At 47.8% G+C, this 575,098-nt stretch overlaps 2 protein-coding genes and 1 non-coding gene across 10 annotated transcripts; 2 read left to right on the top strand and 1 right to left on the bottom strand.

Moving 5' to 3' along the window:
• Positions 1-30,634: 30,634 nt before the first annotated feature.
• On the top strand, positions 30,635-63,356 carry AKAP1 (A-kinase anchoring protein 1). Of its 5 annotated transcripts, none has more exons than XM_061175971.1 (12): positions 30,979-30,999; positions 36,301-36,623; positions 50,062-51,709; positions 54,232-54,365; positions 55,926-56,052; positions 56,574-56,701; positions 58,577-58,754; positions 60,076-60,226; positions 60,627-60,694; positions 61,573-61,646; positions 61,885-61,947; positions 62,350-63,356. In XM_061175971.1, the coding sequence occupies exons 3-12, from the start codon at positions 50,086-50,088 to the stop codon at positions 62,422-62,424; spliced, it is 2,622 nt and encodes an 873-aa protein (XP_061031954.1). In that variant the 5' UTR covers positions 30,979-30,999; positions 36,301-36,623; positions 50,062-50,085; the 3' UTR covers positions 62,425-63,356. The 5 variants fall into 5 exon arrangements, with proteins under 5 accessions (XP_061031955.1, XP_061031953.1, XP_061031954.1 ...); XM_061175969.1 differs by having other exon boundaries at positions 30,983-30,999; positions 36,225-36,623; XM_061175972.1 differs by lacking the exons at positions 30,979-30,999; positions 36,301-36,623 and adding an exon at positions 30,635-30,748.
• A 37,445-nt stretch (positions 63,357-100,801) lies between these two features.
• On the bottom strand, positions 100,802-100,908 carry LOC133081040 (U6 spliceosomal RNA). The gene has a single exon (XR_009698711.1). It is a non-coding gene; the product is annotated as a U6 spliceosomal RNA (small nuclear RNA).
• Positions 100,909-161,664: 60,756 nt separating this feature from the next.
• On the top strand, positions 161,665-548,518 carry MSI2 (musashi RNA binding protein 2). 4 transcript variants are annotated; one of them, XM_061176841.1, is made up of 14 exons: positions 161,665-161,733; positions 162,040-162,080; positions 162,407-162,488; positions 163,192-163,276; positions 167,118-167,159; positions 297,404-297,496; positions 413,023-413,071; positions 477,452-477,534; positions 493,797-493,911; positions 503,159-503,233; positions 522,185-522,247; positions 543,458-543,666; positions 545,428-545,500; positions 548,189-548,518. In XM_061176841.1, the coding sequence occupies exons 1-13, from the start codon at positions 161,672-161,674 to the stop codon at positions 545,467-545,469; spliced, it is 1,041 nt and encodes a 346-aa protein (XP_061032824.1). In that variant the 5' UTR covers positions 161,665-161,671; the 3' UTR covers positions 545,470-545,500; positions 548,189-548,518. The 4 variants fall into 4 exon arrangements, with proteins under 4 accessions (XP_061032824.1, XP_061032826.1, XP_061032825.1 ...); XM_061176843.1 differs by having other exon boundaries at positions 543,512-543,666; positions 548,189-548,517; XM_061176842.1 differs by lacking the exon at positions 545,428-545,500 and having other exon boundaries at positions 548,189-548,517.
• The last annotated feature ends 26,580 nt before the right edge of the window (positions 548,519-575,098 follow it).

Raw genomic sequence — 575,098 nt, 5'->3', positions numbered from 1 at the left:
CATCAAGAAAAAATGGGAGAGGATGCAATTCAATGAAATTATAAATGACAAAGGAGAAATCATAACTGACACCGCAGAAATACAAAGGATTGTAAGAGACTACTACAATAAACTATATGCCAATAAAATGGAGAACCACACAGAAATGGACAAATTATTGGAAATGTACAATTTTCCAAGACTGAACCAGGAAGAATTAGAAAATATAAACAGACCTATCACAAGCACTGTAATTGAAACTGTAATTAATATTCTTCCAACAAACAAAAGTCCAGGACCAGATGGCTTCACAGGAGAATTCTATCAAACATTTAGAGAAGAGCTAACACCTATCCTTCTCAAACTCTTCCAAAAAATTACAGAGGAAGGAACACTCCCAAATTCGTTCTACGAGGCTACCATCACTCTGATACTAAAACCAGAAAAAGATATCACAAAAAAAGAAAATTACAGACCAATATCACTGATGAACATAGATGCAAAAATCCTGAACAAAATACTAGCAAAGAGAATCCAACAGCACATTAAAAGGATCATACACCATGATCAAGTGGCATTTATCCCAGGGATGCAAGGATTCTTCAACATATGCAAATCAATCAATGTGATACACCACAATAACAAATTAAGGAATAAAAACCATATGAAGCCGGAAGGAGAAGAAGATGGCGGAAGAGTAAGACGCGGAGATCACCTTCCTTCCCACAGATACATTAGAAATACATCTACACGTGGAACTGCTCCTACAGAACACCCACTGAACGCTGGCAGAAGACGTCAGACCTCCCAAAAGGCAAGAAACTCCCCACGTACTTGGGTAGGGCAAAAGAAAAAAGAAATAACAGAGACAAAAAATAGGGACGGGACCTGCACCTGTGGGAGGGAGCCGTGAAGGAGGAAAGGTTTCCCCCACTAGGAAGCCCCTTCACGGGCAGAGACTGCGGGTGGCAGAGGGGGGAAGCTTCAGAGCCACGGAGGAGAGCACAGCCACAGGGGTGCGGAGGGCAAAGCGGAGAGATTCCCGCATGGAGGATCGGTGCCGAGTAGCACTCACCAGCCCGAGAGGCTTGTCTGCTCAGCCGCCGGGGTGGGCGGGGGCTGGGAGCTGAGGCTCGGGCTTCGGTCGGATCGCAGGGAGAGGACTGGGGTTGGCGGCGTGAACACAGCCTGAAGGGGTTAGTGCACCACAGCTAGCCGGGAGGGAGTCCAGGAAAAAGTCTGCAGCTGCTGAAGAGGCAAGAGACTTTTTCTTGCCTCTTTGTTTCCTGGTGCGCGAGGAGAGGGGATTCAGAGCGCCGCCTAAACGAGCTCCAGAGACGGGCGCGAGCTGCGGCTATCAGCGCGGATCCCACAGCAACAGGGGCGCAGAGGGAAAAGTGGAGAGATTCCCGCACAGAGGAGCGGTGCCGACCTGCACTCACCAGCCCAAGAGGCTTGTCTGCTCAGCCGCCGGGGTGGGCGGGGTCTGGGAGCTGAGGCTCGGGCTTCGGTCGGATCGCAGGGAGAGGACTGGGGTTGGCGGCGTGAACACAGCCTGAAGGGGTTAGCGCACCCCAGCTAGCCGGGAGGGAGTCCGGGAAAAAGTCTGCAGCTGCCAAAGAGGCAAGAGACTTTTTCTTGCCTCTTTGTTTAGCGGCGCGCAAGGAGAGGGGATTCAGAGCGCCGCGTAAACGAACTCCAGAGACAGGCGCTAGCCGCGGCGATCAGCGCGGACCCCAGAGACGGGCATGACACGATAAGGCTGCTGCTGCCGCCACCAAAAAGCCTGTGTGCGAGCACGGGTCACTCTCCACACCGCCCCTCCCGGGAGCCGGTGCAGCCCGCTACGGCCAGGCTCCCGTGATCCGGGGACAACTTCCCCAGGAGAACACACGGCGCTCCTCAGGCTGGTGCAACGTCACGCCGGCCTCTGCCGCCGCAGGCTCGCCCCGCATCCATATCCCTCCCTCCCCCCCGCCTGAGTGAGCCAGAGCCCCCGAAGCAGCTGCTCCTTTAACCCCGTTCTGTCTGGGCGGGGAACAGACACCCTCAGGCGACCTACAAGCAGAGGCGGGTCCAAATCCAAAGCTGAACCCCGGGAGCTGTGCGAACAAAGAAGAGAAAGGGAAATCTCTCCCAGCAGCCTCAGAAGCAGCGGATTAAAACTCCACAAACAACTTGATGTGCCTGCATCTGTTGAATACCTGAATAGACAACGAATCATCCCAAATTCAGGAGGTGGACTTTGGGAGCAGGATATATTAATTTTTCCCCTTTTCCTTTTTTTGTGAGTGTATATGTATATGCTTCTGGGTGAGATTTTGTCTGTATAGCTTTGCTTTATAATAGCTTTATTTTACTTCACTATATTTTATGCTCTTTCTTTCTTTCTTTCTTTCTATTTTTTCTCCCTTTTACTCTAAGCCGTGTGGATGAAAGGCTCTTGGTGCTCCAGCCAGGCATCAGGGCTGTGCCTCTGAGGTGGGAGAGCCAACTTCAGGACACTGGTCCACAAGAGACCTCCCGGCTCCACGTAATACCAAATGGTGAAAATCTCTCAGAGATCTCCATCTCAACATCAAGACCCAACTTCACTCAACGACCAGCAAGCTACAGTGCTGGACACCCTATGCCAAACAACTAGCAAAACAGGAACACAGCCCCATCCATTAGCAGAGAGGCTGCCTAAAATCATAATAAGGCCACAGACACCCCAAAATACACCACCAGATGTGGACGTGCCCACCAGAAAGACAAGATCCAGCCTCATCCACCAGAACACAGGCACTAGTTCCCTCCACCAGGAAGCCTACACAACCCACTGAACCAACCTTAGCCACTGGGGACAGATACCAAAAACAACGGGAACTACGAACCTGCAGCCTGTGAAAAGGAGACCCCAAACACAGTAAGATAAGCAAAATGAGACGACAGAAAAACACACAGCAGATGAAACAGCAGGGTCAAAACACACCAGACCTAACAAATGAAGAGGAAATACGTAGTCTACCTGAAAAAGAATTCAGAATAATGATAGTAAGGATGATCCAAAATCTTGGAAATAGAATAGACAAAATGCAAGAAACATTTAACAAGGACGTAGAAGAACTAAAGAGGAACTAAGCTATGATGAAAAACACAATAAATGAAATTAAAAATACTCTAGATGGGATCAATAGCAGAATAACTGAGGCAGAAGAAAGGATAAGTGACCTGGAAGATAAAATGGTGGAAATAACTACTGCAGAGCAGGATAAAGAAAAAAGAATGAAAAGAACTGAGGACAGTCTCAGAGACCTCTGGGACAACATTAAACGCACCAACATTCGAATTATAGGGGTCCCAGAAGAAGAAGAGAAAAAGAAAGGGACTGAGAAAATATTTGAAGAGATTATAGTTGAAAACTTCCCTAATATGGGAAAAGAAATAGTTAATCAAGTCCTGGAAGCACAGAGAGTCCCATAAAGGATAAATCCAAGGAGAAACACGCCAAGACACATATTAATCAAACTGTCAAAAATTAAATATAAAGAAAACATATTAAAAGCAGCAAGGGAAAAACAACAAATAACACACAAGGGCATCCCCATAAGGTTAACAGCTGATCTTTCAGCAGAAACTCTGCAAGCCAGAAGGGAGTGGCAGGATATACTTAAAGTGATGAAGGAGAAAAACCTACAATCAAGATTAATCTACCCAGCAAGGATCTCATTCAGATTTGATGGAGAAATTAAAACCTTTACAGACAAGCAAAAGCTGAGAGAGTTCAGCACCACCAAACCAGCTTTACAACAAATGCTATAGGAACTTCTCTAGGCAAGAAACACAAGAGAAGGAAAACACCTACAATAACAAACCCAAAACATTTAAGAAAATGGGAATAGGAACATACATATCGATAATTACCTTAAATGTAAATGGATTAAATGCTCCCACCAAAAGACACAGACTGGCTGAATGGATACAAAAACAAGACCCATATATATGCTGTCTACAAGAGACCCACTTCAGACCTAGAGACACATACAGACTGAAAGTGAGGGGATGGAAAAAGATATTCCATGCAAATGGAAATCAAAAGAAAGCTGGAGTAGCAATTCTCATATCAGACAAAATAGACTTTAAAATAAAGACTATTACAAGAGACAAAGAAGGACACTATATAATGATCAAGGGATCGATCCAAGAGGAAGGTATAACAATTGTAAATATTTATGCACCCAACATAGGAGCACCTCAATACATAAGGCAAATGCTAATAGCCATAAAAGGGGAAATCAACAGTAACACAATCATAGTAGGGGACTTTAACACCCCACTTTCACCAATGGACAGATCATCCAAAATGAAAATAAATAAGGAAACACAAGCTTTAAATGATACATTAAACAAGATGGACTTAATTGATATTTATAGGACATTCCACCCAAAAACAACAGAATACACATTTTTCTCAAGTGCTCATGGAACATTCTCCAGGATAGATCATATCTTGGGTCACAAATCAAGCCTTGGTAAATTTAAAAAAATTGAAATCGTATCAAGTATCTTTTCCGACCACAATGCTATGAGACTAGATATCAATTACAGGAAAAGATCTGTAAAAAATACAAACACATGGAGGCTACACAATACACTACTTAATAACGAAGTGATCACTGAAGAAATCAAAGGGGAAATCAAAAAATACCTAGAAACAAATGACAATGGAGACACGACGACCCAAAACCTATGGGACGCAGCAAAAGCAGTGCTAAGAGGGAAGTTTATAGCAATACAAGCCTACCTCAAGAAACAGGAAACATCTCGAATAAACAACCTAACCTTGCACCTGAAGCAATTAGAGAAAGAAGAACAAAAAAACCCCAAAGCTAGCAGAAGGAAAGAAATCATAAAGATCAGATCAGAAATAAATGAAAAAGAAATGAAGGAAACAATAGCAAAAATCAATGAAACTAAAAGCTGGTTCTTTGAGAAGATAAACAAAATTGATAAACCATTAGTCAGACTCATCAAGAGAAAAAGGGAGAAGACTCAAATCAATAGAATTAGAAATGAAAAAGGAGAAGTAACCACTGACACTGCAGAAATACAAAGGATCATGAGAGATTACTACAAGCAACTCTATGCCAATAAAATGGACAACCTGGAAGAAATGGACAGATTCTTAGAAATGCACAACCTGCCGAGACTGAACCAGGAAGAAATAGAAAATATGAACAAACCAATCACAAGCACTGAAATTGAAACTGTGATTAAAAATCTTCCAACACACAAAAGCCCAGGACCAGATGGCTTCACAGGCGAATTCTATCAAACATTTAGAGAAGAGCTAACACCTATCCTTCTCAAACTCTTCCAAACTATAGCAGAGGGAGGAACACTCCCAAACTCATTCTACGAGGCCACCATCACCCTGATACCAAAACCAGACAAAGATGTCACAAAGAAAGAAAACTACAGGCCAATATCACTGATGAACATAGATGCAAAAATCCTCAACAAAATACTAGCAAACAGAATCCAACAGCACATTAAAAGGATCATACACCATGATCAAGTGGGGTTTATCCTAGGAATGCAAGGATTCTTCAATATACGCAAATCAATCAGTGTGATACACCATATTAACAAATTGAAGGAGAAAAACCATATGATCATCTCAATAGATGCAGAGAAAGCTTTCGACAAAATTCAACACCCATTTATGATAAAAGCCCTGCAGAAAGTAGGCATAGAGGGAACTTTCCTCAACATAATAAAGGCCATATATGACAAACCCACAGCCAATGTTGTCCTCAATGGTGAAAAACTGAAACCATTTCCACTAATATCAGGAACAATACAAGGTTGCCCACTCTCACCACTATTATTCAACATAGTTTTGGAAGTTTTAGCCACAGCAATCAGAGAAGAAAAAGAAATAAAAGGAATCCAAATCGGAAAAGAAGTAAAGCTGTCACTGTTTGCAGATGACATGATACTATACATAGAGAATCCTAAAGATGCTACCAGAAAACTACTAGAGCTAATCAATGAATTTGGTAAAGTAGCAGGATACAAAATTAATGCACAGAAATCTCTTGCATTTCTATACACTAATGATGAAAAATCTGAAAGTGAAATTAAGAATACACTCCCATTTACCACTGCAACAAAAAGAATAAAATATCTAGGAATAAACCTACCTAAGGAGACAAAAGACCTGTATGCAGAAAATTATAAGACACTGATGAAAGAAATTAAAGATGATACAAATAGATGGAGAGATATACCATGTTTTTGGATTGGAAGAATCAACATTGTGAAAATGACTCTACTACCCAAAGCAATCTACAGATTCAATGCAATCCCTATCAAACTACCAATGGCATTTTTCACAGAACTAGAACAAAAAATTTCACAATTTGTATGGAAACACAAAAGACCCCGAATAGCCAAAGCAATCTTGAGAACGAAAAATGGAGCTGGAGGAATCAGGCTCCCTGACATCAGACTATATTACAAAGCTACAGTAATCAAGACAGTATGGTACTGGCACAAAACCAGAAATATAGATCAATGGAACAGGATAGAAAGCCCAGAGATAAGCCCACACACATATGGTCACCTTATCTTTGATAAAGGAGGCAAGCATATACAGTGGAGAAAAGACAGCCTCTTCAATAAGTGGTGCTGGGAAAATTGGACAGATACATGTAAACGTATGAAATTAGAACACTCCCTGACACCATACACAAAAATAAACTCAAAATGGATTAAAGACCTAAGTGCAAGGCCAGACACTATCAAACTCTTAGAGGAAAACATAGGCAGAACACTCTATGACATAAATCACAGCAAGATCCTTTTTGACCCAGCTCCTAGAGAAATGGAAATAAAAACACAAATAAACAAGTGGGACCTAATGAAACTTAAAAGCTTTTGCACAGCAAAGGAAACCATAAACAAGACCAAAAGACAACCCTCAGAATGGGAGAAAATATTTGCAAATGAAGCAACTGACAAAGGATTAATCTCCAAGATTTACAAGCAGCTCATGCAGCTCAATAACAAAAAAACAAACAACCCAATCCAAAAATGGGCAGAAGACGTAAATAGACATTTCTCCAAAGAAGAGATACAGATTGCCAACAGACACATGAAAGAATGCTCAACATCATTAATCATTAGAGAAATGCAAATCAAAACTACAATGAGGTATCATCTCACACCGGTCAGAATGGCCATCATCAAAAAATCTAGAAACAATAAATGCTGGAGAGGGTGTGGAGAAAGGGGAAAACTCTTGCACTGTTGGTGGGAATGTGAATTGATACAGCCACTATGGAGAACAGTATGGTGGTTCCTTAAAAAACTAAAAATAGAACTACCATACCACCCAGCAATCCCACTACTGGGCATATACCCTGAGAAAACCATAATTCAGAAAGAGTCATGTACCAAAATATTCATTGCAGCTCTGTTTACAATAGCCAGGACTTGGAAGCAACCTAGGTGTCCATCATCGGATGAATGGATAAAGAAGATGTGGCACATATATACAATGGAATATTACTCAGCCATAAAAAGAAATGAAATGGAGGTATTTGTAATGAGGTGGATGGAGTTAGAGTCTGTCATACAGAGTGAAGTAAGTCAGAAAGAGAAAAAGAAATACAGTATGCTAACACATATATATGGAATCTAAGAAAAAAAAAAAAAAAAAAAGGCCATGAAGAACCTAGTGGCAAGACGGGAATAAAGACACAGACCTACTAGAGAATGGACTTGAGGATATGGGGAGGGGGAAGGGTGAGATGTGACAGGGTGAGAGAGTGTCATGGACATATATACACTACCAAATGTAAAATAGATAGCTAGTGGGAAGCAGCCGCATAGCACAGGGAGATCAGCTCGGTGCTTTGTGACCACCTAGAGGGGTGGGATGGGGAGGGTGGGAGGGAGGGAGATGCAAGAGGGAAGAGATATGGGAACATATGTATATGTATAACTGATTCACTTTGTTATAAAGCAGAAACTAACACACCATTGTAAAGCAATTATACTTCAATAAAGATGTTTAAAAAAAAAAAGACGCAGATGTAGAGAATGGACTTGAGGACACGGGGAGGGGGAAGGGTAAGCTGGGATGAAGTGAGAGAGTGTCATGGACATATATACACTACCAAATGTAAAATAGATAGCTAGTGGGAAGCAGCCGCATAGCACAGGGAGATTAGCTCGGTGCTTTGTGTTCACCTAGAGGGGTGGGATAGGGAGGGTGGCAGGGAGACGCAAGAGGTAGGAGATATGGGGATATATGTATATGTATAGCTGATTCACTTTGTTATAAAGCAGAAACTAACATATCATTGTAAAGAATTATACTCCAATAAAGATGTTAAAAAAAAAAACCATATGAACATCTCAATAGATGCAGAAAAAGCTTTTGACAAAATTCAATACCGATTTATGATAAAAACTCTCCAGAAAATAGGCATAGAGGAAACCTACCTCAACATAATAAAGACCATATATGACAAACCCACAGCAAGCATCATACTCAATGGTGAAAAACTGAAAGCATTTCCACTAAGATCAGGAAGAAGACAAGGTTGCCCACTCTCGCCACTCTTATTCAGCATAGTTTTTGGAAGTCCCAGCCACAGCAATCAGAGAAGAAAAAGCAATAAAAGGAATACAAATTGGAAAAGAAGAAGTAAACCTGTCACTGTTTGCCAATGACATGATACTGCACATAGAAAATCCTAAAGATGCCATCAGAAAACTACTAGAACTAATCAATGAATTTGGTAAGGTTGCAGGATACAAAGTTAATGCACAGAAATCTCTGGCATTCCTATACACCAACAGTGAAAAATCAGAAAGGGAAATTAAGGAAACACTTCCATTTACCATTGCAACAAAAAGAATAAAATACCTAGAAATAACCCTGCCTAAGGAGGCGAAAGACTTGTACTCAGAAAACTATAAAACACTGATGAAAGAAATCAAAGATGACATAAACATGTGGAGAAATATACCATGTTCTTAGATTGGAAGAATCAATATTGTGAAAATGACTATACTACCCAAAGCAATCTACAGATTCAATGCAATCCCTATCAAACTACCAATGGCATTCTTCACAGAATCAGAACAAAAAATTTTACAATTCGTATGGAAACACAAAAGACCCTGAATAGCCAAAGCAATCTGGAGAAAGAAAAATGGAGCTGGAGGAATCAGGCTCCCTGACTTCAAACTATACTACAAAGCTACAGTAATCAAGACAGTATGGTACTGGCACAAAAACAGAAATATAGATCAATGGTACAGGATAGAAAGCCCAGAGATAAACCCATGCACGTATGGTCACCTAAGTTATGACAAAGTAGGCAAGAACATACAATGGAGAAAAGACAGTCTCTTCAATAAGTGGTGCTGGGAAAACTGGACAGCTACGTGTAAAAGGATGAAACTAGAACACTACCTAACACCATACACAAAAATAAACTCCAAATAGATTAACGACCTAAATATAAGACTGGACACTATAAAACTCTTAGAGGAAAACATAGGAAAAACACAGTTTGACATAAACCACAGCAAGATCTTTTCTGACCCACCTCCCAGAGTAATGGAAATAAAAAAAAAACAAACAAATGTGACCTAATTAAAGTTAAAAGTTTTTGCAAAACAAAGGAAGCCATAAAGAAGATGAAAAGATAACCCTCAGAATGGGAGAAAATATTTACAAATGAAGCAACGGACAAAGGATTAATCTCCAAAATATACAAACAGCTCATGGAGCTCAATATCAAAAAAACAAACACAAAAATAGGCGGAAGACCTAAATAGATATTTCACCAAAGAAGACATACAGATGGCCAAGAGGCACATGAAAAGATGCTCAACATCACTAATTATTAGAGAAAAGCAAATCAAAGGTACAATGAGGTATCACCTCACACCAGTCAGAATGGCCATCATCAAAAAATCTACAAACAATAAATGCTGGAGAGGGTGTGGAGAAAATGGAACCCTCTTGCACTGTTGGTGGGAATGTAAATTGATACAGCACTATGGAGAACAGTATGGATGTTCCTTAAAAAACTAAAAATAGAACTACCATATGACCCAGCAATCCCACTACCGGGCATATACCCTGAGAAAACCATAATTCAAAAGAACACATGTACTCCAATGTTCATTGCATCACTATTTACAATAGCCAGGACATGGAAACAACCTAAATGTCCAAAAATAGATGAATGGATAAAGAAGATGTGGTACATATATACAATGGAATATTACTCAGCCATAAAAAGGAATGAAATTGGGCCATTTGTAGAGATGTAGATGTACCTAGCTGATTCACTTCATTGTACAGCACAAACTAACACACCATTGTAAAGCAATTTTACTCCAATAGAAGAAAAAAAGAGTTAAAGGGGAACTAAAGGGTAGTTTCTACTTCTCCGAGACATCCACAGCTTATCCAGGGAAAGAATGAGAACATTTTCTACATCATTGCCTCTGACCTTACTCTCTCTTCTGGTTTTCCTTCTTTTGATCCTGGATTATATTGTTTCTCTCTCTGTGTGTGTGTGTGCATGCACGTGTGTGTGTCTACAAATACCCATGCACATCCATGTATATGATGACATGCTCGACTATATTTACATATGTTTATGTATATCTTTTGATTGTTGATCTACCTACTACTTGTTGATCTATCCATGTTTCTAACTAAAAGGTTATTAGAACACTCAATTCTGCTAATCAGAATTATTATCATATTGGTTAAAAACCTGAGTTCTGTCAGCAGAGAGAACTGGGCTCCAATCTGCTATGCCATTTACTAACTCTTTGGCATGTTTTAACTTATTCAATCTCTCTGAGACTTACTTTCCTAATCTGTGAAATGGGGATAATAATACCTACTTCCCAGGGTCACAGAAATGATTAAATGACATAGGTGAAGTGCTTAGTATAGTACATGGCACATAGAAGTAGCTATCATATACTGAGAATTCATTTTCAATAATAATAATCATAATAATATAGCAGAAGATTCGAAGCCATGAAAAACCATTCATAATATTATAGATTAAAAAGTCAGATTGTCAAAATAGCATTTACAACATGATCTCATTCTTATTAAAATACACACACACACACACACACACACACAACTGGAAGGATATACACCAGAGTTTACCAATGACAGTGTGGGTAGAACTACAGGTGATTTTTAAAATTATATTTTACTTTGCACATATGCAGTTGGCTGTATATTATTTTGCCAATCTGTAATTCCTCTAGTTTGTACAATACATAGCAACTCTTATGGAATGATAAAAAGAAACAAGAAAAACATGTCACTATAAAAGAAAGAGAAACAGTGACTGAGTTTTCTGGAAGATCTAGCAAAGCTTCATGACCAGATGCCATGGGATGGATAAGGTACCAGCCTATCTTGGCAGGCTTCAGTTGTCCTATTTTTTTGTTTTGTTGTGTTTTGTTTTTTGTTTGTTTTTTCACTCTCGCAGTCTGTCTTTGACGAATACAAGCACCGCTCTCAGGGAAATCCTACCACACAGACTCAAGGCATCAAAGAGCCTGGAGCAGTTTGTCGCTTATCTGGATGTGGGCACAGCTTGCCACTAAATTCTTCTCTTTGCAGCTACTCTTAAGGATCTGTGATAATAGAAAGGAGCAGTGATATAAAACATGAGGAGATCCTCCAAACCATTGGTGATTGAACCCAGGGTGTTCATCTACAGGTACTTAGTTTTTGTTTTTTGAACCAGCAAATGTACTGCTCTGACAATTTGAAAGAGCTTGTATCCCACAAGAGAGTGGCTGATGAGAGAGGAAACCAGGCTGGGGACTTTGGGCAAAGGTAAGGGTATAATTCATACAGGAGATCAGTAATTTGAATAATTAATACATAACTTCCCTGACTCTACACAGCCATTTGAGTTCACACAGATGAATGGCCATGATGTAATTAGGCTCTGGGTGAGGAAGATTAGTATAAACTTAAATCTCTCTTCACTTCCCATAGGTCTGGTACTCCAAACACTAGTTGTCTGGGAGTCTAGAGTGTGGGAGAAAGAAGTAGGATCATTTCATCAGCTGGTAAAAGTGTTCATCTGTGAGGCTGCTCCTCACACATGGTTGATTTAGTATGTTTTACACTTTGGAGACTTTTATGGTAGTTACATATGTGCCCTTGTGCCTGAGACCTGATGGTACATCAACAACTAGCTATGTGGGTTGTGGAAGAAGCTGGGAATTGGTGTGACCGGGACTTGGCAAACTGGTGTAGCTACAAGTTGTGTTCCTAAAGGCTCTGAGTCTGCAGACCTGAGAAAGGTGGTGGGTGGCAACTGGGTCTACACCTAACATTTGCTGGGCCCAAGTAAGAATATTAAATAGATTCATGTACCATATGTCTAAATAATTAAGAGTTTAGAATCAAACTAATAAACAGTTAGATAAAATAAATTCTAACTCTCTAACACATACAGCTTCATCACAACAAAACAAACATACTTTCATGACAACAAAATTTTTTAAAAAATCCATAAAGCTGTGGTTTTTAACATGACTTAAAGCCAGCAAAATAGCAAAGATAACTGAATGTAATTATTACTGCAGTGAATATTAATTTCAATTTCCTTGTTTTTTTTTTTCCTTCTGGTGGTTCATCAATATATATAATATAAATTACTTGTTTTCCATGACTTTTGAAATGTTACCTTTATAATAATAAAGAAAAAGAAATAATACTTTTGATTATATTCTGTAATATAATCTAAGTAAGTTGAGTACCTAAGTAAAATTTACTTCTAAGTATGTTGCATATGATTTCTCCTCTTACTTTAAAACACATTAAATTAAGAATCTCATTTTGAGTCCTCCATTCTATATAGTGATCATCTGATGCATTTTTTAACCTATATTACATGCTGAACATTTTTTCCCTTTTTTGTAGTTGTTTTTTCTTTTTTATCTTTGGTTTTTCTGTTTTTAAATTCATTTTTTCTTTTTTTCTCTTTTTCCATGCTGAACATTTTTGCATTATGTTGTAAAATAATTTTTATGAAACTGAGAAAATTTCCATTGTTTTCTGTAAATATTGAGCTGCCATTGCCACAAAAAGCATCATTATGCTTGATTAAATATTGGACACATACAATTTTATCCTCTAATTTTAAAAATTCTTTTCCATTATGGTTAATTACAGGATATTGAATATAGTTCCCTGTGCTATTGAGTAGGATCTGGTTGTTTATCCATTCTATCCATAATAGTTTGCATCTGCTAACCCCAAACTCCCAATCCAACCCTGCTCCATCCCCCTTTCCCTTGGCAACCACAAGTCCATTCTCTATGTCTGTGAGTCTGTTTATTTTGTATATAAGTTCATTTGTGTCATATTTTAGATTCCACATATAAGTGATATCCTATGGTATTTGTCTTTCTCTTTCTGATTTACGTTGCTTCATACGATAATCTCTAGGTCCATCCATGTAGCTGCAAATAGAATTAACTCATTCTTTTTTATGGCTGAGTAGTATTTCATTGTATATATGTACCACATATTCTTTATCCATTCATCTGTTGATGGACGTTTAGGTTGTTTCCATGTCTTGGCTATTGTAAATAGTGCTGCTATGAACATAGGGGTGCATGTATCTTTTTGAATTATAGTTTTGTCTGGATATATGCCCAGGAGTGGGATTGCTGGATCATATGACAACTCTATTTTTAGTTTTTTAAGGAACCTCCGTACTGTTCTCCTAGTGACTGCATCAATTTACATTCCCACCAACAGTGTAGGAGGATTCCCTTTTCTCCACACCCTCTCCAGCATTTATTGTATGTATATTTTTGATGATGGCCATTCTGACTGGTGTGAGGTGATACCTCATTGTAGTTTTGATTTGCATTTTTCTAATAATTAGCGATGTTGAGCTTCTTTTCAGGTGCCTATTTGCCATCTGGACACATACTATTTTATAAGAGCATCGTACATAATATAAGAACATCATTTGTCTCTGTTGAATACTATTTTTGTTTTGCTGTTTATTCAATCTTTTAAAAAATTAATCATAGTAGTTGCATATGTAATATTTTTTGTATGCAAGTAGTGTTTCATTTTAGTCAAGAACCTAAGTGATTCCAGACACAAACACCTTAATTGGCCAAAACTGATCATGAGGCTTGCTTTAAAATTTTGTCACAGCGGTAACAAAATACTGCTTTTGGACCTAGGATATAAAAACATATAACAGCTATTTCTACAATTTCTTTCTCCATCTAAAATAATTTTGCTGTAAAATTAAATACTAAATTTAATTCTGCCATATTCATGCAATGGAAAATTATAATCATTAATTTGAATTGGATTGCATCTTGCTAGAAATATATTTGCACTGTCAGAAGGACGTGACAGCCATTTTTCAGGCTCACTGTCCAATAAGCACAGTAAAGCTCCAGAGGTTTTTCGTTTTCACATTCAGTTTCAGCTTTTATAAATGCAGTTTTCTTCATATGCTATCAGACAGGCCAGAATTGCATTTGGCTCCCTGAGTCATAACTTTGTTATGAATAATTCTTTTTGTTGCTGTTATCATTTTAATCAATAATTAAGCCTTTATTTAATGGAGAATATGAAGTTGCGGGGATTTCATCTAATCTTTCCAAAATATGAGTTGGAAATTTTTTTGTTCATTGTTATTTGATTAGTAATGAAATCTTTATTAGGTAAAAAATTTGTAAAATCCTGTCTGTCTTTTTATGTGGCTCATGCTCAGCAGAAATCTGCTCACTTTCATTGTTTTCTAGTTTTTAGAAATTTAAGCACTGATTTTTTTTCTTATTGAAGTATAGTCGACTTACAATGTTGTGTTAATTTCTGCTATACAGCAAAGTTATTCAGTTATACATACATATATGTATGTGTATATATATATATATATATATATATATATATATTCTTTTTAATATTCTATTCCATTATGGTTTATCAGAGGATATTGAATGTATTTCCCTGTGCTATACAGTAGGACGTGTTGTTTATCCATTCTATATATAATAGTTTGCATCTGCTAACCTCAAACTCCCAATTAGTTCCTCTCCCACCCTCTCTTCCCCTTGACAACCACAAGTCTGTTCTCTATGTAAGCGGACTGCTATCAATACTTCATTTTCCTTCATCTTTTTTCTTCACTGAACTTCGCTTTTGTATTTTCTATCTCTATGATGATCTTGTACTCATTTTCAAAATTATTTAAATAAAGCTGAAATGTATATCTAAATTTTGGAAAAATTTACATCTTATTCAAATGTTAATGAAAATTCATCATTTTAGCATTCAATGTGCATCTAGTTGCCACTGTATTTGTCCACCTAGTTGCCAATTCATATAATGTTTCCTGAATGTTGCATCTAAACTTGCATATATACAAATTTAAGAGTAATATGAATTATTTAGTGTTGCAAAATATCCCTTAGCTTTTACTTGCAACTCTTGCAAATACCAGAACGATGCACCACCGGGAAATGATAACCTTGTTATGCAGGAATCTGTTGCATTCAAGCTAGCTGAGAGGAAGGATTTGACAAGTTAATTGATTTGTCTTTTTTTCTTAAATGCTTCCTCCTCCTTGCGCTCGGAGGCAATGTCTAGCTCTATGTTAGCGGTAGCACCACTGACAAATCTTCATGGCATTTGGTCTCAGTCCCTTTGTATTTCAAGGACATAGGGTTAGAAATGTAAGGAAGCCATTTCTTGGGACCTGAGCAGTGTGAGTCATGAGAACAAATGTTTAGGGTTTACGGATTGTGCTGTGGTAGCACTGACTGCCAAACCCCAAATGATGGGCACTCTTACATTCCTTAATACACTTATCTGTTGTGTAAAGCTCAAGGCTTGGGCCCCTTTTGCCTGGATTAAGGGCTGTGGTGGCCACTTTGGATGTTGTCTTTGGAATAGTGAGAATCTATGGAGACTGGAAAACCTGGCAGATCAGCAACTAGGAGAAAGGAGACCCGCTAGGTGAGATTTGGGAGAGGGGGCAGAGGCAGATCACCATGAGGCTAAATGAAGCTTAAGCTTCCAAGCCCTTTATTTGCACAGACTGCTCCAAGACCCATACCTAATTTTCTGTTCTTTTTCTTAAAGGTGGCCCCCAGTCCATAAAACTTTTAAAGTGGAATACAAGGACTCAAGACAGGCAGGGAACTTCAGGACTGGTCCTCCTTCTGGCAGCATCCTGGAGTACTCAACAGGGACTAGAGACATCTGAGCTGGAAGCAAAGCCTGGTCCAACCCAGTCAGGTTTCACAGTAATAAAAGAAACCCCAGCAGCAAGATTCATCCAAATCCCTAAAACAGTGCTGATCAATAGAAATATAATGCAAGTCACAGGTGTAACTTTAAATTTTCTAGTGGCTACATTTAAACAAGTAAAAATAATCAGGTGAAAGGAATTCTAATGGTATATTTTATTTAACCCAATGTATCCAAAATATTAATGAAGTTCCTAAGATCTGGTGTGTATTTTACATCTTAATTCAGACCTCCCACATTTCAACTGCTCAGTAGCTGCATGTGGCTACGGCTACCATATTGGGCAGCACGGCTCTAGATAAGCCCTCTGTCTCTACCTTCTAGTCAATGTTGGCCGGGGCACTGTATTAGTTTCTTATTGCTGCTGTAACAAGTCACCCCAAATTGAGTGGCATAAGACAACACAGATTTATTCTCTTATAGTTCTGGAGATCAGAAGTCCAAAATGGGTCTTACTAGGCTAAGATATTGGTCAGGTTGCCTTCTTTCTGGAGACACTGTTACCTCGCCTTTTCTAGCTTCTAGAGGCTGTCCATGTTCCTTGGCTCATAGCCCCACATCACTCCAACTTCTGCTTCCATAGTCACGTCTCCTTCTCTGGCTCTAACCCTCCTGCATCCCTCTTATAAGGACCCTTGTGATTATGTTGTGCCCACACAAATAATCCAGAATAATCTTCCCATCTCAAGATCCTTCACTTAATGACATCTGCCAAGTCCCCTTTGCCCTGCAAGGTAGCAAATTCACATGTTCTGGGGATTAAGATGTGGACATCCCTGGGAGGTACTTAGGAGAGGCTGAGACTTCGGCGAAAAGATGCTAGGGCCTCTAGCCAAAGTAGGGTCAAGATAAAAAGGAATGGCTCCATTTTGTCCAGAGAAAGAACAAGAATGAGCTGAAATTCTAAGGGAGGAAAACTAGGGGAAGCTGAAAGTGTTGAATCTTTGGGGGAGCCTGGCTCAGGGTCATCCCAACCAGCAGGCTCTCTACTTTTTTTGCCATTTGGGAAACTTGTCACACTTATCAGTCCTAGAATAGAGCTTCTTCTCCAAGGATCATATCCATTGCACACCACCCTTTCCCTCACTATTGGCTATACACACACACACACACACACACACGCTCAGTGCACAAATCAGAGGCAGACTGCTCATAATGTCCTAAGTAGTAGAATGGATCATTTAAACATTAACATATTCATTGAATGAAAAAATAAAGATGTATTTCATTTCTTCATAGGAATACTATTAAAATGGGACAGTGGGCTCCTAACCACGGACTCAGCATTAAATAAGTCAGAGACATGGTAAAAAATACATCCTAGGAGAAAAGATGATAAAATCTGTAATCACCTAGAACAATAAAAGTGTGCTGCTCCAACTTCTATAAAACAGACTTAAATATGGCTGCAATGATTACGCAAGAGCCCAATGAGCTGTAAGTGCATAAAAGTGCCATTGGATCATACACTTGAACTAGAGCCTAATTTGATGGCTATAAAGGGTAAATGATAATCTTGCTCTACTTGTTAGAGTTTAGATGGCTCATAAGAGGTGATTTAATGATCTAAGATATCTTATGGACTCCTGTATTTTCTCTTGATATGTTTCCCTGGAACCAGCAGAGGTATTTAAAACTATTTCCATGAGTCAGTATATCCAGTGTTCAATGTGTTATTGGTAATGGCAGCCATCCTAGCCAATCTGGTCCAGAGCATTGAAGAAACAAGGTGCACTGGAAGGGGTGGGGACCTGGCACTTGACACACCCACCCAGGATATGCCCTGGGAATGCAGCCCACAGGTTTGGGTGCTAGGAGGCTCTCCAGTGTGGCGGGCAGAACATGGAATCTGGGGAACAGGGCAATCAATGATAAGCAGTTGTTTTGTAAAATAGGAGACATCAGGGTCATCTGATATGACAAGAGGCGGATAGAGGGTAGCAACAGAGCAGCTAATAAATTAACACCCTTGGCCTCCTTGGATGTCACAGTCACCACTTAAAATACTTTTGAGTGACCCCAAAGATCCATGACATGCAGCCATTTGTCATTTTGCCAGGACAAGCATCTTAAATACCTGAGCACATGTGAGCTGATTGAGTGAATGACTGGTCTTCCATCTCACCATGACGCTGTGGTTCTTTGCTCAGTGTTGGGCATACAGAAATTTTCCTTAGGTAATTAAAAAATAACAATAACCACAATGGTTTTTTCTTTGAAAGAGTAAGTTAGCTGCTGATGCTGGTATTAAACTGAAGAGAAATTTAGTCAGAAAAATGAAATATAACTGAATGTCAAACTCAGCTGTGCTGGGCTGGAAGGGATGAACAGGTCCCCTTGTGTTCTATACAAAAAAAAGAAATTAAAGAAGCTGTTTGAGTATGGCACAGAAACTGGTCATCAAAAGAGAGTTAAATTTTAGCGAACGTTGAAAGGGAGGTGAGTAGGTGATGAGAGGCTACGCACGACAAGCAGGTGACCCTTTGATTCTGGAGAACAAGAGTCACTTGTACAACGTTGGGGCTCGAAATGGCTTGGAAGAGTATTGCTCAAGCATGTCATGTCAATTGCATTGCTGCAATTGGAAATCAAACCTGTAGGCGCCGGTTTCGGGAAAGCATGTTTGCAGGTAGCAGCCATTTCTCCCAGCTGGAGTTCAGAGGCAGGACTTGGGTGGGGCTTGGGGAGAGCCAAAGCCAGGTAGGGACTTAGTACTGGGAGGACTAGGATGATAATAAAAAGGGCCTTGTTGGCCCCAGCCAAAGGAGCCTAGGACAGAGCAAGAAGTCAAAGATGATCTCAGAGCAAACTTACCTTTATGTTGTGTCCCCGATCATCAGACTAAACATTAATCTTCCTTTTCTAAAGTTAGAATTGGTCCTAGAAATTGTGACAGGGCTGAGTCTACAGATCTGGGAGGAGGATCAAGCGCTCTTAGGTATAAGAGAAGAGGGCTGCAGAGCTAAGAGCCTGGAAGGGGGTGAGAAAAATTGCCCCATGAGAGGTATCTGGAGGGTCAGACTGTTGCAGAGCCCACGGTCAAGTCAAGTGCAGTAGCGTCTGGATGTCCTTCTCAATGGAGAACGTTTACAGGAAGTTCTCAATATGTGCCTCCTGGATAAAGTTAGGATAATTTGTACTGTGTCTGTTTGACTAAGTTGGGATGTACATTTCCCAGGATCCCCTTCTCTGTATGGTTCCAGGTAGGATTTGGCCAAAAAAGGAATTGGCATGAGATTTAGAAGGTGGAGGGGAAGCAGCAGCCATCACCCTCTGCAGGTTGTTGTGGTCAGAAGCCGTTACAGATAGATGCAGAGGTGCCTGTGGGTTCCAGCTCGTCCGTGTTCTCCTCTGCTCCGGATCTTCCTCTTCTTACCAACTGTTAACCCTGATGACTAAGAGTGGCCCCCGACACCAGATGCTTGACAGTGATCCACAAAGGCAGTCAGTCACTCCCCAAAGGCACAGCTTCCCACTGACCTCCCATGAGACTTGGCTTTGCCATCTATCTCATTTTGGTGCTGGATGTGCTTAGCTTCTCAGATTGACCAAAAGTGATCTCTTCTCTGATCCCCAACTTTCCTCCTGGTCCTTCTCTTCACCAGTTTCTCCCATCATTGTGTAAGTCTCCTTCCTATAATAAATTCCTACTCTATGACTTGGAGCATTTCTGCTTCCCTGAATAACCTCTGACTGCATTACTAGTAGCCTGTGGAGACTCCTGGGAAATCGATGCACGGAAGCTTCCACCTGCTTACTTATCGCGAAGAGTCTTTGGTTGCAAGAGACGGAAAGCCATACTGAACTAATTTAAGCAAAAGGGGGACCTTTTTTGGCTTATATCCTCCACCCATGAAAGAAGAGGGGTGACTGGAGCCAGGGGTTCAAAAACTATCAGTCTCTTATCTCTTCTGCTCTTTTCCTGTTAGCTTTATCCTTCCCTCTATGAGGAAAGGCTGATCAGCCCAGCTCAGGTCATGTATCCACCACTGGTCCAATTACAGGCCTGAGGAATGAGGCATTATAATTAACCCAGGTGGGATTGCTTGCCCACCTCTGTGACTTGAGGTTGAGTTTATTATCAGGGGAACTGTAGCACAAATGTGGCCACTAGGAGTATTATTGTGAGCCAGGAAGCTACCTTCATTTATCTGTATCGCACCCTGCTTAGTAAATTAAATTGGCAATTTCGAACACAATAAAAGCCCTTTCTAGCTAAGCCATCCAAAGAGATATCCAATGGTTGGAAGACACAAATAAATTGCCTAGGCCCCTCACAGAATCTGATATTATATGAATATTACACTGGAAACCTTAAAAACAACTACCAGGATATCATTGGGCCTCTTTATTTTTTTAAAAATTTTATTTATTTATTTATTTACTCATTCATGGCTGTGTTGGGTCTTCGTTTCTGTGCGAGGGCTTTCTCTAGTTGTGGCAAGTGGGGTCCACCCTTCATCGCGGTGCGCGGGCCTCTCACTATCGCGGCCTCTCTTGTTGCAGAGCACAGGCTCCAGATGCGCAGGCTCAGTAATTGTGGCTTATGGGCCCAGTTGCTCCGCGGCATGTGGGATCCTCCCAGACCCGGGCTTGAACCCACGTCCCCTGCATTAGCAGGCAGAGTCTCAACCACTTCGCCACCAGAGAAGCCCCATTGGGCATCTTTAGATGGAGCTCTAAAATGCGTCTCACTAGAGGCTTATTAAGATAGGCAGAAGACATTCTGGCAATGAAAGAGCTACTACCTTCTTTGTTTTTGGACATTACAAGAAACAAGAAAATGAAAGGATGAGAGGTAAAGGTCTTCATTAGGAAGCAAAGGAAGTGAAAGATGGAGACTATTACATCTTTACTACATTGAGTCTCCCCAGCCACAAACCTGGTATCATCTCTCCATTTGTTTAGGAATACTTTTAAGTCTTTCAATAAAAGCTTTAAATTGTTTTTCATAGACGTCTGACCATATTTTATAAGACTTATTCCTGTATAGCTTATAGATTTTTGTCCTATTATGAATGGTATTTTTAAAATCAAATTTTCTAATTATTTGCTTTTTTTTTTTTGCAACTTTCTTTTCACTGGAAATTGTAGTCAACTTTTTCATCAGTTCTGAGGATTTGTCTGGAGAGGCTCTTGAATTTTCTAGAAATTTTATCTCCTAATTTTTACACAAAAGTTAATTTTCCTTAGGTGAAATATGCAAATTTAGTAATGTAAACCTAGGATCATAATACCCTGTATTAATTTTCTTTGACTTAACAACTAACATTTATTTAGCTCTTATTGGAAGTCATATGGTCTATGGAAGTGTTTTGCAAATCACGTCTCATCCACCAAGAGGAGGTTTTCATATTTCATACTACAATTCTTTCTCAGAGATTCACAAAGGCCCTGACAAGTCCTGCAAAGAAACCTCTCTACCTCAGTTAAATCCTGCATTCCAAATTTATTTCATCATGGAACCCCTTTTCAGGCAATACCTTTCAGCCTTCTGAGGAACTGCTTTTTACAAAGAGCTCACTTTGGGAAATGATGGTCTCAGGAAACAGTTATTGTGAAAATTGGTTAACTCCAGGATTTTCGCAAAGAATCTACTGTCTCTTTCACTATATTCTGTGGAAGCTAAGTTGGGTAGAATAAGGCTCTATTTGGCTTTATCTGTTCCAACTCTTCCGTTTTTAACAATAACTGTCTATGGGTTAATGTTAGCAATATAAAAAGAAAGAAAAATATGCATATTAATTTTCATGAGCCTACCCACTACCTCTATTCCTCAAGAAAGGGCCACAGCTGGTCACAGTGGAAGATGATTCTTGAAATTCTGTCAATATCTTTTGACTGATATGGAGATGAGATTTTTTTTCTGGTGCTATTACTCTTCCTGCTAAACCCCAGGTCATCAGCTTTTATGTCATGTTGTTTCCTTACACTGTACAGAACCACACATGTTTATCGAAAGCTGTCCTTTCTGTGTTCTGGATTATGTACAAAGGCCACAATTTATCAGAGTACAACTAAATAACGGGAAATGGAGAAGGCCCATAAGTAGGAACCAATTTTATTAGGGAAAAAGAGTTCTAGTTATGTAAGTTTTCCTTGTATTGCTATTTCTGATCAGACAGAGTGTTTATTAGATCATTTGAAAGGATAATGATGAGTTTCACCCTTGTGTACATCAAAATCATTTGTGGAGCTCTGAAAAAATATAAATAACTGGGCCCTATCTGGGACCGTCTGAATTAGAATCTCCAGGGAGGAGGTTGGGCATTTGTATTTTTAAAAGCTCTGCAATTTATTCTCTGGCTTTTATGATGTGGCATTTCTTTTTTAATAAACCACTTTCCCACAGGGCCCTGCCTAAATTTTTCTTCTGATTTTGATATAAAAAAATAAGGAATATTTTTAAAGAAAATAAATCAATTTCAAAACCACTTCCCAAACACTAACAAATTTTTTTTCCTTGTTTGTCTCTAGTTGTTGTTTATGTAGAGAAATTCTTTAATTCTGAACTTGTCACTTAGCATTTTGTTAAAAAATGTTTCCATGCTTTCATGTAGTGATAATAATTGTCACTTTAGGAATCATGTAATATTCCAACAAGTTTTTATTCATATCATAATTTAGCTAACCATTTGTTTATTACTAGACATTTAAGCTGTTTCTCTATTTTTAGCCATTCTACAGAAAATGGCAATGAAGAACTTGATGTATATGGATTTTGCTTTTCTTTTGAATCAGTTCCCTTGGAATAATTTTCTTGAAATCTGGTTATTGGGTCAAATGATATGAACGTTTTTTACGACTCTTGTTAATAATTACTAAATTGCTTTCCAAAAGGTTGAACAAATTCACAAAGCCATGCCTCAACTCCGCAGCATAATTGCTGAGGTTTTCAGGGAGGGGCAAGCAATACTAGAGGTCTGTTAGGTGTTCCCCTGTCAGGTAGAAGAAACCACTCTATTACCGGTCCTATTACCTTACTTAAGAAGAAAGACAGGGCTTCCCTGGTGGCACAGTGGTTAAGAATCTGCCTGTCATGCAGGGGACACGGGTTCGTGCCCTGGTCCGGGAAGATCCCACATGCCCCAGAGCAACTAAGCCCACGAGCCACAGCTACTGAGCCTGCGCTCTAGAGCCTGTGAGCCACAATTACTGAGCCCGAGTGCCACAAGTACTGAAGCCCACGCACCTAGAGCCTGTGCTCCGCGACAAGAGAAGCCACCGCGATGAGAAGCCCACGCACCGCAACTAAGAGTAGCCCCCAATCTCCGCAACTAGAGAAAGCCCACACGCAGCAACAGACCCAACACAGTCAAAAATAAATAAATAAATAATAAATATTAAAAATAAAATGTTTCTCTTTGCCCAGGAAATGGTCAAAGACCCGAAGATAACTGAAAAAAATTAAATTAAATTAAATTAAAAAAAAAGAAGAAGAAGAAAGGCAGTCTAATAACAACAGTATTACAGAACTGCTCAGCTATCTCATCTACCAGGCGCCGGCACTTTCCATGCATTCTCTCTAATACTCAGAATAACCCTGGCAAATTAGATCTTACTGCCCCTCATTTTACAGATGAGGAAAGGGTGGGAAGAGAGGTTTGATAACTTGCCCGAGGGTCATACAGCAAGTTAGTACTGAAATGAGGATTTGAACCCTGTGTTTTATCATTGCTATACCACACTGCATTTCACGCCACTGATTTCTGAAGCAGCCACGGAATCTCACCAATTATTGATAGATACCTCCTAACTCATAAATCGGCTGTAATGGGACTTCCCTGGTGGCACAGTGGTTAAGAATCCGCCTGCCAATGCAGGGGACGTGGGTTTGAGCCCTGGTCCGGGAAGATCCCACATGCCACAGAGCAACAAAGCCCGTGTGCCACAACTACTGAGCCTGTGCTCTAGAGCCCGCGAGCCACAACTACTGAGCCTGCGTGCCGCAACTACTGAAGCCCGCACGCCTAGAGCCCATGCTCCGCAACAAGAGAAGCCACTGCAATGAGAAGCCTGCGCACCGCAAAGAAGAGTAGCCCCCGTTCACCGCAACTAGAGAAAGCCTGTGCACAGCAACGAAGACCAATGCAGTCAAAAATAAATAAATAAATAAATAAATAAATAAATAAATAGGCTGTAAAATGGAATATGACATAACAGATGTGGTGGGTTAAACATGTCCCCAGTTCTCTGCCTCTTCTCCCACCCAGAGGTGGAGTCTATTGGCGCTTCCCTTGAACCTGGGCTGGCCTGGTGACTTATTTCGACCAGTAGAATGCAGCACAAGTGATGCTGCCTAGGTCTGGACCTAGGTCTTAAGACACCTGGCAGATTCAGCCTTCATCCTCTTGGAACCCCAAGCCACTATATAGACATGTTCCACTTCCTTGCTGGAGAGACAACGAGGAGGGAGAGGTAAATGCCTGGCCAGCCCAGCTGTTCCAGCCATCTCACCTCAGGCACCAGACATGTGAGTGACGCCATCTTGGATCCTCCAATCTCAGTTGAGTCATCCGCCAACAACATCTGGAGCAGAAACAAACCCTCCTGATGAGCTGACAATCAATGGTTGCTGTTTTATTTAAATTTATTTATTTAATTTATTTAATTTTGGTTGTGTTGGGTCTTCGTTGCTGCGTGTGGGCTTTCTCTAGTTGTGGCGAGCGGGGGCTACTCTTCATTGCAGTGCGCGGGCTTCTCATTGTGGTGGCTTCTCTCATTGTGGAGCACAGGCTCTAGGCGTGTGGGCTTCAGTAGTTGTGGCTCATGGACTTAGTTGCTCTGTGGCATGTGGGATCTTCCCGGACCAGGGATCGAACCTGTGTCCCCTGCATTGGCAGGCAGATTCTCAACCACTGCGCCACCAGGGAAGCCCTCAATGGTTGTTTTAAGCCATTTCAGTTTGGGGGTGAATTGATACGCAACAATAGAACTAAAGCAATACATTTTATTTTGGTGAATGTCAAATGCAGAAGGAGTACCAATGATATAGTCAAGCTTCTTTAACCCTAACACAAGCAGAATGAAACTCGTTGACATTTACCACCTCTCCTCCCACCTCTGTACTGACCTCTGTCACAGCCCTGATCCCGCTGTACACAGCGTTTGTGTACATTCACGTCTGCCTTCCCTACCACATTGGGGGTATTCACCTTGGTAACAACAACACCCTACACAATGCCTGGCACAAAATAGTTGTTAATACATATTTGTTGAATGAACCTTGACTTGCTCTTGATTGATTGATGAAAGAACTTGAAATGCAATAATTGTTTTATTCTTGGGCTCAGCACTGTGCAAAGTATTTTATGCTGAATATCTCATTTAATTGTCACAACGATCCCATGAAGTAGGTCTTATTATTATCCTCATTTTACAGATGAGGAAACAGAGTCTAGGCAAAGTTCCTTGAGGTCACAAGTGTACCTGTGCTGAGCAAGGCAATGCTTTAGGCTTTGGCAGCAATTAGATGAATGAAGCCACTTCAGTATGGTGCCCAAAACCGTCAGGCGTCTGGTTGGATGACTGTGTCATGGTAGACAGCACTCGCTCTGTGAAGGCTGCCTCCCAACTACAGGAATGTCATGGAGGGTTGTGCAGGTCAAGTTCTGCACAAGGGCATCCAGCCCAAGGGCAAGTAGGGACTGAAATCCAGGCTGTGCTATTGCACTGTGCTCACCATGGTGCCTGGCACAGAGCTGTCTGTCGGGGGGAAGGGACCCTTGTTACCTAATCTGCACAATGCCACTGGGTAGACTAGTGATAGTCCTGGGCAGAATGTGCTAGTCTATGGGAAACCTGAATGCCTGATCAAACAGAAGACAGAGATGACTAAGAAACTTGCCAGGTTTTAGAATGGATAGAGCAAGGAAATGGTTCCAGAGAAATAGCAGAGGGTATGCGGAGGCTGAGGGCAATGGAAAATTTGAGGGGGGTCTGAGCCCCCATAGTGCTATGTGCTCTGCCCCATCCCTCCTAGAGGTGGGTCACCTTGACTAAATGTCTCATCCCCAGGGAAGTTCCTGTCTCTCTGCAGTTACTTGAGACTTCCGGATCTTGCTGTTTCAGACCATCCCAGCTGCAGTGGTGCACAGCAAGGTATGCAAACTAACAAAAATATTTCATAAAGATTATTAACCTTACCAGAGAGGGCTCACTGCAATTTTTCTTACAGAGTCCAAGCAATTCAAACATTCATACAGCACCCAGCATGTGTGGCCTTACGGATCCCAATAGTTGGCCCCAAAGAGATGCCTCTCATGGAACAAAATGAGGTAGGTAACAGTCTATCTATAGAAGATTTAATTGCTTCTCTATATGCACGAGCTTGGCTATAGTTGAAGGACCTAAATTGGTTTGGGGTAGAATTTCACCCTGTCTGGAGTAGCTTGCAGAGTTTCTCAGGCTCCACTTCAAAACTGGAAGAAGCTGGGAAGAGTGGAGGGGGTTCTGGGAAATGGCCAACCTGCCAGACACCCACTGAACAGAACCAGAATTAAGATCTTAAATATGTAGCTGGAAAATTCCCAAGAACTATGTAGTGGTGATGGTGTCAGAGCCTGGGTAGTGCCTATTTGAGGCCCTTTCATCATAGCCACTTGGATGAGGCCTCTGCCTTGTGAAGCCATGGCACCTTGGGTCCAGATGGGAGGAAGGGGACAGCCACCTTTTATCAACTACTGAATGACTTCACATTCTCTTGTACCACCTGGCATCCGTGGGTTCAAGAAAGAAGGGCACTGTATCAGTTTCTTAGGGCTGCTGTGACAAAGTACCACCAACTGGATGGCTTAAAACAATAGAAATGTATTGTCTCACAGTATAGGAGTGATTAAGTCCAAAATCAAGATGTTAGCAGGCTCTGTTCCCTCTGAAGCCTGCAGGGGAATCCTTCCTTGGCTCTTACTTGCTTCTGGTGGTTTGTGGGCAATCTTTGGCATTCCTTGGCTTATAGATGCATAAATCCAATCTGCTGTCATCACATGATGTTCTCTCTGTTTCCCTGTCTTCACATGGCCATCTTCTTATAAGGACACCAGTCATATTGCATTAGGGGTCCAATCTACTCCAGTTATGACCTCAGCTCAACTAATTACATCTGCAACAGCCGTATTTCCAAATAAAGTCACATTCAGAGGTACTGGGGGTTAGGACTTCATCATTATCTTTTTTTTGGCGGGGGGCCACAATTCAATCTATAGCAGCCACGTTCCTGTATAAAACTGCTCTCTGGATCCCTAGATCCGCCTCTAGTATACTGAACTGGTTAACCCATGGGTTCCGAGCCAGATTTCTTGGGTTAAAAACTTTGTCTCTGCTGCTGTGTGACTGAGGTTTGTGGAGGTTAGAATAAGGTGCTGTGAACGGCGCTGTGTGTTAAGTGCTCATTAAGTATTAGCCATTAGTGTTGTTACTTCCCAACTCTTTCCATTGACTTCCCTAGAAGGAGATCATTTATTCTTCCCTGCAGACACACATGTCCTGGGGCAGAACCAAATGCTTCTGCAGTTTAAGGGAACAGGGAGTGGGATGGAGAGTAAGAGAGGTTTGTTTCACTTTGTTCGGGGTGTTATATTAATCTAATGAGACAAAAACAATATATTAAAAAAAAAACTTATTTCCACAGAAAATACCATACTTATAAAACTATGTGAGCAATTTCAGGGAGCTCATGGACATCCAGAAGCTTGGGCAACCTAGCTTAAAATCCCTGCCTTAAGCAGGCTTTTGCCCATTATGAGCTCATGTTAGAGTTTAAGTCTAATAGTAGAATCCTATTTTCCTCATGGCCACGTTCTTAGACTCACATTCCATCCTCACCTCCCTTCTCATTCCTCTATCTTCTAATCTCATACTAGGATCACTCTTTGACCTCTGAACTGCCCTGACCTTGTGGCCACCTCCTCAGCCACAGCTGCTGGGCTGATTTCTAGTTGTGATTACAGTTAATCTGTGTTCTCACCTCTCCCCCTTGGACTTGAGTCTTGTACCTTCCCTAGTGTTCCCGTTCTCCCACTCCTCTTTTCTCCCCTCATTCCTTTTATCCTGGCAGGCTTTGCCCTCATCCCCAGGCATAGATATGACTGACATCTCTGCCTTCTTTGCCCCTGCTTTCTGTCCCTCCTTCTCATAACCATACTCATAGCCCCATCTCCCTCTTTCTTCCTCTTCCTCCCCTCTGCCTCCGTCCCCCCATTTTTTCCTGCCACCTTTCCAGGTCTCACCCCCCTGGCATCATTTTTTCAGTTTCTTCCTTGTGGACATTTCCTACCTCCACCACCACCAGGGCATTGCCTTCCTTTAAAATATCCACTTTTTACATGGTTTTCAATACATACTTGTATTTCCCATCCACTCCTCTGAGCCCAAGTCCTCTGAGCTGCAGGCTTGCATATCCAGCTTAATTACTATTTGCACTTGGATGTTACGAAAACACTACAAACTTAATGGGTCCAAAATGAAATGAATGATTCTCTGCCCCCATCTTCCCCCGTCTCAATAAACTGTACCCCATTTCACACAGTAACTCAGGCCAGAGGAAGCATTGCTCCCTCTTCTTTACCCCCAACAACATGAGTGAGTCTTGTTGCTACTACTTCTAAAATCTGTCTTGAGTCCAAAGCAGTCTCTTCATGTTCACTGCCATGACTCTCGGCTCAGCCAACATCATTTCTCACCTGGACCACTGCACCAGCCTCCCAACTGGTCTCACTGCTTCTATGCTAGTTTTCCTCTAGCCCATTCTTTCCACAGCAGCTACAGCTCCCATTTCCAAACAGAAATTATACTGTGTCACTCTCTACTTAACCCTCTTTAATGGCTTCCCATTCATTCACTAAACATATTTTTACTGAGTGCCCTCGATGTGCCATACCCTCAACAATGCCTCCACTCACGAAGTAAAAGAAATATGTAGTATGTAGATAGTGGTAAATGCTGTGAAGAAAAATAAAGAAGGCGTGAAGGACAGGGAACTGTGTGTGTGTGTGTGTGTGTGTCTTTACAGTTATTAAACAGGGACTCCAAGGAAGGTTTCACTGAGACTGAGTAGGTGATCTTTGAGCAAAGGACTTGAAAGAGGTGAGGGAGTTGAGCTCTGCAGAATATTCCAGTTGGAGGGAATAGCAAGTGCAAAGGCCCTGGGGTAGAAGTATGCCTGAGAGCTAAACAGAGTAGAAGAAAATCTAAGCTTTACTATGGTTTATAAAGTGGTCCAGTTCCCTCACACCCCCCACCCCCCAAAAAATACCCTCCTCCCTTTATAGTCTCCAACCTTCTTTTCTAGCACTCTCCCCACCTCACTGTAGTCCATCCACACCAATCTAGTTCAGCAAACGCTGTTTCCTGCAACACAGGCAGTGTTGCTGCCTCTGCTGGAATACTCCCCAACCCTTATTCTCAAGTACAATTTGCAAGGCCAGCTCCTTCTCATCAAGTAGGTTTCAGTTTAAGTTTCACCTTAGGCCTTTTTGAACCACAGAACCTAAAATAGGTCTCTTGTTATTTCTTTCCTGATTGTTTCCTTCATGTCCCTAATCACACCATGCAATTGGGATTCATATACATATATGAACTTATACTTACAACTCAATAGGTATCTCATCATCATTTAAATTTGCATTTGATAACTAGTTAGGATTAACCATGTTTCCAAGTAATAGTTCTTAGCATTATCTCTTTTCACTTAAAGTCCCTATGTCTCTGGCCAGCTGGAACCCCACCCTGTTCACCTGTTTGGGGGCAATTTATTTTCCCAAGTTTCCTCAGGGAGTCACTGATAGATCATGATGACTATCTCTTGGCAGGAATTATTCCAAAACCCAACCCCCTTTAGAGGAAAGTTTATTTCACTTCGACATCACCAAGTTGTGAAAATGCCAAGAATGCCGCATTTGAGTGGAGCCACGTAATCCCGTTACGCAGTTATTATCGTGCTATTATTAATATCACTAAATCATGCGTACAATGTAATGATGAATTACATTGAATATATCTATATAATATAGATCTATATTCTATCTATAATATATAGTATATATAGGCAAGGGAGGCAAGAGGAGCCCTGCGCATCACCTGCCCCTCTGCCTTTTCCAGGGGCCTCTCTATACAGAGCCAGGCAGATGGTCTAACTGGCCCCTCGCGATCTCCCACACCCGAGGCTGGCGAACTCGCGCAGGGCTGGGGTGCCAGAGCTTCGAGGTTCGTAGGTGGGGGAGGAGCGAGGGGCGTTCCGAAGACTCCAGCCAGCCCTCTTTCCCGAGCCCAGCCGAGATTACAGCTCATCTCGCGAGAGCCTGAGCAAGGCCCGGCTGCGGGCGGCGGGGGCGGGATGTTGGCGGAACACTCTAGACCGCGCCCCCTCTGGCGCAGCTGGCAGAGGCGCTGGCGGGAGCGGCTGGCGGCGCGCACGCGCAGGTGAGCCGGGAAGGCGCGGGGGCACGAGGGCGGGGGGCGGGGCCTTGCGTCGCGCCGCGGGCACGTCTCTGCGCGTCCTCAGTATTTAATGTCTCTGTGTTCCACGGGTCTGGGCGAGCACGTGGGGGAGCGGTCTGAGTGCAACGCTGCGGGACCGGCCTGGCAGCGGGGCAGAGGCGGGGCGGGGGCCGAGGGGCCGGGGGGCGGCGGCGGCGCGAGGACTCTGCATCCCGACGGTCGCCGAGGATCTGGTAAGTTGGGGCCGCAGGGAGCGGCTGAACTGGGGACCACCTGCCGGGGCCCCGAGGGCGGCGCCGCTGGGGTGATGGTGAGCCTAGGGTGCAGGTGCAGGGTGCGTCGCGTGCTCCAGGACTCACGGGGTGCGAGGCTCCCGACGCTGAGGGCGTGCAGAGGGGTTCCGGCCCGTCGCCTGCTGTCAAGCAGGCCCTTTCTCTTTCGTCGCCTGCGCGCCCCCTTGTCCTTCTCCGCCGGGCTCTTGCTGACAAATCGCGTGTGCTTGGCTGGGGCCGCGCTCTGCAGCCGCGCGGTGTTCCCCACGCGCGTCACCATCCTCAGGGGCGGGAAGCGAGGGCGCGACGCCCGGGATACCCCTCTGCGGCTTAACTTTCCCTGAGCGCGCACACTCTCCCGAGAGACGGACCTGAGTGTGTTCCACCCAAGGTCGCCCAACCCCACACGCGTTTACTTTTCAAAGGTCGTGTGTACCCAGTCTGAGCCGGGAGAGGCGCCGGCGGGCGGGCTGTGGGCAGGGCCAGGTGCTCACAAGGGCGAGGAAGTGTCCCAAGGCCTGCGGGCACTCCTTCCCCCCTCCTGAGGGATTGGAGTTGAATTGGTCACTTCAGGAACCTCGCCCAGCTTCTGGGCCCCTTCATCTCGCCCGGGGGTGCTCCCCACCGAGGCCGGCGGTGGCAAACCGGAGCTGGTAGCTCTGCCCCTGTGAGTTCAGTGCGGCGAACCAGGGGAAGGGGCTCGGTTTGCAGAACCGGGAGAATGAGCTAGGATAGGTCGTGATTGGAACCCTGTTGCGGGCGGAGGGAAACCGTTTGAACCGAGTTGGGGTCCCGATGTAAAAGGCTTGGTGTCTCTCAAGAGGATTAGCTTTTGCAGCCCCTTAAAGGGTGTCATAGAGGCAGAGGCTGTCCTGTTCCGTGTGCCCGCTGACTTAATGCCCGCGGGCTTGTGTGTCACGTGTCGGGCTCCGCCTGCACCCACCTCCGGTCCTCGGGCAGGAGGGACCACGCTAGTTTCGGGGTTCGGATCAAAGTGTGTTTGGGCAGGCCTGGGTCTGGACGCCTTGGGGGCGGGCTTTCACCAGTTTTACTATTTTGTGCCCTTGGGTGCGGTTCCTCCCATTTCCCCTCCAAGGAAGGCATGAGAGACGGGTAGGAGCTGTTGGTGGTGGGTGGTGCCGAATCGACCTGGGACTGCTTGGAAGCCCTGGGAGTTTCTCGGTCTCCCTTCTCCGCGGAGATGCAGAGGTTGGCCGGCGCCTTCTTGCCCCCCGGCCTCCGCTAACACAAACCCGGTGCACTTAACTCCAGGTGTGAGAGGAGGCCTCTCAAGTCGGGTAGGGTGTGTGGGCAGGACAATTAGGTTAAACTAGCCATCTTTCCCCTATGAAGTTCAGGCTGCTTGGTGTTTAAATTTATTTCCTGCAGGGAAATCTGGGTTGCTGGACACTTGGTACGGTCATATCTGTTGGTTGGTTTGCTATCCAAGCCCCCCACCCCCTTTGTCGAAATTATTGATCAAGAAACACCATTCACAAGAAGCTATTAATTCTGGCAACTAGTAACCTTACCTTGCTACCCTGTTATTGTAACTAAGGCCTTCCCAAATTAGTTTTTTTTCTTAAATTCTATTTAGAAGTTTGGGCTCTTAGTAAGCACCACCCACCCTCTTTGCTCTTAAAGGTACAGAGCATCTTTGAAATGCAGAAAGGGCAGCATGGTTTGACCATTTATCAGATTCCTCTTTCTTGAAGTTCAGATGGTTCACCTGCTGATTATTTAAGACTTTCTCAGCACTGGAAACCAGTGAAGTAATTTTGGGGGAGCTTTTCTGACTTGTGTTGAACCTTTCCTCTTGAACCTCAAAACTAGTTTTGTGGGTTCTGGGTAGTAATTCCTGGGTATATTCTCGGATGAAGAATGGCCCTAGGCTAGAGTAGGTTCTTTGGGTCCTACAGGTATGCAAATCTTTGAAGCCTTTGTGCCTACCTGGATTAAATAGGCTCTATTGTCATATGTATTGTCAGGTGATGGCCCAGAGGTTGCAGGTAACTGATCCCCTCCCAGCCTGTGAGTGAGACTGGTCTACTGTCTAGCTGGAGCCCTTTGTGTGAATATCATTTCCTCCTCCCAGCTGTTTCTAGGAAGTACACTCAAACTTGGCCACTGCAGGGTGACAGTGAAGGTGTCTGTTGGAAGTGGCTGCTCAGGTGCCAAGGGGATGTGTCTCCAGTATAAGGTTGCTCAGCATCAATATTTTAAAGTAATTTGTTTTGCTCTACCTGGTAACCCAAATTATTCTTGGGCTGTGAACCCAGGCCGGGTTATAACCATTGTTTGTGGGTGAAGGCTAGTTTTAGGCTTTTCAGTTGTTCTCTCATCCTAAAGACAAATTAAGATAATATTTGTGGGGCATGGCACTGTGCCTGGTACATGATGGGTGCTCAAGCATTGATTCCCCCCCCCCTTCCTAAAGAGTCTCTGAGACTGACTTTAAGTTTCCCTTGAATCTGTTAAGTGACTTGAATTTTAATAAAAGTACCCTACTCCCCAACCTCTGACCTGGAAACTTGGTTGGAAGGAGGGGGAAAACAAATTGGCTTCCCCACAGTTTGCCAGCCAGCCTCCTGGCTCAAGCCTACAACACCCCATGTGCCTGGTGAGCTGGTGCCTTCCAGCCCGTTCTCGCCAGGCTCCTCCTTCCTAATCTTCCCTGTGAGTCTAGAATGAGTGGGCTTCTCTGCAGTTTGGACTGCTGTGCTCTTGTGGGGAAGTTTTGGGTGTGAGTTAATACCTTCAGCTTGCCTTTCTAGGGAGTTTTCTTCTGCTCTGGGCAGGTGGTGGTGGGTCCTTATGGGCCTCTTATCCCACTGAAATCATTTCATACTGTTTGAGTTGCTAATCTTTGTGGGATGTATTTTAATCCTAAACCTTCATTTCTAGGGCAGGTTGTTTCTTCCACATCCCTTTCTGGTGTAATGTCTCACACAGGTTTCACCTTTGATCATTTAACATCAAGTACCCATTGTGTGTGGCATTTCCACCGAGCAAACCTGCTGGCCCTCGTACCTAGTTTTAAACTTGGGCCGTGTAAAACAGTGACAGTGTTTCGGGTAGGACAGAGTAGCTGGAGAAGTAGCTGGTGGGGACAAGGAAACTAAAATTGAGGGGACACCTCTTCCTTGATAGTTACTCTGGGAGGTGAGTTACAAACAAACGCCTCCCTAATCCTTTAATCCTGACACCTCTGAGTGCAGTTGAGGAGGGTGAAGCTAGAGTTCATTCGGGATTGTTTCAATGGCTAATAAAAAATACAAATAGAGGGATAGAGAAACCGACAAGTGTGGGTTTGGACTTAAACTAGGTCCTCTGGAGGGCTTTTGTGAGAAGGACAAGGAGTCATCAAGTCCATGGGCTTTTCACCTAATCTTTCTGTTGCTTTCTAAGCAGATTGTTGCAGTAAAAGAATGTGTGTTATCATTCAGCATTCTGAGGACTGGCTTTCAGTTATAAGGAACTTTCGAGGTGTCCTTTTCCTCCTCCTAAATGGTTCTACTAAGTGGTCTTTGTTCTGTCCAGTTCTTGCCATCTGAATGTTTCTACAGCTCGGTTTGATAAGTTTGCAGCAGTTGACAGTAAACATTCTGTCCCCATCTGGTAGTACAGCCTTGCTGCCTTCACTTAGCCGGTCCTCACTGAGGCCCATGTACTTAGAACAAAGCAGGGCCCCAGAAGAGTTCTGGAAGTAAAGGTATGCAGTGCTGAGGGCTGATGAGGCTTGTTTCACCCTGGGCTTAGCTAGCAAGAGCCCTGGATTGGGGGTTTTGGGTGGGGTGGAGGTTGAGATCTGGGTGCCGCTTTCAGGGTTGAAACCTGGCTGGGGTTCCAGGCAGGTCTGTTGGTCCTCAGGGTCTTAGTTTCTTCAGCTGGTGAAAGAAGGTTGCTCAACATCAAAGGCATTCAGATTGTGCCCCTAAGAGCCCTGGAGTTAGTCAGCCCCTTAGGGCTGCTGGGAGGTAGAGTTGCCTGCAGGGTTGTGTATGGGAGGCAGGGTGTGTTTGGGCTGGGGATGCCTGGGTAGTACAAGCCAAAGTCTAAGAAAAAAATGACAATCCACTGTTTTAGGTGCATTTGAAGTTCACTTAACTCTAAGGTGCTACTGTACTAAATATTTTTATTTTTTACAATATCTTTATTCTCCTAAATCTGTCTTTAGGGTTGAGGGTCTAGAGCTGCCTTGTCCTGTAGAGTAGCTACTAGTTATGTGTAGCTAGTTAAATATAAATTTTTTAAAGCATTAAGTAAAATTAAAAAATTAGTTCCTTGGTGACAGTAGTCACATTTCAAGTGCTCAGTAGCTTCATGTGGCCAGTGGCTGTAGTACTGGACAGTGCAGGTTCTGGAACATTTTCATCATCACAGAAAGCTCTGTTGGACAGCACTGGACTTAGTTCTTTGCCCAACTCTAAAAGCTTCATTGTCTCGCCTTGTAAAGCATCATGTGTTTGGGCTTAGTCTTCCATATTCCACAAACCCAAGAGCTTTGGTAACAAGTTATTTATCAGCTCTCTCCATGGCATGTTCGGAACAAGTTCCGGTCTGCCAGCTTGGAGGGCAGTGATCAATTATGAAACAGTTTGAGAAAGGAGTGTAGTGAGGGGTCTCGGGATGGGAGTGTGAAGTGAAGGGGCCAGATGCTAAGCCTTTGGAAAGCTGTTTTGGCTTGAGAGCCTGTTTATCAGTGTAAAGGTCCTCGCTGGTTCTCCAAGGCATGTGCTCACTGGCCTTGGTCGTTAAGTCAGGAGACTTGCTATTTGGTCCTTCACTCACCTGATGACTTCCTGCAGGTCTCAGTGTGGGCCCTCTGCTGAACCAGGTTGCAGACACCTTACGGACAAGCCTCGTTTTCATTCTCCTCCGGTCCATCTCAGTGTTAGGAGGCCTGGCTTTACTGAAGGCCTCGGGGAGAGTTGGTCCCCAGTGGGGATCCCGAAGTGTTGGTGTGGGGCCGGCTCTGGGGAGTGGGCTTTATTTCCAGATGCCCCCATCTAGTCCTGGGTGTGCTTAGTTTGAACCCTGCTAGACTGGCCTTTGGCATATAATGTGAACTCTTTTTTTGGACCCCGACAGCAGAAGATGCATAACAGACACTTATTGAGCACCTACCGTATACCTGATAACTTAGCAGGGTTTTTGCACGTTATTCCCTTTTTATTCTCTCTCAGCCCTATGAGGTTAAGAATTCCTAGTTTGTGGACTTCCCTGGTGGCGCAGTGGTTAAGAATCCGCCTGTCAATGCAGGGGACCGGGTTCGAGCCCTGGTCTGGGAAGATTCCACATGCTGAGGAGCAACTAAGCCCGTGCGCCACAACTACTGAGCCTGCGCTCTAGAGCCTGGAGAACCACAACTACTAAAGCCCTCGCGCCTAGAGCCCGTGCTCCGCAACCAGAGAAGCCACTGCAATGAGAAGCCCGCGCACCGCAACGAAGAGTAGCCCCCGCTCGCCACAACTAGAGAAAGCCCGCGTGCAGCAGTGAAGACCCAATGCAGCCAAAAATAAATTAATTAAAAAAAAAAAAAGAATTTCTAGTTTGCGTATGTGGAAACGGAGGCCCTGAGGAAGGTAAGCTGATCCTAGGGCACAGGACTGGGCTGTCTTGGGGCTTAGATCAGGGTTCAGTATCTCTAGCTCCATGCTTAGAGGCTGTTTCTTGTTAACTGCCCCATTACCCCTCCATCCTCATCCAGAAAGTGAAACTGGGTTTTTAAAAGAATAAAATCCCACAAACTGAGTCAAACTGTTAGGTCATTACAGCCTCATTCAGCCCTAGGAGGGAGGTATTTGTATCCCATTTCTTTGGATATTGTCATTTTACAGGAAACAGAAGTTAAGGATCTTTAAGGCAAGTGTTTTATCAGAATTATGCAACCGTCCAGTGCCTTCGAGCTGCACAAGTAGTGACACCTGCACAAGTAGTGATTGTGACTAAGGGCAGACAGCCTCCTAGGCTACGTAACCATGCCTTAGGGCCTGGAAAACTGCTCTGAAGACTCTGGCTTAGTTTGGTCACCTGGTTGAAAAGGCAGCCTTGAAGTCACTCATTCCCTGGCTAATAATAGTGTGGCCTCTCAGACCTCACGCAGGGTTGCAAGACCATCCCCTGGCCTCAACAGGCCGTCGCCTGAGAGTAGCTCAGCTTGCTCCCTGTTGGAGCAGGCAGCAGGATCCTTCAAGCCCAGCCCTCAGCCCTCAGCACGCTGCCCTGCCCCCCGCCCCTTCCCTCCAGCCTTGGCCGGGAAGACAGATCTCCTGCCCCTCCCCCCTTCCTGACCCTCCTGAGAGATAGGAGTGGCTTGCCCTGAGCTGCACTGGGATGGGCGTGAGCTCGGTCTCTAGTGAGGAGAGGCCATGCTGAGACTAACCTCCTTGCTTTGTCCTTTGACTTTGGTGAGGCCCGCCCAGCCAAGCATGTGCTGTCCTGCTATTTTTAGCAAGTGGTATCCTTTAGGAGGGCCAAGTGCATGTGGCTTCAGTGTACGGGGCAGGTCCTGGTGCCAGAGCTGCTGCCTCTCCTAATCAGGGGAGGAAGGAGAATAAAGCCACCCTAGAGACTGTCATGGGGGATGTGTATGTGTGTGCGGCCACTTACGAGGTCCCTGGGCTGCCTTTTCTATCTGGACCTGTGGCAAGGACCCACCCCTGCCTCCTGGGCCAGGCAGGCATGTGACCGAGGCAGCCCAGTGAGCGGGCACTCCTAGGTCAGGATTGCTGTCCTAGGGAAGGACGACCCAGCAGCCGATTTCTCAGGAAATCACATTAGTTCTGTCTTCATGGGAAGTCACCCAACCTGAGGACAGGCCACTAAAAACTCTGTAAAACTATGAATCCGCGGCAGCCTGATAACTGGCATCCTCTGACTTAAGCCAAAATAAAACCACGAGAGAAGGCAAACCCATGCCCTTCAGCAGGAATTCTTACTGGAAAGCCACTGAGGCTGAAGAGATACGAAAAAGGGGTTTGACAAACAAGTTTTGTTCCTTGCTGCCCTCCTTTCTCCCCCCTTTCTTGTCCCTTCTTTCCTCTCACTTGGAGCTGCCAGCTCCAGCCCATCTCTCTTGTTTCTGATTAAGAAAGCTTAGAACCATATAAGGTCCTCTGTTGCCTATGGTTTATGTTGGCTGGAGAACAAGGTTGTTTTCGCAGAGTCCGATTCAAAGAAGTGGCAAGGACTTCTGTGGGGCTGTGTGTGTGTGTGTCTGTCTGTCTCTGTCTTCCATCCGCAACCACCCCCCCACCCCCCGGAGTGGGGCTGGGCCACCTTACTGGGACAGATTCATTTGATGGTGTGGAGGCGCTGTGGGTGAGGGCTTAGCTGTGGTCCTCCAAGGCTAACGACCCCAGGGCTTCCTGGCAGATGCATTCGCTGAGAACTCAGGGGACCTCTGTTGGCTCACACAGTATGTACCCGCCATGCTACCTGCCACAGAGGCACTCTGTCCTGGAGTGGATGCTGCAGTCATCTTCTGTTTATTCAGAAACTACAGTCCCCTGGCTCTTCGGGCAAGTTGGTCCCCTTCTCTGGAGGGGGTTGGGTGAACCTGTTCTTCCAGGTTCCTAACCTTCAGCGTGGCTTCTGTGCAGTGATGCTGGGGAGCAGTTTCTCTGGCAGCAGCCCTACAACCTCATCTTTGCCTCCCCTTCTTGCTGTCTCTTGAGTCAGCCAGGCTTGTTCCTGCCTTAGGTTGCTGGCACGTCTTCTCCCAGCTGGAACTTTCTCCCCCTCTCCTTTCCCTGTCCTCTCAAGATCTTGGCAGAGCTGCTCCTTGCTGTTCACTCTCCTGCCACCTCTGCAGAGAGACCTTCCCTGACCATTCTGTCTAAAGCTCCCCCTCTCCCAGGCACACTTTATCCAGCCTTCGTCAGCCTGGGTTCCTTGTTTAATCTACACAACACAGAAAGTGATTTGCTTTCTCAACTCTCCCAACTAGTACCATTCTGGATGCACAGGAGTATGGTTAATTCATTACATGCAGGGGATGCCTAGGGCTCAGCTGTCTGAATCTGTTGAGAGAGGCTGCAGGTTCCGGCGGCGTCTTTGCGGTATTATCTCGTCATCTGAAATGTGACTCCCTACCCCTCCCTCCACCTTTGTTTCTGGAGGGCTCCCCCACCTCCCCGCTCCCAACCCCAGTGGAACCTGGCTCGCTGTGGGTATTAAAATCTTTATTAAATGGCTAGCCCTGGGGGGTTCTGCTGCCTGATGCTGGCGAGACCTCAGCGGGCTGGGGAGATCATACGCCTTGTCTCTGAAAGGGTCTAGCTGTCAGTAAGCATGTTCTCTTTCTGATTGTTACTGTACATCAGCGGGGCAGTTGGGGGTTTCTGAAGGAAGATTGGTATCAGTTATTATGGGAAAATAAAGCAGTATAAGTTTGTACATAGATGAATTGGCACTAATACATGTTTGTTATAATGGTTAACAAGAAACATAAAGTTGTATGGTAGTAGAGCATCCACTGTAGTTAATACTTAAGAATGTATTTTTCTATCAAAGTGTTGCTTGTAGACAGATTTGACTTTTGACTCTGCTAAGGTTTGAAAGAACAGCCCTTTGCCCAGAGTGCTTCCCCACCCCACCCTGTTCTCTTCTAGAGGCAGCCGTCCTCCCTGCCATTTACCTCTACACAGTTGTCTCTTGGTCTCCTGGGGGATTTGTTCCAGGACCCCCGCAGATACCAAAATCTGTGGATGCTCAAATCCCTTACAGTCTCTATCCTCGGGTTCTGCATCCGTAGATAGGGAGGGCTGACTGTATTTCTAAATCGTATACTACTCCTTTTTTTCCTTCTTTCCTTTTTAAAAATATTATCTGTTTTGTTTTTCTGCTCTGGAAGATAAGGACTTGGCCCATTCCTACACTTTTCCCCCCCTCATCCTCTCAGTATAGAGGTAACCCAACATTTGGTTACATTACAGTGTTGTGATCTAAATATTGCTATGGCTGCAATCCATATTTCCTTTCTTGTCTCCCCCCTCCCTTCTCTTCTCCTAGTTAATTTCCTTTGTTTCCTTAGCTTGGTTTTCTTTGTATGTCTCACCAGTTCTCTGACTCTCCCCGGGGCCTTGGCCACTGCAGTCGATTGCCGGGAAGCTCCTCTCCGGAAGCTCCTCTCGTGCTTAAACTTACCGCAGACTCAGCAGTTCCGAGTCGCTCCTGGGAAGCATCCCCGGTCCCCTGGCTCTGCTTCCCCTGCATCCTGGGACTTCCTTCTCCCCTTCTCTTGTGTTGCTTCCTGGATTGGTGCCCCCCTCCTTTCTTGTTTTACTCCCTCGTCTTGGTGAGAAAGTGTGCGAGGGTGGGCAGCCAACCAGAAGCACGCTGATCTGTGCCCAAGGACAAGCCCCTTTGAAGGCAGGGGTCGGAGCTGTGCAGCTGAAGGCGGAGGGTTGGTGGAAAGACCGCAGAGACAACCAGGCCCCCAGGTCCGTTCTGCCACACCAGCAAAAGGCCAGGCTTTACTTCAGGAGTAGTTGAAATGAGAGGGGATCTGGACCTGGGTACCAAGTCGTGGTGAGAATGAAAGTCTGCCTGCTGAATGGGGCACCCCAGCCCCCTTGGCTGCCACAGCACTGCCATTAAAGCTAACGTCCTGGGGCTTCCCTGGTGGCGCAGTGGTTGGGAGTCTGCCTGCCGATGCAGGGGGCACGGGTTCGGGCCCTGGTCTGGGAGGATCCCACGTGCCGCGGAGCAACTAGGCCCGTGAGCCACAACTACTGAGCCTGCGCGTCTGGAGCCTGTGCTCCGCAAGAAGAGAGGCCGCGATAGTGAGAGGCCCGCGCACCGTGATGAAGAGTGGCCCCCACTTGCCACAACTAGAGAAAGCCATTGCAAAAAAAAAAAAAAAAAAGGAAAAAAAAAAAAAAAAAAAAAAAGCTAACGTCCTTTCATCTCTCACCCCAGGACACTAGAACATCCTAATTTGGGGTGTCTGGCAGCCAGATTCCTACCCCCGCCCCCTGGCCCAGCCAGGACACTTGCCTGACTTTTGGGCTGTGGCAGACTTTTGGGCTGGCTTTTGGTCAGTGGCAGAGGGTGGCAGTACCAGGCCCACTGGAGAAGAGGTCATTGGGGGGGTTTGCCCCCAAAGAAATTGAAAGGCTTGAAAGAGGGCAGTGCGTTTGTTGATTCCTGTCTGTGTCCCACCGAGCTTTGTACCCTGTTAGTACCAATAAATATTTGTTGAGTAGAAATTACTTTATGCCTTTATGTGATTTCTGAGTTGGTCATATTGCACTGTCTGCCATTTGGAAAGTCAGTGTCTTACCAATTTGCTTTTCCCACCCGAGGTGGTGGTGGGAAGGGTCTTTTGCCTCATACCAGCATCTTTTCTGATTCCTTCTGAAGGCACATGCCGTCCTTCTTAGCTTTCAGGTGAGCTTGTTGTCAGAGCACACCTTCATACCTTTTGGGCAGTCTTGTGTTCTGTGGTCATGGGTGGGAACTCCATGTGCCTGGGAACAGTTTCCTGGCACCTGCTCTATCACTGTCCTCAGAAACCTGTCAGAATTCACTTGTAAAGCAAGAAGGTTGCCAGGAGCCAGGGATAAGGGGCAGGATGGATGTGACATAGTCGTTCACGTTTTTAAAAACCACATCCCTACCCCCAAGGGAAGCAATGGGAAGCCCTTTGTAGGAGATGCTGATTTTCCCATATCATCTGAAGCCTAGTGAGACTGGATGGCTGTGGGTTTGGTCAGAGGAGGAGGAGAGAGGTTGGGCAGTTAACCCTGCGTGGGTCCCTGATTTCTCAAGTTTTCCTAAGTGGAAGTTTAATTATCAATTGAGCTGGAGGAGAAAGAGCTCTTAATTTGAGACCATGTCCAGATGGGATTTTTTGCTTCTGACTCTTCTTACCTGGAGCTCAGGTACTGGACCCCGAGTTTCCGCTTTGGTTGGAGAAGACTTCAATGAGCAGGTTCTCCCACCCAGATGTTACTGGGCGAAGCCTCCGGTCTCCCGGAAAGCAGACTGCAAGTGTTCCGTGACTTTTGTGGGACAGCTGGTCCACCCAGAACGGGCAGTGTGGTTTGTCTGGCCGCACTGGCTCCCCTGGCCGCTGTGCTGGGCCATCACAATGGAGGGTGTGGGGAACAGTCCCCACTGTGAGCTAATTTGGAATCTTTAGGGTGCCAACATGAGTCACAGCCCATCCAGGCCCCCCTAAGGATGAAGGTAACAACCCTGTGAACATGGGCCGGGCGAGACCAACCGCCTGAGGCATGGCCCCAGCGCTGTGATTCCTGGGCCCCAGCCATGCTGCTGAGGGTCTGTGGCCCAGCTCACCATCGTCCCCCACCCCCAGGGGCAGGAACAAAGTCTGCTCAGCAAGGTACGCGCTGGCCATTGCAGCATTTATCCAGCTCTTGGGTTTCCTTCAGGTCTTTGGGGATACCGTCTAGCACTGCACTGTCCACTAGGTAGCCACCAGCTGTATGTGGCTATTTAGATTTAAATTAACATCAAATAAAATTTAAGATTCAGTTCCTCAGTCACACTGGTCACATTTCCAGTGCTCAGGAGCCCCCTGTGACTTAAGTGGCCACCAGTCCTGGACTGCAGTCGCCCCTCGGGGATGGCCCAGGCCTTTGCCTCTTGCGACCTGCTCTGCTTTGGCTGTGTCACAGCTGCCACGGCTTCTTCCCGTTGTCCTGACAGTAAAGGTCAAACACCTTTTGTCCGGCCCCGCCAGCTATTCAGCTCCAGCTCCCACTCTGGGACTCATCCTGCTCTACTCTGCTGCCCCCTCCATCCCCCAAGGCATCTTGGGTTTAGAACCTTAATTTATGCTGTTAGCCCACCATTACAACCTAAGGAAATCACGGCCTTCTTTGAGACAGCCTCCTTGTGTTCTCTTTGCCCACTTCTGAAGTCAGGCTCAGCTTGGTGCATCTGTGTGTGAGAGGCACACAGAGAGATTCCTCCATCGGGATTGTGAGCTTCTGGTGGCCAGAAGTGTTTTCTTGCAGCGACTTAAACGTATTTGTATGTGCGGAACCTCAACCTGATGAGGAATTGGGTAAATGCATCCTGTACAAACCCAGAGACACCCTTGTAGTCTTGTAAAGACCTCTGTGTATGTGGCCTTCCTCTGGGGTGGGGGGCAGGTGGGGGACGACATGGGCCTAGCCAGCAGCCTGCTGTTACTCTCTGAATGCAGTGGCAGCAAGTGCTAAGCTTTAGGTTCTGAGCCATGTAGCTGTTCCCTGTCCTTGGAAGGCCCCCTTCAAGAGGGGAAGCCCCTTAGCAAGAATTTGATGTGCTGGACACTCTAGAGATGGGCTGTCTTGCGCCCCCTGTTGGTGAACACCCAGGGACCGTCTAAAGCAAAGTGAATATGTAACGCTGGAATAATGGAAGAAATGTTCAGATTTCTTGGAGAGTGTTTAAAAGTCAACTCAGAACACAGAGTAGGGACTTCTGTGGTGGCCCACTGGTAAGACTCTACGCTCCCGGTGCAGGGGGCCTGGGTTCGATCCCTGGTCGGGGAACTAGATCCCCCATGCATGCCGCAACTAAGAAACCCACATGCCACAACTAAGAGTCTGCATGCCGCAACTAAGACCCGGAACACAGAGTAGATCTGGCTTCACCGGCCAGGCCCAAGCCCACACTGGACTTGTAGGGCTCTTGGCCCCCTAAGCTCTTGTTTTAGGATCAATTTTTTTTCCCCCTATCATTAATCACATGCAGCTCTTTTTCCACAATAACCACAGCCAAATTGACTTAGTGGAACCAACACTCTTTGTTTTCTTGTTTAGTAAATCTCCCAGAGATTTGCCTTCTTACTTAGCAGAAGGCTCTAGACTGCAGTGACTGCACTGGTCATCACGCTTGGGAGTGAGAACATTACTTCTCCAGAGGTAAGCTGTTCTGAGAAGCTGCCTACTTCTCTGGGAGAAGGAAGAAATCTTTTTAGAACCTGAACAGACCAGGTGAATGCTGCAGCCTTGTGGGGCTGTGGCACGTGCCTGCCTTGAGCTCTGTGTGACCACTGGGCAGCCAGCCAGCCTGCATCTATTTCCCAGCAAATGGACCTGCTAAAAATAAGCAGGCAGCTATTCAGTGCCACCAGATTCAAAATAGCCAGGTCTCCTCCCCACCAATGCTAGGGCTGGCTCTGCATTCTTCTGCGAGGTTTTTCCTGCGCCTGAGTGTCCTGGGCCTGGGGTGGGAGGCCCTGGGGGAGGAGGCCGTCTTCGTTAGTGAGTGATCGTTAGTGAGTGAGTGTGAAGGCCGGTAGACCTCCAGTGTTAAATGCCACTTACATCTTCAGAGGTTCAGGTTTAAAAAAGAAAAAAAAAAAAACCACATGCACACAAAACCAGGGCAAAGAGAGCAGCTCATGAGTCTGTGCCCAGAGAAGGAAGGTAGCAGTGGGCCTCGTGAGGGCTGCCGCTGTGTGTGCGCGTGAAGGCAGCCCCGTCAGGCTTCAGGGAAGGTGGGTGCGTCCTGCACCAGCTGTCCAGACCTATCAGACCGGGTAAAGCAGGGAAAACGGTGCCTTACCGATGCACAAGTCTGAGTGAATTGGCTCAGGTCGGGCCCTTCGAAGTTGAAGGGCCGAGGAAGTGAGGGACTCTTCTTGACTGGTGAGAAGCGGGGCTCCCCGTGAGGTGCCCCCAGGCCGCTGCACCCTTGGTGAAACCCACTAGCCTCCTGAACCCGCCACCTTTGGGCGGGGTGTGTGCTGATCCCAGCGGCTCCTGGCTCTGTTCTCGGTGGAGCTGGCTCCTGAGACGACTCACCATCCCCTGGTTGCTAGGAAAAGGTGAACGAGCCCCACGTTCCCCTTCTGTCTGGGGCTCTCACACCTCTTTTCTCAAGCGCCTGGAGCTCTCCCTGTCCCGGTGGGCGTGGAGAAGAGGGGCCGCCGCTGCTCCTCACGTAGAAGCAGCGGCTCCTGGTGCCTCAGCTCCAGTCCCTGGGGTGAGTGCTGGGCACCGGGATCAGGTGGGACATTCAGGGTCCCGTGGGGTGGGTGACACTGCTTCACGGTGGCAGTATCGCCCGCCTTCCCTGAGGCCCTTCTGGCACAACAACGGGGTATTTGTCTGGCTTGGAAATGCAGAAAGTGTTTCCTGAGCTGTCATTAGCTGAGTAGCCTGTTGGGGGGCAGGGGGGGTGCTATAGATGGTGGATCTGGGGGCTTGAGCCTCAGTCCCTTGGGGACCGAGCTCGGCTGGCAGGGTTAGTTGGGCAAGTGGCAGCGGTGTCCCTGGGCTGCAGAGCAGCAGGCAGGGAGCACGTGTCATGGCCCCAGGCGGCTGGTTCTGTGCGTTCAGTCTGAACTAGGACTGGGAACGGAACAGATGAGGTGGCAGGAGGCGGCCCGGGAGGCCCGGGACGTGGGGGCTGTGGTCTGGGTCGCGGTGTGGATCTCCTGGAGTGCAGAACCAAAGCTAGACTGGTGGTTTGTGTTGGGCCTCTGCCTTATTGTAGTGTAGCCAACTTTTGAGATCTTGGGGGTGGGATGGGGACACCTGCTGGAGAGCAGACCCCTGTGATCAGCTTTTAGTTCCAAAGGGGGGTGGGTGGGGGCTTCTTCCAGCTATTTTGAGAAGCAGTTTATGTCTTGGTAGCAACTCACCCCTTACACACACACACACACACACACACACACACACACACACACACACACATACACCAATGTAAGTCTGTGGCCTTGGGTCCTTGGTGTGTAAAGTGAGGAGACTGCCCCCTATGGGTAGTTAAGACATAGGATTCTTTTTCTTCCTCTCCATCCCATTCCATTTAATCTTTTACCTGAGAGCAGAGAATTGCTAGAATACTATGGGAATCACAACTGTAAGCCCTGCTGAAATGGGATTAGAATAATAAGGAATTAGAATATAACTTTACTGACGAGAAGAAAACCTGTGTTCAGACCCCAGCCCCACTTCCTGTTGCACGTGATCTGTTGGGTGGGACTTGATTTCCCAATAACGGGCCGAGGACAGACTGCCTTATCCTGAGTGTGCCCGTCCCCCATAACCTCTTTTCCTTCTCAAATTTCATTTTATTTATTTATTTTTTTTATGTGAAGGACATTGAAGAGAAAGCAAATCTCCATAATCTACCACCACCTTTTTGCGGGTGTGTGCAGGTTGTTACAGAACAGTGATTTCCCCAACTTGACTGCACATTGGAATCACCCGGGTTGAAAAAAAAAAAAAAAACCCAATGCCCAGGTCTCACCCTCAGATTCTGATGTAATTGATCTGGGTGCCACTGTGAGATTTTAAAAGCTTCCCAAGTGATGCTGATGGGCAGCCAAGTTGGAGAATCTCTGTTAAAGAAATTTAAAAATCTCTCTTTCCAAAAGGAAAAAGGGAAGACTATCTCTATTTGCAGATAAGGGAAAAAAAAAGTTTGGGAAGGTTTGTAGGATACAAGATCAATGTACAAACCTTCCCCTCTTCCCCAGCTGAAAGGCTTGGTATGGATCCTTCCCAGTTTTTCCATGGGATTATGTGGACATAGATATCACATACCCACAGTGGTCTACAGCTTTTATTTTCTGTATCATGGCAATTTTTCCATGTCAGTACGTGAGAATCAGCTTCGTTCTCCAAAACTGGTATGACCATGGAGTCTACAATAGATTTAGCAGCCATTGCTTTGAGTCTTGTTTCAAATGATACCCCAGTGAGCACTCTTATATAGACCTCTGCCTGTGGTTTTTTTTTAAGGAAAGATTCCAGGTGTGGGATTTTTGGGTCATAGGGTAGGGTCATCAAGGTGTTTTGTTTTGTTTTTTTAAATTGGGGTATAGTTGTTTTACAGTGTTGTGTTAGTTTCTGCTGTAGAGCAAAGAGCAGTTAAGTTCCCTGTGCTATATATAGCAGGTTCTCATTAGTTACCTATTTTATACATAATAGTGTATATATGTCAATCCCAATCTCCCAATTCATGCCACCCCACTCCTTTCCCCCCTTGGTGTCCATTCATCTGTTCCCTACATCTGTGTCTCAATTTCTGCCTTGCAAACAGGTTCATCTGTACCGTTTTTCTAGATTCCACATATATGCGTTAATATACGATATTTGTTTTTCTCTTTCTGACTTACTTCACTCTGTATGACAGTCTCTAGGTCCACCCACGTCTCTACAAACGACCCAATTTTGTTCCTTTTTATGGCTGAGTAATATTCCATTGTATATATGTACCACATCTTCTTTATCCATTCATCTGTCGATGGACATTTAGGTTGCTTCCATGACCTGTAATTAGTGCTGCAGTGAACATTGGGGTGCATGTGTCTTTTTGAATTATGGTTTTCTCAGGGTATATGCCCAGTTGTGGGATTGTTGGGTCATATGGTAATTCTGTTTTTCTATTCTACTGTTCTCCATAGTGGCTGTATCAATTTACATTCCCACCAACAGTGCAAGAGGGTTGGTTTCCTTTTCTCCACACCCTCTCCAGCATTTATTGTTCGTAGATTTTTTGATGATGGCCATTTTGACCGGTGTGAGGTGATACCTCATTGTAGTTTTGATTTGCATTCTCTGATAATTAGTGATGTTGAGCATCTTTTCATGTGCCTCTTGGCCATCTGTATATCTTCTTTGGAGAAACGTCTATTTAGGTCTTCTGCCCATTTTTTGATTGAGTTATTTGATGTTTTGATATTGAGCTGCATGAGCTGTTTGTATATTTTGGAGATTAATCCTTTATCCATTGATACATTTGCAAATATTTTCTCCCATTCTGAGGGTTGTCTTTTCGTCTTGTTTATGGTTTCCTTTGCTGTGCAAAAGCTTTTAAGTTTCATTAGGTCCCATTTGTTTATTTTTGTTCTTATTTCCATTACTCGAGGAGGTGGGTCAAAAAATAGGGCCATCAAGTTTTAAGAGGGGTACAAACTTCTCCTTTCCTTGGCCTGTACAATGCCTCGTCTGCACAGACTCATTAAAGTGGGTTCTAGATTTAATGTGGAGTAGAACCTGAGTTCAACCTCTTGGCTGTGTGACCTTGAGTTATTTTAACCTTTAGGATGGTAATACATATTCCAAACCCGGTGGTTGAGGATTAAGCAATGCAAGGGAAAGCATCTAGTGAGGTTCCGTGTTTGAATCTGAAGCTCTAAGGTAGCATCATTGAAGTTTTCTGCCTGAAGGGATTAATACAGTCTTCTGAGCCCTGGCCATTGTTTAACTCTGCTTTGTATTTTCCAATCCCATTGCTTCATCTTCAAATATTAGCAAGAAGGTTTATCTTTACAGATGAAGGAGTTTCTGGAGATGACCCCTCCCACCCCTCCCCGACCCCCTCACTTTGGAGCAGAACACTTTTCCTCGATTCCTTCACAAGCTGTCATGTTGCTTGTGAATCCTTTGCTGGTCTTGTTCAATGGTCTGGGGTAGGGCTGAGATACTGTATTTATAGCAGGTTCTCAGGTGATGCTCAGTGCTTCTGGTCCATAAACTGCACTTTGAGAAGCAAAGTCTCCAGGACTTTTTTTTTTTTTTTTTTTTTTTTTGTAGTGGTTGAACTTTTTTTGCCTCGGCTGAACATTAGAACCACCTGGGGAACTCTGTGCTCTGGTTTTTCCCGAGAACATTGATATAAGTAAATTAAACATTGACATAAGTAAATAAGAGTTGTTAAAGCATTTACATTCATCTCTGCAACAAAGCACAAACCAAATTAAGGAGTAATTCACCATATCAGTGGAGGATTTTTGGTTTTAAGAAGACTTACAGTTTTTGCAGACAGAATAAAATTTGCTGTATGGGAGGCAGAGGATACAAGTGTGTATTCTAGAATAAGTTTGTCACATACCTCTAATGAGAGCTAACCCTGCTTTACAAGGATTAACACGTATCTCAAGTGATCTTATACCAGCCATCCTTTACAAGGTGTGTCCCCATCTTACAGGTGAAGAAAACAGTTCCCTGTCTCCTTTATGTGTCTACCGCCTTCCTCTAGGCTCTTATTTCTGCTTACCTGGATCTAACAGACTAGGTCTTCAGCTTTCTTTCGCTTGATATACTCTTTATCCTGCTCCCAGAATAAGCTAGAAACACAGTTTGGTGTGTGTGCCTTGCAGACCAAAGCTGGTTCTCTGTTGTCTACAGGAAAAAGTCCAGACTCTGCAGCGGGTGCAGGACCCTCATCGAGCCCACTAAACAACTTGACTCTCAAACATGACCCTATCTCCACGCCACAGTGTGTTTTACTGGTCCCTCACCTTGGAGTATCCCCTATCCTTTTTCTGGGAGGGCTGCGTTGTGTCTTTGTTGCTGCGTGTGGGCTTTCTCTAGTTGCAGTGAGCGGGGGCTACTCTTTGTTGCGGTGCGCAGGCTTCTCATTGCAGTGGCTTCTCTTGTTGCGGAGCACAGGCTCTAGGTGCGCCAGCTTCAGTAGTTGCAGCATGTGGGCTCAGTAGTTGTGGCACACGGGCTTAGTTGCTCCGCGGCATGTGGGATCTTCCCGGACCAGGGATCGAACCTTTGTCCCCTGCATTGGCAGGCAGATTCTTAACCACTGTGCCACCAGGGAAGTCCTCCCTTATCCTTTTAAAAATCTTACTCATCCTCTGTTCTGATTTTACTGCTGCGAAACTACTATTTCATTGACTCATGATTTTGGGGGTGCACGTGAGGGACATGTACATGTGGATTCCACTGGTATTTAAAAATGCTCCAACACCACCTGAATAGATAAGTGTTCTGGGAGTTTAGAGAACTAAAGCACTAAACATAACTAGTCCCTTGGGGGAACATAGGGAGAATTTGGCATCAAGAAGTGAGGCAGGAAGGGATTTGGTTTCCAGAGAAGGCTCAGCTTGTTCCAAGGGAGTGTGCGTGGATGAGGGAGCAGGAGCGGGGGGAGGTGTGTCTTCCTGCCCACCCACCTCCAAGGATCACCCAGGGTCAGGGAGAGTGGGGGAGCAGAGGCTCTGCCGTCACCTGTTGGCTGTCTTTGCTGTGCAGTCATATCAGGATCCTCTTACCTGGCTCTCATAGCATCCCCTTCTCGCTCCTGTTCTCGCAGGTATAATTGCTTCAGGCCTCCAGGATGGCGATCCAGTTGCGCTCACTTTTCCCCTTGGCACTGCCTGGAGTGCTGGCGCTCCTCGGCTGGTGGTGGTTTTTCTCTCGTAAAAAAGAGCACATCAGCAACCATAACCAACAGATGGGGGCCAGCGCCGTGAAGCTGAGGGCTGGCCCTGCCGCGGAGGAAGCGGTCCCCGTGGAGGACCCGTCTCCTGGAGCAGTGGCCCCGCCCCCCGCTGCCACCCAGCCGCCTGAGAGGGAGCTCCGCACCGCCAGCAAGCCCCCTGGGGAGCCGCCCGCCCTGCTGCGGGCACACCCGGCCTACCGGCGATCAGAGTCCTCGCGCGGCCTTCCCAGCACCGCGGACACAAGGTTTCGTCCAGGACCACGCAAAGAGGACAGTGCAAGGGTGGAGCTCGCTCTGACGGGTGACGAAGCCAAGTCTGCTCCTCTAGAGTGTCCCCTGCCGTCCCCAAAAGGCGTTCCGTTCCCCCACGAAGCAGCTGAGGTGTGTAATCGAGAGACCGTGATGGGCAGGCCGGCAGGGTGGCGCCGGCAGGGCCCGCCTGCAGCCCCCGCAGAGAAGGTGGGCCCTGGGGAGAAGACCAGGGAGATGGGTGGCGCCGAAGGCACAGGTGACGCGGTGATGGGAGAAAACGTGCTGGAAGAAGGTCCCGTGTCCCAGGAGCAGGGCCCCGAGTTGCCGAGCAGCAGAGCCCCCAGCCTGGCTCCCTTGGGAGGAGGGGGAGAGAAGGGGAGGAGCAGCCTGCTGGCAGTGGGCGAGGACCCCGTGGGGCAGTTGCTGAGTAGCTACGTGGAGTCGGCCCACTCAGAGCTGGCGACACCTGATGAGACGCCAACGCCCCGGGTCAGGGGGAGCAGAGGCTGGGACGGAGACTTCAGCCGGGAGCTGGGCAAGGAAGAGACCTTGGACAAAAACGAGAAGGTCGAGCAGGCTGCCTTCCAGATCATCTCCAAAGTGATCTTGGAGGCCACCGAGGAGGTGCTGACCACCACGATGGGCAGGATCACGGGTCGGATGTATCAGGCCTCGGCTGCTCAGCCCCAAGGGCTGAAGGAGGAGGAGAGCTGTGCCCGAGCCAACCAGAAAACTGCCCTGGGCCAGCATGCCGCGGAGCCTGCTCTGGCCGCAGCAGAGGCAGCCACGGGCCCAGCGGGCGCCGCCTTCCCCTCCGCAGACCTGCTGGCAGAGGATCTGCCGCCACCAAAGACCTACGTGAGCTGCCTGACCAGCCCTCTGTCCAGCCCCACCAAGGACAGGAAGCCAAAGAACTCCACGTACCACGTCTCCCTGGCCCCCCACCCTCCACCGGCTGCCCCCCTTGGAGAGTCACTGGACGAGGCAAGCATCCTGGCAGAAGATGCCGCTTGTGTCACCTGCATGTCCAACAACGGCCAGGGTGTCCCCTCAGTGGCCTCCTCTGGGCAGTGCTCAGATTCTGTCAGCACTTCGGGGCTCGAAGACTCTTGTACAGAGACCACCTCCAGCCCCAGGGACAAGGCTACCACCCCGCTGCTGCCAGAAAGTACTGTGCCCTTCAGCAACGGGGTGCTGAAAGGGGAGCTGTCGGACCTGGGGGCTGAGGATGGATGGACCGTGGATGCGGAAGCAGATCATTCGGGAGGTAGGAGGGCCTGGGGTGTCCCTCAGAGGACCAGGGGGTCTCCCTTTATTTGGTTGGGAAAGGCAGCCGGCCTGCAGAAAGTCGGGGTACAGCATAGAGCTGGTGGGTAACTGCGAAGTTAAGCTGCCCTGAACCCCAAAGCCACGGGAGCTGTAACTTGGTTCGTCAGCCAGGGACCCTTCCCAGTCCTTCCGAAGGAATCAGCTCAAAGTTGGGTTCACCCATTAACCTAAGTGTGTCTCTCTCTCCTAAACGCTAACCTCGTAAATAGCTTTTTTTTTTTAAAAAAAGGAGAGGCCTCCTCAGCTTTAATTCCCTTGAGTACCAAGAATGGGTAAGCTTTTTTAATGATTTATTTCCTTTTAATCATGTGCTTGTTCCCATGTCTTCGCCTGCTTTCCTTCTCCAGAAGCTCTTTCGGGGTAAGTGCCCAGAGAATGGCCACAGCCTTGAATCCTTGCGGGAGGCTTGCGCCTTCCTGCGTGTTGCTGTCACCTATACCTTCGCAGAGAACCTCAGCCATTTCCTTTCTGTGCAGCTGCAGTTCCACCCCCGGGAAAGGGGCACTTTGGTAACGAAGTGTCCACTGGGTTTTTCGAGTGCTGACCCCAGCGTAGACAGTTCAGACCGCTAACTTACAGGTCAGCAGCTCCTGAGCCTGGTTGTGCAGCTTCCCTGGGGGTATTTTCATTTATCTCACGGAAAGAGGCCATGGATTCCCTCCGTGGGTATCCAGCTTGCTTGTCTTGGAGCCACTCCCTACCGTTTCAGCTCCAGGAAGGTTGGGACTCTTGGGAATTTTACTGCTTTCAGCAGCATCTGGTGTGTACCACACGCTACAGGTTGTCACCTGTAAGATGCTATTGTTGATTAAGACACTACTGTTTTGTGTGTTCCTCTAAAAGAAAAAAAAATGCTGCTGCTCATGAGTGTAGGAAGCCAGAGACCGTAAGATGCACCCAACTTCAGGGATGTTAAAATGTTTTTAAATTATCTTAAAACATCTTAAAACGGGTGAAAATCTTTTAGGAATAAAGAAGTTTTTCCCTTTGCCTCTTGCCCCTCAGCCTCACCATGCTGACTCCAGTTTGATTGTAGTAGCTACTCAGATGTGTCCAGGCTGCAGGGGAGAGAGTGGTGAGCAGGGAGGCGTGGGCATGGCAGGTGGGAGCATGGTGGAGCCACCCACTGAGCACTAGCTGTGCCCGGCTCCAGGCTCGAACCTTCCAGCATTCTCCCGCAGTAGCCCTGCCTTGGGCGCGAGGAAGTCAAAGCTTAGAGTGGCCCAGGGACCACCCAGCTGAGTGGAGCCAGCCTTGCCGGAGTCCTGGTGTGGCTGGAGCCGCCTCTAGGTGTCACTGGGGTGACAGGCCTGTCCTGTTCTGTCTGGCAGCGGCTGGGGGCCGTGTATGAGCCGAGCCCCCCATCAGCCGCCTCCGGTTCTAGCAGGTCGGCTAAGCAGGCTTCTCTCCAAAGGGGTGGGGTTCCCTGCGTGAAGCTCGTCTGAGCCCCTGGGGTTGAAGGAGTCACTTTGCGGTGACTCGTCCTTAGCTGGCAGCAACGCCTGCCTCCTCGGCATCCAGGTAGAATGTGGATCGCTCGGCAGAGGATTATGTCCGTCCAGGGTTTGGAGAAACCATGTGAAAAATAACCTAGTTAGTAGACTCTCAGGGGTGATCTCCTTCTGGCAGTTGAGTCTTCCATATTTAAGCCAGAGCCACTTCTCTGAAGCTGGTCTGGCCCCCGTTTTCCTGTGATGGGCCCCTTGGCACACCCCGCGCGGGAGTGGGGCAGCCCCTGTCGGAGCCAGTCCCGCTCCCCGCTCTCTCCTCTCGGGACCAAGCTTTCGCTCCGGTTTTGAGCGGGGGTCCAAGACCCACCCTGAGCCCAGAAGAGCATTCAGAGGGGCACGAGTCAGGCCTAAGCAGAGGGAAGGGGGGGCCTCCTTCCGTCACCTTCTCTGGCAGGACCCTGTCCGGGATGAGGGCGATGGAGGACTCTCTCTAGCTCTGCTTGGCTGAAGGCCACCGCTTGTGTGCCCAGGCCTGGGGCCTTGGGGACCAGGGGCCCTTCGTCTGAGGGGCTGCATAGTTGGAAGGGTGCGGACCAGCTGTGATGGGTTGGTCTCCATGGGGGCCTGAACCTCCTTCCAGCTGCTGAGACCGTGGGACCTGCTGGCCCCCCCCCACATCCCCCACCGTGGACCCCCCTTCCTGGGCCAGCGTCGGTCTCTTCCCAGTTCACCACTTGTCTCTGCTCCAGCAGCTGTGCTGGGCGCGGCTGCCAATTAAGCAAGTGGGACTGTAAGTGACAGGCTAAAATTAGGTGTCTCTACACCCCCAGGCCTCCTTTCATTGGGGCTGTTCTGAGCCTTCTAGACTGCGAGTTGACAGTCACCTGCCAAGTTTGAGGGAGGGGGCATGGGGCGGGGGCCTCCCAGGAATGCGAGTTTGGAAGTTGGATGTTATTAACTGGTCTGGCTGGTGTCTGTGCGTCTGTGTGTGTTGCTTCCTCCCCTGCAGGTTCGGACGGGAACAGCATGGATTCGGTGGACAGCTGCTGTGGCCTCAGGAAGCCTGACGGTTTCCAAAATGCCCAGGCAGGCTCCCATCCCAAGAAGGTCGACCTCACCGTCTGGGAGATCGAGGTGCCTAAGGTAAGGGCTGCGAGCTCTTGGTGCCCCCAGGCGCAGCGTCATCCGGCTGGGGGCAGGGGTCTGAGGGAGGGGCCGTAAACCGGAAGAAGCCCCCAGGGAGCCAGAGCCTGAAGGGATGGGAGCGCTCCACTTTGCCAGGGTCCAGAGAGCTTCCTGCAGAGTGGAATCCCTCCAGCTGCCTTCAGGAGCGTCCTCTTCAAACTCGCAGGCCTGCTCTCCTCCTCTGGGGCTTTTCTTGTGGTTCTGGGGCTCAGATCTGTTTGGAGATGCCAGCAAGACCGGACCGAGGGCAGGGGCCGGCCAGGAGCCCCTCACTGTGTCCTGCTCATGCTCTCCAACGCAGAGTGTGTTCTATAATTGAGCACAGCATAAATCTGTATCTTAGAGGGCTTGAGAAGTATAGCAGTGTAGGAAGAAAATAAAAATCAGCTCTAATTCTACCCCCGAGAGTGACTGGGAAGACTTTTATTTCCTTCTCATCTTGCACCCTGTGGTTTTTAAACAAAACTAAGATTATGTTGCTTTAATTAATGCTTTTAAATGTTTAACAATTTAGTTTTCCTGTGTTATTCTTTGAAAATGTAATTTTAACTGCATTATACATTGTGTGAATGTCAATTTATTTCACCAGTCCCCCAGTTCCAGGGTGCTCAAGTGGTTTCTAGCTTCTTTTCTAACTTACATCTTACTAGCTTGATCGTGATGTTTGTCTCTGGGGCTCAGAAATAATTGGCCGACTGCATTCTCCTGAGGCTCTTAGCCTCCCACCGAGGTGGAGACTTGGATTGGTTTGAACTCGGGGTCTAGGGGGCTACTCTGCCCTGCGGTTCTGGCTCCCTCAGTTGTTTCTTCCCCTGGTGACCCTGATGGCAGTCCTGCCCTCTTCTCCTTCAGTGGTTGCAAAGGGCACACCCAGGCAGCTCTGGGTGAGGAGTGACCATGTCCCTAGCAGCTCCTCGGGGTGGGGTCGTTGGGGAATGTTTCAGGGCTTGTCTTACATTGTGGCTAAGTTTGGCTCCTCTGGCCTGCGGGGCACCTGTGTCCTGGAGTTGGCAGCAGGAGCCCAAGGGTTCTTTCATAGACCTTTATTTTCAAATCGAGCCTCTTCTTCGGACCTGAGCAGACTTGGAGAGGTGGACGACTTGTAAATCAAACTTTGTGCTAGTGAAACATCTATCTCACAGTGTGGATCTGGGAGGAGAAAATACTGCCTTTGCAGCTTCTGAATATGGGCCCCACTGTCGGGGATGAAATGGAAACTGCCGAGGCCTGGAACCATACTGCCTAGTTCAGCTGCTTAGTAGCTGTGTGAGCTTGGGCGAGTTACTTAACCTCTCTGGGTTTGTTCCCTCAACTGTAAAATGGTGATAAACACATGCTGTTTGTTTCATACATTTACTCTGAGTAAATGTAAGTGCTTAGAACCGTGCCTGGCAAGTGAGTGCTGACGTGTTAACAGATATTATGTTCGAGTCTGACTTGGTATAAAACAAAGGCAGGTCTTGGGGATGCAGGGAATTGATTTCTCATTAAGTTCTCATCTTTCTTTCTCTCTGGAAGCACCTAGTTGGTCGGCTGATTGGCAAGCAGGGACGTTATGTGAGTTTTCTGAAGCAGACATCTGGTGCCAAGATCTACATCTCAACCCTGCCATACACCCAGAACATCCAGATCTGCCACATAGAAGGTCAGTGGCAGCTGCTGCCCTGTGTTTAGTTTTCTTACCTGAAATGTAAGTAACTTGAAGCATTTGAGTCCCAGTTGCTCCCCTTTTGGAATTTAAGCCTCTGAATGGAAAGCCCTGCTTCTCACCCTAGGTGAAGGGAGTGGGGCTTCCCTTTACCCTCATCTCCACTTCTGGTGCTTGAAGGAGACTCGGGTCCACCCCGAGTCTGGTCTTCTGGTCAGGAAAGGTGTGGGCACTCGGGCAGGCCAGGGGTCCTGGGTTGATGGTGGATGAAGGCCGGGCCTCCCTGTCTGCTAGGCTCCTGTTACCTTGAGTGTAGTCACAACAATAGAGGTCTCGCTTGAAAGGTCGTCAAGCTTCTTTAGATGCCTTTCATCCTAAGGCGAGGCAGGGCATTTTGGCACATTAAAGATGTACCTGAACTCTAGGAAAAGTCCCGTGCAGTGGGAGGTGTGCCTGAGTTCACTTTTGCTGTTTGTCTTACCCCTGTGACTGTGTCCTGCTCCCCACACCCCACTCAGGCTCTCAGCATCATGTGGACAAGGCACTGAGCTTGATTGGGAAGAAGTTCAAGGAACTGAACCTCACCAACATCTACGCTCCCCCACTGCCTTCGCTGGCACTGCCTTCTCTTCCAATGACTTCCTGGGTGAGCATGCTCCTGGGGGCCGGGGCTGCTTGTGCCCCTTTCCCCCAACCTGCCCCAAACAGAAGACTCCCAAGACCGTGGGCCAGGAAGGCCGGGAGCGCACTGCCTGTGCCCTCTCACCTCTGCCCTCCACCAGTCAGTTCTGCTTCTAGCCTGTGTTCTCTGGATCGGGTTGAGGGCCGGAGTGCTGGTAGGAAGCCACAGGCCTCTCGGTCCCTGCTTGGAAGGACCACTCTCCCCTGGCTCTGCCGCCTGGGCACCCTTTGTGTTTTCAGGGCATTTGCCTAGAAAGGATTATAGTCTGTCCAGACTGGGTGTGTGCAGGCTGGCTCGGGACTCCTTAAAGCTGGTGCTGTGTCCTGGGTCACCTCTGAGACCTGGTTGGGACCCACCGTTTTGGGCTCGAACGGGCTCTTGCTGTGTTGTTGTTCCTTCCTCCTAGTTGAGCCAGGTCTAGCGGTGGCCGTGGCGAAGGATCCCCTTCGCCTTCCCGCCTCGCGGGAGGTTCCTGGGTCATAAAGGAGAAGAACCCCTGCCTCTGCCCCCACCCCGGAAGCCCTGGCAGAGGGGGAGCGGGCGCATCGGGGGCCCGCGTGCTGGGGCTGCAGGCTCTCTGGGGCCTGTCACCCTTCTCTGCTGTGTGCCCCCAGCCCTGTTGAGCCCCGTCCCACCGGGAGTAGAGCTGTAGGGTTCTGAAGGCCGAGAACACTGCATTTCACAGGTGGAGTGAATGTGCAGCTCCAAGCAAATGGCCTCCCTGGATTTTGTTTAGGGGAGGGTATCTTCCTCCCTCCAAAGACCCTTGTGCTTTGCAGGAAGAGGTGAATGTCCCTTTCCTTTCCCATGGGTATTTCGGAGTGGGCTGAACCCCACTCCATGCTTCACTTCTGAATCATAGGGTTTTTCCCACGAGGTTCGACCCCAGACCCACTCTTTTTTTAAGTAATTGAGTGGTTGGTAAGGCTTCCTCCCCTTGTGCTCTGTGGCTGGGTGGAACTGGAGAGGTGCCTCTCAGCCAGCAGCACTGAGAGGATGGGGGCGGGAGCAGGGGGGAGGCACAGAACTCTCAGCCAGAGGCTCTTTTTGTGGCCACCTGGCTGGAAGGTGGAGTAGATGCCCTACTGTGTCCAGCGCATCTGGATGTTGTCTTAGTATCAGGGAAGCTAGTGCCTTAAGGACAGTTTTGTTTTATTTTTTGAGAGACCAATCTTGGCCTCTTCTAGGGTCTTTAACATGGGACCTCGCACCGAGCAAACCTACATTCCAAATCCCAGAGTGGGAATGAGTTGGGAGGATGTCTGTGGAGAGTCGAGAAGAGCAAATGACTCGGACTATGCAGACCTTGACAGTGGACCTGACCTCAGGCCGCTGCTTGCTGGTAGAAAGGCAGAGCAGAGAGATGCTGTCAAACCGGAGCTCCTGGGGTCAGCTGCCAGTCCCAATGAGCTAGCTGGCTGAGGGGTCCGAGGGCCGGTCTACCTCTTATTCTTGTTCTCAGTGGCCACCTCATTCCTGTTTGCCTTCCCTGGCTCTTATAGACTCTTGAAGAGGCGAGGGAGGGAAGTTGTGCCCAGGCCAGTGGGAGGCGGGACGTTCCAGCCACAGCTGGCTCCTGGGAGCCTCTCTGCCCAGCTGAGCTGAGGCCGCCTCTAGCGGTTACTTGTGGTATTGCAGGGCAAGGGCCACAGTGGAGCCAAACACTGCACGGCTAAAATAGTTTTCCTTGAACCTCTGTCATCTGGGTGCCATGTTGCTTTGGGTAGTCATGCCTTTTTCAAAGATGTGCCCGTTCAGAGACTTGCCCTGGGGCCTCAGTGCTTACCCCGGACATGAGAAGAGTTGCTGCAGTGCTCACTACCCCTCTCCTCTCTGCAGCTCATGCTCCCGGATGGCATCACTGTGGAGGTGATCGTGGTCAACCAGGTCAATGCTGGGCACCTGTTTGTGCAGCAGCACACACACCCTACCTTCCATGCACTGCGCAGCCTGGACCAGCAGATGTACCTCTGCTACTCTCAGCCTGGAATCCCCACCTTGCCCACCCCAGTGGAAAGTAAGTGCTGCCCTGGGGGTCGGAGGGGAACCTGAGCTCTGGCCAGGCTTGGGGAGAAGCGTTGGGGGTCTCCTGTTGTTCTGCCCTTGGTCTTGACCGGGAGGAGGCTGCTCTGGACCCTTCATGGGAACAGCATCCCTGGGTTCTTGCTGTTGGCATGGAGTGTGCTGGGCTGAGTTTCCTGGCTAGCCCAATATGGCGTTTCCATCGGCTGACGGAGGAAAGGGGTCAGAGTAGAGTGTTGGCACCTGGGTTTGGATCCAGCTCTGCTACTTACCTTTTGAGTGGGGCTGATGCCCACTTGATCTAGGAATTGCAGTTGGCTACTGTGTGTGTTAAACATGCACAGTACCTGATGCAGATGCAGGTCCCATAGAAGATCCCCAAGTGCAACAAAGTCCTGTGGTGGGTTGGGTCATCTCTAGTCGACAGGTGAGAAAGTCAGTGACTTGCCCAGGTGGTCCCTGTGCAGGAGCTTCAAGTCAGTGAAGTCAGTGACTTGCCTAGGTGGTCCCTGCGCAGGAGCTGTTACCTTTGTTGCCCTCGTTAGCAGGAATCGAATGTCGAAACGTGTCTCTAACCCACCCCATCAGGGACTCCTAACCTGGAGCCCCCAGAGGGCTTTAAGGCATAAAGAAAACCTTTGAAATTTCGGTAGCACTTTTTTTTGGTTTTTCTTTTAGAGGAATAAGGATTTCACTTTTGTCAGATTCTCTGATGTTGCTTCAACCCAGAAGTAAAGACCAAACTGGAGGCCAGGAGGTGACTGCGCCAGGGGCTGCCTTTAAGGGTTAGGACACAGTGTGACCAGCTGTGTCACAGGCCCCCACCCCTGCTACCCCAGGGTGTGGTTGGTGACACTTGGGGGCACTTGCTCTCTGGCCTGGTTGGCTGCCCCGGGCATTAGTGCTCTCAGTACCTTCCTGAAGCAAAGGCCAGAAGAAGTGGGGTTTAGGCCTGGGAGCCTTCTGATGAGCCCTCCATCTGAGTTGTTGTGGGCCAGAGCAGGTGCTAGCAACCAGCCACTGAGATCTGCACTTGGAGGCTCTCTTTTTTTCTGGGACATTCCCTTAAGAGTATAAGGCAGATTTGCTGGTCCATTCCCTGAATTTTGGAATTTACTTGGTTTATTCCAATTATCTGTGTCTACCTCTGGCTTCAGTAAGTCTCAGAGTAAACAGATGTGGATGAACACTTTTTGGTCTGGGTAGCTTTTTGGGTGGCACAGATGCAAGGCGGGCCAAGTCCTTCCCTTGGGGGATGCTTGCTGTCGCCCTGCCCTGCGCCAGGCCTTTGCACATGCTCTCGTCCTGCCCTGCAGTAACGGTCATCTGCGCTGCCCCTGGCATGGACGGTGCCTGGTGGCGAGCCCAAGTGGTGGCCTCCTACGAGGAGACCAATGAAGTCGAGATTCGCTACGTTGACTACGGTGGATACAAGAGAGTGAAAGTAGACGTGCTCCGGCAAATCCGGTGAGTCGGGTGTGGTTTCTGCAGAGCTGGAGCCTGGGACGTGGGTTGATTCTTCCCTGCTGCTGCCTACTCTGTTTTAGCAGAGTATGATATAAACAAACTCCATGCTCGCCTCAGCCAGACGGAGCTAGAAAGGCCCGTCTGGTAGAAGAATTCCCCCAAGTGTCATTCGGCAAAAGTGAGGCGGCTTCTCTTTGGGAGCTGGATGCAAGCAGCGCCTCTGAGGCCAGGCCTGCGGCAGGGCGAGCTGGGCGCTGTGGTCTGCTGCTTGTCGTGTGTACCTCTGTGTGGCTTCACCCTGGGTTGTGGGGGTCACGGCGCTAAGCAAAAGGTGAACGTCAGCCCAGAGTGAGTCAGCTGTGAAGTCCGTGTTCAGCTTGTGCCTTTCTTGCCTTTCTAGGTCTGACTTTGTGACCCTGCCATTCCAGGGAGCAGAGGTCCTTCTGGACAGCGTGATGCCCCTGTCAGGTAACAGGTGGGGCCTCTGGCTTGGGGGGGGTGCAGGCAGGTGTTGAAAGTAGGTCTTTCTCTTTGAGAGCCTTGTTCTCACCTACAGGGCTTAAGCAAACACAGATTGCTGCCACTCTTTGATGGAATAGGTCTGGGCGAAAGCCCGAGAACTTGCATTTCTAACAAGTTCTCCAGTGCTGCTGGCCCATGGACCACCCTTCCAGGTCCACTGTTCTAGACTCTACCCAGGCCTCCAGCTTTGAGAGGCTTCCAACAGAGGCACCTCCCAGAACGTAGTTCATAAGACGTTCCCAGACCTTAATCCTGCCCCTCCCGTCCTCACTGCCTCTCGCCTTGGGTATGTCCTTGTACAAGGACGTGACCTGTATAATCTGACAAAGAATGTGGTCTGCGTGCCCTGCCCACTTAGAGTCACTGCCTGAATTGGGCTGTGTGGCCAGCTGCCTGGATCTGAGTTCCACCTACCTCGCTCTGGGAACTGGTTGACCTTTGGCCACTGGCCTGTGTCTCCATGTTCTCGCCTGTAAAGCGTGTTCTTGATTCGGTGTGAGAACACATACAACCTGCTCAGTCCACTCGGCCCCCAAATAAGTGGTGGTGGTGGTGGTGCTATTTCCGCTGAAGGCAGAGTTTCTTTCCCTTTGGCCCTCCGTCCCCCAGTGGTTGGCATGCAGCAGGCACCCCGAGTGTACCCACTTGGAGCCCTGGGGAGGCTTGGGGCTCTGAACCTGACGTAGGTGTGGCTACGCCCCGTGGAGTTCTTAAGTCCGCGGGAGCGTGTGAAGTCTTCTGCTTGGAAAACACCTGCCAGCTGTGTGAGTGACGAGTACGTCGCCTCAGTGAGAGTCTAAATACTGCTTTTCCTTCTCCTAAAGATGATGACCACTTCTCACCTGAGGCGGATGCAGCTGTGAGCGAGATGACGGGCAATACAGCACTGCTGGCTCAGGTGTGTGGCTGGGGGGCGCGGGGCAGGCTGGACAGGGTCTGTCTCGGGAGCCTCCTGCCTGGCATCTGCAGTCCGTCCCGGCCTCGCCTAACTCTCTGGGCTTCTTGGGAACCGGCTCTTCGGTGCCTGCTTTCCTGTGGCTCGCGCCCGGCTTGGCCAGCAGTCTTTAAGGAGAGGTGCGTGGCGTGGCTCTGAAACGTGCTGTGGAGGGTTTTGTTTTTGTTTTTGTTTTTTTCAGGTGACAAGTTACAGTCCGGCCGGCCTTCCTCTGATTCAGCTCTGGAGCGTGATTGGAGACGAGGTGAGTTCTGTCCTCCTTTCCCTTTTAACGTCCAGAGACGCTGTTGGTGGCCACAGTTGGGAGTAATGCTAGTGTCATCTTCGTGGGTAGAGGCCGGAGATGCTAAACATCCCACAGGGCACGTGACAGTCCCCACAACAGAATGTCCGTGAGCCTTCCTGGACCTTGTCCATTTGGGTTTTCCCCTTCATCTCCTGGTCCTAAAGCCTAGATTTCCTCAGCCTATTGGAAAGGCTGTTCGCATGCCGACAGAACCTGTTGGCCCAGAAGATGAATCAAATTTCTACCCCATGACTCAGGCGCCTGCAGTGGCAGCCTGGGCTGTGAGGGGGGAACCCACGCTGGCTTGGGAAGTGGTCCCTGGTGCCGTGGCCATGCTTTCAAGGGACCTCTCTCTCCTAGGTGGTGTTGATAAACCGGTCGCTGGTGGAGCGAGGACTTGCTCAGTGGGTGGACAGCTATTACTCGAGCCTCTGACCCCGTCTCCACGCCGCTACTGGAGTCTTTTTTGCACTGTTGAAACTGGGCTTGGTAGTCAAGGCTAAGACTTTACATCAGAATTACAAACATTTGTCCTCCCCAGAAAGTCCTTTCTTTCTGTACTGTAGTCATGTTGAGATGTTTCGTCTCTGAGACAAGGAAAGAACTGTGGGTTCTTTTCAAAGCCATAGATAGCATGGCGCGTAACAAGCCAGTCTGCTTAACCTGGTTGCAAGCTGTTTATTTAAAAAAAAAGTGGAAGGAAAACTGTCTCAACTAGGTTGTCCTGCCCCCCTCCATTCCGTTCCTCCCTTATTCCTATTTCCTCCCCTCCCCAAACCCAAACCCAAACCCCTGTAGCAGACAGGCCAAGGGAGGTGTTGCTTGTGGGGAAGGGTTTCTTTTACCTTCAGAGTCTATCTTCAGGGAGCAAGACATGAACTGACTGATGGGCATCGATCACTTGTACAGCTCACAAATGAATTTATGATATTTAACCGTTTTTTATAAATTCCATCTAGGTCTCTAAGAAGGCAGACTTTTTAATGCATCTGTAAATACAAAGCAATCATACCTCCAGCCTCGGTCAGTGGGAGAGGGGGGAACTGTTGTCTTGCCAAGCCTGGTTGTAATTTGTAACCATTTTCTATTTGTGCAAACTCTGTAAATATGTTTAAAAAATTAATTATTTTGTACAAGATACACTGGAGAACAAAGGGAACCCACAATTTTTCCACATCCCATGTTGTCTGTGAGCAGAAGTTACTTGTGCCGGCTACCGCTGCCCGTCCCAGCTCCCATCGCATCCTGCGTACCTGACAGGGTGACTGTGTGGTATAGGTGTGATCCGGGGATTTTTTTTTTTTTTTTTTTCTGTACAAATTTGTTTAAAAAAAAAAGAAAAGAAAAAAAAGCAGCTCATTGAATTACCTTGCAGTGGTCTGTGTTTGATTCTTTTTTAGACTGCATTCAGCATTGTGCAGTTTAAATAACTTAAACTTATAAACTTATATAAATCTCAAATTGTATACACTATAACTTTGAGTCCATTTTTTCCATGGTGAAAAAGGGGGGTGAAGGATGGTTGTAAGTGTGATGGGCTGTAGGGTCCCAACTAAACTAGGAGACCCATGGCTCTTTGAAGACAGTTTAGCCAGAAATTTCCATCTGGTATTTTCCCCACCTTTGCCCCACATGGTGGCAGCCAAGCTTCCTCTGGCTTCCTCCAGTGATGGTCTCAACTAGCCAGGCTTGAGTTTAAAGCACTGGTTTCCCAAATTCCTTGTGCATTCTTAATAGATCTGTGAAGTTATTTAAGGTACTGTAGTGCTAAGAATGATATAAAAAAATACATTTACATGGTGAGAGCAGAGCTAAGTCTTGATCCAGGGGCCCCTCCTCTTAAAGGTAGTCCCAGGCCTCTGTGCCTCTGGGCTTGCCCACCCCTCCAGGGGTCTCTGGAGAGCTGAGATAGCCCCGGGGTCCTTCACACTGAAAGCATCCTCCTGCAGAGCTGCAGCCACTCTCCCGGGCTGTGGGTACCAAGTGGTTAAAATAAAAACCTCACTTTCCCTCATCTGTGGGATCAGGTAATGGTACCAACCTCGTAAGGCAATGAAATGAAATGGAAATGTTGGGTTGGCCAAAAAGTTCGTTTGGGTTTTTCTGTAAGTTGTTATGGGAAAACCTGAATGAACTTTTTGGCCAACCCAATATCTCTGCTTGTACAGAGCTTGGCTCACTGCTGGCTCTCATGTGGTCTTACCTGCCAACAACCCTAAGTCCCAGCGGCAATTGGGTGTGACTTCGGCCAAGGTGGATTATACTCTGGTCTAAGCTTTTTCCCTACAGTTTGCATCACTGGAGCAGGAAAGGGTGTGTGGGAGCCTTCAAGCTAGTTTGAGGAAGGCTCACAAAGCTGGGTGTGCAGGTTTGGTCTCTATCTTTGCGAGCCATGGAGGGAATTTGATGGTGGGAACCACATGATTCTGGTGCAGGGAGGAGGATGGGCGAGGTGAAGGAGCAGAGACCAAAGCCAGGGTGGTCCAGCCGAGACAGGCTTCCTCTGGGATGGCTCTTGGTCTGACAAATGAGGGGGTCAGGATCCTTGGATAAGGCCCCAGGACGGGGGAGGGGAGGCTGTGGGGATGCGGAGGTGGGCTGTGCTTGGTGTCTCGGGTTTTAACCTTCAGGGTTGGAATACTGGAGGAAAAGTCAGTTGGAAGTTGCTGAAAGGCATGTACTTTTCGGATAAACACTTCTTAGATTGCTGTGGGCCTTTGATTAATTTCCAGAGTTCTGAAAAAGTTGGAGTTTGACCATTTTGCCGGTAATCTTGCTGCTTTTACAGAGGAGTGGGTTTACGGTTTTACAGAGGTGCTTATTCCACCCGGCCAGACGGCGACCCTCCGGGCAAGTACATTTTTGATATGTTCTTTGAATTACCTGTGGGCCATCCAGGGGCCAGCTTAAGTGTGAACTTGACCTCTTGGGAGAAGGGGTGGAGAGGGTGTAAGGGAGAGGTGGATGGCTGAGCACAGGAGCTAGAGCATCCAGCCTGTTCTCATTGCAGGTGTTTGTGTGGACTGTAGCCCCTCTCTGGTTCTTGGGGCCCTGCTGGGTACGGGAGGAGTGACCAGACCTAGTGGGGTGTCAGCGTGGAGGCTGGGTTCTGGGGTTACTGCTGCACCTTGTACAGCTTAGAGGTGGCACCTAACCACTGCAGGCTGAAGATCGAACAAGGTTTAGCTGGAGAACTTCCTGTCAGACGCCGTGCTCTTTTACAGGTACTTAGTTCTCATGACAACCCAGTGAGGCAGGGCCTGATGCCAGAGGTAGAAGATGGGGACTAGACCAGTTTGCAGATGGAGTGGAGCTGAGACTCAAAGCCAGGTTCTCAACCATGATTGCTCTGCAGCAACATGAGGATGATCGTGCCTCGTTCCGTGTCCCCGAACACACGCCGCAGTGGCTAATTGACCAGCCCACAGGAAAGCTTTGGAACTGAGAATTGGAAAAACACTGGCGGGAGAGATCCATCATTTTGCCTGTTTGAAAAATTAAAGTTTATGTAAACAAATCCAGGAGAAACTTGGCAGCATCTAGGCCAGAGAGTGAACATTCTTAACTCTATGATGATCAAAAAGGAAGCTTAAGACTCCGTGAACAAGTGTCATAAAGGATGTGGACAGAAAATTGAAAACCCAGGCCTGTTTCAGGACCAGTGCCGTGCAGTAGACATAGTTTAAATTTTCTAGGAGCCTCAATAGAAAGGAAAAAGCAGATGAAATTAAAAATAGTTTAACCCATTTTTTCAACATGTAATGGACATTAGAAATATTGAGATATTTTACAGTGTTTTTATACTAAGTTTGGAATCCCATGTGTGTATTTTACACTCCAGCCTGTGGGTTCAGACTCACGGTAGCTCAGGTGCTCCACAGCTACAGGTGGCTGGAGACTGCCAGTCTGGACAGCTCAGGACTGGAGTATTCCGTTGGTCACCATCACACCAGTACTAACAGCCTCATGGATATGTTCTTACTCAAAAAGTGCTAGATTCTTTTGTGCATTTTTTTCTCCAGATGAACTTTAGAATGATTTTTTGGGGGAGGGGATCATGGAAAACGTTCTACCACATTTGAAAATAATGCATATTGTTGGTTTGGTATAAAGTTTTATGTAATCTGTTAAATTCAGCTTGTAAATTATTTAAATCTGTTTTTCTTTTTTGCTGTCTCCCTCCACCCACCCCCCTTTTTTTTTTGGCCTGTACTATCTGTCCATTTCTAAGAAAAGTACATTAAAGGATTGTATATTGGTATTATCATGTTTTCCTGTTTTTCCTCAACAGCTGCTTTGTATAAGTTTTGGTTGAAGCTTCGTTTTAAAAAGCTCATGGGAATTCCCAGGTGGTCCAGTGTTTAGGATTCTGGGCTTTCGCTGCTGTGACCCGGGTTTAGTCCCTGGTCAGGGAACTGAGATCCCACAAGCCACGTGGTGCGGCCAAAAAAAAAAAAACTCGTGAATGGTATTTTCTCATCAACATAAAATGTCTTCCTGTTTGGGGCTTTTTGTTTTGAACTTATATTCAAAAGCATCTTTTCTCCATCACTTTACAGGAGGTAGGTGGTTTGTAAACAGCACATTGCTAGAATTTTTTCTTTTTTGGTGAAATCTGGAAAGTCAATAGGTGAATTTAACTTGTTGATTGTGATCACTGTTGCAATATTATTTGTCATTTAGTTCATTTTCCTATTATGTTTTCTAATTGGCTCTTTTTTTGCTTTCATCATTATTTGTTTGGTCAAAAATTTTCCCTGTAGTAAGTTAGCATTCAACGTCTTGATTCTATGTTATCAGTGGATTTCAGTTATCCACTTTCTCCCTGAACAAGAAGAAACTCAGCAGAAGGTCAGATTTCTGCCCTTCCTACAAGTGCACGTGCGCACACACGCGCACACACACACACATGCAAACACACACACACTGTGTCTCCTGGGTTGTTTTGAAATCATCTAGAATTCAGGATTACAAACTTCTCACATATGCCTTTATCTCAGGAATCTTCTAATGGTGATATTGAACTTCAATCATGTTATCAAGAAAGTTTTTGGTCCAACTCCCTATTGGGAGCTCTGTTTGCTCACCTGTTTCTTATATACCTGTTCCCAAGTTCTTTATTTTGATTCACTTTTGTCTGTTGTATTTCTTTTGAGTTTTTTTGTTTTCTGAACAGGTATGAATCCTTGCATGTATGAATCCTGTCTTTTTGTCCTGACACACCAGTGTTTGTCAGGCTGAGCATCTCTGCTGGAGTGGACATCTTGCCAAAAAATTCACCCTCTCTCCCCCTCTGCACAGTAGGATTGCACATCTTGGCACTCGGGCATCTCAGCAAAAGGTGGGTCGAGGTGGCCTTTGTCCCAGGACAGATGCTTCAAGAGCCAGCGTGTGACTCACTGGGCCTCTCCCTCTGGCCCAGCATCCACCGAGTTCCAAGTGGAGACTAGTCCTTGTGCCGGGGCCCCGGCATGAAGATGGTGTAGGACAGAGCTGCAGCCAACCCAAGACAGGGTGTGGTGTACGAAGCAGGTCTGGCATGAGTCACGAGGTCTGGGGGTCACATGTGGCCTATCCTAGCTTGTCCTGATCAACAGAACCATTCTGGGTCCCAGACTTTCCTCTGAGGACTCGGAGCTCTGGCCATGGCCTTGGGGCAAGTTCCTTGTCCTCTCTGTCCCCTTAACCGAATTAGTACACAGAGGTACTTGCCAGGTTTGATTTTAGACTGATCTGTAAGGGCCTTCCTGGAGATTCCTCTTAATGAGGCTGACTTATTTTGTATTTTTTACAAAGCAGATTATCTAGGAGAGATCTTGGCTGTTTGTTGCTAGCAATAGGCCCAGCTGACATCTGGTGGCGACAGACGGTGTGTGAGAAGCTGGGGAAGGCGACCACCTCCTACCTCGACCAGATGTGGGTTTCTGATCTCTCCCGGCCCCCCTGACTTGGTGAAGGGCAGGAGCTCTGCCTACTCCCACTGATCTCTTCCTCTGCATTGAGTGCCTGCTGTATGCCAAGCATCCTGCTTAGAGGGCTGCAGGGATGGGACGCACTCTGGCCCTTTAAGAAGCACCTCTATTTGGGAGGTGGGCTCCGTGAGGTCTGCACAGAGGGTGCTTTGCTGTGGAGTTGCCTTCCCTCACCTATGGGATCCTGGCAACCACTGGTTGAGGTGGGCACCCGGGGCTCAGAATCAGCAGAGCTGGACTTGAACCCAAGCCTTCCAGACTTGACTGTGCTTTTCCCTGCATGCAGTGCCTCTGCTTCACTTCATGGAGCCAAAGGAGCCGTGTGGACAAGGACGAGTGAGGCCAACCTTCCTGTGCTGCTGCGGGGGCTCCCGGCAGGAGGTGGCCTCCACCAGGCTCCGCTGAAGGAAGGGGAGGCCAAGGAAAGTGGGGTGAGGGGGAGGAGAAGCAAGGCCCTCCTCCTGCTGAGATGGGGCTTGTCCCGTGGGTCTGGCTCACGGCACCTGGACAAGGGGCTGGTGAAAGAGCAGACACAGCTTCACAGCAGGCTGTCTGCAAATGCGTCCTGTGGTCAAGTTCTGCCTCTGTTTTTGGTTTTTTAAAAGGCGATGAATGTACACAGTACACAATTCCAAAGATACGTGAAGATAACAATGCAAGGCTGCCTCCTTTCCTGTCCCCCAGACATACATTTCCTCTCCGGGGAGACTATTATGAGGTTCTCATGTTCCTATTCAGCCGCGTGCATGATAGTGTGATGTAAACACGGTCACAACCAGGCCTGTGTTTGTAAATAGTTTTACTCTCACACAGCGATGGCCATTGTTTACCTGTTGTCTAGGGCTGCGTTTGTGCTGCAGCCACGAAGTTGGGAACCTGTGATAGAAGCTGCCCTGCAAAGCCCCAAATACCTAGTCCTTTACGGAGAAAGTTGGCTGAGCCACCCCCCACTGTAAACTCTTGTGCACTTGTCCCCCCAATTTAAAAATCCAACTCAGTATGTCCTGCCTCTTCCAACCGTGAAGTCTTCAGACGTTGAGAATTACAGAATCTTGAGGTTCCTTGGGATTCTCCGTAGGGGCAGCTCTGTGTCTTGTAGACTGCCCCCTGCTGGAGGCCTTGTTCCTGGTTGGGTGACCAGGCCAGAGCCCTGGGTGGACCAGGAGGGCCCTCATTGGGGCAGCAAAGTGTGGTCCACAAGCCCAGTGCACCGGCAGCAGCTGGAGAGACTCTCAGGCCCCCCACGGACACACATCTTCATCTCAATAAGACTCCCGGTGATTCGTGTGCACATCAGGGTTTGAGAAGCACTGGTCCAGGGGGGTTGGTTGTGTCCAACCCTGGCTGCATATTGGAACTGCTTCTAAAACTACCAATGCCTGGGACCTGTTCTCAGAGATGCAGATTTAACTGAGCTGGGCTGCAGCCTGGGCATTGAGGTAAATATATATACACGTGTATATATATATTATTACCTTTGAGGTACAGTGTATACTCTATACTTACGTATAAAGTGCACAAATCTTGAGTGTAGAATGTATACATTTTTGCATATAATGACACCTTGGGTAACCATGCTGTGGTGAAGAAAGAGGAACATTTCCCGGAGTTTCTCTCATGGAGTTTTCTAGTCAATACTCCCTCCCCAGGTAATCATCATTCTTTTATCACCTCAAGATTAGTTTCACCTATTCTGGAACTTCATATAAATGGAATCATCCAGTAAGTACATGAACATCTTGTAACATCTTGTAACCTCCAAAAGTAACAGGAGGTTACTTTTTCAGACAGTCTTTCTCAAATCAGGGGCTCATGCCATCTGCTTCAGAGTTTACCTGGAGTGACTGTTAAAAATGCAAAGTGTTGGGTCCTACCAGAAACTCTTAAGAATGGGAGTGGGGATCTGCATTTTCAATAAATCCCCCAGCTAAACTCCTGCCCTCTTAAATTTGAGATCTACTGCTTCTAGAACTTGGGGCAATTTGATTTTCCTCTTTAACAGTTATGCCACCTTGCTTCAGATTGTGAAAAGATGGAACACTTATTTCCTTCTTTAACCTGGCTGCCAGGAAGTGTTGAGGACCGTTTTGGGTTAAATTAAATTAGCAATTAAATATTGTGTAACCTGGGTGGCTGTTTTGCTGTCTGCCAGTGTGTCAGAGTTGTCATGCCTTAGGTTAGAATCTGGGGGACAAACACCAAAGTCTGTACAGTTGAATTTCTGGCTTCAAAAGACTTGTCCTCCAGTCTCAGTTCTGCCTGTGGTTGCTCAGAGGATGAAGAGAAATCATTTAACTTCGATAAAAAGCTTACCTAAAAAAAAAAAAAAAGTAGAGATAACAAAGGGAAACGCACTCCCCGCAAGCCAAGAATTTCTTGGGTAATCTTCAGGGTCTGCAATTCGCCCAGCACAGATTGCTGCCACTGTGGTTTTAGACCACTAGATGGCGCCATAGCACAAGTTTCTGGAAGTATTGACTCTACCAACGGATTTGTCTTCGAACAGTGGTTCTTCAAGTAAGGTCTCAATCTCAGAATTTATTAGAAATGCAAATTCTCAGGCTCTACCCCAGATCTACTGAATCAGAAACTGTTTTTACGTGCCATCCAGGTGGGTCTGCTGCACGCTTAAGTTGGAGAATCACTGTCCTAGAATCTACCTTGGGGTAGCTTGGGTAAACGTGAGTGGAGGTGGGTAGAGGTCTTGCTGGAGAGGGGTGAGCGGGGGCAGGGGGGAAGGCTGGGGAGGGGGACAGTGAAGGTCGCTGGTGCAGGGACATCCACGTTGTCCATATTTGGACAGGGCTCGTCCAAATAGGGGAGCAGTTAAGGAACAAGAGACTGGGTAGCGATTTTTTATTTTTCTTTTTAGGTTAGGCATGTCAACTGGTGTCAGCTGGATGGAGGGGAAAAGGGGGGATCACTAGGGAACCCCCACTTTAGATGAAAGGTCCTGGACCAGGAGCAGGAACACAGAGGCTGGCCAGCCTATGTTCCCACTATGGCTATTTTTTCTACCCGTTCTGAAATTTCACCAAAGCAACCACTGTGTTAATGGACTAAAATCTTGCAACCCTCCCAAGATGATCCAGGAAGATGGATGCTCAGAAATCAAAAAGAACCTTGAGACTAGGTGGAAAAATCACTAGTGTATTAAAATCGTATTTCTATCTTTTCAATCCTATCTGTGTCCTAAGGGGAGGCCAATGCCAGAATGAATTCATATCTTTTTTTTTTTTTTTTTGACACAGACAAAAATTCCTTTTGCAGGTGGCTCCACCCACAAAGGGGCAATGCAAATAATTTTTTTCAGCTATGACATGTACAGTTTAGTTTGATTTACTTTTGATGTCAGAAACAAAATGGAAAGTTAGTGCTTTAAAAATCAGTGTGGCTGGCTGAATAAATAAATAATACGCTCTTGGCCAGAATCTGCCAGTGCCTCCTTAATTGCCCATTGATTCTTTAATTCTCTGCACTTTAACATCTATGGAAATTAAGAGGCCACAGAGCATGGAGATGTCTTTTGTTAAACAAATGAATGAAGCCGGGTTTTAGAGGGTATAGTTCTTCCTCGGCTCTGACCTGGCATTTAAAGGCAGGATGACAAAAGCCAGGTGTCCTGGGTGGTTTCTTCTGGAGCACGGAGGGGCCTCACTTGTATTTCCAGCTATGAATATTTATGGTGTGTCCTCGGACCTGAGAACATATAGAACATGAAGCAACTTAGCAACAGGGACACTGTGTGTCCCTCCTGCGGCTTCCTGGGCGTCCGGAGGCGGCATGGCGTGATGTTCCTCTGAAAGGGTCACGGTTTGATGTTCGGATCCTCGCCCACTAGCCTGAGTGGACCGGCCACAGGTCCTAGGGAGCCGCCTCCATTTCTCTCAGGGAGGGAAACACTCCCAGAAGATTTCTTTATCCTCATTTCCAGGCTGGATGGGGGCTCCGGCCATTCTTCACCACCCTCAGGGGAGACCCCTGGTGTGTCCAGAAAGGCTTCCAGAACGCTGTGGGCCTTCAGAGCCTCTGGACTCACCACCCCCCTCAACCTTCAACTCCAGTCATTCCAAACTTTGGAAAGTCGAGTTTTCTTGCTCTTTGCCTCTGCTAAAGCTGTCTCTGCTTCTGGTTGTCCCTTCTTCCTCTAACACGTGAGGGTCCCTCTTCTAGGAAGTACTTCTGAATTCTCCTCCCCAGGTGAGAAACGGTACCTGCAACCCATCCCTCACGGCCGCCCGGACCGTCACAGCACGTGGAGCACCCTTCTACTGAGACGTCGCCTCCTAGCATTTGTGAGTCTCTTGAGAGCAGGACATGTCTTCTCTTTATGTAACTAGTATATGAAACAGGACCCAGAGCATCATAGGCCCGCAAAAATATTTTGTTGACAGAATAAACGATTAAGTGCATTTGCCTTCAAGCAGATACTACAGAAACTCAGTTAAAAGAGGATGAAATGCCGCAAAGGGAATTCTGTGACTATTTCCTTGTTTTTTGGCTGTGACTGGCTAAGAGCTGTGTGATCTCAGGGAAGTTACTTAAACTCTCTGGGCCTCAGTTTGCTCATCTGTGAACTAGGGTCAATAATAATAGTGCCATCTCAAATTGTGGAACTCTAACCTAAAGTTTCTGACATCTAGGATGTACTTGATAAATATTTTGTTTATTATTTATGCCCTTCAGCTGCTGAATGGGGTAGGTGTGAGGGCAACATTGGCTGAATGCTTCTTTCAAGAAGTCTCTCGGATTTCCCTGGTGGCGCAGTGGTTAAGAATCTGCCTGCAAATGCAGGAGACACGGGTTCAAGCCCTGGTCTGGGAAGATCCCACATGCCGCGGAGCAACTAAGCCCGTGAGCCGCAACTACTGAAGCCCACACACCTAGAACCCATGCTCCACAACAAGAGAAGCCACCACAATAAGAAGCCCGCACACCTCAACGAAGAGTAGCCCCCGCTCGCCACAACTAGAGAAAGGCCTTGTGCAACAAGGAAGACCCAACACAGCCAAAAAAATAAATTAATTAAATTAAAAAAAAAAAAAAAAGTCTCTCAAACAGACCATCTTTATCTGCTTCTGTGGGTTCTTCCAGGGTGGGGTCTACCCCCTTTCCTGGATCCTTTCCTCCACATTGAGGACCCAACTGCTGGTCCCCCCTCCTCTGTCCCTTGAACCACCGTGGGTTGCCTCCTTGGCCATAATTATAGCTCCAGGGGGATGACACCATCAAAATGCCTGCTGCCCAGGCCCCTGCTGCCAGATGCCCTTTCCTTCCCAGCTGGGCTGGGCGGTGAGGCTGGGAACCCCCCATCCGGGCACACATCCTCAGCTGGCTGCCTGCAGAAGCCCTCTCCTTTCTTAGTCCCAATTCCCCTTTCCATCAGCATCTCCATTACATTAGAATTCTCGCCCTTCTACTTATCAAATCAGCATCGCACCTGCCTGTCTCCGCCACTGTCAACACCCCTGCTTCTGTGTCTCCTGTAGCCCGGAGCCCGCGGCTCCTCTCTCTCTCTGGCAATTATGATTCCCACCCCGGCTCATGTGAAAGTCTTTGTTCTTCTCCCTGAACGTTCAAGTTAATTTCTACCGACTGTTTATTCAGCCTTTGTACTGGCGGGCTTGCTACTTACTCAGGAAACAAAGCCCCAGAGGGAGAGAGCAGGGATGCGGAGTAGCACTTTAGGACAGGAAGGAAAGACACTTCAGAGAGTGAGGGGGTGAGGCAGCAGCTCTGAGGGCCCCCGGGACGTGGGCGTGGGGAGGGGAAAGGAACCCAGGGGGTGGGGTGGCTGGCCAGTCCCCGGGAGCTGCTTTTTGGGTTAGCATCTCGGTAGTTGTTTGGGGGGTAAGCCTGTGTGTGTGTACACATGAATACATACGCATGTGCAGTTACAAACCTGTATATATATATATGTAGGAGGCTGGAAAAAAATAGCTGTCAGTGGCCACAACTATCCTCTGTTGGTCTTTTGTTCTGTCGAACATTTTGAGAGTTTGGGAGGAGGCTCTGGGCAGGCAGAATGCCCTGCTCTGAAGAGAAGAATCTGAGGTGGTCCAACAGGGCTGGGCATAGAGGAAAGTGGGGAGCCGGGAGGGAGGAGGGCTGGGTGGTGGGGCGGAGGAGAAACCCCAACCAGGGTGGCCCGAGGAATAAGATGCCCTATTAAGTTGCTTGCTGTGAGGTGCTGCTGTGAATCCCTAGCATTCACGGAAAATTCAGTTTTTAGGCAGCAGCTTTGTATTCGAGGTTACTTGGGGAGTAGCAGGGGTGTGGTGTGATAGCAGAAGTGATGTGTGTCTCGTTTATGAACTAATACCGGGGTGCAGATAAAGCCACAGCCAGGAGACAGAGGCTGCAAGTCTAGAACTTCAAACAGTTGGGAATTTGGGGAAATCTTGGAGAGAGCTTTGGCTGATGGGATGAGGCGATTGAATCAACCACCCCTTAGGGAACCTGGGATTTTCTTTATAAACACACATACACATGCAAGAACATGTTCATGGGCTTCCCTGGTGGCACAGTGGTTAAGAATCCGCCTGCCAACGTGGGGGACATGGGTTCGGGCCCTGGTCCGGGAAGATCCCACATGCTGTGGAGCAACTAAGCCCGTGCACCACAACTACTGAGCCTGTGCTCTAGAGCCCATGAGACACAACTACTGAGCCCACGTGCCACAACTACTGAAGCCCGCGTGCCTAGAGCCTGCAACAAGAGAAGCCACCGCAATGAGAAGCCTATGCACCGCAAGGAAGAGTAGCCCCTGCTCACCACAACTAGAGAAAGCCCGCGCGCAGCAACGAAGACCCAATACAGCCAAAAATAAATAAATTAAATAAATAAATTTTAAAAATATATATGTTCATAATATATAAAACGAATAAATGCAAAATTTTATATAGCACACAATATGTATAAATTATATACAGTATGTTAAATATATTTATAAATGTGTAAACTCATATAAGATAAAATATAAGATACATAAAAATCAAATATATTTATATAACACAAATACAATACATAGAAGTATACATTATAGTATATAATCATGTATAAAATTATAACACATGAAATATAGAACATGTAATCATGTTTTAAACATATATAAAGGTACATATATACATAAAGTATAAATAAAATCTTGGAAAATAAAATAAAGTCACACCTTTTATTTTTCCCATTCTATCTCTAACTTTTACTTGGAGTGTTTACTCCATTTACATTTTTCAAATTTATTGATGTATAATTGGCATACAATAAGTTGCACATATTTAAAACATACAACTTGATAAATTCTGACATATGTACACAACTGGGAACCCATTTCCACAGTCAAGATCATGAACGTATTCATCGCCCCCCCAATTTACTCCAGTCCCTTTGAAATCCCTCCTGTCCCTCCCTGCTGCCCTCCCATCCCCAGGCAATCAGCAGTCTGCTTTATGTCACTGTAGATTAGTTTGTGTTTTCTGGAACTTTGTATACATGGAATCGTACAGTATGTGCTCTTTTCTGGCTGGCTTCTTTTTCTTTTTTAATGGCTGAGTTGGGTCTTCGTTGCTGCGCGCGGGCTTTCTCTAGTTGCGGTGAGAGGGGGCTACTCTTTGTTGCGGTGCGCAGGCTTCTCATTGCGGTGGCTTCTCTTTGTTGCGGAGCACGGGCTCTAGGTGTGTGGGCTTCAGTAGTTGTGGCACGTGGGCTCAGTAGTTGTGGCTCGCGGGCTCTAGAGCGCAGGCCCAGTAGTTGTGGCACACGGGCCTAGTTGCTCTGCGGCATGTGGGAATCTTCCCGGACCAGGGCTCGAACCCGTGTCCCCTGCACTGGCAGGCAGATTCTTAACCACTGCGCCACCAGGGAAGTTCCTCTGGCTGGCTTCTTTCACTCAGCATCCTTTGTGGAGACACATCCATGTTGGTGCCAATATCAATGGCTCTTTCCTTTTTACTGCTGAGTTCCATTGAATGGATGGACCACACTTTGTAGATTTAGCCATGTGTAGAAGGACATTTCGGTTTAATATTCACATGAAAATATCTCTAATCGCCCCCCCACCCATGCCATGAATTGCAGGAAGTTCCTCTTGCTTCCCAAGTTTCTCCTAATTTCTCAAGACCCCCAAGAGCTGCAGGGTTCATTTCTCCGTGGGTTGTTAAGTTCAGGGCCTGCTGCCAGCACAGGGAGACCTGCCTGGTCAGTGCCCTGCCTCACTCCGCCCCCATGGGCCCCATCCGAGGGCAGGCTGGGCGTGGGAGGCTGGCTAACACCCATTCCTTGTGTCTGTGGCTCCTCAGGGAGCTGGGTCAGGAGAGGTGCCAGCAGCCGCCCTAGCACGGTACCCAGGCCAGCCCTACTCTACCAGTTCGCTCCATGTAAGGATACATCTGAGATGCTCCACTGTCTGTCAGGGTGTATTCCTGCTGCCCCAGGGATGCACACATGGTCACACTCGTATGAAAGCTCAGACTATGAGTGCTCAGCCCCTGCTGCTGACCTAGAGCCTCAGGGCTGCCCGAAAGTCTCCAGCTATCATTTCTGGAAGGCTCTGGGCAGCCCCTCAGGTTCCATCCAGCCTCCTAACTGGTCTCTCCCCCACAGCCTCACCAGCCCTCTTGCTGTTCCTCAAGCACACAGGTGTGTTCCTGCCTCAGGGCCTTTGCACTTGCCAATCCCTCTGCTAGGATGCTCTTCCCCAGGATGTGTGCTCCTTCCTTATCTAAAATTTCACCTCCCACCAACCTTTCATGTCCCTTTCCCACTATGTTTTTTCTCTAGGCATCACCATCTAGCACATCGTATAGTTTACTTCTCTCTCGTTTATCATTATCTCCTCCACTAGAATATAAGCTCCGCGAGGGCAGTAATTTGTCTACTTGACCCATTGGTAGCCCCAGCTCCTAGACTGCCCGGCACATGGCAGGTGCTTAAATATTTGTCAAAAGAACGAATGAATAAATGAACGCCTGGTTCATGTTCATTCTATTGGAGAAGAGCATCCCAGTCCCTTCAGGATGAACAGCCAGAGGCTATTTCAACCTAAAGAGGGCATGAAACTTCCGCACTGAGAGCTGGGGACTTAGCTCTCTTTAGCAAGTCCTGGTAGACCCAACAGTGTTGGAACTGTGCCCCATGGGCTGCTGGGATCACACCGACCTCAAGGATCAGCTCCTCCAGGTGTTTGCAAACTGTTTAAAAAAACAGTGTATCCCTGCTCTTTTCCCCCAGAGAGTCTTCCTGGAATTTCATTACACAAAATAGATAAAATTTTATTAGTATAAAACTACAGGCTCGGGCTTCCCTGCTGGTGCAGTGGTTAAGAATCCGCCTGCCCTGGATGCAGGGGACACGGGTTCGAGCCCTAGGCTGGGAAGATCCCACATGCCACGGAGCAAAAAAGCCCATGTGCCACAACTACTGAGCCTGCACTCTAGAGCCCACGAGCCACAACTACTGAAGCCCGCATGCCACAACTACTGAAGCCCGTGCGCCTAGAGCCCGTGCCCTGCAACAAGAGAAGCCACCGCAATGAGAAGCCCATGAACCCCGTGCACCACAATGAAGAGTAGCCCCTGCTCGCCACAACCAGAGAAAGCTCGCGTGCAGCAATGAAGACCCGATGCAGCCAAAAATAAATAAATAAATATTAAAAAACAAACAAACTACGGGCTTATATTTAGCACATTTATTTGTTAAAGGAGGATATTTAGATTGAGGAAAATACAAATTTTACTAAATGTAATGTGGTATCCTGGATTGATTGGATCTTAGAACAGAAAAAGGACATTAGTGGGGAAAAAAACCAGTGAAATCCGAATAAAATCTAGGGTTTACTTAATAGTAATATACCCAGGTTGGTTTCTTAGTTTTGACAAATATACCACCGTAATGTATGATGGCAAATATTAGGAGAAACTGAAATTGTATGAGGGTATTCAGGAACTCTTGGGACTACAAGTCTCCTGTGAATATAAAATTAGTGAAAGAAAAAGGTTATTTTAAAAATTTTATTGCATTAGTAAATAAAATTTAACAAAAAGTACAAATTTGAAATTATGGATGACCATTATCATCTTCTAAAACACAGAAATTATTGCTATGTTTTGCTTTGGTTACACGACATTGAAACAAAACCTTGACTTTCTCAGCTGAGCAGTTGAAAATGGCAACAGATTTTAACAGCTGCTGCCTTGCCGTCTCAGGATGTGCTCCGATGAAACAGGGAAGGCGGGGAGCTCACTCTGAGTTCTGTAGAATAGGAGTGGAGCAGCCTTCACACTGCCCTGGCACCACCAGTCTGCGAGGGGTTAACATTTGTACAAAGCACATTGGAGTGTGCATGCTGTTTCCTACAGTTTTAAAATAGTTTAAAATCTTTTTGAAAGGTGACATTTGCATCTAAATTTGCAGAACCTGTGAAGCCTCTCTAGGGCTTTGCCAAGCACAGTTTGAAAACCACTGGTCTAATCACACATTCCCATTTTACAGATGAAGAAACTGAGGCCTGGAGAGGAGAAGGGACTAAGGCCTCACAACAGGTCCCGCGCCAGCCCAGGTTGTCCTGTTTCCAGCCATGAGGTTTATTCCTGTGAATGGATATAACTGGATTATTCTTTCTAACCACTGGAAAGAAAGTCTTCGAATGCTTCAACTTATGTTTTCCTCTTGATGGTCATTTACTTTATTCCAATTTTTAAATCTCCAGTGAACCGTCTTTAGCATATTTCCTTATTCACATGTCTAGAGCTTCTCTAGGGCACAATCCTAAATCACAGGGTGTATATACCCCAACTTCACCGGAAAATGCTAAATCATCTCCAAGGCTTATAAGAGTTGCATTCCCCTCCAGAGCAGAGCACACCCCCCTGTAACTCCCCATCCTCACCTGTGTTGGAATTGTCAGAAAGGAAGGGGACTGTGCCCCCCACCATCCCGCTAGTGTGTGATACCCTTGCCCTCTGGAAACCTTGATTGTCCCGGGACTGGGTTCTAGCCCTGAGCCTGTCCTAACTCACCGTGTGGCCTTGGGTGAGTCACTTCCTGGGCCCCCACCCCAGCCTGACTCTCATCTGTGGCATGAGGAGGTAGCGCTAGCTCAGAGCTTCCTAATCTGAGTGTTTTCACTCAAAATTAAAATTTCACCACCTTCCCCATAAAAAACAGATGTACTCACAGTATTCTGTGATTGAGAAAATACAACACCATCCTAGGCTACTGTGAGTTCATGAGTGATTTACAATGAATTTGTACTTCATTAAACACTGTAACATGTAATATATTTTGAAATGGTCATAAATGTATCTGTGATCAACATATTTCTTCAACACCATGTTTTATACACATATGGACATGCGCTCCACATCCTGGATTTATACACATTCCTCCACCTCTCCGTCCGTGGTTGGAAACTACCGGACTAGAGATGTTGGTGATGGGAAAGGTAGCATTGTGGCTTCAGAAAGCCCTCGATCTGAATCCTGCTTTTGCCATTCACCACGTTGCCTAACTTCCGGAGACCCTAGTTTATACTTATGTGTGGGTGTGTGCACCAGGCACTATTGTTAGCACACTTCACATACTAAATTACATGCTTAGAACAGCTCCTGGCAAGTAAGTGCTCTCTAAATGTTAGTTATTTTTATCTCAATTAATCCTCCCAACAACCCTACAAGGGAGTTATCCTCCATTCATTTAAATAGAGGTTTAGATATTATTTATTTATTTAGAGATTTATTGAACATGACCGTGTTCCAGGCTCTGATTAAGCACTGGAGATGCAACAGTCACAAATGTCTGCCTTTATGGAGCACACCACAATTCCGATGTTACACTTAAGGATGCTGGAGCACAGAGAGGTTAAGTGCTTTTTCTGAGTTTACACAGCGAATGGAACAAATGGACAGAACAAGCAATCTGGTGGCTTTGTCTACTGGCACTTCTTCACCAAAATCCCTTCACTTTCATCTGGGAACTGCTTCTTCTCACACCCAGTCTGTCCATATGTTGCCTGCAGTAGCTGCTCTGGTCTCTCATGACCCTGCTTATGGCCCTTGGGCCAAGCAGGGGACAGGAGTTCAAGTCCATGGGTTTTTTGTACTCGGGATCAGAGAAAATGCAAAGTCAGCCTGTGGAAGCAGTAAGAGGAGAACTTGGGAGTGTCTTCTTCCATATGGAGAATGTCACTCTGGAGAGAACAGGAGGACTGGAAGCATGGAGAGAAGCAGAGGTGTGAGGGGGAGAGACAGACAGACAGACACACTGGTGTTCATCTCTCCAAACCCAGCCATTCCTGATACCCAGCCACATTCCTCTCTGGGTTCCTGGAGACACCCAGTATCTTTATACCAAACTCCCCCTTTTTGCTTAAATTTGCAACCAAAGGGCTCCTAGTTAATGGACCAGGGTATGGCAGGTGTCTGTGAGCAGGTGCTCTAAGCCTCTTTGAGCTCCTGCCACGCCCCAGCCTTGTCTTTTGGTGTCTGGAGCTGAGAGTGTCCTGTCCTTAGATAACTTTGCAATAGATTCTCTACCTCCGGAGCATGTGGCTGCCACCTAACTCTTAATAAATCAGATGGGAGCTTTCTGCATGAAAAAGAGCCTCAGCCATACATCATTTTTGTTTTCCTCTTGGGGAGAACAGCTATGCTACAGCAATAACCTGCCACGTATATGTCTCAAAGCCCTATTTATATAGCCATATGGATAAATATATATAAATAGGACTGTGGAATAATAGATTAAAGGATGTGCTCATCCATAGAAGACTTATGGGACTTTCAGGACCTAATGGTGGCCTGATTCAGTAAGAAAAATGGGTCTTCAGCAGGATGTGGCCAAGAATTAGATGAGCCCATAACCTGATAGAGAGCCCACCCGGGAGACGGTGAGGTGGGAGGACTGTGTGAGGTGATAGAAGCTCTGGCAGAACGAGCTGTGGGAGGGAAGGCGCAGGGCAGGGCTGTGGCGAGTCATGAGCCCTGAGCCGTCTTCCCAGCTCAGGTCACATATTCTGCTATGTGACCTTGGGCGGGTCGCTTGCCTTCTCTGAGCCTTGGTTCCTCACATATAAACGAGGAATGTGGACTCGCTGCCCACTAAGGCCAGCTTTTTTCACTCTGACATTAAAATGCCTTTGAGCTGCACGGTCACTGCCTCGGAAGGTTGGGAAGATCTCAGGTAGGCGGAGGTTGTCTCCCAGACCTTGAACCATCACTGGTGTGACCTTCTTGAAGGCTTCCTCAAAAGGGACCTGCAGCCACAAGACCAGAGGTCCTGGGGCCGTCTAAATAGCAATAACGATGGTTGCTACTACTACTCCCTTATTATTCTGCACGACAGTGTCTGGGTGCACTATGCTTGTGACCGGCAGCTAACATCTATTGAGTGCTTCCTATGCCAGGCACCGTTCTGTATACCATACATGTGTTATCATCCTCACAAGAACCCCAGGAGGCAAATATCATTATTTCTTCCATTTAGAGGTGAAGAAGCAGAAGGACAGGGAGCCCCATGACTGGTCCCAGGCCAAGCAACTGGAAAGTGATGGTGTGAAGACACCCCCTGGAGTCTGACTCCAGAATCTGCATTCCTAGTCTCCACTGTGTGCATCCCATGTACAAGGGCAGAAACAGAGGCTACGAGAGGTTAATTAATGTGTGAACAGCCAGACTCCTCAGACCTGTCAATTTCCTGGGAAGGGATAGAGAGAAAAAGTATTTCTCCCTGCTCCTCGTATTTCTTTCCGTTTTTCCAAGTCAGTCAATTTTTTTTTTTAAACGAAAGTCTATTTACAGAAGCGACACATAGGACCCAAGATAACCACACGTCAGCCATGCTTCAGTGAACCCCCAAATCAAAGATGGACTGGATAATGTGTACCTGCAGCTATTGGCTTTTTCAGGATTTCAGACTATTTTTGTTGTGTTGTTGTTCCCTCTGTGGGTTGAAACCAGCCTTTTGTGACTTGATGAGGACATATTTCTCCTGGGGTGTAACAATGCAGCTAGTGTTAGACCTAATGCCAAAGAGAAAACATTTGCTATTTTGGAAGAGTTAATCCTAAATCTTCTTTCTTTGGCTCCTGCCTTTAGAAAAGGCATTTCTGAGGCAGGTCCAGGCAAGACTACAGCCGCAAAAATCCTCCCTCGATCATCTTAACACTAATCACGAAACTTTATTGAGCACTTGTAATGTGCCAGGCCCGGTGCCAAAGGCAGATTTAATTCTCCTGACATCTTCTCTAGGAGTTTTGCTGTTACCCTCACATTGCAGCCAAAGGGCTGAAGCACAGAGGTTTATAGCTCGGCTGAGATGCCTCAGCCAGCAAGAGACCTAACTGGGACTAGAGCCTGGACTGAGCACCCGAGGCCACTCTCCTGCCCCATCAGGGCCCCCAGTGTGGGCACTTTCTCAGACCCTGTCCCATCTCCCACCTCCCACAGACCCCACCCGTCTTCACCTGTCCTGTGGCTGCTTTCAGGACGGGGCCTCCCAGAGGTTCAGAGGGGGCCAGAGAGGCCCTTTCTTTAAGCTTTGGTTTATTACCCAATGAAGACATGCCCAAATGGCTTGCAAACATTGTAGTGTATTTCAAATGTGAACAAGTTTAAAATTAAGGCCATTAGCGCAAAAAATAATATAAAGTAATTTAAGTGTGCTTTTTCCAAGATAGTTACTGGATTTATTTGTTCACAGCTCACACAGACAATAGAATCTGGTAAAGGAATATAAGTATTCTTTCGTTTTTATTGGGATATAACACATACAGCAAAGTATGTGTAAAGTACTCTAATCCTAGGTATACAACTTGGTGGTTTTTACATTCTTACATGCATCCCTGTAACCCTACCCAGATCAGGATATTTACAGCACCCGGAAGGTTCTCTTATGCCCCTTTGCAGTCAATACCCCCCAAGAGGTAACCACCATCATGACTTCTATCACCATGGGTTGATTTTGCCTGTTCTTGAATTTCATGTAAGTTGAGTAATACAATGTATATTCTCTTGCGCCTGGCTTCTTTCGCTGAACGTAATATGTGAGATCATCCATGCTTTTGCATTTAGCGGTGGTTTATTCTTTTTATTGTTATGTAGCATTCCATTGTATGAATATGCACGATTTATTTACCCATTCTCTTATAGATGGGCATCTGGGTTATTTCCATTTTGGAGCTATCACGAGTAAACTATTATGGGCACTTACTATAGACCGAATGTTTGTTTCCCCCCAAGATTCTATGTTGAAACCTAATCCCCAGTGTCATGGTGTATAGAGGTGGGGCCTTTGGCAGGTGATTAGGCCGTGGGATTAGTGACCTCATAAAAGAGACCCCAGAGAGGCCCCTTGCCCCTTCCACCGTGTGAGGACACAGCAAGAAGACAGCTGTCCATGAGCCAGGAGGCAGGTCCTCACCAGACACCATCTCTGCCCGTGCCTTGATCTTAGACTTCTCAGCCTCCACAACTGGGAGAAATAAATTTCTGTTGTTTATGAGCCACCCAGTCTGTGGCATTTCTGTTATAGCGGCCTGAACAGATGAAGACAATGTTCTTGCACGCTTTTTTCGTGGCCATATTCACTCGTTTCCCTTGGACAGGGTATGTGTATGTTCAGATTTCAAAGATATGGCCAAAGCGTTTTCCCAAGTGGTTGTACCAATTACCACTCTCACAGCAGCACATGAGTATGGAATAGACATTTAGAGATGGAGGACAAATGTCATGTCCTTAGTCCTTTCAGTGTCACGCTGTGAATGGAGTATTTTGGAGAGATGTCAAAGTTTACACAGGACCTCCTTGAGGCCTGGGCGGCTTCCTGGTGCCCCACTGGGTTCATATCTGTTAAGAAAACTCCACAGAGGCACTGCTTTGTCTTAGGAATTGCCTATATTAGGGTTCTCCAGAGAAACAGAACCCGTAGGATATATAACAGAAACAGAGACCGATTGGTCCCCGTAAGAGGACATTTGTTATAGGAATTGGCTCATGTGAAGTCCCACTATCTGCTGTCTGCCAGCTGGAGGCCCAGGGAAGCAGGTGGTGTAGTTCAGTCTGACTCTGAAGGCCTGAGACCAGGAGCGCTGATGTCTGGGGTCAGGAGAAGATGGATGTCCCAGCTCAAGCAAAGAGAGCAGTCCACTCTTTCGCTGCCTTTTTGCTCTACTAGGGCCCTCAGTGGATTGGATGATACCCACCTGGATCGGAGAAGGCGATCTTCTTTACTCTATCTCCTGATTCAAATGCTAATCTTCTCCAGAGACACCCGCAGAGACACACCCAGACATAATATTTTACCAGTTACCTGGGCCTCCCTCAGCCCAGGCAAATTAAGCCATAAAATTAACCATCACATTGCTGTACTTCAGCCTTTCCTCATCCTCCAGCCACTCAAGCGATGGGGGTGGGGGATGTGTTCTCCCAATCAATGAGGTCGGGAAAGGGCAACTAACCTGAGAAGGAGACGGCCCGATGGGAGGAAGGAGAGGAAGTGATCCCGAGTTGCCATTTCTCACTGTGGGATCAGGCAAAGCCACGTGGACCCTAACTCAGGGTCCTTGACTCCTTTCAGCTGACATTTTTTGGGCAGCTCCCACATGCCAGGTGCATTTGCTACTTCGTGCGACCATTCCAACAACCTTGCAAATTTGGCATGATTGGCTATTACCCTGTGTCAGGCACCTCGTTAATGTTCATTATCACCCATCTTCACGACTGCTCCACTTACAAAAGAGAAAAAGGCAAAGCAGAAAGACAAGGAACTCACGCAGGGTCACAGAGCAAGGAAGCACCAACACAGGACCTGCCCCAGCCCACCCGGCACAGTGGGGAGGCCACATGGTTCCTGGGCCAGCAGAGCCCCTGTGACTGTGAGTTACACGTGTGCACATGTGTGCACATACACACAGACGTGTGCGTGTGAACACTACTTCCTGTGACAGGCATGGCTCTTTCTGAAAGATGAAGCACAAAGGGATGTTTTGTGAATTGCATTACATTATTTACCAGGAGAGGTGACTTTTAAACAAAAGATCTAATAGGAGATATAGTGTGAGGCCATTGGAAAATGTGACCCTGTCTTTTCTTGGGTGTGAATCTATAGGTTTTTATCATTGACACTTGCTTAAAGCAGGGGTGCATGGACCACCTCCCCCTCCCACCCACCCCATCTGCCGCCATCACGTGTACATTGCGGGAAGCTCGGCGTCCTGCCTTGATCTGCAGTGGCCTGAAGTGGGCAAGGCCCCCGACTGGCTCTCTGCCTTGGCCTGGTTGGGTAGGAGGCGTCCACAGCCCACAGGATTTGGAGTGGTGCGTGAGGGCCAGGGTCTTGCTTTCTCCACCCCTTACCACCACCCTTGCCAGCTCAGCATCCACAGAGGGGCTGGTCATTTCTGCCAGGTCTGATTATTTCAGAGTCTGTGAGGTAAGCTAGCGCAGTAAAGCTATAGAAAGTGATGCTATGGGACTTCCCCGGTGGCGCATTGATTAAGAATCTGCCTGCCAATGCAGGGGACACGGGTTCGAGCCCTGGTCCGGGAAGATTCCTGCATGCCGTGGAGCAACGAAGCCCGTGTGCCACAACTACTGAGGCCTGCGGGCCTAGAGCCCTTGCTCTGCAACAAGAGAAGCCACCACAATGAGAAGCCCACACACCGCAACAAAGAGTAGCCCCCTCTCGCCGCAGCTAGAGGAAGCCCGCACGCAGCAACGAAGACCCAACGCAGCCAGAAATAAGTACATAAATAAATAAAAATTAAAAAAAAAAAAAGAAAGTGATGCTTTCCAGGTCCAGAAGTAACTGTCCCTCTGCTTGTTCCCTCGGATGGGTAGGAGGAGCAAGTCGCCAGCCCCGTGTGGGGCTCAGTCATTCTGTGGGACGTCGACAGCCTCGCAGGGGGCACAGTGGTGCCCTCCCCACCTGTGATCTCTCGTTCATTCCAGGGCAGCAGCTCTGGGGCCAGCTGCACAGCTGTGGGCTGGCCTTTGCTCACTCCTGCAGCCCAGCCTGCTCCTCCCAGAACTTGCCCCTTGAACTACCCAGGCAACAAAGGGTCTCTGGAAGGGGGTCCCTCCCTCACTTCCCAGGGGCAGCAGAGATAGCAGCTGGCAGCCACAGCAGGGCAAGGCCAGGTCCTGGGCAGGGGAGGGCTTTGCTGTGCGTTCCCAGCAGGACCAAGCTCAAGGGTTAGGACTGGAGCCGTGGAGCCAAGAAGGCTTATTCTGCGGGGTAACAGATGGGTGGAAGAGGAAGGTAAGATGCAAGGAGGGAAATTTGTGTTCTTTTAGCAGCTACTATGTGTCACGCACTATATAAGGTCTTCCACATACCTTATGATACTGTTTGGTCTTCACAACAACCCAATGGACCAGATACTATTTATTATCGCACCCAGGCCCAGCGGCTTGGGTACACACGCAAGCAGTGTAGTCACGCAAGTCCCTGGGCTCAGAAGGAGCCCTGCACTCAGTTTAATGTTCTGCTGTCAACACCTGGAAATTCTTCATAACTTTTTAGCAAGGGGTTCCGTGTTTCCATGTCGCACTGGGCCCCGCAAATTCGGTACCAGTCCTGATTATACTCAATTTACAAATGAGCAAACCAAGGCCCGTACATAATCTGCCCAAGGTCACACCTGGGAAGTGGTGGACTTAGTACTTGGACTCAGGGCTGTCCTACTCCCAAGACCGTACACTCCAACCCGTCACGGGGTTGTATCCCGGCAGGGTGTGTGGTATGTCAGCACAGTGGTTCTCAAAGCCAGGTCCCTGGATGGGCAACGTCAGTATCACTTGAGGACTTGCTGGAATCAGACCCTCTGGGGGGGGGGCCCAGCAGCCTGTGTTTTAACAAGCCCTCCAGATGATGCTGATGCCACTCCAGTTTGAGATGCTCTGAGCTAAAAGATGGTAGATGACAGACAACGAAAAGAAGAGCCCAGTGAGGGAGGGAGGGTGGGAGGGAGATGGAGAGCGCGCGCGCGCGCGCGTGTGTGTGTGTGTGTGTGTGTGTGTGTGTTTTGGGGGGGTTGGTCTGCAACTGTAAATAAGTTGGTCACAGTGGGCTTGGTGAGAGGTGATGATTGAACCCAAATGTGAAGGAGATGGGGCGGTGCTCTCTGGGCTTGTGAGGGGAAGCAAGAGCCAGGAAGAAGCAAGGACCAGCCCCGAGGCCCGAGGGCGGGAATGTGCCTGGTGAGCCTGAGGGACAGTAAGGAGGCCACTGGGGCCCAGACAAGTGCGGCAATGGTGAAGTCACATTCCCTGTGTCACCAAGGCTCTGGATCCCAATCCCCTTTTCTTGCTTATTCAATCCACGTGACAGTTACCTGGGGAGACAGTTTGGGAACATTACCCAAGAAGGACAAATGAGGGTCTGTTTCTCTCGATGGGCGGTCGTACCCTTCAGGGAGAAGGCGTGAGGACCCGCCTGAAAGTGGGCTTCGTGGAGAAACTGATCAGGCCTCATTTAGAACTGAGGCCCCTTGGCCAATATCTTCGACATGGCTTTCTCACTTCCTGGGGGGTAGCTGCTGAGAACAGAGCAGTAGGTCTCAAGGATGCCTTGAGCTCCAATAAGTAACACGGGAAGTTCTGGAAATGACTCTGCTGCAGGGGCAACAGTTCTGCAGTCTTAAGGGTTTTCTTAAAATTTCAGGGCAGGTTTAAAGCTTAGGGATACAAATGACTTTGGATCAATATGCCATAAGCTATGTAAATTAGCTAATATGAGATTTCTAATTTTGCAATTTTAGAATTTCCCCAACTCCACAGGGCTTCTTCTCCAAGCTTCTAGATTCTGCTGAAAGGGTTCTGGAGAAACCTTTCCTTGGTTCTCCCAGATTTAGAAATAATAGCTGCCTCTTATACTTATTATTTCTGTTTTGCCGAGCTGCTTTATCAGTTCTCCAATATCTATTTAACAAATTATTTGTATTAAATCTTATCTGTTGATTGAAAAAAAAAATTTCAGGCCGAACTTGCCACTCAGCATGAAATCCCAAGAGGAGAGGATTGGCACAGTTGGCCAGCATTGGCTCATCCTCTTCCTCAGAAGTGACCCTGCCCCTGATGACCTTGTGAACTTGTGTCAGGGAGGGGCCCTGAGCTCCTTTGTCTCGTTTCCTTTGTCATCTCATTCCTAGTCTCAGCCCTTGTGCAGAATCTGCATTTCACTCCAATGGGGGGTGATGAGAACTTGGACTCCAAGGCAGTAGTGGAAGGAGGGGAGAAGAAGGGAAGAAATATTGAGTGACAGATGGATAGACTTGGTCAAGGATTGGATGGGGGGGCATGGTGGGGAAGGGAAATGGGGGATAACTTCCAATTTGGACACCTGGATAATATTAGCTGACGTTTAATTGAGTGCTGATTCTGTATCGGATAGTATATTAAGTGCATTCTGTGCTTTGTTACATTTAATTCCTCATTATGCCCATTTTATAGATGTGAAAACTGAGCCTCAGCTAGGAAAGCACTCAGGTCACAAAGTTAGTAAGTGGTGGTTTGGGATGGAAGCCCAAGCCTGACTGAATCCATGATACCAGTGGTCCTCAAACCTTAGCATGTATTAGAATCACCTGGAATGCTTGTTCAACTAGAGATGACTGGGACCTACACCAGAGTTTCTAGTTCAGTAGGTCTGGGGTGAGGCCCGAGAATCTGTATTTCTTTTTTTAAAAAAAATTATTTATTTATTTATTTATTTATTTTTGGCTGTGTTGGGTCTTCGTTGCTGTGCGCGGGCTTTCTCTAGTTGCGGCGAGCAGGGTCTACTCTTCGTTGCGGTGTGCAGGCTTCTCATTACGGTGACTTCTCGTGTTGTGGAGCACGGGCTCTAGGTGCACGGGCTTCAGTAGTTGTGGCGCCCGGGCTTAGTTGCTTCACGGCATGTGGGATCTTCCCGGACCAGGGCTCGAACTCGTGTCCCCTGCATTGGCAGACGGATTCGTAACCACTGCGCCACCAGGGAAGTCCCAGAATCTGCATTTCTAATGCGTTCCTGAGTGATGCTGATGCGGTTGATCCAAGGACCACATGTTGGGTACCACTACATCCCAATAACAAGGCCGTGCCTCGGAATCATCTGAGCACTTACACATTCTGATGCCAGCTGGCTCCCCTCTCTGAAAGTCTGACTGAATTGGTCATCAGTGGTGTCCGAATTTTGGCATTTTTTAAAAAAATCCCCTAGGTGTTTCTAATGTACAGCCAGGGTTGAGAACCGCTGCTCTAAACTCTGTCAATAGGGAATACAGGAGAAATAGTGGGTTTCTGGAGGAAAGAATGGTCCCTTTTCACTAATATATAGAAACATAATGACTTCTGCTTTCAAGCTGAAAATCCCCAGCATTATGAGCCAATCTACTCAGGGCCCAGCTAGATGCTAATTGAGTTTCCTCTTTGGGCGGGGTGCTTGTTCTGGGCAGCTTTTCCAACGACCTGAGTGTGGACTGATTGGGACCAGCCGGTTGGTGGGAAATGAAGGATGGAAATCCACTGAGGAGCTGATGACAGGTATCCTTGTAACTGGGCATTTTTCTTACGAATAACATTTGTGGTGATTTCTCTTAAGTTTGCAGCAGCATGTTTTATGACCAAAGCCCTTGCATAATTATGCAATGGAAATGTATTTGAAATTGCTTAAATGGTTATATATAGGTAGGATTTGTTCAAGCATTTGAGGTACTTTTAAGAATTCTGTATTCAGTTGGATTACCTTTGAAATGTGCTTTGGACGTTGGAGTTTGCTATTCCCAGTTCAGTGCTGGGAAAGAGGAGGGTTCTCTGTATAACCTAAAAGCCACAGTGCTTTTTAGAGGGCTGGCATTGTTTCCAAGGATGATTAACTCATATCTGGTGATTATTTTTTAGGAAATAACTGGGGAGGCTTGTGACTACTGCCTTAAAGTACAAGGAAAGTAAACAAACAAACAAACAATCAAACAAAACAAGGGGACTTCTTTGGTGGCACAGTGGTTAAGAATCCTCCTGCCAATGCAGGGGACACGGGTTCGATCCCTGGTCCAGGAAGATTCCACATGCCGCGGAACACCTAAGCCCGTGTGCCACAACTACTGAGCCTGCACTCTAGAGCCCATGAGCCACAACTACTGAGCCCACGTGCCACAGCTACTGAAGCCCACGCGCCTAGAGCCTGTGTTCTGCAACAGGAGAAGCCACTGCAATGAGAAGCCCGTGCACCACAACGAAGAGTAGCTCCCGCTCACCGCAACTAGAGAAAGCCTGCATGCAGCAACGAAGACCCAACACAGCCAAATAAATAAATAAATTAAAAAAAAAAAAAACTCTAAAGGTCAAGTAACAGGCTCCACGGACCTCAGGAATCTGCCTTGGCCTGCGGTTGCCTCCAGGCTGAGGGAGGGATGCGGGGTTGGCTGCCTTCTCTGAACTTGAAAAAAAGACAGAAGTCTCATAAATCACACACTTCCTTGGAGCAGTCTGCTTTTGTCTCATGTGGGCCCATTTTGCTGATTCAATGGCAATAGGTCACTGTGTCCCATCCGTAATGGTCTGTGTCACAGTGTTATGATGGAGAGGGTTGTCGAGGTGCCCACCAAGGTAAGAGCACTTGTTCGGCAGCTAAGCTGAGCTGTGTTGATGCTGCTGAAACCTCCTGGCAGAAAGCTTACCCTTATCCCTCATCACTCGAGACAGAGCGTTTTCCCTCAAGCTTGGGGTAGGGCTGGGCTTGCTGGGGGCAGCCTTTTAGCTGCAGATGAAGGCAGTTAGTAGGGACTTCTGGGAGGCTGCAATCCTATCCTCTCTTCCTTGTCCTCCTTCTTTTTAAAAAATAGCTTTATTGAGATATAATTTACATACCATACAATTCACCCCTTTAAAGTGTATGATTCAATGATTTTAGTTTATTCATGGATATGTGCAGCTATCACCACAATTTTAGGGCATTTTCATGACCTCACAGAGAAACCCCATACCCTTTAGCCATTGCTCCCCCTTCCCCAACCCCTACCCTGTATCCCCCTGCCCTAAACAACCACTAATCTCCTTTCTGTCTCTATAGATTTTCCTAGTCTGGACATTCCATATAAATGGAATCATACAATATGTGGTGTTTTGTGACTGGTTTTTTTCACTTAGCATAATGGCTTCAATGTTCATTCATGCTGTAACATGGGTCAATATTTCATTCATTTTTTTAGATTTTATTTTTAAGAGTCATTTTATGCTTACAGCAAAATTGAGGAAAAAGTACAGTTTCCACATACCTCCTGTTCCCCTCCCCTGCACCCATAACCTTCCCCGCTGTTAAATCTGCCACCGGATTTGACATTTACTATCAAATGTAAATTCATTTACTACATTCGATGTATTTACTACAGTCGATGAACCTGCATTGTCACCCAAACCTAAAGTTGATCATTGGTATTGTAAAGATCCACTCTTGGTGTTGTAAATTCTGTGGATTTTGGCAAATGTATCCACCTTCTCCTTGTATAGAGTCATACGAATAGTTTCACTGCCCTAAAAATCCTCTGTGTTCCACCTATTCATTCCTCCTTCTCCCCAACCACTGGCAACCACTGATCTTTTTACTGTCTCCATAGTTTTTTCTTTTCCAGAGTGTCACATACCTGGAATCACATAGTATGCAGCCTTTTCAGACTGTATTCTTTCACTTAGTAACATGTCTTTTCATGGCTTGATAGCTTATTCCTTTTGATGGTTGAATAATATTCCACTGTATGGATGTACCACACTCTATTTATCCATTCAGTTACTGAAGGATATCTTGGTTACCTGCAAGTTTGTGCAATTATGAATAAGGCTGCTATACTTCATCCATTTTATGGTTGAATAATATTCCATTATATTTTATAATTTATACTATTATTATCTTGTTTATCCTTTCATTATCTGATGAACATTTGGATTGTTTCCACCTTTTGGCTACTGGGAATAATGCTGCTAGAAACATTCCTATACATGTTTTTGTTTGAACACCTGTTTTCAATTCTTCTGGGTATTTACCTAAGAGTGGAACTGCTGGGTCATGTGGTAATTCTATGTTTAGTCACTTTGAGGAGCTGCCAAACTATTTTCCAAAGTGGCTGCACCATTTCACATTCCCACCAACAGTGCATGAGGGTTCCAACTCCTCCACATCCTCACAAACACTTGTTATTGTCTGACTTTTTGATTTTAGCCATCCTAGTGAATGTGAAGTGGTATCTCATTGTGGTTTTGTTTTGCATTTCCTTGATGACTGATGCTGCAGAGCATCTTTTCATGTGCCTATTGGCCATTTGTATTTCTTTCTTGGACAAATGTCTATTCAGATCCTTTGTCTTCTTTAAGTTGGGTTATTTGTCTTTTTATTATTGAGTTGTGAGAGTTCTTTATATTTTCCAGATACAAGCCCCTTATCATATATATGATCTGCAATATTTTCACCCTCCCATGCACTCTGATATAGTGCTTGCCTCCCTCTCCTTGCCCTCCACTGCCACCCAGAAAAGCTGGAAACAGAGAGTGTAAACAGAGTTTTGATTTGTTTTTAAAAGCTCACCCACTTCTTTCAAAATAATTGAAAGCAGAGACTCAAACAGATATTTGTACACCAGTGCTCAGAGCGGCATTATTTGAAGTAGCCAAAACACAGTAACACAAAAAGTAAATTATTGGAAAGAGATCTGGCTTTGGAGTAAGCCTGCCTGGGTTTGACTCCTGGCTCTGCCATGAGACCTTAGGCAAGTTACCTCCCTCTCTGGGCCTCAGTTTCCTCACCTGTACAATGAGGTGGTAATAATTCCTTCCTGAGAAGGGCCCTGGCTCAACAAGAGAATGAGCTGAGCGATGCCCAGCATCGAGGCAGTGTGACGAAAGGGGTTCTCAACTTGGAGAGAAAAGACCCAGAGGAAGGTTTCCCCTCAGCCCCATCTTTGCTGCCAGTACGACCTTGGGCAAGCTGGTCTTCTAGATCTCAGTTTCCCTGTCTGTAAAGCGGGGATATTAACACCTGCCCCTATTACACCCTGTAAAGTTGTGAGGTTGATAAGAAAGTGTTCAGTAAAAGGAACAGTGTTATACAAAATGGAGATTAGAAAATAAAGAAATACTTGGCAGAATGATGAACTGTTAACCCAGAGTGGTGTTGTTAATTAAAAATGATCCTGCATAATATGCAGCCATTAACATGGATAATTATGCAGACTATGTAGAAACAGGCGACACCATTTTTGAGAGGTAGAATGCTTACAAAGTTATATGGACACAAGTATCAGAACTATGCCCAATGATGTATAATATAGACAAAGACTAGACGGGATCACGGAAAAGATGTAAGTAATTATTGGGCACAGGACTCGGGAGGATTATGGGCGATTGAAACACATTCCTGGAAAGTCATCGTCATGTTTTTACAGTAAGAATATGATTAAAAAAAAAATAAGTGTGGCGGGAGTCATTTGGGGACAGGCTGCACTTGAATTCTGGCCCTCACGCCCACTGGCTTTGTCGGCCACTGGAGACCGAAACCACAGCAAGCGTCGCCCTGCGGAAGCCCTGCCCTGTCTGTCCTGCCCCCTGGCCTTCCCTGCCCTTCCACACTCACATCCTCAAATGAGAGACGGACCACAGGCCGCTCAACATATGGGACATAACTGTGCTTCTTTAACATACTTTTTTTTTCAGTCAAAGTAAGAATCCCCCGTTCTTCTATTCCAATCCCCAGGGCAACCACCTCTCACCTGTTTAGCTGTTTCTTCTGAATGTTATCTGCATATCCCTGTGCAAACACTGCTATTTCTCTATTTTATGTTTTTTTTTTTTAAAGTATTTGTTTATTTATTTATTTTTGGCTGTGTTGGGTCTTCGTTTCTGTGCGAGGGCTTTCTCTAGTTGTGGCAAGCGGGGGCCACTCTTCATCGCAGTGCGCGGGCCTCTCACTATTGCGGCCTCTCTTGTTGCGGAGCACGGGCTGCAGACGCGCAGGCTCAGTAGTTGTGGCTCACGGGCCTAGTTGCTCCGCGGCATGTGGGATCTTCCTAGACCAGGGCTCGAACCCGTGCCCCCTGCATTGGCAGGCAGATTCTCAACCACTGCGCCACCAGGGAAGCCCTCTATTTTATGTTTTAACAATATATTCATTGACTTCCTGCTATTGGAAGAGGGTTTAGCTCACTCAAGCCCAGCCTCCCTCTCCCTTTGTCTCATTTTCCCAACACAATTATATCACTATTTTGGATTATATCACCAATTGTCACTTTAGGAAACACACTACACTCTTCTTGTTCACCCACTGTTATCTCCAGACGATGATCCCCACCGATGCTTCCTGAGAAGGGCAGCAGCTCACGCCGCAGCCTCGCCTCATCTCTCCTCCTTCCTCTTCTCCCCCGTTTCGGTCATATGTTCTTTTACATCGTCTCCATCCATAGCATTCCCATTGTTTCGTAACTGTAATGAAGCCTTCCATGCTTTGCTTAAAGATTGATTCTAAAACTAATAAACAATGTTTACCTTACTGAGATTTATATACATACACATATGGCTCGTTGCCCGGCCAGTGACATACCTGCTTATGTTTGCTTTCTTGCAGTACTTTTCTTGAATCAGGAATTTCAAATAGCTTTTCTTTTTTTCTAGCACTAGTTGGCTTCATCATATTCTCAATTTCTCCCTAACTTTCCATCCCAACAGGTGTTCTATTGAGTTTTCCCCCTCCCCAAGGATCTACTTTCTGGAGTCTTCTGTGCTCCTGCTTCAATCTGGACAGTAATAATCCAGGAACTTCTTTTCATTGATTTCCTGGGCTCGATCCACACTTTCGGAGATTTGGGTTACATTCTTGAGTTTCTTTCCTTATTTTGCCAGAGCATACCATTAAGTAACATCTTATGCAGAGGTGTATGGTGGGTAAAATTTCTAAATATTTTATGTTTGGAAATGTATTTATTTTGCCTTTAGACTTGATTGATACTTGGGCTTGGCATTGAGTCGTAGGTTGTAAATCAAATTCCCTTAAGACTTTGAAGGTACAGCTCTGTTGCCTGCTATATAGATTTTCCTATTGAAAACCCTGATTCATTCTCATTCTATCACTTTCTAGGCACCTAACCCTCAGTGGAAGCTTTTAGGGTGCTCTCCTTATCCTGGCTGACCTCTAGTTCAGTGATGTTCCCTGTTTCAGGTGTGGGCCTGCTTCACACACTGTTCTGAGGTCTTGTGTCCTTCATCTCTGAGAAATTTTCCTTTATTATTTCTTTGATAATTTCCTCTCCTCTGTGTTTTCATCCTCTTTTTTCAGAAACTCCTAATGCTTGGATACTTTTTTGATCCTTCCTCCCTATCTCTCCTCTGTTGGCTTGTGTTTTCCATCTCTTTGTCTTGATGTTTTCAAATCATGCAAGGATATATAAGCTCGAGAACAATTTGTCTTTTCACTTACAGTCTTATATGAAAATGTATTTCTTGTTATATTGTGTCTATAATAACAGAGTGACAGACATTTCAAACAAGAAATGTTCACTTAAGACTTTTAGGATAACCATAAAACATAAATCAAAACTACCTTCAGTGAGCGAGGCTCTGAAAACTTCACTACAAAAATGAGAGTGAGGGCTTTTAGCGGCCTAAAATGAAGACTGCAGTAACTAGGTGAGGCAGGAGCCAGGGAGGAGAAAGAAAACTGTGGTCTTGGCAAGTGCTTCAGGTGCTACTTCTGGTCCCCATGCTCTTGGGGCATGCTGCCCCCTGCTCCCCACCCATGCCAAGAAGTGGGTAGGGTCAGCCAATCGGGCAGAGGAACTGAAAGGGTCAGATCTCAAGTCCGTGATGGGATCTTCCCTGAGCAAGGCAGCTGGACTGGGAAGGGCAGGGGAGGCCTCCCTGCCAAGGACAGAAGCTAATCAAGGCACTAGGCAGGGGGAAGCAGGATCCAGGCAGACAAACGGAGAATCAGAGAAGGGCCCAGAGTGAGGCTTGAGTGGATGTCAAGGTCAGTTAATACACTGACAGAGGCTCCGAATGCTAACCAGCATCCAAGGTCGTGTGGGTCAAGGGAAGCAGCATTCATCTGGCTTATGAGGCTGAGAAGGCTCTTCCCCAACCTAAACCCATTACCTCCATGATGCAGGGTCTTCCTCTGAAGAAGGTGAAGCAACAGAATAGAAACATATAACAGAGGTTCAAGGGCCTGATGTTCTTGGACCCTGAGTACATGACTGGTCCTCCTTAAGCCTGTGTTCGTCCTTTGTGTGCTGTGATGTTGCCCAGAGCTTTGTATTAAGCACCCCCTCAACCCCACCCCATCGTCAGTTGGCTTCACTGTGAGGGGAAGGAAGAGACACATGCACACAGACACACACAGAGCACCACCACCCCCCCAAGCTGGTTCTTTCCTTATGCACAAATATGCTGTGCACGAAGGAAAGAACACTCTGCCCAACACTGGGGTACGCTGAGCTGGGACTGGAGCTGCAGCACTGAGTCAGATGCCCTTCCCGCTTCCGTGTCCCGTGGGGGAGCAGACAAGTGAACAGAAGAGGGCTGGCGATTCCTTCATGGGTCAGCTGCCTCCGAATGAGATGCTTGGCAGGAGAGGAGGCCTGCAACCTGTTGTCCCTCTGTTCATTGTTTATTTGCTGAAAGAATAGTTTAGATAATTAGTCATTCATGCAAATGTTTACTTACTCAACAAATGTCTATTGGATTCCAATAATGATAATAATTAGCGCTCATTGAGTGCTTGCTCTGTGTCAGGCACAGTGCTAAGCCCTTTGAACTCCATTGTGCACCAGATGTTAGGAGGACAGAGATAAAGACGCAGTAACTGCCTTCAAGTTGTTGAGAGGCCAGTAATGAACACTGCAACCATTTCATGTAAACTTCACAACAACATCCTGTGAAGTACTGTTCCTGAGAGGTAGTATAGTATAACAGAGTCCCTTTTGTATCAGGGACCTGGGTTTGAAACCTGTTTATACTGCTTTTTGGCTGTGTAGCCTTGGGCAATTTACTTAAACTGTTTAAGCTTCAGTTTTCCCATCTATAAAATGGGCATGGAATTCATAACAGCTATGTCTTATGGAGTTGTGAGGGTTAAAGGAGATAATGCATTTAAAGTGCTACCGCATTACTTGGCACATAGTGAGTTATTATTAAGCCTAGGGTATTACGGGATCCCAGGAATTAACTTAGCATAATGTTAAATTAAGGCAGCTCAAAGGCATTTTTTACCCACAGGATGAGTAGGAGTTAGACAAAGAGGGAAGTGGAATTAGTCTAAATGGTTTCTATTATTCTGGTTGGAAACCCAGCATTGCCTTCCTGCTCCCCAACAGTATTTCTGTGGAGCCACACAGACCTCTTCAGTTCCAACTTCTACCACCATAACTCACAGTGTGTAATTGCGGTTGGCCTTGGAGAAGTGTCTTCTTGTTTCTGGGCTTCAGATTCTTCATCTTCACAGAGAAAATGCTCTAACAATCCCACTTAGGAATCTATCCTTAAGTATGTTCACTACAGCATTACCGATAATAGCAAAAACTTGTAAGCCATATAAATATATAGCAATGGAGAAATAGTTTAATAAATTATGATGCATTCATATACAGAAGACAATATAGCTGCTACAAAGATAGAGGTAACTCCATATGAGTTGATATAGAGAAATGTACTCTAGTGAGCCATAATTTATATGCAATAAATGCATTAATTTGGAGGAATGCAATACAGCTCTATGCATTTTGGCAAAGGTATTCACTTGTCACCATCCCTCCCATCAAGAAAAAACATTTCCATCACTTTAAAAATTTCCCTCATGCCACTTTTCCATCAATCCCTCCTCATCCACGCAGAAGCAACCGCTATTCTGATTTATAACACCATAGATCCATTTTGTCTCTTCTTAAACTTCGTATTTTTGGAATTATAGTTTTTAAAATATTCAGTTATGTTGTTTCAAGTAACAGTAGTTTCCTTGTTGTTGCTGTTGTACATTGAGTGCTTGTGTTCCCCCCAAATTCATATGTTGAAGCTCTAAACCTCAGTGTGGCTGTATTTGGAGATGGGGCCTTTAAGGAAATAACTAGGTTGTGAGGTCGTAAGGGTGGGGCCTTGATCCAATAGGATTAGTGGCCTTATAAGAAGAGGCACAAGGCAAAGGTCATGTGTACACACAGCAACATGGTGGCCACCTCCTAGCCAAAAGAAGAGGCCTCAGAAACCTACTTGGCCAGCACCTTGATCTTGGACTTCCCAGGCTCCAGAACTGTGAGAAATAAATGTCTGTTGTTTAAGTTACCCAGTCTGTGGTATTTTGTTAAGTTACCCAGCCTGGGCAGACTTGCTGAGTAGCATTCTGCTGTTTATTTCTATACCACAGTTTGTTTATTCCCTATAAATGGACATTTGGGTTGTTCCAGTTTTTGGCCATTATGTGCAAATTTGTGTGACCAACTTGAATCTCTGTATTATATGATAAATGTATGTTTAACTTTATTAAAAAGCACCAAACAGTTGTCCAAGGTGGTAGTATCATTTCATATTCCAACCAGAAATAAATGAGAGTTCCAGTTGCTCCATAACCTTGCCATCACTGGGTATTTTCAGTGTTTTAAACTTTATCCATTTAAGTGTGTGTAAAGGTCTATCTCATTGTGGGTTTTTTAATAAATTTATTTATTTATTTATTTATGGCTGCTTTGGGTCTTCGTTGTTGCATACAGGCTTTCTCTAGTTGCAGTGAGCGGGGGCTACTCTTAGTTGCGGTGCGCGGGCTTCTCATTGCGGTGACTTCTTTTGCTGCAGAGCACGGGCTCTAGGCACACAGGCTTCAGTAGTTATGGCACTTGGGCTCAGTGGTTGTGGCTCATGGGCTCTAGAGCACAGGCTCAGTAGTTGTGATGCACGGGCTTATTTGCTCCACGGCATGTGGGATCTTCCCAGACCAGGGCTCAAACCCGTGTCCCCTGCATTGGCAGGTGGATTCTTAACCACTGCGCCACCAGGGAAGCCCCTCATTGTGGTTTTAATTTGTATGTTCCTGACGACAAATGATGTGGAGCACCTTTTCACATGATTAATGGGTATCCAGATATCTAGTTTTTGAAATACTTAAGTCTTTTGTTCTTTTTTATTGCATTGTCTTTTATTTTTAATTTGTAGGAGTTTTTATATATTTTGAATATGAGTCCTTTGTCAGCTATATGTATTGCAAGTATTTTCTTCTAGTCTGTGGCTGTCTATCCACTTTCTTAATTATATATTCTGAAAAACAGGAGTTTTTAATTTTGATGAAGTACAATTTATTTATGTTTCTTTTATGGTTAATGCCTTTTGTGTCTTAAGAAATTTTTGCTTACCCCAAGGTCATAAAGATATTTCCTGTTTTAGAAGCTTTTTTGAGAAGCTTTATTGTTTTAGCTTTCACATTTAGGCCTCTAATCCATTTGAGTTAATTTTTGTGTATAGTGTAAGGTATGAACTGATGGTCATTATTTTCCATATGGATATCCAGTTGTTCCAGAACTATATGTTGAAAAGATTATCTTTTCCCCATTAAATTACCTTTGAAACTTTGTCAAAATTCAACTGAACCCTATGTGTATTTACCTATTTCTAGACTCTCTATTCTGTTGCCATTGATCCTTATGTTAATAACATAGAACGTCTTAAAAGCAGGTAATATAAGTCTTCCAACTTTATTGTTTTTCAGAATTGTTTGATTCTTCTAGGTCACTTGAATTTCCATATAAACTTTAAAATAAGCATGTTGATTTCTACAAAAAAAAAAAACAGCTGAGGTTCTGATTAGAATCTATAGGTCAATACACTGAATCTATAGATCAATTTGCAGAATTGATATCTTAACAAAATTGAGTCTTCCAATCAATGGACATTGTAAACCTTTAAAATTCCTCTCAGGAATGTTATGTAGTTTTCAGTGTACATGTCTTAGTCCCATTTTGTTAAAATTTTCCCTAAGTATTTAACATTTTTTGGTATTTTTGTAAAAGTTCTTTTAAAATTTTATTTTTCAATTATTCATTGCTAATATATAGAAATGCAATTGATTTTTTACACTGTCTTTTTATTATGTAAATCCTCCCATTAGTTATAGTAGCGGTTTTATAGATTCCTTTGAATTTTCCATGCATTATATCATGTTATCTGCAAGTAGTTTTATTCTTCAATATCAATTTTTATATATTTTATTTCTTTTTCTTGCCTTGTTACATTGGTTAAGATCCCTGAATCTATGTTGAAGAGTTGTGGTAAGAATCTTTGTGTTGTTATGAATTTTAGGGGAAGGTGTTCAGTCTTTCACCACTAGGTGTGATGTTAGCTGTAGATTTTCATAGATATTTTTTATTAGATTGAGCAAGTTTCATGTTATCCCTTGTTTGCTGAGAGTTTTCTTTCTCTTTTTAAAAAAATCATGAATCAGTTTGATTTTGTTATATGCTTTTCTTGAATCTATTGATATGTTCAGATGGTTGTTCTCCTCTATTCTATTAACATTGTGAATTACATTGATTGGTTTTTGCATATGAAACTAGCCTTGCATTCCTGGGATAAACCACATTTAGTCATGATGTATTGTTTTTTATGAATTGGCAGATTTAATATGCTAATATTTTGTTTAGGATGTTAATGTCTATATTCATAAGTGATTTGGGCTTGAAATTTTCTTTTCTTATAATGCCTTATGTCAGATTTTTTTTTTTGCCATTCAATTGGTGTCTTTATTCATACATGTTGATTTTTCCCATGGAGAAACTGTTGAAGGGAGAGGAGGGGAGGGCTGGGTGGGGAGCCATGGCTTGTTTTTCCTCCATCCAATGGAAGAAGTGAGAGAAAAATATGGAACAGTTTAAGAATCTGTGTATCATCCTTGTGCAGGAGCCATACTGATCTGCTCCGTATCATTCCAATTTTAGTATACGTGCTGCCAAAACAAGCACCCTTGGTCAGATTTTGATATTAGGGTTATGTTATGCTGGTTTGGAATTGTTTGTTCTTCCTTTGTTCTCTGAAAACATTTGTATAAAATTGGAATTTTCTTTTTAAATTTTTTAATAGAATTCACCAGTTAAGCCACATAGGCCTGGAGTTTTCTTTGTGGGAAGGTTTTAAATTACGAATTCAATTTCTTTAACAGATATTGGGTGATTCAGATTTTTCACTTCTTCTTGGTTCAGTCTTAGAAAGTTTTGTTTTTCAAAGAATTTTTTGATTTCTTGTAAGTCATTGAACTTACTGCTGTAAACTAGAGTCAAAATGGATTGTCCACTTTAAAATATTAACTTTTTAATAGATCTTTATTGGAATATAATTGCTTCACAATACTGTGTTAGTTTCTGTTGCACAACAAAGTGAATCAGCCATATGCATACACATGTCCCCATATCCCCTCCCTCTTGAGCCTCCCTCCCGAGCCTCCCTCCCATCCTCCCTAACCCACCCCTCTGGTCATCACAAAGCACCGAGCTGATCTCCCTGTGCTATGCTGCTGCTTCCCACTAGCTAACTATTTTACATTTGGTAGTGTATATATGTTGATGCTACTCTCACTTTGCCCCAGCTTCCCCCTCCCACCCTGTGTCCTCAGGTCCATTCTCTATGTCTACATCTTTATTCCTGCCCTGCAACTAGGTTCATCAGTACCTTTTTTTTTTTTTTTAGATTCCATATATATATTTTAGAATATGGTATTTGTTTTTCTCTTTCTGACTTACTTCACTCTGTATGACTGACTCTAGGTACATCCACCTCACTACAAATAACTCAATTTCATTTCTTTTTATGGCTGAGTAATATTCCATTGTATATATGGGCCACATCTTCTTTATCCATTCATCTGTCAATGGACATTTAAGTTGGTTCCTTGTCCTGGCTATTGTAAATAGTGCTGCAGTGAACATTGTGGTACATGTCTCTTTTTGGTTTTCTCAGGGTATATGCCCAGTAGTGGGATCACTGGGTCATATGGTAGTTCTATTTTTAGTTTTTTTAAGGAGCCTCCATACTGTTTTCCATAGTGGTTGCATCAATTTACATTCCCACCAGCAGTGCAGGAGAGTTCCCTTTTCACCACACCCTTTCTAGCATTTATTGTTTCTAGATTTTTTGATAATGGACATTCTGACTGGCATGAGTTGATACCTCATTGTAATTTTGATTTGCATTTCTCTAATAATTAGTGATGTTGCACATCTTTTCACACGCCTCTTGGCCATCTGTATGTCTTCCTTGGTGAAATGTCTATTTAGATCTTCTGCCCATTTTTTAACTGGATTGTTTGTTTTTTTGATATTGAGCTCCATGAGCTGCTTGTATGTTTTGGAGATTAATCCTTTGTCTATTGTTTCATTTGCAAATATTTTCTCCCATTCTGAGGGTTGTCTTTTTGTCTTGTTTATGGTTTCCTTTGCTGTGCAAAAGCTTTTACGTTTAATTAAATCCCATTTGTTTATTTTTGTTTTTATTTCCGTTACTCTAGGAGGTGGGTCAAAAAAAGATCTTGCTGTGGTTTATGTTAATTTTATGTGAATTTTACCTCAATAAAAATAAATGAATAAAAATATATTATGGATTTTCTAGTTCCAGCATGACTCAGTAGCTGTGATCAGCCTTAACTTCTCCTTATAAATAACTATAAAAGCAAACAAAAGATATGAAACAAGTGATTTCAGGCTTTGGGCAAGTGCTGAGCTGCTACCCTGAGAGAAGGGTGGCACAAGAGGCAAACCCCATATTCATCCCAGCTTTCTTGCAGGGAAGGTGGTTTCCAAGTTTCAGAGGGTTAGGTGGAGCCCAAGCATAGAACAGCAGTTGCACTGGGTAGAAAAGCAGGGGCCTCATGGAGGAAACTGACCAGAGTTCAGAGCTGCTAAGGTGGTGGGAACTCACAGGGTATGGAGTGGAGAAAACTGCAGAAAGAGACCCCAGAAATCTGCAAAGGGGTTCCCTTCAGGGACCTAGACAACTGCTAAGCTGCCTATGCCCGGGGTGATCATTCACAAGGTCTGGTAGAAAATAGCTGCTGAGGGGCTGAAAGTTAAACAGAGATTTCAGAGACTTCAGGATACTGGGGCAACCCAGTATTGGAGTTCTGATCCAGCCAGAGTGGAGAAACACAGGGCATTCAATGGAGACCCCAGGAAGACTGTGTTTTAGGGATAAGGACCATGCCCCAGGAGTAAGCACCATGCTGTAGGATTAAGGACAAAACCAAAATAGACCCACCTTAGCAAAGACTCAAACCAAGCTTCAACAAGGCCAAGGTGACCCATCAAAAATTTAACTGTCTGACAGAATAAAATTCAACACTCTGTAGCAAAAGACTTTTAAAAACCCAGTCTCCATGCTACATCAATCATAATACCAAGAATGTAATGAAAAATTACTACCCATGTTTCTTTTTCTTATTTATTTATTTATTTATTTATTTATTTATTTATTTATTTATCTATTTATTTATTTATGGCTGCATTGGGTCTTCGTTGCTGCGTGCAGGCTTTCTCTAGTTGAGGAGAGCAGGGGCTACTCTTTGTTGCCATGTGCAGACTTCTCATTGCAGTAGCTTCTGTTGTTGAGGAGCACGGGCTCTAGGCGCGTGGGCTTCAGTAGTTGTGGCACGTGGGCTCAGTAGTCGTGGCTTGCAGGCTCCAGAGCGCAGGCTCAGTAGTTGTGGTACATGGGCTTAGTTGCTCCACGGCATGTGGGATCTTCCCGGACCAGGGATCGAACCTGTGTCCCCTGCACTGGCAGGTGGATTCTTAACCACTGTGCCACCAGGGAATTCCACTACCCATTTTTCTATTCCTATAAATTTTCTTGACCTTTGTTCTGAGATATGATTAAGTTACTTAGACACAGTTTGATTCTTTTAGGTTTGTTTTTAAGCTTCGTCAGGTGGACCAAAGCAGCATTTATTCTCAGGCTAGTCTTGTCCCGCTTTTTCTGATCCAAAACTTTTCTGAGGACACCAACTGAATATTCTATCTAAATTATGTGAATAGTGCTGCTATGATCATGTATGTACATGCATTTGTTTTAGTACCTCTTTGCAATTCTTTTGGGTGTATACTGGAAGTGGAATTGCTGGGTCATACGTTAAATCTAATGTTTAACTTTTTTGAGGAACTGCCAAATTATTTTCCACAGTGGCTGCACCATTTTACATTCCCATCAGTAATATACAAGTGGTCCAATTTCTCCACATCCTTGCCAACACTTGTTATTTTCCATTAAAAAAAAAAATTATAGCCATCCTAGTGGGGGTGAAGTGGTATCTCATTGTGATTTTGATTTGCATTTCTCTGATGACCAATGACATTGGGCATCTTTTCATGTGCTTATTGGATATTCTTTTAGGAAATGTCTATTCAAATCCTTTTCTCAATTTTAAATTATGATGTATTTTAAGTGAAAATAATCAATATGGATACTATGATCCCGATTTGGTAAAGTAGCAAACATTGTGTGTGTGTGTGTGTGTGTGTGTGTATACGCAAATACATACTAGAGCATAATGGTTAGATACACAAACTTTTTAACACTGTCTGGTTGTATCCTGCTTCTGCCTTTTACCACTTGTATAACCATAGGCAAGTTACCTAATCTCTCTGTGTGTTGGTTTCCTTGTCTCTGAAACGGGGATAATTACCTCTTAGTGCTGATGTCAGGATGAAATGAGAATGCATGTAAAGGGCTTAGAACAGTGCTCATATAATAATAATAATAATAATAAATAATGCTTATATAATAATAATAACATCGACAATGATATACAGATATATGTTGGTATATGCATAGAAAAAGGTCTGTTAGGAAAGACAGTCAATTGCTAACAGGGATTTCTGTTGGAGAATAGGATTGTCAGGGGACAGGGCACATTCTCTTTTTAATTCATGTAGTTTTGTATTGTTTGAATTTGTTAAAACAAGTATATAAAAGAAAATTTTAAAGCTCAGTGATGTAAAAATAAAGGAACTTTCTCCTTTAACATTGAACTTTAACCTTAACCCTCAATCCAGGCTCTTCACAATTGCCGGATGGCCTTATTTTTCTTATGGCTTTTCAGAGGCTGCAGTTTGCAGTAGCTTTCCAAGAAAGGACGGTGAGGTGGCCCCTGTGCGGCCCTCCACAGCATTCCCTCTCCACTCCCCATCTCTGTTCTCCAGCTACTCAGAACTTCCTCTAGTTCACTCATGTCTTGCTTTCTCAGGCTTAAGAGACTTTTCACTTTGTTCCCTCTGCCAGGAAATACTGCTTCAGACTCCACCCCTATGTGCCTATTATCCTCCTGAACTTGCTTGCTGTGGAAAGCCTTACTTTGTCCTTCTTCCAAGCTGTGTTTTGTGTCCCTCCCTTCCCTCTGCTTGTCTAGTGCTCTGTGGGATGCCGAGTTTACCTCTCATCACACCATATTGGGAATGACGTGTCTATATCCTCTGAGTGAACAGGTAGAATAGGAGCCATGTTTATTTCCACCATGGCTTTGTGATTTTATCCCCAAAGGCTAGCACATGGCCAGAAACATGGGAAGTGTCCATAACTTTTGTTAAATAACAGAATGAAAGAAGGAGAAACCCAAGCTGCAGCCCTCATCTGTGTATCCTGGCTTATTTAGTATATGACGCCACGCCTCATAAACATAGAGCTTTAAGGATCTAAAGAAAATCCTCTGGAGGAAATTTCCCCAAATGGAAAACTAAGTAGACTGAAGACCCTTGGCCCTTCACACAATAGAGCTGCCTACAGATTCAAAAAAAGCTGATGACTATCTCCCATCCAATTCTCCTGGATATTATTGAAAGATCATTTCTTTCTTTGAAATAAAGCAAGATGGGTTTTGTCCTAAGCCTGTGAGTTTCAAAACAGCCACCCCCTCAAGTTCCAGTGGTGGTGCAGCTGTTCCAAAAATGAAAATAATTAGAAAAATATTTGTAGCTCCCTGAGAAACAAATAGCTCAAAGTTTCCCAAATTTCCCTACAAAAAAATTCAGAGGTACTGAGTGTCCAGTATGTGTTTCTTGCACAGGGACATCATAGAGTTGAGAGGCCAACGCTGAGTTAGGCTTCCAAGCATCCTTCAGAACAATGGTGTGCAAATGAGGGGTCACATGACTGCATCACCAGAACAGCTGAGTTCCCATGAGGCACTACTCAGGAAGGCACCCGGCCAGGAGAGTACATCCTTCCATGAGCCAATGTCCGGATCATAGTATTGCTAAACTTGAAAAATTCATCGCGGGTAATTATTGTTAGTATTGGTGTGAGTTATTGTAACCTATTCTCTTTGGCTTGTGTATTTGATGGTTGTGTGTTTAGGTTGTTGTTACAGTGATGCTGGGGTTGAGTGTGTATTTTACTTGATATTTTAAATTTCTCATGGAATTTATGAGATTTTTATTGGTAATAAACATGGCTCGTTATTCTGTGTGAACAGGTAATAGAGTTATAGATGCAGGGATGAATAAGATATAGGAGGGATCACCTATATAGGATATAGGTGAGGCACCAATCATAGCCAACTGGAAGGGATGCTTAATGTGGCCTGACCCACAGGGTCCAGAGAGGCCACTTGCCCCTCAATCTCAGCTGCCCTGCGGCTCACAACAGATGAGAAGAACCTCTTTCCTGAGCATGTTCATCACTTAACAGACTTCCAGTGGCTGGGAAGCTGGCACTGTTGCCTGGCATCCCATGATGTCCCAGCTCCTAGCTGAGGTTGAAACTGATCTCTCTTAAGATTTCTGGAGCAGCGAAGGATGTGGATCTGGCCTTCACAGAGGGTTTTGTAACCAGGGTGGAAGTAGCCATAGTCAGAGTTACATTTCTGCTTCTTAATATCCAAGACAGACCTGGGAATCAGTGCCAGTACTATTAATATTAATCACCACCACCGTCATCATAGCTAACATTTGAGTGTTTATTATGTGCCAGGCACTCTGTGAAATACTTGAGATGGAACATTTTATTTGATCTTCCCAAGAATCCTATGGGTTTTACCCTCATTTTACAAATGAGGGACCTGGGGCTGAGAAGCTAAGTAACTTGCTCAAGGTCACCTAAGTTGTTAGTGGAGGAGGTAAGATACAAACACAGGCAGGTTTGGGGGCAGTGGTGGTGGACCCACCCTATGGTCACCTCCAATGAGTCATGTCCTTGCATTATCCTGTCCCCCTGAGTTTGGGCAGAACCTGTGACTTGCTTCTAATGCATAGAAAATGCAAGGGTGATGGATGTCACTCCCAAGGTTATGCTATTTATTCAATAATATATGACTCGGGCTTCCCTGGTGGCGCAGTGGTTAAGAATCTGCCTACCAATGCAGGGGACACGGGTTCAAGCCCTGGTCCGGGAAGATCCCACATGCCGCGGAGCAACTAAGCCCGTGCGCCACACCTACTGAGCCTGCGCTCTAGAGCCTGTGAGCCACAACTACTGAAGCCCACGCGCCTAGAGCCCATGCTCCGCAACAAGAGAAGCCACCACAATGAGAAGCCCATGCACCACAACGAAGAGTAGCCCCCGCACGCCGCAGCCCGCACGCAGCAACGAAGACCCAACACAGCCAAACATAAATAAAATAAATAAATTAAAAAAAAATAATAATAATATATGACTCCGTCTTAGCCAACTGGAGCAAGATTCTCCTGATGGCCTCACAGAACAAGCACCCTGCTGTGAAGTACCCGTGGAGAGGACCACGTGGCAGGGAACTTTGGGTGGCCTCTGGGACTTCAGGGCAACCTCCAGTCGACAGCCAGTAAGAGGCCGGGGCCCTCGCTCATACAGCCACAAGGAAATGAATTCTGCCAACAACCTGCATGAGTTGGGGAGCAAATTATTTCCTAGTTGAGCCTCCAGATGAGAACACGGCTTGGTAGGGACACCTTGATTGCAGCCTTGTGAGACCCTGGGCAGACCCAGGTAAGCCATGCCTGACTCCTGACCCACAGGCACTGTGAGATAATAGTGTATTATTTTAAGGCATTAAGTTCGTGATGATTTGTCACATGGCACAGAAAACTCATCCGCAGCCCATGCACTTAACCAGCCCACCCACATTTGCAGCTGGTCCCTAGGCTCTGGTGTATGGATCCCCCTGCAGAGTTGCTTTCCAGGGAGTTCCTGCCTAAGTTCTTGGAAAAGGGCCAGAGCAAGGAAATCTTGAGCTTCTTTCTGACAGAAGGCTGAGAAGTGGGGGACCCAGAAACAATGACCTCCTTATCTGAAAGAAGGGTCAGCAAGAAGTACATGGAGCCCTCTGGCCTTCTGACATTTCTAGGAAAGTGGAGACTTTGGGTTGGGATTGAGGCAGAACATCCAAGGATTGGTCCTAGCAGAAATGTGCTCTTGTGACATTGTACGGTGGGAAGCAGTCTGAGATTTGAACCTAGATGTATCTAATGATGGTGTTTCGTTCAGTCAGTGTGGGGCTTCCAGGCATATTTCACCTTTACTTTCAGTGCTGGAATTTCAAGTATGGCCCACAGGCCACATGCACTTGGAGTGGTGCCACATCTGCTAGACACTTTCAGTTTCTCTGCTCCAGTGAGCATGGCCCTAAAAAGTCAATACTGCAGGACAGGGCTGCCTGCATAATTCTTCCAAAGATAAAGTACAACCCTCTGTATGGGGACTAATCAAACTGGAAGTTTCCTCTTCCTGCTTGACCAGTGTGTGCCCAGCCAGGCCTGTGCAGACCCGCCTGAACAAGCGCTGCTGTGTGAGGATGGAACAGGGCGTCTCCAGGCTCCAACCCGACTAATGGGGATACTGGACCCCTTCCCTGGTCCCCACGGGAACTGAGGGCCATGCAAGAGCTGCCCAAGGCAGGTCTGCCCTCGGGCTGAGCTGGCTCCATCCTGGTAGCCATGGGGTCACCTTTACTGATCATACTTTGCAGAGAAGGGGAAGGAACAGCCATGGCCTGAGCGCAAAGATGCAGGCTTGGGCTGGTGTCTGGGAGTCGGCCTGCCCAGCCTGGGGGTGGCCATGGGGATTCTCCGCAAGCTGCCTCAAGAAGTAGCAACAGCTCTGATTCATCTCTTTGTAGGAGCCACAGGACATTTGCGCCCTGCTTCTACGTGCACATTGAAGGGACAAAACACTTGCCTGTTCAAAAATGTCCCTTGTGTAGGGGACACCTGGACAGGGCCGTCCCCCTGCTGTGCCCTATCCAGTCTATCTGCATTCCTGAGGCAGGACTTCCTGCAGGTGAGGCTCTAGCTTTTGAGAGAAGTGGAAGAGGACTTTCTCCCCGGGACTGGGTAGGAGGCCGGAGAGCAGAGCGTGGGGGGCAGGGCGGGGGTGGGGAGCATCCCCCCTCAGGCCTCCCTCAGAGATGGGAGGATTCCCACACCACTGTTCACACATGACCCCTCAGAGGCCAGACCCAAGCTGGAGCTGTGGGCTGGGTTCCTGGACCCTCCTGGGAAGGTCGATCAGAACAACAGAATACATGCAAGTGAAATAGAGGCAGGCATCAACTTTGGCCAAAATTAATAAGGATATTTAGGAAGACACAGGAAGCTGAAAACAAAAGGTATGTGCAGATGCGCAAAAGTCCAGTGTATCACTCACATCCCCATCTGTGAAAAACACTTGAGAAAGACTGTGACAAAGCAACACATGAATCCACGAGAGACCTCGGGAAGGACAAAGACGAAGTGACCCCCGAATCTTGCCAGTTTTAACAACAAAGGTGCGATCTCGCTCCGGCTGCCGGTCCCTTCTGAGCGCTGAGGCTCACTTCCACGTTCTCTTCAGTGTGGACCTGTTTGGCATCTAGGTCCATCTGTGTGCTTTTATTGCTTTCATTTTATGTTGATTTTTTTTTTTTTTTTTTTTTTAATGTTGCTGTTTCCTCTATTTCTGTTCCCTGACCAACTGGTTGGGTCAAGTTACCATTGATTCTGTTTCCCACTTGTTCAGCTAAGGAATTCTCCTGCCCTCTCCTAAATGCAGCTAAATATGGGGGCCCACCCTTTCCTTTCATTTCTAAAAGGACACACGTTTCTCTCCTATTATTTGAAAATAACACGCCAACTAAGGATGATAGGACAGAAATATAGAAAGTGTGGGTCCCCAGTGACTGGGGAGCTTCTTGTTAACCCAAAACAGTCTATTTGGGGGCTTATTTTACGAGAGAGAGGAAGAGCTTCCCTATCTGCCTCTGGTATTTGGGATTTTCTGTTACATGCAGCAGTGATAGATTATACTGTTCTGTCTGTCCCTGTGGGAGAATTACATAGTCCCACTTTACTGAGGACAGGCTTGGCCATATGACTGGCTTTGGCCACTGAAAACCTAGCAGAAGAGACCTCTGCCACTTCAAGAGAAGCTTTGAGAGCCACTGTGTTATTCCACCATTTTCTCTTTTCTGTTGCCATGAGCCCAGCAACGCCCTGCATAGGAGATTCTCTAACAGTCCAGGTCGCAAGGTGAAGGGCACAGGGAACAGAGCTGTAGCCACCTCACCATGGACCACTTGTGTGAGCAGAAACTGAATCTTGCAAACCCCTGAGATTTCGAAGTTATTTCTGAACACATAACCCAGTCTATTCAGACTGATATAATCGTCAAACGTAATCCTAGCTGCTGGTGTTTGTGTCTGAAATAGATTTTACTTAACAATGCATCACGCCATCTAATATTTAATCAACACCCTGGACTTATAATTAACTTCGTTTTCCTAGAAAGTGATGAGGACATAGATTAGGTCATCTTCCCAGAACCGCACAGCCAGTAGGGGGAGCAGAGCCAGATTTCAAACTCAGGACTGAATCCCTTGCTCATTTCACTGCAAGTAGCTGCCACATGAGACAGTTCCAGCCTCCCTGGCACCACGACCGAAGTGCACAAGGGACTGGCCTCCTGCGTGGGGTTTTCTCATTTAATTCCATTTTTAGCTGGAGTGGCACATAGTACTAGGTTTCTGACTGTTACCTTTGGAGTCTGACGTATCACAAAATAAGTATCTTCCAGCCCCCTAACTTCCCATGCTTTAGCAAAAAAGGAAGAAATAGGTAACTGTCAATGCCCAACAACTCCTGCTGCCAAACTGGGCATAAAAATTAATGTTCAGTTTAAATGCTGCATACTTTCTGAATTAGAGGCCTGAATAACCCATTTCCTGAATGCAGGGGGAGGTTATCCTCAGTCTCACCTTTGTGCAGGAATTCTAGGCTTCTTGCGAGATTCAGACCTCAGGGCTGTGTACTTAGCAGAACAGGGTCCGCATTATCTGGGAGCCCAGGGCACACTGACTGTCTGCTTCACACTTCAGAGTCTGGCAGAATGGCCACCTTCTCCAGGAAACCCAGGCAGTCCCACCTGGCTCCCCGGGAGAGAGCAAAACTTTTTCAAGGGCCCCTTTCACGAGGGGAAAAAAATCCTCCAAAAACCTTACACTGGCATAAACCTAACCATTCAAGGGCCCCTCACAAATTTTTACACAGGACTTCAGCAGGGGAAGGGAGGAGGTGGGAAACAAAGGCAGAAGAGAGAAGAAAGGAACTCCTTGAACTTGATACTGGATGTGAACAAGAAAATTGTACAAGTTGATGGTGGAAGGAAGGGGTGAGGGGAAGCAGGAAAAATCACCGAAAGTCCCGTAGACTAGATGGTTCATTTTTATCTTGACAGTTTCCCTACCTGAGCTTTTCCGTAAATGGATTTCTAGATCTCCAGGCTATAATTTGGGGACTAGTTAATGAAAAAAAGTTGATTTGGACCAAAGCACACTCAAAATCTCTGCTTGGGACTTCCCTGGTGGCGCAGTGGTTAAAAATCCGCCTGCCAATGCAGGGGACATGGGTTTGAGCCCTGGTCCGGGAAGATCCCACATGCCGTGGAGCAACTAGGCCCCTGCACCACAACTATTGAGCCTGCGCTCTATAGCTGGCGAGCCTCAACTATTGAGCCCACGTGCCACAACTACTGAGGCTGTGCCCTAGAGCGGCGATCCGCAACTACTGAGCCCACATGCCGCAACTACTGAGCCCACATGCCACAACTACTGAAGCCCACGTGCCTAGAGCCCGTGCTCCACAACAAAGACAAGCCACAGCAATGAGAAGCCCACGCACCGCAACGAAGAGTAGCCCCCGCTCTCTGCAACTAGAGGAAGCCTGTGTGCAGCAACGAAGACCCAACGCAGCCAAAAATAAATAATAAAATAAAAATAAATAAATTTTAAAAAAATAAATAGAGCTCTGCTTCTCAAAAGCTGATTTATTGCCTTCTGCTCCTCTTGGAACTTCCCTTTAAAAGAGGGATGGTGTGGTTTTCTGATAAAGGCTCTTCTCCACCTCCATGCCCATTCTGGGGTGTACAAGTTAGGGACCACCATCCCCTAGCCTGGGCAAAGCTGGCATCAGGAATAGGGGAAAAACTTGGTGGGCTGGGAAGCGTAAAATAAGAGTGTGCCAAAACAACTGCCGAAACACCCACAGGTGGTGAGTCTGCTGGGGTGTCTGGGTTGCTATCTGCATGGTAGAGAAGGCAGTGTTGCTACCTCGCCCATGGGAGAGGCAGATGCTATAGGTTGGATGGGGCTTCATATCTTAGTTTGGACTTGGATCAAGATTTCTGAGATGGCTTGAATAGTCAGATGCGAAGAGGTGTCTAGAGTCTTGACAACAAGATGAATCACAGAGCCCTAGAGGAGTGAGACTTTCCCCTGAACAGCATCCCACCCTGAACTCAAGGATTAATCTCTTCACATTCAGCCTTTGACCCTAATCAGCTAGCCATGAACAGATTTAACAGCATGGTGTTCACTGGCACTAAGAAGTTAATCCAGGTTGGAGACATGGATTTCTTTAGAGCTTGTGGGATTCATACAGGCATAAGAAACCCCAACGTCACCTGCAAGACTTTGAGCAGGACTCTCCACCACATGCTGTCCTGACACAGAGGAGAGGATGTGCCCAGCTCCTGGTATCACAGGCACTTTCTCTCAAAGTAAGGATGAGTTGGGAAGAGGCTCAAGTCACCTCCATAACTGATGGGGTATATGTTAGCGATTGCTGTGTAACAAACCACCCCAAACTAGCCTAGGCTGATCATGGCTTGCCTTGTTCATGCCTCTCTTGTCAGCTGGTGGAGTGGCTGGGCCCGGCTGGTCTAGGATGGCTTCCCTCACATTGCTGGCTTTTGGCTGCAGCAATGGGGGTGACTGAGTCACGAATCTCTCATCATCCAGCAGGCTAGCCCAGGCTTATTCTCAGAGAACAAGCAGAAGTGGGAAAGGCTTTGAAGCCTAGGCACAGAACTGGCTCAGTGTCACTTTTACTACCTTCTACCAACCAAAGCAAGTCACGAGGTCAGCCTGGATTCAAGGACTGGGGCAATCATCTCCACCCCTTGATGGGAGGAACTGTGAAGTCTTATTATCAGTGCTGTAGGTAAAGGCAGATGTGGAGAATTAAGGCCATGTTTGTAATCAGATGTGGAGAATTAAGGCCATGGTTGTACACAAATGGATTAGCTGTATTTGTGAGATGGCTGACCCAGCCCATGGGTGTGATGTATGCCCTGGAACCCAAGTCATCTCTGTGTGAAGAGACTAGACTCACAGAGGAATCAGACCACAGCGTTGACCTCATTGAGGCCATGTCCCTAAGCAAGCAATTGTAGGGCCAAAGGGTTTCCCACACTCAAAATATTGCCTAGGAATTCTTCTCTCAGTACCTTTTGAGTGCTTCCTGCATTTCACAGAAAGGGAAACCATACAATCAAGCCTTTCAATTTTTTCTTTTTGAAACAAGGTTTGAACTACCTAAGTCTTCTTTTTTGGAAACACCAGATCACAGTATGTCTGCTCTGTAGTTTCATGGGTTCCCGCTGACTCCCTAAGACACTGCATACATGAAGAGATAGGAGGAGTAACATAAGCTTTGTGGCTTAAGGGTTATAAATCAAGCTTCATAAATCTGGGGCACAAATGTGACCTACTAAGAACAGTAGTGAACCATGGTTCCTGTCTACAGTTATTGAGATCTGGGCTGTCAAGCACTCAACTTGGATGTATGAGTTGGTCTTCAGTGATGACCTTGAAGATCTCTAGGACCACCTGCACAAGCCAATGATGCCTCCAACTCTGGAGAGAAAAACAGCAACACTAGTGGGATGGCTGGATTCTCTGATCACCCCACACTCACCCCACCCCAGGGTGATCCTATGGAAAAATGAAAAGTTGCTTTTCACCAAAAAGGTCAGTGTGGCTGGTTTCTTGCCTATAAGTTGTTCCTCACTGCCCCCCACACTCTGCTTTCTTCCATGCCAACAGAACCTTAATTTAGTTCCAGTACAGGTAGCAATGTGTTTTGGCAAGGTAGAACCCTCCCCAGCCCCAGAGAGTGAACGATGGATTGGTCCAAGCTAACCAATGTAGCACATTCTCCTGTGCTAGTGATTGGTTTAAGGATGGACATATGACCCACTTTCTGGCCAATAGTACTTAAGAGGAAGTCGGCTGAGGGCTTCTGAGAGAGATTTCCCCCTAATACAAAGAGAGATGGACTAGGAGAAACTTTCACTCCTTCCTTCCTGCTTTTAGATTTCATTGTTAGGGGAGGAAGTGATGTTTGGAGGCATGGCAATCAACCTCTCACCACAAAGGGAAGGCCAAGGGAATCTCTCGAGGGTAACCCAACCAAGCTCCAACACCACTGAGCTGCAGGGCCAAGCTGGAAGCAGGGATAGAAACCCCTATCGTTTAAGCCACATTAATTAGATATTAAGTTACTTGCAGCCAAAAACATCCTAACTAATGCAGTTAGGGATCACGGAAACTCTGTAACATGTGAACTGAACGTATGGCTATTTCACTTGCAGGGCTTTGGGGGTTGCAGTATCTCCCTGAGGTGTGTGTGTATATATATAAAAGGTGGCAGTGGCAGGTAAAGGCAAACTATCTAATGTCTGTGGTCTGGAAAAGGAAGCTATTGAAGTTCTATCAGTGTGTTGTATCTGCTCTTCATGGAAGGTTTGAGATAGAAATTTATCCTCTTTGGCAGAATGTAGGAGATTTAGCGAACTTCTACCTAATCTGCCCATTTGCTCTTTTGCTATACCATTTGATTAGCCATATTGATAATGTCTCTTTTAGGAATGAGGCTTGGGTATCCATCAGTCAACCAGAGAGCCAATCAATCTTGATGATGTGTGCCTTCAGTATCAAGAGGTAACTTCAGGGTCTATGGACACACTTGCTCCACTGTATGGTAATTGTTTAATTTTTTTTTTCTGTGTCCATCTTCCATGTTGGCCTATGAGCAACTCAGTGGCAGGAACCATATCTTTAATCTCAGTATTGCTAAGTTTGGCACAGGATCTGGACCATACAGTGTGCTTCACAGATGATTTTTTGAAAGAAAGAAAGAATGAATTATATACAAAATTATTTGTAAATGCAAGTCCTACCAAGAGTAGATGACTTTTATGGCCACAGAATGACTTACTTTTTATCTGACTGCCTGAAAAAACTCTAATTAGGGATATTAGAATATCTTATCCCATTTTTAAACCTAACACATCCAAAAATACACTTTAAGGGGAATCAGCCCATCTTTCCATGTGCTTTTTGAGGCATAGCTTGTGCCTAGAAAGTCTTTTTTAATGGGAAAGATGATGCTTCCTAAAACAGTTCTCCTACTAAATGTGAAGGCGAGAAGTGGAAATATTATTCTCAGAGTTAAAAAAAAAAGATTTTTCATAAATTCACTAAGTAGTGTGTTTGAACTAACTTTAAAAGCTGACAAAGAAACAAGATAAAATATACTTATATCTCTGCTAACCATCTCTCAACATGTCAGGTCCTCTGCAGCCTCCCTGAGATCCATGAGAGACAGCATGTAAGCTGTTCTTTAGATGGCCATCTGAAAACTCATCAAATAGCAAGGTAGGAAGAACAAAATCACCTCCAAAATTTTCGAATTGCATTGATCTGTGGCATAAGCCCTCTCCACAGGAAGAGAAATGATGGATTTGAGACTCACAGGAGGATTCGTTTAAAGTGCTTTGTGTTTTGTTTTGTGTTTTTAATTTATGTATGGAATTGCCCGGGAGTAGTAAATAGACTTTATTTGCTGTATTTTGAGGAAGATAAAATTATCAGGACTGTCTATGTATTTCAAAGCCAGGGAAAACACAAACAGCTTTGAAGCCTCTCCTCCTGGACTTTTTTGTCCTAATCTTCTAAGAGATGGTTTTGACAGTGTTTATTCTTTTCTTCTTTCCAAAACAGTTCAAAGTACCATTTTTCTCCGTCAAAATAGCAATCTGCTTTTTAATTACGTCAGGTAAAGTACCCACTGAACACCACAGATTACTTAAATGATTGCAAAAGGACAAGCAAAAATTTCTGAACAGCATGGCCACCCTTCTCCCCAAATATCCCTCCTCCTCCTCTCCCTAACCCTGGACGCTCCCAGCAGCAGCACACCCCGCTCTTTGCGGGTGGGTTTCTCATTTGGATTCATACACACCATCTGGACAAGTTTTTCTGCTGTGTTTCCCCAATAACCAAAGAGCTAAGCCATTTCCATCTGCTTGGAGATAATTTGTAGACTTGTTAAGATTGGTGGGCATGGGGAGGGGAATACAGAGCCCACACTACACGCTGCCAGCAAACACTGAGGGGCAGGGCTTTATTTCAAATTTCACGTACTCGGAAACAGCAGTTTCTCATAAAACTTCATCCTGTGAGTCTCCCCATAGCCTGGAGCATGGGTTGGCAAACTTTTTCTGTAAAGGGCCAGAAAGCCTTTTTAGGCTTTGTGGGACATTTGGTCTCTGTTGCCACTACTAAACTCTGCACAAAAGCAGTGCTAAGTAACATGGAACTGAATAGGCATAATTGTGTTCAGTAAAACTTTATTTTCAAAAACAGGTTGTGAGTTTTAGACCCCTGGCTCTCAAGGAGGGGGAGAGCATTGAGCAATGACGGGAGCGGGCCCAGGTCATAGTTTTTGAGGGATGGGGCCCTGCCTGCTCTCATAAGGAGATAGTGAGCACAGCAGTGGATTTGACCCTTTTAGGTAAGTGCATTGCACCACCCGACCTGTGCCCAGGCTACACCTTTGCATGATGGAAAGCTGGCGAGCATTATAGCATGTAGATCCTCAAATTAATGAGCTTTCCAGCTGCGCTTATTAAGGCCCTACTAATGTCCCACCTCAATCATGGTGATCATCTTCTCCCTGGTCCAAAAATTCCATTCTTTGGCCTCTTCTTCACTCTCTCAACCAGCACTAGCTTCCTGAGACACAGTCTACTCCCAGAGGTCTTGGTCCAGTCATGTTTAATCGTGGCATTCAAGGCTCTTTATAGGCCTACTTATCCATTAGGCATGGCAAGTGTGGTGCCTGGGGCCCACGATACTTACAGAGACCCATGAACATATTTAATTTCAATGTCTTTCAGAGTGGAAGAAAAATGAGTATAATAATAGTAATGAATATGTAATAATGAATCCAGCTTGAATTGTATTCATCATTATACCCACACAGTCATAAATATAATTAAAATTTTTTTTTCTTAGTTGAAGGGGCCCGTGAAGGCAAAAGTACTGAGAGCTCTTTCTAAGGATTGCCATGTAAAATACAGAACGCCCAGTTAAATTTGAATTTCAGATAAACAGTGAATAATTTTTTAGTATAAGTATATCCCAAATATTGCATGGGGGTATACTTATTCTAAAAAGTGGTTTGGTTTTTTAAATCTGAAATTCACATTAACTGGGCATCCTGTTTATCTGAAGTTCAAATTTTTACTTGCTAAATCTGGCAACGCTAAGGGCAAGTCAGTGTGGCCCCGGCTGGCACCAACTACAGTTGCAGGCTTCTCACCCATGCTCCTTGAGCTAAATGTCTTAGGTCGGGTTCCCAGGAAGCAGACCTTAAGATGAAGATTCATGTGCAAGTAATTTATTTAAAGAAGTGCTCCTAGGAGATACTAGTAGGAGATTGGGAGAACAAGGCAGGGCCAGGGTGAAGACTCAGACAGGCCCCTGCAGAGGGTGCTTCGGCCTCACCCCACAGGGGAGTGTAAGTTTCACCTCAGAAACATCCCAAAGGGTGTCTGGGCACTGCACTGACATTGTCATCTACACCAGGTCAGAAACAGAGATCAGCCCAACTTCAAAGCTCAGCAAGAAAAATCACCCTGAGCCTGTTGGGTTACTTTCATTAACCTACACAGAAGCTGTGCAAAGAATGATGAGATCAAGCAGCCATGATAGCGTGAGTGGATGCAGCTGTTCCTGCGCACCTGGACTCCACAGAGGTGGCCTCCACCTCACAGTTGGTGATCTCCGTACCCTGCACAAAGGGAGGGATTTGGTAATTCAGAGGAGCAGACTTGCTATCTTTTAGAGCATTTTGGGGGGGGCCAAAAGAGGCCCGTACCTCACAAAGGTGGCCTGGACCTTACGGAGGCATCATGTCAGAACTTTACCATAAAAATACTTTCTTTCTTCACTACTGTTATTAGCTCCACCTTTCTATACCTGAACCCTTGCTGTACCATCAGGCATGCTGACCAAGGCCTAGTGTTGCCAGCATACCCCACGCCCTACTCCCAAGCTTCCCATGGCTCTCCAAATGTGTCCTTCACTTTCTTACGTCTATTTTCCTTCTGCTGTTTGCTCTGCCTGCAAACCCCTCACCATCCTTTGCCATCTGACAAATTCCTATCATCCCTGATGGCCCAAGAAAACACCCTCTCCTCTGTGATGCTTTCTCCTACCTCCCTGAGGTAACCCTGAGGAACAGACGTACCGTTCTGTGATGGCTCAGACATACCTCCCTATGTCATTGGTCCCTTGTGCTATAATTGTTCACAAACACGTCTGCTCCCTGCCTGCCTGTGGCCTACCCTCTGGGGAGGGATTTGGTTTTATCTGGCTGGTTATTCCCATCGCCTAGTCCCTCAAATGTTTCCTGTATGAATAAATAGATGGATGAATGAATACAGGAATTCAATCAGTGACATTGAGCAGGTGAGCATTGTTCTGCATTTGGCCGGTGTCCCATTCCTGTAAGTAAAGTGTGCGTATGTTTACAGAACCAGCAAAGCAGAGGCACCAAACCTCACACCGGTCAGAATGGCCATTAATTAAAAAGTCTACAAATAATAAATGCTGGAGAGGGTGTGGAGAAAAGGGAACCCTCTTACACTGTTGGTGGGAATGTAAATTGGTGCAGCCACTATGGAGAACAGTATGGAGGTTCCTCAAAAAACTAAAAATAGAGTTGCCATATGATCCAAGAATCCCACTCCTGGGCATATATCCAGACAAAACTATAATTCAAAAAGATACATGCACCCCCTTGTTCATAGCAGCACTAGTTACAATAGCCAAGACATGGAAACAACCTAAATGTCTGTCGACAGAGGAATCGATAAAGAAGATGTGGTATATATATACAAAGGAATACTACTCAGCCATAAAAAAGAATGAAATAATGCCATTTGCAGCAACATGGATGGACCTAGAGATTATCATACTAAGTGAAGTAAGTCAGACAGAGAAAGACAAATACCATATGATATCACTTATATGTGGAATCTAAAATATGACACAAATGAGCTCTATGAAACAGAAACAGACTCACAGACATAGAGAACAGACTTGTGGTTGCCAAGGGTGGGGTGGGGGGGAGGGAAGGACTGGGAGTTTGGGGTTAGCAGATGCAAACTAGTATGTATAGAATGGTTAAACAATCCTACTGTATAGCAGAGGGAACTATATTCAATATCTTGTGATAAACCATAATGGAAAAGAATATGAAAAAGAATGTATATATGTGTATAACAGAGTCACTTTGCTGTACAATGGAAACTAACACAACATTGTAAATTAACTATACTTCAATAGAATTTTTAAAAAAAGAAGCAGAGACACCAAAATGTAAGTGGGAAAATGCAAACCTAAGTCCTGCATCAGATACCACTGAGCTCCCTCCTGGTGGGGCTGGATGGATATTAGGATCCCCTTCACCTGAGATGTCTCCAGCCTCTGTTCCGCCAGACTGAGGCCTTTCCCAATCCCCACTAAACAGTTCCATCTGATGATTTGATTTTTTTTTTTCAGTTTTGTTTCCGCCTGTTCTTCCCCCCAGTGAAGCTCTCTCTGCAGGAGAGTCTCTCTTATCTTCCCGGTTTGATTCCATCACTATGAATATACATGCACATCAAAAAGTTTAATCAGATCTGATGATTTGATTTCCACCTCCATTTTCAGGAGTGGGGGCCTGGCCCTCATCCACATCCACTTACTGGTTGCGGCCTCGCCTTTACCAACTCCTCGCCAATCCCCCTCTTCTGTGGGCTTCTTGTGGTACTCTGCATCCCCAGCTCTAAAACCCCCGGGCCTGATGGGCCTTAGATAGCCTGATGTGAGGAGCACCATGGAATCCCATGGCCGACAGGACCCTTTGGACTTGAATGGGATCCTCCCTCACATCTACATTCACCTGCCCCTTTAGGCACCTGAAGTGTCTACTGGTTCTCCCTCCCCTCAGTCCACTGGGCAACCCACTCCCACGGCCAGAGGTGAAGGGTGGGAGGGGGGGAAGGAGAGCAGTCAGACACTGGGGTGGACGGATCAGGGCTTGGACTTTGGCTCTGGCACTGGGAGGGGAGTAACCTTGGGGAAGTTGCTTCATCTCGGTTTCCTCACCCGTCAAAGGGAAAACCACCACCTCATAGGAAAGACAGAACTAAGTGACGTAACTCAACAGATGCACAAAGCAATATCAACTCCTCTCCCTTCTGTTTTGGGGCCCAACCTGTTCCTAGATTTCTCCCTTTCCTTCCCCTACTGACCCTTGAAGCCCAGGGTTCAGAGTGACTCACGGTCCAAGCCTTAGGCAGGAGAGGCGCTCTCCCGAGGGCCCAGTCCCCCACAGCCTGGGGAGGGCAGGGCACATTAATCAAAGGGACCCGGCAGCAGACATGAGGGGCAGACTAGGGTGCAGAGGGCACAGCACATTTTGATCAAACTGAAAAGACCACCATCATTAGGAAGAGTCATAATGGATTATTCCTCCCGACATGAGCAGGCAAAAGGGACAAAGTGATAAGGGCACAGTGATGTGCAGGAAACCTGGAATTTCACCTTCAGGCTTGATCCTCAATTATTCAGGCTGCGTGGGAGGGCACACTTCTGCCGAACGGGGCACCCAGCGCGCCCAGCATTCGGCCTTTGCAGAGAAACAGGTAAGATTCGCTTTCTGGTCAGTTCAGCCAGTGCGTGGCGGGATCCTTCAGGAAGAGAGGTGCTCGGTGAGGGTGAAATGTCCATTGTGTCGTTACAATTGCCCACCTTTTCTGCCTGCTTCAATTCCTGACTCCACCTCTCGCCTTTTGCCACAGCAGTAAATAGAATGACACGGAGAGCTTCAGGGGCACTGCCCTCAATCTCCAGTTTAACTCAGATAGTCTCCTCCTGTGCAAAGAAAAAAAAATTCCCCAGGTGTACCCTTCAAGACAAAAAGTACTGAGTTACTTGTTTGTTTATTTCCCCCCACATCACATGTGGAGGGAGGGGAGGGTGATGTTTAAGATGAGCGCCTCAGTCCCCATGGTCCAGTAGGGGAGACAAGGATGGAGATAAATCCTACCAGGACGAGTGTTAAGTCCTGCCACAAAGGGCCGGGCGAGGTGCTGCGGGAACATGAGAAATGAGTGATTGACAGTCACTAGAGAATGCACCCTTGAACTGAGTCTGAAAGATGAATCAACGTTTGCCCAGGTTGACAGATGGGTCAGAAAACATTCTAAATGGAGAGACCAATGTATGCAAAGGTTCAGATGCATGGGCTGGCCTGGCTTGTTGGAGAATTTGGCTACAATACAGGATATTTGGGGAAATAGCAAGAGCTGGAGCTACCACACATGCGAGACCATGCCAAGGATGCGTGAGACCACCGTGGTACCTGCCCCCTCTGGGCATGCCCACTGTGAAAAATACACAAGGAGAGAAGTAGTCAGTGCCATGTCATGAAGTGTCTTCAGATGCTGTGTGAAGGAATCTCCTCTTTCATAGTATGAAATTAGATGGAAAGATTTTAAACAAAGCAATGTCGTGCTCAGTTTGACAAGGTAGAAAGTTAGTGGAAGATGGAATGGAGAAGGGTAACCCTAGGGACAGGGGACCAAGTAGGAGGTTACTGTGATAATCCAGGGAGGATATGACAACGGTCTAAACTAGGCAAGAGAGGTTTGCCTGATTTGCAAATGATCTGGCTGGACAACCACACCCTGACTCCATAGTGAAGATTTCTCTCTCTCTCTTTTTTTTACTGTGGTAAAATACACATAACATAAAATTTACCATTCTAACTATTTTAAAGTGTACAATTCAGTAGCATTTAGTACGTTCACAGAGTTGTAAAACTATCACCACTATCTAGTTCCAGAACATTTTTGTTACCTTAAAAAGAAACCCCATACTTAGTAAGCGGTCACTTCCCATCCCCTGGCAACCACTAACCCTTTTTCTGTCTCTATGGATTTTCCAATTCTGGATATTTCATATAAATGGAATATGTAGTCTTTTGTGTCTGTTCTTTTTCACTTCGTGCACTGTTTCCAAAGTTCATCCATGTTGTAACGTGTACTGGTACTTTGTTCCTTTTTTATGGCTGAATAATATTCCATTGTATGGATGTGCCATGTTTTGTTATCCATTCATCTCTTGATGGACTTTTAGGTTGTTTCTATCTTTTGGCTATTGTGAACAATGCTGCTTTGAACATTCATGTACAAGTTTTTTTTAACGCCTGTTTTCAATTCTTTTGGGTATATACAAGGGAGTGGAACTGCTGAGACTCCTTTTTAACTTAAACTTGGTAGTTCCCAAGAAAATCCATTTTTTGAAACACTTCCAGAAAAGTTTTCTTTCCCTGCTTAAGGATTATGAATGAGAGTGGTATTATTCCTTTCAGCTGTGATCCTAGTGGGATCAATTTTAATCCTAAACTTTTGCTTAGGACCTGCCTCCTTCTCAGCAAGAATTGATTTCCAGGTGGGGTCTGGGTTTTCTGAAGTGGCCATGGAGGCAAATTGGCTTGGACTCCTTGACCTAGAGACATATGGTCAAATCTCTTGACTAAAACAGAGTGCATATTGTCAGTCCTGATTTCCTGTCTAGATAATTCAAGGAAGGCCTGAGGGGACCAGTGTTGATAATGAGAGACTCTCAGCTTCTGAACTCAGCACCTGTTTCAAGATATTGGATGATTATCATTCCATGGACATTTGGAGGACAAGCGTAACACTATTTCCTCCATTAGCCTTGGTATGGTTTTCTAGAATGGCCAAATTAAATTTAGAAATACCTTAGCCCTCTTGATTTTCTATGTGAGTTTGGGGAGTGATAAATGCTGCCTGAATTTTTCTATTTGTATTGGTATGGTCTAGTGGACCTGACAGACAGAACTGAGTTTAAATCATGCTATTTCCCAGCTATCTGACCTCTGAGCCTAACATCCATCATCTGTAAAAGAAAAGTAGTAATATCATCTATATCAGGATGTTTTGGTTTTGGCTGAGGCCCCAAAGTGCTGAGGAAAAAAACCCGACATGTGGCAAGTATCTCTCTCCTTCCAAAATGAAGGTGCTAGAATACATTTGCAGGACTTATAAGGAGGCACCCTGAAACTGATTTTGTGACCCCTACACCTACCTACCTCAAAGTTATACGGAAGCTGAAGTTGTAAAAGCCAGAAGTTGAAATTAGATTTCTTTGGATAGAGTTGTCAGTGGGTAGGAGTTGTATTCTTCCCCTGAAAGAGACCTAAGGAATATTTCCCTCTTGTTACAAGTTTGGTGAGACGGTTCTAAGGAAACTCTGACTCCTATAAATTGGGAATAAGGCAAGAATGTGTATTCTCACCAATCCGATCAAATATTTTACTGGAGGTCTTAGCTAGTGCAATAAGGCAAGAAAAAGAAATAAAAGTCACATGGATTATAAAAGAAGAAATAAAACTCTCTCTATTCAAAGATGACATAATTGTGTACATAGAAAAGCTCAAAGAATCTGCAAAATAAGCTACTAGAGCTAAGCGAGTGTAATAAGATTGCAAGATAAAAGGTCAAAAGTCAAAAATCAATTTTATTTCTATATGCTAGCAATTAACAATTGGAAATTTAAGAATTTTTAAAAAGTACTATTCACAATAGCATCCAAAAACTCAAAATATTTAGGTGTAAATCTAATAAAATCTGTACAAGATCTGTATGCTAAAATGTACAAAACATTCATGAAATAAAAAAGAAAACCTAAATAAATGGATGGTTCATGGATTAAAAGACTCAGTATTGTTAAGATGGCAGTTCTTCTCAAACTGATCTACTGATTCAATGCAATCCCAATCAAAACCCAGGAGGATTTTTTTTTTTTGTACAAATTGACAAGTTGATTCTAAAATTTACATGGAAAGGCAACAGATCTAGAACAGTCAAAAGAATTTTGAAAAAGAACAAAATTGGAGGACTCACAGTAACTGATTTCAAGGCTTACTATAAAGCCAGGGTAAACTAGACAGTGCAGTATTGTCTAAAGGATATACACAGATCAATGAAACCAAATAGAGAAACCAAGAAATAGACCTATACATACATGGTCAACTGATTTCCATCAAAGGTGTAGACAAATCAATGGAGAAGACAGTTTTACACTAAATGGTGCTGAAACTATTAGACATCTGTATGCAAAAGTGAACCCTGATCTACACCTTGCACCATATATAAAAATTAACCCCACGTGGGTAATAGACTTAAATGTGAAGCCCTGAAAAACTTCTACAGAAAAATGTAGGAGAAAAATCATTGTGATCCTATATTAGGCAAAGTCTGTAGTTACAAAATTATAATAAAAGCATGATCCTTAAAAGAAAAAATTGATATATTAGATTTCATCAAAAGTGAAAACGTCTGCTCTTTGAAAGACACTTAAGAGAATGAAGTACTAGGGATGTAATGTACAGCATGATGACTATAGTTAACACTGCTGTATGATATATATGAAAACTGTTGAGACAGTAAATCCAAAAAGTTCTCATCACAAAAAAAGAAAGTTTTTTCTTTTTCTTTCCTCATTCTTCTTCTTCTTCCTCTTCTTCCTCTTCTTCCTCTTCTTCCTCTTCTTCCTCTTCTTCTTCTCCTCCTCCTCCTCCTCCTCCTCCTCCTCCTCCCCCTCCCCCTCCCCCTCCTCCTCCTCCTCCTCCTCCTCCTCCTCCTCCTCCTTCCCCTTCCCCTTCCCCTTCCCCTTCCCCTTCTCCTTCTCCTTCTCCTTCTTCTTCTTCTTTTACTTCTTTCTCTTTTTACTGTATATGAGATTATGGCTGCTAACTAAACTTATAGGGGCAATCATTTCACAATACATGTGAGTAGAACCACTATGCTGTACACCTTAAACTTATAGAGTGATGTCAATTATATCTCAAGAAAACTAGAAAAAATCAACACAAGCACACACACAAATAAAAACACCAAATTGTTATTGAATCTCAAATTCTTAACTGATTTACAAATTGAAGATTTTAAGTGGTCATCTCATAGTATCTAAACAAATGAGCTGGTAGAGGAAAATATTTTCCAGACCTTTTACTTATTCTTTACTAGATGAGATTTAAATCTTACTAAAAATAAATCATCTACAATATCTTAAAAAAGAGAGAATGAAAGACAAGCCACACAATTGAAGAAGATATTTGCAAAATACATATCTGATCCAGAATATATAAAGAACTCTCAAAATTCCATAATAAGAAAACAAACAACCCAATCAAAAAAAGGCAAAGATTTCAATTGACACAGCATCAAAGATGATATATGGATGGCAAATAAGCACATGAAAAGATGCTCAGCATCATTAGTTATTAAGAAAATGCAAACTGAAACTATAAGATACCACTACACACCTATCAGACTGGCTAATTTTTAAAAATTGACAATACCAAGTGCTGATAAATATATGGGGCACTGGATCTTTCACACAGTGCCAGTGGGAATGCAAAATGGTACAGCTGCTGTGGAAAACAGTTTCTCACAATATGACCAGGCAATCCCACAATCCCACTCTTAGGTACTTAACTCAAGTGAAATGAAAACTTATGTTCACACAAAAACCTATCCACGAATGTTTACACTGGCTTTATTCGTAATTGCCAAAACCTGGAAACAATTCAAAAGCCCTTCAGTTAGTGAATAGGTAAACAAACTGTGGTACATCCATAGAACAGAATCCCACGCAGCAATAAAAAGGAACAAATTACTAATCCTCAGGACAACATGGATGAATCTCAAAAACATTATGTTAAGTGAAAGAAGCCAAACTCAAAGGCTATGTGTTGAATGAATCCATTTATATGACATCCTGGAAAAGACTAAATTTTAGGGACAGATAACAGATCAGTGGTTGCCAGGAGCTGGGGGAGAGGGAAGGAGTTCATTTCAAAGACAGAGAGGGAATTTGGGGGTGATGAACTGTTCCATATCTTGACTGTGATGCTGGCTATATTATCGTATGCATTTGTAGAAACGCATAGAACTTGACACTCAAAAGGTGAATGTTACTATATATATATTTCAATTTTAAAAAAATATAATTGAATTTTTTTAAGTGGGCATTGGGGGATTGAAGATGAAAAGGGCAGAGGTTTGAATTTCTTTGGAGACAGTTGTGGTGTGATGTGTCTCACTTTCCTCTTGGGGAAAAAGTAGGGGGTGCTTCCCCCTCACCTGAAGTCCAGTAAGAGAAGCTCCGAATAGATCACCCACTAAGAGTTCACTATGTGCCCTTTGGGGTTGGAAGGCCACAAGGACTGGAACCTTAACTCAGGCTTGAAAGCAAAGTCACGGGGCTGGCTGAAGCCACCTGGGCAGCAGAGAAATCACTATGTTGGAGGAGTCACTGTACTACTACAAAAGCTGAAAGCATGCAGTACCAGATCCCTCTAGGAAGGGTGGGGTTGTTTTAAAAGGACACTGTCCACCAAACTTCCTGCAAGGAGACCTGAGCAGAAACAGGTAGAGGGAAAACTGTCAGGTGCCCAGCTGAGGGGGGCGGGGCATAAGCAGTTAGCCTAAGAGAGCTACTACCTGGACAAAGGATTCCATTGTAGGGATCCGGGGATGGGGGACCTAGAGGACCCCATGGCAGCCCATGAGAGACATGCCAGCTCTAGGCATCCACCCCAGTGGCACCACGGTCAGATCAGACCTTTCATCCCTCTTCCATGACCCTGGTGGAGCCAAAGGGAACCTGGTGAGTGGGGTAGAGGTAATGGGAAGGACTCACAAGGGAGAAGCAGCCAGCAAAGCTGCTATGGATTTCTGGAAGCTCCAGATCAGAGAATCAGTTTCTAGAACTCAATAAGAGGGAGATGAAATATAATGAAAGTCATTATTTTTTCTTTTAGATAAACATGAATCATTCACCAAAGATCTAGATTTTGTTTTGTTACAGCTTCACATTTATCAAGGAGAAAAAAACATTTTTTTTTCCTTTTTTGTCTCCATCTCTGGGGGGGAAGTATGACCTCAGCTTGCTCAGTGCTACAAACATTGAGTGTAATGGTCACTTTTAATCGTGGAAGAGGTGAACTGACCATGGGTCAGGGTGCTAAACAGTGTGGTTATTTACATACTTCTTGTAACCGTTCTGAATGATAATGCCCATACACCTCTGCTGCCTGAAAGTAGCGAATCGTTCTCTCCAACAGAGAGAAAAATATACGACTTTTTGTGATGATCTTAAGGTTCAGCTGTTACACTCTTTTAAAAGGATGTTAGTGGTCTACTCAACTTACTTGCTGGTTCTGAAGTCTGACCTTAACATGTAAAGTCAGAGGGTAAAGTTCTTTCTGAACCTGGGTGGGAAGGGAGTGAAGGTGAGGTGGTCATGGGGCCAAGAGTTAAATCCAAGGATGGATTTGAGCCCATCGCTTGATTGAGCTCCTGTGTAAGTGACTCCATTTTCACCAAGGGCTGTGTTTGTCTCTCATGACGAGGGGCTTCTAAAGGCTCAGTCACTCTTGGAGGTGACTGGGGTATCGTTAGCTGAGCTGAAGAAGGTGACTCCAATCCTCAGGGAGCGAGAGCCCTCAAGTGTCTGAGCTCACTCTACTGGGAGACTGCAACAGTGTTTATCAACCCAAGCAGTGATGTCAGTTTAATTTTGCTGCCAAGGGCTTTGTAAACCTGTGATAAAGTGTATCCCAGAACCTAAATTACTCTTGTTGTTGTGATTGTCATCCCTGAGATCCGGTCTTTTGTGATCATCTTTCGTGATATTGAGTACAGCTGCACCCCACTCCCCGTCCCCCCAGTGAAGGATGACTGGCTTGGTCTGTGTTGACATGAAGGTAATCTATGATTCTCTCTCTTAGTGTTAATTTATCTCCCCTGAGATTTGGCTTCAGACCTAGGATGGGGAAGGGAAGAAAGTACAAAACATCTCAACTCTGTGTATCCTGAGTGTGTCTAAGTGCATATAAAAAATATTCATATTAATTTTAGTCCTCATTACTCAGCTGGTACAATAAGTACTGGGTTATTTTTCTGTGTCCCTGGATCAGCTAGGACTCCTTTTTGCAAGTGTTAGAAAACCCAGCTTGAGGCTCATGTAACTGAAAAGACCAGACATTGAGGAAAGCTTTAGGCATCGCTGGATCCAAGGGTTTAAATCAAGGCTTCGAGACTCAGTCTTTAATTTCTCTTTCTTTTGCCTCATGCCTAAACCAATCACTGCATCCACGCATTTAGAATATAAGGAATGACCCAGTCTGGGTCATTTCCTCAGTCTTTGAACCCAGGACTAGGTAGTCAGCTCCAACCGAACCACAAGACTAAATGTGAGAAGGGGTAGGGCACCCCAAAGAAAATTGAGGGTGCTGTCATCTGAAGGAAAGGGATTGGATGTTTGGCAGAAAAGCTACAGTTGTTAACAGCAAATCTTGGCTTTGGCTTTTCTGAGCTCTGAAAGTTTGGGCAAGTTATTAAATGTTGCTGTGCTCATTTTCCTAATTTTTTAAATTGGGAAAATACTAGTCCATACTCAAGGACGTCAAACAATTAAATGAAGTAATGTATGTTAAAGTGCTTAGTGCAAAGTAGACACTCAATTAAATGTCATTTGCTACAATAATGATAATAATCACATCAATTTTTATTATTAAAACTCCCTGATAGATAATAAATTAATATCTGTATTTTCGGTATCTAGTATAATGCCCAACAAATAGTAAACATGCAACAAATTCCTGTGGAATAAGTGAATGAATGAATGAATGAGTGAATAAGGACACACAAACCTTGAAATTATCACATTATCTCTGTTTATAAAGAAAATATACATCGGTTAGGTTAATTTTATTTTAGGTTTATTAATTTACTAATTGAGGTTAATTTTATTTTATTACTTTGAAATGTGTCATACATATAGGTGAGTGAATAAAACATGTAAGTACATGCTAAGGAATAATAATGTGGTAAGATGCAAGTGACTAGCAACCAGGTCAAGAATGAATATTGGTGCCCTTCCCCAACTGCAATTCCCTCTCTCCCAACAGAGGTAGCCATTATCCCAATGTTCTGTGACAATCATTCTCTTGTTTCACTTTACAGTGTTACCAGTTATGTATCCATCCCAAAATAATATAGCTTAGTTTTATCTTTTTTTTAACTTTATCAACATCAAATCATACTGTATGTATCCGTTTCTCTTTGGCACCTTTTGCTTCAACACTGTATTTTGATACCCTTCTATGTCAATGGGTGAAACTGCAGTTCATTCCTTTTCAATGCTATACGGCATTCCATTTATGTAGTATTCCAATGCTAATAGTAATCCGTGGTATTCCATATATATATATATCTGTAAAGTACAAGTATTTTGTTCATTTGGGGGGGACTATTTGTTTTCTTATAAATTTATAACATTTATTTATATATCCTGGATATTTTTCCTCCATCAGTTGTATGTATTAAAAAAAACATATTCTCCCAACTCTGGCTTGCTTTTGTACCCTCGTAGTGGTGTCTTTTGATTTATAGAAGTTCTTATAATAAAGACTAATTTATCAGTCTTTTCCTTTATGCTTTGTTTTGTTGTGGGTCCTACTTAAGAAATCCTTCCTGCCTCTCATGATATTTATACCTGTTCTTGTTATCTTCTAACAACTTTATAATTTTGCCTTTCACATTTAGCTGTTAATTCATCTGGAATTGATTTTTGTATATGGTGTGAGATAGGGGCAAGGTTTTATGAATTATAGATAACCAATCATGCCAGCATCACTTATTGAAAACTTTAGTATTTTCTTGCTGTTCTAAGGTGACATCTCTATTATACATCATGCTCACAATTGTGTGGGTCTTTTTTGAAAAGGGGTTTCTCTGTTTTTTCTAGTCTTTTTTTGAACTTTGTGTCAATACTATGATCTCTTCACTAAAATAGCTTAGTCTTTTTTTTTAATATTTATTTATTTATTTGGTTGTGCCAGGTCTTAGTTGCAGCAGGCAGGCTCCTTAGTTGCGACATGTGGGCTCCTCTAGTTGTGGTAGGTGGGCTCCTTAGTTGCAGCTCGAGGGCTCCTTAGTTGTGGCATGCATGTGGGATCTAGTTCCCTGGCCAGCGAACAAATCTGGACCCCCTGCATTGGGAGCACAGAGTCTTAACCACTGCACCATCAGGGAAGTCCCAAAATAGCTTTAGTCTTGCTATCTGATATCTGGTCAGGAAAGTCACTCGAATTTATTTTCTTTCTGGAGTGTCTTGGTTATTCTACATCATTTACATGTTCATATAAACTTATTTTGCCTTTTATTTTTAAAAGTATGTTTTACTGAAGTTTACATACACAGAAAAGTACACACATCATAAGTGCAGAGCTCAATGAATGATCACAAAGTGAACAAATCTATGAAACTACTAACCTGGTCAAGAAATAGTAGATTGAAACACATGAAGCTGGTGTTACTGTAAGTTAAAAAAAAAAAAAAGTTTAATATATGCCACGAAGGATTAACCATATAGGATTGATCTCTCACCATAAACAACTAGAAAAACAGACAAAATATATTAAACCACCATTTTCAGACATTGGACAACAGGTAGCATAGGACTATGATGCCTGAGAAAGAACAAACAAATGAGGCAAGCCCTTTGGTTGCCCCAGCTTACTGGCTGTGGACAGTTTCCAGCTGAAGCTCAAGTCTGGAAAATCCAAAGAGAGCCCAGGATTTTCACTGAATGGAGGGGATAGATATTGGAGTTCAGGGAAACCAAGGCACCTAGAATTTGCAAAGCAGAGTACTGGGAGGAGGCAGAGAGAGAGAACAAGAGTGAGAGAGAGAGATATCCAGGAATTTACAGAGAGGTCTTCACGATTCTTTGGGCGAAAACTGATCAGTGCATGTAGGGATTGGCATTCCACAAGGCTGGAGAAAGAACCTCTGGAAAGCAATAGGCCAAACAATTCCAGTAGTTCATACAGGGCTGAGAACAGTTTGTGTTTCTGCCAACTGGGGTGGTGATGCCTGTAATGCACTGTGAAAGTTAATTTTATGTGTCAAATTGGATGGTATTTTTGGATGAGGTTAGTATTTAAGTTGGTAAACTCTGAGTAATGCAGATTGCCCTCTATAATGTCAGTGGGCCTCATCCAATCTGTTAAAGGCCTGAATAGAATTAAAAGACTGGCATCCTTGAGCAAGAGAGAATTCTCCAGCAGACTGACTTTGAACATCATCTGCACTATCAGCTCTCTTGGGTCTCCAGGATGCTGGCCTTTGGACTGGAACTGCATCATTGTCTCTCCTGAGTCTCCAGCCTGCCAACTCATACTGCATATTTTGGACTTCTTTTCTGGAACTATGCATGCCAAAAGTCAATGGAACAGCATCCCTAAATTACTGATAGAAGTAAAAACCCCTGCCAACCTAAAATTCTATTGCCAGCAGAAATATCTTTCTAAAGAGTAAAAACTTAAACAAATGAAGAATAGAAACTTTATCAAAGATACCAAAGCTAAAAGAAATCATCACAAGTAAACCTTTGCTACAAGAACTATATTAAAAGTTCTTTGGGAAAAAAAAAAGATACGATGTGAAAATTACAATCTATACAAAGAAATACAAAGAGTGCCAGAAATGATAAATATATAGGAAAGTATAACAGAATTTTCCCTTCATTTTTTAATCCCTTGAAAAGATAATTGCTTAAAGCAAAAATAAATGTATTGTGGGATTTATAATATATGTAGAAGTAAATGATATGGCAAAAATAGCACAGGATGGGAAGAGGGATATGGAAATATACTGTTGTAAGGCTCTTACATTAAATGTGAGTAGAATTAATCTTATTTGAAGACAGAGTACTTTAAGTTAAAGGTGTATATTAAAAATTCCAGATCAATCACTAAATAAATAAATACATAGATAGATAGATAAATAACTAAATATATCACTAAAATGTTGCTAAGATGACAATAGTGTAAATTTAAATTGAATCATTAAAAAATACTCAAGCAATTCAAAAGAAGGCAGGAGAAGAGAATCAAAAGAACTAAAAAAAAAAAAAAAAAAAAGGAACAAATAGAAGACAAATAGCAAGATAGTAGATTTAAACCCAACCACATTGATAATTACATTAAATATAAATGGAGAATACTCCAATTGAAAGGCAAAGATTTTCAGATTGGAAGAAAAATGGAAGACCCAAAATGCTGTCTACAAGAAACTCTCACATATAAAGATGTAATAGGTTTAGAGTAAATAGATAAAAGAAGAAATATGATGAAAACATTAATATCTGATCAAATAAACGTCAGAATATAAAATAACACCAGAGATTAATAGGGACATTTCATAATGATAAAGGACAACAAAATCAAGAGGACATAATAACCCTAAATGCTATGCAACTAATAAAATAGCTTTAAAATACGTTAATAAAAAACTGATGGAATTCAACAAAGAAACAGACAAATCTACAATTATAGTTGGAGAATTCAACATTTCTCTATCAGTAATTGAAGAACAAGTGGACATAAAATCAGTAATAATATAGAAGTCAATCAACTTGACTTAATTGACATTATAAAACTATCCAAAAACAGCAGAATATACATTTTTTTCAAGTATACATGGAGCATTCACCAAAGGTAGAATGTATTGTGGGTGATAAAGCAAGTCTCAATAAATTTTAAAAAGATTGAAATCATCCACTGTGTGCTTTATTTTTTTTACTATAATAAAATTAATCTAGAAATCAATAACAGAAAGATATTTAGAGGATCCCCAAACATTTTGTGATTAAACAATACCCTTCTAAATAATCCATGGTTCAAAAGAGGAAATCTGAATGGAAATTAGAAAATATTTTGAAGTAAATTAAAATGAACGTAGAACATATGAAATTTTGTGGGAAGCAGGTAAGAGGGAGGGAGGTATATAGCCCTAAATGTTTATATTAGAAAAGAAGAAAAGCCTCAACGCAATTACCTAAGCTTTCACCTTAAAAAATTAGAAAAAAAAAGAGCAAATTAATTCCAATGTAAATAGAAGGAAGGAAATAATAAAGATAAGACTAGAAATTGCTGATACACAACATGAAAAATCAGTGAAACCAAAAGCTGATTCTTTGAGAAGATCAATAAAATTGGTAAACTAGCCAGACTAATGAAGAAAAAAGAGAAAGGAGACATAAATTATCAACATCAGGAATAAAAGAGTATCAGGAGTGGATCTTACAGACATGAAAGGATAATAAAGGAATATTATGCCAACTTTATGTGAATTAATTCAAGTAGTTAAATGAAATGGACAAATTCCTTAAAGGACAAGAACAGTCAAAGCACAATCAAGAAAAAATAGATAACCTGGATAGCTTTAATTCAATTAAAGAAAGGTGTACTTAAAATCTATCCATAAAGGAAACATCAGGCCTGGATAACTTCAGTAATGAATTCCAACCAACACTTATGGAAGAGATAATACTGATTATATACAATTTCTTTGAGAAAATAGAAGATGAGAGAATCCTTTCTAATTCATTTTATGGTACAATTACCATGCTACCAAAACCAGACAAAATCATTACAAAAAAAGAAAACTACAGATCACTATTCCTCATGAACATATAAACAAAAAAAAATTTAAGAAATACTTAGCAAACTGAATGCAGAAGTATGTAAAAAGAATAATCATCATGTTCAAGTGGGATTTATCCTGAGAATATAAGATTAGTTTAACATTCAAAACTCAATGTAAGTCATTTTAACATAGTAAAAAAGAAAAGCCATATGATCATCTAAATAGAAACAATATTTCACAAACCCAACCTTCATTCATGATTAAAAAACAAAAAACAAAAAAAAAAACAACAAAAAAAACAAAAAAACTCTCAGAAAACTTGGAATAAAAAAGAACTCCCTTGACCTGATAAAAGGTGTCTTCAAAATAATCTACAGCTAACATTATGCTTGGGGACTTCCCTGGTGGCACAGTGGTTAAGAATCTGCCTGCCAATGCAGGGGACACGGGTTCAAGCCCCAGTCCGGGGAAGATCCCACGTGCCACAGAACAACTAAGCCCGTGTGCCACAACTACTGAACCCACGTGCCACAACTACTGAAACCCACGCGCCTAGAGCCCATGCTCCACAACAAGAGAAACCACCGCAATGAGAAGCCCGTGTACTGCAACGAAGAGTAGCCCCTGCTCGCCACAACTAGAGAAAGCCCACGCACAGCAACGAAGACCCAACACAGCCATAAATAAATAAATAAATTTATTTATTTTAAAAAAGCAAAAAACAAACAAACAAAAAATTACGCTTGCTGGTGAGATAGGTGTTGCATGCCTTCTTCCTAAGATTGGAAACAAGGTAAGTATGTCTGTTCTTACCAATTCTTTTCAACATTTTAATGGAGGCAAGAGAATAAGGAAAGAGAAAAATAAAAGTCATACAGATTGTAAAGGAAGAAATAAAACTTTCTGTTTTCACTGATAACATGATTATGTAGAAAATCTTAAGTAATCTATGAAAAAGCCACCAGAACTAATATATGAGTTCAGTTAAGGTCCCAGAATACAAGTTCAAAATACAAAAATCAATTGTATTTCTATATTTTTAGCAACAAAAAATTGAAAATTGAAACTTTAAAATCCTGACAGGATTTTGATTGGGATTAAATTGATTCTATAGATCACTTTGAAGAGAACTGGCATCTTTACTAACTTGAGTCTTCCAAAATGTGAACATGATATAACCCTCTTCATATTTAGATCTTCTTTAATATTTATTGATAATGTTTTATAGTTTCTGTGTAGAACTCTTGCACATCAAATGAAGATTCATTCCTACATTTTACGTTTTCTAATACTATTATAAATATTATCTTTTTTTTTTTAAATGGGAATTATATATTTATTTATTTATTTATTTTTGGCTGTGTTGGGTCTTCGTTTCTATGCGAGGGCTCTCTCTAGTTGCGGCAAGTGGGGGCCGCTCTTCATCGCGGTGCACGGGCCCCTCACTATCGCGGCCTCTCTTATTGCGGAGCACAGGCTCCAGACGCGCAGGCTCAGCAATTATGGCTCACGGGCCCAGTTGCTCCGCGGCATGTGGGATCCTCCCAGACCAGCGCTTGAACCCGTGTCCCCTGCATTGGCGGGCAGACTCTCAACCACTGCGCCACCAGGGAAGCCCCTAAATATTATCTTTTAAAATTTCATTTCAACTTGTTTATAGCTAGATTATAGAAATTCAATTGGCTTTTGCAATATTTACTTTGTATCTAGCAATTTTATAAAATTGATTTATTAACTGTAATACTGTGTGCATATTCCTTTGGCTTTTCTATGTACACAACCATGTTGTTTGCAAATATTGATAGTTTCTTCCTTTGTAATTCTTATACCATTAATTTCTTTTTCTTGCCTTGTTGCACTGGTTAGGACATCCACTACACTCTTTTTGGTGACAGCCTTTATCATGTTAAGGAAGTTTCCTGCTATTCAAGTTTTCTAAGGGATTTTTTAAAAAACAATCAGGAATGGATGTTGAATTTTATCAAGTGTTTCTTCTAATGATCATGTGTTTTTCTTATTTATTATGTTGCTTTGCTCAGGATGTATTATCCTTTTTTTTTTATCCTTTTTATATATTGCTGATTAAGATTGATAATGTTTTGTTTATGGTTTTTCAATCTACATTCATGAGAGATTTGCCTGAAAGTTTCCTTTCTTATGCTGTCAGTTTTGGGCATCAAGTTAATGCTAGATTCACAAAATTAGTTGAGGGAATGGGAGCTCTTCTTAAATTCTTTGAAATAGCTTGTATAAGATTATAATTATTTATTCTTTGAATATCTGGAACTTGCTAGTGATGCCATCAGGACCAGGAGTTTAATATGTAGAAAGTTTTAATTCATACATTCAATTTCTTTCATAGTTACATGACTCTTCAGGGTTTCTATTTCTTAAGTCAGTTAGATTTTCCTGAGAATGTGTCTGTCTCATATATGTTTTCAAATTTAATGGCTTAAAATTTTTCAACAACATCCTCTTATTATTTTGTTTCAAGGTCTGTAGTCTCTGCATTTATATCACTGTTTCATTCCTGATATTGTTTATGCTTTCTCTCTTTATTTCTCAGTCAGTGTTACCAGAGGTTTGTCACTTTTATTAGTCTTTTCAGAGGACAAACTTTCGGCTTTGTTAATCTTCTCCATTGTGTTTATTTTCTATTGCATTAATTATTTCCTTGACTATTGATTATTTCTTTTCTTACCTTTCTTGAGTCTATTTTGCAGATCTTTTTCTAACTTCATAAAATGAATGCTTAGCTCATTAATGTTCAGTTTTTCTAGTTTTTTTCAAACAATATTTTGGATCATACATTTCTCTCAGCATTGTTTAGCTCTATCCCAAAATTTTTGTTATGTATTTTCATTATAGTTCAAGTCTTAATATTTTCCAGTTTTCACTATGCTTTCTTCTTTGATTCCCTGGTTATTTGAATAGGTAGTTCTGAATTTTTAGGTATATTGGGAAGGGTCTTCTATTAACTTTTTTTATTGTCAGAGAATGTAGTCTGTATGATTTCAATCCTTAAAAAATGTATTGAGATTTGCTTTATGACCCAGTACATAGTCAATTTTTGTAAATATTGAAAATAATGTGTTTTTGTAGTTTGGGGTATGGTGTTCTAAATATGTCTATGGTGTCATGAACATGTGCAATTCAGTTCTCCTGCTGAGGACAGCATGGTTGACTGGAGCCCTATTGCTACTACTCAGGATCCACCAACACATTTGTGCTGAGACCACTCTTCCCCAGGTTGTTCCCAGCCAATGACAGGGTATTAGTGCAGGTCCATTCCTGTGGGGTGTGAGACTCCTTTAAATGGGCAACTTTGGCTAAAGGCCACCCCATCAGTCTGGCCAAACCATTTGAAGAACCGCACTGTAAACTGAGACTCTTCCTACTCATTTCTCCTTCCTTCTCATTCCTTTCAGAACTGCATTGTGGTCAGAAGGCTCTCCCTGCCTCCTCCTGCTTCCTTCTCTTTATCCTTCACAGGCAGTTTCCCCAATAAACATCTGGCACATCTAATCCCATCTTGGCATCTGTTTCCTGAACTCACATAATGTCCACTAGGTCAGTTGTATTAAATGTGTTGTTCAAATCTTCCATATCCTTATTGATGTATTTTTACTGTTCGTTCTAGCAGTTACTGGAAAAGGGGGGTTAAGTGTCCATTATGATTGCTGATTTGTTTATTTCTCTTGGTAATTGTCAGTTTTTGCCTAATAAATTTGGAAAGTTATTGAGTGTATAAATTTAACATCAACATGTCTTCCTGTTCAACTGAATTGCTTAACATGTCAAAGTGACCCGCTTTGTTTCTAGCAATACTTTTTGTCTTAAGTCTATTTTGCTTAATATCAAGGTAGTTAAAACCCAGTACACTCATCGTTTTCACTTTCAATCTCTCTATAAAATATGTTTGCATAAGATATGTTTCTTATGAGTCGCACATAGTCAGATTAAAAAAGTACATTCTGACAAGCTTTGTATTTTAGGTGGAGCATTTAGTTCATTTATATTTGTCATAATTACTAATATTTTCAGGTTTATAGCTATAATGTTTTTTGTTTTATTTCTTTTTCCCACAAGTTCCATTTATCATTTTATCCTTTCTTGCCCTCTTTTAGATTGATTTATAGTTTTGTCCTTTATTATTTTTTTCTTTCACCGGTTTCAGAACTCTGTTTGTATCCTGTAAGTGGTTTCTCTAGAAATAACAGCAAATAACTTATCAAAGTTACTCAATAATTTTACTCTTCTGAAAAATATAAAAATCTTACAATTTCCATTATATATCTTCCTGATTTAGATGTTATTATTGCTGTGCATTTTAACCTATCAACTTTTCTTTTGAAACCCCAATATATCTATTGTTGCTTTACACACTCAATATTTCACCTATTTTTCACTTTTTGTGTGGTTTATTCCCTCTTGCTTCTCCTCACACCTTCCATCAGGACTAATTTTTCTTCAGCCAGAAGTGAAGTTTTGTCGGTACCAAATTTTCTCAGTTTTGTTTGTCTGAAAGTGACTTTTTCCCTTTAATTATTGATATAGAATTGAAAATGACAATCATTTTTCTCTTAGCACATTGAAGATATCATACATTGTCTTTTGAATGTTATTGTTCCTGAGTTGTAAGTTATCTGTCACTCCTTTAAAAATAAAATAATCTGTCTTTTCTCTCTCACTGCTCTTAAGATATTCTCTTTGTCTTTGGGGTTCTGCAATTTCACTGTGGTGGACTATATATATATGCCTTCTTTGGATCCCTTGGATTTCTTGATTCCATGGGTTGATGTATTTCATCAGTTCTGAAAATTTTCAGCCCTTATGTCTTCAGATATTGCCTCTGCCCCATCTTCTTTCTCTTTTCTTTTTGGAACTTTAATTAGATGTTTGTTAAAATTCTTGATTTATCCTCCATGTCTTTTTTTCCTCTTTCATATTTTCACTTTTTCTCTCTATGCTGTATTATGGGAATGTTTTTTCAGGTCAGTCTTTCAGTGTACTCATTCTTGTCACATATGATTATTCTAGTAAATCTGTCCATGCAGTTCTCTTTTCCCCAGAAGTTCTTTTGGTTCTTTTTCAAAATTGCTTGATCATTTTTTAATAGTTTCTTTTTCTTGTATATTTTCATGTGTGTATTTTATTTTCATTAAACATGTTAAACATGGTTATTTTATAGTCTTCATCTTATTATTCCAGGATCTGAAGTTTTTGCAGGTCTCTTCCAGCCATCTGCTGCTTCTTGCTCTTAGTTCTTGGTGCCTTATTCCACTGTTTCCTTCCTTCCTTCCTTCCTTCCCTCCTCCCTCTCTTCCTCCCTCCCACTTAGTCACCCCATGCTTTTATATCATGTAGTCATTTGCTCATGATCTGTCTTTCTCTGTGTGTGTACATGTGTATTTGAACTTTAATCTGATCATTTTCCTTGACATTTTATATGTGGGACTACTTTGAGGTCTGGGATAAACTTGGCTTCCTCTATAGAGGATTCACTTTTGTTCTGCCAGGTGCTGGAGGCATTACTAGTTCCTGGGATGATTCCAGTTATATCCTCCACTTGGGGTATTCAGACCACCCAGATAGTGTGGATCTTTTGCTACAAACTGTGTCATGGACAGCTTAAGGTTTGAATGTTTTATAGAGATTCCTGGCACATGTGTCTACACACACACACACACACACACACACACACACATCTTATCCTCTCCAGTGCAAAGTTTGAGACAGATTTTCCTTGCAGTCTCCAGGAGGGTCTGTAAGGTGTTTCTAAATTCACCCTTATACTCCACACATAGCCTTTCAGATGTCCCATGTTCATGCTGGAAAATGTCTTATTAGACTCCTCATCTTTAACAGCCCTGGGGCTTTGGCTGCTTTTTCAAAGTCTTATGAGGCCATGAATACCAAAGTTCAAGTTCACCAGGTTCAGCAAATGCCCCTGGAGTGCTGGGCTCTACTTACACCTCTGAGCTCCACTTCACTCGATCCCTGGACTAAGAATTCTTAACTTTTCTGCTTGTTCATTGATGCTGTTAAGAAAATCCCGAATTTTTAGTTGTTTTCAGTAAGTATATTGATTCACTTGCTGTTTTTCTGGGAATGGAAATCAGTTTCATAAAAAAAAAGAAAACACTCATGTTTTATAATTCAATAGTCTTCATTTAAATAGTGTAGATATACAGTATTCACTGAAAATCCACTGCAGTTTTATAGATTAATCATACTATATATTTGAAAAGTGTTTTTAACTTTTCAAATTGCTTTCACATGTATCTGTGGTTCTCAAGGAGGGTGGTACTGCCCTTCAGAGGAGTCTAAAAAAGCTGAAGGAGTTGTTTTGGTTATCATTATGAATGGGGTCATTATCGGCATTTAGTGGGGAGCCAGGGATGCTAGACTCCTACAATGCACAGGACAGTCCTGCCCAAAGTATAATTGTCCTGTGTCTCATATGACTTTTGAATTTCCCCCCTGCTCATTGAGAGACTGAATGTCTGGAGAGATTTTAACATAAGAGGTGTGTTTTTTCTCACATTTCTTGTATCTTATCCTGTATCATAATATTGGGAATTATTTTAACATTACACTTCTTAATGAGGCCCAGCTCATTTCTAAGAATATTTTCTTTTTCATTTTCTCCACTTTGATAATCTTTAATTTGTCTTGGCACATTATTCATACTTCAATTCAGATTATATTCTTGTTTCTCACTGTATGCTAACAAGTCCAGTTGTTATCACTTATCCTAATATTATTTAATAGTGGGGAACATCTCTGCTGCTTGTTTTTTTTTTTTAAGTTCTAAATCCAAACTAATATGTTCATTTTAACTCTGTGCTATCATCTTACTTCTTCACTGTGCCTTTTAGTGGAATTATGCCAGGGCACTTATAGATTGGACTAGATTTACAGATTGAACAAGAAAGCTACTCAAAATTACTCAATAACTACATGTAGCAGGAGAGCAGCCATAGATGCTAAATAACCGAATGTGTGTAGCTATGTTCCAATAAAACTTTATTTGCAAACCAGGTTGTGGGGCAGGAGATGGCCTTGGGGCCCTCTTGCCGTACATGAAGCTGTCTTTCAAAGCACTCCAGACAGACACAGAGACAACCAGAAAAATCATGCTTAATTATAAGTCTCTCCTTCATACTTTTCTGTATTTCCCAAATTCTCTAACATGTATTGTTATTTTTATGTATGTGTGCATTTATTTATTTTCACCACTCCTTTTATTCATTTATTTTTGGGAGGAGGAGTTTCCATAACAGATGCACATGGTTCCAGACTGAAAAGGCACAAATGCTGTATTGTGAAAATTCTCCTTCACTCCTCTATTCCAAGCCATCTATGTCCTTCCCCACAGGTAGCCAGTGTTATTTGGTACTTTGTGTTCTCCCAGAGACATGTTACCATGTGCAGCTAAGTGACCAGGACCATTCTGGTACACAACTCCAAGGGACGCCATTTATATAGAGCTCCTAGGATGCCACTGACAAGGAACACAATGGAATAGTGCCCCCTGGAGTTTTGCAATGCAGTGGCCTGATCAAAGATGTTTATTGTGTATGTGTGTGTGTAAATATACACCTACAAATATATGTATATATGTGTAATTATACACTTACAACAAATATTTAGGTATATACATGCATGTGTATTTTCTTCTACTGCCCTCTTTTTAAAACCAGGAATAGTGTATTGTGCACACACCCCTCTGCACCTGGGCTTTTTTTCCCACTTGATAATACATCTGGATACTTTTTCCATATCAGTTTATAGAACATCCTCATTCTTTTTGATGGTGATGGTGATGGTGATGGTGGTGGGGATGGTTGTGGTGGTGGCGATGGTGGTGGTGGTTATGGTGATGATGGTGATGGTGGTGGTGGTGGTGGTGGTGGTGGTGGTGGGGGTGGTCATGGTGGTGGAGATGGTGATGGTGATGATGGTGGTGATGGTGGTGGTGGTGGAGATGGTGGTGGTGGTGGAGATGGTCATGGTGGTGGCGATGGTGGTGGTGGTTATGGTGATGATGGTGGTGGTGGTGGTGGTGGTGGTGGTGGGGATGGTCATGGTGGTGGAGATGGTGATGGTGGTGGTGATGGTGATGATGGTGGTGATAGTGGTGGTGGTGGGGATGGTCATGGTGGTGGAAATGGTTATGGTGGTGGAGATGGTCATGGTGGTGGCGATGGTGGTGGTGGGAATGGTGGTGGGAGTGGTCATGGTGGTGAAGATGGTGATGGTGGTGGTGGAGATGGTCATGGTGGTGGTCATGGTGGTGGTGGTGGTGATGGTGGTGGAGATGGTCATGGTGGTGGTGATGGCGGTGGTTGTGGTGGTGGTGGTCACCGACTGAATCTGCTGTGGGTGCCAGACATTTTTCTAAGCACTTTTCAGGTATTAACTCCCACAGTGCTCACAACAACCCCATGAGATAGGCATGGGAAGGCTAAAGGACTGACTCCAAGTCACAGCGGGTACATCCTCACCCTCTGAGGTTAAAAAAGAATTCTCCCCTGGTTCCTTTTACTATTTGTGTGGTATCGTGGTTCAGATTTGAGTCTCATCTCTGATCAGAGGTCTTCCTTCTATAAGCACAAGGTAAGGACCCAACTTCACTTTTTCCCGATGGCTCCAGTTAGTCTCAGCTCTGTTTCCCCACTGTTTCCAGATGCCACCTTTCCCACACACAAAAGTCTTGAATTATTTCAGTCTATTTTTGGACTTTCTATCTGTTTCATTGTCTATGTAATCAAGTGCCAACACCACACTTTTAATTCTGGAGGTTTTACAACTGGTGTTAATATCTGGTAGGGTTTCATCTCCTCATTACTTTTCTTCCTCAGTACTACCCTGGATATTCCTGACTTATTTCTTCACATTAAATTTAAAAATTATGGTAAAATGTACATTGCATAAAAATTACCATTTAACCCTTTTGAAGTGTACAATTCAGTGACATTAAGTGCATTCACATTATTGTACTACCATCACCACTATCCATTTACAGAACTTTAAAAAAAATTTTTTTAATTGAAATTCAAATTGAAATATAGTTGATTTACATTGTTGTGTTAGTTTTAGGTGTACAGCAAAGTGATTCAGTTATACATACATATATATTCTTTTGTAGATTTTTTTCCACTTTAGGTTATTCTAAGATATTGAGTATAGTTCCCTGTGCTATACAGTAGGTCCATTGTTGTTATCTATTTGATATATAATTGTGTATATATTTTAATCCCAAACTCCTAATTTATCCCTCCTCCCAAAGAAATTATGGTTCTTTCATAACCATCAGTTTGTTTTCTATGTCTGTGAGTCTATTTCTGTTTTGTAAATAAGTTCATTTGTATCATTTTTTATTCTTTTATAAGTTTTTTTTTTTAACCTTTTTTTGGTGTGTATTTTTTCATGTATCCCATGGGATCTTATTTCCCTGACCAGGGATCGAACCCATGTCCCCTGTAGTGGAAGTGCAGAGTCCTAACCACTGGACCACCAGGGAATTCTCCTGTATCATTTTTTTAGATTCCACATTTAGGTGATATCATATGATATTTGTCTTTCTCTGACTTACTTCACTTAATATGATAATCTCTAGGTCCATCCCTGTTGCTGCAAATGGCATTATTTTATTCTTTTTTATGGCTGAGTAATATTCCATTGTGTATATATACCACATCTTCTTTCCACTCATCCAGAATTTATTTTTAATCATCTCAAACTGAAACACTATACCCATTAAACAATAACTCCTGTTTCCCCCTCCCCCCAGACCCTAGCAACCACCATTTTACTTTCTCTATAAATTGGACTATTCTCAGTACCTCCTATAAATAGAATCATATAGTATTTGTCCTTTTGTGTCTGGCTTACTTCACTTAGCATAATGTCCTCAAGGTTCATCCTCATTGTAGCATTCTTTGTTATAAGTGTATAGTTTTCCATTGTATGTACGGACCACATTTAGTTTATCCATTCATCTGTGGATGGACACTGGGTTGCTTTCACTTTTTGGCTATTGTAAATAATGCTGCTATGAACGTGGGTGTACTCCACATTAATTTCAGAATCAGTTTGTCCAGATCCAAATACAAAATCCTTTTACTGCTTTTGTAATTACCCTCTACTCCCCGCCCCCCATACACACACCTCCCAATGGTCACTTATTATTTTGTTCAAATCACAACACACCCCAGACACCGTTTTGGACTTACATTTCATCACTGCAGTGCCTCTTGTGGGTTTGCCTGCACAGCATGCACTCCCTTTCTTCTAGTAAAGCTTCTAGTAAAACTGTCTCCCATCTTCCACTTGGAAAACCACGTCTCCTTTGCTCTCAGCCCAAGACTCCAGCCATTGGCTTCAGGGATTGGTTATGGCAACTTTTGGTAGTAAATTGTTCTTCCTGCACTTACTTGCAGGTCCTACCCTCCTCCAACCTAAGGGAGCGTCTAGAGGTCTCCAAATGTGCCCTGGCTTCCCTGACTCTGGAGGGCCCTCCTTGCCAGGCATCTCCTGCACTGGCCCTTCTGGGAAGCCTTTAGGCTTCTCCCTTGTCTGTAACTTTGGAGCTGCTGGCTTCCTTCCCCTGCCACTTAGCCCCTCCGTCCCGTTTAGGAGCCGTCCTTGTACTTGCTTCATCCACCCACTGGCTGTTCTCACCTTGGGCACATGTCCCAGTCCTTTCACCTCTCCATCATCCACTGCATGTGGCACAGTGTTTTTCACATAGTAGGTGCTGATTTGAATTGGGCTAAACCAAGATCATCTTCTTCTGCAGGATTAGGCTCAGGTAAAGCAACCAAAGCCCTCCCACACTAGGCAGAGGACTTCAAGGAATCGTTACTGACGTCATCCCACAGGTGACCTGTGACATCTGGGCACAACCTACTTCCCCTTAAGTTCTAGCTCTGTGTGCTGATCCTGGTCACTTACAGGTTCCTATGTGTCCTGGGTCGCTGTGCCTGAGTCACCTCCTTCCCTGTCCAACTCTGAAAGTTCTGAACAGCAGGAGGCAGAGGGGCTGCCAATAGGATCTCATTCGTGCCTCGCTCACTGTGTGGTGGGCTCTCTACCCTTCAGGTTGTAGTTCTCTCCCTGAAAAGTTCCCTGCAGCCTGACTTCTTTTGTGTACATGTGTTTGTTTGTATGTTTCATTGCATTTCATGTCCATCTTAATTGTTTCTTTCTCTTTATTTCTAAACATTTAAAATTCACTTATTCATCAAAGGTTTACTGGGTGCTTCCTTTGTGCTTGGTGCGTGCAATGAACATAAGCAAGGTTTCTAATCTCATGGATTTTATATCCTTATAGATCCGGGGAGAGAGCAGGCAATTAGCAAGGAAACATAAATTACCACAATAATTTCAGAGAGTGAGAAGATAGATAACATAGGATAATGTGCTAGAAAATTATTTGGGAATAGGTGGAGAATATTTTAGATTTTGGTGTTTCTGCTTCTTCCTTCTTAGAATCCAGCTTCCATGTTATTAGGAAGCCCATGCTGCCACATGGAAAAACCCAAATAGAGGATAATTGAGCCCCTCAGCTGAGCTCCCAGCAGGAAATTTAAGGCAATGAACTAGAAAGCAGTAGATGGGGAGGCAACTTTAGAGACGTAGATGAGAAAAGGTATTTTTGAGGAGGTGGTATTTGAACTAAGATTTGAAAAGTAATCAGGAGATATCCATACAGTGAGGAAAGAACAGCACACGCAAAAGGCCCGAGGAGGGAAATTATTCATTTTGTTTGAGAGATAGTGGCATGATATAGGTTGGAAAAGCAGGCCAAGATCAGATCATTCAGGGCTTTTTAGGCTACACCAAAAGGGTTGAGTACAAGTGAGAAGCCGTTGGAGCGATCTGATTTGCAATGACCTCTCTGGCTACTGTGAGGGAGCATGTCCTGGGAAGTCCCATGGGGCAAGTCAGAGGAAGAGCTAGCCTACAACTTGGACTCCCTTTGCAAAAATGTAACCTCTGAAGGAAGCCAACATACAAAAGATACATTGGATGTGAAACAGATGGAGAAACTTAAGTCTAGAGAAGTCAAGTGACTTGAGTGATTGCACAGGACAGATGCAGAGGTCCATGAGGAGCTCACGATTGCTCAAGGAGGCTGAGGGGATGTGCAGCAAATGCCATTTATTTTAATTCCCTCTATTTTGCTTCAGTCACCAGTTTGGTAAGAGGAGAATTTCAACCATTTGCAAGTAATCCAAATGCCTTAACTAACCTGCCTACCCACCCACACCCACAAAAAAAAAAAAAAAAAAAGAGGAAAAGAAGCCAACCACAGAGCTTGTATGCCTGCACTCACCACAATCATTTCTCTGTATCACAGCTCTTGTCATCTTACATTATACATGAATAACTAATCAACCAAACACAAACCCACTGATGAAAAAAACATGCCTTGGATTGAGAATGTGAGCAGGGTAAAGAGTAATATTAATTTCACCGGTAAATAACAAAAAGGAAGCAAACCCAAGGGATATCAGGACAAGAATCGTGTTTCTGAACACTTCTGGGAAAGGAAACTTGCCAAGAGGCAACGAGAAGAGGAAGGCAAGGATCAGGCTGACCATCTTTGGAGCACACTAATACCATTCTTTTTTCTTCTGGTACCATCAGCGTCAGGAACATCACCCTAGGTCAACCAACAGGCTGACGCCCAACAACTTAAACCCCCATCTGTCGGTCTCACCCAGTTGAGCAATTCATACAATAATCTTCCACTATTCCCTAAAGGACCTATAGGTGTTAGTCTTAACTCACCAACCAACACTGAAGTGAACTCCAAATGCTTTTTGAACTTCCATAACGCATAGCACCATGCTAGGCATGTAATAGGTGTCTGATAAATGCAACCTTCCTCAAACTCCCTAAATGAAGTCTGTCTCTGTCTCCAGCATTTTCCTGGAATGTGTCTCTTGACCACTAAGGGTGAACCCCTCATCTCCACATCTAGGGAGTGGTCTGGAGCTTTCCTCCCCCTCCTCCTGGACTTCTTGACGGCATCTGACACAGTTGAGATCCTTCGATTGTCTTTTCTGACTCTGAACTTGCCTGGTTCTAATCTTTTCTACTAATGGCCTCTCCTCCCTGACTGCCAGCGATTGCAAATACATATGCCACAGATTCTGTGTTTCTCTCTTATCACTCTTTCCCTATAAGAAATAAACTGCATCTCATTTCAAATCAATGCATGTGTCTTTCACCATCAGTCACATTCTATGCAAAGTACCTGTTTATGGGCCTCTCTGTCAAGTAGACTTCAAGCTCCTCTTGATGCCCCAGGGCCTGGCACAGAGCTGGCAGTAGGTAGATGCTCAGGACACACCAGCCCAACTGGGCAGACTCTATCCTTCAAACTACACTTGCAGGTGGACTGAGTTGAGTCTTATCCCCATTATATTGAGAGGGGACCCCCCCCAAATATCAGGGAATTTAAGTAAACATTGAAAACATGATTCCTGGTGTTAGCTGAGATTCTGTATCTTCAGCACAATCATCATTCTGATATTGCCAATCGTAAAAGGACTGTCACGCTAATCTTGATGCTGTCTAGATACCGGTGTCCGATCTTTTTCGTGCTCTTCTGAACAGGCTTGCATTTGCCAGTGTCTCTTTTAAAAGACAGCCTGCAGGACTGAGCATAAAACTGCATGTGGCCTGACCCGGCAGCACGCGCTGGGATTATTGCTTCCCTCCTCACACTCTGCTGTTCTATTAATAGAGCCGAAGATTGCATTAGGGTTCTCAACAGCCTCCTTGCGCTGTAGGTTTGCATCAAGCTTGTGATCAGCTAACCCCCCGGGTCTTCCTCATGAACGTCTTCTGTCAAGCCAGGCCTCCCCATCAGCCACTTGGGCAACTGATTTTTGGAATGCTCATGATTATCCATGACCCAAACTAGAAGATACAAAACCAGGTCTTGCCTTTCTTTCTCGTGTGGGATCTGCTGAGTAGGTGCCGGGGTCTTGGGGGCCAGTTCAGATCCCAGAGGCGTGTCTAGCCACTGTCGAGGGAATCTCCGGAATCCGCAAAAGCAAGAGGATGGTGATGAAATTCATTTTCAGACTCGCTTCAGATAATGCTTAGGCTCATCTCTTCTCCTCTGAGATTACAGTCTCTTCTTCATCTTGTTCTGATGCTGGGTGTTTATACGCAGAGCCTCTTGTTCCTCCCACCCATGGGCACAGCCATGCTTTTATTTCTTCTGCCCTCTCCAAGCAGTATTCTTTTTAGCGTGAGTGTCTAACTCAGCTCTGTGGTCTGTCCTCGACTGTCCTCACGTCTAATCTTTTATCTTATCTAATCTTTTTTCTTCCCTCTGTCTCTGTATGTGTGTCAGTATCGTGTTTGGTTACATAGCTCTGATTTCAACCTGCGTGAATGCCCCCTTCAGAGATGACAGTGCTTCCCCCCCGCCCCCTTCATTAGTTTTTCAGCCACTTGGAATTAGCCGATTGGTAATTGTAGAAATCGCAGTGCGGGCTATTGTGGTGAGTCTTGGTTTCCACTTCAGGAAACGTCTAGATTTGTGGGACTTGGGTCTCAGAATTTGAGAGCAGGGTCTTGAACTTTGGAATCTGGGCCCAGAAGGGAGAGAGAGCTGCTTTTTCCTCAGCCAGTAGAGGGAACCGGAACGCAGGGGTGCAAGCAGGCGTTCCCTGCATCCACCAGAAGAGGGCGTCATACCCACGGTCCTCCAAAGTTGGAATTTCTGCCACAGAAATAGATCTTGTCCCGGTGGCCTCCTGAAGACTCAAAGATGGGATGGGATGACAGTACAGCCATGCTACTTATTGGTGCTTTGGCCACTTCCGATACTGTGTAATGGTAAAAAGCTAAGAATTTTGAAGAAGTGGACCCAAAGTTGGTCCAAATTAATGGGTGGGTTTGTGGGCCTGGGCTATGAACGTGTGGCTGGCAAATTGGAAAGCTGATGGGGCCATGAGGCTTGGTGGTGGAAATGACGATGAGAATGTCTGGCGTCCTCTGATGTAACCTGTAGAGCATGGGAGCCAGCCTGGTTGGAGGGGCCCTGCATATTTCCACCTATGACATTTAGAATTTCTGTTTGGCAAGGCAGCTCACGGAGGGGCTAGAGCAAGTTTCCAAGTGGAGACACAGGTGAAAGGGAAGGTGACGGTGGCACCATGTCACCCATTTCCAGGTGGAGTTAAAAGGCATAGCTGTTTTCTTTGGGGGCCGCCCCCGCACCCTTCATTAAGACTAAGTTGGTAACTGATTAAAAAGAAGAAGAAATGGAAGATTAAGCCCAAGAGGCTGGAGGAGAAAATGGTTTTCAGGTGGAGAGGGCTGCTACTTCATTAACACCACTGAGTGTTCAAGGAGCCCACTGCCCTCCTACCCTCCCAGGCAGTGCTGGGCGCCGGCCAGGGCTAGGAGGCAAAGGGCTCTGTCACTGCCAAGCAGTGAAGCCGTTTAGTAAAATATTTACCCACGTGTATAAGAATAATGATGACAGAATGACGAACAGCAGTTCAATGGCTTTAAGGTACGTGGGAGAGCAGGCCTGGATTTTTTTTTTTTTTAATTTTATTTATTTATTTGGCTGCACAGGGTCTTAGTTGTGGCAGGCGGGCTCCTTAGTTGTGGCATGCGAACTCTTAGTTGCGGCATGCATGTGGGATCTAGTTCCCTGACCAGGGATTGAACCTGGGCCCCCTGCATTGGGAGCATGCAGTCTTAACCACTGCACCACCTGGGAAGTCCCAGACCTGGATATTTTTTAATGAGAATGGCGACTTTCTGTTTAATTCCTGAGGCTTCTGTCTTGCGCCAACCGTACCCACATTCAAATAAGAGAGCCGTGGCTGGGGAGGGGGCTCACCAGGCTGGCAGAAGGTTGTTGCCTGCAGGATGCTGTCACCCAGAGGGACTGGAGCCAGCCTCACACCCAATCCCAAGCTACCGTCCACTTCTGAAGAATAAAGATTTTCAGTCCCTGTCCCCACTATAGCTAGAATGATCCTCTGCTGTGGTCACTCAATTACTGATATTGATTCATTACGAGTGTGACCTGTTCTTATTCAGCTAGGCATGTAGGGAGCGTTTGCCCTGGTTGGCGTGGTAATTCTGAGTTGGAGATGAGAACAGAAGAAGGCAGAGGGAACAAAAGACAGCAACACTCTGCAACCACACACTAGGTGTCTAGCTGTGTCCAATGTGGAAATGGAAAGGAAAAAAGGAAACTTTTTGGCTAAACACTTCCCCCCCCCCCCATTAGGGAGCTTTTTGCATTTCCATCCCCAGTTTGGAAAAGAAATAATGAAACAAAATGTATTCTCTCCATCATTTAAATAAAGGAAAACTTTATGTCTCTAAATATATCAAACAATGTTAGGAGTAAATAAATTACAGATATTTGTGTGTTAGATCAGTAAAGAGTGTTTGAAAAATACAATTTCACTTTCTCTCAGCCTCACACCCTCTGCCTTTTTTCATGTCTTTTCCAGATACTGTATACCTCCAGTTATGACCGTTAGAAAGAAACCATCTTGGCTTTCCCATATTATACATTTCTAGAAGGACTGACTTAGGATCTGTACACACATGCTTATTTTTTATTTCCTGGAAGAAAACAAACTAGCCCTGAATTTAAGAGCATGCTCAGAAGTCAGTTCTTGAGGAAAGAAGCTGTTTATTTATTTAAGGGAAATACAAAGGGCCCATTACCTTTAGACAGGGAATTTATGCTTGGTGGAATTTTCATGAATAAAAATTCATTTTATTAAAGATTTTCTGGTTAAAAATACGGTTTGCTTTTTTGGTGCAAAGTCCGCCATGTCTGTTCTGAACAGTAAGGCTTGTGAGGCTACCGAGACAGATAAAGTGTACGGACTCTTTTTTTTTTTTTTAATTTATTTTTATTTTTATTTATTTATTTTTGGCTGTGTTGGGTCTTCGTTTCTGTGCGAGGGCTTTCTCTAGTTGCGGCGGGCGGGAGCCGCTCCTCATTGCGATGCGCGGGCCTCTCACTGTCGTGGCCTCTCTTGTTGCGGAGCACAGGCTCCAGACGCGCAGGCTCTGTAGCTGTGGCTCACGGGCCCAGTTGCTCCGCGGCATTTGGGATCTTCCCAGACCAGGGCTCGAACCCGTGTCCCCTGCATTGGCAGGCAGATTCTCAACCACTGCACCACCAGGGAAGACCCGGACTCTTCAATCAGAGAGGCGCTTGGCCTGCCGGTAAAATGCAATACCAAGGGCTTCCCTTGTGGCGCAGTGGTTGAGAATCTGCCTGCCAATGCAGGGGACACGGGTTCGAGCCCTGGTCTGGGAAGATCCCACATGCCACGGAGCAACTAGGCCCGTGAGCCACAATTACTGAGCCTGCGCGTCTGGAGCTTGTGCTCCGCAACAGGAGAGGCCGCGATAGTGAGAGGCCGGCGCACCGCGATGAAGAGTGGCCCCCACTTGCCGCAACTAGAGAAAGCCCTCGCACAGAAACGAAGACCCAACACAGCTATAAATAAATAAATTTCAAAAAAATGCAATACCAAGAAGTAAAGAAAGAGACTTTTGCAAAAAAGACAGAGTTTAAATGGATCTTGCTTTTCCAATTTGAAAACGTGCTCACGGTTGTTAGTAACTGAGTCAAGACATTTAAATCATACGTATACTTTTATATAACAGCGACCTTTTATAAGTGTGCAGTGGGGATAAGCAGATGAGCAAAGCGATGCTCCAGAAAGAGCATTGTAGGTAATTGAACATGAAATATGTTGCAATCTGATAACATTAATAATATGCAGTCACTACTTTATATCTAATATGCAGTTCATTTGGCTAGAGTCTTACTAAAGCACTCCAGAACTGTTAGTGTAGGAATCCTGCCACAAACCTATGAAGTAAGCAGTTCTGTTTTCGTGCATTTTGAAGTATCTCTGTATTAACCATCTATTCTGTGCAGCAAATTAGCCCCAAACATAGTAGCTTCAAACAAGTATTTAATGTCTCACCCAGTATCTGAGGGTCAGGAATTGGGAGTGGCTTAGCTGGGAGGTTCTGGCTCCAGGTCTCTAGGGAAGTTGTTGAGATGTGAGCTGGGGTAGCTGTCCTCTGAAGGCATGGCTGGGGCTGGCAGATGCACCGTTAAGATGTCTCACAATCCTGGCAGGTTAGTTCGGGCTGCTGACAGGAAACTGCAATTCTTCTCCACGTGGGCCTCTCTAGCAGGCTACTTGTGCATCTTGGCGGCATGAAAGCCGGCTTCCCCTAGAGTGATCAGAGAGAGAGAGCCAGGCGGAGGGCACGTGCCTTTTCTGATCCAGCCTCGGAATTCAACCGCCATCATTTCCTCCACATTCTATTCATTAGAAGCCAGTGACTAAGTACAGACCACACTCAGGGTGAGGGGAATTAAACTCCACCTCTTACAGGAGGACTAAAGAATGTGTGGAGATACTTTAAAACCATCATGACCCGGTTTACAGACGAGGGTGGCTTATCCGCTCAAGGTCACCTGGCTACTAGAAGACCCTACATGCAAGGCAGCAGACTGCTTTATTTCCCCTCTGCTGTGCCATCCACACACAAAACAAACCAGAAGACCCCACATTCCTGAAATCACTGCACACAAATTCAGAATCTCCCTTTTTAAACTGGCCAAGATCTTCTAAAAGCAGCAGGAGACTTTATGTTGGAAATGGATGAAATGGACACAAGACTGGAAGGTAGGAGTCAGCTTTCTTCTTAATCAGCTCTGCGACCTTGAGAAAAAAAAACACTTCTCTCTGGGCTGGTGTCCTCCTTTGTAAAACAAGACGGGCTAGCTGAGTGGTTTCCAAACTTAGTTGGCCATCACAGTCCTCTGGGGAATAAAAGACTCTCTGGCCTTACATTAAATCTACCAGGTCACAACCTCCAGGAATCTGTAAAATTAAAAAGCTCCCCAGGAGTCCAATGGACGGGTGTGCAGACACTAGGAACCGCTGGACTAGATTATTGCTCATGCTTCCAGCTCTAACGTTATTTTAACTCCTCCCTTCTGACTGGATGTACCCAGGTAAATCATCAGTTCTGGACCCTTGCTACAATCATCAGGGAAATTTTAGATGTCTGGGGCTCCCCTCAGGCAAAATAAATCAGACATTCTGGGAAGGGGCCTAGGGATCATTACGGTCTGTTTGTTTTTATCAGTATGTTTTCCAATAGTCATGTTCAACCTTGGTGGCACATTAGAATCAGTTGAGAAGTTTTAAAAAAGATCGCTGCCCACACTGTCCCCCAGAATAATTAAATCAGAATCTTGTGGGTGGAAGCAAGCATCAGTATTTTTTAAAGTTCCCAGGTGATTATAATGAATAGTCACACTGACCAGTGTTTGCCTCATTTGAGATAATTCCAATGCTGCCTCACCTGTAAAAGATTATTCAGAAGAAAAATTATTCAGAAATCCTAGATGCCACAGTATTCTAAGAAAAAATGCATTTGAAATGGAAGATAGTAAAAATTAAATGGAAGTGAGTTTCCATTTCTGTCAATATGGCAGACTAAATAACTTGAAAATCCTCCCACTATAAATACTGGTTTATAAATATAAACCATGTATAAATATTGGTCAAGATGCAATAAACACCCATTGAAATGAGCTCATGGGACAACAAGGAAAGGCCTCCAGTGCCAGAAGCAAGAGAAAGATGACAGTTAGCATGGTGAGCAAGAAGGAGGATGCGGAGCTGGTCTCAGGCAGGTTTGTTGGCCTTGAAAGGCTGAAGTTTGAGCATCAAAATGGAAAGAAGACTGTGGTCTGAGTCCAGTAAAGCGGGGAGATGGAACTGAGATACCCGAATAAATGTGGGACCTTGAAAGGGATGAATCATTATAGAAATAATTCACTGGAAAAAAATCTCCCTAGTGGCATAGGGAGACAAGAAAATTTGTCTTGGCATAAGTTGAAAGTGGAGAAAAAAGTCTTCACTGAGAATTTGGGACTACAGCCCAGTCTCATGTAAATCTGGGACTGAAATTTACCCTTCCTCTATGGTCCAGGAACCCTAAAGTGGAAATAAAAAGATAAAAATACTGACCCAACACCAAACTACAAAACATACATGGATACAATCCACCATAACCAAGATGTAGTAGATACAAGAGTCCCAAGAACCTCAGATAACAGAACTATCAGACAGACTATAAAATAAGTAAGTTAAAAAATTATTAAAGACATAAAAGAACATTTGGAACCATCAGAAAATAACATAACACTATAAAAAAAGGTAGATTTGAAAGATAACTAAACAGAACTTCTAGAAATGACACATATAGTCATTGAAATGAAAAGCTCAGTGGATGAGTTACACAGCAGATTAGACACAGCTGAAGAAAAAATAGCAAATGGATCTGAAGAAAATGCCCAGGAAGCAGCACAGAGAGTCAAAGTGATAGAAAGTCTGAGAGAAAAGTTCAGGCTATGTTGCATAGAAAGAGAAGGTGCATTGTACACCTAATATGAGCACCAGAAGGTGAGAATAGAGAGGGTGTAAGGGAGACAGGATTTACATAGACAACTGCTGACAGTTTTCCAGGTTTGATCAAAAACATGCATCCTGAGATTTTGGATATGCAATGAATCTTGAACCATGTAAATAAAATAAATTCACACCTGAACACCGCATGGTAAGAATGCAGGAAGTCAAAGACAAGAGAGAAAAATCTTAAAACCAGAAAGAAAAAACAGATTACCTACAGAGGAATGACATTTAGACTGACAGCAAATGTCTCAACAATAAATAGAAAACAAGAAGACATGACATATTCATAAAAGTGCTGAGGATAAAATAACTTTCAATCTAGAATTTTACACCCAGAGAAATCATCATTCAAGGATAAGAGTGAAATAAGACAATTTTATACTAATAGAGAAAGCACGTCACTCACATAACCTCCCTAAAAAAAAACTACTAAAGGATATGTTTCAAGGGAAAGGGCTGGTACCTAGACGAAAGGGAGAAAAACATGCTAGAAACAAAGGTGAACAAATTGGTAAACATGGGCAAATTGAAACAATGACTGTATAAAACTAAAATGACAGTAGTGATTAAATTTAGGGGTATAAAAACAGGTGAGTCTAAAATAAGAAGCAATAATAACATGTAAAAGGGAGGACGTAATTGAAGTTGAATAATTCTCTGTTTATTGTAGAGTTTCAGGGAGGCTGGATTAAGTGTACATGTTAAAAATTGTAAAGTAATCACTAAAGGAATAGAAATATATCTTACAACTCCTAAATGAGTTAAAGAGGAAAAGGGAAAAAAGAATTCTTGATCAGTTCAATAGAAGAAAAGAAAGGAAGTAAACAAAAAACTTAGAGAAAGCAGAAGAAAATGAGACATCAGTTCCAAATGTCAGAAATCAGTAGATCAACAGGCTGTCTTATACATTGCTAGTGGGAGTACAAATTGGAAGAGCAACTTTGGAAAGCAGTTTAGCATTATTTTGCAAAGTTTTACATTTACATAGTTCATGACGCAGGAATCACTCCAAAGAGAAAATTCTGCCCGCATACACCGGAAGATAAGACTACTTATCACAGCTGCTTGTAACAGCAAAAAATTGGAACAACTCAAAGGCCTGTGACAGGAGAATGGACAAACTAATTTGTGGGACAGTCATGAAATGGAATTTTATACAACTATGGAAAATAATGAACTACAGCCAGAAGCAACAGTCTAGTTGAATCTTAGTAATACCATGTTGAGTAAGAAATATAGGCCTCAGAAAATTTTCGTAAAATTTTAAACCGAGTATATGATAAAAATTTGATAAAACTTTTTAAAAAGCAAAGAAGAATAATAAATACAAGATTGAGACTGGTGGTTTCTTCAGGTGGGGGAACAGATAGAGGAGGGGCATATAAGTAGTTGTAAGTCACTGTTACTGTTTTAGTTCTCTAGTTGAATAGTAGGTTTACAAGTGTTCATAATATCAAAAAATAAAATAAAATAAGGCCATGGATATACCTAATGATGATAGTATGTTTATGCAAGAGATTGTGATTAATACAGTTTTGTGCCCCTAAGTTTCATTAAAAATATCAGCAATTACATTAAATGTAAATGGACTAAACTTACTAGTCAACCCAATAAATAAATGAATAAGATCCAGGTACATGCTGTTTATAAGAGACTTATCTAAAAATCAAAGACATAGAAAGGTTGAAAGTAAAAGGATGGAAAAAGATATGCCAGACAAATGCCAGCTAGAAGTGAGAGTAGTTATATTTATTGCAGGCAAAGTAGACTTTAAAGCAAAAAGCACTAGGGTTAAAGATCATCTGTGCGTATATTAAAGAAACGATTCACTAGGAAAACAGTAAATCTAAGCTTGTATGCACCTAATTACACAGCTTCAAAATAAATAAAGCAAAATGAGAAATAACATGTTAAAAAATAAAAAAATGCAGTCATAGTATGAGATTTTCATAGCCCTTTTTGATGTACCTTATCGCATACTTTTAAAATATAGAGAGCAAAATTTGAGAGATTTACAGTAGATATTGGCAAATTCAGTCATATAAGGAGATTTTAATGTACCACTATAAAAAGTGATAGATATTAGTAAGGCTAAAGAAAATCTGGATAATATAATTAACAAGCTTGATTTAACAGACTCATACAGAATGCTATACAACAAATAAGATATACACATTCTTTCCAAAACCACAGGAGTATTTATAAAAACTATTTACCAAAGCAAATCTCAACAAATAATAAAGAATGTGCTTCATACAGACCACCTCTCTGACCTTAATTAAGTTAGACATAAATAACTAAAAACCAAAACAAAAACTTGTGTTTAGAAATGTAAAAATACACGTGTATTGAGGCAAAGAAGAAATCATACTCGAAATCTAAACATTCTTTGCCTGGGATGGTAATAAAAATTCTACATATTTTGTGGAATGTAGTTTGAGTGGCACTTGGAGTGAAATCTGTAGCCTTAAATGTTAAAAAAAAAAGAAAACAGAAGTGTGAAAATTAATTACTTAAGCCATCAAGAATCTTTTTAAGCCAACAAAATAAATCCAGAGAACAGAACAAAGAAAATAACATGATATATTAACAATACACAATTAGATCAGGAGTCCCCAGCCCCTGGGCCGCGGACTGCTAGTGGTCTGAAGCCTGTTAGGAACCCGGCTGCACAGCAGGAGGTGAGCGGCGGGTGAGCTAGCAATGCTTCAACTGCCGCTCCCATTGCTCGAATTACTGCATTACCCCTTGAACCATATCCCTCCCCCCCCCACTACCGTGGAAAGAAAAAGGTTGGGGACCACTGATTAGATTATATTTTATATATGGTATATATTCTTATACATAAGAACATAAAATATATAATAGTATATAAAAGTGAAAATTAATGAAACAAAAAAAATAGTATTAACCAAATTGAAAGTTGATTCTTTGAAAACACTAGTAGAAAGTAGAAAGAAACACTAGATAAAAATTGGGAGATCTCTGACACAACTGATCCAGAAAAGAGAAGATACATATACAATAATATTTGGAATGAAAAAAAATGAAGGGTATGGATAGATGCAGCAGAGATTAGAATATATTAAGAGAAAACTATGAACAGCATTTTGTTAATAAATTTGAAAACCTAGCTGGTATGGACAATTTCCCTGAAAAATATAATGAGTAAAAATTGAGTTAGGAAGAACATAAAACCTAAAGAGATCCATAGCCATCAAAGAAATGGAATCAGTAGTTAAAAATCAACCTAGGAAATGTTTATCCCAGAGCCAGACATTTTACTGGCAAGTTCTACCAAACAGTCAAGGAACACATAATTCCAATTTTATACACACTGTTCGAGAAAATGGAAAAAGAAGGAACCAGTTCATTTTTTGAGGCCAGTATAACCAGAGAAGGGCAATATGAGAAGGGAAAACTGCAGCCTATTTGACTTATGGACATGGATACAAAAATGCCTACAATGAAGTTAGATGTTGACCTTCATTCATTCATTCATTCATCCTTTCATTCGTTCAACAAATATTTGCTTAGTGTTAACCATGCACCAGTAGGCACTGTGCTAATACTTGGAGAGCAGAAATGGACAGGAGCTTATGGCTTAGTGGAAGAGATAAGCAATAAAGCAAATGATCACACAGGGTAGGGTACACAGAGGGCATTCTGGCAGGATAACAGTGCATACCGAGGGGGATTCAACCTGGTCAGAGAGGTCAGGGAATGCTTTCCAGGCATATTAGTGGAGCAAGAATGAGTGTGGGAAGAGCGTTTAGGAGGTTACTGCAGGGGCTCCAGTGGGAGATCTGAGATGCAGTAGCAGGAAAGGTGAATTTGAGAGACATTGAGGAAGTAAAACCAACAGAGCTTCATGATGGATTGCACATGGGAAGGTGTCAACCTGGAGAGGGGTCAACCTTGTCTCTAAGATGGCTGGGGCTCTGTTCATCGAGAAAACTTTAAAAGAGGTTCAGGTTGAGGGGAAACGAGCATGCATGTGGCTTTGGAAATGTGGAGTTTGGGGTAACTTTAGGAAGGCTAAGTGGAAATGATGAATAGGAAATTAACCAGAGCCTGGAGTTCTGTGGGGAGAGCAGGCTGGAGATTTTAATTTGAGTGGCATCAGAACGTAGGTGGTATTTAACCCATCCTTCAGAGGATCTCATCCAGAGAGGGTGTGTAGTTAGGGGAGAGAATGAACACCACTATTTAAAGGAAAGGCAGAGGAGGAGGAGTCAGGGCAACGAGAGGAGGAAAGGCAGGAGAGGTAGGAGGAAAGGCAGGAGAATGTGGGCATCAAGGATGCCAAGGGAAGAGTGAGTTACAAAGAATGGAGTGTCCAACAGTGTCATGGGCTGTTGAAACTTTAAGAGGGTGGAGGACTGATGTGCTCCTGGAATTCTCCTGACCCAGGGGCTACATTAAGTGAGTGAGCTGGAGGAGAAATGCATAATGATAATAAACTAAGAGCAGCAAGAGTGAATTTTTTGGACAATGAGACTCTTCCTGTAACCTGTTTATGGTGATGGTTACTAGACTCCATGCATTTGTCAAAACTCAGACTTATAGACCAAGAAGAGTAAATGTTACTGCATATAAGTTAAAAATAAATAAATAAAAACAATGCAGTATTGGTGATTTAAGATCTAACTTCCTCTTTATAACTGCAGGGCTAGCTCCTGCAATTTAATTCAGTTCAGCTTGTGTAGGTCTACAACAGGGAACAAGGGCACCCCACTCTCACCTTGTTAAGGACAGAATAAATATGCATGCAGCAGAGCCAAAGGGCATGGGACTGATGGCCAGAGCTCCTCTAAGGAACTGACAGGTGGTAGGTAGGGTGTAGCCTGGTAAACTTGGTTCCTCTGGGCCCCTGATGTAAAATGAGGGGGGTGGATCAGGAAAGGCCTTTCCACCTCTGATGATCTGTGGTTCTAGTGTAAAAATCCCCCACAAAATCCCATTAGCTCTGTTGTCTGCATTTTGTTATTGAGAATAGTCATAATAAACAATTACCATAATAACAACTGGCTCTTTAACACATGGGACCCCAGATGATTTGGGAAGCAGCTTGGAGTGAATTGGAAAATGCTTGGGCTTCTGGTTTAAAGTTTTAAAGTGCCTTCTAAAAATCATATGATAACAAGCATAACCCATATAGGCTTGCAATGAAAAAGGGACTTTTACATATGTTCATTTCAAACCCTCCCCTCACCTTATCAATGCTGTCAAGGAAGAATTATCCCAATTTAGGAGATAGGGAGATTAAGAGCCTGGTCACTCACGGGTTTGGCTGATGTTGGTATTTTCCAAATAGTCCATTTTTCAAAGACCCACAGTGGATTTGGTACAGTTTTGGTGTTGAGTGTATTCCACTGTATCCTAATCCTATGAAAATTAGTGGAAAAGTGTTAATTGGGCATCAATTCATGCTTAACATTAATTTGAGTATTTGATGAACCACAAATACTCAATGATGTTGCCCCCTTAAGCCATATTAACTCAATTTATTGTAATAATTAAAAACAATAAGGATAATCATATCCTTATTGTTTTAAATACCCCACAAATTGAATCCAGCCTGAATTTAGCCAGCCTGAAATCCGCTGGAGAAGTGGGCTTTGTTTTTGGGAAGCTACAAAATTATCTTTTAGGAATTTTCAGCGCGGGAAAGGATAAAAGCCAGCATTTATTAAGCACCTACTGTGTGCCAGGACCTGTGCCGCACCACACTGCTCCCAAGGTGGCGGGGGTGCGTGTTTGAAGCCTTCTGCCACCCTCAGCTACATCCCCAGATGGTGGGGGCTTGGGCTATTCACATCTCATGCATTTTACTACCTCGGCATAGAAACAATAACATAGATACAACAAACGGGTTGGAGAGGGGTTTCCTGAAATAACCATCCTTCCCGGCCCTCCCAGAGATGCTCCCAAATTATTTCTCACTATATAAAAAAATTTGATTTGAACTCCGATCATTTGACCTTGACCTCTATAACCCTATGTTATTATATTTTTTAAGCGCCTTATGATTAACGCGGAAACCCTTCCTTCGGCATTTTCTCACCACTGGAATCGCGACAGTTTCCTCAAAGTTCCAAAATAACCTTTCCCGGGCAAGGATTCGTACCTCTGCCGGGGAAGGGCGGGGAGCCGCGCAAGACGTGCCGGTGCGGAGCGAGAGCCAGAGAGAACTTCCAGCGCGAAAGGAAAATAAAACTTGTGGCTGGTGTTTGTGCGGGAGAGTCTCCGCAATCCTGAAGCCCCGCGATCCTGAGGGGTCTCGGCGGCTGCCCGAGGAGCGCCAGGGTTTGGATTTGATCCCGACGTCCTTGACCTAAATTTCTGCGCGGTGGCTGGAAAAAGGGCGCAGAGCCGGGCAGGCGGCTGTTGCCATCCCCGGATCCAGGCGGCCGGGTCCGGGGAACTTGAATGGAGAGGCCGAACTAGAGGGGTGGGGGGCATCTTCTCCCCTGCCCCAGTGAGGAGCCGCGGCGAGCTCCCCGCGCCTCCCCCTCCCCCGATCCACCCGCCCCCCGCAGCCCATGTGATCCAGGGAAGTCGGGGTGCGCTCCCCTTGGCTCGGCCCGCCCGGAGGCGGGGCTCCTCGGGCCGCGGGGTTCGCGCACCGCCCCCATGGGTCGGGCAGCGGGGGGCAGAGTGTGCGCGCGCGGGCAGGCGGGGGCCGCACCGGGGTGCGTGACGTCACCGGCATTGGTTACACGACGTTCTAGAACTCCGCCCCACGTGCGCCGCGGAGGAGGGGGAGGAGGAGGAGGGGATGGGGGTGGGGAGGAGGAGGGGGAGAGGTGGGGATGGGCCGGGGGGGCGGGGACGGGGGGTGTGCGAGCAGCGGGGCTGAGCCAAGCCGAGCCCACGTGTGACGGCTCTCGCCGCTGCCCCGGCTCCGCCGCTCTTAGAGAGATTCGGAGGAGCCCGGGCGGGGGGGAGGAGGAGGGGGAGGAGGGAGCGGGAGATCTCGGGGCTCGGAGCCGGCCGCCGCTCCGCTCCGATCGCTGTGGGGCTCGGTTTTTTGGGGGTGGGGGGGCGGGGGGGCTCAGATATGGAGGCAAATGGGAGCCAAGGCACCTCGGGCAGCGCCAACGACTCCCAGCACGACCCCGGGTAAGTTTCCAGCCGCTGCCCACCGCGCCGCCTCGGGCTCGCTCTCCTTGCAGCGGCGGGGACGACGGTGCGCGGAGCCGGGCATCTCCCGCGCCCCCCCCATCCCTCCCGCGCGCCCCCCCCCCCCCCGTGGAAGTTACACACCTTTGGATTGCATTTCGCCGTCACCTTCTCCCCCACCCCACCTCCCGGCTCTCGCTCGCTCGCTCCCCCCCCTCCCCGCTTTCCTTTTAGCTTTTGTAAGTTACACGTCAAAATGGCCGATCTGACATCGGTGCTCACTTCTGTTATGTTTTCTCCCTCTAGTAAAATGTTTATCGGTGGACTGAGCTGGCAGACCTCACCAGGTAAGGGAGGGAGGGGGGGACGCCTGGGTCCCCCCCTTCTTGGCTTCTTTATTGCTCTTTGTTATCCCGGTGTAGGAGCCCCCCCCCTCGCCATTGGCTCCCCACTTCTCCTGTGCAAGGTTATTTTTTTAAATAGCAAATCCTTTCCGAGCCCTCTACGCGACCTCTGTTGCCGAATTTCCCCCGCGTGTGCAAAGAAAAAAAAAACCCAGAATAACAACAGAAAACTACTTTTGGTTTTTGTCCTTGATCAAAATTTGCATTGCTTTTTTTTTTTCCACACCTTCTCCCCCCCCCCCCCAATCTCTCTCTTTCTCTCTCTACAGATAGCCTTAGAGACTATTTTAGCAAATTTGGAGAAATTAGAGAATGTATGGTCATGAGAGATCCCACTACGAAACGCTCCAGGTAAAGCATTCCCTTCTGGATTTTGTCTTTATTTTAGAACAAAGTTTAAGTGTTATTTTTGGAGGTGTCTTCGGAAGTAGCTAAGCGGATTTAGAATGGGGCTCAGGCATGTGGCTGGTTTCGAACGTTGCTCCATCCTCCCCCCTCCTCCATTAACCCCAAAGGTTATTGTTAATTGGGGCTGAATTCTGGATACACAGATGCCCACATCTCCGCTTTAAGTCATTTTCCCGTCGCTTCTTTTTCTCCTGTTTCAAATGACATTCAGCTTCATTCACTTTCCACATAGTTTTTTTTTTTTTTTTTAATGTGTGCTTCCCCCGCACTCCCAACTCCCCGAACTCTTAAGCCCCTTTAGAAAGCTGGTTGGATCTCCTCTAAGTGCCTGGGTTTCTTCGGAATAAAACAAAGCGTTAAAGAAAGGGAAGGGGAGGAGGAGAGAAACTGAGGTGGCGAAAGAGTGGAGACACCAGCGTTCTCCAAGTTACCTCCACCCGCCCTGCCCCCGTTCCACTTCCCCCATTAACCTTGATGTGTTTCCTTGCGAGGCCGAGGGCTGTAGGCAGGAGGGGGTGGGGAGGGTGGGGAGTGGGGGTGAGCGGGGGCAACTTTGCTCTCCATTCTGCATTAGGGCTCGCTCCTTGTTGCTCTCGATGGTGTCACATTTTCTTGTTTGTTTTTCTCCCTCTTTGTCTCATTTCAGAGGCTTCGGTTTCGTCACGTTCGCAGACCCAGCAAGTGTAGATAAAGTATTAGGTCAGCCCCACCACGAGTTAGATTCCAAGACGGTAGGTTGCTTTTCCTTGTTGTTGTTGTTTGCCCCTTTTCAAGACCGATCTGGGCATTGACAGCCCAATTTAAAGAGACAGTGTCTTCTTTTGCTTCTGTGCTGAGAACTGGGTACTTTGAAGCCGAGGTTGCAAGTCGGTCCTAAAGTTTGCCGCAAAGGCTGGATTTGGGGTTTTCTTTTTAGAGCTTGTCCCACTGCAGCCCCAGATGCTGCCAGGCCTAGGCTTGGGGGAGGGGTCGGCTTGGGGAGAGGCTATCTTCCGGGCCAAAGGACCCTGCGAAGAGACTCCACCACCGATCAGAGGCAACTTTTCTTTGTCAGCCGAGCCCAGCCCGCGTTAACCAACTGTGGCTGTGGGAATCGGCTCTTAGAAGGCACAGCTTGCTTCATGGCCGAGGGGGACAGGGGGCCGAGGGGGACAGGGGGCCGAGGGGGACTGGGGACGGGAGGAGGTGAGGGGGCGCTCACCACAGTCCAGGCAACAGGTTCCTCTTGGGCACTTCGGATTTGGAAGGTGGTTTGAGAAGGGAAGGATACCTCCCAGATCCAAGCTGGGCATCCAGTGGGTGACTCCAGATGGTGTGAAATCTAAGGCTGATAAGGTCTTGGGTTTCAAAGTGGTTTTTTTTGTTTGTTTGTTTTTTCTTTTCTTTTTCAGGTCCTTTGAGTGTGGGTACTTTTACAGCATTAGAAGGTTTTAAAGTCCATTGTTGAGGGGATAAAAGTCTCTAAGGTCAGAAGAGGAAGGGAAGAAAGTATCAGTGTATAATAATACATTTAATGGGGGAGAGGAAGGGGAGTTCATAGCATTTTATTGTGGCTCTCCTGCCTTCCTTGTCTACTAGAATTTCCCCACGGTTTTTATTCATCCGCCTTAAGGCAGGGGCCCTGAGGTGACTTTGGGATGCAGTGCTGGGCTGCTGGGGACTTCACCTCTCTGTGGTGGGTGAGTGGGATGGGGGCCCGAGTAGGGGTGGGGTGGGGAATCTTGCTCTAGGCCCAGCTGCCCGTGCAGAGCTTGGGCAAGTTGTTCCCTGCCTCTAGGCCTCAGTTTCCTCTTCTGTAAAATAAAGGAGTGGAACAAGTAATCTTCTCATGTCCCTTTTGGCTTTAACACTGAATGGCAGAGAAGACAAGAACCTGACCACCTTTGGTACCCTTGAATTGATTATGCAAATTTACCCTTTTTCTCTGATCAGAGGTCAGGTTCATGCCTCCTACCACCCCCACCCCCCCACCCCCCAGAAAAAGAGGCCCACACTTCAAGTTGCTTTATTAATTGCACTGAACTTGTCCTAGCTTGTGGCCCAGCCTTTTTGCACTTTCAGATCATTTAATTTCAGGGACAATCGTTTGCAGGGTGATAACGGATGTCTGAAGAATTTTTATCTCTTTGACTTCTTGGCTAGACAGTTCAAAAAGCTAGTAAAATTAAAGAGGAAAGATATTTCAAGGCAAATTCGGGAATTTATTATTCACCCCTCTGTCCACCCCGGGTGGGAGAAGTATTATAGTATTTGATTTCTATGGTGTCTGGTGGGTCATCTCCCTCAGTATCAGTTGCAGCGCCTGCAGTTTTCCCTCACTAATTGTTTGTAGACATGTTTTGGTCACTATTATTTAGTATAACCTAGCTTTTGACTTTGTTTCAACGTTCAGTGCCGGAGGCAGAAGCGGTTGGTTTATTGACATGGAAACGAGGATCTTGTTTACTGTTACCTTAAAAGCTTTGTTTAGGTAACGGCCATTCACATCCAAAATAGTACCCTAGTCTTTTCCTAGAGGATTTGTAGCTACAGTAAGTAGAGTTGTACTTAACTAACTAATGTTTTCATTTTTGGTAGTTTTCTTTTTCGTTCGTTTTTAAAAAACAGTTGACAGGGATGTACAAAAGGTTGGGATTTGCCTTACTTCTCTTGACCTGTCCTCTCCTTTTAAGATCTCAGCGTGTACACTTGGCCCACGGAAGATCTCTCATTGTGGTATAACACGCTGTTACCGCAATACCCTATACAGGAGATCTGAATTGGCTTCGAGTTTTGTAACTTTAGATATATATAATTTTTTAGCGCTCTGCTTTCTTTACTTCTCCCTACTGTCCTCTGGCTCCTGGCCTTTCCCTCACCTCTGACATGTTCCTCAGCTTTTGCCCCACAAACAAGGTGACTTATTATTGCAGTTGTGTGCTGATCAGCTAAAAAAAAAAAAAAACTTTGGGAGAGTGTTTATGAAAAGACATATCTGTCTTACGTTTGGTCAACAGAATGGAAAATCCACACCTGTTGTATTTCTCCTGTCGACAGCTCCTAGTCAGTGCTGAATATACCTGTAGCTGTGGTAATGTTAATCTCCATGAAAGGGTAGTTTCCTAGATAAGAGGTTTTTGTCTGTTTTAGTTTTTGCAAAGTAATCTCTCATTTCTCAGGTGATGTTTAAAGGTGGAAAACATGCTGCAGACTTTTATGAGGTCTTTAAACTACCTTAATAAAAGTGGTGAATATGTCTTACTGGTTAGGTCCTAGGGGCTGTTAAGTCTGGGAACAGAATTAGCTCTGGTGTGACTTTCCCCCTCCTCTGTGCTTTTTCCCAAAGCATCACTCTCCCCGCCTCCGCCCCCCATGGCAGAACTGAAAACAAGGTTGAGATTTACATTTTAAAAGGGGAAAATTTTAATATGAAAGCCAAAGCGGATAAATAAATAACTTGTAGCTGTATTCATGCCACGCTCCGTGTTGAATTTTACCCAGAGATTTGTGACATTTAGAAATCTAATGAAAACTAACAATGGGAATATTTTTTCATTCTTTCCTTACCCATATTTTCTGTCCAACAACTTTTCCCCCCTCAAATCAGCCTATTAGACTCAAATGCTTCTGTGGGAATTGTTCAGAGTTTTAAAGCCAGTCCCTGATTCAGATCTGCAGATGTCTGATCTGGTGTACTGGTTGTTTTTCCATTCAGACTGGGGTTGGGGTAGGGGGAGTATCCTAAATATTGCACTAGATTCTGACTGCTTTTTTTCAGTACTTTTTTTTTTTTTTTTATCCTCTCCCCATAACGGCCTTACTTTTCTAATATGGGTTTAGGTTGCTCATAGATTTTTACCCCCTGTGATTTTGAAAATCCAGGTGCATTTATCTCTGATGTTTCCATTTATTTTTATTCATTATTATTATTTTTAAGAACCCACTCAGACTCTGTAGTTTTTGACACCTGCTTTCTTTTGAGGTATAACTACAGAACGAACTATCCTTTTGATTCATCTTAGGTAATTTTACTTTTGCCAAGATGAGTGAATTAATTCAAGCAGAGCATGGTGTTGCATGTTGATGGGGAGTTTTTTGGACGTTGTTGACTTAAAAAATTTTTGGAATCCCCTTCCCCACCTGTGTTATTTAGTTATCATTGACGAGAAGAACTACCATCCAGTTACGTGCTGCTGGAAGGGTCTTCCATGTAAATTTCAGGTTATGATTTTTTTTCAGTGATGATGTTCTCATCTTTTCTCCCAGAAGAGATGCAAATTAGATGCATGAAGCCCTAATGCAAGCGAAGCCCTTGCCTAAATAAGAACACATGAGAGCTGGTGTATTACAGCATTACACATTGAAATTCATGGTGGGATGTTTCAGAAAGGCTCGCTGTGTTTGTTACATTTTGGGAGAGACCATTGCAATTTAGATCAAACTTTAAGGAAGCTTTTAAGTTGCCTGAGAAGTTACTAAAAGCTGGGTTAAAAGCCTGAGAAATGAGTGATTAATAACTAGGTGATTAGTCAGAATTGTTTTTCTCCCCTCAAAGTCATGCAGCTGACTCCTGCTTTTGCATTTTTTCCCCAGATTGACCCCAAAGTTGCATTTCCTCGTCGAGCACAACCCAAGGTAAGTAGGAGAATCAGTAATAGGATTTTAGCCCTCCGAGGTGGTTGCCAAGGATTTCAAGTTTCCAACAGAGCACTGGCAAGGAAGCGTTGAAACCTGGTGCACACCGTTTCTTCAGGGTATCAGCACGTGGCTGTGGAGAGGCCAGGGCAGGCGCGCTCTATGAAATAACCGTGCGTCTGCAAGTCAGCCGTCCCCAGGTGGGTTCTGAGCATCCAGCTGGGGGCAGGGGCAAGCCCGATCCTTCCTGGGAGGACATAGCTCCATCTGTTGCAATATTTATGCAAGTGTTCTATTTATTTTTTAAGCATCGCTGAGATCATATCAGGAAAAGTTGGACATTTCCTCGTGACTCTTTGTTGGAGGGTACTCTTCTGAGGTCTTACAACTTAGAGTTTATGGAGAGGAGTAGAATTTAAGTAAACAGCTTGTCCTTTCTTGGAAAAACAACTTTGTAGACCCATGAAGCCCTCAATCTGACAGAGGAAGTGGTTGGATGTATTGGTTTCAGGTAGGTTGGGTAAATCTGGGCACACTTGAAGCTAGCAGTGCTACCCTTTGGTGCAGGTGCTGGTGCCTGGGCGGAGAAGTGCTGGAAACGTTGTCCCTTTGTAGGAGTGGTACTACAAGGCTTGCTGAAAGGCTTGAGATAGGCCTTCACCTTTTCCCAAGTGTGTAGTTAACATAATTTTCACTGAGCTTGCCAGGTGTGGCCACAATATCACAGCTGCATAAAGCTTAAGGTGAAATTTAAAGGGCCTATGGCTTCCACACTAAATTTTCACTTTTTAATTATACTTTTTTCTTCCCCGGGTAATATCGGAAGAAATACTTTTTCCGCATCTTGTGGTCTTGGCACTCTTTTAAGGGAAAGGGGAAAAGGTGAAGCGTCTGACTGTAGGTCATAAAGGGATAGTGCTGTGGTTTTAGCAAATTCAGTTTATTTCTTTAAGCATGGTCTGCCAGAAGTGAAACCTTTTAGCTGTGCAAAGGAAGGAATGGTTTTGTACATTAATGAAGAAATAGTTGGCTGTTGTGGATGGTATTTTGAGAATTTCAGGTTGGAGCCTACCATGCGATTCCCTCCTTCCTTCTTTCCTCCTTCCCTCCCTCCTTCCCTTCCTCTTTCCCTCTCTTCCTCCCTCCCTTCCCTCTCTCTCTCCCCCCTCTTTCTTCCATGTCTTCCCTTCCCTTCCCTTCCTTTCCCTTCCCCTCCCTTCCCCTTCCCCTTCCCTCTTTCGAAGGAAACACAAATCTCTAAACAAAAATAGTGAAATATTTTCTTTAGGCATTTTTTTCCCTAAAGTTTAAGCAAATAATAGGAATTAATGAACCAAAGAGGTTAGATTATTTCTGTACTGAGCACAAACTTTGGGACCGTATTAAGTGTTTAAAGGTTGCTTTCCAAACTGTGTGTGATCCTTGACATTTCAGAAGGCTTCCAGAATAAGCAGTGTTTCCTCAGTTTGGAAGAATTGCTGTTTCTTCCATAAATGTGAATCTTCATATTTCCAGGTTAGTCATTTGATCACCGGGAACTCGGATCAGATTACCCTAGAGGGAAACTGGAAAAATCCCTGACTTGGTCAAACCATGGGTTTGACCTGTTTTCTCCTCTCCCTTGCTGCTCCTCCCCAACCCCCATTTTTTTTAAAACCAGGAGGACAATATTTTATTTTAATATACTCTGGCATTTGGTTTTTCACTGATGCATTGAACTTAAAAACGAGACAATATTTCTCAAACTTGTCAAAGTGTGCCCCCCCCGCCGCCCCAACCCAGGAGTCTGGGTTGGCTTAGGTGAATTATCAGACTTTTGGATGTGAGCTAACATTAAACCAGTTGGGGAAGGACATCTTTCCATGGAATTCTAGGAATTTCATAACAATACTTTACTTTTTATGACACACGTTACTTTACAAGGAACTTACCTATCCACTATCTCCATCTGAATCCCAGGTCCTGCAACACTGAGAAATCATCTACTCTCAGTTTGCTCATCTGTAAAATGGGAGTGATGACAGTAACGCCCTCAGAAGGGGGTTGTGAAGAGTAAAAGAGCCTGGCACAGGGTGAGGGCCTTGAGACTTATCATCCTCATCCTCACCAGCATCATTATTGTTGGTTTAATCACCGTTGTTGTTGTTTTCAAGCTTAACAGCCTGTGTTTGGATCCGAACTGTGCCACTTGTTAACTGTGAATTTGGGCAAGTCATTTAACTTCCTCAAATCTCAGTTTCCCTATCTCATTGAGTTTTGGTGAGACGTAAATAAATTAAGAAAGGTAAAGTGCCTAAAAAAAAGAGCTAGCGTATGGTAATACCATATGTGGGATCTGCTGTTTTAGTTTTTTTAATTTCTTTTATTGACGTACGGTTGATTTACAGTGCTGCGTTAGTTTCTGGTGTACAACAAAGTGATTCAGTTGTATATGTGTATGTGTGTACATATATATGTATTCTTTTTCGTATTCTTTTCCATTCTGGTTTAGTTACCTAATGTTTTTCTTGTTATTTTCGTGAGGCCCTCACGCTAATCCTGTGAGAGGTCTAGTAATAATGACGACGTTCATTGAGTTTATGTGCCAGGCACTGTGGTAGGGACATGATGTGTTTTCACCCCCTCAGTCTTCACCTCTGCCCTGTGAGGTGGGTGCTACTATTATCTCCATTTTCTGGATGAGGAAACCAAGGCGCAGCTGGGTTGAGAAGTGGTGTACCGTGGCCCCAGAACTGGGCCCTCTCCCGGCATTTGTCCTGTGGGGGCCCCGAGGGGTACGGAGGAGGCGGCAGCTCTGAGTGGTCACCAGGCTGTGAGGAGTAGAACCGCTGCCGGCACCTCCGGACCTCGATGTTCCATGGTTGGGTGATTCGCCCAACCCCTGTGATGTCATACCATTGTGTGACACTGGTGTGTCTCTCCATCCGAGCCCTCGGGGCATCTTTCAGAGGGTTCTGGGCTTGAGGGCGGGGCGTGGTGGTTGGGAACTGGGGCAGGGTGTGGAGAGAGCGTCTTCCTTGTCAATGGTTATTTTCCAGTAGAATTTGAGTCCGACCAGGGGGATTTCAGACTGAAGGGAGTGTTGGAGGCCAAGACCCAGCTGGCAGGAGAGTAGAACGTTAACTCAAGCCTTATTTATTTATTGTTTGTCTCCAGTAAAACTTGTGTGCGTTTGCGTTAGGGTCTCAGTGGCAAGGTGAGCCGTGCCCCTCCTCGGGGACTGGGTGTAGAACTTGTCAGTGATGCGTCAGCGTGTCTCTCAGTTAAGACTCATTTCTCTGCTCTCTGGCCGTCCCTCCGTGCTAACACTTGCCAGAGAAATATTCCGTGGAGGTGTTAAAACAAGACTGGTGGAAAGAAACTGTAACTGGATACAAAAGAAAATCCACGGCAGCGAAGAACAGATTTCGTATTAGGACTGTCATAATATTCTTTAATGTATCACATAAATAAAAATCTGTTTTGACGAGAATTTTAATGAGCAACCCAAGGAAGGGTTTTGAATCCTGCAGTTCATCTCTCCCTCTTTGCGATAGAAATGTTAACATCTCAAGTGAAGTATAATGGGCATTATTAACTAGTCGAGGGGAACTCTTTGGAGACTAGTGGCCGTTAATTAGTGAAGTACATTTTGATCAGAAGAAGATAGGTCTGTTCTGTATCTTTCTATTTCTCTGGATGATGACTTCATTTGGTAAAATATGTAAGAGTTTCCCTCCCCTCTATCTTTAAAGATTAAAGTGGTCATGCTACTCTAAAAAGATGACTTAATTTGAAGCCGTTGGAGAAACGGGGATGATTGGGATCAATCATGTCATATCCTTTTGTCGGTCTTTTTGGGCAGAAGTGTTGGCTACCTGGAAGAATTTCTCTCAAGCTTTTGGGTTCTTTTTCTTGTATGGAGAAACCAAGAGACAGCCTAGCATCTTGGGGCAAGAGTGAGTCTGGGCGTAACTCACCATCTGCCCTAATTATCCTCATGTATAGTAAAGCATTCCCCACTCCCCTGATTACCATTTTCCTCCTTCAGTTTTCGAGGCCAGAACCTTATCTGTTGATCAAGAGGGATCTCATTTGTTCAACCTATCTCCAGTTGCCTTTGGTCACAGCTGGGTGACCCTGGGCAAATCACCTCGGGCCCGCCAAGCCTCAGTTTCCTCCCCTTTAAAACTGGGATCCTGGAGCACCCCACATGGAGCTGTTTTCTTTTTTCAAAAATATTTATTTAATTAGGCTGTGCTGGGTCTCAACTGCGGCACGCGGGATCATCGTTGCAGCATGTTTAGTTGCGGCAGATGGGCTTCTTAGTTGTGGCATGCATGTGGGATCTAGTTCCCTGACCAGGGATCGAACCCGGGCCCCCTGCATTGGGAGTGCAGAGTCTTAGCCACTGGACCACCAGGGAAGCCCTTGGAGCTGTTTTCAAGAGGAATGCAGAAGTCTTTGCCGGCAGCCTGGCACCAAGTAGCACCCGGCAAAGGTCTGCTGATACTATTATTATAGACTTATTTTTGTAGAATAAAAAACATTACGATGGTGCCAATGCCCTAAGAAAATTCTTCATTGGAATGTAAGCCCCCTGACGGCAGGGGGCTGCTGATGGTTGGCATTTGGTAACTGTTTGTTCAATGAGTGCGTGGAATCCAGCCTGCCTTTTTCACAGGGGAGGCAGTTGACACTCAGGGGATTTATGTTGATTGCCACAGGCCACATAGCTAAGTTGTGGCAAGGCTGAGCTAGAAGCCGGGTTTTCCTGCCCCCTAGAAGGCTCTCCAGATGGGTTCAGTGCAGGCTGGGTGTTTCACGCACCCATGTCCTGTTCCGGGGGAGCAGTTTCTTGGCAGCTTCTCAAGGGCGAGGGGTGAGTTTTCGACATCTGGCCTCCCCTGCTGCTGCGGGTCGGGTCCTCCTAGTGTCTTGCAGATCCTGGGTGATGTGCAGCTGTCATCTGGGCAGCCACAGTTAACCGACCTGCCGGTGGGTTTCTGTCCCCAGCAGGGATGTGGTGGGGTGTCTGCAGCCCTCGTCTGCGGCAGCGAGGGCCTCGGGGGATTAGTGGCTTAGCTTCTTTCTTTTCGGGGAGCGTGGCTTCTTCCTTCGTTCCTGGTAGCAGCAGGTGTCAGCTCAGGGGGGAGGGCACCTTGTCCTACAAATGTCCTTTCCCTGGATTTTTGCCTCTCCTCATGTGCTTTTGTTTCAGTGTTAAGGTCAGTCCACGCGGATGCTGGAGGGCCTGTGTTCTATGTCAGATGTTTCTGGCGGACAGGTGAGACGCCTGTGCCCCTCCGGGAAAGGAGAAGGAGGAATGCTCTGAGGAATCAGCCGACCCTCCTGGGTGCCTCTTGAGGCTGCATCCATTCTTTTTGTCCTATTCTGTATTTTTAAACCCCGAACGTTCTTCAGCCAAGAGCCCCGAGAACACAAAACAGAGATGGGGCTCCTCATTTCTGCCCTCTTGTTTGATCTGGTGTGTTCATTTACTAAGAGCTCCTTTCATTGTTTGTACTTGCTGACTGTCTGTGTGTGCACCCACTTTCGGGGGGATTTAGGAAACCCTCCTTGGCTTCCCAATGCCCACCGAACAAACTTTAAACTTAGCCTGGGAGGCAAGGTCCTTCAAGATCTGTATGGGGGTCTTCTTCCAGCCTATTCCCCAACTCCTCTAACCTTTTGCTGCTTAGAACCTGAGTGTTCTGCCTTCTCTGAAGAGCTGCCCTTTTGTGGGTCCCCATCTGCACTGCCCTTCCTTCTCTCTACTGTACAAAAGAGACCCCTCTTTCAAAGCCCGAGTTAGTCGTTAACCTTTTCCACGAAGCTGTCCCTGCTTCTTCTTGGACGTAATACTTCTTTCTCTGGATTTTCACAGCACTTTACCTTTTCTTTGGTTATGGCCCTTCCAACAATAATAAATTAGCAAAAACCGTATCGATACCTCCATTAGGCATTGTGCCGGGCACTCATTCATTCGTTTATTCACCAAACGTTACTGAGCACCTGCCATGTGCCAGACACTTGTGTATGGTTCTGGGGATGGTGTGGAGAATAAGACAAAGGCCCTGCCCTCGTGGGGCTTTCACTCTGGTGGGGCAAAGAAGCGGTGAGCAAAGTATACAACACACCGGCCGGTGTGAGAACCTCAGCAGGGTAAGAGTGATGGGGGTGGGCACTGGCCATGTCTTTAATACATTCAGATGCCACATTCAGTGTTCAGTAATTATTTCCCAGTCTCTGCCCAGCACCAGGGACCAATCTCTGTGTTAGGTGCTTTGTTCTGGGTTTTATAGTTCCTTAGGTTCATGCCTTATTGCCTCTACTGGGCAATAAAGGCACAAGCATATTTTACTAATTAAAAAATAACCCTCAGCTTTTAGTCGTGCTCTTTTGCACACTGTGACCTCCATTTAGATAGAGTGAATGCAGGATGACAAAGGAGACACAGCGCTTGTCTTCAGGGGTCTTACCTCTAGGTTGGAAGGACGGGGTGCTGCCCGTGCTACAGGAGAGGATTCAATAAGCACGGTAAGAGAGGTCGGAACAGCATTTGGAAGAAGGAGGAGTGAAGCTAGCCCCTTGAGGGAGGTGGTTTTTGCCCCAGATTCTGAAGAACAGGTAGGAAGGAAGAATGGCAGGAATGCAGTTCTTCCTACTGGGGCCCAGGAGGTCAGGAGGTCAGGAGGTCAGGACGTGCAGCTGCAGGAAAGGGTGTGTGCTGCCGGGTGCCCTAGGATGGGGCCTCGTTGGCAGGCTGGGCCGGCTCGTGGAAGGCCTTGAATGCCAGGCCAAGCAGATGCGGCTGTGCTTTGTTGGGCAGGCACTGGGGAACCTGTTGTGTGTGTGCAGGACCATGGAGCTGCTCCGTACCACGTGCTGAGCTCTTTTGGACCAATGTAGAAGCTGGGTCCCTGATAGGACTGTGGCTGTGCTGTTTCATGGAGAACTTCCCGCCCTGGACTTGTGCCTTAAGCGTAATTCATACTGCGTTCTTTCGACCCTTTCTCAGGAGTGATGTTCTGGGCAGATACCACCCCTGATCTGTGGGGTGTGTGGCAGCTACAGAGAGCTCTGTCATTCTCTTGTTTCCGCCTTCTCCCCTCCTCTCCTTTTTGCCTCCTTAACAAGGGACCATGATATAGATAGAATTCCAGAGGTTTGTACTTGTGATCTTGACCTTACTGTGTGTAGACATTGAGGTTTGGAAATCACAGGTTGTATGACACCAACGGCTGCTCTGTGGCTCAGAGCATCCTGACCTGTGATTTCATAGGTAGTGTCTGCTTGGGGTCACCTTGGGTGAGTGGCTGCCTAGTGTGCGGGACGTGAGGTTTTGGAATCATGACCTCTGCCTTCCGTGCGGTGTGAGAGGTGTGAGCCGGTGGGGTCTTGGGCCCGAGCCCCCCGTAGTACATTGTCGTAGCAGCGGAGGATGGTTGGTCCAGTTGGGACAGTATTTGGCTCCCAAATACAACAAGGTGTCCCTTTTCACCCTCTCCTTCAAGGGTAGATAGCATCAAGCTCCCAGCTCTCTGGGAAGTTATTCTTAGAGAGGGGACTTCTTTATTTTATTTGAATAATCAAAAAGAAAAGTCTTAAACTCAGAATAATGACTGCCACATATTGTGTTTCAGTATATGTGCAAGGAACCATATGAGCCTCTATCTGCTTAATCTTTAATTTAGTCCTTACAACAGTCCTTGGCAATAGTTGGTATTCTCTCCATTTGACAGATGGGGAAACTGAGTCCGAGGGGAATAAGAAGCTTTCCTAGGGCCACAGAACTAGTAAGGGTCAGGGTTGGCCTTTGGTCTGAAGTCTGTCTGAATCCCAAGTCCCTTTGCCCTCTTAACCACTCAACCCCACTGCATGCAACACGAGTGGGTAGATTTTAGGTGCTTGCGCTTTGCCTGACTATTATAAAATGCTCAGGCTGAGCGGTAGCATTTGTTCTCCTCTGGTCAGGAAGTTTCAAGTTAGTTTCTATTGCCTACTTTTTAAGAACCTGTTTAGCACAGTTAAATGCCACTTACTAGCTACGGAGTTTTAGACGAATCACTTAATGGTTTTGTGCCTGCGTTTCTTCATCTGTAAAATGAGGATTTTAGTATTTCCTACATCCTAGAATTGTTCAGGGAATTAAGTAGGTTAACACATATGAAGGGCCTAGGGTGATATCTGCACATAGAGGGTCCAGTGTAGTCATCTGTTACCGTCCCCAGAGACGGCACTGCCCAGATTGTAACAGGCCCTTACCTAGTAGCTCATGGGTTGATTGGTACTGTTGGCCCTTTCTAGGGGTGATGGATAGAACAGCACGTTGAGATTTGGGAAATTCTATGTCAGTGGCTCGGTCTCCTCCTGGGGTCCTGGCTCTCGAAGGGAGCATCCTTTATCTTGGGGATGCTCCATGGGCATTGGGAATGCATTTCCTTTTCTGCATCTGATGCCTGTTTTTGCTGCTTCTGAGAGTGGAGTCCTGGGGAGCAGCCGGGGGACAGCCGAGACACCGCTGTGTGAGAGGTGTCCCTGTGAGCTTTCTGTCTCCCAGTCCTGGTCTTTATCTGCCTGGGGGTAGTTCCACCAATGACTGATCTGAAAGCATCACATTCATTTATTTGTCACTGGCTGTGACAGGCAAGTTAATGCTAATGGATTCTTTTTTTAGCCGGTTGTCTGGGATGAGTTTCACCCAAATGTCCTGAAATCTAAGGCATTAGGGGAACATGTAACTTTTATGGCAGGGGAGGATTTAAAAGATAAATAGGGTTTTGTACGCAAGGGCCTTAAATTTAGGTTAGGGACAACAGCGGCCAAGGAGGGGATATTGGGCCAGCCCAGAGTCTTCTTTTTAAGAAATCCATTCAGAGCTCTAAATTGCTGTTTCTGTTTCAATTATGTGACAATTTCAAGGGTTTAGAAAAATCTAATAAAATGGTCTTGATGATGCATTCTGGGGACAGAGTGCTTTAGAAGATCCAGGAGAATAAATTCCTTGGGGGTCAAGAGAGTCTGTTCATGCCACCCCGGGCCTTCTTTCGTCTGGGTTTTTACATTTTTATTGTTTTGAATGGCAGAAAACGGTGTGGGAATGTATTCAGGGCTTCATCTGTATCCTCCACCGAAATGAATTATTCTCTTTGGGCAATTGCAAATAGATAGGCCCCTGCAATCGCTAGCTTTTTTATTTCTTTTTAAAGCCGGCCTGTTGTAAGTGACTTTCAGAGTATGGTTTGTGTGTGTAGTGATTTTGAATAAAGCACCAAAGAGAAGAAACTGGAGGAGGGGAAAGTGTGAGCAGAGAGGCCCTCGGAAAGTTTTTTTTTTTCTTTTCTCCAATTCAAGCTTTTGATAGTTTCCCAAGGAGCAGAAGTTTACAATGGCAGCTGGCTTCGGGCTGCCTGCAGGAACAGAGTGCAGAAAGACCTAGTGTAGCAAAATGTGATGCTGAGTGACATTAATGAGGTGACGGCTCCGGTGGGAGGGGGGCAACTGTCCAGCGAGGTAGAGCGGTTCCCAGGACTTGCCCTCTGCTGAGCGTGTCTCCTTCTGCACACGTGTGTGTGTGTGTGCACGACGCACTCGAGTTTCCTATCTTCCAATGAAAGTTGTAACACCAAATCCTGCTCAGGTGGCTGCAGTATTCTCCACCCTCGAGAGGCCATGTGTAGCGAGGGCTGTATTCCCACTTACTGAAGAGTCAAGTTTTCAACCGGGAGGCATTTTGTTTTACCTTCTGAGCATCTGCTGGGGCCTGGGTGGGTGGCTGGTGAGGCCGCCTTGGAGCACCAGGGCCAAGAGTGTGAAAAGTCAATATCCTCATCTCTGAGATGGATTCCAGGGAGGCAGGAAGAGAAGGCCTGTTGGCCAATGGCTTTTTTTTTTAAAGCCCTAGTCTGATAACATTTCATATTGATGGTATAGATGGAACATTGCAACAACTGCTTCTTAAATATTTTAGCGCCTTAGAGAGTATTTCCATGTTGCTCTTGTGCAAGAATTTCCAGTTACTCCAGAAAAGCTGCAACATTTCAGGTAGATTACCTGGTAAGGAGGTGAGGAGCCTGGGTCTTGCTGCCTTACTGGATAGGACCTTGGGAGGGCGTATCTGGCCAGGTTGTCAGGCACTTTCAGAAATGAGGCTGGAATCTCTATCTGATTCCTCATCCTGGTGTTGACATGAGCCTTCTAAAGAGTAATGGGCAAGTGTTTGAAAATCTGCTGTGAGATCTTTAAGAAAAAAAATCTACATGGGACCTGGAGTGGGGTGGGTGGGTGGAAATACAGTGTGTATTTATTGGCACATGCCTGTTTTTGTTTTTTTTCCTTTCAACTCAGTTCCCTCTGGAATATCTCTTGAATGTGTCACTTTTGTAGCTAAAGGCAAACAAAAATGGTTAAACTTACACACATAACACTTAATAAAAGCCAGCCAGTAGGTTCATTGTCTCTTTCACCTGGGGAAAAAGGATCAAATTAGGATGCTTGAACCTAGGAAAAGATTGGGCTGTGAATCTCCACAAGACTGCTACATGTATCTGTTTCCTCTTCTGTTTTCAAAGCAGATAATTGGTTTTAGTAAGAACTTCTGACTTGATTAGGGGACCCTTAGGAAATTAAAGTGTGTTTGAATTTCACAAGTATAATTTTAATTATACAAATTTTGCGTTTTTCACTAGGGAGCCAGGTTCAGAACTTGTTTTCCTGTGCTAATAGGGGTAGTAAAGCTGATTATGGCAGAATGCCTTACTTAAATCACTTTGAAAATAAAAATCCACAGATTTGATCATTGTTTGTCCCTGCAGTACACGATGTTCAGGTTAACGTCCGTACGTGTCCCATATCCTTGTTAAAAGTGATTTTTCACTGGATCCACACAACTGTAGAACCTGACTGACACAGTGGGGAGGGGGAACCTCATTATGAATTTTTCTGCTGCACTTGCTGAAAGAATTCTATTAAAGTGCTTTTGAGCACAAGTCCTGCCCGGGCAGCTCGCGTTTGGCTCGCTGCCATGTTAGCATGTTGTGATTGCCTTTATCGCCACATCATCCTGTTTGCTCAGAGCCTGTGCATTCACAGCGTTAGTTCTCCTCGCTGCCCCTCTTCAGCATGACCCCAGTGGATTAAGCAGAAGGTACCGTGGAAACAGTCACCTGAGTTCTTCCCCAAGCTGTAAGAGATGATGGAGTGAGAATGATCAGACCCCCCGGGCATCCCCGGAGAAGGACTGATTGTGCTTATGGGAAATGACCATTTTTCAGGGCTATATAGACAAAACCCCCCAAGTGTTGGGAAGTGCTTTGGGGGTTTGAGCTTAAACATCCTCAAACATCTCCCCCTGTGCCGGGGGTTTAAAAGCTCCCTAGAGACCAGCTTCTCAGACCCTCTGGGCTCTTGTCTTAGATACTGACAGGAGAGCTTGAATAGAACAATTATTCATGTTAGAGAAATCGTGAGACCGGCTTGGGAATGAGTTGGAGTCATACAGGTTTGGGGCTGAAAATATGGGGGAAAAAAGCTCCAAATGTAGGCCTGATCTCACTCCATCCCCCACCCTGCCTTGAATCACTGACTTTGTTATTTTTTTCCTTTCTATTGAGGTGGTATGGCTTAATGTTTAAGAGCATGGGCTCTGGAACTAGGCTGAGTTTGAATGCTTGCTCTGCCACTTAGCAGCTATGTGACCTTGAGCAAGTTATCTAAATATTCTGTGCCTTAGTTTTGTCATCTGTAAAATGGAGATAGTGTTGCCTTCGTGGGGTTGTTGTGAGGATTACATGACTTAACATTTAAAGTGTTAAGGACAGTGTCTGGCACACAGCGCTATGACATGTGAGTTACCGTGTTGTCAGGAAGGGTGATGTCCTATGGCAGGTTTGGCAAAATGACTGCCTTGGTAGTTGGAGAATTGTTTTAAGGGCAGCAGTCTTCTGCCTTACTATTTTTTTAAATGTAATATTCGAGAACTACAAAAGAGCAAATATACACACACACGTGGATTGTGTTCGTATATGAATGTATACGACTTGAGTGGAATTGCATGTGATTTGGATCCGGACAAGCGCGTGTGCTGTAACACACGAGGCTTGTGCTTTGATAGGAGCACGGCCTTTGGGCTCACAGGGACCTAGTCTGAATCTCGCTGCACTAACTCTGTGACCTTAGAAAGATGTCCACACTTTTCTGAGCTTCAATTCTACACCTAAAAAACTGGATGATAGAGTTGTGGGTCTGAAATGAGACACTGTAGATAAGGCACCTGGTGTATGGTTGACCCTCAGAACATGTTAATTTCTTCCCCGTGACCAGGGAATTTTTTTTTTTTCTTTTGTATCTTGAAACTGAGGGAGATGCAAAGTGTTCTGTTCTTACTGGAGATGAGAATAAAAGTCAGCTGATAAGTCCTTAGCACGCTGAGTGGAGAGAAGCAGATCTTAAGAAAGGGATGTTGGTAGCCTCAATCTACCCAAATTTTCAAGCGTAAGGCAGTACTTTTATTTTGTCAGGAACCTTAGATGGTATCGGCAAGTCTTTGAAGGTGGGCTTGTTCCTTTGACCCCCGGTGGTCCCTAGACGCACTGGCTGGGTGGTTGAAGAGGTTTGGGGGATGCTTAGAAGGAAGGAATAACTTCAGGGAAAGATGGGCTCCCAGCTGTGAATGAAGACAGTTGGGAGGGAGGGAGAACCTTGGGATGGGGGGGGTGTGACCTTTTCACGGAACTTTTATTTGGGGACTTGAAATATTAGGTTTTGATCCACGAGCCCGTGGGTTCAGTCTTGTGAGTGGGAGCCTGTTTGGCAGTGCTCCAGGAAATGCCCACGGGTCCCAGCTATCACCTGCTGGGTCCCTGACCCTCAAATCTTCTGTGGGGGATGGGAGAGCCCCCAACATCTTAGGGCATCTGCAGTTTGCCTGTCCTCATCTCTTTGCTCATTTCCAAATTCGTCCCCTCCACTTCATATCTGTCAGGAGGAATCCACCGGCCAGGTGTTGCTGGAAACGGAGAGCAAGATTATGATTTTAAGTGGATCCTGGGCTGGGGGAATGGGATGTGTGTGAGTGTTAGCATGTAGAGGATGGAAAGGGGTGGCCTGGAGGAGGGAACTAGTAGTAGATTACATTGACTAATTATAGGGAAAAAGCCATATTTGCTGCTCCATTAAGTGATCGCTAGGCTATGAAGCAGTTTATTGTAATTAATGCAGAAACAGCAAATAAATGTTGGGTCTGGAGTGGAGGGTCTCCAGACACCCCTCCCCCTCCAGTGCTCTGTGTTCACTGCACCCGTCATTATCCTGTAGGTAAAGAGCCTTGGGGGACGCCTGCCTCTGGTGGACTGAGGTGTGGAGTCTTCGACCAGTTTTCTGCTGGTTTATTGTGACAGCTATAAGGAAGATCTCTAGCCTGATCTCCTCCAGACTCTTCCGTTGGGGTTTTTATGTTTGCTAAGGATGAAGGAGGAGGGACAAACCCAGGCCATCATTGCTATTCTTGCCACAGTCATTTTAATTTCAGGGCATGAGAGTGGCAGGTTATATACATCCAAGTCCATCGCGCTACGGGCCGTGTGGAGTTGTGATTGCTTTCCTTGATGATTTCTTGTTCAAATCAGCGGTGCTCTTAATTTTCCAGATGAAGTAAGAAGAAAATTGGAGACTCCTTTCCCACCCTGTGTCTCTTCATCCAAGGTTTTCTGAGCATGACTCTGATTTGGAGGGTTAATATTAATTAGGAGCCAGTTTAGACCTCAGTGGCTTGATGAAGGAGCTTCATGTCGTGACAAAGGTGGCTTCTTTTTGCACGTGCCTGCTTTTGCTGAAAGTTTCTGTGTTTAAAAGCCAAGGGAATAAAGAGAGAGAGAGAGAGAAAGGGATGAGGGCCTGTCTCTTAAAGAAATGCAACAGATTCTCCTGGGCCTTCAGGGAGGAACATGACGAGAGCTGTGCGTCTGGGTCCGGAGGAAGTTCTGCCTCTGTCTGCCCTCTCTCTGTCCCCAGCATCGTGGGGCCGTGACCGGTTTGCCGCCACTGCTCTTTGCCTCAGTTTCCTTCTCTGTAAGGGAAGGTCCTCAAAGAGGCACGACTCATTTCCTTAGTTTCCATATTGGGTGATGCTTGAATTTCTCTGAGGCAAGTGCCCCTGTTAGTGCCAGGTCACAGGCAGATGCTTCATTTTGTGCTGAGGCTCTAGGTTCTTGCTTCCAAGCCTTACCAGTGCTTACTCAGTCTTTTTGGGGAGGGTGGCAGAAAGGACAAGGACAGAGAGAGCCAGCAAGCTCCACTGTCCAGTTAGGGGAGAGGAGCCCTAGACAGCAAGTGAGCTGCTCGCTTCAGGTTGGATCACATGAGGGATCTTTCTTCTTTAGCCTGTGGGTTTGGGTTGGTTTTCCTTTTGCCAGGCGTGGAGTGGGCAGGAGGGAGGGCCGCTGACCACGGACGTGAATGTTCCAGGAGCAGCGGGAGAGGCCTGGCTTCTCGTTCTTAGGTCGGTGCTGAGTAGCTGAACTTGACCTTGGGCTAGCTGCCTTGCAGCCCTGTGCCTCCGTTTCCTCATCTGTAGACTGAGGAAAGACGGGGGAGTATGTGGTGGGAACCAGCTGCGCTTAGGGTTTGAGAGAATAGGCTTAGGAGGCGGGCAGTCTTAGAGTTTTCTTTCTGGCCTAATAATTTCCTAGCTGTGGGACTTTGGGAAGTTCACTTAACTTTGCTGGCCCTCAATTTCCCCATCTGTAAAGTGGGATAATGCAAGACTAGTACAGGGTTGTTGCTAGGATTGCCTGAGAGTGTTCATAAAGAGCTCAGCATGGTGTCTGGGGCGTGGTTGGCACTTTGATAAGTGGGAGCTGCTTTTACTGTGAACAACTCTGCAGAGGTCCGACTGAAGGTGCCCCAGACATTCGCCAAGGTGTGGCCACCTCCAGAAGACATCCGCGCTGCACAGATTGACGTTCTGATTTGGACAGAGCCTCCTGCGGAGGGAGATTTGCGGTCAAGGAGGTGACGTCTGCCTGAGATGCCTGGTCCGGAGCTTAGATGACGACATACCCGGGCTGTGATCCGCCACTGCCCAGGGTGTGGTCCCCGGCTGCCTTGTGTACCCTGCAGGGCAGAGGAAGCTGTGGGGTGGGCCCACCTGTGTTCCCGGGCGCCAGACAGCTTCACGGGTGTGCGGACTGCATCCTCCCCGTGTGTGACATCTCAGCTGCAGCAGGAGGGAAGAGGGAGAAAAGGAGGGCCAATCGCCAAATGATGTGGAGACTCACATTAGATTTTGGAAGCCCACGTCTGGTACTCTCTGGAATTCAGAGGCCTCGCTTGACTGAGGCAGGGCTGGTCAAAGGCCATTAGCGATTTCGGAATGTTAAGTGTGTTGGGCAGACAAAGGGTCTGTCTTTTGATTGCTTCCTCTCCCACAGTCCTCCCCCCTTGGTGAAAAACAGGCATCAGCACCTGTTTCTCATGCCTGGTGTGTGCAGGAGGAATGTCTGACGTGGGGGCGGGTCCAGCCCTCTTCGGCCACCTGCCCTGAGGAGCGGTGGACGTGGCATCATGTGGCCAGCCGGCTCCCACCCGCTGCAGCCTGACTTCCTTTTCGGGGGCGGGTCTGATTAGGTGTTGTAGGTGGAAAAGCCTTAGGAGGTGTGGGTATACTATTACTGTTATTCCCTTGAAGGGAGGATAGAAAGAGGGAGTGTGGCAGAAAGCATCTTGTGGGAGGGGAAAAAGGGGGTCTATGCAGATGAGCACAGCCCAGGCCATGTATTGGACAAACATAGTCTCTTAGGGTGCTGTCGGGCCCTGTAGAGACTCAGACTCAGGCACTGGCCCTGCCCTCCCAGCTCCCAGGCTGGAGGGAGGCAGGTGTATAAACCAGGCAGGGTGCTAGGGTGGGGACAGTGGCCGTGCTTGTCTGGACCATGCACAGGAGGGGCACAGAGGAGGAGAGGGCAGGGCAGGGCAGGCCTATCAGAGGAGGCCTCTGGGAGCTGCATCTCGAGAGGAGAGATCCTCCAAGTCAAAGGAAGTGTGGGAGCAGTTAGGCAGCTTGGCTTTTGCGGGGCGGGGCAAATTGTTCCTTACGGTCCGGAGTTCACCATGCAGAGGAGGATGGGGTGAAAGACTGATTGGCTCACCACACAGCAAGTGACTGGAGCTCTGACCCCGAGTCAGACCAAAGCTGGGGAGTGGGGTACAGTCCCTGCGTTTGCATCTGGCAGGGGACATATCCATTAAACAACTTATTACAGCATCCATTATTGGAGGACGATTATCATAAATGCTACAAAAACACATAGGGTGTTTCAGGGCATGTATCTTTGCCTCTGGTTCCCTCTCCCAGTGCCTCCCAGCAAACCGGCGTTGCTGCTCCCTCTCTAGCTGGGTTCTCCTGGGCTGATTTTGCTGCAGCCCTTTCCACTTAGCTCTCCCTTCCAGCAGAACCCAAGCTAGGATCACGCCTTCCAGAGAACGCTTTAAAAAGCCTTGTTTCCCAACAGACTGCATTTCAGGCATTCCCCCGAGTGCAGCCGTGCTCAGCAGAGGCCTCGAGCCATCTTTACATGTGAGAGGTGAGCAAATCAAAGGTGAGCCCTTCTGCCTCAGTGAGGCCTTTTGTGTAAAAAGGACCTTCTGGAGTAAAGCAGTCAGGTTGACTGAAAACTGCCAGAGCTGCCCAGCAACAGACCTGCTCCGTGGGGTAACTCGGGGAGAAATCAGGGCCAGGAGCAGACAAAGGATGCCCGGGACGGAGGTGGAGGAGCCTGGTGGAGATAAAACTCAATCTGAAATGTGTCTTCAGTTCGGATGTTCCGTGGAGCCAGGTTGAAGTGGCCGACTGGGGACATCAGCATTGGCAGTTTGTCCCTGCTCTGACTGCTCTGGCTTTATTTCCTCTGAGATCAAAGCCGGGAGATGAGGCTTGGTTGCAGGCTGCATTGGTGTCCCTTCCTTGGTGACCTTGGGGTCTCGTGTCTTTGCTTGGGGTCACTGGGGTTCGTTTCAGACGAGGTGTGTTTGGTCTTGCGGTCGGAGGGAATGCTTAGACGGAAACGCTCACAAAGGGCTTCGAGAGGCTGGAAAGCAGCCTGGAGGCCAGCCCCATGTTTCCCAAGGATTCCCAGATAGCAGGAGTCTGGAAGTTTCTCTTTGCAAGCCTTGCTGCTCCTCCGAGGGGCCATCCTGCATGGTGTTCATTTTGCACTGAGACAAGGCAGAGGCCTGGAGAATGCCTGCCTCCCCGCCACCCACCCCGGCTGCAGAGTGAATCCCATCCTAAAATTAGTGCGGGCTTCCAATCCGCGATTCTCGCCGGTGTGATCAAGCAGCACGTGTGTGGCCGGCTCATCTTTCAGGAGGAAAGGATGCTGCTTCATGTCAGAGGAGTGTCCAGGTCTCAGGGCGCCCCCTTCCCTGCTTCCTCTCTCCCCTCTGTGTTCTGCAAAGGTGGGAGGGGAGTAGGAAGGGGTGTGTAGGCGGAAATGTTTTAGCCTGTCTTTCGGTTTTGCGTCAAGTCGCTGTCACAGTAGGTAGATGTGCCTTGAGAATCCTTCTGAAGGTTTTATAATCGAGTCCTTTACCTCAGTGACAAGATACTACTCACCTTCCCTAAAGAGTTTACTTTATGCTCTGTGGACGGAGCGGGAGGGCAAAACATTTTTTTTTTCCCTAAGAAAATACGTCGTAGAAGAGGCTTTGCCATCCAGGGCAGTTGGGTGGCCACCTATTAAAGCTTTAATAATTGAGGAGGCATCTGGGTCCCTGAGTGGAAGGCAGCCCTTCTGGCAGGGATGATTCTGCTTTCGAAAGAATGTGCTCACCTTTAACTGCGAACGGCTGTGACTGGAGTTGTATTTAATTTTAAATTGCCCATGTCCGGCAACCCTCTGTTGCTCTTTAGACAATAAAATGTTTTTCATCTTCCCGCAGCTGTGTTCTCTATGTCGGGGCTTGCCTTTTTGCGGGGAGAGGGAGCTCCTGGGCCTCTCCCTACTCCCCTTCTTTCCCTTTCAAACTCGCCAGGATTTCTAGAGAACACTAGCTGTGGAGTCCCCACCTGTAAACTCTCCAGAGTGGGTGGCTGGGAAGTTTATAAGCAGAGGCATCGGGCAGTAATGTCAGCCCCTGGGGCTGAAATGCTTCCTCTGTGGGCAGGAGGACCCAGAAGTCATTTTGTGTCCCGGACCCTTAACCAGAGCTCCTATCTTTTTCTCCAGCTCAGGGGGGCTTGATTTGTCTGTGATAATGAGAAACAGATTTTGCCTTCTGATCCATTATAGATGTGTTTGAGATGGATGCCAAGCCTTAAGCGACTCAAAGAGCATGTGAACATGTATTTAGATACAAAATAAAGAAGGGCTAGCAGAGAAGGGTCTTCTTCAAAATCCCCCAAACCAAAAAAGTCTCGAAACGACAACACACAACAGTGACAAAAAAAACTCCATCCAGACCCTGGAAAGGCAGCGAATGGGAAGAGAACATTTGGCTCCAGAGTCATCAGAGTTGGTGAAGGATGTGAAAGGGTGGAGGACACACGTGGCCGCCCCAGAAGCATGGTCATTGGTAGGGGGGAGGGGTGCATTCCCGGAACCTGGGGGCTCGCAGCTGAGGTGGCAGGTCGGTGGGGACTCGGGAGGCGTTCACAGTGTGCCCAGCGGGGCTCTGTTCCTTCTCAGGAGACCCTTCGGTTAGGAAATATCTATCGCTCTGTATTTACAAACACTCTTAAAGGGGCGTGAGGCCAACAAAAATAGGCAACTTTAGGCGATTTCAAGTGTGTTCAGGGCGGCTCTCAGCGGGGAAGCCCATTGCTCTGATGCCCTGGATCAGCACGGCCCAAGGTTTATTTTCCTTTTTCATTCTAAAAAGGGGCCTGCAGAGTTGAGCAGTGTTGGGGTATTGGTTTCTTTTCATCCTTGTGGACTTGTTTCTCTTTAATGAAGGCCCCTCCGGCCCTCCACCCCGAGGGGTTGTCCGGGTGACGCCTGGCTGTGAGGTTCCCAGGTGGCCCTGGTTTCAGGCGTCCTTAAGGCCCAGGCCTGTGCTTGTCCCCAGCCCTACCCCCACGGTGTTTCAGTTCAGCCGCTGGACCAGAACTCGCACTCATGTCTCTCACTCCAAACAAAAAATAAACCTACGTGCTCTAGATATGTATTTTAGAGGTGTGTATAAGTGTTTTTTCTCTTAACAAGTTTGTTGCCTGCAGCTGTGCAGCCACAGCTGGCTTTGAAATCCAGAAAATATACATGTTTTTAAGTGAAGGAGGAGATGGGGTGGTGTGGTTTGACTGTAATCACACATAAAACGCTCTGACCCCAATTTTTTTTTGTGGCCGCGGCATGTGGGATCTTAGTTCCCCGACCAGGGGTCAAACCCGTGCCGCCTGCAGTGGAAGCGTGGAGTCTTAACCACTGGACCACCAGGGAAGTCTCCTGACCCCAATTTTTAAAGAAATCATTTAATTAAAATATGGTCAAAGACAGTTATTGGGAAGAAGAACGTTTTTAAGTTTGGGATTCCTGTTTATCCGAGTGAAGAGTGTTTCTGGTCACCATAGAGATGAGAAGCATGGGGGGAGGGCTTAAGGGTGCCGTCTCCTGCCCGCACTGGGGGAGGCAGCTGCTTGGTGGGAATGGGAGCAGAGAGGTGGAGAATTTGGGGAGGCAAGTTGGTAACAATTTATTGAGGCTCTGAGCTGAGCAGAGATCAGGTTTTGGATTTGTTTTTGCCCTTAACCCCTCCCCTTTCTAGGAGCCTCGTAGGAGGAAGGGACGGAAGGTTTCGGTGCACAGAGTAGCTTCGGTTTCTCAGAAGTTTCTTCTTTCCAACTTTTAAAAGACGATTTGCATCCCTCAGCGGGGACTCGCCTTTTAAGATAAGGAGTCCTCAACTTGATTGTTGAGCCAGGAGCGGCTCGAACATACTCTGTTTTCAAGGTTAGGGAGCAGCTAACTTTCAGGGAGGCAAGGGGAGGCAGGGGAGGGGAGTTCTTTGGGTTCAAGGATACCCGTTTTCTCCCCTCCTGGGAAGAAAGCCTTTGTTTTTGTTTTCTTTTGCTGTCTTCTTCCAACTGCTTGGAGTAACTAGATAAACAAACCGGCAGAAACCAAACAGATGAACCATTAAAGAAGTTTGCAATGGCATAGACGGGGCTCTGTTTAGGAGGCTAGTTAGCATTTTTACATTTTCGCATTGACCCACCATTCCTCAGCGCTTCTCTGGGTGCTTGCAAATCAGAAAAAAGCCACACACACACAATAAATGGGAGGGGGCGGCACGACACTTTTCAGCGGAGGAGAGGCCCAGAGGAGAGTATGCATAGCTGTGTGCTGTTAGCAACCTTCAAATAAAATCGTTTGTGGATGACCTGTATTTGTGCCTGGGAAGCTGCTGTATTCTTAGTAGCTGTTTTGAATTCTGTGGTATAGAACTGAACGTTTAAAAACAGTTACAGGTACCCCGAAGAGGTATTCCTGAGGATTTCTGCATAAATGGAACCCTGTTTTCCCAGCAAGCATCATTATATTTTTAGAAATGTTTTCTTTCCTGATTGCCTATCAGTTAGTAAGGCTCCTAGCACTTTCTGTCATGCCGATATGATATCCTGAACAGGTGTTTGGAAGATTGAGGGGTTATATTAAAAAAAAAAAAATACTGAAGGATACTTTTTGTCCCAGGCATCGATACCTTTGCATCCTCCATGGACGCAGCGGGAGTGGAGACCCAATGGGTTTTCTCCCCCCGCTTTCCTGGTGAGGGCAAGGAAAGGGCCCTGCTGTTCACACCCGCTGGGTAGCTTTCTCTCTCTCTCCTTCCTTCTCTCTTCCCCTCCCCCCTTCTTTCTGCTCTTCTTTTTCTTTCTTTCTCTCTTTCTTTTGACTGACACCTCACTCCTTGTCCCATTGCCAGGATTTGGGGAGAGTAATTTCATGGGGACCAACAGAACTGGTGGCTGTAGTTTTACTTGTTTTTTGGCATTTAGGGAAATAACTTACAAATAGATTTTTCCGTAAAGGCTGAGCACCATAAATAAGAATGAAATAATGTCATTTGCAGCGACATGGATGGACCTAGAGATTGTCATACTGAGTGAAGTAAGTCAGGCAAAGACAAATATCATATGATATCTCTCGTATGTGGAATCTAGAGTCACAGGTGTAGAAAACTTACGGTTACCAAGGAGGATGGCGGAGAGGGATAAATTGTGAGATTGGGGTTGACATACGCACACTATTCTATGTAAAATAGATAATTAATAAGGACCTATTGTATGGCACAGGGAACGCTACTCAATACTCTGTAATGACCTATATGGGAAAAGAATCTAAAAAAGAGTGGATATATGCATAGGCATAACCGATTCACTGCTGCACACCTGAAACTAACAACATTGAGAATCAACTGTACTCCAATACAAATGAATTTAAAAAATAATAAAAAAATAAAGACTGAGCACGGATTTTAAGTGTTTTGAGGGGAAAACTGAAGGTGGCTTGTGGCGATTTTTCCTCCCTCTCCTTGAAGCGGTGTGTCCTTGCATTTTCCTCGAGGGTCACTAATAAGAACTGCTGGCCTAAATCAGTGTCTCTGAGAATCATTGATTTACTAATTGCTCATAATCGCCTCCTGGCTTCCCCCTCCTGCTGAGAGCACTTTCGTTTTTCACTGTTCTGCGAGGAATTGGACGGATCTCTGGAGTGTTTAAGAGGCGCCCCATGCAAGAGTTCGGCGTGCCACTGTTACTAATTGTGCTTCTCAGAGGTGACCATGCCTTGGTATCCGGGTTCCAGAAACCAGGGGCTGCCACTGACCTTTCCCAAGGTCGCTTGTCTGATGGAGAGCGGATTCCCCAGCCCACTGAGGGCCTCAACTTAATTTCTTCCTTTCCTAAGGCAAAGTGACCTCCTAGTAAACCCCACCCCTCGCCTTCTTTAGAGTGAACAAACAGAATTAGGAAGGTGTGTTCTGGTAGAGAGCAGGCAGCATTGGGAAGAGACACGGGTACCACTCATTAAAACGCCGCGGTGGGGTGAGGCTTGCTAGGAAGTGCAGGGTCCTGCAGGGTAGAACGCAATGCTCGGCGACACAGCAGAGGCCAAGAGAGGGACCAGCCTGGAGAGACTGCAGAGATTTTTGGAGTAACATTTCTCGTGGCATTGGGAATTTAAAAAAAAAAGCAGCCCCATTCGCTGCACATCCATGGTCTCTTGAGAGTATTCTGCAAATAAGTAGTCTCAAAAAGCCCCTTCCTTCCTTCCTTCCTTCCTTCCTTCCTTTCCTTCCTTTCCTTCCTTCCCTTCCTTTCCTTCCTTCCTCCCTTCCTTCCTGCCTTTCTTTCCTTCCTTTCCTTCCCTCCCTTCCTTCCTTCCTTCCATCCTTCTCTTCCTCCCTACCTCCCTCCCTTCTTTCCTCCTTCTCTTTCTTTCCTTTCTTTTCCCCCCCTCTCCCTCCCTCCCTTTCTTCTCTAAACCTTCATAATAAGACCCTTTGCAAGGGCCTCATGAGGAGCTCAAGGATGCCTCCTTGCCGTGTTCATGTGGGAAATCAGTGCCGTGCAGAGAAAAGAAGCTCAACACTGCTTCCCTCAGTGAACACTGAGCCCCACGGGGGCTACCCCGAGTAGCTTACGGGCTGCTGAGCTCGGAAGCCCTGTCGTACCTGAGTGTGGGTGCTGTATGGTTGGCTGGTGGATCATCTCTTCCATAAATCCTTCGCGGCCAGCCCTGAGGAAGGGGCGCGGCGAGGACAGGGAGCCTTAGGGACGGTTTTCAGAGGGAGGATCTCCAGTTCCTCAATCCCAGGGTCTTGGGTGTTGATTCTCCCCTGACCCGGTTGGTCCCATGCTTCTGTTCTGCACTTGTTGGTTAGTGTTTGGTGTTTGATGTTCTGCTTTGTGTTGGGTGTCCAAACACAGGTGGGGGCTGGGGCTTCAGCACAGGTAAGAGGCTCGAGGTTCTTCTAGGACTTTAGGCCTTTCTTCTCCTAACTAGGGCATCAGAGAGCTCTCTCCCTGCCTCGTTAAACCCTCACAGTTGCACGCGTGGCCAGCCTGGGTTCTTTTGTTAATTACATGCAATCAAATGGGTTCCATCACAGGCCCTGCCTGGAGGGGGCAGGATATAGGTTTCAGCAGGTTGTGAGTGAAATCAGTCCCAGGGTCAGAGCACCCAGGACAGAGCCCGGAGTGAGAGGATCGTGCTGGGCCAGCTTCCTTGCGGGACGCTATAGACCAGACGGAGGTGGTCAGACTATCTATCCCCTTCTGCAAACAGCAGTAGGGCTGAGTGTGGGAGAGCAGGCCCAGGGCGGATTTGGGGCTTCTTCCTGCTTTATTTCTCCATCCCTCTTCCAGAGGCATGTTTGGCAGAAGAGAGGCGATGTGGTTTGGTAGATAGGGCCTCTCTTAGAGACAGTTCTGGCATTGAATCCTGGCTGTGTGGCTTGGCCAGGTTACATGACCTCGCTGAGCCTCATGTGTGTCATATGTAAAGTGAGACTAATAGACTTGCCTGGCGGTTGTGGGGACTGAAACACCTTCTCTAGAGCACCTAGCACGATGCCTGGCATTCAGTAGGTGCTTACACAGTGCCGACTGTTCAGCCAGGCTGTTGCTGTTGGGAGAGGCCAGAGGTTGTGCAGGTATCAGACCTTATACCAGTCGGTTAATTTTGCTCATTTGGACGGAGGGGCTGCAGTGTGCTGTCTGGGCTTCCAGGCCCTGGAAGGTTCGTTGTGCCCTCCTCTGTTTTCTGCAGAATCCACCCGCATCCTCACACGCGTGGGATCTGCTCAGTTAGGGGTAACTTCCCAGTCAATTCGAGATGGTTGGCAGCCCAACTTCTCCTGGGTCCCCCCGCCTTTTCTGTGACCCCTGTCTGAGAGCAGCTTTTGCCAGACACTGGGGGATGTTCTAACCGTGCAGACCCTCAGCCGAGAGCTGAGGGTGGTCCTCAGCATCCAGATTATAGATCGCTCCGGTTCGGTTTCTAATTCTTGCTTGATTTAGTGAGGTGATGGGAGAGAGCAGTGATAGAAGGAGTGGGGGCCGAGGAGGGTTGTATTGAGCGTGGATGTGTGATTACTTTCAGTGCTCTGGCCCAGGGTTCTCAGCCTCGGCGCTGTTGACGTTTTGGGCTGGACAGTTCTTTGGGTGTGGTGGGCTGCACTGTGCATCGTAAGATGCTTAACAGCATCCCCGTCCTCTACCCACTGGACGCCAGTGGCACCCCTTCCCCAGCCGTGACACCTAACCATGTCTCCAGACATTGTCAGATGTCTCCTGGCGGACGCAGCCACCTTTGGTTGAGAATCACTGATCTAGCCCCGCAGGTGGCTTCTGTGCAGGAAGAACGGGAAAGGTTTGTATGTGTTCTGAGGGTCTGTGGGTTTGAACCTGCACCATGAAGTATTCATGGAATTCAAGAGCGGGAAGGCACTCAGGCACGTCACCTGGGCCAGGCCATGACCTGGGCAGTCCTCTCTGCGGTCAAGTGGAAAGGCAGAGAGAGGGATGCTCCCCCAGGCCAGCCTCTCTGTGGAGCTTTTCACGGAGACCTTTTTTGCAGAGGGATTTTGTGCCCGGGCTCCCGGCAGTCCCGTGTTTCGGGCCTCCAGGAGTTTGGTTACAAGCTTGTGCGTTTGATCTGCCTTCTCATCCTCTGCACACACACATTCATCACTCCGGAGCGGGCCCCGCTGCATGCACAAAATGGACTTTTACTTGAAATGAATTCATTAAAAAAAAAAAAAAAAGGTTCTCTTGCTAGGACTCCGCTGTTCTCTCTTTTCCCCTTTTATTCTTCTCTGTCGTCTGTAAGATGAGCCCTTAAGAGGGTGTCTGGTGAGATTGGTTGGCCAGGGATCTTCCTAGGCCCTGATTAAAGGCAGATTATCAAATGGAAGGTGAATGTTGCCGCCGTGCTTGTAAACAAGTCAGTTGTGTGCCATAGAATCCATCACGGTTCCCTTGGTGAGAAGGAGGAGGGCCACGAAATAGTTAGTGATGTTAGCTTAGTTTCCAGCGGCTCGGCTGCCATGCTAGAGGAAGGGAGCCCATCGGCACCGGGCGCCGTGACGTTTCTAGCTTTCGGTAAGTGAGTGGGGGAGAAGCTTGCTTCCTCTGATCCGTGGGAAGCTCAGAGACAAGACCTGGGTGTTGCCAGCAAGTTGCCAAGCAGTAGCTTTAGATTTTTTTTTTTTAAATTAATTAATTAATTTATTTTTGGCTGTGTTGGGTCTTCGATGCTGCACGTGGGCTTTCTCTAGTTGCGGCGAGCGGGGGCTACTCTTCATTGCGGTGCACGGGCTTCTCATTGCGGTGGCTTCTCATTGCGGTGGCTTCTCTTGTTGCGGAGCACGGGCTCTAGGCACACGGGCTCAGTAGTTGTGGCATGTGGGCTCAGTAGTTGTGGCTTGTGGGCTCTAGAGCACAGGCTCAGTAGTTGTGGCACACGGGCTTAATTGCTCCGCGGCATGTGGGATCTTCCCGGGCCAGGGCTCGAACCTGTGTCTCCTGCATTGGCAGACAGATTCTTAACCACTGTGCCACCAGGGAAGCCCAGCTTTAGATATTGAACTTGGGGGAACCAGACGGCTTTACGGGCTGCATGTGAGGCCCGTGATGTCTCAGTGACTTTGGCCTCCTTCTCATTTAGAACAAAAGACGCTTGTCCAGTTGGAGCGGGTGTGGGGATCAGGGCTGGGAGAGGCAGTATAGCCTAGTGGTTGAGAGCATAGGTGCTGGGACCAGACTACCTGGCCAGGTATGAAGATGGGACTCTGGGCAAGTTATTTAATCTCTCTGTGCCTCAATTTTCTCATCTGTAAAATGTGGTGAGAGTATAGTGCCTTCTCTGGGGTGGTTGTGAGGAATTAATGGAAGTAAAGGGTGAGCCTAGAACCAGGCAAGGAGGAAGGAACCTACTCTTACTTAAATTATTCCAGTATGTTATTCTGGAATGGATGGTCAGCCTTACTCCTGAGGTTTTATGACAGTTCGTGGTTCTTACACTTCACTGTGCAGAAGAATCACTTGGGCCCTTCCCTGGATGTGTTGAAATCGAGGCCTCAGTTGAAGGCCCAGGTGGTGTTGACGCGGGGGCGGGGGGCGGTGAGGGTGTGGGTCTGCACAGAGCTTTGTGACTCCTTAACGGCAGCGTTTTTCAGATTCTCAAGGAACAATGGTCCCCAGTGTCATCACAGTGTCCGTCTTCAGCTCGGATTATCTGGCAACAGTTCTGCCTGCTCCAGGTTGCCCGATTTGGGCGCTGCGTGGGCGTGGCGGGTGTGGATGGCTGCAAGCTGCTCATCTCTGCCCCTGGATCTGTCTGTTGGGTCCTGCCTGCGTCGTCCGAGGGCTGGGCCAGCACCGGCGGCAGTGAGGTGACAGGAGGATCGTCTGCTCTGGCCTGCAGCGTGTCCCTGTTTCTGGCCAAACCAGCGCCCCACACCTGGTTCTCACTTTGCTGGCAAGAGCTGTGGGCCCGTTTCAGTGGGTAACTGGTATGTGTGTGTGTGCACGTGTGCAAAAGAAAACATCAAAATGTTTGGGGAGTGTTTAGGGAAAACAGCAAGGAGCAGATTGCCAAGATTCGCTTATATGTTCCTTTTCCTTGCCTTTTTGCTGTGTACATGTGTGATTAGGATTCTGGAGCGTTCTGGAATACAGCTTTGCCTTTTCTTACCCCAACTGTTCTTTCTTACAGCGGATACAGTTCAGCACCAATGATACTGAGCAATAAATAACCTGGAGAAGATGAATAGCCTTGTGTGGTGGTAAATTAAAGTTGATTTATTGCACATAATATATACAGGTGCTCCTAATGTAATTAAGCAGCGAGGCTTTTAATGCTGCAGAATCTGAAAGAAGACCCAAGAAAATTGGGTCTTAATAAGGCTTATTGAAATAACAGCTAAACATGCTGCTTAGGACCATTATCGGATGCTGAAAGATGGATTGACTCCGCTGCTTTTTCTTATGTGCAGAGATGACACACCTGACCCGTCATCAGCAGGGCACACACCGGAATTGTTCTCCGCGCACTAGGACTGGCTCGTGTCGAGCTGTCTGTGCACTCTGGCCTCGCCTCCCCTTGTGACCAGCAGTCAGGTGGCTGGCCATTGAACTGGCTTTTTCCAAGTGTAGGGCAAGTTTGCCCAGGGGGTTGGAACTCAGGGCCCCAGCCTCACTAGCACCCTCTCCTAAGAACCAGGACAGGCAAGAGGGGGCTGGTAAATTCACAGACTGAGGCCACTCCCCCAGCCCCTCCCCCTGCCCCCCGCCGTAGGCTGAGCACTGTGCTGGAGATGGGGATACAGGGATGCAAACGAAACACAAAATAGCCCCCATCCTCAGCGGGGTTGGGAGAATGCTGTGATGGAGGCAGAGGCAGGAGGACACAGGAGGGGATGGATCCCTGGAGGAGGTGCATTTGTGGGGACTGGGTTGGGGGCTGCGAAGGCCCTCGGGGGCACCATGAGTGCAGGACAGAGCCGTGGGGCAGCGGTCTCAGGGGAAGGGGGCTGGCGGGCGGGGTCAGGGTTTGGGTGGGAGAAGAGGCTGGACAGGTGGTTTGGGGGCAAGAACAGGAAAGATTCTGCGTTTGAAGCCAAGATATGGCTTGATAGGGCCTATACCCGAAGCCAGTCTGGAGTCATGCAGGCTTGTGAGGAACGGCAGGACCAAATTCATCTTTTAGAAAGAAAATTCCCAGCAGCGTTGTGGGGTTTGAGGGAGACCGCTTAGCTAAGAGAACAGGGCCTGGACAAGAACAGAAGCTGAGTGAGTGTGACAAGGTGGCAGTGAGAGTTAACCACCCCCCCCCCCCCCCGCCCCGTGCCTTAGGCCTGGTGACTCCAGGGGAGTGGGGCAGGGGGCGGGGGTATTTGGAGAGATGGTGAGTCAGTGCTGAGCCAGTACTGGTGTAAGAATCCCCCTGGCATCTCCAGCTGCTGGCGTTCCCCCCTGTCTGGGACCGTAACCAGGTCCGCGAGGTATGCCATGTGGAGAGGTGGCTCCATGTTGCCCTTGGGAGCATTTGGGGCCAGGAATGATGGAAGAATTTCTACAGCCTTTCTGTCAATTGCCTTTAGGAGCTTAAGATTTTAGAGAGGTGAAGGAGATGCATGCTCTACTCTGAGAAAGGACCCTCCTTATGGTAGGTGTACCCCACTTTAAGAAAACCCATTAGCTTACGGAACGAGCTAGGTCAAGGAGAGAGTTCATTCCCAGTACCAAAGATTCCAGAATAAGAGCCTTTTAAGTAAAGAGCTACTCTTTTGAACCAAAATGTAAGATTTTATTTTCTTGGTAGAGGGCCTCGATTGCAAAACTGAAGACATTTGAACAATTTACTGCTTAGGCTCACCAAGGTTAATAAAAAAAAGTCCATCTACTTGGTTGGCAGTATTGAGCTCCTGTGGTTTTCAGAGCTGCTCCTGGTGAATCAGGAGTGGTGTTTGCTCCAGAGCCTGGAGTGGCAGGTCAGGCTGGGGAGAGGGAGACCCAGGGCCCTGACCATTGGAAGGACCTTCACACGACATGTCCTGCTTCCAACTTGGAGTACGGAGCCACTGAGGGGTATGTGTGGAGCTCTGGGAAGCTCCTGGCCTGGGTAGGGAAGAGGGGGTGCTGGTGGGCTGAGGCCTGCTGTGAGCTCCTGGGCAGTGAGAGCCCGCCTCCTCCTCCCCCCCAAACAGGGACAGAGCTCGGTGGTACCTTGCCATGACTTGATTATTTGCACAATCAGTAAAGGCTCAAGTATCTGATCATAATTTTTTCCTGGATGTATAGCACATCCTCTGAATATATAATCAGTGCTTCTACTTTTTTTTTAAGGAATATAGGATATTAGATGTAGATGCATAGGTGATGCATGTTTACCTTCTCTAAGGATTATTCAGAGAAACTGAAAAAAGTTCTTTTGTCTCTCTCAAGTGTGTTTGTACATCTCTGATTCTGCCTCTCCCTAGTGGTGTGGGATAGGGGGGTAGACGGGCCCTACAGATGACCCTGATGAAGGCTTCCTGAGGCAGACTTGTTTCTTTTCTTTTCTTTTTTTTTTTTTAATTGAAGTAGAGTTGATTTACAATGTTGTGTTAATTTCTGCTGTACAGCAAAGCGACTCAGTTATACGTATATATGCATTCTTACTTATATTCTTTTCCATTATGGTTTATTCCAGGACATTGAATATAGTTCCCTGTGCTATACAGTAGGACCTTGTTTTCCGTGCATTCCATATGTAACAGTTTGCATCTACCAACCCCAAACTCCCAGTCCTTCCCTCCCCCCCACCCCGCCCTTGGCAACCACAAGTCTGTTCTCTATGTCTGTGAGTCTGTTTCTGTTTCATAGATAAGTTCATGTGTGTCATATTTTAGATTCCACATATAAGTGATATCACATGATATTTGTCTTTGTCTGACTTACTTCACTTAGTATGATAATCTCTAGGTCCATCCATGTTGCTGCAAATGGCATTATTTTGTTCTTTTTTATGGCTGAGTAGCATTCCATTGTACATATATACCACATCTTCTTTATCCAGTCATCTGTTGATGGACATTTAGGTGGTTTCTATGTCTTGGCTATTGTGAATAGTGCTGCTACGAACATAGGGGTGTGCATGAATCTTTTTGAATTAAAGTTTTCTCTGGATATATGCCCAGGAGTGGGATTGCTGGATCATATAATAACTCTATTTTCAGTTTTTTGAGGAACCTCCAAACTGTTTTCCATAATGGCTGCACCAACTTGTATTCCCACCAACGAGTTGGAGGATTCCCTTTTCTCCACACCCTCTCCGGTATAAATCGTATCAATGTTTTCTTACGTCAGTCTCCCAAGGCAATAGAAATAAAAACAAAAATAAACCAATGGGACCTAATCAAACTTACAAGCTTTGGCACAGCGAAGGAAGCCATAAACAAAACGAAAAGACAACCTACGGAACGGGAGAAAATATTTGCAAATGACGCAATGGACAGGGGCTTAATTTCCAAAATATACAAACAGCTCATACAACCCAGTCGAAAAATGGGCAGAAGACCTAAATAGACATTTCTTCAAAGAAGACATACAGGTGGCCAAGAGGCACATGAAAAGATGCTCAACATCGCTAATTATTGGAGACATGCACATCAAAACTACAACGAGGTACCACCTCACATCAGTCAGAATGGCCATCATTCAAAAGTCTACAAATAACAAATGCTGGAGATGGACTTGTTTCTTTTTTGATGGGTAGAATGAATCCTAGACTTGGGAGCATCCAGGTCTAACCGGCACCAGATCGAATGAATATGACCTTTTTATTCCAGTGAGTGGGGAAGAGATTGGTGCCTCCTTTCTCATAAATCTTGCCTGGTTGTTTGCTCCGGTACAGCACTCCAGTTGGGTGCTGCTTGAGCATCTGGCTTTGAGTTTTAAGTACTGGCAGGTGCAGGGGGCTGTGGCAGATGAGTGAGCTGAGGCGTGGCCCTGTTGGGGTGGGTTGTGGGCAAAGGCGCGGTTGAGCCTGTCCTCGGACAGCTGGGCTCTCCTGCTAACATCCCTGAGTTTGCCACACAAAGACGAGCTCCAGGGGACTTGTTGCCCTGGGGAAGTGAGCTGGATTGGTAAAATCTCAGTGTGCTGCCAGCTGCAGGACGGGCGTGGCCTTTCTTCCCTGCCTCTCGCACACCCCTTCAAGACAGGCCGTCTCGTCTTTGAACCATCCGACGACGGCCACAAGTCAGTTGGTCCCTTTGTGCTCCTGAAGGACTTGGCAACGTGGCTAACAAGGAGACAGTTGTTAGTTCATTTCTTCATTCATTATTCATGCAGCGAGTGGTAATTAGCATTTAGTAATGTGGTTTCTGGGGGTAGCTGAGTTGTGTCCATTCATTGAACAAACATTTGTTGATCCCCTGCTCTGGGCTGGGTGCAGGGCATGGTGCTGGGGTTACAGAGATGAGGAAGGGGCCTGCTTGGCCCTTGAGTTGCAGTCTGTTTGGGAAGGCAGGTCATCAGCAGGTGTAGGTGCTAAATCAACAGGTTGAAGGTTGCTGAAGGTGGTACAGGACCTGCGAGGGGGGAGTAGCGGGAGAGTTGGGAAGGCTTCACAGAGGAAGGACATTGGACTTGGGCCTTGAAGGGTCAGCAGGAGAGAATTGGGGTGTGGGAGACTGCTCACCCTCAGGACAAACAGGATTCTTGGGATTTCGTTTCCCATGATGGATGGTCACGTGCCTTCCCGTCCCTCCTTCTCTCCTTGAGCCTCTGTCACTCAGGAATTAATCCGGTGGTCCTGCTGCCTTGCGGCTTAGTATGGTGGCTCATGGTGGGGAGGCGGGGGAGAGGGAAGAGTGCTGGTGAGTCATGCAGGTTCCCTGTGGCTAAAAAGAGAGCAAACTTCAAAGCCTAGGGCATATCAAAGATGCAGTGTGTCACACCCATGGAGCATTTTACACAAATAACAACCCAGTTTCTGGCTCTGCCACAAAAAGCTGGTCTGCTTTGGGGACATTTTTTTTTTTTTCTTTTACAAGCAGGATAGGTTGAGAAGCATCATTCAGAGCAGGGGGCTGGGTTGGTATTAAGATGGTGGGGTGTGCTCTTGGTGCCTTTTTCTCTTTTTCAGACTCTGTTTTTCTTTGTTCTAGCCAGTGTTTTATTACTGATAGGAATCACTGAGGGGCTTGGAGGGAGAGAGGAAAGGGTTTCTGTATAAACAGCTGTCTTGCTGATTCAATCTACAAAGTGGATTTTATAGCTAAAGTATTTGTTCTTGCTTTAAAATGCCAAAACAGCACCGTCATTTCCTCAGCTAAAAGAAGGGTCTTTGAGAATATGGGGCCTTCTCCCATCACAGACTTCTGTTATGGGGAGGGAATTCCAGAGAACTTTCTTTGAACCAGTCGTATTTGATAGTCTCATGCTCAAGGAGAAAATTTTTCTTCGCAGAGTTTGAGTTACTGGTTCAGGTACCTTCTTCTTTCTGCCCTACCACAAATTCTGGTTAAAAAAAAAAAATTATAATCCTCTCTGGTTATCACAGCTGACTACCTGCTTAATGTTTGTGTGTAGATATTTCATTTTCTTTTTTATGCAAGATTTCATCTTTGCATGATCTGAGGTAGTTGGTTGCCCTGAGATTATTAATAAATTGAGTTGGTTAATGGGGTGTGACTCAGAACATATATTTAAAAACAAGTTGGAATAAGAAATAGGTCTTTTACAAAATTAATTTTTTGTTAGGCTCCTCTCTTGAGCCTTTTTGTTTGAAGCCAACTTGCTTTGTAATGTTCATATATGCCCGATTGCAATTAACATAAATTACTTTTAAATACCAGTTAGTTGCCGTGGAGAGAGGCCAGGGTTGTGGCTGCTTATGGAGGGTTAAGAGGTTTGGTCATTGTCTGGGTTTTTATCTCACTGTGGATCAAATTCTGTTCCCTTTGGAGGCTGGCAGATCTGTCAAAGATTGCTTGCTTTGATGGTGAGGAGAAGGACGAAGTCTTTGCCCTGAGTGCCAGCACATTTTCTTAGCAAGAGAGAATAAATAATCATAAAATGTTTGCTTGTTTAAAAGCAAGTTATATTAAATGCAGTGTGGTATCCTAGATTGGATCCTGGAAGAGAAAAAGGACATCGGTGGAAAAACTAGTGAAATCCAAAAAAAGTCAGTAGTTAATAGTATTGAATTAATGTTAATTTCTCAGTATGATAAATGTATTATGGTTCATGTAAGATACTAACATTAGACGAAGCTGGGTGAAGGGTATAGGGGAACTCTCTAAACTCTCTTTGCATTTCTTAGAGTCATTCTAAAATTATTTTAAAGTAAGTTTTTTTTTTTAAATAAATTTATTTATTTTATTTATTTTTGGCTGTGTTGGGTCTTCGTTGCTGCGCGTGGGCTTTCTCTAGTTGCAGCGAGCAGGGGCTACTCTTCTTTGCGGTGCGCGGGTTTCTCATTGCGGTGGCTTCTCTTGTTGCGGAGCACGGGCTCTAGAGCGCGGGCTCAGTAGTTGTGGTGCAGGGGCTTAGTTGCTCCGCGGCACGTGGGATCTTCCCGGACCAGGGCTCGAACCCGTGTCCCCTGCATTGGTAGGCGGATTCCCAACCACTGCGCCACCAGGGAAGTCCCTAAAGTAAGTTTTTTTAAAAAGGTATATTTGGGATATTCCTTTTGGCTTGGTTGAGATTATATTTGGCTTATGTGCATTCAAAATGATCTACTTATAGGGAGGGCAGATTATTCCATACTGCTTTGGAAACTGGGAAACTAAGACCTGAGAGAGTCCAGGGAGGTTGTCACTCCTGGCTTGGCCCCCTTTTCATGCCATCCCTCTGTTCCCTTCTCCATCCATCGCCGTAGCAAATCCCTCTCTGCCTGCACACCCTTCTGAAAACTTGTGGCCAGCTGATCTCTGCTTCTAATTCCTTTGGCGTTCATTGTGCGAGTTGGACAACTGGCATCTTGTGGTATCCTGTCCTTCTCCTGGAAGGAGCCGGTAACTGGATTTTTTATGCTATCTTGTTCACTCTCATTCTGTGTGTTAACTTCTACTTTAGCAGCCAAATGGAAGCTTCCTGAGAGTTGGAATTTTGTCTGGCTTTCTTTCTTTTAAAATTTATTTTTAAAAACTCCCTATTACATAAATATTGCATGCTCATAATAAAAAATTAAACATTAGAGAATTCATAGCATCCAAAGTAAAGGTACCTATATAGGGCTGCCTGTCCTCCACTACTACAGTTAATGAATTGGAATATATTCTTCCATATGTTTTCTGTGTGTACTAAAAATATATATTATGATTTACAAATAAGAGATCCTTTTATATGTATAATTTTGCAGCCTGCTTTTTTCAGTTAACAAAATCCCTTTTTGTGGTTATGCATATGGGCGACTGTGTCTCTTTCTTTTTTGTGTACTCTTATGTTGACCAGCACGTTGCTAGGTGCATTGTAAACATGCGGTAGGTAGGCGTTATTATTATTGTTTTGTTTATATTATTATATCAGGTGACTTGATTTAGAAGACAGTAAATGAGTGCTCAGATGAGGAGAGAAGATGCAGGTAGAGGCAGGGGTGGTTTACGATACAGCTTTGATTTTGCTGTGAGAAAGACTTTATCTGCTTAATACGTGGGGTCAGCTTCCTTGAACAGCATTAGAATTTCAGGAGCTAGGACTGTGACATGGTAGGAGAGTGAATCGGGAGAGGGAAGAGTAGAGACTGAACCCTGGATCACTTGGCTCGGGTGGAAGCAGGGATGGCAGCGTAGGGATGGATTCTTGGGAGTCCGAGGAGGTGATTTGAGGTGTAGGGGGTGTCCAAGGTGGTGTGTGAATCAGCTGAACCAGATGGGTGGAGGGTAGGGGGTGGTGCTGTGGTGGAGGAGGGGGCAGTTGGCTCAGGGGCAGGACAACATCTGGTCACCAGTAGCTTTGGGGACTTCTTGGAACAGAGGGGACAGTAGTGATACAGAGAAAATTTCGCTAGATTGAAGGGTGAATTGACCAGGAAAGGACTAGGAATTTGTACGTGTTAAGAGGATGAGCCCTTTGAAGAGTTTCTTGTTGAAGGAACCCATTCCACTGCTAATGCTCCAGAGGGAAGCTCTGCGTGCTGCCTGTGAGGTCTGTCTCTGACCTCTTGGGTCCTAGGAAGTCTCAGGAAGCTCTGTTTCTTCTCTGGAAGAGGCATGGCAGTGCAGAGTACCCAGGACTGGGAGCTTCCTTCTTAGGAGAACCATCCCGGAAGCACTGTCTCTGCTGGTACGACCCCAGTTAGCATGTGCTGTGAGTGCAGAGATTTTTCTAGAGTAGATTTTGCTTTGCAGTCTGAATAGATTAATTTCCCTTTTGGTTTTGTGTCTCCTTGATAGAATTTTGACTTGGCTCAAGGGAAAAGGGTGGTAGTCAGTACTGGGAGCCCTTAACACGTAGATTCCTTTAGAGAGAACAAGAGGTCCCAGAGGAAAAAAATGGTCGTACGGAGGGGAGAGGCCTTGAGTTGAGTTTATTTTTCCCCCATGTGTAGAATATTGCATAGGTACAAAAACACGTGCTGTGCACGAGTCAAGGACGAACACCAATAAAACAGTAACTTACGTAGTCACCACATGGCTGAGAAGTGGAATGTTGTTCCCAGCCCCCTTCACACCCCTGTGTGTTTCTCCCTAGTTTGAAGCGCGGACCCACCCACCACATGAGGTTTGCTTCTTTCCACCCTTGAAGAATACTTTGTGGCATTTAGCTTGCTGTCTGCATGGGCTGCCCCATTGATGCCTTTTAGCTGCTGTTCACTGGGACCACGATTTTTCTTTTGTCCTTTCAATGGACATTCGAGTTCCTGATTTGTCTGCTCAGACAGTGTTGCTGTGAATATCCTTGTGCATACCTCCTGGTGTATATATGGGAGAGTTCATAAGACTATGCATCCAGAAGTGGAATTGCCAAGTCATGGGGTCCGGACAACTGAAGTTGGCTAGAAACTGTGTTTAAAGATCCCCTTCTTGCATTATTTGTATGGCTAGGAGTAGATAGGTAGGAGTTTTCATTGCTCCGGATTCTAAGCAACAGTTGTTATTATCAGACTTTTTAATTGTTGCCAATTTTGTGGTGGCTCATTGTGGTTTTAATTTGCATCTCCCCAGTCAATAATGAGGTTGAACGTCATGCTTATTTTTCTGGGAAAGGAATTCGGACACTAAAACATACTTCTTATTCAGTGACACAAAAACTGCTGCTTTGGTAGGACGCGTCTTCCCTAATGCTGTTTTCCTGCCTTGGGACAGAGTCAGAGGTGTGTTTTTTTTAATGTACTGGGAGCATTTGGGGAGCATCTGTTTAGCTTGTCACACTTTTCTGGGGTTCTGTATATTGTGTTTGGAGAAGCCAGATGATGCGCAGTCCTGTTGACCCTTTATTTTATAAAAAGCCCTGAGATGACAGCAAGCCAGCCTTTTCCTCGTTTGATGGGAGCATATTGTTCCTTTTAATGTAAATAGGCAGATAAATGAGAGCTCAGGCAGAGTCCCCGGGGTGTGTGGTGGCAGCACATCCTGGGGGGAGTGGCTGTGGGGAGGCGCTGGGGACAGCCCCGGGCAGACATCAGGGACGGGGTTGGGCCTGGCTGGGCTCGCTGGTGAGGGAGAGGAGAGAGGGAGGAATCACACACTTGTAGTGCGGGGAGCCCAGGGAAAAGGGGCCAGGCTCCCAGGAGTGGTCAGAGATCTGAGAAGCGTTGGGCAGGATTCTGGAGTCCAGGAGTTGGGTATTCCCGGGGTGGTTCCCAAATCTGTACTGGGAATCCGTTCACCAGGGAGGATCCTGCATGGGTGAGGCTTCTGGGGGAGGCCAGTTTGTTTTACTACATATTCAGTTGAGTGCTTTCATGTGAAAATAGACCTTTGATGTTCTGGAAAACGAGAAAAGAAAATCTGCTTTAACACCTGGGGAAGAGAAGTTGCCTATGGGAAAAAAATGTTCCGTTACGAAAGAATGGAATTGCACAGCTCGACATCTGGGTTGGTTGTTCTAGAAACCCCATGAGGAGAATCTCAGGACAAAATACAGGCTTTCAGTCCCAAGTGAAAGCATGTTTAGAGAGGCAGTGTTAAGGGGAAAGATATTGGAGGCTAACATTGTGTTTATATTTTGAATATAACTATATAAATCTTACCTGTGCTTATGGACAAGGTCTGGGAGAGAACAGGGAAAAACATATTAGTTGATTTTGTTTGTATGGTGGGATAGTGTTTTAAAAATTTTTGTAGTATTATTGTGTAAGCAAAAGTCTTTGCTAAAAATGAGCCTGGACTTGGCAATCTGTTATTTGATCACACCACCCTGAATGCCTGTCCGCATATTTAGTTATTGAGCTCCTAATATGATGCACACCTTGAGGAAGTGCTTGTCTTCAAGAAGCTCACAGACTATAGGGGATCCCAGGATGTTAGTGCCCTAGGGCTAAGCTATAGTTAACTAGAGGGGTGGGCGTCATGCTGGTGGCACCTGGTCACCTGGTCATCGCAAGTGGGAGAGAGCGCAGGCTCTCACTGGGGCCTCCGGGAGGACCTCTCAGAGGAGGTGGTGTGGAGGGAGCTCCTGAAGGGAGGGAGGGTCTGACTAAATGGAGGGAGGAGGGGAGGCAGTCGGGACTGAGGGGGAACTTTGTTCAAAGTGGGGAGAGGCCGTTAAGGACTGTTGCCTCTGAGGGTAAGGGGTGAGTGTTACGAGTTCACCCACAATTCCCACCTGAGAGCTCAGCCTTTGACTGTCCTCAGAGGCTATTTTTGGTTTGGTCCTCTTTGAGCAGTTGATGAAGCCTTTGGACCTCTCCTAAGAAAAATGTTTCAGTGCACATGCACTTCAACCACAAGAGGCCCTCACACAGAGGCCTTTGCATACAGTTTCAAAGGACTCCCTGCAACTCATTTTGCGGGGGGGGGGGGGTCCCAGTCCAGAGTAACAAACATGTATTGAGCACCTACTGTGTACCAGGTGTTTTATGGGGCTTTGGGGATGTGGCAGAAATAGACCAGCTGGGTCTTTGTCCTCAGGGAGCTTCCAGTCTGATGGGAAGGACAGACCGTGGAGGGGCAGTGACAGGCAGGGGTGTTACTGAGGGATGACTGATGCTGGCCTTAGCCTCTAGGAAAGACCCCCTCAGCTGGGATTCAGGGCTGGGATATGGGGGTGGCCTGGTGCAGAATCGCATGGGGAGCCCCAGGGCCCCCGGGGGTGTGTGGTGTACCTTCTCACTACTCGTGGTCCAGCCAGGGTCTTGCAGAAAGCCAGGGGTCTCTGGCATTGAAGAGAAGGGGAGGAGCGGTATTGTCTTCTGGGCCTTTGTCTTTAGCAACACAGGTTCACCAAGCGAGCCAGTTGTGCATTCTCCTTCCAAACAGACAGCTTTCAGGAAGAGTTAATAAATTAATCTTCCGGGCAGAGAATCTGCTGCAGCACCAGCGAGGCCTTCAGTAACCCGCCCAGCCGGGGACTCGGCCGATGGAGTCAGACGCACGTCGATGACCGTGCGTGGCCGCCGATGAGGTCTGGGCAGCTGGCTCCGGACCTCAGATGCCCGGCCCTCCCTGTGGTTGGCGTGCGGCTGGGTTCTGGAAGGGGAAGGGCAGCCAGTGTGAAGCTGGCCCCCATCTCAGCCCTGGGAGGAGACGGTCCCGTTTCACAGACGAGGAATCTGACACACAGGTTAAGGCTGACCTGCTCGAATCAGAGCTGCATTCCAGGGAGGCCAGGGCTGCAGATTCTGCTGCTTCTTTGCGATTTAGGTGGCCTTCCCTTGATCCTAGGTCTTTATAAACAGGTAGCACGACCCATAGAGTATGTGAAAGACTCTTTGTGAATCCTCACTTCCAACTGGAAAAGCATTTCCAGGCATCTGCTCCATCTGTATTCAAAGAGGATACGGTGCTCCTGTTGTACGGTCTAGATACATTCATCCATTCAACAGATATTTATGGAATGTCTGCTAAGTTGAGTAGAACTGACAGGGACCCCGATCTGGCTTTCCTTGCAGCCATCCACGTGGAGGAGAGAGCAGCTTGACACCTGCCTTCCCTGGGGTGGGGTGAAGGCGGGGCTGGGGCAGCAGTGGCCCCTGGGGAGACTGGATCAGGGGCCACTTGTTCCTCTGCCTGACGAGGAAGAGTTATCTCCTGCCTCTTGTGCTTGACTGCCGGTTCCTCTCCACCCGCAGGCCTTCTGGGGCTTGGAGTTCACTGCCACCCACAGCGGAGAACCCTTCCTGCCTGCTAATGAGAGAGAGAGAGAGAGTGATTCCCACTGAGAGCTGCTTGTTAGAAAGTTAGACTCATCTGCGGTTTCACCAAACAGATGACCTTACGGTGACCGAATAACAAAACGCAGTCCTTTTCGCCTCTTTCCCTCCCCACGCTGTTGTCTCCCACTCCTCAGCTGTAGGTCCCGGAGTTCTGGTCCTCAAGTGAGGATGAGGTTGGAAGATTTAAGTGGGACATGGCCATTTGTCCTTAGTGGATGGGGAGGAGGGAGATTCTGTGGACCCCTAGTGTTCCCAGGAATTGGGGGCGCCTGGTAATAGCTAGATGCACATGCACCCCCTTCTTTTTTGGCTCATTACTGTTCAGACGCTCTGCTCCCAGCCTTTAAGATTCTTTGGCGTACACCACCATGACTCACTTTATGAAAATATGGTGTAAGGATACCCCCTCATATCATATTAGGAAGCAGACTGATGGACTAAGGAATTATTTGGTTCTCAAAAGGATTCACTGGGGCTCCTTTAACTAGGGAGTCCCAGGTACATTTGTATGAGGAGTTAAGTCTTTGATAAGTAAATTTCCATAGTTTCTGAGGAACATTTTGAGCTTCTGATTCTTGCTTATTTCTTAAATCTTTCAACATTTCCTAAATCCTCAGGTTTCTTCTCTGTGTTTCCTTAACGCTCCATATACCAACCCCCCCAAACTAGTGTTTGGTCAAACACTAGTCTAGATAATGCTGTGAAGGAATTTGTAGATAGGTTAACATTTATAATTATCTGACTTTAAGTAAAAGCAGATTGCCCTCTATAATGTGGGGTGGGCCTGATCTTATCAGTTGATGGCCATGAGAGCAAAGACTGAGGTTTCTGGAGGAAGAAGCAGTTATACCTCAGACAGCAACATAGAAAACCCTCTGTGAGTTTCCAGCCTGCTTGCCTTCCTTGTAGATTTTGGACTTAAGACTGCAACATCAATTCTTACCTGAATTTCCAGCCTGCTAGGCTGCCCTGTGAATTTCAGACTTGCCTACTCCCCTAATTGTGAGCCAGTTTCTTGAAATAAATATCCCTCCCTTCGTCTCTCTCTGTGTCTCTATAATATCATACATATCTCCTGTTGATTCTGTTTCTCTGGAGAACCCTGACTAACCACCTGCTATCATAGTAATTGCTTGCTTAATTGTCTTTTTCTCCCTGTTGGACCACAGGCTACATGGGAGTAGGGACAGTGTCTGTCTGCTCTGCTCTATTTCAAGTGCCTTCCACAGAAGCCTGACACACAGAAGATGGTCAGTAAATATATGAAGAATGAATGAAGGCATCTTTATTCACTAAGTGAATGAAGGGGTCTGTATTCATCGATTTTTGGTCAGACAGACCTGAGTTGCAGTCCTGGATTCACTGGGATCACAGGTTCCTTATTTGTAATGGAGGGGACATGATATCTGTCTCCCGAGTGGCTGTAAGAACTAAATGAGATGATGTGTCTGGCATGTGGTAGTTGTAAGACAGAGTAAACCAGACAGCAACAGCCATTACTGTTACCACCCCGCCCCCCGATCATCATCATCACTTTCCAAGTTTGTTTCCAGGTTATGTGCTATTCCTAGCACATAATAGAGGGTCATATGTGCTGGTTCCCTTCGAAGTACCAAGCTTTTTCATGTGCATTTTTTCATTAAATTTAATTTCTGTTTAAATCCTATGACACCATTTTAATTGCCCCATATTAATGATGAGGAAACTGAAGGCTAGAACTAAATGACTTACCCAAAGTTCAATAGCAAATTTTTCTTGTGTGCCTACTTAGTGGCGGGGATTCAGACTGGTACCGGACCAAGCCCAGTTCCTGTCGTCTTTGCTCTCTGGCGTGTTGCTTTGGGAAGTCTGTGTTATTTTTGACCCTGGTTTTCCCCTCCCCTGTCATTTCATTACCACCAGCTTCTGCTTGGTATGGGAAGGTGTGTACTTCGCTATAGCTCCATGGGCTCGGGTGGCCCCGGACTGGAAAGTGGGTTGTTTTTCTTACAAAAGATGCTTTGTAAGTTGGTTGTTGGGAGTGAGGATTCCCATGGAAACAGCATAAAAAATAATGCTTTAGTTTTTAGGGCAGCCCATGAAGCCTGGAAGAAGACCATCCTTTTGAGGCCCGAGTCTCCCTGAACCTCAGCTGGTATGAAGGAGGAACTGGGTTCCAGCGGGTGTGGGGTGGGAGGCTGGTGGAGGAGAAATCACCACCATCCAGTCAACTGCAGTGTGCTCCGATGGGGTGAAGATGGCCCTCAAGCTCAGGGAATTCCTCGGGCCATGCCACAGATAAGCCTGTAGACTCCTTGGCTCTCCTTTTCTTCCTCGATGTGGCCCCCGGGGACTCAGCCTGCTCCCTTCTCCTCTGACACCGCCACCGTCTACTCATCCCTGGGGCTTCTTCTCTAAGATGGGCGCCTTGGGAGGGTGCATCCTCCTACCTCCCTCTTCCACATTGTCCTGAGGATGAGCCCCTTTTCCTAACAATAAAACAGTAGGTTTTACTGTTAGTCATTGCAGGCTCCAGTAGGAGGAAATTTCAGTGATGACAGAGGCCAGGGTGCGACTGGACTCTTCTGTTGGTCCCGTGGTACCACTGAGGAAACTGAAGCTTGGAGCTGAGCTAAGTGACTTGTCCAAGGTCACTTGCTATCACCTGGTAGGTTTCCCAAGTTGAGGGCTGCCTGTATTTTCATCACAGTGTGGCAACATCACGTCCTCAGCTGTTAGCCTGTGTGATCCTACAGGCTCAGTAGGACTGAGACGCCTACTGAGTCTTCTTGGGAATGTCAACCCAGGTTTTCTGTGGATTAGAGAAAGCCTTTGAAAAGAAAAGTTAATGTTTTTTAATAAGTTAAATGCACTGCACAGAGACTCTTTGAACATAAGCAAGTCTGTAGATCATCTGGTCTACTGGGCTTAATCATCGTAGGGAATTTTAGCCTCAAGTTTCAGGCTAAGCAAGTTGTAAGTGCATCTTTCTTTCCTACGAGCTGGAAACTGTTCTGAGCAAGGCCCTCCTGTTACTTGGATCATGCCCACCCCTCACCCCCTGCCAGTTTACTCTGAAATTGCTTTGGCCTTTCTGACAGCTCATATTCCTCTCTGCCACCAGTCAGCTTCCAGGATGGGCTTGCAGAATAAGTGGCTTCAAACCTCTGTCAGCCACATGTTTTCTCTACCATGGGGAAAAGTGTATAATAAAACATGAATATATGTAGGGGGGATTTGTACATGTCATGTGTATTGCATGTGTATATGTGTGTGGTATTGCAAGAAAAGTGTATGCTATAAATATTAGGAAATGTTTGCACAAATAAAGGAGGATTTAGTTGCTGTGACTGGATCGTCCTTGAGGGGAATTCCTTCTCAGAAAAGCAGGTGTTGGTTCCAGATGGTCATGTGTCAGTTACCTGAGACCCGAGCTCAGAAAGGAGAACGGGAATGGGAGGCAGGGAGGCCCTGCCTGGGGAGTCTCGCCAGTAACAGCCAGAACGGAGGAGAGGGAAGTCACAACTCAGTGGCAGAAGGGTTCTTGAGGCCAGAGCTAAGTGCTATTAGTATAGACTCAGGAGCAGCCTGAGATATGGGCTGTAGGTCTCTGTCCACTGGGCTTCAGCCTCTCGCCCGGCAGAGGGTGGTGATGGGGGCGGAGGTGCACCCTCCGTGGAGTTGGCCCCGGGGCAGTTAATGTTTAAATTTCCCCGTCAAACAATGAGCTCAAGTATATGCTGGCCCCTGTGTTCAGATTTTAAAAATAAAGATAAATGGACAGATAGCTTTAAGGGTGCTATGTATTTAACATTGCACAATATATTCAACAATTAGAGAAAATCTCGGGGTTGGTATATCTATATACCTTTATACACTTAGTAGCACAAGTATAGGGACAGGTCCTACAATTGGAGGAAAAACCCACCGTTCAGGACTGAACAGAGGTCCTTGGCAATGGGGATATTATTAATGAGTGTCCCACCCGTCCCCCTTCCCATGTTGGGTGCTGTGCAGATAGAGGCCAGACAAGGAGCAGCCCCAAAACCTTTGTAGGTGAAGAGAGTCCCGGTGTCAGACAGACCTGAGTTCAGATCCATTGCGGCTTCTTAATTACCTGGGGACCCTGGGCAAGTTGCTTGTTCTTTCTCAGCCTCAGTTTTCTTAGCAATGTACAAGGAATATAAGTTTTTGAATGAAATGGTGATACCTGCTTGACAGCGTTGCTCTGAGGATTTGGTGAGTTTCTGTGTAGCATGTGTCAAACTGCTACAGTGCCCAGAACATAGTAGATGCTCAGTAAGTGGCCCTTGTTACTATTGTTGTTACTGTTGTGGCAGTGGTGGTCTGTAGGAAATCAACTGCAGGAGGGCTTTTGGTCATTGAGACCAGTTGTGGGCGTGTCTGAAGCATCATGTCTGCAGTGACCTTTGAGCAGATGATAAAGGGGTGCTGGACCCTTGAACAGCTTGGGGATGGACGTGCTTCTTTGCCAGGAGCAGGGTGCCCTCGATTTTGAAATCCTATTTTGTGAATGATAAGAGATGATAGAAGGCAGTCAGCAGCTGCACATGCAATAAGAGACTCATCACCGTTCTAGAAGGTTCTAGGAGGCCCCTGAAAGGGACCTAAATACTGAGGGTTGGTGGTGAAATGCCTTTGGCTCAAGAGAGGTGGGAAGGCAGGAGGAGAGAATTCAAGCCATCGTAGTATCTTTGATCCCTGCTTTCTCGGGAGACAAGCCACCATGCTCCTGTCTGGAGGGACGACTGGTGAGGTCAGGGGGGAGCAGGGCACAGTGTAGCAGTAGGGAGTCAGCTGCCCAAGGGGCCCCTGGCCTTGCTGTCGGAGGGTCCTGGAGAGCACTGAACTACCCTCTCTTACAGTTTCTTGTGGCCTGAAGGCAACTTTGCAAGGAAGAAAGTGCCTTAAATCTGAAGCCTCTGTTGGGTCGTATAGCAATTCCTGCCTACCCTCTATACCCCCTTCCCAATTTTTCTTTTTTCAGACCACCAAGTGGAGGAAACCTGATGTGGGTACACTCGAGGGGCTCAGAGTGGGCACTGACCTCTGGATTCAAGGCCGTAGGCTCCCCGGGGGCCCAGGTTGAGAAGACTCCCCCAGGGAGGCTCCTGACAAGGGATCAAATGCTGTGCTGGAGGTGCAAGGCTGGCAGCCCCATAACCTTCAGAAGAGCAACCTCTGAAGTCTCCGGAGTAGAAATCGACACCAAATAGAAAGGGACCCTTTATGTTTCAGGTTCCGTGTAGAAAGGAAAAAAAAAAATTCTATGATGGTACCCAGGCTGTGCTTGGAGGACACCGTAGCTTTTAACTTGACTCTCTGATCTTTGACCATGAAGGATTTCGGTATCTTCTATTTATATGAATTCATGGCCTTGTTTTGGACCCTCCTCTAGAACACAGGTTTCCAGGTACCATCTTAATCCCAAAGAGGGGGTAAGATTCCCCTTTGCAGATGTGAGCATTCCTTTTCCGACGTCTCAGCCCTCCTTTTAGGGCTGCAGCGAAGTTTAACCGTAGCAGCGGGTTTGCGGAAGCGCTCGGTTACGTAATGCACGTTCAGAACGTGTCCGTGTGACTTTCTTTGGTCTCCTTTCCCAGCATAAAACATGTCCACACCTGGGTGAGGTCTAAGCAACCGTCCAAATCTGCCTTCCCTCCCTGCCCCGTGTTTAGTTACCACTACCTTTTGACAAAAGAATTACTTTCTCTTCCTGGTTTTGAATCGAGGACCTTTTATGTATTTACTGCAAATGTGATAAACGCTAGTCTGTAGAAACCAGCTGCCTCTTATGCCTGGGGGCGGCATTTTTAACCCCTGGCAGTTTGCATTTCAATATGGTAGATTAAAACACACACACACAATAAAAACAAAACCCAGCTCAAAACAGAGATCATTCTTGGCTGCCTAGAGGGAAACAAGAGTCGGGGAAGCTGCAGAGTGCCCTGGCACAGACATGCAGGAGGGCAGGGGACCTTGTTGGGAGGTGACTGCCCTCGGGGGGAGGATGGCTTTCCTTCGGTTCAACCCGGTTGACATACGTCGCCACCTCCCATGTGCCATGCACTGTGCGAGGTCTCTGCCGTCCAAGAGCTTACACGTAGCTGGGTGTCTGGTGGGCAGGTACCTGCAGGACAGGGCACCCTGGAGGTGGAAAGGAAGACCAAAGTGCTGGGCCTGCTGGGCCACCAGGGCAACTTCTCAGACGAGGTGATACCTGGATTGGGTCTTAAAGGATGGCAGATTAGTTTCCTAGGGCTGCTGTACCGAAATACCATGGACTGGGTAGTTTAAACAGCAGAAACTTATAGTCTCACAGATGTCTGAGATCAGGGTGTCAGTGGGGTTGTCCTTCTGACGACCATGAGGGAAAGATCTGTTGTAGGCTTCTGTCCTTGGCTGATAGGTGATCCTCTTCTCTGTGTCTTCGTATTGTCTTCCCTTGGTGCATGTACACGTGTATGTGTGTCTGTGTCCAAATTTCTTCTTCTTCTTTTCTTATAAGGACACCGGTCATATTGGATTAGGGTCTACCCCGATGACTCATTTTAGTTTAATTACTTCGTTAAAGCCTGCACCTCCAAATGGTTACATTTTGGGGAGCTGGGGTTAGGTCTTCAACCTATGACTTTGGGGAGAGACATGGTTCAGCCCATAACAGATGGTAGGAGTTTTCCAGGGAGGTGGAGTAGTTGTAGGAAAGGCTTTCCCCCCAAAAGGGCATAGCAGGTGCATAGCTACCAAGGAGAGAAATAGCCCTGTGTATTTTGGGAGCTGTATGTATTTGGGGGTATATGAGTTGGACAGTGGCACGTGGTGAAAAAGGGGAAGTAGAGGGGTCAGAGTATATGCGAATCAAGAGTTTGAACTTGATTCTAGAGGCTTGCAGCTCAGAGAGTCATCTCTGAACCAGTAGCATCAGCCGGGAGCCCCTCTGGGAGGCAGGATCTCAAGCCCCACCCCAGACCTGCTCAGTCAGTACCTGCATTTTGACAAGATCCCCAGGTGATTCACGGGCGCATTTAAGTTTGCGAAACACCAGATCTAGAACAGTGGTTCTCAGCCTTGGTTGCCTGCAACTCTTCCCTTCAAAATTCTCATTTACTCGGTTTGGGGTGTGGCCTGGGCTTTGTTGTTGTTTGTTTTTTTTAAATCTCCCCAAATGATTCTAATTGCAGCCAGGGTTGAGAGTCACTGTTTTGGGCAGCGGGGAGCCAGGGATCGTTAAAGCAGGGCGTGGTGTGGGATAGGAGGCACAGAGATGGCTTCTGTTCTCTTTCCCAGAGCGGATCCTAGGCCTTGGAACCAAAAGGACCCCTGTCCACCCAATGACTGTCCTGCTGTCGTTTGCCTGGGGCAGGTCAGGAGAGCGAAGGACGAAAGCCCGCTCACCTGCCTGTGACAGAGGCCCTGACTTGAATGTGGCTCAGTCTTCTCAAGGCCCCTCGGTGGGGACATTTGACCCCACTGCTGCCAGCATTTTTGAGTGATGGGGGTCGGTGAGTGCAGATGAGCCTCTACTGGGGGAGGTAGGGCAGGTGTGCAGGAGTTGGAGCGGAATTCCCAACCAGGTTGTCGGGAAGTGGTATTCTTATTTCCCATTGCACTGGAGGTTCTTGAAGGCTGGGCCCACTCCTCGGAAAGGATGCTTTTCATGGCTGTTGCATGCACCAGATAAGCTCTCCAAAGCCCACTGTTGATAAAGGTGATCTACAGAAAACAAACATCAGTGAAAAAGCAAATAAACCCAAACACCCAAACAGCATTTATCCCAGTTTAGCAGCGAGACGTGGATTAGGCAGGTCACATGACCCACAACTTTACTTCAACCCTTAGGAGACTTCTTCCGTGGAAATCTTTTTCGGCAGCTTTGCAATTTTGATTTTCAGTTAATTAGATTTGTGCTGTTTGGGAGACTCGGTTAATGCATTTCACCCCACAGAGCTAATTTGCCTCTGTCTAAATTAGGTCTTTGCTATGGCAGAGGGTGTACCCGGGATATGTGAATATAGACTCACAGGGGTATCGAGAGGCCTTTAGACAGTAAACAGGAGAGGGCTTTGAAATCACCATTTGTCATCATCATCATTATTATGGGATATCTGAGGTCCCACTGAGTGGGGAGAGGTGTTCTTCGGAGAAAGGGCATCATCATGTGACTGCACAGTGGCCTTGTTAAATGCCTCTCGAAATCCAACATGGTGTATTGTCAGCTTGGGGTTATAACATTAACGAGAAGGGGTCTATTTGGAGAGTATAAAGTAGTGGATAATGCAAAGTAATACATTTGCAAACCCTAATCTCTTGAACTGAGAGGGACTGTAGGAGTTATCTCAGCCAGGTCCGCATTTTACAAGCCCAGGAAACTGAGGCCTAGGGTCCTGCATTTGAGTTTGGAAAATCATAGGCTTCTCTTCCTTCTCCATGTGTCCTCGTCCCCCTCTCCCCCCACTTTGGGTGGAAAGGTGGGGAGGGAGGTTAATCTGAGTGTGTGGATATTTGAGAGGCATCTCTAGGAACTGAGTGACAGCTTGGGGTCCAGTTTTATGGATTCATCACAAATTCTGTACTTTGTTCCTGTTCTCCCGTGTCAGAGATTATAGACTGCTTGTTAGTGATATGACACCAGGAATCATAATTTAATAATTTACATCCTGCTGCTCTTCTCAAAAGGCTTGGAGGCAGCAAAAAAGAAAGGGGAGCTAGGTAGATAGAATCAGGCTGTTCAGAGGAGCGCTCCGGGGCCATTTTTGTAGGCGGGCTCTGTTTTCAGCGTGCCTGTGGATAAGATAGGACCTGTGTGTTAGAGATCATGGGTACCGTCCAGACCAAGGGTTTAGATTCCCTTTGCTTCCCCTCTGCCATCTCTGATCGGTTGCAAGTAGCTTGCCTCCTGGAGTGCTGCTGATTAGTGGGCGGAGTGTGCACTCGATTAGCCATGCCTGTCAAGGCCAGGGGGTGGGGGCAGCAGCATGCTTGCTCTCCGTCACCATCTCTTCTGTCTGCATCACCAGTTGAGATTTTGACGTGTGGAGAATGTGTGGAGAATCCTATTTTAGGCATTTTGGAAAAGGAAAGAGACATAACCTCTGTCCTTGGGGGAAATTACAGTCGCATCAGGGAGGCAGAATATGTGCACGAAGAGGACTTGAAGCCCAAAGAATCTCAACCATCTCAATTAGCATTATTAGCATCATTTAGTAATAACTGCCCTCTAACACTCTATCACATTTTCTGGTCTTGACAACATGCAGTGCATAGGACAGAAAAGAAATTATGTGGCAGAGAAAGAAGTCAGGCTGCTGAGATGGGGACTTATTTAAGGCCGTGCAGCTGGTAAATGCAGCCCAGGACATCAGGGCAGTGACGACCTGCCTCAGTCGTGCTTCTCAGGAAAGGGCCCAGGAGGGGTTTAAAACAGGATGTGGAGGGCGGGGAAGGTGAGCATGTCTGGGAACAAGGGAGGAGGTCCAGGGAGGGTGTTCGGTGCTGGTGGGTGGTATCTCCCCTGGACATTCTGTTAGTGGAGCCTTTTCCCCATTCTAGACTCTAGGCTGGTTTTATCTGAGTCTTCATCATCAGACAGTGTTCTGAGATAGTTGGAGGGCTCCTGCCTTACTTTGGATGTCAGCCCTGGGCCCCGGCCTTGGGGAGCTGCTCCAGTTTCACTTTCTTCCCTGTTCTGAGAGGGTGGCCACGTGACCATGGACGGTGGGGGCCAGAGAACTTGGGGGGCTGGCTGCAGTTGGGGTGCTCTTCATGAGAAGCTTGAGTGGAGCAGGATGTGGGGACCTCCTGTCTGATCCCGTGGTGCCTGTAGGGGTCTGGGGTTGCAGGGCCTGGGGAGAAAAGGGAGCCAGACATCAAAGCACCTGGAGCACATCCCTAAATCCAACTCTTAGAGAAAAGGGAGTGTCTGAGGTGCAAGTTTCCCCTTTTCTATTTTCTTGCGTTGTTTTGCCTTTTAAGTGCAAAGAAGATGCCGCACAGCGGGAACATCTGTGCTCCTCAGGATTCTGTGGCTGATTTGTTCAATGTAAATTTCCTAATGTAGCTTATGGAGCTGGTGAAGGGGAGAAGCAGGCAGGCTGGCTGGGGAAACATCTCTCCCCACTCAGCTTCATATGGTGCATGTGGCTCCGGGGCCAGCCTTGAAGAAGGTGAGACCAAGGTTCACCATGCCCTAGGCCCGTGCTTGTGCCCATGGCCTTGGTCTTGTCTTTTTCTAAGCTGGTGAGAAGGAGCAGCTGGTGATTATGTGACTGGGTGGGTGGAGACAGTTCCTTAGACGGTTTTGAAGAAAGTGGTCCGCAATACGCAAAGCCTGCACTGTCACTGATGACTGGGGACCTTGTTAGAGTTTTTTAGGGCCCAATGGTTATTTATTGAGAAAACCGAGGAAATGGAGACTCAGAGAAGTAAAGTGACCGTCTCAAGATCATGCGAGTGTTTTGGAGGCACAGCCAGCACAGGGGCTTGAACACCCCGATTCCCACTGGAAATACCACATTTCCTCAATTCAGGATGCATTTTTGCTCACATTTGCAGCGTTGAAACTCAGGCCACATCTGACAAGTGGATGGCATTATGTCAGAATGGTGACCCTTACCATCTGTGGGGCTCCGGGTCCATCAGATAAGGGAGAGCCTGTTTCTCGAGGGCTTGCTTTGTGACTGGTGTTGTGCAAATTACTTCGGACATGTCTGCTTGATTTAATCCAAAACGAACCCAAATCCTATTGAGTAGGGCTTTTTTTACACCCATTTCTTTTTTTTTTAAATTAATTAATTAATTAATTTTATTTTTGGCTGTGTTGGGTCTTCGTTTCTGTGCGAGGGCTTTCTCTAGTTGCGGCAAGCGGGGGCCACTCTTCATCGCGGTTCGTGGGCCTCTCACTATCGTGGCCTCTTTTATTGCGGGGCACAGACTCCAGACGTGCAGGCTCAGTAGTTGTGGCTCACAGGCCTAGTTGCTCCGCGGCATGTGGGATCTTCCCAGACCAGGGCTCGAACCCGTGTCCCCTGCATTAGCAGGCAGATTCTCAACCACTGCGCCACCAGGGAAGCCCTTTACACCCATTTCTGATGAGAAACCTCAGCTTCTCTCCAGCCACACTGCTGGTCAGTGGCAGAGCTTCCAGCTCCAGGGAGGCCTCTTCAGAGGGAGATGGGCCCTCAGACCTCTTTATTTCTCCTCGGTGCCGGGCCTCAGATGGGGTGACGGTGTGAGTCCTCGTCCTTTCCCCCCGCGTCATCCACTGTCAGTGTCTCTGGAACGAGACTGCTTTCTTCCTTCCAGTGGTCACCAGGCTACTGCCTGCGAGTTTTCCGGACACTCGCCGCTGAACTCTATTCTGATCGAAAGAAACACGATTACTCTTGGAGACTCGAGGGCAATTGTGAACACTTGCAGCCTGCTTTCTTGTTCAATACTCGCTTGGAGGAGCTCTCTGGAGAGGATTGGAAAGTCGTCTTTGGGTGGAGAGTGATCTGTGCAGCCTCAGCCCTATAGCGGGGATGGGGACGGTCAGCTCTTCATCTCTCTTGGGGAGGGGGAGAGTTATTTTTTTGTCTAGGCAGTAATGTGGGGACTTGAATCCGGGGCAGAGGTGACATCTCGCCTTTTCAGGTGCAAGCCAGTTTGTCGCAGGGTAGCGGAGGGGATCGTTAGGGATGCCGGGCTGTTTGGAGAGTCCTCAAGGGAGAAGACCTGAGGGGAGGCACCGTCAGATGTTCCTCGCCAGTTTGCAAAGCACTTGGAGGTAATATTTTAAGACAGTGGGGAGGGTCAGAGGTTCCTACCCTTAGAGTGTCATCAAAGAGCTAAGTGATGCCCAAAGGGGATGAATAATTCTCCCAGAATTCTTAGTTCTAAGCTTTCTTCTTGTTGAAATAGGCAGGCGTGGGGAGGGCTGCCTCTCACCCCCACCTTTAGGTGCAGTTAGAAAGAATGCTAAGCAGACTCTTGCTGTCTTTGTGCCCAAGCGGTGGGGGGGGGGGGGGGTCCCGTGGAGGGTGACCCAGGGAAGGAGAAGGAAGAGACATGGGGGCATAAGGGGTTTTGGCAGCTGTCTGAGCCCTGTCCAGTGGTCATTCACTTCCCAGAGATGGGAATGGGCCATCTGAGCCTCCCCCTCACCGGCTCTCTGCTGTGCTGCCCTTCCTCCATCAGGGTTCCGTCGTCCAGCCCTCCTGACTCTGCACCGCCCACCTGGACCAAGCGGAGGAGAGTGTAAGGACATTCCACTGTTCCCTTACTCTGGCCTGTAATGGGGAGCCTTGGATTTGGAGCCTGGGGGGCTCTAGCGGCTTCCCATGGACTCTTGAGTACCACTGAACCCTCTGAACATGGCTCAGCCGGACAGGCTGGGACAAGGGACCAGGAGCCTCTTGTTTCAGCGTCTGAGGCTGCCGTGTTTCTGTTGAGCTTACACCCGTGGCTTCCAGGCCTCATCTCTCAGTTATTACTGTGCACCACCAAGCAGACAGCAACTGTAATTATCAACACTTTGAGAGCTGCCATTCGCCTCGGCAAGGTGATTCAGAACATTAGATCAGAATTAGAGAAGGAGAAAAAAAACGATCCACGGAAGCTCCCTGCCCCACCCTCCTGCGATCTGCCGGCACTCCAGCACTCCAAAACATGCGTTTTGGAGACAGAGCTCTGTTAGCCAGAAGTCACTCTGGCTTTCTCCTGCACGAGGCACATGGGTTTCCCTGCAGTGGAGGGGGCTGGCTTGTCTTCTGGCTTGTGTCTGCTACCCACCCCTGCCTCAGGAGCCATTGGGTGTGTGCTGGAGAAGCACATGGGGAGAGGGCTGAGCTGGAGAGGCAGATGTGGTCATAGGAAGGCGATGCCAGGGCCGTGCTGTTGGCTGCTCTGATTTGTCTTTTGTGTTGGCCTGGGAAGCTTTGCCCTAGTTTTAAATTTTAAGCTCCATGAGGGTAGGACAGGCTCGGTCTCATTCACAGGTGTACCTACAGAACCTGGAGCGGAGCCCAGTATGTGTCTGTGAGAGCAGGATTTGGGACTGGATCCCCTGTGCTGAGCCATGAGGCGGGGAGCCCCGGCCAGCTCCTTCAGCCCCCAGGGCAGGAGGCAGATGTACTGGATCTAGTCTGTTCTGGTGTCCTCTGCACTTTCTGCTCAGGGATTGGCCTGCGGAGTCCAATCAGAACTTGAATGGAGGGCTTCCCTGGTGGCGCAGTGGTTGAGAATACGCCTGCCAATGCGGGGGACACGGGTTCGAGCCCTGGTCCGGGAAGATCCCACATGCCGCAGAGCAACTAAGCCCGTGCGCCACAACTACTGAGCCTGTGCTCTAGAGCCCGTGAGTCACAACTACTGAGCCCGCGTGCCGCAACTACTGAAGCCCACGCGCCTAGAGCCCGTGCTCTGCAACGAGAGAAGCCACTGCAATGAGAAGCCTGCGCACTGCAACGAAGAGTAGCCCCTGCTCACTGCAACTAGAGAAAGCCCACGCGCAGCAACAAAGACCCAACACAGCCAAAAATAAATAAATAAATTAAAAAAAAAAAAAAAGAACTTGAATGGAAAAATTTATTCCTGCTTCAGGAAAGCGCAAGAAAAATATTTGTTCCCATCATCAAAGTGGAAATTTAAGTCAATGACAATGGAAACTATTTCTGGCCATTCACAGACTAGGAAGAGGAGGGAGTGGGTTGACTCAAACAGGGCGGACGAATTCAGGCACTGAAAACTGTAAATTTTAGGGGTGACATAACAGCGTGGAAATAAAAAACTCCCCAAGGGAACATAAACCAACCCTTAGTCAAACATAAGCTGCACACCCCGTCCCGTTCACCGGTTTGTGCTAGCCTATGGGGGTGAGTGGCTGCCAGGAGAACTTTGCACACTAAGGGAGAAGCATTGGGTTTTCTTTCTTCTCCTGCACACGAGAGTTGTTGACAGCAGGCAGCTTCTCGGGGCGCCCAGTCACTGATCCGTGCCTGTCTCCTTCATACCCACTCTCTGCTTTCAAGCTGGAAAATCCAGCTGTGGTTGTAGGTCTCTGGCTTAGTTCAACACCTGGCAGGTTTCCAGGTGAAAATATAAGGGGCACACAGCAGTGAGCAAAAGCCCACTTGGGAGTTGGGTGTTTTGTAGGTTAGAAGCAGGTTGGGAAAAACCCAGCTGATGAGAGTAATCTAGTGGGGGGATGGGGAGTTAGATGAAGTAGGATGGACCTTGTGTGGGTGATGGTTGGTGCTGGGTGATGGGTGCAGTGGAGTTCATTATATTAACCTCTTTAATTTGGTGAATGTTTGCCAATGCCCATAGTAAAAGGTCATAAAAAAAAAAAAAGAAACACCTGACCCTCTTGGGCATCACCCCCCTTGTGTTAGCGTAGGTCTGTTTCCTCATCTCTTCTACACAGACTGACTCTCCCAAGACCTGGGTTCCAAATCCTGATGGTGAGTGGAAAAGGAAAGATGTGAGACAGACTTTTATCAGGGTTTTGACTGAGAGCATTACTTTTCCATGGACTGGAGATCCATGTCTGAGAAGCAGTTTGGGTTTTCCCTGCTTCCAGGGTAGACATCCAGGGAAATATGGAGGCCAGCTGGACACTTAGTGGACACTCCCAAAGACCCAAGTTCCTAGTCTAGTGGAGGCCTTTGCTACTGCCCCAGCAGTCCCTTGGGGCATGTCCCCTCCTTCTGATGGGCACCCCTTCCTCGATGGCAGTGTCAGGGCTCGGCTCCCAGGGTGGCTGCCGTGCCTGCACGGGCACAGGCTGTGCTGCTCTGACTGTGTGGAGGGACCGTTGTTCAAGCCAGAGGAATTGGCAGGGGAGTGCGGGCAGAGCTGCCGCTGCCATCTCCCAGGTGGCCGCTCTTCACGGCCGTGGCCACCTGGCTCTGTTTGTCGCACTGAGCTGTCTCCTCCTCTTCAGCCTGACTTCGGGCTGGTGCTTGTTGCTAATGGGGGAGCAGTGACCATTTCAGAACGGGTGGTGGTAGGTCGTCCTCAAGAGTGGGCAGAGACCAGATGCATCCCAGCCTGGACCATCCTGTGGTTTCTCCCGGTCACCCTGCTTGGTAAACCTAGTGTCAGCCCTGTGGCTCAGAAGGATGGGTGACAGGTGCTGTCCCCACCCCCTGACCCACTGCTAGGTCTTCTCTGACTTGCTTTCTGAGCCAGAGGAGCCAGGACAGACTCAGGCCATAAGCACATGACTTGTGTACTTTGCCCACCGGCTATAACCGGGAAGAGGAAGGGGAGGGGGCGTCGGGGCGGGGAGGCTGCCTCGCCTCAGATCCTCTACTGTTAAAACAGTGATGTCATTTGGTCCTTCAGAAAGTGGCCTCTAGAAGGGGGCCTCCGTAAGTCCTTGTGAGGAGTGTGGGCTGTCTCTGGCACTAAGCACCGTCCTCAGCGATGTTCGAGGTCCATGCGTGCACCAGGCTGGCTGTGGTGGCCTCCCTCTCTTTTACCCCCTCTGCTGCCTGCCTGAGTTGGCATCATCAACATTCCTTCCCTGACACTGGTACCGTCTCCCAGTTGGGCACCTCCTCCCTCTCTTCCTCTTCCTGTCCTTTTACCAGGCGGCCACCCCAGAGCATTTTACGAAGATGCAAATCTGATCATGACCTCCCTTCTTCCAGCTCTTCCAGGGCTCTCTGTGGCCCGCAGTGCGTGTGAGGTCTTCAGCGAGGCCAATGTGATTTTAGGATGTGACTCCGCCCTCACTTTTCGGCCCCTCCTCTTGCCACGCCTGCACACACATCTCAGGTTGCACCTTACGACCTGTTTCGTTCCTGACCGTTCTCTGCTGGTTCCAACCCCCTCACCTTTGCTTCTGCCAGCCCCTCTGCCAGAAATGTTCACCTGCCTTGTGCACTGAGGCTCCTATTTCTCCTTCAAGTTTCAGCCTAAACTGTGCCTTTTTGGTGATGCCTTTCCTGTCACCCCCATTTAGTTGTTTGCTGTTGCTTCCTTTGTGGGACCCCAAGACCTTGTTACTTATGGAACAGGTCTGCAGACCCTTGTCTGCGGTTCTGATATTCAAAAAGTTCTGAACACCAGAAGTTATTTTGTAACTCGTTTGACTGCAAAATCTGATGTGGACTGTCTTGAGACTCTTTGTGGTATTTCTTGATCCCACTTAGCATGGCTTTACAAGTGGTTGATCACAGGCGCTGCTCCAGGCCCCAGGGAGGGGGAGAGGAAGGAAGGGGAGATTGATGCTTCATAATAAAGTACATGTACCTGTTACCTGTCTGAAATCAGAAACATCTAAATTCAAACCTATCTGGCCCTGGGGCTTTGGAGAAGGAATCGTGGGCTCATATTTATTGGTTCAAGTTAGCCCCTTCCCACTAGACAGTAAGGGTCTTGGACTGTGTCCTATTCAATATTTTTGTGTTTCCTTAGAGTCTTCAAGAGTAACTGGCACTGTTAGAATAAATACTCAGTAAGAGTTTGTTGGATGAATGGATAATAATTGCTAGCATTTATTAACATTTATTAAGCACTCACTGTGTGCCAGGCTCCCTTCTAAATGCTTTACTTATTTCCACTCATTTAATCTTCACAGCAGCCCTCTAAGAGTGAAACAGCACAACTCAGTTGGGATTTGAACCCACGGGCGGGGACTCGAACCCAGCCGAAACCCAGACCGGAACTTGAACCCACTGTCTTTTTTTTTTTTTTTTAACATCTTTATTGGAGTATAATTGCTTTACAATGGTTGTTAGTTTCTGCTTTATAACGAAGTGAATCAGTTATACATATACATATGTTCCCATATCTCTCCCTCTTGCATCTCCCTCCCTCCCACCCTCCCTATCCCACCCCTCTAGGTGGTCACAAAGCACCGAGCTGATCTCCCTGTGCTATGCGGTTGCTTCCCACTAGCTAGCTATTTTACGTTTGGTAGTGTATATATGTCCATGCCACTCTCTCACTTTGTCACATCTTACCCTTCCCCCTCCCCATATCCTCAAATCCATTCTCTAGTAGGTCTGTGTCTTTATTCCCGTCTTGCCACTGTCTTTTTTTTTTTTTAATTAATAGACTTTACTTTTTTTTTTTTTAAAGTATTTGTTTATTTATTTATTTATGGCTGTGTTGGGTCTTCGTTTCTGTGCGAGGGCTTTCTCTAGTTGTGGCAAGCGGGGGCTACTCTTCATCGCGGTGCGCGGGCCTCTCACTATCGCGGCCTCTCTTGTTGCAGAGCACAGGCTCCAGACGCGCAGGCTCAGTAATTGTGGCTCACGGGCCCAGCTGCTCCGCGGCACGTGGGATCTTCCCAGACCAGGGCTCGAACCCGTGTCCCCTGCATTGGCAGGCAGATTTTCAACCACTGCACCACCAGGGAAGCCCGCCACTGTCTTTTAATTGAAATCACACACCTGGTCTCAGGACTTACTGGAGCTCAGGTTCTTGATGTCTCATCGCAGAAAGAGTTCAGTGAGAGACAAAGTGATTGATAGGTAAGAAGTGGCTTTATTTAAAGAAATCCACGTTCCACAGATAGAATGCAGTCCATCTCGAAAGGTGAGAGCCGGCTCCAGGGCATGGGGTTGTCTCGGAAAGTAAGAGTGGCCATGGGAGAAGCACACTCCACGGACTGTGGGTCATCTCGGAAGGTGAGAGGCCCTGAAATATGGGGTGGTTAGTTTTTATGGGCTGGGTAATTTCATAGGCTAACGAGTGGGAGGATTATTCCAATTATTTTGGGGAAGAGGTGGAGATTTCCAGGAATTGGGCCACTGCCCACCTTTTGGCCTTTTATGGTTAGCCTCAGAACTGTCATGGCCCTGGTGGGTGTGTCATTTAGCATCTGGTAATGTATTACAATGAGCGTATAATGGACTCAAGGTCTACTGGAAGTCGAATCTTCTGCCATCTTGGACCTAGTTGGTCCTAACCAGTTTATGTCAGATCCTCAAGGGCTGTGTCATTCTTTTAGAGGTTGTGCCCTGCCCCCTTCCCTCCTGTTTCAAGAGGGTGCTTATTTTATACCTGTTTTATAGATGGGAAAATTGAAGCAGCTGCTGGTTAGGTAACTTGCCCAGATCACATGGCCAGAAAGTGGAGAGGAGGGATTTGAATTCAAGTGCCCTGATTTTTAACCACTGGGCTCTCCTGCCTCCTTGGAGGCGTGAGGACATTGTGCTTAGCAGTTCAGGCAAAGCTGTAGGATAAGGGGGAAACAATTTTAAGGACTTTGCCTTCCCCACTGCAGTGTTCGTGCTTTCTTGCTGTCGTGGAGTTGGAATAGTACCACTCATCCCCAGAGCATTTTTAAGAGGGTAATAAAATGATTGGATGTGGGAATTTAAAAAGAAAAAAATCTCAATGGTCACTGAGTTTTTACTGAGTGCCAAATGGAATTCAGCACTTACAGACAATCCCAAGTAATGTGTCTTTGCTTTCATCTTGTCCAACATTTAGAAGGATGACAAACCAGAGACCCAGAGAGGTCAAGTGACTTGCCTGAGGTTACACAGCCAGAGCATTGCATTGCAGGGACCCAAATCTGATACCCCTCAGTGGGTACCTTTTCTCTCGCTCCAGGGAGGTACTTGAGCATGAGGGCTGAGTCATTGTATGGATTTCAGCCCAGACCGTGGAAACTCTACCCTTGGTTGGTTAGCTTGCTGGCTGACCACATGACTTGTGAATTGGTATCAGACAAACTTTTAGAAAAAGAAGTGTTCCACTCAACACATGCTTGCTCTGTGGCATCAAGGGGAATGCGGTGTGTGTGGGGCAGTCCTGTCTACCCTCTGAGCTTCCTGCAGACAAAGCTGAGGATTGACTGTGTGTATTCCCACAGTTGAGTGGTGGCTGCTTTTTTTTTTTCTTTTATAAATTTTTTAAAAATAAATTTATTTATTTTATTCATTTTTTAATTTTTGTCTGCGTTGGGTCTTTGTTGCTGCGCGCGGGCTTTTCTGTAGTTGTGGTGAGTGGGGGCTACTCTTTGTTGCGGTGCGTGGGCTTCTCATTGGGTGGCTTCTCTTGTTGCAGAGCATGGGCTCGAGGCATGCAGCCTTCAGTAGTTGTAGCACTCGGGCTCAGTAGTTGTGGCTCATGGGCTCTAGAGCGCAGGCTCAGTAGTTGTGGTGCGTGGGCTTAGTTGCTCCGCGGCATGTGGGATCTTCCCAGACCAGGGCTCGAACCTGTGTCGCCTGCATTGGCAGGCAGATTCTTAACCATTGTGCCACCAGGAAAGCCCCAGTGGCTGCTTTTATAGTCATGTCCCCCAAGATCACTGGCTGGTGTGGTTGTGCTGGGGAGACCCTAGTTTGTAAGTAAAGCCAGGTGTCAGAGGGGCCTGTAGTGCATGCTCGGCTTTTTGTTCAGGACAGGGAATTTGCCCTTGACTGCTTTGTACCTGGGAGTCCACTGCCAGGCCTGTAAATGGGTCTAATTCAATAGTTCTTTCCTTCTCTACCTGGGAGTGGACAGACCTTTCCTCTCCCCACCTTAACGTTCAGTATGCAAAGGCCCTGCTGTTAGGGTGTGGGTGTGTGTGTGCATGTGGGCACACAGATTGTGGTTTCTTTACTAATTTCATTTATTAATATAATTAATTTTTAATTGCCTGTTTTCCTCAGCAAAGTTAATGTACTAAAAGTAAAATACACTACCAGAGTAACATAACTGCGTCTTCCTTTTTTTTTTATTTGGCTGCGTGGGGTCTTAGTTGTGGCATATGGGATCTTCATTGCAGCGCACGGGCTTCTTTCTAGTTGTGGTGCGCCAGGCTCCAGAGTGCGTGGGCTCAGTGGCTGCGGCGCATGGCTTAGTTGCCCTGCGGCGTGTGGGATCTTAGTTCCCTGACCAGGGATCGAACCCGCGTCCACTGCCTTGGAAGGTGGATTCTTAACCACTGGACCACCAGGGAAGTCCCCATAACTGCTTCTTGATGATAAAATCTCCCAGAATACCAGTATCAGTTCCCATCTATCTGTATCTATCTATCTGTTTATCTGTTTATCTATCTATCTAGTTCACTTATCTATCTAGCCATCCCCTACGTTTCTCTCCTTCTAGGCTTTCCAGTGTAAATATAGACATAACTTTGTTTATATTTCTCTTTCTTTAAAATTTATTTATTTATTTATTTATTTTTGGCTGCATTGGGCCTTTATTGCTACGCGTGGGCTTTCTCTAGTTGCGGCGAGCGGGGGCTACTCTTCGTTGCGGTGTGCGGGCTTCTCATTGTGGTGGCTTCTCTTGTTGCGGAGCACGGGCTCTAGGCACGTGGGCTTCAGTAGCTGCGGCACGTGGGCTCAGTAGTTGTGGCTCGCGGGCTCTAGAGTGCAGGCTCAGTAGTTGTGGCACATGGGCTTAGTTGGTCCGCAGCATGTGGGATCTTCCCAGACCAGGGATCGAACCTGTGTCCCTTGCATTGGCAGGCGGATTCTTAACCACTGGCCACCAGCGAAGTCCCTCTCTTTTTTTAATGAACCAAAATTTTTAAACTTTATTTTTTTAGAGCAGTTTTAGGTTAACAATACAATCGAGAGGAAGATACAGAGATTTTTCTGTTGAACCCCCCTGCCCCCCTCCACATGCACAGCCTCCCTCATTATCTATGTCCCCCCCCCACACCCCCGCAGAGTGGTGCATTTGTTACAATTGATGAAACTACCTTGACATCATATTACCCAAAGTCCATAGTTTACCTTAAAGTCCAGTCTTGGTGTTGTACGTTCTATGGGTTTGGACACATGTATAGTGACATGTATCCATCGTTGTAATCTCACACAGAGTCTGTTCACTGCCCTGAAAATCCTCTGGGCTCCACCTATTCATCTCCTCCTCCCAGCCCCCACCCCTGGCCTCTGCTGATCTTTTTACTGTCTCCATAGTTTTGCCTTTCCCAGAATGTCATATAGTTGGAGTCACACAGTATGCAGCCGTTTCAGATTGGCTTCTTTCACTTACTGATAAGCGTGTATTTGTCTGAAAGAACATTTAGACCACATTACGCACACAGTTTTCTAACTTGCTCTGAATGCCGTTTTCAGCCTGTGTGCGTACCTCGGTGTCAGTGCTTTCGGGGGGCAGCAGGATGCTCCCTCGCATAGCTCTAACCTCATTTAACTAATCCTCTGTGGTTGGACAGCTGGGTGGCTCAGCTTTGGCTGTGTAAACAGTGTGACAGCGAACATCCTTGAAGAGACTTTTTTTAAACCCACTTGTTTGATTATTGCCTGAGGAGACATTCCTCTGTGTGGAATTGCTGGGTCAAATTTTGTGTATTTTTTGGGGTGTGTGTGTGTGGGCTTGCGATACATTTTGCCAAATTATACTACTGATTTTAGTTACCTTGCTGATTCCTCACTCAGTTGGCTTTGGGGGTCCTCAGATAGGAACCTCAACTCATTTAAATATTTGTGAATGATTAGGAAAGGAGATCTCTCCTGGGGGGTGGGGTGTAGCAGCTAGCACGCACCCAGAAATTGTGCTATGGGTGGTACCCCGGTAATGAGATACCTGGAGGATGTGGAGATCGTGGGTTACCTCACCTGGTGAGGAGAACGCATTCCAGGGGCTCATTTGAATTTCTCCCTGCAAAACAGCTCTACATTTTGTAGAAATAGGATTATTAGAAGAGGTTTTCAGCACCTCCGACTACATTTGGTAAAAGCTGTATTTCCTTTGGCTTGGTTGTAAAAGACAAGTAAATACCTTTTTTTTTTTTAAAAAAAGGTAAATGGTAATATTTTGCATTCCCTAGAGCATGCTCTGTCCTTTAAATGGAGTGTTCAACAGTAAATTATTTGAATCCTTCAAACAGTGGCCCTATGTGGGAGGCATGTAGAAACTTCCGTTAAGGGTGGATGGCATGGTAAACCCAAGCTCTGAAATGTGCAATTTCTTACCCAATCTGGGTGGGCCAGAAACCCATAGTGGGGTTTTACTGGGGAGTAAGCGTGGCTGCAGGGGGAGTCACTGAGGGTGTAAAGAAGGTTTCTCAAAGACTCATTTACATGAGTTAGTGAAAAAGGGTTTGTCCTGCTTCCCTGTCTCCTGCTCACCTTCTCTGTGTTAGAGTCGCTTGTGGGAAGCTGGTGTGCCCAGCGAATTCGGCTCAGCCAGCGGGCCGTTGAGAGCATCATAAAATCAGAATCCTCGTTTTCTGAGTTACGTAATTTTGCAGAGGGGACCTAGAGGCTCCTGGGAAAACCTGCCTGTCCTCCTGTTAATTTTAAGGTCCATTTATAAAATTAGAAACTGTTGAGCAGATGAATATGAGGTGGAAGTTGCCTATGAAAGTGGGGTTTTTTGTTGTTGTTGCTGTTTTTTTTTGGTCAGATAGCCTTATTTAACCTTTCTGTGTCTCAGAGGTTGGTGGCCTTTGCCTATGGCGCCTTCATGGAAAAAGTTCTAAAAATAGCTCCTGTTTGTTGTTAAATAATGACTCTGGAGGGCGGATGGTAGAGTTTCCAACTTCTTTCAGTCAGCAAACTGGACCGAGGGCAGCCAGTCCAAAGGCAAACTGTAGGCCTGGGCCTTCAGTCCAGCCCGGCTGCAGTTTGCTGGGCCTGGGGTTAGTCAATGCTAAACAGAGCGTGGCCGTGTCTCCTGGTTGCCCTTCTGTTCCTCACTTTTACTCCCAAGAGCCTCTCATTAATGCTGGACTTGTAAACAGGTGAAGACTTGTGTGATTCAGAGCCCGGGAAGACATTGGTCTCAGGTGTTCCTGATCCACAGGCCCTAGGAGTCCTTGGTCTCTTGCCTAACAGTGTCTTGAGGGAGGTGGATAGTTCAAAACCCACTTGGGTTTCACTCTGCCTGTTTCCGGGGAGCGTCACAAAGTGGTAGGAGGAGCCCTGGCCAGGCAGGGGCGGGACCCTGGAGTTCAAGTTCTAGTGCCTGTGACCTTCAGTAAGACTTTGATTTCTGTTCTTGGTAAAATGAGGGGTTGGATTATATTCCTTTTCTAAAACAAAGAGGTTTTGTTCCTTGGTGTCCCCAGGCAGTTTAAACCAAATAATGAAACTGTCTTGAAGAACCGACCCAGGACGCAGCCTTCCCATGTCCAGTCTTCCCATGTACACATTTCGACGAGGTTCCTTGGTGAACCCTCAACCATACGCAGACATTTCTTTTTTCAGGCCTGCGAGCCGGGAAACGGGCAGGCGGAGGAGGTAGGAGGGGGTTTCCAGTAACTTCTTCTGTAGGAGAGTTGAGATGTCAAGAAGGGGACTTTGTGAGGTGAGAACTCTACCACAGGTCACATTGGGGCTGGTCATTCAAAGGGCTGTGGCTTTCCTTCTGCCACCTCAGAGCAAGATTGAAAGCTCTTAGAGACGCATCTGTGCCGCAGCAGTGTGAACACGGAAGCCCCAGTGGTTCCTGAAGCCCCATTTCATGTGATGGGGGGACAGATTGCCTGCCTGGTGTGTCCTGGTTTCTCAGGAGCTGTCTTAGAGCACTGAAGGCCTGTCAGCCACCCCAAGGATCTGCCTGTTTACAGAGAAAAGTTTTCTGTAATCCTCTCCGTTTTGTAACTTTACACTCGTGGAACCTGTAGGGTGATATTGTCCCACTGGAAGGCTAAACACTCGGACAAAATTACTCCAGGCTCTTTGTAGAATTGCCTTCTCTTGAGTTCCTTTTAAGGTTACAACCTTGATTTTAAAATCAGAGTAAAAATATATCAGCAAGGACATTTATCTACCACCTCATTGTACTTTTTCTTATTACTAAATGCAAAAATTCTATGGAAATTTAGTGACAAGAAAAGTTTGGTTCTCTCTGAGGAACTTGATAAGCTTTTCTCCTTTTGATAAAGAAAATTCTGTAACTGATCATGTTGCCCTTTTTACCTGGGCTGCCAGGAAGCTTAGAGCAAGGTGTGAAGAGTCGTTGGCCTTTTTATTGGTGTATTAATAATATCCCCTTTCCATGGGCGTGATTTTCCTTAATTTTAATTTTATTGTTGGTTTTATGTCTCTTGTTAGTTATCTCAGAGCCTTTGTACAAAGAAATGGGTTAAGAAGAATACTTTATAAACAAACACATATAAAAATACATGGTAAATTACAAGGATTTCATGCTGTTAGAAAAGTGCAAAAAGTTTCCGAGATAGATAGAGAGAGAGAGAAAGGATAGATTAGTGAAATATTTAAGAGCATGGATGGATTCAGAAGCCAGACTGCCAAGGCTCAAATCCTGGCTCTATCACTTTATTGGCTGTGTGACTCTGGGCAAATTATTTAACCTGTCTGTTCCTCACTTTCCTCATTGGCAAAATGGGGATGATAATATCTCTTCCTCATAGGGTTGCAGTGAGTATTAGGTGGGTTAATACCTAAGACCTCAAGAACTATGCCTAGCACATATAAATCGCATGTATATATGTGTGTGTGTATATATATATATACACACACACATACATATATTTTTATATATATCACTAGCAAATTACTATTACTGTATCTAGCATTATTTTTTCTACCGCTTTGGAAATTTCACAATAGCATTTGATGTCTTTTCTTTCCTTCCTCCAACTCTGTTTTTCTTTAACAGGTTTATTCTTGATCTACCAAGCCAAGTTTTTCTTATTAAAAAATTTTTTTTAATAAGAAAGGAGAAAACAATGTGCCCTCTAGGTTTGGCGTACCTTTCCGGAAGATAAAAAGATGAAGCTCTTCCTTGTCTCAAGCTATCATGTGGCCCGCCCAGGCCAAATCGACCTGTTTGGCTGAGCAGTGAGGGCTTCACCCCAGTCTGTCACCTTGGAAGGTCACTTTCCTTCTCTGTGCCTTAGTGTCCCTCTGGCACCGTGGGGATCTGTTCCGTCTCATTGGTACTTCCAGGGAAGCAAGGACTGTATCCCTCCCCACTGCCACAACATACACACGGTGGCCACTCGGTAGATACTTGCCGCACACCTGGAAGGATGGAGAGTTAAGCTTTGCTCTGCTGCCTTGTGCGTTTCTTCTGAGTTTGAAATAAGAAAACCGAAGTTGAGAGTGAGTTTAGGAAGTCAAAGTTACCCTCAAGTGGAAGGGCTTTTGATTCCTGTTTTTTCCCTCCTCTTTGACAGTGGCAAAATGCTGATAAAATCCGAGAGTTGGATGAAATGAAACAGCCCGTCAGGGTCCCCTGCCATCTGGGTAGGTGGTGATTAAAAACGGCAGGCCTCACAGCTTCCCTGGGAGGGCTGTCTGGGGTGGCGCTGAAGGTAAGCGTACAAAGGGGGCTCGGCTGAGGATTGGCAGGGCGGCCGGGGGAGTGCCTTTGAAAGCAGCGCTCCCCAAGTTCTCATTAAAATGCTTCCTCCAGTGGGCTGAGCTGGAGCAAAATGGTTTGGGAAGAGAAACAAGCTAAAGCTGGTAGGAGACACTCAACTATGAAATTATTGGCAATTAAAGCAGAAAAACTTGAGCACAAGTTTTTTTTTTTAAACTGTGCCCCGTGGTTATCTACCTTTTTTCTTGGTGCTTAATTTCAAAGAAGCGTGATCTTTGTCTAGTAGCCTGGCTGCCAGAGTTGCATATTTTTCTTTTCATGACTGTTCTTTTGTGTTGCACAGGATCCTGTCAGTACCAGGATATTTTTCTCTGGACATATTTTGGCTCTGTTGGTGTTCTCCTGCACCCCGCCCCCATCCCTGAGAAGTCAGCAAGCATGATTCCGTAGGTTTTCTTCTGGAAGAAAGATAGTGTAAGTGGATAGCGTAAGAACTGGTTGATGTCATTCTGGCGTTGGTGGGTCGTGCTAGAATCTAAGACCTGTACCTGCCTAGCAGTTCTTAAGAGATGTGAGCAAGGCAAGCTGGCCTACCACCTGCCTTTACATCAGCCACCTCCTAAACGCATAAGAGCATCTGATCTGTGCTGGAAGACCCCAGAAAAGGATGGGCCAGCCTGCTGTCCATTTGGGTTTTTATCAGCCATTTCACCTTGGGAGAAGTTCTTGTTGAATTCTGCCCAGAACCCTCAGAGATGCATTTCCAGCCCATCCTCCCTCCCCTGTATTGTTCAGTTTGAAGATGGAAAACAGTCTTATATTTGAGAAGCAAATATATTTTTTTAATAATTAATCAAATAGGTCAGGGTTGGCAAACTACAGCTGTGGGTCAAATCCGGCCCACCACCTGTTTTCATAAATAAAGTTTTATTGGAATCCTGCCACTCTTAGCTTGCTGTGTATTCTCTGCAGCTGATTTCATGCTGTAACAGCAGCAGTGAGTACAGTTGTCTCTCGGTGTCTGCAGGAGATTGGTTCCAGGACCCCTGCAGATACCAAACTTTGATGCTCAAGTCCCTTAGAGTTGGCCCTTGGGGTTAGTTGAATCCAGGGATGCAGAATCTGTGGATACAGAGGGCCGACTGTAGTTGCGGCAGAGATTGTAAGAAATGCAGAGCCAAGTATTTACTATCTGGCCCTTTATAGAAAAAGTTTGCTGACTCTTGACATATATTATGACCACCTGCTATGTACCAGGAGCTGTTTTAGGCACTGGGGATGCAACAGTGGACTTAACAAAATCCTGACAGTGAAACGTGAACAGATAGGGATATAATATGTCAATTAGAGATCAGTGCTATGAAAGAATAAAGCAGGGCATAGGGACTGAAATGGGGAGGCGAGTGTCATTTTAGATAGGATTGTCAGGCAAGACCTTTATTCGGAGATGCCGTTTGTGAGGAAACTCTACAAATGCTCTCTGGGGACGGTGCTCCTGGTGGAGGGCACCGTGATGGCAAAGTCTTGGAGGCAGAAGCTTGCTTGTGTGAGGAGTAGCGGGAAGATCCGCGTGGGCTGAGTTAGGGGCTAGCAGAAGGAGCCAAGGTGGGATAGGCAGGTCACCTGAAACTCTGGTAAGGACGTGGACATTGATACTGCGTGAAAGGGGGAGCCTCGGTAGGGTTTGGGGCACAGGATTGATAAGAGAGGGCTTGTATCTTAGAAAGACCACCAGCTGCTGTGTGGCGTGGAGACTGCAGAGGGGCAGAGGTGAAAGCAAGGAGGCCAGTTAGGAGGCTGCTCTGCTTGTCCAAGGACCAGGGTGGTGGTGGTGAGAAGTGGTTCGATTCCAGATATGTCTTGAAGGTAGAGCCTGTGGGATTTGCTGAAGACGGGGAAGGGGGAAGTGTGGGAAGAGGAGAGTCAAGGGAAAGACCAAGGTGTTTGGCCTGAGCAAGTAGGAACCTCTGATGGGGAAGAATGGCAGGAATAGCTTTGGAGGTGAAGATCAGACTTGGGAAACTTTCCACTTTGGATGCATCTTATACTTAATGTATATGTTTAAAACAGCAGCATTTCTTGTTTCTTGAAAAAGCTGTTAGTAATCAGTGTTGCATCTTATGACTGTTTTGACATACAGAGAATGAGGGATTATTGTAGGAACCATCCATTGAGCTCTTGTATGCCAAGAACCAAAATCTGAATTAGTTATCTATTGCTGCGTAACAATCACCCCAGAATTTAGCAGCTTAAAATAAGCCAACATTGATTATCTCACAGAGCCTCTGAGGGTCAGGAATCTGGAGTGGGATTAGCTGGGTGGTTGTGGTTCAAGGTCACTCATGAGGTTGAAGTCAAGCAGTCGTTCAGGGCTGCAGTCACCTGAAAGCTCAACTGGGGCCAGAGGGTCTGCTTCCAAGTTCATTTGCAGGGCTGTTGGCTGGAGGCTTCAGGGCCTGTCCACATGGGCCTTTCCAAGGGTCCTCACAGTATTGCAGCTGGCTCCCCCCGAGCTTGACAACCACAATTTCTTTTAGCTCTTACAGTTATCTTCTAGGCTCAGCACTTTTTTTTTTTTTGGCCATGCTGCGCAGCTTGCGGGATTTTAGTTCCCCGACCAGGGATTGAACCCAGGCCACGGCAGTGAAAGCGCCAAGTCCTAACCACTGGACCTCCAGGCAATCCCCATAGGCTCGGCATTTTAACCTGGACTTCCAGGTGAGGAAACTGAGGCTCAGGGAGGTTGGTTACACAGAAGCCAGCAGTTAGAACAGGATGCCATCCCTGATGAGGTGGACTTCAGCTTTGTTTTCTTTTCTGAAGCCCCACAGGGTTGCTTGTGTTTTTCTGATTCTGTGGTCTAGGATTGATGCCAGGAACCCCTTTGGGGTCATTATCTTTCACTTCAACTGTTTGATGACGCTGGCGTGGTCCATGTTTAAAAACACTGTGTTGTCTGAAACTCACTTTGTCTTCAGCCCTGACTCCCAACCCCACTTTCTTTCATCATTCTCCAGCCGTCACGACTAGGGAGTCTCAGAGGCTGGTTCTGTCCTCTGGGAAGGCCCTGGCCTCTGTGTCACTGGCTAGCCAAGGTGCTCAGGTGCGCCGAGAATCCCTGGCGGCTGTTCCCATGGTGACCACCCCCTTGGCAACGAGCGGTGGTGTTGGGTTGTTGTCTGGGTGGTGACTTGGGTTAGGGGGTCCTACTTTACAACCCAGATTGGTCTGTTGACAAGCGCAAACTTGTGGCTTCCTCCTTTCCAGAAGTAATGGTTATTAATATTTTTTCTAAATTAGAGAATGAATGCCTGCTCCTTACAGAAGATTTAAAACATATAGAAAGGTATTAAAAAAAAGTTCACAATCCCACTACTTAGACATAACAGCTTTGTAATGTGTTGGTGTGTTATCATTTTGTGTATACCTGTATATTTAAAAACAGATTGGAAAAAACCCAGAATTGGAATCACACTGAGGTGCGTGTGTGTATGTGCGTTTTTGTTTTTCAATATTTGTTTATTTATTTATTTATTTGGCTGCACTGTGTCTTAGTTGCGGCACGTGGGATCTGTATTTTAGTTGCAGCATGTGGGCTCTTAGCTGCGGCATGCAGGATCTAGTTCCCTGACCAGAGATCGAACCCGGGCCCCCTGCATTGGGATTGTGGAGTCCTAACCAGTGGACCACCAGGGAAGTCCCGTGTGTGCGTTTTTGTATTCAGCTTTTTTCATTTAATCGTGCTTTGTAATAATTTTCACGTCATTAGATGGTTGTAAAAACATGGTTTTTAATTGCTGTATAACATGCCATCATTTCGATGTAGAAACTGCAAGGACGAGATGTGAAAGGATTTAATTTCATACCCCACAAGACTGCACAGGGTAGAGCAGAAAACGGGCGCAGCTTGAAGTTAGAGAGCCTGGATCTGAGACCTGATTTTACCACGCTGACAAATTATTTAAATTCTAAGTCTCAGTTTCCTTATCTGTAACATGTGGATAATATTACGTGCCTTACGGTTGTGAGGACTAAATGAGATAATGCCTTTATAAATCCTTAGTAAACTGCAAGTTGTGTTATTTTTGTTCAAGACCCTCGTTATATTTCTTCCAGATCAGTCTTCTGGACATCCATACTCATGCCTTGGGAATCATGGTTTTTCAATGTTTGTTTGCTCTGGGTGTCGTCCTTAGAAGACCCGTTGAAGGCGATTATGTTTAGGTTGGGCAGGGTGGTCAGGGAGATATCTTACTAGGTTAGATGGTAGTCCCTTTGGAGAGCAGAGAGCCAGGCGTGGTTAATGTGGCCCCAGGAAGTTTTGATGATGGAGAAGGTGTCGGGAGCTTGGGGCAGGCCCAGGAGGCACTGTGAGTGGCTGGTGCTGGAAGAGGTGCCCAAGGGGAACTTGACCCTGTCCATGATTTGGGGCGTTGTTAGCTGTGGGCATCAACGGTTTCCAGTCAAGTGGGCAGGTAATCGCCATAGCAGGACACACCTGGGAATGGGGAGGGGACAGGGAGAGAGCCTTTCCTGGCAGAGATGCAGGCAGAGGTTGGCTGAGGGGTGCTTTCCTTAGTGAGGAGCATCCTGTACCTGCCCCTCACCTGCGTTTTGGGCTGGGGCTTCTCTAGAAGGGACGGGGCAGGGTCTGCTGGTCTTACGTTGAGAGGGGAGGAGGAGATAAGAGCCTGTCTCCACTCCCTGTTGTGATGGGGGAGCACCTGTCGGCATGTGTGGACTCCCGGAGGTGACCGTGGACGGTCATTTTTGTTTATTTTGCTCCTCTTGTTCGTGTCTGTGTTGAAGGTAGATTTCATGAGAGGACCACCCCGCTTGTCTTGCTGGCGCCTTACCCTCAGCGCCCAGAATGTAGGTGCTCAGTCACTGAGCGTGGCGGAGCGGCTGAGGACAGGAGATGCTCAGAGGACAAGTGACCCGCCAGACCAGGGGCTGTTGAAGTGACTTGCAGAGGGCCTGTCTAGGGCACAGGGACAGTTGTCCAGAAGGCTGGGGCCCCCTGGTCCGTCTCCCTGGTCTCGTTTTGCTCCTGGGAGGAGTGGGGAAGATACTGCCCTGCAGGGGTGGGGATTGGGGATTGTGTGCCATGCACACAAGTGCCCGGTGCTGTCTCTGAGGCCTGGCGGTTGTGATGGGTGCCGTTACCCTTCAGCAAACAGGAGGCTGCTGAGCCGGGCACAGAGGATGCGCCTCTGGGACATCGGAGAAGCGTGGGGCACGTGGCCGGTCCACGCCTGTGTTTCTCTGCAGGAGTCCTCGAGAGCGTAAATAAAGACCAGTGATTCAGGCCCCTCTGAAGATGGTTGGTCCCAGTTGCTCGGGGACCCTGAGGTTGCGTGACTCGGAGCCGGCCTCTGCCTGGGGAGCTGGCCTGGATGCACCGGCCCAGGGGCCGGTCTCGCCCGCAGGCCTCCCCCTCCTGCTGGTGCAGAAACCTCTCTTCCTCATTTTGGCCCGTATGGCTTTTTGTTCAAGGCTGCGGTTTCAGGGCGCGCAGTTGAGTCCTACCGCAGGCAGATAATGTGGGGCTTCCTGCTCTGCCTCCGCCCTCCCTGCTGTCACCTCCAGGAGGCCACCTCCTGGGTGGGGAAGGAGACCCTTTCACGCCTCCCTTTGTCTTTCTTGTCTTCTTCCCAAGGAGAGTCCTTTCTTTTTTCTTTTAATGCAACCAGCCTCTGAAGATCCTTTCCAGATCAATTTGGCTTGTCAGGGGTGCCAGGCTTAAGTTTTCAGGCTGCTGAAGAAGAGGGGAATGGTGGAGGTGGGGAGGGGCCGCGGAGCCGACTTTCTTTCTCTTTGTGGCTTTCAGAAGAAAATCACGCATGTTAAATGATGCAAATATCTGTATATTATGTTTCAAAAAGACAAATGGCATAAATGCAGATTATAGGGTATTCCTTAGAACTGTCCGTCACACAGCGCTCCTGGGGACAGCAGTCAGGCAGGCACAGCCGGATGGGGGAGCCTGGCTTGGCTTTGGGGCGGCCTCCAGGGGGTCGGCATATTTTGGTCATTGTCTCACGCATTGATTCAGGACCAGCTTCAAAGCCAACTAGTTGGGACCTCCCTGGCAGTCGAGTGGTTAAGACTTCGCCGTCCAGTGTAGGGGGCGCAGGTTCGATCCCTGGTCGGGGAGCTGAGATCCCACATGCTTTGCGGCCAAAAAACATAAAACAGAAGCAATATTGTAACAAATTCAATAAAGACTTTAACAGTGGTCCACATAAAAACGTCTTAAAGAAAGAAAAAAGCCAACTAGTTTTCCAAGTGTTTCATCTTACAGGTGCACTTAAAGTAAAAGCCATTTCCATTTTCTTGGGTTTGCTCCGCACTGACCAGCCTTCAGCTTCTTGTTCCACTTGTGGGATTCTTTCTCTTCTGGCTCAGGAACTGCCACATCTGGCACCTTCCACGCCTGCCTTCCTTCAGTGTTTGGTGCCCATTTGTCCTGGCTGTGCTGTCGTGGATTAAGGTCCATGGTGGAGAGGGGTTGATAAGATTTCTCGGCCTTTCTCCTTGCCAATCCGCCATGATGGCCAGTATGGCCGTTTTTCTCTCCCAGGAAAGATTCTTCAAGTACGTGTTTAGGGAAGGGAGCTGTGGCTGTCTGGTGCTTAGAGTGGTCGGTGGGGCTGCTTCTGTGGCGCTGTGGCTCCATCACTAGGTGAGGACTTCTGGGCCTCACAGCTCTAGGCGCCTCTTCCAGCTTCTCATGGTCTGTGCTCTGTGTGATTTGGATCGTGGTCTCCTGGAGAGAGCTGTCCCCAGGGTCCCCTGTCCCCTGTAAAAGAGAATGGATTCTTCTCTTTAAAGTTGTGGGCCTGCCTGAAACTGGGTGTTGGAACCCAGCCCCCTGCGTCCAGGTGTGGGTTCTATCCCTTCCTCGCTTGTTGACCCTGCGTGATAACAATAAATATTTCTTGAGCATTTGCCATGGGCCGGCTCACCTTAACCCCACGAAGTCCCATTTGGTCCTTACAGCAACCCGATGAGAAAGGTTTCATTCCCCCATTTTATGAGCCTTCATGAGGCCCAGATACACGCAGCCAGACATGGAGGATCAGTGTCCAAACACGTGGCGTCTGCCTCTCGATCCCACACCCTGATGGCCACTGCACCCTGCAGCCCTAACCACTGTGCTGTGATTTGCTGACTCTACCGAAGGCCTACGAGACGGAGATCCGGTGTCAACACTGCAGGGCTCCTTGGAGGCTAAAATGAGATGAAATGTAATAATGACTCAGTCCCTGACACATAGGAGGAGCCCAGCAAATGTTAGTTCCCTTCTTTTGTCCCCTTGGGACAAGGGGGTGGGGCACGAGAAACAGAGGGACATTCATGCCCTGTTTGGCAGCCTTGGTGGTACGGAGGGCAGGACCAGAAAGGGAAAGCGTGGGGGTCCCCCTCCCTGTGGCCGGCAGCCTTCCGGGACATGGGGTGCAGCGGGACACTTCTTCCTGGAGAAAAGTCTGTAGTTGGCAGTGTCGCCAGGTAGACACTTGAGTCTTATTGGAGTGGAGATTGGGTGCTGGTCCTTCTGACTCTGGGCCAGGCCTGGAGCTGGGCCCTGGAGACTGAGCGTGTGCCCCTCTGCCGAAACTCCCGGTGTCCCAGATGCCCTTGTCGGTGCTGGCAGGCCTGGCCTCTGGTCAGTACTGCCATGTCGGGCTGCTCCCCACGAACCTGCCAGGAGGGGACCTCAGCAGGAACAGGTTTCTCCCCTGAACCTGGATTTGCATTGCTCTACCCCAGTCTGTCCTGAAGGTGCCCAGGTGGGACTGAGAAACGTGGTACACTGTGGAGAGATTCAGGGGCGACCTGGGGGAGCGTGGAGTTCCGGGCCTGGTGTGAGGAAGCTCCTGGACTTTTTCCCAGCCCTCTTTTTTGTTCTTCCAGGGGGATCAGGTAAGGAGGTCAAGTCAGGACAGAATCTGGAAGGTAGATGGGGGAGGGGGGGGCGGGGAGAAGCCGGGAAGGTGACCCCTGGAGCCTGTTAGAATTGCAGAAGCTCAGACCCCACCTCAGATCTTGGAGTCAGAATCTGCATCTTAACAAGCTCCCCAGATGATTCCTGGGCACCGGAAGGTCTGAGCAGCCCTGCTCGAGGTTTTCTTTGGAGCCGTGAAGAACTAGGATCGTACTCTTCCACACACCTACCTTAAAAAACATTAAGAAGTAATAATGCGTTTAGAAGATTGAAATCAGTTCAGCTTAACTAAAACGAAGGAAAACAAGATACAACAAAGCACCACCTGGTGCCTGAGTGAGAGATGGAGTTGGGTGCTTCCTTGCTTGGTCCTCACACCCTCACCTGGCTGGGGACCTGCACCACCTAAGGCCAGAATGCTGTCTGTCAGTCCTTCTCTGTTCTCTTTCCGTGGTACATGATGTGGATGAATGACTTTAGGGAGAGTGCTTGTAGCAAGTGGGAGCTCTGGGTAAGCTGCTCTTTGGGCCACATTTGCTTTTTCTTGCTTGTATTTCAGACCTTAATGTGCTTTTTCTTTCCTTGCTTTGTTTTTTGGAATAATGGCAAAATCACCGCTCGTGGGCACCGCCACAAATATTACACAAAAGCCCTTTGAAAAGAGCTTTATCTGAGCACAAAGTACTTAGAATTGAAGACCCCCAGGGATCGGCCTCCGTGGCTCCTGTTTTCCCTCTCCTCTCCCTCTTCTTCATCTCCCCTCTCTTCTCACCCCCTCCCTCCCTGTCCTCTTTCTCTTTTCTTCATTCAAACTTGCAGTGGAACCGGAGTGAGCTACAGATTGCCCTATTTTCAGCTGATTTGCATGTTAGAGAGAGCAGAGTAATTGGTGTTTAACCAGAACAAAAGAGGATCTGTTTTCTAAAAGAAAAAGAATTTTTGAAGTAGACCCTACTGCGTCTATTGCCTTTGTCTTTCCTCTCATTAGGAATTGAATAGGATGGCCCTGAAATGAGGATGTGGGAGATACTGCTTTGGTTGTCATGCTTTTTGAGCTAATTGGTTTGAAAATTATATTTGATGTGGATCTGAGGGATGTTGGCAAAACACCTCATTGGGACGTGGACATCCTATCGCCCCATCTGCGGGAGGATTGGGCTGTAAGAGGTGGTGTTGAAACTCAGTTCACCTTCTGAGTTGAGTGCTCTGATGGCCACCCCGGAGATGGTGATCTTTCTCCAAACCTTTGGATTGGGCCTCTGCCCTCTGGGTTTGGAGGAAGCCCATGGGTATTGTCAAGGGGAGCCTCAGAGGGCAAGGTTCAGTAGAACCTTCCTTGGCTGATGTTTGACTTCTAGTGAAGAAATGTCTAGTCATTACTCTGTGGTATTTTAGTGAGGAAGTGAAGTTGGAAAATGCCGTTTTACCTTGGTTAGAGAGAGAAGATCTAAATCTGGACTAGGAAATCGGCAGCGTATCTGGTGGAAACCTCTAGATCCATTTTATACGTAGAAATTGTTTCATCAACTCACACAGTTATGTTCTCCTCCTTCTGGAGTTTACCCACATCTGGTGGTGTCATATAGTTGTGTGAAACTTGAATGAATTTTGAAGACTTTCAGTAATGTCTCAGTGACCACAAAAATATCTTTAAAAAGTAAAAAAGTGGGCTTCCCTGGTGGCGCAGTGGTTAAGAATCTGCCTGCCAATGCAGGGGGCACGGGTTCGAGCCCTGGTCTGGGAAGATCCCACATGCCACGGAGCAACTAAGCCCGTGAGCCACAAGTACTGAGCCTGCGCGTCTGGAGCCTGTGCTCCGCGACGGGAGAGGCCGCGACAGTGAGAGGCCCGCGCACGGCGATGAAGAGTGGCCCCCGCTTGCCGCAACTGGAGAAAGCCCTCACACAGAAATGAAGACCCAACACAGCCAAAAGTAAATAAATAAATTAAAACAAACAAACAAACAAACAAAACCTTCCTATTTAAAAAAAAAAAAGTAAAAAAGTAAAATAACGTAATATAAACTTTGGAAAATAGAATGAGAGAATGAGTTACAATTGTATCACTCTTGACAACCACCGGTTTTAATTTTAGTCTATTACCCAATCTTTTGTCCTTGCAGTTCTCTCTCTCACACACACACACACACACACACACACACACACACACACACACATTTTGAAATGATCCTAGGATATACATCGATGACTTTGGAGATTGTGTTTAGGCAAGTATATATTTTAAATAATACTAACTTAAGAGTTCTGTGACCTTGATTCCTTTTTGAGGTCACCCAAATTAGCAAAAAGTTCAATATTAAATCTCACAACATCTGATACCAGATAAGAAAGAGATACAGATCCTAATACTCTCCCTCAGAAAATGTGATTAAAATCATTCCACTGTCTTTGTACGTTTGTTACTTTATGTTTCTCCAAAACCTGTGAGATAGGTAAGGGTTAAGCCATCTGGACCCACTTTACAGATGAGGAAACGGAGCCCGTCTTAGATGCAGGGGTGGGCGACCTGAGACGAACTGGATGCTAAGCCAGTAGGTACAGTCCCCAGGTTTAGCCACTAAACCATCCACCCTCCCTCTCTCCATTCCCCTCCCCCTCCTCTTTATTAGGAAATGACTTAAAACTTACAGGAAAGTTTTTAAGAATAAGTAGGGAGGACACCTAGTCAATCTTTTGTCGGCATTCTTCCCCCCCATGCTCCATCAGTTACTCTCTTTCTCTTTGTAGACACACTTTTTACCCTGAGTGGTTTGGGAATAATTGTATACATCATGACCCTTCACTCCTAAATAATCCCTGTTCCTAAGAACGGGGTGTTCCCTTACATAACTCCAGTACAGTTATAAACGTCAGGCAATTTAACATTGATGCAGTGTTTTTATGTAATCTACTATTTGTTCTCCAGTTTGTCAGTTGATCCAATATGTCTTTCATAGAATCCTTCTTCCCTCTATATAGGGACTAAGGCAGGATCAGGTATTATATCTAGTTTGCTAATGTCTCTTTAGTCTGCTTTAATCTGGAATATTTCCACAGCTTTTCTTTGCCTTTTATGATATTGCCATTTATGAAGAATATAATCCCATTTTTCCAGGAGAACATACTTGCCTAATATTTCTTCATGATTAGATTCAAGTTACGCATTCCTGGCCAGGACACTACACAAATGTGTTTGTGTCCTTCTCAGGGTGTCACATCTGGAGGCACTTGAGGTCCATCTGCCCCTCTTTGCTGATGTTAATTTTGATCACCTGGTCAAGTGTTGTTTAGTTTTCTCCACTATGTAGTTGTGATGTTTTCCCTTGTAACTAATAAAAAAGTCTGGGGGGGGGGAAGCCCTTTAAGACCATGCTTCTCATTAGAATTTCCACTGAGAGTTTGCATGTGCTGATGATTTTTGCCTGATCTAGTCTTTATTCTGGTGGTTGCAAAACTACACTCCCTCCATGCTTACCACTTGGCACTTGGCATTCTGCTGTAAGCAAGAGCCATTCCCTCTGTTAATCTGTTTATTATGGGTATGGACTCGTGGAGTCCTCTTTTTTCAATGGCTTCTTATTCATTACGGTACCTAATTATTTGGTGCTCAAATTGTCCCAGATTTGGCCAGTGAGTGGCCTTTCATTCTGGTTCCCAACATTTTTTTAAACCCTTCTTTACTTTCTGACACAAAAAGATGTTCCAGGCTCACCTTGTGTGTACCCCGTCCCAGCCCTGGAGTTAGTCATTTCTCCAAGGAGATGGTTTCTTTTTCCAGGGAATGGATTTAGACACCAAGCTCTGAGTGCTGGGTGTGTTCATTGCTCCTAGAGTGCCTTTGCTCATGGTTACCGCGGGTCTTTGCTTCTAGGTCTTTTCAGTGGAGAGTTCTAGGAAATGTATGAGTGTAAAGATACATATGCACACACACCCATACACATATGGACATATACATGCATAATACCCATAGGTATTTTAGAAATCGTGAGTTCATACCATACCTGCATCCAGTGCATCTGCACAGGGTTTTTTCTTGCCTCCTCCATGCCATCCTTGGGCAGCCGTCCCTCCGCAGTGAGAAGGCTGGCTCTCAACATCAGCCCACTTTCTGGTTTGCTCAGTCCTGAATTACATTGAAAACAGAACCAGAATTGCTTGCCCCTCCACTACCAAAAAGCTATTACAGAGTTCAGGATTTGTTTGCAGTTCTTTCCCAACTCCCACCCCACCCCCCAGCTGGAAACTGAGGTATATAGTCAAAATTGTCAAATAACAGTGTTCGTAGATTACTTGGATTTTGTAGTTAGGGTTTGCCACTCCCATATTTCATCCCTCTTGCCTCCATCTCCCTACCCTCAGAGGTAACCAACTTCTTTATTTTCTGGTTTGTCTTTCCTGTGTTTTCTTTTTGTAAAGATAAACAAATTTGTATGTTTTCTTATTTCCTCTTCTTTTTTATGCAGAAGGTAGCACAGTATATATTCTTAAAAGCATCTTATTTTTAAAAATGAACTAAAGTCCACACTTTAATTTCTTCAGTTTTTCTTTTCTGCCTATTTTTCTGTTCCAGGATCCCATCCAGGACACCACATTACATTTAGTAGTCTTGTCTCCTAGGCTCGCCTGGGTTGTGACGGTTGCATCTTACTTTTTGACATACATAGGTGGTGGATGGAGAAGGAGAAAGAGGAAGGTCCAAGGTGGGAGATGAAAAGTGTTAGGTCTGTATCTGCCAAATGTTATTTATCACCTTCATGTTTTTGACCATATCCTCATGCTACATGTATTCCTGGACTTAATACTTTTAAAAAACATTGATTCATTTTTTGACCATAAGGACATTTTATAAGAAAACTTTACATCAATACCATAGATTGTCTTATTATTACTTGCCCTCTTGCATTTCTTGAGAGTTGCATAAAAATTGCAACCTTTTGAAGTTTAAAAAGCATAACAAGTAAAGTAGCCCCTTCTAATATTTGTTCTTAACAAGACTTGAAACGTAAATAATAATATATATATTTTTGGATCTCATTTTTTCTTAATGAAGATGCAAAGCCATTGAGTTCATTATTCCAACCCACTGATTGAATATGTGTGAGAAACAGGCTGGGCCCCTCAGGGGGTTTGAGAAAGAGCTGTTTCTTATAGGGGCAGAAGATAAAAACGTGAATAACTATAGTCCAAGCTGAATGAGTTAAATGCTTTTTTTAAATTTAACTTTTTATTTGATATTGGAGTATAGTTGATTTACAATGTTGTGGTAGTTTCAGGCGTACAGTGAAGTGATTCAGTTATACATATATCCATTCTTTTTCATGTTCTTTTCCCATATAGGTTATTACAGAGTATTATGTAGAGTTCCCTGTGCTGTAAGTTAAATGCTTTTAAGACCAAGTATTCCTTTTGTGGTTGTTTGAATCATTAATTAAACATATGACAGAGTGTCCCATTTCTAACAAAATTTAAATAGAATATACAGAGGGTCCAGAGCATCCGTGTGTGCGTGCCCACGCGTGCACTTTAAATTTACTCTGGTTATTTTTAAGACAATGCCTTAAAGGTTTTGGGCCACATCGTAGTCTTATCAAATACACACCAGTTGTGTTTCTGTCTTTGTCATGGAGTTCCAAAGGGAAAACTTGCCAGCATTTTACTATAGCAGATTCCTTAATTAATCAGCCAGTGGTCAATACTCCTGTTCACCATTGTTCCTGGAAATGAGTTATGACAGTCCTGGCCCTTCCCACTTGTTCTTTTATTGGCATAGATGATAATGATGTGATGTGTTCTGGACTTGCATTCTAGAAAGGAAGTGGGCATTAATGGATTACTCCACAGTGTACCATCTTATCAAAGTTTGAATTATGAGACTTTTATTCCAGAATAGCTCTTTTAAAATGTTCTTAACTATTCCTGTTTTTAAATAATGAATGCAGCATTATAGCAGCCCTTTTCAAATTCTAAGAGAAGAAAAGGAGACCCATCCTCCCCGTGGGTCTCCTTGCTTTGCACCGTGTCCCTATCGGGACAGACCCACCTGTGTGGGTGTCACTGTGCTGCAGATGTGCGGTCTCCTGTCCCTCTCTCCCCACCGGGGCTCTTTCATTGAGTTGTTCTGTCTTCATGGTTGTCAATGGCATGTTCAGCGAGGTCACCTCCCTGGGTTTCTCCCTCTGGCACCTGTACCCCCTGGGAAGCAGAAAAGTAGGATTTTGTCCTGGGGACTCTCTTGGCAGAGTAGGTTCTGCAGGGTTTCCCACATCACCTGCTTCGGTTCCTCCTCAAGTTGTCCAAGTGATCCTTTAGTCTTTGTCAGAACTTTGGGTTCAGGACATGTCCAGCTGTCCTTTCCTTCCCTCATTCACTGACGCTCTGCCAGGCCCTGGGCTAGCTGTGAGGATCCAGCGGTGAGCAGGATAAGCGCATTTGGTTTCTGCCTTCTTCGAGCTCGTGGTTCATTTGTAGGATGCGTGCACAGTTCCTCTGTGCTTTGCTGCGTGTCTAACCCTTTCTTTCCTACTCATGGATGCACACATTGCAATAGAAGCGGTGATTCTTCTCTAGGAGGAATCTAGAATCTGCTGTGCCTTTTTTTTTTAGCTGTACTGCGCAGCTTGTGGGATCTTAGTTCCCCAACCAGGGATTGAACCTGGGCCGCGGCAGTGAGAGCTCGGAGTCCTAACCACTGGACCACCAGGGAATTCCCCAGCTGTGCCTTCTTAAATGCTAAGTTCCTTGCGCACTCCGGTGCTTTACTAGGGGCACAAGTGACTTGCGGTGCATCTGACAATGGCTTGGACACACCTGTGGTGACGAGTGTGAGGATGGCTGGATGGAGGGGCTGAGATGGGGGAGTCTGGGAGCTGGGTGGGTAGTGACAGACGCCTGAGCTGCCCCATTGGACTAGAGGCCACCAGTCAGACTCCGGAATTCAGGAAGGTGACCTGCAGGGGCATGGTGGGTAACATTTGTCAGTTACCTCTGCTCCCCAAGTCACATCCCCTCTAAGGATATTTTGCCTTCTTAGCTTACTGCTTCACCTCAGTTAGGAAAGATCTGATATTGTCTACATCTGTGCAGGTTAACTCTGCCAGGTAAGCCTTTTACCTCAAATTATGGACCAAGAGGCTTTGTCTCTAGTGCCAAGGCTTGGAGTCCTGGCCTGCAGGCTAAGGAGATATTGGGGGCACAGAGACGCCTTCTTGAAGTTTCTGAAGTAAGAGCAGTGTTGGGCTCGCCATCCATCAGGGTTCCTGGCCGGCCACTCTTTTCCTCTGTCTGGGGTTGAGAGGCCCAGGTTGAGGGGTCCAGGCTGTTGTCTCTGAACCCTCCCTCCTCCTAACTGTTGGGCTTCTCCTCTGCCCATCATCCTCCCGCTTGTGTGTGTGTGTGTGTGTGTGTGTGTGTGTGTGCGTGTGTGTGTGCGTGCGTGTGCATGTGTGTGAGCTCATTGGAAGGGGGTCTGAAGGAGCAGACCTGGAGAATGAAAGCTCACGGGAAGAGCATGGGAAACTCAGAGCTTCTCAATTTGGCACAGTTGGGGAGTAACATTTAAATCTTCTTCTTAATTAACATTTATGAGCGATCCTGACAGTGATTAAAGAAGTACGGGAAAGCTCTCAACATTTGAGTCCATTATATGCACTGGGGGAAGAAGAAAGAAGAAACAAAGAAGAACAAAAATGAAACATTTGAAAATCTGCTTTGGAAGCGTGAATTGTGTACATTAGTATCTAAGTGCCATGTAGTGAGTAACAGTGGTATAAATACTCTAATAGGCTAACAGATGACTTTTAATCAGTTGTATTTCAGTAGCTGGTTGGTACACATGTGTGCTTGTGTTCCGTCCCGTCTGCTATGACCCAGGAACAACAAAAAGAGTGAGAACACTGGTCACGGTGAGCTTATCAAGCAGATGGACTTTAGAAGTCATTCTACTTGAAGTCTTTCAAAGCCAATTTTAGGAATATATATATATACATAAAAACCAAAAGGAGGGGGGTGGGAAGCCAAGAAGTAGTTTTTTAACCCAAGAATATTCTAGAATCCAGTGGTACCTGAAAATCTCTTGAATACACCCTTTTGGAAGAATAAAAGCACATCTAGTGACTCTAGTAGATGTCATCTGAGTGGATGTTTGCTGACTGATGCCATGTGAATTATAAATGAACCATGTGGAACCACTTTATATTAAGTAACCTATGTGTTCCAATGATAGTTATTTAGGTTGTAATCTCCTCAAAATCTGTTGTTAATGATTGGTGTGTTTTCACCCGAGGTGGTTATGCTCCAAAGCCTGTTGTTAACAGTGCCAGGTGTGTGTGTGTTTTCATAGAAGGATATTACTGTGCATTATGTTTCATGGTCTGATTGCTTTTATTTTTTTGCCTTAGATTTTAGACACATTTCTCTGGAATACCCGTTTTAGGGATTATGTTTATTTGTCCCAAATGGATGCCAGTTTTCAGTTTGTCTAGGGAAGGGATATGTCTGGAAACACATGGAGTATTGGGTGGAATCACCATGTGATTGGCATTTGGAGCCTGCCCATTGCTTCAGGATAAAGTCCAAATGCCTTAGCATTGTTCCGAGTTATCTGGTCCCCCCTCCTCTCAAGCATCGTCACTTGTCCTGCTCACACCCCACTGTACGGAGCTGCTGGCAGTTCCCTGACGCTGCTGGCTGTTGATGCTTCTGTGCTGCTGATGGGCTCCTTGGCCTGGGATGGTCTTGCCTCCATCTTGCTTATTCTGCTGAAGTATCGCCTTATCTATGAGCTTCTGCTAATCCTCCTTCCCTTCTCCTCCCGCACCTGGAAGGCTGGGCTTATCTCTGTTGATGCGCACAGCACTTCAGACTTTTTGTTCACCCACTAGATCATATCAGCCAAGGTCCCTGTAGGAAACAGATGCCTCACGGGAGGGGGTCATTGAAAAGATTGAATGAGGGGTCTATTTACAGAGGTGTAGACAGAGTTAAAGGTTCAACGGGGAGTGATGAAGCACCCGGGGATCATGGCAGCCCAAGCAGTTCCTGCCTTTCTATCCAGAGGGGCAGAGGAGGGAGCAGTGAGTGGAATGGAGCCATGGGAAGGGGTCCCCTACAGGAGCTGTGGCAGAGGTAGAAGAATTAGGCCCACCATGCAGGGACGGATCTCCAACTTCTCTCTTCCCACCTTCTCCTGACAGTGTCTTCTCTTGGCCAAACCCAGGGGAGCCCAGGAGACCCATCCTGCAGAGATCAGTCTTGCCAGGCACCAAGCAGAGAGGAAAAGAGCAGATAGTGATGGTTCTGGAGAGTCAAACAGAGCATAACCAGTACATGAGTACATTCACCAGTGAGAGCAGAACCTCAGGAAGGGCAGCGGCCACGTCATCCTCATTTCCTTGTCCCCAGGGCCTCTTAGAGGTGGGGCAGGGGCTTTGTCCCCTCCCCCAGTCTCCATCAATGCCTCCCAGCCACCACAAACAAGTGCACCATCTAAGCAGGAACTGAGTGCTTGTGTAGCCTTAGGACAAATCCATGACCCCTTCCCCTTTCCCACTGCGGAGGTTGCAGCTCCGAAGCCCCTTCTGTCTATAAATGCTGGAGCTCTCACTCCCCTAGCTCAGTGCCTGACCCAAGTTTTGTGTTCAACACAGAGTGTTGATGGGAGGATGGATGGATGGATGGATGAGTGAGTGAGTGAGTGAGACGGTAAATGAATGAGAAGGCATGTTGTGTGGAGAAATACTGAGGGAAAGGTGTGATGTAGGCTGTCTTCTCTTTGTGAGCCTTTCAAATCCATAGGGTACATGGGGTGTCTGAATATAAGCCCAGGAAGGTAGGGGATTTCTTGTGTTTTGTTTACTGTTGCGTCCCCCCACACAGCACCTCCACGCAGTAGGCGCTCAGCAAATATCTGTCGAGGGACGTGGGTGTGAGTTCGTGGCGGGTTTCTTTTGGAATCTCTGAGCTGCACCGGGCATGAATCTTTGGGGACCTAAGGCCACTTTGGTATTTTTCCAAAGTAGAGAAATCTGTGGCTGCCCTTCCTATTTGTTCTTTAGAAGTCTGGACTTCAGAAGTTTGAATAGAGGACTCTTAAGTTTGCTCCTTTTGTTTTGGAGAGGAAGAAGGGGAGAAAACAGGATTTTAAGACTTTGGTGAAAAGAGAAGGGAGGCAGATGAAGGGGGGGAGCTCCTGGTGATGGTGGCCAGAACCCCTGTTCCTACTGTGCATATGTCTGCGTGGCCTTGCCCAGTGCGGAGCTTCAGTGTGTCTTCTTGCCCTTCCAGGCTCACAGGGATCTTAATTCTAGGAGCAGGTACCGAGGGGCCCTGCTGAGAGACAAAGGGAGGGTTGGGAGTAGATGTCACCTGATCCCTGAATACCTGTTACCTTGCAAAGGCTGTACCTGGACTAGGTTTTAGGTCTTGAAGGAGTTGTTTTCACGTGTTCAAGCTTCTCGGTGTCTCACTGGGTGGATTTCATTTGGATGGGGTCCCTTAGGCTACCAGTTTGCTCTGGCCAGGAAGGCTCCTCCTCTACCTCCTCCTATGTCCTCTCGGGCACAGAGCAGTTCTGCAGGGAGGTGTTAAGGATCGGGGTGTGGAAAGCAGGAAATTAGTAATGACTGGACTGGGTGAGGGTGATTCCTGTAATTTTAAAGAAATGCTTAAAAATTATTTGGTTCTCTACTCTGCAGCGTTATTCCGTGGAAGCCAGAAAGAAAAGTCAAGATGGAGAATTTCCCACTGTGACGCCTCTTATTTCTGGAAAGTTGAGTCATTTAATGATGATTTGAATATCAGCAGCCCACTGGCCCATCTTTGCCCAGACAGTTCCCTGTCTATGTGCTCCCTTCCAGGGAAGGACACGGTTCTTTCCTTCACTATTCTGGCAACTCAGGTAGAGTCTGGGCTCCTGTGCTTCCCAGACCATTATTGCGCTTTTGCTGGCCAAGATGGGAGTGGGGTGGAGCCTTTGCCTGTTTAAGTCATCCTTGGACCAACTGTGGGGTGCAGAGCAAGCGCAGCTGCGCCTTCCACATTGGATGGAGGTGTGTTGATGGATTTGACGGGCTTCCGAAGCGCTGGGTTTTCTTGGGGTTGTCCTAAGGGCGTCTGTGTCCTGTAGGATCTCCAGTAGCATATGGCTAATGGCAGACTCAAAGCACTGGTGCACAGTCCAGTTAGGAACGAAGAGAGACTCTAAGGTAAAACGTGGACTGTTATTTCCTCAGTTACTTATCTAGCGGGTAAGTGGAGATGGACAGTGGCGCAGGTAATGTGGTCATTTCTCTTGTAGGGGTGTTTGTTGAACCAGAATGTCTATTTCCTGTCGAGGGTCTTTGAATTTAAGAGTTTTCTGTACGTCAGAGACTTAATCTGATTTTTTTTTCTGAGTCCCAGGACATTAAGAGCAACTTGTGACCTGGTCTTGTTTCCTCCTTAGCTATCAGTCCTGGATGGTACCATGGTTGGACTGACGTGTAACTCTTCTTTTTCCCCTTGATAAATAGTAAGTCTATAGCAGGGGTTGGCAAACTTCTTTGGTAAAGGGGCCAGATGGTAAATATTTTAGGCTTTGTGGGTCAAGAGGCGATATTGAGGATATTAGGTAAGTACTTACCATAATGAGAGAGAAAACAAATTTATACAGATTTTTTACTGATGAAATTCAAAATGTAATAACAGTAACAGTACAATTTTTTGTAATACAGATTTACTAATGAGAAGAATGGAACTGAGTTGGAGTTCAAAGTTACTGTTTTCTCTTATCAAATCAGTTAAAGTATTCATCTGTAAAAACCATTCTTAGTTTACAGATCGTATTAGAATAAACGGGAGACTGGATTTGGCCTGCAGAATGTGGTTTGCCAACTCCTGGCAACAGCATAACTCCGATGATCTAAGTTTCGGGGTGAAAAGCCTGAGGATATTAAATGGCCCAGGATTCCATGCTGTCCTTATTTGAGGTGTTGTGTGGATGCCATAGGACTGGAATTTTCTTTATTTATTCAGTAAATAGTGGCAGAGAGGCTGGGATCTAGGGATGCAGAAGTGAACAGGATGATTTAGGTCACTGCCCTGTTGAGAGAGGCAACAGCAAATGCGGGTGTCTTTAGGCAGGAGCAGGCTTGGGGGTGGGAGCGGAGTGGGTACGATGGGGAAGGGGTGGGATGTGAGTTTGAAGAGGGAGGCAGGGGCCAGATAAGAGGAACCTTGAAGTCCCTAAAAAAGAGATTGTGATAGGACATCCTTGGAAGGATTTGCGCCAGAGAATGATGTAATATGATTAACTGTTGAAGAAGATTACTCCAGCTGCTGGGTCAAGAGTTGATTCTAGAAGGCAAGAGTGGAAGTGGTTTTATGGGGCCACAAAACTGAGTATTGAAAATAGAGGTTGTTTGAAAAACGTGGAGTTTGTGGTCAGTGTATATTTAACATTGTCTTATGTGTCATAAGTCAGCATCCTTTTGGTTTCAAATGACCCCACTCAAACGAACTCAAGGAGAAAAGGGAATGTATTGGCTCATGTCACTGTAAAGTCCAGGAGTTTTCCTGGCTTTGTCACAGTTGGTTCCAGGGGCGCAAATGATATCATCATGGCCCTCTCTGGCCCTCATCTCTCCCCTTTCCTTCCCTCTGTGGGTTGCCCTCACTCACTGCTTTTGTAGATAAATGTTTTCCTTGAGTTGTGGATAAGATGGCTGTTGGGATCTTGGATTCACATATTAACTTGGCAACTCCAGTGGAAATGTTACTGCTTTCTTTCAGCATCCGCGTGCCACTCTCAGGGAGGTTCACTGATTGGCCTTGCTTAGGTCACAGGCCCAGTGCTTGGACCAGTCTCTGATTGCCGGTCCCGTTAGAACTGCATGGGGTGAGGGAGGGTTGGTTCCCCAAAGGTAGGGGTGCTGAGCAGACAAAACACTGTATGTTTATGACACAATGGTCTGTCCCCTTTGGTCTCCCATATTTTTCTTTTCCTGGGACCTTTCTGTGGGGGAGCATGGCAAAACCCAGGTGAAACCTGTATTATTACCCTCAAAACACAAGACTCTTGAAGAAGTACAATCACAGGCCGACTCTTGGTTACCGTTGTTGAGACCACATGATTCTCTTGTTCCAAAGGCTGGGCCAGAACCCCTCCCTTGTTCTGGCAGTGCTATTTTGAGAAGCAGTGGGACAGGCAGGGCCTGGCTGGGTTCCAGGCTCTGGTCTGTCTCTTACTAACTAGCTCTGTGACCCTGGATAGGCCATTTAACCTTTCTGAGACTTAGTTTCCTTATCTTTGTGTTACCAAGTTGCTGTGTGCATCAACTAAACTACCCCACCCAGCGCTTTGTTAAGATGTAAAGCTGCCATTTGGATGATAGCTGTTAATTGGTCTTTTTTAATCCCTTGCTCAAGGGGGAGAGTGACTGGGGGAAAGAAGGATGTTATACTTTAATTCTGGACTTTGTTACCTATACATACCGGCTCTCCCCTCTTTGTGTAACTTCTTTTCCAGTGGGCATGCTTCTTCATTTTTATCTTCCTGTTACTTTTATGCCCTGGCTGGGCTTTTAAGCAGATAGCCTTGGGTGGGCATGCTGGCATGGGAGAACCAGCCCAGATTAAGACAAGTGTGTTTTGTCTGACAGCTGCAAGCACCCTTAGCAATGTGACATAGACATCATTTTAGATTTGCGGAGAAGACAGGACACCACGTTCTGTATTAATAAGATTTCAGCAAGACTCAAAACAAAGTAAACAAAAAAAGGAAAGAAAGAAAACACAAAACAATACATCACTATGTAACGCCTTGGTTCCTAGTTTCTTAGCAGAGTGCATGGTCTCAATACACAGATGGTTTTTATGTAAAAAAATTTTTTCAAATGTTAATTTCCAGTGACTGATGTTCTCTGCCTAAATCATTTTCCATTGTTTGTATTTGATAAGAACTCTGTTTGAACTGCTCCTTTATAAGTTGAAGTCTTTTGTAATGGGATTTAACTTAGTGGTTTTACAGGTGTATGAAAATGTTAAGCTGTGTATTGTACTTGAGAGTTTGGAAATTCTTCCTTACAGCTAATTTAAGGAAAAAAAAAAATGAAACAGGTGATTAGCAGCTGCTTTCGGTTTTGAATGTCCTCGCTTTGGGGTTTTGTGTTTGCTTATTCGTGTGCAAATCGGTGTGGTTATTTTGGAGCCCTGAGATGCGCCAGCAGCGAGCCTCCCGGCCAGCTGCCCCTCCATGCAGCGGACCCTGCCCCAGTCCTCCAGGCTGATTTGTTCCCTGCTGGCCCGCTCAGCACAGGCTCTCTCCCTAATGATGCAAGCCTTCCTGAGCAAACAAAGCAGGCTTGGCCCGTTTCTTCTTGAGGACAGCCTCCTTCATTGCCACAAAGGCCCCCTTCACCCCTGGCAGAAGAGTGGCCTCTCAGAGCAGCCAAGCACTGCAGACCCAGGCAGCCACACTCCTAGCATCTCTTGGGAGTCCTGAACTTCTGGTCTCCCGAGTGACAGCTTCTGGGTGGCTTTCAGCTCCAGGACCCTCCAAGGCCACCAGAGTCGGGGTCTGTGACTGGTGGGAGATACAGTAGGAAGTGGGCGGCTGAGGTGGGGCTCGTTAAGGGTTCTGGGTTCAGAGCGGGATGGAGCCCCCCCAGTGTCACTGGGACACCTCCGTGCTCCCGCTCAGCCCCAGCCCCCGTGCTTCTTTGGCACCACGGGCTATGCCCGCTCAGCCCGGTTGGCATGCTTGCCAGGCCAGGCGAGCTTTGCACAGGCCACTGCCGCTTACTTATTAATGATGACGCCAGTGGGAGCTGTGCCACCAGCTCCCTTTCCAGCCCTTTGTGGCCACATACTGTTCACTCAAAGGTGAAATCACGACCTGCTGGACTAGATTTTTCAGTCGAGGGGCTTTTGTGTGTGTCTTTCTTTATCCAGTAAGAGGGTTGTGCTTTCATTCACAAAGATTTGATCAGTAAATATGGAGAGAAAATGCTCAGGGAGAAATGCTTGCTGTCCAGATTAATAAATTAATTAATTATTATTATTTTTTGGATTAGCCAAAGGCACTTTGCTGTTTCTCCTGACTGAGTCTGCCTTTGATCTTACCTTTGACTTTGGCTGACTTGGTAACTCAGCCAGGATTCCTGTCCATCCCCATCTCCTATCTGGGGTCAGTTTTCTTTCGTCTTTCTTGAATGGTGCTTCCATGTACCCCTGTACACCCAGGAGGTAGCTGATGGGGGCTGCTGATCTAAGGACCCAGAGCTTGGCGGGCTTGGCTTCAAAGGGGGTTCCAAGGTTCCCAGTGATGGACCATGGCAACTTTTTGCCCCTGAAAAGCATCAGTGAAAAATTGAGGGCAAAGGGAAGAAGAGAAAGTCTTTATGGTTTTTTTTTTTTTCTGGAGAGCATGTTGTACCTGTAAAACCAGAATGACTCCTTTGGGCATTTTTCTCCAGGCTGGTTCCAGTCCTGGGCTGAAGTTGGCTTCTCTGAAGGCTGCAGGGATGTTGAAGGTTAAGTGTTTGCCAGGTAACACGTTTAATGACTCAAGTCTATAGCTGGAGCCTCATCCATGACAGTCTGCCTTTTCTTGGAAACTTAGAGTTCTTCTCCGTATGTGGGTGTTTGTTTTTCTGTGTGTGTGTGTGTGTGTGTGTGTGTTGTAATAAGAATGTAAAGGCCAGGATCAAAGGCCAGGAGTTTAGAAGTGGTCTATGCTGACCATTGAACGCATGTCTGCTACAGAATCCTCAGTTGCAGTTCTGATTTGAGCTTCTCAAACAGGTGGGAAGGTAGCATTACCTAGGAGTCAAGAACGGGGATCTGCATTCAGACAGATCTGTGTACAGAGTCAGGCCTGCCTGTAAGTGCCTTGAGGGCAGGATTGGGTCTGCCTCCTTCATGCCTCTCCCCTCAGCCACACTGCCTGGTTAATACTGATTGCGTTATGATTTTTCATCAGTTGAGTTCGAATCCCAGCTGGGCCACTAACCAACCATGCAGCCTTGGGCAAGTCATTTAACCTCCCAAAGCCGAAGCCTCAGTTTCCTCATCTGCGGAATGGAGCCATTACTATCCACACTGTCATTGTTGTGAGTGGTGAATGGCAGCTTCAGTACTGCAGCTGCCTGCAGCAACACCGATGACTCACTGACCTAGGAGAGAGACCAGCAAGCCTGGAAGAGGCCTTGCACTCTGATTCCTTTTACATAAGTCCAAAAATATGCAAAATTGATAGTGGCAAAATGATCAGGAAAAGCAGGAGAGTGGTATATACAAAATTTAGGGTAATGCTTACCTCTGAGTAAGGAAGGAAAGGGATGGGATTAGGAAAAGGCAAAGTTAATATTTTGTTGTTTCTTAAACTGCCTGATAGGTGTATGGGTGTTGGTTGTTTGTCTTTTTTTTTTAATAATTTTTATTTTATTTATTTTTTTATTTTTGGCTGCTTTGGGTCTTCGTTGCTGCATGCGGGCTTTCTGTAGTTGCAGCGAGCAGGGGCTTCTCTTGTTGCGGAGCACGGGCTCTAGGCGCACAGGCTTCAGAAGTCATGGCTCGCGGGTTCTAGAGCGCGAGTAGTTGTGGCGCACGGGCTTAGTTGCTCCGTGGCATGTGGGATCTTCCCGGACCAGGGCTCGAACCCGTGTCCCCTGCATTGGCAGGCGGATTCTCAACCACTGCGCCACCAGGGAAGCCCCTGGTTGTTTGTCTTTATAGTGTACATATATGCTGTTAATGTTTTTGATGTCTATTCCATAGCATTTAAAGCAAAAAGAAGTTACCACAGTGCCTGATACGTATAATACAATCAACAAATATTAGTTGCTATTTTTATTGTTGTTGCTGGCACAATTGAGTGCTGAGGCCCCAGTAATGTTCAATAGAAAGGTACAAGGCTGCCATGTATGGTTGTTCAGGTGGTCCACTAACAAGGCTTCTGATTGACTGAGGGCTGAAAGCCAAGTTTTGCTCCAAGGTGAGGCTGTGTCTGTTTGGAGGAAGTAGCATATTTTTCTAATTCACACAAAGACGTCATGTGAGCTAGCAGTCACCCTGGAAAGGCATCCCTCAACACAAGGATCTTTCGGAAAGGTGAGATTGGGTTGGGTTGAACATCAAAGTGGTGTACCAGAAGGTGAATATGGGATGTGTGGTCTTGACTGTTAGAGTTTGGAGGGACCTTGGAGATTTCTTAGGTCAGAGCTCTCATTGTGCACATGAATGGACTCAGAGAGGTTAAAGATTGAAGGTCACACTGTGATTCTGTGAATACAAGAAGTATGAGGCTTGAGGGAAATAATTTTAGGGCAAATAAAAGAAGTACTGATTTTCACAGCACTTCTAACTGTTGTGTAGAAGTTCCTATACCTGCAGTGTTGTACCAGTTGAAGTGGAAGCATGCTCAAGGATGCTATGACTAGGGCTCTTTGAGGGCTATTCCTAATTCTTTGAGATTGGTTTTATGGAAGGCAACTCTGTTCACCCACAAAAGTCCCCCAAGGCCACTGTCCGTCAGAACCTGGGCAGGAGACTGCTTTTCAGATGGTTTAGCAGGTGGTCCTGCCATCTTAGTGTCAGGAGACAAGGTTTTGCCCCTAATCCACCCTCCCTATTTCCCAGAACCCCGGAATCCCACTGCTTGCGGTGGGAGGTGGGGAAAATCTCAGTGGAGAGCCTCCAGTCAAAAGCTTTTCAGGCCCCCACTGTGACAGATCTTTGTTCTGACTCACTGTCGGTATTTTAATGTTATTATGAATCCAGCAGTAAGGGCTGGTAATTGAGAGCGTGGGCCTCTAAGTTACGAAGACAAGGACTCCAGATCTAGCTGGCAGCTTGGGTAATTCTGAACAGGGACTTACCTGCCTGAGCCTCAGTTTCTTCATCTATTAAATGGGCCTCCCAGTACTTCATTTCCCCCAGGGCTGTGTGAGTCAACAAGAAAAGCCGGTAGTGGCAGGGTGGGTGGGGGAATTGTCTGTACCACCTGCAGCCAGTGATGCCCCAAGCTACAGGGCCCCGCCCCGGGAAATCCCTGTTGTTGAGTTGCTGAAGCCCTGCGGGGCCCTGGGGGACCACTGCTACCATTTGCTCTATAGTTGACTTACTCTGCTCTCTTTTGCAGTGAATATCATTTTCAGTTCCCTTGTTATTGCTCTCCTAGTCACCCCCCCAGTTTGTCAACCCCATGCTAAGCTCCCCACCCCATGTGCTGTCACTCAGCACTTTTATTTGTGACTTAGGGTATTCTGGGAAACTCCTCAGGGGCAACTCAGGGAGCCTGGCCCTCTGTCTTATCGCATAGGAAATCCCCTCGGGGTGTCCCAGGGTTCAGTACCACAGAAGAGCCACAGACACGATTTTCCAGAAAGTTCTGTGCCCTCATGCGTGCTGAAGAAGCGGACGCTTGAAGCAAGTGAAAAGGTACAGAGGTTGGACCCATGTTTTGTTAGGAGCCGGGTGCCTGCAGCCCTTGGGAGCCAGCCATGAATCTTCCATAGACTGACGTTTCAGGGTTTGGGGAAGGAGCTGGGTGGCTGCTACAGGCTGGTGCTTACAGATTTAATTTGTATATCGGTGTGATTTATACCCTGTCTGACTTCCCAAGGGATTTGAGGCCCAGGATGCAACAATTGAAACTTTTTCTGTTTTACCATTTTGCTTTTCCCCAGTTTCTCTCCGAGCATCTCTCATCTCTAGCAGGGCCACTCAGAGTAGGTTTAGGGTCTCTCCTTGCTGGGTTTGGCTTCACTGAGGAGAATAACAGGCTGAGGAGAGGTGGCTTGGTGATCAGTGAGAGGAAACCTGTCCAGGGGCCGTGAGTCCCACTTTGCTGCCCCAGAGCTGACTTGCCCCGTGTCCCCGAATCTCCCCCAGCCCGAGAGGGGCTGCTGGATCCCAACTCGTTTAATCTGGTAGCACTTAGGTCAGTGCTGTCCCTGGATGTTCTTGCGAACTCACAGAGAGAAAATGTTAGAACTAAGCTTTATGCCCATGGAGTGATTCTTCTCTGATTTCTCAGTTCTCATAAATTTTTAATACACCTTACTGCATCCACAGAAGACAAATTTTAGAATATAGGAAAAGTGAATATAACATTTTGTTCCAGATGAAAAGTTAATTTAAGACAGAACCAGAGGACATGACAAGTGTCTTCATTTTCTTCATTCGGTGATGTAAGTGACCCTTCATACCACCATAGGACTTAATATTCACGCGGCAGAGGCTAATTACAGGGAGCGAAGGTACAGCTCGACTAAGGTGAAGATGCGGATTTCTGTGTGAACTGCTTAATTCTGATGGCTTATAACTTGTCCATAAAATTTGCTATGGATTGTAACAAGTAGAATATTAACTCCCTGTGGGGGGAGGTCCGGAGTATCTCCCATATTGCTTCTCTTCTGAAGGGAGCTCAGTTGAACTAAATGGGGTGTATGTTGTAAACAGTTAATAAACTTTCTGAACCCCAAACTGGAGCACATGACCTAACATTAGATCCCTCCCCTGTGTCAATCTATTTAGTCCTCCTTCCGTATCCTTGGGGGATTGGTTGCAGGACCTGCCTCGGGTACCCAAATCCATGGATGCTCAAGTCCCATAGTCAGCCCTGTATCCTTGGTTCTGCATCCAGGGATTCAACCAACTGTGGATGGTAAATATAGTATATGACCTGTGATGGTTGAATCTGTGGATACGGAGGGCAGACTATGTGCGGTTGACCGTTGAACAACATGGGTTTGAACTTCACGAGTCCAATTATATGTGGGTTGTTTTTTTTTTTTCAATACATAGGTACTACACGATCTGAGGTTGGTTGAACCTGAGGATGCAGAACCTCAGATATGGATGAACCTCGTAGATGGAGGGCCAATTTCAGAGTATTATATGCAGATTTTTGACTGCACCCCTCACCCCCATGTCATTCAAGGGTTGACTGTGTATGGTTAGCTTTACAAAGGTGGAACCAATGAAATTCCATTCTCTTATATAGTCTGCAAATTATCTTTACTAACGATAAGAAAATATATAAACTCTCTTAGGGAAGCCAGAGTTTATCTCTGGTGTTGGTTATTAGACAGGGAGTATACCTTGGTGATCTGTGATCCTGATTTTCCCTTCTGGAATTGAGCAAACCCTTACCTCTACCTGGGCCTGTGGAACAACATGAAACTGCATGGAACCCAAGGGCAGCAGGATCTTTGTCAACAAAATGAGGTTGACTTTCAATATTCAGTGAATGAATGTGGAAACCAAATTGCAGTTTGTAGAAGCAGAGTTGGACTCAGACATTTACATTAAATGTAAATTTCCATTTCCATTTTGCTCTATAATATTGTTATAGAGCACTATACTGGGAAGTCTTTATTTGCTTGTATTTGGTGGGGGGCTCAGGCTTGATTCCCTAAATTGAGGACCTAGGGCTTTCTTGAGATGAAAGCTCCCTGGATGATCTGAAAAGGGAGATGGTGAAGTAACTTGTCTCTAGTTACCCTGCCCTTTGTGGAAATTAATACCTGACCCAATTCATTTGCCCTGTGAGTTTATGGCTTGCATAAGCGGCTGTCGTAATGATCCATCGACTGTTGCAACTGCATTTCCTGAGAAATTTATTTTATAGCTGAAGTTTTAGTCCATAAATCTTTTGAACTTGAGGTTTTAAGTAAGGGGAGCCACGCGCCGAGTCCATTTTTCACACCTGTTAGCTTTGCCTTTCCCACCTTCTCTTCTTTCTGTACACGCCCGCCCTGCTCTGATATTTCCCCCTTGAAGAAATCCACACTAAAGTGTTCGTCTTCGTGTAATGCCACTTGCAGAATATTTATATTAAAAAACAATCTGGAGAAGGCAGTGTCCACCCCCAGTGCATGAATTATCACTGTAAAGTGTCCATTTAAAAATGAAGGCCCTTGTGCACTGCTGGTGGGATTGTAAAATGGTGCAGCCGCGATGAGAAACAGTGTGGTGCTTCCTCCAAAAATTAAACCTAGAATTACTGTATGATCCAGCAATCCCACATCTGCTCACATACCCAAAAGAACAGAAAGCAAGGACTTGCACAGATATTTATACACCAGTGTTCATAGCAGCATTATTCACAGTAGCCAGAAGGTGGAAGTAACCCAAATGTTTATTGACAGATGAATGGATGAACAAAATATGTGTGTACATATAATGGAATATTATTTGGCCCTAAAAATGAAGGAGATTCGGACACCTACTATAACATGGATGAACCTTGAAGACATTATGCTAAGTGAAATAAGCCAGGCACAAAAGGAGAAATATTGTATGATTCCTCTTATATGAAGTTCCCGGACTAGTCAAATCCACAGAGGCAGAAAGCAGAATGGTGGTTTTATGTTATGTATATTTTGCCACCACAAAATAAATAAGTAAATAAATGAAGGCTGCGGGGAAGCCTTATGTGGCTGGGGGTCGTGGTCTCTCCGAAACCAGGCAGGTGAGAAACTGCCCTCTGGATGTCCCTTGACAATTGCCAGCATTGGCAATTGTAGCCTTGCCCAGGCTCATCAGTCAAGATTAGCCAGCTAACGTGGACCCCAGGTCCCAGGCTTCCCTCGGGCGTGGGGTCCGTCCCTGGGCTGACCTGCATGCTCCTGGCTGGGGACTTTGGGAGCTGAAGCAGCTCACATCTGAAGCCTGTGTGCCTGGCTGCTTTCTGTGATAGTTAGTGGGTTCTATTTTAAGCCACTTCTTCGTGTTTGGTAACTGTCTGGGATTCTGTTTTGTTAACTCTCTCCGTGACACGCAATGAAAGGACAGAGAGACCCAGTGCTGCAGGTGGTCCCGCCTGAAGGCTCTCCTGGCTGGGTTTAGAGACACGGTCTCACCTGTGCAGCAGGAGACTTGATTCCCTTTGGGTGAAGACTGAGAAAAGGCTGAGGCTTAAAAAGAAAAGAAAATACATATTTTCCCCCTGCTCTGGAAACGCGCTTGGCTCCATCACAGCAGGTGGCCGAGGAGCTCAATCTGTGGACGGCATCAGCGCTTCAGCGCAATCAAAGTTAAGTGCAGAAATTTAATTAAATGGCATCAAGGATGGCAGAAACTTTGTAAAGCTGCAGTGCATTGTCAGATTCAACAATTATTTCAAGGAACACAATCCACAGATGGCGTCTAATTGATAAATTAAGGCTCTGCTTCTCTAATGGGCCCGTTTTCCACCCATACTATAACCATCACCTCCCTCAACCCTGCATCACGCCACCCAACACCACTCGGGAACCCCTGGGACCGGAGGATCCAGTCTTGAATATTTGGTGTGAACAGCCTCCGGCTCCTTTTACTCTGAACCCCAGAGCCCCCATTTGGGATCGAGTCTTGTCCTAAAAACAGAAACCGTAGGGCTTCCTTGGGCCTGTACATCCTTTCTGCTCTGTGAACCCGGATGTGTTGCTCAGGGATGCCTGGGCTATTTCTTTCTTTTTTCCTTTTTCGTATTGCTAGCTTCTATCCCTTGTAGCACAGGGTTTTGCCCAAAACAAAAGTCTGTATTTATTCTTAAAAAAAAAAAAAATAGAACCTCTGTTTTCAAGACCTTGTGGCACTTCCTGTCTGTTAAGAGTTGATACCCAACTTATTTTTATTTCATAAGAAAATATTTGCTGCCTCTAAAGATCTAGCCCTGTTCAGAGAAACGTATCCTGTGTTGAGACTTAATTTAAAAAAAACTGAAGGTCTTGGATGTTCACGGCCCTTCATCTTGCAGGTGAGAATGCTGAGGCACAGTGGTTTCATATGCCTTGGGACTAGTTCTTGGAATCGTGTTTCTAAGAGGTGGAGGAGAGGCCTTCAAAGACACCTGGACTACCTCCATTAAGTGGTTCATTCATTTGTTCCACCAACAGATATGCATTAGGTACCTACTAGTGCTTTCCTAGGTGCCAAGGGGGAATTCAGTGGTGAAGGAAGATGCCTCTATGGAGCCTACAGGAAACTGGGGGACAGACACGAAAATAATCTCGCAAGTAGGTGCATCAGAACAATTTGTGACGAGTGCTGTAGAGGAAGAGTAGAGGGTGACATGAGAGCAAAGTATCAGGGCATCTGTTGGGAGGCATCCAGGAGTGACTTAGCATGAATGGAGTTAGGTCAGGAGGGGTAGAGCAGGAGAATAGTCTGCTCGAAAGCTCAGTGAGGGGCTTCCCCGGTGGCGCAGTGGTTAAGAATCCGCCTGCCAATGCAGGGGACACAGGTTCGAGCCCTGGTCTGGGAAGATCCCACATGCCGTGGAGAAACTAAGCCCGTGCGCCACAACTACTGAGCCTGTGCTCTAGAGCCCGCGAGCCACAACTACTGAGCCCGTGTGCCACAGCTACTGAAGCCCGCATGCCTAGAGCCCATGCTCCACCAACAAGAGAATCCACTGAAATGAGAAGCCCACGCACCGCAATGAAGAGTAGCCCCCGCTCGCCGCAGCTAGAGAAAGCCCACACGCAGCAACAAAGACCCAATGCAGTCAAAAATAATAATAAATAAATAAAAATAAAATAAATAAAACATTAGAAAAAAATCTGGTGAAAGCTCAGTGAGCTAGAATAGCCAAAGGAAGGCCTTGGGAGGGAGGAAGTGGGGTGAGAAGCTGGAGATGGGCAAACAGAAGGGTCATAGCGGCAGGGTAGCCCCATGCACAGAGCACTTACTGTATTCCTGGTGTTGTTCAGAGCATCATATAGCCCATCTTGTTTAACTTTTAATTTATTTGTGAATGGATCTCAGCATTTTCTGTGGTACCTGGTACATAGTAGTGTCACAATAAATGTTTGTCGAATGAATGAATAAATCCTGCCAATGATGGGTATTATCTTCCTGACCTTATGGTTAGGAAACTGAGACTGATAGGGTGTAAATCCATTTGCCTGAGGTCCAAACCCTCTGATAGGGTTGGTCTCTGTGCTGGAGTCTGACTCCCCAGCTGGGTCCTTCTCTGCTCCTCTCCCCTACCCTTCCCTCCCCTGAAGGGATGAGGTATATGAACCACCTGGTGAAGGGATCTGTAATGAATAACTGTTACCACCCTGTACTCTAAATATTTCCATCTCTTGAAAGAAAGAAATTAAAATAACCCTAACTTTTATTTCCACACATGTAGTAGTTGGTGGTGGAGAGGGCCAGATTTCAAACAGAACCTTTGCAAAAGCAGAAACATAGGGTCCAAGGCGTAATTGAGTAACCTTGGCCTGGTTCTTGCTCAATCAATAATCCATTTGTCCTAGACTGGGAAGGTGTGAGGGTGGGGTGGTGCAGAGAGCCAAGGAACAGATCATATTTACTTATTTATTTGTTTATTTCTAAGGGATAATTGTGGGGATTGCTGTGGCAGAACCCTTTCTAATTGCCTTTTTTTTTTTTTTTTTTCATTCGCGTGGGTGGCTTTTGAAATTCCCTGTAGTTTACAGGCGAGGGTTCTGTGCCGGGGACGCCAGATGATGTAGTTGAATGGCTGCTGGCTGTTTATTTGCGAGTCTGTCGTTACCAACACAGTCTTCTTGAGTTCAGTGGCACAACAGTGTTTTATCCCCCTCCTCCCCCGTATCTAAATATATCCAACTAGTCAATCAGACTTGGCAGCCGTCAGGGCTGTGGCTGTCAGACCGAGTTTGCCTTGGATCCTCTGAGCTATTGGCTTGTTTTCTGAGCTACAGTGTGTATTCAAATAGCAATATCAGCATTAACCTTGCAAACGCACGCCCAGGTAGGGGCTTTGGAGGGTGAGAATGAGGCAGCAGTTTGGTATAAAAAAAGGCATCTCTTTCTCCTCCACTGGCAGTTGTAGAGTAGAGACAAAGCCACATGGGGGGAATGGCTTCACGCTCGGTGAGTGAGATGCGTGGGTGTCGTTTCCTGAATTGTGGGGTTTTTTTTTGAAGTTTTCTGAGGAGAGAAAACGAGAAACTGGCGGCTGGTAGAAAATACTGTGTGTGTAGTAGGTGGAGGTGGGGGAGTGGCTGGAAGAGGCAGACGGAGTTTGGGGCATTTTTCTAGGGACCTTTCTAGGAGGACTGGCCACCGTGGTGATTGGTCTTAGCTGAGAACTCAGGGAGAGTCTCGGGCCTTACAGAGGCCCTTGGTTCCGTGGCCTGCCTGCCCCGCTGGACCCGAACAACCCCTTTCTCGGTGCTGCCTGAGCTTCTGTAGCCTAGGAACCGTGGGACCCAGCTCCTGGGTCCTTCCCCAGAGGCTTGTTACAGGGGATCGGTGGAAAGCAAATCAGAAGATTTAAAATCCCCACCTGAAAGGTATCCTGCGTTCTCCAGGGAGCAGCCTTTTGTAAATAAATGTTATGAACGCTCACCTCCCGAGTTGCTTATCTGCAGAGAAGCTTCTCTCTGGGAGAGGGTCAGGGTGACCCTAGCATAGGCCTGTGCCCAGAGGCACCCATGCACCTGCCAGACCGCCCTCTTCCAGCTGTGCCGCGTCCTGGAGGCCTGGTGGGAGATGGGGCGTGAAGCAAGGTTGCCTCCGTGAGGGGAGCTGCGGTGGGTTTTGCAGGGTTCCAGGGAGCGGGAGGTTAAAGGAATTCACCAGTGTGGGCATCAGGACACAGGAAGACGTAAGATAAGGCCCTGGCTCGAGCAGCTTCCAGAGTAGGAAAACACAGTAGGAAAACACATGGCAAAAGCAGCTTCCAGAGTAGGAAAACACATGGCAAAAGAATGCACTAGAACAGTGGTTTTCAAAGTGTTGATTGGGGACGCCTGGACATCCCTGAGACCCTTTCAAGGAGTCTATGGGGTCAAAACTTTTTTTTTCATAATAATTCCAAGACTTTATTTGGCTTTTTCACTCTCATCCTTCGCATGAACGTACCGTGGAATTTTCCAGAGGCCACATGGTCTGTGTTGACATCATTGTTCTGATGGCTAATGGGATGTGTGTATTCTTGTTTAAAAATGTCTGTTTTAATTTCTAATAAAAATGTCTGTTTTAATTTCTAATACAGTAAACATTGATAGATATAAGATGCATAAACAAAAATGCTTGGGTGATCCTTACTTTTTAAGAGTGTAAAGGTATTGTGACACCAAAAAGTTTGAGAACCACAGAATTAGCAAATAGGCAGATGAGTGGCATGTTGAAGTTATGTACTAGGTACTGAGGTAGCACAGCTCCAGGGGTAGATGGCAGGTGCCAGCGGGTGAGCCTGGCAGGGAGTTGTCAGGGAAGGTCTTGTTTGAAAACAGGGTGAGTTGTTTTCTTACCTGGACTTTGGACCTGGACTTTGAAGGATGAATAGGAATTTTCCAGATAGACAAGGAAAGGAAAAACATTCTAGAAAGAAGGAACAGCATGTCTGAGGGAATTGGGATAGCAGACATCATGGCGTGTCGGCCTTTTTTCACCCATCTGTGGGGGAGAAATGGTTTCATACTGGCCTCACCATCTTTGCCAGTGATTTCAAAATGAGGCTGCATCTCAGAATCACTCAGTGAGCTTTATGGAAACACTGGTGAAGCTGGTTCTCAGGCCTGCTTTTGACCCATTGATTGGTAGCACTGTTTGCTTCTTTCGGGTGGTGGGAATGACTAGGTTCCATTCTTAGTTATTTCGTCAAGAGTGACATCACCATTGCCCCTGCAGCAAGCCTAGGCCATGCCATACAGTTGGCTCTGTGACACAAGTGTAGCAGGCCTCACTGGACACATGCATTACCTCGTCACCTCACCCATCAGCCTCCAGTGGGGAAACAGATGAGTTAAAAGCATAACAAGAGGGGCCGCCAGTCGTGCATAGTTCAGGGACCATGGGTACTGAGACCTGTTTGCCTCCGGCTGCTTGATCTGTGTGACCTTGAGAAGGGCTTTGGTATCTCTGAGCCTGTCTGTTCCCCTGGGAATAAAGCATGTTGGACAGACCTTATTTAATAGACTAGCCTAAATCTGCCATTGTAAAGGACCCTCCTATTGATGAATAATTCATCCTGGTTCTGTTCCTAGAAAGTATTCCATGGGGCACGCCACCTTCTCAGGTGCTCTTGGTTTCGCAAAGGAAGATGTTGAAATGTTCAGATTAACAATTTAGACAGTTTCTGAACCACCAAGGAAGGGAAAAAAGGGGCCTGAGGCTCTGGGCGCTTACTCTGTCAGGCGCTAATCTGAGGGGTTTTTGTGGGTCATCTCATTAAATGGACACACTAGTCCTGTGAGTTAAGTACCGTCATTCCCATTTTATAGACGGAGAAACAGAGGCACAGACAGGTTCCCTTAACTTGCCCAAGGCCACACAGAATCCAGGCTTTCAGGCTTTATGCCTTCTGTTGTTAACATCATATCCTGTGTCCCTGTAGAGGGGGGGGGCTGTAGTCTGGAGGTGTTCAGAGGAGACCAGAGCCTGAGTAACCACCACTCTTTCTGAATAAGAATAGAAGACAGAATAAAAGCATAGGAATAAAGTATCATTAACCAGACTGGTAAATCAATAGACTAATTAAAAATCAAACATCTTTAAAACACTGTTGCTGCGTTAATTGTAAACCAACATTGAAATGTTAAAACTTGCCCAGCCCATGGGTTTGAATTATTAACCAAGGGAGTTAATTTCAAGCCATCAGTTGGGGTAGCAGTGAAAGCCACCATTGGAAGAAAGGAAATTTGTGTGCCCTTTGTGTGCCTGTTTGGACCTGCCTTGGCATCCAAGGTCATTATTATTGCTGCTGCTTTCATTCTTAGGTGAAATATCTTAAACATTTAGGCAGACTTCACAAATTCAGATCGATTGTGGAAAAGGGCAGTTTGAATCAGGAAGGGGTTGGATTACATATATCTTTCCAAATGGAAGGAAGGCCATTCTGTTTTGCAATAAAACAGAGTCCTTGGGAGAAAGGGCCCATTTTATAGTTCTTTTGGCTTCCAGTGTTTGATGCGAGGCTGGTGTCCCACCCGCTGCCTTCATTGCTCTCGGTGTTCCTTTCTGTCCAAAGACACCGAGGTGCTGGGATGGGTGTCGTCAGGATTTGGTGCTAAGACGGTCTGCTCTGCAGTGAGACCTCTGGGGTGTTCAGTGAGGACCAACTGGCCACCAGCTCTTTCTGCTAGGTTTGTTTCAAATAGAGGGAGACCCTGCTGGACCTACTTTGATTATAGATAAAATTCATTAACAGCCAGCTGCATCGATTTCCCTTCTGTGAACTGTATTTCTAACCTATCTTGGGTCATGGATCATGCTGGGAACATTATGGACCCTTTACCAGAGAGATGCTGGATGCACAGTCCCAGGGAGCTTTGCACGGAAGGCTCAGACGTTACCTCACTAGGAGTTAAGAAATCCTGTGTCAAAGTCACCAAACAGCTGGACTTTAAGCATATTAATAGTATTTCACTATTACCAAGACACCCCCTCCCCCCAAGTTCTTTACCAGACAATCTCACTTGACCCTCATGGGACTCCTGCAGTTGCTGTTTTATATGTGACACATGGGAGTGGGCACAGTAACTTCCCTGAGTGTTGCTGTTTTCTTGTTAATTTGCTAAATGGGCTTTAAAAAGGGAGATAAATGTAAATTTCAGCTCCATAAAATAGTCTCATTTCAAATGCTTGTGACTCAAATTAATTAATTAAAAAACAGCATAAAACACCACGCCAGCCACAAACATGGCAGATGAGTAATGTCTGTCCATTCAGACAGTTGATGGAGTAAAATTACAAGATTGGCCTGTGATTTTAAAAAAAACGCTTTTGACTCCAATTGGGCATTTACAGAAAGGAGAGACTTGGGCAGTTTGTTTATTTAGGACATTTATTACTGCTTTGGCCCTATTCCTCCAGTTACAAAACTTGGGAAGTGTGTGGAAAACCACAAGAACTAAGTAAAAATCTCCCTAACTCTACTATTTACCACTTAGGGATGACCATTGTTAACATTTTGGTGCGTTTTCTTTCATCTTTTCATGACAAAAAAAAAAAAATGGGAAAACATACACCCACACATGCTATTCACTAATCTGATTTTTTGAAAATGATTATTACTTTTTAAAAAAAATAATAAATTTATTTATTTTTTTATTTTTGGCTACATTGGGTCTTCGTTGCTGCACGTGGGCTTTCTCTAGTTGCCCCGACGGGGGGCTACTCTTCGTTGCGGTGCGCGGGCTTCTCGTTGCGGTGGCTTCTCTTGTTGCGGAGCACAGGCTCTAGGCACACAGGCGTCAGTAGTTGTGGCTCGCGGGCTCTAGAGCACAGGCTCAGTAGTTGTGGCGCACGGGCTTAGTTGCTCCTTGGCATGTGGGATCTTCCCGGACCAGGGTTCCAACCTGTGTCCCCTGCATTGGCGGGCGGATTTTTAACCACTGTGCCACACGGGAAGTCCCTCACTAATCTGATTTAATAACTGTATCATGAATATTTTCCCTTTGTAATTTACTGTTTTTTTTTTTTTTATGGCATGGTGTTTACTGTCTCCATGGTATTGTGACTTATAAGTATAGTTTATTTTACCAAAGCCTACTGTTGAATAGTTAGCTTGTTAATGATTTATTATAATTATGAATAACACTGTGGTGAACATCCTTGTACGTGACCCCCTTATCACCATCTCTGATTGCCTTCATACAACATACACCATGATGTGGAATTTTTGGGTTACAGACTATGAATATTTTTTTTTTTGGCCACACCGTGCAGCTCGTGGGATCTTAGTTCCCCGACCAGGGATTGAACCCGGGTCCTGGCAGTGAAAGTGCTGAGTCTCAACCACTGGACTGCCAGGGAATTCCCATTAAAGGAGATGATATATATGGACACACACATATAAATAATTATAATCTTTTAAATATACCCATAATGTATTATATATATTTACATATGTAATCTCCTTATAAACTATATTTTTATCTTGATTGATCCTATAAGGAGGATGCAACTACTGTATACCCTCAACAGAAGTTTGAGAGATTCAACTTGATTTTGAAAAGTTAACTAGATTTTTAAAAAAATGTGTTTATAATAAACAGTTTTATTTGTGCTACAGGGTAAGGCTTAATTTTTAAAGGACCAGTGTTTCTTGACTCAACTTGTACTGAATTTATTCTTTAAACTTGCCCCTTCTTCAGTGCAGTTTGGCCCAGCTTTCTCTTTAGCGTTTGTTTGTTTACCTACCTACTTATCTTCAGCAGGCTGACCTAGCCACCTGTCTATCTTACTTGGTTAACATTTATCCAAGTTTGAGGATGGAAATAGCTTTCCTCTGAATCAGAACTTTCGGAGTAACCATTCCAAGGGGCCGCCTGCAAAGATGAGGGAAGGGGAGAGAGCGTGGAGGCTCTTCAATGTCCTTTTTATCCACTAGGTTAATAAATGTGGCCAATTTGGAAAATGTCCTAAAGTACAAAAATGAAAATAAACATTCCTGAAATCTCACCGCACAGAGATAATCATAATCAACATACTGATCTATTTCTTTTTTTTTGGTGGGGGTGGATAGTACATACGGGTAAACAGAATTTGAAAGCAAGCTATGCCTGTTTTCTATTTGTTTAATTATACAAAGAATTGATGAGTACTTTCTGCTGTAAAAAATTATAAACAATGACAAAACCAAATCTACCACTTCCCATTCTAGGACAAACTATAATGGAATATTATTCACCACCCCTACCCACCCGCCCCTACCACCCATTTCTTCAAAGGAAATGTTCAGCTTCAGGTGAAACTGGAGTTTCTTGGCCTGGAACCCTGTGTCCCAGAACATGATTTGAAAGCCACCACCCTATTAAGAATGAGGACTTTTTTTTCCTCCTTACTGAGGGGCATTGATCTTACTGATTGCGAAAATAAATTCAGAATTACGAAAGTAAAGGGCATTCGGATTTAGAGTCACTGAATGTTAGGCTTGTTAGGGACCTTGGGGGTCATCCTGTTTCACCCTCTCATTTTATGGATGAGAAAAACTGTGGCCTAATAAACATTAGTAAATGCCTTGTCGCAGGCCAGTCAGCCAGTTCGAAACTTAACTGAAATTACAGGGTTCTGGTTTGTGTCTTCTTTTTAAATGAAGATGTTGATCTACTTTTAAAAACAAGAACAAAAGCCAAGTTTTGGTCTGGTTTCGGTTGCAGAAAGCTGAATCCACTCCTATCTAGTTTAAGCAGAAAGGAATTTGTTGGAGGGCATCGAAATGCTTACAGAAATCATTGGGTGATCTAGAAAAACCTCTAGGTTGTGCTCTCAGAAACGGCTCAGAGCCTTGCAGCAGATCTGGGTCTCCAAGTAGCTGCTACATCTTCTGTCATCTGGGAGCCACCTAGCAAACTGGGAAGCTGATGCTACAGCTGCAGGGTTCAGAACCATGGCCATGTTGCCTGATCAGAAAGCAATGCTGCTGCTTTGCTGTGATCTTCACCAGCAAAGTAGATTCTCCGTGAGGAGTCAGCTGAGATGCAGGATGTTGCTGCAGAACATCCAAACACCTCCCTGGCCATTCTGCCAGAGCAAGCAACTGAAGCACAGAGTCCCCTATTTCCCTTTTCACGGCTAGCTGCAAGGGAGTCTGACACAGTAATCGTCAGTTTCTCAGTTCTGCGTAACAGAAAGGCTTGGATTGGATGATGGACACCTATTTACCATGTGTTCTCAGCAATAGGAAACAGATCAAATGATAAGAAATATGCTTGAGTTCTGTATTATGGTCATGGAAGGTAGACTAGCAGAGAAGCAAAAAAACAGCAGGAGAATTGTGCAAAATATGAAAGGACAGATCAAGAAAGAAGCTATATGTAGAAACACATTATCATGGGGTGACAGTACTAACTTGTATTGTTTTAGGAGATGTCATTTGAAGTTATATTGCATTTTTGCAGCCATAGGCGTAGTGTGGTAATTTAGTATTTGACCTGACTAACAGTAAATTCAGGACCGTATCCAGCCAGAGGATTGAAGGTGTTTCCCATCCAGCTCTTGAACTTGTATCCTGATATTTGTCACTAAAACTTTAACATCCTAAATATTTCCCCTGCCCTTTTTCTGGTTTTATTCCCTTCATACTATTGAGGAACCCTACTTTCCCTCTCAAAGTCCATAATTTAGGAAGATGTTTACCTCCGATCTATCACTTAGCATGTATGCTCTGCACAGTTGACATTTGGGAAGTGCTTTAGACAAGGTGGCAAACAGATTGGAGGTCCTGCATGTTGTTGGAGTGATCATCTTGGTTTTCATATCTTCAGTATCTTTACTGGGACTTCATGTCACTCCCCAAATTTCCCCGTCATTCTTTGCTACTTCTTGGTCATTGCCAGCTTCCTGGTGTGGCAGCTGAGTGCGTAGTGTTTGCAGCCCTGAGTTTAGATTTGGCTGGGTTAATATGAGGTTTATTTAAGAACATCCAGCAATGATTAAGTTGAAAATGAGACATTTGGGAGAGGAAGGAGGGGATAAATAGAGAAAGCGTCAAAAATTCAGAGACGGATGGCATGACGGGTAGTGGTTAGCAAGTTTAATTCCCTGGCAACAGGTGACCAGCAACCTTCCCAGGCCTTGAGCTGCTCAGGCGGGTCAGCTACTCCTACTGAGTGGTTGCTTGTAGAACATTCTGCTTGGTGGGGTAGAGCAGGGAGCAGGGGAGAGGCAACCTAAGAAAGTAAAGCAATGATTCTGTCTCCAGAGGAGTTTCCTTTTCTGCTCAGATGGTTAAGCCCTGCTAGGAAACAATCTCTGAGCATGTAGAAACAGTGATGGAATATGGGGTCATGTGTCCAATGATGTAGTGGATTTCTGAGCAGCAGTGAAGGCCAGGGGTTCATGGGGTGAAGACAGGGGCTGTTAAGCCAGGCAGGGCTTCTTGGAACAGCAGAGGTTTGAACAAAGACTTGAAAGAAGGAATCACCTAGACTGGGGGAGGATCAGTGGGTGCTGTCTTCATTTTTGGTCTTTGTTCCCAGTCCAAGTGCCTTTGACGAGGACTTGGGAGCGATCAAGCAAGCTTTTGGGGCCATCATCCCTTGAGTTGGCCTTTCCTTGGGTGGCAGTGGATGCATCTGCTGACCATGAATGACATCTTACGGCCAGGCCTCTCCTCATCTGGAATGTCATCTGGGCACCTAATTGTCTTCAGTTTTCTCTTTGCACTTCTCACCTCCTGGACATGAGCCCTCCTTGCTTTGTGTATTCTAAGGATGCATGGCTTGGGGTTAAAGACATCCCGTGGTCTGTTCATCCATACGCGTGGCTGGAGGACAGTGGGTACCATGCGATTAGGGAAAAGTCATGTAGATAATGTTTTTGGACCAGGCTGGGTAGTTTCAGCTCTGGTAGATATCTGGCTTTGGGCGAGTGATTTAACATCCGGAAGCATCAGTTTCCTCAAATGTAAGATGGGATAATGATGACCCTGAGTTCATAGAGTTTTGGGGAGGATTCAGTGAAATAATGCACATAAAATGCTTAGCCTGGAGCTGGCCTCGTGGCCCACACACTGTACACGGCATCTGTCATGGCTGCTGCTGTTGTTCCCGTTTTTCCGAGCTTTACCGCCTCCCACTCTTGGCGGGGGTGGGGGGTTGGGGAGGTGGTAGTGGGTGTGGGACTCCTGACTCCTCTTGACACCTGCCTACATAGGAACCCGGTTCTAAGTTCCTGATCCCGGGACTCACAGCCAAGACGTGACACCCCTCCTCCCCGCTCTCTCCTCTCCTTCCTCTTTTCCTCATCCTGTCCTCTCAGTCCTTTCCCTTCCTCCTCTTCCATTTACCGAATCTGGAGTTTGTTTCCAGTACTTGCTGGGTGCTTGATAAGAAGGGATACCCAGGCGTTGCATTCTGGGAGAAGAAGATTGAGACACACCATGTACTACCTTCAGAGGAGGTAGTGTGGACCAGCCGGTGGAGTGTAGGCTTGGAACCACGTTGCCTGGGCTCGTGGTCTAGCTCATGTCCTTGCCTCTGCTTCTCTGTGCCTCTGTTTCTTTTATCTGTAAAATGGAGATAATGGTAATTCCCACCTTATAGGGTTGTGGTGAGAGTTAAACAGGTCAGTATGTGTCAGGTGCTTGCAACAGTGCCTGACGCAGAGTGAGGGCCCCAGCAGGTTAGCTGATGTGCTGCCGCTGCTAAAGATGCGATGGTGTAACATTATCAACCCTGCCGCATAAGGCTTCCACAAGGACCGAGAGCAGTGCACTTGAGGCGCGCCCAGTGAGAAGAAAGGTGCTCAGGCCCCTCTGAGTGAGTGTGTTTGGGGGCCCCTGGGTTGAGCAGCCTGGTGGGAGCGGGCGCCAGTAGAGGGCGCAAAGGGATGTGTTGAGAGGTGCGCGTGGCCGTGCTCCCGCCCCTTCCTTCTCCCCTCCACGTGGGTGGTGGCCCTGGTGGTTGAAAGGTGCCCGTTCCCCCAGCAGAGGCACCCCAGACCCCGTCTGCCCCGGCCGCTCAGGAGCAGCAGGCAGAGCAGGGCTGCCTGCTTTTGAACGTGCGCTCACCTGCCTGCTTTAATTAGATGATATGCGGTTTCCCTTATCTTCCTGAGAGAGGATTTCTCCTTTCAGGTGATTGCCGCTATTGATGCCAATGGGAGATTAGAATTCCTGCTCCCATTTTCCCTCAGGCCCTGTTACTGGACATCTGAGGTAGAAAAATCACATGTCTGTGATGGGTGAGTCACTGGGAGGGTCCAGGAGACTGATGCCTCCAATGCCTTTTCAGGCGAACAAAGCACTTTCACATACAGCCTGATTGGATCCTCACAGCAATGCTGTAAAATACTGGGAATATGGCCCCATTTCATAGATGGGGTAACTAAGGCTTAGAGAGCTGATGTGTCTGGCTGAGGGTCAAACAGCTAGCGGCAGGCAGCAAGCTGGGAGCGCAAACCAGGTCTGGATCCAGTTTACTGCCCTCCCCTCCGGGTCATGCCAGAGTCCATCTACACCTGCTTGCGCATAAAGCTTCACTGTTGGTTCAGTACAATTCAACAAGCATGTTCTGAAACCACGTATTACTTCTTCAACACCACACAGTACAACACCCCACCCCACGATAGCACTTGTCTACCTGCCAGCCCAGCCCTCAGACCCCTTCCCCTCCGTAGGGAGTCCCTGGAAAGCCTCAGGAATGGGCGTGTGAGGTGAGATCTTGACCTCTCCATGACCCCGTGTTCTGGAGTTGGAGAAACTTCTGTTACATGAAGTCACTGGTGGTCTAGTTTTTAGTTTGTGATTTTTTTTTAAATTTATTTTTTATTGAAGTATATAGTTGAGTTACAGTGTTGTGTTAATTACTGCTGTACGACAGAGTGACTCAGTTATCCTGGTATATACAGAATGGATAAAAAACAAGGTCCTACTGCAGTAATTATGTTCAATATCTTGTGATACACCATAATGAAAAATAATAGTTTGTGATTTTTAATTCTCCTTAAGTTTTAGACAACAGAAATCAAAACTCTGAGGCCCTTCTTTGTCTTCCTAACCCCCTTGAGGAGTGGGTCTGTTGGTGAGCAGCTGATTGGTTAAACATTAACATTTCAGAAACGGTATTTTAATCTTTTGGGAAAATGTGGCCTCCCTATCTCTTTCCACAATCAAGAATTTCTGCCTCTTGCCTTATGACACATTTGCTGCTAAAACCTCCGTGTGAATGAGATTCCACCCTCACCCTGGGGAGGGAAAGCACGTGGTCATTCTGGGGGCTGTTTTTAAGGGGCTTGGGATGGGGTCAGAAAGGAAGGAGTGTACCAGGCCTGACTGCAGGTACTACTACTAGTCTGGTAATCGTTAACTCGGCCTGGAGTCGGGGTGTCCAGTTCTCCAGGGCATTTGCTTAGAAACACTCCCGGCTGTTACATCACCCTCTGGTGTCACATCGCTGGGGCTGGCTCCTGAGTTGGAATCCTGTGTCAGGGAAAGGGCAGGGGCCTGTCCAGGTTGAGCGGGGCTCCCATACACTCAGCCGTGTGTGCAGAGGGCTTCCGGCCGGTTCATCTCGGTGGCCACTTGCGCCTTGAAAGTAGTTGTCTTACTACAAGGCCTTCAAATCTATTTGACCACAGATCTGTTTCTCTGGATTCTGCAAACGGCATAATTTGGAAAGAAATACATTCATTTCTTTCCCTGCTCGTCATCACTTAAAAACACCCACGAAGCTAATTTGTTTAGATGAATCAGGCAGACGAGAGGCTGGAACCAGATAAAGACCCCTCATCTAGTCACTCCTCCCACCTCGCAGGCTGAGGCACTGGAGGAACATCCTAGTTCCATTCCCAGTTCAGGGACGGCAGCGTGTCGAGCTTTCAGGGTGAGTAACTTGGGGAGAAGATTCTGGAGTGACCAGTCTTCCTTGAGGAAGGAAGGCCTTCCTCCAGCTGAAGCCCCCTCCCTGACTCTGCGACAGAATTGGAGCAGGGGGGGCCGGTGAGATGAGCGGAAGTGGCTTCTTCTGCCACCACGTGGGCCCACCGTGATACCTGTGGCAGTGGCTGGGCGTGGCTGGGCTGGTTTCATGTATTAACTGGCCGCTGATGCACTAACTGCTGGCCCCCAGTCTGATGTTCCTCCCGTGGGGTTCAACCACGGACGCTTCTCCTCCTTCCTCGCGTCTGATGCTTTTTGCAGACCCATCCCAAGTCCTGATTTCACTCTTGACCCCCTCGTCAGACGGACCCACCCCACACCCTGCAGAGCAAAGCCCTGCCCGACGTGTTTGTTCTCCTCTGTGCTGTGTTTACCCCACGTCTCTCCTAGCTTCTAGGTGCCCATGTTTTGAGAATAATGGAGAAAACCCACCACCCGTCTCTACTGCTGAATCTCCTTTCCCCCAACCCTTCTCTGTCTCAAAGTCGTTTTCCCTCCCGGCCACCCTGGGCTGGGGGAGATGTCCAGTCTCTCCCCGTTACTTTACAGAAGGGTGTCTTTATTCAATTTGACTGTTGCTATTATGTGGCGAAACTTTCAATAAAAGCCGTGATTTATGAGATGTGTGTGGCTGCGGTTGTTTCTTCGTTTTCTTGCTTTTTGCCTGTTCTGCTGCTGCTTCTTTTTCTTCTGCTGTGTCATCTATCAGGGAGAGAAAAGCCAGGCCTGATAATTTCTTGGCATATCCTGTGTGCACTTCGAATGTCAGCTGTCGGCCTGGCAGGAAGTTGTTTCTCGGGTGGGTTTCTCCCCCTTTTACTTCTCCCTGCGGCCCCCCCCCCCACCCCGTTACACAGGCAGAGGCCCTGCTCCATCCTGCAGGCTGGCGATAAGGGGGAGGCAGGGCGCTGGGGGTGGGGGGTGGGAGGTGGCCCCCGCGTGGCCCTCGGCCCCTTGCCCTCCTCAGCCGCCGCGTGTCCACAGCCCTGTCAGCTCCTGATTGCTGAATAGCGAGAGGCAGGCAGGGTCCTTTCGGGAGGTTTCCAGAATTTTCTTTGTTCTGAATACAGCACCCCCCAGTCCTCTTAGTTTTTTTGGCCTGACCGCTTTAGAAATCCTTCCCTTTTTCTTTTTTGTCAAGTATGTGCCTGCTAGATAAAAGGCTCTTGAATAGAGGGCCTCGCCCGCATTGGGTCTTGGCCCTTGGCCGATGAAAATAGGCTAATTGGAGATAGAAGCCAGTTGTCACAAAGGTGCCTGTGGCGGGGTGGGGAGGAGGAGGGTCCCCGGGAAATGCCAGGTTGACTTTTCCACCTTCCCCCCACCTCCTGCTTTTATTATTAGCTGCTCCCGAAATGCATCCTAGGCTTTGTGGAGCCCTACAGTAGCATCACCCAAGTTGTGCCCTGCATCTTCACCACCTGCTTAAGGCCTCGTGCTGTGTCTGGAATTGTTCCGCGCTGAGCCCCCAGAGGGTGCGTAAATACGTCTTTAACCCACAGTGGGTGGCCTGGGAGGGACCGAGGAAAGCTGGCCTGCTGAACTTGAACAGAGGGTGGACCCCTCGGTTTCCCAGCAGCAGCTTCTGAGACCGAGCCATCCGGACTTGCGTGTTGGTTAGTCTGTGAACCCCCCAGCCCCAGACTCCGAGCAGATGTGGGATTTGCCTTCCAGCTGCTTACAATCTCAGGGGGACTGTGCTATTGTGAGCTCCCTGGGCCCTTTAAATTTGGGTGTTCCGTCTCCCCAAGGGTCATTGGTGGCCTCATCCCTGGCCTGCTACTGCCACGTGTCCGTTCCCTCATTTCTACTTCTGCTGCCATCATCCATCAAGACCTCTCATCTGGTTTCGAGTGGCTTCTCTCTGGTGGCCTGTCTCTGACTCCAGACTTACATGCCCCCGGCTCCCGACTGCCCAGGGGATCTGGAATTCCAGAGCTGGAAGTCCAGCCTCACCTTCTTGCGTCATGTCACACAGGTCCCCAGGCACCTCTGCTCTAGGGAGTGGGCCCTGGAGCCCCTCTGTGTGTGGGTGCTCCCTCTCCAGGCTTCTGGAATGACCTTCCTTTCTCTTGCCTAGAAAAAAACTCACTCATTTTTAGAGGGTCATCTCACGTATCTCCTCCCCTCTCTTTCTCTTTTTCTTTTTTTAAAATATTTATTTACTTATGGCTGTGTTGGGTCTTCATTTCTGTGCGAGGGCTTTCTCTAGTTGCGGCAAGCGGGGGCCACTCTTCATCGTGGTGCACGGGCCTCTCACTATCGCGGCCTCTCTTGTTGTGGAGCACAGGCTCCAGACACGCAGGCTCAGTATTTGTGGCTCACGGGCCCAGTTGCTCCGCGGCATGTGGGATCTTCCCAGACCAGGGCTCGAACCCGTGTCCCCTGCATTGGCAGGCAGACTCTCAACCACTGCACCACCAGGGAAGCCCCCTCCTCCCCTCTCTTGAAGCCTCTCCCACTTCTTCCTTTCCCTCAAGCAGTGACAGCTCTTACCTTTCCGCTCGCAGCCCTCTGCTGGTTCCTGTATGACTGGTTAACATATTGTTTCCCTGGTCCTTCCTGTACCTGTCCTGTGTGCCCCACTAGAGGTTTAGACGCTGAGGACCAGGACTATCTATGTCACTGCCGTCCAGTGAAACTTTGTTCGACGAGCTATACGTTCTGTGCCATCCAGTACGTACGGCCCCCGCGCATTTGAAACGGGGCTGGTCACATGTGGCTAGTGGCTATCACGTAGGACATTGCACGTGCGTGTCTTGTTTATCTGTATTTTCAGAAACCCTAGCGCTGTGCTCTGCACCCAAGACAAGCCTCGTAAGTACTGCTGAAGGATACGAGAATCATTTAGGTATAGAGTTACATTAGCTGTGTATTCTTTGCCCATTTTCCATGCAATTTGATTTTTAAGTTGGATTCAGTAGATTATATACTTGAGCACCACCAATGCTTTGGGGGATACGAAGATGAATAAACAATGGTCTTTTCCTGCAAGGAACTTGAACATGATGAGTAAATATGTAGTGATAATGGGAAGCCACTGTTTAGGAACAGTTTATATCCTGTGCGGGTGTAGAGACAGGAATCGTTTATGGTGTCTGAAGGGAGATGGGGGAATGCTTTAGAATGTTCGTTCATTCACTTAGCAAATATTTATTGACTATCACTCATGACCCAGGTACTAGGAGTACATCTGTGAACAAAACAGACAAAATTCCTGATCTCACAGAACTTCCTTTCTGGTGGGAGGGAGACATGATAAGTAAAATAAGTAAATCGTAGTTGTTAGAAGATGATAAGCCAAAAGAAGGGCTCGGGAGTGCTGGGGCGTGGGGTGGCTTGCAGTTTTGAATAAGTTGGTCAAGGAAGGCCTAGTAGGCAACATGGCTTTTTTTTTTTTTTTTTTTTAATTTATTTTTGGCTGTGTTGGGTCTTTGTTTCTGTGCGAGGGCTTTCTCCAGTTGCGGCGAGCGGGGGCCACTCTTCATCGCGGTGCGCGGGCCTCTCACGGTCGCGGCCCCTCCCATTGCGGAGCAGAGGCTCCAGACGCGCAGGCTCAGTATTTGTGGCTCACGGGCCTAGTCGCTCCGTGGCATGTGGGATCTTCCAGACCAGGGCTCGAACCCGTGTCCCCTGCATTGGCAGGCAGATTCTTAACCACTGCGCCACCAGGGAAGCCCCGGCAACATGACATTTGAGCAGAGACGTTTGGACCGAGGGGTGAGGGCTTGGAGAAGGGTGATGGGCAAAAGTAGGTGGAGGGAGGTTTCTGGGCGAGGGGGCAGCTTGAATGAAGGCCTGGGGGTGTAGAAGTGCATGTAGTGGTGAGAGCAGCAAGGCTGCAGCATGGGGTGTAGAGAGAGTGGGAGGCGGGGCTGCAGAGGTAGTTTGGAACCTAGTAATAAAGGCTGAAACCTTGAAAAATGTGTTGATGATTTTCAGTGTCTCTGCAGATATCCTGTCTCCCTGATTAAAATATTAGCCCCCCCCACCCCCCCAGGACAGTGATTCCTGTTATTACTCTTCATTTCTCTTCCCACAAAGTTTCATTCCAAGTAGCTGCTCAGAAATTGTGTTGATAAAGGGACAGTTAAAACTCAGCCATGGGCTTCCCTGGTGGCGCAGTGGCTAAGAATTGCCTGCCAGTGCAGCGGACACGGGTTCGAGCCCTGGTCCGGGAAGATCCCACATGCCGCGGAGCAGCTAAGCCCCTGCGCCACAACTACTGAGCCTGCGCGCCACAACTACTGAGCCCGTGTGCCACAACTACTGAGCCCACGCACCTAGAGCCCATGCTTCACAGCAAGAGAAGCTGTGAATAAATAAATAAATAATAAATTTAAAAAACCACAAAAAACAAAAAACAACTCAGCCATATTCTTATGATGAGATTTTTGCAAAGGAAAAGGTGTGATAAGATCAGGTTTCTCCGCTGGTTAATTGTACCACTGGGTCTTATTTCCTTTCTGGGTCTCTCTTTGTGCAGACTGAGTATTCTGCAGGGTCCCACGTGGCTCCGTCTCCGTGTGTTAACACACTCCTTTGACCTGGATTATCTTTGGGGCACAGAGAAGATTTGGGGGGAGCAGGGCAAGAACAGAGTGGAAGACCAAGCAGGCCTTTAGGGGGCAGGGCTGTGGCCAGGGAGAGGAATGCTGCATTTCCCAGCAGGTCAGGAGACCCAGAGACTTGATGGCTGGACAGGAAGTGAGTTGCCAGAGTTGCAGATGCAGACTGTGCAAGACGATCATAGTTTCACATGTACCCTGAGTATCAAAAATCCAGCGTTCACTCGGGAAGAGAGGAGTACCCTTGGCCAAGGGCAAGCAAGGGCTTTTAAAACAGATTGCTTATCAGCCTGTTTTCAGGTGGCTGCTTGGAACTACTGATATATACAATGCTAACCATTTCTCTCCAGAAAAACCTGACTTTTTAGACTTCTACCTTTCTAAAGGCAAAGTTGACCACAGCGAGCATATGGCAGCATCCTTGGAACAGTTGTGTTCATGGGCAAATCTTCAGTGCCAGTTGCCATCAGCAGTCAGGTTTCCCCAAAATGAATACTCACAACTATCCACAGAGAGCAAGTCACTCCAGCCCTCAGCACCCCCAGGGGCCCGTCTGGGACAGTGGCTCACATGGCAGCTTGGAGTTTGTGGAGGAGCCGCGTGTAGATTACTGGCCCTGCAGGTACTGAGATCGGTCATGGAAAGTGTGTGGCTGAGGTCTGGACCCAATGAAACGGAGACCTGATTCCTCCTTACCGGACTAAACATCTTTATGTTGTTGAACACCATTGACCATTCCCTTCTGTTTGAAATGCCCTAACTTTGGCATTACAGTTCTCATTGCTCTGTAACAAATTGCTCCCAAATTTAGCAGCTTAAAGCAACCATTGTATTATGCTCAGGGAATCACGGGGTCAGGAATTCAGACAGGGCATAACAGGGATAGCTGGTTTCTGCTTCACCATGTTTCGGACCTCAGGCCAGAAGACTTGACATCTGGATGGTCACTGGAGGGCAAAGGGCTGGAATCATCTGAAGCCTTATCATTCATATGTCTGGTGCCTGGGCAAGGATGACTTGAAGAGTGGAGCTCCAGCATGTGGTCTGTTGATGTGGCTGGGCTCCCTTACAACATGGCGGCTTCAGGGTAGTTGGTCTTCTTACTTGGGTGGCTCAGGGCTCCAAGTATGCATGCCCCAGAGAAAAAGCTGGAAACTACAGCACCTTTTATGACCCAGCCTTGGAAGTCACATACCATCCCTTCTTCTGTATTCTATTGGTTGAAGCAGTCACAAGCTTACTCAGATTCAAGGGAAGGGGAATGGACCAAGGGGCCATATGCCACACTTGGCAAAACAGTTTTCTCTCATTTCTCTCCTGGTTCTTTGGCCAATTGTGTTGATAAAGGGACAGTTAAAACTCAGCCATGGGCTTCCCTGGTGGTGCAGCACCTTTTATGACCCAGCCTTGTGTGGCCATTGTTTTGGGTTTGCAAAAGATGTTGGGATTCCTCCTGAAACTGTCCTTGTCCCTGCTTTTACTCTACCCTCTCATCTCATTCACTCCCACGATTTTAGAGTCCACTTAGACACTGGTAAATTCAATTTGGGTCATCTGGCTTAATCTTTCTTCTGAGCTGCAGAACAGATGCCCAAATTGTCCTATGGACACTGCAAATTTAATACACCCAAACTGAACACATTTATCGTTCCTCTGCAAACCTGTTTCTTCTGCATTCCTTATCTCTGTTGGTGAAACCCCCCTGACTCAGCCACCCAGTAAATTCAAAACTCCTTCCTCTCCCTCATTTCTGCATCTGGCCATTTACCCAGTTCTGATAATTTTGTCCCTTGCTCACTCTTAAATCTCTTCCTGCTTTGTTATGCAAAATATCCTTGCTTTAGTTCAGGGCCCCTTCATCTTGGACTATTATGATAAGCTTCTGACTGTTCTTACCCTGTCTATTTTCAAGCCCTTCGATCTATCCTCTGTAGAGTGACTTATCTAAAACACAGAGCTGGTGGTCATGTTAATCCTCTCTTGCAAATCTTTGACCTCTTGTCTTCAAGATGAAGTCCAGTCTCCTTGGTCATGGTCTACAAGACTCCACGTCTCCATCCGTATCTCCCATTAAACTCTCCTCTCCACTCGATTCCTAGCAGTGCCAAACTTTTAGTACCTGAAACAGGCAAGGATATTTCATGCTGTTATGACTCTGTCTGCCTTTGTCTTTTGTCTTCCTGGGAAATTCCTGCTTATCCTTGAAAACCCTAGTCAGGCATCTCCTCTTTGAAGCCTTCTCTGACCCTCCTGACACGATTCACTGTATTTCCCTCTGTCGTACTTTGCCCACTCCTGCCATTGTGTGTTTTTGTCGGGCCCCTGCGAGATCTTTAAGGGCAGAGAACTAAATCTTTTCGTTTGGGCTCCCAGGGCCTGGTGGGGACTAGGTAGTCATTAATGTTTGATGTCGAATAGAATCAAGAGCCAGTAATAAAGACACTGGTTGTTGTCACTGAATCTGTGACTGCCAGGGGTTTCAGGACCCTCCCTGTTTCATTTGACGCTTTAAGTGGTTTCTTATCAAGAGTCACTAATTGTCTTTTTTATATATAAAAGATGACCCTACCAGATCACTAACTGTGTTCGTCCAGAGAAAGGTCTGTCTGACTCAGTCCGGCAGGACCTTTCAGAGCAGCGCTCTGTGTTGTCTGTGCCTCCTGAACAGGACTGTGGCCAGCTGTTCTGCTTAGGAATGAAGCTTTTATCTCCTGAAGCTTGTGTCCAGCTTAGCAACCAGGAGTGCTGGGAATTACCAAGGGTCCAGAGAGGAGATGAGGAAGGTACCCGGGGACCTTGAATCATCCACAAACTGGGTAATTCAAGAGCAGGGAGTATACGTTCACTCTTTTGTTCAACCCATATTTATTGAGTGCTTGCTGTGTGCTAGGCGTTCTTTGAGGTGCTAGGAATGCAGTGGTGAACAAATCAGACAAAAGTCTTACCCTTATGATACTTCCATTCTGGAGGGTGAATTGACTCTCCCTTATGAGGCTTCCATTCTCAGGGGACACGGGGCATCCTGACCATGGCTGATTTGCCTGTGAGCCTCTAGCTCAGGGCCTTATGCATGGCAGGCACTGAACAAATGTTTGTGGAGGGAATGAATGAGTCTTGTTGGACAAATGAGGTTTAACTGGGCAGATTTTTCTTTCTTGAGGGAAGGGAACTAGATTTTATGAAGCACTTGTCAGGTGTAGGGTAAGTTCCCCATAGAAGACCCTCATCTTCCAGGCAGAAGTGCCCTTCAGAGAGACCGGGCACCATTTGTCGGGCCACGAGGCTGATTTGACAGCCCTCCAGAGTGAACTACGAAATGAGCCCTCCACCGTTCGGCCGGCAGCTACAGGTCCCCGGTTACCTCTTTACCTCAGTAAACAGCCAGCCCAGACCAGTTAGCTGGGTTGGGCACACTGGGGAACATATCTTTTCTTTCTCTCTTTCCCGTGGTTGGGTTGGCCGAGTGCAAGTGTTTTAAATAGAACAGACATCACGGCTATAAAACATCTGTAACATTGCACATTTAGTCAAGTTCCTGGTGGACCGAGTTCTGTTTGATTGGTGAGGTTTTGCTGCGACTGTTGTTTCCTTTTTCTCCCCTGTTTATCCCTCTGGAAAGTAAAGTTTTCTTTTATGTGAGGATTTATAGAAATATGTTCCTGGCATGAGGAGGCAACAGGCATGTTAGGATATTGGTGTTGCAGAGAAATATGACCTCCAAGGCATGGACAGCTTTTATCTCCTATAGAGAATGATCTTCCTCATGTGGAATAGTCTGTTTCTCTTTGTAGAGTAAGGGGCTGCCTAGATTAAGGCGGATAAAGACGCTGCTTTGCACTGAGATGGCATCCTTTTTGCTGGAGCATCTTCAGCCCTTGGAATACTGTGGTTGCCCAGGACCACTGCTGGGGGTGGGCTGATTCAGGTTGGTGTCCGAGAAATCTGAAAAAAGTAGAATCAATAATAACTAGTCTTTAAATTTACAAGTGTGCTTCTTGCCTTTTCCAAGTGTTTTTCCTTCTGTTTTGTCTGCGGGACAGGCAGGAAAGGTTTGATTCTCGTTCATGGCCAAACCGGGAGAGTTCAGTGACTGGTGGGGCAGGGCAGGTGGCGGGGAAGCGGGAAGAGGGAATTTGTCTGCCTGTCATTCCAGCCCCGTGCTAAGCATGTTTCATGTGTTAGCTCTTTTAATCCCATTTTATAGAGGGAGAAACTCAAGGTCAGAGAAGCTTAGTCACTTGTCACGGTCACCTAGTATATACGCGTCAGAATGGAGATTCCTGGGTTCCTCTTTCTGCTCTATCACTTGACCTGCTCTGGGTGCTGGGATTGGAACCCGGCCCTCCCATCTCCAGAATCTCCAAATCTGGTGCTCTTTTCTGCCTCCAAGGATCTCTTTGGTTTAGAAAGATCACCCTCCCTCTCTTGAGGGGTGAGGCATTTAATAACAGGTAGAGGGACTTGCTCATGATTATCTTGGCTTCTCTCTTTTACTGCAAACACTTCTTTGGGTACCCTCTTTCCCTCAAAGGAAGTTCCCTGTGGCGGGTGGCAGGGACCAGACCAGCACATTCTGGGAGGGGAATTTGACTTTTATTTTTTCTTGACAGGTAAAATTTATGGCCCAACAGGTGGCTGAGTGTGTTTACCAAAGACGACCACGCCAAGGGTGCAATGTGCTTCTCTCTCCTTGTGCCTCCCCCACCTGCCCCGACCTTTCCTCCCACCCCCGGGATGTTTCTGGAACAGTAGAATGAGTGACAGAGCAGGGAGGGACCTGCTCATGGGGAAGTGAACCCCAGGCTGCATGCAGGTCACTAGGTCTGGGAACCTTCCTTCTGGTTCATGCTTTTCTCGCCACTCTTGCCTCCTTGCCAGTATCTAAGTGTTAAGGTGACCCAGCCCCCCACAGTGGCCCTGCTTTTCTCTTTAACAGCCGATTGAAGAGTTGCTCCCCTATTTAAACCCTGTGGAGGCTTTCTGTTGCTTCCTGTCATGGCCTTCAGGGCCTTCCCTGCCTGGCCTGGCCCCCCTTCTCCTTGCATTCCATTGATACCTTGAGCTACAGTATTTCAGGTTCGCTTGCAGCCTTTCAGCCAACACTGAAGATGCTACAGCCTCAGCTGGGGAGCCCCTTCTCCCCTTCCTTTCCTGGCTCCCCCACTGCTGACTTCAAGCCTCAGGTCACACCCAGTCTTGCGCCCCAAAGCCTCACCAGGCTGCAGTAATGAGCCTGCTACTTGACTGTAAACACCTTCAGAGCAGAGACCAGGTCTTGGTCCACTTAACATCCATCAAGCCGAGCACCATGCTCGGCACATAGTAGGTCCTCAAAACACGTTTGATGAGAGAATGAGTGAATGAATATGGCTTGCCACCAGAGACAGTCCTCTGCAATTTATTTTCTTCTCTGACTCTCTTGGTCTGCATTCTCACTCTCCTGGGATTCAAGCAAATGTTTTTTGACATGTGCCAGGTGCTTTTACATCCTTATCTCTGGTGATGCTTATGGCAGCTCTGTGACATATAGGTATTGCCCTCACTTTTGCCCATGGCTCACCTGCAAGGGACTCAAGCCCAGTGCTCCCTGGTTCAAGTCCCAGCCTCCTTCTGCTGTTCCCTGGCTTTTCCCCACTCTTGTGTGCAGGATGGTAATAACGAGACCTTTTGTTGAGGTCTCCGTCGCCCACTTTCTCTCCTGTGAGATGGCGCAAGCAGCTTCTTGCAGAGCCCTGACTGTATGTTAGAGTCGTCTGGAGAATGTTGAAAAAATACTGATGCCCAGGCCTCCCCACAGACCAATGACATCAGAATCCCCTAGGGTGGGGCCTGTATCTGTAGGTTTTAGGGGCTCCCCAGGCTGTTCTAAGGTGCAGCTGGGATTGAGCCCTGCTGTCCTCCGGGAGTGTCAGGGAACCTGCAGTCTGGTTCAGCTCCGTGGATTAGGTAAGACTTGCTCATCAAGAACTGATTGCCATGTGCATCTAAAATATGTTAATGAAGGTAATCAAGGCTAAGGGTTAAGGCTGCCATTTGTTCTTTTCATGAAATCAACTGGAGGGCCTGGGGGATGGGATACCTTGGCTTCAGAGCCTGCCTACCAGCCTAGTTTTTATCCTTTCTCTCCCAAGAAGAGCTGTGTCGTTGTTCCTGAAGTCCTCTATCGACCAGTCTTCCCCAGAGTACAGTGGTGCCCTACTAAGCCTCGTTTTCCTTAACCAAGGGTCTGTCTTCTGACCATCCTTCCTGACACGGTTTTCAGCGTGCGCCTTGAGCTTTCCTGCACGTCACGTGGAGGACACAGAGACTCTTCTGGTTTCAAGGAACTTTTAAATGCTTAACTTCTTTTTAAAGATTAATTAATTAATTAATTAATTAATGGAAGTATAGTTGATTTACAAAGTTGTGTTAGTTTCTGGTGTACAGCAGAGTGATTCAGTTAACATATATATATATTCTTTTTCATCTTCTTTTCCATTATGGTTTATTACAAGATATTGAGTATAGTTTTCTGTGCTATACAGTAGGACCTTGTTGTTTATCTATTTTACATATAGCAGTTTGTATATGCTAATCCCAAACTCCTAATTTTTCCCTCCCTGCTTTTCCCCTTTGGTAACCATAAGTATGTTTTCTATGTCTGTCAGTCTGTTTCTGTTTGGCAAATAAGTTCATTTGTATCATATTTTAGATTCCACATATATATGATATCATATGATATTTGTCTTTCTCTGTCTGGCTTACTTCACTTAGTGTGATAATCTCTAGGTCCATCTATGTGGCTGCAAATGGCATTATTTCATTCTTTTTTATGGCTGAGTAGTATTCCATTGTACATACGTACCACTTCTTCTTTGTCCATTCATCTGTCAATGGACATTTAGGTTGCTTCCATGTCTCGGCTGTTGTAAATAGTGGTGCTGTGAACATGGGGGTGCGTGTATTTTTTTCAAATTATGGTTTTCTCTGGATATATGCCCAGAATAGCATATTGCTGGATCATATGGTAGCTCTATTTTTAGTTTCTTAAGGGACCTCCACACTCTTTTCCTTAGTGGCTGCACCAATTTGCATTCCCCCCACCAGTGTAGGAGGTTCCCTTCTCCCCACACCCTCTCCAGCATTTGCTGTTTGTAGACTTTTTGATGATGGCTGTTCTGACTGGTCTGAGGTGGTGCCTCATGGTAGTTTTGATTTGTGAAATGCTTAACTTATGAGTAGAAACTGCCTCTCTGGTAGTTGCTACCCAGACAACCTGAAATGTTTCAAGAAAAGAGTGGTTTGGGAAGTAGGAAGGGACGGTCTGAACCCATCACCTCAGCTGTGTGTTCAATCCTGGGGCCTGCACACGGGCTGGCTTCAGGTAACCCTGAGCACGGCTGTGAGCAGGGCCTCAGGCACCTCTCTGCCTGGAGGTTGGCACTGGCGAGGCTGGAGCCAGGGGAGAAGCTCTGAGGAAGGTGTGTGTTAGCGACGTGGGCTCGGGGGTTGGGTTGGCCTTGGTGGCTTGGTTCGAGGTACAGGGGCTTCCTATGGGCCATGGTCTTGGAGTTAGGATTTCACATTTGCCATCTCAGTTTGTGTTGTTCAGGCCAGGGCCTTATGCCCATTTTTCAAAGGAGGAAGGTGTCTCCCAGCGCTGTGGAGAGACTTGACCTCTTTTCATCTGACCAACCAGGGGAGTTATTCCGTATGTCTCAGTGTACACAGATGTGCTTGAAAACGTGAAACCGGGTGGACAAAGAATTTTAAACTTGTTATTATTGTTTCCCTTGGACCATTTCTGTCGGCAGGGTCACCTTGGACCTAGGCTCTAGCCACGGGGCCCCGGGACCATCGTGTTACCATGCCTAGGGCCCTCCCCCTCCCCGGGAGCCCTCCTCTTTGTCTCCAGAAGAAGTCCACCCTGGGTGGGTGAATCGGGCTCCTGCTGCTGGAGGGACAGGCACAGGCGGAGTGAACTGAGTTCATCCCAGCCTGCTGTCCTGTCTGGCCCTTCTTTCCCACCTCTTTCTGGGGTTTATTAAGAATCTGCTTTGGCTGCCTGTCCCTTGGCTGGGGCTGTGGAGGGGCACCTCTTTCATATGCAGAAATGCTCAGCTTCCTCGAAAATTCAGCAGTAGTAAAGGGTACTTCATTTAGCTTAATACCGTTGCTGTAAAAGATGATGGGTTTTAATTGCCTCTGTGTGTTGGTAATCATTTGAACCCTGGAGAGAGAGTCTTTGGGGCCTTCTGTGTACTGAGTCCATCACTCTGTGACAAGTACTGGGGGCCGGGGGCTGTGAGAAGGATGGAGGGATGGAGACACTACCCGTGGATGCAGAGCAGCTTGGGTACCTGGGATGATGGTGTGATGGCCAGCCAGCCACCTCGCTCAGCATCAGGTCACGATCCTTAATTTCCTGTGCTTTCCAAGGCGGCACTCCATCTCTGCACCTTTTTCTGTTACCCCCCCCAGCCCCCAGTCTGAGTGCCACTGGCTAGGATATTACTCTCTGATACCAATCTGTGGACCGGTCACCCTCTCTGGCTACAGATTTTCCCCCAAGGGTAAGAGGAAGTAGTATTTTTTAAATTAGCCTGGGAGGGAGCTGGGTGAGGGCTTGGAAAGGACTGGGGGGTCAGCTCCCTGCTGAAGCAGCCTGATCACCTTCATTAGGAGATCACACTTTCTTTTAGGTGAGTTACTGTTTTAATCAGAGGTAATGCTGTACCCTGGCTATGTCGGCTAATTGTGTATACATTATATTCTAGCCCCATATAGATGAAGTCTAGTCTCTTCCTTCCAATTTTAAAGCTATTTAGAGGGAATGCCAAATTGTAGCCTGAACACTGGTGCTCTCTGGCTAATAGCTACAGATGGGGAGCGAGTGCTCTAAGAAACATTTGGGGTTATATTTATAATTAGTTTCCTCTGAAGTTAAATTAATTTCTGCAGTTGACGACATCAGATACTGTTACACCTTTGTCCAGTGGTCCACCGTGGGTGAATTGAGGCACATGGAATTAGCTGGTGGATGAAACAGGGGAAGCATGCTTTCTTGGATGCTTGGGTTTATTTTAAGCCCTTTTTGCACTCAGATTCTTGACTTGGGGATCTTTTGGGCCTGTCATTAAGAAAAACTCCAAAAACAGCTTTAGTGAGATACAATTCACATGCCATGTAATTTACCCATTTGAAGTGTATAGTTCAGTGGTTTTTGGTCTGTTCACAGATACGTGCACCATCACCACAGTCCGTTTTAGAGCATTTTCACCACCTCACAAAGGAGCCCCATACTCTTTAACCACACCTCCTGACCTCTCCCTCATCCCTAAGCAACGCCTATTCTACATGCTGTCCCTATGGGTTTCCCCATCAAACTTTCATATGAATGGAGTCATACAATATGTGGTCTTTTATGACGGGCTTCTTTCACTTCAGACAATGTTTTCAAAATTCATCCAGGTTGTAGCACGTGTCAGCGCTCCATTCCTTTTTGTGACCAAATAATATTCCATTATATGGATAGATCACACTTAATTTATCCATCCATCCATCCATCCATCCATCCATCCATCCATCCATCGGTGTTCCACTTTCTGACTGACAAACAAGGCTGCTGTGAACATTTTCTGGGGAAGATTTTGGGTGGACATACGTTTTAATTTCTCTTGGGTATATAGTAGGAGTGGAATTGTTGGGTGCTATGGTAACTCGACAGTTAATCATTTGAGGAGCTGCTAGACTGTTTGCCAGAGCGGATGCAGCATTTGACGTTCCCACCAGCAGCATCTGGCCTGTCGGTTTTGCATCTTGGCTTCAGAATTGAAAAGGGCAGAATCAGACTTGCTTCTCATGGCACCCCCTCATCTCCCTGTCCCCAGTTGTCTCTTTTTGCTGGGATGTCGCAAGTAAAGGTGTAGGAGATTCAACGAATAGAAAGCTCAAGTTGGGGAATTCCCCGGCGGTCCAGTGGTTAGGACTCTTCCACTGCCGGGGGCCTGGGTTCGATCCCTGGTCAGGGAACTAAGATCCCACATGCCACGTGGCATGCTCCCCCCCCCGCCCCCCACCAAAAAAGAAAGCTCGGGGTTGTGATGCCCCATTTTGTCACCCGCTAGTGCTGTGTGACTTTGGACGCTTCACATCTCTGAGCCTGTCTCCTTGGCTGTGGAAGAGAAGCTGAGACCCGTCTGAGGACTGACGTGAGGCCTGAGGAGGGCAGCTGTGAGGAGGGCTCAGCCCAGGGCCGGGCGCACAGTGGGTCCACAGGGAGGACAGCGCATTCTGAGCGTGGAGGAGACGCGGGCACCACCGCTTTCCGTAGGAGAAGAGGACCTGCTATTAGGAGGGACCCTGCCACGTGTCAACCCTGGCCCTACATGTTTTATCAGAGGAACTTAAGTCGCATTTGGGCCGCTTCTCTTCAAAAGCTGGCTCTGCTCTCCTGACTCCTTTACCTTCCCACTTCACCTTCTGGGGCAGAGCCTTGACCGTGCGGCCCCTGCCATAGTGCTTGTGCAAATGATGAGTGTGACCTGCCTTCCTCGGGGGGCAGATTCAGATGGTCACACCTGGGGCGTAGCGTTCTTCTCCCCCAGGGTGGTGGAGGCGTCCTTGTGGGCCACGCCCCACCATCACCAAGGAAAGGTGAGACTGAGGCCGTGGTGTCTGAGAGCCTCTCCCAAGGAGGTCCCCATGTTAGTTACCTGGGGCTGCCACACGCTGGGTCGTTGAAGCCACAGAAGTGTTCTCTGATAGTTCAGGAGTCTACAAGTCTGGAGGAGACAGAGCCTCCCTTCTGGAGGCTGTGAGGGAGAAACCATCCCTCGCCTCTCTCCTAGCTCCTGGGACCTCCTGGCATTCCTTGGCTTTTAGACACATCACTGCAGTCTCTGCCTCTGTCTTCACACAACCTTCGTGTGTGTGTGTCTGTGTGTGTGTGTGTGTGTGTCCCTTCTCCTCCTCTTATAAGGACACCTCATTGGATTTAGGGCCCACCCTACACCCAGGGTGATTTCATCTCAAGATCCTTTATTAATTATAGCTGCAAGACCCTCTTTCCAGATGAGATCACATTCTGAGGTTCTAGGCGGACATGAATTTTGGGGGGGGACTCATCAAGCCACTGTAGTCTCTTTTTCCACATATGATTCTAGAAATTTTTGGAGAAGATTCCCAGTTCCTGACTTGTGTTGTGATTTCGTATGTTACATGAGTTTTGCCATTGGATTCGGATGTGATTGGGGTGTTGGTGGTGGCAAGAGTGGTAGTTTAGGGGGAGGAGGGCAGAATGGAAGAAAATATTGGGAGAATGTAAGAATTTTAGAGGACAGGTCCCTTGGAAGAAACACCCTGGGGGAGGGGGCCATGGAGTTTGGGACTTCTAGGATCTCAGTCAACCTTCCTAGAGCTTCTTTACCATTAAAGATTGGGCTTCATTCTCAAATGCAGAGTTGATGATACCACACAATCTCATCCCAGATCCTGAAGAACAAAGTGCTCACCAAATTCAGAATCTAGTATGAAACCACATGGTATCTGCCAACTTACTTACCAGTTCTCCCTTGTCACTCTGCCTTGCCTTTAACTAGCACATGAGTCACCTTGCTGGGACTTGATTTTTTCATCTGCATAATGGGGATGATGGACAGTCAGGTTTGCGAGAGCTCGCCCAATGCTAGCATTCTCATCCTTCCTGGGCTCTTTCAACCTTGGGATTCCCATAGATGGGAGAGCATCTGCAAAGATCCTGCGTTCTTGGGCCCTGAAGATGGCTCGTGGTTTTTCACCGAGGGGAATTTGAACTCTTTTCAGGAGCATGGTTATGGCAAGAGCTGACTGAGTTTCTCTGGGCCTCTCTCACACCCATTTAAGACTCTTCAGAGCCATTTCCTGCCTTTCCATGCATTTATTAGGATCAGAAATATTTGTTGTTGTTCTGTTGTTTTCTTGTGTGACAACTAATATCTTTGGGCCAGTGCTGTTGGAGCTAAAATTTCCTCTTCGATCTCATCATAAAAGATTCTAACACCTCCACCCTCTGCTTTCAACACACACACACACACACACACACACACACACACCCCTGCTTTATTCAATTTTATAAAAATACAGCCAGTGGCTCCACTCTGAGTGACCATTTCAGATGGAAACACATTTTTTTTAAAGGGAATTTTTGAAACTCGAAAAAAAAAGCCAGCTCTCTGGTTAGAGGCAGGAAGGTGGAGTGTTCTTTGCAGCTCTAGTTAGCAGCTGGCTTTGGCCAGTTCTTGTGTGTAAACAGCAATTTTCCGAACTGGAATGGATGCTGGGGTTTTCTTTCTGGAGCCAAGAGTTGTGCGGAGAGCAGTAGTGTTTAGTTAAATTACAGGTCCGGATAACAAAACTTTGCAGCAGTGATTTGTGACAGCCCAAACCCTCCCCATGCCCCTATGCGTGCTACACACACACACACACACACACGCACACACACACGCCTTCCCAGAATGCCACCCTAGACCATAAAAGGAGGCATCTGCTAGGGGAGGGGCTGTCCCCAAGAGTGTAGGGCCCTCGCTCTGGGTGTAGCCTTCCACCACAAACTCCAAGCCAAGGATGTTTCACACCCATTTCCTTGTGGATTTCGGACTGAGCTCTCTCTGGAGCAGATGGGTGGCTCTCTCCATCTAAGTGTGCTGTGGAGGCCCTGAGCCTTTTGGTGTGCAGCGGCTGTGCGTCGGTGTGAAGGCTGTGGGTTGGGAAACGGTTACCCAAAGGGCCTAGCACAGGAAGAAGACACAGGTGGCGCTCTCCACTGTGGGCAGAGAGGACTTTTTATAACACAGAGGGCTATAGAGTCGGGGGCCAGTGTGTAACTGGTCCTGCTTGCTGTTTCCAGGGTCAGAGAGGGTTAAAGGTCTGGGGTGCTGGATGGTTCCTGGGGCACACAGAAGCCAAGACTCAAGGATTGGGAATAGAGAGGTACCCCCAATACACACACACACACACGCATGCACACACACGCATGCAAACATGTACACAGAAATGAAACCTTGACAGTATTGATGGGAATTTGAGGACCTCCGTTTAGTCCACTGAGACCTTGGACACCACGTCCCCACGCTGCCCCCTTCCTGCTGTCCTCAGGAGCCATGGAGGTGGGAGGGAAATGGAGGGAAGAGTGTGTGATTCTAGCATCCTCTGCCTGCCCCCTGCGTCCCTCTCCAGAATGCAAATCACGGAGCAGTGCACAGCCCATTTAGCAGTGATGCCATCAGAATTCCCAAAGTAAATCACTCCCATTTTCCCCAGCGCCCCTGGTGGGAGGGGTCACCTGCAGAGCCCCATCACCCCCCAGCCATGCTCCCCTCTCCTGAAGCTGAGACGTCGGTGAGCAGCTAACCAGGTGTCGCCCATCTTCCCACTGGCCTCTGCACGTTTGGAAGGTTTTGATTAAAGCAGTCTCCTTTTCGTGTTTGCTGAAGAGTGGGATCTATCTCTGTATCTGAGCTGGTTCCTGGAGAGTATGTTTTAGTAACTTGGACACTTTGGCCACATTGTCTGGGGCCTGGAATTTCTCATCCTTGTTTTAAAAAAAGTGTTTTAAAGACTGTTTTGGGACTGTGTAGATTTATAGCTGGATGTCTTCCCCAGCCTTTAGGGCTCTGTCTTGGCAGGTTTACGGCTGTAGGGCAACGGTGGAGGGTGTAAGAGGGGACCTTCTCTTTTTACCAGTTACTGGGGAATGAACATTCTGTTGACTTCTGTTATTTGGAATGAAGACACGTTGGTCGTTTAATTCTCTGCATCCATGTGAACGTTTGGAATATTATAGGGCCTGCTGTCTATACCCACCTGGCTCTACACAATGTCTGAATGAGACCGTGGGGTTCATTTTATGGAATACCTCTCCAGAGTTTCTTTAAGTTGAGAACTCCACGAGTGCATGTTTGTAGATCACATTAGTGTTTCTTTATAGATATTTAATTGCTTGGCTGGGGTTAAAAAAAAGGAATGAAAAATCTAAAATGAAACTATTGGGAGTCTTTGCCCATCTGAAATCACGTAGAGATGTAGGAAAGTGTTTTTAAAATGACAGTGGAAGAGAATGGTCAATAAGAGTTGATTTATCAAAGTGTTTGCTAGAAGGTATCTTCCTGCTGCGCGTTTCTTCTGAGCTCGAAGGATGAATTTAGTAACTGACTTTGGATTCAGCTAGTGACCATTTATTTATCATCTACGCACTGTCCCACCAGACTCTTGGGCATATGTTATTTGTAAATTTATTTATTTTATTTATTTTTGGTGTTGCTGCGCGTGGGCTTTCTCTACTTGTGGAGAGCGGGGACTACTCTTCGTTGCGGTGTGCGGGCTTCTCATTGCTGTGGCTTCTCTTGTTGCGGAGCACAGGCTCTAGGCGCGCGGGCTTCAGTAGTTGCAGCATGTGGTCTCAGTAGTTGTGGCTCGCAGGCTCTAGAGCACAGGCTCAGTAGTTGTGGCACACGGGCTTTGTTGCTCCGTGGCATGTGGGATCTTCCTGGACCAGGGCTCGAACCCTTGTCCCCCGCATTGGCAGGCAGATTCTCAACCACTGCACCACCAGGGAAGCCCTGGGCATATGTTATGTAATTTAGTTGCAGCAGGAACCTTGTGTGGTAGGCTAATTATTATATCTCCGTTTTTAAAGGGGATTAAATTCCGCACTGTATTTAAATGTGAGTTCCAGCACCTCGCACTTAATCTATTTGTTGAATGAATGCATTAGGAAAGTTAGATGAGTAAAATTTGGCGATTAGTGAGTGTAGGGAGAGATCTAAATCTGGAGAGGGCCTGATGGAGCATCACCGTGAAGGTGACCTTGATCCACCAGGGGGACTGAGGGATAAGCAGGGAGACGGATAAGGAGGGAGATGAACAAGGAGCTGGATAAGATGCCCACCAGTTAACCGGAGGTTCTTGGAGCTCGGAGGTGTGGACACTGGTGGGATCTTCATAGAATGTCCTCACGTACATTATCTCATCAAATTTCTCATTCATCTGAAAAGAGATGAAAAAATAGTAAACAACAGTTTTAAACACACATGCAAACCACTGCATGGTGGCCAGTGAGATGTATGAGAGTCACCGGGGCAGTGTCCTCCTGAGGCAGCACAGGGTGTCCACTACAAGGGTATTCCAGGTTGGGGGTCAGTCAGCGGGCTGAGGTGGCATGTGTCCCCTCTGGGAGCTGCAGAGTTAAAGTGTGAGGTCCCTGAGGTCTGGGAGCTTCCCTGTCGGGCCCACCACGCTCACAGATTCAGGAGAGTTCAGGGTTAGGCGGGACAGGGAGCTCTGGTCCAGGACTTCACGTGCAGAGCACAGAACCCAGCCCTCAGGCGAGTCCTGTCCAGGGTCACATCCAGACTTAGACACAGAAGCCAGGTTTCCAGAGCCTTTCACACTCCTTAGAACAGCCTGCCTGGGACCGCTGTGCCCTTAGGTGTCACTCCGCTGAGTCTCTACTGTTGGGAGTGGGTTGGTTGGTTCATTCTCTCCACACATGTGTCAGGAGACTCGGTGATAAGTGATCCAGGCAGCCATGGCCCCCATACTTAGGCAACCTACATCGACTTTTTTTTTTTTTTAATAAATTTATTTATTTATTTTTATTTTTGGCTGCGTTGGGTCTTTGTTGCTGCGTTGGGTCTTTGTTGCTGCGTGTGGGCATTCTCTAGTTGCAGCAAGCAGGGGCTGCTCTTCGATGTGGTGTGCAGGCTTCTCATTGTGGTGGCTTCTCTTGTTGTGGAGCACGGGCTCTAGGCACACAGGCTTCAGTAGTTGCAGCACATGGGCTCAGTAGTTGTGGCTCGCAGGCTCTAGAGCGCAGGCTCAGTAGTTGTGGCACACAGGCTTAGTTGCGCCGTGGCATGTGGGATCTTCCCAGACAAGGGCTCGAACCCGTGTCCCCCGCATTGGCAGACGTATTCCCAGCCACTGCGCCACCAGGGAAGTACCCCCTGCATTGACTTACAATAGACACGTGTGACATTGTGGCTGTTTCTTTTTTTTTTTTTTTTAATGTTTTCAGATTCCTCTCATTCATTTATTTTTGGGTTTTAGTCTTGCTTTTCTTTGTATGTTCTCATCAAAAATTTTTTCCCCAAGCTTTATTGGGGTGTAATTAACAAATAAAATGGTAAGATATTTAAAGCGTACAATGTGATGATTTGATGTATGTATGTATTATATATTGTGGCAAGATCTAGCCATTGAGTTAAGACGTTGTGCTTTTATTATATGCAACCAAACTGGTGAGACCCTGTATCCACTGAGTTTTAAAAATTTTTATTTGACATTAAAGAAGAACAAAAAAAGACAAAGAAAAAACCAACCCCAAACCCCACACAGCCTAACTTAGTCTTCAGAATAAAATTTATTGTATTTTATTGTCTTTCACTCTTCCATGTAAGATTTTTGGTCCCACTCTGAACAGTGGACATCATCGAGTTCCCTCCTCCCTTTGCTTTAGGGCTGGTGGGATTCTGAAATGTGGCCATTGCAGAAATTTGTTTCTTTTTGCATCCACCAGACTTTGGCTGTGGACTTCTGTGTGCCTGGCCCTGTATTTGCACCCCGGGGGGTACCAAGAGGAGTCAGGAGCCCACAGTCTGGGGGAGGAGGTTAGAACGAAGGCAGGATTATCACTCACTTCAGTGCGAGGTGGAAAGTAGTGAGTGTGTGAGAGGCAGAGGGGCGCAGCGTTTGGGGTTCAGAAACAGGAGAAACAGCTTCTGGGTGGGGCGGCTATACAGGTATTTTGAATTTTGGAGAAGGGCACTGGATCTCGGAGGAAAGTCACAACTTGGCAAGGGAGGTGCAGGAGTGGAGAGGTCTCCCAAGGAGCAGGACCTGCGTGGACAGAGGTGTGGAGGCCTGGGGACCAGCTGCGCTTGGCTGAGTGTAGGACAAATCAAAGTGAATGGTGAGAAATCCAGAGGGGAAGGAGCCCTGGGGGCCGGGCTTGGAGGGCGGTCCCGGTGTATGAGGTCCTATCTGTCCTGTTGGCAGACGTAAGCCAGCACCCAGAATGGCTCTGTGTAGGCAGTCTGCACGTGGTTTTGAATTATGTGTGAGTTTCTTATTGACACACTTTATGGGTACTTTCAGGGCAGCAGACCTTTATGCACGTAGCTCTCTTTTGTTCATGTCTCTTAGGTTTAATATAGCTTTGACGTGTGACTTAACATCATAGTGAAGCTGTGTGTTATAGCCAAAGAGGTTCACTCTCCATCTGTATGAAACTCGAGCTTTCAGGTTGCGGCCTGAAGGCCTAAGGTATCCAGAGTGACGGTCTCCGGTATCCTGAGACGTCCAACGGGCCCGCTTGGTGCAGCTGGCATATTCCTAACATCGCCTTCCTCTCTAGAGAAGTGTGGAGAGTGGCTTGCTCAGCATCTCGGTGAGTGTGGCTTCAGATAACCTAGTTAACCCATGTCTTCCTCTTGTCATTTCTTGCAGATGGTCACAAGAACAAAGAAAATCTTCGTAGGCGGATTATCTGCGAACACGGTGGTGGAAGATGTGAAGCAGTATTTCGAGCAGTTTGGCAAGGTAAGCGGTGCGTGGAGGTGAAGCAGCCTGCTCAGTCCGTAGCAGTGGCTGCCGTGGCCCCTGCCTTTGCCACTACTGTGTCCTCAAGAACCTTGTCCTTGGACTCGGCCGTCAAGATGTAAATGAAATTTGGCAGGAGCCGAGATAGCAGAGTCCGGCTTGTGGTGGGCACGGCACCCCACGTGCCTGCAGGAGCAGACAGAGTGGCCTTTGAGTGCGGATTCACTGGCATTTGCCGGCCACGTGGGGCCTGGGCTGGGAGCTGACGGTGGCAGCTCCTGGTGAGGGATTCAGGGCTGTGAGTCACAGGGCAGGAGCTCCCGCAGAAGCTGGCCAGTAAGTTGGCGCTGGACTTCCTTCTGTGCCCTTCTGGAAAATGCATTGAGAGAGGAGGCTCCCTGGGGCCCTTGCGGCTGAACCCTCCCCTGTCAAATGCCCGAGGAAACTCAGGAAAGATGCTAGGCTCGTACCTGTCAGAATGTCGGTGAGACAGCAGTACAATTATCCCCTGGGCTCTGCTGCGGGAATGGGCTGGGAGCAACTCAGAATGCCCCAGATGAGTCAGGATGTGGAGTGTGGGAGTGTGTGTGTGACAGACAGAGTCACACAGACAGACAGGGCACGTAACCATGGATGATTAATTCAGCCCCTTTCTAGTTGGTGGGGGGGACCCACTGCCTTGGAGAGTGGGTTCTTCCCCTGGGTGACATGTTCCTCCAATGACTCTGTCGCCCCAGGGCTCCAGCAGGGCAGCTTGCTGGGCACTGAGCCTTGCTGGCGTTTGTGTGGTGCCCCTCCTACGGCTCCTGTGTCCCAGGAGGCTGGCAGGTGAGTGGGTGCACAGGGCCTACGCCTCCTGCACCTTTGGGCAGTTGTGGACATTGTCCTGGGAGCACAGGTGTGGGATAGTTTTCTTCTGTGTGTCTCGTCATGTGTCTCCCGCCTCCACCGAAGGACTGATGTGGCAGAGGGCCGCCGAGGCATCCTGAGAAGACACCGTGGCTGTTCTAAGCTCTGTCACTCATCTGCCCCATGACACCTGTCACACTTGCCCTGGGTGGTACGAAGGCATTGCCGCCCACTGGCCAGTCTGAAAGTTCTGTGCTTTCATTTGTTTGCCCAAGGCAATGGGCAGCTATGATCCCATCTCCAGGAGTGTCCCGTTGTGAGCCGCTCTCTGGGATGAGTGCTGTGACTTCTATTTAGCCTCAAAATAGAGATTTTCCTGTCTCTGGTATTAATCAATTTCTGCATGGATGGGAGACCATGCTTCAGAGAACCCAGCCTCCTGCAGCCCAGCCTTGCGTTTGGAATGGCACTCAGCTGCCCTTCTGGGTCGGTTATGAAAGACTCCTTCCCCACGGCACTGTCTGGCATTGCCGGTTGGGGGCTGATTCATTCTGGCAGATTCTAAAAAATAGCTGGGTGTGTTGGGGATTGTGTACACTATGGCGCTTCTCTTCGAGACTGATTTAAAGCATTAAGGGGGATTGGTCCATCCCCCAGCCCCACCCTGCCTAGGGAGAGAACCTGGAAATAATTTAATGAGACAAATCCAGCTTGCGTAATGGAAGGCTCTGGAGTGCGAGCCCTCTTTGCTACCATTCTGCCTTTAAAACCAGGCCGGAGGTGGTGTTTGCAAACATGAGGTGGGATTTCTTTTTCGAGCCGTAACCTGCCTTGGAATCTCATGGGCCTATTTGCGGGTGTCGGGAAAGTTGATGCTGCCCAGATGGGCTGTTAGAATTTTCCACACAGGCTCATACTCGCCACACCTCCGCACATGCCCAGCTCTGGGTCTCTCCCCCTCTCTCTCCTTTCTCTCTCTTTGTCTTTCCGTTGTTCTTCATTAACACTTAGCGTTGTGACTCAGTCCACCGGCAGTTGGTGGGGGGGTGCGAGCCCGCAGCAGTGACCATCCCTGCCCCGGGAACAGCCGTCCTCTTGACTGGGAGGCGGCCACACACTCTTCCCTGGCTTGGCACTCGCCGGGTCTGAAGCCGCTCAGTTAATTGTGCAGTAACGTCGGTGGATTCCTGCAGGATGCATAAACCTATCAAGTGTTTTATTAAAGGACTAAGGAGGCTGTTGAATGTATCACAACCCTCACACTCTGTATAGTCATGTGTTAGTGGCCTGTTGCGTACATATGCTCTGCGTGTTATCTGGGTCTGTCTTCAGAATAGCTTATTCCCTGTTTGGCTGGCGGCTGGTGTGACATGTGTGTTCCCTTGGGCAGGACCCACCACCTCTCAGGATTCTGGTATAATTCATTTGACTCCAGAATGGTCAAAGGAGGGGAGACCCTGCTACTGGGCCTCAGGGGTGATGAGTAAATCCAGTGGCTGTGAAAGGAGTAACAGTAAATTGACAAACTGATTGAAGGAAACGGAAAACACACGCACACACACTTGCATAAAGTATACGCACACATAGGCACACACTCCCGACTGTGTCAAGTTGTTTGGGGCTCTTTTCAGTTGGTTAACTGCACATTAGTAAGGTGTAATTCAGTGAGTAATTTAGTGAGTACATGTTAAGTGTTGGATACGGGCCAGGCCCCTGACTTATGTTACCTCACTTAATTCTTCTCTGGGATGCTGGTGGGTGTACTGCCCATTTTGTAGATTGTTAAATGGCCACAAGTCTTGGTGGGACTGCACCTTTGACTCAAGGTCGCAGCCTTATGAAAGTTCACAGACTTCCCCTCTAGGCTTGTCTGATAATAGAACCCAAACCCTGGGCCCGTTCCAGCTGCTTATCAACCCCCAAGATAGAATTAGGGTGGGGAGGATGCAAAAGAGAGGAAAAAATGGTGTCCCCTCTGGATGCCCAAGGACAGTGCCAGGAACTGGGCCTACGTGGCCTCATTGCTTCTGCACAGAGGATTTTGGCATCATCCAGCCCATTTGACAAAGGTGGACAATACAGGTCAGGGAGGTGAAGTCTCAGCAAAGGTCACCCAGGTAAGGCAGTATAACAGCCAGAATTCACACCCTACTTCCTCCAAGTCTAGAACTGTCCATCTTTCCACAGGCTCCATTCAGAGTTTGCCACCTTCTTTTTAGGTTTCCCTCGTTGTCATGCTTCTTTCCTCTTCCTCTTCCCATCTTGCCTGAGGTGGCAGCTGTTTCGGCTGTTTATTTCAGGTGGCAATCAAGATGGGTAAGAGTGTTGTCTTGGGGCTCTGAGCTAAGGGAGTCTAAACATGTCATTACTGTAAGCGGAGTGGGTGCAGGATGGCACATTGAGAGCTTGAAATGACTCAAGTTGGAGGCTTGTAAACCCTTTTTTGCTTTTCTCCCACCTTCCTCCCAGAAGATTTACCCCCCTCCCCCTGACCCACAGGTTAGGGATGTCATTACTTGTTTATATTTAAGATGAGATCATGAAGTGCAGCCATCGGCATAAGGACTCTGCTGACTTGGGTGCCGTCCTCACCCCTGGGTAGCTGTTCTGGTCCCCTCGTTGGAGGAAGGTAAGAGGAGGTGTCCCAGACCCTCGTACTGGGCATGACCGCATGGTGATACCACTGAGGCACCTTAACAGGCCACTTCTTTCCTGGCCTCAGTTTCTCACCTGAGGGAAGGGCGTGGAAAACTTGGGTTAGATAGTAAATATTTTTGGCTCTGTCACAACTACTCACTTCTGTCATGTGGAGAAAGCAGCTGTAGCCAACACATAAACCATTGGGTGTGGCTGAGTTCCAATAAAACTTTATGAAAACAGGTTTGGGACCCCATCTGTCCCATGGGCTGTGGTTTGCCAACCTCTGTACTAGATTATTCCTATGGTTGGTTTCAAGCTTGAAAATTGAATAATTTAGAAAGTGTTTAAGGAAACATACATAGGTGGATGGATAGATAGGTATCTACGGTACCTATAGACTGTAACCAAGACAAGATGTTATTGGTAGTAATGAGCATGATGTAACAAATAAAACAGTTGTAACTGTGGTAGAGTTAATTTCTGCACTTCAATATCAAAGGACAATGAAAGACTCTCTATTCGGAAAAAGCTACTGTTTATAAACTGGAATCTTCATCCTGTGAGTATAAAGTATTTCCAATTTCCTATTACGTGTGCTAGATCTCCATGAAGACGCAGAATTTGTGAAGTTCAGATTTTAGTATGAACTTCTTTTACGGTGTTCTGATGTTTCTGAATTAGAGGGTCGTGTGCTTTGTGCTAAGCTTCTTAATGCATTTAAAAATTTGGTTCTGGGCTTCCCTGGTGGCGCAGTGGTTGAGAATCTGCCTGCTAATGCAGGGGACACGGGTTCGAGCCCTGGTCTGGGAAGATCCCACATGCCGCGGAGCAACTAGGCCCGTGAGCCACAACTACTGAGCCTGCGCGTCTGGCGCCTGTGCTCCGCAACAAGAGAGGCCACGATAGTGAGAGGCCCGCGCACCGCGATGAAGAGTGGCCCCCGCTTGCCACAACTAGAGAAAGCCCTCGCACAGAAACGAAGACCCAACACAGCCAAAAATAAAAAATAAAAATAAAAAAAAAAGAAATACATTAAAAAAAAAAATTGGTTCTCAGGGATGTCAAGTGAGGTAGGTGAAATATCTATTAAGCGATGACGAAACTGATGTTGAGAAAGGTCAGTATGTTGTCCAAGATCATGTAACCTGGAGAGTCACTCATTTTCAGCATTTATAAAACCTCATCTCCCACTTTACCACTGAGCAGCCCCATCCTCAGAGGTAGCAGGTTTGGTTCATTTGTCAAGAACGTTGATCTATGGCGATTTATTTTACTGCTTCAGGTTTCCTAGTGGACGTTATCTGTGCTGACGATTTCATGCCTACAGGAATGATGTATACAGACCGTTCCGAAAAATGGCGTGTAAACAGCGCTCTAGATGCGCACATACAGACCGAGACCGTCCATCGGGCTGTTGTGCTCCGTTCCCCCTGCACGGCCATCCAGACGAGCCCAGCGTGGTCATTAAAAAGCCCTGGGATCAAAGCAACTCCATGTGCCAGGGCTTCCTCCTTCTCCCTGTAGGCCCCTCCTTCTTAAATTCTCACTTATAGGATTTGGGAGATCAAAAAGAGGCCTTTAAACTTAATGAATTCTCGGCTTCGTCCCGGATGGAGCAGTTCTGCACCTTTCAGCTGTTCACCTCGATGAGAGGGCTGCTCGGTGCCGAGCTCGCTAGGTAATTCTCACTTTATATAACTCCTGTGAAAGCAGAGCAGGCCGCATCTGGAGGCTCCCAATTATACTTCACATGGTGAACTGTGTAATTAGTTTGGAAGACTTACGCTTAGTCATTGGTTTATCCTAATCGGCTTTGGCTTTCCCCACCAACAAAGTGAGCTTATTTTGCTAAGCTGAACCGACTCTGCACCCTTTGTTCCAGCCTTTTATTGTCTCATTCCTTTCATTCTGTTTTACTGCCAAAGTTCTGTTTCATTAGGCCTACAAGTCATTTCCAATTCAGTGGGCTGCTACAATCCGGCCTTTATCACTCGGCTGCCCTGGTTCCCATGTCCCTTCTGGGCCAGTGCCCGAGTTTGCGGTTTGACGTGAGGGCTTTAACCCTTTCCTGGGCCAGCCCCTCACTGTGGCGGATGGGAAGCCAAGGCCCTAAAGGAGGTGGTGGTTTGGAAAGTTCCAGCTCTTTAGGGGAGCCCCGTGGAAATGGGGCGAAAAGGGGCCTTCGAGTCCTTTTGTTGGGTTGGGGTTGTGTGTGGGCTATAAAAGTTAACTTGAGCTACAGAGAATGGTGCTCGAAAGCTTTGGGGGGAAAAAAATGGAAAACAAGAATGAATTGGCTTTTTAATATAATGAGATCTCATTGATTGCACTTGTGTGAGGTCTCGGGAGAGGGCCCTCTGAGGGAGTGTTGGCTGCCTGTTATCTTTTAGCTCCAGGCTTTATGTGCAGGTACGATGCTGGCACCCCCGGCCACCGCTCAGATGCCCCTTTTGATGCTGTATGTGTGAGGAGAGAAAGATCTAGAATAAACATATCATAAAGCCTTTGAAATGTGAAAGGCAGGAGATTTGTGAGAAAATGAATAAGCAAGTTAACCGTGTTCCTGAGAGTGGATTCTGATTGTATTGCTTCCTAGTGCAAGTTGCAGATGAACAGAGCTCCGTGAGGTGTGCGGTTCCTTCCGACCGGGCCTGGAATACAGAAGTCCTGTCTGTCCTTCGTGGGCCTCACAGCTCCCACGAGGCCTGTGTCTTCTGAAGTGGTTTGTACAGGTGGACTCACTGGAAGGTGGTCGGCGTGCCTGGGCCTCGCCCCTCACCTGCTGGCCTTTGCTCTGGAGGGCCGTGACGTTTCTCAGACCTTGACTTAGAACTCTAGAGTGGACCAGGAAGGACCATTGGCTCTCCCCTCCCTGGCCCCTCACGCTGAAGGCTACCTGCACGTTTAAATTTTCTTCCTGTAATAGCCCAGAACAAGGCCAACACTGTCCTGGTATTTGATTAAATCTCTGCCTGGTTTGTGTCAATCTCTCCCTTTGGAAGTTTTCCTACGGGGGAGGGGACTTTACGTGCCCTGTGACCCCTGGCAGAGCTGCTGAGGGCAAAAAGTCTCAGTTAGCAAACAGGTGACTCCTGCCTCATCTGCCTGCCTCGGCCTCCTGGGCCAGGTGGTGGCAAACGAGCAAGCAGGACCCACAGGTAATATGAGCCTTGGGCTTTGCAGGTAAACCCTCTTGCCAAAGGACTTCGTGTCTGCCTGATGAACTTTTTCCTCCGTTTCTGCTGCAGCCGGTGGAGAGAGCTGCCTTCGAAACACATTGAGCACCTCAACCTCCCTTCTCCTAAATCCTCTTTTTGTATTCCGCTTCGAAAAGGAGTTCCTGAAATAGATGAGTGGGTTTCTAGGAAAACTGCCCATTTCCCTTTTAGTGTATAAAATATAGCCAGCTGTTGTTAGGCAAATGCATCAGACATTATTATTGCTCTGTTAACAGTGTTTTAAAATATACAAATAGAAAAATAGGATGCCTTCTGGGTAGCAAGCTGGGGAAACTTTGAGATTATGCTAATCACATGCGTGTGCATAGTAAGGTAGGGGAACAAGGCTCGGACTTTCTGGCTCTGCTGTTTAACTGTGTTTCCCAGTATGGTTTAGCTTTATTTAATTCTTGTAGGGGGCAGGAGAGCCCTTGGGCAGGAAGGAGTTAATGAGCCTCGGGAGGCAGAGGGAGAAGGGGTTTAAGGGCTCCACCAGCTTACCTTCCCAGAGCCCTCCTGGCAGGCTCTGAGGACGTCACTTACAATGGAGTTTTTAGCATGAGAAAGAAAGCCTTTCTACCCCTGGATGTACTTCAGTGGGAACTGAAAGTGTCTGAGAAATCACGGTTCAGGCTTGTGCCAGTGGGTGCAAGGAGTGGTTCTTATGGAGGAGAAAGCTCCGTTCATTTAGACTTGGCATAGAAATCGGATTCCATTGTTTTGGGGTGTGAACATTGATATGGAGATTCCTGCCCATCCCCCAGCCCATCAATAGGATACCCCATTACATGGGTCGCATATGCTTTTCTTCTTTCTTTCTTTCTCTTCTTTTTTTCCAGCTTCCTTTGTCCTCTGAGAATTAGGCTCTCTGTAGTGCAGCAGGATTTGTCAAGTTACCACCCTCTAAATTTTTACAGCTCTGTATATTCAGACTTGGTATTCGTGAATTAGCTGAAAGTGGGCTGCCAATCGGTACTTTATTTACATTCGAAGCCATAAGAGTGAGAGCCCCAGAAAAAATGTTAATATGCAGGAAGAGGCAGAAGGGTTGAGTTTCTGACTGTTGCTAACCTCACCACTGCCTTTCAAACCAATCATGAGGCACACGGCTGATATTTAATAGCTTTTAGCTGATTATTTTTCTTCTCCTCCTCTTTCTTTTCTATCCAAGTTGACCTGGGTGTACTTGAGCGGAAATGAAGTCATCCAAATGCTGAATTAGAATAATCGCAGGCCTCCAAGAATGAAATGGAAGCAGAGATTAAATGGTAGAGGGAAAGCTGGCATTAATAAGCAGTAGGAAAACTTTGCATAAAATAAATAGGAGATTTGATAGATTGAATTTGTATATGCTATTTCCATTTTTCTCCACTTCGTATTGTCTTCCTTGAGCTGAGTTGCTGGCAGAGTGGGATTTGATTTGCCTTAAGTCCACATACCTTCTGCAGCCAGGGTGATGGTCTTTTCTTCTTCATGGGACGTTGGTGTAACCAGGACGTTTCCAGGATGGAAGAATCTGGGTGGAGGGGCCGTTACTGTGAAAGGTTGATGATTACTGGTTCCAAAGTGCAGTGGTTGGGGATAGGGGGTGGGCACAGATGGAAGGTAACACACAGCAGGCAAACAAGAAATATTATTGATGGATTCCTGATGGTAGGGAGAAGAAATAGGCTGGATAAAGGTAGGGCGACCAACTGTCCTGGTTTGCCTAGGACTGAGGGGTTTCCGGGAACTCAGGACTTGCAAACCAGAATAAGTTGCTCACCCTAAATAAATGGGAGGTGGGAGAAGTCGAGACGCTTGGCCTCAAACTCCAAAAGGCATGAAACCTTTGACCACCTCCAGGCAGATTTAAGTATTCCTTCCTGCATGTTCCAGAACACTTACTTCATACCTATTTACAATCTGCCTTCCTGATTTAACTCAGCCACTGGGGTCAGGAGCCAGCACAGACCAGTAAGTGTAGTGTTACCTGAAGTGGCCTGCGGAAGGCAGGACAGACAGACAGACACACAGTCCTGGGCAAGGGCAGCTAGCTCATCAGTGACTTGGAGTGTAGGATTCCTTTGGGCTCCGATTTGGGCTCCTCCTTGGGGGTTATTTCTACATCTTTTGAAAATAAACAGTTCTGCCCCATGTGGCAAAAAAGTGAGCTTCGTGTAGTTAAAGAGCAAAATAAGGATTTAATTATATTAAAAAAAAAAAAACCCCAGCAGAGTGGTTTGTTTACAGGAAGTCGTTTTTAGGTGGTCTGTAGTAGAAAATGTAATTTGCAGAATCAGATTAGTTGTAAATTAGAAATTTTTGGTAGTTGAGGTCGCTAACGATCCTTTATAATTGGCAGCAGACGTAAATATTTTCAGACCTGCTTATTGTTTGTAGAGTGTTATTGTTTGAAAAAAAAAGACAATTTAAGGTGCTTTTCCCTTCAGGAAATATAAACGAGAGTATGGAATGATCAGAGGCAGTCTTTCTGATCTTATTGTCAGTGTTCTTAGGGAACGGCAGGAGGGCAGGGTTAGCGCCAGAGAGAGAAGTGCTGGGGTGGTTTGTGAGGGAGCTTGCCAATTCTCTGATATAAAAAAAACCAAAAAAAGTTTTTCTCCTTTAAAAAGACCACCCCGAATGTAAATTGGTGCAGCCACTATGAAAAACAGTATGGAGGTTCCTCAAAAAACTAAAAATAGAGTTATTATATGAGCCAGCAATCCCACTCCTGGGCACATATCCGGACAAAACTATACTTCCAAAAGATACATGCACCCCTATGTTCATAGCAACACTATTTACAATAGCCAAGACATGGAAGCAACCTAAATGTCCATCGACAGACGAATGAATAAAGAAGATATGGTACATAAACACAATGGAATACTACTCAGCCATAAAAAAGAATGAAATAATGCCATTTGCAGCTACATGGATGGACCTAGAGTCTCATACTAAGCAAAGTAAGTCAGAAAGAGAAAGACAAATACCATATGGTATCACTTATGTGTGGAATCTAAAATATGACACAAATGAGCTCTATGAAACAGAAACAGACTCACAGACATAGAGAATAGACTCGTGGTTGCCAAGGGGAAGGGGGGGGCAGAGGAGGGTTGGATTGGTAGTTTGGACTAGTAGGTGCAAACTATTATATATAGGATGGATAAACAACAAGGTCCTATTGTATAACACAGGGAACTGTATCCAATATCTTGTAATAAACCATAAAGGAAAAGAATATGAAAAAGAATATATATATTTACATATATATAAAACTGAATCACTTTGCTGTATACCAGAAACTAACACAACATTATAAATCAACTATACTTCAATAAAAAATAAAAAAAATAAAAAGACCACCCATTTCCTTTATTGATAGATGTATTTTAGAAGCAAAAAGGAGGATTTATTGATGTCGCAGGTCTCCATTCCAGCTAAGTTGGCATATATTCAGAGTCAGAGATTGCTGTTTGCCCAAACCTTTCATGTGCCTTTTGACTTGTAATTGTCCCAACGGCCCTGTGGGGTGGGGGGATTATCCCCATTTGAAAGTCAGGAAAGGAAGGCTGGGAGAGCGTAAATGACTTGCTCAGGAGCCACAGCCAGACAGCGGTGGGCCGAGGTGCAGACCTGAGCCCTGGCCAGAAGGCCTGGGCTTGTAGCTCCATGAGGGCTGCTGGGCTGGGCCACCTCCCTCAGGTGTGTGAGCGCTTGTGGCTAGCAGTGTGCTGGGCCATAAGATTGCTGTGACATATCTTGCAGGAAGCCGACTGTGACTTTATGGTTGTTTGTTTAAAACATATATTACGTTAGAACAAATATTATGGCATGGACTGCAAAATTTGCATAATTGTTTTTGAAAAACCTTGAGATTTGGAGACATTTCAGGATAGGCTCCTGGCTGCATTGGGCTCCGTCCCCCGTCATTCTGGGCTGTCCCAGGATTTACTGGATCACTAGGAGTACTTGGGTAGAAATGCTGAGAATCACTACTGTTTAGCATAGGGGTTGGCATACTTTTTCTGTAAAGGGCCAGATAATAACTGTTTTCAGTTTTGTGGCCCAGATGGTCTCTCACAACCACTCAACTCTGCCATTGTAGCAGGAATGACAGCAGTCGTAGACAGTATGAAAATGAATGGTTGTGGCTGTGTTCCAATAAAACTTTATTTACAAAAAACAGAAGGCTGCAGGATTGGGGTCTTAGCCAGGGTTTGCCAACCCCCTGGTTTAGCATATTGCCTGGTAATAAGGGCATAGATTTTTTTATTTTCAGACTGTCTGGTGTCAAATCCAGCTCATCTATTTATTAGCTCTGAAACCGTGGGCAGGTCATTTAACTTCTTTCTTCCTGAGTTGCTTTATCTGTAGGATGGGGATGATACTGCATAGGACTGTCGAGACAAGTAAATGAACTAAGGCATATATAGTTCTTAGCATCCGGCCAGAACCTAAGTGCTTAATAAACGGTAGAAACATGAGCTGCTGTTATTTTCATCCTAAGACTCAGGTTCCGCCTCTGGCGTTGCCGCTCCCATCCTCTCCAGCAGTAGCCCTGCCACACACACACACACACACACACGCACACACACACACACACACACACACTCACTCTCTCTCTCTCTCTCTCTCTTTTCCATCTCTCCCATCTGTCTTTTGGGTGGGCTTACCACTCAGTTCTTCCACGCACCTCGGGGATAACACAAATTGAAAGTCTTTCCTGGGTCCTCTTCGCCTGAAGATGAAGATTGAGTTTCGTTTAGTTTTCAATGGCACGTATCTTGAGTTCATTCCAGCTACCCTGATGCCTTGAGTTTGTGGAATTGACTTCAGGCTGCTCTGGCTTTGATGGAAAACATTGAACTGATACGGGCCAAAAGAGAATTCTTTCGGTTGGACCCTGCTGATGAGCTCTTTAAACTTGCTTGAATAAATAAACTCTTTTGTTTTTGGGGGCGGGGGGAAGAATAGAGGATACGGTCTGGAAATTGTCCCAATATCATTTAACTGGTGTTTATTAAAATATATTTATATATATTGATCCACTAACCTGTTTATTGAGCTTATTTAGCCTCTTGAGAGAGCTTTCCACATCCTCATTTAAGTTTTCTTTCCTGAGTCTAATAAGCTTGGTCTTCTGGTTTTTGAATTTATTGCAAACATTAAGGGGGGGGAAGATGTTGTTAATAAATTCAATGTAAAGAGGAGGGAGAGAAACCTATAAAAACAAAAAGATTTCAGTCTTAAAAAGTACCACGTTGTAGGACCATTTGGTGCAGGGAAACAGCCATCCTTCCTCGTTAGGTCCAGAAGGCATCTCGTCTGCAGCCTCGCACATCGTTCATTGTTCATTGATTCATTCACCCGATCTTCTGAATGCCAGGCCCTGAGCTAGGAGCCAGGGGTGCAGCCATGAACAAAACAGACAAGGTCCCTGCTTATTACTTGTAGATGTTTTCGGATGAGGTTGGAGAGCACCAGCCAAGAGCAAACGAGTAAATAGTAAACGTAAAGTAACTACAGATTGTCTCATAAAGAAAACAAACCAGGATCTGGAAGACTCCATAAAGGAGCACAAAAGAGGGGGTCTTGGTTTATCAGAAAAAAAATCAAATTTACATGTAACCTCTTTGCCCCGAGTAGACTGCAGATTCCACTGAGGTGGGGCTGGGTCTGTTTCCTAGCCATGTGCAGCACCAGGATGGGCCCAGGGGCTGGGCCGTAGTTGGTACTCAGTAAATAGTGGTGGGATGAATGGGCCTCTGTATCAGAGGGCAGGGCTGTGCCAGACATTGGAGGCATTTCAAATGGTAAAATTATGATTTTTCTTTTATAAAATGGGGCTTTAAGAGAATATATTCAGTTATCGGGAGCATTTCCTTGTGTGGATCCTATCTTTCCCCTGAAGCCCGGGATAAATGAGCTTTTTCCACCATGGAGTAAAAGCTTGTTAGAACTGAGAGGCTATCTGGGCAGGTGGAGCTGGCCAGCAAGGCCTTTTCTGGAGCCGGTAGATTCTCAGGCAGGTCTTGGTGTCGAGGGTGGGCGCGCAGCTGCCCCAGAGAAGGGCCGGATCAGAGGAGGGTGAAGTGGGCTCTAATGCATCTCAGGTTGCATCTTCCCCTGCTCCTCTTTCTGTCTTTGGTCTAAGAAAAACAATGGGCCTGCTGAGTGGCAGGTATCCAGTAGGGTCTGTGGTTTTCAGAAGCCGGCAGGAGCATTGATTCATTGTGGCCCGTGGATGCTTGGCTCTCCCCGGGGTGGAGGTAGCAGGTAGGCTCTCAGCAGCTTCTCCCCGGACTTGCCTTTTTGTGATCAGCCAGGCTGGGGGGTGAGAACGGGTTCAACAACATTAAGCCAAAGCACGGACATCTCTGATGCTGGGAAATCTGGCTGTGGACAGAGAGAACTCATTTGTGGGTACATTTTTTCCCTCTCGAAAGAACGGAGGGATGCCGCTGGCGTTTATTGCCCGGCTCTTGGGAATTGTCAGGGTTGCGTGGGATGAAATTGAACGATTTTGGACTTTGGGATCAGGTAGACCTGAGTTTGAATCCAGATGCCATCATTTGCTATTAGTGTTGTGCCCTGGGGCTGGTGATTTCACTGTCCTGAGACTCATTTCTTGTCTCTTAAGTGAGGATACACAGTCATTTACGGTGAGGGTGGGGAGAAGCATTGTAAGAATTAAAAGAGGCAAGTTTGCCGATGTCTGCTCCATGAGAATCTCCCCTCCCCACATTCATATTCTCTCTCTCTCTCTCTATTTTTCACACCCCCTGCCCCTCGTGCATCCGAAGTCCCAAACTGCTGACTTCACCAGGTTCACCCCCCCATCCTGTAAACACCCCACCATAGTCTGCACGACACACGCCCTATGTGTCAAATGGATGTCTTTCAGTTGTTAAAAGGACTAGTTTCTTGGCCTCTCCCAGCCTCTGCCCCATCCCTCTGTAACCATCAGCTGTACGACAAATCCCGAGCCACAGAAGTCCTGCATCTGAGATCCTGCTAGATTTAACCCAGCTGGAGCTACTGTGGGGGGAGGCCAATGGGAGGATTTGGCTTTTTTTCCTCTTATGCTAATGAAGTGAACATGGCAAGGAGTCACAATATTTTCTTTCCAGGCAAAGAAATGTTGTAGTAGGAGAAACAGCATGCAGGGGAAGCAAACGTGATCTTACTGGATTCTCTCAAGGGAGGAAAAGGACAAATTGTCAGCGTCTGTTGAGAAGATAATGCTCTCGCTATGATAAATGCCAAGTTTCTATTGAAAACCACCATCTTAATGGTGGCGTCCCCAAGAACTCGGCACATGCCTGGCAGCAGAGGCCGTCGGCGCAGGAAAGCAGATATTTGTAGGGGGTTTATTTGTTTGCAGTGAGAAATCAGTTTAAAGCAAATGAGTCAGTGCATTAAAAATGTTCTTTTAGGCAGCTTTATAGAGCTAACTGGAGTGCTCCAGTGCGGCCTGCACTTAAAACACACCTATGGGGAGACTTCCACCCTCAATAAATATTTCTTGCCTATGACTTAGATTCAAGGAGCATGTGGGGCTGGAAAGCCACCTAAAATAATTTCCCCTCCCATAGGAAGTAGCTGCTGCAGTTCACTTGCAAGTTATTTCAAAAAGCCTGTTCTGATAGAAATTTCTGCCTTCTCACGGACTAGGATTTTTCTAGAACTGTCTATTTGTAGCACCCTTTTTTGACAAGGGCATGTCTGGTTGTATTTAATTCAATGCCACTCCCTCAAAGGGCTTCTCAGCTTTTGGCTGCCTTTTGGGGGGTGCTTTATGCTGATTTGTCTCAGCCTGTTCCGTGTAGCTGGTCTACCTCCTAGACCTGTGCTCAGGGACACCTGCAGGTTAGTGGGGTGGCGGGGGGTGGTTCCTGGAGGGCTGGAGAATACATTCAGGAGCTCTGAGGATGCAGGGCCAGTCAGGACCCTGGCCGGCTGGGACCATGGGGCCGGATGGAGGCAGAGGAAGGAGGTCTTCATCAGCTGTTCAAAGGCCCTGAGGTGGTTATGCTTGTCCAACCCTCCATTCATTCCGTAACCTGATTTTTGTGTGTCTACTAGGTATAGGGCACCATGTTGAGGTCAGAGATCAGAGGAAGAGTCCCTGCCCACAAAGGTCAAGGAGTAGAGACACCTGTAAACAAAACTGCAGTGCAGTGAAGAGAGGCCAGGAGCCTGCTGACCATCACTGATGGATGGGGATGTAGTGGCCGCTGTTGAGCTCTTGTGCCTCCCATGCTTTACATCTGCCATCTTGCCTGTTGCCCAGGGCAGCCTCTGAAGGTGGGTCATATCTTCATTGGCCTCAGCAGCAACCTGAGTGCTGACCTGGAAGAGGTGCTTGACAGACATTTATTCTGGGTTCCATCAGAGTTTGCATGGAGGGTGGGAGGAAGCCCACCATGTTTCTTGGCCACACGCTCCTGAGGACAGCAGCCCTGCCTGTGCCCACTTTGGAAAGAACCAAAGGAGAATGTTCACTTCAATAGATCTTGAAATAGTGAATCTGACTCTTCATCAGCTGGAGAGCAGGGAAGGAGGCAAAGTTCAAGTTGGATTCACCTTGCCTTCACCTTGCCCAAACGTATTAACTGCTGAGGAGATGCCCCAGGATTTTAAAGACCCTCCCCTTCTTGCCAAGTTTAAAGTTCCTCTCTGAGATCTTACCCTTCAACCTCACCAGAAACTACAAGCCCAGTTTGTTTATTTGACCGATGGGTGGGACAGTGAACAGTATCTTTTCAGTGCCGGAGAAGCTCACAGAACATTAGTTAGGGTGTCTCAGTTATATTCCGTCTCATTATTGCTTCCCAAATGCATTTACCCTGGGCCCTGCCAGTGGATGGATTTGGCAGCCCAAGAAAATTGACAAAGATGACTCCTCAGATGCACCTAGAACAAAATGATAGTTGAGGTTAGTGGTTTTCTGCAAAACCCATAACTTGTAATCACTGGAGTGAAAGTTTATATAGAATGTTCCAGATCAAATGTGTTCATTCTAGATGTCTTTTTTTTTTTTAAAGGCAACAATAAAAAATACCGTTTATTTTCAGATGTGTTGAGTCCTCCCAGTTTCTAGGAATCATGGAGTCACACTTTCTTATCCATATTTTCATTCCTAGCTCCATGCTCATGTAGAGCAGGGGTTGACACACTGAGTGTAAAGGGCCAGATAGCAGGACTCTGTGGGCCAGACTCTCTGCCATTGTAGCAGAAAAGCAGCTGTGGAAATACATAAATGAGTGAGCATGGATGTGTTCCAGTAAAACTTTATTTACAAAAACAGGCAGCGGGGGACTTCCCTGGTGACGCAGTGGTTAAGAATCCACCTGCCAATGCAGGGGACACAGGTTCGAGCCCTGGCCAGGAAGATCCCACATGCCATGAAGCAACTAAGCCCGCGAGCCGCAATTACTGAGCCTGTGCGCCACAACTACTGAAGCCTGCGTGCCTAGAGCCCAGGCTCCACAACAAGAAAAGCACCATAATGAGAAGCCCGTGCACGGCAACGAAGAGTAGCGCCCGCTCGCCGCAACTAGAGAAAGCCTGCGCACAGCAATGAAGACCCAACACAGCCATAAATAAATAAATAAATAAATAAATAAATAAATAAATAAATAAATTTATTAAAAAAAAAAAAAGACAGGCAGCGGGCCAGATTTGGCGCAAGTTGCTGTAGACATTTCTAGTCCCCAACTGGAGTCTCAAAGAAAGCAGTGATTTCCTAGAATTGTGGATATTTTTAGGGCCATTCATAAACTGCTTTGGGGAGGGCATACGTATACTTGTTTGGAAGAATACTTGCCCTTTTAATGGAGACATGCATCAGAAAGGTACTTCGTGTGGTCTCACGCTGCCCCTCCAATCCATTTGGAAAACTCCTTCAAAGTAAGTAGCTGCAAATATAAGGTCAGCTAGAGAGAGTAGAGCCCACAAGCAATGTTAGGGTGGACAGGCGAGGACCCTGGGGTCTTGCTTCTTCTTGGGTGACCCGGTGCTGCTGCTCCGTGATGGGTGCTCTGTGTGGCCGTAGCAGCCACAGCTAGAGGATTCTACCCGACAGCGTGCGTGGGAACGCTAGCTGGTGGCTCCAGCTAGCATTGCACGTGCCTAAACGTGGAAGGCCCAAATGAAAACTTGTGTGCGGCTTCCTACAGCCATCCTTTACCCTGCAAACTCACACCCACGAGCTGAGAATTTGGTTATAATCCTTTTTTCTAAAAGAAGAAAACCCGATCCATGTGGATTAATTTGCACTCCTCAGGTCTGTAAAAACACCCAGTGACCTGGACATGTTGATGAAAATGTGGAAATTAACACTTGGAAATTTTTATATAAAACCTGCATTGAAATTTCAGCTAAACATTCTCACACTAAAAAGAGCTATATACTTATACCTGAAAAACTCAATTGGATGCCAGCTGCTTATTTCTCCATTGTGGTCACGTGGGCTGAGGTTCTTAGTATGAAATGTAATTTACACAAATTAGTCCAAGGCAGGTAGAGTGTGAATTTAAATTGATGCCTTGATTTCTGTATTCTCTAGTAAGTGTTTTTCTGAAATTTGTCATTTCTGCCCTAGGAACTTTGAGGTATGGGTTGCTTTTTTATTTATTTATTTATTTATTTATTTATTTATTTATGGCTGTGTTGGGTCTTCATTTCTGTGTGAGGGCTTTCTCTAGTTGTGGCAAGTGGGGGCCACTCTTCATCGCGGTGCGCGGGCCTCTCACTATCGCGGCCTCTCTTGTTGCGGAGCACAGGCTCCAGATGCGCAGGCTCAGTAATTGTGGCCACGGGCCCAGCTGTTCCGCGGCATGTGGGATCTTCCCAGACCAGGGCTCGAACCCGTGTCCCCTGCATTGGCAGGCGGATTCTTAATCACTGCGCCACCAGGGAAGCCCCTGCTTTTTTTTTTTTTTTTAACAGAGCGAAGAAGTTCTTATTGGTTAAGGATATGACACAACCTTAATTACAGGCTAAAGAGATGTTTTATTTTGTTTTGTGGCTAAATATTAGAGTAAGCCCAAATTGGGCTTACTGGTCGATGTAGAAAACAGAATTTAACATGTGTATTAAATTTTTCAACTATCTGGACCAAGCCACTTAATCTCTTTAGCTGTGGCTAGGACAGTCTAGGGCTCCTAGCTGTGTAGACCTCCAGAGAAGGCTCTGGAGACCTTTCCCAGATGAGAAAACTGTAGTTCAAGTATAACACTGTGACCTGGTCATTTCCCCCAGGACCCCCGGGTCCTGGCTGGGCCTGTCACCACCCCCAAGCCCCAGCTACTGCCTCTTTTGGAGACAGTTTACAGTGTCTTGTGTTCTTGTCTCAGCAACCATGGTAAGAATGAGTCGAGTATGAGGTATCCTGGCTCAACTCTGATAATCCCAAGAGGAAGGGGAATCACCACGTGTTCAGAAATCATCCCTGAGGCCAGCTGCAGGGCCACATGAGAACGTTTTAACAGCAGCAGCCATGATTTGACTTCCCCTCACCAGCAGAACATCAGCCCTCCAGGGCTGAACCATCTGCTGAGTCCTTGGGTGGCTCTTGGTGACCCCCCCTTGGCTGAAAAGGAGTCAAGTTGCACCCGGGGTCTGTGGTTGCATTTTATGGGTGTCTTTCTGCTACGCCACCCCCCAGCAAGGTGGACCTGGGTGGGCCCTGCCGACTTTGGAGTGAATCATTTCCGCCCACTGACTAGCGGCCAATGTTCCGGGCGCCCTGGAAAATGAATTACGGGCGCTCATGACTTTTTATTTGTCCATGGTGGCATGGGTGGTATTTATCTCTCTTGTCCCTGTTCTCCCTGCTTTCAGAGCCTTTGTCTCCATCTGAGTCAGCATGACATTGTTTGAAAATTGCCTGTTTGCCTTTTAATGATGATTAATGTCCATAGCCACGTTTCAAATTTAGGATCTCTTCAAGAGTCTGGGAGACCGTTACCAAGAGCAACCTGGGGAGGGAGCTGGTCGTGCAGAGCTCTGTACTTCCCCTGCCTGAATTAGATGCCTCCTCCATTTCTGCCTCTTCCCTCCAGCACCTTGTGGACCCTTCTTGGGTCTTTGGCACCAGGAGCTGAGTTGGAGCAGATGGGCGGGCAGGCTTAACCGACCCTCTTGGTCACTTTTGGTCACCAGTGCCTCAGCAGTGGTATCTGGAAGGGTCACTCCTTCTTGCCCCTTCCTCCCTGCCCCCTGATCAGGGAGGCCAATGAGGAGCTAAATTTCCTCTGCAGCAGGTGCCTGTCATCTATCTGAAGATAGTTGCCAACATCTGGTACAATTGCCTCTGCAAACGCAGTAACAAGGCGGCCTGCAGTTCAGGCGCACAGTGAACATCGCTGCTTTAATGATAACAAGCTGTTGGCCTTCCCTCTGAGATGAATCCATCTCACAGATGCTTGTCTAGTTTTGGCAATCGTATCGCACTATAGCTTTGGTGATTATGCTCAACTGGAGACTATTACAATAAAAGAAGTTTGAACTTGTTCCATTTTTACATCCCACCCCCTTCTCCCCTGTTCTGAGGTATAATTTATATCAATGGCTGTAATATTGGTTCCATTACGGAGGCCTCTTTTTATGATGTCGCTGGAGCTGCAGCTTATAGCCTGGCTTCCTCTACAGGTTAATGTGTTTTAGCTACATCGATGCTTTTAATGTCCTCACTTAATGGCCCCGTGGCCGTCCTTCTCACCCTCAGTTGAAGCGCCTGTGGGCACTGCGAGGTCACGTGATTGCTTTGCCTTGCTACCTCCAGCTGTAGAGAGTTATGGCTCATGTGCACATGGGGGGAGTGCACGGTGTCGTGGGGGAGGCTTGGTGCCTGTACAGGAAGGGAGAGGATGGGAAGAGGGGTCTTCCCTGGAGGTAGCAGTGAGAGGCAGGCCTGGACATGTAGAACCTTCTGGACGGTCGTTGGCCTTCCTCTCTCCTTCTTTCCCTCTCTCCCTCTTCCCCAATTCATTCTTCTGCTACCGTTCCTCCTGCTTCCTGAGAGGGCACAATATTCTTTTATTAAAACAAAATAAATAAATCACAAAATAAATAAATAAAGCAAAATAAATCAAAATCACAAGTTGGCGAAGTGGCATATGGAGGCCCGGCAGGCAGTTACTGCTGCAATGTTCAATATTTGGGGCTTTAATATTACACAGTGGTTTACTAGTTTTACTATTATAGTTCGAGATAGGAAAGTTGGAAGGAACTATCAACCCATTCAAATCCTATTTAGTGATAGTAAATGCTGAGTTTTGTTGTTGTTGTTTTTTAATTTTATTTGTTTATTTATTTATTTTTGGCTGTGTTGGGTCTTTGTTTCTGTGCGAGGGCTTTCTCTAGTTGCGGCAAGCAGGGGCCACTCTTCATCGCGGTGCGCGGGCCTCTCACTGTTGTGGCCTCTCTTGTTGCGGAGCACAGGCTCCAGACGCGCAGGCTCAGTAGTTGTGGCGCACGGGCCTAGTTGCTCCGCGGCATGTGGGATCTTCCCAGACCAGGGCTCGAACCCGTGTCCCCTGCATTGGCAGGCAGATTCTCAACCACTGCGCCACCAGGGAAGCCCAATGCTGAGTATTTTTAATAGCAACTATCATTAATTGGGTCTCTGCTGTGTACCAGGCACTGCGCTGATTGCTTTTATTTTACATAATTTTTTAGTACAATTCATTTTATATAATTTTTAAAATATAATTCTTCATATAGTTCTTAAAGTGCCCGTGCCAGGTGCATATTCTTACATCCCTTGTCATAGATGAGGAAGATGAGGCCCGGGGGCATGAAGGTACATGCGTAGTAGCCCGAGCTGCCCAGGGACAGAGGAAGCTCTTAGTCTAGGACCAGCGAACTCCAATCCCATGCTCGTTCTGGAGTCATCATTGTCATCGTTAAGCCCACTTGCTGCCTGAATTGATGTCATGGAAAAATGTGCCTATCCGAGACGTGGTGCATTATATAAATAAGCACAGGATAAATCACCATCCTCACTTGACATTTAAGCCTTTTTCATTTTAATTTGGACATTTCTTTGTCAATGATTAGGAAACGCAATTTTGGCAAGGTGTTATTTTTGGCAGCAGGCTCACGAATGGGTGAGTCAGCCTGGTGGTGGATGTATCATTGGTGGCCGGACACCACATGTTTCTTTCCTCGGTCAGAAATAGATGTTGGTGTCTGTGCTGGTGACACGTCAGGAGCCCTGGACCGCGGCACCAGGCACTTGTGTAGGAGCTTTTCTGCGAGCCCCAAGGGAGGCAGTTCATCCTGTCCTCAGGACAGGACGCTGTTCTGTAAAGAGTTCCTCAAATGTGTGGGTTTGAGTCCAGTACGGAGAGAGAAAAAATTTTTCCCTGAAAAGCTAAAATAGAGTGGTTTTTTCGTGATGCATGTCAAATTTAAAAACCATTGGGGGACTCATGAAAAATAATAGTTCTCAGAAATGACTAAAAATGTGAAACTTGAAATCCAGCAGGTTATTGAAGACTTGACATGATCTTTGCCATCAGAGTTAGCTTTTAAGTGTATGCTTTTAACTTGGGCTATACGGAGGTCATAGAAAAAGCCCCAGCAGAAATTTGAAGACTTACCTGCTAGTTCCTTTTGTGGTCTTTTTTTGTTTTTTTTTTAATAAATGTATTTATTTTTTAATTTTATTTTTGGCTGCATTCGGTCTTCGTTGCTGTGCACTCTAGTTGTGGCGAGCGGGGGCTACTCTTCGTTGCGGTGCGCAGGCTTCTCATTGCGGTGGCTTTTCTTGTTTCAGAGCACGGGCTCTAGGTGCGTGGGCTTCAGTAGTTGTGGCACGTGGGCTCAGTAGTTGTTCGCAGGCTCTAGAGTGCAGGCTCAGTAGTTGTGGCGCACGGGCTTAGTTGCTCCGCGGCATGTGGGATCTTCCCAGACCAGGGCTCGAAGCCGTGTCCCCTGCATTGGCAGGCAGATCCTTAACCACTGCGCCACCAGGGAAGTCCCCCTTTTGTGATCTTGGGCAGCATTTATCTTCTCTGGGTTTCGGCTCTCCCTTCTATAAAGTTGGACTAAATGACAGTTTGAATCTGTCCTGGCCCTAGAATTGTATTCTGTTGGCCGGGACACGATTGAAGTGTCTTTTTTATGCATGTCCATTGCTTCCTTCTGGGTCTGAACCAGATCCCACGTGACCCAGATTCAGGTCAAATCAAGCAGAATTGACCACGGAGGGTAGTCTGTTAACTTGGCATCTTCTCTTCCTCAATTTCCCGCCCTTGGCGCAGGCCTCCCATGCCAGTGGTCAGCTGTATAGCTTTTCATGCCTCCATCCTCACCTGCCCTCCCCAGGGCCCTTCATCCTCTCCTGCCTGCCACTCCACGCCAAATCAGTTCTTTCTTTGCAGCGCTAGAGCCAAACCACCCAAACGCGGCAAAAATGTGTGGTGTGGCTTTTTCCACTTTTTTCTCTTGTGGTGGTTACAATATTATTAAAAATCCATTAAATTTTAATGTACCCTATAAAATATGTGCTCTTGCGAAAGCAAGCACAGATAATTATTTCTGATGAATAAACCAAGAGGACAAGTATGTATGAAGTTCATGCTGCAGCATTCAATTTTTATTATATACATCTCCTGCAGGGGCAATCACTGTGATGTTCCAGCTGGTTGTGTCGAGGGCCAGTTCTTCTCACAGATCCTTTGGGGTGGCGTGAACCCTGAACTATCTGGGATGTTCTCAGAGCTCGTTTTTTACGTGGAAAGAAAGAGCCATGTATGGTAGCCGTCTTCTGTTAAAACTCTTCAAACCAAAGAATGAAGGACTGAATGATTCAGGAGGAGAGGAATGCTGTCTCTCCATACTGCCAGGTTGCCTTGTGGGGTGATGATCAAAAGCAGCCGTACCTTTGAAGTTCTACCCAGTGGCTCTGTGCTCTTGGATTAGTCTCTTAGCTTCTCTGAGCATTTGTTTCCTAGCTGAGGGATGGTAGTTCTGTGCATCTTGGGGCTTGACTGGCAGGTTCCCCCCTTTCCCACCCTCTGTCCTTCGCTTGAAAACGTTCTCCTAGCTCCAGAAGTTGGAGGAAGAGCTGCCTCCTGGCCTCCCAGAGTGCATGTGGCGTGAGGCTTGGAGCTGTGGGGTCTGCGTGTCCTGTGGTCTCCGGAGGGGGGGGGCTTCTGTGTTGTGTTTTAAGGGCTACACCTGCCACGTGCATGGAGGTGCCTCCGTGGGGCACAGTGGGAGACAGCTGCCTCCCCTGCCTCACCCCACCCCTCAGGCTGCCTCTGCCTGACGACTCCACGTCCTGCAGGAGCATCCTTGCCCTTGGAGGTGAGGGGGCTTAGAACCAGAGGGGCGGGGCCGGGCCCAGCAGATCTTCTGGGTCGTGTTTGAGGCTGTGCCTGGGAACTGACCCCTGATCTTTGCAATTTGATGAGGCCCAACTCCTGATCTTTAGGCCCCTTTTCCTTCCTGGGGCAGGGTTAGTCATCCTACAGGATCCGGCCCCGAGGGATTCAGGAAGTACTTGCAGTGGTTTGAAAATCCCGGTTGGCTCCTGCGAGCATCTCTTCCCAGGCGGCAGAGTTGCGTTACCCTCACTTTCAATCCCACTCGGCTTCCTGAAAAGGGGAGGGCCATGGTTGTGGTTGGGTCCCGAGGAAGCGTCCTGGAATATTCCAAAACGAGAGCTGGAAATCAGCCGCTGGGATCAGGAATGAGGCAAGTGCAACACTTCGCACTGCTATGGGTGATCTGTACATGAAGGAAGTTTATTTTTAACACTGTTATGATTTTGTTTAAAAACAAAAGGCGTACTGGAAAAAATTAAATACAGAAGTAAGCAAAGAACTAAAAACTGTTTCCCCTTGTATTTCATTGCCCTGAGATAACCCATGGTAACGTTTTGGTGTGGCTTTCCAGATCAGTTTGTACGTACGTAAACATACATATGTTTATATAAATGGTTGTATACACGTTTAGCGAAATGGGATCCTCTGTGTTGTTTGCCAGACTGCTTGTTCTGTTCAGTGATATGTCGGAGACATCCTTCTGTGTCGGTGTACTCTGTATCACCATATTGGACGCTTGTATTGTTTCTGTGATACCCACGTACTGTGATTGACTTACTCAAACCCTTAGTTAGGAACGTTTAGGTTGTTTTCTGTATCGTTATCATTATTTGGTCTTATAACCAGTGCTGTCAGGACTGCCCTTGTGAATGCATTTCTCTCCTGCTCGTGCTGTACGTTTGACCCAGCAGTTCCACTTCTAGGAATTGACAATAAGCAGATAATAATACAGTGTACAGTTTGCTGTTTGGTGTCAAACTGTCCCCCAGGGAGGTGGTACTGATTTACCTTTCTACCAGTGAATGGTGGTAAAAGTGCGATTCTGAGCTTTGGTGCTCCAAATTTTGTACCCAAGTTTTCCTAAAATTTACATGTCTCTGAAATTCGTCATTTGAAACATCGAAAAAAGTATATCGGAGAGTGAGGCGTCTGTTTTCTCGTGACTTTTAAATACTTTACACTGCTGATCCTTGAAGTCGTGAATTATGGGGAGGGTTTCAGGATCCACCCAGAGTTGAGTGTGTGTTTCAGGCCATCCTCTTGAAACAAAAATGGCGGCAGATAAAATGTTTTCAAGTGGGAATGTTCAGTTGTGATTTTTTTTTTTCATTTTATTTTATTTATTTATTTATTTTAAAAACATCTTTATTGGAGTATAATTGCTTTACAGTGGTGTGTTATTTCTGCTTTATAATAAAGTGAATCACTATACATATACATCAGCTCTGTGCTTTGTGATCACCTAGAGGGGTGGGATAGGGAGGGTGGGAGGGAGATGCAAGAGGGAGCACTTGTGATTTTTTAGTGGATTTTTGATCATTGTTCCTAGCTTCGACCCGTTTTGTCCTAGAAAGGATATAACTGAAGACAAATGGCGACTTTTTTTCCTTCGTATAATACATTTGGCAATTCCATCCTGCCTTGTGAATGCATTACTATTGTTATTTAAATTTTGCATTGCTCTTTTAAGATAAAGATTCAGCTTGTTACCTGTTTTATCTTTTCCTTCCAGCTCAGTGGGGACTACAGACCTCTGCTTTTGTGTGTGTCCCCAAGGCCCTGGTACAGTGCCTCACACTCAGTAGAGCCCAGGGTCCATTTTGTGACTTTTGTCCAATCAATCACAAAGTTTTTGCATTGGAAGGTCTCTAAGAGTCAAGTTGTCCCCCACTGTAGACATGTTTTTCATCCTTTGCCCATTTTAATTTATTTCTTTTATTCGATAAATAGTTGTGGAGTGCTTTTGTGTACCAGGTGCCGAGGGGACAGTGCTGTGACAGGGTCTCCACCTTCGTGGGAGCTACAGACAGAGCAGGAGGGGCTTCAGGATGGTCAAAAGTGCTGTGAGGGGGCAGAAAGCCAGGCCTGGCATGCAGCCCACCGCCCGGGGCGCACACCACCTTCCTCATCTCGTTAGTTTTTACGCCTGCATTTGATTAAAAAAACCTTCGCAGATAAAGGTTCAGAGTCCACAGAACCTTTATTTCAATAGAGTGAAGGTTTAGTTAAGTAGGGCCTGGTGGAGAAGTGTTTGGGGAAGGGGTTAAGAGGAAGCCGACTCCTTTCATCCAAGCCGAAAGCAAGCAGTGCCAGATGCCCTCAGGGCCCAGGGCTCCAGAATTCTAAAATCTCTGCTTCCACAGCTGAACCGGGGCTGAGCTGGGGATCCAGGAAAGGTACTGTGATTGCTTTGCAAGATTCTGATTGAGAGAAGCTCCGAATTTCTCCGGGGCGAGACTAGCATGAGCAAAGGCGAGAAGGTGTATAGGGACCTCTTCGGATGTGAGGAAGGCAGTCTGGCTGGGGTAGAAGGTGCGATGGGGACCCAGCTTCTCTCCAGCTGATGAGTGAAAGGTGCACAGCCACCTTCTGCATCGAATGGCTCTGAGGATTAAACAAGTCAACACAGGTGAAGTGCCAGATGGGAAGTGGGGGTCAATAAATGTTATGGTGTCATTGTTACTACATTAAAGAGAAAAGTTATTTAGTCTACCCTGTTCATCCAATCCATATGGGAATCTCTTCTTTGCAGTATTCACAATATTCCCAAATATTCCCACGTTTGATTTGTTAGGTATCTCTTTCAACCCTCCAAGACATTAACTTCCATTTTTGACTGGCTTTTAATGGTTTAAGGAAGAACTTTCCAGGAAAAAATCTGCTTCCCTCTTTTGATGAGCACATAGTTCCTTATTTTGGCTTTCTGAGGTTTGCAGTGGAACAACTCTGTATTTAATGTATTATGAACAGTGTTCTAATATGTAGAGATATAGCTATAAGTATAGCCATATTTGCATATATAAGTATGTATATATATAGGTATATACATTGTATATATATATATATATATATCTCTCAGTGGTTTGCTGTATATATGACAGTGGTTCTCAGATTTGGCTGTGTACCAGAATTACCTAAAGAGCTTTTAAGAAATACAAACTCATGGACTTGTCTCTGGGGATTAAGTGGTAGGACTGGGTGAGGCCTGGGCATCTATTTTTAAAAGCCTCAATATGCAGCTAGGGTGGGGAACCACTGATTACCTGTTTCCATATTTAGAATAACTCTTCTGGGGGCATACAAAAATTAATTCAGTAGCAAAAAGCTGGGTCTCAAACCATGTTTTGGCTACTTTATCATGAAGCTTAATTCTGTAAGCACCATTATGAGTTCCCCTTTGTCCCCCACCTGTGTCACATCACCTGTTTTCTAAGGTAAATAGCCCCAGTGACTTGAGTTCTTCTTATGCTATGATTTTGAGTGCCCTCCATTCTCCTGGGTAAGAACATGTTTGCCACTTAGTATATATTTGTGAGTCAGTCGTGATGCATTCTGTGGGCCGGATGCAGGGCTGGGCATTGGAGATTCAGAGTGTCCAGAAGAGAAATCTCCCAACCCACACACAGCGACTTAGCTAGAGCCCTTGTCTGTGGGGTCATGGAGACCTCTTCTAGCATACTTGGCTCTTCCTAAAGTGGGGAGCAGTCCTTCCTGGATCTGAGAAGTGTCCTCAGTCTAGCTAGGGCAGACCCCGGCAGACCTGGCTGCAGGTGGATAGGACCATCTAGTGGTACCTGGGCCGTTCCGAGTTAGCCCTGTGTTGTGAATTTCAGCCTTATTCTACTCAGCCACCAAATACACAGCATTGCTCTAAGATCACTGGGGAAAGAAGCTGGCCCTGATTCTGGAAGCTTTTTGCTTTTTTGTGTCTAAGAGATTAACCTCCGTAGTTGTGTCCTTCTAATAAGAGGAAGGGAAGCCGATCGTGTGTTGTCAGACTCTCGGAAAGGCGTTTTTGTAAGGCGATCTTTGCATTGATCGTCCAGTGGCTCCTGCTGCCGCGGCCCTTCCCAGCTAGCTGTTTTTGGAGCTTCCATCCACTCACGCAGCATCTGGGGAGGCTGTGATGAAGTGAGGACCATCTGTTAGGGCCAGATAGCAAGGACGTCTGCAGCACACTGAAGGTTGGTCTAGATGGCCAGCAAGGATTTTTCATGCCCTGCGTGCCTGGACTGCCACCTCCCCACCACTGAGTTGGCTTCTGGACAGGGAACGTTATGGCTAGTGTGGCTGTGGTCCTTAATAACAAACCAACCCAACAGTAACCCCCCAACACCCACCCACCCCTGTAATTCATATTCATTATACTGTAGAATTTTCAAAATTATGTAGGGCTTCCCTGGTGGTGCAGTGGTTGAGAATCTGCCTGCCAATGCAGGGGACACGAGTTCGAGCCCTGGTCTGGGAAGATCCCACATGCCGCGGAGCAACTGGGCCCGTGAGCCACAACTACTGAGCCTGCGCGTCTGGAGCCTGTGCTCCGCAACAAGAGAGGCCGTGATAGTGAGAGGCCCGCGCACCGCGATGAAGAGTGGCCCCTGCTCGCCGCAACTAGAGAAAGCCCTCGCACAGAAACGAAGACCCAACACAGGCATAAATTAAAAAAAAAATTATGTACATATAGCTCAACAAACGGAAGAATTATAGTCTCTTCACTGAGAGCTAGCCCCCATTAGCATGTTGGTGTGCGCCTTTCCTGACTTGCTTTCTGCACGTTCGCTCTGCAGTTGTCATATTGGTGGTGAACGTGGATTCTAGAGGCATGCGGGCCTGGCTGCCAGTTCTTGGCCCCATTACTTCCCAGCTGTGTGACCTTGGGCAAGTTAATTTCTCTATAAAATGCTGCTGTTTGGTAGAACGTACTTCATAGGATGAGGAGTCTTAAAGGAGATGGCTGCATGTGCATCCTTAGCAGAGGACCTCACACACAGTGAGTGCTCAGGACCATGTTAATTTAAATCATTCGTGCATTATTATTTATAAGATCGGGACTCCCTCCAAAGCCTGGAGGTTTTGTTAGCAGATGACCGTGAATAAAAGTATCTACACGTTTGCCCATTCACTGGAAATTCTGTTGCCACCAAAGAAAACTCACCCCAAAGTGACAGCGTGATGCGTTTTAATGGTAAACGCCATCATTTTGCTGCACGGTAATTAGGCATGAATGGCAAACAGTTCATGTCAGTGATTATAATTAATTAGTATTGCTTTTAAATATTTTTGCAGCCAAATCCAAGTTCACTTTCTCTTCTCATGTGGTTCCCCACAGTATCGGTAATGACGGTGTTGATGCCGCCCTTGTGGGCATGTGTCTCAAGGGCAGGAACGGTGGTTTCTTCTTTGTACCCTGACGGTCTGGCACGTTGGGGTTCAAGACATGCTAGTGATCCAGGACAGCGGTCCATTTGTTCATCATTCACTCACAAGTCTTCACCTAACACATATACCCCTAACGGCAACAGTGCTGTTTCCATTGGACTTACTTTTCTTATTCCAGCTCTTCGCCCCTCATCTGGCCACGTAAGAGACTCTGGGGCTGCCCTCAACAAAGTCCATCTGTCTGTCTGTTCCTCAAGGCTGAAGGTCTCTGAGCACCCACTCATCACCCTTCCTGGCAGCACCTTGCCTGAGGGTTGAGACTGTGGCCCATTGTCTCACCCATGGGTGTCTGTGCCTCGTTGGGGCGATTAGAAGAAGTGGGGCCAGGCCACGGTGGGGCGCTGGTGGACTGGTCAGAGTGAGGGCAGGAGGCGGCTCTAGTTCTCTGGTCACAGAAGTCAAAGGGCTTTAGCTGTTTAGAGGGTCAGGGTTGGCTGTTCTGCTTGCCTCTTCTTCCTGAATTTGGCCCTGGTTATCATCTCACGGGCATGCAGAAGGTCCTCCAAGGACCACAGACCAAAGGAAACTCCATTTGCTGTGCCCTTGTCTGTAAAGCCTTTAGCTGGAAACCATGTTCTTTATTCCACTCTTAGAGATAAAAGGCCCCCCTGTTGCTGAGACCCAGTCAACATCCAGTGGTAACTGAGAGCAGCCCCCTTCCCTGTTGGTCAAGTGGAGGATGGTAAGCTGGAAGGCCAGTAGAAGTGCCACCACCAAGCAGGTGGGAGGCATGACAACCCTAGCACGGCACTTCCGCTGTCCTGGGCCTGGACACCTCACCCCTGTTGGAACTCACACTCTGAGGTCAACAGACCTGGGCTGGGAGCCAGCACTTGTGGGATGTGGGACCTTGGGTGAGTTCCTTGACTCCTCTGAACTCAGTTACCTCCGTTTGAAAAGTGAAGACAATAGTCCCCTCCCTCCCCTGGTTGGGGTCAGGCTCAGGAGAGAGAACTTAAACAGAATCCCTGTCACAGCTGTTCATAGTAGACGCTCAGTAAGTGTTGGTTTCTCATCAAATACCCTTATGAGGATGGGGGTATTTTAGCGTGCCTGATATCTACTGCCTTCATGGAAAGTTCCAGCTCACCTTGGTTCAACTGGGGAGTGGAGACTTTGTTCTCTTGCCCATTAGACTTGCTCTCCCTGATACTATAAAGTTAACTAACCACTCTTGGTTAACAGAAGGGCAAGTGATTGAAATCGGTGAGCCCGCAGCTCCAGGGACATTACCCTTGCCCACCCTGTTTTGCCCTGGACCTCGGTCCTGCCTCTGGGCATCTCGTAGCTGCAGAGCTTCAGTTTCTGGTCAGCAGGTTGTCCCGTGTGGGCCCGAGGTGGGTGCACCAAAGAACAGGTGTGGCCTTCTCCAGTCACTCCAGAAGCGGAAGATGTTTTCTTGCTGACACTGAACTAAGCTATTTCTTACTGATTGCTTTGGGTGTCCAAGCCATTCCTTCCTGTGGCCCTCCTGCCTTGAACAATCAGTCCCTCCAAGGCCTGGCTTTGCTGTTACCCACACAGACTCACAGCCTGGGAGGCCAGGATGCTTTTTGGGGATCAGAACCAGGTCTCTCCTGAGCACAGAAATCAGAGCCCTGTGGTTCGAAATGGCCACCATGTAGGATGTGGCGTGGCCCCTGCTACGTGGGGCCATGTGGCAGCCTGGCCAGGTCAGCCCCTGAGATGTGAAATGGGTCACAGATGGACTCAGGCCCTGAGCACTGCACTGTGGGTGTCACAACTTCCATTGAATTGACGGGTAGAAGCAGCCATGGGGGCAGGAGGCCAGGCATAGTGTGGCTTTCCTTTCACACACCCTCTGCATGCAATACTGGAGGTCTAGGGGTGAGCGTCTCCCTGACATGAGAAGACAGAGATGCCAAAACAGCCCCCTGCTGCCCCTGGAGCAGTTTGACAGAGCTCAGCCCATCCCCTCTCCCTTCTGACCAATCATAGTCCTTGTCTGACTTATACGACCTCCTGGAAGACTTGATTGCACTGGAAAGAAAATGGGACCACAGGTCAGAGTGGGCCTCATGCCAGCTCTGCAGCAAATAAACTCTGATTTGTTGGGGAGGCTGGGAGGAACCCTACTTGGCACTCTGCCCCCAGTAGTGTCCTGCTGTACCTGGGTGAATCTGCCAAGTAGTTCTGTCCACAGGGCTCTCCCTTGGAGCACAGAGTCTGCTGGGCACCTGGTTGGGGCGTGGAATATGGAGAGAGGCTTCCCCTAGTCTGTGGGTGTGACTTGCTGTGTCCCTTGCAGCACACATGTGTTTCTATCAAGCCTTGCCTTTCTCCCCTCAACACGTTCAGCCTTTAATTGTAACTATTAATCACCCCGAGTTGTGTAGCAATTCCTAACCCTTCCATTAAATATTAAGCTTTTTTAAAAAATCGAGCTTTCTTAATTGAATTATTGAATTACCAGGCACTTAATGTGGCTCTGGTGGATGTGAATCACGAGTTCCAGCATCAGAAAGGATCTTAGTTTCCTCCTCTGTGACTTAGAGGGTGTGTGGGGTCCAGGGGGGCCGGCGACAGGCTGCTCCAGGTTGGTGGCCTCTCTTCCCCTGGCTTGCCCTGTTTCCTGTTCTGTTCCCCGGGGCATAGCCCTTCTCAGGTCTCTGCCGTTTGTGTTTTTCTAGTTGTTCGCAACATTAGAGTTGGGTTTAGGTGGAGACAGTCACATCCATCATTTGGAGCTCTGATGCTTCTGTCTGGAATCAGGCAGTCTGTCCTTGGGATGAGATGCTTCGGGGCCTCTTTTTTTGCCCTTGGCCCTTTTCTAGAAATGCTCAGCCTCAGCCACCATCCCTCCCCCTCCACACTGTCTACCTGCAGCTGCAGCCTAGGCCTCTCCCCACCTGACTTCCGCACACTCCTGACCGCCAGACATTTCCATTTGAATGTTCCCCTCCCGCTCCTCCACCCCCCTCCGACTGACCTCACCCACTCCCATCTGGTCTCCTGCTCCGATTCCTGCCTGGGAGAACAGTGGTGTTACTGAGGGCTCTTCCTGACTCACTCCTGATATTTATCTGCTAAGTGGCTCTGTGCTCGCCTGTCTCCTCTGCCTGCTGTCCTCATCCAAGCCAGGCTGATTCACTGCTGTTTCTCCTCGCCGCATGCCTTCCTGCTCTAATCTGTCTTCCACTCACCTCCCTTAAACCTTGTTTTTACTGGACTGTCCTCTGCTCCCCAACTTGCGGTGGCCCTCTGCTTCCTGCCACAGCAAAGCTGCAGTCTCCTCAACTCAGCTCACGTAGATGAGCCTTCCGATGGCACAGGCATCAGATTGGTACCGCCCCCTCTCTTTAGGGGAGGGATCTGAGATCGGTGGTGGAATGATGGGGAAAGGAAGGCTCAGATGCTGTAGGTGAGATTGTACTCTGGGTTGAGTGGGCAGTCATGTTCACCTGGAACCTCAGAATGCAACATTATTTGGAAATAGTGTCTCTGCAGGTAGAATTAGTTAACATGAGGTTGTACTGGGTTAGGGTGGGCCCTATAATGCAATGTCTGATGGCTTTATAAGAAGAGGGAAATGTAGACATAGAGGACACACATAGGGAGAACTCCAGGGGAAGCCGGATGTAGAGATTGGAGTGATGCGTCTACAAGCCAAGGAACACCAAGGATTGTGGAGCCCCCAGAAGCTGGGCAAGAGGCGTAGGACAGATTCTCCCTCAGAGGCTCCAGAAGGAACTGGCCCCGTCCACACCTTGATGTCAGACTTCTGGCCTCCGCACTGTAAGGGAATAAATTTCTTCTGTTTTAAGCCACCCAGTTGGCAGTACTTTGTCGTGGCCACCCTAGGAAACTAATACAGTGGGGAAGCTGTGTTTTAAAACCAGGTCCCCCAATTCTGAGTCCGGGAATCTTTTTACTGTACACAGCCACCCCCCCCCCCCACCGGCCTGGTTTCATGGTCCTCCCTAATGCAAACCCTCCCCATGAAGTCTTAATGGCAGTGATTCTTTAGTATTTGTCTTTGGAGTTGATCAGCCCCAAAGGAGTGCGTCTTCTCCATGTGTTGTGCTCATTTGGACCTCCTGTCCTTTGTTCATGCCTGTGGCCCCCTCCTCCTTCCCTCCCAACACATTTTTATTGAGCGTCTGCGATATGCCAGGTGCTGTGTTAGGCCCTGGGGGATAAAAGATGGCCAAGGTTCTTGCTTTCATGGAACATACATTTCCATGGAGGGTTGAGGGGAAGGCATTCAGATGGCAAGCAAATAAACAATCAATATGCATAAAATAATATCAGATAATGTAAGAGTGAGTTCTTGGGGCTACTTTTGAAGCTGGCTCTCTCAGAAGCTGGCTTTGAAGCTAAGACCTGAATGAAGAAAGGGGCCAGATGTGTGCAGATCTGGGGAATGATCATCCTGGCAAAGGGAACCAGCACTGCAAAGGCCCTGTGACAGGACTGAAGGCAAGTGTGACGGAGTCTGAGAGTGGGAGCAGAGGCGGAAGGTGACACTGAGCCCTGTGAGCCATGGAAAGAAGTTTGAATTGTGTTCTAAGTGCGAGGAAAGTCTCTGAAAGGTTTTAAGCGAGAAATGACATGATCAGCATTTTTAAACATTACTCGGACTGTTCTGTAGAGTCTGGATAGTGGGGAGCTGGACCACCGAAGGTGATCTGGCCTTAGTGCCCCAGCGTGATTCTTTTTTGTGGGTCTCTAATCCTCCCCTGAGCTACTCTTGCACGTAAAGTCAATACACCACTTAATTAGAAAATCATTTCCCTGTGTTAAAGGGGCCTCCCCAGCCAGGAGGGCCTAAGGGCTGTGCCGTTGCACACATGGCTCCTCTGGAATGCCCTGTGGCACTGGTGATGGAGTCATTGCTCTTCAGATGGGCCTGAGTGACAGACTCATGTTTTATGTGGAGTTTCCCAAAGCATAGGGAGTATTCTCATCCCTCCTAGAAAATTGTTTATCTGTCCAAGAATTGCCAGACTCGTGTGATAACCAAGTTGTGACCTGAGACCTGGGGGCTTATTAGCTCTGCTCTACACATTGGAAACTGAAACTCTGAGAGGTTCTGGGGCCCTGAATAAGGATTAGAGCCCAGGTCTGCTCTACCCTGAAGCCCACATCTGCTTCCCTGCACCCCAGTGCTGCAAGTGGAGGCTTAGCTCTTGGAAGGAGTGCATGTCTGAAAAACCTGTAACTGAGTGATGAAGCAATTAAAACTGGGAAATTTCCTAATGGACTGTAGAAGCAGGCACCTCTATGCAGTGGTTAAGAGCTTTGGAATGAAATAACATGGGGTGGAATCCTGGCTTGGCCTTGAGCAAGTGACCTGACCTCACTGAGTCTCAGTATACAGACCTGTAAGATGAGAAGAATGCTAGTGAAGTAACTACCTTACTGGGATGTGGTGAGGATTAAATGAGAGAATTCATGGAAGGGGCTCAGTACAGTGTGTAGCGCAGACTACGTGCTCAGTAAGTTATGACAAGGACTAAGAACAGATTATAGAAGAGGGAGGAATGTATATTCACAGATTTTCTGGGATAAACTGTTGTACTTGTGTCCTGGGTATTGGGTTCTCTGCAAAGTCTGGACAAAAGAAAACTGAGGTCACATTGGGGGATGCAGGGAGAGACATCCAGCCTGGGCCTGGCTCTGCTAAGATGCGGGTTGGCAGACGTGGGAATGGAAGTTTAGAGAGTCAAGAGACTGGGATGGAGGAGCCGCTGGGTGTGGGCAGCCCATCCTAACAGGAGGCAGAGGAGTGAAAGCATGCAGAACTGAGCTTGAATGTGGAAGTGAAAGCTTACCGACTGCCATGGGTGTTCCAATAAAACCGCTCCTCTGAATATGACAACCGTGAATCATAAAGTCATAAAAGTTTTAGAATTGGAAGGACTGAGGAGAGCATCCAGTCCTGCCCAAGTTCAGACAGGGTTTATTTTGCAGGCAGAGCTGAGTGCTGACATGCCCAGGTTTTAGAAGAAAACGTTTCCCCTACCCTTTCTGTCCCTTCTCCTGGGTTGACTCCAGCAACTTGCCTCTCCCCCCCAACTGCGAGTGTTTGACATGGGATTCAAGGACATCAGAGACACCTGCAGCCTGGAGCCTGGTGTGTGCCCTGTGGATGAATCCCCAAGGCCAAGCCCAGACACTCGTAGGGTGGGTAAAGTGTCTGTTGAATATCAGTGGAAATATTTCCCATCTTCCTGTTGAGGGTGGAATTTGGGAAGGGAGCCTTGTGGATCTCATGTCTCAGGAATGCCTTTATCAATTATGATGTATACTTTTGGGCAGTAACCTTGCTTTTGGATTTATTTTATTTCCCATCCTCACTCATTTCCTCATCTCCTTTTATCATGCTGTAGGCATTTTTCTGACACCTCCAATCCCTTTTGGAACAAAATGAGGTAGAAATAAATAAATAAATGAAGTTTCTTGGCTTTTGCTCCTGGTTATCAGAAGGATGACTCCCTGAGGCACACCTGTTAGATGCCAGTAACGAGCTTGTGTCAGGTCAAAACTCGAATTCCAACTCAGGGAAGGGTTTGACGGTGGGTCTGCCATTCCTGGTGATCCTGGCACGGAGTGTGATGAATTGGGGGTTGAATTGGGGGAAACATGCACAAGGGGCTGGGGAGAAGGAAAGGATGCTTTCATGTTTCCAGGTAGAATTCCAGTGTTTGCTGCAATGAAGCTTTGAAACGCTTGTCCTTGGCTCTGTCTTTTCTTCAGTGTGGGGCAGGGTTACATTTTTCTGGCATGTTACCTCGTCAAAAATAAGGAGAGGTACGAGGGAAGGAAAAAAGAGAACCTGTAAGTTCATATAGTCTGTTCCCCGCATTGCAGCGTGGACCAAACGATTCCCAAAGAGGCCCAACCAAAAATAAGTTATTATCCTGTTTCTAGTAGCCTGCGGTAAAGTGTTTCTTTTTTATACTTATTTATTCAATAAATATTTATCGAGTGCTTGATACTGTGGGGAAGAAGGCAGTCAGGGTCTGCTCTCAGGGGGTCTAGTCTAGTGGGGGAGACTGACATTAGACAGATACACACATGCAGTTAAATTGCCGTGGGTGCTTTGCAGGGAAAGCCCAGTGTGCTCTCTGAGTGGGAGAGGGGGCCTAGTCTGGGTTGGGTGGTCATGGAAGGGTCTCTCCAAGGATGTTTAGCCTTCATTCTTCACTGCCTCCTTTCCCTTCCCTGCTTGTTCACCATTAGAGGCTGTTTGAGCTAGGGTGCCTGGCGGGTGACACGCTGAGAAGAGGAGGATTTAGCCTAGGGCGAGGCGGGCTCTCCACAGCAATCTTTCCGCACCCTGGCTGGGCCACCTGTCCCCAAACGGCTGGGTCCCAGGGGGCAGCCCTCCCGGGGGTTCAGTAACGGGCACCATTTCTTAGAAGGGGCTGGCCACGGAGATAAGACCGCAGTGACAAGGGGGCCATAAATTGTTACCTGTGCCCTTCGGTTACCCCCTCTTCCTCCATCACCTCCTTCCTGAGCCTGCGGGGTTGGATTTAGCAACCGGGTTCCTGTTCTTGGGATGGAGCAGTAAAGCTGACTCCTGGTGGCTGGGTGTAATCATTGAGATGCAGAGCACTGATAGCGGAACCCATTTAATTTCTGTTGCTCTGCAACTGGGCAGGGGGCGGGGAGCAGGAAGGTCAGGAGTAGCTTGAAAGCCGCAGTTCAGTTACAGAAACAAAACACTCCCCCTAAGGAATTAAAAATTACAATATTTGAGGGGAAATAACGGAAGTGATTTGAGGTGAGGGGTTTAATCAGAGGATCGTGGAGATAGAGCAGGTCACGGCTGTGGAAAGCCCAGACCAATCTGGAACCGGGGCCTGAGAATTTTAGCTTTTCCATCAGAGAGGATTGGGTTGTATGTTCGTGCAGTTGAGTTATTTGAGACTTGTTGAGTAGCCCTTAGGTGTCTATTAGTTGTCACTGTCAATTAGTTGATGTTCGGTGTCAATTTCCTGACACACGATCGGAGGACCCGTCCTCTGTCTTGCTGGTGATGCTGCAGAGGTCCTGGCTTATCTGGTGATTTATGGTTGATCTGATCAAACCTGTGTGATTTTATGGGATTCTACAGGGTAGAGGCTGACAGGTGAGATTCACATCCAGAAATCTGTGGAATTTTCTAGTCAATCTATGGCCTAGCCTGACTCAGAGGGTGTGGGAGGGCCCTGCAGAAGAGTCTCCTTGGCTGATTAGATAGGGAGTGGACATTTTGGGGGCAAAGAGTTGGGCCAACCCAAGTCTTCCTCATCAGGACCACAAAGATGTATCCTGAGGTGACTTGCATTTATAAATGGATGGCGGCTATTGCAGGTTATGTGCTCGGCACTGGCAAAATGGTCTTTGTCTTGAAGGAGCTCTCAGCGTAGAAGGTGGCCCAGATTTGGGGGCATTTCCTAAGAATCTGATGAGTGAATAAATTTCCAGGATTCTTATGGGATGGGCCAAAGTCTGGGTTAGTGTTTGAGGGCCAGAGAGGGAAGTTGGAACAATGAAGAGAAATTGGAGGTCTATAACTGTCTTAGCTTAGGTGCTGTAACAAAATACCATAGACTGGCACCTTCAACAACAGAAACTTATTTCTCACAATTCTGAAGGCGACTGGAAGTTTGAGATGAGGGTGTGTCTTTGGGCTGTGGTGAGGAACCTCTTCCTGGCTTGCAGACAGCTGTGTTCTCAGTGTGTCCTCACAGGGTGCAGAGAGAGAGCTCCAGCTCTCTCCAGCGCCAGAATCTTCCTATTCTTATAAGGACACCAGTCCCATCCCAAGAACTCCACCCTCATGACCTCATCGAAACCTAATCACCTCCCAAAGGCCCCACCTCCAAGTACCATCACATTGGGGGTTAGGGCTTCAACATATGATTTTGAGGGGGACACATATTCAATCCATACTAATAACCCCACAGGTGAAGGGATCCTAGCATGCCTGGTTCCCTGGAATATAAATGTTGATCATGTGTCTCTGATACCATAGATGTGTTTGAATGAAGATAACTGGGTGGAAGTGTGTATGCCTTTCTCCTGTAATTAGATGCACACTGTAAAACTCGTACCTGTGATGCTTGAGGTGGGGAGAGGAGGGGAGGGGGTCTATTCTGGCTGAGACTCAGTACCAGCAGGCTGTCCTTGGCTGTGGGTGGTGATCAGGGTGAGCTGTCTGCCCTGTCCGGTCTCTCCAGAGTTAGGTGGTTATGTCAACCTTGGATCACCTCTCTTTTTGTCCTGGAAGCCATGCGAGGCGGTTTGAACTGTGCTTGGAAACAAGGCAGGGCTTGCTCTGAGCTGTGAGCCGAAGCGGCGGCGATGGGTATGCCATGTGCAGATGAAGGTCCTCGGAGCCGGCTGGATCGCCAGCTGGGCCCCTCTGCTCAGCGCCGGCTGGGGTGTAAGAAGCCATGCCCCTCATTCCTTTTTAAACAGCTTTGTGTTTGTCATCCCTGGGACCTGGTGACCTCTTTGGACCCCGTTTCTCTGGGCTTCACGTCAATCAGCTCCTGTTTATCAAGTCTTACCCGGGTTTGTTGTGTGTGTGTGCACACGCGCGACCGTTCTCTGTGCTTGGCTGGGTTGGCACTGGCCTGTTTGTGGGGCACTGAGCTAAAAGAGGTTAAGAGGAGGCAGAGCTCACACCACTGCTAAAGGCCAGAGAACTCTGCTGAAGGGCTGGTCGTCTTCAAGATGAGCCGGTCTATTTCTGATTGGGCTGCTGCCATGGGCCTTTGATGAATGGCAGTCTGTGCAGGCGCTGGATCTCAGTGTTTGTTCCTTTATGTGTCTCTGCCCCGGGAGTGGACATGATTTCCCAGCCGCCTGGGGTGAGGAGTGAGGGGCTGGGGGCGCGGGCTGTGCGGGGAAGAGCTGGCATCTCTGGAGAAACCAGTGAGGCAGTGGGCCTGGACCACCTCTCTTTACTGCTGGGGAAACAGAAGCAGGCTCAGGCCAGAGGCCCCCTGGGTCAGGGGGGCTGTGGCCCGGCCTGCTTGCTCCTGACAACACTGCCCCCTGCTGTTCTGCCGGGGCTGCGGGGACCTCACCGCCCTGAAGGCAGAGTGTGTGCAGGCCCCATCTTCAGGCCCTTTGCCCGAGGCAGTGACGCGGGCAGTCCACTGATGGGAGGATGGGGTCTTTGTATTTTGTTTCCACTGACCAGGATGGGTTTGCAGAGCCACTCACACTCCTGCCTGGTCCCGGTGATTTCATGTGCACAAGATGGCTGGACAGGGAGTGGGAGGGGGTCCCACAGCCCTGGGAGGCCTCCTGCCACTCAGAGAGGATGGTGTGCAGGCGTAAGCCTGTCACCCAGTGGGTCTGCATTAAAAGAGATTTGCCCACCCCCTCCAAGGCCCAAAGCTGATGCTTCTTAAGACATTTGGCACTGACTTTTAGCCCTGAGGCTCTTGCGTATCTGTGAAGTCTGGCCTTCCTCTCTGCCTCTCCTAGAGTCCAAACCCCCTGGGAAGTGTCTCTCTGTGCTGCTTGCCCTGCAGCCTGCCGCTGGTTTTAACTGCAGGGAAGTAGGGTTTTGGTGGTTTTTGTTTTTTTTAAGAGAGGTATAAACATCAACATGCAGACACACCTCTGCAGATGGACCTGGCTTTGAACCTCAGCTTCAGGGTGCTATTTGGTACGTCTGTGAGCTTCTTGGAGTCTGTTTCATCTTGAGTAAAAGGGGATCCTGTGAGACAGAGCCCCTGCATGAGGCACAGAAGGCGTGTCCTATCAGGGTTGCTCTCTTTTTCCTTTTCTCAGCCTGATTCTAGTCTTTCTTTTCCTTAGTGGTGTTGTTATTTAAACGTATTCATGTAAGTTCAGTGTTATCAGGGGCATGACGCTGGTTAACTGGGATATGAGAAGCACTTAGCAGGTTGCCTGGCACACAGTATGTCCACAAGCAACAGTAGTCGTTGTATCTATAGTTGTCTCTTTGGGTAGAAGGGACACCTGCAGGGTCTCTTTTATTACTCCTTTATTACTATTTCATTTGGTGAAAAGCAGCTTGGTGGCTTCAGGGGGAGGATGCTAGGGCAGAGGGATCTAAGTGAAGCATCCCCTCCATCTGCCTCAACGCGGCCCCCTTGAAGCCTCCACTTTTAAATTCGGCTCCGTGTCACGTTCACTGCCAATTTCGACGAACCTTCTGGAGATGTTTACCTTCTTGGTTTTCAAGCATGAATAACCTCACTTCCCTAAAGGGGAGCTGCTGTAAGTTTCAGAACTTGGAGAGGTTTTTGTTTGGGGATTTATGTTTCTTAAACAGCATAGGGCTCCTTGGCTTCTGTAGGGATTGATGCAGCCTGTCCGGTTAGCCACCTCGCTGTCTCCCCGGAGGAATTGGGCGCTTTGTTCTCCACTGGCCTCTCCTGTCCTCTCTTCTTCAGGCTGGGTTCAGTTGCCCGCGATGAGAGTGGATGAGAATGGAGAGAGGATGCTGAAGAACCGTGGAAGGCTGGGAGCCCGGGCGGAGGTGGGGACGCACGAGGTGGTGCTGGCTTGGGGCCACGTTCCCCTGCCTTTCTTTCTGGCAGGTGTAGAGCATGGCGTCTCCTGCCGGCCTCCGTGGGGCCTGGGATATCTCTGGCAGACAGTGCAGGAAATCGGATGCGCAGACTCTACGGAGGACCGGAGAGCACCAGAATGCTTACAGAAATTGCCCTTGTCAGAACGTGAGGGGGTGAGGAAAGGCAGTGAGCACGGAGACTCATATTCTTTCAAACCAACCTGAGAGGGGCAGGAGCCGCCTCCCACCTGACTAGCCGCCTCCCACCTGACTAGCTCCTTCCCAGCCCTGGGAAACAGGGCCCCTGGAGACACTTTGTGACTGTCCACCTGGCCGACGATGCCCAGGCCCACTCCGGAACCAGGCTCCGAGCTGGGTCAGAGGGAAGCGTGTGCTGGGGGGCCTTTTGGCTTGAGCCACGGACGAGAGGAGGACCCCACGGAGCCCGTGGAGGTTCTGGAACCTGCTTTAGTTTGGCTGCGCCTGCTCTGCAGCCACCCCCAAGGTTTAGCAGCGTCTCGGGTGCGTCCCCATTGGTGCCACGTGTTCCGTGGCAGCAGCTGTTGGTGCTGACTAATGAGACTTCCTGGCAGCTGCGTTGGGCACACTTGGCTCCGGCGGCCTCTCTCCACCACTCACCCTACCCGGAGCACCCGAGGAAGGTGCCTGCAGGCCGAGTGCAGACAGAGGCTGTCCTGTGGGGAAGCCCAGGAGCTCGGTGACTCAGGGATCCACAGAACAGTGGGAGGGCCAACCTCCGTTGCGCCTAGGAGAGACTCTGAGGTCAAAGGGCAAGTTAGGGGCTGAGCTGACACTTAAAGCTGTGTCTGCTCTCAGCCCTCTGAGTTAAGCCGTTCCCCCTCGGTGAGGCAGGCCTGTCGTGGGTTTGGTCTCATTTGATGTCCCAGGCTGCACACTATCGCCCACTAGCTGTGTGTCCTTGGACAAAGCATTTCACCTCTCTGAGCCTCAGTTTCCTCAGAGGCCAAAGGGGATGTGCCCAGCACAGCCACTTTCCTTTCGTTCTCACTGAAAAACTAGGCTGGATGCCTGTCTCGCCATGAATCCAATGGTGCCCTCGTGGACCATCCAAGGAACTGCAGCTGCCGTCTGCTTAGCCCCGGGGGGCAGATGGGCAAGGCGCGGAGCCAGGGAAGGAGATGGGAAAGGAAGCAGGAGAAACTAAGTGCTTGCTGATTCCTGCCCTTTTACCCCCTCCCCAAACCTCTCTGCTTTCAAGTCGTAGAAGGGACTCGAGCGAGGGGCCCGAATTCCTGACAAATTTACAGAATTCCCGAAGAATGGCCAGGTACTCTTTGCCTGATGATCACAGCTACTACTCGTGGAACTTACACCATCAACAGCCTTACGAGGCAGATTCTGCTGTCACCTCCAGCTTATGGACCAGAGCGCAGAGGCTCAGCGTGGACGGTGCACTTTGCCCAGTGGTGGTCACTGCAGGGCCACAAGATGACCCAGATCCTTCCGCTAAGCTGTCCTTCTTCTGTGCTGGGAACTTTGTTCCCCAGAAGAGCGGGAAGATGATTCTGGCTGTCTGAAGGCCTCCCGGACTTGGCTTGCCCTCCACATACCGCATCTGGTTAGCCTGGCACTGAACGAGGCCCAGGCAGAAAAGAGGGCTTTTCAAGGCACATCTAGAGTGACGAGAGAAGGCCCTGTGGGGGCAGGTCCCCTCTGTGGCTGTAATTAAACCTCCCTGCCTGGTCTCCTTTTCAAGCACCAGCTCTTCGGGGGTTCAGATAGCACGGCTTTGTGCACAGGACCCTTTCAGTACTTGAAACAGGAGGACATGGGTCTGGTCTGGGATGCCCCCTTTTTCTCTCCATGAGGCTGAATTTTTAAAAAGCGGGGTGTTAGCATCAGATGAGTAGCTGACATCGGGGCCTTTGTCATAGAAATTCCGTGATGGATGTTTTCCCCAGGATGCACAGCCAGGGTCCCAAAGGGAGATTTATCCTTTAAACCTGCCTGCCTTCAGAGGTGTCCCCGCTGACTTCCTGGTGAACACCCGCGGGCCAGGGATGCTTTTGTGATCTGTTCCGGGGATGATGCCAGAAAAGCCTTAGCTGGTCACCAAACTGTGTCTGGAGATGAACTGTGCAAGGGAAGATGTTGCTCCTGGAATAAGACATTTTGTACAATCCACGCAAGCCTTTAATTTGACACTGCAGTCAGATGCTGAGCTGTCAGATGCTGGGTTTGAAGTTGAAAGTTGACTTTCCCCCCTGTAGCTACAATGTTGTGTCAGCCCGAATTTCAATTTCCTGGGATTTTTGTGTGTCTACAACTCAACTTGGCGTTCTAATTTAGCACCCTTGTTTTGTTGTTGTTGTTGTTGTTCTTGTGTTGTTTGTTTTTTGGTGGCGGTGGGTAGAGGAGGGATGGGTTGGTGACAGGGCAAGGGGGGCATTTAATCATTTATTCTTTTAAGTAGGTTTAATTGTATAAAGATTATAATGCATACAAACGTCTGTAATTAGGGGAGTTGGTTCTGTTAGACAGTGTTTTAGTGAAGAAAATTACAGTGTTCATAAGGCAGAGGCAGCATATATTAACATGCAACTAGTTTTTGTTCATTCATGCCGAGTGTTTCCCAGTGCTCCCCGGAGGTATCTCCCCAAATTCCCAAGTCTTCCCATTCTCTCCGCGCTGCCTGGGCTGCCTTCAGCTGAACCACGCCACTTTCTTAGAATACGGAGCCTTTCTCTAGGGATTTAGACCAAACTTTGTTCTACGACAGCGTGAGTTTCCCTCATTCGTGAAACAGCTGTTTAGGGGTGTCTCCCTTGTAGCAGGCATGGTCCCGGGCATTGTGGGTGTAGATGTGGATGAGACAGCCGGCTCTTCGCTCTCGTGAAGTTTGTAATCTAAAGGAGAGTCAGACTGTAGACAAGAAAGATAAATGAACGTGCTACTTACTGATATTGATCCGGGTAAAGAGGAAATGGAATAGAGCGTTAGGTTGGAGAGGGACTGAGGGCCGGGCTGGGCGTGTGAGGATGCTCGTTTAGGCAGAGCGGGCAGAGGCCTCTCAGGCCGTGGACCATCCAAGGACTGGGGTTTCCAGGCAGATGGCCGGCCGTGTAGTGCCCAAGCTGTGTGAGTTCAGGGAACAGGAGGAAGGATGTTGGAGCTGGCGCTGAGTGAGCAGGGGCTGGGAGATGAAGTTGGAGAGGTGGGCAGGGCACCGTCGGGAGTGTGGGTTTATTCTCAGTACGCTGGGGGGCTCTTCCGGTCCTGCCCACGTGGCCCCCCTTGGGGCTCTCTGCCACGTGGGCTTCCACATCAGAGGTGCCAAGCACACAGAATAGGTGTTTTCCCCTGGAGGTGAGCCCTTTAGGCCCTGGAGAGGTGCTCTCAGTTGGGGCCCCTCCTTGAGGACCTAGTCAGTTACTGGAGTGTAGGCACCACGCGGGACACCAGTTAGAGAAAAGGGTGAGCATGCATTCAACTCAAGGAATGTTCTTCAAGTGCCCACTAGGCTGTAAAAGAGATGGCGCCACGTGCTCTAGGAGCATCATTGATTCTCAATGACTCCATCTGGAATCTGAAGGGTGAGTAAGAGCTTGATAGGACAGATGAAAATGGGAAGAACTTTTCTGGCAAGGAGAACCCACTTGGGCAAAAGTGTGTTAGGGGAACACCAAGTAATCTGGTGTGGCAAGAAATGAGCCTTTTGGGAAGAAGTGCCAGGATCAGAGTGGGCCACGCCTTGAAGCTTTGGACTTTACTGTTTAGCTGCACTCACATATGCTTTGATGCCATGTTGATTCATAAACCCTGAATCCAACAAATCCATTTGCTCCAAGGAGATTGACCGTCACCCTTAGCAACTCTGAAGCCAGCTGCGGCAGTTTGTTCTAAATTTTAAAGCCCCCTGCTCGGGAAGGGGGACCCCTGGACAGATGGATTGGTTGTGGAGGGCTGGTCCATGTTTTGTCCGAGCCTGCTGTCACATGAGTAAGGCCCAGCTGACCCAGCTGTCCTGCCGAGCTCTCGGTCAGATGGTGAGTGTGTGGAATGACATAGGCCGTCTCAGGTTTTATAGCTACGCTCCCAGCAGCCTCTATGCCCTTTTCCTCCAGCCCCTGGGAGGCCAGACAATCAGTCCCCTGTTGATTGCCTGACCGCAGGGCCCACATCCTTTGCTCCTTGTTGCTTAGCCTCCAGAATGTCAATTCTGGCCATCATCATGCTCTTGCCCGTCCCCCTGATCATTTACTTCTGGTCGAAAGCCTGAAATACCAAGAAGCGCGTCATCTGAAACATCACTGGCACGCCTCTCCTAGTTGGTGTGGGGCAAGCAGTGAACTACTAGACTCTCAGTGTAGGTTTCAGCCGACTGAGGGCAGAGGTAAAGTTACAAGTTACGGAACACGAGGCAGGCATTTGTGTGCCGGATCCAGAGCAGGCGGTTCCAGGGCTCTCTGGTGGGCATACTCTTCCTGGCCTTGCTGAAAGCCGATTTGCTGCGGTGAAGTAAAATATGTCTCTAATTGTTTGTGGTGCGGGAAAGCAGTCCCACAGGCATTAATTTGCCTAAGCCCAGAGTGTGTGAGAAAGAGCCTGCCTGGCATGTTTTTCTTTTCCATTAACACTTCTGTGATAAACAGCTTAGATGTACCGAGAAAAATTAATGAAACTATTGTAACAATCGTGCACGTGTAGGTAATTTATTAAGGACAATTAAAAAGCTTTAAAAATCATCCGTGGGGCAAAATAAACAGGAAGACAGTGTGTGGTGGATTTTGGCAGGGACCCTGCCCGTGGGTTTGTGGAGCGGGTCCCCCCTCACCCCACTCGCATCTCCCTCACCCCCAGTAGAACGACACAACGGCAGGGAACATGGATTTCTGCTGTCGAAACGGTTAATAAGAAAAATCTCATGCTGCTTCCCTGTTGCAGAAAGCCGGGGTGGGGGGTGTGGCTTGGGGAGGGGTGAGGAATGGATCTGTGAGGTCCAGGACAGCCTGTTCGGCTTTCACGTCTTTGGGGCAGAGGCATGCTTGCTCCAAGGTTCTCATGGCTCGAGGAACGGTCATACTTGGCTGTCTCTATAAGGACTTTGTGTTGGCTCTGGGAGCCTCAAAACCAGGTGAGGAGTAGAAAAGGAAGCCTAGAGAGGTTGAGGTGGCACAGTCATGGTGTCATCAGCCATTTACTGGCTTGGACATTGGGCTGGCCTCTGCATAGCTGCTCTGAGCCTCAGCTTCCTCTTCTGCAAAATGGGGGGTCACGGTTAGGAATGAGTGGAGAATTGGAGAGAGGGTCAACCGAGATCATGCGTGCAGAGTCTGGCACCCAGGAAGTAAGTGCTTAGTAAATGTTAAATAGCCTTTGTCATCAATAAAGGCTTCATTATTGGGTTGTTGACTGAAAGCCAAGCTAGGGTGGAAACGCAGATATCTGACTCCCAGGCCGATGCCCTTTTCGTGATGCGCCAATGCCAATACCACCCATCCATCCTGTGTGCCCCCGTCACAGCTCCTGATTTACAGGAGTGCACACGTAGTACCCGTGTGGGTGCCAGGTGCACTCACTCAGCCTACTCCTGCTTGGGGTGAGGCCCCTCTTGGGAGGGGTGAGGCTGCCATGCTTTCTCCCTGTCTCATCTCCACCTCCATTCCTTCTCACCCACGTCCTGGTCTATAGCCCCAGAGAAACAGGTCTCCCCCACTTTGGAATTGTTTTCACATCTATGAAGGACTGGGGTTGCTGGGGGGGGGTTTGTTTTTTTGTTTTTTAATTGGTTGATGACCAAAGAAATCTGTGACTTTGTAGACCAGCAGAGATACATTTCATAAAGTGTACCTCGGCTGCTGCAGGGTGCTAACTGCCCTCTGGATGGCTGCCTTCGTGTTCCTCGGCATTGCCCAGGCTTGATCATAGACACATACTTTGTGTGTCCATTATAGACCTTTGCATCTGTTTGCAAGAAGTAATTTCTAGTTCGCTTACTGACTAGAGAAGAAAGTGAAGTGTTTTAGTGCAGACACGTCAGACACGTCAGACACGGCAGATTTTTTTCCCTTCCCATGCTGCAAGTGAACAGTGAAGAATTACTCACTTTTGCTATTAAAAGCTATAGAGCCTGTAAAAAAATAGTAAATTATGGAGACATTATCAAAGTTTATAGGCACTAGAGTTTGACCTTCAGCAAATTCAACATTAGAGGGAACAGGGTTTCCTTTTCCCTCTTCAAAAGGAAAAATGAGAGGGAGGAAAAAGATTTATTTCCTTCTGGGGCTAGAGCAGCAACTGGAAATGGCATCCCCCAGCTTAAAGAAAGGATAAAAAGCTTTGTTAAATTACATAAAGTAACACAGGAAGACAGTCTCCTTGGGAAAAATGAAGACCTGTAGAAAAGGTGAATTCCTTTTGGACAGTTTACTCCCCCTCCCTGTTCCTCATCCCTACACCCCGAACTTGCTTTTATCATTTTGGTGAATATTCATACAGAGCTTTTTCTGTGCATTTATGTACTTTTCTATATACTCGGAGGAAATAATAGAGTCTTGTTTTGTTGTGGTAGGCTTTCCACTTTCCCCCAAACCTTCACTTTTTCTTCTCTCCTTTCCTGAGGCCTAGCTGGGAGAAGAGGGAGCTTGGATGGCTCAGTGTAGGGATCGGATGGCCTGGCAGGTGCTGGTGCTGTTTCTACCCTCTTAGTTCTCCTTGGGCTCCGTGAAGCTTCCTCACTGTTACGAATCCGGGAAGATGGATGGTTACGAAGATTGGGGAGATGGGTGGTTGTACGGTGCAGGTAAGTGTCCAGAAGGAGCAAAGTGTTGGGGAGTTCATTGGGGGCCAGGTATTTAGACTTAAGCTTCCTTTGCTTAAGATCCTGACAGTCTTTTGAACCAGGAGGGCCCAAAACTGTCTGCCAGACAGTAGTGTCCGTGGCATGGTTTTGAGTGTGTAAATGCATGAGAGTGTGGGTGTGTGCGTGCATATGTGGGTGCACACTTACGGTAGGGATTTTATGGGGAAGGCTCCATCTCCTTGGCAGACAGTCTTGTCCTGGAGTGCACAAATGAGATCCTTAGCTGAGGAAGTCAGTCCTCAGACATGAATGATGGTGTTTGAGGAAGGCTCCTTCAAAGAGCTGGTTGCTATTTCCGAAGTAGCGGGCCGATCTGCCCGTAGTGGACGCCCAAGGACCTTCCGCGAGCGGTCGCATCCATGCCGCCTGTCCTGTGACATCTCTGCAGCAGCAGCAGTCTGGGCCTCCCATCTCTGAACAGTAGACACTTTGCCCTTTTTCCAAGAGCAGAGATCCTGGAGCTGTTGCTGGATCTTCACAGAGGACAGGTCCCTCATCTCTTTCTCACCTGCTTGTACCTCTGCCGAGGCCAGCAGAGAAAATTGCTTTGGTGTTTTGCTTCTCTCTGTGATTTAAGGTGGGATGTGGAAGATGCAGAGCCTTAAGAAGGCAGCTGTGTGATTCGGGAATTACAGTGAAATTGGCACAGCTGTCTGGCCTGGCCAACTTTCCTCCTCCTCGCCTCCTTATAGGGCTGCATATAGTCTTTAAGACTCTTCACAGCTGCTGCCCAGCAGGGGCACTTTGGGCCTTTCAGAAAGAGGGAAGGGACAAGTGTGATCTGTCACTTCTATTAGCTGGCTCTCTGGTCCCAGCTTCTCAGGGGGAAGAAGAGCACTGAGGGATCTGGGGGTTGTGAAAATGAGAAGCCTGGACCCCTCCAAGCTTTGTTGACCGTGACCAACGGTGATGCCCTTTCCTTCTTGCCTGGAGAGTAGCTCTCCTGTGTGCGCACATCCACCTGACCTGGAGGTGGGCCCCTCTGACCACACCCCCTTCATCAGGCTCCAGGTAGAGGGCATGGTAAGGGTTTCCATGGTCAGCACCTTGCAAACCAGCTTAGCGACTTCCCTAGACGCTCAGTGGAGGTTTGTCCAGCTGGGGTCCGGCTGGGAGATTCCGGCCATCTCCACCTTGGCTCTAGACAATGCATCATGCATCTCCCTCCTCTTCACTGGGAGAGAGGGACCCTCTCCTCCAGATGGGGAGCAGGTGCACATTCTTAGCTGGAAGGGGCCCCAGGGGCCTGTGTCCATCCTGCCAGAGGGAAAATGACTTGCCCAGGACTGCCTTGCCTGCCGGTGGCAGAATCAAGTCTAGAAACCAGACCTCTGCCTCCTGGCTATGTGTGCCCCACCATAGGCCAGAGACCCCCGACCTGTGTGTCCCGGACTCTTGAGGGGCAGACAAGTTATTGTCGTGATCACCTGCTCACTTTCATTCTCTATAGATTAGGATCATTAAACGTGGACTGTCTTTTCTGGACTTAGATTGAAAGAGCGAAGGGGGATGTTGTTCTTGAAACGGCTGGTCTCTAAGAGGGTTCTGATCTGTAGAGAGAAGGCCTGATTTCTCTCATTTTTGCAGTTGGAACAGCTACCATTTACTGAGTGCCCACAACATGCCAGGCCCTGAGCCACACACTACTTGGGCATCATCTTACCCATTTCTCCTACCCGCCCCCATGAGGCTGGTACTGTCCTCATGCCTGTTTCACTGCTGAGGACCTGGGGAGAGGTTCACGTCCTGCCCCCAGCTGACACAGCTGAGACATGGGGAAGTGGGATTTGGACACAGGGTTTAACCTCAGAGAGGAGGGGACTCCTGCGTGGCAGATGTGGACCAGAAGTTCCTGGCTAGTCCTGACCAAGGGGCTTCTCACCCGTGCACATAGTCCCTGTGGTGCCACCTTCCTGGTTTTGGGGGCATCTCGTGACAGCTCATGAGGCCTGCTGCCCCGGCAATGGGCACCACAGGTCCCATCTGTAACCTGATAATTTGGGGTTGAGCCGTATCCCTAAAATTACTGCGTGGTGAGGGTTCACTGGTATCATGGGATACTTGATTTCATTTGCTCTTCCCAGTGCGGTAGAGGGACAAAGCAAGAAGCTTAACTCCAGCATCGGAATGGCAGTAAGAGGGCTTCCCTGGTGGCGCAGTGGTTGAGAATCTGCCTGCCAATGCAGGGGACACGAGTTCGAGCCCTGGTCCTGGAAGATCCCACATGCTGCAGAGCAACTAAGCCCCGTGTGCTACAACTACTGAGCCTGCGCTCTAGAGCCCGCGAGCCACAACAACTGAGCCCACGTGCTGCAACTACTGAAGCCCACGTGCCTAGAGCCCGTGCTCCACAACAAGAGAAGCCACCACAGTAAGAAGCCCCCGCACCTCAACCAAGAGTAGCCCCCACTCTCGGCAACTAGAGAAACCCCATGCACAGCAACAAAGACCCAACACAGCCAAAAATACATAACTTTATTTTAAAAAAAAAAAAAGAATAGCAGCAAGAGCAAACACATCTGCCTGTGTAGAGCACGTCTCCTATGCTGTGTACTCTTCTGTATTCACTCCTTTAGTCCTCACACAGTCTTTGGGGTTGGTACTATTATTATTTCTTACTTTACACAGGAGGAGGTGGAGGCACAGAGAGGTTGAGTGACTTCAAGGTCACACAGCTGGGAATTGGCAGAGCCCAGATCCAAACCGTCTGACCCCAGGGCTCCTGTCTTCATCTTCCTCATCAAACACCGCTGGTTGGATGAGTTGCTGTGCTGGGCAGAAGGGGCTGCATGGCCCTGTGTTCTGGTATCCAGTTGGCTGCCTAGACCAACACCTAGAAGGGAGCCCTCATTCCTAGGGCGTAACCCTCAATGAAATAAACGGCCACCGAAAGGCTGAGTGGAAAGGACTGCACCCCCTAGGAGTTCTGTGTGGATCTTGAGCACGTTCCCTAAGTGTGTCATTGACCTGAAGGAGCCTCGGGCTGAGCGATGATTACTACGTGTTTGCCGGCCCCTGAGACCAGGAACCACAGAGAGCCAGGACCGCTTCCTTCAGGGGTCCAGACGCTGCTGCGGATGTGCGGGTGGCCATGTGCATCCATTGACTGTTCTCAAGGGTGATCACGAGTGGTTCCAGCCCCCCTCTCCCTCTCCTTGTAGCTGCCAATGGCATATTGTTTTGAGACTCATTTCAGCCTAGGTCTGTGCTTTAGACTGTGGCCACAGAATGGAACAGTTCTTCATGGCCAGCTAGCCCACGTGGCACTTGAACTCTTGACCAGGTTAAAACCAGCAGAGTTAGTTAGTAGTCCAGCCCCTGGCCCAGGAAGCAGGGGTGCCGGCACGGCTCCATTTGGGGGTCCCAACCCATCCTCCGTGCTGGCCCTGCCTGTGGCTGCTCCTGCCCTGGGATCAGAGGACCTGGCCGGAACCCTACTCCTGCCGTTGTCAGTTTCATGACCTTGACACTGTTAAGTAACTTTCTGAGAGCCTGGGTTTCCCCCGCTTACCTTAGAAAGTCCCGTAAAGCACGTGCTCAGGTGCGTGAGAGCCGCCGGGTGACTGTGAGTTCCCTCCTCGTACCTCTTCATATGGCTCTGGGCCCGTGTGTGAAAAGAACTTCTTTTTCTTTTCAAGTACAGACAGCTGTCTCTTGCTCCTCGTATGAAACTGTCTCTCTATGGTAACTTTGCAGAAGAGATGGTTTTGTCATCACCCCTGAATAATGCAGCGACGCCCCTGCCTCTCACCTCATGCGCAGGGAGCTGTGGTCACGGTCACTGTCGGACCCCTTGGCACCAGTAACAAGACTGGGGAGCTTGAAGCCATTGCTTGTAAATGAGCATCGTTTTCTCTCTTTTTTGCTTTTGTGAAAACCAACTTCCTGTACAGCCGCTTGTGTTTAACACCCACCCACCCCACCCCCGCAAGGAAGGGGGTGGCCCTCAGCCCTTGTCCACTGCCTGCCTAGTTCATGAGACCGTTATGAATTAAAGATTACAGCCGATAAAAAGCGATCGACTGTAAGCCAGCACCGTTTTCACTCCTCATGCCCCCTGAGTGTTTAAGTTTTTGTGTAGAGTGAGTCCAAAACAAACAGAGATGCCTTGAGAGATGTGGTGAGCTGGAGCCCAGCACAGCAGGGGAACTGGGCCAGTGCAGGGAGCTGGGGGCCGGGGAGGGGGGCCCAGGTTGCGTCGTTGGCCTCCTGTTTGTATTCTGAGAAATAGGACACCGGGAGAGCTCAGTAGACCCTGCCCCGGGCTGATTTGCTGCCTGATGTTGGGGAAACTTCAGCTTCGTCCCTCCCCTCCACACGCAGGCATTCCCCCCCGCACACACACACACACACACACACACACACACACACACACACACGCTCGCATCGCAGTCTTTGCCTGTGTGCAGGTGTTTTGTGCAGGCTGATGTCTGAAAAGGCTTTGGGCTCTCTGGACAAAGCTTTAAAGATTAATTGGGGCAGAGATGTGGTAGAAACATCACCAGGAAGCTTTTTATTGCATGCCTTGTCATCACATGTGAAGATGGTCCAGCTGCCCCACGGGGGCGACCCTCATGAACTCTCACCTGAAGCAGACGCGGCAGAGTGAGGGATTTCCAGGCAGTCGACTAAAACCATCAAACAACCACCACCGTTTAACAGGAGCAGTCATCGACATTTCTGAGCTGGTCCCTGGGAATACGAGGAAGTTGAAGAGTAGTTCCTGCTTTTGGCAGAGAGCTCGTGGTGCCGCAGTGGGAGCGGGGGGAGACAGACACAGACAGGATGGGATGAGTGCAGAGCACTTTTATATCTGTATCTCCTCTCAGCCTCATAGTGTCTGGGAGAGGGAGTGAGGGGCACCAGAGCTGACTCCCCTGTCTTGGAGCTGGGTGTGCAGTTATAGTCTTGGTCAAGGACCATGGTCAGGAGCATAGTTAGGGCTAAATCTCAGGCCTGCTGCCTGTGGGTCAGCAAATCTTCACTGCAGAATGTTGATGTAGTTCTCAGGGCTGCATCATCTCGCAGTTTATTTTAGGCAGATGATTGCCTTCTAGGTCATTCTCAACCATTTCAGTATCCTTGGCAGGAGACTCACCTGAACCTTCCAAAGCTCCTTGAGAAGGGAACAAGGCATGATATTTCCCCCACCCAATCTCCATGCACCCTGGGCCCTGTGTTTTTATTGGCATCTCATTTGGAAAGTTCCTAGCTATTGGGAGGGGAGGGGAATGGGAAGTTTGTCAGTGTCATGTTCCAAGGCCCAGAGTTTTAGTGTGTGGTCAGATTGACCACTCCTGCCAAGTTCACCATTTCTTGGGAGCAGAATTAGACTGGAAGACTGGACATTCTCCCTAGGGCTGCGCTTTCCCAGAGGCAGTGTGAAATGTTAAGAGACACAAGGACTCTATGGCCAAATAAATTTATTTATAAATAAATTTAGCAACTGCTGAATTCCCTAAATGCAGGACATCGTAGAGCCTTTACTCTGCTAACAAGTGTTCTGATTTTCTAAGATCAGGTTAAGGTAGACACTGTTTCCTGGAATTATTTGGCCACTGAACTTATTTTAAGGGGACTAATGTCTATTGGAGTATTCCTTGAGAAACTTTCTAAAGACACTACCCCTTTTAGGTCTTCAGATTCATCAGCTGTGAAATGATAGGAGTTATTAGAGTGTTCTGTAACACCTTTACTTCTTTTTAAATTACTTTTCTCTCTTAAAAATCAATTAATAAATATTAGGGAGTCAGATGAATTTTGACTTGACAGATTCAAATCAGATATATCTATATCAAGTTGATATAGATATATCTATCTGATATCATGTTGCATATATAAATGTATACTTAAATAAAAATATATCAAATTGATATAATTTTCATATACATACATATTTATGTGCATATGTACGTACATACACATACACATATAAGCATATAATTTTGTAATATACAATATAATACATATACTATATGATAAATACTGCATAATATATAATATTAAAAGTTATTCATAATGTTATAACTATGAAAAATATAAACATGTAAATAAATATACACATATAAATATAATCTCTCAATGGCCATCAGAGGTCAGGTCAACTACTGTTACTGTGCTTTAGTCAAAGTCAAAGAACTTTGAGTCATTGTGTAATTTCTGGTTGACTCTTGGAAGCCGCAAAGCTTCATTGTTGGTATCATCTCTAGAAACACAAGGAGTCTGATTGGGAACCCCCTGGATCAGTGGGTGGAGAACCTCACTCCAGCCCTGATATTCTCTGTGTTCCTTGCCTCTGAGTGGTCAGCAGGAAGCCTGGCAGCCCCGCCCATCACTCAGATGGGCCACTGCATAACTCCAGAAAATAACCAGGCCTTTAGTTGCTCCCAATCCCATGTCTTGTACCAGGCTTGGTGTGTGGGGAGGGCACCCTGGCAGGCCAAGGGAGGATAATTCGAGAATTCCCTTGCCTATCCCTTGCTTGGTGGTTGCCAGGCGCCTGGTGAGTGCGTTGGTTGTTTGCTTTGGGAAGATGTGGCAGCTCCTTTTAATTGCCACCAAGTGACCTCAGCCTGGTCTCACACGGGTTCTTTTGCTGCATCACTCAGGAGAATGCCGCCCTTTCTGTAAGAGCTGGGTAGGAGCACAGCAGAGACAGGCCTACACTGCTTCATGTTTTCTTCCCATTTAATGAGGCTGTAGTAAAGCTTGAGTTTCGGGGTACCTACGAGGCACAGAATTAAACTGTTTGCAGTGTTTTGGGACTTGGGCTAAATGTTTCTGACAAACATCCTTCTGACCTTTTAAAGACTGCCTTTGTGTTAAACTTGGGTCTTTGTCAACTTTCTTTTGAAGTGCCCCCTGCTTTATTTCGGGGGCCAGGAGTGGGAAAGGAGTGAGGTGAGAGAAGGTGAGGCAGGACATGGGGGCCACAATGCACGGCCATTGTCCATGCAGACTTTTCTGGAAAAGGCATCAAGTGCCTAGAGGTGGGAAGGGAGAGATTTGAATCATCCGCTGTGACTTTGGCTCCTCTGACGTCAGAATGTTAGAGGCCCTGAACCTTTGACCTCTGGCTCCAGGTCTGTAAATCTCCCGTGGTTTCCACGCTTGTTAGGCTGGAACCCTAAGGCTTGATTAGAGGAGTTCTAGTGAACACCATTGTGTGTGTGTGTGTGTGTGTGTGTGTGTGTGTTCATGCATCCAGTCAAGTCTGACCAGGGGTCAGACATAGCGCTAGGTACCAGAGATGGGGACACAGTCCCTGGGGACCTCAGGTAAGCTAGACTTGTGCAGAGCAAGTCATTAAAGTACAGTGTGGGGTGTGCCGTGATAAAAGCGTCTGGGAGACAGAGAATTCAGGCACAGGAGGAGGGCTCATCCGGGGAGAGCCTTGCAGGGACATGAGACCTCAGCAGAGGTTGGAAGGATAAACCTGATTCAGCAGGTAGAGGCGGGGTGGTGAGGGGTCCAGAGGGAAGGAGCTGCCAAGGCCTTAAGGGGTGACAGTGAGGAGTTTGCAGAACTACAGGCAGTGCCTGAACCTACAAAAGGAAGGTGGGAAGTGACGGCCCTTTCGCTGTTGCAGGCTGAAACCTGCCCTTCATCCGGGATGGGAGGGGAGCTAACCAGGAGAGGGGAGGAGAGAGCACCACTGAGCTGCAAAGAGAGAAGGGCTTTTGGGCTGAGTGTCTTCCAGGGAGGGTGACAGTCTGGCCAGTGCAGGCCATGTGCTTGGCTGAGTGGCAGAGGAGGGGGTGGCTGCGTGTCCCACGTACCCAGCTCACTCACCGGGCCCAGGGCTGAGACTCTGCAGAGGCCTCACCCCTCTCTCTTTTTTTTTCTTTAATATTTATTTATTTATTTGGTTGCACCGGGTCTTAGTTGAGGCAGGCGGGCTCCTTAGTTGTGGCTCCAGGGCTCCTTAGTTGCGGCTCGTGGGCTCCTTGGTTGCGGCACGCGGGCTCATTAGTTGTGGCATGCGAACTCTTAGATGCGACATGCATGTGGGATCTAGTTCCCTGACCAGGAATCGAACCTGGGCCCCCTGCATTGGGAGTGCGGAGTCTTTTCCACTGCGCCTCCAGGGAAGACCCTGCACCCCTCTTTTTGAGCACTTCAGTGGAGAGTTAGATTTGAACACCCCATGGGCCAGTGGCAGGACTGGTCTCCCCTCCTCCCAGGGCCCCGTTTCCTCTGGAGTGTTGGGATCGGCGATGCTCCCGAGATGCCTGAGCATGTGACCCCAGGGCCCTCTGGAGGCTCCCTGCCCTTGACTCGGACGCAGATCACACGGCTACAGAGCCATCACCCAGCCTCTCTCAGAGCTGCGCACCAGCAGCCCCTGCCCGCTCCCTGAGGGCCACACAGTCATCCCAGGCAGCTGTTCAGCGGTAATTAGTCAACCCAATCCTTGCAGGTTCCATGACTCATTGTCTTAGATTTTAATAAGTACAGAAAAACAGAGTGCTGATTTATTAAAAATTAATCCTCGTAAGAGGTAGCTCTGGCCAAGGGAGCGCAGAGGAGCCGCTGCACTGGGAGGGCTTGGAAGGCAGGCGGGGGGTGGAGGGAACGTGCAGGGAGGTGGGCCCAGGGTTGCTGGAACAGCAGGGCGCAGCGCTGAGCCCCCCTCCCAGTCACGGCTGGATTTTAGGACGGAGATGGCAGCGCTGTGCAGATGTCTCCTTTTATCCTCCCTCCTCCTTCCCTTCCCCTCTGTACTAGTGTCCTAGGGCTGCTGTAACAGCCACAAACGGGGAGGCTTCAACAGCACACATTTACTGTCTCAGTTCTAGAGGCCGGAGGTCCCAGATCAGGGTGTCAGCAGGCTTGGTTCCTTCTGAGGGCTGTGAAGGAGCCTCTTCCATGCCTCCTCCCGGCTCCTGGTGGTTTGCTGGCAACCGTTGGCGTTCCTTGGCTTGTTGGCCCATCACCCCATCTCTGACTTCATGTTCACATGGCTTTCTCCCTGTGTGCAGGTCTGTGTCCAAATCTCCCCTTTTTACAAGGACACCGGTCATACTTAGATTAGGGGTATGACTTCATCTTAACTAATTACTTCTGCAATGACCCTGTTTCCAAATTAGGTCACATGCTGAGGTGCTGGGGGCTGGGACTTTCACATACCAATTTTCGGGAACACGACTCAGCCACTTTCTTTTCCTCTCCCCTCTTACCCTTCTTCTTCCTCCCCCGATACCCTCTCGTTCTCTCCACCCTCTGTTCCCTTGACCTTGCTCTGCATTTCTCTGTTGCCCCCTCTGCTGCCTTAGCCCTCATGATTCTCCTTGTTGTTTGGGCCACGCACGTCTACCAGAGATGGATGGGTGCCTTGCGGTGTGCCAGCCCCGCCAGGACTTCCTCCCCTGCCCTCTGCCGAGTGGCTGTTGTGCCCACGTGAGCCCGGGACGTCTCGCCGTGCAGCCACCAGATTCCCCCGCCCTTCTCAGACACAGCTTTTCTTCCGGGAGGCTAAGAAGTCCCCTGTCCAGAGTTCAGTTCCAGGCAGGGGGTTATGTAGGTGGGGACAGGAAAGAAAGGTGTCTATGTGAGCCTGTATATCAAGAGAGAATTTCCTTCTGTTGATCAAAAATATTCCAGCACAGGGCAGGGACATCCCCTGGAAGAGCCTTATCATTTAAAGCATTTCCTCCTCCAAGGCAATCAATTTAGGCCAAATGCAGAGCTAGCTGCAGCGTTGAAATTCAGCCAGAGGGGCATGTTGGCCCCTAAAGCATTATGGGCCATTAAGTCTGTAATGTAGCAGAGGCCTCTGGGTAGCTGGAGTTCCTTCTTTCCTTGCTAATCGCAGGAATACCTTGCTCTCATCCTGTTAACACTCAGTGTCATAACCACTAGCACGCAGACACGTGTTCCTGGTCCTGCTCCCTTCCTGTGTACCTGTGTTGATAAAGGAGTTTGGAGAGTAGCCAGGTGACCGCCCCCCCCCCCCCCCGCTTGGGTCTTTCTCTAACTGCATCTCAGTGGAGGCCATCAGGTCTGGGGATTAAGGAGCTGCTGTTTTTTTCCAGCTGTGAACACCCTCTCCTGCTTGCATTTTGGTGGACCCCGGACCTGAGCTCTGGGAGGGATGCAGAGGGACACCTGGATCTGCCTGCTTTCTCCCTTCTGCTGGAGCCCTGGTCTGCTCAGTTCCCCCGACAGGTCGTTTTCTGTCTGGAGTGCCAAGCCCGCGCTGAGAAGGGTTGGGGCCGGGCTGGATCCCCCAGCATTGTGTATGGAAGGGTGGAGGGTAGTGGGCAGAGTGGGGAGAAGCTTTGTCTGAGTAGCACCAATAGTTTTGAAATGACTTGAAAAAATTTGATCTTGGGGAATTTCCATCATGAGTAAAATCTAGAAGATTCTCAAAGTTTTGAGAAAGCCACCAGTTTCTGTCTGAAAAATCTATCCCCTCAGCCCAGGTCTTCTGGTTCCTCCTGAGGCTCTCTCTGGTCCAGACCCTGATCACCCGTCCCCCCAGGGCTTTTGCCCCAGCCTTCCAGCGGGTTTGGTCTCCTCCCCCTGCAGATACTCTGCTTCTCCACGAACCCTGCCTTCACGATGTTCCAGTGTATTCTCTTTCCTGTCCTTCCAGCCCGAAAGGGAAACCAGTCCAGTCACACTACTTTTCCAGCCTCTTCTCCGTCGGTTTTATAGTGTGAACTCTCTGCTCCAGCCCCCTGGTCTGCCCCGGGTCCCAGACAGCATGTCTGATGTGCCCAGTTCGGAGCGGTCCCCCACCTCCATCTAGGCAAACTAGGCCCATCCTTCAAAGCCAGTTCTGTTCACTCACCTGCCATATTACCCAAACAGGAAGCCCTTCTTCTCTGTCATTTACTAGACACTTCTTAGAATGGAATATTCCGTACTGAATAGATTTCGCCCTGAATGTCTTCTGTTTTTGTCACCCTCACAGTGTCTCCACCTTATCTCCTGGCCTAAGTTTGGTTCAGTTTAACAAACATACAATGGTCAATAAGTATTTTCTGGTCTCTATAGGATTATAACTCTTTAGTTGATATTGGGGATGGGGTGGGACATTGAGTAAGGAAGGAGCCCTGATTGATTTCTGTCCCTTCCTCTTTCCCTGAGATTGGTCCAGCAGGCGTCCTGCAGAGCCTCCTGCTTCAGCTTGGCAGGAAGACGCAGGAAGATGCCTTGACCTTGTTGAAAGGTCCTGGATTCTGAGCTGAAAACAGTCCCTCTCCATCATCAGATAGGACAGAGGCCCGTGGGCACTGCCCACCTGGCATGAGGTCCTGTGTGAAACCTGGCTGCAGCCTCCCTGTTAAGTGGTGTGGTTTCTTTGCTTCCTGACCTACTTGGGAAATGCCCCCATCTTGGACCATGGGAATGTTTCTCATAGGAAAAAATATATATTTTTTTGATGTAACCGCCTAGAATCATTTTAAGCATGTGATATTATGGTTATCCTTTTCATTACCTTCATATTTCTGTTTAACGTAATTCGGTGACTTGTTTCGAAAACCTAAAGGAAAGCGTGGAGGAGGCATTTTGTTTAGACGAGAGCCATCCCCGAGTCACTTCACACTCACCTGTTTGTCCTGGGCTCCTTATCCTAAGCAGGGAAAATGAGGTAGATCCCTGCCTGGGTTTCATCAAAAACTGCTTTGTTGCTTTCCCATGAAATAAGTTGCTCTTAATTCAAAGGACTATCGGACCTTGGGGTCCTGGGGTGGGTGGAGGGCGGGGCAAGGGAGGCAGGAACCGGTGTGTGGTAGGGTCTGGGCCAGGCTTTCCTGAGGCCTCCACGTGCGTCATTTAAACCTTGTCTGGAGCCCATGGGTGGCGGGTGTTGTCTGTCCCCTTGTACAGGGGCCTCTAGGCTGGGGAACAGGGAACGTCCTATGTCCCGTGGGAGGTGCAGATGGGGCTGCACCCTGCTCTTCTCAGCCTGAGTGACCATCCTTTCCTAAATTCCAGCCTCTTCTCCGCCCCCTCCTATCTACTTCGTGGGGTTGGAGCAGCCCAGAAACCCAAGCTGTCCTTGCATTGCAACCGCTCCTTTTAAGACTGGAAGAACGCGTGGCTTTGTTGCGATGCTTTTAGAGAATGTTTGCTCCGCTCTGAGACCCGTAGAAGGTTTCTAAAGTCTATCAGGCGGCAAATGCTTTCATGGCTTTGGAATCATAAGGTTGATTTGGAAAATTGGCACCTAGTGGCCTAACAGCTGGAATACAGTTTGTGAAACTGGACCTAGGAGGGGGACGTGGGTGCCCACGGTGGCCTCTCCCCAGCTCTGCTCACCGCGGCCATCAAGAGTGGGGTCTCCCTAATGAGGGGAGAGGCCCTGTCACTCTTCATTTTTCAACTGGGACCCAACATATAGTGGCGGTGACTGTGGGGAGACTTCTGGCTGGAATTTCTCCCCACTGGCCTTTAAAAGGCCAGGGCCTGAGAATTCTTGAAAAATTAATGGGGTCTCTGTGGGTTCTTTACACTTGCTGGTAACCTCGCCTCTCCCAGGCGCTCTGTGGCTTCGCAGCATAATAGCTGCTCAGCAGCTGGTGTTTTGTATGCAAATATGACCTAAAGAAGTCCGGAGGTAGCGGTCCATTGTTGCCTGAGACGGTGCGATTTCAAACAGACACACGGCTTTTAAAATATTCCAGACATATTGAAAATGTCAGCAGCAGGGTTCTCCCACTTACTTCTTGCCCAGCTAGGCTCTCTTTTTCCTCTCCTCCTCCCCTGCCACCTACCCCACCATAAAATGTAATCAAAAAGCTAGTAAATAATTTAAAGAATTGCCTCAAAGGATTTTCAGACTAGAAAGAGACACCCTTCTCTGGTTTAAGTTGGGAGAAACTGTTTTCATTTTTTTTTTCCCCCAAGATATTTAAAATATTCAGGAGTGTCCCACAGGGTCTTGAACTCATAAATGTCTGCATTTTTCTCACTATACTCTCATTTCCTCTTTTCTTTATTGAATTTTTTTAAAGGTAGCTGCTGGCAACATTTAGGTCCAACTTTCAAATGAAAATCATATTTGAGATCCTGGTCTTAAGTCAGACCAACCGAAGTTTTCGTTCATCTGAGTTCTGTGCCCCCTGTTCTTCAGTTTAACGAGAAGGTGGAGTGAATCGTAGCTGCTGTGATCTTTCATCCTATTAACTCTTTTCATTAGGGTCCCTTATCCTGTGAGCAGACGGGAGTGATGTCTCATGTGTGGGATCACTACCCATCTTCTTCCAGAAACTTAGTCAGGACTGGACCTTTAGTCCTTCTCACTGTGAGAGGGGAGGGAGGTGGTCAGGCCTCTGGCTAGCCAGGAGCTTAGACCAGGATGAGGGTGTACAGCATGGAAAACCCTCAAATCCACCCATTCCTCACCCCCTGAAGACAGGCAGAGCCCTTCTTGGAAGAACTCTCAAATAGGTGTGCATTTCTGGGTCTCTTAGAAGTCCTAGCGCCAGGAGTCTGGCTGGCCAGGTGGAAATTATTGTACCTGGGAGATTATTGTACCTCTTGATCATCAGTATTAAGTGGATGGAAGGAAGGGATGAAGAAGAATGAATGGATGGGTGAATGGAAGGAAGGAAAACAAGGAAGGACAGATCATGGATAGAAGGGCAGATGAAGGATGCATGGGTAGATGGATGGAGGGAAGGAAGGAGAGATGATGGGTAGAAGGGCATATGGAGGGTGGATGAGTAGAATGGATGGAGGGAAGGAGAGAGGGATGGTGGATATTTGGTTTCCCTGTCAGAATTTGTTCTCTCATGCGATTTTCAACCAGACAGCATTCCTGAGGCCTGCTTCTAGAAGCTGGGGAGAGGTGACCTAGAACTCTGGTGCCAGGGGACCCTTACAACATCCTGTCCTTTAATACTCATAGAGGCCACTACTGACTGACCCCTAAGAAGGCCATTCTCTTGGAGTTTCTTTCCCTTTAAAAGGATAGTATTGTACCCTGTTGCCATCGCCTCTTTCCTGCAGGACCTGCACGCTGGGACTCTCTGGCTCATGGTTGGAGTATCTGAAAGTCCCCTGCCAAACAGCCAGATGTACCCTCTCTGGGTCCAGCCAACTAATGTCACATCCTTGGCACTGTGATCTGTTAACTAAAGCAGTTGCTTCAAGCTCAGGAGTGTAAGGCATAGTGGATGAGAGCTCAGGCTCTAGAGGCAGATGAGGTGAATTTGAATCCCTTGGGGCCACCGCCTGCTACTTGTGTGACCTTAGGTGAGTTATGTAACCTCTTGGGGCCTCAGTTTCCCCATCTGTAAAATGGGGGAAGTCGTCTCTCCCTAAGGACATTGTGAGGATTAAATGAGGTGATGTGTACAAAGCCTTTGAATAAGTGGTGCCAGGCATGTGGTACCCACCCCAGGCAGCACGTGTGACCTATAGCTTTGCTATCACAGAGGTTGGGGCGGGGGGGGGAGACGGACTGTCGTCTCCTAGGGAAGAGATATGAAGAATCCTGGGCCGAGATGAGGGCACCAACAGTGACCCCCCTCCTGTCCTGTTCAGACACACAGCAGGCACACAGCTTGCCGAGGTGTCCTCAAGCGTGGGGCAGGGGCGGCACACATGATCAGTTTAGCTTAGGCTGCTCAGAACACACCTCTCAGGCCTCATCTGGGCGTCTTCTGTGGCTCTGTTGCTGTTTCTGTAAACAGTGGAGGCTCTGGGAAAATACTGCAAAGTGGGCCAAGAGGAGTCCTTAGCCGGCCTCTCCCTCCTTGAGGCCATAGTCTTTCCCTTTTCCTTTTGTTCTTTTAAATGACCCTCTCTGACTGTTTCGCCTCCCTTGAAAGCAGAAGCCCTGAACTCTCCCCTAGCGGCCTCTCACCGGGGTTGGGCCCCAGACACGGGCTGCCTGGGACCAGCTCTCGCCTCCATATCTGCCCTGGAGAGAGGCTGCTTTCAGGTCCGTAGCAGCCTCAGGAAGACAGTGGCCGCTTCCAGTCGGAGCCCCACTGTGCTCCCAATCGCAGAGCAACCAGAGAGCCTCCCAGAAAAGCTGAAGTTCTGTGCTTTCTGTTTCCACCCCTTCCTCCTGCTCTTTTCTATTTTACAGCCCTTAAGAAGGGAGGTATGAAGACCATGATCTGTAAGCATAAAGGATTTTTAAACTAAACAAGAAAACCAATTATTTTTCTAACTGCTTTACTTCTTCAAATCTTGCACTGTAATGGAGATTTAGAATCCATCACAGTTGGGCTATTATTTCCATGTAAACAGTGTCATGCCCTATTGCACCAAGCAAACAGTCAATTTTTTCCATTACTCTTGGACACAGATGACGAGGGTGCCCAGTCAGTGTCTCCCCAGCAGGTTTTAGTTGATGGGGAGTGCGTGACCGTGGTCAGAGGTGAGGAAAGGGTTAAGGCCTACAGGGAATTTCGATTTTACCCAGGGCTCGAGTCTTTGGCTTCAGAGCTGTATTAATCTTTAGGCCCTGGCTTGTGAACCTGGTGTATCCAGAGCTGGGTGGGAGGTTGGGGAATAGGGAAGAGTTGATGGGACGCTAGGGCTGAAGTGAGGGGCCAAGAGCCCAAAGTTTGGACTTGGTGCGTTTCCGGGCTCCCCTGTCCCCAGTTCCTCCCTTCTTCCAGGCGGTTCTGCTGGTGGATCTTTCTGTAGTGCACATCTGATTTTGCATCCCGTTGCTTGCATCCCTGGGATAAAATCCAGACAGCCTGTGTGGCCCTCGGGCTCCTGCCCCGCAGTGCCCACCTGGACCTCTTTACTCCTCCTACCCCGACCCTCTGGCAGTTCCCTGACCATGCCGTGCTGCATCTGCCCTCTGCCCAGAACATTCTTCCCAACTCTCCACTTCCTCTGGCCTCAAGCCTTTTTATCCTCCAGGACCCAGCTCAGACGCTGCCTCCCCCAGGAAGCCTGCCTTCACCCCAAACCTGAGTGCACGCCTGTCCCGTGCTGCCTGGGGTTTGATCTCTTCTAGCCCCCAGACTCTGTATGGTAACGTCTGGTCTGTCTTCTCCAGTCAGGTGTAAGCTCCTTGTATCCCAGTGCCCCAGCACAGCTGTTGACAGGTGGTACCTTCTCAGTGAATATTTGTAGAATGAACGAACGCGTCCCCAGACCAGGCTGGGAAAAAGGGTGCAAGCACCTTGGGGGCCACAGCAAGGGTGGGCAGGGTGGTGTGCCTGGCAGCCAGCAACCCCCCTGGGTGGAAGGCAATAGAGCAACGTGGTGAAGAACAAGGACACTGGAGCCAGGCTGCCTGGGTTCAGGTCCCGGCCCCACCACTGTGACTTGGGCCAGTCACTTCGACTCTCTGTGCCTCAGTTCCCTTATCTGCAAAATGGGACTGATCACCGTGCTGAGGTCATAGGGCTGTTACGAAGGTTGAACACTCCCGGTGCATGGAGCACCCAGCACGGTGCCTGGAACAGGGTGACCGGAGCAGGGTCGCTGCTGCTATTCTTCTTGGGGCTTCTGCTCTGGTGGCTCTGCCCCAGCCGCCTTCAGGCTTCTGAGGGCCTTGCTTGGAGCAGAAGTCGGGGCCCTCACGTGAAACGTGCTTTTGCACGTGGCGTGGACCACACTGCTGACCCTCTGGGTGGAAGCGGCCCCTTCCAGCAGGTGGCCCCAGACCCCACCACCCTGCTCTCTCACTGATGACACTGGCCTGGCCGCTGGGCGCTGGAGTGTGTGACTGCTGTATTGACCTTTAGCCCGGTCAAGGCTTCTTGAATCGAGCTAGCTCTGCTGGCAGACTCAGCCAGCCCATCTAAGGCATTTATGGAGCACCTTCTGTGTACAAGCTGTACTCACAGATGACCAGTTTGGCATAGATGCCTTGAAGAGCACATTTGATCTGCTCCCTAATCCCGCGAGGTCGGCCAGGCTGGTATTTATCTTGCTTTTTCCAGATGAAGAAATTGAGCCAGGGAGTAGCTCAAGGCGATGCAGCTGTGGACCCCCTCCCCGCCACTTCCCGCCCCCAGGTCTGCCTTTGAGCATTTTGGCTTATCCAGTGCAGATGGACAGAGACCCTCTCAGCCCTGGACCCTGCAGCAGGCTTACTTGTACCCAAGGGCACGGGCTTCCTGGAAAGCGTCCCGAGGAGAGGAGAGCAGAGGGGGTGGGGAGAGGGGGAGAAGAGGGGAGGAAGGGAGGAGAGGGGAAGGGGGAAAATGCCTGGTCCCCTTCTCACAGCTCCCCGGGGGCTTGTCCTCTGGATTTGAGGCAAAGCAGAGGGATTGGGAACAGGAGAGTGAGGCGGCTTCTCTCCTTTCGCGTGGGGCTGCCCTCACTGCCAGGCGGCCAGGTGCCCGGGAGAGCCAGCCTGGGGCGGTGAGGGCCTCTTGTTCCTGCCTGTGAGTGGACCTTGCTCCCAGCAAGCTTGAGAGCAGAAAGGACGGAGCCCCACAGAAGACAAATTAGGTGGGGATCTTCATCTCACCAAAGTCTTATGTATCATTTTTTTAAAATTCTGCATATAAGTGATATCATACGATATTTCTCTTTCTCTGTCTGACTTACTTCACTCAGTATGACAAGCTCTTAAGTCTATCTATGTTGCTTCAAATGGCATTATTTCATCCTTTTTAATGGCTGAGTAATATTCTATTGTATATCTGTAATATTCCACTGTATACTGTATATCTGTACCACATCTTCTTTATCCATTCTACAGAAGAAGTCTTTTAAACATACCCATGAGTCTCCAAAGTGAGAGTAGGTTCACACGCAGGTCGGCAGGCATACCTGTGTTCCCTTGGGGATGGACCTCCTCGGAGGGCTGTCGGAAGAGCACAGGTGACACTGGCTGTCCTTGATAGCTGTTCTAGGGAGAAGCCTGCAGGTCCCATTAGTGAGGGAGTGGCGACTGGGGGCCCAAAATTCAAATGGTCTGGCCACAGTAGACAGGGGGAGGGACAGGGCAGGCCTTCTGACCTCTAACTGCTGGTGGTGGGAAGAGGGTCACTGTGTCTCAGAGGCTGGGGACTGGCTTTGGGATCAGCCGCATCCGGATTTGAATCCTAGCCCTGCCGCCTACTAGCCTTGGGACCTTGTGCACGTCCCTTAACTTTTCTGAGCCTTACTTTGCGCGTCTGTAAAATGGAAATAATAATAGTAATGATAATAGTATCGACTCTCCTTGGGTTGTTGTGAGGTTGAAACGAGGCAGTGACTGAGCACTTCGCGGGTTCTTGGTGCAGAGTACACACTCTGTGGCTATGGCTCTTGCGGTTGTTGTTTGTCCTTTTGGACCTACAGGACTCTGCTTCCATGACCTTTTCCCCACTCCCAGGGCACTGCCCATCATTGGGTTTTCTCATCAAGCCACTTTTCTCTGAATGCCCTTTGATGCTAGCCAGCACATTGACTTCTCTTCCCAGAGGCTCAGGGCTGCCTGGCGGGGTCTTCGCCCCACGCATTTTGTCTGTGATGCATAATATATGTGTGTGTGTGAGTATGTATACGTAGACCCCCCCGCACAGATGTATGTATAACTCATTCCCCAAAGAGAGATTTATTTCAGGGAACAAATGCTTCTGGTTAGCTTCTGTGTGGATGCGATCCAGCCCCAAGCTGTTGCCATGAGTAGAATTCATTGACGGCAAAAGGAAATGAAAACAAACGTTCCCTGACAAGGGGCATTTCCGCTGGGGGGCCTCTGGGAATTCTCTCCTCTGTTAAAATAGCCACCAAATTGGACGGAGGAACTTGGCAGCCATGGCCTGAGCTCTTTAATTGTTTCTGTGGGGAGGGCATGGGCAGAAGCTGTGCGCTGGCCTCTCTTCCAGAACCTTCCTCTCGCCACTGACGCAGGGGAGGAAGGGGCTGCTTGACATGGGGCAGGGCTGGTGCTGCCAGAATCCAGCTTCTACCCTCACGTCTGTGCAGGCGCCCCAGGGTGGCAAGGCCGGGAGAGCTCTTTCTCCCTGGCCTTCTGGAAGCCACTGTTTGTAAAAGTTTGGGGTAGGGATGGCGCTGGGAGCTCAGATTCCTGAGATGCTCTGAAGCCTTCCGTTTAGCCCCAGCAGACAGACTGTGAATGTGGTTTTGATCACAACCAGCTGATGGGAGCTGACCCAGACTTATTACAATTTGACTGTTTTTTGGTTTTGTTTTTTCCTTCTCTCTCCTCCTCTTTATGGGGAAGATGTTTCTCTTATGAATGAATTTGCTTCAGGAGACAGAGGTCAGGATGGAGGCAGAAGATGGGATACAAGAGCTCTCACGCGAAGTTGGGGGTATTTGCTGATCGGTAGCATCCAGGGTGACAGTTTTCTCCTTTCTACCCCTTGAAAATGGGCCAGGAATAGTGCTTCCCGAGTCCTCTAGACATGTATTAGCAGTAATAGCAGTTGGCTTTTTGGCGCTAGACAGTTATTTGGCACTAGACATTCAGCATCTTCCTCAATCCTTCCACAGGGTAGCTGTAACTATCCCCATTATACGTGTCTGAAAGCCAGGTCTCAATGGGGTCAGTTATCCCGCCCAGAGTGACAAAGCTGGTAAGTGGCAAGTCAGCTCAGGCAGCTCAGGTTCTAAGCTAGGGTTTCTCCATCTCGGCACTTCTGACATTTTGGGCCAGATGATTCTTTGCTGTGGGACTGTCCTGTGCTTTATAGATTGTTTAGTGACTTCCCTGGTCTCTCCCCACTAGATGCCTGTAGCACCCCTCTCCCCCCCGCCACCCCCGAGTCATGACCATCAAAAATGCCTCCAGACATTGCAGAGTCCCCTGGGAAACCAGATTGCTCCTGACTGAGAATCGTCACTTGGAACCTGTGCTCCTTCTTCTACCCAGTGCCTCACCCCATGCCCTGTTGCTCTGGGTGGGAATAGGAAGGACTCTATATGTACTTGTGAATTCTGAGGCGACCTGTGGACATCTGAGGTGCCTGATGCAAATGTGTCTACACATGTCCAACACAGTAACTTTTATTGAGCATCTACTGTGTTCAAGGCACTGTAAGGTATTGGGGCTGAGAGTGAAACCACAGACAGGAGCTCCTGACTATGTCCAGGAGCTAAAGGATGGACCGAAAAACTAGGAGGGGCTCCCTGTCCTCACTGAGTGTCCAGTTGAGTGGACACTCATGGGCTTATTGGGTAACAGATGCTCACTTCCCATTCTTGGGTGGTGAGGACTGTGGGTGAGTACTGGGGGTGCCCCCAAGACACGTGTACACACAGGGGTGGAAAGACTAAAACTCATGTGATGTCTGTGGGGCTTCTAGTCATTCCTCATCAGGACCTAATAGGCAATATACTGTCACTTAAACTTCCCCCTTTGCTTTATCTGAGGATAAAGCCTCCATTTTTCATTTCTGAAAACCAAAGACCTTTAAAAAAAAAAAAAATCTCTCACTGTTTTGGAAATGTGCCTTTAAAACAAACACATCAGGAAGAGCTCTTGGGCCTTTGCCCTTGTAGTTTCAATTAATTGGTGCCAAAAATATCTGTTAGTGCCACCCATAACGCCATATCTCTGGGTAGATCAGACCCCCAGAGAGACCAGGATTCCTTGGGAATTATTTCTGAAGACCCCAGGAGAGGAGCTAGTAAGAAAGAGAGTGTGTGTGTGTATGTACACAAGGTTGTGTATACACACCCACAAGAAAAGAACATCAGATTGTTCATTTTTCTCCTATAAAAACTCCCAAGAATGCATTTCGAACTCTTCCTGTCTGCCAGTCTCCCCTCCTCCCCGCCCCAAATCCCCAGTTAACTCTTAAGACTCAACAACAACAAAGAACAAAGCCACAGCCCATCTCCCCCTCCCGACAATGTCAGCTGTGAACTGAAGATCTGAATAGCCTTTAAAATTGTTTTATTGTTGTCAGCGCTGCAGAATGGTGTGTAATCTTTGTGTTCTGGAGAATCTTTAATTGGCACAAAAGGGCAGTTTAGCCGGCTTCTTGTAGGAGGTTTGTCATGCAAACGGTTAGTGCCTGCCACTCACAACATATAGGGCTCTCCAAGCTGATTTGCATCAGCAGCTCCCTCCGGTTAATAGCCTTGTATGTTTCCTGCGGAGCCTGAGCAGAAGCCCTGGGAAGATGAGGCTCCCCTCCTTTGCATCCACACTGCATTCCAGGCATTGGGAACCTCCTGGCACCTTCCTCTGAGCTCATCAGGGGGCAAGAGGAGGTGCAGAAAGGGTCTCTTGTGTAGGTGGAAGCCTTCAGCTATTTAAGTATTTTGTCGGAGTTAAGAGCAAGGAATCCAGAATTGCCTGCCTGGGTTCAAATCCTGAACAAGAAGCTGTCCTTATGGCTACTTGCATTAGGGTAATGCTGGCTGCTGAAATAACTAATGCCCCCCCCCCCCGAATTTCAGGGCTTAACCCAATGGAGGCGTATTTCTTGCTCACCTAACAGTTCTGTTTGGAGGTTCCTGGTTGGCCTTTCTTCCATGCAGTGATTCAGGGATCCAGGTTCCATCTTGTGGCTTTGCCATTGCTGAGGGCCTCAGGGTCTCTGCAGCAAGAAGCTAAGTACTGAGACTGTATCATTTAATCCTCACAACGGCTCTTAGAAGATGGCAGTGTTCTCATTTTACAGATGCGAACACTGAGGTTCAAAAAGGTTAAGTCATTTTTCCGGGATCACACGGGAGCATCATAGGTGCTCTGGAGCCAAGTAAGGAGAAACCTGGTTCCCCCTCGTCCACCCCCCAACACAAGGCACTTGGGTAGACCTATCTGTTTTCACTCTTTGCCACTGAAAACTTGAAAACCAAGTTCTTCTTTTTACAAAGCCTCATCCCCACGTGGCCAGCTGTCCATGATCTCTTGACTGGTTCAACAGGTCTTTGGTTTGGGGGCTTTGCTCAGAGGGGAGGGACAGAGGCATCCCACCAAACTTTGGAAAGGCAGGGTGGGGTGGGGAGGAGACTCCCGACTGTTCCCAAGCTCGGGTGCAGAGTTCAGCCCCACACGGCCTCAGATGTGTGTGTGTGTTTGGGGAGGTGGAGAAGGGGAGCTGTTTATTTCAACTTTGGAGAGGTAAACACAGCATGTGGCCTCCATGGAAGGAGTTTCTGTTGACAAGCTGGGCTTTCTCCTGACACAACTGCCTATAATGGATTCAGAGTTTGGCAGTTCCGAGGAGAGCCGACTGCCAATGAGCCGGGCTGCTCCAGACGCCTGACACTGCTGATCCGAAATAGGTTTCCTTTTGAGCCCTGCGCTGCTGCGGAGATGGCTTTCTCAAACAGAGAAGTGGTTAACCGCAGCCCATCCCTGGGCAGCTCCCAGGATCCCCGGCCCCCAGCCCCCGCCCCCCGCCCTGTGAGGCTTCACACGTTCCTGCAGAGCCTCCCGAATGCCTCTGAATGTGGCTTCTGCTTGTGCACCGATGTGAATCCACCCGAGGGGAGTGGGCTTAGCCAGGGAGGCCGCCAAGAGGAGGTTCCATGCTGTGTGCTGGGGGCTGGAGGGTAGGTGGGGTTGGTCAAAGAACAGCCCCTGCAGACTCTAGAGCTTTTCTGGAGAAGGCCTGCTCTCCTTCCATAGGGGGGACGTGGTGTCCTGGGTGATTCCTGGTCAGGAACATGTGGCCGTCATAAGTGGGAGGCATTGGAAAAGCTTGAAAGCAAGAGGCTGTCACAGCCCTGGTTTAGTCCATCTGACCAGCCCTTACCTAGCCTGGAGCACAGAGGGAGCCACAGCTAAGTGCCCCGACTCCCCGCCCTGTCCTCCCGGCAAGGATGCTGGCTGCGGCTCGAGGGGGAAGTTTAGTGTGTAGAGAGCATGGGGCTGGAGACTGGTCCTGTGAGGACCCGCCCACCCAGAGGGGCTTTTACTGGCATCTCCTCACTGGCTCTGCAGCCTCCTAGCAGGGTGAACCCCATGCCTGGGCATGTTCATGATGGGCCATGCCTGGGCTGCAGGCCAGAAGCCAGCCAAAGGTCCAATCATACAGCCCCTCTTGAGCTCTGGGGAGGTTGGCCTCTAGCGAAGAGAAGGACCCATTGATCAGAATCAGCCAGTCAGAACTGACAGTGCCCAGTGGGCCCCAGATTCTAGAATCCTCAGCATCCTTCAAAATGTTTTCCCGGTTCAAAAGCACAGGTTCAATCTGATGGAGAAGCCTCGGTTTGTTACTTACTTCTTGTGTTTTGTTTTAAATTACAGGACTGGAAGCTTTTAGGATGCACTGCCAAATATTTTAGTTTCTTTTCTCAAGAAAGAAAAGGCCACAGGCCTCTGAAGTATGTATTATAATATTATCTGCCCCCCAGATCCAAGTCCGATAGAGTTCTACTGACGTCTCTCTGTTACGTTCAAGGCCAGCACTTATGTCACTGGGTTTCTGAATTCTCACGTTATTGAGCCAGAGATGCGAGGAAGGCCACCATGAGGCCCCAGGCAGTCCTGGGAGAAGCACGGGGTGGTTTTCTGAGTCGGAAGGAATTCAGGGATCCCTTGCTAGGTTCTGGTGCGAGCCAGTCCTGTTTTTGTCCTTGAGTAGGAGGCCAAGCTATTTGTTCCCTCTTCCCACCGCTAAAGTATGGATTTCTTCTCTTTTAGAAAACAAGCAAGGACTTAACTTTTAATCCTTTGGGAGAATGGCTACTTGGTCTCGTTGTTACTGCTTTTGTTCATTTGTTCTTTCAAATAGCCATTGCGTGCCTGCTCCGTGCCCATGTCCTAGGCACTGGGGATGCAGCACCAAACGAAACAGATGAAACCTTAGCCCTCATGGAACTTCCAGCCAAACAAGTAGAAGACAGTGGTGCCTGATGGGGGCGAGGGATATGGGGGCAAGCACCACAGAGAAGGGGCAGGGGGACCTTCTGGCCCATGGAGCCCTGTAGGTGACCTGGGAGTCCTGGGCTGCTGGGGCTTGGGGAGACTGATGGCAACAGGGATAGAGGCTCTCTGAGATTAGTCTTGCAGCCTCAAGCTGTTGAGTGGGGATGGGGCATAGGGAGTGGCAGCCCCTCTTCACTCCTGCATTGGGGATACACAGATGGGGAAAGAGAGTGTCACCCAGCTCCTCCCAGGCCCCTAAACCCTGGCTTTTTGGTCTCAGCCCTCTCCTCTGGACTCACTGCTCCTGACTGAGTTGTCTTTTGCTGGAATGGGATTTGTTTTCTCATCCGTGCTCTATGTAAAACCTCCTCAATGTTCCATTTTTACATTTATGGTTTAATCTCAAACAGCATTATATTTAATAACGGGTAATTCATCATTTCCTCCAAGAAAAGAGCAGGAAAGACAAGTCAAAAGTACCAAGATTAGAATCTGTGGTTCTCAAGTGAAGGCAGAGCAGTGGTAAAAGGTTCAGGCATGTCTGCGCTGATCGGAGCCAGTGAACTTTGGATTTGTGTTTGTTCTGTGGGGTGGGGACAGCAGGGTCCTCCGTGGCCACATTTGAGCGGCCATTTTGAGCCCTACTACGTGCTGGCAGGCACTTTCCCTAGCCTGTTACAAACATGACCCATTTAATCTTTGATGATAGGTTTGAGGAGTGAGAATCTAATTTTTACACATGGGAACTGAGGCTTGTAGAGGGCAAGTAATGTGTCCAGGGTCCTGCTGGCAGCCACACCCAGGTCAGAGCCCCTGAAATGCCAATAATCCTTCCACGGCACGTTAGCAATTCACTAAGGTCCAATCATCAGCAGAAAGAGCTCTTTAAATGTCAGCCTGTAAAGGTAAGATGTAAAGAGTTAATATTAGCATCTGTCAATGTAACTAGTAAGAGCAAAAAACAAAATAAAACCAAACAGGAGTATAACTTCCTTAGTGTTTCAAAGCCAGTAAACACAACCCACATTGACGTTAGCCGAGGGTCGGGCTCCAGCCAGGAGCGTGAGAGTTTTTGAAGCTGGAGAAGAGGTTTCTTGCCGCCTTCATCAGAGTATCTGCCTTACCCTAAGCCCTTGAGTAATATATTCAGAATTTTGACATTGAATCATGTGAGCAGGACTTAACAGGCCTACCTCTGCCTGTGCTTGGCTGGGTTTCAGACCTCAGCTGTAGAGACGAGGCACTATAAATAGACGAGGGGAAGAGATTTAGCACAAAAATCCTGTGTTCTCAGAACTGCCACATTCTACCTTTGGGGCCAAGCCATCCTAGTCTTGGAGACGTGAAGTTTGCAAAGTAACTCGCATGAGTTTGTTTTCATGCCAGCCCACACTGCAGTCACTTAATAGGAGGTGAGCATCAACAAGGAGGTGACTTCAGCCTTGGCCCTCAGTGTCCTGAAGACGGTACAGCACTTCTTGCTAACCAGCTAAGAGAAAGGGGTGGGGTGGGGGAGGGAAGGATTGGGAGTTTGGGATTAGCAGATGCAAACTGTTATATATCGAATGGATGAACAACAAGGTCCTGCTGTATAGCACAGGGAACTATATTCAATAGCCTGTGATAAACCGTAATGGGAAAGAATATGAAAAGGAATATATACGTATAACTGAGTCACTTTGCTATAAGCAGCAGAAATTAACATCGGAAATCAACTCTACGTCAATAAAATTTTTTAAAAATTAAAAAATTTAAAAAATGAGACAAAGGGGTGGGTTTGTATTGCTAGTGGCCATTGGGCTTTGGAGGCAGGAAATGACCTTGATAGGGAAATGGATGGCATTTCAGGATTCCAGTGGCTGTCCAGAAAGGGTAGGAAAGTGCACACAGGGCACTGGAGAAGGGGAGACCCATTTCCTCTAGGTTCATGGTCGTTGTGCACTTCTACAGTGACCTCCCCAAGGCTGTAACCATTAAAAGTCTGCATCTCCCCATAGTTGGTGGTCTTTTCTCGGGTTGATTTTCTTGAGAAGACTACAGAGAAGCCGGTGGCAGGTAATGCGTTTCAAAAGCATACATCCGTTCTGCTGAAAAGCACAGAACCAAAATAATCTGTAACCTATTCCACCCAAATAAATAAGTCAGCAAATAAGTCTACTTTCATTGTATTTTCTTCATAAATGTCCTTTAAATTGAGGCTGAGTGACAAGATGTGCTTCTGCCACTAAAATGGCATCACTGATGATATTGAAAGAGCTTTTAAAATAGCACAGTTGTCACTGAAACTATACTTTGCTTCTTTTTTTCTCTCTCCTTTGCTAGTAACTAGGTCTCTTTGGGGAATTTTAAAAGTGACAATTGGTAGATTGTAGCCGGTGATATTTCTTTCATATAGTAGTTCTGAATGCCACTCAGCTCTGCCTTGATTGGCTCCAGATATCCCAAGGAAGAAAAACATTTCATTTGAAAATATAAAGCTTATTGGAGGACATTTGCTCCCTAACTTTTACCCCTTTGCAGAAGGGGCGAGGAAAAGGCAGCAGCGGTAGGACTTGGCCTCAAAGGAACGTAGCTACCGTCGGAACCAGCCTACACCTGTCGGCTGGAGTCCAGGGTTGTATATGCTTATTAGATTCCCAACTGTTATTCAGTCTGATTGCAGCTCTTATACAAAGGAGTTAAGACACGGGTAGGAAAGATAATAGAACTATAAATTGCAAGACAGGTTCTTATGAAATCAGTAAATTATTCATTTAACAGTCCTCTCCTTGTTGATTTCATGTTGCTATGGCACCTCAAGATGGAGGCCCAACCAGAGGTCTTACACAGATGCACAAATCCTGGTGGAAGGCAGATAATGCATTACATATAACCTTCGGCCACATGATAAAATGCCTTTTTATCTGGCAAATTCCAAGGAGATCTGCTGGAGAGAACTGAAAGAGATATCTCACAGTGACTACCATTTCTTGGAAGAGGCCCAACTGTCTCAGGGTTTGAGTCAGAATCTGTTTAAGAACGCATTAAGAATGCATTGTCTTGGAGTGACTTGCCCATCTCCCGAGATCTTGAAAAGACCGTGGGCTCACAGTTGCTTTGGCATCCATGCTACAGTAAAGCCTGACTTCATTTATTATTTTGATGGGCAAAGAAAACTGCCTACCGACAGTCATGCCCCTCCTAAGCAATTCCCAGCTTTACTTTTGTAGTCCTCCTCTCCCCATTTACAATTGGGTTTCTTGCTGCTTGTTATTGATAAATTATTGTACTTTGGAAACAGAGTGCCATGGCCAAGCCTGTCACTCACGTTTGACAGAGTGGAAGGGTGTTTGGGTGCGAGGGGAGTTGGGAAACTTGGTACTGGTGTTGGCTGGGATGTTGGTACCCCTTTGACCTTGGACAAGTCCCTTCATCTCTGGGGTCTCAGCATCCTTATCTGAAGAGTGAGGGGTTTGGGCTGGACGATTTGGGTGGTCCCTTCTCCTCTAACATCTGAGACTCTGTGCCTGTTACTTATATAGGTTCCCTGTTTGTGAACAGCAGTGCTGCTGTGAGGATTCTGAAGGCCATCTGAATGTGCCTGCATTTAGAAAGTTAGGGCCAGGCCCCCCAGATGCATTGGATTATGTGGACATTTTGTGTGAGAGAGACTGTTAAGAATTTTGCAGTTCATTCTGACAGCTTGATCGACGGAGTGGTTTTGCATGGCATCCATGAAGGAACTGACTGAGAAGGAAGTCTTTTCAAAGAGAGAGTCTGGCTCTGTGTTTATGTTAGGTTCCCCCCACCCCAATTTTGTTCTAAAAGGCAATAATAATAACCCAATCCAATAGCCTTTTATATTTGATTCTATTGACCATAACATCTCTTAATTCTGCCTTTGGCTTCTGTGACCTAATATGCTAATGATAAGTAGTATTAGTATTATGAGGTAGATACTGTTATCCCTATGACATGAATTGGGGTCTACTTAGGGGACAGAAACCATACCAGTTATTTGTGCAGAGAGTTAAAATAAAGACTTGGGATATAAAGTTAACTAGGTAACTGTGAAGGTAAAAAGAAAGTTCTGAGGCATAGGTTCTCAAACATTAGAGTGCATCCGACATCTGCAGGGCTTATTAAAACACAGATTACTGGTCCCTGCTACAGAGTTTCTGGTTCAGTGGGTCTGGAGAAGGGCCTCCAGATTCATATTTCTAGTAAGTTTTTAAGTGATAACCGGTGCTGATTTGGGGCCACACTTTGAGGACCGCTGCTCTAAGGTACCACAGAGGTAGCCACTGCAGGAAGCAGCCACCACCCTAGGACTGACGAGGTTGGAAATATTAAAACTCCGATATTTGGAGAAGGAGGGCCCCAGACGTCTGAGGAGGGGGTCTCTGCCCCGGTGCTGGTGTCTCTGAAGGAGGGGGACGGGGCGCCATGTCCCCAGTTCTGCGGGCGTTGGGAGAAGCTGCAAACCAGGTTCAGCAACTAGCACAGGAAGGCACGTCTCTGCCAGGATGAAGTGTTGCTGGGGTGATGGTCACAGGAACCACATGCTGACAGGAAGCAGATGGGAAGGGGCAAGTCTCTTCCTCCAGCCTTAGGGCCTCTCTCTAGCGCCCCCCACTGGCAGAGGCTAACAGGGAGCCAGTGGCAAAGCAGAGATGTTTGAGGTTTGCAGGGTCCCAGCTCTAGCCACAATACCGAGTGTAATAAACACGTGGGTTTGGAGCTGAGACCCCATTTTACAGCTGGGGAAACCGAGGCATGGAGACATTGACAAACGTTCCCAAGGTCTCCCGGCCGGTAGGTGGCAGAGCTGGGACTTGAGTCTGGCTCCAGAGGCTGGTCTTTACCCCTCCAGCAGTCTGTCTGTCAGGATGCTGGTCTCTCTGGCTGTCCTCCTTCCTCTCTCTCGCTGTCCTTGACCTCCATTGGTAGTTGCTTCTCTTTTCCTGCCCCCAAAGTCCATGTCCTTATGGCTCCATCCCCTGCATCTTCTCCCTGCACCCCCATCTCCAGCATCACCATTACGTGAATGGGCCCACATCTGTACCTCTACCCCGGACTAAGCCAAGCTTGGAAACCTCAAATATTTCCCTCCTTTTTCTATCACCCTCCTCCCCAAATTAATTTTAAAAATGCGATTACCTCTGCAGTCCACTTCTCTCCCTGACTGTGGTGCCATCAGCTTCAGAAGCTCTCTTTCCTGATTATTTCAGATTCTATGTACATTTTTTACTTAGACTGGCTCAGTAGCCTACTTAGTGCCTTCTTTCTGTACTTCCCTTCTACCCAGTTGATCCAATAAGCTGTGATTGGAGAAATGTGCTTGAAAAACAACTTCATTCATGTCATTTCTCTGCTTGAAAATGCTTGCTGGTTCCCCGCGGCCTCCTGAACAAAGCCTGGGCCTCTCAGAGGGCAGTGTGTCTCTACTGCTTGGTGGTAGGACCCCGTCTCCTTTCCCTGTTATCCTCCCAACTTCTCCAACCCCCATGGGCTACTAATGGTTCTCCTGACTTGTTCCGGTCTCTTCCGGATTGCCAGGGTTGTTCTTGCCACTCCAGTGTCGGAAACAGCACCATTTCTGCCCCATCAGAACTCTCATTCTTGCTTGAAGACCCAATTCTCATGCCACCTGCTTCCTGTATCCCCCCTCCTCCGGCCATGGAAGGGAAGGGATCATGGGGTGGAGGAGGCTATCGGGGAACCTGGCAGCAAAGCGGACACCCATGTTCTAAGCCCGGTCCACACTTGCAGGCCGAGACTCCTGTGTTACACGAATGCCCCAGACGCGGCTTCCCTCAGTCAGAGCTCTGGGAGGCCTTTAGGGGTCTGTTTCTCTGACCAGACTCACTCCCTCTGTCACCTCCCAAGGATGCAGTGCCAGAATAACAGCTTTCCACTGCCTCTGAAATGGGGTTTCTCCCCTCATGCAGATTACTCTCTGACTTAAACACTCACATGTCTGGCGACAGTGTTTTCACTGCCCACTTGTTGAAGGAGGAACATCACAGCGATAGTTTTTCCTCATGGAAAATGCACATAATACCTTTCCTCTAATCAACGAGCGTTTGAGAACCAGAAATGAATTTATAAGGGGCTCTCCTAGCCTTGTGGAATTAGAGCAGTGGTATTGCTTTCTTTTCACTTCAGTTAATCTGAACGAGCTGAGTCTCCTTTCTATGGGGAAGGGCAAAACCAAACAAAACCCAACCCAGCAAAAAACAAGGCTTTCTTCTTTTTTCTCTTTTTTAATAAATTTATTTATTTTTATTTATTTACTTTTGGCTGGGTTGGGTCTTTGGTGCTGCGCGCAGGCTTTCTCTAGTTGCGGCAAGTGGGGGCTACTCATCTTCATTGCGGTGTGCGGGCTTCTCATTGCGGTGGCCTCTCTTGTTGCGGAGCACAGGCTCTAGGCGCGCGGGCTTCAGTAGTTGTGACACGCGGGCTCAGTAGTTGTGGCTCGTGGGCTCTAGAGCGCAGGCTCAGTAGTTGTGGCGCACGGGCTTAGTTGCTCCGCGGCATGTGGGATCTTCCCAGACCAGGGCTCGAACCCGTGTCCCCTGCATTGGCAGGCGGATTCTTGACCACTGCGCCACCAGGGAAGTCCAAAACAAGGCTTTCTTGCTGCCAAAATTGGGCTCTGAAAATAGTCTGGGTCATTAGAATCATGAAAGAAATGGTGTTTCCGTATCCTCTCTCTTGCAGGGCACCTGATGGTGGCTTCCTTACAGGATATGCAAATAACATAGGGGATTCCGAGCACCGACTTTTGTCAAACTCACCTTCCACATGTGAGTGTTTAGAAAACTTATTCGCTGGTGACAGGGTGTCTTGTGTTTCCTCTGGGTAAGCTGTCTTTTAGGCAATAAATTCCGAGCTCTGTGATTCTTTTAGATTTGGGAGGATATAAGTGGCGGCCCATCATGAGTGTGGAAGTGAGAATCAGTTTGAAAGAGCTCCCTTATCTCCGCCACCTGGGGTTTCCATTGTCTGCTGATATTTTGGTGTATGGCTGGACTTATGGAGCACTTGGTGTGTCCAGACTCCACGAGGGCTGCCAAGATACCTGCGGGGAACTTAGAGTCTGGAGGGGAAACAGTGGCAACTCCATTCTACGAGGAGGGTGCTGGCTTTGTGCAAAGTGGAAGGGGGAGGCGGCGAAACCCAGCATGGGGTGGGGGCCTGACGCTAGACCCCAAGGACAGGTTGAGTGTCTGCAGGTGTGGGGGTGGGACGTGGCCTGAGGTACGGGTGTGGGAAGTGCAGGATGCCTGGCGAGGGCTGCCTCACAGGCTCTGTGAGGAGGTGCGATGAGAGGGAAGAATAGGCCTCAGCCCCTGAGACGGCAGAGCCAGACAGTGGTGGGCTTTGGTGCCCAGGTAGGAGTTCCACTTGCCCTGTTGGGAGCCACTAGGGTGTCCCCTCAGGTGAGGGCCATGATCAGATCCTGTTCCTGTGCATCCCGTCTACACTCATCATTCCTTCCATCCCTGAAAATACTGCTGAACTCTCGTCTCTCTCTTCAGCTACTCTGCCCTTGGCCCCTGTTCCCTCGTCACTCATCTGTGCGATTCCTCAAGTGCCACAACTCTTCTCTTGACCTTCAGCTTGGTCCTCTGCTCCATCCTTCACATGCTGCCAGAGCAAAGTTCTGAAGGGCTGGTCTGGCCGCGTCATTCCCCTGCTCAACACCCTCCATCAGCCCCAGTCACCCCCCGAGCAGAGCCAGCTCTCTGTGTGGCAGGGGGAGCCCTTCAGGGCCCTTCAAGGCAGGCCCTCTCTGCCTCTGCCTTCTCACCCCTCAGCTCCAGCCCCAAACTGGATGTCCCCTCTCCTCTGTCTCTTTGATGGGGCTGTGCCCTCTGCTTGGAGCTCTCTTCCTTTTGTGCCCCCCACTTTATCCATCCTTCAGCCGGCAGACATCTGCAGGCCGTGGCAGCCCCCCTGCCCGCCCCGGCCCACCCCCCTGCCCGCCCCGGCCTGCCCCCCTCCGTCTGTTCCCACAGCACTTTGTGCCCCTTCTGTGCGCACGGCCCCGTGTTCAGTCGTTATTCTGTTGCCTGTCCACGGGTCACCAGACGCGGAGCCCCTCCCGGTGCCTCGCCCTGTGCTGGGCCCCCTCGGAACATGCGCGGGAGGCATCAGAAGGAGAGAGCGCGTCAGAGGAGGACCCGTATGGATCCCAGGGCAGCAGCCAACCCACCTTCATTTCTCCCGACAACCTCGCTGGACCCAGTTTGCCTCATTCCTCCTGAGGGTGGTAGAGAGATTTCTGGAGAAAACGACCGGGGGAAAACTCATTCGTATATAACGACACCACCTCCCTCCTCCTTGTCCCAGGAGGAAATGATATTTCCATGCATCCTAAACATCCGTCTCCTTTCAGCATCTGCGGAAGCTCAGTGGAATAATGAAAGATAATCAGCAATGGGCTGAAATTTCCTCTCCTTGGGCAGATCGTTTTTTCCTACTATCATATTTAACTCTGTCCACCTACCCCTTGGGACCTTTGGAGCTTATGTTTCTGGACTAGGGGCTGGCTTATTCTTCCCTTTAGTTCTTTTGGGATGCAGTGCTGTGTATCGCGCACTTTTCAGAGCCAGAAATGCAGCTTCGAAATGTGCTCAGATCCTGCAAAATGACGGCACGTTAGAGCTGGCGGTGCAGACAGGGCAGGAGAGGAAATCAGATGTGCTGGTGGAGGGCTCCAAGCGCCCTTCCCACGCGGGCCACTCTGTCTGAGAAGGAACAGGCATCCAGGAGTCAGGCAGTGGCCCGAGGCCTTCATTCTCAATTCGTGCCCAGAGATGCAGCCCCTTCCTGCTCATTTATGTGTCATCAGAGTCATTAAGGGTCATTAAGAGCTTTGGGTTTGTGTCCCAGCTCTGCTGCCAACTGGCTGAGTGGCCTTGGGCAAGCCACATGGCTTCTGGAGCCCAGGTAGCCATCGTCTGTTAAAGGAGAGAGTTGGACGAGATCTCGGAGGGCTTTCCAGCTTCCCAATTCCATGCATTTGTGAAAAACCGAGGGTGTGGGATTGGCAGTGGGGCCTGATGAAACTTCTTGAGGGAGAATGTATCACCAGGAGAGGGGAGCAATAGCAAGGGGAAGGATGGGAGGGGCTGCGGGGGGCAGGAAGAGATGCTCTCTAGTGCGTGTGGAAGGAGAGGAAGGGAGAGAGGTGTGGGAGAGATGAGCAGGTCTGCTCTGTAGGGAAGAAGCAGCCCTTGAACTGGAGCCAAATGGCTCTGGGGTTCTGAGCACGAGCTTTGGAATTCCAAATTGGCCAGGGAGGCTACTGCACAGCCCAGCTCTCAGTGGACAGAGCCCCTGTACGCACCTGTCCCGGTGGCCAGCTTGTACCACTCAGCAGCTTTCGCAGGACCACCGTGGTTTGAGTGCCTGGCAAGACTCCATTAGCTGTGGCCCCTCTTCTTGTATCCTCTGAAGCTTCTTTCCTGTAACTCCTCCCTAGCATGTGCAGCTCCCTCTCAGTGATTTATCATCAGCAGCATCAATAAAGAGCCCACTGTGTGCCTGGAGTGGTCAGTGCTGGACACTGGTGACTATGGCCATCGTGTGGTCCTTATCCTGGTTACCACGCACACCTGCCGTCCTGACTGTGTGTTTACCTTTGGGCACCTGGGGAAGGGGTGGCCATTAACCCAGCTGGAATGGGCACCCAAAGGCTGCTGACCTCTGCCCTGGGACAGATGGTTACCATCCCTTCTCCTGATGGTAAAAACTTTGCTAAGAAGGACTTGAGAAAGAAGGACAAAAGCGGCAAATTGATCCGCTTATAAATCTAAGTATCTCCAGGTGGGCACTGCAGACTGTAACACTGTATGTTATCTGAAGGATGAAGAATTGGGGTCAACAGGAGGGTGAAGAAAGAGTGTTTGGGATGTCCAGGTGATAGAACCTTAGAAACAAATTGTATTCGCTTCAGATTCACCTGAGTTTATCCAATGGGAGACTCAAAGACATAAAAACTTCTTTGGAAAAGCCCTCTTAGCTTCCACTTCCAGCAAACAAGAATATTCCTAAGGGGAGCAGCCTTTGGCAGAAAGATCATGGATCTTGGAGCTCTCCTGGAGCAAGCTATTTAATCTTCCCGAGCCTCAATTTCCTCATCTGCAAAATGGTGATCATCAAGCTTGTCTGGAATGGTCATAGTGGAGATGTGAATGAAATAATGTACATGAAACATGTAGCACTCAATAAACTCTACTTCTTTCCTTTGCTTGCTTAGAATGTTTAGCAACAGGCTTTCCTTTAGGTACCCAAGGGACCTCTCCTCTGCTGTGCTAATGATATGTTTAGATCTATTGTTGAAACTTGATGAAGTTTGCCAAGTGTCTTGGGGTGGCCATCATGCCAAAATGCTTGTCCTTGGCACGTGCCATATTGTCCGTTTCTTAGATCTCCTTTGGCAGGAGTTCTGCAGACACCTTCTAATTAGAGCCTGGAGAATTGGGGGCTATTTAAAATTTTTCTCACACTGCAAGTAGCCCTCTGCCTCTGAAAGCCACCCTCAGTCATCCCGGAAGGGCTTGTGGTTGCCTTTAGTACAGGCCAGTGAGCACAGAAGGGGGCAGCGGTTGGGTTGGATTCACACGCATGTCCTGATTCCAAAGCAAATAGATTATCCTTGCCAAAGGGGATGCATTTGGAATAAAATGTCATGGCTCTTGTTTCACGATACCAAGGCCCAGAAGTGACCATGGTCTTGGTGAGATGCCCCGATATTTTGTTTCCATAGAGTAAAAGTGGGGGCACATCCTAAAAGAACTTTGAGTAAACACTTTGGTCTTCCAGATTGTTCTGAGTGTCTGAAATGCCTTCTGGGGGGATTGTTTTGTTCTTTGCTTACTCTTATCCCCACTCCACCCCCTTTCCCCTCTGTTTTTTTTTTTTTCGCCTTAGCCAGCGGCAGCAGCTTAGTGCTTGGAACCAGTAACTTAGAATGGCTCAGACTCCTTGGCGCCAAGGTGCGTGCTGGCAGGGTCCATCGAGCACCTGGCCAGGGTTCCGGGGTGGGAGGGGCCACGCTGCCCCTCGTGGGCCTTTTGCTCACAGCTCGTGGTGGCCCTGGCGCCAGGATAAAGGGCTTACCCTCTGACCTCAGGAGTGTTCCTGCCAAGCACCCACATTGGTCAGTTTATTTTGATTCTACCACGAAGGGGACTAACTTGCTTCTTCCTAGTTCATTTATCAGCAGACCTGGCTGGAGGCCTCTCTCAGATCATGCCCAGACACAGAGCTGAGCAGGGGAGTTGGAGAAAAGGGGTCATGGAGTGAACGAGTGAAGGACCCCTGAGATTTTAAGAAGTTAGCTCTTAGAAAAACCACATCCTATGTAGCTGCAATTCAGCGAACATTGACCTTGGCATCAAAAGTAACTTTCAGACTAGTTGAGGTGCTGGAAAGCAGCCCAGGAGAACACTTGGGGCAAAGAGGCAGCCAGCCTCGGGTTAAACAGTTGTGGCTGATCGTGGACCCTGGATAAATTGAATGTAGGCGCAGCATAGCTCCTGATGCAGAACTCTGGCAGCCAGAGGGTCTTGGCCATTTGGGGGCTCTTTGGGAGAGCGTGGAGGTCAGCTGGGGGTGTACATGAGCGTGAGTTCATCAGAGAAGGTGTGTGTTTGGGGAAGGGAGGGACTTTGATAATGGCGGTTCTTGCTCTCACGAGGCGGGGGGAAGAGAAACTGCCTGCCAGCCCTCAGGAATCACCGAGCGTTCTGGCGGAGGAAGGCCAGCACCGTAATGATGATGATGATGATGATTTTTTTCAAAGTTTTCACAACTCAACTAATGATAGGAGTATGGGGCCACAGTTTGCCTTCTTCCTGCCATTCATTCAGCCCTTCTAGCATGGCAGCCTCTGCCTCAGTTTTTCTCCCTGGATGGATGATGAATTCATAATGTCGGCCGTAAGGAAGATAAACATTGCTCTGAAAGTCATCATTTTGTTCTTTTAAAACTTATTTTTCTTTCTCTGAGGACTGTATTAGTGTTGTAATTTGCTCCTGATACCACCTAAACCAGTTGTGATTAAAGCTTTTTCTTTTTCTTTCTTTTTTTTTTTTTTAAACCAGGTTTGCCGCCTGGAGTTCATATATTAACGGAGATGAAAAAGATCGTTTCTGATTTATAATGTTCTGAATTGCTTCAGTCTTTCATGTGTATTTCTCAGCAGTATTTCTCGAGAAAAGGGAGGCATCCGTCCTGTTGTCAGGGTCTCAGTAATCCCCATGAAAAACGAGGGAAGGATTTGTGAGAGTCCACGGGAGCGTTGGAGGTGATTGGACAAGTAAAGTCAGAACAATGTAAATTACCAAGTGTCTTTCTTCCCCACAGCTGTTTTCACTGCAGCGTTGCTATATTAGGTAAGCCCTCTGGGACCCTCTAAGGTCAAGAAATCAGGAAAGAAAAACCTTGTAACATTTGACCTAATCAATACGGAGGCTTCTCAAACAGGTATCTAAGTCTTCGGCAGCCAGTGCCGGATGGGCAGGGGAAAACATGCTTTTGGGATAGTATTGAAGATGTCACAGGAGCAGCTGTGGATACAGCACCTCTTTCCCTTGCATTTGACATGCCCAGGCCAGTCTCTGGGTGGGAGGGGGTGGTCCCTTGGGATTCTTTTTTGGAGTATCTTTGTCCTGCTTCCATTTCCATCGGTTTTCCAGTTTGGGGAGCTGAAAATTTGTTAGACTGGGATGAGCCAGCATGAAATGGGTTGAAAAATGAAGCCCACTGTAGTTAGTCCTTGTTGGCGCCAAGGAGACTCAGGCTCCTGTACCAAAGGTTGGATTCTGGATTCTCGTCCCATCCAGGCCCCCAGAATTCCGAGCACCAGCTGATGGGCGCTCAAGATCAAGTGGGCGCCATGGACACTTGGAGAGCAACCGTTTTTCCTCCATACTCTGTCTGTTGCCTTTCCGGAGTTTTTGGAAGTGGGAGTTTTGGGTGGTTTTGTCATTTGCCTCTGTCAGAAGATAGGTAAAAGGGATGATTGCTGTTACGCTGGGGATTCCTGATTTTGTCTCATGATAAAATCTGGTTGCATAGTTGATCTACAGCAGAAAAGAAGAGATGAATGAAATCACTGTCCTCACTTGCCACCTCCTGATTCTTTTATTCTTTGCTTGTTAAGTGCAGCACAAATATCAATAAAGAGGCTGTCTGTTCAGATCTCAGTCACGGAAGGCTTGCTGGGGACAGTCCTTTCCCAGCGGAGCTCTGGTCCAGATGGGCACGAGCGCTTGGCCTGCGTTTTGAGTCATGACATGTTTGACAAAATTTCTGTTCCCCTGTCCCTTCTACCTGATGAAGGCATTCAAGATCCCACGTTAGGCGGGATCTAGTCTTGAACTGGCTGAAGATCTGTGTCCTCGGGGGGAAGAAATATTAGCTATCGGATCTTCCAATCTGCCTGTTGTTATTAGTAAAACCTTTGTCAGCTGCCCAAACCGCAGGGAGCAGGTAGGCCCTGGGGTCATTTTCATGTCCTGTACCTTTGGGTGTGAAAGTGATTGGCAGGCTGTGAGGGACCTGCCCCAGCATCACTCAGCATCGTGAGGCAGGTGGAACAGGGAAAGTTGAATCCCCCTCGTACAGAGAAGAAAGTGGCCCTTTGGAGAAGGTAAGTGGTTTGCGTGCGCCGTGGAGCTGGCGCTCCATGCCACGTCTCCTGCCACAAACTGCACGTGCTTGGCCCCTTGCCGTCTACCTCTGGTCACTCTCTAAATAGCAGAAGCCGCCACCAGCACTTCCGGTTTTCACAATCACCCCATGAGATGTGGTCGTGAGGGTTACTATAATCCCCCTTTTCACAGATAAGGAAACCAGGGCTCAGAGAGGTTAAGTAACAGAGAGTAATAATTCTTCCTTTCAGAGTATGTTCATTTTGTTGTGTTTCATCCTCACCACCTACAGTAAGGGAGACCCATTAAAATACAGCATCCCGATTTTACGTTTTGCCCAGATTCTTTTTGGCCTCCCGGACTCCTGTGCCCAGAAGTCCATGGTGCAACAGTGCCCTGCAAGAGCCTGATGCTGTTTCAGCCGTTTTCTGGTGGTAGAAAAGGTGCCAGACTGTGGACCTGGAATGGGATTGGGGGCTGGAGAAGTAGAGGAGGTGAAGGTTCTAGAAGAAGGAAGGGTATATTGTGATGGTCTTGAGACCAGTGACTGAATGAAACCACTGCCTTTGGTCTGAGCAGTGAAAATTGCATCTTTAGCCTCAGAGGGTCTTGTTTTCCTCTAGTAAATAACGTGCTCTGAGTGCCTCTGTTGTGCCAGGTGCTTTCGCATCTGCTTGATCTTCTCAGCAATGCTAGGAAGTAGTTGTTATTTTCTTTGTGCAGTTAAGGAAACTGGGTCTCCATGAATTGAAAAATCTTGTCCCCGGGTCACACACCTGGTTGGTGGTGGTGCCCCTCAGTCATTCAGCAGACATCTATGGAGCACGTGCTGTGTGCTGAGTACCGTCCAGGGCAGCAGGGATCCATCAACACACAGAACAGACATATAAATCTTGGTCCTTATAGCTTGGAATTCAAGTGGAGGGAGACATACGGTAAACAAGTATGGTAACTAAGTAAATCACATAGCATGTTAGAAGATGAGGACCATGTGAAAGGAACAACAGTAGAGCAGAGTAAAGGAGGTTGGGAGCACCCGGCCTGGGGGGCAGTTTTACATCAGTTGGTCCTGGTGAGCCTCCAGGAGAGGGCTTCAAGGAGATGAGTCATATGGGTCTGACGTAATGCCCTCTTTTCAGAAAGGGAGGCCCAGGGAGTGGGAATGACTTGGCTAAGGTCACCACCACAACACTTAATGTTCAAGCCAGGTCATGAACCTGGAGATTTGTATAACTGACTTGCAAAGCCCCACTCAGCCTCTTTATTTCCCCTGCGTGTCTCTGACTTGGCTCTCTTGACTTTGTTGCCGTCTCATCCCATCGCCATGGCTACTTCCCACCATCTTCCATGACCCAGCCTTCGGCATTGGGTGGCATTGATTTCTGGTATTCCCACACCAGCCCCAAAGCCTTCCCTATCCTCAGAAGCCCTGTATTGCTTCTTTCCCCATATAAACACGCATCTCTTCACCCTAGCATCCCAGCACCCTGAGTGGGGAATTCATGCTTTTTTATTTGAAGAGATCTGCCACTGTCATTTTTGATATCTTCTGTTTTTGTATGCAGGAACGCAGAGCACAATTAGAATACAGTTATATATCCTCATAGTTATTAAAGCTTGGATTAACATGACATAAAGTTTTGTCTGGGGAGTCTTTTGCTATGGCTCAGGGAGCATTTTTTGTGACAGTAATAGGCTACAGTTAATATACTTGAATGATACTAGAATCTGTGTTATAAGGCAGAACAAAAGGGGTTTATCTGAAGCTGAATTACAAAGGTGGAATTATCACTGCGAATGATCCACAGAGATCTGGGCTTAATTATTGTCACTTGTATCATTTCGGCATGACACAAGTACGGGTAGTTACTGGAGCAGAGTAGAAGTGCGGGAGGGCCAGCTTGTCAATCACCTGGTGGATGCCGGGACTCCTGCCTCTTCTCCTGAGCACAGCCCTGGCCACTTATCCAACAGATCCATGGAGATTGAGACCTCTGGTCCTCCGTGGCTGTGTGGTGCTTCCAGGTTTTGTACTGTTTCTGCCAGGTGGTCTTAATGACTCCCCTGTCCCGAGGTAGACAGCCCCTTCCCTTGTCCCCCCATTTACAGATCCCCTGCCCACCCGGCCTGTCGAGCCATCCTTGAGGCTGATGAATGGGCTGATACACTGATGGCAGTTTCTCGGCTGCAGTGCCACTGCCACCTTCCAGAGTGTAATTGTTTTGACCAGCGGAGGAGGCGAGCTGATAAGCATCTGGTGGCAGAGCCTGGCCGGCCGTGGCCAGCCCAGGTGTCTGGCTGCACGTGGGCGTGCTCAGGTAAGCCACCTCCCCGCCTGCCCCCGGAAGACAAGCCTGGGGCAGCTGGGCATCCGTATTCCTCTGGAGGTCGAGTCAGGTCCGAGAGGTGAGGGGTGGGAACAGGATAGCTCTGCCCTGAACAGGGCGGGGCACCAAAAGGCTTTAGAAATACTATTTATTTGGACCATAATCCTCTTTTTTTGTATTCTCCAGCTGCCAGGTGTAAGATTACAACTTCTGTTGGGGGCTACATTTGGCTCTCACCCTCACCTTTACTATTAACTGAGCCATGTGGCTATTTTCGATGGTCCAAGAGCTGCCGTTGGCCCTCTGCAGTGCAGCTTTTCCTGCCCAACCTGTCTTCTGAGAGCTTGTTGTTCTCAGGATTTTGAAAAGCCGCTCTGCAGTGTCCCGCTTTCAGAGCGAGAAGGGAACAGGTCTTGGTTAGGCAGCCGCGTGTGGCAGGCAGTGGACGGGGACTTGGTGGCCTTGGCCCTGGCAGGGCCGGGAGGCTCCTGTGCTTCTGGGAACGGAGAGGGGCAGGGACGTGGAGTGCCTTGCTCAGGTTTACATGGCTGCAAAATCAGGAGGTCGGGATTTGAGACTAGGACTTTCTGAGTCTGCAGGCCATGTTTTTCACCTAGACTTGTATTTATCCAAAACACAGATTCCTGGGCCCCGCCCCAGAACTACTGAATCATGCTCTCCGGGGGAGTGGCCTGGGACTCTGCACGTAACAAGGTCACCGGGTGATCCATGTACATGCAGGTGGTTGGGAACCACTGTGGTGTCAGATGGTCAGCTCGTTGCTCCGGGCCTGGTGTCCCGTGGAGGCCAGTGATGAGTTTGGGCACCACGTGCCCTGAAATACTCTCCGTTCCAGGAGAGCTGGTCCATGGTATGTTATACCTCAGTGGGCTGTGGAGACAGGGAGTGGGAGTGATGACCTCGTGTTACATTAGAGCCATTTTATAAACGAGAGCTGAGGCTGGAAGTAAGAGAGGTCCATGGCGAAAGGCACACGTTCAGCAGATCCAGTCCTGGTGACTGTCACCCCACTGCCTGATACAAATTAAACGTATGTTGTCCTTTGCCTTGCCATTGCTAAGATGATTTAAAAGAAGGGTTGGTTTTAATTAGAATAAACACAGTATTTTTCTTGCTACAAGGCCTTCAAAGGGAAGAAAAACTCAGTACCCCAATTATGCCAAAGCATTCCCAGCCCTATCCAGGAGTAATTAAAAAATTCAGCTGATGCTTGTTCTCTCACTTGTTTTTAAATGAATAGCTAAGTATCTGTCAAGATGATGAGTGCCTAGGCTGCTGACAGCCTTACCATCTCAATTTGCTCCCAGGAACTGCCGTGATGAGAACGCGGAAGCTGTGGTTTTGAAAAGCAAGGCACCCACCTCCCCAGGCACACTTGTTTTGTGGTTGGTGGGGAACATCTCCCTGACCCCAGCACCAAGCTGTGGGGTGGAAGCCAGACTCCAGCTCTGCATTCTCAGTCTTGCAAGGATCCTCCTCTCTTCCTGTGGGCAGATAAGATGGGCTCTTCTTGTGCGCTCAGGGAACGCAGCTCCTCTACAGAACACGGGACGTTAGGGTTTTGAGGATCTTTGCAGAGAATTAGCTTGCCTTTGCTGGGGGAAATCCTCTTGCTGCAAGCTACTATTTAATGAGTTCATAGATTTTTTTATTTCTAAACAATGCCTCCAGGTGAATTGAGATGTCATTTTGCATATTGACACCATTCATTTGGTGACAATTGGGCTTTTTTTCTCCGCAGCTAAAGCTAATTGGGCTTTTTTTCTCAGCAGCTTTTTTTCTGTATGCATTCTCCTCACCCCATCCCCAACACACGTATTTTTCCAAAGACAAAATCAAGGGCAGACTTGAAGAGGAAATGATCCTAAAACTTATTATAGCATTAGTAGTTCTTAATATTTACCCATCAGTTTACAGCATGTTTTCATATGCATAGTGTTCCAGTTATCTATTGATGCAGAACAAATCATCCCAAAGCTTACTGGCTTAAAACAACAATCGTTACATTATCTCTCATGGTTTCTGTGGATCAGGAATTTGGGAGGGGCTGGGCTGGGTACTTCTGGCTGGAGACCTCTCATGAGGTTGCAGTCAGACAGTGGCTAGTGCAGTAGAGGGCTGACTGAGCATCGCTCTCTCTCTTCCTGTGGTCTCAGCACTTCTCCATGTGGTCTCTCTCTTGTGAACTGGTTTGTGCTTCCTCACATCATGGCGGCCTCAGGGCAGTCAAACTCCTTAGGGAGCGGCTTAGGGCTTCAGCACAAGTGTTCCAGCACGTGAGACAGAGGTGACCTCGCTTTTTCTGACCTAGCCTTGAAAGTCTTGGAACACAAGTAAGTTACAAACTCATCTAGAACAAAGGGGAGAGGATACAGACCTCTTCTCTTGATAGGAAGCATATCAAGGTCATATATCGCATGTGGGGTGGGGGACGTATGTGGCCATCTGTGGAAAGTGCAATCTGCTACACGTGGTCACCTTCTGACACACTTAGGAGGTGTTGCTGTCACCATGTTACAAACTAGAGAAGTAAAGCCAGAGAGGTGATTTGTTTGATGTCACTCGGTTACGGAGTAGTCATTTGAACCTGGGTCTTGAGCTGCTAAACCCTGCGTTCTTCCCATTCGCCAGGTTACCTGAAGGCTGTGGGGAAGGAAGGCATCCCCAGTTAGCTCATCCAGGTGACATATGGGCGAGGGTGGGACTCAGCGGCTCTATACCTCAGATCTCTTTTCAGCTGTCTATGAGGGGCTGACGTTGCACCTTTTTCCTCTTCCTGAGGCTCTCAGGTGCAGAAAGAGGAGGAGGTGGGGGAGCTGGGAGGAGGAGGGTGGGCAGGTGCCCTCTTGGTAGACCAGCCAGTGTTTGACAGCCACTCTTGGTGGAGAAGGGCCAGCTGGTATATGCAGTGTGTGTGATGACCAGGCTTTACCCAGAGCTCTGTCCTGTCCCTTCTGAGGCTGAGTGTGCTCAGTTAAGGACAGGTTCACCTGCGGCCTTTAAATAAGAAGACTAACCAATATTAATATTATTAATAATAACAATAATAGCATCAGCAGCTAACCCTTTCTATGCATGTCCATGTGTGTAAATGCACTATCTCATTTAATCTTATTTCATCCCCCTGTTAAGGACATTCTATTAACTGAGGCTCAGAGTTAAGTAGCTTGTTTTGTTGCTTGCCCAAGGTCACTCTGTGGTCCCTCAGCATCAGATGTGAAGCCAAGTCTCTGTGACCCTGGGGCCCGAGCCCTTGGCCTCTTTGCTAGTGTCCAAGTTGGCCACTGCTGGGCCTTGGTCTAGAGGACCCGCTGGACTGAGGACCCCACGGGGGTGTTTGCTGGGCCGAACTGGGCTCCTCTGCCAGACTTGTCAAAAACAAACACTTGTCTATGTTTAATCCACACATGCTCAGCCAGAAGCTCTTGCTTTTCATCTAGTTCAACTTGAAGGGGGGGAAGCTCCATCACGAGGACCTGACTCATTCTCCATCCACCTCTCTCCTGCCCACCGGCCCAGGCCAGGCCATAGTCAGCTCTTAGGGATGCAGGGCTGCCTCCGCCCCAGTGGTGGCCTTGCCTCCAGGTCACCCCACCCTGGCTCCCTGCAGCCTCAGTGCTGTTCTCCCTCTCTCTCAGGGCCTAGAGCAGATCCTGACGTGCTCCGGAAAGTTCTCTGGAATGACCAAATGAACAGCGCATATGTTGGCCGATTCACTCCCCTCATTACTGTCAGGGTGAGCCCGAGTCGGCTTTTGGTGATGAGATGGACCTGGAAATTTTATTCCACGGCCCCTTCAAGAAGGCCTGCCCTTATGTCACAGCCATCCCACGTGGTGGGGTTCTCAGGGAGGTTCCTTGCAGAATGTAAGGCATACGGGAAGGAGGTAGCCTAGACTGAGAGGGTCCGAGGGCCTCTGGAAGGGACACCCAGGGGAGAGAGGACAGGTGGGGGGCGGGCAGCGGAGAGGGAAAGGGCTGAGAAGCAACAGGTAACATTTATTGACTATTCTGTGTCCACCAGGCGTTTCACACTTGACACCTCCTTTCTTATAGGTTGGTGAGATGGCCATCTCTTTTCCCGTTTTATGGGCAATATGGGACAGAGCTTAAGAGCGAGGGCCCCGAAGTCCACTGTGGGGTTTAAATCAAGGCTCTGCTCCTCGTAAGCAGGGTGAGGTTTGCCCAGCTGCTCAACCCTCTAGACCTGTTTCCTCACTTATAAATGGAGACGATGATAATAGTAGCTCCCTGAAAGGGTTAATGTGAAAATTAAGCCAGATAACCCTGTGCATCGCGGAGCCTGGTGTTGGGTATATGGTGATTGTAATAAGAATTTACTGCTATTGTTATTGTGTTGTTATTATTAGCAACCTAGGGATGGGGACAGAGAATGAAGGAGGTGGCTCTGTCATATACTGAATCCCCAGTCATTATTCTGGCATCCAGGAAAGTCAGGGCTCCAGGCTTGGGTTTTCCAGCACCTAATGGGGGGGTCACTGCTGTGATCAGAAGGTCTGGTGAGGCTGTGTGTGTGTGTGTGTGTGTGTGTGTTTGTACAGGCGTGGCATATGGGGACCCGCCTCCCGCCCTTCCCCAGCTCTGACCTTGCAGCCCACCCTCTGCCCCAACGTGGCCTGGGGGGGCAGATGTGCAGCTGATAGCTGGGGTCCAGGCTCTGACTTGCTCGCCACACCCTGAGCTTCCATTGATGACTAATTGCTTTGTTTGTTCTGTAGGAGACAATTTTTTTTTCAGTGATTTACCCCTGTTTGTAATTAGGTGTAGTGATTAGAATCTTGTTCCTATTACAGTGGAGTTTCCCTTTTAATTCATGCACATTCGCCAGGCCTGTCTCCGGCTGTTCCATTGATTGTCCCCAGTTGGCTTTTCCCAAGCTGTCACATAAATCACAGTTTAGGGGTGGCTTAGAGACTGATGTGAGTCTAAGGAATGGAAGAGAACTGACTGGGAGTTTTGTTATATTCAGCTACCAGATAGTGATACACACTTGGGGATGAAATCTCAATAATTCAGGACAATGAGGAGTTGGCAAAGTACGTTAATACGTACGCTTTACTCTATTTCCCTATTAATTCCTTTTCTTAAATTAAAGATGTCGTTACACACAGACACAGATACATTTTGCTAGGAAAAATAAACACCAAAATGTTAACAATGGTGATTTGTAGTTTGCCAACTTTGCCAAATTTTGCCAAATTTGCCAACTCATTGGCAGTTTCTGCTACGTACATGTAATGCATGTATTAAAAAATAAATGTTTTGCAAGCCCTCCTTTATAACAGATTAGGCACGGTACATTTGTCAACTGGCCCAAGGTCACTCCACACATCAGCAAGAGTCCAGGTCTTGAAAGTCCCAGAGCAATTGCTCTGTCCCCAGAGCTGCCCTTCATCTGTTAGTCAGTCAGAAAGCCGTGAGCCCTTGCCATGGGGTGAGGGGCAGAGAAGGCATAAGATGTGGTTTCTGTTCACGAGGCGCTTATGGCTGGGGAGAGAGGTTTCTATTCAAACTTTCTCTTCCCTAGACCATGGCTCTGTCCTCTGCATTTCCCCAGAGTTTGGTTTCTCCTTCATGACGCTGTAAAGGGAGCTGGTGCCGGGTTGTTGCCCTCTGGGTCGTGCTGTTTCCTGTGCAGTCCCCTCCCCTCCCCTCCCCTCCCCTGCTCTCACATCCAGCCTCCTTGTTGAAAGCTCCCTAGCCTGTGTCCTGTCATGGTTTCAGAACGTGGCTCCCAGGGCCAGTCTCCCCTGGTGTCCTCATGGATGTCCCCGTGTTGTGGCCTGCCTTCTGTTCTCTGCACCACAGAGGCTGGACAAAGGTGTGTTCCCGTAAGCAAGAGGGCCGGAGGGAATTCAGGGGAGAGTGATCCACCAGTGGCTGGACCGAGGGGCACACCTATCAGTGGCGGACAGAAAGACCTGAGGCTGGCCGGCAGGGTCAAGGCCAGCTACACTCGGACGCATGGCTGGATCAAAGTGGTCCTTCGGGAAAAATAACCAGGCCTCACTGAGTGGAACTGGTGAACAAGGGTGGTCAGTGATCGCAGGGAGGAGGTCATCATGTGGTAGGTCCAGACTTACAGTGACAAAGTCCTGAAACTAAGAGGGATGTGGAAAAGGTAAGAAAGGGTGGGGCGAAGGTTGCATCAGAGGATGATATGGCAGATGGGGGCAGGGTAGCTTGGGAGAGGGAGGGGTCAGCGAGGGCATAAAGCTTTCAGCCCGTGGGAGGTGGTGGTCCACTGGTGGAAATGGAGTTTTAGGGGGAAGGCACATACATCTGCGTTAGGATGGGTTGGGTTTTGAGGTCCCAGAATATCCACGTGGCAGGAAACAATGGCAGGCAGAGGAGGGAGGCTGGCATTCTGGGGACAGGCGTGCAAGGGGACTCTAGAGAGGTGGCTGACTGTGGAAGTCACGTCCTCTCGTGGGGAAGAATTCAGAGGGCGAGACTGGGGGTGGCAACAGTTCAGGGTGGATGACAGCCTGAAGGTTTATGGAGCGGGAGAAAAAAGAGGAGTCGGGCAAGGTTACAGAGAAAGGAGCAGAACCCATGGTGCCTTGAGAGACCCTGGAAACAAGAGTGTGCTGGCGAAGGATTGTGGGAGATGCTGAGCTTTCCTGTTTAATAAAGGGTTGGGGGGGGAGCTTCCAGATTTGTCTGGACGAATTTACAAAGTTAACTGTCATTCCCTGATACATGCAGATACTCCTTGCTTTCCCAAAGAATGCCTCACCAGAGTTCCTGGAGCAGGAATTTGTACGGCTTTGTAGTGTGTGCTACTTTGCATGGGAGGGAATGAAATTGAAGGTGAAATTTAAGAATGAAGTTGAAGGTGAAGACTATGATCATACCTATTTGGTACGGGTTGGGTGGCATCTGTGTTTGTGTATTTATCCAAGAGTTAGTATATAAGTCGGGGTGGGGTGGGGGACAAGTGGGAAGCAAATAAGGAAATAGAATCAGTTTCTCTGAAATTCCGTGCCTATAGATTTCTTTCTCTGGAACCAAAGAGAAACTTTAGTGAGTTTTTCCTTTGCAGGTAAAGCATAGTTTTGTTCTGTAGCTGAGACTTTTCTAAGTAAAGCAGCCTTCCTTTTAACCTCCCCTCCTCAGGCCTGTCCCCCTTGCTGCTCGGGCCCCTCCCCTCCTCCAGACTCTCTTTAAAATAGACTTTCATGCATGAGGAAGCATCATAATGTAATACTCGTCTTATCTTCACATGTACCCAGCAGGCATTTACAAAAGGACAGTTGGCGAACCTCAGATATCACTGCAGCCAGGGAAGGTTGGATGCTTTTTTTTGAGACGTCCCCACCTGGGTCTGTCCCGAGTGAGACCCTGACAGGCAGGTAGCTGTGTCCCGAGCCCCAGTTCCCACCTTCTGAAAGGTGTTTCTCAGGCCCCCAACTTGTCTCCCTGGTGATGGGTGGTGCATCCGCAGGACTTGGGGAAAACCTGTGCGGTTATTATGGCTCATTTGGTAGATGAGAGAAGTCTGTAATTTTCCGTGGTGTATTTGCGTGCACAGAGATGTGATATACCTGGCCTGGTGGCCTCTTTCATTTTGCAGATGTCTCAGGAGCAGATCAACGCTGCTTCTGTAGTTGCCCGCGGCCTCTCCCTGTGGTTCTGCAATGCCACCACCCCTGGGGTGTGCGTGGTCACTGCGCTCTCCCCAAGGAGCGGACCTTTGCACTAGGAGCCTGGAGTTGGGGGAGGGGAGAAGGTTGCCCACAGGAGGAGGCCCTGTGGTCCTAGGGCCTCCCCCAGGCTTTATCGAGCTGTTTGAACATCTGGATGTGTCCAGCCTGTTGGATTCCAGTTGAGCAAAGCTGGAGCTTGGCTGTCATGCCTACTGAGGGAAACCGTCCGATGCCCTCCTCCGTGCACAGGTTACAGGACACGAGGGTTAGCTTGGGCGGCTGAGCAGGAAGGCAGATTTCTGACAGCTCGGAATGCATGGAAATGGTGTGTGTTGGAGCGGGGGGAGGGGGTGGTCTGTAGAGTGATTTTCAAGCAAGTGTGGGTCCAGCCCAGACTCACAACCTCCTGGTGCTTGGGAAACACATCCTGAGGATGCTGATGTCGTTGTGCATTGAGATGGCAAATGTTTTCTTACAGTTGAATCCATAATTCATTTGGTATTAGGCTATGAAAAATCCTTTCTTATTTCTCTTCCTTTTATTTCACTCCCCAAGATTCTTTTTTTTTTTTTTTTCCCCTAATTTATTTTTGGCTGTGTTGGGTCTTCGTTGCTGCACGCGGGCTTTCTCTAGTTGTGGCGAGCTGGGGCTACTCTTCGTTGCGGTGTGCGGGCTTCTCACTGCGGTGGCTTCTGTTTGTTGCGGAGCACGGGCTCTAGGTGCGCGGGCTTCAGTAGTTGTGGCACGCGGGCTCAGTAGTTGTGGCTCACGGGCTCTAGAGCACAGGCTCAGTAGTTGTGGCGCACGGGCTTACTTGCTTCGCGGCATGTGGGATCTTCCCGAACCAGGGATCGAACCCGTGTCCCTTGCATTGGCAGGTGGATTCTTAACCACTGCGCCACCAGGGAAGTCCGCACCCCCAAGATTCTTTTATGATGAATCGACCTTTCTCAGTCTCTCTCTCTCTCTGTCTCCCGTCTGTCTCTGTTTCTCTCTGTGTGTCCCTCTCTGTCAGTTTCTGTCTCACTCTGTCTATATTTCCCCCCACTCCCTCTCCCCCTACAGTGACTAGAAGCATGAAGACCAGTGCTTTTTCCTACAAATGCAATGTGTCCTCTTCAAAGTGGGAGTCTGTGTACTTATTCCAAAGATCTCGCCTTTGCTCTGAGCATTTTCAAAGCTTTCACTGTGAACTCATATTCAGACTCTGTGGCATTTTCTTCTGAATATCCTCACTGGTGATAAATCTTTGGCCTTTGAAAGTGGATGTGATTTTTGGAAACCATCACCAGCCTTAGCTCCAAATAACTCGTGGCCAAGATTGATTATGCTGTTTTTGGATCGGAACGCAGCAGGACTATAAAATAATAAGACTAGTTGTCTTGCATGACTTGGGAAATGCCTAGAAGGGAATCCCTACCCACCCCGACCCCCCAAATCTCAAAAATATATTTGAAGTGTTCGTGAGTAAAGCAAGGCTTTTCGTGGTAAGTTCTTTGAAGGGGACAGTGACCATTTTGGTGTCCATCCTGGTGTGTTTGTTTATCAAGCAACAAGGTGGAGATTGTATTTGATTTAATCTTTGTTGTGCATTAGACATCAGACCAAGCCAGCTGATGAGAGATGCAGGGCCAGGGTCATTATGAATTAGTGAAAATCTGGCATGGGGCATTGGGATCAGCAGAAATTGTCCTTTTGCAACTCCTGCTGCAGGTTAGTGGGGGCTGTATTGGGGAGCACCAGGGGCCAGGAAAGAGGAAAAGCCACCCCGAGTGCATCCTCCCCACTCCCTCCCCTGTGGGCAGCTCAGGAAGGGCCACCCTGGTGGGCTGGGCATGCAGTTCTGCGTTGATTGGAGTCCACCGCCCCCAGGACCACACGCTGTGGCCAACTGCCCCTTCATCTGCTGCCCTCACCTGCGTGGACTTCTCAGACTTCTGGCCCCGTGGTACACAGAAACTGAGGTATCCACACTGACAGCCCATTCTTCCTCATTGTGCTCCTAGGAAAATCAATCCATTTGCTACATGAATGACTAATAAAGTGAAGACTCAAACGACAGGAACCGTAACGTCCTTTTGAAATGATGCACACACATTCCATCTGAGGGCTAATGGGTGGGGTCCTGAGTAGGGCTTGAGAGGTTTGATGCCAGCTGCAAAGAAGTCCACGGGTGTTTCCTTCAGGGAGAGAAGAAAAGCCACACCTTGGGACATAAGTCCCCTTTTAGAAGGCCTTCTCTGAAGCCTGTATTTTGTCCCAGAAAGTGATGTTTTAGTTCTAAATGGTATCAGGTGTCAGATGTGTGGGATTGACATGACATGGGAGCTAAGAGTGCAGCTCACACAGATACGCTGATGAGCCCAGCGGGACTGGGTCGGGGATGCAGGGGAGATAGAACCTGGGAGATGGGGGCACCTGTTGATGGCAGCGGGGGTCCTGGGAGAGGCGGCCTGCACCTGGCCCTTTAGCGCTGAATCCTCAGCACAGTGTGGTCTTCACGGCGCCTGGGGTCCAGGTGAGAGTATGCCTGCGTCAGACAGGCATCACTCATCACAGAGATCGACGGGGATCCCAGCGCAGCCCTGCCTCTGTCTTCCCAGTCTGAGAGATGGGGCAAAGCGCTGCTCCTCGGGGGGGTTGAGGATTAATGAGCTGACATTTGAAGACTGCTGGGGAGATGAATTGGAAGTGCTCAGTACTACTATTTCACGTGGAAGTCTGAAAATAACCTCGCTGAAGCGTTCTGATAAATAACTAAATCGGGCCAGTGAGGGAGAAATTTCAGCTGTCTAGAGAGTATTTCTCTTAAATATTTTTCTCTCACGTGGAAAGGAGGAGCGAGGGAGAGATTTCTGCAGGAGCATTCATCCCGGCGTTATCCCGCCCACGGAGGCAAGAATGTGGCGTCACGGACGTGGATGTGACGCGGGAAAGCCGCGATGCTCTAGGGATGCCCTGCTTTCTTTTGCTCCTTTAACTCCAGACCCGAGGCATTTCCAACCAAATGAAGTCCCGCCAATATTAACTCAGCACCGCCCCCCTGCCCCCTGCCCCCCACAATGTGAACACTTTCCCAAGGTCTTCTCTGGTTTTTCTAAACTTTCCCATCCTTCAGGACCTGGCTTCATTCCATCTTCTGCTGGGAAACGGTGCTTGAAGATTTGGTCGAACGGTGATTTCTGCATCCCTCTGTTCCTGCAACTCTTTTTGCTGTGATAAGCCACTGTTTTTGTCCTTTGGTTGTACATGTCTGTTTCAGTTCGCCTCTCCACCCGGGCCATGGGGGGCAGGAGCGGTGCCTTGGTGACCTGTGTTGGGCCTGCCGTGTGTTTGTTAATTGTCCACTGATTGTTGTTTTTTGAAGTATGGTTGATTTACGATGTTGTGTTAATTTCTGCTGTACAGCAAAGTGATTCAGTTATACGTATGTATACATTCTTTTTTATATTCTTTTCCATTATGGTGTATCACAGGATATTGAATGTACTTCCCTGTGCTATGCAGCAGGACCTTGTTGGTATCCATTCTATATATAATAGTTTGCATCTGCTCATCCCAAACTCCCAGCCCCTCCTCCCCTGCCCGCATGCCACCCTGCCTCATCACCCACAGGTCTGTCCTCTATGTCTGTGAGTCTGTTTCTGTTTCGTACATAGGTTCATTTGTGTCATATTTTAGATGCCACATATAAGTGATATCATATGGTATCTGTCTTTCTCTTTCTGGATTGTCCATTGATTTTTTTTTTTTTAATTTATTTTGGCTGTGTTGGGTCTTCGTTGCCACGTGCGGGCTTTCTCTAGTTGCGGCAAGCGGGGGCTACTCTTCATTGCAGTGCGTGGGCTTGTCATTGCGGTGGCTTCTCTTGCTGCAGATCATGGGCTCTAGGCATGTGGGCTTCAGTAGTTGCAGCATGTGGGCTCAGTAGTTGTGGCTCACGGGCTCCGGAGCGCAGGCTCAGTAGTTGTGGCGCACAGGCTTAGTTGCTCCGTGGCATGTGGGATCTTCCCAGACCAGGGATCGAACCCGTGTTCCCTGCACTGGCAGGCGGATTCTCAACCACTGCGCCACCAGGGAAGCCCCATGTCCGTTGATTATTAAATTGGGCTGTCGTACTGCTGCTCTGTCCCTGGTGGCTCCTCTCTCTTCTCCTTCCTGTGTCTCATTCAGTGGAACCTGCAGCCTCTTGGGTGGTAGGTTTTCTGTAGGCCTCTTTGGGAGCTGGTCCTGGGTGGGGAGGATGTTGGGAATGGTGGCTCCATCCCCACACAGCCCTCCCATTTTTTCCTACCCTGATTAGCAAGATGCTAATAAGCCCTGGCTCCACTGGTGTGGGGTCCTCAATAATACTGAGCTCCTCACCGGATTCTTAGTTTTAAAAGTCACACAAACTCTGAAGCTGCTCGAGCTGGCTGGGGCAGGTACACGCATCTGCAAATAACTTTAAATATATAGGTTTATGGCACGTTGCGTTTTTCTCTGGCTTCAGCCCTCAGCACATAAACTGGGATTAGGAGCAGGCAGTTTAAAGCCCCTGGGTCCCCTCTCGCCCCGCTTCTGCCTCTCACCATCTCACTCACCCGCAGGTGCAGTGGACGTGCGCCCTCCACTCATCCGGCAAACAGGACGATCTGGAAGGTGGAGAAGACGCAGGCCCTGCTCTCAGGGAACTTACCCTCCAGTGGGAGCACATCCAGTCATGCAGACAATGGGGTGCTGATCCGTGGAGCAAGGAATGGGAGTTAACGAGCTCAGAACAGGAAGCGAATGTAACACAAGGCAGAGTAGTAACCCCCTCACTCAGATATATTGAGTTGACGCCCCTGCCCCCTTTCCCTGCCGCTGCCCACACAGGAACGGGGGGAAGGCTCGTTGAGCTGGAATAATTCTCTCCTCCCTGCGTGCCCTGAGATGGGGCTCCTCAGCATTCCAGGCCATGGGGCTCCAGGCCTGTCGGCTCAGAACGATGTCATTTCTCCACGAGGGATGCTCCTTGGATCTGGTGTGCCTCGAGGAGGGAGGTTCCTTTCTGCCTCGTTCTCACGGTCGTGGCGATGCCGTTTCCTGGGGCTGCTGCAGTCTGCTAACCCCCAGCTATGCCTCTGACCCACCCTGTAACCGTGGGCGGCGGAGGTTTAAGCCCCTGACCCCTCAGCCTCAGCCAGCACTCTGGGATCACCTCCCAATCCATTGGGGGAGGTTGGTTTCAGCCAAGACTGAGGGTGGGCCCTCTGATGTTACTCTGCCCTCCGGTTCCTTTCAGGAAAGCCCAGATGGAGGCTCGGCCCCTCCGTGGCTCATGTGGCCCAGGCTCTCACCGATTTCCCTGCCCTGCTCTCTTGGCTTAGATGTCTCCCCAGACCTGCTGCTCTAGTGCCAGGCCCATGGGGCCTCTTTGCCTGGAATGCAGTCCTGCCGTTTCCATGACAAACTCTCTGTCTCCTCTGGCCAAGTGAGTGAGTTTTCACTCTGAGTTTTCAGAGCCCTGGAGGGCAGGAATGAATGATTAAAGACTACAGATGTCTGTACGTGCCCTGCAGGGGGCTGCATCTCTCTTAGAGCTCTCCTCACATATCGTGCAGGGATTGTCTCTGCCCCCTGGACCCCCAGGAGTCAAGTCTTCCTCATTTTAAAATCATTGTGCCTTTTATGGTACACTTAGTAAATATGTGTTGATTGAATGAATATGAAAAACGAATGAATGAATTCTAAAGGTAGTAGTTTGCCTCTGACAAACTCATTTCTTTCTAAGTGGGGGGCTGCCTACTTGCTAGGGCCATAACTGGCCTAGGATGGAAGCCTAGGCCTCTGAAAGGCTTGTAACCTGTTGGCATCTGGCTAAAGCACCTCTTCAGGTGCAGGATGGCGTAGAGGGGTCGTGACTAGCCTTGGGCTTCAGACTCAGGTCCAGAGGGTGAGTGACCTCAGTGAGTTCATTTCTTTACCACAGAACTTAGAAGCAGAAGAGCATTGCTTGGTTAAGGCTTGGCGGCAGGTAGCAGGAGCCATCTCGTGCTAGCACACGCCTGCCTGTTTCTCTGTCTTGGCTGGTCTTCCATGCTTCTGAACCCTCATGGCGGGGCATAGCCACCCCGCGTGTGGCAGGGAGAGCTGGACAGATGTTTGAGAAAGTGGCCAGCCCAGGGAGGTTGTTTCATCCTTGGTCCTGCTCGCTCAGGTAAAGCCAATCTGTCCTCTAGTTTTAATTTCACTTGGCATCAACATCAGTTGAAATAGGAAAGGCCTCAGGTACAATGAACAATATTAGACGTTTCTCCTGACCAGCTCACTGAGGCAGTGATAATAATGGATGACAGCTATTTAGTTCTCCTTGTGTGCCAGAATGCTGCACATGAGTTAACTTCTCTTAAGGTTCGTAACAGCACTGTGACGTGGGTACCAACTTAGAGGCGAAGTAACAGAGGCACAGCAAAGTTGAGTCATCTGCCCAAGGTCACACAGCTAGTGAGTGGTAGAGCCAGAACGTGAGAGCAGGGAGTTTGCCTCCAGAGTTACTGGGCTTTCCTGCTAGTCATCACTGCCGAGCTGGGACCCAGGTCCAGGTGCCCCACTAAACACTGCTTGTAGACACATGCATCACTGACAGAAGAGCCATGAGGCCTTTTATAAACCTAGCTAGATTCCAATGGTGTCCACAGGCTGATGGGATTTGGCAAAAGACGGTACCACGGGTCCCTTCTCACATTTACCATTTGATTTCAAATTGGTGGTGGTGGGGATCCCTTAACTCTAGTATCTCAAAGGAGCCTGACCCCCTGGGCTCTCATAGCCTGTGGCCAGTTCCTTGTAGCCCACCTGTGATGGCCAAGGGCAGGTTCCTGAGTGCCACAAAGCACCTGAAGTCTTCTGAGGCATCTTGGCCCTGGAAATTTCTGTCATCCTCTCAGAAATCCCCAGCCCTGGAGCTAAAGAGGGAGAAATTACAGATCTGAGCAGTTGAGGAGCAATTTAATGAAAAGCAAAAAGAAATGTAAATGAATTAGCCAACAATCTTCATGGGGCATCATCATTGGCAGAGGAGGCCGTGAGAGGAGGAGATTAAGGCTGCCTTTTATTTATTAAGTTCCGTGGTAATGGAACCCTTAGGCTTGGTGGGGTGAGGACTTCTCACAGTTTGGCATGTGGCAAGCATTTGTCTCTGTTAATTTACATGGGGAAGGGTAGTAAATCCAGGGACGCGCTGCCGGCTTCTGTGCTATTTCACAGGGGTATTTAAAGTAACAGCACCTGACAGTTTACCAGCAGCTAAGAGGTTTTTCTGCTTCAGAAAGCAAAATATTGTATGAGTTGTGCAACATGTATAAATGATTTGAAGAATTAGGGTACAGCACATAGTACAGTTTTCAGCAAAGAGCCGAAGGCTTCATCAAATCATAGAGTTCGCGAATGGAGGGCAGGCAGGGGTGGGCCTTGGGGTACAGCACAGGTGTGCCGTGTGGCCTGTCGTCCGTCTTTAATTTCCTTTTACCCTGGTCCCAATTTGAATTGCCAAAATATGTTAGATGGCGGTGCATTATTTCATTTGCCTCCTTTGTAATTCCTCTTTACCTCAAACAGATGAAAAACATGGCACTAAAGCAAATTGACAGCTCTTGAAATGAGAAAGATCTTTATCCTTCAGAGTGTTGATGTAGAAATAAATGAAAGAAAAACATGCTTGTTGGGTCTTGAAGCAGCTTGAATTGGTACTTTTTTTTTTAAGGGTAGATGAGGCTTTTTCCCTCTCCTTTCTATTTTCCCCTTTAGGGATTTGTGTGGCTCGGGGATTAAGTGGGAGGTTGGTTATTCTGTCAATACTCATTTGCAAAGATCTGAGTCATGGTCAGATCTTGACTCAGAGATCAGGCCAGACCTCTCAGCAGGCCAGAGGGGTCCAACCTCGGGGTCAAGAGAAAGAGGGTGGGTCTTCAGGTTGACTTCATTACATCAAAAAACCTGTCAGGCCTTATGGTTACCCCACCCCAGACGGCATGAGGACCAACTAAAATGTCAAGTGTGCTTGCTTTTGGAGAATACCCAAGTCACTCTGCCCCTGGTCACCCCATGCTGCCAAAAGCCCCAATTGACAATTATGACAAGTGTTGATAAATACATTTCCGAATCTCATAAGTAGTAATAAGTACAATTTGGTGTATGAAATATCTCAAAAGATATAAGATCTGTTTTCAAAACCTAAATGAAAGAGAGGGCCTTGATAGCTGCAAAAAGAAAAAATGGAAACCACTGGATTTGAGGCTCTTCTCTATCTGAATTGTCTTTTCTTTATCCTGCAAAAATCTTTCTGAAACTCAATCAGCAAGCACTTACTGTGTGCAGTCATTTTTGTATTAGTTACTTTAGCAGGTGCTGTGGATTTGCAGAGCTGTGTATGAAGTTTCCTGAGGACCAGGGTAGATGGTGAGACAGAGGTAGTGGGGACTACCAAAACAGATACTCATGTGACACAGTACTAGTTAAGAGTAGTAAAGGCCAGTGCCAAATTGGGGACATAGGTAGGGGCTAGCTCTTTCTACTATAGGTGTACCTTATTTGTGCCCACGCTATCCAAGTCAAGAGAAATTAGGGCATACTTATTTGCATTATAAACTGATCTGCCACTGAGTTTCTTGATATAATGAGCCCCCTTGTGGTTTTTAAAAATTATTATTTTAAATGTTTATTTTTTAATAGTGTAGGACTCAACAAAAAGTTGTAAAAATAGTACAAAGAACTCTTGTGTACCCTTCACCAAGCTTCCCACGATGATAATATCTCCCATAACCATAGCACACTGTTAAAACCAGGAAATTGATGCTGGTACATCATCGGTTTTGTGTGTGTGTGTGTGTGCGCGCACGCGCACGCACACACAGGCTATTCTTTGACATTTTATCATGTGTAGATTCGAGTGACCATGACCACAATCGGGGTGCAGAAGTGTTCCATCACCACAAAGAAATTCCTCACGTAATGGTTCGTTCCTTCCCCCGCCCCTGACCCCCGGCAATGACTCATCTCTTCTCCATCACTATAATTTTGTCATTTTGAAAATGTTACGGAAATGGAATCATACGGCCTTTGAGATTGAGAAGTCAGCGTAATTCCCTCGAGATCCATCCACGTTGAGTACCAGTGGTTTGTTTCTTTTTATTCCGAGGAATATTCTACTGTAGGATGTGCCACGGTTGGCTCTGCCATTCCCCTTGCTCTCTAAAAGATGGTTTATTTGCGTCCGACTCATTACAGCACAGCAAGGGACCCTTATGAGGGTGACCCTCGCTCATCCACACTGAGTTCACTAAATTGGAATTTGCGGTCATGGACACGAAGTCCGTTCCTCCGTTATCCAGCCCTCAGATCCTCGTCAAGAAACTGTGTGTGCCAAGTACTGGAGATAGCAAGGGGCAGTCATTTACCACCGACCCGAGTGCTTTCCTGTGTGTTATGTCATTACTTTCTGCTTCCCAAGGCTGGGGTGAAGGCTCCCAGTGGTCATCACCCCTTTTACGCACAAGGATTCTGAGGCGCCAGAAGCCCTGCCCCTGACGGTGTGGAGGTGGACGTGGTGGATTGGGATTTGAACCCAGGACTCCTGACGCCCAGCAGGCTCCCTTGACCCCAGGGCTCAGTTTGCCCGGCATTGCTCAGAGCCAGTTTGCTCCTCTGCAGAACGACTGGCCTGGACGCATATCTTTTTGGTCCTTTCCAGCTCAGATATTCATGATCCTTTCTGAACAAGAAGTAACTTTGCTGAGTGACGGAGTCCTTTAGCCTCTGTTGCCGCAAGTGAACTTTGTTTCCAGCAGCATTCTGTTTCTATTAGCCATTATTTGAAGACACTTTGGGAATTTAAAAGTAACAATGTAGAATTCCTTTAAAAAAATCGTCTGTTGTTTAGACCTTCCTTCCTTCTGCTGATATTTGATGGAGCGTTTGACCCAGGACTTTAGGGGGTGACTTGAGGGACCAGGGCGCCGAGGAGATTGGCTCTCACGTGGCCAAAAGGGGAAGGAGCAGGAGCTTCCTGAGATGCCATTAAGCCCCATTAAGAAGTTTTGGGGTGGGTGGTGCTTGGTGCCCTGATTCAGATGCCTGATGCCGTGCAGTTTGCAGGATTCTGCCGTGTGCCAAAACTGGGCTTCGGATCAGAGGAAGCTGTTATTTCAGACATCTAAGCCCTGCTGCTCCTGAATTCGACTGAGGGATGGGCCAGAGATGCTCTGAGTCTTTGAAGCTCCAGAAAGGGTTCAAAGGAGCCTTGGAGAAGGGATTCCTGTACCAGGTGGGAAGGGGAGAGGTGACCTCTGGGTCACCTCTAATTCCTGAGGATTGATTCCGAGATAAATGGAACCTCCGTCTTCGGCTTCAGGCATTCATTACAAGCCCCGCTGTATCCCTCAGAATCACAGGCTGGTGGAGAGCGAAGGGGAACCGTTCCTATGACCTCTGGCAAATCACCTCCCCCTCCTCAGGTGCAATCCAGGAGAGAGGGGGGCTTTGGAATCCGATAGACCCGTCTACCTCCCATCCCAGTGACGGAGTGGTAGGCAGGCACCATGGCATGCGGGTGTCAGAAAGGCCAAAGGTCATTTTAAACCCAAATTCTCTTCATCCGTGCTCTGCAACCAACTCTTTGTGTCGGCCAGACAGGAGAGCCTTGATAAGTATGGGTTAATGAATAAATGTGTCACCTTGGCAAAACTCTCCCTCTGCCTCCTTCTCCATCCTCGTCAGCCAGTCTGTTAAAGGGGGCAGGATAGAACGTGCCTGAAGGCCTGTCCCAGAGGGTCCACGGCCCTGGCCTTTCCAAGGTGCAGGCAAGCCCTCCATCGCATCATCAAGCCACACCGTTTACCCTCCCTATCCTCCAGGCTGCAGGAAAATGCAAATAGCCCGAGGGACTGAAATCAGGCTGGGAACCTAGACTCTCCAAGCCTGCAAAACTCCGTTCTCCCCGGTCCCTCCCCGAGCGTATGGCTGCAGCTATGCTTGTCACCGTTCGAGATTGCATTGGCCACAGGAGATGTGGATGATTTTTCCATTTGGTCCTGATGTTTATTTCATGCCCATCAATATCAGCCCATATGAGGACAGATTAGGTGGTTATTTGCAGGCTGTGCATTTTCACACTTGGTAATTATAAACCCTTCCCCTGTTTGGTCAGAGTCTTGGAGATCTATTTTGGCAATTAGCAGTTTAGTATTTGTTTAATGGGAATGCAAGAGAGTGTTACGGCACATCAGTGCTCCACTAATGATTTGCCTGTCTCCTCCGGAGCTGGCAGGTTTGGGCCTTCTTCGCGGTAGGGGGAGGCCTGATGGGGAGAGGCTGGGGGGCGGGGGAGAGGCACATTAGGAAGCCTGCCTGCCCCTCGCCCACCCACGGCACACACTCGCATGCCTGCACGCACGCACGTGCTCACAACCGGTGTTGCACACGGGCCGGGGATTTCCAGAGCCCAGCAGCCGCCACGCAAAGGCGCTTCGCACGAGAGGCCGTTAGGCCAGATGCCATTTCCACGTGACAGCTGTCAAGCCTGTCGGAACCAACTGCTTCTCCTCCAGCAGCTTGTGCCCGGCCTCTGTCTGTGTCCCTTTCCCACCGCCTCCCTTCCTTCGCAGCCTTCTGTCTCATCCCGGCTGGGGTGTCCCCAGAGAGAGCCTCTTGCCCCGCCCTCTGGGGTAACGCCAGGCCTGGGCTTTGCCCGCACAGCCAGGGCCCCCAACTCCACCTGAGGCTGTACAGGCAGACTCTTACTTCCCTTGCTCGGTTTTGAGATGGTGCCCCCCGGGACTGCTCCCCCAAGGACGTGCTGGTTTCATTAGTGGCTGTCCCTGGATGTGACCCATTGGCAGCGGGAAGTTGCACAGTGTTGGGTGCAGTTCCCCCACTTAACTGCGTGAGGTATGTGTGTACGTGTGCACAGGCGTGTGTGTAGGTGCACACATGCGGGGATTGCCAGGGCTGGGGCAGTGACTTGCAATAAATGTTATGATGAGAGCATCCTGTGTGTCAGGCACTCACCACCCACCACCTGAAGGCTTCCTAACAACTCCGGGGGGCGTGCTCACTCAGCATTCTTAGGGCTCGTGTGCAGCACGGATTCTGGTGGTCTGAGCCCTGGACTGAGTTCTGGGACCCCTCTGCCAGTTCCAGCCCTGCCACCAGCTTGCTCGGTGACCAAAGAGCGGACAAGTGAGCTCTAGGCTATTTGAGTTTGCCCATCTAGAAGGAAGAGACCCCTCAGCCTCCTTTTCTCTTTGCTTCTCTCTCTGACCATTCCCTCCTCTCCTGAGCCTGCTGGAGGTGATGTACGGCTATCTCCTTGACTACCTCATCAGCTCTCTTAACTTTTTGGGAGAGTTTTAAGGCAGTGTTTGTCGGTTCACTCAGGAGACAACAGAGCTGTGCTGAGCCCTAGGGATTCAAAAAATAGAACCCAGTTAAGGGAGACCAGTAGAAAGAAGTAGGGATGCATCTGGTTTTAAATCCCGGCTCCATCATTTGCTGCATGTGTGATCCTAGGCAAGTCACTTAATCGCAATGAGCCACAATTTCCTTACCTATATAATGGGTGTGATAATATCTACCTCAGAGCTATTGTGATAATTAAATGAGCTTTGCAAATTGCCTATTAAGCGCCAGTAAATGGTAGCTATTACAGTAATCATTATTTCGGGGGGAACAGACATTTCATAGCCCAGAGTCTGATATTTACGTGTGGAATCAGAATCCCTGAGCAGGAGGTTTTGCCTGCCTTTATGTAAGTAAAATATCTGAATCTCCAGAATAGAGTCGTTTGGAGATCCCACACCCTTTGGCAAGTATCTGTTTTATAAATTCACAACTGCTATCTGATGAACACCAGGGTTTGCGTTTCTGTTTTGTTTTGTTTAAGTTAAATGGGAAAATGGAATGACCCCACAAGAATTAAAAAAGAGTAAAAAAATAGGGCCAGTAAAGAGTAGAAAAAATAGGGCCAGTAAAGAAGAGTCTTGCCAAATGGGGATTGAACATTCTGGCCATAGTTAGACTTAGGAGCCTTCTATGAAGAGTTTAGGAAATGTACTTAATGCCACTGAATTGTTTATCAAAAAGTGGTTAAAACGGCAAATTTTATGTCTATTTTACAACCAAAAAAGAGAAACTAGGCAGACTGTCTGTCTTGTTACTTAATTAAGGCATGGGCGTGAGTTAAAATAGACAAGCTTTCAGGTGGATGCAAACTAGAAATTTTTGAGCCTTGGAATGAAGGAAGAAGTGCCTAGTGGCAGCAGCTGCAAAATCACTCAGACCGCGCCTCTGTTGCCGCAGCCTTCCAGGAGTAAGTGCACAGAGATGGGGCGCTGAGGGGCTCGGGTGCCTGCAGCCAGGCGTACCAGAACCTGAGCCACGGCAGGCAGGTGGGGCTGGCCGGCTGAGATTTGGACTCAGAAGACCAGCCGCTGAGTCCTGGGGGCCCAGTCCCCGCCATCTCCAGAACCACGAGGGAGGAAACTGCGGCTCAGAGAATTTGTAATAATCCCTGTCTTCTGGGGTTGTCGTGAGGACCGAAGCAGTAATACATGTGAAAATATTGATGGTCGTGAAAAAAACCCCAGTGATTTCTTTAGGTTTCTTAAAGTCCTGTGTTCAGTTTTTGGCCCTTCTCAGCTCCTTCCAGAACAGAACTTTGGCTCTCTTTTCCTAAGACCAAGACAAGGTGAGGAGACGCCCCCAAAAGCCACCTGTGGCAAAGGGTCTGCGGATCTGGCAGGGGACAAGCAGCCAGTCTTCAGGCAGCTGAAGATCCAGGTAAAGCCCCTTTTATCCAGGGCCCATCTCCACACACATACACTGCGATTAAGGCTCAGCTCAGCTGGATTTAGCCATTTAGATCAGTGGTTCTCAGCCTTGGCTGCACCCTGGAATCCCTGGGGGAGCTTTAAACACTCCTCTGCCATCCCCACCTGCTCCTGAGTGCTGATTTCACTGGTCAGCGTGTGGCCTCGGCAGCAGGGATTTTGTTTTTTTTTTAAGTTCCTCAGGTGATTCTGGTGAGCAGTCAAGGTTGAAAACTACTGATCTAGATTTCAGCGTGAACTAATGGGATTTTCCTGCCTGCTCCCTTTTCTCCTCCATTCTTCCTTTTGGGCAGTGATTAAAGATAGACTGTCCTTACCCTTTGCAAGGCTGAAGCATGCTGAGAAGTTTCATTTCAATAAACTAGACGCCCTTACCAAGCTGTAGGGCAGGAGTGGATTTTGGTTTTGTGCAGGCTGGTTGGAGGAGGAGCGGAGAGCAGTGCCGTCCTATGTACAGAAACAATCCCCAGAATAAGGCAGCCTCCGTCTCCAGCAGGGATCCCAGGCTTCTCTGTTCTGGGCAGTGCTGCCTCGTATACGAGACTCACTCCACTCTTATGACTTTAGTGCCTTGAGTTTATAGAGCATCAGCAGGCCTGTTAAACCCTGCGCACTGTAGTGTCACGGTATCACATTTATGGGCGTTTATTTAAACTAACGCTTGAAGTATTTGAGTGGGAGCAGGAAGTGAAATTGAAAGGCATTTGTTCTGGGGGAGTTTGAAGAGCTGCGTTTCTTCTTTTCCTTTTCCTCTCCCTCCTTGTGTCTGACCAGATAATTTAAGGATCATTTGAAGTGCCATTTCCTGCTTTGTTCTTCATACCTGTGGTGTGTGGGGGTGTGTGTATTTGTATCCCAAGAGGGGTAGGACATTTCTGAGGGTGTGTTGGCCAGCCACAGCAAAGCTCTGGAATATCCTCAGTCACAGAGAATTTGTGAAGGACCAGTGGTGAACCTGATGCTCCTGGATGGGGTCCCAGCAGGTTCTGTGGTCCGTTTCAGCATTCTAGGCAGAATCTCTATGGATGGATCGTAGGTGACCATCCCATACAGTTCCTTCCCTCCATTCACAGATGAGAAACTAAGGACCAAGAAAGGAGGTGACTTCCCCTCAGTGAGCTCCTCATGGAGCTGGGATTGGAACCTGGATCCTGCCCATGCTTTGTGCCACACTGTCTGCCATGCTCAGCTGTGTCCCAGCACCTCCTTAGTTATTACCAGCAACTCTTTTCCCTTTTACCATTTCCTGGGAACAAGTTTTCTGCCATCTCCAGATCAGCTTCACCTACTTGCTATGTACTTGGGGAGCCAAAACCTCTGGCAGAAGCGGCAGTGGTCAGAGGGCACACTCTAGGGTCCCAAACTTTGGCCAACCAACCTGACAAGGAGAATTTCTGACCTCTCTTTCGAGCAGATTCTTTGCTCTGTGACTTGAAAGTTTTCCTCTTCAGCCAGTACGTGAGCTGAGATGGCTAAAGTCTCACCTCTGGATATGGTCAACATCTTCTGCCTACTTCTACAATCACCCAGCAAGAATGTCTGGCTCACAGTAAATCTTTAGACTCATTATAAAGAGGGTTCGCTCATTCATTAAATGAATTAGGATTAGAGAGGCATCACCCACTGACTTGAGTGCTAACGATTGCAGATTTTCCTGGTGCTCATTTAGGGCGGAACGTGTTGCCAATTTCTCTTGGCACTTCCAGGATCTCGGTCTCCAACCTCACTGCTGAGGTGAGATTTAGAGACGGTCCCTTCACATCCTAGTACCTGTATTCCACTCGGAAGGTGGAATCGATAGTTAAATACTCAGCTGACATTCCGCCTTTTACCTCCTTCCACCCATTTTCTTGCCTTTCTTCACTGTCTAGTATTATTTGAGACTGTGTATTTGCTTATAGACTAAAAGCTTTTTTTTTTTTTTGAGAGCAGGGACCATGTATGAGTCACCTGTTTCCACAAGAATGCCATGTAACAAAGAACCACAAAAACCTCAGTGGCAGATGATAGCTGTTTATTTCACGAGTCTGCAGTCTAAAGTCCACTGGGAGCGGTTCTGCTGATCTTGGCTGGGTTCACTTGCATGTTTTGGGGTTGACCAGCTGTTCGCCCATCTAGGCTGGCCTCAGTTGGGGCAACTGAAGGGACTTGGCCCTGCTCCGCGTGTTTCTCATCCTCCAGCAGGCCAGCCTGGCCATGCCCTTCTCATGGTGATGGAAGAGGTGCAAGGGAGAACAAGCCGAAACACACAGACCCTCATGAGGCTGGGCCCAAAACAGGCATACCATTCTCTCCACCTTTTTTATTGACCATAACAAGTCAAGTCCAGATACAAAGGTGGGGAGATAGACTGCCTTTTTTGAGAGGAACTGCAAAATTACAGGGTAAAGGGTATGGGGTCATTAATGCAATCCATATACTATGGACCTATATAATTTGCCTCTTATTTGGAACTTAGGCTGATACTTTGCAAATAGTGCATACTTAATAAATACTTGTCACATAAAAGTAAAGTTAATTGATTAGATTTTCTAATCACAACTGAGCTGACTGAATGATGTAGCCATTAGCTGGAGTTTGTTGGAAGGGAAGTTTCTGTCATCCTAGTAGAATCTGAATTTTTCCTGCATTGGGTGCAGGGACAGCTTGGTTGCCACTAAGAAGTCCCTCTTCTTGTCATCTTTTCTGTCATGGGTTCTGCTGTTGTCATTTTCAGGATCTTGGAGTATAAATGTCTGAGAGACAGGGAACAAAGCGGGGGAGAACTGTTATCACCCTGACGTGTCTCCGTTGCCTCTGGAAGGGAAATTTGGTTCATGTATTGAGCACTGAATGTATGTAAAGAGGGAGAAGCAGCTCTGTCCAGTGTCTTTAACTTTTGTTCTTGTTTCTGCCCCCTTAGGGCAGCACATGGAAAGTAGGGTCCATAGGCCAGCAGCTGCATCAGCATCGCCCAGGAGCTTGTTAGAAATGCAGACGCTGCTTCCTGACTCAGACACCCTGGGGCTGAGGCCCAGGGGATCTGTGTTTTAACAAGTGCTCCAAGTGATCCTGACAGGGAGGAGGTTTGAGACCCCCTGCCTAACCCCCGTGGGCCGTGGGAACTAACAGTGCGGCTCCCACTACTGACTCTCAGATGCGGGGCGTGCATGGGGCACCTCTGAAGAGGTCACGATGTAGTCTGAGCCTTGCAATAGTCAGGATTACAGGTTCAGGACCTCCTGGTGTTGGACACCAACGGGGGCATCTCCAACCAGCTCAGAGTCACTTGCCCTGCTTTGTCGTTTGCAAGGGTACACCACTGAGGATGCCAGGGCTGCGTTTTATACCTGCCTTTACACCTAACTTTTATACCTAACTTTATTAGAAGGCAGATCTCAAGGTTGGAACAAGCGCCTTCTCCCCAGACAGACCGGGCAGGTGCCAAGACGTGGGACAAAGTGTGCTCAGGTTCAGACACCTCCTCCCCTTCTTGCCCCCTCGCTCTGGGGACCCCCCAGGACCACTAGGCCTGTGGGCCCCCACCTCTGGTACAAAGAAATCTGTATGGCTGGTGAGGGCACTGTCAACACAAAATAAATACCAGCGCTGATCATGAAGAGGAGGGTGGTAGCCTTTGAAGCAGCATTTCACCAGGGTTAGCGGTGTTTTCTCCCCGAAGTCAGAGAAACGCCTGTGTCCAGCCCCCTAACTCTTTTGTGTTCTTTTTAGCTCCGTGAACGAGGCCTGGCCTGCAGGCTGCACTCGGCACAGCCAACTAATCTACGTGTGTGCGTGTGTGTGTGAGACGGACAGAGTTATCAGTTTGCTCTCTCCAGGGCTGAATACCAGCTACCTTGCCCGTATCCCTCACATCCCTGTGATGGAGGCTCACACAAGCCTCTTCTGTTTGATTCACATAGAACCGTGAGAAACAGCCCCGTATGTGAGGCCGTGTTTTTCATTCTATTCAGTCTTTGTATATTCGGATTCTTCCAGTTTCAGCTCTTGCTGTTCTGCCAGATTTCCATCGCATTGATGGCTTCTCTGAATTAATAAGTGTTTTGCAATCGCTGAAAAGTTTTCTTCCCCCAAGCACCGGGACTTATCCATATTGATTTTTTTCCCCTTTCTCTTTCCTCTCTAGCTACTTCTTAGACGTTCTATTTTGTAAAGTGTTAATAGAACTTTTCTTGCGCTCCGACTCTGTATCTATTCACGAGGTCTTTGTGAGGCCCATTGTACACTGGACCATAGAGGAAAGAGCTCTATTCTTTACGACAATGGTTGCCCCAAAAAACATACACAGAGCCCCCTCCTCACTCATCAGGGTGGAGCGAATATTAGGAGGGCAGCATCAGAAAACATCCAAAAGTAGGAAGGAGAAGAGGGACCCAATTACGCACTGTGGAAAGGAGGGGCGTTGAAAATACTTGTTTTTAATTCAAAATATTTATTTCCTAAGGGGATCTGAGTTTCAGTACCCAAACATGGGCAACACAGAAGGGGGGCTGTCTTTCTTACTGTTAGGCATTTTCAGCTCAAAATAAGGACTTGGCAAACATCTTAGAAAATATGGCAGTGGGTGTGAAATGGATGTCATGTTTACCTGCACGATACCCAGCAGGCTTCACCCACCACCCATCCGCACCCCAGGCAGTGGAATCCTCTTCGAGGCCCCGGGTCGGAGTCTGCAATGCCATATGCTCGAATGTGACGGCTCTGTGTAGAAACAAACCAGTTGATCTTCTGGTGGTTTCGCTTGAGGGGTGCACGGGAGGCAGCTGGCTATGGTGTGTTTGGCCTCAGCAGGTGCCTTTGGGGACTCATCAATCCTGCCTGGCCGGGGAGAGGTCTGGTGAGGGCACCCCCTCTCCAAACTAGCATCCCCTACTCCCCTAAGCCTGGTTCCTGGGAGAGAGAGGACAGCTCCTTGCTGGAGGAACAGTCACCGTGCAAGGCCATTTCCCTCCCAGTAACTGACTACAGAAATGGGGACCAGAAGGGGAAGGCCCCAGGAGCCTGTTTGCTCAGACTCCGTTGCTTAGCAACACAAGGGGCCCTGACTCCAGAAGGGATTTTTAAGCTAGACCAGTCCCTTGGAGGTTTGTGTCTGGCTTGCCTACCCCTTCTTCCATTCTTACCTTAACTTTGCTTTTCCCCCTATTATATTTGATAGCATCTAGAAAAATAGATTTGATTTGTCTGGAGGCACCATTTTAAACCTGGTTTTATTGCTTTGCCCAGTGTCTTCCCTTCCATTGGAGACTGTCATCTGGGAGGAGTGAAGAATGAATAGCCGATGGTTCTTTTTCTCAGCTGGCTTAGCTCAGGCCCCCAGGCTCATTTCTGAGCCTTTGAGCTCCAGTGAACAGTGCTTGGTCCTTCGCACCACACACACACACACACACGCACACACGCACACACGCACACGCACACACACACACGCACGCATGCTGAAATTGCTCCAAGCACGGAGCCCTCTGGCTAACAGTTCTGTCCACCCACAACCATGTGGTTGGATTGTATTTTTACTGCCAACTTTGGGCACAAAGTGAATGAGGAGACCAGGCTACTCGCCTGGCCAAACCAGGTACAGTCTGCAAGTGAATGGCTGATTGGTTTAGGACAGCACCTGCACTAAAGATGGGTCTTCTGTGGAGCAAATAAAGGATTGGATCATAAGTAAAAGGAGCGGAATTCAAAGCCAAATCTGGTTTCATAAGTGTGAGTTTCTTGAGGTCTGTGTGGGACTTGAGTGTGGATCCTGACTGTCCAGAAATGACTAAAAGGGTTGCAGTATGCTTGGGAGGACAGAGGAAGGGACTAGGAAGAGAGACAGAGGATGCCTTTGGTATTTTCCTCTCTTTGATGTTTTTGAAAAGGTCCTAGCATCAAGTATTTGTCTGCTGGGGCTGCCATAACAAAGTACCACAGACTGGGTGGCTTAAACAACAGAAATTTATTTTTTCACAATTCTGAAGGCTAGAAGTCCGGGAGCAGGGCATCGGCAGGTGGTTTCTTCTGAGGCCTCTCTTCTTGGCTTGCAGACGACCACCTTTTCTCTGCATCTTCACATGGTCTTCCCTCTGTACCTGTGTCCAGATTTCCTCTTCTTATAAGGACACCAGCCGTACCAAATCAGTGCCCACCCTAATGACCTCATTTTAACTTAATTACCTCTTTAAACCCTATCTCCAAATGCAGTCACATTCTGAGATGCTGGGCATTTAGGATTTCAATATATGAATTCGAGGGGTGGGGGATGGACACAGTTCAGCCCACAACAATCAAGATGTTGAAGTTTCACTGTTTATAACTGGAAACAATTGAAATGTCTATCAGAAGGATAATTAAGTAAGCTATAGCTTCTCCCTCCATGAAATATTATGTGGCAGTCAAGCTAGTATCCATAATACCTCACACTCCTTAGGATGACTACTGTTTTTTTAAAAAAGGCAGAAAATAACAAGTATTGGCAAGGATGTGGAGAAATTGGAACCTTTATGCACTGTCAGTGGGAATGTAAAATGGTACAGGCTCTGTGGAAAACAGTATGACAGTTCCTCAAAAAATTAAAAACAGAATTACCATATGATCTAGCAATTTCACTTCTGAGTATATACCCAAAAGAATTGAAAGCAGGGACTCAAAATATTTGTACACCAATGTTCATAGCAGCATTATTCACAACAGCTAAAACCCAAATGTCCACTGATGGACAAATGGATAAGCAAATGTGGTCTATACATAGATGGAAGATGGATGAACCTTCAGGACATTATGCTAAGTGAAATAAGCCAGTCACAAAAAAGCAAATACTATGTAATTCTACTTATATGAAATGAAATACTTAGAGTGGTCACAGAGACACAAAGAGACAGAAAGTAGACAGGTGGCTGCCACAGGCTGAGGGGATGAAGGGAGTGGGAGTTATTGTTTAAAGCGGGTAGAGTTTCAGTTCTACAAGATGAAAAAAGTTCTGGAGATGAATGGTGGTGATGCTAGTGCAACGTTATGAATGTATTTAATACCACTGACCTGTACACTTAAAGATGGTTATGGTGGCAATTTTTATGTTATGGGTATTTTTACCACAGTGAAAAAAGGATGGGGAAAAAAAGATAGTATTCATGATGTAGTCATCTGGGAATTGTCTGCAATATTGTAATGTTATCTTAAAAAAAGAACAAGGGGAAAATTCCATATACAATATGATTTAAACTATATTAAAATCGGCATATATATATTTTTTAAAGCAAAAACTAAAGGGAAGTACACCAGATGTTAACTGTGGTTATGCTAGGTTAGAAAGACAGACAGTGATTTATTTTCTCTTTCAATATTTGTATTTTCAAATAGGTTTTAACAAGCAACATGACTTCTATAATGGAAACTGTCACCACCACCCCCCAATATATAATGTTTTGTATATTTTGTTAAAATTCCTAAAGCAGACTCTATTTTGTATTTGTTTTGCAGGTGGAGGATGCAATGCTAATGTTTGATAAGACGACCAACAGGCACAGAGGTAAGAACCCCAGTGTGAGGAGTTTGCCCCGTCATCCTCTCCGGGCTCCATCTCTTCTCACCCCCAGTCCTGCAGACAAAAGATACAGTGACTGTTCCAAAATCAGGCAGGTGGAGGTGACGTGTGTTGTGGATCTGTATTAATAGAGGGCCACGATCGTGTGGAGAGTTGATACTGGACAGTTAAAACACCATTTCCTTTTGGCTTGGGAACTGTCATTTAATTATGCAGCCACGCCCAACACGCGTTCTGATACACTTGTCCAATCCTTGCTTTCTTAGTCCTTGCTAAACCACAGCACTAAGTGATCCAGGTGGAAATTATTCACAGCAATTACTCAATTGAGTTCTCAATTTGCATTGAAGGAGGTGGTTGAGAAGCACACTGTCAATCCAAAGAGCCAAAAAAAAAAAAAAAGCCTCATCCTAGGTTTACTCAATGTTTGATATATACAGTGAGTACAGACCTGGAAATGCCCTTTTGTGCCTCTTGGATGTTTGGAGGACATCTGCACCTCCTTGTATTTTTCTCCTGTGCTTACTATCCTGTCCATGTTTTGGAAAATGGGTTTCATCTTGGGGTCTAAGAACCCCTGAAATGACACGCAGGATGTTTTATGTTTCTCTTGGGAGAGGCTTTCTAGCTTTGAATAGATTCTCAAAGGGGTCTCTGACCTCTGCCACCTCACCCCCCTCCAAAAAAAAAAAAAACACACACACATACATTGAAATTATTGCTTTAAACAGAAAATTGGATGACTCTAGAAAATCCTCCCCAGAGGAAGCAGGGTCAAAAGTTATGGTTTAGCGTTCCGTTCTCCGGAAGCTCCTTGGTTTCTGGGGTTCCTATTCACGGGGCATTAATGAGCAGAGCTTCTGATGGGGGTGTGGCAGGAAGCAGTGTTCTAGAGAGAAGGAGCCAGCGAGCAGTGTTTCCTTGCCACTTGGATGGCATTTAGATGTTTCTTGTGTTGTTTACATTCTTGCTGTCCCCTGTGATTAGAAGCAGTTACCCAGTGCTGACTGCATGTCTCCCTGTCCTGAGCAGGCAGGCTGAGTGAAAGGGAGGAAGGAGTGGGTGGGAAGCGATGCTTCCAAGGGTGGGAGAAGGAGGGGCTGTCCTGAGTGTGCCTGGGGAATCAAGCATCTCATGCATCCACCTACAGCATCCTTAAAAGGGAGAATAGAAACTGGGCAGAAAACTGGGGCGTCAAGGGTGTATACGTTGGGGAAGGGATGGGGAGGGGGTAGAGGATGAGGAGTAGGGGGAGGCAAGGAGAGAAAAGAAGAGCTTACAGGTGTGGAATGATTGCCTTTGTCTTCTGCAACGCTCTGGAGTGAGAGGAAGGTGGTGCCGGTGATGGGCGATTCTTGATGACCCTTGATCATCGTCTGCATTGCGTCGATCTTTATGGTTTTCCCAGCACTGCTTCCACATGCATCTTCTAACGATCTTCACAGCAGCCCCCGGAGGGAAAATCACTTAAGTTCTTTATGCCTCAGTTTATTCATCTGCAAAATGGAGATAATATTGGTACCTCCTGATAGGATTGTTTGGAGAGCGTAGTGCCAAGCACATCAACTGTGCATAAATGTTAGGTATTATTATTATTACCATCATTATTATTACCATCACCTCCATTTTGTGGATGAGGTAACCACAGCTCAGAGGAGGTGCCTTACATCCAGGATCAGAGAAGGGACTCACACCTAGGACAGCTGATTTCAAAATCTGCTCTTTGTTGTATCCACATGGGGCAGGTTTGTTGAGAAGGGTGTTTTCGTCCTTTTATTTTCAGGATGGGCGAGGTCCATCTGAACGTGCCACTGGTGTTCAGTGTTAGAATTCATAATCCTGGAAGATTCCTGAGCGGCTTCTAGGCAGTATTGTTATCCTTCTTTTTTGAATATCAGTGAATAAAGGTATTTTTGATCTCCTGCTCTGTGTCAGGCCCTGTGTTGGAGGAGATGACAGATCATCTCACTGAACCCTCTCAACTGAGCAAGGAAAGAGGTTCGTCATCTGAGGGACCTGAGAGGGCGGGTCACCCTCCGTGTCGGGTCACTCAGCTGGTAACTGACAGAGCTGGATTCACACTCAGGACATCGGGCCCAGACACACTGCAGAGGAGGCGCCAGGGAAAGTTCTCCCCTATTTCTAACGCAGATGCCTCCTGCTGTGGTTGAAGCCTCTTCCCCTTCTCCGAGGGCGCTGGGCACAGTGATGGGGTGGGGGTCCCTCTGTGGCTGGTGAGGGAAGTGTTCCCTGTTGTGAGCCTAAGGGAGGTCATCCGTGGCCCAGCACTCAGAGCAGCTTCACGAACGTGGTCGCTCACTCCCCCAAGTCAGGACTCCTGGTGGCGATGGCAGGATGGAGGGCGGGCAGAGCCCCTGGTGCGTGCACGGCGCTGCCCCCTCCCCCAGCCAAGGCAGGGCCTGCCCCGCATCCTTCTGCCCTGCCCGCCTTTAAGATTCCTGTGGTCAGTGCAGGACCCCTTACATAATTCATGGAGTCACAACAAGATGAAAGGCAGGGCCTCTTATTCAGAAACTATTAAGAATTTCAAGATGACAGCAGAACATTCAACCAAGAGCAGAGCCCTTCTGAGCACGGGGCGTATGTGACAGCTCAGGCCGCCCATCCAGGAAGCCGGCCCGAATGCATGCAGCCTGTGGCCGGCCTGATGCTGGTGGGGCGGGGAAGAGAAGGCAGGAGGGACTGTGTGCCCAGAGGTTTCAACAGGAAGGACCTGACACCTGCTGCCTGTTTGCTCCTGTACAGAAATCTGCCCTGCTGTTCCTCCTGTGTCGGGGGGTGGGGGGGTGGGGGCTTTGGCCCATACATGCTTTCCAGCCCCTCCAAACAGCTGAGGAGGAGTTTCTCTCTGGACGGGGTGCTGAAGCTGGGGTAATACTTCAGCGATCCAGAGCATTAGGGGGGGAAAGAATTTTCTCTAAAGAAAGAACGTATCGCAAGAGAAGCACAAATCATAGATGTGGAGCCAGCAGGCCTCACAGCCCTGGCCTGATGGAATGTGCACTTGGAATCAGGAGATAAGCACAGGAAAATAAAATCCTCGTGCAGCCACCTTGCCCCAACCTTTCCTTCACCTCCTCGGCTTCCTGTTTTCCATTATCTTATCAAGAGGAAAGTGCTGCCGGCGCAGACGTTGAGGACACCTCTCTGGCTGGCGCTGCCGCCAGCTTTCTGCTTAAAGAGGCCCAGACCGTTAACCCCTCCGTGTCGTCAGGGCACTTGCTTAGTGCTTTCCGCCAACTTCTAACCCAGCCCCTTTGGGCAGCCTGGGCGGTGACTTGTCCTCTGCCCCAGGCATTTTGAAAACCACCTGTGTGCCCCTGAGCCGTGACCACTGCTGTCAGGGAGAACTCCGTGGCACGGGGCCTGGCCTTCTGGGAGTCAGGCCACACTTGCCATTAGGAGCCAGGGGTCGGGGCAGCATTTCCACTTCTGGCCCCACAGTGGCCGCCTCCTGCCCTGTCCGCCGCTGGTCCCGTAGGCACGAGGGTGGCCCTCAGTTGCATCTGCACGGCAGTTTGCTCCTGCTGTTCGCAGAAGCGCCAGCCTGTGTTTCTTCCCACTTTACATCTGCACTCGGACCTCGGTAGCAGCGTGGGAAAGAGTCCAGGGGAGAGTCCAGCAGACAGTGAGCCCTCCAGGGAGGTGCATCCTCCATCCTGGAAGCAGGAAGGTCGTTCAGCATCCGACTCTCACAGAAGTATGGAGTCTTCCCACCTTCGTCCTTAGAGGGACCGCCTTCCAGCTTCTGCTGTCCCTTTGTGTTTAGCCAGGGGCACTTTTCCTAACCTCCCTGAACCCCTCAGGCTCTGCCTCTGGAAAATACATGAACTGGGACCGATGAGCTCCAGGACCTAAAGTATGCTTCTGGCTTTTAGCTTTTTAACTGGAAGTATGTTCCAGATTGTTTCCTTTTTCTAACTAGGGGAGGGGGAGCAGTTGTCTCCAGTAGGGGTCCCTGAGACGGGGCTGGGTCTGCAGGAGGTTCGTTGGGGGTGCTCTTCACGGGTACTGGGCAGGGGGAGATGACGACCTGCGGTGCCCTGGGGAGTTTGAAGAGAGGGTGTTCCTTCGGCTGCCCCGATTATCCCTGTATGTTGATCAGTCATAGGAGGCAGCCCACCTGGGAAGCAGGTGTCATCTTGGGTTTGTACCGAGGAAGTCCTGGAGGGGACCAACAGCTGGGGCCGTCATCCAGCAGCACTCCCAGTGGCTGGGGAAGATGACTTTCATTCCTGAAGGGGGGTCTGACCACCCCCCATCAGAGTGCACACCATAGTGATACAGGGTTCTGTGTTAACACTCCCGGTGGAAACAGCCACTTTCTGAGCACCCCTGAACCAGGTGCTTAGCGCGTACTGTGGAATCTTTATGAACTGAGCTGCCCAGAGTTGCACACTAGTCCGAGCAGAGCTTAGACGTAAACCTACCCTGTCCTACCCTGAGCCCGTGTTCTTAGCCGCTGTGCAAGCACGGGGCTAGGCAGTGGTTTGAAGCAGGAGAGTCGGTGATCTTAAGGACTTGAGCACCTCCTTATTATTAGTCCTTCTCCACACCTATCCTCTTGCTGGACTACGGTGTACCTCCATTTTTCAGATGGAGAAACTAAGGCATGTGGAGTTTTGGAAAGCCGCACAGCAGGTTCCTACAGCCAGCTGGGGAGCGGAGCTACTGGTAGAAGCTAGGGCCTTCCTTGGCCCCGCCCATCACTTCATGGCCTTCTCTGAGATCCTTTGTGCCCAAGGAGAGAGAGAATGGTGGCTTTCCGGTCTTTTCAGAGTCATTGCATTTGCTCTCTAAACGTTCTTAGAGGTGGGCTGAAAAATATTGGACTGATCATCAAAGGATTTAATCATTGGGGAAAAGTTTGTTGCTTTGTCCTTGCAAAACTCAGATAAGATCTTGAATTCAGCATTAGGTATTGATCCCAGAGTGGGGCTGGAGGTGGGCAGGGAGGGAAGAAGCAACAAGGTGCGATCCTTTCTGACTTGCTCTTTGGTGCTCTTTGGCGGGCGGTTGGGGGGAAGCTGGCTGAGAGCCAGGGGGCGGGAGGGAGGGTGACACAGTTCAGCACTCTCTCTCCACTCTCCCTGCATCGGCCGTGTTTGAGACAGTGGACGGCGGGGATGCTGGTTGCTGAAATACATCTCTCACTCACCTCCTCGTGGGGGTAGGGAGCCCCCCAAGAGCTCATTCCAGGGGAGCCTCAGATGTGCTGCCTCCCTCTGACCTCAGGGCCTGCACAGCCAGGTCCCTCCAAGTCTGGCGCGTCAGGGGAGAGCTGGGTGGCTGGGGGCCCAGTGGAAAATGAGCTGGATGTCTTTGAAGCTTATCAGGTGGCCTGGTGAGGGTCAGCTGGAGAGGGAGGGGTTTCTGGCGAGTACAGAGGAGAGACCTGGGGACAGGGCTTCTCACGCCCAGTGGCTTCCATTACCCAGCAGGCCTGTTTGCTCCGGAACATTGCCAGAGGCGAAGGAACAGGATACAGAGAGAAAAATAAAGATCAGTGTGATGGATGACTCCTCTCCCGACTGTTAGCAGTTGCTTATTAAGTGCAGTGCTAATGGCTTTGGAGAGGAACAACAGCTCCAAGGCAGTCTCCTGTTCTGTGAATCTCAGAGAGCACCATCCCCAGCAGGCTCCCTGGACAAAGAAAGTCCTCTCCCAGGGAGGCTGTGCCCAAGGGGAGCTACCAGGCTGGAAGGGCGCTGTGGTGAGCCCTGTGGCTGGAGGGAGCAGCCTTCTGCAGTCTCACCTCAAGGCAGCAAGACTGAGCTTGGCTTCTCCCAAGAAGCTCGTACAGCATCTCTATCCCCAAAAGCAGTTGGCCGAAGTTTAAGGTCTTCGTAATTTGCGTAATTAGTTTATTTATTTAAACGGTGCCTGTGCGATGTAGCTGAAGCTGTGATAGAAGACAATGCTTTTCTTTTTCTTTTAATAAATTTACTTATTTTATTTATTTATTTTTGGCTGTGTTGGGTCTTCATTGCTGCGCGCGGGCTTTCTCTAGTTGCGGCGAGCTGGGGCTACTCTTCGTTGCGGTGCGCGGGCTTCTCACTGCGGTGGCTTCTCTTGTTGAGGAGCACAGGCTCTAGGCGCGCAGGCTTCAGTAGTTGTGGCTCGTGGGCTCTAGAGCATAGGCTCAGTAGTTGTGGCACACGGGCTTAGTTGCTCAGCGGCATGTGGGATCTTCCCGGACCAGGGCACGAACCCGTGTCCCCTGCATTGGCAGGCAGATTCTTAGTGACTGTGCCACCAGGGAAATACCGATAATGCTTTCCTAAGGAGGAAAAACAGCCCTTAATGTCCTGACTACCTGCCAGACACTCACTTTTGAAATTGACCTCTGAAGTCCAGACTGACTCTTTCTTGTATACTAAAGATGATTAAAAATCACACTGTAATTGTTTGTTTATTGATGCCCATTTCCCAAGGGGGGAGGGGGAAATGTAAAAAGAGTTTCACAAGGCGTAAATTAAATTAAAAATAAAAAAGCATTGCTTCCTTTGTAGGTGTGGGGTGTCAAAGATAATGTATGTGTGTTTTTCCTAATGAGATTCTAACATTTTGACTGTATTTACCTGGGAGAGAGGGTTGGGACTCTACAACCCATAAATGTGACTTTGTAGGATGGAGGAAGGAGTGTGTTTGACAAAGACGGTAAGTCCCTCTGGGTGGGAAAGGGTTGTTGGATGGGGTAGAAAGCATGATAAGGGTTTGGAGAATCACAGCTGGTGAGGACACTTGTGCCGATGTGACACAATGGCATCCTGCACAGCACCGGTGCCCAAGGTCAGGGTCTGGAGCAGGATTTGCTGCGGGGTCTACCCTGCTGGAGTCATGCCCTTTGCGTTTCCCCCACCTCACAGATCTGCTCTCTCGTCCGCTGATGCTGTTAGGTACCCATCACTCTCTAACCCAAGTCTGAGATGTGTTAAGGGGTTTATTGGCAACCTGTAAGCCAGTAGCTGATTATGATTGATATTGATCCCAATTCTGCACCTGAATTGGAAGCCAGTCGACAGGAAAGCTGCTGGTCTGTCGCAGGCCACTAACACCAACTAAGGGTCTTGGTCGGATAGAGCTTTCAGCCTAGGCTATAGTGTGATGTGGTCACCAGGCATGTCTGTGGGCTCTGTTCATGCAAGTAGAGAGTTAGATCAGGTTAGGTGATAATCCTCTTCTCTTCCCAGGGTGGACCAGTGTCAGTGTGGGACACCTGTTTTAGAAAGGTATTGAGGGACTTCCCTGGTGGTCCAGTGGTTAAGACTCCGCGCTTCCACTGCAGGGGGTGAGGGTTCGATCCCTGGTTGGGGAACTAAGATCCTGCATGCCGCGCAGTGGCCAAAAAAAGAAAAAGGTATTGATAAATGTGGAGTCTATAAGGGAGAATGTTAGAATGGGGTAGAAACTCAATACAATTGAATCTCCCCCATCCCACCTGGATAGAAGAGACTGGTTGGGGTGCTGGCAGTCATGTGTAATTTGCTGCCTTTGGGTTCTTGGAGAGGTTCTGTTAGAAAACAATTACGTGCAGACTTGAAATTGGGCACACTTCAGTTAGAACGAGGAAGAACTGCCAAGTCCCACAGCGGTGTAAGTGGACAGCCACATGCCTCTCCACTAGATTCTGTGCTCCCGGCCGGCTCGTTCTAAAGCTGGGCTGTATAAGGTGGTCCCCACCAGGAGGGTGCATCTAGGGCTTTGCCCAGAGGCTATGCAGCCTGGCCCCCCGCCTCTGGCCCCCAGCACAGTCCCCTCAAGGCCTGACCTGTCACCGGGCCCATCTCAGGACCTCCTCCAGAGGAAGGGCGGCCACAGAGGGCAAAGGACGGGAGCGGGGTAAAGAGCTGCAGCCCCTACCCTGAGCCGTCTCTCAGAGACCAGCCCCCGGAGCTGTCTGCACATTTTATTTTCTCGTTAAATAAACACCATTAGCCTTCCCGAGAAATTGGTGCAAACATGACCTCGCAAATAACCAATTAGAAGGGCAGGGTTGAAGGGGACTGTGAATTTGCAAACATGTAGAGGAGGCCATTAAAGACGCCTGTAGCTACCCCAGCCCTGGCAACATCGATCTGAGACCTTAATTTTATTTCTGACAGGAAAGCAAGGAGCACACTTTAATTTTTTTCTTCCCTGAGCTAACTGTATTCCGGAAGCGCCCATTCCGGTGCTGTCTCTTGAGATATTCATCAACATGGGAGCTCAGTTTCTGTTCACCTGCTTTCCCTGTGGATGGGGACTCACACGGAGCCCGCAGCGCCCTGGCAACAGGGGAGGCCAGGGTGGGGGGCGGTCATGGCCCCCTGGATGCCCCTTGGTGTCCCAGCTGGAGGATAAATCTGAAACTCCTTTCCTTCGGAATAAAAGCCCTGGCACCAAAAGGGTGGTGAGCTAGTAGATCTTCCTTCCTCCCTCCTGGCTGTGGCCCACGGAAGCAGAAAGGGAGTGGGCCCGGGGTCAGCCACTTCATTGACCCAGAAATGGTTTTTTGTGAAGAGAGACAATGAGGCTTTTGTTCGGCCGTGTTCCCGTAGAGGCCCAGCTCCCAGCTCCGACTCTCACATGGTTTCAGATCTCTGAAGAGAGAGGAGCCTTCAGCTTGGCCACTTGGTTAAAAGCATCCCCTTTCTTAGCATCACGGCGCTGCTAGGGCTTGAGCCGGGGGACCAGAAGCCGGGGTGCCTGCTTCCTGCTGGGACTCCAGGAGCCCCCGGGATTGTTCAGCTCTGGACTTGAGCTTCTGTTTGGGCCCTGGGCTCGGAGGACATTCCCTGGCCCATCTGTGTCTCTGTCACAGGACACACGGGAAGGAGCCTGAGTTTAGTGCTGCCCATGCTTGGCTTCAGTCCCAGCTTCCCTGGGCGTGATCTCAGGTGGTCCCCGAAGGGCTCTGAGCCCCGTTTCGCTCTCTGGAGGCAGCACATCTGCTCTGCACGAGTTAATGAGCCACTTGCGAAGTGCCCACAGAGAGTGGTCAGTGCCAGTAGTCTTAGTTCTTTCCTTTCCCCCTTTTAAAGAACTGCCGATTTAACTTCTTTAGGCAAGTTACAATGTTTATTTGAATTTTTTAAGACCTAGTCTTTAAAAAAAGTTTTCCCCTCCCCTTCACACATGAAACATATGTTTGCCTGTGCATGGAATATTTCTGAAAGGATAGTCACAAAACCGGTAACAAAGAGTGAGAATGGCCAAGTGGCTAAGAGCACGTGCTCTGGAGTCAGACAGCTGGTGTTTGCATCTAAGGTTTGTGACTTCATAACTGTGTGACCTTGGGCGAGTTACCTACACTCTCTGTGACTCAAGATTCCTCATCTAAAAAACAGGAATGATGACATCGGGTTAGCCTGAGGGTTAATCAGTTAATAAGTATAAAGGACGTGGAATAATCTCCAGCTATAGAAAGCACTAGAATATGTTTTATGCACAAATATATATACTCATCGATGCAAGTATACATAAATAAAAAACAGCATTTGCTTCTGGGGAAGAGGATTAAGTGACCAGTGGTCCAAAGATACAGGAAAACTTTTCACTTTATACTCATTTACCTTTCGAATTTTTGTACCCTATGCATTTATTACCTAGTCAAACAAATACTTTTTTAGTGTAAGCTTTTACAATTCATCCCAATTTGAATTGTAAATATAGTGATAGAACAGCATGAGAGAATTTTCAAAAGGAAAAAGTTCATCCCATCTCAGTATGCTAACACAATAACTGTTGTCACTTCTACCTTGTTCCTGACACTGGCGTAAATATTTTTAAACTTGGTTGTCTTTATGAGGTTAGTAGAACATGTGGCATCTCAGACTTTGCTGAATGAGGGATGGGTCCTGCCTCATCTGAGTTTTCTGTGCTGCCAGAGAGAGGGGGCCTCGGAGCTCCAAACAAGACTTGATTATATGCAGCCGAGAATCCTTTGCCTCTGAGTCACCTCTGTCTTTTTCTTTCCATAAACAGAGAGTCGGATGGATAGATGAGGATTTTCTTAGTAGTTTCTGCTCTTTCCAGACAACGTGCTATTAATAGAATAGCCAGACCAGCCCCAGTCTGAAAAGAAGCCCCGTTTGCTTGAGTTTATCCCAGACCAGAGGTGAGAGAGGTCAGAACAGAGAGACCCTTCGTTCCAGGAGTCCAAGGTCTTTTTAATTAAAGAAAAAAAAAGTTGAAAGCATTTTCCTCACCCAAGTTATGATTACTAAACATGTGGGGACCTTATACAATGTGGCACATACAGAATCCTCCTCTGTGCCCCTGTTGCTTATAGCTTAAGAGTCAAGGCAGGTACCCAGTTAGTGAAGCTCGTGAGTTGTCTGGTGGCAAAGGGGTGAGAACCTAGGTCTCCAGTCACACTGCTGGGTTCAAATTCCAGCGCGACCACTCAGTAGCTGTGTGACCTTGGGGCAAGTTATTAAACTTCTCTTGACCTCAGTTTTCTCATCTGTTTAATGGGGAATGTTATTAATTTATGGACTTGTGAGGTTTAAGAGAGAATTTATGTGAAGCATCTGATTTTTTTTTAAAGGCTTTGCATTTTTTAATTTAATTTAATTTATTTATTTATGGCTATGTTGGGTCTTCGTTTCTGTGCGAGGGCTTTCTCTAGTTGTGGCAAGCGGGGAACACTCTTCATCGCGGTGCGCGGGCCTCTCACTATCGCGGCCTCTCTTGTTGCGGAGCACAGGCTCCAGACGCGCAGGCTCAGTAATTATGGCTCACGGGCCCAGTTGCTCCGCGGCATGTGGGATCTTCCCAGACCAGGGCTCGAACCCGTGTCCCCTGCATTGGCAGGCAGACTGTCAACCACTGCGCCACCAGGGAAGCCCCGCATCTGATGTTTATACTATCTGTAAATATTAACTTTATTACTATCATAATAAAGTTAGGTTACTGTTACGTTACTACTAATAAGAATACTGTTACTATCACTCCTTGAGGAATGAAGGCTAAAGCTTGCTGACTGGAGAAAATATTCACACTCTAGAGAGCTGTTGGCAGATGCTGTTAGGTTTTCCTTCATCTTATGGGTTGAATTGAATCCCCCTCAAAAGGTATGCGGAAGTCCTAACCCCTTTGTATCTCAGCATGTGACCTTAGGCAGAAATAGGGTCTTTGCAAATGTAATCAAGTTAAGATGAGGTCAAACGGGGGTAAGTTGGTTCAATACGATGGGTGTCCTTCTAAGAAGAGGGAGGACATGTGAAGGGAGACACAGAGAAGGTCACGTGACCACAGAGGTGGAGATTGGAGTGTGGAGCTGTGAGCCAAGGATCGGTGAAGCTAAGAGAAAGGCATGGGACAGATTTTCTCCTAGAACCTTCAAGAGAACGTGGCCCTGCCGACACCTTGATTTTGGACTTCCAGCTTCCAGAGCTGTGAGAGAATAAACTGCTGTTGTTTTAAGCCCCCCAGTTGGTGGTGCTTTGTTCAGCAGCCCTAGGAAGCGCACACAGAGGACAAAGCAGTGCTTCCTGTCGGGCGAGTTCCCTGCTCACCGGTGGCCTGCAGCCCCCGTGGGCAAACACAGCCGTTTCTCCCTGCAGGTTCCTGTTCACGTCACAGCTGCTGCCTCCGCAAAATTATGCGCAAGAGAAATTAGAGAAAAGACCTTCTACTTAAGAGAACACGGCCCGCAGATCCTGACGTAGTTCACGGCTTGCCCAAGTCTAATTTGGCCAAAGACCATGAAATTGACCTTAGGGTGTTAGAGGTGACTTTTTGGTAGAGAAAGACACTTGAAGAACTCTGAGGTTTAATGTTGAATTTGTAGCCTTCGGAGCGCAGTCATTTCTTTCTAAGCCAAGGATTTACCAATACACCTAGGAGGTGTCGGAACCCCCAACTCCAAGAATGCAAACCATACCCAGCAGACTGGTATTTCCAGCTGGTTCATTCAACTTGGCTATTTAGGGAGAAAAAAAGAGGGAGAGAGAAAGAGAAGGAAATCAGGAGAACGCATATGTATGACAACACAAACCTTACCATCCTTACATACCTGCCCTGACTTCCACCCTGGAAAAAATAAGAAAGAAAACAGCAAGACAACACTGAACTTCAAACCCTGCCAAACAGACTTCTTGATTTCTTTATGTTGTCCCAGCAACCCTTCCAGGCAGGAACAATTGCCAAATTCAATCCTAGAGTGAGTTTCTGAGCTAAATTAATGCAGTTTAGGGTCAAAGTGGTAACACCTACAAGGTCTCCGGGCGGAGGACGCCGGTAGGCACAGCAGTAATTAATGGTTTCAGCCCCGGATGTGCGTCTCTTAATCCCCGGGTTTGGTTGGCAAACCTGGCAGTGTGCAAAAATAACGGCCATGGTTTTACTGTGATCAAAGTTGTGTGCCTTTGAGCACTCCCTACAAATTTGAAATTTCTTCCTCAACTTGCCACCCCATCTTGATATCAGGAGATAATTGAAAGGGCTTCCTTCTCTCCGAATGTTTCCAGCGCTGGTGCCTGTGTTCCAGCACCCCAGGCGGAGCCGGCGCCTCTGCACCAGATCTGCAAAGCACGCAGTGCCGACATCCGATTTATTATCTCGGAGGCTGGGCTGGTTCATGGATGATTCATGACTCTGCTTTCCACTGCTGCTGGAGGTGACATCATCCATCCCGGGCCCAGAATAGATACAGAGGCAACAGTGGCCCCTGTTCTGTCTCTCACCAGCCCCGGGCTCCCTTCCGTATCACACCCAGCAGCTGTGTGTTCGCTGAGTAGAATGGTGGTGGGTGGACCCAGAGAGCCCGTCGGAAGTATCTCCTTAGTCGGAGGCTAAAACTGTGTTTTGACGCTGCTGTAGCTGCACAGTAAAGCAGAGGAGGGTACTTGCCCAAAGTTCACCTCTTCCCCTTCTGTTCTTTTAGTTGGCATTTAGATTTAACCCTAAGAGCTCCGTAACTCCTGTGGCCAGCTTTGGTTTTCTCACTTGGAGACAGGGTTGGTTGGGAAGGTCTGGGGGACATAAGCCATCCCACAGCCCAGCATTAGACGCCCGTATGATGAATGATTGCTGTCACGTCGGAGGTCTGGACTGCATCAGCAGTTTTCAGCCTTGGGTGCACATTAGAATCGCCGGGGAGTTTTAAAAACATACTAATGTCTGGGGCCCACCCCAGATCAATTAAGTGAGACTCAGGGTCGGAGCCCTGGCTGAGTGTTCACGTTTCCCCCAGCTGAAGCTCATGTGCCAACAGGGCTGGGAACCCCCGGGTCACGTGATCTCCCAGGACCCTTCCAGCTTTAAAACCTTTTAAAAAGCTGTGCTTCGGACCAAGCCTTTGACCCCATCCTTTTCTGGGCAGTGGGGTGGCCTGTGCCCTGGTGTGTAAGCCCGGGAAGGGTGGTGGCCTCCGGTGATGGATGTGGGGAGTGGGAGGTATGAATAACTACCATCCCATTGTGGTGGGTGTGAATCTAGCTACCCCCTCCCAAAACACTTTGCTGGCTTCCCATCACCGTTAGGATGAGGCCTAAAGCACTGACGCTGCACTGTAGAGTCTTTGATTTCTGGCCCTTCTTCCGTCTCCAGCTTCACCCCAGACATGCTCCCTGCAGCCACACTGACCTGGGCCCTTCCTTAACAGGGCCGCCCACACAGGCTGTTCCTTGGGCTGCCAGGAACAGTCTGTCTCTCACTCCTGGCCAGCTCCTCAGCTTTCAGGCCTGGGCTTAAGTGTCCTTTCCCCTGGGGACATCTTCTCGAACCGCAGACAAGGTTAGCTCCAGCCCTGTCTCTGCTCCTCGTAATTCCTTTTTGGCATCTCTCGGTTCTTAACGACTGTGTTATCTGCTTGATTATTTGGTTCTTCTCTGTGTCTTCTTCCCCCTTATAGTTCCCGAGCTTGGCAAACAGTATTAACATATGACCAGAGGGCGGCTGGCGGACAGGCAGGCCCTTCTCACCTTGGTCTCATTTGGCTGAAGATGGAGAGTAAGCAGTTTGCACTGCTTTGCTGTGTGCTTCCCCCCGACTCCCCGCCCCAGCCGGGACCTGCTCTAGCAAAAGGGGTGTGTGTGTGTGTGTGTGTGTGTGTGTAGAAGCCTTGTCAGGAGGATGGTGTTTTCTGGAGAGGGCTTTGGAGAACTGAAGAGATGGTTCTCAACACTTCTGTTTTTCCAGCACCTTAGGAAGGAACAGTTATCTAGCAAACTGATGGGAGTTCTTTCTTTCTTAAGAGGGAAAAAACAAATGCCCTTGGTATTGTTTTTTTCTAAAGTTGATATTTATTAAAATAATATTTTCTACAAAATATTCTGCAAATAATTATATTTTAAAATTCTCATTAAAGTGAAAAATTCTTGATTGTAACCCAAGGACTGAAGTATTTTCCAATGACTGAAGTATATTCCTCTTTTTTTTTAATAGATCTTTATTGGAGTATAATTGCTTCACAATAAATACTGTGTTAGTTTCTGTTGTACACCAAAGTGTACAAGAAAGTTTTGTTTTTCAAAGAATTTTTTGATTTCCTGTAAGTCAGTGAATTTACTGCTGTAAACTAGAGTCAAAATGGATTGTTCACTTTAAAATATTAATTTTTTTAATAGCTCTTTATTGGAGTATAATTGCTTCACAATACTGTGTTAGTTTCTGTTGCACAACAAAGCGAATCAGCCATGTGCATACCCATGTGCCGATATCCCCTCCCTCTTGAGCCTCCCTCCCGTTCTCCCTATCCCACCTCTCTAGGTCATCACAAAGCACAGAGCTGATCTCCCTGTGCTGTGCTGCTGTTTCCCACTAGCTAACTATTTTACATTTGGTAGTGTATATATGTCAATGCTACTGTCACTTCACCCCAGCTTCCCCCTCCTACCCCGTGTCCTCAAGTCCATTCTCTATGTCTACATCTTTATTCCTGCCCTGCAACTAGGTTCATCAGTACCTTTTTTTTTTTTTTAGATTCCATATATATGTGTTAGAATATGGTATTTGTTTTTCTCTTTCTGACTTACTTCACTCCGTATGACAGACTCTAGGTCCATCCACCTCACTACAAATAACTCAATTTCGTTTCTTTTTATGGCTGAGTAATATTCCATTGTATATATGTGCCACATCTTCTTTATCCATTCATCTGTCAATGGACATTTAGGTTGGTTCATTGGTGGTGTTGTAGTCGCCCTTTACAGCTGATCTGGAAGAAAGGCTGAAAATACCGGTTCAGTTTTTTTAAAAAAAGGATCAGTCCTGTACTCCTAACCCATGATGCCTGGTGCCGCCTCGTGGGCTGGTGAGAAGGCTCACTCCAAGCTGGGGTCTGTACCGGGATTTAAAATGCTCATGTGAAAGGTGTGTACTTACAGATGGATTCCTAAATTTCCTCCTCACTTCCAAAATCACTAGGCTTGGCATCTTAAGTCTTCTTTTAATTAAGTTGATTCATTTGCCCTGGAAAGATTTCCTGATTCAGCTAGTATATTTATGTATAAACTACTCTGGAAACACCTGGCAATTTTTCTGAGTGACAATAAGGAAACATAGTCTGAAAATTATGATTTAATTTGTTCCTTCCCCCATGATGTCTTACCTTTTTAAAAAATTTGGTAAGATTTACAAAAGAGGCTTTGTATTTTGCCCATGGTACTAATCCTGTTTTACAGCAGAAATATGTATCAACAATACCTAATAATTTCCCTTTCTGTATTTTTAGAACTCTAGCTTCTAATGGACAATGGAATCATTCCTTGGCAAATGGGAAACCATCTAATTGCATGTTTTTATTTATTGTGAATTTTCAGGTAGCCTCCAGAAGAGATTGGTGAGCGTATAAAAAAAGAGCAAACAGTAATATAATGACTATTTTCTGGAGTTACCACCCTTGGGTTGCATCACAGCTGTGTGGGGGGGGCACGGGGAGGGAGCAGTGGTGCACATTTGAATTGGACGTGGCCTTTGGTTGGTTTTTAAAAAATAGACTGGAATCAAAGATGTTATAAGGGTTCAAAATAGAAAAGTAGGTACCTGTCTCTATTTTTACTTTATTTTAGGTTTGTGGTTCCTTTATTATGGGACTGTAGTTGAAATCCCCTGGTAAAATAGACTGGTGCCCTGGCCTGGTCAGTTAGCAGTATTAACTTTATAAGCAGCTGCCACAAAGTGGTTTGAATCCTAAGTGGCACCTCCTGAGTCCATCCCTTTATTTTTCCTTTTGTTAAAAAATAAGATTCTTTAGCAAGATGTAGGGAGTGAAGCACTGCAGGTAGCCTAGCAAATCTTGCTGCTGCCAGGGTGTTAGCAGCTGGGGTGGGAAGAGGGAGAGCAGCTGTGGCTGGGTTATTAGTCATTCCGTGAAGAAATTGATTTGATAAATAATAAAGCAGTGATATTAGCAACACATGCTTGCGGGTCAGATGACTCCGATGAAAGCCCCCAGTTAAGTGTGTGTAATGGTTTGACAATATATATGCCTTCTAAAAACATCCTATTTTAAAATGGAAATTGGACTGTTCATGCAATTCTTAGCAAATATGCCAAGATCATTACCAGAGGGAGCTTGGAAATCTGAAGGATGATCTTTCTATTCAATTTGGCCTCTACCCTCCCCCTTTCAGACGATGCTTAAACTTACTTTGTTTCCCTGTCCTTGTCTTTTCATTTTGTTAACTGTTTTGATTTGTAAAATGGTATGCCTCACAGTACACTCCTTTATGATGATTTACTGTGCTGTTCTTATCTTTCACCTTAAATCCTTGATAAGAGCATTTAAAAAATGAAATTGCTACCTGACACTATTATAAAATCTTGGCTGGCAGCCAGGGGAGAAACAAGAGCTGGGGGGAGAAAAAGGAGACGAAGTTTAGAGAAAGGAAAGATTTTTAAAGGAAACGTATAGTGCTTTTTTTCCTTGAATTCTGGAAGATTTTTAAATTTCACTGGAACATTAATACAACCCTGTTGATGCCTCTCACCATTGCATGTGAACAATGGGTGGGAGGTGGGTGAAGACAACAGTGAGGGTTTTGTTGGGCCAAGGGTCATCTGCAGTGAAGGCGAAACTCGTGCATATCTTTTGCTGTGGGTTGAAACTGGATGGATGGGTGGATGGATGGATGGCTGGATGGATGGACAGATGGATGGCATTTAAGCACCTCCATATTTATATCCTGGAACACATGTCCTTCCTAACTCCGGACATGCCCTCTCCTGTGCCCTCTGCTACTCTGCTTAAGACGAGTCAAAGCAGAATCTCCTCTAGATGCAAAGCTGTGGTAGCTGACTTGCCTTGGGTAAGATTGTACACTGCGATGAAAACTTTTTTGTGTTTGGCTGCGTTGTGTGTCTGGAGATCTCCATTTAGCCACAAAAGCCATCGGTGATTGGGGGCGGGGGGCAGCAGTAAATAGAGCTCTCTGAACTAGCAAGTTGTTAATTCTAATATTAGTGATTTAATGGACTCTTTAATTCCTGTGACGTGGGGAAGAAGACGGTCATTCTCTCCCCATAATGGAGCTCGTTAACCCCTCTCTCTACTGACCGGTGCTTTTATGGAGATGATGACGATTAGAGAACTTACGTTAGCATAACAGGTTTCCCAAGTGCCTGGCAGAGAAGGGGGTATGTAATGATGATGATCTTTTGTAGGAGTCCCATTGCCCACTGGCTTATCCGGCATGGGCGTTATTCTATCTGAGTCTTCTGGAGTGTCATGTGTGCAGACCTGCTGGTCACTGTGCTAGGTTATTGGAGTGGGGAGGATGTAGCAGCAGGAGGGATACATATCACCCCATCAGGGCTCTGGCAGTCCAGCTGCGGCTGCCGTATGCTGAGGCCACAGCCAGTGGGAGGCCTCTGGGTATAGCTGGTGTTACTGGAGCCATTATGCCCAATTGATCACAAGCCTCATGAAAACATAATCTGCCACCAAAATGACTGCTTTTGGAAACTGTCTTGTCTCTTTTGAGTTGGGACTGGAGACAACCAGACAAGGTTCGGTGGTGATGAATAAAGAAACATTACTTTCTGAAGACAATCTTCTGTTACCAGTCACTTTTCAACAGACATTCAATCAAAATGCTAATAGCGGCGGCAACCAGGGAACGAGGTTATTGTAATACTAATTGATTGGTTGGAGGGTGGGTTTTGATAAGTGCAGGTGAAGATTTTGGAAATACGATTCTCTTTAATTACAGCGACACTAATAAAAATGAACAAATGATTTAATGATTTCCTGGTAATGGCTTGAAGATTTTGAGTTTAAAATGAGATATGGTAGGAAAGCATCAGAAAAATAGAGCCCTGGTGGGTGGCCTTGCCTTTATCAAACCCAGGCATAGAGAGTCAAAGCCAGAGTGCCGCCCTCGGAAGGCTGTATGGAATCTGCAGAGGCAAGAGTGATGCTTACCAAGGATGGTGAGCCAGTGGGAAGATTCCAGCTTGAAGTATTGGTATTTCCAGGGCTGGGGGCTGTGCTGCATTGATCCAGCCGCAAGATCCCTGTGGGTTTTCCCAGGTTGGCCGGGGCCGAGTAACCCGCCCTGTACCAGCAGAGGCATATCCTGTGCTCGAGGCTCTTGGGTTTCATGCTCTAGTCCTGTGACCACTTTGTGCTGGGTACCTTCTGTGCTCCAGGAGCTATTCTAGTTCTAGCAATACTGCAGGGAACAAGGCAGGCCAAATCCCAGCCCTCCCGAGCTCCCCTTTTTTGGGGAGAAGGGACATCGATCGTGTAATTTCAGGGACTGTCAAGTGCTCTGAAAAAGATAAACAAGATACTGTTGGTGAGGGGGCCTAGGGTGTCTTTAGGTAGGTGGGTGGCAGTGGCCTCCCTGAGGAGTAGGCATTTTAATTGGGAAGCAGAGAACTGCGAGAAAGGCATTCCAAGGAGAAGGCAACAGCGAAGGCAGAGGCCCTGACGTGGGAACAAATGCGGCCTGTTTGAAGGACAGGTAGAAGGCCAGTAACTGAGAGGGAGAGTGGTCGGGTGAGAGGTAGGCAGGGCTGGAGCGTGAAGGGTTTGTGAGCTGGGCAAGGCGTATGGGAGCCATCGGAAGGAGGTAAGAAGGGCAGAGGCATATGATCTACCTTCTAGGAAGATCCACTGGCTCCTGAATTGAGAAAGGGTGGCAGGGCTGCACTTTTGGAAGCAGGAAGGCCAGTTGGAGTTCACTGCAGAAGTGGGGTGAGAACGGATGGCGTCTTGGGCTAGGGCTGAGGCAGGGGAGGGTGGAGAAGAGCGGTGGGATTCGGGATATGTTCTTGGAGACGAGACACAAGATGTTCTGATAGGTTGGGGGTTATGAGGCTATGGGGGTGGGGGAGAGAAACTAGGGCTGTGACTGTAGGTTCTTGGGTTGAGCAGCTGAGGGGATGGTGGTGCCCTTCAATAACACGGGGTCTCCTTGGGTGGAAGGAACACATTTCAGGAAGAAGATCAATAGTTCTGTTTGAAATTCCCATTAGAATCCATTTGGTGATTTGAATAGATGGATATACCAAAAGTGCACCAAAGAATAGGTCTCTGGAGAATTAAAATAATCCATCCAATCATTTTTGCAGAAACCTCACTAAGGAAGAGATCGGTTCAGGGGAACCCTGAGTAGATGATGTCAGGGCAGTAGAAGATGGAGTGATTGGTCCCTCGACACTCCAGTTTTACACCTGTGCTTCTCTGTTGGTGATTCATCCAGGGAGTCTCAGGAAAGATGCTGCATTTAAGAATCAAGCATCATTGCATCTGCTGCAGCAGGGACTAGAGACCCCGTGGACACTCTTTGGTACGCCCGTATTGTTCTCAGGAGTGTGTGCCGGGGGCCTGGGTTCACTGTGACTGTCATTGGAAGACAGACCCTGGGGCCCTGAGCCCTGGCCACTCCCTGCTTCCAGCCCCCTGGATCTCTTAGATTTCAGAGACGTAGCCCGTAAAGAGGGGCTAACCCTTTGTGTGCCTTACCATGCAATTCATATGTGGGGATCCCTGGGGTGGGTGTCACTCTGACAAATTAATTGGTTAAAAAACCCCAGAAATCAGATTTGCGTTATTGGGGTGGGATTGGGGCTTAATTGGGGCGGAGGGGCAAGGCTAGCCTTCCTTTCAATTTGTCAAGCTTTCCTTCAAAAGATCTGCCAAAGAAGAAAGGGTACTTAATAGGCTTGAAGTCATTTCCAATGTGTCAGGATTTCTGCCTTGCTTCCAAGTGATAATGTTCACCGGCTCCAGGCCTCTAGGGAGCCTTCCGTCTTATTAACTTGTCGGGAGAAACAGGGAGTGGGAACGGCTCAGACCAGTGGGTGACAAGAAATAAAGATTTGTGGTGCGGTGAGTTGTAAACAGTAGGGCCAAATAAGCTTGGCTTGGGGGGCAGGGAGGGAGAGTGATGGCTCTCGAACTTCACTTCCACACCTTCACCTGGAGGAGTCCTCCGAGGTAACTCAGCACATTTTGTGTCTGTGTTCTTTCCTCACCCCTCTTCTCATTGTTCCCTTAAAAAAAAAATCACCTCCCACCAAAACGGTCTTTGCAGTATACAGTCGTTACTCTCTCCAGCCCTGGAAGCTGCCCGCCCATGCGTAGACCCCAGGCCTTTTATGTTTCCAGAGACAATTGTTAAAAAGCACGTATTAAGCTCCAAGTTGTGCGTGGTGCCATCTAAGACTTGGCCCGTCGTGTGGGTCTGGTCTGTATTCTGGGAAAATAAGTTTGCCTCCCCCCCTTTTTTAAAAATTAATTAATTTATTTATTTATGGCTGCATTGGGTCTTCGTTGCTGCGTGCAGGCTTTTCTCTAGTTGCGGCGAGCGGGGGCTACTCCTTGCTGCGGCGCATGGGCTTCTCATTGTGGTGGCCTCTCTTGTTGCGCAGCACGGGCTCTAGGCGTGCGTGCTCGGTAGTTGTGGCTCGCGGGCTTAGTTGCTCCGTGGCATGTGGGATCTTCCTGCGTCCCCTGCATTGGCAGGTGGATTCTTAACCACTGCACCACCAGGGAAGCCCTCGCCTCCCTTTTTGTAACGAATGAGTTTAGTTGCACAGTGCCCGGTGTGGGCTTCCATCCAGCGAATAAAGTCTGGGTGGAGTGTGTGGAGAAGGAATCCTGTTTTCCCTTCATTTCTGAGAGTCTTCACCACCATGGCCCTCCTGTTGTGATAGCTCTTTGCCCTCTCTTCCACCTCACCTTCACCCCATCCTCAGCTGTAAAACCATTCACCTTTAAGAATTAAGGGCTGAATGAATATTATTTTTTAATTGGGTAAATGGATGAATGATGACAGTAGTCGTTATTAGGCCCTCTGGAGGCTTCTTCATGTATTCTCGAATTTATTATTTACCACCTAGCCACTCCATTTACCTGATGGGGGATTGATACTCAGAGAGGTTAAGTAACATGACCAAGGTCACACAGCCGGTGGGAGGTGAAGAATGAAATTTGTTTGACGGTAGCTCCTTGACCCCCAGGTAGGCTCGTGCATTTGTGTTGTGTTCAGGAACAAGGCGTCTGCAGTTGGTGAGGATATTTTAGCTGTTGCTCAAGGCCCAGCTGAGTGGAAAAAGGAGTTAGGCTTGGAGACTGTCCTTCAGTGGGTCAGTTGAGACCTGGGACTGGACACTGGTTGACAGTGGAGCAGCCGCAGGAACTTTGCCAGCCGTGGTCACCCCTGAGCGAGGGGGGAGGCTGGCCTGCCTCCTCCCCTACCCTAGCCTCAGTTGTCTGCAAACCCGTCTTTTCTGAGTCAATTAGGAGAAATCTCAACAGGACTGAGAATAAATGCCGCAGGATCCGTGCGGGGGAAGAGCTTGCAGATCCATCTTTGGACCTAGATTTGATGACTGGCTGGCATCAGGAAGCTGTGGCTGGCGAGGCCTCGTGGGCAGTCTGGGCAGGAGACCATCCGGGCAGCCTTCAGGGCCCATGCGAGCACAGTCTCCTTGATATGCACCTATTTGGGTCTTTTACTCTTTTTCTTCTCATTTGTTGCAAAAAGTGCTTAAGAAATAAAAGTTAGTATAAGAACCCGAGGTAAATAATGCCGGCTTCAGCTGTCTGCAAGCTGTTCCTTACACACTGTGCTTTTCATTGTTTAAAATAGCAAGGTTGGGATTTTTGGGGGTCATAGGGAAAGAACATGATGTCTCTTTCCCTCCCTTTTCTTTCTTTAATTTTTTTTTTTTTTTTTTTTGCCTTTTTTCACCTTTTCTCTTCCAAAAGGATTTTGGGGGACAGACTGAAAGTTAAGCAGAAATCCAAATTCTTTCTCTGTCTTTTCTTTTTAATTCCCTTCTCCTGTTTTCCTCTCTCTGTCTGATATATTTGAAGCCTGGCTGGAAATTTTTGGAAATCTCAGCCCAGGGAAGTGGGAGACCCAGGACCTTTTTTCCTTTTCCTAGGAAGACTTCGAGTGGGCTTAGGAAGTTTGCACATCCAAGATCTACACACATGTATGTATCCCTCTGTCTCTGTCTGATTAAATCCACACTACAGACGTCTTTCACCCTGGGCTTCATCTCTCAGAATTTTTCAGGAACCATTTTTCTATTAAATTAAAGAATAAGAATGGATGAGGAAAGCGGGGGGGCGCTCTTGGAAGATATAATTAAAATTTGTTTATTATAACGATTAAAGAGAAAGAATGGTTATGTCTCATGAATGACCTTCTCCCAGTGTTTTTTTTTGTTTTTGTTTTTTTTGGTTTATTCAAAGTGGTTTAAACCTCACATAGTGGCTTGCTTCTGTGGAGCCACCAGGGTTTTTGCAAACCATGAACTGAGAAGGAATAAAATCCTCTTGTTTTTGTGCCTGTAGGTAAACCGGTAGGGGGGCAAAGGGAGCAATAGTATCTCTCAGGCTAAATCCAGCCTCCTCCTTTGAGGCTGAACCTGAGTGTATGTGTGTACAGGGGCTCCCTTTCCCTGTCCCAGGCTACATCCTGAATTCTTCCTGCCAATTTGTCTGCCGTTGAGAGACAAGCCCTCCTCAGACTTCTGGGCTGGAGAATCTGATCGGCCTGAGACCTGGTGTGAGCCTCACTGCTTCCTGCCAGGATGGCGGGGGCCTGCCCCAGCATCCCAGATCCAGGGGGGCTGGAAAAGGCAGAGTGGCTGCAGCCGGCACGAGGTGGCAACTGGATTGGAAATTGGTCTTCAACCGAGGGTAGAAGTCAGGTGCGTGAAGCAGACAGGTTGCTGTGTTAAGACTGTCGATCCTCAGATGCACCCATGGGTCACACGTGTGCACAGGAGCGCATTCTCAGACCCTCCCCTCCCCCACTGCCATGACCCACCTCCCTTCCCCCACCCACTGCTGAAATCTTAGCTTGCAAGTGCAGGTGTTGAGGTTAATAACAAGACATTGCTCAGCTGGCCCTTTGCTAGAGAAGCTTCTCACTGGGCTCCAAAGGAAAGGAAAGGGTTTAAAGAGACCACAGACGTCAAATCTGGCAACGATGGTGTCCACTGCTGGGGTCAAGGGTTGGCTGGGAGGTGTTTTTACACATTGACCAGTAAAAAGAGCAGTTCAAGCAGCAGGTAGGCCCTGCCCGTCCCCACCCCAGCCTTCTCTCACCCTTTGGCTACTGTGGTGCCCACACTTAGATCCTCCAGCTTCTAGAAGGACTGACCCTTTCCCTCCACTTGCCGCACTGAGGGGCTTGGATGGAGGGTGCCCGGGACCCAGGCCATGTGACCTTCAGTCGGTCTCTCCCCGAGCTGTCCCAGAACTAGCTACACACTGGGGCGCTGTCCCCCCACTTCCTCACTGGACCCTCAGACCATCATTCGTGAAGATTAATTGCTGATACCACAGAGTAACCCGCATAAGCCATGGGGGAGTTGCAGCAGTTTAATTAAAGTTCAGAGTCATGTTTACGGGTCTGTAATTCCTCACTCCCTTTCTGAGAGGGTCCTGGGAAGCCCAGCTTGGCTTTCTGCCTGCTTCGAGTCTCTGAGCATGGAAGCCGACCAGCACCCCCATCTGGCCCCCTAACTCCACCCCCTGCTGCCTCCAGACCCTGTGTCTTCTGTCCCCAGGTGTTCTGAGCCTAAGCCTGAAGGAATTGGGCCAGATGCTAGGTGTCGCCAATCTGGTCCTGCCTCTGTCTCCGGAGGTCTTGATCGGCGTCACTGAGCCCTGCGTGTCTGCTTTAAAAACCCATTGGTGCCACCTTGGGTACCAGCTGTTCTTCCATATATAGATAAGATAGGTATAAATTTCTCTATTTATTTTGATATATTTTAAAACAATGAAACTGAATAAATAAATGTAATAGAATTAATAGATGAGTAATAAACCTTTTGAATTTTGGGAAAAAAAAAAAAAAACCTATTGCCCAAAGAGGGAGGAGATATGGGGATATATGTATATGTATAGCTGACTCACTTTGTTATAAAGCAGAAACTAACACACCATAGTAAAGCAATTATACGCCAATAAAGATGTTAAAAAAATAAATAAAGTAAGTAAGCTACATGGAAAAAAACAAAACAAAACAAACAAAGAAAACCTATTGCCCAGTGACAACTCTCTAGGTTAGAGCCAGTCTCATGTGTTTCCTCGGTTTCCTAGAGAAACTTGCTGCTTCCAGTGTTTCCATCATCAGGAGCAGTTACAGGCCTTTGCATCCTCCGGCCCTGAGCCTCAGCCTGCCTGCTCTGAGCCCTGATGTGCTTGACCCTTGTTCTCATCTGGAGAGCTCATCTTTTACAGCTTTGATTCATGTTTTTCTTGGTATGTGCTTGAGCATTGTAAGGCACCTCAAGTGCTTTTAGAAAACATGGGGAAGACATCAAGTAAAAAATAACTCAATAATCGCATGACTGCTGGACCGCTCAGAATTTGTAGAGTCGAGGAAGCAAGCTGTCCCAAGTTTTAGTGCTGATGCAGCTTGGAGCTGGGGAGTCCTCACTCTGGAGAGGCTGCTGCTGGTCTTTGAAAGAACTCTTTATCCCACCAAGAAAAGAAAAAGGATCTGAATGACTTATTATTTTTGTCTTAAGAATTTTGAGCATCCCTGGGAATAATAGGAGATTCCTGGTAGGTTCAAAAGTGGCATCAGAAATTGCCAGGTTGGAAACTCAGCCTTTGGTTATCTGTCTCCCAGCCAGCACACTCCCCCCAAGGTCAAGCTCTTAATGGCTCCGTGTCTCAGTTAAGCAGCCCTGATTGAACTGGACTGATGGACACAGAACACTGAACAGGGGCCATGAAGAATACCAAGGCCTGGCCAGCTCAAAATTACCCATTTGAAAGCTGTGTGTGAAGCCACAATGAACGTTAGCATCAATCTTTCACTTGGGCAGTTTTTCAAAATTCAACCACAGGTCTTCCTGGAGCCCTAGCTGGGGTTTGATTTTCTAGGCTGGGATAAAGATGAAAAAAACATTTATTTGGTAGGAGGGGGATTGGGACATTGAACTGCTTTTAAATGATGTGAAGAAACCCTTCTCCCTCCTTCCCCTCTTCTGCTCTGGTGCTGACTTTGAAAACCCTTCCGAGGGAGGCTGAGAGGTGGGGTGCTTTCTCGAGCTGCTTGCTGAGGTTGGTGTTTTGAAATACGCAGGAAATCTATCTCAGCTCCGCATCATCTGTTGGTTCTCATCACGGAGGGACAGAGAGGAGGGTGCCCCGGCAGCTCGGCCGGTGGGCCTTTGTGGCCGTCCCTCCTTCTGGCCCAGAGATAACAGTGTTTGAAAGTCTGTGTTTATCGCAAGAGAACAGCATGGCCAGAGAAGCGTAGAGGAAAGAGCCGGCGGCCCTCCTCTGATGGATGGGGAGCAAATTTTTCTTGTGAAGCCCAGGCAGTCTACAAGTTTGTCTTTTTCAAGAGGGGAAGAAATTTAAAGTAAAGCTCCAGAGAGATAAGTTTTTGCTTCATGGAGGCTTAACGATTCTAGTAGCGCCCTGAAAATGGCAGAGACCTCAATTTCCCCCCTTACAGGCTCCCTAACTAGAGAGGTTTGCAAAGCTTAAGGGGATTAATGCTCTTTAAACCTCTGCAGTGCTTCCTGCTCCTCCTGGGATCCGGGTGCTAATAAAGATGTACCAGCTTGGAAAGGCTGGTAAATACTGCTTTGTTGCCACGGCAACAGGCGAAACAAGAAGGACGCCGAGTATTGCTAACAAGAGCCCTTATGATCAAGAGTTTAAGGAGGAAAAAAAAAAAAGGTTCTTAAAAATGCAGAGAGTCTTGGCGAGGTAATTAGACTTGGTGCTCTCAAAGTAAATTTATAGTTTTACAGAGCATTACTGGAGTGCCTTGTGGCTTGCAGTGTCACCCTCTGTCAGCCGTCGAAGCAGCATCGCTGCTAAGAGCTGGCAACATCTGCTGCCATTTGCTCTGGTGAAACTGGGGCGGCGTCCTGAGACACCTTCCCTCTTCTTCTCCTCAGCAGCGAGTCACTGCATGCCTTCCCGTACTTGGGAATTGTTAAAAAAGCTGTTTCCTGCCTCCTTGGTGTTGAAAGACATGAGGGAATGTTCTACACCTGCCTTACATCTGGGATGTTACTGTTGTTAGCAACGATGAGAGGTGAAAAGGAACTCGTAAGAGAAAGCGCTCCCTGTGCCTGGATGCTGGGCTGTGCTCTTTCCTTGCTTTGTTTCATTGCAGCTGCCGGCGGACCCTGTGCTGCGTAGTTTTATTGTGCCAGTTTTTCAGTTGAAGAAGCAGAGGGGTAAAGGAACCTGCCCCTGGGGACGCAGCCAGCCACGGGGTAGAGCTGGGGTTGAACCCAGGAGTGGCTGTAAAAACCTGGGCTTTCAGCCCCTGGACCGTATCTTTATGGCCCTACTCACAACCATCTCCGCCTGCTGCTATAATCCTCATTCCTGAGTCACGAGCAGCTCCTGCAGCCCCTGCTGGGACCTTCTGCCCGGACGTGCTGAGACTTCCCAGGGAACATGGGGCTTGCGCTCATGTTCTTTCCCTCCGTGGTATTTGATACACTGTGCTGAACTCCTTGGAGAAGCTTATGCTTTTCGTGTGTGTTTTAAAGTTCTGGGGACTGTGGGTGAGAAGTAGGGCCATGTGGAGAGGTGGGTCACTAACCTGAGATGCCCAGGCTGCCCCACTGACTCCCCTCCTGGGTAACGGTGCCCAGCTGCTCAAGCCAAACTGAGGCTTAGTCCTGGACCCCGCCTCATGCACCGTCTGGCCAGTCTGTCTATGTACCCACCTCGGCATTACCCTGTCCTTGGCATCTGCCATCACGCCCTGCTGTAAGCCCCCGTCACCTCTCCCTGGCACCTGCAGCGACTCTCAGGGGACTCCTGCCTCCAGGTCCGCCCCTCTCTAACCCATTCAGAGGAATCTTCCTGAACCGTGATTCTGATGGTGCCAAGGGTGTGGCTTCCCAGCCAAGCGCCTTAATGTGGCCTCCAAGGTGCTGGTTGACCCAGCCTTGCCTGCCTCTTGGCTCCCTATCAGCCTGGGCTGTCTGCTTAGTATGTCCTGTGCCCCTGCAGTTCCTTGATCACCAGGGTCTTTCTCAGCTTTTGGACACATTAATCGCCACCCACCTTTCCTTTGACAAATTCCTGAGGGTCTCCAGGACTCAGCCCAGACCCACTCCAGTCTAGAAGGGTGCCCCTTCCTTCTCCCTCTTCTGTCATCATTTGCTCATGCTGTCCGCGTTCCCCACCCCACCCCCTGCCCCAGGAACTATAAGAACCTTAAGAGTGGGAGGCCAGGTTCTATTCCTCTTGGTGTCCCTAGTACCTGGGACATAACAGGTGCTTGGTGCGTGTTTATTAACTAGAGGAGTGAGAGAGTTTATCCTCACCAGATTGCTATGGCAACAGACTCCACAGCCCTTGGAGGTCAAGTGACTTGGGACCTTGGAGATCCCAAGATCATACAACGACCCTTCCTGAGCTCCACCTAGAGTCCCACTATCCCTGCAGCCAGAACAGGCTGCCTAGCTTCAGAACCACCACTTCCTGTTGTGACTATTAAAGCCATGTCCCAGTGGACCCTGGAGACCATGCCTGAGACACTTTACACCCTTGGTCGTAATGGTAACAAATGATCTGAGTTTTGTTGCTTGTAAATTTCTTTTATGCTGATAAAGTCAGAACTGGATTGGAATTGAATGTGGAATGCTGTCCAGGATCCATCAAGAATGTGATGGTAAACATTTACTATTTTTTTTCTCCTTCTTCCCCACACTATCAGTTTTCTTATTGAATTTAGGAAGCAATGGCAATTGATTAAGTTGCAGTGGAGCTTGCCCTAAAAGGAAATGATTGATAATCCGTTTAGGTCTGAGTTGCTTGCTTTTCCCCTCCTGATTTCCTTGGCCACTTTTTCAATTACCAACTGTATTTAGCTTGGTTTGCTGGCCATAACTCATTTCCCCTTCCCCCAGGATCTGCAGAGAAGTTGTAATGCAGTGTTGGAGTAGTGACATCTAATTATTGCCCTGAGACATCAGTTAGAAATGCAAGAATACAGCTTCTCGAGGGGCACAGACGAGAGCTGTGGGGCTGTGAAGCAGAACAGGTCTGTCCCAACACATCAGCCTCTGGGGTATTGGGAGGGCGGTCAGGGCATCCTGGAACAGCACGGCCTCCTGTCACATGTGGCCCTCTGGTGGCGAAGGTCATGTGATTGATCTCCCAAGTGAAGTGATTGGCTCGCTTCTGGGAGAAAAGCTACTCAGGGGTGTGTGTCACCGTGGGTGGTTCATGCCCTTATCTTTAATGTGTCTTACCTTCTACAAGGTACTTTTCACCTGTCCAGTTTTGATAGCTCGAGATCCTCCCAACAGCACTATTACAACAGGAATGAGAAATTAAATTAGCTTCTATGTCAATCCTCCCAAATTAATAGATGTATAGTCTCTAGCCCTTACTTGGTGTTCGGTGATGTTCACTGCTACAGCCACCTTCTAGTGCGGGTACATGGGGTGTGCGATTTAACCCGTGTCACGGATGGAGAGACTCGTCCACCATGGTTCAGTGAGTGGAGTAGGGACCCCACAATAGGGATAGTGAGGGCGCCCCGTAAATAAATAGCATCCCTTGTCCCTGCCTGAGGAGCGAACAAATTGATAAGCAAGGCAAAGGAATAGCAAATGGCACTTCACATCTTACTAAGGTGACGGGCAGGCCGTGCGACCCCACACTGGGGGACTTCCTCCATCGTGGGCGAGGCTAGACTGGCAGGCTCCGGGGCTGGGGTGGGGACTTAAGGCCGGGGAGAGGGGGAACTTGTGCTCGCTGCTGTAGGCTCCCTCTGGACACGGAGAAGGTTGCTACCCAGCGTACCCTTCCCTATTTACTATGAACCGAGTCATGCCACCTCTTTCTAGACAGGATGAGACCAGAAGTATCCCTGAAAAAAGCAAGGAATCACTCAGGAGCTGAAGGCTTTTCCCAAGACGTCATGATGGAGTCTTAAGGCTCTGCCCCGTTTCCCTCCGGTTCCTGACTCTAATGCTTAATGTGTTTGGAATGAATTCATGAATGCCAGCACCACCCAGATCATTTCTAAGTCACCCTGAAGTTCCTATGGACTCTGAGAGGTCTGATTTACCAAAGGAGAACCCGGCCTGGGAGGGTGTGGGGCTGGGGACAGGCTCAGCGGGGGTTGGCTGGTCCCCGGCAGCCCTGAGCAGGGGTGTTCCTTCTGCAAGGCTGTTGGTACGTGTTCCCTGTTTGGGATGGGGGACGGGGGAGACCCAGGGTTTCTCTTGGGCATGCAGAGTCCCTGATTCCAAAACACCGTTGATGAGAGAGAAGCAGCCCCAATTTTGGTGAGAGGCAATGGGGTGAAACAGCAGAGCTGTGTTTCCAGGACACTGAATATTTCTTCTAAATGTTCAGGTCCATGACCAAGGCAGCTGAGTCAGCAGATTGTCAGCGTTCCAGAAAGTGCTGTCTCGCTGGGTGCTGAACTGCCCCCAGAACTGCAGCCCACGGAGCCCTCCCACATGCCTCCCCCGCCTCTGGTTTTCACGACAAATTTTTCTAAGAGCGAGGGGAGAGGAGTGGCGGTTTTTCGTAATAACCCCCCTCCCGTTTTCCGAGAGTGCTCTGGGTTGGAGCTTGCCTGCTGCCGGCGTGGGGAGCTCACAAAACATTTAAATAAAGGCTCTGGGGAGAAGGACGTGCTTAGATTATGGTCTCGGCGTATCAGGCGCCTCTATAATGGCACCTGTTCAGCACTGCCATTTCTAGTCACCACGCAGCCATCCAAGCGAAGACAGATGCTCTAAAAATGGCTCCAGAACAGTCTTTTTGAAAAGATAGTCAATGATCAGAGCTATTAATAGTGTCTTTCCAACCAGTAGCAAAGATGGTGGGTCCCCCCTTGGGCTTTGTTGTTGGGGCCCTGTGTCCTGGGAGTGTTGGGGGCCCCCCAAGGACTTTGAGTTCTTGGACACCCCAGTGTCCGGGTGAGACCCAGCCTGTCGGGCGGCGGTGGACGCGAGGCCCTCGTCAGCTTGAGCTGCCTCCTCCCTGTCTGCTTGTGGAGACGCTTCTTTGCTGGTGGCACAACAACAAAGCCACCACTCTAAGTCACTTGCCTCGTCCCCAGACCAGCCCTTCTGCCAATTCTAAACCACTAGCCCTGCCAAGAGCAAAGCCAAGCCCACTGGATTCCACTGTCTCTGTGGAGTTCTGAGTCACAGAACCTTCCAGGTTCTTCCTGGTTTGGCTGACACGTTTCAGGAACACAGAGGCTCTTTGGTGCCGTTTCATTCATACCCAGCCTCTGTGGGTACCACGGAAGGAACATTACTTACTGTGCAGAACAGGCGTGTACGTCAAGAGAACTACCACATGGGATGATATCTGCTCCACCTACTTTGCAGGGAGAGTTTGGGCTAAAAGACACCCACGTGAGGACAGTGTTTGGAAAGTTAAGGCTAAGGAAATGACAAGGATGGTGGGGGGAGATGACAAGCCCCCTTTCCCTTCTCTCCTGTCCCAGCCAGACCTCCCTGAACGATGCAGTGGTTTCCCCCAACTCATCTGTCCAGAGCAGCAACAGGTGACCTGTTGCAAGGCAAGCTTCCCTGGCTGGAAAAGAGAGGCCCTTGGTGGAGGCTGAGGACACAGGCGGAGCTGGGCGGTCTGGCTCCTGCCTCCCAGCCTGTAATCGACCCTAGTGGTTAATATACAAAATGGACCACGTGGGCCCAGCTTCACTGATGATGCCCTGCAGCCCAAAGGACGCCTGCCCCCACTTCCGCTCCTCAGGCAGCACCCCTCCAGCCTCTGCTTGGTGCCAGCCCGGGTCTCCCCAAGGACCAAGGCAGCTGGGCATCTGGAGAGTTTGTCTGCAGTGGCCTAGTGGTCACCATCACGGGCTGTCCTGCATCCCTGCAGAGGCTTCATAAAGCAGGAGCAGGGTCTCCAATCTCTGCCGGGTCCCCCTTTCAATGTGACTGCTTAGCCACGATTGGTCGGTGGGAAGGTGAGAAGGCAGGGTCGTAAAATCAGTTCTGCAAAATGCCAAGCGGGTTTTCTGAGCGCCCCCAGCCATCTGGATTTGTGCTCTGAACATACCATGTTAACGGGCTTTAAAGTCGAAACACGTGTGATCATGGAAGACTAGAGATGGGGCAACGGAGGAGACAGTTTAAAATTGCTGTTTGGTATCTCCCGGTACAGTAGCAAACGTGAAAAGCTATTACATTACATGCAAGCGGTTCATTGTGTGATGACATCTTCATAACTTGCCTTGCCAGCTGGCTTCTCGCAATAGTCTTTGGGGGGAAATTTTGCTCTTTTAAAATATTTGGGGTGGGGGTGGTGATAGAGGGGGAGACCTCTTGTGTCCTGAGCCCCTCTGCTGAAACTCCAGGGGTAGGGGGATTGCAGTGTCCTGCACCCTCCACAGAACCCTGAAGGGGTCGGAGGAGGATTTGCACTAGACTCCGTGGGGATTTACACAGACTGCTTCATGGACAGGGTCCAAAACTCTTCCCTCTGTACTGCTTCCTCCCACCCCTTCCAAACCACTGTGTTTGGGTAGAAAAGTGGTTAGGAAGCAAGGACTCTGATATCAGACCGCCTGACTTCAGAAATCCCAGCTTTTAACCACGTGCCAGCTGAGTGACCTTAAGCAAGTTACATAACCTCTCTGAGCCTCAGATTGCCCCGCTGCAAAATGAGATAACAGTAACCCCTGCCTCCTAGGGTTTTGAGGGGCGTTGTTCAGACAACGTCTGTACAGCTCCTACCAGGAGCGCGCAGTAAAGGAGGTGGTTTTCAGCGGTGACAAGTGTGCCTTTGCAGTTTGCTTTTGGTAACCTGACCCCTGCCGAGTGGTGGGTTGTGGAGTCCTGTTTTGTGCGCACCCAGGAAGGAGGCAAGCCGGGTTTTCCCCAGTGGAATCCTGGTGGGAGCAAAGCTGTGGGTGGATGGAAAGCTCACCCACCACTGCCCTCCTGGCCACGCAGGAGCTGCTGCCCTGCTGGGGGGCGGGCACAGTGACTTTCCGGGGCCCAGTCTAGCCAGTGATGCAAATGGCAGTGAGGCCGGTGCCTCGGGCCCCTGATGAGATCCCTCTGCCCAGGCCGATCTGCGTATCTGGGGCGTCAAGTCTGGAAACTGCTAGTTCTCCCACTGTCTGTTCTTGGGCGATGATGCAGGGACCCCATGACCCAGAAGAACCAGGACCCTGAGGCGGAGAAACGCCAGCGGGGCTGGGGCTGGGTGCTTTGGAGAGGGCTGTGCCGAGGCAGTGGGTGGAGTGCTTGGTGCTCTTGCCCGTCTGCCTGGAGCAGCTGCTTTGCGCGCGTCTCAGTTCCCTGAGGACCGTCAGCCCAACAGGCCCGCGTAGCGCCCACACCTCTGCTCGTGCTAACCGGTCTCCTGTGTCCAGCCCGGCCCAGCCATGTCTGTGCAGTTGATTCTGGGAAATCCCACATGAACTGTGCTTGAACCAACTTGAACCGACGGTTCAGAGACTCTTCCGTCCCCACCCCTTCCTGGCCTTTCATCCAAACTGCAAACAAACAGCCCTATGAGCCGTTTGCCCAGTTGCTGCTTTTCTGTTCTTGGGCCCCTCCGTGGGGAGGAGACAGGCAAGCCGTGGGGAGGACAGGAAGGTGGGAAATCCACAGCCCGGCCCCGAGAGCAGCCTTCCCTGCCCCTCACAAGCAGTGTCCCATTATCCGGAAAGGGGTCAGCCTGCATATTTAGTCAGAATTTTAGAGGCCTGGAAGGTTCCTTCTAGCACCAGCTGATGGCAGTACCCTCATTTTATAGATGAGGAAACTGACAGCCAGAGAGAATTAGTTTATTCATTATTTGAATTTGCAGCTTTGGAGTCCAACAGGCCTGGATTCAAATTCTGGTTCTTTCCACTTAACTATCTGTATCTGTGTAAGCGGCTTAACCTCTTTGAGCCTCAGTTTCCACATCTGTAAAACAGGGATAAGAATACTTCCTCAGATGGTGATTGCTACAGATTAAATGAGGAAGCATATATAAAGTGCCTGATATGTAGGAGTGTCACTCGCTGGTCCCAAGCCGGCCCACCCTGGACGCTGGCCTAGGGGACGCCACACGTCCTCGCTGGCTTTGCTTACGCCTGGTCATATTTCACCAACATAAAGAAATGCAGTCACTTCAGACTCTGACAGGCAAACTGGTGGCTAACAAATCGGATCCTCGGGGCCTGCACTAATGGATAGATAAGCCTGCCATGGGGACTGCACATTCGATATTTTCGTACAAAGTCTGCAGGCCTTGGAGGCTTGTTCTCTTCACTGTGAGCCAATTGTTCCTCCTGCTGGTTCCCATGGAAAGTTCTGTTCCTTTGCAGCCCCACCCTTGGGGACCATTTACACGATGCTGGGCACTCCACAGACATTAGCTGGTCTGTGAGCCGGGAACCCCTTGTACAGATGGAAAAAGCTGAGCGCAGTTAGGCCGCTTGTCCAAGATCGCAAGCCAGGCAGCAAAGTGGTAAAGTGAGCTCAGGGCCTCCGAACCCAAAGCCCGTTTCCCGCCCACTGTCCCACCTCGCCTTCACAAACAGTGTGACATTGAATAAGGCTCAACCCGTGTCAGGCGATCTCCAGTCCTCCCTAATGTGGACTGTGGTGTGCCAGAAATTACATATCAATAACAGTCACATGTTAGTGGGGGACACACACAGGCCCCAGTGTGCAGATGGCCCCGTCCCCAGAATGGAGGTTTTGCATTTTCCTTTCATCCCCGGCCTCCTGGCCCCAGCCTGCCTGGCCCGCCGCCCTCCCCAAGGTTGCTGTGGTTAAGGAGTTTGCAAAGGTCGCATTGTCTGGCCTGGTACACGCTCCGCTGAACAGCGCACCTGAGCCAGAAGGGGCCTGGGCGCCTCCCCCGACACATGTCACGTTGCCAAGCACAGCCTGGTGAATAGGATGTCCTTTGTGCAGGCCCCCGTGGGTATTCCTCACTGTACAGCCAGTACGTTGTGCTCCAGACACAAAGACCCCGTGTCCCTGGCTGCCCACCCTCCCCACCTGAGCGAGGGGTGTGCTGTGTGTTTGCAGATCTCTTGCTGGAACTGGGCATGGATGCCTGGGTTTAAGCGCAGACTTAAGTCAGAAGTGCCCAGGAGCTAACGTATTTTGGGGCATTGGTCAGGGCAGCTGGAAGGTCACCTGTGCAGACATCACAGGACTCCTATGACCTTGTCATTGGTTGGCATGGCTTTGGCTTGCATTCTTGCCCCTGTGCCCTCAGATACCTTTCTTTTGTCTGGAATTTCTGGATGTGTGGGTTCTTCTACTGCTTGGGGGATGTTTCTGGGCCTTAGTAGGTCCAAGCACGGTAGCCTGGAAACTACCAGTAAGCCCAGGAGTTTGTGTTGGTGGTGGTGTCAGAGGCCAGAGGTTAGAGCCCCTCTGAGGCCATCTTCAGCCACCTCATGGGCATTGAAAGTCTGTGTTGCACCCTGAGTCCTAGGAGAGGTTCTGGAGACACACTGTCAGGGTGTCCCCGCCCTAATGGGAGCTTGTAGCCTGTGCCCAGGGAGGCGGATAGGGGTATAGAGTGTGGTCCTCACTTCAGAGCTAGGAGTCTTATTAAGTTAGTGATTACTGCTAAATTGTATGCATTTCATTTGCTCATTCGTTCAGTAAATGGTGCAAGCACGTGGCAGGCACTGAGTGACACTCTTGCACCCCTGCTGCACACTCTTGCTCAAGAGACGGCTCTGTGTCTTAGGATTTTTTGTAGGATCCACAGTCCCTCGTGCCGTGTCTGGATAGCATTTTTGGAGAAGAAAGAGTTCATGATGGATTTTCCATTTTCTGTAGGATAAGCGCTGAACGTTTTAGCCCAGCATTCGAGCCTTCTCAGAGTTCCGGCCAGTTTTCCCAGCCTCACCTCGTACCCTTCCCTGGTTCTTGAGCCCCATCGTCCTGCCTTGCTGTTTCCAACACACACGTTCCTGCAGCCCTTCCTGACTCCGTCCCTGCCCCTCTCTTCACCTGGAATGCACTTCTCTGCTCTTCAGTGCCTGGAAGCCCTGCATCCTCGCAGAGCCATCCATCCTTTGTCCCACCTCCAGCACAGCCTTGGCGGGTTTGTGTTGGGTTGTTTGCCTGTGCCTCCCCTGCTAAGGGCAGGGCTCACTCTGGAAACAGGGACCTGTTCTGTGTTCACCCCCAGGGCTAGCACCATGCCTGGCACAAGGGGCAGACAGTCTCTGATCCAAAGGATTAGTTTGAGCAGCTTCAGGTAGTGCTGTACCCGCGTTGCCTTCAAAAGGGAAGGCATTTCAGGCAGACGTCCCCGCTTGCCACTCTCCTTGCTCTCTCAGGCTCCCCGGGTTTTTTGAAAATTGGCTGTAGTCACGCGACACCTCTGTTGCCTCCTAAATAACATCTGTTTACTTTCCCGGGGGGAGTAGCAATTTAGGATGAGTGAAGAGGCGTGAAAACCCCTTTCCTTTTCTCGGTTGCCTGCATGGTGCTGGGGCATTTGGGCAAACCCCTACAGACATCCTCACAGACTAGAGAAATTGGGGGCTACTTGAAGATGTAACATCGGCAGATAGAGTACGCGGAAGAGCGGCCTTTTGGGTCTCCTTGTTTGGAGAAGGTGAGAAGTGGCACGGAGGACCCTCAGCCCCAGAGCTTGTGTACGGCTCCGTCTTGAAGGAGGAGCTCCCCTTCCCAGGGAGCAGGACCCAGATCCAGCGTGGAAACGAAGGCAGCACAGTAATATGTACTTGAGGCTTCGTGTAAGTTGATTCCTTTTGGCACGGCCCCAGATATCTTGATTAAATGGCCTGTGAAGTGCTGAGATATCTTGATAATGTACGTTCTACATTTGATTATATAATCAATTACGTTGCTCCTAATAAAATGTAAAATGAGCTACAAAAGCCACGGGAAGGCTGTAGCGTATATCAAAAGGAGAAGGTCTCCTGCAGATGGGTAGCCCTTGCACACCCTGAGTCCACGTCAGTGTCTAGGGCAGCTGCTGTGTTTACCCTCCTGGACCACGCCTGCGTTTTCAGAGGCGCATATGGACAGTGTAGCCCAGCATTGCCTTCCCAGAGGAAAATGGTTTATTCACTCAGTAATTGAGGGAGTGAGGATTCGGCCCAGCTCACGCAGCTCAGGGCAGAAGTGAGAAAAGAACACAGCGGAGCTGGGCTTGCCCCTGAGGCTGCCACCGAGCAGGTTGGGGCCACCAGTCGGTTTATGAAACAGTGAAAGGGAAAGTGTTCAGAGGACACCAAGGGCCTCGTGCAGCCAATTAGGAGAGTCGCCGCGTGGCTTTCTCCGCCTGCCTTGGCAGCCCCGTGCCCGCTGGGGAGGTGGCAGGATGTCATAGAAGGGCTCACTCCAACCCATCCTGCCAGGGAGCAGGGCCCGAGGGTTCTTTCTGTCCACGCCCCAGAGGGCGATGCTTCTCCGAGGACACTTCCTCGTAGCAGGGAGCTTGGGAGGTTTGGGGGACAAATGCTCATTCTCAGGCAGGATGGAAGGGTCTGTTCAAAACAACCCGTCCTGTCCCACTAACAAGCTGCAGCAGCATTTTTGTTTCTGTTTAAAACATTGCTATCAACCAGTTGGAATATAGGCCCGGAGTATCGCGGGGTGTAATCTAATTAGTATGAAGTCAATTCAGTCACTCCTTTTGTATCTCGTGATTAAATAAGTGGGGAAAATGGCTTGAAAATTAGGTGCTAGAACGACCCAATTACATTTCTGTAGCTTTTTGTATTCAATTTCATAAACAATTTTGCTCTTCGCTGGTTAATCAGTGAATGCCTTTTTCCAGTTTGAAAAGCACTTTTGAAATTATAATGCAATTAAATTGTGTGTGGATGTTCTGGCATAGCGAGTGTGAAAGCCGGGGGCTTGGCAGGCTGCCGTGTTGTACCTTGACTGTAATGAGTCCCCAGGCTGGCAGCTTGCGAGTGTCATTCATAATATTGTCCATGCTGGGTTACTGTGAAGTGCAGCTGCCTTAACCGGCGGTTAACCAGCAACCGCCGGTCCCCTCTCTCCAGTGGGACGCGCGTGCCTTGTGCGACGGGGCTGTGCCTTGGAGATGCCAGGATGGCAGGGTTCCTCTGGAGGCTTCCCCGGAGCACTGGGCAGTCGGGTGTCTTCCTGATGGATGAGGCCAGTGCCTTGGAGATGATCCGCTTACCTGTGCCCAGAAAAGTGTGGGATGAATTTGTCCCTCTTCTGCATGGCTGCCCAGTTTTCTCTGTCAAACAGAACAGATGATGGGAGGGGGAGAGAGGAGATAGAAGATGTCTTGGGCGCCTGGCTGTGTGCCCAGCGTTGCAATAAACACCTTTACTGAATCCTTACAATCCTGTCAGAAAAGTATTACTGTCCCAGTTTAATAAAGACACTGAGGCACAAGGAGATTGATAGCTTCCTGTAAGTGGTGTCCTTGACATTGGGATCTGAGCTTGTCTAACTCCGGAGCCTATGTTCTTTCAAAGTTTCTGGGTCAGGGAGACAAACTGAAATAAAGGCCTGGATGGGGTCTGGGTGCAGGAGGTACTGTCTGTGATAGAGGGAACAGGAGCCCTCCCTGTTCTGAATTCACAGAGGGGTACCATGTGGGAAAAGAAGTGTACTTTAGATTTTTTTGTCCTCCCAAATCATTATTTAATCATGTTCCTACTCCTTTGGACTTTGGGATATGATTCAGGACGATCTATAACGTGGGTACAGGATACAAGACAGAGTCCCCGGGTTGGGGTAAAGAGAAGACTCCAGGGGAATGCTGGCCATGGCATAATCCAGTGGGTAAATTCAGGGGGACCTGTCCCGGCCCGCACATTTGGCCCCGTCCATTGCAAATAGCAAATATGAAATATGAAGCCAGTAGGACGCAGGCTCCCAAGGGCCTCACAGCAGGAGGTGGTTAAATCATTCTGATTCTAGAACTTTCTTCTCGACTTTTAATGGCTCCACTCCTAACAGTTAACACCTAGTTCCAGCCGCTAATCTCCCTTCTTCCCTTCGGATTCTTGTTCCTGTTAGAAGCCCTAGAACTGAACCTGGTTTGCTGGAAATGAGTGATATTAAACTCCTGGAGGGTCCTGTTCAGCACATTCCTTCATATTAAACTTGACATTGACTCTCAACTGAAGGGGATTACCTGTGGCCTGGTTATTGTAATGCCTGCTGAGTGGGAATGACAGGCTTTGCACCGAGGCTGGCCTCCAGAGGGCTGGAGAGCTGTGATGGTGTTTATTGGCGAGAGAAGGGGCTGGGAGCTGGGAGTGAGCGCACCTGGGCTGCTCATGGAGCTGGAAGGGGGGCCATATTTACTAAGCTATCTTGGACTTGGGAGGACCGTTTCATGTTGCAGCCTCTTGAAAAAAATTTTTTTTGGCCACGTGCCTGGGAGATCTTGGGTCAGGTGCAACATCTGTTTTGCAGTAAAGCTCGGCAAAGCTAGGATGGGGAGGTGAAGGGGGTGGGATGGTGGATTAGAGAGAGGGAAGATGGGGCTCCTGGGACTAAGCTTAGGTTTTGCTGGGAAGTGTGTGGTAACTGCTAGCATGTGCTTCCAATCATCTACTCGCCAGATGTTCCCAGAGTGGGAAATGGAGGGGCCTTGCCTGATGGGGAACAAGTAGCTTAGAATTGGAAACGGGCCCCAGTTTGCTTGCCAGGTGTTTGCTCCTTCCTAGAACATCTGGAAGGAGGATGGTAAAGAGACATCTCTGCCTCAGTCTGGAGTCCTGGGGTCAACTGTCTCGCTGGTGGATCCTCTAAAAGCTGGACATTCTGGCTGTGAAAGGAGCCATGAGAATCCTCTGAACTGACCCTTCCTTATCCAGGATCTGCTCCACCTCAAAGTTGGAACTTCCAAGACTCAGCCCAAGGCTCCAAAACAAGGCTTTTTGTGTGCCTGGGCCGATAAGACACCCATTTCTGGGGAGATACAGGTTTTGCAAGACGCTCAGAGGAAGGAGTAAGAGGAAATGGGTGTAGGAAGATGAAGAATCAGCTCCTGACCAAGTTTCTGGTCCAAAATGAAAAGATTCAAAATGTCTTTTAAGGAGGCAACTATCCCAAATCATTGAGCCTTGTGGAAATTCCGTGAGGACCTCACAAGGAATTAATGAACAACATAGCCCATCCTGCTTCCTGGACCTTTGTTCAGGGCCTTCTCGGTGTATCTCCCCCACGGAACCAAGTTGATCCTCCTGGCAGAGACAAACAAGTTACCCAATTGGCGAAGAATTCTGGGGTGTGGCACAGGATCCCAGGATGGCAATGCAGAAGACCAGTCCCTGGGTCCCTGAGTGGATGTGCCATCGGCCAGGCTCTCTCTGAGGAGCCCAGGTGGGGAGGGCGTGTGAAATGGGCCTGCCTTGAGGGTTGGGGGGAGGTCTTCTATCTGGACCCAAGCTGCTTGCCAACACCCACTCAGGAGAACACCTACAAAAGCAAACTGGAAGGAAATTATGGGACGTTCATGTGATGGATTATTACACACCCATTAGAGTGATGTTTACAGGGAGTTTTTAAGTGACATGTGGAAATGCTGATGACACAATATTGCATGAGAAAAGCTATAAAATGTATATACACTGTGAATCACATTAGAATTAGAATCAGCTGGGGAGTTCTTGGAGAATACCAATTCCTAGGCCCTACCTCAGGCCAAGTGAATCAGAGTGTCTGGTGATTCTTAAAGCTCCCCAGGTGAGTGCGGGGTGCAGCCTGGGCTGAGAGTTGCTGCAGTAAAGCAGTGTTCATGGAAGGAGAGAAATTCTCCAAACTGTTGCCAGTGGTTTTCTCTGGTGGAGGAGCTATGGGTGGGTTTAGTTAAGTCTGTGCCTTAATCATTTCTGAATCGTCCGAGGCTTTGCAGGCAGCGTGGGAGCCATCCATGGAATGGAGGCCTCTGCCAGCTGGTATAACTGGATGGTACTGGAGGCCCCAGCCAGGCCCCGACTGCAGTCTCCTTGCCCTCCTTCTTGTTTCTGGCCCTGGAGATCCTGTTGATTTATTTTGGTGCTCCCAGCAATGCGGCCATAATGCCTATTCAGAATGTTTATCGGGAAAACAAACAACTAAAACAACCGATGCGAGGCAGAGCGGGGAAGCCAGCCTAGTCCCCACTCCCTTTGCTCCTGTGGGTGTGTCCAAGTCACCAGAGCTGGGCAGCTTGGCATGCACTCTACCTAAGGTGGGGGGGGGGTCTCCCAACCCAGTCTGCCGGGCCAGCAGGGCTTGGCTTTCCTCCCCTGGACTTCTGGGAGAAGGACAGGCGTGGGGCAGGCAGTCAGGGCAGCGATTACAGCCTCCCCCCTGCAGGTTAGGGTGAAGCACGAGTCACGGGGGTGCTGAGGGCCTCTGCCCACCATGGCCGGTGCTGCCCGCTGTCTGGCTGGCAAGGACCGGGCAGGAGCGTGCGGTCAGCTGCGGTGGGCTTCGCGTTGATGCATCGGGTCTAGCTCAGAGCTTCTGAGAATAAGCAAGTGGTGGTGAGCAGAGTTTCATTTCTGCAGCTGTGGTGGCTCTAACTAGCAATCGAGCTTTTGCCCAGTCCTGACATCATTTTATCATTTAGCTCCGAGGAACCAGTGGCAGGGAGCGCGCCACTAACCTTTCACTGCCTGTCAGTGACAAGGGAGAGGGCGGGCCGCCCCCGGCAACGGAGAATCAATCCACCACTAGCTTGTGTCGCTTGTTAAATCTTCTCCCTGCATCGCAGGCCAAGTGGCCTGATCTCACACTGTGGGGGGGGGGGCGGCGGGGAGGGGAAGTGTGGCCCCGTCACCTGGGCCCCAGGCAACCTGCCTGCTCGTCTGTCTTGGAGGCCTGCTTCTGACCAACCTAGCGGTGGTTTTCTTGCCTTTACCTCAGATACCTCCAGACACTGGCTATCTGGCCCGAGGCGAGACTGGGGACGCCTTCTCTTGTCCTTGTCATTTGATTCATGGTGTGGCCAAGGTCAAGGGTCACCCAGTCTATGCCTTGGTTTCCTCTGCGGTTCAGATGGGGATAATAATCCCTTTCAAGATACCTCATTGGATGATTGTGAGGATAAAGTGAAATCACCTATGGGAATGGTTTTGAAAAAGACAGTGGTGACATAATAACAGTAATTATAATAATGACACATCAAGAGCAAATGCAGATACTCGGCAGCTCTTTCTCTTTCTGCCTCCCACTAGGCAGGCGAGCGGCTTACACCGAATGGGAAAGTCAATACCTCCTCCCGCTGACAGTGTGCCTCTAGCCCCCCGAAATCAGGAGAGGGTCCCAGGCCGTCTCTCCGCAAGGGCCCCTCCTCCTCCACGCGGTCTCAACCTGTGCACAGCTGCCCTTGTTTTCCAGATCCCCAAACAAGGGTGCTGTGTAATGAGGGCAACTGTTGGTCCTCTCTGTTTTGGGGAGTGTGGTGAGGAAACTGGAAAGCTGATCGGCAATTCCAAAGAGTAAATCAGTGGCTTATAGCCAGTTGAGGGCAGGTGACCCTAACTGGCGTGTGCAGCAGAATCAGACCCTCCCTCGGGCCTGAGCTTGCTGGGAAGCAGTGAAGGATTCGGCATCCCTGAGGAGGAATGTCACCAGTTCGGATAAGGATTCAAAGGTTTAATCAGCAAAGCTATTTAGGTCCCAGTGAGTCTAACTGTGAGAATTATTTTGAGCGTCACCCTGTTCCGGAAATGTTGGGTTTGCTAAGCATGATGGTATTTGGCACCGGCCACCTGGAAAGAGTGGGGACTTGCCATGCGAGCCTCCAGGATTAGAGGAATTTGCAGAGCTCCCAAGCCCAGGGTTGGCTACCAGTAGTTTGGGGGAGGGGGGGAACAGTCTCAGAACCCAAGCTTCTGAGGAGCAGCCTTTTAAAAGACCAATCTGGGGGCTTCCCTGGTGGCGCCGTGTTTAAGAATCCGCCTGCCAATGCAGGGGACACGGGTTTGATCCCTGGTCCAGGAAGATCCCACATGCTACGGAGCAACTAAGCCCATTTGCCACAACTACTGAGCCTGCACTCTAGAGCCCACGAGCCACAACTACTGAGCCAGCATGCCACAACTACTGAAGCCCGAGCGCCTAGAGCCCGTGCTCCGCAACAAGAGAAGCCACTGCAGTGAGAAGCCTGTGCACCACAACTAGAGAAAGCCCACATGCAGCAACGAAGATCCAACTCAGCCAAAAATAAATAATTAAATAAAATTAATTTATTTAAAAAGAAAATAAACAAATAAATAAAAGACCAATCTGTTTACCCTTTTCCTTAAGGAAATCTGTCCCGAATTAGAGTTATTCTGTGCCCACTTCTCTTGTCCATTTTGTCACCTGGAGGCACAGCTGATTCAGCCTCGGATCCTCCTGGCACACGTGCAGGTGCTGAGCCAATACTGACTGAACCAAAGGGAGGGAATGCCGTCCCTTCTGTGTAAAGAGCCCTCCTTGCCCCGGGGCTGCCACCTCTGTACATCATCGTGGCGCCACATTTGGGTAGCACCTGCTCCCCCGCCGCCCTGATTTACAGGCGACTGGATTTAGGTTTCTGTTACAAACTCTATTTTTAACTAAGCTGATCAGAGGCCTGGCTGAGGTGGCGTAACTCATGGGCATTCGGTGACCTGCACGGTGGTAACAGGAGGCATTCTCACCGGGCCGTGCAAGCGTGGACGTGCCCAGCAACTCCACCCAAGGGTCCCAGATGGACGGGGACCTGGGACAGAGCTTGGGCAGGAGCTCCACCTACTAGGCCCCAGATGCTCGGGGCTGAGGGAAAGGCCAGGGCAGCCTCCTGGGATGCCTCTGTGCTGGTCTCCACTGTCTTACCCATGACTGCTTATCAGCGTCTGCTCTTGTTGTTCAGCATTGCTTACTAGTTATTGTAAAAACGCTGGCTTGTGTTACAGTTCGCAAATGCATTGATCCTTGTGATAACCTTGTGAAGCAATAGCGGTATTATAATACAAGTATATAATAATAGTACTGATAATAACCAGGAACTTCTTGTTGATCCCTAGAAATGCATCATGCTCTATGCAAAGTGTTCTGTGTTATCTCATTAATAAGATGGGTAGCGAGGATGTTACTGAAATTTCCATTTTTCATATTCATTCATTTGACAAGTTTTTGTGGAATGCAGGTTCTGGGTACAGGGAATTTGGTAGTGAGCACTGCAGACTGAAATCTCAGGCCTCAGTGAGGAAGCTGGGACTGTAGAGGTCACGTGAGTCACTCAAGGTGCTACAGCTCATGAGGATGGAGCTGGAGATCAACCCCCTCCTCACTGCAGACCCTCTGAGTATCCCAGACCACCACACTTATCAGCAAGGATAACCCGTCAGTCATTTGGCCTCCATCGTATGGTGGCTTATCCAGGGCTGTTAGCACTAAATCTTCCATTTATCCTGGTTGCCCTTCCCGGGGCTGATGGAGAGGAAAGTCCAGGCTTTAGAGACAGATGGATGTGGACTTACATCCTAGCTCAGCTGCTCACTTATGGAGAGGCCATGGCAAGTGACTTCACTGTGCTGAATCTCAGATCCTGCATTTGTCAAGTTGGGATAATACTACCTGCCTTGAGGGCAGGTTGGAAGGATTGGAGATAATATGAAAGGGTTAAGACTTAGGTGCTAAATAAATGGTGGTGGTTGTGATGATAATGACGATGACCCAATAAAAAGGATCAGCCAGGTGGGAAAGGAACGTGGCTCATCCTAGAGCAGAGCAAGTCAGGGGTAGCTCTGCCCCTGCTTTGGTGGGCTAGGGTCTTTTGGTCCCAGGTTGGGAAGTGAACTTCAGCCCCTGCCCCTCTGTGCTTCCCCAGCCCCAGCGCTCATATCATCCATCCTGGTCCAGCAGTGCTGCTAGTCTTCAGGGAGAACGAATGGCCAAGGCATTACTTAACTCCTGGCATCTCCCCAGGCTTTGCTGGCCTCTGCCACTGCCAGCTTCTTTCCCCATCATGATTTGGTTATGTCCCTTTACAAGCCAATGAAATAAAATAAGCAGGTCCGTTATTCCTTCTGGCTGGCAGAAAGCCAGGAATGAAGAACCAGAAGGCAAGGCTCTCATGAGCTGCAATACAGGTTGTCGGGTAGGACCGTCCTTCAGAGGGATGGGGTGTGGGGAAGGGGTGGCTCTGGGCTGGGGCCTAGAGAGGCCAGCCCATGGACCAATCCTGTGATCCCACATGAAGAACGCTGTTTCAGGTCCTCTCCCCAGTGCTCAAGCCTCCCCAGCCATCCCCAGCCTCTCCTGGGAAGGAAAGGCTGGTTGCATTGAATAGGGCACAGTGTGGTTGTAGGTGCAGCATCGCCAGATGACAATGGGTAGAGCAGAGGTTTCTCTCTGAGCGTGGGTTCTGTCCTAGCGCCTGCCTTCTGTCTGTCTTCTACCGAGTAACCACGGAGCTTCCAGTTCATCAGTCTTGGGATGAGCAGGGCAGACAACCCTCCCAGCCTTCAAAGAGACAGAAATGCTACCTTTGGTTTTAAAAAAGAATCCCAGCAGGAGTAGATTCCTGTCCTGGCTGCCTGCTGGCTGGTGCCCTCCCTTCCAGGCAGCTCGTTCATGGGAGACAGTGAACGGGACATTCGTCCAGGGTTTTGTCTGGCTTGTGGTTTTTGCGGTACCACTTACCCCAAGATGCTGAAACCTCCTGTCTTGCTGGTGGAAGAGGCAGAAGCAAACGTGGCCGGTGCGGTGGATCAACGGGAGCGAAGAGTGTGCTCCGGTCTCACCCTTCAGCCATTGCTCTGCTCTTCCCGCTTCTCCTGCCTGGAGAAACAGAAACTTGTACCTAAGCCTTTACAGTGGGGCTTTTCCAGAGAAGCAAGATGGCCAGGCCCAGGGATTCTGGAGTTGACTTCCTTCCTCCTCTTTCTTCTTCTCACTGTTTTCTTATTCCTCTGCAGCTCAGTCTTGCAGCTAAGCAGACTGTGTGCTCAGGGACCAGGCTCTGAGTAGAAATTGGAAAAGGAGGGGCCTGGTGGACAGAGGGTCCTTTTCGTTACTTAAAACTTGGGTCTGGTACTGAATGTCTCTGGTCTTGATTCGGCCTTTGGGGAGAAAAAAATGTATGTGCAGAGAGAGACGGGCTGATCTACTGGAAGGCCATCCTCCAAAGCCATTCGTTCCTGTAACAGTCATTTGCTGAGCACCTGCTTTGTGCTGGACACTCATCAAGGGGATGGGGACATGGTGGTGAGCGAGACCCACAGCAGTCATGGAATGCACACTCTGTAACTCCATTCTTTGCACACTAGCTGTGGGGATGATGGGGTGTGTGTTTCTCCCACCTTTGAAGGCAGAAGCTGGGTCTTGTTCTCCACTGTATCCTCAAGGCTGGACTAAGTGTCTTCCATATAGTAGGTGTCCAGTGAATGTTTATTGTAGGAATAAATGTTTTCTGTATTTTCTAAGACTCTAAAATGTGTATTACTTTTATAATCAGAAGATGACAATCAAAGGTTACCGTCTAAAAAAAGGAAAACAAGTGAAGGATGGGCGGGGAGAGATTTGGATAATGGTTTGCAGGAAGCTTTAGTTGGCCATAAGCTTTCTTTGAGGCAGTGGGGTGATGGAGTTGCTAAGAAAGCCATGAGAGACTGCGTCAAGAGAAGTCCGGTCGAATATCTAGGACCCTGCAGTGTTCCCCACGTGGAATGTCATATTCCGTTCCAGGTATCCCATGTTAGGATGGACGCTGACAAGGTAGGTTACTATCAGAGGAGGTCTGATGGAGACTGGAAACAGTATGATGGAGAAATTTAGGAGGAACCAGAGGAGACCAGATTCAGGAGAAACAAGATGGCTATGTTAGATCTTGAAGGAGTCCTGCCTCTGGAAAGTGGGTTGGTGCTGGTTCCCTGTCTATAGGTGGCCCTTTGTGAAATTACCAAGAGAAAGATGGGCCCTCAGGATGAAAAAGAACTTTAGCAATGCCTCAAGATGCCCAACTCTTAAACAAACCATCTTTGTGAAGCAGTGAGGGGTGGTGTCCCTTTTCTGAGAAGTAGTCAAACAGTTAGAGAATAGAATTGATGGGGCGAGATGGGGCCAGGACCAGTGTGTTCAGTGGTTACTTTGCAAACCACAGGTGGATCATGCTTTTTGAAATGGCCAAAACCGTCTCCTTTCCAGACCCATAGAGACCAACCAGTAATATTTCAGGAGGATTCTTTATGAAATGATGTCTTTAAGCTCTGCGCTCTGGTTTACTGACCAGCTATTTACTAGCTTGTGCTAGACAAGCAAGGGAAAAGGACAAAACAAAAAGCAAGCAAACAAAAAGCAGCCCAAATCCCCTGAGATAGTAGGAGGAGCCCCTGCCTGCAAAAGATGATTCAGAAATAAAGAAAAGGCCTTTCTTGGAGTCATGATGTAAGCCCAAATGGAAAGTAGGTTTTTATTTATGAAAGAGAGTTCTAATATATACAGCAGTTACATGGAGGAAGATGGCTAAGTAAGTGTTTTTCTGCATCGTCTGATTCCAGCCCCTTCCTCGCTGGGTACCCATTGCTTCTGTTGACAGCAGGTCACTGGGCACTCCAGAGGCACTGCTAAGGATAACATCTCTTTTCTCCCCCCACCCCCCAGCAAAGCCTTGGGAAAATAGCCAAGTATTCAGCAAAGTAAAGGCCTGGCTTTCCTTCCTCCCCCTCCTCCCCTTGTTGAGAAATCTCATTATCCAGGAGAATGATTGTGAAACTCCAGTCTGTCTGCAGCCGAGCTGTGGGCTGTTCTCTCTCCTCCGCCACGGCCCTGGTCCCCTTGTCTGTCTGCAGGGGAAGACTAATACCTATATATTAAAGCTTTAAGGATCTATAAATCTGAGTTGATTCTCTGCTGGCGACAGCACAAGCTCTTTCCCACAACGCCCGGCATGATCTAATGGGTTTACAGTTGTTTGAGTGCTTCTGCGAAGCCCAGGAAAGCGCTTAGTTAGGAGACGCGTGAAATGGCATTGTTTGTTCCACCGCAAAGCTGGAGGATCATCTTCAAATGATCCACCCTTTGCCTCGGCCACCCTAGGACAAGAAGGCTTTGTGGAAGGAGCCGCAGAGACGGTTCCCGCCGAGCTGGCCTTTCTGCCTGAGAGGTGCCAGGACGCCGGGGGTAGGAATCATCCCCGGCTGTGTTCATTTTGCCAGGAAGCTTGGGACTAATTGGGAACAGAAGGGATGCCCAGGGGATGAGAAGAGGGGATGCGAGTGGGGGAGGTCTCACCAAGGTAGAAGAGTGATAAATATTTGCTTGTAGCAAAACAAGAGTGAAAACAAGAGAGGCTCCTTAATGAGAGCTTTGGGGCATCGTGTGTTCTCAGTTCTCAGGGGCCAGCAGTGTGGGTTGGTGTGATTAGCTGCCTTGCTACTTGGCACAAGGCCAATCCCTCTTTTCAATATCAAGTTTCATAAGCGTGGAACAATAACAAATCATTATAAACCCTCTGGGAACGGTGGGAGGGTGGTGGGAGAGTTTTTTCCTCTTCTCTTCGATAAACCCATCTTCTCGGCTCAGGTACATTTTTCCCATTGTAAAGAGAATGGCAAGGGACGAGGGTGTCTCTGAAACTTGCTGTATTGCTAATCTGTTATTAGGCAAAAGTCTTAACACCAGGCTGGGTGCTCAGAGGCCTCATTGTGAGCTGGGGATGGAATTATGCATCATGAATAAAAACCGCTGTCAACATGCATTGGTTTCAAAACATTAGAGCATATGGTATGTGATTATCTGTATTGTCAAGTGCAATAAAGTGAATTTGGATATAATAAAGAATGTAATATTTTAGAAATTTGGTAATAAACTAAGGAAGGGATGACAGCTGAGGTTCTTTAAGGCCCCAGACACAAATAAATTGAAGTTACTGGTCTTTGCAGCCAAGTAGCAGAATGGCCCCAACATGCTGCTCTGTGTGCTGTGATTTTCACATCGGGGAGAAGCTCCACTGTTTCTCGGTTGCCTTCTCTGGAGAACAGAGAGGCTCTGGGTCTTGTGTTGACGATGAGAGGAGGATCCAGCCTTTGCCTTCCTACCTGGCCTGGAAGTGTGCTCGGGGCTGCTCTGGGCAGTGGAGGGCCCATCTCTTATCAAGGGCAGTGTTGTCTCCCATCAAGGGCAGCATTGTACTGTTTGTCAGGCCAAGCCACCCTGAGGATCCTTCTCCCCCGGGGGGGTCACCCCTCAGCCTGTCTCCAGCCATCTTTGCCCCGGTGTGGTCAGTGCGAAAAGGTGATACTCAAAGCCCAGGAATCCTTGCAGCTTCCCCTCTGAGCAGCCACTTTCTGGAGGCTGCATCCCACAGGGTTAAGTTATTAAATCAATACAGCAAGTCAATAGAAGTAAGAAAACTAGATCTCCAGAGCAGAGCACAGATGAGTCAACATCTGATTAGAACTAGGCACTGTGCTGAGCTTCATGTCTCAAGCATCGTCTTGTTGAAAAGGTCTACAGTCGAAAATATTACCATCCCCATTTTATGGATGAGAAAGTTGAGGCACAGAGAGACATCACACAGCTGATCGGTTGTGGAACTGGGGTTCCAGCCCACGTCTGAACCCAAAGCCCAGACTCCTTCTACTCACAACCCACAAATAAGGAGGCTCTTTCCACTCACAACCTTTTCTACAAATAAGGGGGGTTCTTTCCACTTATAACCCACAAATGAGAACCCATCTCAGAAGGCCTCGCCACAGGGAACTTTAATTTACAAAGTACCTAGGACCTTGAAAGAATGTTCCAGGAAAATGCAACCAGGTGATTTCTCTCTATTCCCACTTGGGCCTGGTAGAGTCTGGTCAGCATTTATTATTATTATTATTTTTTCCCTTAGCTTTGATTTTTGTATCCTGGCTCCAGCGAGGTAGATTCATTTATCATCACTCTAGCAGTGTGCCTTGGCCTTTCCCTTATCTTCCTCTATGAAGGGCTCCTGCCCCACCTAAAGAGCCTGTTTGCTTTCCCTGACTGCTTTCTCATGTATCGGACCTGGGGCTTCAACCTGACCCCTGGCTTCTGACTTCAGGCTTCCAGCTTCCAGGAAACCCAGGCCTTGACCCTCCAGCTTCCTGGAAACCTAGGTGTGGCCTTGCCACCCTTGCCTGGCCCCTTCCTTCACCCCAGTCTGCTGTGGCTCTTCCAGTACTGGCTTCCAGCCCTGATCTCACGTGCGGCCCAGCCAGGCAGGCTGTTTCATTATTAAGCGTGAAGAATTGGGAGTACCACCATCGGGCCAGGCTAAAGCAATTTGGGCAGCTGGGAAAAGAGAAGACATTTAGTCCATTTCATGCCTGGATACCTCTGTAATTCCCAGGACAGGGTGGGCAGAGGTTTGAATAAACCCCTCTGGCCTAGGGATCTTATGTCCTGGTTTCCATTGGAGATGACAGCAAGGCGAGTCCAAATTCACTTCTAATCACTTGGCTTTGGCACCTCAGGGTAGACCCCACTAGAGCCCATCCCACTGCAGTCCATATCTATTGATATCTACATTATTTTCAAGTCTCAGCTGGTGGCCCACTTATTCCAAGCAATATTGGGTACAAAATCCTTATATGAAAACTACAGGCTTGTGCAGGGATGATGCCAGGAGTGGGCATTATCTCATTTAATCCTCATGCCAGCCCTTGGAGGTGGGCATCCTTATTCCCTTTCTTCAGGTGGAGACCCAGGGTCAAGGAGGTTAAGGGCTTGTCCCAAATCACGCAGCCAGTAATGCTGCACAACCAGGATTTAAACCACATCCGTGGGTTCAAGACTTGAACCTTCCCCAGTGGTCCATGGAGTCTTACTGGTCTGACTTAAATGGATGTGTGGCTCTTTCTCTTCCTCCCCATCCAAACCCTTCCACGTCTGCCCTTTCGAGGAGGCTGCACTGAGTGGTATCAGATCTTACAATAATTTCCTTTGGGCAAAATAGACCTTGATATCCTGTCTCTTGAGTTTCTCTCAGACACGCTCGTAGAACCTGCAGAAGGGCTGAGGGTAAACCACAAAGAACTCTTCTGCCCTTGCTGCCAATTCCCAGGGTTACCCACCAACAACCCCCCACCCGCTGAAGAGCTGCTGACACTGAACTGAATGCTCCTAATGATCTGTGAGCGCATTAATCCTACTTTCTGTTAATTAACAATACGATAAAACCGGCATTTCCTAAGTCGTCGCTTAACACATGTTTTAGCAATTATGTACTTAGTGGTTTGGATTCAGAATGCTAATAGAATAAAATTTTAATGAAGATACGACACTATGAAAGATTTATTGAGAAGAATTCAGGTATTGCTGCCATTAACGTATGGGGGAGGGGTCTCAGTTTGAAGGATGCACCCCCAAAATGCCTTCTAAGCATTCTGTGCTCTGAGCCAGGAGGACCCAGGAGATCCTGGAATTAGCAGGTTCTTGAGTCCCATGAATAGCCCACCTGCAGGCCCCTCCTTGGGGGTTGGAGGGGTCCACACCAGCTGGCAGGCACTGAAGGTACCTATTCCCACCCTATCCTCTGGCTTTAGTAGTCTCTGTAACTAAGGGATGACTTCACAACCAGTGTCCAGGACATACAGCCCCACCTTCTCCTTCTAGAACAGGAGTCTTCAAAAAAAAAATTTTTTTTTTTAATTCTATATCTTCAAAATTTTTGTGCAGAAAAAAAATTAACACACAAACCCCCAATATGTCTTATTTAATTTTCAATTTATATACATGTACTACTATGCTAATATATCATATATATTATAAAACCTATATAAATAGGAATATAATAGGATGGGATACATTTGATATAAGCCATATTTAGAATTTTATTTATTAATAATTAAAATAATTTTTGGTGAGAGCAGTATGATTGAATATGCTTTTTAAAAATTCTTGATTTAATAACATTTTGTGATTCAGCTCTAAAGGTTGGATTCTGAGTTTAGCTTATTATTCTGATACTTGGTTTTAATACCTGTCATAACTGAAAAATACACTTCGAGATATACAGATCTCACTGGAAGAATCACATTTGCTGTACTGACTAAATCATGATACTAATTTTTCAATCCCATCCTCCAATTATGCAAAGGATTTTGTTGAAATTCAGCTTGTAAATTTCCATCTTCCCTGATGTCAATCAGTTTTTCACGCAAACTAATCAAGTGTTGCATTTTTATATTTTTAACAAATGGGTTCAAGATCCACTGAAATGTTCATTTTTTTTAAAAAAAATGAGTCTTACAGTTCTGTTTCCAAGTTTTAAAAGTATGCGGATACAAGCGCTTTTGTACATAACCCAGTCATATCATTTTTAGCAACAAAATCACAGAACAACAAAAATATTTTCCAAACATTTGTTTTCCAAGTGCTTTCTCTAAAGCGCAAGTTTTGTTGAAAAGCGGGTTCTTTCTCATTCACTCAGCTGCTGCTCTCCCATCTGATCAGAACACATTTTGGGGGTGTGAAGTGGCTGGTGAGGAGTCTTGCTAAGTGGCAGAGTAGGGTCAGCTCGCTGTTTTCTGGTAGTGGCAAGGTTTATATCATTAGCATCATCTCCAATCTGGTTTTCTTTGCCCATTTTGCAAGGGTTCCTTTACTTAAAGCCAGATCACGTAATCTATACATCCATTTATACATCCTGGACACACCTGAACAGCACTGGGTACCGGCTACGCTTGCAGCAGGTAACTAAATGAGGTGCCACTCTGACCTCACCCCCATTGTAGCATTTCCTTTTTCTCTCCAGGGGTCTATAAAATACCATCCAAGACAATGTCTCTCTGACGTCTGGATGTATGAGGGCACTAGGACCATTCACTCCATATATTAAATATTAGTGAAGCTGAAATTATTTTTAGATGAAAAATAAAAATTAAGCATTATGCCTTTTTCCTTTTCCCAATGTTTCTTAAACCCAGCTGTACATCTGAATCACCTGGAGAGATTTTAAAACATACAGATGCTGGGGTACTACCCCAGACCTAACTCAATTCTGAAAATGGGGCCTGGGCATCGGTATTCTTAAAATTTTTCCTAAGTGATTCTAATGTAAGAATCACTGTTGAGAATCAGTGTTCCAGATCTGTGCTTCTTCAATTTTATTTTGCATAAAAATCACCTGGGGGATTTGTTAAAATGCAGATTCGGATTCAAGAGGGCCAGGGTGGGGCTGGAGACTCTGCATTTCCAGCAGGCTCCCAGGTGCCTGTGCTGCTGGTTGGTGGAACACCCTGAGTAGCCAGCCTCTAGCCTGTGCTGCCCTCGCCCCTGCTTCTCCCCATCCTTCTCCCTCTCCCAACCCCGGCTGTTGTCTGGGGAGCCGAGGAGCCATCCTCCGCTAGCTCCTGACGGAGCTGCCCCCCGCTACCAGGCTGCCTGGGCTGCTGGTCTCAGCTTCTCGGAGAGATCTGGCCTCCAGATGTTAAGAACAGTTCCTTTACAGCCAGAAAAAGAAAAGAGGCCAGCCCCCAGCCCGCGGTGGATACGCGTGTGTGTCTTGCGCAGAGGCTCCTCAGTGGGCAGCCACCTACCCCCAAACTCCAGGCAGGCTTACGGGCAGCCCGGCCGGATGGAGTCCTGGCGATGTGGGCAGAAATGACCCCTCTGCAGGGGGCACGGAGCTGGTGGCGGGCCAAGCGGGCGTCCAGCCAGGGCTCTGTCGGTTGGGACTATTCTGAAAACATACCTCATCATAAAAGTCATATAATTTGTGGTGGCGCTGAGAACCTGCTTCCAAGTCGTGGTTTTTTGATGGAGTTTTGGAACTTTCTCTGAGGCCAGTAACTGTTCCTTGAGAACTTGTTAGAGGGAAGCGGTGACATCTTGAGATGACTGGGCTTCTCTGAGGGGTCCTCCCTCCATCCTGGGGTGAACGGGGGGCAGGGCTGACTCTGCTCCTTCCTTGCAGCACAGGTTTTGTTGTCCCTGTCGGCGTCCCCTTCCCTCTTTGTTTCTGTCTCCTTCATGTCCCCTCCTCGAGGATACCAGGGCACCCCCTCCAGAACAGCCAGTGCACAGGCTCCTGACCCTGGAGCGAACACAGAGGCTCTGGTGGCGCCTCAGTGATCAGGGTGAAGGCCATGCTCAGCCAGCACAGGGCCTGCCTCTCAAAACTCAGTCCTTTTTTTTTTTTTTTTTTTTTTAAACCTAAAGTGATGTAGGGTCCTTTTAAGTAACAAGTTTGCATGGGAGTTTGACCATGTGACTTGTTTTAACTCTCCCTGTCTTGAATCCTGTTCCCACCGTGATGGCAAAGCACCATGAACATCTCTTTGACACACATGTCAATGTCAAATGAATTTCAGTAAGTGAGGTTCACGGCAAAGGGTAAAGGTGACTGTGGAGATAGAGGTTGGGTTAGGGGAGAAGCCATAGAAAGTCTCTTGATTGTGGGAGAGGGTAGCTCACCCCTCACAGGTGTTTTCAAGGAAGCCTCCAGGCTGGTGAGGTAGATTTTTTAAATTTCTGTCTCACAGAGGGTAGGATACTGAGGGTCAGAGTGGGACAGCCGGTCATTGCTGGAGCCAGGATTTGAGCCCAGATCCACCTGGCTCCAAAGTCTAAGCCTCTTTCTACCCCGCCTCAGCAGGGGCATTAAGGTGGATTGAGCTTCCAGGAGGCTCACTGTATGGGTGGGGCTCGAGGGCGAGTGTCCGAAAAGCGGACAGATTCAAAACCCACTCTTTGGGGGAGAGCCCGGGGGTCCTAACCCAGATGTCCACCTCAGTGGGTAAGAGCCTCCAGCCGGTGCCCCATCTCCCCTGAGCTCAGAAAGCCCCAGGGTTTAGAAGCCTTGAAGGACGCGCTTCTGCCGGTGGAGCCCGCCAAAGCCCCCCAGGCCCTGTGTTTCCAGAGCAGCCCTTGCTCCAGCTGCACCCGACCTCAGCCTCCTTCAGCCCCCTCCGCCCCCGCGCTGCCGTCCTGGCACCTTCTGCCGGGGTCCTGATCCGAGCCAGTTGTCTAGCGATTTAATTTGGTGAATTTACCACTGCGTCCCAGAGTTTATATTGGCACTTAACAGCAGTAATATGTGTCTCTCTCGCCAAGAACTGACTATTTTCCCTACCAAGATGGAACACCACGCACAAAAAATAGGTTTGTGAACTAATCTGCTGCCCTGACAAGTGTCATTCACAGAATCACTGCTATGGAGCGCGCTCGGAATGAAATGAGATTGGGGTTGTCTGGCCTGGATCACAGGTGCTTTTTCCCCCTCGGTTAACAAGAGTCTGGGATGAGACACCCTTTCGCTGTAGCCACAGGCACTTTCAAATCACGCTATCAGTATTCATGGCAGATTTCTCTCTTAGAAAAATGGTTTCGGGGTGGTTGGCCGTATCACTCTCTCTCCTTCCGCCCCACCTGCCCCTGAATCTCTTTCTCTCCTTTCCTCCCTTATTCCTTCCCTTCTTCCTTCCTGGGTGGGTTTTTCAGTCACACCCTCCCCCTCATTGTAAAGCTCTCTATACACTCATATAATTTCACAGACTCAGGGAGGTGCCCCTCATCAGTAAAAAAAAAAACATCTCCCACCGCCTGAATGCCTGTTTGGAATTCTAAAGTAGAGCTTAATTGCTTTCACATAAGGATTTGATCTGAGTAAACCACCATGACCTCTGGGAGTAGAAGCAAGATCAGTCATTTACACTTTAGTATGAACTGGCTTCCAGTCCTTTCCTGAGTCTGGGGGGGAGGAGCTTCGTCTTTGCCCCGATCTCCCCCTGCCTTGGATGAGGGCTGCCCCTGGGGCTGTGAGGTCCAGCTCTCCATGAAAGAGATATCAGAGCCTTTTTAGAACAGCTTCAGTCTCCCCCTTCATGTGAAAGGGGGGCCTGAAGATTCTCTTTCCAGTGGAAGGTTCTGGATTCTTTTCTACCAAATGGTCTTCACTTGGCTCATCCTGAATTGGGAAACATAAAGCAGAGTCAGACTTGGGTGGGCATCAGAATCACCAGAGGACCAGTTAAAATGCAGATTCCTGGGCCACACCCACAGCACCCACATTAGGGGGCAGACAGAGCTTGGGGATGTGCATTTTTAACAAGCCCCTCACCCATCAGAAGACTCTGCCGAAGGACCACAGCAAGAAGCACTGGTTTAGGAGCACACTTCACTTTTACCCCCAACTTGGTTTATGGTCTGTGGGCCTCCATAAATAATCCTGAGCTTATGGTGGTCGTATGAAAAACTTACTTATAACTGAAGCCTTAATGAAACACTTGCTGGTTCACGGTTGGCATCTGACCTTTAGAAGGTTGATGCTCACATTTCAAGGTCAGGTGTTGGTTAGAGCATCCTCGGGCTGAAAGGGAAAGAAAAGCATCTTTCCAGTTGAGAAATTGGCTCCCCTCTGGCAAATGCCGCCAGCCTAGCTTAGTATTAATTTAGGGAATTCAGTCTGGAGCAGTTCCTCAGCACTTGATTGGAGTCTGAGAGTGCCACTGCTGTCCTCCGGGTCCCCAACACCTGAGATCCCGCCCTCCCCGCCTCCACTCTCCCGGCCCCCGAAGGTGGCTGAAGAGGCGCAGGTCCCAGCTGGCTCGCCGAGTCCCTTCCCCTCCTGATGAAGCGGTGTGTGGGGATAGAGAGACCCGTGTCGATTCACACCAATCCAGTCTCTGCCTGCACGCCAGCCACTTATAATTCCCCACAGCCACAGCCAGCTCTGCAAGGCAGAAAGAAATATGATCAGGCAAGTTGAGAAAATAAATTAAACCAAGTGTCAACTTTTCTTGTTTCTCTCCTCATTATTAAGAGATGGAATGGGGCTCGTTTATCAAGCAGGGGGAGAAATTAATTGACACGGCTTTAATATCATGATGTCTGGCGTGTCTGGTCACATTCCTTCATTTTTTGGAAAGGCATTTTATTATCGTTTACAGCAACCAGCTGCCAAACTACTGGTGTAAACGAGGAAGCAGGTGCATGAGTGATGCCACAGTGGAAGGGCTGCAGTGCCACCCTGAAGGGCACGTGGCAGGGAGGAAAGGCCAGGTCAGAAAGGACCCCCCCAAAGAGGCGGCTTGCTGGCTCCAGGTCAGGGAGGAAGAAGGGTATGGGGCAGAGAGAGGACTGTGCTGAGAAGGGATGTCTGCAGACCATCCCATCCATCACCGGCTCGTTTGCCAGCTACGAGGGAGGGTGGTAGCAAGCGTCTGCCTCTGATGGCCTCCTGGCCCACACACCTTTGTTCCCACCAGCCCTGAGGCTGAGTCCTGTGTCCATCGCGGGTCAGTGTGGCTGTCCCTGTTCTTTGTTCTTTATAAGGCCAGGGACGTGAGTGCTTCTCTGTTTATCCCTCCAGGGTGGCTGACCCATTAGAGAGCCAGTTTGCTGCAAGAGGTGTCTACTAGCATCTTGCTTGATGACCCAGCCCCGTTTTCTGGCAGCTCCATGGTTGGGGTCTGGAAACGTTCAGAGGAGTCCCTACCCTGTGCCCATCCTTGGCTAGACTAGCTTAGGTGATGCTCTAGTTGTTTTGCTTTATAAAATTCATCTTTGTGGTGTCACTGTGAAAACCCTCGGCGTCCCCTGAGTTGCCTTTATGAAGAAGGGGTCAGCTACACACACCCAGGAGTGAACACTCAGCTGGACCGGACAGCACGTCTCTCCCCCACTCTCCTGGCTCTCCTGCTGGGTCATTAGGCTGAGGGGCTGTTGCCCGGTTTGTAGAGGGTCTCTCAGAGCAAGGTGATGGGGTGGGGTTCCAGAGCCAGGTTGTGGGACACGTTTAGAATCCAGCAGATACTGGATTTAGAGTAACCCACCTTTATATGAAGAAAGGGGGCTGGGGTGGAACGAACATAGGCTCCCCCCTCCCCTGCTGCCCAGGCCTCAGTTCTTCATTCTGTAAAGTGGGAACAATCATCCTACTTGGCGAGGGTCGGGTGTGAAGACTGAGTTAAAGAAGGCTGATCAATACATGCAGTAAGCTTTCTCTTTTTATAATTATTATTAGAATGTGGACTGATAATAAATAACCACCTTTAGGATACCGGACAGTAGATATGACTGAAGGAATCCCATCCCTGGCTTGGTGGGAAATGACATGCTTATCTGATCGAAATCCACATTAGCGTTTGGGTGTAAGAACAGGCACAGCCAGGACCGTCACCCCTCCTGCCCAGTACCTAACATCTGAAGATGCTCAGGAAAGTAATGGCAGCTCAGACTGGACTTCACTGATGTCCAGGTAACACGCAGTGAGTATCCCAAAATGGGGATCAGTCATCAGAAACATGTCCTTTCTTTTGGAAAGGCAGCTCGTTTTTTTCTTGGAACAGATCAGTCTTCTGAGTTACATTTTTTTAAGGACAAACCCAGGGACATGTGAAGCCACCCCATCCCGCCATGTAGGGGGGCCCTCAGACCCCATCCAGGGCGCCAGGAAAACCCTTCCAAGGAGATGAAACCGATTTGCCAAACCTGCTGTAGCCCATGGAAGTGGCCCTGACATGTTCTGAGTTGGGGATGGAGGGCAGCCCAAGGTGAAGTGTCACTAACGGACACACAGCTATCGGGGGTTGACTCCGTGCTGAAACCCACAGACCACCATGCTCGTGGCCCAGGTCTCACCTTCCCAGGGCTGTAGGGCCTCCAATCCATCTTTGAACACTTACTGATCCAGGGCAGGCCCTGATTGATGACCTTCTCCAGAAAAGCAGGGTGGGGTCGTGAAAGGAGCCGAGTATGACTCCTGGTTCAACTCCTGCTCTGGTTTAGGGTCCACATGCCTGCACGGACGAGGCGTTTAGCTGTGCAGTCAAGCGAAATGATGACACAGGAGCCTGCCCTGCCTCCCTCAGGGTTGCCTTGGGGACCAGGGAGGATGATGTAGGGGAAGCATTTTGAAACCAGAAAGTGCACCCCACGCCCAGACCCAAGGGATTCGTATTTACTCTGGAAGCAGCCCAGGGATGCTGCCGCTTCCCCCAACACTGGGTTATTAGCAAGAGAGGGAGGTTGTGTGGGTTATAAATACCCTTGCGTACACATACCTTAAATTCCTCATGGGATACTCAGAATAAACCTGACAGTCTGGGGTTTTTTCTCTCTCTTTTTCCCCATTAACCAAGTGTGTTAACTCCTGACTTGCATTGATTTTCACTGAAGATGCGTTAGGCACTGTGTGATTGCCTATTAATGTCATTGACCTATATGATAAGAGACGAAAATTATATTTGAGGCTAGGAGAAGGCCGTTCCCATCTTTCCCTCCCTGACCTAAAAACGAATTCTCTGTAAGTTAACTGTTGGATGTTCCTCGGTGACTGCCTTTGGAGCAGGTCATTTTAATTTTGAGGTATCTTGTTTTCAGACTTCTGTGTGTGTGTGGTTTTTCATAGCTTTGTATTGTTCAGATGAATATTCCGTTTAGTTCATTTGAATAAAAGAGGGAAAAAAGGTTTGACTGTTAAATGCTTATCTCTTAAGTAGAGCTTACTTGTTAGTTTCCAATAAGAGCTTCATTCAGGAGAATGCTGTAGAATTTCATTTTTAAATGCTCGCTGTCAACAGCTACCCTATTTATATCCGTTTTTAAGTCCCTTTTTGTTTGGGGTTAACCTTCCCACCACCTTCTTCGTCCCAGTTTTGTTGACTCCTGGGGCCCCTCAGAAGCGCAGTTGCAGTTGAGGTGGGGACTTTGTGAGAGGCCAGGCAGGTGACATTTTGCTGATGACAAGTTGAGAGGGTTTCTAGCCTGTTGTCCCCCAAGTTTTGGCCTTTTGACACTCCCCCTCCCCCCCCGCCCCCCGTTTTCAGCCCCTAGGGCTCCTCTCCGTACTGGGTGGCAGCTCGTGACTTTAAATGCCTAGGGAGGTGTTTTCTGGCTCTGGGGTGCCACCTCCTTAGGACCAAGGGAGATGAGACACTGGGCAGGGGTGTTCACAGGGGCACCCCACAGGGCCCTCGTGGAGCTGGAGCCCCCGTGGACACTGTGCATCAAAGTCCTTGCCTTGGTGGGGACAAGAGCAAGACCCCCCCCTCCATGCACCCCACCCAGTTCTGCCTGCGTCTGTGAGGCCCAGAGAGGTGAAGGGACGCTCCTAAGGCGCACAGCTCATTACCTGGTCTTTGCTTTTGAGCGAGGATAATTGTGTGTTTCTTCCACCTGGCTGCTATGCTTCTGCTTGATGGGCTTTCATGAGACTCCATTTCTGATTCTCTGCGAGGCTCTCTTTTGGAAAAAAATGAGAGGGAAATAATCAGTCCTTCCCGCTCCTTCTCAGGAATACTCAACCTCCCTGAGCCTACATTCGGCAGATTTTTCAAAAGATTGATGCCTTGAAAACATTATGCATAGTGAAATAAACCAGACACAAAAGGACAAAGACTGTATGATTCCAAGTACACGAAGTACCTAGAATAGGCGAATTCATAGAGACGGAAAGTAGAATAGTTACTGGGGGCTGAGAGAGGGAGGAAGGGAGAGTTACTGCTTACAGGGTACAGAGTTCGCGTCTGGGATGGTGAAAAGTTCTGGAGATGGATAGTGGCGATGGTTGCACAACATCATGAATGTACGTCATACCACTGACCTGTACACTTAAAAATGGTTAAAGTGGTAAATTTTATGTTACGTATATTTTACCCAATAAAAAATTAATTTCAAAAATGAAAAAGACTTTGATGCCGAAAAAGGATTTTTCCCGCCCTCTACCGCATCCCTCCTAGATTTCTGACTTCCTTGTTCTGCCCTTCACTCCTCAGTTTAATTGATTTTGGGGGGGTTGTTCGCCCCTGAGTTGCTAATTCATTGTAAATGATAATGCATCTGTGACATGAAAATGATTATACGTTCAGGAATAACATTTATTGATAGTTAAGTGTTTCATTGCTTCTTTGCTTTCTCCAAATGGAATGAATAAATATTTTAGACATATTCAAGTTTGTTTTCTCTATTTGGGCCAAACAGACAGGGCTGTTGAAACGATAATAGATCTTTAAAATACTGCAAATGAGTCTTGACATCGCTGAATTGTGATGCATCCATGGTACATAGGCTTCAAATCCGGGCTCTCTCCTTTGATCAGAAAAATCATTTTTGTGATACTCGAATTTTGAGTCCTGTAGGATTAGGGAAGGGGCCAGCAGGGAGTCCGGATCTGAAATGACGCCGCGAGTCCTGCCCCCTCCCTTCCCAGTGCAACAGTCTGCATTTTAATTCCCGTCTGCCAGCTCTGCCACATCTCTTCCCATCTCTGAGCAGTGGCAGGGAATGGGAAATTGGGGCAACAGTGAGTCCTGAGTGGTGTTGGGCCTGGAGTTCAGATAGTTATTGCACGGTGGACCAGGGAGGAGTGGCCTACAGCAGAAAAGCAGCTTCCTTGGCGGGGAACTCAACCCGTGGCCTGCAGGTAACTAGACTAACCTGGGTGCTATTGCAGGTCAAGTATGTGCTCAGCAGCTGGGTGACATTAAACCACTGTCCTCCGGCTCCTGGGTGGGTGCCCTTGACCGGCACTGACTCATGCTCTTTCCCGGTGGCATGGATGGGTTTGCCTCATTCGTCCACACTCTCCTGCCTTCCATCCAAAGCGCGTGCTTGGCCTGGCTGGAGCGATCTTGTGGGACCTGCCCACCTGTGTGGAGGCTGCCATAACCTGCAACCTTGCTGTCTTAGTTTGCAGTGGCTGCCATAACAAATTACCACCAAGTGAGTGGCTTAATGCAACAGAAATTTATTCTCTCACAGTTCTGGAGGCCAGAAGTCTGAAATCAAGCTGTCAGCAGGGCCATGCTCCCTCTGCAGGTTCTAGGGGACAGCCGTTCCTCTTCCAGCTCCTGGGGGCTCCAGGCATTCCTTGGCTTGTGGCTGCATCACTCCAATCTCTGCCTCCGTCTTCACGTGGGTGTCTCCCCTCTATGTCTCACTTCTACCTCTCCCCTCTCTTTTAAGAACACCTGCCATTGGGTGGCAGGCCCGCCCTAAATCCACAATGATCTCTTCTTGAGATTCTGAACTTAATTACGTTTGCAAAAACCTTTTTTCCCGATAATGTCACATTCATAGGTTCCAGGGGTTAGGACATGGACATACCTTTTGGGGGCCACTGTTCAACCCGTTGCACTCACCCTAATTAGCAGTGGGGTTCTCTCCCTACCTAAGAACTGGCCCATCCTGGCTCCTTTAGGGGTTTGCATGTTGCCTCAGTCTGAGTTCAGGCCAGAGGGGCAACGTCAGAGACAAAGGAGACCCAGAATTTCCCATAGGCTAGAGGTGAGGGTCGAGAGGGAGGGGTGAGGTCTGCACAGGAGAGATCCTCTTCTTGAGTGGGAACCTCTGACCTGTGCCTTTTAGAGAGCGAATTGCTTGAGAAGAGGGATGTTGCCTTGTTGATCTCGGGGTCCTCCACGATGCCTGGCACGGGTGGGAGCCGGTTTATGCCCAGAGAAGGGCTGAATCAGTCTTGAGGGGGAGGCAGTGACGCAGATTAGCAAGATGCTCAGGCCCTAGAGAAGCAGCAATGGCTCGTTCTGTCATTCTCAGCCACCAGCTGCTGTGTGTTAGGGGCTCTGTGCATCCTGGGGACCCAGAGTGAATGAGGCCCCAGCCCAGCCATTGTCCTTGAAGCCAGTGCTAGCAGATTCCTGCACCCTGTGCTGTGCCACCTCGCCCTCCCTTTTGAGGGAGGACCTCTTGAAGGCATTGCATCTTAATCCCTTCTACTAGGATCTGGGCTCTAGAAGGGTGGCCAGAAAGGGGATTAACCAAAACAATGCCAGTCCCCTTCTGTGTGCTGCAAGGGTTCCAGCCTGGGTGAGAGTTTAACCGATGGTTTTCAGGCCCCTTTGAACGGGGGCTTGGGGAGCCAACACAGCAAAGCCCAAAGAGAAATCATTCGGAGACTTGCCTCTGGGTGTGGTCTCGTCCCATTCTGCACATAACACACGGGACCAAGGGCCAAAGAGAAGGTCAGCATTGTAGCTCTCTATGCAGGGACCTGCTTTAGAGGGGGTGTATAAACCTAGTGAAAGGTTTCCTGCTGGGCCTCATTTTAAACAAAATATCATTGTGTCCAAAGACCCAGCTTGTCCAGGACCAAACTGGGAGAAACTTGCCAACTTTGACCCTGTGCAGCGAACGCTTGTGTGTGCCCCTCACGACGGGTCTGACCTCCAGCCTTACATGTCTGTAGTGGGCTGGGCATGGACTGTGTAGGCTGGGAATACCAACCTGGTATTTGGTGTGTGGTAATAAATTACATATCATCATAAGGATCGTGATTGCCGATTCTGTGGTGATCCTAGCCCTCTGTTTTACTGGAAATTGTTTGAGAGCAGGGAGTGGCCTTTTCCATTCCTTTCCTGAGGAATCTTCTAGATCCTGCAGGAGCTGTAATATAGGTGTGCAGTGCCCTCAGCTCCCTATTCCCTGCTGTTCCTTAGAAGGTTGGGGTGGTAGAGTTGGAGGTTGGAGAAAAGAGTGTCTTGAGAGATTCTCTCCCCACCTGGGATTTCTGGGGCCCAGAATAGACACAAAAGCTTAAAAATGGAGCATCTGTATTTGTATTCATTGACAGGAAGCACTAATTATCATAATACAAAAAGAGCCGTTCTGATTTTTGTATTCCTGGTCGGTGTGCCCAGACTTGTGTTCGGTCAGGCTCATATCTTTGCGGAAGATAGTATCTTGGTCAGTGGAGCTGCTATTACAAAGTACCATAGACTGGGAGGCTTACAAACAACAGAAATTTATTTCTCACAGTTCTGGAGGCTTGAAGTCCAAGATCAGGGTGCCAGCATGGTCAGGTTTTTGGTGAAGGCCCTCTTCCTGGTTTACAAACGGCTGTCTTATTGTATCCTCCTATGGCAGAGGGCAGAGAAAGCAGGCTCTCTCATGTCTTGTATAAGGGCACTAATCCCATTCATGAGGCCTCCACCCTCATGACCTAAATGTCCCCCCAAAGGCCCACCTCCTAACACCATCACGTTAGCGTAGGATTTCAATATATGAATTTGGGGGAACACAAACATTCAGTCCATAGCAGAGATTTGGGTTGTGACCTGACGGGGGACCCAGAGTCCAGTCTCAAACCTTAAGGCTCAGGGGGGAAGGGGCTTCTCAGGATGACACATAAGTTCGATGCAAAGTCACAACTGGAACCCAGGTCTGCTGCCTCCCCCTCAGGCTGTCTGTGCTCCTGCATGTGTTCACTGCAGCTGCGTTTCATCCTGTTTCATCCGAGGCAGGGTGCCATCCTGTGAGTGGGTCTGTGTGTCAAAGCGGTGCTTACCGAGTGGGGTCACAGATGGGGCAGCGTGCTGGAACCCAGTCGGGGGCGAGAGGAGAAGAAAGCAAGGGGCAGGAGGGTAGCGAGAGGCACTCAGGATGCTGAGCAGCGGGCGCCTGCCAAAATTCTTCAGTGCAGCTTGTCTAGCAAAGCCGGTCTCCAGCCGAGTAAATACAGTGCATAGCTGACGGGCTGACAGCAGGCATCAAACAGTCTTAAACTGCCCCAAATCCACAGCGCTTTTGAAGCAGCACTAGAAAAAGAATGCCTACGCAGAACAGAGGCCTGAAACTTTTAATAGTTTCTTCCAGGCCTCAGGATGTCCTGATGAGGTATTAGAGGAAGTAATTCAGGAAGAAAAGGACAAATAACCGCCTCCGTCTGGAGGCCGACCCAAGGGCTGGCCATTCAATCGCGGAAAGGGCAAGTGTGGCCCCGCGGTGATCCTCCATGGTCGTCCCCCACCCGCCTGCCTCCTGCCATGAGCCGCAGGCTCTGACCCTTGGAAATAACAGACAAGTAAATTTCTTGTTTGCTTCCGGGCAAATGTAAACCACAGGCGCCCGCCGCCTGGGGGGTGAAATCATTAACTTTTCCTCACTGTTGGAAGGGTGCTCTGTACAAATTAGAAATCGTTTCCTCAAGCTGGAGGCGCTTCCCAGGGATCCATCTGCCCTCATCCCAGGAACCTGTCACCACCACAGGACATCAAAGAAAGACGTGCGGGCCAAAGGGAACTGAACTCACCTCTCCTCTCTGTCTTTTTCCCCTCCTTTTTCCTTTAGGGTTTGGCTTTGTCACTTTTGAGAATGAAGACGTTGTGGAGAAAGTCTGTGAGATTCATTTCCATGAAATCAATAATAAAATGGTAAGTTGGTAGGGGTTGCGCTGAAATGTGATGATGCCTCCCTTCCCCCATATACACCCCTTGTCCTGCAGACTGCTGCAGCCTGGTCATGCTAGAAGGTGGGCAGGGTGGGCGTAGGGACCAGACTAACAGTTCAGCTCTGTGAATGGCAGGAGTTGAGAAGCTTTTTCTGTAAAGGGCCAAATAGGATATATTTTCAGCTTTGCCGGCCATACAACTGACTGTCCAGCTACAAAACATCCACACACAATATATACATGAATAAGCAGGGCTGTGTTTCAATAAAGCTTTGTTTAGGGACACTGAAATTGAAATCTCATGTAATTTTCACATGTCACAAATTTTTATTGATTGATTGATTGCCATTTAAAAATGTAAAAAATCATTCCTAACTCTTGGGCTCTACAAAAGCGGTAGCGGGGGAGCGGGGGGCAGATTTGACCTGCAGGTTGTAATTTGCTGACCCCTGGCTTAGGGTATGCATCTGCTGTTTAGATTGGCTTTTGAGGGGGTCTATCTTATATATGAAGTTTTATCTTCATAAGATTCTCTCTCTCTTTGGGCCCTGCTGGGTAATTAACGCTCTTCCCTTCCGATCAGCTAGATAGTTTTACCCTCATGATTAGCCGCTTTGGCCTCCTTTTGGCCCTTTAAAGTCCCTTTTCTGGGCGGGGCACCCTCAACAGGGAGGGGGTTGGATCATTGAAGTTTGGGGGGCCAGCAGGCCTCCCAGAGGAATGGCCACCAGAGGGCGCCATACCATGTGCAGCTCATGCATGCCTGCTTGCAGTCTCAAACTCCCTTCTTCAAATTGAGTAGGTGGGTGAGAAACCCCTTCCTTGTTGGTTCCAGAAAAAATGGGAGCTCAGCAGGTGTTTCCGGAGCCATAAGCAGGTCCTTGAGAACCAAAACATTTTGGTTGGCCAGCAGAACCTCCAGCCCCAAGAGAAGAGGGAGGGCAAATTTGTGTTCACTTGCAGCTGTAACTTTGATATTTTCTTCCTTTAGTCAAAACATTCCTTTGCTTCTGAAACATGCATTCACATACATGTTGTATATTGGTCCGATATGTGTTCACTGACTTTAAATTAAATAATAGAGCTTTCAGCATGGATAAGATCAAAGTAATCTGCTTAGCGTGTGGTGCTACAGGCCTGATTCAATATTTGACTCGCTAATTTTTTCCCAGGGCACTAAAATAATATTGTTCGTATTGTTCCTAGCCATCATCTGCATCTGAAATGAAAATACTATTTCTTTGCGTTCTGTGGTATGGAGGCGTCAGCTCAGGCATTAAAATGGTACAGGGGAGATAAGTGTGTAGGAATAACCCAGGTCTAGAGAGACAGGAGGCTTAAAAGGAAACCTGCTTCCAGTGCCCGGAGACCTTGTCTCTCCTAGCCAGGCCAGCTATTGACGGACTCCACTGAGGGCTGCCTGGGCAGCGGGGAGTGGAGGGGGCAGCCCAGGGCGCTGGCAGCCTCCATGCCTGTCCTGGCAGGACTTAACGTAACGGTTCATCGGGAAGGCCCGGTGTAGATTGGCAAGAGGCCTCGCTGTGCTGCCACAAATGCATATGTGCGGCCCTTCACTGTTGACTGGCTTGGCAACGAGCCTGAGACACAAAGTGGGAAAGGGCTTTCTTCTCCCCACTGTTCCCGTGGGGAAACAGAGGCCCAGGGGATATGCCCCAGGGCCACCCAGATAGTGAAGGAGCACAGGCCTTGAGGTATTGGCTGCCAGGTGAACTGTACAGACGATTGTTGGAGCTTGGAAGTGGGGAGGCGAATCCCCAGATGACGTGGGGGACAATCAGAACGTAAGAGTTTCAGCCCCAGAAAGGTAACCGGTGGGCTGGCCTGAAGGCAGAGAGGTTTGCAGCCATTGTCCCCAGTCTTTCACACTTGTCACCTTCTTTTCCACTCAGGTGGAGGCCGACTATGGCAGGTGCAGGGAACTGTGTGCAAAGCGTGAGGTTTCTGTTTTCTTTCGAATTTGGGGCTGGTAGTTGTTTTTAAGAGAAGAAGCCGAAATGGAAGCAGGCAAGAGGGATGGGTTGGGGGTGGAGTGGTCAAGAGCACAGAAGCCCATGGAGGCATCACTGCAGGCGCCCAGCCCACCCCCACCAGGTACAAGCCCTAAAGGGGAACTTAGAGGTGCTGGGAGACAGCAGCAGCGGGTCACTGCTGGTCACAGGGCCTGTGATGACCACCTCGTGGGGTGGCTGGGGCCTGGAGGAGATACCACAAGCAAAAGCACAGGGTCAGGCTTGATAAACGTTAGCTCTTGCCATGGTCCACATCACCATCGATGAAAGGACTTCTCCGGCAAGCTCCCCTCTTCCGAAGGGTGGAATTTGAAGCGCATCGGTAGAGAAGCCCGAACCCTGAATTGCTTTGGATTCTGTGATACTGGTTTCTACTTCTGAGGCCCAAAGAAAAGGAAATGAATTTAAACTGTGCTATGGACAGAATTCAAATGAGAGATCGGAAAGACTGAGAACTCAGAGGCTGCCAAGCAGAAACAGGGGCGGTTGTGAGAATGTACGTAGGAGTGTTGTGTAAACCGGACTGTGGTTCGAAACTGTAAAGACAGATCTCCCGGAAGCCTCACAGTCTCTCTGTGAATTGGGCAGGAACGGAGAGCTGCGGGGACCACCCCCCCTCCGTCCCCACAGAGTCCTTGGAGCTACCATTTTCTCATGTTCAGAGAGAGGAGAGGTCTCACTGATGATGAGTCACAAAGATAGGACTCGAATCCAGCTCTTCTGGTCCTTAACCCAGTCCTCGTGTGCCTGGCACTCAGTAGGCCCTGTACAAATAATTGTGTAACGAATAAAGGATTGGGTGAGGGACCACGTGACAGTGAGGCACATTATCATTCCCAGAACCATTTCCCATCTAATTTGGTTGGTGAATCTCCTGGACATTTGTTAAAATGAGGGCCCTTCCCTGACATCCAGGACCGCCAGCAGCAGGCACGAATGCTTCTGGCTGCAGAGGAGCGGGGAAGCCGGACCGCAGGAACTGACACACCCCCACCGCCAGCGTAGAGGCCGCCTCCGTGGCGGTGGTGGCAGGGGGATGGGCAGAGAGCCCCACCTGGTGCTCCCACACGAGATCCCACGAACAGCCAGTATTTTTGAGAGCTAACTCCGTGCTTTGCTGAGTGCTTGCTTTATGTATGTCATTTGACTATCACCCACATCTGATGTAGGTACTAATTATCATCCCCATTTGACTGATCAGCAAGGTGAGGCAGAGAGAGAAGTTAGGCAGCTTGCTCAGAGCCACATGGCCAGCGAGTGGCAGCAACAGATTTCAAGCCCAGAAAGCTAAGGTCCAGAGCTCACCATTTGTACCCAGTAGGCTGTTCCCCGTTCTCCAGGCTGAAAGAGACCTGAAGGGTCATCTCACTGGGCTACAGCCTTCCAAGGCCACTGACCACCCCTCCCAGTCAGCCATGCTGCCGCCTGGGTGGTTCCAAGTTCTCCTAAGAGAAGGGCAAAGGACACAGGCTCGCTCGGGGCCGGATTCCCGGCTGGGAAGAAGGGCCAAGCTTCTAAGGGGTCCCTGTCGGCCACAGGCATCTCCCCCACCCCCCAGAGGCAGGTGAGCAAGGGGCACGGGGGCAGCAGGCTGCCACCGGAGCTCAGGGCCGGACCGATGAGACTCAGCCCTGTCCTCCGACCTGGCACAGTCAGAGCACAGCGCAACCATGGCTCCTTACAGTAAACACACGGATGCGCACGCAGGGCCGCCTGGTGACCGTCCCGAGGGGGCTCCTCCCCGGACACTCAGCGAGCCGGCGCTGGTGCAGTAATGACACGTCCCTCCCGCCGCGGGCCCTGATTGAAGCAGCGGGGACACTTGCCTGATTAGTCACCAGCACAGCCTCCCAGGGCCTCCCGGCGCTGCTGGGAGGCAGGTGGGAATTGACAGAGACCTGCCAGGCCCCTCAGAGGCCTGGCTCAGCCCCCATCTCCAAGGAGTCGGAGGCGACGCCCGCCTCACCGCCTGAGAGCTCGGGGTGCATTTAGAAAGGGGCCAGGCAGGGGCACTTGTGATCCACAGCAGGACATCGGCGGTCACCAGGCACTGTGCCAGCAGCTTACATGCACGCGGTCATTGTCCCATTGTAGAGAGGGGGACAGTAGAGCTCAGGGCCGTGAAGGGACTTCCACAGTCCATGGCTCTAAGGGTAGAGCAGGGATTTGAACCTGTGTCATTCTGGCTCCAGCCCTGGGTCCTTCCCACTCTACCCTGCTGCCACCTTAGACAAACCTCATCATTGAAAAACCTGGATTGATTTGACTGGTAAATATAAGGATGAGTTTTTATTTGCTTTATATAAGGATTACTATAGAATTCCTTTAAGAAGTCCTTTCCTTGTTCCTTTAAGTTGATCCAATTTATGAAAATTGCTAAGCAGTTGGCAAGCTTGTTAGGAATGCAGAGTGTCAGGCCCCACCCCAGATGTACTGAATCAGAATCTGTATTTTGACAAATCCGCAGTGATTTGTATGCACATTAAAGTCTGAATGCACTGGCGAGGATCACTGCTAATGAGATAACGTGGGGGGTTGGGTCATAAATCATCCATCCAGTGTCAGAAGGAAAGAACTCGGGAGTGAGGGGCCTAAGGCCCGAAGAGCATGCAGCCAGCTGAGCTGGCCTGGCCCGGGATCACCAGGCCAGTCTGGGACTCTTGGCACCACTGCACACTCCGTGTGTGTTCAGAGACCAGATGTCCTCCCAAGGAAGCTCTCAGTGTCGGGGCCTCCCCTCTGACTTGGGTCTCGGAGCGTTGACTGCAGGTGTGTGAGGCTCATCCAGTGGGTGATGGGCTGGATCCTTGAGTGATGTCGCATGTCCTTGTCCCCAAGTTAGGACCTGCCGGGTCATTTAGAAGCACCCAGGACTTGCCCAAGCCTGAATCCCAGACCTACCACTGGTTATCCTGTGACCCAGCAAGTACCCCACCTGTCTGTACCTGTTTCCTCCTCCGAAAGATGGGACGGATGATGGCCACTGCCTTTGGCAGCTTATAGGAAGTGCTGGTTCAGTTTCTGGCCCTGGGAGGTCTTGGCCTGCTCTGTTGTCGGGTGTATAATCTGGTAGCCTTGAAGGAATAGGCCTTCCTGAAAACCTCCTTAGTAACTGCAAGTTTCCTGCATTTGGCCTAAGCCAGGCACCAACAATTTTTTTGTAAAGGGCCAGATAGTAAATATATTAAGCCTCAAAGGCTCTACGTCTCTGTCACAACTGCTCGACTCTGCCATCATAGGGCAAAAAGCAGCCACGAATGGCGTGTAAATGATGGGCATGGCTATGTTGAAATAAAACCTTATTTACAAAAGTAAGTGGCTACTGGATTTGGCCTGTGGGCCGTAGTTTTCAACTCCTGACCTAAACTGATACAGCTCAGAGCAGGCGGTCTGCTCATCTCAGTGGGCCCAAGGAAAGGCTCTCAGCCAAGTGGTCACCGAGGTTCATTACTATCGAGTCAGCGTTTTACTAGTTGGCGGGGTGGGGGGGAACGGGGGGACGGGGGGGCGGGGACAGCAAATAGGTGCCAGGGTTTGGGGTAGCAGCCTGCGGAAAGTAGCAGCGCCTTCATTCTTAGAGGGCTCCAAGCACTGAGCAGGTGGGGAGTGAAGGAACGTTCAGAATGGAGTGCTGTCAATCCAAGAGGCCTTCCCGACAGTGGTGCCACGAACCCCTCACTGCTGCATGCCCCACAATGCAGCCACTAATTGCTACTCATTGTGACCTTGGGCAAGTTACTCGGCTTCTGTGCTTCGGCCCTCCTCTCTGTAAGACAGGTAATGTGTCACCTACCATGGAGACTGCTGGAATTAGGACTTGTGAAGGGTTTTACCAGACCATAGCATGCTCGATCAAAGTGATAAGTCTTCTTACTATCATTATCATCATCATCACTATCATTATTCTTAGAATCATTATATTGAACAAAGATGTAATCATAAGGTAAGGCGGTCCTGGACAGATTACAAGTCAGTAAAATGCAGGTGTGCAGACCTGGGCAGGTCTGGGACCTGAGTCTCCAGGGCAGGAGGGGGTGAGGGTGGGTACTCTTGATGCTTTGGCCCAGGGGGCCGGGGGGGCGGGGTCCCGCAGGAGAGGGGAAGGCACACAGCCTGCAGAGCAGAGCAGAAGGGGCCCCCGCAGATGGGATTTTCTAGGTCCCAGAGAAGCTGACTCGGACATTTCCGCTTAATCATCCTTTGGAGAGGTTACAAAAACCCCACTTCTAAGGTCAAAGCCTGGTGGGATCTCAGGCCTGCCACCTTCAGCTGGGGCACAGTTGGGGGATTAACCCCCAGAACGGGGGCTTCTGGGTGGGAGGGGGCAGGAGGACGAGAGAGCAGGAGAGTCCTGGGTTGGCCTCTTGGACTCGGGGCTGTGGTGCTGGGTCAGGTGGTCCGCGGAGGCCCCAGGCTGGGGTGAGTGCTGACCCCGGCAGGGTGCCCCAGTGACCCAGCACGCTTCCCCTCCCTCCAGCTGCCCCTCCTCAGCCTGAGGCCTGAGAGCTCAGTTGGGCACCAGCCCAAAAGTGGGGGGCATGGGGAGGGGGAGGTAATGTGGGTGGAATTAACTAGGCTTCTGTGTTCACCATCCTATTTGTAGCGTCATTCTCACTCGTAAGCTAATTTTAGCCATCCATTCTGCTTCTGTTGCCATTTATAAAATGAGAATGTCAAATGTAACATTAAACAAGCAGGATGAAGGCAAAAAAAAAAAAAAGGAAACGCCAGAGAGGCACTTAATAAATGAATCTCATGTTTACGTGGGAGAGGGAGAGGGCCTTCCCCCGCCCACCCCCCATCGCGCACGCGTGCGCACCCATCCACACGTGCCGTTTGTGTATCAGCTGTTTGTACCACCTCTGTTGTGCGAGCAGCGGTATCTCTGTGTTGAGGGAAGTGGGGGGAGGCAGCGGGGAGGGCTGCGATGGTTGGGTGGTAAATGTCTGTTGCTCTTTAGGCAGAAGTAATTTGGCCTGCAGGGAGGTGGCCTCCCCATTGCCTGAGCTCTGGCTCGTTTGCCCTTCATCTGTCCTCTGGTGAGGTCATTGCAGGGGGGTTGGGGAGAGCGGAGCATCCTTCTCAGTATCTCAGTGCCGAAGGCCTCTGGGCCTTTCCATGTGTGCTACCTCTGCCTCCCAGGGGGTACAGGGTCGGGAGGGGGCCTGGAGATGCCTGGAAGAGGCTGCTCTGCTCCCCTTCTCTGGGGCTTGTTCTTCCTTTGACTGCACTCACCTGCCCTGTCCGACTTCCCAGGGACGTGTGAGCCGATGCCCAAGCTGCCCTTTTATTTTATTTTCTTTTGAATTGAGAAATGAAATTAGGCCTAGGCAGGGTCTCTGGCAAAGCCCACCAGAGACTGGGATAAACACCCAGCTTGTGGCAGAATTTGGGCACCTGCTGGAGGATGAGGTTTCTTTTCACCTTGAAATGCCCTTGCAGGTTCCCAGAAATAAAAAAAAAAAAAAAACAGCTGCTGCTGCCACCATCAGCTTTTTCCCCAAATAGTGCAACCTGGGAAGCTCCCTCAGCACACCTTGCTGATGAAAGCAGGAAGACGGGCCTATCCGGCCAGCAGGTTGGGGAGGTCAGGGAGAAAGTTAGTGGCGGCATGCCAGATCTCCCAGCCTGCGGGGTGGCGGCCACTTTCTCCCTTCCGCTGTGCTCCCCAGGCTTTGGGATTTACGTTTTAAGCGCAGATGTGAACTGGCTTTATCACCTTGAAAGGCTCGCACCTAGGCTCCATGTGGAGGACAGTCAGGTGTGACCCAGCTAACTTTATCCGGCGCGAGCACTTATAAGATTAGCTAGTTTAATTTCTTAGCTCACTGCAGCCCTGTGGTGTGGGCACTGCTGTTACTCTGTTATACAGATGAGAAAATTGAGGCACAGAGAAGTCAGGCAGCTGGTCCCAGCTCAGAGCTGGCAGTGGAGCAGAGATGAAACCAGGGACCTTAGCCTCTAGGTTAGGCTGCAGGACAATGCCCCCTTGGAACTGGGCACCCCTTGGAGGCTGCGGTGGACACTGGGCACGTGTCTCTGGACAGGGTTAGGGACCAGCTCCTCTCTACTCCTTGCCCAGACTGTGAGCTACATCCTGAATTCATCTGTGTCCCCACCCAGCCCTGCCTGCTGAATAGGAGGTGCTAATGGTATTGGTTTATGACTGCTTTCACTTCGCTGATTTTAAAATCGCTGATTTTAATAAAATACTGAGCAGAGGAAACAGTGGATGAAATTAGTCCCGGAAGTGGTGGGGAAATTAATTCTGGAACTAGGATCGGGGATGGCCTTGTGGGAGGAACAACTTCCGAATGGGCCTTGAGGGGTGGATAGAGGGAGGTAGGGAAGGGCTGGCCAGAGGCCGAGAGGTGGGGACAGGGGTTTTGAATTGGAGGACCTAGGATTGAATCCTAGCTGTGTCATTATCTGGCTTTGTGACCTTGGACAAATCCTTCTTCGAAGCCTCAGTTTCCTTTTCTACTCTAACCATGGGGTGAGTCAGGCCAACTCACGGAGGAAATGGGGAGTCGATTAGTGAGGGTGTTGAGAACACTGGGCATTCTTGGAGGACTTCTGTGTGCCAGGCGCTCTGCTTTATGTGCATTACATGTATGTGTCATGACATATATTCTACATTATATAATACATGTATACACAGAGACTTACACACACACGAGGATGTCGTGACTATGCCTTGCATATGGGGAGTGCTCAATAAACAATATGTTCCTTCTTCTCCAGAGTGATTCTGCTGACCGGAGAGGGGAGTCAAGATTCTATGTCTGGTGGGACTCTCAGTGCTTGTCACGAATGGGTCTGGGCTACCTGTAGCAAGTGTGTGTCCTTTGAAGGTAGATGTTTCTGCTGGCCTCCTTCACTTCCCAGGCTGGCATTTCCCTTTTGGTTTGCACAGTAACCCCCTCTTCCTTAGACTCCATGGGGGGGGGTCCCCTATCTGTGAGGACCCCTTTGCATTGGAACAAGACAACTTATCCATACAAGTGGGTCCCCTGGTGCTCGGCCCCGCTCTGCTCCCTACAAGGACAGTGTCTGATGGAGATGTCTGGGGAAGGGAGGAAGGCGGGGAAGGGACATGGACCTCCCTTCCACTCACTTGCCGGTCTTGCCTGGCTGAGGGTCCTCTCCGCATTGGCAGAGGGCACAAGAGCTGGCACTGGTGAGGCGCAGGTATGGCCAGATGGCTGGATGCCCTTTCCCGCTGGAGTCAAGGGCTGGGTCTTCCCAGGGCGGCTGCCAGGATTTCCAGGGTGTGGTTGCTGCCCCCGGCGTGATGGTGTCTCAGGCCAGGCGCTCACCCAGCTGCCGTCCTGAAACTCTGAGTGAAGGTGGGACAAGGGCCCTCATCTTCATTTGCAGCTGCCGCCGTGCTCTTGAGGCCGACTCTGGGCACCATGCACGGGTCGGGGCAGTCCCCAAGGAGCTTGCCTAGGCTTTGTCTTGCTCTGCAGGATCCTTGAGGGCACGAGCCCCGTGAAGGGTCCACCCTCCTGGAGTCTCCAGAAAGGCTTGTGACTGGCAGAGAGGGCAAGAGAGAGCAGCGGGCAGGAGGAAGAAAGGCTGTGATGGGGGACACCACAGTGGGGGGCTGTGTGTGGTTTCTGGGGTGCAGCTCACCCCGCCTGCCTCACTGGAGAGCCTGGGGAGCTGCTGGCTCGGGGAAGGACCCCAGAATCTTTATACCTGAGTGTCATCGCCCTTCCGCTCAGAGCCTGGGGGCTGCAGGAGATGGTCAGCTTGGGGCTTCAGAGAGGCAGTACTGGCCTGGAGCCCACCGGGACCTGGCTGGGGAGGGGGTGCAGCTTGAGTCAGAGGAGATGCCGGTGGTCAGGTGTCTGTGTCTTTCGGGAGGCTCCCCAGAAGGATGGTGCCCACAGCAGAAGCCACAAGCCATCCCCCCCCCCGAGCGCTCACCCGCCCTGAGAGGCCTGACCTACAGCTGTCCCCTCCCCTCCTGCCAGCCACATGGTCCAGGTTGATCTCTTTGAGATCTATTTTATCCTTTGAAATAGGCCCCTCTCTCCCTAGAGGAGTAAATGGTTCTAACATGACCTGTTTGGGGCAAGAAGTGAAGCTGCAAACACTGGCTTCTTCAGGCCATACAGATCTTCCTTGTCCTGGGTGGTAAATCAAGGCCACGGCTGCGGGGCTTGGGTTTCCCCAGACTGAGGCCGGGCCAGGCTTCCCTCCTGGCCCTGGGGCACGTGCTGACTAGGGCCGTTTGTGTAGAGACCAAGGAAGAACAAAAGCCTTTTCACTTCCCAGACCGTGGCATCCTTCTCAGACTGCCAGCCTTTTCCAAAAGGTGCCCGGCAGGGAGCTTGCCTGAGCAAGGGCTGCGGGCCAGCTGCGCAAGAGCGGCCACTCAGAGTAGCTGCAGGGAAGCTGTCCCCGCTGAAGTCCCAGTGCCTTCTGCAAAGCCAATGCCAAGCATCGCCCCCCTAGAGAGGGGGTGGCACGGGGCCCACTGCCTTGGTTGGGCCGTGACACCAGGCGGACCTGGGTTCAAACCCAGCCCCACCAGACATAGACTGGTTCTGAGGCCACAGGCACCATGTATGATGTCCGTGGGCCTCAGCTTCCTGTTCTACAAGATGGGCATACTGCTATGAAAGGGATCATTGGGTAAACTGGCAAAATAGGAGTACAGAAGGCAGATTAGATACAAGTATTTTATAGATGCTAAATGTCCTGAGGTTGCTAATTGTACTGTGCTCATGTAAGAAAATGTCTTTATGTTTAGGAAACGCAAACCGTAATGTATGCAGCCTCCTCTCAGATGGTTCAGGGGAAAATACATGGTTATAGACAGAGACAAAGAGTGTGCAAATGATAAAGCAGAAGCCACAAAATGTTCACAACAGGTGACTCTGATAAGGGGTGTGCAGTGTCCTTTGTGCTGTCCTCTTGAAATTCTTTCTAAATATAAAGTTAGAAACAGACCTCCTTGCTGAGTTGCTTTGGACCCAGATGGGCGGAGGCACCCCACACCAACGAGCAGCCTGCACAGAGGGTTAGAGACCACACGTCACCCTCACAGTAGCCTCCGATTCACCCTCTGGAGGGACAGCCACCAGCCTAGAAGTCCTGTCGTTGAAGAGGGTTCAGCCAGGTCATCCTTCTGAGCCCATCACTGCGTGGGCTACAGGGAAGCCACACCCTCTCCTCCAAGGCCAGTTTGCCAAGCAAAGCAGCATATTTGGAGATTGGAATTTTAAAGCAAATCCATCTAGCTTTGGGGGGGTTGGCATGTCTTGGCATTTGGACCCCGGTGTGGGGTTCCTTTGTGGCTTTGCCAGCCGTGAAGCTTGAAAATGGAGACCTCATCTTCCTGGTGTGAGCAGCTGGTCACGAGTGGCCTCTGAGGCTTCTTACGAGCACAGATCCAAATGGAACTCCCACTCCATCTTCTGTCCCTCCACCCAGATGACTTTCTCCAGCTGCCATTTGAAACAGTACTGATGGCAGCTGTGGGGAGAAGCTGCAGAGGTGGGGTCTGAGCTGTTGATTGAGGAGACCTGAGACCCAAGCCTCGGAGATGTTTCTTCCTCAGACTCTGCCCCGACCAGGGCTGCCTGAGAGTGAGCACTTCGGGTGTGGGTGGAGGGGAGCATTTACCATAAATGAGGGGGTCTAACCGTAAAAGGGACGGTGCCGAAAGAGCTGGAGCGGCAGATCTGATCACCAGGAGAACCACTCCTATTTTGCTTCTGTTTACCTGGGGAGCCAGATAAGTGTCTCTGGGGCTGCCCTGGGAAGGCAGCCTCAGTGCCCTGCCTTGTGCCCCATGGTGAAGGCAGCCCTCAGCACCCACTGCCTCCAGCAAGCCCGTCACCAAGGGTCCCGCTGTCCTGTCTGCTCACTGCTCTCCACTGATCTCATGCGATAGTCTCCAAAGATGGCCCCTATGACCTAGGCCTCCCAGCATTCATGTCCTTGAGAGTGTCCCCCTCCTACACCAAATCCAGGCTGGCCCAGTGTAACCAGTAGAAGGTGATGGAAGAAACAGTGTGACTCCCAAGGCTGAGTTAAGAAGCTGGGTGGCTTCAGCCTTGGTCCCTTGGGACGCTCATGCTTGAGACACTCCCTCTTGGGACTCAGCCACCATGCTGGGAGAAGACCGAGTGCCATGGAGAAGCCACGATGAACAGTCTTAGCCAAAGCAGCGTCCGCTGCCCGCCGTGGGAGGGAAGAAGGCATCTTGGCTGTCCTCTGAGGCAGGCTTCCTCTGGCTCCAGCCCCAGCCATCATCTGACCGCAGCTACATGAGCGACCACAAGCAAGAGCCCCGCTGGGCCCACTCCGCACTCAGAGCCACCAGGAAGCATGATAAATTATTGCTCAGAGCCACCAAGTTTGGGGGAGTTTGTTGCACAGCAATAGAAAACTGGGACAGCGTGTGGCCAGATGACCGAGTGCGTGGAGCTGTGAAGATGGACTGGTTCCCCGAGTTCTGGCTCTGACTGTAACTCTGGTGCTCCTGCCAAGTTCTCTGGTTTGCCCAGGGCCCAGTGGGAGGAGAGCGGGGATGGGGGTGACTCAAATGTAGGCTCACTCAAGAGGTGCCAGAGGCTGACGGGCCCAGAAGTGACAAGGGACAGGTTGACCGATGAATATTTGCCTTAATGTTAGGAGAACAAGGCAGTCAGGACCTGTTCTTTTCATAGACTGATGGCCCTTGGATGGGGCCCTGCCTTGTGTGTCTCTGCACCCCCGCTGCCTAGCGCTCGCTGGGCACGTCGCGTTCCCTGTTCTTTTCATAGACTGACGGCCCTTGGATGGGGCCCTGCCTTGTGTGTCTCTGCACCCCTGCTGCCTAGCGCTTGCTGGGCACGTCGCGTTCCTCAGCATCATGGCATCAAGTAGACCGGGTCTCCCTGAAGGAGCATGTAGGTCAATCCGTGCTCTGTATGGAACCTCACTGAGGGACCAGGAAGTAGAAGCAGACCCTGATCCCTGCCCTGAGAACTCACAGTCTGATGGGCGAAGGACAGAGTTTCATCCTCAGCAAGCCCCAGGCCCCCTGCAAGGACTCAGGATCCAGGGAGAGAAAAGCTATGCCTCTTTTCCCCTTTGTGTGCTTTCTTCATATGAGATCATCAAAGGTAGTGAGGGCTGGGGGCAGGCCTTCTGGTCCTGAGAAGTCTTTCGAGAAGCCTTCCGTGCCAGCCAGGCCAGGCCAGGCACCCTAGTGCGACTGCTGCCTTCGCCTGTCACTCAAGTGCCCGGGACGTGCGGGGGTCCCCCAGAGAGAGCGTGTGCCACGGCCCCTGGCCTCCAGGAGCACTCACTGTTGACACGGCGAGGGGTTGACAGAACTCACGCAGCCGGTGCTGCCCGAAACATCGCCAGCCCAGACAGAGCAGAATTCAACAGAGCTGCCAGCCCTGTTCTGTGAGAGGAAGAGGAGGTGGGTTTGTTTAAAATACTCGCATTACAGTCAGTTAACCTTTATGTTTCCTAAATGAAAATTGTATAAACCTGAAATTTTCGTTGATCAGGTTGCCTAGAAACAGGCAGCAGGTTTTCATAAGACAATGCAGTAGATTGTCACCGATAGGGCTATTAGGAAGTGAGCTGGTTAGCGTATTATTCCAGATCCCGGTGTTGGCGTTAGGTAATTATCTGTCTGCCTCTGTCTGACTCTGCAGAGCACACCCGTCTCCCCAGGCTCGGGCAGCCTCTTGCAAATGAGGCTTCTCAGCCTGCTTCTTGAGTCCCAGGGATGGGATCTGGAGTCCAGGAGCACAGTGTCAGCTCTGGGCTTATGAGAGAAATAGAAAAGACCCAATTCTGATGAATTTATTTCTTGTGAATCACCCCACCTCGCTTGCAACAGTAATGCTCGAAGCAAAAAAATTGGAGGAATAAACAACAACAATAGAATGCATAATGGAAGTAAAGAACAAAGTCACTCTAAGACAACTTTGGCGTAATTTTTTAGTACTTTTCCCCTATATGATATATACACTTGTTTATTTTCCAAAGGCACTGTAATTTGCTTTTTTCCCCACCTCTTGCAGTTAGGGTGACCAGCCGTCCTGGTTTGCCCGGGACTGAGGGTTTCCCAATACCCGCGTATGTTATTATCAGCCTTCTTCTCCGTAGCTGCGTAGCTTTCAATCGGCTTGGATGAAGCAAACTCGGCCTAACTCCCTGTTCTTGGACATTTAGGATATTTCCTTTTTTTAAAAAAAATTATAATTAATGCTTGTGGTGAATAGCCTCATCCCTGCAGGGTAAATCCCTGTAAGTAGGATTTCTCGGTTGCAGGAAGTGTATACATTTATGGCTTTTGCTGTTTCAGAAAGCACACATTTGGGGATGTATGCTTCTTTATTAGCGATTTTCGAATTGCCTGTTCGAGTCGTTTACCCATTTCTCTGTGGAGATGCTCATCTCTTTCCTTTGACTCTATAAAAACTCTTTGTATTAAACATAATCAGTCATGAATGTTGAACCATTTTGTCCATTTTTTTAAAGCATGCGTGGTTATCATTCTTTAAAGGGCAACAGTAAATACTTATTATCCGGCGTCTTTGAAGAAAGAGGAGTTAATATTTTAGGTAATTAAAGCTTCCCCCTAGCCTTAAGCACTAAAATTTTTTTCTTTTTAATAAATTTATTTATTTTTTTATTATTTTTGGCTGTGTTGGGTCTTCGTTTCTGTGCGAGGGCTTTCTCTAGTTGCGGCGAGCGGGGGCCACTCTTCATCGCAGTGCGCGGGCTTCTCATTGTTGTGGCCTCTCTCGTTGTGGAGCACAGGCTCCAGACGCGCAGCCTCAGTAGTTGTGGCTCACGGGCCTAGTTGCTCCGCGGCATGTGGGATCCTCCCAGACCAGGGCTCGAACCCGTGTCCCCTGCATTGGCAGGCAGATTCTCAACCACTGCACCACCAGGGAAGCCCTAAAATATTTTTTAATTGAAGTATTTGGAATGAGAATATCTCCATAACGTATAACCCGTGTAGGTCCTTTTTAAAACAAAGGACATTGCACACAATTTAACTTTTTCTTCATCTCTCAGACATGCCATGAGCAATAGTAATTTTCTGTGTGATAGTGACCCTCAGCAGCTGTTGAGCTTTGTGAAGTTTTGGCTCCTATACTGTATGGCCCCAGACTGCTTTTTAAAATAAGGTACCTGATTCTTGTCTTTTCCCCATCACTATCAGCCTGTCATGCTGTTAGTTCCGGCAGCTTTAAGCACTCCTGCCTTGCTCTACAACATCGCATCTTCATCAGCAATGGGATTGATTACTGGCTAACAAGGCTTGTTAAGTCTATCTGTAAACTAAAAACAAGTAAGCACTGATCAAGGGCCTAAGGAACACTAGTAATAACAGTGTAGGAACTTCAGCAGGCAGCAGTTTTACTTACTTCTTAGGGTTTGTATTACCTATCATTAAGGTTGTTAAGTAAATGACTTCTGGATGTGAGCAGAATAGGATTAAGAAATTTTGGAGGCAGAGGGGGAAACAGAAAGGAAAGATTAGCAACCACTTGAAGACCTAGCTGCAAAGTGAGAAACCGGTAATCCGTGTTTAATCTTATTACTTCCCTCGGGAATGTGCTGGGGCAGGTTTTATGGAGATGGTGGCATCGCTGACCTAGAAATTTTAAAAATCCAGCTTCCGGGGCTGCACCTGCTGGGATATGGCTTAGAGCTTGTTACACAAGCCTTCTGATGCTCAGTTTTCTCATCTGTGAAATGGAGCTAAGACTAACTGGCCTGTCTATTTAATGAGGCAGGATCAAGTGGCCTGCTATGAAGAGTCACTGACCTGATGGAGCCCGAGAGGAATGTGTAAACATGTAAAGGGCTGAACGATAATGACGGATTATTACTATTGCTGTTGTTATTATTCACAGACGCATCCAACAGCCATCGCCCGCCTTCTCACGCCTTCTGTGCAGGTTTCAATTTGAGCTCCAGCCCACACCTGTGCATCTTCAGCTGATGTCCTTGCCGCCCCTCCAAACCCAATCTCATCCTTGTAGGTTTTTGCAGGATTTGCACAAGTGGTGTGTTTTCTTCAATATTTATTTTGCAGGCCATTTACTCTGCATGACTGTTTTTACAGTGAGTAAGGAGCAAGGCTAAAAATAACTTAGCTGGTAACCAGATCAGTTCTGCATTTGACATTTACATGGAATTCATTTGCATCTCATTTGTTCGCCTTTCTGTTTAACAGGTAGAATGTAAGAAGGCTCAGCCGAAGGAAGTCATGTTCCCACCTGGGACAAGAGGCCGGGCCCGGGGACTGCCTTATACCATGGATGCTTTCATGCTTGGCATGGGGATGCTGGGTGAGTCTGGGCCGGACCCTGGGGACTGGGTCACCTTCCAGTTGGGCAAACTGCTTTACCTGTCTGAGGCTCAGCTTCCCCATCTGTATATGAGGGTGATAATCCCTCTTACAGGACAGTTGTGACCATTAAATTAGCAGAGATAGATAGATAGATAGATAGATAGATAGATAGATAGATAGATAGATAGATAGATAGGCAGATAGGCAGATAGGCAGATAACTAGATAGATAGGCATCTTGTCCCATGCCTGGCTCATAGAAGGTATTTGATATTATTTTTTCCCCTTTCCACCCCCTTTTTCAAAAGGAGGAAAGGTTACTCTGCCTCAGCCCTCTCTGCTGACTGGGAGTTCTTAAAGACCTATGGACTCCTGGCTGGTTTAACTTATGTGAGCCGAGGCTACATTTTCTAAAACTTGGGAGAGGAGGGGATGTGGTAATGGTGGGCGATAATCCTGTCTATTTAAGTGATTAACACTTTTCTCTTGGGATATCAAAATTTGTGTTTAAATGGATGTCTTAAATAACCTGTTTTATTCTTCATTTGCAAAAAAAAAAAAAAATGATGAAAGACAAAGTATGTTTGTTCTGATGAAAAATGATCTCTCCTGGCTTTTAGAGAAATTGAGTTGCATATTATGCCCCATCCTTAAAGGTATCTCTGTCCGTCCTGCATAGATAATTGAAAATCTTGCTGCTTAAATGGCATGAAAGATGGAGAAAGCAGTGGAGAAGCATAATGGTGTGGGTCGCAACAATAATTAGAAATTTCAAGGCGAGAGAACGGTATTTTAGTGCAAGTTATTGTGTGTCGGGAAAATACTAATTAAATGGGATAAATGGTAGTTAATGGTAAAATTCCATTCAGGCACACGGTCTGTCTAGTTTTAATGGGTTTCATTTGATTTGGCTAAGAGTCCCTCTTCTACACTGTTTGATAAGCTCTTTATGTATTTTCAGATTTGCTGCTGTTTAAATCATTCTTGGCTCAGTTTTAAATTTATAAAACTTTTCTTGGCTTTAGAATTTAGATCTTTAAAAGAATTGTATCTATTTGTCTGAGGAAGTAACAACGCAGGTAAAGTTATTTTGAGGAGCTTTAAAAAATGGAAAAGGATGCCATGAGAATTCTCAAAATGGCTAAGATGTTAAAGCTAATTTTTTAGCTTTAACAGAGTTTCAAGGAAAATTCCTATTTTAATTCTTTAAAAATTGGCCAAATGATTCTAACACTTATCTGGAAGAAGAAACACATGAGAATAAATAAGAAAATTTTTTAAAAAGAGAAATGTGAAAAAAGAGAGTTTGACCAAATATCAGAACATAGTCCAAAACTACAGTAATTAAAATAGTGTGGCATATAGGAAGGCACCTGTTGATAGAAAAAGTTAAGGAGCCTAAACTAAATGTGTTTCTATGTATGAGTTTAATTATCATAAAGAAATTAATTTTTAAAATTCAATGAGAATTATTTCCTGGTTGACTGTAAGACACTTGTGTAGCTCTTGCTCTAAAAATAATTTGTATGTGGCCTTTACCTTATGTTATATACCAAAAGAAACCCCAAATGGATTAATAGTTCCAAATTTTAAAATAAAATCTTAAAAGAGTTGAGCCCATTACTGCCTGCTGGCTTTCAGAGTCTTGAATTTTAAATGATGAGTATAAAGTCCCTAGGGCATCAAATGGGGGGCTTTTTAGGATCCAGATCTTCAGGAAGTGCCCCCACCCTTCTGCCTCTCACTTGATACCCTTTATGTGAGGTATCATGTACCCATGGTTTTCTCTGCTTGCCTGGGGGAGGTTTTCTTCCTGGGGAAGCAGAGGTGTGGAGCAAAGCCAGCTCACTCATGTCAGTTGCCAAAGAGCAAAGGTGCGGCAGCTGTATTCTCCCCAGATGCCAAGCAAGGGCTCAGGGCTCCACAGACCAATGGTTTCATAATGGGAGCCCAGGCAGGTGCCTTGTTGACCGCAGGAGGCATTCAACAGCAAATAGTCCTTGAGCACCTACTGCATTCCTGGCCCAGGGCCAGCACTGGGAGACAGTGCCTAACAAGGCAGATGTGGTCCCTGCCCTCATGGAGCTTGTGGTCTAGTGAGAGAGGTGACATTTAATAGGTCATCACACGGATACGTTATTACTCATAATAGAGTTGTGAGGTGCTTTATGGGCACATAATGAGGAATGGAAACTAGTTGGAGGAATCAGGGAACACCTCCCTGTGGAGGTGACATCTCAGATAGGATGAGAAGGATGAGCAAGCCAAGGGCAATGCAGACAGAAGAAATAGCTTGGAATGCGAGGGTCCTAGTGTGGAGCCCCGAGGACCATCAAGGCTGCTGCTGGGCAGGCCCAGGCAGCGCGTGTGTGAGGAGAGGTGGTGGGCCCAGTGGCTTGGACCACAGTTGGTGGTGGGCAGACCCACATGGTCCCTGTGCTTCTCCAGACGCCATCTGATTGGTTCCTGCTCTCTGAGGGATGGAAATGTGATGGATGCCACGGGCTCACTCATCTTCCCCGACTTTGTTCTCTCATGTTTCAGGTTATGACTTCCCTGAGCTTCAGTAAAGAGGTAGTAATAGCTGGTTTAAAATGTCATTGTGGTTGAGTCTATTAGTTCTTGAGTCATAGCCTCCCCCAGTTCATCCCCATCCCCCAGTTCATCCCCATCCCCCATACCCTTGCTACTTAAGGGTTTGGCCTTTTGCCCACTTAGCTCTGGTTGAGGCTGCCACCAGGCGAAACCCCCATGCCCCAGCCAGGCCCCCTGAGGTCACTGAGGCTCTCCTCCACCCCCAAGCAAGCAGAGAGCTCTTTGGGTGGAATTGATGGTGTGGGTCCAGCTTCCACCAAGGCGGGCTGTGTGGACCACAGGAAATGGCTCAGGACTTCAGAATCAGGAGATCTGGACTTCTTGTCTTGTCAGCTGTGTAACTTCGGAGGGACAGTCTTCTCTGTCCTTCAGTTACCCCATCCCTAGGGATATGGGAACCCTCACTTCATGGGGTTGTTGAGGATAAATGAAGCCGTATCGTGCCCAACCAGTGCTGTATTTTGTCAAGTTCAAGCTGCCATGGGTGGTGGAATGCACCTTGTGTACCATCCGGAAAGAAAAAATATATACTGTTAACTAAACCACATTGTGAGATGGATCCCACTTTCAGGATGTTAAGATGTGGGAAAAAAAAAAAAAAGTGTGTCTTCTAATCAACAAAATACAGTAATATATACTCAAACTGGGAGCTGTTATTAGTAAGGTACTGGGGAGCCCCGGGCAAATTACCACCCAAGTAGGTATCCAACACCCTGCCACTTGGGATCCCTTCCTGCCGGTGACCGAGAATATAGCTAGACCTGCATCTGTGTGTGACTTGTGCCATGGCACCTGCAGCCTCCTCCTCGGACCCCCAGCCAAGGGAGTTGGATTATCTTTGAATTTCTACCTTCCAACAAGATCCGTGCACTGGACTCCAGCCCTCATCAGCTCCCAGCCCTCCTGAATTCCCCAGCTACTATGTTGAGGCCATCTAGATGCCTGCTGAGACGGGGCCTCCTGAGAGGTCCCCAACTGTGTCCCCAGTTGGGAACCAGCTCAGCCTGAGGTCCAGGTAGAAGGGGGAATCAGACCACCACCCAGGGAACAAACTCACAGTCTCACGATCTGGTTGGCCTGTTGCCTCCCCAGCCAGGCTGGGGTCTTCACCGAGCTTTCTCTGATGCGCTCGCCAGAAACTCCCAGGGCTGCCCTCTCTTTCACTCACTGGCACAGTTTGGCACCCTGGGCCTCTGGACTCTTGGTCGAGGAGAGTTCCATCTGCTGTGCTGTAACTGAAGCCCTTGCTTCTTGCTTCTTTCCTTAAAGTGATGTCACCAATGAAGTCTAATCCTTTGGCAAGACGGCCTGACCTGACCTCATCAGTCACCTGGGTCACCATCTCTGTAGTGCACTAGGCCTGCATATCAGTCCTAGAATCACCACCATTGCCACCACCAACAATTTGGCTGATGAACTTGGCTCACGCAGAAACACTTTTTTTTAAGTTTGTTAATGAGATGAGGTTTCAGTGATTTAAACTTTTATTGTCGAAAGAGCAGAAAAATACATAACACTGTTAGGGATTTTTAGAAGTGAGACTGTAAACCATTAAAGCTTTTAAATCCATTCATTCAACAGATATTTATTGAGTACCTCCTAAGTGCCAGGCATTGTTCTAGATGCTGAGGAGGCACCAGAGAAAGAAGTCTGATATCAAGGAGTAGACATCCTAGTGAGACAGCAGACACACTGGTCTATAAATGACTTAAACTGTGGAACTAATTTTTAAATACCCTTTAAGATTTTCTCCATACTTCGGGAGGTCTCATCAAAGGGAGGCTGATGAGCGTATAGCTGCAGTTATTCTTTCTTGATCTCTCTTGCTGTGGCAGCGAACGTTCTTGGGAGGAAACCTACAGCTGTTTTGGTTTTAGCTTTCATAGCCTTTGACAGAATCGTGGAATAATCAGCCCAATGGGAATTCCTTTAAGAAAGTGTACAAGAGAAGAGGAGGAGTCATCGTTAGGTCAGTCTCCCTGCCTTTGAGCTAGACAAAACCAAAATCAACTAAGACCCTTAGGAAAGGTATTTTTGCAGCTCTCAGACTTTGTTCACTGCCTCACCCACCCAGGGCACTAGAATCTGTTTGGTTTTTCTTAATGAAAGTGGACTTAATAAAAGCAAACATGATTATTGTTGATATATCTGATTCCTCTTGGCCTTCTCAGCCGTATAATCCTACTGCCTCTAACTATCTTGACCTCGCTGGGCACACACTATTTAACATGTTTGGTAGCAGTGACAGAGAAATACCTCATTGCTGAGGCTTTGAAGAAAAGCTTCACCCTGCGGGCCCAGAAGTGGAGAGACATTGCTGACCAGCTGAAGAAAGCCAGAGGCATTCTTAGCAGCGCTGTGAAATCCTGACCCAGTGTTCCCCAACATTAAGCCCCTCGGAAATGAAAGCAAAAAAAAAATTTTTTTTTGTCTGGAAGGGATGAGGAGCTCTAAGCTGCTGGCATTCACTGACCAGAAGGAGATTGGCTGGAACATATAGCCGCACGCCTAGACTCATTTGTAATTTCAACTGGGATTTGTCTTTCCCCAAAATATCTGTTGAGGTCATCCCCAAGGAGATCTCCATTTGTTCAGCTGTTTTCTAGTAAACAGAGGAAACTCAAACTTCAGCTCTTCATTTTCCATCTAGAGCAGCACAATGCACTAGAACTTTCTGCGATGGTAGAAAGGTCCTATATCTGCACCGCCCAAGATGGTGGCCGCTAGCTACATGTGGCTATTGAGCATTTAAGATGGGACTGAAGAACTGAAGTTTTCTTTTTATGTAACTTAAATTAAATTAAACTTTAATGGGACAGCACAGGTCTGGAGGAACCCCTGCAACTCCAGATGATTCTGGGGGCCCAGCGTCCTTGTAGACTATGGCCTGGAAAGGGCCCTTGGCACTTGGTGTCGCATTTGTATGCAGACCTCATGGAGCCACTGTGGTGCCCCAGGCAATGCTCTGCACGCCACGCAGCAGATGTGTCACACGCTGGCAGCTCCCTGGATAAACAGCCCTGTCTCTTGTCTCTTTCAAGTTGGGGGCCTGGTGAGAGCAGTTTTCTGTGACTCTGAGTAGCTGAGTAACAGAGCCTGGAAAAGGATGAGTCATGTGCAAACATCTTCTAGGGTTGGAACAAAGATCTAGAACCACAATTCTGAGAATTCTGCCAGCATCCCAAAAGGGGGGTGCCCCAAATGAGCCAACTGGCAAATTCAAATTCTCTTGTTGATTTCTGTTTTTTTTTTTTTTTCCCCACCATGGAAAGCCTGTCTGCAAGAAAGGTGGTCATCCAGGCAGAAGGCTTGGTTTTTTTCTTTTTGACAAGAGATAATTACTGTGGGCTTGATCAGGCATCCAGAGTACTGGAGCAAATAAATTGTGCAGTGGCCAGTGAGGGAGGGGCCCGGCTGCTAATGGAAGTGGTGGCTGGGTCATCTCACCGTAATGTGGCTTGATGGAACGTCTGCATGGGTCTGCTGTAATGTGCTATTGTTATGCAGCCAGCCAATTTCCCCCATGTGGCTGGAACTGTGAGCCGCTCGAGCAGAGCTGGGCTGCACAGCAGTAAATGAAGAGGAAAATTGAAGTAATGTTGTATTATAAATTTATGATTTCATCTGCCCGACCCAGAGGATGTTCGGCGACAGGGGGTGGAGATAAGATCCCCAACTCGGGCAGATGCCAAATTCTCATCTTTGTTGTACAGGAGACAATTTTGACATGCCCGGGAAGATTGGGGTGAGGCCCCAAACTGGGGTGAACTTGACCATGCTTTTCCTCATTCCTGTTGAAGACTTGCGAGTGTGCCAGGAAGTAGGCAGATACAATGGAATCCTACTGGTGACTCGAATCAGGGAGGGACTGGGCATTCCACCACCCTCCACCCCACCCACCCTGAGGGAGTCTCGAAGGTGACACATGGGCTTAGGCTTTTGCTGTCACGTTAACACTAAAATATTTAAGACCCCCAGCACTGAAGTTAGAGGCAAAGGAGTCATTTTTCACTAGGAAGACCCTTGGGCAGCAGTGATTTGGCTGTTTGCATATTATTCGTTAATCAATATTGTTGAAATAATGGTAAGAAGTCTATTGCTGAAAGATCTGATTTGATAGCAGGTGATTAATTTGGAGGAGAATTGGGCTGGCCAGCCATGAAATAAATACCAAGGAAGGAGCCAGTATGTGTGTGTCCACTTAAGGCACCCGAGTCCCCGCCTCTGTCCCTATTCTTTGTCCCTCTGTCTCTCTTTCCCCGTTGGGTGCCAGAGCTCAATGACTCACTGGGGTCTGTTCCTCTGCAGTCAGGACAAAGCTGCCAGGTCATCCTGGTTGGTCTGGGCATCCCTCTGTCAGCAAGACACCAAGTGCTGGGAAATAAACTCATGCGGAAAGAGCAAGCGGCAAGACCCTTGTGGGGTGTAAACAGATCAATTGGCCAGTGAGCTGTGACTGCAAATTTGGAAAGGCTCTGGTCGAAGCGAGGGAAAGGAGCCACAGCTGGTCTCTGTTGAGAATTGGGGCCCATCAGCACTTCAGGGGACCTGCAAAGCTTTCTGCAGATGGCAAGACTCAAGCTCCCAGAAGGAAGGGAAGAACCCCAATGGCATGGCCTTGGGCCAGAGGCAGGGCTGGAACCCATCTCCTGATGTCTAGTCCAGCAAACTTCTGTCTTAGGTCTGATGACAGATCTTCTGGTCAAGGTGAAAGCTGTGGCACCAACAAGCAGAGGAAAGTGAAGGAGGGTGGGTCCCATTTCTGGACCCCCTTCAGCATAAAACCACTATGAACAGGTAGCAGGAAGACCCGCAAACTCTAACTCGTGATGCTGCACCCAAGCTGGAATTTAGTGAATGATCCTGGTCTTCAGCCATCACCTGCAGGGTCAGAAAATGCTTGTGACATGTGAGAATCTACCTTGGAAGTGGATGATGAGACCCCAGAGCCTGGGTTTAGGGTGTTCAAGTTGCTGTATGGAGCCACAAGGATACATGTGGAAAGCCGCCACTTATCGGCCTTATGGTTGGAGGGCGTGAAGACAGTCCTAAACCCGCCCATCAGAGCAGCTTTCTACTAGCGTTTTGGCGACAAAGCAACAGAAATAACTCTGGCTGCTATAAACAGTAAAAGAGATTATTGGAAGGGGCTTGGGCAACGGACAGAAGTGCCAGGAAGTCTGGGGAACAGGCAGGAACTGGGGAGCTGGGCGGTCAGCCACAGCCCCACCAAGGGACAACCCAGGAATGACCTGGTTAGGGGGCCACTGTTGCCACCAATGGACCCTGGGCTCTGCTGCTGACGCCAGAATAGATTCTGAACCCAGAATAGATTCTGAACCGTCCGCCCTCCTCTGCCCCACTGGCACCTGGAGAAGACTTGCACTGGCCCAGCCCAGGTTCACAGTCTGCTTCCCAGCTGCCAGGCTCAGCAAGAGCAGGAGGGAGGCCTTTCTGCTTCCATGATGGGAGGCAGGCCTGTCTCCAAGACTCAAACACAGAGAAGGGGGTTCAGGTGCTGGGCAGCCGAAAACAGCCACAGGCGTCCCGCTCAGAGGTCAAAGCAGAAGTCAGGCTGGCAATGGTGGTGGTGGTGGTAAAATAGGTGGCAGGCTGGCCAGGGTGGTATTTTAAGAGCGTGAATGGACTGAGTTTCTTCTGTATTGAGCGGAGGGAAGCAAAGGGAGCCTGGCAGGCTGGGAACGGGGCAGCCATGGGTCTCCTATGGCCAGTGGAATTTCCGTCCAAGAAGGCTACCCCAGCCTTCTTTGTAGCCGAACTCAAGAAGTCGGGACGTGAGGAGTGAGGGTCTGAGTGGGCACCACGAAGGGTAGGGAGCTGCAGTGGCATCTCATGGGGGGTTGGTAACTGGTAACTGATCAGAGACAACCACAGGGACGCCAGAACTTGCCAGTACTTTCCTCTGCACCCCATGCCCAGTCCAGCAGCGGTCTCCACAGACACCCGTCGGTTAGCCAGCACCCCCAGGTAATCCGCTGGGACGGGTGCCTGGAAGGAGCATGCTTGCTGGGAAATGCCTGTCGAGGCTTTGGGTTCATGCTTGTGGTGCACATTTAGTACAGCCCGGCCCTCCCTGTTCTCCCAGGGCCCTGGGAACATACAGTGGAGTGTCCCTGCTTGGACGTGGCTTGGTCCCTGCGTCCCCCGGGCCATGGCTCATTGGGCCCAGTGTTTTTCCAGAGGCACAGAGTCAGCCCCGAGTTTTGCCCCTAGACTGTGACCCCACCCCGCGTTCCTTATGCTCTGTCCATGGTGCTGGCGAAGGACTTTAATCTCCTACTGTCAATAGCCTTAAGGTAAAGTACATACAGGGTAAGCTCTGCAAATGTCAGCGCCCGGCGCGGGCCGAGGGTCTGGGGCTAACCTGTGGCATTTACTCTGCAGGTTCAAGAAAGTGCGTGGGCTTTGGGGGTCTCTCGGCCCAAATACGTGCTAATCACCAGCAGGCTGACAGCAGTGCCCCAGCCACGGGCGAGGGGTGACCCAGGCCCTGGGTAAAGACCCCCACGGGAGACAAGTAATTTTGTGGAGGAAAATAACTCGGACTGTGTCTCACTCCCGCCCTCCCTCGGACTCCCCCAACCTGAAGCAGCTGCACTAACCGACGTGGTCTTTCTCTCTGTGTTCAAGGCTACCCCAACTTTGTGGCAACCTATGGCCGCGGCTACCCTGGATTTGCTCCTAGCTATGGCTATCAGTTCCCAGGTGAGTGGCTTTGTCTCCCAGGGCTTTGGGGACATGGGAGGTGGGCTGCATGGGGGGGAGGGGGACCCCTAATGAGAACCAACTCATGCATACATCCATTCACGAAATGACCTACAGGTGCTAAGTTTCAGATCCACTTGACCTTGTATCCAGCTCAGGATGCAGCCCAGTTTCTGATTAACTGAAGTATTTCACTGGTCCCGGGTCGTTGAGAGTGGCTTGTAGGGGGAAGGGAAAGAACCAAGACAGGAGCCCTCCCTCTGCTTGCCCTCCCTTTTCTGAAACCTCTTCCAGGTTCTCTCTCCTTGGGGAGGGGACTGAACTTGGGGCCCAGGGTTTTCTGTCACCCTGTGCCTCCCCAGCATTCACGCTTTGCTGTCTAGACCTCACCTTCCTTCCTCCCCTCCTCTGGCTCCGGTGCCCTTCTGACGTGTGTTGGGTGTGCTCTTGGGTTTGGGTCTGCTCTCTGTCCTGAGTGATGGTGGCGGTGGGGGGGTGGTTAGATTCTCCCTTCCCTCCATGTCAGAGACTCAAGGCAGAGCGCCTGGTGATACCCACTCACGTGCCCAGGCTGCTCTAGCTCCCATGTAACCAGGAGGCCTGGGACTCTCACCTGTGGGGCAGCGGGGGCCATGGTCCTACAGGGATGGGGGAGGGGTGTGAAGGAAGTGATGTTTTATGGGGCTTGCTTTTCCCTAGAAGGGGGGAAGCCAGCCTTCCCCAGACCTGGAGTACAGCAAGAATGTATCGGGGTGCTCGGGGGTGTCTGTGTTCTAAGGACAGCTGGGGTGTGTAGAAAAGATGCTAGGAGCAGAGTTCTGCCCTCTTGGTTCTGTGTCTTGGGAGGGGCCGCTAGGGAGCTGGGCTTCCACTCCTGCTTGGTCATCCTGCCAAACCCGGAGGCCTGAGCTGCGAGGCGGCAAGGCGAGCAGGACATGGCCCTGGGGGGACGGCGCTCTGAAGGCAGTGGAGGGCAGGGCGCGCGGTGTGTGAGGGGCCGGTCCCACCTGTGCCTCAGACTGAGCTTCGGGTGGGGAAGGTGTGTCGGGGGAGGTCAGGAGGCATGTGGGACACTGAGAGCCATGCTCTATGGGGGACAGATCCTCAACCAGCAACAGAAGCCCTAAGCTCTTGTCCTGGCTGCCCATGGCCATAGGCAGGTCACCCAGCATCTCGGGGCCTCTCTTTTGTCTTCTGGAAATGAGGGGTTTGGGCAGGATGGTCGCTGGGGTCAGTGCACCTTTCTGATTGCGGGGGAGGCGGAAGAGAACAGCAGGTACAGTAGCAGAAGTTCAGGTGGAGGGGGGTGAGTGGGGGGACTTGCCCACAAGTGTGTCCCCTGGGCCGGGTGGTTTCCCCACCAGGGTGGGCCCCTCAGCAAGCATCCTCAGCTGCCCCAAGGGAGCCCTCCGCACTGCTTCTCTGCTGCACATGGCAGCTCAGGTGGCCACGGGCCTCTCCAAGCAGGACACCAGACACCACAAGCTGAGAAGCCAGCACTGGGCCAGGCACGGTCTGCACCTCCTCTAGATTTTCCCTCTACAGATGGTGACCCTGAAGCCTGGAGAGGTAGAAACCCTGTTCAAGGGGTCACAACCAGTAAGGGGCAGGGCCAGGATTGGGACCCAGGTGGCCTGGGTCTTAACTGCCATACCCCATCATCTTCCTAGCATCCGTCTGTCCAGTACAATCACACTAGCCACATGCAGCTACTAAGGTTTAAATTTAACTTAAGTAAAATTAAGTAAAATGGAAAATTCAGTTCCTCGGCCACACTAGCCACACTTCAGTTACTCAGCAGCCACGTGGCTAGTGGCTACTGTCTGTGCAGAATATAAAATGTTTCCATCACCACATAAAGTTCTGTTAGATGGAGCTTTTCCAGAGCCTACATGAAGAGGTGTGTTATGATGAGGGGTGCTTGGTCCCCACACGCACATGCATGTGTGCACTGCCTCTCCTGGGGAGACCTTGTGTGTCACCGTCCCTGTTCTCCATTCCTTGCCTGTCCTGCTCAGCCCAGAAGCTGGTGGTAGTTTGGGGGAAGGCTTTCCTCTTCTTCCCTCCCCTACCTTCCTCCCCAGGGGATAAGAAGATGTGCAGGGTCACACATCCTGGCTCGGAGAGAGTGCCTTGCTGCTCTGTGCGCTTGGTGCAGCCTACCTCCCTTCACAACCAGGTTGCCATTGCCCCCTCAGTGTAGCACTAATCCCAGCAGACAGAGTTAGGGATCCTAACACAGTATAATTTGGAGGAGGGGTGACACAGTGGACCCCTTGCTCAGGCCCCCATCTCATCTGAGAACCTGCCCTCGGGGCCCCATGAGCCAGCCCAGGAAATATCTGGTTGAATTGTGTGTCAGGGACCTGCATCCTTGGGTCTGCCCTAGATAGACATGTATGCAGGACAGACAGGGATGCAAGAGTGACCAACCGAGGCTGGGTAAGATGAGATGGGGTCCCCCAGGTGCCTAGCCCTTCACCACAAGCCAGGGCTTTGGGAACAGAGCCGGTGGGAGGGTGGTGGTAAAGGGACATGGAATGGGCTTGGGGTGACCCTGCCCCTGGAGGAGTGGCCTCCTGTGGAAAGGTATCTGTCTGCTGTCCAGGAGCCTCCAGCAGCCGAGGATTCTAGCACACAGAGCCCAGGTAGGCCCCTGTGGTTTTCCAGACTCCTCCTGGAGCCTCGGCCTCAGGGGCAGGGAAGATTTGCAGCATTCTGACGTGAGTCTCTTGCCCCGTGCCAGTAAAGAATGTCTTCAGTGGATCTGGCCAAGGGGGCTGGGGTGCAGAGGGGTGACCCAGGGGAGGGCAGCCGAACTCTGCCCTCTCCTCGCCCCCGTCAGGGTGGCTCTGCTGACCCCCTCCCCATGCCTGTGAGTCAGCAATGTCAGCACAGCTGGTCTCATCACCACCAAGCTGCCCTGTTGTCTTTTCTTCGTGGTCTTTCTTTTCCATGTTCTCAGTGGTGCCCACTTCACCCACTGCCCACCTCGTCTCTCTTGTGATGCGTGTACCTCCCGCACCCCTCCCAGGCCTTCCTGAATCCATCCTGTGGGGTGATGCGAGGTAGCTAAGAGCAGCGGAAGGACGCCCCCGTCCTGGAGGGCTGCTGAGGTCTGCATCCTGTGTGTCCTCACCGCACACCGAGCGTCCTGCATCCCCTGCAGGAAGGTGCCTCCTCTTCACCTGAGTTGGCCCTTTCTGTGAATCCCCATCCCATCTGCTGGTGTCCCTGCTTTACCTGTGTGACCTGGGATTGCTGTAGACCTTTCTGGTTGCACAGTTGGTGTTAAGAAATGCCTGTCTCTGCCCACCTTTAGGCTTCTATGAAAATAAAGGAGAGCTGCTCCAATAAAGGGGGCTATGGGCTTCAGATGACTATTAGAGTGGGGAGTAGTTCTCTTCCAGAAAGACTGAGTGGTGATCAGCCACCGTGGACGTGGCTCCTTCTTCCCAAGCCCAGATGGCCCACCGCGTGCCCCTCACCCCCAGCCCAGCCCTCGTGGATCGGTGTGGGGACTGGACTTATTAACGATCCTGAGCGGTGGTCTCCTCTCTTTTTCCCCCTCTGGACCCTCATTTCAGTTCAATCTGTTAATTTCTGTTCTTATTTCACTTTGCAGACTATTTGCCGATTTCACAAGACATAATTTTTATCAACTAGCTCTTAAGAGAGGCATAACAAATTGGGGTTTGCTACCATTACTAGAGAGAGGACACAGTCCCTGCCGGGGCCACCCCACTGCTGTCAGTGCCCACTGAACACTGTCGTAGCTGCCTGTTGGAACGAATGTTCTTTTTCTCATTTTTAATTCTTGGAAAAGACTCCTGTCCTCAATGCTTCTTTCAGTTTTTTAAAAGCAATTTTATTCTCCAGTCCCCTCCCAGTTTGCTTCTCGTATGCACTGTGAACACCTCCCCACGTATTCCACCTGCCACCCTCCCAGAATGTAATGGGGCCAGAGGGAAACTTCTCACAAACTTTGTAGAGCCTTCCTCAAGGGAATCTAGGAAGAAGGCATCAAATTATTTTAAATAATTATCAAATAGGCTTGTTGGGGCATTTCATGGGTGAGCTTTTAAGTGCTGGTGCCCACAGGGGTTGGGGATATGTGACTTGGAGCACCTATGTCCTGTGGCGGACAGAACCAGAAGTGAACACACACACACACACAGAGACTATTCAATAAGTACTAATGTGAACGATCTAATCTGGAAGAAAAATTATATAAACATTATCTGGTTGTCTTTGTCTTTGGGGGCCAGTCCCTCAGTGGTTGTTGCTATAATAATACACATCTGTCTTCGGGAAGGGACAGTGGAGGCACCGAGGTGCTGGCACCACATCTCAGGCCCTGTGGGCACCGATCCACACTGGGTCCCTCTTTCCCTAGCACCTCTGCCCTCACCTCGCTGCCTACTGGCCTTGCATTCCCTGCTGGCATCAAGGACCTCTTGGCCCACTGGGGTCAGAGGGCACGAACACAGAGGGTCTGTCCTGATCAGGTCGGTACCCCTGATGGTCACCCCCAGAAGGGCTTCCTTTCCCAATGATCCTGAGCCGTCCACTTCCCCGCTCTCTTGGATTAACGAAGTACAGCTCAGTTGGGCCCTCAAGAGTCACCCCATGTTCACGCTCAGGGTTTGTGAGAAGTGACCTGCGTGCTTCCGTCGGATGCATTCAGTCCCTCCTTTTGAATGTCAGTGTCCCTTAGACCCAACCTGTGCAGTTGTGTTCATCTCATTAAAGATGCTTGATGTAATCATTGGTTACTTTCCTTTTATTTTCCCTCAGGCTTTTTCATGAGTGCTAGTTTTTCTTTTTAACCTGTATGGCTTTTTTTCCTCTTTATTTTGTTCTGCTATGAATTGCTTTGCTTTGGTGAACTTGTCCTAGTATGCTTGCCTCACAGACGTTTTAGCCGTTGTGAATTTTCCTCATCTCTGTAAATAGTTCATCTGTGCTTCTCCCTATTGCCGTTTTATTTTTACCCCTGTAAGCAACTGAGGTAGAAAAATAAATTGTTTACCACGGACATGCTGTGTGCTGCCGTCTCTTAGCCTGACAGTGTCCTGCTCTCGCTCCGGGGGAGGTGAACGCACTAAATAACCGGTACCAGTGACAGCCTAGTGCGGTTTCTGAAAGCATGCGCACTCCCCCTGGCTGCTGCCTGTCCCCAGCCCTCTCTGCTTCCTCGTGTCCCCTGCACTTGCTCGAGGTGGCCCTGTCCTTGAGCCGTGGCAGAGCGTTTGCATGCAGCAGCTGCTCGGTCCGCTCCCACGCCCCTTCCTCTGCCATCGCCCCCTGCCCTCAAGTGAAAATGCCACTGAACATCTGGAGCCCCTCGCATCTGTGCACCAGGTGTGTGTGAGCCCATGCACGCACTGTGCACACCTGCCCACGTGTGGTTTGCACGTAGCTTGCTTTCCTAACTCCCCTGTACGGTGCAGGTCCGAGGAGGCACCTGTGTTGCTGGACATGAAGCTAGAAGGTCTCATTTCCAGGTGCCACTTGGCCCCATAGTAGCCATGTGACCTTGAGCAAGTGACTTAGCCCTCTGAGCCCTCGGGATTATAATAGTGCCTAGTGAGTTAGGTTTTTAGAATTACCTAGGGTCATGTGTATATGTGAACATGCCTTATAAATTGGTGAATGCTATACAACTGGAAGTTTCAGAAACAGTGGGCATTGGTGGTCTTATTCTACCACTCTCCAGAGTGGTTTTCTCTTCCTCGTCACCCCCGATGAAGCTGCCTGCTGGTGGATCTACTTATCAGTGAAAGGAATGATTGAGAATCCCCAAGGGAGTTGCTGGGACTTCTTGCTTCACCCCTCCTCTTCCCTTCCTCCCTCCCCACGTACTGATCATCAGGCAGTGGATTAGGTACCAAATATCTGGACGTGAATAAGGCTAGCTCCTTCAGGATGCTCATGGTCCAGCTGAGGGAGAGAGCCAGTGATCAAACCCATTGAGCATCACGGGACAGGTGCTTAGCTAGAGAGAGGGAACCTCTCTCTGCTATAAGGGGACAAAGACAGGCTGCTGGTCCTGCCTGGGGTGACACCACTACTGGGTCTTACAAAGTCAAATAAAATTAGCTGGGTAAAGAAGAGAAGGAAGTGTATCCCAGGTAGAGAAATGACATGCTTAGGCACTGAATCAAGTATTTTTTTAAAAGAAAGAAAATGCAATATAATAATGCCTGGGCAAAATAAGAATTTGTTTTTTCTCTCCAATGTGAACGAAGCCTGGATGTGGCTCCACAGTTATCAAGGGTCTGGGTTGCTTTATCTTTGTGTTCTATTCTCTTCAATGTAAGACTCCTTCTTATAGACTAAGAAGGCTGCTCAAGCTCCAGCCATTATGTACTCATCCCAGAAGAACACATCTCTTCCCTTTAATAACACTTCTCAGAAGTTATGTGTGGCACTCTGCTTAGATCCCGTTGGTCAGGCCTTAGTCACATGGCCACTTTTAGCTGCAAAGGAACCTCAGGAATGTCTTTATTCCTGGTAACCATGTGCCAGCTAAAAACAGGATTCTGGTATTAAGGAAGAAGAGTGAAATATTTATTAGGGGACACTTAGCAATCTCTGCCACAAACCTGAAAGGGGCTGCAGTGCAGGTCCCAGGGATTAAGAGCAGTTAATGGGGTGGGGGTGGGTCAGGGGAGACAAGGTTAGAAAGGGGGGCAGGTTCCAGAATTCACATTTGATCCACAAAACACATGAAAAACCCTTAGAGGATTTTAGGTAGAGGAGTGATGCGGTCAGATTTCCAAAGTGAGTCAGAAAGGGTTTGGAGAGGTGGCGGGGAGGGTGTGCCAGTGAGGGACCCATGTGGGTGAGTTCAAAAGAATGCTCCCCTCTTTCTGCACTGCCCCTCCTCCTCTCTGCCTCCTCCTCTCTGGGCTCTGTTCCTCTCCCCCTGCCTCAGGTTGGCTGTGGCCCTTTGGGGGTCTTTCAGCTCTACTGGGACAGCAGGGTTAATGCGGCCCCAACCATCGAAAAAGTGTCTGAGCCACAGCCTTGGCTACTGAAGTGACCTCAGACACAGGGCCCTCGGGGCAGCCAGGAGAGTCAGGCTAGCATCCCTGGTTCAGCGCTCCCACCTCCCTCCTAGGATGATTGTGTGGGAACAGCCCAGTGGTACAGGTTCCAGGCGGGGAAACCCTGGGACTCTGGTTCTGGAAGTGCCAGTTTGTGCTTCTGCCTCCTCAATGATGGAAAACAGATTTCATTCAGGTGCTGATGTTGACTGATGGGGACTGGCTTCCCGGAGCACTGGCTTAAGAATGGTCTTGAGGCCAAGTCTTAGCTCAGCAGAAAGGGAGCTGTGGTTGATTAGTGATGCCTGCGTGGTTGCTGGATCCGGAACTCACAACTGCTCACCACGTATTTTGCCTTCCATGTTTCCAGTCTAATGATGGATGGTTCTCAGGTGCTGGTTGATTTTTGGTCCCTCTAAAAGATGGTCATTCTGTTCGACACCGAGGGAGGGGGTGTGGTCTGAGGAGAGGTGCCATAGCTCAAGGATATCCTGTTCTCTTTGGCGGAGAAGCTGCTGTAGCCCATCTTCAGTTGTGGCTCTGCAGTGTAAGCTTCGGTCACATCGTCTAGTCTTTGAGCAAAGACCAAGTCTTAGTGGTCTGTCTTATCCTGAGGGCCGTGGCTTGAATGTGGAAAGCAGAGTGAAGAGAGCCCGAGTTTTTGGAAGGGGAAGGAGTTTGCCTTATGCCAGATGACTGGGGAAAGCAGCCACGGGCAAGGGGCTGCTTCCTGAGCCAGCTCACACCAAGCTGTCCATTCCGTCCGGTTTACGACATGTGTGAAGCGTTCAGACGTGCTGATAGCTGCCACGCCAAAGGCCTGGGGCCCTGCCTGGATGGATAACCTGGGCCACTGCGGGGAACGACTCCAGAGGCCTTCCGTCCACCCCTCCCCAGCCCACCCACGTGGCGGAGACCCTCGTGCTCAGCCCCCACTCGGGAAACCTGTGCTCGTACTCCCACCAGAAAAAGTTATGCTTTTTCTGGTCAGGTTCTTGCAGAGAGAGGAACAGGCCTCCCTCCCAGCCTCTGTGACTCCGTCAGGGGAGGTGATTCCAAGGCCACTGTGGTGGAATCATAAAACCAGTGGCTTGGGATGACCTTTCACTCGGGTGTCTGTTTAAACCTCAGGACTTTCCTCTACTTAAGTTTGTAAGGGGCTCTTTCCTCACCCCCTACCCCAGAAATGCCCTTAGGAGGAACCCTGGTATACCCTGACGTGGTAGGTCCTCAGCCCTGCCGGTGCCGCCTGGCTCGGTGCTTCTGGCTGGGTTCCAGAACGGAGCCCATCTTGACATGCCAGGATGGGATGGTCGGCTTCCCAGGTCCGTTGACATGCCCACAGTCCCAGGCGCCCACAGCTAGATGTTTCAGCACTCTAAACAGAAACGCTCCCTTGTAAAGGGAAGCCCCTCCTGACACGGCAGCCCGCACACATCTGCTTCATCACCAGCCTCTAATCTGCACCTCCCTCCAGCCCTGAGCTTCATCTCTAGGGATTACCCCCTTCACAGATTGGATCCACAGGCAGATTTGAAATCACAAGCCAGCTCTTCCTGTGGCCAGCCCACTCCCACGCCACCTGGCCCCGTGGGTACTGGGGGCTTATCCCTCATTTGAATATTAAAGTCAGGCTTAGTCAGGACAGTGTAGCTGCTGCTTTAAAAGAAAATGAGGAAGTAAAATTCAGCAGCACACCCCCGATTCTGGCATGAGCTGTGGATGGGCCGCCCTCCCACGCTCCTCCCGTCGCGTAGAAAATCAGGAGCTGACGCTATTCCCAGATGATGAAAGCAGAGCATGGTGCCTAATAGGCACTTAATAAATGTTTGCGGAAATGAATTGGAGCAGTCTGAATTGACGAGATTGCGGGTTTCACTTTCAATCAGGTTTCCATGCCTCTTGAAACTCCTCTGCATGAAAAAGGGAAACGTGACTCGGAGTGCCAAAGCCAGAGCCCCCGGTTCTCAGGAGGGAAGTTGGGAGACTGAGTTCTTGCCCCCAGCTTCCTGGGACAGTAAGGCCATCTCTGGGCCTCAGTTACCCCATCTGTCCAATGGGGCTATTGATCTCCTTGTCTTGTCCCCTTCCTCACAGGTTGTTGAGAGGGTCACTGACCAGGCATTAAAAAAACCAAAACAACAACAACAACAAATAATAGAGTGTGAGATTATAGGCAGATAGCAGTGCCAGGCCTGAGGGATGGGCAGCTCATGCCTCCAGGACAGCCAAGGACAAACCAGAAGGCCAAGGTGGGCCCGCATTCCCTCCTTCTCCCCAGGCTGAAAAGACAGAGCAGAGTCCTACCCCGAGATATCTTCCCTGAGTCCAGGTCAGCTTGGATCCCCTGCCTCAGAGAGACCCCAACCAATGGGGCCACCGCCTGTGCTCCCTGTGCCTTCAGTTGCGGGTGGACCATGAGAGCGCCTTTTCTGTAGTGTGCTGGACGCTGTCCTCAGGACCTGCCCGGGGCTACATCCTTTCTGCGCATTGGGAAGGGATCCCGAGCAAGCGAGTGAGGCGGTCAGAGCCTGGAGGGGCGTCGCACAGGCAGCCAGATGTACCCCTATGTGGTCTGACTCGGGGGGGAGGGGTGGCAGGGTTGGGGAGTCATTGACTGCCTGGAAAGCTTTCAGGAAGGGACACCATCTGAACTGGGTTTTGAGGTGCAAATAGAAATTTGCCATGCAGCCAGTGAGGGAAGGGTACCCATGTCCAGGGATTAGCAAGTGTAAGGGCCCAAAAGCATTACATGGCTTCCCTCCCTAGCATTCCTACCTCTGTTGATGATTCTGTGGCCCCCATCTGGGCAGGTGCTGTCCTGTTACCTGGGCCAGGACAGCTGGACAACAGACTTTAGCACTGAGAAGCTGATGCCACTTCTTCCCAGACCTAGGGAATCACGGGCAGACACTTTGTGGACCAGGGGTGCTGTCCCCACCGTTGCCTTAGGCTGTTCCCTGTCGGGGTCTCTGTGGATTGCACTGAGCTGGCCCAGTGGGCCCTGGGTGCTGGCTGCCCAGGGCTGGCTTCCTTTGCAGCCAAGAGCCTCGCCCAGATGCAGTCACCCAGAGAAGGACAGGAGAGCGAGAGTGCAGCTGCTGACCCCCCTTGGAAGCCCTGCTGCCCTGCTCTGAGCCCGAGCAGGCCTCAGGGCGAGCCTGGTTTTGCAGGGGAGGGTGTGGGGCCTGTCCTGCATCTCTCTTAGTGGAGCTGGTTTAGGGCCTCTCCACACTCTCTTCGTCTGACCTCTGGCACCACCCTTGAACGAGCTAGGATTCAGGTAAGGCCTGGAGCAGGTAGAGCCCCCTCCTTGCCCGCCCTGTTGTACCTATCCGTTCCTCCTCCACCCATTCCGCACTTGCTTATCAGCACCTGCTGCATCACAGCCCTGCCCCAGAAGCTGGGGACACAGTGACGAACCAGAGAGACATAGCCCTGCTTTATAGGGCACGTGCTGGGAACAGAGGAGAGAGCAGGATTCCACTGGATGGAAGGACCCCCAGAGGCCCCTCTGGCTGAGCCCTTCCTAGAGGAGCTGGAAGGAGCTGAACAAAGCCAAGGGCAAAAGGGCAGGAGCGACCGCCAGCCCAGCTGACAAACGCGAGCCCCGGGGTCTTCAGCCACCGCAGGCAGGCCCTCCCTGAGCCCCTGCGAGCCCCTCGCCTCCTGCCGTCACATTACCCACCTTGTACTTCAGATAAGACGTATCCTTATCACTCACAGGCAAATTATAAATGTTATCTATTAAAACCCTTTGTATGTGAAATGTCATGTAAATTAATAGGGTTTTAGAATAGGAAGGCTACGCTACTGTTATTACCTTGGGCAATAATAATAAAAATAGAAATAAAAGTTATTATTCCACTTACTGAGAGCTCACCCAGTGCCAGATAACGGTGCACCGGTGCCACCATCTCACTGAATTTCACAGCAGCCCGAAAAGGAGGTCATTAATCGCGCTTACAGAGGAGCAAAATGAGGCCAAGGGGGGGTTACATAACTCGTCTTGGGTGGCGCAGCTAGTGAGCGTGGGAGATGGGATTTTTGCCACCTTGCTTTTAACCATGTTTTGCATGGTTTCCTTTAACCTCTCTGGACCTGAGTCCTTCACCAAGTAACGTCTTCCTGGGGGTATTGCACTGAGGGCTCACTGAGATGGTCGGGGGAAGCCTCTTGGCCGTGGAAAGCACCCCAGTGGCAGCTGCTCTTCTTAGCATCAGTGTAACAATCATTTTCTCATCATCTCGTCTGCTTGAAAGGTGAGGAGACAAAGGAACAGAGAAGGTTCTACACTTCACCTTGTCACCTAGGGCTGACATGCAGTGGCGGGATCTGCTGGCTGTTCAAATTTTTAATGATTTCTGTACTGGTTGGTAAATAGCAGCTGCCTTGAGCCCCCAGAATGCCTCCCCCTCACCTCCCGGGGGTCTCCCCCAAGACGCCCTGACCATCCCATGGTCCACCAATCAGTGCCCAATTCAACACCTAAAAACAGCCTGTCTCGAGTCCAAAAGTGATGGACTCTGCATTTACAGGAGAGAGAGCTTGAGATCACAGATGTTAGTTTACTCACGGAGCTAGTGATGGGGCCAAGTTGGGAGCCTGGGATCTTTCAGCAAAAAGTCTTGGGGTGCTCAAGACTTGAACGTTTGCTGTCCTGGTGCACAGAAGTGGGTGCTATAGGGCTGGTGTTTGGAATTGTGCAGAGCCCTTGCAAAGGCCTGTAAAGAACGAAGCTGGGGAAAGTAGGCAAAGTGAGGAGGCCCAGGAGAGTTTAGGCCATTTAGATTTAAATGGCTCAGTGAGAGACCCTATGGGGAGGATGCAAAATGTTGACTCTTTAACTGGCAGTTGGACGTCTGAAACTTTGAGAACAGGACATGTAAAAAGCCATCTGCACAGCGAGCTCTAGAAGGACCAATGATCAGACCAGTGGCTTGTCCTGACACCCATTGGTGGTAGGTGGGAGAGCGTTTGCAAAGCAGAAATTGCAGTTTATGAAGAGTGAGGGGAGGGGTGGTGCAGGAGAGAAGGAGAAACTCTCAGAATAGTTTGCTCATGTCTCCTTAGAAACTACAGTCTGAAACGCCTTCACTTTGAAGGTCTTGGTCTTGGTCTCTGACAGGCTGATGTTTGTTCTGTGGGCAAGTGGGTGTCCCTGGGCTAGCCAGGACCACAAACTGCTGTCACAGAGCAGCGAAGGCTGGCTTTGGAGTGAACTCCCTGTGGCCACTCTCACCCTTGAAGTCTTGCTAGAGAGAGAGCAATGCGGAACAGAGTGTCCTCCTAGGGCCAGGAGCCAGGGCGGAGCACTTGTAATGTATCAGCCATTCCTGATACTGGCCCTCTGGCCAGCACTGCAGAGAAACCTTGCCTTGTCCCCGAGGTCCCAGGTAGTCGGGCCAAAGCTGGAACTCTCTAGGGCCCAGAAAGGGAAGGATTTGCCCCCAGCTCGGTGGGTCCTGGCTGAAAAGAATTTTGAGGGACCTGTGTCTTGGTCACGTGTACCAAGGGCCTAGCTTGGTGATTTTTTTAACTGAATTGAAGTGGTAAGACCTTTAGGGGCTAGGTCAAGATCATAGCCATGGGAATGCCTCCATTCCCTTTCCTTTTGTTTGCTGGATCTTGGAGAAAAGCATGAGTTGGAATGGCCACCCCCTCCCCTCCACCGTCCTGCAAGGCTGAGTCTTCTGATCGCTGCTTCCCTCTCCAAGCAGGATTTGGTGTAGCCACACCCACGTCTTGAGCTCAGCTTTGAGAAGACCCTATAGTACACACAGTCAGGGGCCTGGCTACAAGCTAGGTGGGTCCAGGGTAGAGCCCCCCCTTCTCGCTGGCAGAGTGGCCAGAGCTCCCCTTTAGCCCAAAACCCTGCTTCTTGGTAGCCAATTTTCTCTCCTTTCCGGGGAGTTGGTTTGTGTGCAGCCTGGTCCCACAACTGGAGACCCCTTTCCCATCAGGACTAGTGACTGGAAGCTCTGTGAGGGCAGAGAATGTGTGTGTTTAGTTCACTGCTATGACCCCAGTGCTTAGAATAGTGCCTGGCACGTAGTAGGTGCTCAATAAATATTTATTGAGCAGATAAGGGGCTGAGAACGGGTCGGGAGTTACGGAGGCCTCTGATGTCGGTCCCTGCAAAAGTCCTAGGTGAGCAAGGGCACTGGGGGCCCCAGCTCTCTGTTGGGAGGTAATACGGCCCCCCTGGAGAAGGATGCCGGGCCAGAGTCCCGAGGGAGAGCTTTCTGCTTCCTGCCTCCCCAGGACCCCAGCAAGCAGTGCCTAAAGCCGTGTTCTCAGCTCCGGCCATGCTTTGGGGAGCACTGGAAGTTTCCTTGGTCCAGGCTGCACCCAGACATATCATCAGAATCTCGGGGGGCAGGGCCCAGGCATCAGAGGAAGAGGGAGGCAGGAGGAATTGCCTGGAGCAGCTGCAGGTGGGTGACAGTGCCCACCCTCAGAGGGACCCTGGGCAGCTCTACACGCCTCCTGGAGATGCAGGGCGTGCTGGGGAAGGGGGTGGAGAGTGCTTAAAGCAAGCACAATGTAGGAAAAATTGTCTTTCCTAATGGACCTTTCGGGATGGTAGTGCACATTATAAGAGAGAGTTTAATAAAGATGCCCCTCAGAAATCACAGCCTGTCAGAGCCATAAGGAACCTCGGAATTCACTCACCAAAGGTCACAGAATTAAGTAGTGACCAAGCCAGAACTGTATCCCAGGCGGCATCTTCTCAAACCAGGAATGGGAGAGGACGCAAAGTAAGAGGTCCGTGACCTAATACCCCGTGGTGGACAGGACAGTGGGGCCCTTCAGTGGTTACTAAAAACCAAGGACACCCCAAGACTTCCTCTAAATCAAAGATTCTCTGCCCTTGATCCCACAGAGAATCCTGTGCATCTCTGCATGCATCAGAATTATCTGGAAGGCCTTTAAAAGATAGAGACAAAGGCCCTACCTGATCCTTTGTGTGCTAAAGCTCCCTCAGCCAGGCTAGAGACCCGCTGCTCTGAACGGAGACCCTGAAGTGGATCTCACAGGAGATGGTCGCAAGGATTAGATTCCCCACCGTGTTCTCAGGAGGGCCTTTCCTTCCACAAGGTTAGCGGGTGACAGACTACGCAGATGTGCGCCACAATTTAACCTTTTGCAATTTTTGAAAGCCTTTAAACCAGAGGTTCTCCCCCTCGGCTGCACCCTGGGGTCACCTGGGAAGCACTTAAAGGTCGCCCTGTCCAGGCTGCACCCTAAACCAGATAAATCAGAATCTCCAAGGGTGGGACCCAGGCCTCAGCATTTGTGAAAACTCCCCAAGTGGTCCAGCGAGCGGCCAGCGGTAAGGATAGTCGGCTAGACAGAGCAGGGCGCTTTCTTGTTGTTGCCTGGTACCCTTCACTGGGTTAATTATGCTCCCGGCCCACTCCTGTGGGCATTTGAGTTTGCTGCCCCCGGGCTGCAGGGTCACGGGAGTGGAGAGGCAGCTAAACATGCAGGCAGTGCTGCCTTTCAGCTCAGTTTACCCAGAGCAGTGCCTCCCAACCCTGGCTCTCCTCCACCACTTTAGGGCATCTGACCATCATCATACCAGCTGATGCTCCGCAAGAATCTAATGTGGGACAGACTCTGGGCTAGGTCCCAAGTGGGACATGGGACTCGGTCCCCGCCCTACAAGAATTTGCCACCCAGCAGGAGAAATCAGATGTGCACGTAAAAATAACTGCTTAGGTAAGGCCAAAACTGGTAAGTGCCACAGAAGCAATAAAAAGTAGGTGTGGTGTCGTAGAAGCCTCCAAAAAACCAAAAGTGCCATTGACTTCTAATTGGCACTGAATTCTCACAGATCCAGAAAGTCCAGAAAAGCATCTCATTCACTGTCAGTGGGATGGCAACAGCTTTCACTTTACATGAGTTACTTACCCCAGAGATGTGACAGTGCCACCCTCAGAGGCGCCGCTTTCCAGTGACAGAGGGACTTGGGTTTGTCATCCTCTTACACCAGGAAGACAGGCTCTTGCAGGCTCAGAGCTGAAGAGATTTTAGAGGTCATCTGGCTTGACCTCCTTGCAGGAGACAGGAGTTGGTTACTCGGGGCGCAGAGAAGTGAAACACGGTGCTTAAGTTATAAAGCAAGCCAGGGGCAGCTAAGGCTGGCGGCCAGCCTTTGATGCCAAACCCAGTGATCCTTCTTTTATTGCACTGGTGGGGCGAGGAACTCCAGACTGGTGAGATTGGGTCTTTAGGTCTGAATGACAGCTCCTAGGAGACGTGGTACCTGCCCGTGCCTGGAATTCCACCATTAGTGCTTCAGTCTTTCATACCCGGGCAGCCTCTTTTTGAATGCAAGATTCTCTAACAGGAGGGCCATACTACCTTCCTAACACCTGAGTCGCCAGGTAGGTAACCTATAGCTCTCAAGTTCTGAGGTTTTATTAGCAAAACATTTTTCTCCTTGCTGCCTGATTTACTGCTAAGAAATGGGAGGTATTAGGCCACTGGGGTCACGCCAGCCAGCTTGGCCCGGTTGTTAGAGCTGAAAGGAACGCAAATTCTAATTTTGAGGTATGGAAATTTAGCTGCACTAAAATGACATCATGAAGTTGGGACATCCTGAAAGATTCCAGACCACTGTTATCAGTAGGAATTCAGGCCTCCTGTGTGCTAATGACCATCTGACCATGTGGCCAACCACGGAGAAGGTGGAATAGCCCTGCATGAGGGAGAGCCCTGTCTTGAGGGCAGGGCTGATGGCTGGACAGAGACCTGATGGGCCTCATCAGAATGAGAGCTAACACTTGTTGAAGCTTACTTCCTGGCAGGCATTCGTCTAAGCACTTTGCATCTATTAATCTCTGACTAATATCGTCATCTCTTTTATAAAGGGGGCACCAAGGCACAGAAAGGTTAAGGCAGCTTGCCCAAAGTCACTCAGCTAGTAAGTGGCTGAGCCAGAATTTGAACCGAGACAGGCTTCGTGTCTGTGCACTTGGCTATTGGGCTAACCTGCCTCACGAGGAGAAACCTGGTTGTCCCCTTCACGCATTGGCCAGACAGGCTGTGTTGAGGAGGGAGCCCTTCTCCGCATTCCCAGCAGCAGACGGGGGACGGTCATCTGGGCAGTGGGGTGCTAGGGTGGCCACGGGCACTCATGGACCAGGGGCTCTGCCACGGTTGCCTGGGCCTCAGCCCCAGCAAGAAGCCCTGAGCCCTGCCAGATCTGCCTAATTCCCTGCAGTCTTCCCCTGAATACCCACTGCCAGGGCAGCCCAGACCCCCATCCCTTCAAAAATAAAATAAGAGGTTTCCCAAGGGGGAGTCTGCCGCAGGTGACCCCTGGCTCCTGAGGGCCTGGTGAGAGATGCTGAGAACAGGACCAGGAGCCGAATCTGCGAGGCTCTCCCTGTTCTTCCAGCTCCTCCAGGTCCAGCCCTGGAAGCTCCTGGTCCTCAGGTACCTCCTGCCGTCCTGGAGACAGGCTGCACTCCATGGGAACAGCTTTAGGCCCATGACGGCCCCTGGCTACATACACACACACACACACACACACACACCCCTTTCCTGGATCTGTGCTCACGCATCCCCCACAAGCCCCGCCACCAAGGAGAGCCCATTGGCCTTAGAAATAGCATCAGGGGCTTAGCTGCCAGGTCATCTGGAGAACGTATTTGGGGTGACCAGTGAGGCTGGGCGGCCTACCAGGACAGGAGGGGGATGGCAGGGAGCTGGGGAAGTGGACCAAGAAGACAGCCCCAGGGCAGGATGCTGGGGCAGCGCTCTCTCCTCCCCCCCTTAGGAGATTCCCAAGGAGGCCAGGCTGCGTGGGGGGAGGGGGGGACGGCGGACTTTGTCGCCACAGAGGGGGTGCTGTGAGGGCTGTCTCTGCTGTTCTGGGCACACTGGGGGGCTCCCCTCCCCTGCTCCCCCCCCACACCTGTCACTCCGCTTAGCCCCGTTTTGATGGTTGAGTTTAAATTCAGCCCCTAGCAGTGTCTGCTGCACAGTCTCCAGCAGGAGCCTTTATCTGAGATTAGGGATAATGGATTTTCTTTCTTGGATAAGGTTTTTTTTTTTCCTCCCTCTTTCCTCTCTCTTTCTCTCAGACTTTTTGTCCAAAATGCACTCAACTCCAGAAAAGAGAGCTTTTGTTAAAAGTCTTCTTATTGACTCAACTCCCCTCCCCCAGCTCTGTCCCCCCTCCCTTCTCCCCACCACCAGTTTTTTCATGCTTCCAAGGAAACCTGTTTCAAGTAAGAAGTGAGAGAGTACAAAAGAATAAGGACCTTCCTCCTGTCCCCGCCCTCTTCCTTCTCCCTCAGGGTCCCCTGAGCCCTGCTCCGGGCCTGCAGCAGAGCCTGGTGTAGAGTTGGGATGGGGAGAAATAACTTGACATCTTCCTTATTTTCCTTCAGCACTTTGCGCAAGCACCCACATCTTCAGAAATCTAGATCCTGCCTGGAAGAAATGGGGAGAGGACTTGGTGGGGGAGTCCCTTCCTTGGTCTTGGCAGGGGTCATTGCTGTGTACATTTATTTCACCTGGATCTTTCTTTTTCCCCCTTCAACAGCCCTATTACCATATTTAAATGCAAGTATGTCTCTTTTCATTGGCATTTGAAGTAGCTTAGCCTGACGTTTCTAGAATAGCTCCTTCCCTTTTGAACTTCTTTCCTCCCCAGTAGTTCTGTGTAGCTAGGGCAATAGTCTTAGAGTTTAGTGGGCTTCTAGTTTGCTGTGTTTGGGGGACGGCTCTCTCTCTCCTTTCTCTCCTCCCTTGCTCCCCGCCCTCCACGGTGCATGTTCCCTTACCCCCCTCGTCCTGTAGCAGTTCCTTATCTGGAAGGCTCAGTGGCCAACGCTGAGCTCCTCCGTTGGGCTGTTTGCTGCTGGCTTCTGGCACATCATTTAAAACCACAGTCACCGGACATGGGTCTTGGGATCAGGCCTCCAAGCGTCTGCTTGGAGGCAGATTGTTCCATGCGTGGGGAAGTGTGTCTGTGTGTGTCCCAGGGCGTGGCTGTGTGTGCACATGCTGTGGCCGAAAGAAGCCCGGGGGAGGGGACTTGCCCACCTCTTCCTTCACCTGGACACTCTGCAGCCACACTGGGTCACCTTGTCCTTCTGACGTTTAGTCCCACTGCTGGGACAGCCTTGCTGCCTGGTGCGTTGTCAGATCAAAACCCCCAGGAGACCCTTCAATGCCAACTTGATTGGGACGGTGGAGCTCAGACAGAAGAGCCAGATCTAAATCCCCATAATGTGCCTCCAGAGCCACAGGCCCACCCCACGTAGGTCTCTGCAGCCCCACACTTCCTCCCCCAGCTGGACCCCCAGAATGCTTCACCCCTAGGCCTGGGGCTGTGATGCTGCTGACACTGAAGTCTGGAGTCAAGATGGCCAAGCAAGCCTGAGGCCTCAGGAGAACAGCTAGGCTTAAGCCGTCTCCTGGCCAAGGTGCCTGTAGTGTCAAGAGGCCATCCCCAGGGCCTCCTGCCTATGGCTCAGGGCTGACTGCTCCACAGGGACCCCTGCCTGTGACCGGGCCATGCTCGGCCCCCCAGCTCTGGACAAGCCCTGGGGAATCACCGAGGTGCCCGTGCAGGGGCCGCAGGGAGCTCGCCCTGCTCTCAAGAGAAGTTACTCCTAATCCTCTTCAATTATTTTGGTGTGCCGTCTAGAACCAGCTTCCCGGGTGACAAATGTGTGGGAATCAAACACACCTAAAGATGCTGTGCCTTCCAGAAGCCTGAGAGCCACTGATCCATGTCCCTCCTAAAGGCCGACCCACGGACATCCCTTCCCACCCCTGTCTTCTGTGTCGGGGCGGGGGACATGGCCTGTGAGACGCGTCTGTCCGAGGCCCTTGCCAGGACCCTCCTTCACCCCCACTCCTCTCTCTCTGCCAGGCTTCCCGGCAGCGGCTTATGGACCAGTGGCGGCGGCAGCGGTGGCGGCAGCACGAGGGTCAGGTAGGAAGGTGTGCGGGCCAGGCGGCTCCCAGGCATGCCCAGTGTGCAGGGGAAGGTAAAGGCCCTGTTGGATCTGTGTGGCTGCGTCTGCCCCCCACTCTCACCACAGCCCGGAGGGTGGGGGCGGGGCAGCCCCAGCGGGGGGTCAGTCGCGGGACCGCAAACCAAAGGTAGATGACGATTCTCTCACTCAAAAGAGAAAAATGGATTTCTTTTGGACTTTGGACGGCCCCTTCACCTGACAGCCGGCTTCAGGGCACCCGTGGGCATTTCCCTCCTTGGCTTTTGCTGGTTCACAAGGCCCCCTGCCTCAAGTCTCTGACCCAGCCAGAGAAGTTCTAGGTTGCGAAGGGAGACTCAGAGCCCATCCACGTGGTCCTGGCCTTGGAGCAACCCACCCCTTCGGCCCCTGCCGCACTTGGCAAGTGGGCTTGCTGATCCGGCTAAACCCCGAGTCCCTGAGGGTCAAACGTGAGGCCAACCCTGAACCCAGGGAGTGAAGCTCCTCTTCCTGAAGCCCCCAGGCCATCCCAGACTCTCTTCTTAGCCGAAACCAGAGAGCTCCAAGACTCTAGCCGCCAAGGGAATTGGGATGTTCCCTCCCATGAGGTTGCCCAGGTCATTTGGTCTCCAAATCCAACCTTTGAGGGGGTCTGGGACTCTTGGGGTGAGCTGGGAACCTTTCCCCAGCGGCACTGTGGGGTCAGGCTGGAGCTGGGCCGTTGTCCCTCTCCCCCAGATGCCCTCTGCCTTCCTGAGCAAGCAGGGCTTCTGCTGTGTGCTCCCCCATCCCCCAGGCCACCAAGAGGCCCCCCACCTCCTAAACTTGGGAGCCATGGTTTGCAGCTCTCCCCCAACACCCCGCAGCCAGGGCGCTGGAGCACCCAGGGAAGTTTAGTTTGATATAACAGGGTTCTGAGGAGGGAGGGGGGAGGGAGGTGCTGCTGAGGGTACCAGGAAATGGGGCATTAAAAGCCCAGAGGGCAAACGCCAAAAAGACCCAAACCCTCTGTGGTAAGAGACTGGCACAGTGAGGCCCTTTGGAAATGTCAGTAAAAATCCGTTCCATGCAAACTGGCACTGCCTCAAGCTACAAAGGACCCACTCCCCTGAGCCACCCGCTGGGGGCTTGTTTGGAGAGGCCAGGGAATTCTCAGGGGGCTGCTGAGGGCGTTAGCCAGAGAGCTGGGCGGGGGCACCGGGCGCCTTTCCTCGGCTTCCGCCTGCCCAGCCGGCCTCCAAAGCTCCCACCGGCCCTCTGGCCAGTGTCTCTTGGTCCCCCTGCCCTGGGGGCGGGTTGCACAGCTGCCTAGTGTCTCCCTGTTCCATTTGGTTTTTTAACTTGAGAGCTTTTTGGTATCATTATAAACGAGCCTCTGTCCTACCTGTGCCTGGGGGAAGGGACGACAAAAAGAAAAATCTTGAGATTTTTGAGTGTTGTTGGTTGTTGTTTTCTCCGTTCAGTTTCTTTCTTATTGTAACTTGGATTATGAAACTAAACTTTAACCCAAAATTAACCCTGCCTCTCTCCCCACCCCCATTCTCCTTGACTTCATGGCAAGTTTAAAGGGCAGCATGGGGTTCTTTGAGAGTCTGAGAGTGGTCTCCCCATGGTCTCTGCCCCCTTCTGCCACCCCTGCCCTCTCACAGACCCCCAGAGCCAGGCGGGAGTCCCACCCATCCCCTCTAACTCCTAACCCCAAAGGTCAGAGCCATCTCCAACCACCCTTTTTTTTTCAGGATCAGTGGTGTTTTATTTGTAGCCATTTCCATCAGGAGCAGAGTCTCCCACAGGCCATTCTAGGTCAGCCATGCTCATCACTGCACTGTTAGTGAATTCTCTTCAGGAGTGTGCTCCCAGACCCCCTGCCCACACCAGCCTGGGTTAGTGCAAGGAGTAAATCCTCAGCTCGGAGGTGCCCGCCCCAGGATGCAGACTCAGCCAGGAAGCTATAGGGCACCCGCCCAGTGCAGCCTGGGTGTGCCCGAGGGTGATGACCGGGCTGTGTCTGCCAAAGTCAGAACACTGCCCGCCAAAGTCAGAACACTGCCCAGGCTGGAAGACACCTGCCCACGTGTAGACAGGGTAGCTCGGCCCCCACCCCCTACCCCCTTTGAACCTGGAGCAGGATTACAAGGCTGGGGAAGGAAGATCTCCACCTGTCTTTCTCTTAGTGCATTTTGACCTGTAAGGACTCTCCCCTTCCTCCCTCCCTCCCCCTAGAAAATGATCTGGACTCCAAGTCTGGCAGGATGGCCAGTTATTTACCTGTCATAGTGGCCCCTGGGTGGCATTCTGGCATGTATGGGAGGGGCTGCACAGACTTATTTGGGTGTGTGCATCAGCCCAGGCCAGCAGGGGGGCTCACTGAGGCCTGATTGCCTGATTCTACCTTCACCGGCTCCTGCAATCCTGCCCCACCCATCCCAGCTCCTCCCCCGGGGATAGGGATGCTCCTTCAGCCCCCCAGCCCCCCCAAGCAGCCTCGGCTGTTGGGGGGCATTACAAGTTCAACGGCATTCTCTCATAGGGAGAAGCTGGTCTAGGGAGTCTGTGGAGTGCCTCCCTTGAGCTTGGTCCCATGCTGAACCTGGCCGGGGACTCAGAACAGTGGGAAACAGGGCCTCTGCTCCCCAGGGGCTCTCAGGCTTGGCTTAGGAATCAGGTGGACTATGGAAGGCCCTCTTTGCACTTTCATTTTTGTCAAGCTCCACAGTTTTGTGTGGGTTTTCCCTTCCTTTTATGACGTGCCGGGGGAACTTCCTGAGCGGAAGCGCCAGCCGGGGGCCGTGGGATGGGAAGCAGCTTTGGTTTTGATGAGCTTGGCAACGGCATTCGTCAGGGCTACGGTGTCAGGGTAGGAGGGCCCTGGGCCTGGAGCTCTGCACCCACCTCAGCCGACTCCTCTGGGCCAGCCTGCCCCAGACCTGAGGTGGGCGGGCTCGGGTGACCCCCACGGGGAGGTCCCGGCGACTCCTAGATGACTTCACTATCAGTGTCACTTTTCTTTTACCTTCACACGGAAGTTTGAAATGTCATCTTTTCTTGTGCTCAGTCGAGACTTTGTTTGTTTATTTTGATCGTATCCATTCAGTTCCAGTGGCCCCATCATGCCCCTCCCCCAAAACCTAAATCAAGTTTGGTAAACGACTCCCCCGACAAGTGAGGGAAATGGTTCGAATCGCCAGGCTATTTGATTTCTGGGTGGCATCGCGGGTGGGTCCGTGTATCAGTCTTAGGCCCCGGCCCCAGCCCATCCCCGGCCCCAGCCAGGACCCCTTACTGTGCTTTACACTTGCCAGCTTTGTTCCCATCTAGTGACATGAGCTCCTGACGGTGGTGGTGAGTGTGAGAGTCATGTTCTGTTGTCTTTTCTCTTGCTTGGTTGGGGCTGCGGTGAGAGTGTCTCTGAGGCATACTTTCCCGCCTCTCTTACACTAGGATCTGCACACCTCCTCTCAAACACTCTTCTGAGCACGCTCAGCGGGAAGGTTTGTCCACACCTATTAATCCTCTCTCAGTGTCCAGCTTCCTGTTAGTACCAGCTGGTTTGCATGTTTTTGCTTGTTCAGATGAAACAGTTCAAGAAACAAACTCATATCCAACTCTCGAGAAATGTCTTTTTTTGTACACTTTCGTTTTCGATTTTTTTTTTTTTATTAGTTACAACTCCGAAACACCTGTTGTCCAGTAAAACATTTCACACCCCCTGCCTGTTCTTAGATTGTATGTCTCTGTGGGACTGAACTAAATGCATGCACTGTAGTAGATGTACTGGTAGCCGTAGCTGTAGTTGTAGAACATGCATTGTTGAGTTGATATTACAGGGCCTCGGACAGCTGGGCACAGCACGGCTGTCTGCAGGATAGCGTGGGGGCCAGGAAGAGAAGGGGCTCCATATTTTCAATGTTGCCAAAGGGCTTGGATCCATGTTCCCGCCATCAGCCACCACCACCTCCCCTCACACTCCCTGCTCCCTGAGTCCAGGACTGGGTCACCACCCTCAGCTCTAGCCTTCCCAACTGAGATCTCTCTTGATCGTGTCCAACTATAGTGAAAGAGAATGGAATCAGGGTTGGAAGGAGTCTTACAGTTCTTCCTTGTTCTTGTCTTCCTCCTATGATTCTTGAACAGATCAGGTCTTTTTTTACTTCTTAAGGCCTAGCAGCAAGGCTCCTCCAAGCCCTCTACTTCTTGAGTCCTTTGCCAGCTCACATCCAGCCCTTCAGGAATTCAGGTCCTTGTGGCAGCCCTGTCTACATGGTTGGAGGGGAAATGAAATATGATGGGGAAAGGGATTAAGATCTCAAGATCCTTAGTCTGCACACAGGGGATGCATTTGGTCTTAGTCAAGGTCGGCATTTATTCTTACGGTTGGTGAAGGTAAAAGGAGAAAGGGTGGAGGGCAAGTGGGGTGAGAGAGGTGACATTCCTGCTGTGGAGATTACTGGCACAGCTTCATGAGGAGGGGAGGTAAGGGGAGGGGAGGGGAGTGGTGGAGAGGAAGGGGGCCTGTAATATCCGAAGAGGAGGCCACAGTTTGCCTGCATCTCCCCAGGAAGACTTCCCAGTCCTGCAGCCTCTGCCCTGGGTTCAGGGCGTGTGCAGTCAGCCATCTCTGGACACATTGTCTCCCCTCCATTTGTGGTGACAAATCATAAGAGTGCAGAGGTGTCTTAGAGCTTTTGGAGGCATCCCTAACCTTCTTAAGTTGACGGAAGATGAAGCAGTAGTTGCCACCTGGGACCTGCTCCTAAAGCCAGGCTGGTGTGTGGCTGTGACCCAACGCTGCAGGACGCAGATGGGATCTGAACGTTCAGGGTGCAAGTTATCTATTATCAGAGGAGACAGAAGCCCAGGAAGTCCCCATAAGAGTGTGCAAAATGGTAGCCCGTGGCATGTGGCCCAGTCGGGGTGGACCAGGATTGAATGTGAGCCGGCAGGTCAGCCAGATTGAGGGCCCCGAGGCCCAGGAAGGGAGATCCGGGAGGAGCCGGCCTTCTGGCCGAGTCTTCATGGGGGTAGGAGTGGGCAATGGCAGAGGGAGAAGCTGGAACTGTCAGGCATCGGGGCTGCTGAAGCAGTGGATTGACCCAGAATGGGGAGCAGGAGAAGAGGGTGGGGACAGAAGGCAGAGAGAGCAGAAAGTCCCCACCCCCCCACCCCCGCCTGAATCCCAGGTCTGGCTTTGCTGCCCTGTGGCTGGACATCCCTGAGTTTCTGTTCCAGTGCGTAAAATGAGCAAGAGTAAAATTCAAGTCTGGGGATAGAATAAATCGTTTAACTTGAGCCATAAAATAAACACTTTGGGGAGGAGAGTAGATCTCAGACCTGCCCCGCTTTTATCTCAGGACATTTTCCATGTCCCCAGCGAAATCCTTTGCCTCCTGTGTGTTAGGGGCTGAGGGAGTCCACACACTCCTCCAGCTGCTGGAGGAATGCGGACATTGTTTGCACCGGTTGCGGCACAAGCCTTAGGGTTCCCAGGTGTTGCTTTCAACAAGCCTGTACTGAAGGTCTGCTTTGTGCCAGGCACCAAGGCATATAAAGGCAGGTAACACTTCTTGCCTTCAGTGGTCTGAGAATCTAGATTCCTTCCACTGAAAGCCCCTATTTCCCACGATGCGTTGTTTCTGGCACTGTCAGCTTCATTTAAAAAAGGAAAACGGATCACTGTGCTGCCTTTATTGCCGAAGATGGCTTTCCTGGGCCTCCGTCAGCAGAATCCGATGTCCAGGAAAGGGGGGTGGGGTGCAGGGCTGCAGTGCAGGCATCTCTTCTTTCCCGCCCAGGCTCCCTTGTGCTAGCAGCAAGCATCCTCTGGGAGCTGTGACCCCAAGATGGCCCATCTGTGGGTAAGGTCATGGGGACACCCTCTCACTGGAATAGAGCCAGCACAGTAGCCGAGAGGGAGAGAAAATCTGTGACCTGTTAGGACTGCTAACCAGCCAGATACTTGAAAGACTGTCCCGGAACATATATCTCCCAGTCACTGCCTTGTGCTCTGGGCATGGGCACCTTGTTTCTCAGTTTGTCATTAAAATCTTCATTTCTGGGAGAGCCAGGACTTTGCCCATAAAGAGTCCAGCATTGGATTTCAGTAACCCCAGTGAATTTATAATAATGTGCAGAGCTGCCCACCTCTGACCTCAGCTTCATTCATTTTCCAAGGGCTTTTGGACCAACTCTGTTGAGGATAAAATACATCAGCTCTAATCAATAATTTTGTAATAGAAATACCATGCACTTGATAAATCAACTCTAGCGCAATTAGTGACTAGCCTCAAAGCCCAGACCTAAGTATAAGTTAATCCTAAAGTGAATGGAGTGGGAGAATGTTAATGGTCTTTTAAATCAGTGGAATTATTTTCAGTGGGTGACACATCCGTGCCCGCCCCCTGAGCTGGTTGGCCTTCTCACATGCTGGCTTGGGAGCACAGGCCCTGCTGTCTGGAGGAGGGGTGGGAAGAATGGTGCCCTTGAGAGCTCTATAACAGCACATAGAGCCCAATACAGAGGGGCAAAGGGATCCCCTCCTTGTGCTCTGGGCTGGGTGGGGGCACTGCAGGATCTGGGGAGCCCCAAAAGTTGGTGAACCCACGTGTTGGTGAGAATCACCAAAGGAGCACATACCTGGGTACATCATGGTTCCTTGGGTTCCTACAGAGCTAAGGCTGTCATGTCTATTACCGCAGCTACCCCGTGAGATGGGCAAAAAGGCAGAAGGTTTGGGCTCAATTTTACATGTTTGTTTTTTATGAGAAAGCTGGGCTGCAGAGTGGTTACATGACTTATCCAAAGTCACACAGCTGGTTACCTGGTTAGCGAGGCTTTGGTCAAGGGTAAAGAAAGCTGAACTTGAACCCAGATCTTTGGCCTCCTTTAAGTAGCCCTGGGAGGAACCATGTTTGTTCATGAAGGACTCACCTGCCGCCCAGACACCCTGCACATACAGGAACGTCCTGGGAAAGCCCAACAGCCTCGGCTGCCAGCTCTGTGTTGGCTGAGGACTCAGGCTCCAAGACCTCACAGTCCAACCTTTCAGATGTAGATTTCAGAACCAGACCCAGGGCACATCTGCCGTGGAGTTTAAATCGGCAGATATTTATTAAGTGTTCAACAACAGTAATTATTATTATATGTGACAGGCACCATCCTAGGCCTTGATTCAAGGTACTTTGGGCTGTATCAGAAGACCCAGCTCAGTGTGATTAAATATTATAGGGGATTTATTGGCTGACATCCTGGAAGCTCTATTGGAAGAGTGAGCTTCATGTGTTCAGGGCTCATTTTCTGCAGTTTTCTTAGCTTTGCCCTCCTTCTCATTTCGATATTGTCTTTTTGTTGGTTTCCTACGATGGCAAAATGGCTGCAGCAGTTTCCTGCTTCACATTACCCTGTCTAGGAGAAGAGGGGCGTCAGGTGGTCCAGAATTCTAGCAAAAGTCCAGAACTTTGTGCTATTTGGTTAAGGCCTAGGTTACAAGAAGCAATCACTGAGGGTGGGATCTGACCCCTCTAAACCCAGCTAAAGGAGCTAAAGGAGCTGCAACACAGTGGAAGAAGGATGGATTTCCAAAGGCAAATCGGGGTACTGATAAAAGGCGGAAAAAGAGACTGATGCTGGCAACGCTGGAAGCTCATAGATGACTCCAGAGGACAGTCCCTGCCCTAGAGGCTCTCCCAGCCTAGCATGGAGACTAATGTGTACTTACAATATGATGCCTAAGCCCAGTAAAGGAGGAGCACAGAGCTGTGGGGGGAAGTCGAGGAAGGTTTCACAGGGGAGCGAGTATCTATACTTTTAAAGGACAGATAGGAGCTCCCCAGGGAGCCTGGGGAAACAGCTTATGCAAAGCCACCAGAAAAGCAGAGTGATCTTGAAGTCCTGCAAATGGTTCACTCTGGCTAGAAAATAAAATGCATTGGGGTTGAGGGCAACAGCTAGCTAGAGAGCTGGGCAGAGTCAGAGCAGGGGGTCCTTAGTGCCACGCTAAAGAGCCTGGATTCACCTAGGTGACTGGGAGCCTCAGAGAGGCCTGAAACCAAGAAGTGACATCAGATTTGTTTGTTAGACAAGCCAGACAGCAGGGTGGATTAGAGAGACAAGAGGGGAGGCGTAAGGGCAAGTGACAAACCATGAAATTGTAAACACTCCATAAATGTTCGTATATAGCTGCCCAGTAAGAGGTACTGTGGGCCTTTTACTCTTCCCCATTAGCTGATTAACTCTGGGCTCAACGTCATGCTGGTTGGGGGACAGTGGGAGGCTGTCTAATGGGCGGTGGGGATATAGGCTTGAAGAGGTAGAGACAGGCTAGAGTCTGGGAGAGGGAGACCTTGAAAGCCCGATTGATATAGTCATATTGGTGGGAGAGAGAGGCTCATATTCTTTATGGCAGTGGAACTCAGTAAAGACAGAACCAAGTAAGGAAGATCAACCTGGCAGTGGCCCAACAAAGCACAATCTGACCCCTTAATCCCTGGGGCTGTGCTGGGTTTGTGGTCTGGAGCAAGGGGAAGAGAGCAAGGCAGACCCTGGAGGGCATTCCATCATGGGGAGTCCACCTTAGTTTCCAGCAATTCTCCTTTGCTTCTGCCAACAAGTTGTTGTTCATTCCCTGCTCGGGGCTATTGGTTCCCATTCCTGTGCCCTCCTGGCAGCCACTGCCCTCGTCCTTTCTGCCAGTCCATTTCCCTCTGTCCTCATCTTTGCTCCCTCTGTTCAAATCTGGCTCAGAACACCAGGAAGCCACACCCGATTAACCCTCCCTGGGATGCCCCCTCCTTCGCTCTAGCTTCTCAATGTGATCTTGTGTTCTCAGTCTTCTTCCTGATTGGTGAGTTCTCCTCAATGAAAGGCAGGATTTTGAGTCTTTGGAAGATATTTTGCATGTTATCTCCGAGTGGTGCCTGCCTTCTCCAACAATATAAACCATCAATCTTCCAGGAGGCAGTCAGCCTCGTTCTTAGTATAGATGAGTAATTACTGTGCAATTAGAGAAGGCGGAAAACAAAGGGGCCCTTTGTTCCTGGATGCTCATTAATAAATACAAAGGTCTCCCCTTTCCATCCTGGGATCCTGCACAACAGGAGGTGGGCAAATAATGCTTTTGAACAGCTGTGATTTGCTGTTGCAATTAGATCTGTCAGGATGAGAGAGCCACAACGAAATCCACCTTATGGCATGGACCAGAGGGTTCCAGCTGGCATCTCAAAATTCAAACCCACCTGGGAGGTCCCTTGAGGGAAGGATATCTTGCAAGTGGTGGATAGAATGCTAAAGACACTTCCTAGCCAATTTTAATAAAATAATGGTAATAGTAATATGTTAATGATAACTCACATATATTATGAGTGAGTCATGTACTGTGCTAAGCCCACCCCCCTTATCCCATTTTATTCTCTTAGCCCTATGAAATGGGTGCTGTCATTCCCATTCCCATTTTTAAGATTTAAAAACTGTGGCTTAGCATGTGTGAGGTGGCAAGAGGCAGAATCTGAGCCTAGGTCTGTCTCATCGGACAGCGTCTGTCAGCAGACGCTCCATCGTACCAATCCTGCCATACCTGCAAAGCTCTGCATCTTTGAAACATACCCTCAACAAAAACCAACCGCTGCCATCAACTCAGTTCTCCATATCCCTGGTAGAGGAGAGAACCCAGTCATTTTCGGGAGGCATTATATGTGTTTTTTGCACCTGCTTCTGCTGTTGCAGACTTAACATCACGGTTCTGTCTGGCTTTAGCTGACATTTCCGATCTGGCTTCTGGTCTCTGAATCTCTTCAGACCAAAGGCACACAAAGGAGGCCCAGAGGAGGCATGGTCGGGTAAGTGTGAGCCAGGCTAAAGATCATTATTAGAAAGGAGCCTTTAGCTAAAACAAAACTGAAGGAAGTTAGCCACTGCCTGAAGGAAACTAGGCGATGAAGCAGGGGAGGACGCTTTGGGCAAGACACTTCTCGGTAGGGATGAGTCAACATCCCTTCACGTGAGCTGTGAGGACTTAATCTGGAAGGTCGCTGGGAAGCCCAGCCCAGCCCTGAGGCTGGGAGGGGATTGGCCGCCCAGTTGCCGGGGCTTTGCGTTAAGCCAATGGCTGGGAGGGGCGGAGCCAGAGGCGGGAGCAGTGGGCTCCTCCGCCAATCGTCCTGCAGGGAGGCTGGGCTCCCAGTACCATGGCAACAGTACCATGAGCAGGGGCTCATTTGTTTTGTTGATGAGCAATTACTACGCAATTAGAGAAAGCTAAAAATAAAGGGGCCCTTTGTTCCTAGTTACTTATTAATATTAATAAAACGGTCTGTCCAGTTAACGCAAACCTGTGCGCCTGTGGTAGAGCCCACTGTGGGAGGCTTTCCCCATCTTGGCCGGGAGAGGAGATGCTCAGCCTCACCAACACACGGGACCCAGGATGCCCTGGAATCAGGGGGTCGGTCAGGCACTGACCCATGCAGAAGAGTCTGGTCGTGTCAACCCAGCCTCCAGAGAAAAGACCACAAACACAGCAGCAAAACCAGAAAACATGGACCTGAGTTGGAAGAAACCTCTCGCCCAGTTTTGCTATGTACCCTTGGCCACGTTGTTCGACTTTTCTGGGTCTAGGTTGTTCAGCTCCAGGTGCATAAAATAGCCTCTAAGCCTTCCACTGAGGTAGCCCCTGAGATTTCAATGTCTCCCCTCCCACCTGGCTTGAAGAGAAACAAATCAGACTTGGAAATGACTTGCTAGAAGTTTACTTGGTTGTTCAGGGGTTGACCCCACAGCTTCTGGCATCTGGCCTTGGAGATGGAAACAGCTCAGAGGCATCCCTTATATCCCTTCCCCGTCCTAGGGGACGGGTTGCCTTGTGGATTAATCAGATAAGGATGATAAGAGGCTTTTAAGAAGAAGCAGGAGAAGGAGGAGGTGGAGGAGGAAGAAGAAGATGATGATGATAAGAGCGTAGAAGGAAGAGCAGGGAATCAGAAGACTTGGTTCCAGTCTGGCTTCTGCCAACAACAAGCTGGTTGATTTGGGGGCAAAGGATTTCAGACTGTTGGGTTCTTGGGCACCATTCAGCTCTATAGCTCTGTATTGCTGCTGTTTCCAAAGCTCTGGATCCCTTATCATTGGGAGCAAAAGGTTGACAGTGATAGTGCCTTAAGATCTGAGAGGAGTGACTGAAGAGAAAGCCAGGGGCTTCCAAGTGATGAAGCAACTGGTAGGGATGCATTTGAAAAAATCAGTCACACATTTTTTTAATGTGTGAAGGCAATGAGAGGGATAGAAATATTTCCAGACTTGTGTATCATTAAAAAAAAAAAACCTATAGTCAGATTTCCATCCTTGTGTGTGGTTGATTAACCCTTTAGGGTTTGGCACTCTGGATGGTATTCATTAATAAAGGTGGACCTGTTAATAGCTGTCGTCGATGAGCTGTGGAACTGGGGCGAACGCAGTGGTTCTTGAACTTGGCTACATGTTAGAATCACCTAGGGAGTTCTTAAAATTCCTAGTGTCCAGGCCACACTGTAGATCCATCAAATCAGAATCTACAGGGGGATGGTGGGAGGTGGGGGGCACGGTGGGCAGGCCTCAGCGTTACTTAAAAGCTCCCCAGGCAAGTCCAACCTGTAACCATGGACTCAAATACCATCAGGTTCTTGCTAGATATGGAGCCTCACACCATCTCTGTGACTTTGTCGTCAGCATCCCTACCTCAGAAACAGATAAACAGAGCCAAGCCAGATAGTTCACCCCAGCCTCCTCTAATGAGCAGGAGAGCTGGTCTGGGATCCTTAGCCTGCAGCCTTGGAGCCCAGGCCTCTCCTGCCCACCATTGGTCCTCCCGGCAGGGCCAGGAAATCCACCCCTCCAGGATGGGCTGAAGGGGTCTTTGTCCTCATAGATGGATTCTCCTACCTCCCCCCCACAGGACAGCCCTGTCCTAGCTGAGATTGAGAGCATGTACACATAGAACCAGCAGCCCGGAGCAACCATAAACAGGGAAGCAGCCACCCTCCTTGACTGTCTGATGAATGAGGGCCTTTTGGTAAGGTCGGAGTTTGTTTGTTATTAAAGACCTAATTAGAAATATGAGAGGGAGCTGAATGGCGCCGTGCTTGGCCAATTAGTGACATGTATGCGCCCACTTTGAACTTCAAGGACACAGAGCTATTAGCGCTTACATCAAAAATGGATTAAACTCCTGTGCCTTTATAATCATTAAAGACAGGCTGCTCAAGTGGAAAGCCTTTTGTACAGGTCCTCAAGGGGCTGCCGCTTGGGCATCCTCCCCACCCCACCCCCTGGCTGCTAGAGCCCGAAATAGTGAGTTTCCATGAAATGTGATCAGGCAGTAAATACTGAGGGTGCTAGGGCATGCCAGCTCCCCACAGGACAGCCCTCAGCAGACTGGAGTAGTCTTTGGGGACTGAGACCAGCCCTCTGGTTGCACTTCCTAGGGTGGGAGGGCTTCCTTTCTCTCTGGCAGTGCCCTTTCCACCTCACCCTGACCCCAGCAATACCGCATGCCTGCTTTGTGCCCAGTCTTGTTCTGGGATGTGGCACAGAGGAGGGTGGTCTAGTCCTCAGGTGAGAGGCTGACCCCTGTCTCCTGTGGCAGGCATGGCCCGACCTCAGGGAGCCCCCGGTCTGATGGGGGAGACACCCCTGCCACCAGGGAGCTCCCAATTTGGAAAGGGCAGCAGGACCCATGCCCTCGGGCGCTGGCATTCCAACATTGGAGCTTTGATTCCTTGTCGTTGATTTTGTGACCTCTGTGAGGCCAAGAAAGATCCAAATAAACAGAAGAAACCTTGTCAAACTATGATGCAAGGAAGGACAACCGGGCAGTGTGATTCAGTTTAAAAAGCAGCCAGGAGTGGCCCTGAAGACCAGGTGAGAGCTGGTTTCAGTCGGTCTGAGACACTGTGAGACCCTGGACACATCCCCTCACAGCCCCAGCCCTCGGTTTCCCTGTCTGCAGCTCCAGGGCAATAAAACCCATCTTACAAGTTGTTAGGAGCGTGAACAAGATGGTGTTAAACGCCTGCCAATGCGCCTGGCACGCAGTAGGTGCTCAGTGAATCTTAGTTCCCTTTCTAGCCTGGAACCCCGAGAAACCACAGCTTCTAGAACCCTGTGCCCCTTGCCTCCAGACCCCATTTTGCCTGAACTAGTATGAGGCTTTCCCCCGCCCCACCTTTGCTAACTGGGACAGGGCATCACCTCATTCCTTCCGAGCTTTTCATCGTGACTGAGGATACCACAAGGATGTAGTTCTGGCCTCGGATTTCATAGCGTTTTCTGTTAACCTAGTTATAGCGCAGGAAGTGTACGCTGGGGCTGCAGTGAGTGGAATCACTTACAAGACACAAGCAAGGACCTGACCCTCCTGGCTGGGGGGTGGGCAGGGTGAGAATTAGAGAGCGAGCACACACAGCACGGCTGGGGTGCCTGGGTACATGCGGGGAGAAGCCAGACTGGTTTCTTTTTTGAAAAGATAAAGAGATGGGTGTGCCTCGGGGACACAGGGGGTCACCCGATCAAAACACAGCCAGGCAAATTCTCAGGATTAAACGAGGAGACACTTGGAGCAGCAACACTGTTACAGAGAGAGAGGGAGTCCTTCCCAGGCCGCACACTCTCTATCCTCCTTTCCTCCTGATTCTCAGGTCAGGGAGGGCTGGAATGGGAGGCTTTGGCGTCGCCCATGTGCTGCCCCTTGCCCATTCTAACCTGTGTGGGCCTGGAATCTGAAACCAGTTAATTTAGGGACGAGGCAGCCGGATGTGAGTGTTAAAAAACACCGCCTGCTTCAGCCAAACTATAAACATTTGTCTCTGGGGTTGACTTCCCCTCATCTTCTGAAGCACTTGAGAGGCTCAGGGTGGAAATGTTGTCAAAAGGCTGCTTTATATCCCAGAGGGATCAGGATCACCACCTCGCGTTCACTACTTGTGGCCTGAGCTGCAGCGGCCACTGGGGTCCCTTCCTTGGGGAAGCTGCTGCTGCCGGGCAGACAGTTCACACTGGCAGAGCGAGTGCCACATAGGCCCCAGGGACTCACGTCGTGGCCTTTCCTTCCCTGGGGCCCCTCTCCCCTTTCTTCCTTAGAACATGCAACCAAGGTCAGTCCCTCAAGACCCCTGGGGTCTGGGAGAAACAAGAACCTGATGGGGGCTCCAGAAAGTTCGTTCTTTGCCCTCATGACAAAAGCTTGGTTTCTTTGGCCACCAGGCCCACTCAAGGCTACTGCAGCCCCAGAATTTACCCCATGAACAGATGGAGAAGCCACGGACCCCCTTCCTCCCCCTTCCCTCCATACCAACCGACCCAGCCTAGTCCTTTGCAAGGAAGAGACACACCCACACCCACACCCAAATCAGGGCTGATAATAAAAAATCATCGAGATGGTAAGAGAATGAGATGTTTTCTGCTGAGATTGTACAACAACATAAAGTATAAAGTACCGGCCACAAAGCCCTCCTCGGATAGGTCCTTTGGGGGTGCTTGGGGCTGTCTCCTCTTACTGATCTGAGTGATAGTGTGAGTATCCCGGTTCACTAGTAACCCAGGATGTGAGGGTTTTGGAGCCGACCAGCAGTGAAGTTATCTCTTTAGGGGATGTGATTTGACCGGAAGCTGAGACCATTCTACAAAATAATGAGTCCCAAGTCTTAGGTTCCACTGTCCATCAATTCCCTACTTAAGGTAGGCCAGCACTAACCAACGGACATCTGCACTAACCAACGGACATCTGCACTGACCTCAGTGGTCTGAAGCAGGCTAGGTGTTGAGCAAACAAGCAGAAACTGCAGTCTTCTAAGATTGCCACCACTGAAACCGACAGTTGGAATGTTTGTGACACTGACTCCCTCAGCCCAGTGAATGAGCTGACACTCTCCATGTGTCCTGTGCATTATTTATGATGAGCCAGGCATCTGTGGATGTGTCCAGACTTGTTGATACCAGGCTGAGTTTGTCCTTCTCAGTAATATATTGGTTTGTATATGGAGACAGGGAGAAAGAAATACCATCACACATTGCTCTCTCAAGCCTCCCCCAGTTTTAAATTATGTCTTCTCCTTGCCTTCTGAAATAGCTTGAATTTCAGCAGAGCTTAAAAAAAAAAAATGTCGTATATAAAATTGATTGTCCCTGCATCTGGGTCCCTGAACTGATTTGACTTTAATTTAGCGTGTCATACAGTTTTCCCAGGTTAGATGTAACTGCTGGCCCTCTCTAGCTACCTCTGCCACCTCCAGGCTAAGCTCTAGGAGGAAAGTTTGAGCCAGGATCCCTGGGACACAGTGGCCGGGCAGACTGCTGGATGCAATTCCCTCCTTGCCCTGCTGGTAGTTCACAGCTGAGTGTTTCTCCTTCCGTTATCAGAAGCAGGTGTATCTTTTCAGGCTGACCTTTCCCATCAGACCACCTGCATTAATTTACAGTGGGCACTCCTTCCAGAGGGCACAGTGAGACTGCAGATTGGGGTCGTCAGCTCCGTTTCAAGGAAGGCCTTGGCTGCCTGGCTCCCGAGCAAGGAGAGTTTGGCTGTTCAGAGGCAGGTCTCTGCTTCTGACAGCCACCTGGCATTATGGACCCAACACCCACTGAGCGCCCCCCCGTGTTGTAGGGGAATCGAGCAGGTTGCTCTTGCTCTGGAGGACACAGGGTCCCGTGAGAACCCGGAGGGTCCCCACCTTCCACACGCCCCCAGCCCCTTGAGGGGTCCCTTGCTGACATGAGACACAGGCTCTGCTGCTGTGGAGTTTTAATCCAGGCGGAGAGAAACATGATATAGACAAGGTGAGTGTCGGAGGGGCAGTGACTCTGGCCTTTTCTCTGGCATCAGTCTATCAACAGAGCCCCTCTACTCATTCCTTTTTCAGTCGCTTTCTTTAAATTCTCTAAAACAAACAAAAACCCCTAAAATCTAGTGTGATGAGTTAACACAGCCCTGCCCTCGAAGAGTATCACATCAGCTTATGCTCCGGGCCCTCCATTCTGCGGCAGCTGGGGGTTGGGAACAGGGCCATGACACCGTCCGCCCAGACTCCCCTCCCTTGTCCCTGATGGAGACATAATGAGTTCTGCTGGGCAGCAGGTTACCTTCTGAGCTGGGCTTGCTGAGGACCGGCCCACCAAATGCGTTTGCCTTGTGAGCAGCACACACTGTCCCAGAAGCGTCCTGGGGGCCACGAGGCCCCTCCTGAGATTAAACCTGGCAGCAACAGATAATTCACCAAGCAGATGATTGAAATTGTCTTGAGGGCTGGCCCTGCCTTTTGGCGAAACATGAGACCCACCAAACGAGGACCCAGGCCTAAGGCTGGGACTTGGCAGGGCCCTGGCTTGTCCCAGATATGTGGGCTGAGCTCATCTGGAAAAGACTTTGGAAACAGTTCCTTTCTCTGGATCAGTAATAACCTACTTTTCAAGCCTTAGAGCCAGAGATGCCCTCCCAGGGGTGCCCCCCTTAGAGTCCTGGGCCCTAGCTTTCTGCCCCAGGTCCAGTGGCATCACTTTGGGATCATACAGAAGTACTGGGACTTCCATACCTTTCCTAGACCTACAGTGAGGCTGTCCTGATTCTCACTGCCCTCTCCCACGACTTCCCCACCCTCGGTGACGAACTCCACTCTCAGCCCAGCCCCTTCTGACCACGGTTGGGCAGAACCACATGCAGACTGTATGCCCTCCAGAAGGCAGGCATCTCCTGGGTTTGCTGTAAAACCCCGAGGGGCCCACGAGCTTTGGGTCCAGCCCCTGCAGGTGAGAGTCTGAGCCTGCAGGACAGACCTTGGATAAGGTCTTTGGATGGCTTTCCTGGGTCAGCCATCAAGGTGTTTTCTTCCCTTGATGGGCAGGAAGTTCCTCCTTTTATCTGATGCAAAGTGCCTCCAAATTTAATTCAAATGTGTTTCCTCTTGCTGGCCTCAGTGAGATGTAGTGTCCTTGCTTTCCTGCCCCCAAGTCCCCAGAGTCCTTTCATCAGGTCCAAGGTGATTAAGTGCACCAGGTGGATGAAATAGATCCTTTTGTGAATCACTTCCTGATTTGTATGGCCAGTGAATTGTACTCTCCTACATCAGATTTTCCTAAATCTGCGTATGGTACCTGCCTTGTTGGGCTCTGCATACACAGCTATCTCAAATATAGGTGTATTTGTTTTAAATTTGACAAGTTCCAGAGCACTGTCTCTTTTGCGTTTTCGCCACAGCCCACAGAGAGTCAGGCTGAGTAGGGCAGGCAGCACATGTCGCAGGTGAGGACTCCAACAGGTGAGGGGCTGACACTCAGGCGTGTAGCCGGAGGTCAGGGCCAGGGTCACACTCAGGTCTTCTGACTCCAAGTCCAGTGCTCCCTTTCTCTGCACCACAGCCGCCTCCCTGAGCATACCTGCTGCCTGGGCCCAGAAAGTCCGGAGGATGCTGCGGGACGGGGCGAGGGGTAAAGAGGAGCCTGTCCAGTATTAAACCACCACTGTGGATGCTGCCCAGAGCAGCCGATGGGAAAGTGACCCTGCTCCCTCACAGCAAGCCCCCAAACTGCAACTTGGCCCACGGCTTGCCCAAGGCCACTTAGCACTCACAGCTTCTGCTGCAAAAATGCCAGGGTGTTTGCAGGACACTGCCCTCCTCTGGGACAGGAGTCAGAATGTCCGATTTATAAATCTCAGCACTATTTATTCAGCAGCACATACTGAGACCCCTCCCTCCCTCCCCATCCCCCCCCCCCACACCCCTTAGCTGAGCAGGAGACAGGCGTCCTTGCCCACTAAGAATAATGTCCCATCCCCTCTTCCTGACCTGATCCTGGCCTGTGGGACATTTCTGGCTCCTCAAAATGAGCCTGGAGGCGACCTCCAAAGAGACAGACCATTGAAAATTGACTGAGGGGTGACTGGCACAGAAAGCACCCTTAGGTCAGGGGCTCGGAGTCGTGCTTCTCCCCCTGCCTCTCCTCTCAAGGTCACAGCTTGGAGGGGAGGGCCTCCTCCTTTACTGTGTAACCAGCCAGTGTGCAGTGCGAACCTCCCGAAAGAAGAAAATCGCTTTGTCCCTAATGCCTTCCCACCATCAGACAGCAGGAACAGCCGCCGACACGCTGGCGTGCGCAGTGCCCTGCCCCTTCCTTCCCGAGCAGCAGAGCCGTTGCTGGGTAGAGCATTCCCAGAGATCGTGGGTTCCGGCCATCTCGTTGGCTTGTTAACGTGCTTTCTGGAGCCTGGGTCTCCCGCCCACAGAGAAAGAGGGAGTCATTGACCAAGGAGCCCAGAGACCCGGTTCCTCCATGCCCTCAGCCTTTGAGGGTGCAGCTTCCACTGTCCAGAAGCCTAGAGAAAAAGGACCAGCCCAGAACCAGGTGCTTCTTGCCTGCCAGCTGCACCCTCGGCAGGAACCCACAGCCTGATCTTTCACCCTTGGCTGGGGACTGTCTGCGGGGTGACTCTGAGCTGGGGCTCCGGCATTAGGAGGGCAAGTGTATATTCCTGCGAGACTTAGGGTTTTAGAGCTGCATTTTAATACAGTGCCTTCTCAACCATGATACTGGTGTCATTTGATGGAAGAAGACTGAGCGGGGAGGGGCAATGTAGACCTAAGAAGAGCTGCTTACTGTGAAATTCCCTTCAGGCCAACTCTCAAGCTGCAGGTCCCCTGGGCACACAGGATCGTGAGAGGTAGCCGGGGCTGGGCGGAATATCACCAGCCCTCCTGTCTTCTAAGCCTCCGGAGGGACATGTTTCAGGACAGCATCCTTCCTTCCGTGGGCATGTCGCCTCCTGTCTCCCAGGCTGCCTCCTCTGGCTGGACTAGTCTCTGCATGGCCCTCCCCCTACTGGAAGGAGCCAAGACGGAGACTTCCCTTCTCCCTGGCTTCTAGATGGGCGGGCTTTGCCCACTGTCCTCCTGGATCCTCATCTGGCCACAGGAAAAAGAGGTCAAAAAGTCTTCCTATCTTCCACTGTGGCCCCACTGCCCACACCCCTGCTCTCCACCCTGAAACAGAGCCGGCTAGATACTTTGTTGGTTACTTGGTATAGGAGCGGGGTCAGCTGCCTGGGTGAACCAGGAGTCCACTGTCTGAGCTCCCTCAGTTTTCCCTAGCCCGGAGGAAGAAAGTGTGTGAGACCAAGATAATGCTGCCTTTTGAATATCGCAGCTTGATGCTAGCCTCCATGAGTGAGCAAGGCCAATTGTTATCTGCAAATTTAATCTTCTGTATTCAAAAATCCCCTCCCTTTTGTCTGCCAGTGCCTTCCCAAATCAGCAATTCACTTGCTCGAAACCTCTGTGATTTTTATTCTCTTTAACCTGTTCTTTCCATCGGCCAGTTTCTTCCTTTCTCAGCACAGCTTCCAAGGGGCCTGACCTTGGGGCCTCCTGCCCTAGAGGGCATCCCAAGGTAGCAGCTTGCCTTTTCTCTGCTGAGTCGAGAGCCAGGCCCAGCTTGGCTTGCTCTCCTTTGCATCTTCGTGTCCCGTCCCAGTCTCCCACCGGCCTGGCTGGAGTGCATCTTCGGTCTCTTCCCATCCCGGCGACAAGTGGGTAGAAATCAATCCACATCTGGCTCTTTAGGCGCCCCGCCCAGAAGTGAGGGGCTCCAACCACAGGTCCGCGGGGCAAGGCCATGGCCCAGAGCAGACTTGCAGATGTTCTTCCCTTCTTCCACTGAGGGCGGGTGGCCACAGGGCAGAGGGAAGTGCCGAGGGGGGCAGGAGGGAGAAGACTGTTGTGAGGAGCAGCCCCTGGGAGCCATGGAAATGCGTGGAACCCAGATTGTCTGGTTCTGTGAGATGGGTTAGCTGTAGCCCAGAGCTGGCCAGCCCCAGACTCACCTTGAGCTTTAAAAATCAATGAGAACTTATTTTTACAGCTAAAATAAAATTTTTTTTTTTCCATTAGGGAAAAGAAAAAGTTTAAGCTACTAAGGGGAAATGAAGATGAGATACAATTAACCTGGTTGACAGGCTGTGGCCCTTGCTGGGGAGGGAATGATGGAATTTGGGGGAGGCTAAGGGAGGGAGCCTGAGGCAGTGTCTCCTCCCACTGCCCCCTCCGCACTGCCACTCTCAGGTTCTGTGGATGTGAAGTCCCATCTCTCTGTAGCGAAGGTACATTCCTAGCTCTTTTCCTGTCTGGAGTCTATATCTGAAGATAACCAACAGAAAGCAGACATTTCGGTTAGATATGCTTTAGTGATAAATTGGGTCAGTCAGTATGCTCTGAATTCATACTTCTTTGTCTTTTTTTTTTTAAACGAAAGGAAAAAAAAAAGTTTAAATCCCCCCTTTCCTTCTACTGCAGGAGGTGAGTGTGTGGGTGTCCCGTAGAATCATTGGCATTCACTCAGCTTCGGCCCCAGAGCCTCCAGATTCGCCATCCCCACCCCATCCCCTCCCTCCATCCCCTGCTCTCCACCCCAGAAGGGAACCCTCTGCCACCATCATTACGGTTACGTTAAGATGCCCAAATTTTCCATGACATATCCCATCCTCCGACCACGTTCAGTATTGATGACTTTCATACAGGGATATAAATGGGAGGGGTGGGAAGGGAGGGAGTAGCCAGTGGGGAGGGGGGAGGGGGTTGGTGGGGGGGAGGGGCGCTGAAGATCTTTTTTGTCTTTTTTTTGTTTAAAACAAATTTGTCATTTAATGGATCCAAAAACAAACAAAAAAAGAAAAAGTGAAAGAAAAAGCAAATCAAAAATCCCCTCCCCGAAGATTTTTTTTTTCCTGGACACAAATTGCTTTGTTTCCTGTCACATTTTAATATCAATATTAACACAATGTGTAGTCTAAAACTAGTTCCTTTGTAGTTTGCATGGGATGTGAATGCTGTCTCAACGTGCCCAGATCTAGACAAGACTGCATGAGCATCAATTCAGATGTGAAAAAAAAAAAAACCTCTTTCTCTCTCTCTCTTCCATATATATCTCTATTTCTATTGTGATAATTTGGTGGGCAGTGAAGCACCTCCGGTTGGTTGCCGTAGTGTGTTGAATGATTGTTTTTTTATTCTCTCTATTTTTGGAGCTCCGAGCTTCTTAGTAGTAGCCTGGGCTGAGTATTCTTGAGTCCCTGCTGATGTTTTCGCATGGCCTTGGTTCAGTGTTAGAAGTTGGGCCTCAGCTGTTTTTCTGGAGTGTTTGGCTTGTAATGACCGGTGCATGCCTGGCTTCCGGCCTCATACCCAGCTCTATTCTCTGCACACCAGTCCTGAATAGCTACAGTGCTCAACCGAATTTTGGCGCGCCCGCTTCCCCGGCAGGCTCCAACCCGGCGCGGCCCGGAGGCTTCCCGGGGGCCAACAGCCCAGGACCTGTCGCCGATCTCTACGGCCCTGCCAGCCAGGACTCCGGAGTGGGGAATTACATAAGTGCGGCCAGCCCACAGCCGGGCTCAGGCTTCGGCCACGGCATAGCTGTAAGTACCTCCCTGCCCCTGCCCTCCTGCCCATCTCCTGTGGCCCCCCGGGGCGGGTGTGCCAGAAAAGCCCAGAGGTGGGAGGCCAGGAGAGGGCAGCGGGTCCCCATCCGCATCATGTCAGCCATCCAGGGCTGAAGCTTCTTCGTTTAGGTGCTTCCTGAGCACCTGTGGGTCAGGCACGGTGTGCAGCCGTGGGTGAGTGGAGGGAGTGTGGGCAGGTCAGGTTCAGATCACCACTCCAGCACGTTCAGCCCATGCAACCTTGAGCCAAGTATATAATCCTCTGCTTCCCTGGCTGCCAAACGAATATAAGTGTTCCTCCCTGAAAAGATTGTGAGAGAATAAATGGAAACAGGATATGTCAGCTGCTGGCTCACAGTAGGGCCTCGGTATCAGCCCCCTCTCCTCGATCCCGGCCTCCTGGAGACTCATGTGCGCTGGGACCTTGGAGCTACAGACCCGCCCCACAGGGTAGCAGCTTAGTCGGGAGAGTCACCGCCCAAGGTCCAGAGGCAGCGCCGGGGCCTGGGACATAGCATGGGGTGCCAGCCCTGTCCCAGGAGGTTCCCTCTGCTAATGTTTCTTAACAGTTTCCAGGTTCCAAGTAAGTTCCCATTTGCGATCTTTAGCTGCGCCTGCCCCCGAAGGCCAGATGCATTTGATATTTGTAATGCTCTGTGGTTCTATAATCTGACTAATCCAGGCAATGGAAATTTGCTTAACAGATTTGCATGCTGTTTTCAGATTGTATTGTTCTTCCCCCTCGCAGTGTGTGTGAGCATGAATGTGCCTGAGCCCACTTACTCGCTTGTCCCTTCCATTTGGAAAACAGAAAATCGGCCAACCTCCCCATCTTGGAGGCAGTTTGATTTTGAGCTGAGTTGGGAGTGTCTGCTGTCCCAGGTCATGTCCCTGTCGGGAGAGCCCTTCCTCCCGAGCTGTGCTGGGGAGAACAGAACAAGGGCAGACGGTCTGGGCACCAGGGCAGCCCGTCCCTGACCCTGGTGTTAGAAGTCCTCCATTCCCACCCCAAACGCACGTGTGCACACACGCTCTCACACACACACACACACACACACACACACTCACACACTTCTGCCATCCCTGGCCTGCGCGGTCCGGGTCCTTGTTCAATTCCACTCCCAAGCCAATATCACTTAAGGCAGTAGTTTGATGAGTCAGATCCCCTCGGATCAGCTGTAGTACCAAATCCAGAGTATTATTCAGCTTAGAGCTGCATCAATTTGGGAGACCGTCTGTCACCACGTAGAACACAGTTCATTTCCGTTGTCAGTGCCCAGAAACACAGACCCTATTTGTTCGTGAAAACCTCGGTCTCTGACCTGTGTGCTGTGATGGTTTCTGAAATAAGCACATCAAGTCACGTTTGGTCTGCACGGGCCTTGCTTTCTCCCCAGCTGGAGCCGTTGGGACTGTGGACAGAGACACTGTTATCTTTGCTCTCTGGGGCTCAGGGCAACAGCGCCCATCATTTTCGGTGCAAGCCCTGCTTTCCTATCACCCACCTACCCCTGTGAATCTGGCTCTCAATTTTCCCCTGGGTGAGCGGACAGGCCGGGGGTGGGGAGTCGGGGCTGGGAAGGATGTCATTCTGGCCCCTCATGGCACGATGTCTCAGAATTACATATTCATGCTGGCAACCACAGTCTAGTCCTAGAGATAATTTCCTTTCCCAGAATATGACAATCTGTTCCCATGTATAGTGTGCTGATGACCTTAACAATTGTGCAATTTTAGGGACCTTTGATTGCAACGGCCTTTACAAATGGATACCATTGAGCAGGTGCTTTCGTTGCCATCTCACTCTGAGGTATTACCTTCTCTGCCACGTGTCTCGCCCGCTGGGCTTGTCCGTACATGTATGTGCCCTGGGCATGCAAGTACGCACGGCCCTGGTCTCCTCACGTCCACATCTCTCCTTCCTCTTTCTGGACCCCTTTTCAGGGGGGTGGGGGGCAAAAAAATCCAGTCTTTTAATCTCTTATCCATCCTCCAGCTTAAAGCATGACCCCACTTTTTTTCTTTGATTCTTTTGATTCCTTTTCTTTATCTTTCCCACCCCTCATCTTTCTCTGTCTTGAAATACAATCAAGAGTATGGGAAACTGGAAGGAGATTTTGTGCTGTGCCCGTCCCAGGGGGACGGAGGCAGGGAACCGCTGGGCTTCTGCCAGGCCTGGGGGTGGAAAGGCGGGCAGGATCCTGCGAGCTGGCCTTGTGGGTTGCTGGGCCCTTTCAGCTCCCCAGAGCTCGCTGGGCTCAGCCAGTGGGGTTCATGCAGTCAAACAGCCAGACTCCATCTTTTAGTGAAAAGAAAACATTTTTGCCAGTAACTACTGAGTAATTATCCAGATTACCGCACGAAAAGCAAATTAAATTAACGACATCACCTGCGTTACATGGATTTGGATCCCTGCCAGTTTCCTAACCTTTTAAACTGAGCTCAAGTTAATTAAACATTTTTTAAATCACTTTGATGGGGATATGGAAGGGGTGGAGTGGAGGAGAGGGGAGGTTGGGGCAGTCAGCGAGGGAGCCTCTTGCCACGTTCTCATTGAAAATGAGTATCCGTCATTCTCAGGAACAGCACCAAGGAGGGAGAGGGGTTCTCTCGTGAAAGCTAAACATGACCCGTGTTAGCGAGTTAGTTTGAGGTCTTGAGATATGAGTCTGTTTCTTTGGAAGAGAGAGGGCGACAGCCAAGGCCTGGGAATGGGTCCCACTCATAGAATCCCAGCTGGGGCATAAGCGCCTTTCACTCCAGGAGCTGGGACGTAAAAGAAGCAAGGCCGGAGATGGATTTGCCACTTTGGTTTGCAGTCAGCAGGATGCCCCTCTTGTAGAGGGTTGCTTCAGACCCCTGAGCCAGCCAGGGCTCAGTAGGGTGGGGCCCAGCTGGGGGACCAGGTGGAGCTGAGCTCCATAAATCTCTTGAATTTCTCTAATATTGCTGCTAAGGAATCACCTCAACTAACGCAACTGCCTCTCTTAACCAAGTAAACTCCGTGTGTGAATTCTCCCCACCCCTCGCCTACACTTCCCTTCCAGCACTGACCCAGCCATCGCTGGCCGGCCGGAGCCAGAGGCCACTAACAGTGTGAAGGAGAGCTACTCACGACTAATTAAGCTGGGTCTGGGGGCCCCAAGGGAACTAAGATTCCTCTGAGAGCAAGGCAGACTGATGTACCCAAGAACGTTGGGGATGGAAAGTGGCTCCAGCCCTTTGTAGAATCAGTTGATGAGGGGATTGAACAACTGCCAGCGCTTCCTCCCTCCCTCCCCTGGAAGTGGAGGGTGGTGTAGGTCTCCTCCCACCTCCTCCCCACACCCTCCAAGGCCTCTGCAGCGTTTCCATGGGAGTCGGGGGAGGGCCGAGGCTGCCCCCAGCGCAGCCTCCCTCATCCACCTTTAGGACTCAGAAGGATGGAATAGACGAGAGTGGAGGTAACCACCTGCCCCCTCCAAAATGATTAAGTGGGCCAATTGAGTCACATGGCCACACCAAAGCACACACTTTGTCCCCAACAGAGGTGACCCTCAGACATTTAGTACCATCCATGAAGGAGGGGCCCAGGCTCACAGTCAATTCAGGGAGATTTGATTGGCAAGTCTGTGAATCCCGGGCCTGTTTTTATTCCCTAGAACCAAAGCTGGTTATTTGTTGTGAATGTTTTTATGTGTCCTGACCTTGAGTCTTTGGTATGTAATATGATTTTTTTTAGTAGAAATTAGCATTTTCAGTTATTGACAGTCATTGATGGGTATCTCATAAAGACAGAAGTTTTTAAACATTAAGCTTTGAAAACAGAAGCTTAACCAGAAAAGGCTAGTCACTAGTCACTGTGCAATTGACCATTCCACCTGAAAACCCAGCATGACCACATCTGCTGACCCCATTTCCCACCATTACCTCAAGAATTCTACAGTAGCGTATCGAATCAGCAAACTAGCAAGCCAGCAAAGTGAGCTGCAGAGCTGCCCTCTCCCCAGCATCAAGCGTGGCTCCGATGTCACAGCTCAGGCTGTGACCCCAGTCAGCAGTTAGCCTGGCCATTTTCAAATGTCCTCAGTAGCCCAATGTAGCCATACTTTGAAAGCTCTAGTTAAGCTGGGACGAAGTGAGAGAGTAGCATTGACATATATACACTACCAAATGTAAAATAGATAGCTAGTGGGAAGCAGCTGCATCGCACAGGGAGATCAGCTCGGTGCTTTGTGACCACCTAGAGGGGTGGGATAGGGAGGGTGGGAGGGAGACGCAAGAGGGAGGGGATATGGGGATATATGTATACATATAGCTGATTCACTTTTTTGTACAGCAGAAACTAAGACAACATTGTAAAGCAATTATACTCCAATAAAGATGTTAAAAAAAAAAAGAAATAGGAAAAAAATAAAAAGTTGGAGTAAATGATATGCTTGCCTGACATTTCTTCTTTCTCCTCCCACCCCCACTTTTTGTTCTCTTCTGGACACCCTCGACCTTCTGTACCCTGCAGAGCATACCTGGATGTCCAGGCAAGACTGGGCGAAGTTTCTGAGTGGCCCTTTGTTTAGGTGATGTCATCAGACCTGTTCCCCCACCAGCCTCACTCCCCATCCCAACCAGAGATGGCTCACTTCGGATCGAGGGTTGACTGCATCTCATCATCTCATGAATCTGCTGTAATATAAGACAACAGCTTTTAAATGTGTATATATCCCATGATTTTGGTTTTGTTTTGTTTTTGTTTTTCTTGATGGTTTCCCTCCCTCTTCTCTCTTCCCCCTTCTCCTTTTAAATCTCTTCAGATCACATTTGGTAGTGATTTTGACAGTGCAGTAGTCATATAGCTTTAATATCTAGTTAAAAGCTAACCATAGTATAATTGTTATATTAAGGTATTATTTTTTTCTTAAAAAAAATTTTTTTTTTGCTTGTTTTAATTCTGTTCTCACTTTTCAAGGATGCTGAGATGGTAATATTACTCTCAATATTTTGGTACCAATTCTGAGACTGTATGAATTTTCAGGTGGAATTTGAGCACACACAGAAGCGAGGTTGTGAAATGTGGAGCGGGAGGTGGGCGTCAACTTTCTACTTTGCGTTGTATAAGAAGTGAGATGTCGTAGGCTAATTAACAGACTATAGCGGTTCTTTTTTGTGCTGTCTCTTTGTTAACCTAAGTATATCTATTTTCGGCAATAAGGTAAGGACGACGGTGTTTTGAGTGTCCTCCTTTTCTATAAGTGCTTTTTTTCTGTTGAAAGAGGTGATATTATAAGGTTTTTTGCAGTTGTGAATTCTAAAAAAAAGAAATGTTGTAAATACAATTCCATTAACTACATAGAAACTATTAAGAAAGAGAGAATCAAAAATATTTTTGTGAGGGAGTCGGTCCCCGGCAGTTTGATGCTCTGTGGATGGAGGAGGGGAGGAACAAGAACCAAGTCAGTGACTGAGACCGAAGAACACCCAGCTGCCAGGCCGACCCCGCGACAAGTTAGAACACTGGTTAGGTCCTCTTGTCTGTGTGATAGACCTAAGAACTGTATTAGTGTCATACCAGCATATTAACCTCTCGTCTGTGCACAGCTTCCAACGTTACCGTCTAGTTAGATTTTTATTTAAAATATGAAAAACTGCTTTTCCCAAGACGTTTTTTAAAAACAAAGCTACAATTTTAATATTTAACATATTTAATGTTTCAAAGCACACCTGTTTGGCTTGGGTGGGGCGGGGTGGGGGGACATTCTTTTTCAGTCTTAATTTTTAAATATTTGATCATTTTCTATTGTCCAATCATTTCAGCACCTCCAAAGGTCCCTAGGACACTTTGCCTCTCTTCTCCCCCTGTTCCCCATCCGCCCCCAGCTCTGGGGGCCCGCGGGCCAGGAGTGGATAAGCCTGCATGAATGAAACCTTTTCTCCATTCACTTTCTATTTACCAATTAGGAAAGCAACCTTTCGGTTTTGTTTTGGTGTTTTTTTTTTTTTTTTTTTTTTTTTAATACCTCAGTGCTGCAAGTATCACCAGAGAGGCTATGGAAGAATTTTTTTTTTAATTTATTGTAGATGTGAACAGAATTTAAAAAAATAAAAAGTATAAACATCGCTGCACTGTGACTGGTGGGAAAAACTGACCGTTTCCTGTTTGCACATGTTTAACATTTGGCTGTTATAATATATGGTCCTCAGATGGGGAAAGATACTTATGATGAAGGATATTTTTTAATTTAACTTTTTTTTAATGTTGGTAATAGGTCGGCAACAGCAACTATAGAAGTACAACTCAATAGATGGCATTAAAACATATTGTAGTGTGGATATATATTTTTTTCTTTTTTAAAATGTGATATTGACGTTTTATTAATATTTTTTAAATTGTTACGTTTATAAATTTGGTACTTAAGGCACAGCCAGTATGAGACACTGAATGCGACATTTATTATAAAGAGCTGCTGCACTCCTATTTTTATAAATTTTACTAACAAAGTAGACTAATGTAGACATTCACAGACATGGTAGGGTAAAAGCATCTTCAAGCAAAAGGCTCCAAAATGCTAACTCAGAAAGAAAGAAAAAAAGCCTTTTTCAATTCTAATTAAACAGCAACATTTTTAAAAAAAAAAAAAAATCACGTTCTTTGTTTTTTCCAATAAAATGTTAGGTTGTTTGGTGAGGGGTTTTTTTTGTTTGTTTTACCTTCTTTCTTTTTTTATTTCCAAACAACCAGGTTAAGTAAAATGCTGGGCGCTTTTAAAACATCAAAACTTGTTCAAGTAATAAAATAACAAAATAGAAGTTTTATTTAAAAAAAAAACAAAAAAACAAGAAAAAAAAAAGAGACAATAAATTCCCAGAAATTCAGTGTCTAGACTAGGGAATTTAATTACTATTTTGTCCATGTTGATGATGTACTGTACTACCCTTCCTTTCTCTGCATCCCCCATCACCTCATAGAAGACTCTTTGTTGATCATTGTCTGTTAATAATGTATAAAATGGCTATCTTGTAAGCGTGCTGTCCTGGTACTAGTGTAGTGACTTTTTTTCTCCTCTTTCTTCTAGTACATATTGATAGGTATAAGGTAATTAAGGTTTAAAAAAATTAGACATAGTTATTCAGATTTAGGACCAGTAAGGATAGAACTTTCTCTTATTTATGAAAAAAATGCTAATAATTTGGGGGCAGTTTTTTCCTTTCATTTTTTTTTTTCAATTTCAAGTTTTAATTTTATTTTTGCTGATCTGATGTCGTTTCAACTAACCCAAGGTCTCACGATGTTCAGATGCCGGCAGACTCTACGGCGTTTTGTAGATTCCCACCCCACCCCCCAACTGTGAAGGGGTGTGCCATACTACCTTAAATGCTAACGCTAGATATGCAAAACTGGATTTTTTTAATTTATTTTTTAAAAGAGGAAGGCATGGTATATTAAAATGATTTTACTAAGAGAAAAAATATTTTTTTAAGAATGCTCAGAAGAAATTGATAATCTGTGTGAATATGTTTTAGATGTTTATAATACCTTTTGAAGAGACCCAGTAGCCCATAGCACAAATCTCGTGGAAATCTGATATGTTTTAATGTGGCTACCTAGGTTAAGGTTCACGTTAGTACCCCACTCATCTAGAAGTCCATTTTGGAAGATTTTTGTAAATTATTTTAGCACTGACGTTCAGCCTTGTCTTTGTTTCAGTTAAGCTCAGTGGCGAACATGGGAACCACCTTTCACCTTCCCTGGGGGAGAAACCCTCTTGGCTGATGGCTTTTCCCCGGAATCATAAAGTAGCCACCGGGTGACTTTCTGGCTTCTAGATCCATCTGCCTGGGGCCCCCAAACTCCTCTCCTCCCACACAGAGAAGAGTGAGTTGCGTAAGCTCCTGGACCCATTCCTGGTTCTACCTGGACGTGGAGCTGACGGGGGTGACCAAGTTCCGGGTCTCCTCTCCAGGAGCTTCCGCCCACCTGGCTTGTGGCCTTCCTCACACCCACTGGGAAAACCAAACAGCCTCGCTCTCTATCCCAGTCGCTCATCGGCTTGATTCAAACGAAGTCCCAACAGGCCTTTATGTTCCTATCCTTCATAACCTTCATCTTAATTTGAACTCGTAGCTTGGACTTTAAGGTAGCATGGCTCTATTGCTGTCAATTTAATGTTTCACTGCACAGCAATTCACAGCCAGTGAATGTTACACACATCTTGCTAGACTAGTATAAAAATCATTGGGTAACTGTTGGTTCTAATGACCTGAAAGGTGTTCAGTTTTTGTTTTCGATTTTGTTTTGTTTCTTGGGCTTTTTTTTTTTTTTTTTTTTTTGGTTCTTTTTCATTTGGGGATTTTAAAAAAATGTTTTTTTCTTTTTTTGGTTCCAAATAGAAAAGCAAAACCTATTTTGATCTTTAGTGCAAACGAGGGCTAGGGACTTAGCCACCACCCCACCACACTGCTTCATTCTGCCATTCACTCACTGCAGCATAATCAAGAATAAAGCAATATAGTTTACTATATTTTTTTTATTGAAGGTCAGCCATGCTTTCTGTATTATATTGCATATGAAATTGTTTACAAAAGAAACACTAACATACTTCTCTTTATCAGTTGGGAGTGGCGCGCAGGGACAGGGGGAGGCTGGGGGGTTGGTTGGGGGAGGGAAGAGTTTTTTTCTTTCTCAAATGTGCTTCACAAGCCAGGCTACCTTCCAAGGAAGGCTGAAGCAGGGTGGGGGGCTGGGGAGCAGAGGAACAGATGCAGGCAAACACATGCAAGAGAGACGCTGGCAGGCTTCCCCCATCCCCCACTCCAAACAGAAAAGAAGCAGAAGTCAGCTCAGCCCAGTCCTGGGCAACGACACTACACAAGGAGATGCTGTACGTTAAGCAATACTTTAATACTGTATATGTTTGTTTTCTTTTTCTTTCTTTTTTTTTTTTAACCAAAAAAAAAAAAAGTAAGTAAACTAAAACAAAAATGTATACATAGAACCCACCCCTCTGGGGCAGCAACCTTAATCCAAACACTTGGCTATCAAATAATCAGAATGTATTGTCTCGGACAAGAGTTTGTTTCCAGGAGGCAGGGGCGTTGGGGGGGGGGGGATGGGGACTGAGAGACAAAAGTTCCAGAGCCTTCCAGAAGGCTCTCTGCTACTGTATTCTGTACATACTGTACCATCCTGTGTGGAATCTGTGAGTGTCCTCTTGAGTAGCGTGGGCTAGCCAATCTGCCGTTCATGGTGTATTGTAAACTCGGAATTCCATATGTAATAGGATGCAAGTCTAAGCGTTTCATGTGGACATCAATGTATCTAAATAAAACTTTCCCTAGCACTGTGGCTGACCTCACCCTTACTTTTATACTTTAGTATGAAACTGATGACAACTTTGGTAGTGAGTATTTTTTTTATATATATACATATATATGTATCTATATATATATATCTCAAGCATCTTTCAGGTCTTTGTGTGTGGCTTTCTTAAAGCCCTGTTGTAAAAAATTACTATGTGGATGGCAGTCTCTCACATCACAGATGTGGAAAGTATAATTTTATATTTGTATTTTCAAATAAATAAGTTTGTGAAAGGTTTCCATCCTCTACTGTGGTCCAGAAATCAATGTGTTTGTCTGACAAAAAAAAAATAAAATAAAATAAACTGTTTTGAACAGAGTTGTTTGGTGTTCTTTCACATGTGGAAGAGGGCTGGGTGGGTGGGGGGCAGCTGTTGATTGGTTTGGAGAGGGTGTCACCAGTCACACCTCCCTCCTCTCACCCCTCAGCGAGAACACTGGTCACAGGGCCTCCAGCAGAGAAGAAGCCCTTTCCCTGTCCCCAGGGAGCTTGTGGACCTTTTTTTTGTGTGTGTGTGGTGATTATTTTTATTTTTATTTCATTGAAGTGTAGTTGATTTACAATGTTAGTTTCTGCTGTACAGCAAAGTGACTCAGTTACATATATATTCTTTTCTATTGTGCAACTATTTTTATGAAGTGTTAAGAGAGTATTGCAGTGGAAGAACAGGCGGAGAGTACCTCAGAACCCGTGGGTGAGCAGGAAATAAGCGCCATGGTCTGTGAGTTCGCAGGACCCAGATGGTGGCAGTGTGCAGAAGGAGGTGAGTGGCTTTCCGGGTGGCTGGCCTCAGCTAGTTATCAACAGCCTGCAGGAGAAGGCAACAAACCAACTTCCGTGACTCTTGAGTAGGGATTGAAGGGGTATAGGAGCCCAGCTTTTGCCCTCAAGGAGTTCAAAGTTTCGCCTAATGGAAAAAAATTTTGTAGAATCACAAAATTAAAGGTGTAGAAATAGATGGTATACGGTACTTCCCACCTTCCCACTCTATCAAATCGTTGGGAGAAAACAAAAGAATTGAGACACAGTTCGTTGAGGGCAAGTCCCAAGACCTGGTGGTAGCAGTCAAGGCATGATCTGAACCAGAGGGTTTCTTGGCTTTTAAGGCGGTTTGTAAGGGATGAAGTATAGGCCTGCAGCTGCTTCCTCAAGACCTTGGGTAAAGCCATACTCCCCAGGGCATGTCCTCTGTGGGTCCCTCTTCCAATTTCCTGTCTCCTGATTATTCCAGCTTTATCATATGGGCATTTCTGCTACTCAAAGGGCTGAGAGAAGAAGATGGACGATTCCCCTCTTTATTTAAGGCCGGAGGTAGGAGAATTGGGTTCCTGGCCCACCTCTTGTATGTCCACAGGCAAAGCCTCAGCACTCTGCTGTGTTTTGTTACACTGAGGACAGGAGAGGAAAGTATAACCCTGCTGTCCCACAGAAGTGAAAGACCAGTGAGAATTTGAGAATTTCCTTCCTAGAATTCTGAGAGGAGTGGGCCAAAGACATGAAAAAGTTCATTTTCTCCATCCCCTCCTCTTGATTGCTCAGCTCTTAGAAAGGTAAGGCCCAAACCTAGCCCAGAAGCCTAAGGAGAGAGTGGGCAACAGGAGCACCACTGCCTGTCTTATGTTTTCCTGTTCAAGGAGGGTAGGTAACCTGGCTATGGTCATACTATTGCTGAATGGCAGAACTGAGAACCCAGGACATCCTGCCCCTGGGTGCAAGCCTAGTAACAAATGTCAGTATCGGTGTTGAGTGTGTCTTGTTGGGGGTGGGGTGGAGGAGGGGGCCCCTCTAAGTGCCCACCTGAGCCAACGAAATGTACCCCAAAAGAGGCAGAAAAATATCGATCACAGAGAAAACTAAACTTTCAGGGAAGAATAGTAAAAATACAGAATAGAAAACAAATCAGGACTTCTCTGGTGGCACAGTGGTTAAGAATCCGCCTGCCAATGCAGGAGACACGAGTTCGAGCCCTGATCCAGGAAGATCCCACATGCCGCGGAGCAACTAAGCCCGTGCGCAGCAACTACTGAGCCTGTGCTGTAGACCCCCGTGAGCCACAACTACTGAGTCCATGTGCCACAACTACTGAAGCCCACGCATTCTAGGGCCCGCAACGAGACGCCACCACAATGAGAAGCCTGCACACCGCAACGAAGAGCAGCCCCCCCTCGCCGCAACTAGAGAAAGCCCGTGCGCAGCAACAAAGACCCAATGCAGCCAAAAATAAATAAATTTATAAAATAAAAAGAAAACAAATCAGCAAAAACTTGGAAAAGGAAAAAGAAGAAACAACAGTGTTGTTAAGATAAATATAAGCATAATAAGCAAAGTAAGGAATTTGATCAGGGAATCCATCATTATCTAATAAATGAGAATGGGTTGAATTTTCTACCATTACAAAACAGAGAGATGTGTTTAGAAAAGCAAAATCCAGTAATGTGTTGTTATAGAAACTCACATGATTTAAAAAAAGCTGAAAACAAAGGGGTAGCAAAGAGAAAGGCAAATGTAAACAAAAAAGGGCAAGTATTGAAATGTCAATATCAGACAGAGTGGTATTAACATTAAAAGCACTCAAAAGAATATTCTGTAATGACAAAAAACTCTATTAAAAGAATATAGGGGGGACTTCCCTGGTGGCACAGTGGTTAAGAATCCGCCTGCCAATGCAGTGGACACGGGTTCAAGCCCTGGTCTGGGAAGATCCCACATGGCACAGAGCAACTAAGCCCGTGTGCCACAACTACTGAGCCTGCACTCTAGAGCCCATGAGCCTCAACTACTGAGCCCACGTGCCACAACTACTGAAGCCTGCACGCCTAGAGACCGAGCTCCAAAACAAGAGAAGCCATCACAATGAGAAGCCCACGTACCGCAAGGAAGAGTAGCCCCCACTCACTGCAACTAGAGAAAGCCCACGCACAGCAACAAAGACCCAATGCAGCCAACAATAAATACATAAATAAATAAATAAATTTATTTTAAAAAATAAAATAATATAGGGAATTCCCTGGCAGTCCAGTGGTTAGGACTCCAGGTCTTCACTGCCAAGGGGCCCGGGTTCAATCCCTGGTAGGGGAACTAGGATCCCACAAGCCATACAGTGCGGCCAAAAAAACAAACAAAAACAACAACAACAACAGAAAGAATACAGAGGTGATAAACTCTGTGCCTCAATTACCAGAAGCATTAAACATTAAATCAGAAACCAGAATTGCAAAAAGAACTTGATAAAAATTAAACTATAATTATAGAGATTTTAGTACATCTTTCTCAGAAACAGACATTTTTAATAGACAAAAATAAAGACATAGAGGAATTGAATAATGCAATTAGTAAAAAATCTGATGACCTATATAGCATCTTTAAAAAGAGAATGTACATTTTTTGTTGTATATCCCTATATACAAAAATCAATCCAATACTTGGCCGAAATAATAATTACTGTTATTTTTAATTAATTGTTAATAATTATTATTAATATTAATACTAATGTTAATTAACTTAAACAAGTAGTAATTTTGTAGTCTACATTCCATTATCATAATCCAGTAAATTAGAAACAAAGTGTGGCTATAACCATTATAACTGCACAGTAATCAAGAAACATTTCTGTACATTCTTGGATCAAAGAGGAAAATTTTAAAAAATACAAACTGTCTAGAAAGCAACAAAAAGCACACATTATACATGAACCTATAACATACAGCAAAAGGTGACTCAGAGGAAAATGCATAGCTTTAAATGCCTTCAATGGAAAAATTGTATATTTTTCAGTGAAGGAACTTATTATTCATCCTAAAGTAGCAAAACAGCACCTAAGAAACTAGAAGGTTGCAACTGATAGAAGCTGAAAGCTGTAAAATAGAAAATAATAAAGTCATCAAAGGGATAAATAAATCCAAAAGTTGGCTTTTTCCAAACACTAATAAAATAGACAAATCACCCTAAATAAGAGAGGAAAGAGCAAAAATACAAGGAACAAGAAAGGAGACAACCACAAGTAACAGAGAGAAAAGAATACTTAATGGCAACAAATCTAAAAATTTCGAGGAATTAGAAAATTTCCTAGCAAATATAAATTACTGAAACTGGTGAGATATAGAAAGCTGAAATAAATTTATTACCACAAAAGATATTGAAAAAGTAATTAAAGATCTAATATTGAAATATGGACTGGGTACAAATGGGTTTACAAATGAGTTTTATCTAACTGATAATTCCAATGCTATTTAAACTATTTAAGATGATTTTAAAAATATGGAAAGCTCTCCTTTGCTAACATAGATTTGATGTCAAAACCCAATATAGAAATAAGACCAAAAATACATCTACAGACTTATGAGCTCAGATGCAAAACTTCTAAATACAATGTTAGCAAAGAAAATCCAGCAATGTATCAAGAGTATAATATAGTATGACCAAGTAGGATTTATTTCAAGGTTGCAAGATATTTCAATATCAGGAAAGCTATCAACATGATCTGTTACATTGTCAAACTAAAGGAGAAAAAAAAATATGATCATAACAGTAGATGCTCACAGAGTATTTGAAGATACAATAGCTATTACTAATAAAACCTTGGCAAGTTGAAACAGAAAGCAATTACATACAACATAATAAAGACTATTTACCAAACCCAACAGCAATTATCCTCAGCAGTGAAACACAAAACCAATTTCAATTGAAATAAGACCCCTGTAGAGGAGCTGCTATCTCTATTAATATTTAATATTATCTTAGAGGTTCTAGAGAAAGCAATAAGATAATAAAATAAATCATATAAACATTAGGAGGAAAAGATAAAGATATGACTATATTCCTAGAAAATGAAGAGATTCCAGTAAAAAAAAAAAAAACATAAAAATTGCTACTGAAATTGGTGTAAAACTTTGGTAAGGTGACTGGATAGAAGATAAATATACAAAAATCAGTTGAACTCCTATCCAGTAATAAGTATCTGGTATTGGAAATAGGAAAACATATTTAGGGATAAACTATATAAAAAAAGTATACGATCTATAATAAGCAAATTATAAAATATTATTAAAAGCATTAAAACAAGATCTGAAAAAATGGAAAGATCACATTCTTAAATGGAGAGATCTAATTATAAAACATCAGTGCTCCTAGATTTTATAAATACTGTATTTAAAACACAATTCTAAAAAACTCTCACAGAATTTTTTAACTTGTTTAAATAAATCTTTAAGTTACATAAAATAATAAATGACCCCCAAATTGCAAGAAAAGTATTAAAAAGGATAATAATGTTACCTGTATTACTAGATATCAAAGCTTACCCTCAGTCACTTTATTCTCGTCAGTGTGCCAAAGGTATAGAAAAAGTCAAATAGATAAGTGGAACAGAATAAATAATGCAGAAATAAATCTTGGTATAGAGAAGAATTTAATAGTGTATGATAAATGTAATGAGTAGTTTAATTCTGTTGAAAAAGGGTAGATTACTTAATATAGAGTACAATCATAACTGGCTTTTCAACGAGAGAAAAATAGAAGTTGACTTCCAACATACATTATTCATAAAAGTAAATTCCAGATGGATTAAGGATTTTAATGTAAAACTTAAAAAAAAATTCTTGCAAGAAAATCTACACCATTCATGCATAATCTAGGAGTTTTTAACTTAAAATCAGAAGCCCAAAAGCCATAAAAGAAAATATATTATAAAAACCTTTAAAACTAAAAGAAAACTTAAACTTTGTATATGACAAAGAAACTTAAATAGACCAATGATAGATTTGGGAAAAAAACATTTGTAATGAATGTAGAGGACAAAGGTTAATACACACAGAGCATTTATGAATTGACAAGACAAAGGCAACCCAATAGATAAATGGGCAAAGGATAGGAATAGGTGATTTGCAGACGAGCCACCAAATGGCTCAACATATGAAGCATATGAAAACGTGCTCAAAATCACAAATAAAATGGGAAATAAAAATTAAAGGTACACTCATTAATCTGACAGAAAATGCAAGGAGCTATATATCTACTGCTGTAAAATAAAGGATACTTTTTATATTACTGCTATACACTGCTGCTAAAAATGTGGTGTTTGGTCTTTTTGGAAAACTTGTTCAGCCATCACTGGGATCTTGAGGGATATTCCCCATGTCTTCCTCATCAGGATCATTGAGATTACCCAACCAGAAGTGCATTTTTAATAGCTTTCCCATCATCTCACATCATCTTCCCTTTCAGGGTATTGTAATATGGAGAAATGATTATATATTATTTTCTGAACGTTTTGTACTCTGCCTTCCCTTAGAAGTAAGCTAAGCCTTCCCTGCCTCTGCTATTACAGCCTACAATATTGTAAAGACGCTTTCTCCCAGATTCTTATCACTTCCAGTCGGCCAATTTTTCTTTGATGGTCAGAATTGATTACAGAGTGGCTAGACCACTCATCATTTCCTCTACCTCCTGGGAGATTAAACTGTTGGGCAAGTCAAAAGCAACAGTTGGAATAGATGCCTCTTTGGGGACATCCCTCATCTGCTGATGCCCTCCACCAACCCTCCAAAGGTGGATGGGGATCAGGCAAGAGGAGAGGAAGAGGCTTGTGGCTGCACCAAGCGGCCTGGCTTTCCTGCTGCCCTCGCCACCCCTCCCGCAGGTCTCTGGTTAATTGCTGTGACATATCGACAGGCACTCTCTGAGGAAAGAGCAGGCGAGCTGGCCCACAGCATCCCAGCTCAGCAATCATCGCTGATTAAAAACTAGTTACAGAGCAATGAAGATGGAATCTTGCATTAACCAAATGACCCTGTCCATGGCCAAGCCCAGATAGATGGCAGTGATTATGAGAGCATCACTTACAACGTCGGCAAACGTTAATGGCTATTTGAATATCCGGGAGATTTACGGGGTAGTGACAGCGTTTGGCTGGTTGGGACTCCAGCTCTGCTTCTTACCTGTGTGTTTATGGGTTCCTGTGGACTCACAGCCTAGTCAGAGTGGCCTAGCTCTGCTGAGCTTTTAGGTGTGTCTAATCTGAATACTCTGGCTTGTGTAAGGTTGCAATTTATCATATTGCCAATTTTCAGAGAATCTGAATTAGCACAGCTACACTTAATGCTGAAACTATCCTGAGCATAATTTAAGGTGCTTTGAAGTCTTGCACTAATTAGAGTCATGACTATGAATATCAGAACTTGATACTGAAGAAGTATGAAAGTGCCCATAAAAGAATTAGGTGAAGGGGATTATGCAAAACAGCGCGTGTGGCTATTTCTGTGAGAGCGCAGGAATGACTGTATGTGTCGGGGGGCTGTGGAAGCGTGGGCTCATAGGAAGTCTAACTCCGCTAAAGTTGACACTGCCACGGTCAACATGTGACACTATGAAAAGTCAGCCTTTCTCCTGAGCTCCTGCCCGCTCCCACACCAGCCCAGGAACATTGGGTCTTTGCCAGTTTAGGTCTCAGTTGTGCGGATTAGGAGTGAGGGGAAAACTGTCCTGCCCAAGAAAGGACCGAGAGCCCAAGACAGGATCCCCTTCAACAGATAAAAGAAGAATGAACAGATGTGTAAGGTGAGGGGTGGGGTGGAGAAAGACCAGAGCCCACAAGAGCTGGGTTTAGAAAGAGAAAGGAGGGCTTCCCTGATGGCTCAGTGGTTAAGAATCCACCTGCCAATGCAGGGGACATGGGTTCGAGCCCTGGTCCGGGAAGATCCCACATGCCGTGGAGCAACTAAGCCCGTGTGCCACAACTACTGAGCCCGCGTGCCTAGAGCCCGTACTCCACAACAAGAGAAGCAACTGCAATGAGACGCCCGCTCACCGCAACGAAGAGTAGCCCCTGCTCGCCACAACTAGAGAAAGCCCGCGCGCAGCAATGAAAACCCAACGCAGCCAAAAATAAATAAATTTATAAAAAAAAAAAAAGGAGAAAGGAGAGAGCCATGATTGTGATTGTGAGGTGTGTGCGTGTGTGTGTGTAAGAAATGGGACAACAGTACCTCCCTCATTTGGTTGCTATAAGATCTAAGAAGCCCGCCATGCACGCTTTCTCTCTCTCTCTCGAAAATTTAAATAGAATCATCATTTGGAATTTTTTGAAACACTTCTGGAAAGATTTAAATTGCCTTTTGATAAGTTTTGACTGTGGATATTTCCTTGAATACACCCTCCGAGTGGAAATAGGGGCAAGAATTCAGGAGCAAGAAGGTCTGGCTTTTTAAGGGCTTTAAAGCTGTGCCATTTGGGGCCAGAGACCCTCCTCTTCGTGCCCCCAGAGGGGAGGCCCAGCAGCAGGGTCACACAGATGGTGCAGCGCCAGCCTGGGGATTCAGCCCGAGAGCTACTTGAGCTCATCACCTCTGCCCTCACCTCTCACTAATCCAGACACGGGAGGAAATGAAGGTGCTCCATTGTTGGCGCAGGAGCAGGATGATGGGGCAGCTCCTGCAGCCCTAAGGACTAAGAAATGAATTGCTCCAGGTCTGAGTCGGAAGGGCAGCTGCATTTACTTCCGTTTGGCATCCTCCTTTCCTCCACAGGAGCCAGGCCTGGGAAGTGAGACTGTGTAACCAAGCTGGGGCTAGAGCTGTAAGGCAGCCCGTGTGGGGATCTGGGGGCAGGTGACAGCTAAGGGCTCCATTACCAAAGGACCCAGTGGTCCCAGCTCTGGGGATTGCAGGCCAAAGTGAATTTCTTTCTTTACCAGAGTCCAAATCCTACCCCTGCTCTTAACCCTAACACCTATCCGTGGTCTGAGCGCGTGTTGGAGGACGTCAGGGCCCACAGTGTGTACCAGGCTCTGCTGCAGATTGGAGACCTGCCCCCGATGCCCTCTCCATGCTGACCTCTCACTTGTGCTACTGCAATAGCCACTGGTGTCCTCCCCTGTCTCACCCACCCCTCAATAGCTGCCAGAGCGGCTATACCCTGCAACACTATAAGCCTGACTGTGTCACTGCCCCTCAAACATTTATTGCCCCCCACCCATGCCCTCCAAGAGGTTCTCAGTGTTGGCATTTGGGAAATTTGTGGGATATCTTGGTGGTCACAATGTTGGGAGGGCACTGCTGACACTTAGAGAACAGGGCCAGAGCTGTGGATGCCGTGATGTGTAGGACAATCCCACATGCGGATGACTTGTCCTGGGTCCCACACAATGTGGGTGTGGCTTCGAAGGGTCCACCAGGATATCCATGTAAATGAGAAACCAATCTATAATTATCTGGGTCTTTTGTCTCCTTTTATTTGACAATCAGCTCAAAGTATGTTTTGCACAATTTCAATACACTACTTTGGTAGGAAGGCAACTACCATGCAATGAAGAGGAGAGCAAGCTTTGCTTCATTCAGAACTTTACCAAGTGATTCACCAATTCAGAGAATCAAGTCATCGATGGCCATGGCCCTCAGTCAGTCTGCACTTACAGCGTCACATTCACGGTGACTGCTCGTGTCAGAGCATTTGACCACTTCATTACATCCTCTGCCATAGTCATTCCCAAATGTTTCCATATAAAAATACATTATTTATTATAAATCACTTACCTTACATTTCTCCTTTATAAATTGAGCATTTTATTGAAGGTTTTTGAAAGCATATATGTACATAATTGTATTATTTGAGGACTTTCTTTCAGGCTAAAGGAGGCAATTTTTTATATAAGGGGGGTAGTCTGGGTGTGGAACAACTTTCTGTCACCAAAAATTGCAGTAAGGACCATATCTAAAAGAAGCAAAGGATGTGTATAAATGGGTAAATTCAGTAAGTTTGGTGAATTGGTCATTCAATGAGGTGGTTATGGGGCGTGTTGCTATGAAGATGAGTTACTGTAAGGCCTTCCTGGCCAATGAGGGAATCAAGATCTCTCCGGAGGAGTTCAACTAGAAATGGGAGGTGGGCAGAGAGACGCATCATTTAGCCATGAAAGCAGAGACCCAAAGAGAGTCTCGGGGCCACAGTTCATCTCGTGGGGAGAGGAAGTCTTACACTATAAACTTCAAGTGTTGCAGCCACGGGCAGGACATCTGCAAGGTGGCAGCAGATGCAGGGCTCTGAGCCCACGGATTTCTAGGATTCTCATCCTGCAGAGAGACAGGCGCGCCAACCTCTCTTCGTTGTCACAGTTAAACATTTGCTCCCACCAGCCCGCCTTGCTCTGATTGAACAAGTGCCAGGCAACCTTCTGGTTATAATCTGGCCTCCCAGGTAGTCCTGGATGATGTCAATGAGCTGGTCCTCTGGAGCTGTCCCTCCACTTGAGGGCTCGGCGTGTGAGCAGAGAAAGGTCCATTCAGGGTGCTGGCGACGCCAGGTGTGCCACCCTGCGAGACCAGGATGGGAATAAATTCCGCAAGGCAATGCCTGCCTCACTGCAAGGCCTGCCCACCCCCACCCTCAGGTGTCCTCTCATTGACGGCAGTGCTCATTTCTACCCCTGCATGTAGGTTACACGTCCGTTTCCCTCCCAGCCTCCAGGCAAGTTCCACAACTTATTTGAGTTTGTGTCCCAACACCTGGAAACCTGCAAGGGTGCAGCCCTGCTGGGAACAGTTCAGAACACGTGGTAGGCCCTAAGTAAAATATGTGGAGTGGATGGATGGATGGACCATCTGTCCGTTTAGCCCACTCGTAGAGATGGAGCTCAGGCCCGCTGCTCTGAAGCATCTCTTGCTGCCTTCAGGGCCCTCTGATGGCTTTCATGCCTGCGACCCTCTCTTGGTTCTGCATAGTTGGGAGAATCTTTGAAACTGTCCTGTCCTATATCCTGTACCACGTGGGCTTTAGAACCAGCCACTCCCGGGTCTAAAGCCAGTTGTGTGACCTTGGGCAAGTTACTTAACCTCCCAGCACCCCCTCAGCTGCTCCTCCTGTGAAATCGAAATCATGCCACCAACTATATCAGAACTAGGGTAGGCTTTTCTATAGCCCACAGGCTTTGGTGTAAATATTTTTCAGAATCTTCCACTGAATGGAAACAAACTCTTCCTGCCCCACTGCCCCCTCTCCTCCACCCCAACTCCTGACCCGGGACCCTTTGAGCTGGGCTCCTGCAAAGAATCAAAGGGCTCCTTTATTTGCCTCTCCCCCTCCCCCCTCCCAGGAGCCTCCAAGGTGAGCCAACTTGGCCTCGGAGCCTGTCTTCTGTTCAAGGTGGGGGGTGGGGGGGGGGCTGGCACCTCCATCTGGCGCAGGAAGCGGACGTGAGCTCTGCACGAAGGAGATCCATCCCTGCAGCCCTGCTCTCCCTCCCGGCCCGACGCGCACAGCAGCTGGCTTCCAGGGGAATCAAGTGACAGCCAGGCTCCAGGGAACTGATGGCGAGACCAATTCTGTGGAGTGATCCACAGTGACAGAGAAGCCTTACAGCCTGGAAGCCCAGCAGGGGGCCAGTTAACCCATAGAGGGACAGACAGTCTGGGGAAAGTGGCCTGCTCCTCTGCTCTGATGGGCACTGACTATTGTCTCTTAATTCCCTGCTCCCGTTAGCCTTCTGGAAGCTGCGAATGACCTCTAACGTTGTCATCCTGCCCACAAGGGATTCTGTCCACTCAGGGTCTCCCTTTACCTTGGCACCTAATGGCCTCCATTCTGCCCACCTGCCCATCTGCCCACTCCTCCCACTTAACTCCTTACAGTTTCCCAGTCACCCCGCGCAGGCCTGTCCTGTGTCCTGCGGCTCAGGTTGCTCCCTCTGCCTGCAGCATCCTCTCTCTGCAGTGCCCTCTTCCACCTGACTCACCCCTGCTCAGCCCTCTCTCCACTCAGCTCTAAGTGCTGGCCTCCAGGAAGCCTTCTAGGAGGAATGGATGGAGCGCCCCTCTCCTGGGTTCCCACAGCCTCTGTGCTCCCTTCCGCGACAGCAGTGAGCCAGCGACAGCGGAACGGCTGACCTGTCTGAGCTCCAGGAAGGCATCGATGGCACGTGTCTTCTATTTCTGAGTCTCAAGCTCTAGCACAGAGCCTGGCCACTTTCTATTGATATCTTTTAAAAACTCTACTTGGGACTTCCCTGGTGGTCCAGTGGTTAAGACTCCTCGCTCCCACTGCATGGGGCACAGGTTCGATCCCTGGTCAGGAAACTAAGATCCCACATGCCTCGCAGCGCGGCCAAATAAATAAATTCTTTAAATAAATAAATAAATCCAAAAAAACACTCCATTGTTCAGTAGGTGCGCCACAAATACATGTTGAATTGAACTGAATTTGGTAGAAGGTTCATATTTTTTCCCAAAGAAATCTCACCAGATTAAGATTACACTGGAATTTATATATTGGTAAATCATGCCTATGCAGTTTGCTTTTTTCCCCTTTTGGGCGGTAACAGTTTTATTGAGACATAATTCATACACCATCCAATTCACCCATTTAATTTAAAGCATATAATTCAATGGTTCTTTAGCGTCTTCACAGAGTTGTGCAATGATCACCACGATCAATTTTAGAACATTTTCATCACCCCAGAAAGAGACCTCACACCCATTAGCAGTCACTCCCACCTACCCCCTCCCTCCATCCCCTGGCTACCACTAATCTATTTTCTGTCTCTCTATATTTGTCTATTCCGGACATTTCCTATAAACCGAATCATACAATATATGGTCTTTTGTGACTGGCTTCTTCCACTTAGCATAATGTTTTCCAAGTCCATTCATGTTATAATGCGTGTCAGTACTTCATTCGTTTTTATTGCCAAATGATATTCCATTGTATGGATACACCACATTTTATTTTATCCACTCATCCAATGGTGGACATCTGGGTTGTTTCCACTTTTGAGCTATTATGAACAGCTTTCTTTTTTTGAATGCTAAAGATATTTTTTTACTCTTAAAATAATTTCAAACTCACAAAAATATTTTGCAAGAATAGTACGAAGAACTTTTTCCCTTTAACCACATGAGAATGAGTGGCTGACATCATGTCCCGTCACCACTAGCAAACCCCCTGTACTTACACACATACACACAGTACTGTAGCACATATTTCCTGCCACAGTGACACTCTCCTACATAATCACATACAACCATTGAATTAGGAGATTAACATCAATTCATTTCTACCAGACAATCCAAGTTTTACCAATAATGTCCTTTATTGCAAAAGATGAATCTAGAATCACGCATTGCCTGTGTCATGTTTCACTGGTCTCCGTCATGACCTTGACACTTTCAAAGATTATGGGCAAGTTATTTTGCAGAGTCCCTCAATTTGGGTTTTCCGATGTTTCTTCATGATTGGTTTTAGGCGATGCCTTTTAAGAAGAATTTCACATTAAGTAGCACTATGTTTTCTAGTGTATTTTATCAGGTGGCACACAATTTCTATTTGTCCTGTTACCAGGACAAATACTAGCTTTGTTCTATGTTTATTTATTTATTTTATTTATGGCTGTGTTGGGTCTTCATTTCTGTGCGAGGGCTTTCTCTAGTTGCAGCAAGCGGGGGCCACTCTTCATCGCGGTGCGCGGGCCTCTCACTATCGCGGCCTCCCTTGTTGCAGAGCACAGGCTCCAGACGCGCAGGCTCAGTAATTGTGGCTCACGGGCCCAGTTGCTCCGCGGCATGTGGGATCTTCCCAGACCAGGGCTCGAACCCGTGTCCCCTGCATTGGCAGGCAGATTCTCAACCACTGCGCCACCAGGGAAGCCCCCAAATACTAGCTTTGATCACTTGATTGGGTTAGGACTGCCAGGTTATTCCACAGTAAACTTACTCTTTTTTTTTTTTTTTTAATATTTATTTTTGGTTGCACCGGGTCTTAGTTGCGGCACACAGGATCTTAGTTGCAGCATGCAAACTCTTAGTTGAGGCATGCATGCAGGATCTAATTCTCCGACCAGGGATGGAACCCCGGTCCCCAGCACTGGGAGCACGGAGACTTACCCCCTGGACCACCAGGGAAGTCCCTAAACTTACTCTTTTTTCTTTGTAATTAACTATTTTGGGTGGGAGGTACTTTGAGACTATGTACATATCCATTGCACATCAAACTTTCACTCACTAAGTTTGGCATCAGCTAATGCTTCTTGGCTGAGTTAATTGTCACTATGGAGGTAGCCAAATGGTGATTTTCTAATCCCATCTCTCCTTCTATATTTATTAGTTGGTATTCTACTCTACAGGAAATTTATTTATATCGGTATAGATTCAGGGATTCTTATCTAAAGGTTATAATTAGTTATTATTTACTTTTATACTCAAATTTTCCCTGATTTGAGTCCCAGCAGAAGCCCCTCAAGTTGGCTTCTGCACCTTTTGACATGTCCTCATTGGTTTTTGAGCACTTTCTTGTTTTCTAGCACAAGATATTCTAAGATCATCTTATACTGTCTCTTGCCCCGGCCCGAGAATCATCTATTTCTCCAGAGTTCTGGCTCTTTTGAGTGGAGGCTGGTATTTACAAATCAGGATATGGGCACTAGGCACACTCAGTGGTATCAGAATATTGCTTCTCGTAGGTGCTCTCAATAGACAAAGCTAAAGTATACACACACACACACACAAATACACTCACAGGTATATGTATTTATACACATTCATACCCCCTTTTACATCTATACTTATATCCATATTTATCTAGCTATGTATTGAAAAACGTGAATTCACACTAACACCTCTAATTCCAATCCAGGTGATTCTCATTGTTCTCTCTTCCGCATTTCCATATTTCTTACTCTGACAGTGAGGGTACCTGGTTCCCATTATCCTGGACACATTTACTTATTGAATGAATGCACATGTGTAACCAATCTCCTATCACTTTCGTGATCACCACCCCACCTCACCCCCCCCACCCCACCCCGCGCCACGGGCATTCTCCTTACCCTGCTTTGGCTTTCAAAGCCCCCATAAGGGGCTTCCCTGGTGGCGCAGTGGTTGAGAATCTGCCTGCCAATGGAGGGGACATGGGTTCGAGCCCTAGTCTGGGAAGATCCCACAAGCCGCGGAGCAACTAGGCCCGTGAGCCACAACTACTGAGCCTGCGCGTCTGGAGCCTGTGCTCCGCAACGAGAGAGGCCGCGATAGTGAGAGGCCCGCGCACCGCGATGAAGAGTGGCCCCCGCTCGCCACAACTAGAGAAAGCCCTCACACAGAAACAAAGACCCAACACAGTCAAAAAATAAATATAAAAAATTAATTAATTAATTAATTTTAAAAAAATGAGAGATCAAGGGATATGCGCATTAAAAAAAAAAAAAGCCCCCATGAGGCTCCTGCTGTCCCTCCCCCACCATGTAGATGCCCTTTTCTGCTCCCTGGGGCTCCAACACCTCTTACCACACTCCACACTCCCACCTCCCCCTGCTCCCGCGATGCCCCAGCCATGAGGCCACTCCTCACCCTGATTCGGCTCTGACACCCGCGTGGGGCTGTTGCCGCCTCCCACTCCCACCCAGGCTCTGAAAACCCATCACGCACCAATGCAGACACCTCCTCACCTGGACTCTAAACCCTGTGTCATGCCACAGAGAGGCTCCCTTCACCCTGCTTGGCCTCTGATACCCCCCACAGGGACACCATTCTTACCTGCTCAGTCTCTGACACCTGGGCTGGACTGATGTCACCAATGCCAAGGCCCCGCCCACCACCCTACCCCCACACAAGCACCTACCTTGCTTATTGAAAAGACTGGGTTCTTGGTGCTATAGGATTTTCGCAGCTGGGATTTCACTGATTGCATCCCCACAGTGTCCTTCAATATGTTTTTCCTCCTCCTTCACGAGAAATGGATAGTTAGATCTAGAGGTCTGATAAAATTCAGGTGCAGTTTTTTGGCAATAAAACTTCATAGGTAGTGTTTCATCAGGTAGCACATGATATCTGGCTGTCCATAATTTCATTTAGGGTTGCAAAATGATAGTATTTTAATTCTATTTCTCACTCCTCATATGAAGAGATACTTCTCATCAACAATATATTTTTTAAAATTTTATTGGAGTATAGTTGATTTACAATGCTTTGTTAGTTTCAGGTGTACAGCAAAGTGATTCAGTTATAAATATACATATATTCATGCTTTTTCAGATTCTTTTCCCGTATAGGTTATTACAGAATATTGTGTAGCATTCCCTGTGCTATACACTAGATCCTTTTTGGTTATCTATTTTATATATAGTAGTATGTGTATGTTAATCCCAAGCTCCTAATTTATCCCTCCCCCTCATCAACCATAAGTTTACCCTGTGGTTCATATAGGAAAGGTAGGTAAATGCTTGATTCTTTCTCTTTATTTGCCAGTTTTCAAAAAAATTAATAGGTTCCCTAACATCTTCCAAGAGTAATCAATGAGTGGTTTTTCTTTTTCTTTTCTTTTTAGATTTTATTCTGAACCCATGGATTGAAATGTATCTTAATTGTTTTCAAATTGCCTATCAGTAGGGTCAGACGTGGGACAGATGGCATGCATAGTGCCCATAGGACCAAATATGATAAGCTCCAATTCATTGTACTTGTTATTTTTACTGATGATCACATTGTCCCATCATTGGCAAGGAGGAGCCTCTTCAAATTGCTACTGCTTAGTAATTTTTGATGTGACAAGATGTTCCAGATTCATCTTGTACATTTTGTGCCCCAGAACTAGAATCTGTCATTTCTCCAAAAAGCCTGGATCCCCATTTTGGGGGCAATACTATTTAGAGGCCATAATCTGGTCTGTAGGGGTGTTCACTGCTACTGGGTTGGCTGTTTTTCCCAGGCCCTTGTGATGGATAGAAAATGGACAGAGCACAGACACGATTAGAAAATAATGACATACTTCCTAAATTCTTATTGATATGTCCAGTCCAGATTCAGGATTACAGGGCTTTTATTTAGCCTTATCAGTCTTGGATAGTATAATCCTTTCTTTCACACTGAACATCCCAATTCCCAACAAAATCAGCATAATTACTCACTTCCTTATCTCACAATATACACCCAACAGTCTCAGATGAAGATAACAGCACTATCATCAGTAAAATGCATATTGATAAACAATTTAAGAATTTTTTGCAGTTATTTTTGTTAGGATACACCCTCACCCTGGGATGATAATCAGATTAATTTGTGCTTAAGTCACTTGACATAGTTCCTCTCTTTGTAATTATGCTACCATACCAAATCAATACACAGTTTCCTTTCTTTCATTCTGTTCTCACAATTTAGATTGCTTTTTTGGGGAACCTAAGTTTCCATCAACAGATGAATGGATAAAGAAGATGTGGTATATATTTATAATGGAATATTACTCAGCCATAAAAAAGAATGAAATATTGCCATTTGCAGCAACATGGATGGACCTATTGAATATCATACTAAATGAAGTAAGTCAGACAAAGACAAATAGTATATGATATCACATATGTGGAATCTAAAAAATAATACAAATGAATCTGTTTACAGAACAAAAACAGACTCACAGACATAAAAAACAAACTTGGTTACCAGAGGGGGAAAGGGGGAGGGATAAATTAGAAATTTGGGATTAACAGATATACACTACTATTTGTAAAATAGATAAGCAACAAGGATTTACTATATAAAACAGGGAACAATATTCAATATCTCATAATAACCAATAATGGAAAATAATCTTAAAAAATAATATAAATAGATTGCTTTTTTCCAATTTTCATGGATTAGTTAAAAAAAATTTTTATAGTTGTAAAAAATATTTACGAGGTTCCAGAGTCACATTCACAAAACAAGTTATCCTAAAAAAATCTTCAACTTCCAATCTATTAAAATTAGAGCGGCTCCTAAACATGCTCAGAGAAGTGTAGGCACCAGAATTTTGAGGTTCTGTGATATCAAGACTCTGGCCAATTCTCAGTTATTCATATGAAAGTGTTCTATAATTAGAATAGAGGCTTGATGCTATAACAAAGACCCTGAAATAGCAATAATGTAGACTTTGCGCTTAACAGTTCCAGTAAGCTCTCTGGGGCTGATGTGATGGCTCCGTGGTGCTCCTTTCACCTTGTTGCTCCAGAACCCTCCACACATGGCTCCCATCTTGCAATCTGGATGGCTGCCCAGAGCCTGTCTCATGCCAGCCAGCAAGAAGGGGAAAGGGGGAGAGGAGGCCACTTCTCATCAAGGGCAGGACCTGGAGGTTGCACACACAACTTCCATTTATATCCCACTGAACACTTAGCTGCATGGAAAACTGGGAGATGTAATATTTTGCTGAAAATTTTGGAGTTCCATTACTAAGGAAAGAAGTACAGATTGAAATACTGGGGGACCTGTCCCTGCTACATCCTCCAAATAATAAGGCATCATATAATCCAAGCATTTCTGCCAGCAAATTTTTCACCCTGATAATACTGTTTAAAGTTTGGGATGAAACCAAGTGGCTAACCAGGAATACAGGCAGACACAATATGGGAAAGGAACCTACATTATGCCTATGGAAAAAATCTGAATTTTTACATAGTCAAATCTATCTTTTATGAATTCTGCCTTTGTTTCTATACTTGAGATACACGTTCACCTTTTTTTCTGTAGTTCTTTTCTATATTATGTTTTTTTCTTTTACACCTACAATTTTTGTTAAATAGTATCAGGGAACTATGGCTATTTTTTTTCCAAATTGCCAGTCAGGGTCAGACATGGGACAGATGGCATTGCATAGAGTACCCATAGGACCAAGATTATCCAGAACAATTTCAAGTCTTTGTCAATGTTGGTTGAGCACTTGGTACCAACCAGGCCCTCTGCCAGGATCGCAGGACATGAAGATAGCGACCCAATGCTTGCTCTTAAGAGGCAATCAAATAACAGAGACAAATCATAAGCAAATCGGCACCATCCATTGCAATCAGTGCTGCTGGAGACAGGGTGGAGGGAGGAGTGGACAAGGAAGCTTCACAAAGGAGGTGACAAGTGTGTTGAATCGGGGAAGACCAGTGGGTATTTTCCAAGCAGACAAGTTGGGGGAAGGGCATTTCAGGGCAAGTGGCTTAAACTCTCTGGTGTCTTCATCTAGAAAAACCCAAGGGTAGTGCCTCCTTCATGGGCTCATTGGAATTCAGGGTTGGGACCTTGTGCTGGGTTTTTTGGGCAGCTGGGGATCAACATAAGGGGCACTCTTTCCCTTCCCTGGCAGGAGATGCCAGCATTGCTGGTTAAATGCCTCCTCTATCCTTTGTTCTCTGAACCTGGGGAAGTGAGATTCCCAAGCATCATAAGGCTTCATGGAGGAAGAGGGCTAAGATGGAGTCAAATAAAGACCCCATATACCTGGGAAGCAGTGAGGGGTCAGAGTGTCCCTGGAATTTATTTGGTTACCTTCACAGTTTCCACCAGAGGCCAACCCAGCCTCTTGCTGCAAAACTAATTTTGGAGTGGAGATCCAGGTGGCAGAATTGTAGAGCGCACGTGGCTAATTCACTGTGACTCTGGGCAAATCATTTCCACTCATTTGAGAACTGATTCTTCTAAGCCCTGGGACATCCAGAGCATTCCCTGTGTCCCTGAGCCAGTCCAAGGGTGAAGACAGGGAAAGGGGGATATCTACCTGGAAGCTACCCCCTGCCCAAATGAAGTCTGCGTGCCAGCTCCTAGTGCAGGGTCCTCGGTCAGCAGTTGCCACCGTGTGTGGACGCGTGTTGCTATAATAAGATGTGTTTATTTGAATACGAAGGTCAGGGAGTTAAGTAGTTGGTATTCCAGTCATATAAAGTCGTTTGCACAGTGTCACTACTAATAAAAGGGGGTTTTGACTTATCTAGTTGCTCTTCCTAAATATACTCTGCTCAAGAAACTCATCAAAGCAGCAAAGTAATCTTTGAGGTTATTAATCTCTTCTGCTTCACAGCTGGGGCAAATTTATTTGCTTGAATTAGCATGTAATAAACTTATAATAAAGCTGCCAGAGCCCCAGCTTGGTAGAGAGCGGCTCCGTGTAATGGGTAGTTACATCGAGGAAATGAGGCGCTGGTCCCAAGGCTGCCCCTGCTGGTCTGGTGAGGCTTGGGGGCTGTCCCCAGAGGCCATGCAGAGAGGGGACCGCTAGGCATGGGAGACCCCAAGAGTGGAAGGGAGCCTTGCGGATTGGTAGGGCCGCCTTCCTCATCTCTGCGTCTCCTCATTTCATAAGTGAGGAAACTGAGGCTGGGAGAAAGGAAGGATGTGTCTGAAGTCATGTAGACGGTGACTGGCAGAACCTAGGTGACAATCCAGGTGGGACCTGTGGCTTCCCACCCACCACCCCATGCTTGGCCATCCTCACAGTCAGGGGTTTTCCACCCCTGTTCTGCTATAGACCTCTGTCCGTGTCCTCCCTTCCCTTTCATCTGCCCCTCTTCCTGAGTCTTCCTTACACTGCAACCCCACCGAGATCTGTTGGCCTTCCCTACTTCTCCATTTTCCAAGGGAATGCTGTCCCTCTGTCCCATCTGGGAGCCATCTGGACACCCAGGCACAGCCAGGAAGAGCTCGGTCTCCCTGGTAACTGATCTACGAACACACTGAGAGTCCACGGGAGGGTGCCACGGTCTCCTTCCTGAGCCCTGGGGCCTGGGGGGAGCCTCACATGGGGGCCTGATAGTCTGCTACTTCTCCCTTCCCTCTTTCCTTTCTTCCCTCTGCCTTCCCCTAGGAAACCAGCTACATGTGGTCTTTGCTTCTTGAGGTTGAAGCTGGGGAGATGTTCTCCTGAATCCCATGGGAGTGGGAGAGGTTGGGGGACCCTCATGTCCTTAGAGGGGAGCAGCTACAAGACAGCCACCTTTCTGGGCCAACAGTGACCACCTTGCATAGCATTACTTTGATGGATTGTATCAAAACAACCTACCCCATGCATGAGGGTGGGAAAAAAGGAGGAGGGTAAAGAGGACAGGCAACACGACTCTACTGCGTACACAGCCAAGCTCCTCATCCCAACCCTTCATCCTCATCTCCATCCTCATCACCCCCATCCCCCATCCCTCATCCCCCCTTTCCCCATCCCCTCATCTTCTCATCCCCCATCCCCTCATCCCCACCCCCTCTCCCCTCATGCCCACCCCCATCCTCTTATCCTTTTTCTTACAGTCTTTGGGGGAGAATGGGAAGAAGCAGGAGAAGAGAGGCTTTCTAGAGTTCCCTCAGACCCAGGACCCTGAGTCTTCCCTTTAGATACTTCCAAGAGGTTGACATAAGTGACAGCCCTCCAGCAAAGCCCACACCTGCAACTTTCCCAAAGTCATAGTCATTTCTTCTCGAGTAATGGATAATAGAAATACGAGGAGTGATCGCTGGGAGTCTTGAACCTCTAAGAGATTGAGGGCCACATGTCTAGGCCCGGTCCCTTTTTCTGTGACTTGCCTCAGGTCACACAGCTGCTGAGCTCAGGGCTGACACTAACACCCCAGATGTTTTGGCTCCTTCTCTGGGGACTTTTTCCACTACACCAAGATGCCTTATGTGGTGAGAGTCCCCTCCTTGCTAACGTGTTCACTGACCTATGTCCTGAGACCTGGATGACTCCCTAGTTTTCCAAATCATTGACTCAAGGCTCCTCAAAACCCTTCTTCTCATCCAATCTCCTCCCATCCCCTCACCCCCACTCCTCATACGTGGCAGTGTAGGACATGTCTTTTCTTAGAACTTTTGAGCCTGGCACAGCTAACAGAAGCAGAGCTTAGACCCTTGGGAGCGAAGAACTAGACCTGACCTGTGGAGGGATGTGGTGCAGGAAGGACAAATCCAGGTGTAGGTGCCTTTGGAAGGAGAACAGTCTGGCAGGCAGAGCCCAAAATCTGGCTGAGGATGACACAGGCAATGTCCCAATGGCAGTCAGCGCCGGGGAGCCCAGTTCATTTGGGACAGGTTGCCCTGGCCTGTGGACAGAACTCTTGCTCCGCTCCTGCCCACACACTCCCCAGCTGAGCTGTGTCTTCCCCATCGCCAAGGTGGTCTGGATCAGCTCCGCCAGGAGGGTTCTCCTCACCACTCTTCGCAATCCTATAATTCTATCCTAAAGCGGAAAAGCAAATAATTTCAGCCCTTTCTTTTTCTCCCAGCTTTATTGAGATGCAATTGACATATAACATTGTGTAATTTTAAGGTATACAATGTGTTGATTTGATACACTTGTATATGGCAGTATGATTACCACTGTAGT

This window comes from Eubalaena glacialis, chromosome 19, assembly GCF_028564815.1.
Source record: "Eubalaena glacialis isolate mEubGla1 chromosome 19, mEubGla1.1.hap2.+ XY, whole genome shotgun sequence".
NCBI lineage: Eukaryota > Metazoa > Chordata > Mammalia > Artiodactyla > Balaenidae > Eubalaena > Eubalaena glacialis.
The sequence above is the reverse complement of the archived record's forward strand: the minus strand, read 5'-3'. Positions and strand labels throughout refer to the sequence as shown.

What these genes read in the sequence shown, in the direction of transcription:
- AKAP1 (XM_061175972.1), top strand. Translation starts at nt 50,086, where the DNA reads ATGGCGATCCAGTTGCGCTCACTTTTCCCCTTGGCACTGCCTGGAGTG. An exon ending in CTTGCCCACCCCAGTGGAAA is followed by an intron (nt 58,755 to 60,075) that starts GTAAGTGCTGCC and finishes CCTGCCCTGCAG; the next exon opens with TAACGGTCATCTGCGCTGCC. An exon ending in ATACAGCACTGCTGGCTCAG is followed by an intron (nt 61,647 to 61,884) that starts GTGTGTGGCTGG and finishes TGTTTTTTTCAG; the next exon opens with GTGACAAGTTACAGTCCGGC.
- MSI2 (XM_061176841.1), top strand. Translation starts at nt 161,672, where the DNA reads ATGGAGGCAAATGGGAGCCAAGGCACCTCGGGCAGCGCCAACGACTCC. An exon ending in CCCACTACGAAACGCTCCAG is followed by an intron (nt 162,489 to 163,191) that starts GTAAAGCATTCC and finishes GTCTCATTTCAG; the next exon opens with AGGCTTCGGTTTCGTCACGT. An exon ending in GCTTGGCATGGGGATGCTGG is followed by an intron (nt 493,912 to 503,158) that starts GTGAGTCTGGGC and finishes TCTGTGTTCAAG; the next exon opens with GCTACCCCAACTTTGTGGCA.